Source organism: Kogia breviceps, chromosome 6, assembly GCF_026419965.1.
Source record: "Kogia breviceps isolate mKogBre1 chromosome 6, mKogBre1 haplotype 1, whole genome shotgun sequence".
Lineage (NCBI taxonomy): Eukaryota > Metazoa > Chordata > Mammalia > Artiodactyla > Physeteridae > Kogia > Kogia breviceps.
In genome coordinates this window covers 104,305,505-104,882,220 of record NC_081315.1, presented here as the reverse complement: position 1 = coordinate 104,882,220, position 576,716 = coordinate 104,305,505, and the positions used below count along the sequence as shown (strand labels likewise).

At 40.8% G+C, this 576,716-nt stretch overlaps 1 protein-coding gene across 12 annotated transcripts; it reads right to left on the bottom strand.

The window, feature by feature from the left end:
• Window positions 1-147,334: 147,334 nt before the first annotated feature.
• LDB2 (LIM domain binding 2) lies at window positions 147,335-541,107 on the bottom strand. 12 transcript variants are annotated; one of them, XM_059066469.2, is made up of 9 exons: window positions 540,537-541,060; window positions 398,479-398,581; window positions 227,939-228,111; window positions 220,795-220,917; window positions 217,803-217,886; window positions 157,527-157,650; window positions 154,312-154,463; window positions 151,588-151,730; window positions 147,335-148,664 (listed from the first exon to the last, which is right to left on the bottom strand). In XM_059066469.2, the coding sequence occupies exons 1-8, from the start codon at window positions 540,666-540,668 to the stop codon at window positions 151,626-151,628; spliced, it is 996 nt and encodes a 331-aa protein (XP_058922452.1). In that variant the 5' UTR covers window positions 540,669-541,060; the 3' UTR covers window positions 147,335-148,664; window positions 151,588-151,625. The 12 variants fall into 12 exon arrangements, with proteins under 12 accessions (XP_058922452.1, XP_058922454.1, XP_058922453.1 ...); XM_059066471.2 differs by having other exon boundaries at window positions 154,318-154,463; XM_059066470.2 differs by having other exon boundaries at window positions 154,312-154,460.
• Between the last annotated feature and the right edge of the window lie 35,609 nt (window positions 541,108-576,716).

Here is a 576,716-nt window from a genome sequence, read left to right as displayed (position 1 = left end):
CCTCCCACTTTAGATGCCAATCACTAATTCAGGGTGTCCACTGTGCTTCTGACTATAAATTGGAGGTTCCCATGACCTCCTCCTTGGCTTAGGTTAATTTGCTTGAATGGCTCATAGGACTCAGGAAAACAGTTTACCTACTATTCACCAGTTTATTATAAAAGGATATGATAAAGAATATAAATGAGCACCCAGATAGAAGAGATGTGTAGGGCAAGGTACATGGGAAGAAGCATGAAAATTCCAAGTTCCCTCAGGCACGCCATTCTCCCAGCACCTCCATGTGTTCAACAGCACAAAAGCTCTCTGAACCCCAAACTATGGGGATTTTTACGGAAGCTTCATCATGTAACTGCATGATCAGTTATTAACTCCATTTCCAGCCCCTCTCCCTCTCTGGAGAATGGTGAGGGGGGGCTGAAAATGCCAAGCTTCTAATCATGGTTTGGTGTTTCTGGTGATCAGCCCTCATCCAGGAGCCCACCCAGAGTTGCCTCATTAGAACAAAAGACATTCCAGTCACTCAGGAAGTTCCAAGGGATTTAGGAGCTCAGTGTCAGGAAGCAGAATTAAAAACCAACTATTAAAACAAATGATGTTTCTAGTGGCCTTATCTCTTAGGAAATTATAAGAATTTTAGGACCTCTGTGCCAGGAACTGGGGGCAGAGACCAATGTATATATATTTGATTCTTTCACACTCACAGTCAAAAGACAAGAGGGCAAAGGATGTGATCAGATAGAAAATATATATATATAAATGGGAATATAAAACATATGAAAAAGTGTTCCACTTACTCATAAAAAGAGAAATGCAACTTAAAACTACCCAGAAATGTCACTGTTTATCTGCTAGATTAGCAAAAATCTAAAAATTGGATATTGTTGGAGTCACAGGAAAGCAGGATTTTTTTAGCTTTTTAAATTGGTTTTTAAAAATTGAAGTGTAGTTGATTTACAATGTTGTGTTGGTTTCTGGTGTACAGCAAAGTGATTCAGTAATACATATAAATACATATACAGTAAGTCCTCTACATACGAATGAGTTCTGTTCTGAGAGCACATTCGTAAGTCCAATTTGTTTGTGAGTCCAACAAAGTTAGCCTAGGTACCCAACTAACACAATTGGCTATATAGTACTGTACTGTAATAGGTTTATAATACTTTTCACACAAACAATACACAAACACACAAAATAAAGAAAACGTTTTAAATCTTATAGTTCAGTAGCTTGAAAAGTACAGTAGTACAGCACAACAGCTGACATACAGGGGCTGGCATCGAGTGAACAGGCAAGAAGAGTTACTGACTGCAGGAGGGAGAGGAGGTGGGAGATGGTAGAGCTGAAGGATCGTCAGCCATAGGAGATGGAGGGCAAGCTACAATGTCACTCAGGCCTGACGTTGATGGCACAGGTTCTGGTTCCTTGCTGGAATAAGATGCACGTTCACATCTTTGAAAGTTTGCAACCTGAAGGTTCATATGTAGAGAACTTACTGTATATTCTTTCCCATTATGGTTTATTACAGGGTATTGAATATAATTCCCTGTGCTGTACAGTAGGATCTTGTTTATTTTATATATAATAGTATCTGCTAATCCCAGACTCCTAATTTATCCCTCCCCCACCCCCTTCCGCTTCCCCTTTGGTAGCCATAAGTTTTTTTCAATGTCTGTGAGTCTGAATCTGTTTCATAAATAAGTTCATTTGTGTCATATTTTAGATTCCATGTATAAGGGATATCGTATGGCATTTGTCCTTCTCTTTCTGACTTACTTCACTGAGTATGATAATCTCTAGGTCCATTCATGTTGCTGCAAATGGCATTATTTCATCATTTTTATGGCTTAGTAATATTCCATGGTATATATATATACCACATCTTCTTTACCCGTTCATCTGTTGATGGACATTTAGGTTGCTTCCATGTCTTGGTTATTGTAAATAGTGCTGCTATGAACACTGGGGTGCATGTACCTCATAGAATTCTAGTTTTCTCTTGTTATATGTCTAGGGGTGGTGTTGCTGGATCATATGGCAACTCTATTTTTAGTTTTTTAAGGAAATTCTATACAGTTTTCCACAGTGGCTGCACAAATTTACGTTTCCACCAACAGTGTAGGAGGGTGCCTTTTTCTCCACACCCTCTCCAGCACTTGTTATTTGTTAACTTTCTAATGATGCCATTCCCACTGGAGCGAGGTGGTACCTCGTAGTTTTGATTTGTATTTTCTCTTATAATTAGCCACGTTGAGCATATTTTCATGTGCTTATTGGCCATTTGTATGTCTTCTTTGGAGAAATGTCTATTTAGGTCTTCTGCCCATTTTTTGATAGGGTTTTTTGTTGTTGTTGTTGTTATTGAGTTGTATGAGCTAAAAGAAGGTATTTTTTTTCTTTGCGGTACAAGGGCCTCTCACTGCTGTGGCCTCTCCCGTCGCGGAGCACAGGCTCCGGACACGCAGGCTCAGAGGCCATGGCCCACGGGCTCAGCCGCTCCGCGGCACGCAGGATACCCCCGGACCAGGGCACGAACCCGCGTCCCCCGCATCGGCAGGCGGACTCCCAACCACTGCGCCAACAGGGAAGCCCAGAAGGTATTTTTATATGTACCTGACAGCAGTGCAAATTTGCACAACTCCACAGAGGACAATTTGGAAGCATCTGTGAAGCTTACAAATGCAAGCATTCTTTGACCTGGCACTTTTACTTCTAAGAATTTATCCAACATTTACACTCCCTTGCATGAGAAATAACGTATATACATGGTTATTCTTTGCATCATTGTTTGTAATTATAGAAGACCAGACATCCTGAATGTTCATCAGGAGGGGGCTGTTAAATTTTTATTCATCTACACAATGAAGAACTTCATCATGAGTATATGTAGGAAGATTGCTAGGATGTATTAATTGAAAAAACAGAAAGTATATAGTATGCTACCTTTTGTGTAAAAAAGAGGATAAAATATATATGTTTGTATTGTATGTAGGTAGATAGTCATTTGCTTGCATATGAATGAAGTATCTATGGGATGAAGAACTCACTCCATAAGTAATGATGGAGAAAGAGGAGAAATTATTCTATTACCATGAACAATGTGATATCATAGAGGAAAGCACAAAAGGCCCAAAAGAAGAAATGTCTCTTTCTAGAAGATGGTAAAAGGAGAAGGTAAATTTTGATCCATGGATGGTGGTTCTCCAAGTTGTGATGCAAGAAAGGGACAATCCAGGAAGGGAAAAATATGCAAAGGCTTGAAAGAGGCTGATGTGACATTTGGGGCTGCGTAAGAAGTTCAATGTGGCCAGAGTTTCAGGTGTGCTGGAAGGAAATGGCAAGAGGTGAGTCAGGTAAGACTGTTTCTAAGTCAAGGGAGCAAGATGGGTGAAGATGCCGGGGTGGGGAGGAGATTGTGTGAATGACACCAGCTTTACCACGGTGGAACTTTTGCTTTGAACCATCAGAAATATAACTGAAGCAGCAAGAAAGATCTTTGCACAAACTGAGTTAATCTCATGACCCTAATCCTTTCTCAGAAGCCAGTGCACTCTCCACTGTGCTGACAGTGTGATTACTTAAGCTTAGGTCAAACTGTGTCCACCACTGGCTTGAAACCTCTCGAGACTGCTCTCAGGCTCTTGTAATCAGGTCCTGATTCCTCAGTGTGGCATGTAAGGCCTTCTAGTCCTGGCCTCATCTCTCCCCAGCCTTATCTCTGACCCTGATCCTCTAGCTATCCTGTACCACTTGAGTCTAGCCCACCAGCCTATGCCATTCCATACTTCTCTGCTTTTCTCTACTAAGGATGTCGCATCTCCCCTTCCTTCTTGCCTGCCCAACATTTAATACATAGCCCAGATGTCATATCTTTGGGGCAGCCTTTCTCAAAGACCCAGTCTTCCCTCCCCCACCCCAGCATGACTTTGTCACCCTCCTCTATCCTCCTAAACTACGCCATATACATCTCTGGGAGGACTGGAAATAGAATTCAATTTTGGTGCCAGAGAGAGCTTTCCCTCATTCTATCTGCTACTCCATATCTTGGTGACTTTCAGCCAATTACTTAATTGTGCTATACCTGTTTTTCTCTTCTACACAATGCGGGTCATAATTTTATTTTGTATGATTGCCATGTAGATCAAATGGGATTATGCGTGTAAAGTGTGATTCACAGTGTCTGATTCCAAGTAGGCACTCGATAAGAGTACCTCCTGCTGCACGTATTATTGTAGGCATTCTCTCTGCTGTTGCCACCACTATAACATTTCTGTTTCCTCCATCAAAGGTATCTGTTCATGTGCTTTGTTCCTTTGCCTTTGCCCTTTGCCATAGAGGGACCATCTTGCGTCATCTCTGCATCTCCTATGCTTAGAACAGTGTGTACCTCTGTTTGGCACCTGGAGATATTTATTGAAATCAACTAATTAACTATAAAACATATAAACGATTTTATACAATATATAATACCTAAACCTAGTCACAATATTGGCAGTGATAGCAACAGACATTTGCAAGCTTTTCAGTTTAACAGGGAACTTTGGCATATTTTTAAGCTCTATTCCTTACTTCATTCTTCATTATCAAAGAGCATCATTATTTACCAATGCTCCCACTTAAACAAAGAATGTATTACTTACTGGATTAGTTGAAATGTTCATAAGAAATGTACCTGTGCACCATCCCTTTGATGAATTTGACCTATAATTTGATCATATAAGAAAACATCTCAGCAGGGGCTCCCTGAAGAAACAGGAAAGAGCACTGGAGATGAGGAAGAGAAACAACTGATGGTAAGGAACTCAGCAGGGTGCAGGGAGGAGGTGGTGTTGTTAATTAAAAAAAAAGGAGAAAGAAGATTTTTCATCTAAAATGAGAAAAGAGAGAAAAACAGCTGCATTTATACAAGATACTATGATTTGTTTCCATCTATGAGCATAATGGGAAAAAAAATAACTTGAACATTGGTGTTAAAACTGGGTTGAATTGAAAAGAAACCCAGCTGGAGAAAATGGTGGACCCAAACTGAAATGTAAGGTACCCTTGAAATGGCATTAGAAATGTGAGGAAAATGGCCATACTTTAGGATGGGTTGATAGCTCTGTGACCCAGAGGAGCCTGGGGTATATATTTATTTAAACTTCACTGCTTTCCAGACTATTCGAGTTCACAGAGATCTTGGAAGTAAGTGGAAGGCTGAACTGGCATTCTGTGCAACCTGTGGGAGAGGATGACGGCACTTCTGTGCTAGCATTTCTCAATCCCAGTTATGCAGTTGGACCAGTATAAACTGAAGTCCCAATCTACCTTCACCACCACGCTGTCACTCAACCTATCTTTACTGGCTCAGCACGTGGTATCACAATTCCTCATCTATCCAATACGGACACCTACGCATCACCTCTCACTCCTTTTCTCTCAACTTCCTTATCCAGTCCCTCAGCAAGTGCTGTCAATTTTACCTCCTAAATATGTTCCTAATCTGGCTGCTTCTCTCCTCCACTCCTGTAAGCATTGCCTTGGCCTTAGAACTTAGTTATACCTTCCACTCGAAGCCTTTACACAAAACAAAATATAACAACCAAGATGATGCTGATCAGACCACCACATTACTGGTTTCAAGCTGACTGTCAGAGCTGACTAAGCTGTTCTCTCTCCTTTTGCCACCACAACCCTGATCTTCCCGGACCGGGGCACGAACCCGTGTCCCCTGCATCGGCAGGCGGACTCTCAACCACTGCGCCACCAGGGAAGCCCGAGTATTGGCTTTCGAGTGGCTAGCAGCCAGACCTGGGTTCGGTAACACTCCCAGACCACTAGTCCAAGCCCCCAACATATTTTTACAAGCTAATTAGTCTCTCTGCTTCCCTTCATGCCCTTTTCACACCAAGTCTCTTAACAGCAGCCAGAAGGAGCTCTTAAAATGGAAGTCGGATCTTCAGTGGGTTGAAAACCAAGCCTCATTCCTCAGCCTGACTAGCCCTACATCATATGGCTCATGCCTTCCACGCCATACCCTTCTCCTCTACTCTCCCACTCATCCAGCACACTCTGGCCACTGACCTTTGTTCAGGGTTTTCTATCCATCAGTGACCATCAGGGTCCCCAACTTCCTCACCCGACCTCACTTGGGTCCCCCAAACCTTGAGGTCCATGTGCATACAATGCCAAGATATCCAACATTGACCTCCTGAACCCCCTGGTCCCCCCATAGATGTGGTTACCTTTGCCTGAAACACGGGTCTCTCCATCTCCATCCTCTCTTTGCTGGATTGGTAAAAAGAGACAAATCTAGAGGTCCCATTTCCTCCCTACTTTTAGAGGCTTAGCAAGCAACCGGCACAGTAGGTGTGACTTCCTTTCTCCTGGAACACCTGCTGCTGCAGATCCAGCGCAGCTTTATCCATGGGATAATGATGCTGGGAGATTGTGTGCCCTGGGTTACTTCTCCCCATTTAAGTACCACACCCCTGCCCCAAGAAGCCCATGTCATATACTGATAAGGCATAGCATTAGTGTGTGCTCAGTAACTGACTTCACCTCATTCTTGTCACTAGAACATAAGCTCCACAAGGGCAGGGATCCCATCTGGTTCATTTTTCTCCACCTCTTCCCCACTTCCTTTCATGTATAGTGTTCAAGAGGGTTGGCTCTGCCACCAAACAGCCTGCGCAGAATCTTAGCGCTAAAACTTAACAGATGTGTCAATTAGAAAAAATTATTCAAATCTCTGTGCCTCTTTTTATCCTCTGTAAAATGGGAAAAATGACAGGTTTGTGAGGATTGAACAGGGAAATATACATCAAGCACTTAGGACAGTGCCAGGCACTTAGAAGTTTCCACTCAAGTTTGGATTGTCTTTTTTATGATAGATGCTCAATAAATGTAGGTTGAAAGAGTGAATGAGTGAACTGTGTAGGTGTCAGCTCAAACATTGCCTCTTCATTAAGGCCTTCACTGAAATCCCAGCTACAGCAGGTTCTTTTCTATAAGGTCACATTATCACAATTTGTTCTTTTCTCTTTGTGTCTCACCCTCAGGGGGTCTCTCTCCCCAACTAGATATGAACACTTCAAAATGTTTTTTGCTTCATCGGAGCACATCTCACCAGTGCTCAGCACATGGTGTTGCCCAAGGTTAAGTACTTAATGAAAGAAATGCAGTGCAAAGATGGAAAGGCCTTTGCAGTGTGTCCAATTGGTTGTGTGTTCCAGTAATTCTTCCAGTAATGCAGGGCATTGGAGGCCAAGGTTGGATACCCTGGGATTGTATGCACATGGACCACAAGGTTTTGGGAATCCAAGAAAGGTTGGGTAAGTGAGTTCTGGGTACTCAGATGCCAATGATTAATAGAACGGATAAATTTGAATGTCCATGCATCCACCCTTCAACTCAGAACAGTATCATATGTGATAAATTCATGGTTTTTGGAGTCAGAACTGGTTACAAATCTTGGCTCTGCCACCTACTGGCCATGTCACCTAAGCAAATGCCTTAGTATTTTTGAGCCTCGGTCTCTCTATATAACGGGAATAATTACTATTCATCTCACAGGATTATTGCAAGAATTAAACAAGAAAATGCATGTAATTTGTTTGGGATATATAGTATTGAATTCTTACATCTACCTCAGCTCCCCGTGGGATCTCCACTAAACTGAAGAGAAAGGAATAAAAGAGAAAAAGGAAGAATGGGGAAGGGAGAAAAGAGCAAATGAGAACTTAGCAACATCCTGTCAGAGCGTGTGGAGGAGGGGTAAATGACACGATGGGGTAAACGAAGCAGTGCCTGAGAGCCTACAGAGAGGGCTGATGATGCAAAGCAAGCCTGTGTTTACCGTACAGAATGCAGGAAAATTTGGGAACTTGGAAACAGCATGAACTGCTAAAGGTCAGAGGAGAACATCAAGACTAAATACACAAGAATTGATTGAAAGTCTGATACAGAACATAAGACCTGACCTCAGACCCCCGCGACCCATACCTCTTGCTGCCAGGAAACAGCCCCTCTTCCCTTCTCCATGGGACTGGAGGTTCAGTTTCAGGCTTTGAGGATGCCAGTTGGAGCGGAGCGGAGTGGAGGAGTGAGTCATCAGGTTGAAATAAAAGGCATTTAGTAAAAGTCTACAGACTGAACAGTGAGACACTGCAAGCTGCCCCAAGTCCCTGCTCCCTGACTTGCTTCCAGACCTTCACCAGTCAGGAGTATTCCATCCTCTTCTCACTGCCACCAACACACATACAGATCACAAGATTCTTCTTTGGACAAATGGAATTGCTTAAGGGAAAATGGCTACAGATATTGACACCCTGAACATGTAGTGTCTCCGCAATGGAAAACCCAGTTTGCCTCTAATCCACCTGGGTAAGGCTCACCAGCACAGAACTTCCACTCATGTCCTAGCGCCTCATTCTCAAATATCAAGTATCACTCGATACTTGAAAAATCTGCTAAAGATGCTAACATGAAAGGCAGAGATAAAAATAGAGAAAAATGATCCCCAGAAGAAAGAAAGGCAATAGCGACAACAAAAGAACATTTAGAAATTTCATTATTGGTATCTTTAGGAATATAAAGCAAGATTTTGAATCCATGAAGAAGAACAGAATGACATAAAGGAGCAATATGAAAAATAACTCTTTGATTTTAAAAAATATAATAATTGAAATAAAAAATTTAATAGGAAGATTGGTAGAAATGTCAAGAAAATCTTTCAAAAACTGGAGCTAAAATCAAGAAGTAAACATTAGGATAGAGAGATAAGAAAAATCAGAGACCTAATCTAAGGGAACTAATATCCAGCTAATGGGAATTCCAGAAAGAATAAAGAGAAGAAAAATTGGGAGGAAATTGTCAAAGAAATAGTACAGAGAAATTTCTCGAATAGAAAGACATTGCTCTTTAGATTGAAGATGCCCCCACGTCCCTATCGCAATGAATGAAAAGAGACCCACAGGAGGCACATCATCAAGGAATTTCAGTCAGCTAGTGAGAATGAGAAGAATCAAAGTTTTTAGATGAAAAACAAGTCAATACAAATAAATTAAATTCAGAATAGGATGAGAAGATACAATAGTGACACAAGATGCGAGAAGACAGAGGAATGTCCTCAAAATTCAGAAAGGAAATTATTTCCAACAAATAATTCTCTACTGAGGTATCTCTCAGTCAAGCCTAAGTGTAAACGAAAGCCATTCTTGGATCGGAAAAGCTTAAGAATTTGTATTTCATTCTTTTGAAGCTATTGGAAGATATATTTTAGCAAGAAGAGGGGTAGACCAAGAAATAGGAAAACAGGGGGTCCAGGGAACAGACAACCCAACAGAGAGGCAGAGACAGGAAGCTCCAGGTCACAGCTGTAGCACAGTCCTAGAGAGTCATCCAGGCTGTGCCCAAGTTTCCAGCCACAGCTGAGGGAATGGGAAGCCAGGTAGACCCCAGGAGACTTTAGGAGTTGAAGAAACAGAACTGGAAGTCCCAGGTAGCGCACACATTTAAGGTTCTCAGGGTAGAGTACCAAAGAGGAAAACGCTGTTCACAGAGAACTCTGGGGAGTTACAGAGGGTCTCCCTTGAGTACACAGTTGTGTAATGACCAATGCATGCCTGCGAGGAAACTCTTCAAGACCAAGGAAAGAACCACCCAAAAGGATTAGAGGGAAGTGTCCAGAACTTACACAGAGATGGGAGTGGCTCCTGTTCCCATAAGACAACTCGGAAACCCTCATAATTCACAAGGCATTTGTGAATAACAGTTTTGCCTCAATGGTGGGGAAAAACTAATCCTATTTGTCACCCAATCAAAAACTATCAGGTATGCAAAGAAGTAAGAAAACTTGACCCATAATTAGGAGAGACAGCAATCAATGGAAACTCATCCAGAAATAGTAACACAGATGTTGGGATTAATATACAAAACATTAAAAGTTATTACATTTGTAGAACGTTTATTTAAGAAGCCAGAGAAAAGACTGAACATGGTAAGTAGAGCCATAGAAGAGATTTTTTAAAGACCCAAATCAAAATTCTAGAGATGGAAATTATAATGTCTGAGATGAAAAACACACTGGGTAGGAATAACAGCAGATTAGATATTGGACCAAACATACTCAAGATTACCTTGATTATGTAATAGCTACAAGATAATTTTAAAATCCTGGAGGAAGCAGTTCTCCTATCTTCATTCTCATTTATAATCAACACTGGACTTTCCTATTGACAGTGCCTGTGAGTTAATTAAAAAATAATTTGGCATTGATGTTAAAAAGTCTGGCACGTCCTTCATCAAAATAGACTCTTTTCAGGCCATAGGGATAAATGCTTCCTGTTTAATGATACTAAGTGGTTGGCTCATTAGCTTGTCATGAATAAATCCCCTTTTCCAAATATATGCATGCCATGTTTTTAACCTTTTGTGTTACAGACAAAAGAGTCCTAGTGGGAAGGGTTCAGGATTTGGAAGCCTGATTTTCAATAATATTCACCAAATATTTGTTGAATGTGTCCTGTGTTCCAGGCATGGTGTGAGGTGCTGGGAACCCATTGGTGAATAAAACCTGGCACCCATCTCATGATATGCAAAATCTAATGGCAGGAGACAGACCAAAAACCTTCCTATTCTGACTCAGTGTGCTAATGCTATGATGGGAAAGTAGAGGTGATGATGGGAGCATATATGAAGGAATCTAGTCAGATTGGGAAGCCAGAGAAGACATGCTGGAGGAAATGAAGTCTCCTCTGCGATATGAAAGATGAACAAGGGTTTATCCAGTGAAGATCTGGAAGAAGATGATTCTTGGGAAAGGGACTGGCATAGGCTCAGAGTCAAGAAAAGACAGGCATCTCTGGGAAACTACAAGAAACTCAGTGTGGTTAGAAAGTTTAAGGACTGGATTTGGTGAGAGATAAGCCTGGGGAGGTTTAGTGTAGATATTGTCCTGAGGGAAAGGGAAGGATGGAAGGAATTTAGCATGGGGTCACATTTACTTTTTAAAATGTTGACTCAGGATATAGTGCCATACTTGAAAAAAGGGCAAGGAGAAGCCCTCTGCCTGTCTGTAAATCACCTCCCGTCTCACCTCCTCAGGCACCTTGCTCTATGCCTCTTTTCATTATCTCTTCCCTCTGCAGCCAGCCTCCCTTCTCCTCTATCTCCCTCTCATCAGCACCTAAGTATCCCCCAACTTCCGCCATCTTGGAAAACACCCCTCTGATACTTTCTGGTTGCCCTCACTCTCTCTCTCCATTATATTCAATAGTTTGCCTAATGACCTAGCCACCTTCTCCCCCACCACTTCTGACTTCCCCATTGACCCCTCAGCCTCTGAGGTCACCAGTGTCTTTTGTGGGCTAAACCCAACGGATTTTTTTTTAAGCCTTTATATTACTTTTCATACTTCAGCAGCACTTAACATGGTTGAAACTTCTGGACACTTTCTTGAAATACTTTTCTCCCTTTGCTGTTCCTTCTAGTCCCTTTGGCTCACTCCTTTTCCTTTGCTAAAACATAAAAAAAAAAAAAAAAAATTACCCAGCGATTTGTGTTCAGGCCATATTCTTCACTATTTAAAGGATTTTAAAAAATATTTGACTTTCTACTATTTACACGATGACTACATAAATATATCTGTTTAAAACCATTTGTCATACACAGATGAAGCCAAAGCTCCCCTTAGATACTATCCTTGGTCCCTCTCTATACTGCAGAGGTGACTGGGGTTATCCTTTGGTGAGATTCATTTGTGATTATATTTTCTCAACCTTTACATACCCACCTATGTACCCAAAGAAAATTTCTACTTTGATATGTTTGGAGTATGCTAGTAAATATGGATTTATTTCATTATTTTATTTATGCTTTTTAAGACTACAGCTTAAACCAGAATTTTCCTTGATATTTATCTGTAATCTTGAGGCCCTTCCCTCACCCCAGAGGTCACCACTGCTTTGGCTTTGTAGGAATGATTCCAGACTTTTACTTATAAATCCACAAGCATACAGTTTGGTTTTATGGAGTTCTAAAAAATCTTAAGTAAACATACTTTTGCAGCTTGTTTTTATAAATTAACAATATGTCTAGAAAATCTTTCTTTGTTAGTACTAATGGGTCAACCACATTCTCTTAACATAAAAATTGCCACAAACATAATGGTTTAACACAACACATGTTTATTATCTTACAGTTCTACATGTCAGAAGTCCAGAATGGGTTTTACTGGGCTAAAATCAAGGTATTAGCAGGGCTGCATTCCTTCTGGAGACTACAGGTGAGAATCTGTTTCCTTACCTTTTCGAGCTCCTAAAGTCTGCCTGAACTCCTTGGCCTGTGGCCCCTTCCTCCATCTTCAAAGCCATCCGTGTGGAATCTTCAAATCTCTCACTGACTCTAATGATTCTGCTTCTCTCTTTCACTTATAAGGACCCTTGTGATTACACTGGGTGCACCTACACAATCCAGGATAATCTCCCATTTTAAGATCCATCATTCCATCATCTGCAAAGTCCTTTTCCATGTGAGGTAATACATTCACAGGTTCCACGGACTAGGATGTCGACATCTCTGGGGGTCATCCTGCTGCCTAACACAAACCTCATGTAGTTTGCAGCTGTTTGCTTCTTCTATCTTTATACACTTTCCCTGGTGATCTTCCTCATTCTTGTGGATGATGGCACATTTCCATCTCCAACACCAGCTGCAGCTTTTGGATAACTAGACATCTCCCATTTGACATTTCACAGGCCCTGGAACCCAAGTTGTTTCTCACCTTTAGGTTTGTGCACCCTTTGCTATCTTGGTTTGAACACCGTTGTCCCTTGTTTCTTCAAGTAACACTATCTTCTTTGTCCATCAAGACTCAGGCATATGTACCCTTCTCCAGGAAGCTTTTTTAGGATTAGTGTTCATATATTTTAGAACTACGACTCTTGCAATATTCCTTCTGTATTGTAAATGCCTGTGTTGATGTGTCAACTTTCTGGGCTTAATTACTTTTTGTAACCCCAGTGTTCAGACCGAGTCTGGTCAATAAATGCTTATTGAATTTATTAAGTCAATAAATGTTTGTTGAATATATAAGGTCAGAAAGAGCAGTCTTGACGGCCAGCGTTTATTTTGAATCTGCCCTCAAAGATGCATCTGCCTGTAAGTTTCCAACCCCGGAATGTCTGACATTTCCCCACTGAAATGGTTTAGGAAGAGGGGTTGCACGTGCGACCCCTCTTCCCTCATCCCTGCATTTTCTGGGATGCGGGCTTGATTCTGCAGTCCCCCCTTTCTAAAGTTAAGGAGAGGATAATAAAGGGACTTGCAGCACCTGGGCCTAGGGTTAGCGAGGAACAGCTCAACTCTCATTCTGCAAGGGAAAAGAGAAGAGGAGGATACCAGGACCTTAGCGAGCATAGCTACAAGGAGACAGGCATTGGACAGGAGATGAGTGTCTGCACTATTCCTTGTTGGCTTGCCTATCCCTGCTCATCTCTTTGCAAATATCCCTTTTATTATCCTCTCCATAACTTACCCAGCTTGAATATGCTCTCTGCTTCCTGTTAATATGGACAGTGGTCACATCTAATCTGCAATCAGGTCCTCAATATTTAGAATCAAACCTGCACCCCAGAACTCCATTTATGTTTATGGGATTAGTATTAAATATCCTATGATAAAATATTACAAAAGTTGTTCACTTTTGTAATGTCATGGGGTAATCATGGCATGTTATATCTGGACCTGATCATAGATATTTTCCAGCCCCGACCCATCATTTTATTTAAGATGAAATTTCATGTGGGTTGTGTCAACGCTGAGAGTGTGAGATAGTGAGTTGAAGACTTTGGAGTCACACAGGCTTAGGTTTGGATCCTAGAGCCACAATTAGTGGCTTGGTGACTTGGGCATACTCAGTTTTGTCAACTGCAAAAAGAAGACAATATTAATCACTGAGTTGTTGAGAAGATTAGACGAATTAATGTATCTGAATTCCCTGGCATTGAATGTGTCACTTGGCACTTGCTGACAGCCATTATTACAGACTCAGATGTCCTGATTTCTGGTCCAGGATGTGTGTTTTACTCCACCATTTGGCTAGACAAACTGAGGTGAACAGGAGACAGTTCAGTAGATAGAAAGGACTTGATGTGGCCTGGCTTCTGCTGTGTACTTCCTCACTGTTAGACTCTGTTAAGAGGTGAAGGAGCTTTTGCAGTTGGTTCTCAGCCTTGTTCTTTGCCAGACTCCGGTTTGACATTTGTGGCTTTTCCACTTTCATCCTTGTCTTTTCGTTTGTTTTGGTAATGCTGAAATTCTTTAGTCAAACCCATCTCATAGAGGACAGAAAAAGAGGGGAAAGAATGTAGTTCAAAGGAGCTTGATATTTTTTCCCTGAACCTTCTTTCCTAATCCCAGGTCTCTTGGGAAGGTCCTTACCAGGGTGGGCTCTCCATGATTCAAACATCCTATTTAGCAAGGCCTCTAGCAAGCTCTTACTTTGAAGGATAGAATTTGTGGGTCTGCAGACCGAATGTAGCAAAGCTCTTGATATAGCAAACATTTCTTGAAGTCCTATTTCCTTCCCAAGTATTTCGGAGCTTGCAAACTCAGATGTAATGAATGGAGCCATTAGAGGGAACAATCACTCAACACCATAAGTTACTTTAATGGGCCCATCACTTAAAACTAAACTTTCACCATCTGTTCTACCCTTTAACTGCAAATGCAAAAAGAACACCATTCCCAATGGCATCATAAAAAGTTAGATATAAGTGATTTAAATGCATGTTTTGGTTCTGTATTCGGGTGCAATATAGATCTGAAGGAAGGCTCATATTGGATGTATTTTTTTATGGTAAAATCAAAATTCAGAGTAGGAGAGTTTGTTCACAAAGCTTTTTAGTTAACATGGAATATGTTCTACCATGTTATTCCTTCCTTCCTTCCTTCCTTCCTTCACTTATTTGTACTTTTTTTCCACAAGTATTTATGGAATGCCAACTTGTGCCTGGCAATGTACTAGACGATGGGGTATAGAAGTTAACAGTGATAATTAGAAAGATCACTGGCACTTCCAAAGAAAATAAAACAGAACATTTCATACAAATAAACATAAAAGTCATGTAAAAACTCAAACATAAATTTTGTGTTCTGCTTCAGAATGGAGATGTGATGGGGTGGGAAGAAGTTTGCAATGAGCCAGATCTTGATTTTAAATTCCCAACTCCTCCATAATGTGACTCTCTGAGTCTGTTTCCCTATCTGACATTTATTTCATATCTGACTCTATTTCCTCATCTGGAAAATGGGAACAATATCTTCCTCATGGGTCTGCTGTGACTGAACGAGTTATGTACACAAAGCTGCTCCCCTCACCTGGGTGTGGCTCATAATGGGCGCTCTGTGTTAATTCTCCTTTTAATTTCCAACTTATTTTTTTTATAGATTTTGGAAAATTACTTTTTGGGCATAAAATGATAGACTCATGGAACACTAGAATAGGAAATGGTCTAAGATGTATTCACCTTCTTTACATTCAATGTTCCTTATTTTACAGACAATCTAATTTCATCCCAGAGAGCATTAGTAACTAGCTCAGCGTCTTGCAGTTTGCAGTGGTCTCTAGAACATTCTGACTGTGATTCTGATTTTATTATTCCATCAATAAAAAAATGAGCATGTACTCCCCATGTATACATATATTTAATTTTGTATATTCAACATGTATATTTGATATACATGAACTACTATATTGACATATTGTACACATTATGAAAAATATATACATAATAGAAATAAAGAATGAGGTAATGATGAAGTAAATAATATTTGTTGTTGCATTAGTTGTGAGGACTTTATACTATGTTGATGGCATGCATATTAGTCTCTTGGGGCATGTTATGTACTTAGGTGAAGTTCATTATTAATATGAATTTTTAATTCCACAGTTCAACATCTTTTTTAAAAAATTTTGAGGGTTTTTGACTGACTTCATTATTTCTATCTTGTGATGGGATTGAGTATCAGGAGGAAAAGCAACAAACTCTGCTGTTTTTCTCTTGTACTCATATTGTGCTCAATCTGCAGTGTCTTTGCAGGAATATTTTTAACCATTTCTCCATTTTGTGTTGATTACTTTGGTTAAAACTGGACCATAAAGTGCCCAAATCCACTTATCCAGGTACAGGGTAATATGTTGACAGTGAATGGATGTGCAAGGAAGCTGCTGCTGTCTCTCACCCATCATGGAACTTGTCTATGAGGGTCCTCTGTGTACATTATGTGGCATGTGACCCTATGACATAAGAGCCAAAGGAGGGTAAGAGTGTCAATCTGTGTATCAAATACCAGCAACGCTTTTCTTATTTTTTCAAAAGACAAACAATTAAATAATTGCCCCAAAATTTTCTTCCTTTACCCCAAATGATGATCTTGCTCATTTCACTTTGGAGGCAATTGAATTCATGGAAGAGGAAGGACTAGAGGCTGAGTCTACTGATGTCCCAATGATTTTTTTTTTTTTTGCAAATAGAAGTAAATCACAAAATTTTTATTTTATTGTAGTATAACATAAGTTCATAAAATTGTACATGCCACAAGAGTGCACTTTCCTGAATTTTCCCACAATGAACCCACATGACCACTACGAAGATCAAGAACTAGAAAAGTCCTAGCACCTCAGTGTGCTCTTGGCCTTCCTCCTGCCCCCAAATAATGCCTATTTTGACTTCTAACTCCACAAATTAATTTTGTTTTAAATTTTGTGTAAAGAGAATAATACAATATGAATTACTTTAGGCCTGAATTTCTTTTGTTTAACATTATCTATGTGAGATTTGTCTGTGTTGGTTGGTGTACGAATAGTTCATTCATCTTCTTTACTATGCAGTCTTCACTGCATACGTATACAACCATTTGCTTATCATTCTGCATTGATGCATAGTTGAGTTGTTTCCAGTGTTTGTCTATTGTGAATGATGCTCCCATGAGCACTCTTTTTTTTAATGTATAGTTTTTTAAAAAAATTATTTGTTTGTTTGTTTGTTTGTTTTTGTCTGTGTTGGGTCTTTGCTGCTGCACGCGGACTTTCTCTAGTTGCAGCGAGCGGGGGCTACGCTTTGCTGTGGTGCACGGGCTTCTCATTGCAGTGGCTTTTCTTGTTACAGAGCACTGGCTCTAGGCGTGCGGGCTTCAGTAATGGTGGTGCATGGGCTCAGTAGTTGTGCCTTGCGGGCTCTAGAGGGCAGGCTCAGTAGTTGTGGTGCACGGGCTTAGTTGCTCTGCTGCATGTGGGATCTTCCTGGACAAGGGCTCAAGCCCATGTCCCCTGCATTGGCAGGCAGATTCCCAACCTCTGCGCCCCCAGGGAAGTCCCCATGTGAGCACTCATACATTTGGTGTGTTTATGCTTGTATTTCTGTTGGATATAAATTTAGGAGATACATACAGCAGTAGGATTGCTGAGTCATAGAGTAGACATATATTGAGCTTTAGTAGGTAGAGCATATATATATTAATTAACTATTATTTCAGTAATGCTCTGTAATTAACCACATCAAAATTAACAACATACAACAATAAGAAGTTATCACTCACACATCTGTGTGTTGGCTGGGGTACTGCTGTTCTAAGCTGGACTCAGCTGGACTTGGCTTCAAGCCAGACACTGGGTTCAGATCTATTCCACGTGTTTCCAATCCTTCTTGGATCAGAGGCTCCTCAAGGCACATTCTTCTTAAGGCTCAACCAAGCTTCTTCTCAAGGCTGGAACCAAGATGGTATGCCTAACTGCAAAAGCACATTTCAAGTCTCTGCTCACATAATGTCCATCGGCAACCCAATGGTTAATACAAGTCACATGGTCAAACCCAAGGGATGGGGGAAATTCACTCCACCCGTAATGAGGTCTTTGTTAGTGTGTGGATATATAATTCTATTATTCAGAAATGAAGAATTCGAACCCATAATTCAATTGACCATATAATCTTCCAAAGAGTACCAATCCAATGTACACTGCAAGCAATGTTTTCTTAAAGTTCCTATTACTCCACATCCTCAACATTTGCTACATTTTCAGTCTTTTTAATGATAGTCATTTAATGTCATGGTTTTACTTTATATCTCTCTAGTGATTAGTGAGGTTGAGTACCTTTTCAAGTGCCTTTTCTAAAGTGCTTGCTCAAGTTATTTACCCATTAAAAAGATTAGGCAGCCAGTATTTTTCTTATTGATTCATAAGATATGTTCTGAAATTAGTCTTTTCTTGCTGCATGTCTTGTCTTTTCACTCTTTTAATTGTGTCTTTGGATGAACAAACATTTTTAATTTGAATACAGTCCAAATTATTAATCTTTCCCTTTATTATTAATGCCTTGTATGTCCCACTTAAGAAATCTTTGCTGACCCTTGGTTCATGAAGATATTATCCTGTGTTTTCTTTTAAAAGCTTTATTGTTCTCCCTTTCATATTTAGACCTACCATCTATCTGGAATTGATTTTTAGGTATTTTGTGATGTAATGGTACAGATTCATATGGATATCTAATTGAACCATACTGTTTATTGAAAGACCATTTTTCCTTTTGCTTTGTCCTTCTCATATTAAGTGCCCATTATATGTTGTGCATCCCTGGACTCTATTCCATTCCACTGGCCTATTTGTCTGTCTAATGTCAATACTATGCTCTCTTAATTACTATAGCTTCATAATATATCTTCATATCTGACACCATAAATCTTCTAGCTTTGTTCTTCTTCAAGATTGTCTTGACTTTTCTTGACCTTATGTTTCTATTAAAAATGTTTAAAACAGCTTGTCAATTTTTATAGCAATCCTCCTGGGATATTGATTAAAATTATGATTAACTTGTGGAGAATCAATCATTACATTTTTCAATCTATGAACATGATATATTCCTCCATTTTTTTTAGGTCTTTAGAGTGCTTTACCCAATAGATCTTTTGCAAGATGGATTAGCTGGAAATTTCCCAAATTATCAAGTTCTGGTTCCTTTTTGCTTAACAGTTCCTCAAATTATCCATGTCCTCTACTATTCCTTGTAGTACAGAAGCAAGAAGAAACTAGATGTTACCACTTTGGTTGAAATCTCCTCAGCTAAATATCCAAGTCCTTTGTTTGCAAGTTTTTCTTTATACATAATTACAAGACACAATTCAGCCACCCTTTCTGCCACTATATAAAATGGATTCCCTTTCTTCTGGTTTCCAATCACTGATTCCTCATTTCCATCTGTCCCTCAGTGACACTGTCTTTGACATCATTTTTCTACCAACAGTCTGTTCATGACGATTTAGGTATTCTCTGATGTAATATACATTTTCTCTGTCATGAGCCTTACTTCCTTCTAAGTCCTCAGTAGCAGAGTCATCAACATCAATATTTCTACTAACTATTTTCAAGGGAGTTTAGACTTTCTCTATTACACTCATCAAAATTTTCCAGCCTCTGCCTTCCTTATTGTAAAGCCACTCTCACATTTAAAAATTTTTGCTTCAAGAGCACCCCACTTCCAGGTACCAAAATTTCTTTTTTACAACTTTATTGGAGTATAATTGCTTTACAATGGTGTGTTAGTTTCTGCTGTATAACAAAGTGAATCATCTATACATATACATATATCCCCATATCCCCTCCCTCTTGCGTCTCCCTTCCACCTTCCCTATCCCACCCCTCTAGGTGGTCACAAAGCACCGAGCTGATCTCCCTGTGCTATGCAGCCGCTTCCCACTAGCTATCTATTTTACATTTTGTAGTGTATATATGTCAATGCCACCTCTCACTTCATTCCAGCTTAACCTTCCCCCTCCCTGTGTCCTCAACTCCACTCTCTACATCTGCATCTTTATTCCTGTCCTGCCCCTAGGTTCTTCAGAACCATTTTTTTTTTAGATTCAATATATATGTGTTAGAATACAGAATTTGTTTTTCTCTTTCTGACTTACTTCACTCTGCATGACAGACTGTAGGTCCATCCACATCTCTACAAATGCCCCAATTTCATTCCTTTTTATGGTTGAGTAATATTCCAGTGTATATATGTACCACATCTTCTTTATCCATTCATCTGTTGATGGACACTTAGCTTGCTTCCATGTACTGGCTATTGTAAATAGAGCTGAAATGAACATTGTGGCACATGACTCTTTTTGAATTATGGTTTTCTCAGAGTATATTACCAGTAGTGGTATTGCTGGGTAGTATGGTAGTTCTATTTTTAGTTTTTTAAGGAACCTCCATTGTGTTCTCTATAGTGGTTGTATCAATGTACATTCTCACCAATAGTGCAAGAGGGTTCGCTTTTCTCCACACCCTCTCCAGCATTTACTGTTTGTGGATTTTTTGATGATGGCTATTCTGACTGGTGTAAGGTGATATCTCATTGTAGTTTTGATTTGCATTTCTCTAATGATTAGTGATATTGATCATTCTTTCATATGTTTGTTGGCAATCTGTATATCTTCTTTGGAGAAATGTCTATTTAAGTCTTCTGCTCATTTCTGGATTGGGTTGTTTGTTTTTTTTTATATTGAGCTGCATGAGCTGCTTGTGAATTTTGAAGATTAATCTTTGTCACTTGCTTCATTTGCAAATACTTTCTCCCATTCTGAGGGTTGTCTTTTTGTCTTGTTTATGGTTTCCTTTGCTGTGAAAAAGCTTTTAAGTTTCATTAGGTCCCACTTGTTGATTTTTGTTTTTATTTCCATTTCTCTAGGAGGTGGGTCAAAAAGCATCTTGCTGTGATTGATGTCATAGAGTGTTCTCTCTATGTTTTCCTCTAATAATTTTACAGTGTCTGGCTTTGCAATTAGGTCTTTAACCCATTTTGAGTTTATTTTTGTGTATGGTGTTAGGGAGTGTTCTAATTTCATTCTTTTACATGTAGCTGTTCAGTTTTCCCAGCACCACTTACAGAAGAGGCTATCTTTTCTCCATTATATATTCTTGCCTCCTTTATCAAAAAAAAAAAGGTGAGCATATATGTGTGGGTTTATTGCTGGGCTTTCTATCCTGTTCCATTGATCTAAATTTCTGTTTTTGTGCCAGTACCATACTGTCTTGATTACTGTACCTTTGTAGTGTAGTGTGAAGGCCAGGAGCCTGATTCGTCCAGCTCTGTTTTTCTTTCTCAAGATTGCTTTGGCTATTCAGGGTCTTTTGTGTTTCCATACAAATTGTGAAATTTTTTGTTCTAGTTCTGTGAAAAATGCCATTCATAGTTTGATAAGCATTGCATTAAATCTGTAGATTGCTTTGGATAGTGTAGTCATTTTCACAATGTTGATTCTTCCAATCCAAGAACATGGTATATCTCTCCATCTGTTTGTATCATCTTTAATTTCTTTCATCAGTGTCTTATAGTTTTCTGCATACAAGTCTTTTGTATCCTTAGGTAGGTTTTGTTTTGTTTTTGTTTTTGTTTTTTTGCCGTACGCGGGCCCCTCACTGCTGTGGCCTCTCCCGTTGCGGAGCACAGGCTCCGGACGTGCAGGCTCAGCGTCCATGGCTCACGGGCCCAGCCGCTCCGCGGCATGTGGGATCTTCCTGGACCGGGGCATGAACCCATGTCCCTGGCATCGGCAGGCAGACTCTCAACCTCTGCGCCACCAGGGAAGCCCCTTAGGTAGGTTTATCCCTAGGTATTTTATTCTTTTTGTTGCAGTGGTAAATGGGAGTGTTACCTTAACTTCTCTTTCAGATTTTTCAGCATTAGTGCATAGGAATGCAAGACATTTCTGTGCATTAATTTTGTATCCTGCTACTTTACCAAATTCATTGATTAGCTCTAGAAGTTTTCTGGTAGCTTCTTTAGGATTCTCTATGTATAGTATCATGTCATCTGCCCACAGGCACAGCTTTACTTCTTCTTTTCTGATTTGGATTCTTTTCATTTCTTTTTCGTATCTGATTGTTGTGGCTAAAACTTCCAAAAATATGTTGAATAATACTGGTGAGAGTGGACAACCTTGCCTTGTTCCTATCTTAGAGGAAATGGTTTCAGTTTTTCACCATTGCAAACGATGTTGGCTGTGGGTTTGTTATATATGGCCTTTATTATGTTGAGGTAGGTTCCCTCTCTGCCTACTTTCTGGAGAGTTTTTATCATAAATGGGTGACGAGTTTTGTTGAAAGCTTTTTCTACATCTATTGAGATGATCATATGGTTTTTCTCCTTCAATTTGTTAATATGGTTTATCACATTGATTGATTTGCATATATTGAAGAATTCTTGTATTCCAAGGATAAACCCCATTTGATCATGGTGTATGATCCTTTTAATGTGCTGTTGCATTCTGTTTGCTAGTATTTTGTTGAGGAATTTTGCATCTGTGTTCATCAGTGATATTGGCCTGTAGTTTTCTTTCTTTGGGACATCTTTGTCTGGTTTTGGTACCAGCGTGATAGTGACCTTGTAGAATGAGTTTGGGAGTATTCCTCCTTCTGCTATATTTTGGAAGAGTTTGAGAAGGATAGGTGCTAGCTCTTCTCTAAATGTTTGATAGAATTCACCTGGGAAGCCATCTGGTCCTGGGCTTTTGTTTGTTGGAAGATTGTTAGTCACAGTCTCAATTTCAGGGCTTGAGATTGGTCTGTTTATACTTTCTGTTTCTTCCTGGTTCAGTCTCCGAAGGTTGTGTTTTTCTAAGAATTTGTCCATTTCTTCCAGGTGGTTCACTTTATTGGCATATATTTGCTTGTAGTAATCTCTCATGATCCTTTGTATTTCTTCAGTGCCAGTTGTTACTTCTCCTCTTTCATTTCTAATTCTATTGATTTAAGTCTTCCCCCTTTTTTTCTTGATGACCCTGGCTAATAGTTTATCAATTTTGTTTATCATCTCAAAGAACCAGCTTTTAGTTTTATTGATCTTTGCTATTGTTTCCTTCATTTCTTTTTCACTTATCTCTTATCTGATCTTTATGATTTATTTCCTTCTGCTAACTTTGGGGTTTTTTTTGTTCTCCTTTCTCTCATTGCTTTAGGTATAAGGTTAGTTTGTTTATTTGAGATGTTTTCTGTTTCTTGAGGTAGGATTGTGTTGCTATTAACTTCCATCTTAGAACTGCTTTTGCTGCATCTCATAGGTTTTGGGTCATTGTGTTTTCATTGTCATTTGTTTCTAGGTAGTTTTTGATTTCCTCTTCAATTTCTTCAGTGATCCCTTGGTTATTTAGTAGTGTATGGTTTAGCCTCCATGTGTTTGTATTTTTCCAGACTTTTTCCTGTAATTGTTTTCTAGTCTCATAACGTTTTATTCAGAAAAGATACATGATACTATTTCAATTTTCTTAAATTTACCAAGGCTTGATTTGTGACCCAAGATATGATCTCTCCTGGAGAATGTTCCATGAACACTTGAGAAGAAAGTGTATTCTGTTGTTTTTGGATGTAATGTCCTATAAATATCAATTAAGTCCATCTTGTTTAATGTATCATTTAAAGCTTGTGTTTTCTTATTTATTTTTATTTTGGATGATCTGTCCATTGGTGAAAGTGGAGAGTTAAAGTCCTCTACTATGATTGTGCTACTGTCAGTTTCCCATTTTATGGCTGTTAGCATTTGCCTTATGTATTGAGGTGTTCCTATGTTGGATGCATAAATATTTACAATTATTATATCTTCTTCTTGGATTGATCCCTTGAGCATTATGTAGTATCCTTCTTTGTCTCTTGTAATAGCCCTTATTTTAAAGTCTATTTTATCTGATAGGGGAATTGCTACTCCAGCTTTCCTTTGATTTCCATTTGCATGGAATTTCTTTATCCATCCCCTCCCTTTCAGTCTATATGTGTCCCTAGGTCTGAAGTGGGTCTCTTGAGACAACATATATATGGGTCTTGTTTTTGTATCCATTCAGCCAGTCTATATCTTTTGGTTGGAACATTTAATCCATTTACATTTAAGGTAGTTATCCATATGTTTGTTCTTACTATCATTTTCTTAATTGTTCTGCATTTGTTATTGTAGGTCTTTTCCTTCTCTTGTGCTTCTTGTAGAAAAGATCCTTTAGCATTTGTTGTAAAGCTGGTTTGGTGGTACTGAATTGTCTTAGCTTTTGCTTGTCTTTAAAGGTTTTAATTTCTTTGTCAAATCTGAATGAGATCCTTGCTGGGTAGAATCTTGGTTGTAAGTTTTTCCCTTTCATCACTTTAAATATGTCCTGCCAGTCCTTTCTGGCTTGCAGAGTTTCTGCTGAAAGGTCAGCTGTTATCCTTATGGGGATTCCCTTGTATGTTATTTGTTGTTTTTCCCTTGCTTCTTTTAATATTTTTCTTTGTATTTAATGTTTGGTAGTTTGATTAATATGTGTCTTGGCTTGTTGCTCCTTGGATTTATCCTGTATGGGACTGTTTGTGCTTCCTGGACTTGATTAACTATTTCCTCTCCCATATTAGGGAAGTTTTCAACTGTAATCTCTTCAAATAATTTCTCAGTCCCTTTCTTTTTCTCTTCTTCTTCTGGGACCCCTATAAATCGAATGTTGGTGCATTTAATGTTGTCCCGCAGGTCTCTGAAACTGTCCTCAATTCTTTTCATTCTTTTTTCTTTATTCTGCTCTGTAGTTATTTCCACTATTTTATCTTCCAGGTCATTTATCCATTCTTCTGCCTCAGTTATTCTTCTATTGATTCCTTCCAGAGAATTTTCAATTTCATTTATTGTGTTGTTCATCAGTGTTTGTTTGCTCTTTAGTTCTTCTAGTCCTTGTTAAACATTTCTTGTATTTTCTCCATTCTATTTCCAAGATTTGGGATCATCTTTACTATCATGACTCTGAATTCTTTTTCAGGTAGATTGCCTATTTCCTCTTCGTTTGTTTGGTCTGGTGGGTTTTTACCTTGCTCCTTCATCTGCTCTGTATTTCTCTGTCTTCTCATAATGATTAACTTACTGTGTTTGGGGGTCTCCTTTTCACAGGCTGCAGGTTCATAGTTCCTGTTGTTTTCGGTATCTGCCCCCAGTGACTACAGTTGGTTCAAGGGCTTGTGTAGGCTTCCTGGTTGAGAGGGACTCTTGTCTGTGTTCTGGTGGATGAGGCTGGATCTTGTCTTTTTGATGGGCAGGACCGTGTCTGCTGGTGTGCTTTGGGGTGTCTGTGACCTTATTATGGTTTAGACAACCTCTCTGCTAATGGGTGGGGTTGTGTTCCTGTCTGCTAGTTGTTTGGCATGGGGTTTCCAGCACTGGAGCTTGCTGGTCATTGAGTGGAGGTGGGTCTTTGTGTTGAGATGGAGATCTCTGGGAGACCTCTCACTGACTGATATTACATGAGGCCGAGAGTTCTCTGGCAGACCAATGTCCTGAACTTGGCTCTCCCACGTCAGAGCCTCAAGCCTGACACCTGTTTAGAGCACCAAGACGCTGTCAGTCACATGACTCAGAAGAAAAGGGAGAAAAAAAAAGAAAGAAGGAAAGAAAAAAAAATAAATTTATTAAAATACAAAGTTATTAAAATTTTTAAAAAAGTAATAAAAAGAAAGAGATCAACCAAAGCAATAAACAAATCCACCAGTGATAACAAGCACTAAAAACTTTACTAAAGGGCTCCCCTGGTGGCACAGTGGTTGAGAGTCTGCCTGCCAATGCAGGGAACACGGGTTTGAGCCCTGGACCAGGAAGATCCCACATGCCACAGAGCAACTAGGCCCGCGAGCCACAACTACTGAGCCTGTGCACCTGGAGCCTATGCTCCGCAACAGGAGAGGCCACCATAGTGAGAGGCCCATGCACCGTGATGAAGAATGGCCCCTGCTTGCCGCAACTGGAGAAAGCCATCGCACAGAAACAAAGACCCAACACAGCCAAAATTTTAAAAAATAAAATAAATAAATAATTAAAAAAAAACTTTACTAAAAAAAGTGGAAAAAACAATACAAAATGGACAGACAGAACCTTAGGAAAAATGGTAAAAGCAGCCTATACAAACAAAATCACACAAAGAAGCATACACATACACACTCACAAAAAGAGAAAAAGGAAAAAAAAAATATATATATATATAAAGGAAGAGAGCAACCAAATCAATAAACAAATCTACCAATGATAATCAGCTCTAAATACTAAACTAAGATAAACATAAAATCATAAACCAATCAGTCTCAGAAAGCAAACCTCAAGTCTATAGTTGCTCCCAAAATCCACTGCCTCAATTTTGGGATGATTCATTGTCTCTTCAGGTATTCCACAGATGCAGGCTACATCAAGTTGATTGTGGAGATTTAATCCGCTGCTTCTGAGGCTGATGGGAGAAATTTCCCTTTCTCTTCTTTGTTCTCACAGCTCTTGGGGTTCAGCTTTGGATTTGGCCCCGCCTCTGCATGTAGGTTACCCTCTGGCATCTGTTTTTCGCCCAGACAGGAGGCGGTTAAAGGAGTGGCTGATTAGAGGGCTCTGGATCACTCAGGCCGTGGGGAGGGAGGAGTATGGAATGCAGGGTGATCCTGAAGCGGTAGAGGCAGGAGTGATGTTGCACCAGCCTGAGGCATGCCGTGCGTTCTCCAGGGGAAATTGTCCCTGGATCACAGGACCCTGGCAGTGGCGGGCTGCACAGGCTCCAGGGAGGGGAGGTGTGGATAGTGACCTGTGCTTGCACACAGGCTTCTTGGTGGCGGCAGCAGCAGCCTTAGCGTCCCATGCCTGTCTCTGGGGTCTGCGCTGATAGCTGCGGCTCGCGCCCGTCTCTGGAGTTCGTTTAGGCGGTGCTCTGAATCCCCTCTCCTTGTACACCCCAAAACAATGGTCTCTTGCCTCTTAGGCAGTTCCAGACTTTTTCCCGGACTCCCTCCCAGCTAGCTGTGGTGCACTAGCTCCCTCGGGCTGTGTTCACGCAGCCAACCCGAGTCCTCTCCCTGGGATCTGACCTCCGAAGCCAGAGCCTCAGATCCCAGCCCCCGCCTGCCCCGGCGGGTGAGCGGAGAAGTGTCTCAGGCTGGTGAGTGCTGATCAGCACCGATCCTCTGTGCAGGAATCTCTCTGCTTTGCCCTCTGCACCCCTGTTGCTGCGCTCTCCTCCGTGGCTCTGAAGCTTCCACTCTGCCCACCCCCATCTCCGCCAGTGAAGGGGCTTCCTAGTGTGTGGAAACTTTTCCTCCTTCACAGCTCCCTCCCACTGGTGCAGGTCCTGTCCGTATTCTTCTGTCTCTGTTTTTTCTTTTGTCCTACCCAGGTATGTGGGAGAGTTTCTGGACTTTTGGGAAGTCTGAAGTCTTCTGCCAGCGTTCAGTAGGTGTTCTGTAGGAGTTGTTCCACATGTAGATGTATTTCTGATGTATTTGTGGGGAGGAAGGTGATCTCCACGTCTTACTCCTCTGCCATCTTGAAGGTTCCCCCCAATTCTTTTAAAATATAATTATTATTGTACTTCTGGGCAAGACCCCCAACCTGGAAGGTAAATGACCCAATAATTGTGATTTTTACATGCCTATAGAGAGATAAAATGATATAATATGATAATAACTAAAGACCTATTATGTTGGTTAATTGCAATTTTAAAACAATATATTGTTGGGGGAAATAATTGATAAATAGATGGGAATACAGAGAAATTACTGCACCCTACAAAAATAAATACATCTCTTTGATGACACTCATGTTTAGCATGTTTAGTTTTTTAAAAATATGGTTCTAATTTTAAATGCACTTGGAATTTCATGCCTGGTCCCAGATTAATAATGATGTAGGAAATTTCCTTTGTATTTACCATATCACTGTGACACAAAGCTTTCTTAATGTGGGAAAGTTTAGGACCAAACTGGAATAGTGAAAGCATTAACCCAATTCTTTGAAAAAAAAAAAAAGCTGGAATAAAATAATTAAGTACCCTTTGCCTTCTAATGAACCAACATGCAACTGTATCCAATTTCACCTCTGCTTTCCCTTTGATCTCTTTAAGCTTTCCCTTGGTCAAACCTCTTCTGTTTGAATTACACTAATTTGTAACTTGGTGTCTTGCAGATGCAAGATACAGATTTGTGCAGGCCCCGTTCCATGTTGGGCTAAATTTGCCCAGCACCTGGCTGAACATATTGGTTTCGGCATATTTACCCAAATTGTTAGTAAAATATCAGAAACAGTTGGCTCCTGAGAATCAAATCACAAACAACGTCTCTGTCACTTACGCTAATACAATTTAGACTTGAAATTCACAAGCAGAAACACCCCACTTCCATTCACATCAATGGCAATTCCGGGAACCCCAGATCTGGGACTTAAAGCATCTGTGGAGCTGGGAGAAATTAGGGAGGCTGTTCAGCTGGTTTCAGCTTCATGTTTCGTATATATTTTGTGGATAATTTTTCAACCCTTCCTTTTCATCTCGTTTTAACTTCTCCAAGTCCTTTGACTAGCTCTGTGTAGAGAGCTATTGTCAATCTCATTTCCTGTGGTCTTTTCAAATTCAATCTTTTTAGCTCCCTCTGTTTGGTTGAGGGATTAGAGCTTCTTAGCCTTAAAGTTAGTTTTGGAATGCAGGTTGAGGGTCAATGGTAAAGACTGCTTCCCCCTTCCATTTTTGTCTTGAAGTAGCCTTTTTGATTTACATGTCTGGAAACCGACAAAAGCCTTCCTAGTGTTATTGTAGCTGGAAAATGGCCCAGTTCCAGCCCAATCTTTTGCAAAAAATTCCTTCTTTCTGTTCCTGCCTTTTGCCGTCGAATTCATTATTGTAATGACTTGTTTACTTACATTTCTATCTGGTGATAATGAGCTTTTCAGCCTTTAGGTTTTAAGGTCCCTGGCTACAGGGAGAAGGCCAAGAAAAAGAGAGAAAAAGATGGGAGGGTTGGGAGATCTTGCCCTGGGACTAGCTTCTCCGCACAGATTCTGAACACTTATTAACCTTTTGTGTTTTCACATCTTAAAAAAAAAATCAGGATTCAAAAATGAACTAGCCTGTTCTCCTAGCTCAGGGTCCGCTGGTGCTTTAGAACTATGGGTGAAGTTAGTCACTTGTTATTCCTTCTAAGCTAGGGGGTGGTCACAGGAAGGAGAGAAGTTAGTGCTGCTGTAAGAGGGAGATCTTCAGGTGGTCCTGCCATCTATGATGGCAGAGGTCCCACTCTCCCAGGGACCCAGCAGCCTTAAGAAATCAAACCTCATGTTTAAATACAGACACCATTTTCCGAGAAATGGATTGAAATTCTGTCAATGTCAGAATCTGTGTGTTTGGTATATTATTGTTAGCCAGAGGGGTAATTGTTCATAGTATCCATCAGTTGATTCATGCACTTGCTCCTTATCTTTCTTCATGCATTTATTTACCAATCCTTGTGCCTAAGCACTTACTGTTTTCCAGGCTCTGTGCTGGGTCCTGACAATAAAGTGTCACAAAGTGGTGATTGAGATCCATAAGAAAGCTGGAAAGAGCCTGGAGACAGTCCCGCTACAATTCACGATTAAGAGATGTTAGTCACAATCCTGACTGGGGGGGGGAGGTGAAAGGGAAATGGGTAGGGAGGGTCACAGAATTCAATAAAGTAATTAGGCACTGAAATGTTTAGTTGAAAGAGGTAGGGATGAGGGGGGCAGACTTCTGTCCACTCGAATCAGCGATAAGAGTTGAAAGCGGTTGCCTTAAGAAAGGCGTGAATTCAGACTGGGGTTGCAAAGGTAGAGCCCAGCCGAAAGTCTTGGCCTTGGGGGCCCTTGATAGAGCAGGCAGAGCTTAAGAGGAGTGCACTGGGTGTCATGGACATGGATCCTTTTCCTTTTCTCTTCCCATCGGATGGACTCACTTCCTGTGATTGGGAAAGCCCGTCACTAGGACCCTCGATGACAGCGGCAGAGCCTGCCTACAGTGGCAGGGGCTGGAGGTCAGATCCTGACTTTTCCTAGCTTCTCTCCCAGCTAGTGTTTTGGTTTGTGCCTTAGACTCAGGTAATCAAAAGCAAATGCCTTAGACTTTGAATGGTGAGCAGTTCATGCAAAGAACAGAGATGTGGAGAATCCATCCTGGTGGCCAGAAGAACAGCTATGATAGGAGGTTTGAGCCTCGGGGGGCCAGGAGCCACTGAGCCCACCACATAGTCAGGGTCCAGCGACTGCAGCACCGTGGCACAATGATGGCAATATTGTTTTCCTCAGGAGGAAATCTGATTTTAGGCATTCTTCTAGAAGAACAGCCTCAGAAACTCATTTCCCAAACTTCCTTCAGCTCCAAAGAATCCAGTATCATTTCAGTAGGTCAGTTTTCTGTTTAAATGTGCCAGTGGTTTTCTGTTGCTTTGACTGTCTATTGCTCAAGTTTAATTCTCTTCGAAGACACATCCAAGTTCACATGAGCTCATCCCAAATCTTACTTTTGATTTTTTAGTTTTTAATTTTCAATGAAATCTTTTTGTTTTGTAAAAACAACTACAGAAAAGTTGCAAGAACTTTGCTCTCAATATCCTCTTCACCTTAGCTGCGTCCATTGTTGACATTTTTGCCATGGTTTTGCTTTCTCTTTCTCTCTCTCTGCACACACATAAAGATACACAGGTTCTTATTCTTCTTTGCATTATTCTTACTATTATTATTATTGTTTAGCTGAATCAGTTGTGGAGATCTGACACCTCACCTCCAAATACTTCACCAGGACTCTCCTAAAAAGGATGAAATTCTCTTATATACTCACAATGCAATGATGAAACTCAGGAAACTTAAATTTAATACAAACTATTATCCAATATATAGTCAATATTCAAATTTTGTTAATTGTCCCAATGCTGCCTGAAAGTACTATTTTCCTCTCTCATCCAGGGTTCAATCCAGGATCATGCATTACATTTAGTTATCATGTCTATTTAGTCTTCTTTCTTGTCTTTCTATTTTGTTTTGAACAACACTGAAATTTTTGAAGAGTACAATCTGTTGTTTTGCAGAATGTTTCCTAGTTTGTCTAATTGTTTCCTCATGATTTGATTCAGGTTATGCATTCCCAAATCTTTGACTAAACCTTTGCATTTGTAACTATGGTCTCAAATCTCTGACAACCTTGCATCTGTAGGCCTGTCTTAGCTTGGATAAGTGACTTTATAACCCTGGGGAGATATAATATATAAATATAAGTATATAGATGATAAATAAATAAATTTGGTATTTAAACATTTATGTAAATTGTGATTATACAAGTGTAGTAGAAAGTTTTGTATTCATTGTGCTGTTGGGATATACTTTGTAGGATGTTTGAGACAGTTAAGAGAATATAACATCCTAGAGAATTTAGACTTGAGATTTCAATTTAAAATGTTAGGAAGTTTTATCTAATTACATTTGCTTGAAAGCTTAAGAGAATCTAAGTTATCACATTTATTCATTATTGTCAGAGACATTGAAATGCTTAACTGTATCTGACCTACTCATTGTGTAACTTCATATGTATTAAAGTTAGGAGAGTTGTGGAGAGTTAGAAAGATTTTTATTGGTAGCTTTATAAGCCTGTCTTGTTGGCTGTTTGAAGTGTTTAAGAAAATAAAATATACTCAATATATGATCATAGTTTGACATGTTTAAGGGAATATAATTAATGAAGTCTTAGATAGTATGGGAGATTTTAACTTGTTAAGTTTTTGTGACTTTGATATATTTGAAAAAATTTGACGAACTTTAAAAATAATGTTCACGTGCTTAGGGAAAATTAATCTGTGAAATTTATGAGTTAAATTAGTAAAAATCAAAGAATAGAACAAATGAGAGTGTTTTCAATTTTCACATCTAAATACTAAATTTACAAACAAATACGCTGGACTTGAAAGTTGAATTTAAAGGCTGAAGAAAAGATAGATTTGAAATAAAAAATGAAAAGAAATGACTATTGGTGAAAACACAAGCTATACCAAATATCTTTTTTCACACACTGATTCTCCCTTGGACATTAAAAAACAGTTACATAATTAAACAAAAACCAATTAAAACAATGGAAAAAACCTATCAGTTGATAGGCCAGAAAATCATGGCACACAATGCTAAGCACGACGGAAAAGACAGGTACAGAGGGTTAGAAAAGGCACCTCCTCTGATCTCAAGGTGCAGTAGGGTCAAGGGATACTCCAGGGAAGGTGATGCCAGAACTGAGTCTTCCATGGTGAACAGGAGATAGCCAGGAAAAGAGAAATGGGGTGGCCTTTCCCCCATGAGCAGAGCAAGGAGGATTGGTCCCTCTGAGCTGCTGGCGTGCAACTGAGGCTGTGCCAGATCTAACCAGGTCTCACATCGCCTGAGACTCTATGAAACTGCTTCAAATTATTCATTTAATATTCCCTTATTTATTGAGTGCCTACTGTGAACCTGTGTCTCGGTTTCTCTTGAGGTTAAAAAATGGAAGATCCAGGCCCTCTCTGTATCATGGCACTTGTTACCTTGCACCCAAATAAACTGGTTTATTGATACATCTTCTTGATAAGGCTGAAGGTGGCTTCAGGAAAGGGATATCAACTTTTGCTTTTCTGTATCTACACCACATGGTATAGAGTGTAGAACATGGGAGACACTGGCTAAAGGCCTGTCAGATGAATAAAATAAATCACAAAGTAAATAAATAATAACAAGTAAACCAAGCATGATGATTCAGTGTGAAAAGGATTAAACTCTTATTCAACATATATTATCTAAGTGCTTTTTGTGTACCATGCATCTTTTTTCTAGAGATGTTGATATATTCATGAACAAAACTGTCAAAAAATCTCTGTGTCTTAGTCAAGATTCCCTAGAAGCAGAACCTGAAACAGTTCTTCTTGCTCAAGAGATTTATCCTGGTAGTGCTCATGGGAGAAAGGGAGTGAGGAAAGTAGGACAGGGAGGGGAAAGAAGCCAAGCAAGAATGTGGTCTCAACTGAGACAAGCCTTAGTTTGATCCTATGAGGAAACTCTGTAGCACAAATAATGTAACAGAGTTAGTCCCATCTTGAGACAAAGGGGGCTAGCCTTTTGTACACCCATGTCAACCCATCACTGACTGAGGTGTGTCCCGAAGAGGATTTTAGGATAGAGTCCCAAAGGACTAAGTTTATTGCACTTGCCCATTTATAGGACATGGAACTACCAAGGGCCACTCTGGAGGATCACTTCCCTGCCAAACTTATTTTTTCCTAGTCTTATTATGCTGCAGAAGTTTTATATCCCATCGAGGATTAGGATCTACTGCCCCTGCTGGTATAGTAGACCAGTGACTGCTGGTCTACTTCCATGAGGATCCTCAAATGACCAAGTGACACTCCTCTGGGTCCCTTGGTAAAAGCATCCCCTTCTCTGGAAACCAGGACCTTTATACCTGCGGAGTCTGAAGTTACAGGCAAAGGAAACACCTATTTCCTAAGTGGCTTACCCTACTTCCACCCCTAGTTCTCTCACGTATCTGTTTCACCTATTGGACACACAATATAATGGCCATTGGTTTAAAATATCCACCACATTACAAAGACTTTCACCCCATATTCAAAGGTATCATCTTCAATCTGGCCCCTCAGCTGTCCTCAAAATGTTGTTCCATCCCTCTATCAAGCCAATAGCCTCTGGATAGTTTGCAATATAGTAGGACCAAAAGATTCCACGGATATATTCTCATTATCATCTTCAAGATGTTCAGATAGTCAAGCTGCTTTTGGACTATATTTGGGAAAATTAACAGCCCTGTAGCAACACTATGAGTGTGTACTATTATCCCATAAGCATACAACCTATTTCTCATCTTCCTCTATTATGAGAATGGAAAAGAACACACTCACTAGATCAATAGCACACACAATACATCTTAGACTGTATTAATCTCCTCAAGTAAAGACACCACATCGGGCACAGCAGCTACACATAAGATCATACTTGGCTAAGTTTGTGATGGTCCATGAATATCTATCATAATCCATCTGGTTTTTGCCCTAGTGAAGTAAATGGGATATGACAGTCTATTAAGGATTTGAGGGTGACACTAATATCTGTCATATATATTCTGGGATGAGATATTGTTTTTGATTTACTATCTTGGAGGGAGTAGCAACTTCACAAGCTTTCACTTGGTCTTTCTTACTATCATAGCTCTTACTCTGCAGGTTAATTTGAGAGTTCTGCCAAATTGCTAAGTATGGTAATTTTGATTATACATTTAGAAATCAGGGAAATAGCAATGGATGAATCTGTGGAGCCAATGGATCCACTTTGAGATGGACCTGGGCCAGGAATTCATTTATTTATTTTATTTTATTATTATTTTATTTCATTTATTTTTGGCTGCATTGGGTCTTCGTAGCTGCACGCAGGCTTTCTCTAGTCGTGGCGAGTGGGGGCCACTCTGCAATGTGGTGCGTGGGCCTCTCATTGCAGTGGCTTCTCTTGTTGTGGAGCACAGGCTCTAGGCACACGGGCCTCAGCAGTTGTGGCACGTGGGCTCAGTAGCTGTGGCTCACGGGTTCTAGGGCGCAGGCTCAGTAGTTGTGACACACGGGCTTAGTTGCTCCGTGGCCTGTGGGATCTTCCCAGACCGGTGCTTGAACCCATGTCCCCTACATTGGCAGGCAGATTCTTAACCACTGCGCTAACAGGAAAGTCCCAGGAATTCAGTTATTAATGAGCCCCATAGGCCCCACTATAACAGGGGTAACAATGGCACTTTGGCTTTGGGTTCCTGGGTATTAGTGTCTAGTCACATCCTGTATTCTAAGCCCTTAAAAGATCTGCTTATTTGCCTGTCCTGAATACACAATTATCTGAGTAAATGGCCATAATTTTTTTGTTGTTATTGTTTGCTTGTTGGGCAAAAGGACTGTGAAAGCACTGCTGTGTACACTTGCTGTGTTGTTGCTGTTTTTGTTTGTTTGTTTGTTTGTTTTTCCCACGGAGATCTGGTCTTTCCTGCAGGCAATGAGCTCTGGATCTGAGAACTCTGGTCTGCAAACAGGACAATCATGACTTTCCACTGGAGCAGCTGACCTTATCTTTCTGATCATCCATTCTCAGAACTTTTTTTTTGTTTATGTATTTTAATCAGTAGACTTGCTGGTTGTCCATATATTATATTGTCCCTAAGAACGCCATGTGTTAAGAGCTATTTCCAAGATTCTTATTGGTCGGCCATACCTTGGCTGCTATTCCAGTGTTGGTGTCCATGATGGCAAGTAGGTTCAGTTTGTTTCTGATTGTTAGGTGCTGCCACCTGACCTCTTCTATTTCATGCTCCTGTCATTCTCATTGCTATTAGGGAGCCCAATTCTGTAGCAGTATCTGCTATCATCCGTCCTGACCTACAGAGGAAAACTGCTTCTCAGTTTTTCACTGCGTGTGACTCTTACCCCAGCACTTTCTTTATTACCTTTATTGTCCTCTGAGCCATCCCAAGGAAGATGTTTAGTTGGTATTTTTTCTGGTCTTGTCTAATAGACGTATTCTAGTATCCTCACTTCTCTGAGCTTCAGGTTTCCTTCCTCCATGGTTTTCATGCTTTATCTGGCATCCCTCCTTTGTAGAAGGTGGACCATTACTTTTCTCAAGCTACTAAGAGTTACTCCAGCAGTGTGTTGGAACCAACACTTGGGGACCTATTCAGGATGGTTGGTGTTGTATTACAGAGTATCCCATACTGACAAGCCCTCCATTATCCAGCTTTGTATCCCTCTACCTTGGTCAGATAATCAGGCTCCACCCCCTGTCACATTCTCTGGTCCTGGAAGTACATGTTAGTTTGGTTCTACAGCCCTTTTGGAATATAACCTCTTTCTTCACTTAGCAGTACTGGCATTTCTCTATTCAGGTCCAGCTGAGATTTAACTTTAATTATGAATCTGGTAGCCAGCAGGAAAGGTAGAAAGAGACTCTGATGAGGGCAAGTATAATATCATAAGTCACTTGCTTCATTTTAGATCTCTGCATAGTTTTCAAGCGAGGGAGAACCTCTATCTTCCAAAAAGAAAGAGGGGTTACTTCTGCAGGCCCAGAAGGCTCAGGGGAATCTGGGGGTCAATATTCTCATGGTCATCTGTCTGGATAGCCCCATCTCAAGCCTCAGGGGGCTACTATTTTTGTACCCAGTGACTTTTTCTTTGGATATTTGCTTAGGCTGAACATTCAGACTTTTTTGAAGCTCTGTCGTTCTTAAAATTAACTCTGGTGCATGATCTTAAGCAATGTCTGCCTTTTAGCTCTTCGATAAAGGTCTTTAAATACTGTCAACAATACCCTAGGGCCCTCACACTGTGCTTTGAATTGTTGATTAATAGATCTGACCATCTGACCCTGTTGTTTTCCCTTTTCAATAAGTCAATGTTGCTTAGGAACAACCACCAGACTCCACAGTTCTTATAATTATCCTATCTTCTACATCTCTTGAGTGCCAAAGACATTGTGGCAGTTAGCATACTTCTTTCCAACTGTTCATCAACAGTAAGACCCTCAGCCATCCCAACACTTGAATATGTCAGGAAAGATCTGTACTCCACCTAACACCAGTGATGGGGTCCTCATTGCCATTCAGCCAACAAGTGATCCAACTTGAGAATCCCATCTTCTGAGCTTCCTAGGACCACTCACTTCTGGTACCAACTGTCTTGGGCTTGGTTCCCTAGAAACAGAGTGTTCTTTAGAAACAGAATACCCATCCAAAGATGAGTATTCTTATTCAAGTGGTTTATTGGGAAAGTACTTTTCAGAGAAAGTAAAGTAAGGGAAGCAGAATAGAGCAGGGAAAAAGCTAAGCAGGAATAGAGGTCGTCTCAGCTACAACTACCTGCAGTCTGCACCGATAATGATGCTTAGGAAAACAGTTTGCACCACAAAGTTATCCTTACCCCAAGGCAGTGGGCCAGCTTTTTGGTACCTCATGGGAGTCAGTCACTGGCTATGATCTTCCTCTTGGGGGAAAGTGCTAGTTTTTGTTGGCTGAGGAAAATTCTATGAAGGCCACGGCACAGATGTGACAGATAAGTGGGGAGTAGATGGAGGGGGGCATGGTTAACAGAGGGTTTTTGAAAGTTAGATGAAGTACCAGTGTGTTTACTGTTGGGAAAGACCAAGTCGAAAGAGAAAATGTAAAGATGAGTGAGAGAGGAAAATTGCTGTAGCTGAGTGGTTACGTGGGAATAGGGTCCAGTTTAAAAATATATGGATTCATCTAAGCTAGAAGCATGGCGTTTCATCCACAGTAACAACAGAGGAGTGTCTGCAGAGGCTACAGTGAGGGGTGTTCAGCTCCCCAGCTATGTGGCCTAGGAGGTTGCAAAGCAGATGCATGGACCCTGATAGGGGCTTGTCAGAATGGGAAGAAGTCTCCCTGACAGAAGCCGCATTTGATCTGTATCTTAGAGTGGAGTAAGAGGCATTGTTTAAAGAGAAAGGGTCTGAGGAGAGTTTCTATTTTTGTGGTTCTCTGAGAAATATAAATTCTGAGGAATTTATATTACTTCCCAAATTAAAGCAGCTCCTCTGAAAAACATTCTACACATATCCTTCTGAATCAAGGGAAAGAAAAAATATCAACATTTATTCAAGACCTATTATGCACCAGTGCAGCAAGTCAAATCTGCACCATTGGGTGCTGAATGCTGAATTTCCTGCTGGAATTTTCTCCTGGAAATCACAAGAACCAAAAGACACAGTCCTGCTTTATTATCAGAAGTGCTTTCATCAATCTGCGTACTCAGGAACAAAAGTTCTTTACAATTCTATTAATTCAGATATCATGACTACTTCTTCCCAATACATACCCACAAATTGCATTTGTTTCTGTGTACGTATTGCATGTATTTATTGTACCTATCTTCATGATATCCAGCTGATAGTGTCTCCTTTACTCTGTCTTCCAATGTCTGCTTTGGTAAGTGTGTGTGTCAAAGTCATGACCAACACAATATTGGCATCATATTCTGTAATCTCAGACTTCAGGACATTCTACCTAGTCACCTATGACATGCACATAATCAAAGTGAATTGGGATGAAAATGTTGTTGATGATGATGATGATGGTGAGGCTGAGGTTATCACGTGTGATCTCAGTGCCTATAATGGCGCTTAGCACATAGTAGACCTTTAAATTGTTGATTGGATGGATGGATGGTGATGGAATGCATGAATTAATGAGTAACATGAAACTAGATTCCTTAGATACTGTTACCCTCACTTGGATACGTTCTTCTAAATGTAGAAGAACCAAAAATCTGTCATTAAACTATTAGCAAAGCTTACTTGTCTTTCTTTACAGGCTATTATGGTGCCAAGGGCTGAGTTCACTGTTCCCTCTCAAGAGAGGGATTGTGATGCAGTGAAAAGAATACGGATTTAGAATTTGAAGCCTAGCATTAAAATATAATTCAGTTACTTCTTAGCAGTGTTATCTTGGGCCAGTCATTTAACCTCTCTCAGGCTTTCTCTACATCTACAAAAAGCAGAATAATAACAGCCTCTGTTGTACAGGATTTTGGTAAGGATTACATGAGATAATGCATGAGAAAATGGCTTGTGCGCCAAAAGCAACACAGAAATTTGCACTGCTATTCTTCTCTTTGATGCAGGCAATGCCAGCTAGTCTCTCTTTATGAATTCATAGGGGCTTAGCTTTTCAGATATGTTATCTTTTCATTTCGGCCTGGAAAACATAAAGATAATGTGAATGCTGATAATCCCCAGGAAAAAAAAAGCAGAATAATGACAGCCCTTCAGCTCTGCAGAACTGAACAGCTTACATAGTATGTTCCCACACACAATCTCATCCAGTCCTCACAACAGGCCCAGGCAGTGGCTGTTGAGGTCCCCTCATCATTGTTGGGAACTGTGATGAGGACAGCATTCCCCTCCGGAGGGAAGGAGCTGAGTAGACCCTGCAGCTGAATTCCCTGTACAGAAAGTGGCACAGAGGCTGGGATCTCATCTGCCAGGGCTGGAGGTCTGCTACCTGGCTCATTGTTGACTCCAGCTGTGACGGTTCATTTGATGTGTCAGCTTGACTGGGTCATGGGGTCCCCAGACATTTGGTCAAACATTATCGCATTATCCTGGTCTGTGAGGGTGTTTCTGAATGAGATTAACATTTGAATTGGTAGACTGAGTACAGGAGATTGCCCTCTCTAATGTGGGTGGGTATTAGCCAATCAATTGAAGACCTGACTGCTATGAACTGCGACTTTGGCTCTTCTTGGGTCTGGAGATGGCCGGCTTTGGATTGGAACCTAGGTCATCATTCAGAACGATCATTCTGGTTCTCAGACCTTCAGACTCAGACGGGAACTATCCCATCATTTTCTGGGGTTGTCTTGGCTCTAAGTTTCTCAGACTTCCCTTGTTTTTGATGATTGTGATGCTTGAGAGGATTACTGGCATATTTTGGAGAATGCCTCTCGATTGGTATTTGTCTGTTGCTTTTCTCATAATTAGCCTGGGGTCAGGGGTTTTGGAAGAAAGATGATAAAGGTAAAATGCCATTTTTATCACATCACATCAAGGGTACCTACCAACAACATGACTTAGCACAGTTGATTTTGACCTTGATTACCTAGAAGAGGTAGTATTTGTGAGATTTTTCCACGTAAAGTTACTTCCTTCACTCTACTCCCACCACTGTACTATTTGGAAGGAAGTCAATATACACAGTGCACATTTAAGGAGTGGGGAACTGTGCTCCCTGTCCTTGAGGGCAGAGTATCTACATATACTACTTGAGACTTTCCTGCATGAAAGGCTTGTCTCTTCTCTCACCCTTATTTATTCAGTTATTTATTTATATCCGTGTGGCTCATGACATTTATTTTATACCTTGCTTACAATCCAATACTACTCTATTTTATTGCTCATTTTTTTTTCCAGCTTTGGCCATCTGGAACTTTTTCATTTAGCTCCTATTTCCCTCTGACATATCCCCATGACTTGTGTGTGTGTTTGTGTGTGTGTGTGTGTGTGTGTGTGTGTGTGTGTATGTTAGTACTTTCTTACTTTCTAGCACTGTGAGATGCTCCAGGCTCATCTCAGCCCCTGCCCCAGTGCTAGAGTCAGCTATTTCTCCAAGGAACTCTGGTTCCTTTTATTGAAGAATGGTATTAGAAACAAATATAAGGGTACTAGGTGTGCTCATTGTTATTGGAGTGTTGTAACTTTTAGGCCTTCCCAGCTGACAAAACAAGGGAATATATGTGTGTATATTAATTCAAGTACATATACAGATATCTATAAATATTTCTATGTTACCACCTGTATCGATATTAAGCCAAACATGAGTTCATGCTGATGACTCCAATTCTATTCATTATCATAAGAATCACTCTAGCCCTTCCCTTGGATTGTCTGTAACCTTCCATTCCAACAGTGACGAAAACAACCATTTACTCAATTGTTCAATTTCAATATACATGCAGAACAGTATCAGAATTGTTAATCCATGCACTTGGGGGAAACAACTTCATCAACTAGAGTATAGACCTGGTTGTATATGTATAATTTATTTTGCCTTTAGTTTTACAGACTCCACTCATTTTCGAATTTGCTTAGGCAAGCACCTTTACCCCCAACCCCTTCAGTAAGGTTGTTTCACATATTTATAATACAGTTAGATTGTTCTGTCACATTCTGCATTCCATTTTGGGATTCCACTGGAAATGCAAATAGCTTTTTATTTGCATACATTAAGAAGCATTCTTTGTTCAGTAAAGTTCAGTGGGTTTTGACAGGTGCACAGTGTGATATATCCACAGTATCATCCTATATTGTACATAATGGTTTTACCTCCCTGAAAAAATGTCCTGTGCTTCACCTGTTCAAATCTCCCTTCTCTCCTCTGAAACCCTTGAAAATCACTGATCTTTTCACAGTTTCTATAGTTTTGCCTTTTCTAGAGTGTCGTATAATTAGACTCATACAGTATATAGCATTTGTACATTAGTTTCATTTAAGATTTACTCATGTCATTTAAGATTAACCCATGTCTTTCCATAGCATTATTGCTCATTTTTAAATTGATGAATAATATTCCATTGTATAGATGTACCAGAGTATCCTTATCCATTTACCTATTGAAAAGTATCTTGATTGCTTCGAGTTTTTGGCAATTATGAATAAAGCTGCTGTAAATATTCACATGCAGGTTTTGTGTGGACATAACATTTTTTTTCTTTTTTTTTAGAATTTTATTTATTTTTTATATAGCAGTTTCTTATTAGTTATCCATTTTATACATATTAGTGTATATATGTCAAGCCCAATCTCCCAATTCATCCCACCACCACCCCCTGCCACTTTCCCCCTTTGGTGCCATATGTTTGTTCTCTACATCTGTGTCTCTATTTCTGCCCTGTAAACCGGTACATCTGTACCATTTTTCTAGGTTCCACATATATACGTTAATATATGATACTGTTTTTCTCTTTCTGACTTACTTCACTCTGTATGACAGACTCTAAGTCCATCCACATCTCTACAAATGCCCCAGTTTCATTCCTTTGTATGGCAGAGTAATATTCCATTGTATATATGTACCACATCTTCTTTATCCATTCATCTGTTAATGGACACTTAGGTTGCTTCCATGTCCTGGCTATTGTAAACAGAGCTGCAATAAACATTTTGGTACATGCCTCTTTTTGAATAATGTTTTTCTCAGGGTATATGCCCAGTAGTGGGATTACTGGGTTGTATGGTAGTTCTATTTTTAGTTTTTTAAGGAACTTCCATACTGTTCTCCATAGTGGCTGTATCAGTTTATGTTCTCACCAACAGTGCAAGAGGGTTCCCTTTTCTCCACACCCTCTCCAGCATTTATTGTTTGTAGATTTTTTTGATGATGGCCATTCTGACTGGTGGGAGGTGATATTTCATTGTAGTCTAGATTTGTATTTCTCTAATGATTAATGATGTTGAGCATTCTTTCATGTGTTTGTTGGCAATCTGTATATGTTCTTTGGAGAAATGTCTATTTAGACCTTCTGCTCATTTTTGGATTGGGTTGTTTGTTTTTTGATATTGAGCTGCATGAGCTGCTTGTATATATTGGAGACTAATCCTTTGTCAGTTGCTTCATTTGCAAATATTTTCTCCCATTCTGAGTGTTGTCTTTTCATCTTGTTTATGGTTTCCTTTGCTGTGCAAAAGCTTTTGAGTTTCATTAGGTCCCATTTGTTTATTTTTGTTTTTATTTCCATTTCTCCAGGAGGTGTGTCAAAAAGGATCTTGCTGTGATTTATGTCATAAAGTGTTCTGCGTATGTTTACCTCTAAGAGGTTTATAGCTACTGACCTTACATTTAGGTCTTTAACCCATTTGGAGTTTGTTTTTGTGTATGGTGTTAGGGAGTGTTCTAATTTCATTCTTTTACATGTAGCTGTCCTGTTTTCCAAGCACCACTTATTGAGGAAGCTGTCTTTTCCCCATTGTATATTCTGGCCTCCTTTATCAAAAATAAGGTGACCATATGTGCATGGGTTTATCTCTGGGCTTTCTATCCTGTTCCATTAATCTATATTTCTGTTTTTGTGCCAATACCAGATTGTCTTGATTACTGTAGCTTTGTAGTATAGTCTGAAGTCAGGGAGCCTGATTCTTCCAGCTCCGTTTTTTTCCCTCAAGACTGCTTTGGCTATTCAGGGTCTTTTGTGTCTCCATACAAATGTTAAACGTTTTTGTTCTAGTTCTGTAAAAAATGCCATTAGTAATTTGATAGGGATTGCATTGAATCTGTAGATTTCTTTGGGTAGTATAGTCATTTTCATAATATTGATTCTTCCAATCCAAGAACATGGTATATCTCTCCATTTGTTATCATCTTTACTTTCTTTCATCAGTGACTTATAGTTTTCTGCATACAGGTCTTTTGGCTCCCTAGGTAGGTTTATTCCTAGTTATTTTATTCTTTTTGTTGCCATGGTAAATGGGAGTGTTTCCTTAATTTCTCTTTCAGATTTTTCATCATTAGTGTATAAGAATGCAAGAGATTTCTGTGCATTAATTTTGTATCTTGAAACTTTACCAAATTCATTGATTAGCTCTAAAAGTTTTCTGGTGGCATCTTTAGAATTCTCTATGTATAGTATCATGTCATCTGCAAACAGTGACAGTTTTACTTCTTCTTTTCCAATTTATATTCCTTTTATTTCTTTTTCTTCTCTGATTGCCATGGCTAGGAGTTCCAAAACTATGTTGAATAACACTGGAGAGAGTGGACATCCTTGTCTTATTCCTGATTTTAGAGAAATGCTCACAATTTTTCACCATTGAGAATGATGTTTGCTACAGGTTTGTCATATATGGCCTTTATTATGTTGAGGTAGGTTCCCTCTATGCCCACTTTCTGGAGAGTTATTATCATAAATGAGTGTTGAATTTAGTCAAAATCTTTTTCTGCATCTATTGAGATGATCACATGGTTTTTATCCTTCAATTTGTTAATATGGTTTATCTTTTTTTTTTTTTTTTTTTTTTTTTTTTTTTTTTTTGCGGTGCGTGGGCCTCTCACTGTTGTGGCCTCTCGCGTTGCAGAGTGCAGGCTCTGGATGCACAGACTCAGCGGCCATGGCTCACGGGCCTAGCCACTCTGCGGCATGTGGGATCCTCCCAGACCGGGGCACGAACCCGTGTCCCCTGCATCAGCAGGCGGACTCTCAACCACTGCGCCACCAGGGAAGCCCTGCACAAAGCCTTTTATTGCAACAATATCTATAGTAAAATATGACTGAGTAATATGGGGCAGGGTCCAATGGGGTCTAATATATTGTTCATATTTTTTTAAAAAAAACGTCTTAGGAAATTAGCAATAGAAGGAAACTTTCCTAAAGTTAATGAATTAATTGGCAGAAAACCTACAGCCAACATCATATTCAAAGGTAGAAAATTAAAAAAATTCTCTTTAAGTTCAAGGAAAAGACCAGGATGGTCCTTTAACTTCTTCTATTCAACCTTTTTCTAGAAACCATAGCTCATGTAATCAGACAAGAATTATAAACGAGTTTCACAAATGTGAATGAATATACAAAGAAATTAAAAGAATTAGTGTTTATCAATGTTTATGGATCTAAGATACAAAAGTTAGGGCATTTCTTTAGATCAGAAAAAGAAAGTTCACAATGTCAGAAAATAAAAGTTTAAGTGTCCAGATAGCATCCCAGCTGAAAATGCAAAGTACAAAGGAATACATTTTTGACAATGACATACAAATTATTTTTTTGTAACAAGTTAAAAACTTTATTGAAAGACATTAAGAAGACCCAAATAAACAGACATAACATGTTTATGTATAGAAAGCATTCAGTTTGTAAAGATGTTAATTCCCCCAAAACTGATTAATAGATTCAATTCAATTCCAGTTTATATCTTATCAAGTTTTCTTGTGGAATGAATAAAATATTCTAAAATTTTCATGAGAGTACTGGAAAGCAGCTACCAAAATGGGGTTAGAGGTTTCTTGGGTGTAATGCCCATGAAAGATAAAGGGAAGAGGGTGCAGGAGTGGGCGGATAAAACCTTCACATCGGGCTTTCCTGGTGGCGCAGTGGTTGAGAGTCCTCCTGCCGATGCAGGGGACACGGGTTCGTGCCCCAGTCTGGGAAGATCCCACATGCTGTGGAGTGGCTGGGCCCGTGTGCCATGGCCGCTGAGCCTGCACGTCCGGAGCCTGTGCCCCACAACGGGAGAGGCCACAACAGTGAGAGGCCCACGTACTGGAAAACAAACAAACAAACAAAAAACCTTCACATCGCTATGTTGATCTGACCTCTGTGAAAAAAATAGGAGGAAGAAGAAAGAATTCAGTGAGGAGAGCCTCGGTCTATGGCACAACTGTGAGAGGTCTCCACTAATCCATGGGGAGCCTGGGTGAATGTTTGCCCATAGAGGAGTCCCACTCTGGCCAGTTATGGTGAGCCCTTCCTCAACCACCACTGTATTGTCATTGGCTGGGCCTGTTTGTGGAGTACGTGGCCTCAGGTTTAAAGCTGAAGCAGATGCTGAGGGCACCTCCAGCTTGAAACTGTAGGCTGACTGCACTCTCTACGGCAGATTCTCTCTTTGGAGGGAGATCTAAGTAGTGTGTGTGCTTTCGTGGCTGCCACAAAAGGGCAAAGTGACAAAATCAGTGAAGACTCTGGGTGGGGACTTGCCCCTCTGGATATGGAGACATTATAATAAAGTTGTAGAAATTAAGGTATTGTGACATTGACACGGGGATAGTTAGGCCAATGGAAAAAACAGGGAGCTTAGCATCAGATCCACATGTATATGGAAACCTGTTGGATAACCGAATTGGCCCTGCAGATCAGTGGGGAAAGGATGGGAAACTCTGTAAATGGTGCAAAGATGATTCTATATCTAGATGGTAAGAAATGAAAATGGATCCTTACTGTGTCTCAGACACAAAAACAATTCCAGATGGATTGAGTACTTAATGTCAATGGCAAAATTTAAAAACGTTTAGAAGGAAATATAGGAGAATGTCTTTATGATTTTGAGATAGGAAGAATTTCTTATGACACAAAAAAGCACAAATCATAAAGGGAAATATCAATAAATTCAATACATTAAAATTGACTTTTGTTCATCAAAATACATTATAAACAGAGTAAAACAGTAATCCATAAACCAAGAGAACATATTCTTAATATGTATAATTGACAGAGTACTATTATGTACAGTATGTTTAAAGAAAACCCCTTGAGAATCAGCAAGAAAAAAGCCCAGTGATTCCAATGGATAAATGGACTAAACACATGAACAGGAATTTCACAAAAGAGGAAACGTAAATGGTCTCTAAACACGAGAAAAGATAACTAATCTCCTTAATAATGGAAGAAATGCTAATTAAAATAGGATATAAAATTTTACAGCTATTAGATTGGCAAGCAAAAACCTTGAATATACCAATTGTTGGCAAGAATGTGGAGTAATGGGAACGCTTGTACATTGCAGGTGGGAGTGTGCATTGGCATAATCACTTTGGAAAACAGTTTGCGATTATCGTGTGAAGTTGAAGATACACATATCCCATGAGCCTCAGTTCTACTCCTGAGTGTTTATTCTTTGGCAGTGGTCTTCACACTGTAGTGCAAATGTTTCCTGGGGCTTCATGAAGACTTTTCAGGGGGTCTGCAAGCATAGATGGTTTTAAGTGACTATTTAGACCTTCAATATCTATCTGTACTCTTCTCTAAAATTGTTCTGTCTGATGACACATCTTGGATAAAAACGTCTTTGTAGGTTCTCTCTTTTCTAACTCCCTTTTCACAACCATCCTTATTCTGTCGTTACAAAAGAAAACCTTTCACTGACCTTATACTCGGGTGCATCATTCTGGGATGTAAAAATCCTTGGGGAGCACCGAAAAGTCAATGCAAGATATTGTTGTCCTGAGGCTTCCTTCAATCAAGATGCTATTAACCTATGGTAAGGCTTTGTGATTTTTGTGGTCTTGTAAATTTTTCTGTTAAGAGGAGAGTATTGTGTTAGCAACGGAATATTTTGGTTCACATCAGGATATTCTGAATCCAGCAGAAGTGATGACAATTTTCCTTACCTCCTGAAATCTCTGACTGCTATCCAAAATGCATCACTCTGGAGACTTCCCTCGTGTCCAGTGGTTAAGACTCCACGCTCCCAATGCAGGGTGCCAGGGTTCGATCCCTGGTCGGGGAACTAGATGCTGCATGCTGCAATGAAGATCCTGCACGCAGCAGCAAAGATCCTGCATGCTGCAACTAAGATCTAGAGCATCCAAATAAATAAATAAATAAATAAATGTTTTTAAAAATGCATCACTCTGGTGAGTATCAAAGGTGGCAGTGCCTTATTTCATCCAGGTCACAAATTTAGAGCAAGACTATATCTTTATCACCTATCCATCCATCCATCCACTCATCTACCAATGAATTATCTATGTTAGAGTCATAATGCAAAATGAAATGTTTGTCAGGGCTTCACATCAACACTTCAATTTGAGATATGAAGTCAGATCTTTTTTCTGACACAAAGTCTGATCTGAGCAATTGGTTAAAACTAAAGATTAGTTTGCCGATTCAGTTATATATTGGATATTAGCCATAAATTGAATGGGTTCCATCCTCATTTCTGAAGTTTAGATGAAAATGTTTTAAAAGCACATTTTAGGATAAAAAGAATTTTATTGAAAATATTATATCAGCAAAATTTGATGCGAATCAGCAGTATTTCCTTTTCCTAACACTTTCTTGGTTATATGACCTAAAAGCAAGGGGACTCTGAAAAAATTACAGGGATGATGAATAGTTATTTGATAAATCTTTCTGGAATAAACATATGATAAACAATTTTGTTCTATTTCCCAGAAACTGAATACCTCAAATGACTGAAAAATTGTTTTACAAGTCAAATCGTTTACAATGCTTTACTTTCAACCAAATCGAAAAAGGATCTAATCAAGTCGTCAGATGAGGGATCATTAAAAATAATTTTTAAAGATGCTAGATTACTAAGTGACTTCTTGCATAAGGCTTCGAAAGAATTAAAAGAATTGAATGATTTTTCTATAATATCTCTTCCATTTCCAGCTTTTTTTTTTTTTTTTTTTTTTTTGCGGTACACGGGCCTCTCACTGTTGTGGCCTCTCCCGTTGCAGAGCACAGGCTCCGGACGCGCAGGCTCAGCGGCCATGGCTCAAGGGCCCAGCCGCTCCGCGGGATGTGGGATCTTCCCGGACCGGGGCACGAACCCGTGTCCCCTGCATCGGCAGGCGGACTCTCAACCACTGCACCACCAGGGAAGCCCCCTTTCCAGCTTTAATATCAATGGCGATATTCCCGTGTCTTGAATATTTCTATAATGTTCAGAAAAGTGGCAATTTCGGGAATCTCTGTGAGTTGAAGACCATTGTGTCAGCCTGAATTAGGGAGCCTGGGCTAGGAGATACCTTGAGACACGGTCACCCACCTTCCATCTTATGTGTCCGGAAGCAGGGTTGCCTGCTGTTTCCTCCCCGGACTCATTCTCTCCTTGAAGTCCTCTATCTGCCCCACTCCTACAGAAGATAAAATCTCATTTGAGAATAGGAAATGGTGGATAAAAGTGCCAACCACTCATGGCTTTATATTTAAATTTGCATTATCCAAGGTTTTACCATATTTACACCATGACAAATATTACAGTTTTTTGCAACTAATTAAGTCTCTATTGAAAAGTTTTAGATGTTTACTTAAAAATATTTAAGGGAATATTTAGCTTCTCAAAAGTTTTTAGCAGGTACTCAGGCAAAATAAAATTTTTTTGAGGAGCTTGGCCTTAGGAAATCCTTGCACATATGCAGTAGGGCTCAAATATAAGGACATTTTAAAATTCATATCAGCAAAATGCTAGAATAATCAAATGCCCATTTACAAGAGTTAATTAATAATGCATGATGCATTCAAACAATAGATTACCATATAGCAATGAAATTTAAGAAAAGAGAGTTATATTTATCATTATTGTTCTTGAAGTTGAGCGAAAAGAGCTACTTACAAAATAATATATACAGTATGATTTATTTTATCCAAAGTTCAAAGATAGGCAAAACTGAACATTATATTGTTTAGGGTTTCCCATGGCAAAATCATAAAGAAAAGCAAGAGAATGATTAACATAAAATTTAGGATAGAATTTCTTTTGGTTGGAAGGGTGAAGTAATGCATTACTTCACAGGATCTGGAAACATTCTATTTGTTAAACTGTAAGGTGAATACTGAGTGTTCATCTTCTTATTAAAATTATAAATATGTATTATATCTTTATATAAAAACTATTCTCCAGCATGTCAATTATTAAATTATGAATTAAAATATTATAAATTATAGTTTTGGTAATTATAAAATTAATGTTAAAACATTACATTAATATTACTATAATATTATAGTATTTTTAGAAGAAATTGAAGGGAAACACAGGAGTATCTGAGGCTCACATACTACTGTTAAGTGATAGAGGTGGAAGTTAAGAGGAGCAAGAAGCAGACGAAACCTCTTGCAGATTGAGACCTCATTTTCCTGTTGGGATCGTCTCTTGCTCACCCCCCCACCCCACCCTGCCCTGTCAGGAACCTCCAGGCAGCTGGGATGTTGGCATCCTCAGGAGGGTAGCAGTATTCTTGTTCTGCATGCTCTTTCTGTTTTGACACAAGACCCCTCTGACAGCTGGGGCACAGAAGCAAAGTCATGGTTAGGGAGAGGGTCTGGCAGGAAGCAGGCAGCTCAACATCCTCCAGTATCTTTAAGTGCTTTATCAGGAGTCCAGTTGGAAGTTAAGGCAGACATAGTTGTGATTAGGTGTCTGTGGGCTTCCAGGGGTAAAAGGCTCACTTCAGACTTGTTGATTCCAGGACTATGACAGCAAGAGCTATTCCAGATGCCACTAGCCTGTGAGCCCGGGCTCCCCGACACACAGCCTGCCTCGTTTAGAGTCTGTTCAGGACCTTGGCTTTCAAAACATGCTGACTCCTTCACTCACACTATGTCCCCAGGTACATTCTCAGCAATGCCTTGGACCCATTTCTTTGGCTTCCACCATGTTTTTTGTTCTTGTCCCTTGCTCATCCTTTGCGGGTATACGGGCTTGGAGCCATTGGCTTTGTCTACTGCTAATGCTCCTTGAACTTGGTAAGTGATGTCTGAGCAAGACACCCGAGCTTAACCTTGGCTCTGCCTAAAGATGGGACTCAAACAGTCTCCCTCAGGTCTTCCTCCACTTGGGAACTCTACCTGGGAACCGAGGGCTGGTGCCAGCTCACTGCAGTGTCCTGAAGGGACCTGCCAATGGTGGTTTGAAGGACTCCGAGGAAGCTAGGATGGGCAGTAAAGTCACTTTGTGCAGCATTCTAATCGTGATGCCTAAAGTATTTACTGCGAGGACAGCTGAAGGATTGGATGGAACCCAAGCAAAGAACATTGACATGAGTCATACTCAGTGAAAAGGGAGCAGGGCTGGAGTATTTTATCTGGTGTTCTCCTGAGTGATCTTCATGAACATCATTCTTTCCAATATGTCATGCAAACGGATAGTAAACACTGACTATCCAATCTTCCACTTGGAAAGTCATAATGCAGAGTTATAATGTAAAGGCTCTGAGAAGTTTTGCAATAAAGATTTCATTCTGTCTGCCAAACATAAAGGATCATGAGAATTCATTCTTCCTTCCTTCCCTCCTTCCCCTCCTTTCCCCCTTCCTTACTTTATTTCTCCTAACATCCCGAAGGACTAGACTAGTTTAGCAAACACTTGGGGTGATGCAGCTCTAGCAACAGGGCTCAATCCACAATAGCAAGTGAGAAGTGGGTCTCACAGTAATTGTGCACTGACCAGTCGGCTGACCTTGACCCCCTGGTGTACTTGGGAAGCACAAATCAACAAGTTCTATGACGTCACTGAAAAGAGCATGTTGGAAGGTCACCTTGACAGATGTTGCATATTATTAGTTGAGTTGGATGAACTCATTACGCCTAATGAGAATGAATTTATGTCATTTTACTGACATAAATTTCCCAGTAAAAATGTAGATTTGAATAACAGAATGGTCCCTCTGCACATAGTTCTAGAATCTTTCAATATGTTTCCTGATAAATTACTTTACTTAATTGGCACCTTCTGTCATTCTGGTGACATTTTGCCGACGGATCACATAACAGTTCTTGATTATCGATGCTCTACAACCGAATAATAAGGTAGACATTCCAAAACATCGTATGGTGTTTAAATCACTTACATGTAATCTTTGAGCATATTCATTCCTTCTATAAACATTAGGTGCATACTGAGATCATAGTTCCCTGATAAGTGTGAGAAGTAGAGGATGGAACAAAACCAATTTCACTTTCTTAACAGAAATTTTAAAAAGTGGGAGCCTCCTGCATGTAAAATGGTACCAAGAGGGCTTTCCCATCCCTGGGGCATTTATTCAGTTATTATTGTCTCTTTTCTGCAAATGTGGAATCTGAGACTTAGTAAACTTTAAACTTTTCCAGGGTCATTTATGCTGTGAGATTCAATCTGAGAGAAAAAAAACCAAGATCTTGATATAGGCTGCACATTTAAGTAAGGAGGCTTTATAGTTGAATCAGCAAATTTTAGAAATACTAGTGAAGCCCAAAAGGTGACTTGAATTAAACAAGGGTTACCCAAACTTCCCTTCCAGCCAATTTCTGAATCCTTGACAATTTTTCTCCCTCTCAACAGGGCTGCGATTTAAGAACTTCATCATTTCTGCCAAATAAGCTATGTAGCCAAATTTGGTCTTCTTTTGACAGTCAAGAGCAGTGGTTTTCCATCTTTTTTCTAAGAAGGCAGTACTTAAACCCTGTCTTCAGATGAAGTAGCACACAGATCTCTAATACATAAACAGCTCTGGGAGAGGGGGGTCTCCTGAGTCCCTTTTCCTCAGCCTCTCCTTGCCCTGAATGTAGTGGCTTCAGCATGGCAATATAAAAGGAGATTAGGACCATTAATCTGATTGTAAAGGGGGGCCAGAGACCTGGTCTTAAACTACAACTAAATAGCAAAGTTTTATTAGATATAGGTTACTTAGACTTTTTATTAGATGTAGCTTATTATTCTTATGGGCTATTATAGGTTATATTATGTGACATATAACATAATTATATGTAATGCATATTGTATTACAGGTTATAGATTTTTATTATAGGTTTTTATTAGACATATGTTATACAGGTTTTTTTCGGTATAGGTTAGGTGTGGAATTTTATTAGACTTTAGGTTATTTGGGAATGGCCATGTTTGGGATAGCTGGTTAGAACATAGGTGATTAAGGCTCCTTCCACCAAGAACCCACTGGGTGCCACCTTTGTCCCCAAGCCCCTCTCCGAACCCTCCATGGCCTGCCTGGCTGTTTGGACAGCGCTGGTTTAGGGTTAGAGCCCTGCTCTTGGCATTAGAAGCAGAGCACCCCTTGACCTTGGCAAGCCTCTCCCTCCCTCAGACACAATCTCCCCAGGCACAAGAGGATTCAGCATCTTGTCCTCAGTCTGTCCCCCAGGATTTTCTGAAGACTCATGAAATCAAGTCCACAAAGCCTTCTTTATTCCTTGGGGAACAGGGAGATGAAGGGAAGAGAAGAGAAAAGATACTGGTAAATTAAATTGTCAGGCCTGGCCACACGAGGACAACATTCTTGGATCCAGCCTGTTGCATTGGACCTATTGATTCACTTACTTACAAAAGGGCTCAGAGCCTCTCCTCGCTCCCCTTACATCAGGAAAGAATTGGAAAGTGATTGACAGTTTCGTCTTCCTTCTGGCAGTCCTTCTACTCTCCTCCTACACTGTGAACTTGGTGGAAGTCTGCAGGACTGGAAACAGGGGGGCAGAGGACGTGCGATTGCGTGACCAGCAGCTAAGCTCCCATTCTTGACACAGGCTTAGGCTGCGATTCGGCCTGAGACAAGGATTGCTGAGTTACTGTAAAGAGAAAACCTCTTCTAAATGCTCAGACTCCCTGGCCATCGCCGCAGGCTTGAGGGATTTGACTGTGAATACTTTTGGAATCCTCTCCTCCTTGCTCTTGATTAACCACTGAGATGACAATGTACATTTCAGCAAGAAGTGGCCCTCATTCAGCTCCAACCAGAGAAAACTGAAAGAGATATTAGGTATTGTCCTAAAAAACTGATGAATTGATTGATTGATTCATTTTTGTATCAGTTATTATGCAGAGCAATGGAGAAGCAGAGATTAAAAAGCAAAATCAGTACAATGGTCCCTTACCTGGATTTTAGAGGTCTATGAACCCTCTGATATTGTAAACAAAATGCAAGCTTAAGCTTATGTGCATCTATCTAGAGACAGGCTGAATAGCTTTGAGCAGATTCCCAAAAGTTTAAGAGCTCCTCATTGGTGAGAAAGGTCCCTTGTTAAAGGCTTTTGTGATAAAGTGAGTTGGATGGAGTCGTAGAGGGATGTGCAGGTGAAAATATGAATCCCTGAAGGTGGCCACAGATGGCCCATGTGACAGCAGCTGGACAAGAGAAGTAGCAAGGATTTCTCCTGGGGTGTGTTTATCTGATGCCTGATAATAGGAAGGTAAATGCAAACCTTTTGGGAGAAGAGAAGAAGACGAATCTATGGAGAGAGAAGTCTGAATGGAGAATATATGTCTTAAAGGTTCCATGGAGTCAGCTACTATTTGGGGAAGACAAAGCAAGTATGTTTTCCACCCCCGCATGGCATCACCCCTTCATTAGCAGGGAGAATTGATTTTTTTTTTTTTTCCGCAAACGTTGTGCTGTATAAATAAGGGTGAAAAGGTGCCCAACCTGCAGATGCGTGTGACACCTAATCTGGCATTTACTAATCATCTACAATCCATGTATTACCTCTCCCACTCTGAGGACAGGAACTGTGTCTTATTCACCAATGCATTCCCAGCACCGACCACTGCCTGGGTGTCCTAGGTCTTTATATAATGGCCCTAATGAATCATGCTTTCCCTCATCCCACCCCTTTCTACCTCCCATCAAGAGGTGGTGTCTGTTTCTTCACTCCTTGAATACTGCCTAACATGTGACTTGTTTTGACCAACGGAATGCAGTGTAAGTGACATGGTGCAAGTTTTAGAGCTTAGGGCTTAAGAGGCCTTGTGGCTTCTGCCTTCCCCCTCTTGGAACCCTGAGAGACCATGTCTAGGCCATCCTGCTAGAGGTACCATGTGCAGAGACAGACTCTGGAGGCTGAGACAGCATGAGGCAAGAGAGAGACCCAGCCAGACCACAGCCTTTCTGGTCATCTAAGCAGAGATAGCGGATGTAGATGTGAAATGATCTTGCATCCTCCAGCCAGCACTGCATGGAACAGACACAAACTGTTGAACCCAGACCTTCCCAAATTGCAGAATGCTGATCAAATGAATGTGGAAGTTTGAAACCTCTAAGTTTTAAATTTCAGTCCACTAAGTTTTGAAGTGATTTGTCGTAATAGAAGCAGATAATTGATACGATGGCAGATAGATGATACTCAACAAACATGTATTGATGAATGAATAAATGAATGAATGTACCTAGTCTCCCCTCTAAAGAGATGCAGATTATCTGTGGGGATGCCAGGTCAATTGGTGTATACTTGTTAATCGCTCACTTGAGTATGTGGGACTAACATAAATACTTCTATCAATTTCATACTGTGTTGATTATCTTTGTATCAGCGCTCCCTGGTGGATACCTGGAAAGTGTCCTGCTTTACCGGTCAAGGAAGCGAGTGTTATGGACAGGGCACAGATCTCCGAGAAGGTGGGGAGAAGGGACACATGACTGCCTAGGGTGGTTAAGCAAGGCTTCTGAGGAGATGGCTTCTGAGATAAGTCGATTTCCTTCACCATCTGGAGCAGCAGAGAGAGCCTTGCAAGCAGTGGAAACAAAATGTGCAAAGACACAGAAACTGGAGAGGTTTTGTAGCATGCAGAGACCCACGGGTAGTTTCTGGGACTGTTTTGAGTCACTAGACCTTACTGATGGTTTTAAGATTCCACATGAATGTAAGGGGGCAGTTAGAGGATGGCTAGATGGAGGCGATGCTAGGGAGGGGAGTCGGGACCTGAGTTTGGGCAGCCTTTTTGGTCTGCAGAAGCAGAATCTTTCTCTAAGAACACAGGCAACCATTGGAGAATTTTAAGCAGAGGTGTGACATGATCTGACTTGTAAGGACAGCCCCCAGGTTGTGAGACTTAAGGACGAATCCAGCTTTCTGACTCTGACCCCATGTAACAACAGGCTCTGCTTTCTGTTTGATACTGGCTGCCATGCTAAAAAGGCATTCCTCTGAGGCCACACCATATCTTTGGTCCATCTCTTTCCCATTCATAGAGATCATCAAGGAGTTAGTGCTACGATGAGGATGACTGCTAATTTGTGAACTTGTTCTTCAGACATGGATATGACCAACAGACTCCTGGAATTTCATTTTCCTCATGTGATTAGAAAACAATTGTGTATTACTTGAGTCTCTATAAACACCTGCTTAAAGACAACGAAGACATAGAAAACAGAGTCTCACAATAAGGATGTGTTTTCAGAAATAATTTGGACATATTCTTGAGTTATCAAGTTGTGATTTTCTGCAAATATTTTGAGGTCTTGGAACCAAATATTAGGGGACTTTTAAGAGTGGGGTGGATGCGTTCTGGAATGCATTAGACTTTAGAGGCTAGAGAGAGTTTGCTTATCCCTCCAATCCCTGGGATTTATGACATTCTTAATCAGGAAGAAGGATCTGCAAGATTTCTTCCAATTTCAAATGAAGGCAAAATTTATGTGCAGTTGTGTGAATTGGCTGTCTCTTTCTAAAAAAGGCCGTTTCATTTCCAGCCTTCATTTAGAGTTGGGATTGATTTATTCCCTTGGTTAAGTTCCATCTAGTTGGACTTGAACCAAGGTGTTTGTGAGATGTTTATTAGGGTGTAGCATGAGGCTGATGGTGGGCCTGCTCCCAGGGAACCCCACTGTCCTGTTCTCCCACCAAGCCACTGCCAGGCTGCACAGAATTACACTCAAAGCATTCCGAAGCAATGCCAGAATAAGTGCAAGGCAATTCAACCTCTACCAAAGTCTCTCTAAGAATTCCAAAGAGGACCTCAGTCTCATTCTCAGAAAAACATTTTGAAACCTAGAGTTTCCATCTTTGCCTTATAGATTTAGCTGGCTGAAAATGCTCCCAATTTCTGCTTCTCTCTAAATCCCCCATAAAACTCTCTAAATGGGAGTACTGCAGATTCTCACTCTTTTGTCTCTTCCCCTTCCTTCTTTTAGCCCAAGTCTATCACGTCGATCAAAATCATCCTTTATCCATTATCTGGATCGAGCCAGACAAAGAAGAGCCAGGAACGCACTTCACCAGAATCTTCTTCCTTCAACAACAGGGTGTCGGAGTTCGGGGTAGTCAGGAGAAGCTCTGAGTTCTGAGCCCAGGCCTTAGGAGACCTCGGTGCTTCTGTCCCAGTCACAAGAACAAGTCGAGAAACCCATGGAAGGACGAGACTGTGTGAAGGACACAGGAGCCGTGGTCGCTGAGGCCATCCTTGACCACCCAGGCCCCCGTATACACACTAGCTGACCACAGCCCGTGAGCAAGCCCGGGAAAGACCAGCTGAGCCTGGTCCAGGTCAACAGCACCGCCCAGTGGTCCCACAGAATTGTGAGCACTAATACATGGCTATTGTTTTAAGCCACTGAGGTTTTTTTGTTTGCTTGTTTGTTTGTTTTATCATAACCAGGTGAGATTTATTCTAGAAATGTAAAGATATTTCAGTTCTTTTCAATGTACTATGCTTTATCATATTCATTTCTGATTTTTCTCATTTGCGTTATTAATATGATAAAGCCATTGAGTTTTGCGGTAGATTTTTGTTACGAAGCAGTACTGTGATAATAGGTAGCCGATGATGGCTGTCCACTGTCTTAAGTGTATTGTGATTCAGGTTAAAGTCTAACTTCAATCTCACTTCATCCTAGGGAGATATCTTTGCCCACGTCAGCCTACCATGGTTTTCCTCTCAGTTGAATTTTTTTTTACCATAGAATTAGGCATCAGTCTTAGCTTGGTCTTGTGACTTTTCCTATTTTTCTCTTGTACATAAAAGGCTCACTGTTGTAGAGGCAGAAAAATTTTCCCTTCTTCTCTTCTAGGTTCTTTGGCTGGCCTAATAATTAAATTGAAGTAGGAGGGATTAACAGGAGAAAAGCAAATTTAACTTCATTCATACAGGAGCCCCATAAAAATATGAGACTCAAAAGAAGTGACCAGAGCAGGAAGCTTTTATACCTTTTAGACAAAGAAACAGTAAATTTGTGAAGAATTGACAAGACAGAAGGGTTTGGGCTTGGGGTAGTAAATTAGTGAAGAAATAACAAGCTTTGTTTGTTCAGCCTTCTTGGACCTAAATTCCCTATTTCTGGTGATAATTCCCTGGTAGAGGGAGGGTACTTTTCACATGGGAGATTTATTTCCTGCTTTCAGAGCGACAAAGAAGGGTCAGAATGTCCTTCTTGTACTGGCTGTTTCTCAAATAACTTTAATTCAAAATAATCAATATGCCAAAGTGACATATTTGAGGGTGGCATATTCTGCTCCCTTCATTATGCTACCTTGCCACCCTGCCCCACCAAAATAATGTCCCACTGCAACATCTCATGATGGAACGTCATCATAACCCACGGGAAAAAAAGAACTTTTAACTGTTTGCATGAAATCAATAATATCAAATGTAAAACCTACTTGGTGCATTTTGTTTGGTGACAGTGTAAAGCTGTCAAAATGTTTTGTCAAGAGAGAAACAGAAAGCGAAGAAAACACTTGATTGTTATCCAAGTGGGGGAGAAGTCCCCCAGGTTAGATGGTACTAGTCCCTCTCCCTTCCCCCTGCTTCCTTGTGTCTGGGAACTCTGCTTTCACTATAAGAGATGGCGAGCTTCCTGAGGTCAGCATCCCCCCTGTCTTTCTTTTACATCTCTCCTGAGACCTTATGGGGCACCAAGAAATAGGTCATCATAAATGACTGCTTATTGACTACTTGATGGATACCTTTAAAGGTGTAGAAACACCCCCTCCTGCTCCCACTGGATGGATATTTTGCGATTCTTGCCTGTTTTATCCTCTTCCCCTCATTTCTCCCTGATTACTGCCAGGGAAGATTCCTCCATCCCAACCCCAAGGACCCTATGTGATTTCCTATTTACTTTCCCTGCTGAGAACATTCTTGTCTTGCTGTATCTAACTCAAATTTCCCCTTCTGTAACTTCAGGCCATTGCTCCTTAGTTTAAATCTTCTGAAAGGAAGAAATTCCCTTGATTAATTTATATTGTAATCTTGAAGCTGTTTATACATCACAATTTCTGTTTCCCCTGGAGTCTCTTTTTGCTAGATTAGAGGAATAAGATTTCTCTCTCTCCGTTTCTTCTCTATACCTAAATTTTTGGTTTACAAACCTCTAAGGTCTTTCTAGGCATTGTATTGAGATATTTTTCCCTCCAGGCTGATGTATAATAATTGCTCTCATTTGTTGAATATTTACTCTGTGCGCTAGACATCAGGCTAAGCATTTCTACACACATTATTTTGTTTGACTCTCAGAATAAGGCGAGTGCTATTATTAACCTTATTTAATCCACGAAGAACCTAAGCCCAGAGAGGTTAAGTAAAGTCTGAAAGTTCACACAGCTGGTTAGTGGCAGAGCTGGGGCTTGAACTCTGGTCTTTTGACTCTAAGTGTGTGCTATTTTGTTTTGTTTTGATTATTTTTAATTGAAGTATAGTTGATTTACAATGTTGTGTCAATTTCTGCCGTATCGCTGCTCTGTGCTCTCTTCAATATGGCCACTGCTTGTGGTCTAGCTGACGATTCTCTTCAGGCTGTCTACAGGGCACCATGGTCTCCTTTTCAGTTACTTTGCTTTCACAAGCTTTTAAAGAGTCCACTGATGTGGGTTTGAGTATCAGTTGGAGCACATATTGACTCTGTGAGCTTGGACAGGTTATTTTCTCATCTGTGAAACGGAAGAGTCATCATACTTCTGTGATGTTCAGAGGAGATAATGCATGTGAAGGTTCCATGTAAACTCTAAATCACCATACCCATTGGAATAACTTGTTTCAGTATTCTGAATGGTTTACTTTTGTTACTATTAAATGACTTATTTTTATTAGTATTGTCATTAACTTTGAAAGTGAGAAATTGGAGCATTGGGAACTGGATAAATCCAGAAGAATAACAATCACCCAAGGTTATAGGGTATAGCAGACTAATCTGGACTTGGAATTTGAAATTCCATCCTTGGCTTTTATCTCCGCCACTCACATGAGCTTGAGTCAATCACTGATTGTTCTGTGTCCACCAATTCACTCAGTGTCACACCCTAATCCTCCCTTTTGGGGTGAACTCCATTTGCTGAGGAGGTTTCTCTGTCCTAAGATGTCCCTTACCTTGAGGACAGGTAAGTGGTCCTGAGTGAATCTCCAGGTAAGGATTAGCCCTTGCTTGGAGGTACAGGGCACAGGGCTACCTCTAGCTGCCCTCCTCCTTCAGGAGACTCCCTCTCTCCTGCCAGCCTTGGAGAATCAGTATATTTTTATTCCTTTGTTTATTTTACGAGAGCCAATGAGTTTCTTTAACGTCCTTCAGTTCTCTCATCTTTCAGGTAACAATAAAGTTACCTATTTCTCAGGCAGATAATATAAAGTGAAAGAGCATCATTCTGGCTGTGAATCTTTTGCCTAGATGCTTAACCCTTCTGAGACTGTTTTCCTTCTCTGTAAAAGGAGATCTTTGGACTTGATGAGAGGTTGGAAACAGAAATATCCGTGGCGTCCAGACAAGTATCATTGATGATTGCAGCAGTCTGGATGTGAACTGTAGGGCTTCGTAAGCTGGAGCTTACCTGCCCCAGGTAACAGGGAAGCTCTGCTCGCCCCTCCCCAGTTGGTGCCATGAGGAATGCACACACCAGGGCTGCCAGATTTTGGAGTTTTCAAATATAGTTAGGGATCTGATTTCTTTCTGAAATTCCTTGGTTTTTTTTAATGTGGGAAAAAAATGACTTTTATAATAATTCTGAGCAAGGTGAAGCTTGGTAGACAAAAGACCTCAGAAGTTGAGCTGCCAGGTGAATGGGCTGAAGTGACACTTTGGGATGTGCACGTGAGTCACCTGGGGATTTGCTGACAAGCAGAGTCAGATCCAGGAGGTCTGGAGTCTGAGACCAGAGACTGTGGGTTGCTAACAATCTCCCGGGTGATGTGATGCTGCTGGTTCAGGGACCATTGCTAAAGAAGCAAGAAGGCTAGATGATCTCGGGAGCAGTTTCCCCTCATCATGAATGGTCAGTGATGTTGTTGGGATTCTTAAACCTCATTAGGCCAACCTCTCACTGGACTCTTTCCCTCCTTGACCTGCATCCTTCTTGCCTCTGTCCCTCGGCTTCACGCCTCTATCACACTAATAAGTTGATTTCCCTTTGACTTCAGGTTAATTATAGGCTTGTTTGGAGATTTTGGATACTTGACTTTGCTGGATATTGCAAATGATACATCCTGGTATAAAAGCATCCCAGATTTTCCCAAATTGAGCATATGGGAGGTATCATAGGATGCTAAGAGCCCATGAGAAGAGCTGAACTCCCTAAACGGGAAGCATGGAGATCTCTGTATAGGAAATGAGGGTCACAATTTCAAACTTAGGCTTTTGGTCTCTCCTGATAAAAAGTCCCTGTAATATGGGTTGTTCTGGGATATAAGGCAGAAATTTATTCATTCAGCCTTTTGATACATACTCTTTGTCTATGCCATGCCAGGCATTATCCTAGGTGCTGGGGATGTAGCAGTGAACACGACAAAATGACTTGCTCTAGTGGAGCTACATTCCAGTCAGAGAAACAGATAAGAACTCGGTAAACAAGCAAATTCATAATATAATGTCAGGTGGTAATAAGTGCTGTGAAGAAAAGAATTTATCAGTATTAAGGGATAGAACTTGGAGGAGGAGTGGGAACAATTTTAGACAGAGTGGTTGGGAAAGAGGTCTCTGGGGAGTGACGTTTGAGCTGAGACATGGGCCATATAAAGGAATGAGCTGTGCAAAGTTCTGGGGGAAGGACATTCCATGAAGGGGGAACAGCTAGTGCTGGGATTCTCATATGGGAATAACCTAGGAGTATCCAAAAGGCAGCAGAAGGCCAGTGTGGCCGGAGAGAAGTTAGCAAGTGCAGAAGTGGCGGGAGGCAAAGTCAGTAAGGAAGACAGGGGCTGCTCAGAGCCTGGGAGGCTTTGGGAAGTTTGAGTTCTATTCCAAGTGTGATGAGAGATCACAGGAAGGTTATGAGCAGGGGATTGATCCTCTTTGATTTGTGCGTTTTATGAGATTACGAGGTGCTGAGAATCTGCAAGTCAGGTCATTGACTATTTGTATAAATAAAGTTTTATTGGAACACAGCCACACCCATTAATTTACCTATAATCTCTAGCAGCTTTTGTACTGCCAAGATAGAGTTGAGAAGTTGGGACAGACTTGCCAGTCCATCCTCTACATGGGCACCAGAGGGACTTACCTACAATGAGAATCTGATGATGCCAGGCCTGTCTCCTTTGCATCAATGGTTCTCTATCATCTACAGGCTAAGTCCAAGCTCCTTTTCATGGCATCCAAATCTTTTACCATCTGGCTCCAACCTCACCTTCTACCTTCCACATTATAATCTATGACTTGGGAGTATTGAACTTCACGCTGTTTTCCTTCTGTGTTTCTGTCTGACTCTTCCCTCTATCTGAAATGCTTTCCTTCCTTATCCGCTACCCTCATTAGTTTGTCTCCTACTTATCCTTTAAGGCTCCACTTGGGTGTCTCTTCCCCTGACCTGTCCATGCAACCCCCGTCCCTGCTAGGATATGTGGGTACCCTGCCTGAGATTTCCTTTAGCACTCTCTGCATGTATTTACATTGCCTTCCGAGTTTCTGTTCATCTGTCTCCATCCATTAGAATGAAACCAACTCAAACTTCCTTGAGTAATGAGGAAATAGCGCGTACACTCTTGCTGCTGGAAACACAGAGACTGGTTGGGTTTCAGGGTTGGCCTGATCTGGAGGCTTTGGCTCTGTTACTCTGTGATTCTTTTAGCCCTGTTGTCCTCTAGGCGCTGGCTTCATCTTCAAGTTGGATGCCTGATGGCTGTAATGGTTTCAGTACATTCAATGGCGGGAAAGAAACCACAAACTTTCCTTCGTTATCTCACTGACCTCTTGGAGCTCAGGTGTCTACTGCTGAGTCAGTCTTGCTAATTGGGAAGGCCGCGTGCTGACTGGCTCAGGCCTGGGTTCCTGCACTAACCACTCACTGGCAAGGCTAAAGGGGGTTCCTTAGAAACCTCTTGCCAAGTCCTCAAGCCTGGTATAGGGTCAGTTATTCTGGGATCTTTGGGCAGCTCAAGGCAGGTAACTGAACAATAGCAGGTGTCGGTTAAGAAGGAGGAAGGGCTAGATGCTGAGTAAGCCATCAATGATGTCTTGTGCTGTGCTTGAATCCATCATTAGATGAACCTCCTTGAAGACAGTGATGCTGCCTCTTTCATCTTTACAACCCAACCCTAGGCCCAGTGCCTAACATATGGTAGACATTCAGGAAAAGTGTGATGAATGACTGAATTATAATAACATCAAATATAATTTAGTTAGAAGGAAGACAACCTTCAGAGAAAAGCCACACTCGGGCCAAATGCAGAAAATCAATGTATACTTCACACTACTTCATTCCTATCTATATAACCAATCTTGCCCTTTGTTATTCCAGATGATTTGTGTCCTCTTAATTACAGAAATGTCATTATCAATGATTAAAATTAATTAGGTGCCTAGTGGACAAAGGTTCAAAGGACAATGAGTGCCACTGAGAATGCAGACTGATGAGCAGCCAAGGAAAAGCAAATGGGGCTGTGGTCCCCACCTCCTGCCCGGTGCTGCTGGTGGCAGTGGCTCAAAGTAAATGCTGAAGGCAGAAATTCACTGAGTTCAGATAATATCTAAATGTTCTAACGCTGTTGAGTGACTGATTTCTAGGAACTTTAATCACTATTCAGAGTCTCCAAGGGGACAAAAACATTTAGACGTAACTAATGTTACTTTCGGCACTCAGCATCATGCCCTGGGCCTGTAGGATGGTGGTGGAAATCTGTGCTGGTCTCTGCTAGTCAGTCACCTTCCTGTATGAGCAACCTTTGGTTACAAGGGAAGTGAACTCAACTGGAACAAGCCTGAGATTCCCAAGTTGCTCTCAGAATCAAAGGAAGAGTTAAAATCCAGGCCTTGGGAAAGAAGGACGGATATGGGCACCTGAGGAACTAGACAGAGGGATCTGAACTCCACCATGACTCACTCATTCTCCCTCTCCCTCTTCCCACTCTCTGATTTTGGGCATTACTCTTGCCATTGTTTTCTATAGAAGACTGGCATCATTGTATCTATGGCTCCTTGCTTGGCTTCTTCTCAGGATGGCCTCCAGAGAGACAAAAACTCTCAGGAAGTATTCTGATTGGACCAAACTTGGGTGATATCCACATAGTCTGGACCCATTAGTAGCCACGGGCCACGGTCCAACTATTAGGCCAGCTTGGGTTAGAGATCAACCCTCAGACCAAATACTGTGTCCAGTGAGCTGAGTTCATGTACCCTTTTGCATCTGTTGTGGAAGCCGTGTGAGGAGGTGAGCACAGACCGTGGAACAACTTTTTAGCTGCACGATCTTAGACAATTTATTTAACCCCTTGTGACCAATCTGAAAATAGAGATGCTAAAAATAATATGGACATTGTGCTATCTATATCTATTTACCTATATATATCTAATATACATGTAAGGACTAAACACTGTGTGTATGTATAATGTTTATTTATTTTCTCAATGTCCATATTATTATTATTGGGGATAATGGAGATAACAGGAGATAAAAATGGGGATAATAGTAATATGTGTCTCATGAGAACTAAATATAAATGTATATAGAATAAATGAAGTGAAAATGCATATGTAAGCATAAAACACACTCTCTACATATATGTATTCCTGTATATATCTGTATGTATGTGTGTATAATATTCATTTGTTCTCTCATTGTCATGGTGTCCATACAATTATCATTGCCATTGCTTGGAATGGTGTCTGACCCATAAGGAATGTTATATAAGTGTGATAGCCTATTAGCTATGAACTGGGGTAGGGCTGGGAGGAGTAGTTCTCCAAAAGAAGTAGGGGCTTTGGATTAAGCTTGCCTGTTTCTCCTAATGGCAGTGCTGAAATTGTGGCCCAGGTGGGTAGCCCTGTCTCTTGGGCTCAGTTGCCTGTTACTTGGATCCCACTGACACTGGCTGGATTTATATCCAGGAGGACTCAATTCTGGGTCATCTGAACCACTCTCCTAGGGCATTCTCAATCTTTCTAACCAAGGTCAAGCTTGGCTGTGGGCTGCATCTGCAGGCAAAGTCAAATATCTCCTCTCGGGCTTCCCTGGTGGCGCAGTGGTTGAGAATCCGCCTGCCGATGCAGGAGACACGGGTTCGTGCCCTGGTCCGGGAAGATCCCACATGCCGCGGAGCAACTAAGCCCGTGAGCCATGGCCGCTGAGCCTGTGCGTTCGGAGCCTGTGCTCCGCAACGGGAGAGGCCACAACAGTGAGAGGCCCGCATACCGCAAAAAAAAAAAAAAAAAAAAAAAAAAAAAAAAAAAAAAAAAAAAAAAAAAAAAAAAAAAAAAAAAAAAAATATCTCCTCTCTGCTTCACAGGCCACTGCCACTGTCAGCTCAGGAATACAACTCTAGGTCAAGGTTAAGGACACCATAAAATATCTTGTTTTGTGTAGTTTGTTAGACTTGGGAATCACTATACTTTGTATCACTATAGTTAGCATTAAGCCATATTCACTCCTTACTCCAAACAGATTTGAAAGAACAGGTTGAATCAATAAGCACACAATGTAACATGCTACCCTTGGTTGACAGAGGTATCTGACAAATCCCATTCCTATTATCCCAGGGTGAGTGGTCTTGTAAATGAGTTTCCTGGCTCCAAGGACTGAGTAGCTGTCAAAAACATATGGAACTGTGGCCCTCCTGAGCTTACAAAGTCTTCAGTGGTTCCCACAGCTCTTTGAATAAAATGTGCGGCTCTTATCAAAGTCTGTAAGGCTCCTGATCTTTTCAATATGGTGGCCTCTAGCCACAAGTCCCTATTTAATTTAATTAAAATTATAAGTTGAGTTTCTCAGTGGCACTGGCTTCATTTTAGGTGCTGAATAGCCACATCTGTACTGGACAGTATAGATATAAATGTTGCCATCATCCCAGAAAATTCTATTGGATGGCCCTGCTCTGTATAGTCTAGCCCGGACTACGTCACATCACCATGATGAAACACCGTCTTTTACTTCAGACCATCTTCTGTTTTCTCCAATGCACCCAACTCTTTTCCATGATCATTCATACTTCTCCCCTATTCACCTCTCTAACTCATCACTCAGGTGTCAGGATAAATGCCACTTCCTTCAATATTTCTTCCATGATCCCCACCTCCAATCTAAACTAGGGCCCACTCTCAGTCCCTCTCATAGCATGCTGTGCTTTTCTTTCATAATACTTAGATTTATGTAGGTATTTAGATGTTTTTATGGGTAATGCCAAACTTTCCCTTTAAGCTGTAGGCTCTTGAGAGCAGTCAAGTGTTGGTAGTTTAACCCCAGCGTCCAACACACAGCAGATGCTCAATAAATGTTTGTTGAATGAATGCATGACTGTATGAGTTCTCCTATGCCATCTCCATGCACATTCTTTTGTTTCCAGATGAGACAGAGACCTTCCTTTTCTCTTTCCATGTCCATCTTCTTCCTCCTCTTACTCTGCAGAGGGTCACCTTCAGATTCCCTTGGGGTTCGCTCTTCCAAGCCAGTCTCTTAGGGCCTCTGTCTGTGGTATGTCTGTGCCATAACCTCATTAGTGGATGTAGTCTCCCTGGGACAAAAGGGGAGGTAAGTTGGCAGCATGAACTAAACTTTCTTGTCCATGGTCTACGGTTTGTTTATTTTTCATAATAATAATTGGCAGGGTAAAATATTTTAATTTTCCTATAGCTATGTAATTAATATGTCCACATTATAAATCAGTTATCATTGATAAGTATCACTGGTGCTATGGCTTGTAAGCTAAGCGCTAGTCTTGCTAATGAACTGAATGAGACATAATTTCTTGTTGTTCAAAGAGACGATCAACTCTAATCAGCAGCAAATTCAATCAAAACTCACTGACACTGATTGAGATCATACTAGAGTTTGTAAAAATAGGATAATTATGTTCATCTTGTAAGTTGCAGGTATTGTAACAACTCTAAAATGTGGGTGCATTTGAATAACCGCTTACGTCTGCTGGCTCTGTGCTGGCAGATGCAGAAACATATAATCTGCATAAATAAATTAGAAGTCTTTTTTTCCCTTCAGAGCTCTTTAGTTTTGTGTGATTTGATTAATTCATTTTTTTTTTTTAAATTAATGAGCTCAGAATAACAGGACAAGCATGTGGGGCATTGAGGCAGGACAGCCCATGGTACGAAGTTGTTGGTGTTACTTCTTTTTGGTCCCCCTTTATTCTTTTCTTTAAAAATTTATTTTATTGAAGTACAGTTGATTTACAATGTTGTGTTAATTTCTGCTGTACTGCCAAGTGACTCATTTATACATATATATTTTTTTCTTCATATTCTTTTCCATTATGGTTTATTATAGGATATTGAATATAGTTCCCTGTGCTATACAGTAGGACCTTGTTGTTTACCCATCCTATTGCTATCTCCCTTTATTCCTTTTATTTTCACATCTTTATTGGAGTATAATTGCTTTACAATGTTGTGTTAGTTTCTGCTGTATAACAAAGTGAATTAGCTATACGTATACATATATCCCCATATCCCCTCCCTCTTGTGTCTCCCTCCCACCCTCCCTATCCCACTCCTCTAGGCAGTCACAAAGCACCGAGCTGATCTCCCTTTGTGATGCAGCTGCTTCCCACTAGCTATCTGTTTTACATTTGGTAGTGTATATATGTCCATGCCACCCCTCCCTTTGTCCCAGCTTACCCTTCCCCCTCCCTGTGTCCTCAAGTCCATTCTCTTCAGCTTTGTCTTTATTCCTGTCTTGCCCCTAGGTTCTTCAGAGCCATTTTATTTTTTATTTTTTGGATTCCATATATATGTGTTAGCATATGGTATTTGTTTTTCTCTTTCTGACTTACTTCACTCTGCATGACAGACTCTAGGTCCATCCACCTCACTACAAATAACTCAATTTCGTTTCTTTTTATGGCTGAGTAATATTCCATTGTATATATGTGCCACATCTTCTTTATCCATTCATCTGTCCATGGACACTTAGGTTGCTTCCATGTCCTGGCTATTGTAAATAGAGCTGCAATGAACATTGTGATACATGACTCTTTCTAAATTATGGTTTTCTCAAGGGTATATGACTAGTAATGGGATTGCTGGGTCGTATGGTAGTTCTATTTTTAGTTTTTTAAGGAACCTCCATACTGTTCTCCATAGTGGCTGTATCAATTTACATTCCCACCAACAGTGCAAGAGGGTCCCCTTTTCTCCACACCCTCTCTAGCATTTATTGTTTGTAGATTTTTTGATTATGGCCATTCTGACTGGTGTGAGGTGATACCTCATTGCAGTTTTGATTTGCATTTCTCTAATGATTAGTGATGTTGAGCATCCTTTCATGTGTTTGTTGGCAATCTGTATATCTTCTTTGTAGAAATGTCTATTTAGGTCTTCTGCCCATTTTTGGACTGGGTTTTTTGTATTTTTTATATTGAACTGCATGAGCTGCTTGTAAATTTTAGAAATTGATCCTTTGCCAGTTGCTTTGTTTGCAAATATTTTCTCCCATTCTGAGGGTTGTCTTTTCGTCTTATTTATGGTTTCCTTTGCTGCGCAAAAGCTTTTAACTTTCATTACATCCCATTTTTTAATTTTTGTTTTTATTTCCATTTCTCTAGGAGGTGAGTCAAAAAGGATCTTGCTGTGATTTATGTCCTAGAGTGTTCTGCCTATGTTTTCCTCTAAGAGTTTTTCTCCCTTTATTCCTTAAAAGGAAGTTTAATAGTGGTTAAGGTAATATATGCTGGAGCTAGGCTGGCTGGGTTCAAATCCCAGCTCCATGCTCAGAGCTGTGTCTCTGACAAGTGACGGGGCAATGTCGGTGCTCTGTCCTAATCCCCTTGAATCCCTTCACTGTAGACCCCATAGAATGACCCCTAGCCAATGACAAAGGAGTATGAAGGCCTGGCTCTCTTGTCTTGGGTTGGCACATCTCTGAGTTCACTTGCAACCCAGAGTGTAAGTGCAAGATCAGGCAGATGCTGTTCCCTCCAGACTTTGCCTGATTTCTTACATTTTGCTTATCTTCCACTCCTGCCCTGCCCTACTTTCCCCACCCTCTTCTGGCTCTCTGAAAAGCAGTCCGTCGTAAATCACTTGCACTTGAATCATCCCTTGCAGTGTCTCTTGTTGGGGAGCCTGACTTAAGACAGTGAGTTTCTTCCATATCTGTGTTTCACTTTCCTTTGGGCACGATAACAGGACTTTGCTCCTGGGCTGGTGTGAGTTCATTTCATGGAAAGCACACAGGGCTGTGTCTTGCAGGCCCTACGTGGAAGTTAGATATTCAATTTATGAAATAAAAATACTGTCCTAACACAGTGTGGGGTTTAGTGAAGAGATCTGAGGGCACAGCCTTGCGTTTAAATTTTGGCCCTGGTGTTGACTGTGTGTCTTCGAATAAGCTTTCCTTAACCTCTAGGGACTTTCATTTCTTAACCTGTGATGCCAGGGGGATAAATGTGATGTATACACCTGATTGGGCAGTTGTGAAGATTAAAGAGAGAATGTTGGTCATATGAGCAGTGTTACGTGTGGCTCAGAGTAGGTGCTGGATCAACGGCAGTTTTCACTAGTACACTTACTGTTATTAGTATGTCTTGCAAATCACCTAGCATGACATTCAATTCAACTAACATTTATTAACAGTGATAATGGCTAGGAATATTTGCCAACATTCCATATCCACTATGATCTGTGCCATGACCCTGTAAGTATTATTACTATGGCAGGCATCACTGTGCCAATTTGGTAGATAGAACAACCAAGACTCTTTGGGAGTTAGTGATTCAGGAAAATTAAAACAGCTGATTTGGGGCAAAAATAGAACAAAACCCCAAATTTGGTCCATATTTCTGTTCTGTGTCCACGACGCTATGCAGTCCTGTGTTTGAGAGAATTGGGAGAGTTTATTGGATAAAAGGGCATGAGGACACAAGAGCTGTTCTGAAACATTTGAAGGAGAGAGGTGGTGTGCACAGTGGTTATGACTAGGGCACTAGGCCAGGTGGTCTTGGTTTGAATCCAGCTCCATCACTTACTGTGTGACAGGTCAGGTAACAGTCTCTCTCTGCTCTCCTTCCTCACCTGTAAAATGGGTTGTTAAGAGTATTAAATATATGTATATGTCTGAAGCAGGGCCAACTTTACCATTTGATATTGTAGGCACCTGCCCAGGGGACACAGTCTTAAATATTAGGGGTCCAACATAATGTTTTAATTTCTTGTAAAACCAGAAGGAAAAAAAAAATGAACTTTTAGGGGGAAGTAAGTATTTAATACATGATATTAACATATTCATGTTTATACCAATGCAGTCATAAAATATAATTTTATATTATTATTACTATTATTACTTTTTATGAAGGAAGGGGAACATGAAGGTAAAGTATTTAGAATTCATGGAAGTTATAATGCAGCCCAGGTAGGGAGTATTTAGACCAGAGGCTGGCACCATCCGAGGTAGGTATTAAGCATTCTCCACCTCTAGGGGGCTCTGCAGAGTCAACTCAGAGCCACTGGTGTTACAGGAGGCTCAGCACATCCACACATTTCCCCCTCTTTTTCTCTTTCCATAAGAACACCTCTGCTTTACATACAAGATAGAGAATATCATTGACCAGACCTTCTCTTAGGAAGGACTTCAGGAAAGTTCATGGGTTAGAAAGGCAGACCTCAAAGTGAGTCTGAACGTGGGTGGAGTTGTTTTGCATAAAACCAGAGAAGACCTCAGCTGTGACCCAGGAGTCTGTGGGGTGGTAGGGCAAAATGATGATAGAAAAGTCAGTGGGTGGAGCCAGTGGGATGGCAAGTGTCCTATGGATGTGACCTCCAGCTGTGACCCACTGAGGTCTACAGTAAAGCTACTAAATTTACCAACCTTCTCCAACCCTGTCCCTGGGCAGAATCACTCTGACACATTCAAGGTCAAAGGCACAACTGGGTCCTGATGTGAAGTAGTGGAGCTTGGACTATAAAGAGAGATGAGGTGACAAATTCTTTATTCCATGGGATGCACTTGACTTCCTTGCTACTCAAAGAGTGGCATCAGAATTGCTAAGACACTGTCACAGGTGCAGAATCTTGCATCCACCCTGGGCCTGCTGCATGTTCATGGGACAGGAGATCTTCACGGACAGTCCAGTTTGTGCAGCCCTGCTCTCATGTTCGGGCATCTTGGGCCCTGATGTACAATGATCTGGGGCTCCAGGTCTGAAAACCACTATTCTAAGCCCTAAGCTAAAGGGGTCAATATCAAGGAATTTCAGCATTCCCTGGGGGTTCCCAGGAGAGAATTCCCCAGTGGAGAGAATTCCCTACAGGGTTTTAGGACCAGTTCTCTGGCTACAATGGAGGAATGATTTTGCCTGAACTGTTCCCTCTACACAGATGGCAGCCACCGCAGTAGGTGGCTGGTGGAGGGGAGGGAATTCGGGATCATGGCCGTTTCTCTGTGAGTCTTTGAGGACCCCTTGCTCTGTGTGTGGCTCCACTCTCTTCATCTTGTATGAGATAAAAGCAGCAGGAAGAAGATGGAGCCATTGGAAGGCAGACTTCTGAGTGAGAATTGCCCGTAAAGCTTTTGGTGTCTGGACAAATCCTAGGTGATTTCCTGAGGGGAGGCAGGGCAGGACTTGATGTCCACATCAGATGAGAATGAACCCTGTGAATATGATTCCTAGATCTGTGTCAACATCCAGCTTTCTGTTTTGTGGATGAAAAGAAAAAAAAATGTGGGACAGGACTTTAAGACCTATACAACATATGTAAATTACCCTATAACTTTGAGGTGGACAAAATGTCACATTTCTAAATTTGTCTAAATCGAATCAACTCTGGCTCAGTCCCTGTACACCAAGGTCCACGAGAAGCCCAATAATAGCCATTGGATGGGCCTTGCTCTGGGCCTTCTGCACACTGTAATACTGTGTGTGTGCATGTTGGTGATTTAAGGCATCAGCCCGTGCTGGTCATGCTCCTTTGCTACATAAAGCAGGGGTCAGAAGCTGCTCCTTCAATATCCTTTCAGGTACCTCCATTCCCAGTGGACCTCAGAGACATGCCTCAACTGGATTGATTTCGTACTTCAGGGACTCTCAGTCCCCTGGAATCACCTCCATCTCCCTGTCTCTGGAGTCATATCTCAGAGTGGACCCCAGCTTCCACCCCTGGTACGTCCTCAAAGCTTGTGTCCTCCCCTTGTCCTGGGGGCCCCAGATCCCCGGTAACAAGACACTGTTCCTCCTTTGTCCCTTAGAGCACAGAAGCCTTCACTCAGTATGGTGGCCACCAGCCCCAGGTGGCTACTCTATTGATCCCCTGAAATACGGCCAGTCTCAATTGCCATGTGCTCTAAGTGTAAAATACACACCATATTTTGAAGACTTGGTACCAGAGAAATGTAAAATATATCAGTAATAATTTTTATATTGATCCCATGGTGAAATAATATTTTAGATATATTAGGTTAAGTAAATGTTATTAAAATTAATTTCACTGGTTTCTTCTTACTCTTTTAAGTGTTTGTTTACTAGAAAAATTAAAATTCCTACGTGACTCTCATAATTTCTATTGGGCAGCGCTGCTCCCCGCCATCCTTCTTAGAATAAAAAGGCAGGGCCTGAAGCACAAGTGGGCTGTTAGCTCGGCCAGCCCACCCTTGTTCTTGCCCCTCCTTTAGCGGGAAGCCCGGAACTCCACACCTGCTGCCCCGGCCTCCTGTGAGGGGTGGAGAAGGAAGGCGGAGGCCCTTTCATTCTTCCTCTCCTGTGTCTGTTGGGAGGGGAAAAGGGTTAGGACATTTTCCCCTCTTTTATTCAAAAAAATTTATTTATTTATTTTTTTGTTGCACTGGGTCTTCGTTGCTGTGCGCGGGCTTTCTCTAGTTGCAGTGAGCAGGGGCTTCTCTTGTTGTGGAGTGCGGGCTCTAGGTGCCCGGGTTTCAGTAGTTGCAGCATGCTGGCTAAGTAGTTGCATTGCACGGGCTCTAGAGCGCAGGTTCAGCAGTTGTGGCACACAAGCTTAGTTGCTCCGTGGCATGTGGGATCTTCCCGGACCAGGGCTTGAACCCGCGTCCCCTGCATTGGCCGGTGGATTCTTAACCACTGTGCCACCAGGGAAGTCTCTCCCCTCTTTTAATCTTTTCTCTCGATTCACAGATGAGGAGGCTGAAGCCCAGAGAGGGCAAGCAACTTACCTCAAGCCACACACTGAGTCACAAGAGGGCGGAGCATCCACGGCCCCTGTCCACACTTCAGTGTCTGCTGCCAGCTACCAAAGGCAAGAGAAAGCAGCAGGCAGAGTCAGAGAGGAAAAAGGGTGCCCACTGGAAGGGGTGACCACACACCCTGACTTTTGCAGTTGCTTCTGGGATGACTGTGGTGGTGTCTATGGCCTATGATGATCCCTTCCCTCCCCCATCTTGAATTCTTCTATTTACATTTTTGCTGGTCTCAATGTTCAATTCTTATTTCTATAGAAACTATTTTGGCCATGGTAGTGTGTTCTTTTGTTTGTTTACTTATTATTATTATTGCTGAAACCTGCTTTAAATCCCTTATGAAACAAGACAGTGTGCAAATGACCAAATAAAACACACATCACAGTGATTTCTGTGCTGCCCTCTTGGTATTGCCTCATGAAGAGTCTCCCTGGGAAGAAGGCTCAGGAAGGGCCTCAGTCTCACGCAGCATGCCGCTGGGTACAGCCCGGGGGGTGATGGAGAGATGGATACATTTCATTTAATAAAATACAGCCCAGCCTGGGGTTGAAAGGTTGTGAGAGCCTTTGGTAGACCTGGAGAGATGTTGAAAGACACAGGATCAGGTTCAATTCCCTGCAAGATCCCGTTACTACATCAGTTTCTTTCCCCCTTCCTCACTCCTTGAGGGCTCACAGGGCTTTTCTACATGAGAAACTCTAGGAGGTGAGGATTGTATTTCTCGGTGGAGTTTCATGAAGACTTGGGTCTAACTTTACCCTGTTCTTATCTGCAAGCAACAATAGAGATTTTGCAGGCAGACCACTGTGTCTTTTTAGATTGCAATAAAAATCCTTGAAAGTTCCAGCTTGCTTCGTGATTTCCTCAATACCGCCACAGTTCCAGAGTTGGAGGAAGAGTCCTGGGCCCCAAGACCTCATTGCTTCTGCTTGTGGAGTAGAGAACCACATCGTGGAAGAGACTGATTACAGAGAACTGACTTCCACTGTATCAGCCCTTCCTTTAGAGAACACATCTTTAAAATTTTTTTTTAGGAAGAATGGATTAAATGGGTATTCATTGGAAAGCAGATGAATTATCTCATGGGCACTCAGTTATCTCACATTTTAAAAGGCCGTAGCATCATGATCATGTGCTCCATTTTTTGTGAGTGTCTATTTTTGTGCCGGGCACTGTGCTAGGCCATTGACATCCATTAGCCTATTGAATCTTCACGGTACACTGTTTTTTTTTTTTTTTTTTTTTTTTTTTTTTTTTGCGGTATGCGGGCCTCTCACTGTTGTGGCCTCTCCCGTTGCGGAGCACAGGCTCCGGACGCGCAGGCCCAGCGGCCATGGCTCACGGGCTTAGTTGCTCCGCGGCATGTGGGATCTTCCCGGACCGGGGCACGAACCCGTGTCTCCTGCATCGGCAGGCGGACTCTCAACCACTGCGCCACCAGGGAAGCCCCTTCACGGTACACTGTGAATTGCATGTTATTGTTCTCATTGCACAGGTAATGAAACTGAGGCTCAGGGAGATGATGACTTAACTTGGGTCTCATGGCTGGAGGTGAGAGTGTAGAGTCTCCAACAAGGTCTGCCCATCTTCAAAGCCAGATGAAGGCAGAGTAGGACCAGATGCATGCTGAATCCCCTTCCATTTCTAAAATCAACACTACTGATTCTAATAAGATTTACAAAAGCAAACTTGATGGACCACATTCGGTTGACACACTCGCCTATCAAAGTTCTCCATATTTTCATCACATGGGCACATTTTTGCTAAAAATAGGCAGGGAGAACCATGAGGGACCAGATAAGGGTGACTCCTGAGCTGCCTTCCCCAAGGGCTTTATTGACAGGAGCAGACAAATGTCCAGGGACGTACGAAGCCCACGAAAATCCACATAGTACATGTGGGACCTGTGAGCCATCCTGTGGGATCTGTTTTCCCCATATACCCCTCTCCCCCCAAATTACCTTTCTAAGCAGTAACCTGGTCCCAAGTTTTATTACCTGGTAATCTCATCCTTCAAGAACCAGCTCAACTGTGCCTTCTTCTAGGATGTCCTTTTGTCTCTCTTTCATCCCTTTACCACCCTAGGAAGACTTTATCTTTCCATTGCTAAGCTTCTATAGCATGCTCTTATGTTCTGGGCCTGCCCATGTAGCCAGGACACACCCTGAAGAGCAATTTGTAGTTGTTAGGAAGCCCTTGCCCAAGGATTCAGAGCGCCTATGAATGGTCCTAATCTTCTGCCAAATGTGAGGATTCTTACCAGTGGAAAATCATATAAACAAGAGATTTGCCTTCTCCCTCAATCCCTCACCACATTTCTTCTGCATGACAAGATAGGACATTGTATTTCAAAATGACCCATCTTCTCTAAATTCAGAAAATGAAAGGGAAATGTTCTTTTGCTAATGATTTGAACCTTAGTTTAATGGATTTTGTGAAGGGCATAGAGCCTTGATGTTGGGCTAAGAGAAGAGGTCAAGCCTCTGAGACTAAGAGATAAAAGAGGCTGAAGACAAAAACGCAATGGGCAATGGGTAAGCATCCCATTTCTCCCCCCTCCACCTTTTTGGAAGAGTTCTTGCTGCCTGCTGAGTTGCTGGGATTTGGGGTGGTAGAGGTGGAAAAATGCTTAGAAACAAAGAAATCTGAGTCACAGGAGGGAAACAAGGTGAAGAAAAGGGCTGCGGAGCTTTGGACTTTGAATGTACTTGAACAGAGAGCTAACCTGAGGGTTGTAGATACAGATACAGGTAAAGTGGGGTGGGAGAGTCCTGGAGAGGTAAAAAAAGAAGGAAAAATCATTTTAAGAAGCATGGGAAGCGCTTCCCTGGTGGTGCAGTGGTTAAGAATCCGCTTGCCAATGCAGGGGACATGGGTTTGAGCCCTGGTCCAGGAAGATCCCACATGCTGCAGAGCAACTAAGCCCAGGTGCCACAACTACTGAGCTTGCGCTCTGGAGCCCACGAGCCACAAGTACTGAGCCCGGGTGCCACAGCTACTGAAGCCCGTGTGCCTAGAGCCCATGCTCTGCAACAAGAGAACCCACTGCAATGAGAAGCCTGTGCACAGCAACGAAGAGTAGCCCCCAGTCGCCACAACTTGAGAAAGCCCATGTGCAGCAACAAAGACCCAATACAGACAAAAAAAAAAAAAAAAAAAAAGCATGGGAATAGACTGTGAATCTGATCATCCTTAAAGTTCTTTAAGAGCTGCACATTTAGAATTAAGCCTAGTTGATTTTCGCAGCTGGAATGTGTTTACAAGGGACACCGAGACTGGACTGGATGGCCTGAGGTCATGGGGTTTATGTTCATAGGAGAAAGATGGTCCATGAGTGTGAAGGAGGAGACTGGTGCCCTGGGGCTGAGGGGCAAGACAGGGTGAGAAAGCATGGGTAACAGAGAAGCCAGGGAATGGAGCCAGCAGCTACCCGTCAGTGTTTTGGGTGGAGTGGGGCTGTTATGTGTGGCTTGTTGGCTTTGCTGAGACTGGATATCAGCCAGCCAGGCCGGCTATCTCACTGGGCTGGGAAGAGCATAATATTTTGTGGGGCATCTGCCTCCAGGGAAGCAAGGACTTTGTCTGATATGACGGGTTTGGATGTGTAAGCCGGGCCTCAGGCCACTTTTGCAAGTCAGGGATGGAGAGGACAGGGTAGTCATATGCAGCAGTGAAATATCTAAGCATGGGCCGAAGGATTGTGAGAAGGGAGAAAAACAAAACAGAAGCCAGTGAGTGCCTTGGCAGGCAGTGGGGTGAACAGGGACAATTCTGTGGCGCTGAAACGGCCAAAGGAGATTTAAAAAAGAAAATTGTTCTAATGTTCAATTTTAAATTGTTTGTTTTTCCATGATGCAAACCCATTCTCCTTCTTCCCCGGCTCCCTTCCAAATACTCAATAATGTGTACGATCCACATGCACTCACACTCTGTGTGAGTTTTTGTTGTGGTCAGCACTGCTGCAGTGGAGCAAGAATTCACATTTCACCTCTGGATGAAGATGCAGAGGCTAGATGTTAAAGGCAGAGAAAGCCACAGGAAGGAAATTGGTCCCTCAAAGTCTTGAAATATTATCAGAAAGCTTTGCAATTTTTATAGATTACAAAAGAAATGTTCCACCCTTATTAAGATTTCAAGGGTCTGGGAGATAGCAGCAGACATTTCTGGCTATATGTTAGTGGATAAGTCTTTCTTTTTTTCTTTCTTTCCCCTTTCCCTCCCTCCATACCTCCCATCATCACTCTCTCCCTCCTTCCCTCTCTCACATCCTTTCTCCTCCCACCCTCTTGCCATGGCCATCTTACTCATTTTATGCCCATATATAGGAACCTACACGTAAAGCTGTGTAGAAAGATTTTACAAAACCCCTTCCCCTGAAGGACAAAGAAAACAAACTTAAGGTTATCAAACAGGAGAAGTGAGGAAGGAGGGATAAACTAGTAGTTTGGGATTGACATATATACACTACTATGTATAAAATAGATAAACAAAAAGGACCTACTGTATAGCACAGGGAACTCTATTTTGTAATATTTTGTAATAACCTATATGGGATAAGAATTTGAAAAAGAATATATATACACACACATATATATGTATATATATAACTGAATCACTTTGCTGTACACCTGAAACTAACACAACATTGTAAGTCAACTATACTTCAATAAAAAATAAATTAATTCAATAAAAAACAAACCCTTTCCTGGGAGTTTTGCCCACTAAGAGGATGCAGGGGTATGGGAAAGCAGTAGATGAGGAGTACTTACTCTATTTATTGCTTTAATGAGACAAATCCTCCTGAATTTTCTGTTAATTTTCGCTAAGAGGCCACTATACAAGATACACTACCATAGAAATTAGCATAAATGTGAAATGTACATATAAATTTTATCTTGATTTTGCAAAAAGTTTACTGTTGAGTAGACCATAGCTGGCAAAGCAGTTGAATATTATACCTCAGTTCAGGATTAGTCATATAAATCTTCCAACAAGCCCATCTATCATACCACATGCCAGGAGTTAGTGTCTTTTACTGCTCATATAAATTGTCTTTCTTAATAGCTTCCTTCACATCCAGCTCTGTTAACCCCTGGGTGTCCATGGAGTATGGCTAGTCTTGGAAATGCACCATTATCTTTATGGCTGTGATAGTATCTAATCTGGCCATATATATTTCAAGTTTCCTCACTGTGCTTGAGTGATCTGGGTGTCTACCAGAAGCTTCCTGATAAAATACTGCCTTCTCTGCTATAGTAGACTTACAGTTTACTTTTAAAATAACTCACTTGAAATTTAATAGGAGGTTTTTAAGGCCACATCTGATTTAAGCCATATATGTTCTAGCTTTTACCAACACCCTTGGCTCACCAACCTTGGGGTTTTCTGAATGATTGAGAGGAAACACCAGCTTGCCATCGTGTTTTGCCTTGTTGCTTCATTCATTGTATATATCAAAATGATACAAAACAGAAAACAAATAGGGGTAGCCAACTAACAAACTCAGCAACACATGATAACCTGAGAGCATCTAAACCTGAGGGCAAATCTTGAGTTTATAGGTAAAATCTTTTCCCTCTTAGCAGGAGAGGGGAAAGAAAACACAAACCCTTTAATATATTAGCTTATTATAGTTTGGAGTTTTTTAAAATTGAAAAAAATCACTGGATCAATGATATTTATATTCTAAGCTCTGATGTAAAAGAAGAACAAGTGGGGTTTCTGGCTTTTTTTTTTTTTTTTTTTTTTTTGCAAATCTAAGCATCCTTTTGGAGGGAGAGGAAAGGCGCTAAAGACATCATTCAGCTTCACAAGTGAAATCCGAGCAAGAAGCCTTCACCTACATTCTCTCTCTTACGTCTTATAACAATCCTGCACAGAGAATGTCAGTATTCCCATTGCACAGATGAGGAAACTGAGTCCCAGGAGGCAGAGGTGGAACATATTGTCACTCACGTCTCTCTGGCTCCCAAATCCATCGTCTTGCTGCTCTGCCCACCTCACCCTGTGCTTTCCTGGTACTTAGGCTTCTGTCTTTTTAGGCTCCTCTAGACATCACTTCAAAATTCAGGAAACCCTGTAATAACTCTCCAAACAGTGCATCTGCTTTCCTAAACAGCATGTCACCTTGATTAGGAAGTAAAGAAGTGAAGAAAAACTAACTCCTTCTTCTTTCCAGAACAGTATTTTTTTTCTGTACATTGTTGATTTCAGGATGCCTGTCCCTTAAGGCAGCTTGGATGCCGCTCAGGTAATTCTTCCTGCTGTTCCCTTCAAGATTCCACTTTGATTCCTTCCATGGAGGGAAGTCTTGCTTTTAAAGATACAAAGAAAAACCCTCTTTTCTAATATGACCTTGATTTAAAATAAGAGGAACAATTTGCAAGGGTCATGCTAGTGAGACAGACACTCTCCTGCTCCACCGGTGGGTATGTTCCCTGATGAAACTATTTTGTAAGAAATCATAGAAACCTTTGAATTTGATCATTAATTATTTTTTCCAGAAATCTATCTTAAAAATAATAATTTCAAAGGTAGAACGAACTTTATGCATAGAGATTCACTGTTGTGCTCTTTTTAGTGGTGGTGAAAAATTGGGCACCAACTTAACTGTCCAACAACTGGATATGGTTATGGAAACATAAGGCATCTATTCATGAACATTATGGAACCATTAAAAATGATATTTCTGCAAGTTTCAACTTGAATGGGACAAATCAAATACATGTATTTATATCATTTCTTTTCCAAGTCTAACTAAAGTAACAGTAAAGGGATAAAAAAGCATAAAACCATGGAGTCCAAGAGGATGAGAGAGGTGACTAAAGCAAATGGGAGATATCAATGCATCTTTAAAAGCTGAAAAGCAGACTTACTGTTGGTAACTGGGTTGTGTGACTGAGAAAGCTGAACCTTAAGTGCCTGCTGGGGTAAAGATAAGGAGAAAACAGATGCATGTTATAGAATCCTGGAAAGGAATTCAGGGCATCAGGTAGCACTGAAGGCAGGGAATGCGAGGAGCTGAGAGCAGGATGTGTAGTTGAAAGTCTTCATGGAAGCAGGAAGAGCCCAGATCTTTTCTCTAAGTAGGAACTGTCCTGCTCCACTGGTAGAAAACTGGAGGTTTACTCTAAGCAGAGGTTAAACCAGATGGACTGTAGACTCTGGGATCTGATACATAAGATATGGAAAGATAGGGGCACTATAAAAATAGAAAAATGTAGATTGAGTGGGAATCTACATTATTCAACTATGAAATTCTCAGCCTCCAGCTGTGCTAAGAATGCTCGCAGGCAAGTTTATAGCTCCTGATGGGACATTGGAGTATTCTCTGGGTAGAAACTAGGTAGCCCAAGAAAATAAAATCTGCAGATACAAATAGTTGGGGCGAGAGGTCCCTGATAATGGCCAGGTCCAAGTCCTGTCATTCTATAGTGAAATCCCTTATTTGGTAAACTTGCCCATACACACAGATCCCAGGCAGCTTTTTAATGCCTCACTTCCAAATATGAACAGACAACTGAGGATCATCTGACATCTAATAAGAAAAATAGGCACTTAAATAAACAATTAAAAAGAATCCCGGAGGAAAAGGAAACAAGGCAGTAAATAGAAGAAAATTTACAACAACACAGCAATTAATATTAAGTCCTTAGAAAGGTAGGGCAAGATATTATACCCATGAAAGGATTTTAAAGGAATATTCAGAATTGAAAGAACCCCTGAAAATAAAAAAAAATGATACTAGACAGATTAAAAAGTCAATAAAACAGTTGGAAGGTAAAGTTGAAGCTATCCCACAGAAAGTAGAACAAAGAGACAAAGAAAGTGTAAAAAGCAGAGGCAAGTTCCAGAGAGAGAATCGAGGAGAATGAGGGGAGGAAACCATGAAAATAACATAAGAAAATTTCCCAGATTTTAAAGACAATACTAAGAATTTAAAAAAAGAGACCTGGATCAAAGCATATTAGAATGAAATTTCAGAATACTGGAGATAAAAAGAGGATCCAAAAATCTTCCAAAGAGAGAAACCAATGCACTTACAGAACGTTAGGAATCAGAATGACATCACACTTCTCAACAGCAGTACTGGAAGCCAGGTGACGAAAGAGCAACTTTAAATTCAGAGGGAAAATTACCTCCATCCCAGGGTTCTATATCCAACACAAGATTATTCAAATGTGGTGCAAGAATAAAGACATTCTCAGCCATTTACTATCTCTCAAAAATCCCCCTTATCATAGCTCCTTTCTCAGAAGGATGTGATTCTCAACAAAAATGGAGTATGATTAGAAGCTGGGAGACATGAGATTCTGCAGAGAGTGAATTTAGCACAGCAGAGTAGGGAAGGGATTCCCAGGATCATGGGAAGAGACATGGGGGGGCGGGGGGGATGGTTTTGCAGCAGGCTCAGAAAACACCACGTCAAGAGAAAGCTGAAACTCAGAGCTGTGGAAGAGGGTTTCCAACAGAGAAACAACTGATGGATGTGTTGAGATTCCCATGGGGTTCGGAAAGGAATTTTTGATGAGTGCATAGAAAATTAAGCAGATTCATTGTAAGGCCATTATTAACTTGAGAGAAAACAAAAAATTTCAGAAGGGAAAACTAATAAGCTATGAATAACATTTACACAAATCAGTCTGATAAATACTAAATACATAGTAGATCAATTATTGCTGTATAACTACATTGGAGAGATAAAGAGAGGGAAAGGTTAGTCTGTGTGTATGTGTGTGTGTGTGTGTGTGTGTGTGTTTACACATGCATATAGGGAAAATGAGAGCTAAATTCCTAGAATGAAGGAAATGTCTAAAACTGGAAAATTAAGAAATAGCTGATCAGCATTATGGGAGATCACTCTTTGTCCTTTTCCTCTGCAAAGTTATTAAATTTGCACCTGTAAAGACCTAGAGCTCAAGACTGGAGCAGACACTGCAGAGTCCTGCCTAAAGGAATATTGTGGCCTGTGGACAAAAGATCAGAAGGGCCTCCTTTGGGACCTCCCTGGTGGTCCAGTGGTTAAGATTTTGCCTTCCAATGCAGGGGGTGCAGGTTCGATTCATGGTCAGAGAGCTAAGATCCCACATGCCTTGAGCCCAAAAAACGAAAACACAAAACAAGCAATATTGTAACAAATTCAATAAAGACTTTAAAAAAATCTAAAAAAAAAAAAAAAAAAGGAAGAAGAAGGGCCTCCTTTAATGTTCTTGACAGTTTACCATCTCCTGGGAATTACAGAAGACATCCAAATGATGGTTGCAATTGACCTTCTCAACACTCTGTGTACAGAAAGCCCTGAGTTATATTTTTATTTGATATACAAAAACAAAGCAATAAGATATTTCAGGAACCTCAGTATTATGATGAAAATCAAACCTACTAAAAAAAGTAATTGCAATGCCCAGTAGTGAGGGCTGTGATAGAATGAAGCAGGAAGCACGGTGGGGCAGGGAGGTAGAGCCCAACAAGCCTTCAGAGTCAAATGCTGTCTACACAACACTGCAAGCCCCAGCCTGGAAAGGAACACTCTTCAAAGACCCGAGAATATTGTTACCCCACGAAGTATTATGGGATGAAAATAGAAAGAGCATCAAGAAGAGTTCAATTAAATAAATGAGTAGGTAGTTCTATAGATGAGTATTTTGAAAAGAAATTTAAGATGCTTAGAACACCCTTTCTTAGGATAGATTCTCAAAACTGAACTTCCTTTGTGTGCTCCTCTCTTTTGAATTAGACAGCCAAGATGAAACCAGGAATTCCAACATATTAGCCCTTGTTGTCAATGTCAGAGTTGGAAATACAGTGTTACCCACTGTGGGCTCTAGAATCACAGACTTAGTCAGAAGAGACCTTAGAGTCTACTTCCCAGCCTGACAAGGCTCAAATGGGTTAGTAGCTCCATTTAGCACAAATCTTATTATTTTATATGTATATATTATGTATGTATGTGTAAAACACTATTATACCATAAGTTTCTCCCACTGGAACTCTTTGGGACAAGAATTACCCTACCATCTGGAGAGTTAGCTCTAGTTTTTGAACAGTCTGTGGGTTGTTGGCTTCACTCTGATATCCTCTTCTCTTTCCTCTTGTAGTCCAGCCGTGAGGAATCTAGGTGTTTAAAAAGGCACTTCTGGAGAATGGATGTAATGAAGGGAAGGGCTTCTGTAATGTAAAGAAGGCTGAAAATGAGGAAATTATATCCTGTAAAACAGATGATCTCAATCCATATTATTCTTTAAGTAGATTTCCCTTTGTCATGTCCTGACCTGTCTTCTTTTTTTTGGCGGTATGTGGGCCTCTCACTGCTGTGGCCTCTCCCGTTGCGAAGCACAGGCTCCGGATGCACAGGCTCAGTGGCCATGGCTCACGGGCCCAGCCGCTCTGCAGCATGTGGGATCTTCCCAGACCGGGGCACAAACCCATGTCCCCTGCATCAGCAAGCGGGCTCTCAACCACTGCACCACCAGGGAAGCCCTGACCTGTCTTCTTAAACCTTCCTGTTTAGCATCAGCTGCATGAGGGTCAGCAAGAATAAGGATTGAGTGAGTCTAATCAAATGCCTCATTTTACCAATGAGAAAGGTAAGGCGTAAGGTGGAGAAGGATTAAGTGTTTGTTCCCAGTCATCCAGAGCTTACAAGAGCAAAGTCTATTTTCTCTCTGTTCAGTCTTCCAAATTGTGAAGATTCTTCTAGTTGTTACCAAACTCAGGTTCAGCTGCTCACCACTCAAAAGCCAACACTTGAGAGGCAAGTGTTGGTAGAAAGGAAAGTTGCTTTAGTCAGAAGACCAGCAATTTGGGGAGAAGGCTGACTCATGTCCCCAAAACCAACTCCAAAGATTCTGCTCAGCCTGTCAGTTTTTAAAGGGAAAAAGGGGAAAGAGTCTCAGTGAATCATCAAGTCAGGAGATCAAGCTCTGTGTCATTTCCCATTGCGTACAGGCTGGCTGACTCCTCATGATCTTTCTTCAGATTTTATCTCGTCCTTTTGTGGTTTGCCTGCAGGATTGCTAAGGGGGCTGCTAGAGGTAGAGAGCTAGTAATTTTAACTACTTAATTCTTGTTTCCTACGTTTTTAATCTAGGGAAAGAATCAACAGTTTAGGCAAGATATTGTGTGCATCCAGTAGAGCATAGGTCAGGAGTTAGGTTAAAGGTTAAATGTTGCCTAGTGATCTCATTCCTATAATTAGGTTCTTTTAAATTTAGAGGGAAAAAGAAATGGGCAAACAGGAAAGGGGCAAAAGAGCTGCTTTCATGGTTTGAAATAAGTAGGTCTTTGCCAAGAAGCCCCGGTGCTTCTGAAACTAGAATCTAAGAACGTTCTTTAATTCTAATTAATTCAATCATAGCCAATTTATTCAATCAAATCTTGCCATGGTTGTTACTATGGCCTATTTGATTGTACATGATTCACATCAAATATTAAGTCAGCCAACAAAACCAGAGTATCTATATAGTGGTCTATTCTTTTTATGTGCATGAATATAAACTTAATCTTGTGGACATGAACGTAAACAAATAAAATTTGTGGTACTCTATCATCAGAAGATATCCGATTGCCTAAGACACTTCCAAGAAGCATCTGCCATTAGAGCAGGGACAGCACATTATGACCCATGAGCCAAATTCAGCCCATAGCCTATTTTTATAAATAAAGTTTTATTGGACCCCAGGCCCTCTCACTTTTACATATTGTCTATGAGTGCTTTCACAAATGCAGAGTGGAGTAGTTGTGACAGGGACTAAAATATTTATCATCTGGCCCTTTACACAAGATGCTTGCCATTTCTTGTATCAGAGCATACTTTTTTGCTCTGATGTTAACTGATTTTAAATCAGTTCTTTCTACAGTCTTTTTTTTTTTTTTTTTTTTTTTTTTTTTTCAATTTCACCTCTCTGATTACAGAAACATCCAAGGGGAAAAAAAAGTATCATGAACAGATATTTTGAAATGTGACTGATTAGAATTACCTGGGGAAATTTACAACAGACATTTTCTAGGCCTGGTCTCAGAGACTGATTCAATAAGCTTGGGAAACTTACTTTAATATAAATAATTCTGGTACACAGGCAGGAGTAAGAAAACCCAGGAAAGCACATGCAAGTTGGAGATAGAATGGGCAGGATGTGAATGCTGACTTTTCTTACTATGTGATCTTGGGCAGATCACTTCATTAAGCCATGGTTATCTCATCAGTGATGTGGAAACAGCAGTTCTTCCTGCAAAGGGCTCTTTGAGGACCTAATGAGATAATGGTTGTAAAATATTTAACACGGTGCCTGCACATAGTAGACACTGTCCTTTCCTCTGCCAGAGAATCCAGTGTCTTGGAAAGCACACCAGGCATATTTTCTTCATTTTGCCTCAACTGTTACATTTTCATGTCTGTTTATGTTAATTTTGCTCTTGTCAAACTATTTCCCAATCCACAAGTCCTTCTCCATATGTATTAAAGCTAAAGGTGTTTTTTGAAAACTTGTTTCAGGAAGTACCCAGGGAGCCTGAATGGCCCTAAATGGCTTGTTAGCAACATGGCTGCCAATGGTCTTGATTAATTCTGCTAAAACATAATTAAGCAGAAGTTTTTCTATGACCTTTCTGATTTTCATAAGAAACCTTGATATAAGATGACGGATCTTATGAATCCAGAAGACAAACCACTGGACAAACTGCGATGGTGTCTAATTAGTCTGTTTCCTTAGAAATAGAAAGACTAGCTTTGTCTCTTTGCCTTGGCAACCTAAACAACATCCAGCAAGAAGTCTCTGAGTAGCAGACACTGTTGATATTTTGCCCACATATCCTCTGACCCACCTGAGTAAACTGGCGGTCCCAGAAGACTTACCAGAGCACTGACATTGTCCCATCTCAAGTAGCTGCATCTCTCATCTGCTGTACCCGATGACTTTTTCTGAACCTCAGGAGCCTGCTCCCAGATGTCAGACACAACCTGGAAGAAGGGAACCAGTGAAGGATGAAGAGAATGGATAATTACCTCAGATCCCCTGCTCCCAGTGGGGCAATACTAAGGCATATTCTATATTGTTCTTTAGAGCATGCCCAGTAGGGTTGAGTCAGCTTCCCGAAGTGGTTATTCACACTCTAATGAACCCCTATTGGATTTTCTCCCTTCCTTGCCTCTGTTTCCCCTCTTCCTCACTTGGGCTTCATGGGATCATCTCCCAGATAAACTGCCTGTTCCTAAATCCTTGTCTCAGGTTCTATTTTTGTTGAATGTAGATAGGAAAGTTTATAAAAGAGGCCTTTCTATCCTCTCTAAATTACAGTGTATGAGAAATAATTGGTGGGCAATATTTGTTGACTGGTTACTACCTGTGCCATGAATTGTTGTAAGTGCTTCATATATACTAACTTATTTAGTCCACACAAAAAAATCCTGAAATAGGTACAATTATAATCCCCATTTTATAACAACAGAACTGAAGCATAAAAAGATCAAGTAATTTGCCTAAAGTCACACAGCTTTGAATAGAAGGCAGAAATTTGAACTTGGCCAACTCAATGCCAAAGCCTATGTCTTCACACTACTCCACACTGCTGCTCTGCCCTCTCCAAAACCATATGGGGTTCATATTTCATATGGGGCTCCTGATTTGCAAATGTGCCAATGCGCTCACGGATACCTCCCAACATCCTCGTGAAAGCAGAGTTGATCAGTGGGAGATCAGGGATCGTGCCTGGGTTTCCAATTTGCACCTCCCAGTCCTGTGACTTGGAAGGACTGGGAGGTTAGAGAGAATCCGAGGAGGTAAAAATGCTCTAAGGGAAATCGGGGGAGATGGATGTGGGGAACAAGATGCAGATATGGGAGGGCAGGGAGACTGCAGTGCAGAACCCCACTTACACCAGATGGGGCTTTCAAAGGCAGTTTTACTTCGATCTGTTTGGGAGTCTCAGATATGTTGTCTTGTTCCCACAAAAAGGTGGGCCGTCTTATCCTCTTTTTTACTTGTTGAACCCTAGGAATTGAGGTGTATATTAGCTTCCTAGGGCTAGTGTAACAAATCACCAAACTTGGTGACTTAACATAAATTTGTTCACTCCTAGAGGGCAGGAGTCTGAAATCAAGGTGTCAGCAGGGTCGTGCTCCCTCTGAAGGCTCTAGGGAAGAATCCTTCCTTGCCTCTTCTACTTCTTGTGGTTGCCAGCAATCCTTGGCTTGTGGCGGCATAACTCTGCTCCAGCCTCTGTCTTCACATGGCCTTCATCCTTGTGTTTCTGGTCTCCTTGTCTCTGTCTCTCTACATGGCCAGTCATTAGATTATGACTCACCATCACCCAGTAGGATCTCATCTTAACTGGATTACATCTACGAAGACCAGACTTCCAATAAGGTCATATTCACAGATGTCAGGGGTTAGGACTCAAACATATCTTTGTTGGGGATGCAATTCAACACACAACATGGTCTAAACAATAGTGTTAATGGATGAAAGCTAAACCACACTTTCTTAAAATAAATGGAAACGCTTTATAACCCAAAGGCAAATTTGGATGTGCAAGAGACCTCAAAGTACCCTTCCAGTATCCTGACAATGCTGGGCCCTTCTCAAGAGAGGAGACCTCCACCACCCCACCTCACCCCACCAAACCTCCTTCTTAATACCTTCAATGTTTCAATACAGGTCAAATCTGTAAAAACTCGCTTTAGAGTTTGAAAAGAATATTTAAGGAGAGAAAATACAAACAGATTATTTATTTAGCCTCTATTTAGGCTTTATCTTGAAAAATACAGATTGGGGTGAGAGCTCTTTAATTTTTGGAGGTGATTTGAAAGGATAAGTCCTATCTAGCTTTCTAGTCCTGATATGGTGTATTTGAACAGAAAGTCTTCATTACCCCCAATCAAGGCAACATCCTTTTGCAATGAACTCAGCATCATGTTTTCCCTTCAAGACAAAGAAGAACATTTATGCAGTTAAAATAGGCTGATTGAAAAAATGCCATTTATGGCATAATCTTGGATTTAAACTTTCCAGCTCAAATGACTGGGGGACATTAGAAAACTGCAAAACTGAGCAAAAATGGTCTCCCCCCCCCCACCCCCAGCACATATTTTGAAGAGGAAAGAGAAGGTGGCTTTCCCAGCCTTCAGCAGCCTGGCCTGCTCCTCGCTACGGCAAAGCCCAGCTGCTCCCTCAGGCCTTAATCAACTTGCTCAAACAGGCTGCAGAATCGATCTGACAGCCCATGAAAGGGAGTTTGGAGGCAGGAAGGGAAGCACCAGGCAGGAGTAAGACTGGGTATCATGGAAGTCTGTATTTTCAAGACTATCACCATGTTTGTCTAATGTTAAGAAGTGCAACATAAGCAGGGCCCTCTGATATTTTGGCTGCAAAGTAGTTGTGACAATAACCCTACAACATGTGTGTTTGATATATGGGAGTGTCTTTTGAGTCCTGGGCTTGGAAACACTTATTCAGATTGGTGGGGAAGAAAGGTCTCTCAGATTTAAGCCTAAATCCCTTTGACGTGAAGAGTAAAAGCAGTTAGCATTTGTTGATTGTTTACTAAATGTTTACTAAATATTGGGCATGCTCAGTTTTTTTCTTTCACCATAATAGCCCCATTATACAGATTAGGACACAGAGGCTTGAGAACAAGAAGGATATTCAAAATATTTAACCCCCAGAAAAGCACAGGCATTGACCATTTAGAAGAGCTGGTCCCAGAAAGGGTTAAGAAGGCTGCGACACAAACCCCCTTCTGGGATTAAGAAGGTGCCCCAGAAAGCTTCAGGCAGCTACTATTTATAATGAATGCAAAGTATTTCAATGGCTAGTATTTCAATACCAGGCAAGTTGCTCTGTTGGGAAGGAATGTTGGCTTCCCCCGAGATAGACAACTCACTTAGGATTCGAACCCAACTCTCTTCACTCCAAAGACAACAGTCTTTCCAACGTGCTGCTCACTTCATCCTTTCTGTGAGAGCATAGCCTGCAAACGTGAGGAGGGAGGAGGAACTCTGGCGCACTAACTTCTAAGGGATAAGAGATGTCAAAGCCTTTCCCGTGAATATCTTTGTCAAGATGATGAACTTTTCCAACAAGCTTGAGAAGTGGGATATGAATCATGAGGGTTGGAGACAGTATTTCAAAAGCAGAATTAGGTCACCGAAAACAACTATTGCCAGTCTATCATTTTCCCCAGAGCTAATGCACCCTTTATGGTGTGGAAAACATTAAGACTTATGACCGAGATGCTCTTCTGGGGAAAGGTAAGTGTTCTGATGCAATACTTTGAGAAAAGACCATTTAGGACTTAAAGCATATTTTGAAAACTTTAGTTAAAATGTTGGTTCCCCAAGACAGAAAAGGCTGAGTTTGGAACTTCACAAATTAGTAGTATTCCATGTTTTTTTTCTTTATGGGTTGATTCAGGTGGCATTAAACTTGTGGCATTAAACTTATGCCATTTGGATACATTCTGATATGTACAACAAAACACCATCAATTCTTTCAACTGACAACCCAAAAACTATGAACAAAAGAAAACAAGTTGATGGAAATTCAAGGAGAATGCGCTCTCCATCTAGGTGAAACAGGAGACTCATGTAGAATCCTTTTCATCTTCCTTTTTCAAGTGAGAGAAACCAATACTCCTCTTCAAATACAAACAACAATTTACTCATTGGCTCAGAGAAAACAAGCCCAGAATGGACACACTTGCCCCTCCAGGGATCAGCTTAGCTCTTTTATCTCTACATAAAAACCTTTGAATGTGTGCTTCCTGCTGTTCTCTGGCATGTTTTAATTGCATGTATCTTGCTACATTGTGTTTTCCTCATTGAGCCTGAACCACATCTCCCTTCCTTCTTGCAGATTCAAACCTCTCCTGTGATAATCAGAACTGAAGCATCGGAAGGCAATTCCCAAAGCAGGTCTGGACATCCCCCATGGTAAACCAGATGACCATAGGTGATAGAGGAGCAATTACCTTTTCTTATTTTAACAGTCATGTGTTTATTTTAATGAGTATGAAAACACAGAATTGGAACATCAAGCTGTGATTACAAAGATATGATTGCTTAGGACTATGCATCTATTTATGGTCAATTAAAATACGTTAAGAAAATAATGGTAAAGGTAGTATATGAATATAGCCAAGAGCATAAAGTATTTGGGTGAAATAGCATTCCCTAGTATCTACTATGTTCTCAGCAGATGGATAGCCAGCTTCTGCTCTTGAGGAAATGAGGCAACTTCAGGAGTGCAATGTGAGTCAGTGGAGAGGTTGGGTCTTAGAAGAGCAAACATCTCCTTTTCTTAAGTTTGATCAGCCTGATAGGCTGTTCTCAGGAACCTGTTTCCTCTACTTGCCCACTTAAAGCACAAATTTGAGATTCAGATCTTACCACTCTAATTTGAGGGTGAGCTACTTCTACCTTGGAGAAACAGAAGAGCATGCAAGCCTCGCGGGGGCCTCGGGCCAGGCTCTTCTGCTCTGGGTGTGTCCAGGTTTGGGTAGGAGGCTGTGGGGACTGACCTCAGGTGGGCCAGTGCTTCTTGCAAGTGGAAGAAGAGGTAACAGGAAGTCAAGGAAAAAGAGAAATGTTGAGCTAGCCATAAATCAGCTGCCAGTTGCCATACTCAGTGTTCTGTTTATGCATGTAGGTTGGTATATCCTTATCTTGACTGCCTTTGAAGAAAAGGAGACGTATATTTTTGTTAAGGAGTGAATATGCACTGAATATTTGGTATCCTCCCCGTGGTGGAGATTTACAGTGGACTGTTGTGCTTGTCTTGACTTGACCGTAAAATGTGTCCCTTAGTGCTGGATAAATAACAGAGAGGAATATGGAGTGGATTTGTTCAAGTGGACAGAATTGGGGCCCAATATAGCTGATGCTTAGAACCTCTCCTCTGCCAAGGTTATGCCTTCAGGGAAAAGGAGTTGGATCAATGAACTCTTAAGCCCATCTCAGGAAGTCTTTCCTATCGTATTTTACCCTTTTCTTTGTTCTTTAATCTCCTGTATCTTATCCACTTCAGGCTCCTCTCTGCACTCTGCAAAGTCCAGGTCACTGCCTGTGTAGGATAGCAAACCAGAAAAATGGAAATGGGACTAAAGAAAAGGGAAGATGTGCAGAGATGGTGCCCAACTCAGAAGGGCAGGGCCATGTGATCACAGAAACTGCTCTGGATATGAATGTGCCCAGCTACCTCTGAGATGACATTTACAGAACACTTCGTAGCCGAGTGCTGGGTGAGTGTGGAGGGAAATCCCAAAGCCAAGTGTGGTTGTTTTAGATGTAAGGTTTGCCTGACTGCTGCAGATTACAATTGAATGTGCTGATTATTCTAGGGCATGTTAAATGGGATCCAAATATACATTAAACTACCCTATGTTCATATGTTGACATGTCCTTAACCCTTTGAATTAGGATCATGGGTGATAACAGTTTTCACATCTCTGTGGCTTTTGTAAAATCTAGAGTGTTTGCTTGTAAGATAGTAAATGTTTAAAGGAACCAGATGGAAGAGTAGGTGCTTAGTTATATGTTGCTTGGACACTGAGAAAAGAAGCAGATGACCAGTTCTTTATATGTTATGGCCTGGGACATGGGACAGGGGGGCAATGACTGGTGCCATGTTAAGCACCATAGCAAAATGGGAAAGCATGGTCCTTGCTGTCAACAGATGAGGTTTGAATCCTGCCTTTGTCACATAATGCTTCTGTTACCTTGGGCAAGTTATTTAACCTTTCTAAGGGTCAGTGTTTTTCCACTGGAAGGGGTTTTATTATTCTGTTGTTTTAAATTTTTTTTAATTTTTAAATGTTTATATAGTCACAGAAATTGCAAAGGCAGTACAGCGGTCTTGAGTATTCTTACCTGTTTCCCCCAATGGTTATATCTTACATAACTATAATATGTTATCAAACAAGGAAACTGACATTGGTACAATGTGTATAACTCTGTGCCATTTTATCACATGTGTAGATCCATCTAATCCCCCGCCACAACCAAGATACAGAATTATTCCATCACAAAAGTCTCTCTCGTGCTACCCCTGTATAGTCACAACTGCCACTCCCACCCCCATCATTCCTAACCTCTGGCTACTACTAATCCCTTGAAGCAAGGATTTTAAAACACTTGGCCCAGTGCTCAATTAATAGTACACTTTTAATTATTATTTTACTTCTGGATTTCATTTAGTTTTATGACAATTTTATGAGTGCTGTATCCACATCCCCATTTTATAGATGAGGAAACCAAGGCAACAGAGGCTTGGCAGGCATAAGTGAATTGCCCACGGCCACAGAGAGGCTGAGGTGGATTTTGAATGCATGTCCCCAGCCAGTGACTGATTCCACTAACTCATATGGGTAACTATGACTATTGGTAAATGATATTGGACCACCCGCACAAACATGTTGGATGTGTTCATTTGAAAAGTTGTCAACTATTTTCTTCCAAGATGGTGTAGAGACTCGTAAATTGAAATTAAGGGGTATCCCTGCCCTCATTAGGAGTGTGCCATACTGGGACAAAATCCAATAACTACTTGGACAGTTGTCTGGGGGCAGACACATCACTTTGTCTCTCCAGGCTTTCAATATCTTGCCCAGAAAAGAAGAGAGATGAACTCTGAAGGGTAACCTCTTGGCTCTAGTGTTGAGTGGAACATAAAAGGCAGAGATGTTCCATTGGAAAAAAAATCTTTATGGATCAATGAAGATAAAGACAGGAGCAGGAAAACAATTAGAACTTGATAGATGAGGAACCCTAAGTCATAATGTGAGTGGGGAGGAAGAGGAAGGCCAGCATGAGTGGGGAAAATGAGAGAGATTTGTGGTTGTTGGGGACTTTACCTAGAAGATTCTCCACAATTCTCAGAAAGCTTAAATGGTTTTTGAACAAAGAAGAGTGAAATTATTTGACTTAGAAATGTGGACAGGATACCTTTGTGTGTGTGTGTGTGTGTGTGTGTGTGCGTGTGTGTATTTGTGAGAGTAGATAGGCAAAATCTATAAGCAGGAATGAGTCAGAAAGTGAGCCTCTGGTCTCCTTACTACAACTGCTAGGAAACACACAAGAAGACCATTTTAGTTTGGAAATTCTAGAATATAAATGGAATTTGGATTGAGATCCGAGGGTGGGTGTGAGCACGGGTGAGAATATAATAGATAACTTGTGTTTGTGGGATCTGATATGAGTAGTTTAAGCTGTAAAAGCTAGCTATGAGTCAGTTTCATTTTCTGCGATTCTTCCAGCTGCCCCCAGAGGGAAGAAGCAATGGCTGAGTACAGCCATTCCAATAAATAAATAAATACACATTTTGCAATGATTGCTTTCTGCCAATATTTAATACACCTCTCAAGTTGGGAAAATGGCTTAGAGTCTCTCACCATCTTGCCTGCTCCCACTATCTCCCCAGCTCCTCTCCTCTTTCAAGGCTGAAGGCTTTGTGAGTCTGTGCAGACACTGCTTCTCACGTTATCGAAGTGTGGACTTGCTCTCTGAATAAACCCCTTTCCTGATTGTGCTAAGTACAACCTCTGAAGCTTCAGACAGGGACAATATTTTTTGTTAACATGTTCATGGCCTCACAGATATTGTAGAATCCATGGGGGTGCTGAGAAGTGAGGAAGAGGAAACTTCTTTGCTAGTCTGCAAAGAGTTGGGGTGCGAAACAGTGACGAGAACCCCCAGAATTGCTAAAATCATTCCATTGGAGTGGAAGAGGGGGGTTAGCCTTTGTAAACCACCCAAACATGTTTCCATAAATGTTGAGCATTTGGACTAAAACAGGATCTTGGCTTCACTTTCCCTCCAAATGGCCAGGGAGAAGGGAACACTGGCTCATTGGGTACAGAGGAGAGAAACCTGGCACCCTGCCTAGAATGATGATTTTACATTTTAGAGAAACGAGTTAGGGAGGACCTCCCTCAAGAAGCTGTTGATCAGTGAAATGTGCATTTGCTCCAAAGGCACATTCCCAGCTGAGGCCCACCCCTCCATCCCAGATCTTCCCAGCTGCATCCTGCTCCTTTTGCTGCCCTGTAGCTTTGTTTAGGACCGTTTCTAGAGGATTTTACTTTGAAGAGTTTCAAAGTAATTCTGCTAATGCAGGAACTGCTCCTATTTTATGGATAAGAAAGCATTTGAAATCTGTCCTTTAGCCCAGTTAAGAGCGTAAGAAAAAGAAAACAACAACAACAACAGGCTTTTATAATAGCTAACTTACTCTTTGCCAGACCCATTCTGAGTACTTTAAAAATATTAACTCATTTAATCCTCACAACAAACAGCCCTTTGAGGTATGTGCATTTATTTCCCCCATTTTTACAGATGAGACAAATGATAAGAAATTTGTCCGAGGTCACATAACTAATAAGTGATGGAGCCAGTATTTCCTTCCAAGCTGTCTGACTCCAGAGCCCACACTTTTAAGCACACTAGTGTATGGACAATGATACCGACTTCCAAGGGTTGCTCTTAAGATCGAATGAAATAATCAGTAAGGGTAAGCCACAATAATTAATTATAGGAGAACTTCAAATATTTGAGTGGTGCTTCTGTTAATGTTTCTGATTAAAAAATCACAGTGCCAAGAACTTGTCACCCTCCCCTCCCCTCCCCTCTCCCCCTCTCTCCCTTCCTTCTTTCTTCCCCCTTTCCTTCCTTTTATATTTTAAAAGTCTTCTCAGTGGGATCAAGTATCCAGTCACCTATGGCAGCCAATGGAAAATGGAAGGCAGGCAGGCAGGCAGGAAGGAAAGAAGATGGCTCTCTTTCCTTTTCTATTTCACTTCCTCTTCCTTCAATTCTTCCTCCTGAGCTCATACTTTCAAATAAACTTCTCACACATAAACCATTGTCTCATTCTCTCTTTCCCTCCCATCCTTCCTTTCTTACTTCCTTCCTATTTTTGTAAGAGTGATATTGATTTGTTTTCTTGGGTAAAGGAATGTTTTGATCTTATTGGAGTCATCTGGTTGGAAGCCCAAGTTCAAATGCAGCAGATTTGGAGTGGGTACCCTGTTGATATTGCTCAGCTCTGTACCCCAGAGGCCAACAGCCTGTTAGTGTTTAATAAATGCTTATTTAAATTTTTACAGGGCTTCCCTGGTGGCTTAGTGGTTGAGAGTCCGCCTGCCGATGCGGGGGACATGGGTTCGTGCCCTGGTCCGGGAGGATCCCACATGCCGCAGAGCGGCTGGGCGTCCGGAGCCTGTGCTCTGCAACGGGAGAAGCCACAACAGTGAGAGGCCCGCGTACCAAAACAACAACAAAAAATTTTTTTTACGGAAGTTTGGGTTAACCCACTTTGCCCAATCCTCCAAAAACCTAAAGTGTAAAGTATATTTTTACAAGAACAAAGTTAGAAAGTTATGTTTCATTTTTTCTTTATTAATTTACATTTACTGATCTCCAGGTCTTACTTCTCATGTGGAATTTCGGTAGTTCAAGAAGACAGGAAAGGGAGGGGAAACACTTTATTATACATCAATTTTGGCATGCTAGAAAGTGTTTTTCCCCCTTTCCACTCAAACTACAATTTTGAGGATCACTGGTCCACAGATGTTTCTATCTCTTCAAATTCTTGATCCAGACCAACAACTTAGAATGAACGTTTTCAGGGAGGGACTGTCAGCCAGTGACTAGGAGATGGTAAGATATTAAGTAGGTCCAGCCAGCAAGGCTCTGACAAGGGTGTACTGTGAAATGAAATCTTCCCACCAGAAGATAAGAGGTCATAAATAGAAAGTAAAAGATGGAGATTTGAACAGGAAAAAAGAGGTGACACTGGAATTAAAGACAAGACTAAATCAAGGTATTTGTGCTTCATATTACAGAAGTAGTTTGTAGTTTTATTTATAGAGTGACTGATTTATCATTTGTTGAGTGCCTGCTACATGACAGGGACTCCACCAGGGGTGTCCATAAATATTATATCAATTAATTGTAATTGAGAATTGTAGTCTGTGATCTTCTTAAGTGTACAAACTTGTTTTATTTCTTTTATTTTCACCTCTAACATAACCAAGCAGTGAGTGTAAGGCATGCTTGTCAACTTTCCTATCTACCTTTGTATGCTTGAGGACTTTCCTGCATTATGGGTTCACTTTTCCCCCTAGATGAAGCCAGAAATTCACCTTCCCAGCTTTCCTTGCTGGAATGTGACTTAGGCTTGGATCAGATACAACTGTGTGAGATTTCAGTTCAGAAGCTAGCAAAGTGAAGATGCAGCTACAGGGTAGGATCCATCCTAGTGAGGCCCGTGTCAGGAATGTCCAGTGTGCAGAGGTGTCAGAGGCAGAGGTTCTAGTGGTGCCATCCAGCACCAGATATGTCATCATGGTAGCTGAGCCCAGAAGTGGAAGCACTGGTGTCACCAGGAGAGCAGCCCTTTGCTTTAATGTGGAAGTTATTACTGGATGAGTAGTAGCCTCCAAGTGCTCTTCTCTAGACCTCCCCAAAGTTCCTAGAGCTTTTCTGATTAAACCACTTAGCATAATCCTATAATGGATTCAATCTCACACTCAGGTTTCTCATTTCAAGATGGTGGCCTGAGAATTCTTTGAAATATTCCTCTCCACATCGAAGACTACAAATGATAAAAAATTAAAATTGTAAATAAATATCAGTGAACATACAATAATAAGTAAATAAATAAATAGATAGATAAATAAGTAAATAATACTAGCACTTGAAAACAAGAGAAAATTCTTCATGGACAGAAGCTGTGAGAAATTCTTAGTAGAAGAGATATGTTAGTCATCTATTGCTGTGTAACAAACCACCACAAAAATATCAATAAAATATAGTAATAAACACATATTCTTCACTCATGAGCCTGAGGGGAGTCAGCTGGGTGGTATTTTTTTCAAGTGAGGGGATGGGAGTTGGCTGGCATATAGCTGATCTAAACTGGGCTTAATTTTTCTTGGCTCTTGGACACAGGTTTAGTTTAGATCTTTCTTCCCATTTTGTCTTTCTTCTAGGACTAGCAACTGTTCAGGGCATGTGCTTCTCATGGGGATGACAAAAGTTTAAGAAAGCAAGATTAACCATGAAAACAGGTTACTAATCTTATTAGTCTTGGTAACAACATTTCATTGGCCGGTGAAAGTCACATGGCCAAGTCTAACATCAAATGATCAAGGATGTATATTCATTCCATGGAGGATGGACATGGGGGGAGTGAATATTTGCTGAAAAGTGTAATACCACAAGACATTGTAGCTGTTAATGAAGGTTATCACCCAGCCCAATTCACATAAGGGACAGCCTAAAACTCACTAAATATTTGAGCAAGGCCCAGATTACAAAATAGACCAAAACCTAAAAAGTGTAAGAGTGATTATATGAGGAAATAGAATAATTCAGAATAGGCTAAATAAAACTTTTAAAAGTGTACTCAATATTATTTGAAAGATAATGAAGAGGAATTAAATCTAAAGTGACATATGTGGAAAGACTAAGAAGGTAATAAACATCTTCAGAGATTTAAAAAATTAAAAAAATATAACTGTTAGAATAGAAAACTCAATAGATGCACTCAACTGACAGATGGATACAGCTGAATAATGAATTTGTAAGTTTGAATATAGTATTTGTACATAGCAAATGAATATTGAATGAATTCTTGAATGAGGAGATCAAGGAGAACCTCATTGGATCATGTAGTCCAATGTTTCCTAGTGTTCAACAAGTGACAGTATTCCATTGTGGCCAAATTTACTCAATTATACATAAATATCCCAAATCTGTTCTACAGCCTCACATCCTAGTGCAAGCCACCATTACCTTTGACCAGAACTCGTGATATCACTTGCTTCCTGGTCTCCCCTCATCTACTCCTGCCCTGTCCTGATCTATATAAAGCATATGTCACTATCTTTTCTTTTTAGAGTTCTTTAGTGGTTTCCCATTACACTCAGGATCAAGTCCCATATCTCCAGCACTGTCTACAGGACTCTGTATGCACTCCCAGGCTCATGTCTCACCACTTTCCACATTGCTTATTGCATGTCAGTTGTACTAGCCTCCTTTTAGTTCCTCAAAGCAATCAGAATAGTTCTAGACTATTGCCCAAGTCGCTCCCTCTGTTCAGGATATTCAAATCACTTCATTCTCCAATTTGTTTGGCAAATTCCTCCTTTCTCTTGAATCAGTTTAACCTCATCTTAAATAGTTCAGCTTAAATAATCACTTCCCAGCCTCCCCAGGCTAGACTAGTTTTCCTCATTATATACTCTCATGGCACATGTTGCCTCTCCTTTGTGCCACTAATCACAATCATAATTATATTATGTGCTATGCTGTTTAACATCTGTTTCTCCAATGTGACTACAGGATATTTAAAGGTGGGAATTGTGACATTTTTGTTCAGTGCTGTAACTTGAACTCCCAACCCAGTATTGAGCAAGAAATATGAATGAATGTGTGTTTAAATAACAGATATATCAGGGTTTACCCAACTGAATTGTGAATATATACCACTGGACTTTGTGAACTTTTGTGATTGATCAACTAAATCCTATGTAGCCATAAAAGGAAGAGGTGTGGGAAATTTTCTAGTATTTGGCTTACCAAGAATAGGAAAATTGGTTTGTCTGTTATCCTAAGATTGGCTCTCAGGTAATCAACTTGTATCACAGTAATGTTGAGCTTTATCAGTGAATTAAATGGTCATTTCAGTGGTATTACCTAGTCTTCAGGAAATATACTCTTCCTTCTCCACATTAATTATAGTAACTTTACCATCCCCCTCTTCGCAGCATCTATTAAGCTTGAAGCACCACCAGGGATACCGTAGCAGACATTTTTAGTTGCCTACCTAACATCCTACCCACTCTGTAAATAGAAACCCAATTTTGTTCAGGTCTTCAACTGCAGCTCAAGCCCCAGTCCAAGGGTGTCTCTACTAGTCTCAACCAACTATGGTAATTAATTATGGATACATTTTCACTAAAGAAAACTGAAAACTCTAGAAAAGTAGAAAACATACTGCTGTTTCACTGTGCAAAAGCAACCACTTTGAATATTTTGTTGAAATTTCTTTCAGTCTTTTTTTTATGCATCAGTGAATTGTTTCAGCTAATAGCATTCATAATTTTATATACTTTATATCTTGCTTGTTTACTTATATTGCAACCTTTTTTTCTAAATAATTACATAGTTTTAATTTATTTTCAGTGGCTGAATATTCCATTGAGAAATTCTTTCTTAACTAACACAGACATGTTATTTGTATCAGTTTCCTAGGGCTACAGTAACAAGTTACCACAAACCAGGTGGATTTAAACAATAGAAATGTATGCTGTAACAGTTCTGGAGGCTGAAAGTCCAAGATCAAGGTGTCAACAGGGCCACGCTCCCTCTGAAGGCTTTAGGGGAGAATCTATTCCATGCCTCTCTCCTAGCTTCTGGTATTGTCAGCAATCCTTGGCATGCCTTGGTTTGTAGATGCATTACTCCAATCTCTGTCTCTACCTTCACAGGACCTTCCAGTGTGGTTCTGTATCTCCTCTTCTCATAGGGACACCAGTCGTATTGGATTAGGGCCCTCTCTAACTCAGTCTGACCTAATCTTAACTTGAGTACATCAGTGAAGACCTTGTAAAATCAGGTAAAAATAAGGTACCATTTACAGGTGGTGGAGGTTAGGGCTTGACTATACCTTTTGGGGAGATAGAATTCAACCCATTACATCATTCTTCTGAAGTTGAAGAGCTGTTATTGTTTTTCACTATTATATGTACCACAGCATTTAACATCTTCATTCATCGTGTTTTCTACATCTAAAATTATTTAATTAAGACAGATTCCCAGAAGTGGACTTTCTGGGTCAAAGTATGCAAATGAGCATTTAAAAGTTTTTCTACAAATTGCTATGTTCCTTTCCAAACCTATTGATTTAAGTTGCCATTAGTAATATACAGGGTGTTTGTTTTACTTCACTCTTGCCATTATATGGATTTTTAAGGTTTTTTTCTCTTTTAAGGTCATACATACATAAAATAGCTAATCAGCAAAAAATAGTAACTTATAATGTGCATTGAGATTGAACATTTTTTTATACTTTATTTGCTAATTACATTTCCCTTTCTGGTGAATTTTTCTTTCCTTCACTAACTTATCTATGGGAGTCTTCATGCTTTTCTTATTTGTTTCTCACATTGGTTGAATTATTTTTCTTAGTCTTCTGGTTATCATTATATATTTCTTTTTACTCTGCAAAGATTTTAATTGATACACAGTTGTCTACAAGAGTGATTTTCAAAATGTAAACTTTAGGTGTAATGCAAGTATGAACCCATAAGGTTGGGTGTTTCCTGTGTACTGTACCAGGCAGGATCTGTCTATCTTTCCCTCTATGAATTATTTTGTCATTCCTGAGAATAGAAAACTTTCTCCCTCCAAAACAAGGAAATTAAATGGAATCCTCTTTTAACTTTTATTTATATATGTTATACTCTCTAATTAATCAGAAATGGCTTTTGGTATGTGGAATGATGTAATTATCTAAATATATTGTGTTCCAAACTGTTAGCTGATTGTCCTAGCCCTGTTCATTGAAAAATCCTAGCTTTTCTGGGAATTGACTTATGATGAATTATTTATCATATAGTAGGATATGATACATAATAGGATAATTTTTCTGGGTTAATGTCCTTAATGCTACTTTTACACCAGTGTCACATTATTTCAATTTTTATAGCTTTATAAAATGTGGTATACTTCCCCTTTAAAAATTTCTTGAATATCCTGTTTATTTTTATAGATTAACCTTAGAATTATTTTGTCAAAGTTGGAGTGGGATTTTTATTAACATGGTAGCAAGCCACACATTCATTTAAGAATGTAAAGCTTTGCAACACTCAGCACCACCACGTGGTCTGCCTCATTTTATGTAAGGTTTCTTTTATAGAGCCCCTCAAAGTCTCACAGCTTTCTTTATATAGGTCATACAGTTTCCATCAGAATTATTTATGATGTATTATTTTTGTTGCTACTGGAGATAGGATTTTTAAAATTATTTTTTACATTATTTTTGGTAATCTTTATTTGTTTATTTTGGATTCAAACTCCTAAATTTTATTAAATTTTGATACTTTCTACCACATTCCTTTGGATTTTCTATGTATATAAGTACATGATCTATAAAGAAAAATATTTTTCTCTTTTCAATATTTATCTTTGTTTTTTATTTTTTTCCTTTGGTCAGAATTTTTCAAACGATGTAAAATATAATGATAAAAAGCTTGTTTTTCTGGTTCTGGTTCTTGATTTTGCTATTTTACCTTTAAGTGACTGTTCACTATTACTGTGAAATATATTGTCTTTTTCATGGTAAGCAGCTTTTCTTATATTCCTACTTGAAGTTTTAAAATAGAAATTGGTCACAAATTTTATAAAGTGCCTTTGTACCATTTATTCAAATGATATATTTTTTGTTGCCTTTGACCTACTGCTATAACATATATTAATAATAGCTTATTATCTGCAAATCTTTGCTGAAGTTCTACATTATGTCATGTATATCTCTGGTCCTGGTGGACTTAAAAAAATACAGTTGAATTGTGCTTCATATTTCATTAGATTAATTCTTAACAATGAGCTTGTTTATCATTAATTACTAATAGAACAGCAGCAACTGTTTGTTTTTTGTCACATAGACCTTACCTCATATAAAAGAAAGAATCTTACGACCCAGAGAGTTGGTCTGGTAAAAGAAACTGGAGGCTTCTCCAAAGTGAAGATGTTACTCATTTATTTATTCATCAATTTGGGCACTTATTTGTCCATTTGAGGTAAATTCACAAGTATCCTCTGAGCAGTTCCTACGCTGGACAGGAGAAGAAGTTCTAAGCTTAGTCTCTGCTGCCAGGAAGACTTGAGTTCACATCCTGGCTCTGTTATTTACTGGTATGTGAACTTGGGCAAGTTTCTAACCTCGAAAAGCCTCAAGTTTCCTAACCTTGAAAAGCCTCAAGTTTCTTCATCTGCAAAACAGGCATAATAAATAGCACCTACTTGAGGGTACATAGGAAAATAGTGGTTGTAAAGCTTTTAACAGTGTCTTTACATGCAATCCTCAATCCGTGTTATTGGGATGCTCTTACTACATCCTGGAGACAAAGATGAAGGGGTCTGGGCTTTATGCTGGGTGGCAGAGGTTATGTGCTAACTGCTGACCATCTAGTGCTTCTCAGGCCTCCACTTTCCCAACTTGCATAATTAGAATCCATTTCCCTTCCTATTCCTCCAGCCTGCACTTATACTCCCCATCTCCCCCGCATCTTATTCCTCACGTGAAGTCTGCTGGATAAGAACTAGACCAGCTTGAAGATTATCGATAGCCAGGTCACCTGTGCCATGACACCTGACGATTTCTTGGTTGAGGAAGTTGTGGTGAATATATTTCATTAAATGTAATAACGGGGCAGTACCCTGAATACTCACTTCCAAGGAAAAGCTCTCACCTGACGTTTTCAAGCATGCATCGGTAGCCTGAGCTGCCGAAAAGACTCAGAACATTCAGATGGCTGCACTTTCTCCAAAGCCAACCCGATGTCCCTTTGCACAAGCTAAGTTTCAGAGGTCTTGGCCTTGATGGCCTTTAAACAAGTGCCCTCTGCATGGAAAATGCTCCACGGATATCACCAAGGATGGCCGGCTATTGTTTTCCTGGTTATTGAGATGATTTATTGTGTTTTACAAAAATGACTTAGTGTTCTGACCTCCCCACATTTGGAGAAGATTAGCTAAGTTGTCTTGTGTCCTTGCCCTCTGCTCCAACCCTTTATAATAAGTCACATTCAGAAGGCCCGCCGTCCCCACTCTCCTCCCCATGGGTAACCTAGATCTCTCCAACGCTGAATGGTATCAGCCGGGAAACATGAGGTTTGCTTTGCATATTGTGTCAGCTGCAGACGTAATTCAGTAAACTACCCCAGACACAGGATGTCACCAAGTGATGCTTCTATTTACCACCTCTCAGCTCCCCTGTTGGCAAATAGTGCTGAGGAGAAGCTGGGGAGATTTCAAAGGCTTGGGGCAAGTTTCTCAGCCCCTTGGTCCCCCTGCATCTTGCCTCGTCCTTCCCCATTCTCTCTGGGTTGTGCTGGGTGCCCCCAAGATTTCTAAGACCAATTAGCAGGTCAGGAACTGTCAAGGCATATTGACCCGCACAATCACAGTATTTACTGTCACCATAATTTCTCGTAATATTGAGGCTTATACTGGCCCTCTCCGTGGCTTTGTTCAAAGCCTGCTGGCGACAAGGTCATTTATATATTGTAATCAGAATTCTTGAGCTGAATCATTTAAAAATTATAGCTTAGGTACTGGGAGTCGTGCAAGTTGGGAAAGGAGGTGAGCTGGGAGTTAGCATCTCTTTGATCACAAGGCTGAATGATTTGCTTTGATCATAGAGACAGCAGTTCATAAAAGAGTCTGGTCTCTTCCTGAAATTTGTAGGTAAACAGAGGGATCATTTGAAATGCTTCAGATCCCAGACAAAGGTCTTCTTTGAAATGGATTTAGGGGCTATTGATTAACATAGCACAGGGGACTGGATGGATGAAAAAAGGTGACTTTAGTCCCCAGGGAAGGTGCATTAAGAGGTCACCGTCTTGGTCCTCTGGGATTAGACTTCCAAGTCTAACCTGGTGCCTACAGGATGTTCAGGTGAATCAGTAAAAAATGAACAACACAGGTAACCTTGAAGGGAAGAAGAACTCCTTAAAAAGAAAATGCTAACAGTAGAAAGCTTGCAGTCTTTGGAGTCACAGGAACCTGAGATAAACTTCTTGCCTCTCCATTCACTTATTATGTGTAGTTCCAGGGGCTAGTTGCTTAAGCATTTCTGTACTAAGTATCTTTATCTGTACAAATTGGATATAAATACTTCACTGGTTCTTTTTAGGGTTTAATGATGCACCTTTTGAGAAAGGAGCCCTCCTAGGTGCCAGGCATTTGGGAGAAAAAGAAAATACCAACGTGTCCTAAGTAGGACTGGAGAATCCTCCGATTATATCCCTATAATACCTAGAGGAAGCTCTGTAATGTTTTCTCAGCGTGCAACCATCGCCTTCATAGAATACTTGATTTTCCCAAGTAAATTGTTTTAAAGTGATATTTTAAATTGTTTTCTGATGGGACTTGTTTGAAAATTTATATGCAAGAGTTGCATTTGTTTAAAGTGTTTGAGCTTTGGGGGGTTCTAAGGGGTACTGTCACATGGCGGGACCATTTAACCACTGGTGGTCAGTTTTAGAAATATTGGCTGAGCAGGGTTTAGAGTATTGAAATACTGCTGGGTGTGAATCTGGGGTGTGTGATTTGGTTAGTTTCCCGGCATGACCTCCTGATACTAGTCAATTGCCATCTGACTGCAACATACAAATAAGTCACTGGGATCTGATGGTCGTTGCAAAAAAGACATTGGTTCTGAAAAAGTAAGCCAGTCACCTTGGGCAATAAGGCAAAGGCCCAGAGTCTCTTCTGCCTGAGACTTCTCAAACACTTGGTTCCTAGGGAGGAATCTCCATCTGAAGAGTGGTCCCATCAGACCGCTTTCCCCATTCCTCTCACAGCCTCCTGCAGCTCTGCTTCTGGCTACTTGCACTTCTGTGCCAATGGCCAAGGCTCTTTCATGGTGGGGGGTCACGGAAGCCTGGGACCGGTGGTCATGTAGAGGAGATATCTAAAAATTCCTGCTATACCAGAACCAGAAGAGGTCAGTGGAGTGAGGTGTGGGACCTCCAAGACTTTAAGGACACTGAGACACTATTTCATGCTATTTCAATGAGTCATCATTGAACACTGGGCTGCCATAACAAAGTACCACAGATGGGGGGCTTAAACAATAGAAATGTATTTGTTCACATTTTTGGAAGCTAGAAGTCTGAGATCAAGGTGTTTGTGGGGTTGGTTTCTTCTGAGACCTCTTTCCTCGGCTTGCAGATGGCCGCCTTCTCACTCTGTCCTCATAGAGTCCTTCCTCTGTGTGTCCACATACCTGTGTTCAAATTTCCTCTTCTTATAAAGACTCCAGTCATAGAGGATGAAACCCACCTTAATGACTCCATTTTATCTTGATGACTTCTTTAAGGGATCTGTCTCCAAATATAGTCACATTCTGGGGTACTGAAGGTTACGACTTCAACCTATGAATTTTGCAGGGCACAATCCAGCCTATTATGCCTGTTATGTATCATGTGCTGTGTTAGCACTTGGGGTATAATGTAGACCAGACCCAGTTACTGCCCTTGGGGCCTCAGTCTCAACCAGTTGATGAGACCAGCTGCTGAAAGTTGAACGTAGTCTCTGTGCTGCGTCAACCACTAAATACTAGAGGCTGACTTCTCCCTTTGGCTTCTTTTGGTGATGCAGGACATAGCTTTTGTCAAAACCCTGTATGTCCTTGACGTTTGAGACAAAGAACACCTTTACATATTGATGTTCCTACAGGTATATATTGTCAACCCACCGCTTTTTTTTTTTCTCTGAATATTCTTCCTTGGGGCCTGGAACATTCTAGGATCTTGCTACTTAAAATGTGGTCTGCAGAGCAGCACCTGGGCACTTGTTAGAAATGCTGAATCTCAGGTCCCACCCTGGAGCCACTGAATTGTCTAGATTTCTAGCAAGATTCCCCAGGTGCTTTGCCTGCCCATGAAATATGGGAAGTGTGTTCTATGGATGTCAGCTCCCGCCTCCTACTGGCCAACTGTCGACTTATCTCCAGAGTCCAACCTTCTACCAACTTCCCACTCACATGGGTAGCTGCCTGCTGAACATCTCCAAGATGTCCCACGGGCGTGGCCGCTCCGTGTGCCCCAACTAACCCCTCATCCTGTCTCCCACGGCTGCCCTCTTCCTGCATTTCTCCTGTCATGGAGTGAAACTGCAGTCCATCCAAGCCCCTGCAGGCATTTGAACTTCTCTTTGTTTTATCCTTCTGTATCTAATCAGTCTGATTTTTTTTTAAGGACACTGAGACACTATTTCATGCCATTTTAATGAGTCATCATTGAACACTGGGCTGCCATAACAAAATACCACAGATGGGGGGTTTAAACAATAGAAAAAATATTCCTTATCTCTGTTTATCCTCTCTTTTTTCACTGCACTTGCCCAGTCTGGGCTTTCATCCTTTACTCTCTGGATTAGTAAAAGGAACTTCAGACAGATTTATTGGCATGCAGCTTTTTCTCCTTATACTTCCTTTGCTTCTGCCTGTAACCCCTTCCTCCCCCCAGTTGCCTGGCAACACTCACTTGTTCCTTAGGACTCAGCTCAGGAATCCTCTCCAGAACACTTTCCTGACCTGGATACCCACCCCAGGAATCCTTTTTTCTATTTTGTTAGTAACTCTGTGCCTCAGTGTCCTCATCTGTGAAATGGGTTGAATAGAAGTATTGTAAAGAAAAAATGAGTTGAGTTTATGGAGCAGTAGCTGACACAGAATGTTTAATAAGTGTTAACTGTTATTTTTGCAAACATTTCAACTTCCTAACAGGTGGTCTTGAAATTCCCTTTCCCTATGTCTAGATCAGGGTTTCTGAAAGCCTAGCCAGGAGGCTACCGGAGTCACAACCATCCACGGTTGGCTCTGTGTACAGTATTAAAAAACAGTAGAAACTACAATGAGTTTTTGGATATTACCTAAATGAGGAAGCAGAGGAGGAGCGTGCTGTTAGCTTGGCTGATTTATGGTTTTGAATTTGTGCCCAGAAGCTGTTTGCAGAGAGAGTATTTTTAGAAATGTGAAAATAAATACAATTAAATTAAAGAGACGTGTCAAGAATTTTTTTTCCATGTATTTAGACTATTCTCTGACTGATACAGCTTAGGTAATGACAACTGTTTGAATAATGGTGCAATATTTCTAATTAAACAATCAAGGCTCACCAATCATTACTTTATTTATTACTTTATTTATTTCTTTATTTATTGACATCTTTAGTGGAGTATAATTGCTTTACAATGGTGTGTTAGTTTCTGCTTTACAACAAAGTGAATCAGTTATACATATACATATGTTCCCATATCTTTTCCCTCTGGTGTCTCCCTCCCTCCCACCCCTCTAGGTGGTCACAAACCACCTAGCTGATCCTCCTGTGCCATGCGGCTGCTTCCCACTAGCTATCCACCCTACGTTTGGTAGTGTATATATGTCCATGCCACTCTCTCACTTCATGACAGCTTACACTTCCCCCTCCCCATATCCTCAAGGCCATGCTCTAGTAGGTCTGTGTTTTATTCCCGTCCTACCCCTAGGCTCTTCATGACATTTTTTTTTCTTAGATTCCATATATATGTGTTAGCATACGGTATTTGCTTTTCTCCTCTGACTTATTTCATTCTGTATGACAGACTCCAGGTCCATCCACCTCACTACAAATAACTCAATTTTGTTTCTTTTTATGGCTGAGTAATATTCCATTGTATATATGTGCCACATCTTTTTTATCCATTCATCTGTCCATGGACACTTAGGTTGCTTCCATGTCCTGGCTATGGTAAATAGAGCTGCAATGAACATTGTGGTACATGACTGTTTTTGAATTATGGTTTTCTCAGGGTATATGCCCAGTAGTGGGATTGCTGGGTTGTACGGTAGTTCTATTTTTAGTTTTTTAAGGAACCTCCATACTGTTCTCCATAGTGGCTGTATCAATTTACATTCCCACCAACAGTGCAAGAGGGTTCCCTTTTCTCCACACCCTCTCCAGCATTTACTGTTTCTAGATTTTTTGATCATAGCCATTCTGACCAGTGTGAGATGATATCTCACTGTAGTTCTGATTTGCATTTCTCTAATGATTAATGATGTTGAGCATTCTTTCATGTATTTGTTGTCAATCTGTATATCTTCTTTGGAGAAATGTCTATTTAGTTCTTCTGCCCATTTTTGGATTGGGTTGTTTGGTTTTTTTGTTATTGAGCTGCATGAGTTGCTTGTAAATTTTGGAAATTAATCCTTTGTCAGTTGCTTCATTTGCAACTATTTTCTCGCATTCTGAGGGCTGTCTTTTGGTCTTGTTTATGGTATCCTTTTCTGTGCAAAAGCTTTTAAGTTTCATTAGGTCCCATTTGTTTATTTTTGTTTTTATTCCATTTCTCTAGGAGGTGGGTCAAAAAGGATCTTGCTGTGATTTATGTCATAGAGTGTTTTGCCTATGTTTTCCTCTAAGAGTTTGATAGTGTCTGGCCTTAGATTTAAGTCTTTAACCCATTTTGAGTTTACTTTTGTGTATGGTGTTAGGGAGTGTTCTAATTTCATACTATTACATGTACCTGTCCAGTTTTCCCAGCACTGATTATTGAAGAGGTCTTTTCTCCACTGTATCAATCATTACTTTAGAAAAGCTAGGGGTCAAAAGCCTAGAACATAAAAGAGAATTTAAATGGACAAAAATGGCAATAAAATGGAAATATGTTCCCTTGACTCTTTTCTGTATCTTATTAACTCTTCACGGCCTGAGTATATATCTATCCTCACATTTAAACAGCTTTTTGCCACTTGATATAAAGTTCAGCCTGGGGAGTAGAGAAAACACACCCGCATTAGAGTCAGGCAGAGCTGAATCCTGGGTTATCAGCTGTGTGGCCTTAAGCAGATCTCTGAACCACTCAGAATCTCAGTTTTCTCTTCTTCAGAATGGGAAGACTTAATCCCAAGCCCATAGTTTGGCTTTGAGAGTTAAATTAGATAATGGATGTGTCATGAATACGCTTGTGCTCCATCGTAATCACGGTGTCAGGAATGTCCCTTTACGTTTTTGTTTCTAAACCAAATCAAATCTGGCTCAACCAACACACACCAGAGTTGGAGGAAAAAATATCCAACTTTTTAGTGACTCCTTCCTAAGGTTGTCGCAAGAGTTGGAGGAGGGGTCACAGGAAGGAGTTTCTCAGGCTGAGGACACCATTCTGAGGTTTCGTCTTGCCCAGGACCATGTGGTGCAGAGCTCTGCTGAGTGGCCACTTCCTTCTCATGGGCACACTTAGCTACAGAGCTATTTGCCTCAGCTTCCAAAGATCCAGAAATGAGGGCAAGATCTCAGGCAATCAGGCAGTCAAGCCAACCTGAGGTTTCGCTACTGCTAGTTATGACGTCTGGAATGTACTTGAACATACTTCAGTATACAAAGTGTGATTTTGTTTGTGCATGTGTGTGTGCGTGTGTGTGTGTGTGTGTGTGTGGTATTAATCTATCACCTACACATTGCTCACTTCCTTATGAGAAGGGCACACTCTGATGGAGACATGCAAATGTCTGCTACCCATATTGGATCAATAACTTAGGCTTTACTGAGTAACTCAGTGAATGTCTGAAGTGGTTTTTTTTACTGGTGAAATTGATCTGTTAACCCGAATGATGCATATTAGAAATGGACTCTCAGTGGTGACATTCAAAATATGTGATCCACTAGATCCATTAAAAATCAGTTTGCCCTAAGTTAGTTCAAAAGCGCCCAGTGAATACACTTGAAATAGATTTCAATTTATAAACATTTAACTCAGGAGCAACTCCTTATCCCATTCATTCTTCCCACAAACATTTTGGAGATACTCCCCACCACCACTGCATGAATCCTGCAAGGCACCCAGCCTGCACCCTTGGGCATGATGCCCTAGGCTATCGCTGGCTCACCTCCTGTCTGCATCATCTTCTTTGCACCTCTCTTCTTTAAGAGCTAGCCCAAAGCTTCCTCCTCAGGGAAGAATCATGCTTCTACATCGTTTTTCTGCCTGTGCTTGCACAACTCCCAACTAAGGAATTGTTAGGACGTGTCCCACGTCAAGCAGGCAGCTCCTCATCTCACCCCCTATTGCTGGGCCAACAGATGCAGTGACCTGAGAGTGTCCTACCTTGAAAACTATGACTGGATTCCCATGTGCTCTTCATGGGTCCCCCTTAGCCGCTAATTAGTTTGGGGATCCTTTGGTGCTAATTCTGAGTCATGGAAGGACTGCCTTCTGTGTTGGTCCGGACCACAGGGCTGAGCTCTGTTTGGCCTTTGACCTCTGTCTGTGACTCCAGGACCCCTTGCTGAATCAGCCCCTACCTGGTCCCTGACTGTCCCTCCTTCCTCTGGGCCCGTCTTTCCTCTCCTGGTCCTACTCACTTTCTCACTTACTAACACAGCCTGAAGGAACTGCACTAAAAATCAATTTGCCCTAAGTTAGTTCAAAAGCACCCAGCGAATACACTTGAAATAGATTTCCATTTATAAACATTTAACTCAGGAGCAACTCCTTATCCCATTCATTCTTCTCACAAACATTTTTCTGCGAAGGCTTATTAGGTAATAAATGCTGGGAATACAGTGGTTCCAGCCCTCAAAAAGTGGAGAGTGTTGCTGGGTATACAGGTGAGTAAACCAGCAGCACCAAAACAATGTGCTAAGTGCCCCAAAGGGAAGTGGAAGATCTTGTGGGGAAGAGAAGGGGCACCAGAGCCAGATGGGGCATCTATGAATGGTACCACTAGCAAGCTGCTTTGCAGGGATTCACTCAGCTAGGTTGATTCCCCCATCGGTTCTATAAGCCGAAGTTGGGTCCAGAAGTTCTATTGCTTTATCTTCAGGACAAGGCATAGTACTGTGTGACGTACTTAGTCAGTGTACAGTGACATTTATTGTTCTGGAAATGCAACCATTTAAGTTACATTCCATGGATAAGTATAACACAGTGTTATTTTTAACTCTAAACTTGAAATGAGCAGGGAGCTCTATGAAAGGATACCACCTGGAAAGAATGGAAAACCATTACTAAGACCTCCTGACAACTGAAAGTGAAAAATTGAGGAAGCATGTGGAAGCAGGTTTAAGGGGTCTGCAGAAACTGCTCAGAGATTCAGAGAGGGAATGACTCAGAGGAACAAGTGCCCGTGGGCATATGCCTGCAGCCTCGGAGCAGAATGGGGACATGCAGGGACTCTTGCCATACCTCATGCCTTTCTGCCATGTTGGTGGTGGGCCCTGGATGTGCCGGCAGACATCCAGACATCTCAGGAGAGTGTTTTCTCTGAAGATAGAGTAGTCCCCTGCTTTCCCGAGGAAGGCTGTTCGCACTCCAAAGTAACTTTCCCTGGGTTGGGTGATTCACAACTGCCAGGGATTTACACTGATCTTTCTCCACATGCAAGAGTTTGATTTCCACAAGTGCCTATGGGATATTTCATGTTTCAATTTGGAGAACATAATGTGCAGAGCTTCAGAGGGGGATGTCTGCTCTTTGTGAAGTTATCTCTTGTTCACTTGGCTGGGGCGCTTCAGGGAGGGGTGCATAGTCACAGACAAACCATTTGTGGCTAGGAATCCCCATCTTTCTAATTATTGGGTCCCCCCAACTTCACCCCATAATCAGAGATGTGTCTGCAAGTAACAGACACTGGGCTAGAGGGAGGCATGTGAACTTCAGAGACCTGAGTACAATGCTGCTCTATCTCTGTGTGGTTCTGGTCAAGTTCCTTAACCTCTCTTCTGTTTCTTTACCTATTACATACAGATAATCATAACTTTCTGTGTTTCACAGTCAGGATTAAACAATAAGAAATGGAAGGCAATGGTGCATAACAAGTACTAGATAAATACTAGTTTCCTTCCCTTCCTTCCCCCCCAACCCCTACAAGAGTCCTCTGAAAGCACCAATGCAGGAAATACAAGAGCTACACTTGCACGTGTATCAGGAATTTCTCTGAATTGGAGAAAATATATAGATCGAAATTAGTAAAATGATTGAGATATTTTTGTGAATTAACATGATACCAAAACAGGAACTGGATAGAATTTTTACTTTCCAGAGGGTGGTTAGCATATTGAGTGAACATAGATCTTAAAGGAAGGATGGGATCAATGAGCTTCCAGCAGGGAGACAACACTACCCCCAGCTTTGCCTCTCACCCTACAGACCGAGATAACAGTATCTGATCTTCATCATACTTTTACACCTTTCTATATATTATTTATATTATATATTATTTCTATAAAACCTCAAAGAGGCTTTCAGGATTAGATTGGAAAGAATTATTATCTTCCTTTTGCAGATGATGAAGCTGAGATGCAGACATTTGGGTACCAGGAGAGTCACAACAGAAAGTAGAATTCAGGTCCCAGTTTGCTGTTTTTGACTCTGCCCGGCACTGTTGTGTGGCTATTCATTCTCCACACTCTCTCTTTGTCCTGCCCAGCAGTATGCAAATGTTGTTTACATATCCATCTTCCTGTACTTGGCTGTGAGTTTAACACGCCTAGTCCCACATCCCCACATCCAAAGTCAGCATTGGGAAATTTGGGAGGAAAAGAGATGCTAAGCAAAGCTGTGCAAGTCGAGGCTCTTAGGAGCACACAGGTGTAGTGCTTGGGACTTCCTGTGGCTAAAAGCAGCCTGACCAAGAGCCAAGGGGCTGGCAGAAAACTGGTGTCCTCATTTAGGGCAATGGTTCCCAACTTTGAATATGCCTCAGAATCACCTGGAAGGCTTATTAAAACACAGATTTCTGGGCCTCACATCCAGAATTTCTGCTTCAGTAAGCCTGGGGTGGGACCTGAGAGTCTGCATTTCTAACAAGTTCCTGGGTCAGGGTGATGTTGCTGGTCGGGGAACCCCAGTTTGAGAACCACTGGCCTTTGGGAGTGGTTCTTAACTTTGGCTGAACACTAGGCTCATCTGGGTAGCTTAAACAATTCCAAATCCCACACTTCACCCCAGACAAATGTAATCTGTATCTCTGGGCATGGGACCCAGGCTCAGTAGTTTTTAAAGCTCCTTAGGTGATTACAGCTTGCAGTTAAGTTTGAGAAGGAACTCTAGGGAGATAAGAAGGCATGGATTCAAGGTCCACGTGTGACTGAAGGAGGATGCTCAGTGGATTCAATGAGTGATTCTCCAACATGGAAGAGGAAAGTGTTGTAACGTTGTATAAACTCTTCATGAGCAGTCATCAAACTTGCTGTCAACCTAGTCCTGATATTTAACCCATTGTGAAATTTCAAAAATTAAATAAGCATGAGGGCTTTTCGTGTCTGTCCCAAAGAGGCATGAATGAGTTGCAGGAAAGAGTTCACATAACAAACTTGATGTTGCTCATTAGATGGGCCTGTGTTTGAGGTGACCATTGCCTGGCATCTGGGAACTTGGCTTTGGCATCTTCCCTCTGTTATTAACTGATAAGCCTGTTTTGTATGCTTAGGGCTCTGAAACCCGCTGTACCAATTTGCCTAGACTGTGCAAACAATGTGGATGGTGAACACCTGCCTTCTTTCTTGGAGTGACCATGTGAACAGCCCACAATAATGACTCTGAGTCTTACCTGTGCTTCCTCAGCAGAAACGCCGTACACGTGGGGCTGCATTTCACTGCAGGAAGGAGTACTTTCTACAGGACAATTCCCCTGGGAGGGAGAACATTGGAAGCCTGTGTTTGGACTCCTCCAGACTCCCCCTGTTAAGTGTTCTCCCCACACGGATCCTGCTGCATTTCCTTTCACTGTAATAAAGCATAGAAGCAACTACAATTGCCTCTGAGGCCTGGAAGTCCTTTTGGCCAAGTTACCAAACATGTGGGTGTTTGTGGAACTTCCAGAAAAGATGGGTAAAAATTTTACCTTAAATTAGAGATAAATTTTCATATGCAACATATACCAAGTAGGGAGTTTTAGATGTAGCCCTGTATGTCTAGAGAGATTCTGCAGGTGAAACAGAATGTAGACAATTAACAGAATCAGACAAAAGAGATTATGCAATTTGCTATTCCTAAAACCAGGGCAATGGATGGAATCTGGAAGTACTTTGTGCTAATGACAGAAACTAACCTCATCCATAGGAAGACTCGGTGATGGATAAATGGTTTTACTGAGTCCGTGAACTTGTACCTCCCACTGGGTTGACCAGGACTAGGGTGAATAAACCAAGGCCTTCTGAATCCTTACCACTGTTCTGTCCTGTTTCTCACCAGATCTTCATCCCTGTGTGATGACAGGTCCATCTTCCGCAGCACCCTCCCCCGTGACATCTGGCTACGGGCTTTCTCTGTCGGACTCTCAATGTCACCAAAGAGGAACAATGCTCCCAGTCCCCTCCCTGTCAAGAGGGAGAAGGACTGAAAAAGGGGTGATAAATAAGGGGATTTAGGAGGTCAAGGATCGCTGGACAAGACACTCTCTAAGGATCCTTTTGACCTTGAAAGTCTGTGATTCTGAGTCCCTGGCATCCTGAGTCTTGGCCTCCTCATTTGTAAGATGGGTGCAATGCCTGTTGACTATTTCACAGCATCACTGGAAGGAGTGACAGATGTTCCAAGAAATAACACATCACTGGAGCTGGGAGGACATCATGGATCCCAAACCAGCCATTATACAGAGAAGGAAAAAGGGACAGAGAAGAGTCGTAATTTTGCTCTTTTTTCAAATACGGAGGCAGGTCTTTGTAGCCCTCCTCCTTTGCTCTTTGCACAAATGTTAAAGCCCTTCATTAACTTTTTGCTGCTAGGCAAATACAGAATCAAGTTCGCTCTCTTATATTCATGTCTACCGTGTGCTAGATGCTTTACATATATTATCTCATTTACTCCTTGCAGCAGTTAAAGAGGAGAATATTCAGAGATGTAAAGGACTTGCTAAGGTCACTGAGTAAGTGTCAGTTCTGAGTTTTAAATCCAGATCTGCTTCTCAGTCTTCTCTCATGTACTTTTTTCCTGCGGTAATAATAAAATCAATAGAACTTCCTGAGTGCCATGTGCCAGATATCATGCTAACCTCTTTGCATGAGTTATCTCATTGAATCCTTGCAATGATGCTAGAGATGAATCATGGTCTCAGCATCTAATTTTATCCACTCTTAAAGCAGCAGTGCTCCTGTTAAATCAGCACTGAATATGTGGTAAAGTATTAAATCTAATTGACAGCACTAGGATCCTGAGCCCAAGCCAAATGCTGGTGATTGAGATTGTACCTCTGATTTAGGGCAGCGTTGAGGGCAAAGCTTTCTAATTGGACAGTTAAGCCTTCACTGAGTGAAAGCAGCCTCTCCCCCAAGTAGTCTTGGAAATGAAGATTTCCATCTCCTTTCAAAATTACCATGCCAACTGCAAAGGTTAAGAGTTTGGTAGTCACAAATGAACTTATCTACGAAACAGAAACAGACTCACAGACATAGAGAACAGACTTGTGGTTGCCAAGGGGGAGGGGATTTGGGAAGGAATGGAGTGGGAGGTTGGTGTTAGCAGATGCAAAATAGTATGTGTAGAATGGATAAACAACAAGGTCCTACTGTATAGCACAGGGAACTATATTTAGTATCCTGTGATAAACCATAATAAAAAAGAATGTATATATATGTATAACTGAATCACTTTGCTGTACAGAAAAAAATAACACAACATTGTAAATCAACTATACTTCAATTAAAAAATGAGTAAAACAAAATAAAATAATTATTTATAAGTTAAAAAAAAGAGTTTGGTAGTCACATTGGCTTGGGCTTGACTCTTAGAATTGATTTCCCTGGGATTCAGGCAAATAATTTAATCTTTTTGAGCCAGTTTCCCCATTTAAACAATGAGAGCATACAATGGAAACTTCTTGTTAAATATTCAAACTATTGACAACTAGTCCAACAAAGATACCAGTCTATCAGTACGGACACACTGCTATGCTGGGTAACTGGAGGGGGCAGTTCAGAGGGTCTTCGAACTAGGTAGAGGTCAGGGCAGTGATGCCAGCTAAGCCTTTCCTGTCCATTTTTCAGTTTCCCCAAAGATAGACTGTGGCCATGAATTTGGAGTGGGTAGGGAGTGATTTGGAGGATGGAACAAGGAAAGGAAGATGAATAGTTGGTGAGAGAAGCTCAGGAGCTCCACACATTGAGAAGAACTTTCCTTGAATAACTAAGAGGAAGTTGCACCTGAAACCAAAGAATTAGAGGGAGGTGAGGTAACTAACTCCGCTAAGTGACCCCTCTGTGCCAGGCGCTTGCTGGAGGGTAGTGGTTAAACTGAGGGCAGTCTCTGGAGGTAGACGGCTTGAGTGTAATCCTGGCTCCATCACTTACTAGCTATATTAGTGTGAGAAAATTTCCTAGCCTCTGTGTGACTCACTTTCTCCATCTGTAAAATGATGATAATAATAGTATACATCACATTTTGATGTTGTGAATAGTATACACCATAGGTTTGATGAAGTGAATTAATCTAGGTTAAGTACTAAAGACAGTGCCTGGAAAAAAATTGAATGCTCAATAAGAGCTGGCTATTAAAATTATCATTAATATTATATTCGACCATTTTATTTCAATTTATTAAACCATAAACTTTTGTTATGGGTCCCATTTCATAAATTAGGAAATTGAGGTTCAGAGAGGTAAGGAAGCCAGCCAAAGATCACACATATTAAAGGTCTCATTTAGGGTCAGAACCCAAATCTTTTTGACTCCAAATTTAAACTCTCCCATATGTCCATACTTAGGGAAAAAGTGGAAGGTCATGTTACATGAAATGAAATAGGCAAGGAAGAGGTTCTAATGACTTATATGACAACCACTTCATGGCATCTAACCAAATGTTATTAAGTAGGGGAAAAACAAAACAAAACAGAAAAACAAAATCAAGGCTCAGAGCAGCTTACTACCTCTTGTACAAGCAGGAGGTGGAGGAGACAGGTAAAGGTGTGCTCGAGGCAGCTTGTACCAGATCTGAGTCTGATTGTTAAATTTTCAGGAGTTTTGCCAGCCAGTGGGCATCCATGTGGGAGCTTGAAATTGGCCATGTTAAGAATATTTACACTGTGGAAACAGGATAGAAATAAATCCATGCACCTATGGTCCCCTAATCTATGACAAAGGAGGCAAGAATTTACAATGAAGAAAAGACAGACTCTTCAATAAGTGGTGCTGAGAAAACTGGACAGCTACATGTAAAGGAATGAAATTAGAACACTCTCTAACACAATACACAAAAATAAACTCAAAATAGGTTTAAGACCTAAATGTAAGACCAGACACTATAAAACTCTTAGAGGAAAGCATAGGCAGAACATTCTTTGACATAAATAGCAACAAGATCTTTTTTGATCCACTTCCTAGAATAATGAAAATAAAAACAAAAATAAACAAATGGGATCTAATTAAACTTAAAAGCTTTTGCACAGCAAAGGAAACCATAAACAAAACAAAAAGATAACCCTCAGAATGGGAGAAAATATTTGCAAATGAAGCAACTGACAGGGGATTAATCTCCAACATATACAAATAGCTCATGCACCTCAATATCAAAAAAACAAATAACCCAATCAAAAAATGGGTGGAAGATCTAAATAGACATTTCACCACAGAAGACACACAGATGGCCAGGAAGCACATGAAAAGTTGCTCAACATCACTAGTTATTAGAGAAATGCAAATCAAAACTACAATGAGTTTTCACCTCACACCAGTTACAATGGCCATCATCAAAAAAGCTGCAAACAATAAATGCTGGAGAGGGTGTGGAGAAAAGGGAACCCTCTTGCACTGTTGGTGGGAATGTAAATTGGTACAGCCACTATGGAGAACAGTATGGAGGTTCCTTAAAAAACTAAAAATAGAACTACCATATGACCCAGCAATCCCACTACTGGGCATACACCTGGAGAAAACCATAATTCAAAAAGATATATGCACCTCAAATGTTCATTGCAGCTCTATTTACAATAGCCAGGACAAGGAAGCACCCTAAATGTCCATCAGCAGAAGAATGGATAAAGAAGATGTGGTACATGTATATACAATGGAATATTATTCAGCCATAAAAAAGAACAAAATAATGCCATCTGCAGCAACATAGATAGACCTAGAGATTGTCATACTGAGTGAAGTAAGTCAGACACAGAAAGACAAGTATCATATGATATTACTTACATATGGAATCTAAGAAAAAGGGGGGTACAAATGAACTTATCTACAAAACAGAAGTAGAGTCACAGATGTAGAAAACAAACTTACGATTACCAGTGGATAAGGGCGGGAAGGATAAATTGGGTGATTGGGATTGACATAAACACATCACTATATATAAAAATAGGTAACTAATAATAACCTGCAGTATGGCACAGAGAACTCTACTCAATACTCTGTAATGGTCTACATACATGGGATAAGAATCTTAAAAAAAAAAAGAAAAAGAGTGGAGATATATATATGTATAACTAATTCACTTTGTTGTACACAACACTGTAAATCAACTATACTCCAATAAAAATTAAAAAAAATTTTATACCATGGAAACTGACAAACACACTGAAAAGGTAAAAACTAAAACAAAAAGATCAGCTATGATAGAGGGGAAAGGATGGAGGGATAAGGGGTAGAAACATGATTTTTCTAGATAGAACTTTCTATATAGTTTTGGCCTTTAAATCATGCAAATACACTGCCATAAAAAGAAAACCTCTTAAATGGAAAGTAATAAGAGAAAGAATCTAACCATATGTCCAGTTGGCATCACAGGCACAGGGAGAACAAATTTATTTCATGGGCTTTAGAACACTGTAATCCTCGATGGGAAATATGCTAAGGATGAAAAGAGGTATAAGGAAATTTTAAACTTCCAGAAGTATTTTTATTGTTTATAGTAACTTCAGCATTGATACTCTGAAAGTAATTTTTTGTAATGTTGGTTAGAGCAAATGAATAATCTTGTTAATGCTCTCAGAAGTCATCATTTTCAGTTTAAGACACAATTATAAAGTTAAAGAAAATGTTATTGAATTGAAATATTAGTAAGAACAAAAGATTATATACATATGTATATATGTGTGTGTGTGTATACACACACACACACACACACACACATACACATTCATTCACACACACACTGTTTTCCCTAGCTCTATCCATAGACATGGTAACAAAGAGTACCCTTGGCATCCAGATTATGACCTCTGATTCAATTATCCACTAAAAGGAACTGGAGATTCTCAGAAAAATGGGAAATCCTGGGTCTGGGGCCAAGATGAATTAGAAACATCTTGTGCCAAAAAGCCAAGAAACTTTCAAAGTTTAACAGTATAATGTAAAAGAGACCTAAGAGTCAGCTTAAAAACTGTTATAAAATGTTATGAGAATTTGAACATAAAGGCTGTAACTATTATAATAGGTTAAAATATTTAATCAATAAAAATCTGTGATTCTGTAATAATAGTTGAGAAAAGATAAAGAAAAAAATCTCATTTGTTATCATTTGAGGCAGTTTAAAAAAAACTGATTACTCTGAAAATTGGTAATTATATGAACAGTGTTAAACACTTACCCTACCTTTCCAGTAGAACTTATGTTTTGGTGTTACCAAACAGCCCTAGTTGATGACAGAAATCTCTATTTTATAAGAGAACATTAGCTAATAAATAGGAAAGAAATGATAGAATTCAATGTCTCATTTTACAAACCCTCTCTGTAAAACATTGATTGAAGGAAAGATTTTCTATTGGTAGTAAAATCACTAGATGAATGTCTGATGGAGAACTGGGCATTTGATAGTGCCAAAGAAATATCTAATATGTTGCTTTCTGGATGCAAGTGAGAAATAACAACTGTACAATGAAGTGAGTAGGATTCAATCTTAACCTCCCTAATGATGACCATATTTGTTTGCCAGTGCTGCCATAACAAGGCACCATAGACTAGATGGTTTACACATCACAAATTTACTTTCTGGCAGTTCTGGAGGCTAGAAGTACAGGATCAAGATATCAGTAAGATTAGTGTCTCCTGAGATCTCTCTCCCTATCTTCTTCCTGTGTCTTCACATGGTCTTCCCTCTGTGTCTGTCTGTGTCCTAATCTCCTCTTCTTTTAAGGACTCTGGTCATATTGGATTAGGGCCCACCCTAATGACCTCATTTTAACTCAGTCACCTCTTTAAAGACCCTATCACCAAATACAGTCACATTGTGAGGAACAGGAGGTTAGAATTTCAACATATGGATTGGGAGTAGGAGGAGGAAAGGATACAATTCAGTCTGTAGCACATCTTGCAGATGGGTGTCTTCTAGCTGTGTCCTCACATGACAGAGGGAGCAATAGAGATAGAGATAGTGATACAGAGAGAGAGAGAGAGAGAGAGAGAGAGGGCACTCTCTGGTGTGTCTTCTTAGAAGGGCACTAAACCCATCAAAGACCCCTGTTTCCAAATACCATCACATTGGGATTAGGGCTCTAGCATATGAAATTGTGGGGGACACAATTCAGTCCACAGCAAATCTCTTTAAAAGATAATCGATTATGGTGGGAGATAAATGAACTTACAGAACTGAATACACATACACATATCAGTACAAAGAAAACTGGGTAAATGTGAATAAGATTGGTTGTGTGTATAAATGTCTATATCCTGACTGTGACATTGTACTGCAGTATTGCAGGATATCACCATTGAAGCAAACTAGGTAAAGAGTGCATGGAATTTCTGTATCATTTCTTACAATCTACAGTTATCTCAAAGAAAAAATTTAACTAATAAAAGAAAATTTATTGTTTAAAAAAAGTGGTAATAAAGTAAGGTGTGATTTGTAACATTATGTAGAAGTAAGATGTTTAAAAACATGGCACCAAGGTGAAAAAGGAAACATAGAAGTGTATTATTGAAAGTTTCTTATACTATACATAAAATTGTAAAGTATCACTTGAAAGTAGACTGTGATAAGTTAAAGCTATATGCTTTAAACTCTAAAGCAACCACTATACTAACACAACAAAAAGCAATAGTTTATAAGCCAAAGAGGAGATACAATGGACTAGTGAAAATACTCTTAAAATGGGCAAAAACAAAGAGGAAAAATAGAGCAAATAGAAAGAGGGGCAAATAGAAAACAAATAGAAAGGTGATAGACTTAAACCTATTAAGTCATATTAAGAATCATTTTAGCTGAGATTGTCAAATTTGATAAAAAAGTAAGATCCATCAATATTCTTAGTACAGTAAGTAAGCACATTTGAATATAAAAGCACAAATAGGTTTAAAGAAAAAGAATGGAAAAGATATAGAAAGCTGACATTAATCAGGAGAAAGCTGCAAGGTCTGTAGCAGCATTAGACAAAGTAGATTTCAGAGCAAAGAATCTTCTTAGGGTTAAGGAAGGTCATTTTATAATGGTTAAGGGGTAAATTCATCAGGAGAATATGACAATTTGAAACTGTTATGTCACTGATAATGGAGCATTAAAATAAATGGGGCAACAAGTGATAGGACGGCCAAAGATGAAGAAAATCCACAGTTACAGGTGAGATTTCAATACCTCTCTTTCAATGATTGATAGAAGAAGCAGACAGAAAATCAGTAAGGATGTTGAAGATCTGAAGAACACACAGAGATGACAGAGGCAGGATCCAGCTCCAGAGCCTTTACTCTTAATCTACACCACGTTGGCCCATAAGTGGTTGCCATCAGGATATTTCACCATGTCACTGGGTGGACTGGCTCTGTGGACCCATTCAGAATAGATACATGGATTCACTGAGCATTGAGTATCAGTCTTTCCTGATTTTCGATGATCCTTCTTTCTTTCTTAGGAAGAAGGTGTGAGGGACATGCCATTTATGTAGGAGCTTGAAGAGCAGGTAACATTTCCAATCTTATTCCACCCAGCACAGGAAAGAACTCCTGCAACAGGCACTCAAGTTGGTGTTCCCCTAGGCTTGGTCAGTCTCTGGATGAATTATTTTCTTAGATGAAACATTCTGACATCTAAAGACTACCTGAAAGCAATTCACAAAGCAGGTAGAGCTGGTTTTATACGTGGCTTAATTGGCAGGCTTCCTACAACTTGTCTGCAGGTCAGCGTGCTTGGAAGAAGCCTCTCTGTTTCTGCTCCAGCCTTTTGCTTCCCTTCTTTGTGCTTTCAAGAATTTTCATCCTTGAATTTTAAAATGCAAATGTCTCTCAAGTCGATATGATTGGGCTTTTGGCCAAGTGATCTAATACAATTAACACTGCACTAGAAGTTCAAGTCTGCTGCTCATTAGCTGATCCTTTTACTATTCCAGACCTCAGCTTCATCCCTTTCCACTTTGGGGGTCCATAATGGTGGTTGTGAAAATTGAATGAGATTATGTGTTTTCTACTCAATACCTATGCATCTGGCCCTTACCACTGTTAGCTTCCTTCTTTCCTAATGAACAAAAAATAGGAGGACACCCAAGACCAGGACAGACAGGAGAGAGAAGGGGCTGGCAGTTGATGTGAAAGAGCCAATTTCCTTCATCTGGATGATTTTTGGGAGGAAGAGCCCTGCACAGAGACCTATCAATACAATTCATGCAGATTGTAAACTGCTTTGTCTCTCATTTTCTTTTTTCCAGACAAAAGCTACGCACATCAACAGAAGCAGCTGAAATAAATTTTTTAGGATTCTGCAACAAAGGCTGCCTTAAGTGATAATCTTCCAGAATACTGCAGAATTCAGTCTAACTTTACTCTGGGTATTTGATCTTGGAGCAGAAAATTAGCAAAACAGAACTGATAATGCTTCTCATCTCTGAAAGCAGCTGAAGGGTTAATTCACTAAGTAAAGATTTAAAAATAACACCTGAGTTATTTCAGAGTCACTTTCCGAAAGAGGCTAGTGGAGCTACTGAAACAATCGTTCTTAAAAGCTTTTTCAGTCCTTTAACCCCCCAGAGATCATTTAAGGAAGAGAATAAAACTTTATGTGAGGAAATAAGCAATGGAGGAGAATATGGTAAGAAGAGTTAAACGACTGCTCCAAATCGAGTGTTTGCTAAATGTCTTCTAAATGCACTGACAAAAGAGACGCCAAGAAACTATATGGCCATTCAAGAGAGGTGCTCCTGACTGAATCAGGTACATGCAAAGTTTTGGAGACCACGTTTTTTAATTAAAGCAGTGCAAGAGAAATAATGCCTCCAGAGGAGCTCTTGCTAGTTATTTGATGATGTGATAGTTATTCATTCTTAACCTCAGTGTCTTGATCTCTACAATGGGTTCACCTCAAAGGGTAATTATAACAGTTAAACAGGAAAATTGATTAAAATATCTTAGAAGGGTGCCTGGTACACAGTAACTGCTCAATAAACTAGCTATTCTTAATTTTATAAATTACTTTTTTCCATCAAACCTGCAGCATCCACCATGTGCTGGGCACAGTGGTAAGACATAATGTATTAGTTAGACTCAGAGCTGCAAAACTACAGAATCTATTCTAGCTAATTTAGGCAGAAAAGAAATTTATCAAAGGATATTTGGTAGCTCATAGAATCTCTGGGATAGCCAGCTACTAGCCAACATTGGCAGCCGCAATACCAATTTTTTCCACAGGACTACTCTAGCATAGCCTCTGCTCCTGTCACTGGGGAAAAGCTTCTCAGACTGAAGCCAGTGCTGAAAGGCAAATGTCCATATTGCTGGAAAGGCTTCCACATGGTCCTGCCTTCTTCATGATACTATGTCTGAACTTAAGTCTCCAGTGAGTTCTTCTGATTGGAGGATCCTTGGTTACATGCTTAGCTGCCATAGCTGCAAGAGAATCTGGTAATGTGAGTTTCTGTATTTTAACTTGGAGTAAGATTCTCCAAAAGCAATGACAAACATCCCTTTTATCTAGTCTCTACCTTCCAAGAGCTCAGTCTAGTGCCAATGTCAGAGATATAAACACATTATTACAACATCAGGAGCATGGAAGTTTGTATTACTATCAGCAAATCTTCACTCTCACTTCTTCAGGGGGGCAGCCTGCTTGATGTTAGACTTGGCCATGTGGGCTTGCTTTTGTCTGTGGAATCGTGGGTGGGAGTGATGGTTTGCCATAGCCCAATAAATGTTTTAGAGGTATTGCAAATTTTCTCTAAATTTCTTTTGTGTTCCCACACTCTACCATGAGAACTTAATGGTCCTGACTGGGGGATTGCTCCTCAGCCTGGGTACTTAAATGAGAAAACATGAGGATCAGACCCAGACCTGGTCACAACCTGGCAGAGGCACAGCATTTGACCCACTGCTGCTAAAATGCAACATGAGCAAGAAATAAGTATTTGTGCTTATAAGCCTTGGAGTTTTGGAGTTTGTTTTTTATGCAGCATTATTGCAGATAAAGCTGACTGATACAAGGAGATAAGGAAGATATAGGTATATACCAAGTGCTGAAGGAAACCCACAGTAGGGAATAAGGAACTGGAGACCCCAGAGAAGGCATAACAAAGGAGATGAAATTTGTGGAGGCATTTTGGATTTCTCCAGGAAGAAAAGCTTAGGGAAGTTTATTTTAGGATGAAATAGGGTGAAATATCCATTTGCAAAGGCACAGAGAAGTGAAGTGATCAAGAATATTCAGGGAGGAGCTTCCCTGGTGGCGCAGTGGTTGAGAGTCTGCCTACTGATGCAGGGATGCAGGGGACGCGGGTTCGTGCCCTGGTCCGGGAAGATCTCACATGCCGCGGAGCAGCTGGGCCTGTGGGCCATGGCCACTAAGCTTGCACGTCTGGAGCCTGTGCTCCTCAACAGGAGAGGCCACAACAGTGAGAGGCCCGTGTACCAAAAAAAAAAGAATATTCAGGGAAATTGAATGGGTTTGTACCAACATTTCCCAAATTGTAGTAATTTAAGTATCTCATACTATATCTGAAAATTGCTAGCACAATTTTACTTAATATTTTTGTTTAGAGCAATTTACTTTCTTGCTTTTCTACCTCCCTTAGTATCATTAAAAACAAAAATATTCATAAAATCTCAAGTTTACTATACTAGTCATTTTTTCTGATACATAGTAAAATAAATGCTTAACTATTAAAAGTTAAAAATATAATTTTCCATGTACCACCATTGTTGTGTGCTCTGTTGTGTCTGACAGTGCTAAGAGCCTGTGAAATATCCCTTCTCCCCTGCTTTATTACTAACAGAACCCAAATTAGTTTGAGGCAGCACTGGGCCATGAGTCAAGACGTTGTCACTCACTATCCTGTGTCTGGACAAGCCACTTCCTTGCTTTCAGCTCAGTTTCCATGACCGTATAATAAAATAAACAGTCTCAACTTGTCCCTCTCTGCTTAGCTTTTTGATGTTGTTGGATGTTCTGGGTCCACTCTTTGAACTTTCACTGAAACTTTTCCTCCCCCAGAGCTTTCTGACATTTAAGCCATGACCTTAGACTGGTGGGCTCTGAGTATCAGGTCAGTATTAAAAAGTCCAATGTTGGTAATGAAAGTAACAAGGTTATAACAATAATAAAGTCAATTGGACCACTCTTAGAAAGGTCTACGATATTATTTATCTAGTTGATGAGAGGATTAGCTTGAGCTGAGCTGGTTTCTGTGAAGCACAGTAGCTGATTAACTTGGATGCTGGGGAATTCTGTGCAGTGTGAACTCTGTTTGTAGTGGAAAAAATTTTGAGTAAACAAGTGATGAAAATGCAGGACAAGCAATTCTATCCTTTATTCCTAGAAAAGGTGTCCTATTTCTTGTTCAGCTTCTTTAATTGTTTATGAGAAAGATTTTTTTCCCCCAGAGTAAAATGTTTTAAATATTGCCTAGATTTAAAATTGGTTAAGGAGGTCAGCACAGACTGACCCAGCTTAAATTTCCAAAGAGCCGGTTGCAAAGTATATTAAACATAGATTCAGCTGGCTGCACAGAGCAGATTTTATTTCCAAGATGAGAGTTTCACTTTAGTCCATTTCACCTACACTTGGGAAAGGGTTTCCTATGAAATTAACCAAGCACCATTTCTTATTCTGCCTTTGCTTTTCTAATTAAGAATTCAGGTTTGTGGCTGCTCTTCAGTCAGGTTCACTCTGAAGTGGCAGACTCAACTCTTTGGAAATAGAACTTGGGTTTTGGAGTTCAATAGTCCTTGGTTGAAGTCCAGGTTCTACCACTTATAAGTGCTGTAACTTTTAGGACTTCCTCTTTGGGATTCAACTATAAGATGTGGACAATAAAATAAAGTAGCAAGTTCAAGTTGACCTGGGGAGTAGGTGTCCAATAAATTTTTGGTCCACCTTCCTTTCCATTTACTGAATCTACTCTCCCAGGATTCTATTACACCAGATACTTTGAACCTGCTGCATTTAGTCATCTGTTTGATAATCTATGTATGTATGTATATATTTACGTGTGTATGTAGGTATGTATCTATCTCCATCCATCCATCCACCCTTCCAAGCATCAATCCATATTTTAATAATTTCTTCTTTCCTTTTTATACCTTCCCAAAATTACTCTTTCTGTATTCTGTCCCAGAGGCTCCCTGGACATTTGATATTTATCAAAAAAACCTATTCATGGAAATGTTTATAGACTTGACAATAAAACATTTTAAACCTGGAGAGATCTTGAGAATTTTAGTTCATATCTCTTAATTTACTTATGAAGAGAGGTTGAGTAAAGTGGGTGATGCTGCTTCATGGTTAGTGGGAACACATCACTAATTTGTGTAGGTTCCCTTGTCCTTGAATACAGTAAATCTAAATAGATAAAGTATTTTTCCATGCTTGTATTTTACCAGGAGGAAAGATAATGATGATAATGATAATGGTAGTACAGATGATGATGATAACATGCATTTTTTTAACATCTTTATTAGAGTGTAATTACTTTACAATGGTGTGTTAGTTTCTGCTTTATAACAAAGTGAATCAGTTATATATATATACATATGTCCCCATATCTCTTCCCTCTTGTGTCTCCCTCCCTCCCACCCTCCCTATCCCACCCCTCTAGGTGGTCACAAAGCACAGAGGTGATCTCCCTGTGCTATGCGGCTGCTTCCCACTAGCTATCTATTTTACATTTGGTAGTGTATATATGTCCATGCCACTCTGTCACTTTGTCCCAGCTTACTCTTCCCCCTCCCCGTGTCATCAGGTCCATTCTTTAGTAGGTCTGCATCTTTATTCCCACCTTGCCCCTAGGTTCTTCATGACCATTTTTTTTTTTTTAGATTCCATATATATGTGTTAGCAAATGGTATTTGTTTTTCTCTTTCTGACTTACTTCACTCTGTATGACAGATTCTATGTCCATCCACCTCACTACAAATAACTCAATTTCGTTTATTTTTATAGCTGAGTAATATTCCATCCATCCACCGACATATACATGTGGTATATATGTACCACATCTTTATCCATTCATCTGTTGACGGACACTTCGGTTGCTTCCGTGTCCTGGCTATTGTAAATAGAACTGCAATGAACATTGTGGTACATGCCTCTTTTTGAATTATGGTTTTCTCAGGGTATATGCCCAGTAGTGGGATTGCTGGTAGTATGGTAGTTCTTCTTTTAGTTTTTTCAGGAACCTCCATACTGTTCTCCATAGTGGCTGTATCAATTTACATTCCCACCAACAGTGCAAGAGGGTTCCCTTTTCTCCACACCCTCTCTAGCATTTATTGTTTGTAGATTTTTTGATGATGGCCATTCTGACTGGTGTGAGATGATATCTCATTGTAGTCTTGATTTGCATTTCTCTAATGATTAATGTTGTTGAACATCCTTTCATGTATTTGTTGGCAATCTGTATATCTTCTTTGTAGAAATGTCTATTTAGGTCTTCTGCCCATTTTTGGACTGGGTTGTTTGTATTTTTGGTATTGAACTGCATGAGCTGCTTGTAAATTTTGGAGATTAATCCTTTGTTAGTTGCTTCGTTTGCAACTATTTTCTCCCATTCTGAAGGTTGTCTATTCGTCTTGTTTAGATAACATGCATTCTTTTTAGCCCTTATACCCAATAGTATGCATCATGTATTACTTCATTTTATTCTCCACAAAACCCTTGAAGGCATACATTACGATTTTATAGGTGAGAAAACTGAGACTTAGAGAGATTAAGCAGTTTGCTGAAGGCAACGCCGCTGGTAAGTGGAGGAGCGAAGATTTGCACACTGCTTTATCTGAATTCAAATTCATATTCTTAATCTCTACCTACTGGTCTAATAGGCCAGAAAGTGGTGCTGTTGTGGCTGCTACCGCCAAATATTTATTGAACATTTACTATATGCCAAGCACAGTGGTACTGTTGTGAGCATGCTTTAACACACTGAATTCTCACACCAACACAATGAGGTCAACACAGTTATGATCCCCGATTTTTAGATGTGGCTGTCAAGGCACAAAGATGAAGTTAAGGAACTTGTCCCTAGAAAGTTAGACCAGAATTCCAACCCAGGTTTTCTGGTTTCAGAGTCCTCACTCCTAACTACTGCACTGGGGCAGCCTATGTTGCAAAGGCCAGGAGTCTTGTAGGCTGGGCTGTGGAGTGAGAAGCAAGGCTGTAGGAAAGCAATGGGCACATATCTGGCAAATGAGATAATTAATGCAAAGGCACTTTGTAAATTCTAAACCATCATCACAGTTACCATTCCTCAGCCTCAGCTTCACCTGTGGCATGATGAACGGCCAGGTTCATCAGTCAGGAAGTCCCTGGCTGTCTCCGGGAGGTATAATCCATCCTCTGAGAGCTCATAACCAGAATAGTGTGGAACTGGGACTGCAGGCCCAAATGCCCAGAGGGCCCAGGAGAACAGTGTGTTTGAGTGAAGGTACTGGGAAAGGAACATTGCTATCGTTTACAGATTAAACCTATAGGCAGAATCTTTACTTCCTGGGGGAAAAAAGACCACTCACATTTTACTTGACACATAAAGTTAGTTCCTTCATTTATTTTCCAAATTTTGGAAGCGAGACTATTTGTTGGAAACATCATTTTCTTCATAATTCTACCAACAGAAGAATGATAAATAACAACCCATTTGCTATGCAACCTCACAGTTGGGGAGAGGGGGCTCTGGGATAAAAGGGTGAGTCCTGGACTCACCAGAGGGCAGCTGCTACTCAGCAGTTGTTAGTTCAAGTACTTCATTGGTCACGATCTATCAGGAATCCTGAAATACATCATTCATTTTAATGTGGAGAATTATAAGGAATGGTTAAACAGAGACTAGGGGGTTGAAAAGGCCTAAGGAGCACATTGAGACAATGCTGAGCTAATAATTGCAGGAAGCTGCTGTACTGCAGCACTGGGAAGAGAGAACAGGGTTCTTAGAGCCTAGGGTGGTGATGTCCAATATGACAGCCACCAGCTCCATTTGGCTTTTGAGGGCTTGAAATGTAGCCAGTCTGATTTGTGAAATGCTCTAAGTGTAAAATATCAATACATCCTGGATTCAGAGTCACCGTATGTAAAAAAAGGATGCAAATTATCTTCTTAATGATGCTTTTAATATTGATTATATATTGAGATAGCATTTTGGATAAATTTAGATGAGTCATACTAATTACTAAAATTAATTGCTCCTGTTTCTTTCTATCATTTTTTAAGTAGTGACTAGAAAATGTAAAATTACATGTGTGACTCACGTTTATGGCTCTTGTTATCCTTCTCTTGGACAGCACTAATCTAGAAGCTAGGAGCAGGGGTTCCATGGCGTTGGGACCCAGACCTCCAAGGAGGGGATGTGGGCTTGGCTGGAGCTTGAATCTCAGTGAGGGGTACAACTACCCTGGTTTGGAGGGTGTGGAAAAACCATGGACTGGAAAATCCTGCCCTGCCAGGGTAAGAAACTGTTGCTGGGGTGACAATGACAGGAAGAGGAAGGGCCGGCGATGTATGTGTCCAGCCTTCCAGACTCTCTCTCTTTCTCTAATGCCTATTATTGGCAGAGCCTAACAGGGAACCAGCTGGCAAAAGAGAAATGTTTGCAGAGCCCCAGTGCCAGTGTCATAAACCAGATGATGACAGGATGAGCTTGGAGCAGAGAGCCTGTAGTTTAATAACCAAAATGCCTGGCGTTGTAAGAGCTTCTTATTTTTCAAGACAATCAAGAAGTCCATTTTTTTTAATGAAAATTTTTTCTAGTTCTAAGTGCTGCTGACTGATTAAATATTTTCCAAAGCATTATGCATCCAGACAAAGGACATCTGCAGGTCACTTTGCCTGTGGGCAGTGATACGGGGACCATGGTCTAGATAGGTGTCCTGAGATCCTCTCCAGCTCTGACTGTCTGTGGTTCAGTGAGCATTTAACCGTGTATAATAAAGATCGTCAAAGTTCCCTGGAGAGAGACCACTGTGGATTTTGGCCCAGCAAGTCTTCCTGGAGGAGCAAAGTCCTGGACAGAGGCCTTGGCTATTCTTTCTTGTAAAAGACCCTCATACAATGTCCCAGGCCAATTATTTGCAGCTTTTTCATCTGCTAGTCCTTGTGGGACTGCAAATACTGGTCCCAGCGTTGTTTATACCTGAGGGTGAGATTTACCTGGGCCACGAGCTGAGTTCCTGATCAGGGCTCAAACAAGGGGGCCCATTGTCAAATTCTCCCAGAATGCCTCAGAGCCAGGTAATAACTTTCAGACAGGGAAGCGGGGGCATCTTGAAACTGCTTAGAAATGGTGGCTCTTCTCTACTGAGGTTTTCTGTTGTTCACATCAAACGTGGTGAATCTCAAATATGAGTGTTTCCATTTCTAACTGTTTGTGTTTGTTTACTGATAAGGGAGGCATAATATCATGTAATAAATCTTTTAGAAATTAAAATGCTAATGCTAATCTTAAAAGTTTAATAAGGAAGACTCTTTAAGTGTGCTTACACAAATCTAATACAGAATGATTATTAGCATTTTAAAATTCTGAAAATTACAGCCTAGACGGCAATGTTGTCCAGACCACGCTTTTCTCTAAGGGAAAACAATGTGCATTCCATTGTTTACAGGAAAAAAATGTTTCAGAGATACACTTTCTCAGTGAGTCACTCTGATTTTGGTTCTCCAGTCTTGCAGGAGCCCTACCGTCCTGGATGCTCACTCCAGCCATCTCCATTGGAGCCCATTGAAGGCTCCAGCTTAAGGAATCCCTGCAGCCCCTAAAGGCTTGAAACTTGTCAAGCTTCTGTGTGTGTGTTTCAGTTTGTGTCCTGTGTCCATGCAGCGGGTTGGAAGCTACTTTTGAGTCTAGTTGGGATAAACTGACGGTAGAGTTGTTAAACTTTCTGCATTCACTGGACCTTGCTCAGGAAAGTGCTTCTAAACATTTGTCTTTCGAATAAACTGCTAAGACTTGTGATCTGTTGCCCAAACTCTAGCTGTGGACAATGCATTAACACCTAAGTGAAAAGTGACTGACCTAAAGATTGGCTGTGGGTTGGCCAGCCACCTCCAGGGTGACATGGGGTGAACTCTAGCTAGCAGGGATGCTCCATGCTGAGAGGTGGCAACATCAACTGACCTAACTTTGAAGAAATATAAATTTGAGATGAATAAGAGAAGGTACTTCATTCAAGTTTTCTTTCTGAAGCAGTGATAAATTTCTTCCTGGGTTTTCTGTTGACTCTACTGCAGACTCCGTGTCAAAGTTGCTAGAACTGTATTGTATGGTTGACTCATTCTTTCACTCATGTGTTCATTAAAATGTCTAATATGGACAATTGCTTTGCTAGACGCTAGGCATATGACCAACCATGAAATAGTCTTTACCACCACAGAGCATGCTCCCTACCAGACAGGGAGGAAGAGTGTAGAAAGACAACTGCAAAGCAGAATGTACATACTGGGATGGAAGTAAGCTCTGAGTGATATGAAAGCATAGGGAAGGGGAACAAAATTGGTCTGGGGGTGATAGGGAAGCTTCTGGACAAAGTGTGGTATGAACCAAGAAATGAGCTATGCATATGAGTTAACCGTGTGAAGGTGGGGCTTTCTGTGCCATACCCAGTTTCTTGCAATAAACCTCCATTTCCAAAGGTCACCTGTGCATGACCTTGGGTTTCAAAGGAATTTCATCCTTATTGACTAGTTCAGAGTTTGGAGCTTAGTGACCTTAGGAGATAAATCCTTGACCTAGAGAAATTCTGATCCAGGCTTCTCGCCTTGCCTCTAGCACATGTGTTGGATGTGACTGGAAAATGTGATGTAGTATCTCTGAGTAATCACCGTAGAGAAGTCAGAAAAAGACAGTGGATAGTTTAGGCTCCTTACTGACCCTTGTGCTTAGAAGTTCCAGGCAGGATTAGATCATAGAGTATAGAAAAGAAAGTGGCACGCCCCCAGAAGTTTAATGCTCTCTTTATAAATTAACCCTGTCTTCACCAGCCATGCACTTAGGTACAAGATGAACCACAACCTCAATTCTATTCAATTCCTGACCTTACATCAAGGCATCATTCAAAATTCATCTCTTCTCCAGGTAGGATAAATACTTCTTTCCCCTTGTGTTTCTATAGCACACTTACTCTCTTCTCTAATATCATAGTCTTCAGCCTGCCTTCTGTTGAAAGGTAGCTGAGGGTGGTTTAAGGATGTCTCTGAAATCCCGAGAAGATTGAGCATTCCTAGAAGGCAAGACCCACTTTTTTCAAGGCCCTGCACATTACAGCAATTTCAAAAACGATTTTAAAAATGAATTGTTGAGTTGAATTTGACTTAAAACACAGTCACCATCTTCTTGACAGATAATTTGGTCTAGGAGCAATTTTTATGGTTACCAGTATTTGGTTAGCAAGGTATCCACAGATGAAGAAAATGTTGGAGAGAATTTGAAACTTTAAGCATTCAACACACATTGCTCCTCAAACCTTTCTGGAGATCTACATGTCACCTATTACAAAGAACCTGGACTTTGGAGAATTAAAGTCTGTCCCATGACCTATATCTCCTGCTGTGATGCTGATACAAGGACTATTTTCCTGGGTCAATGTCTTAGGTGACTTTTATAAGAAGAGGGTGAGGACTATTATAATGGAGCCTGGAGAAGAGCATGCACTCAATAAATGGAAGTTAAGTTCTTATTCTTAGCTCACAAATTTGAAGAATTGGAATCTCATAGCTGAACTCAAAGGGCAGAATACAACATGGGTTTTGAGGTTTTCTCCTTCTTCTCTATCCCTCCCCAATACCATGACCTTCCAAACTTCACTGTTAGTAGTTCATTCCTTTGTAACCAACACAGTCCTGTATTAAAAGACATATTCCCTCTTCTGTGGGGAGTAACCATTCAAATTCTCTGAATGAATCTCAGGGATCATTCTGGTTGTTGTTATCAGCATGAGGGTACTGGTCTTGAAGGACATAAAAGGTATACAGTGCTTTGAAAAGGAGGTTCAGATCATGGTATTGGAAATGCAAGTCTTAGTGAAAAGAAAATTGGCTTTCCTAAGAAACTTTTTAAAAAATATTTGGACCCTAATGTTGGAGTGGGGGATAGTAGATTTGTCTGTCCCACTCCTTGTAGAAGGAAATCCACTAGGTTAATGCTCTTGACTTCTCTCAACCCTCCTGTCTGAGCAGTGGAGTGTCTTACTGGATGGATGGTTTTGAGAAGATAAACTAGATGCAGACTTCTCCCCTGTCCTTGCTCTTGTGAAGGAAGCACACATTCTGCTAGCTTGGTGTGCTATCGTGTGGTAAAGCAGGTTTTTCCAGGAAGACTTCTGGGCTGCAGGGCCACCTCTGACTGGCTGGCTATATCTCCCTAATTTAGTTTATGAAGGCTGCATGCCTGCAGATGTAAGCCATATTCTCTACATCAGCATTGTCCATAATGAGGTAATCGGCTGATATCCATATAATGTAAGCCATATCCAACTCTAAATTGATTCCAAACTAGGTCAGAAACGTGGTTCCTTTTATGGATTGGGACCCCTCCCACTCCAACATATAAGAATCATCATTCATAATTCTCTCTTTGCCTTAACCATCAGGATATTCAGAATACACAGCAAAATGCAAAGGGATTTTGATATGACTTTTCTACTTTTTTAATATAAGGAACTGGGCCAATTGTGAATAAAAGAACTGTCTGCATTTGTTCTGGTCCCAGTTCCTCTTTACTCAGGTTCTCCTGGTTCTCACCAGTTTGTCCTCTGATCTTCTGCCTGAGGTCAGTTGCCAGGGTGTGTGCTTTACCTTGATTACTGATGTAATATGGGATTGCAGAGCAAAATCTTGTTTTCTGCATACTATTGTTCAAAAATAAGACTTTCAATACAGGAACTTAGTGGAAAATATTTCTGAAAAGGCATTGTCCCAGGAAGGGGTGCCCTGTGCTTTCACATGGACCTGCCCATCTCCTAGAGTGTCTACAGCTGCCTTTTTTCCTTTGGAGTCTGATTGGCAGTGGGTTTATATTTCACTCCTCTCAGCAATGAGAGCACCCCTTTGATTGGGGTGTGCTCTGAAAATGGATTCTTCCTTTGATCAGAAATGCAGATGTTATTATGTCAGCTGTAAAAATGATTAAACATGTTTCCCTCTTCCCCAAACACAGGAACTGGAGTTTTATTGTTTAACCAATTCATGCCCACTGAAATGGGGTTTACAACTTCCCCTCCCTGAGCCTCAGATTTTCCATCCATCAAGAACCAAATATAGGTTCTCTGGCTTCTGAGTCCCTTATTTCCCCCTGCTTCATTTCTAAGTGAATCAGGTATCCACGGAAACAACAGAAGATTAATACTCAAAAGAGACAATCATTCCTCTCTGAACGATACAACAAAAATAAAGATTGTGTTAGGTACAATCTGAATTCTTACAACAAATTATGAGGGCCAGTTTCAGAATAGAGTTGGAAGGGAAGAGGCTACCCTTGTAACCTTGTATAGGTATATATATACCTATAAACTATAATTATATAATAATAATAATTATATATTATATTATTATATAATATATTATATATACAATTATAATATTATATTATAATTAATATATTATATTATAATATTATTATAATAATATTATGGGATAGTCCCATAATAGTTTATGGGACTCATTTGACAAATAAACCCTAGAGAAATTAGATGTCTTTCCTAAAATCACATAGCTGATTAGAAGCAGAGTCAGGACTTAAACCCAGGTATGTTTCTAGTCTTTGTGTATAAGAGATTCCTCCATTGCTCTGTGTTCTTTTTCTATACCTTAGGAGAGTTTTATTATTTTCTCATATAGATTTTGTACTAAAATTAAGATTACTCCTAGGTATTTTATATGTATTTTTACTTTTGTTCATTCTATTTATTTTTTTGACATATATGAAAGGTATTAATTTTTATATTTATAGTGTACCTGGCCAACTTAGTGATCTGTTGAAGATGCTCTCAGTTTATTGCTCTGAATTTCCACCAGCAAAAAAAGTGATAATATTGTTAATATGGCAATTCTCTCCAAGTTGATCTACAGACTCAACACGATCCCCATCAAAATTCCAGCTGCTTTCTTTGCACAAACTGACATGTGAAAATGCAAAGGACCTAGAATAGTCAAAACAGTTGTATAGGGCTTCCCTGGTGGCGCAGTGGTTAAGAATCTGCCTGCCAATGCAGGGGACACGGGTTCGAGCCCTGGCCTGGGAAGATCACACATGTCGCGGAGCAAGTAAGCCCGTGAGCCACAACTAGGAGCCTGCGCGTCTGGAGCCTGTGCTCTGCAACGGGAGAGGCCGTGACAGTGAGAAGCCCGCGCACCGCGATGAAGAGTGGCCCCCGCTCTCCGCAACTGGAGAAAGCCCTCGCACAGAAACGAAGACCCAACATAGCCAACAATAAATAATAAATAAATTTAAAACAGTTGTATAAAAGAGCAACAAAGTTGGAGGGTTCACATTTCCTGATTTCAAAACTTACTACAAAACTACAAAATAGTGTGAAGGGTGCTGGCAGAAAGATAAATATACAGATCAGTGGAATAGAATTGGGTTCAGAAAACAAAACAAAACAAATACCTCTCACATTTATGGCCGATTGATTTTAAACAAAGATGCCAAGATAATTTAATGAGGAAAAGAACAGTATCTTTAACAAATGGTTCTGGGACAACTGGATATCCACATGTAAAAGAATGATGTTGGACCCCTACCTCATGCCATATACAGAAGTTAACTCAAAATGGATCAAAGACTTAAATGTAAGTGCTAGAACTACAAACCTCTTAGGAAAAAACATAGGAATAAATCTTTGTGACCTTGGACTAGATAATAATTTCTACATATGATCATAAGCACAAGAATAGCTCAATATCATTAGCCATCAGAGAAATCCAAATTGAAACCACAATGAGATAACACTTTATACTGGCGAGGATGACTATAATCAAAAAGATAGATAATAACAAGTGTTGGTGAGGATGTGGAGAAGTTGGAACTGTCATACACTGCTAGTGGGAATGTAAAATTGTGTGATCACTTTGGAAAACAGTTTGGAAGTTCCTTAAAGATTAAACAGAGTTACCATATGACCCATTAATTCCATTCATAAGTATATACCCAAGAGAAATTAAAATGTGTATCCACACAAAAAACCTTGCAAATATATGGTTAAAGCAGCATTATTTACAATAGCCAAGCATGGAAACAACCCAAATGTTCTTTAATTAATGCATGATTTAGTAACATGTATATCCACCAAATGGAATATTAGTTGATTACAAAAAGGAATGAAATACTGATACAATGCTATGATGTGAATGAACCTTGAAAGCACACTATGTGAAAGAAGCCAGTCACAAAAGACCACATATTATACATGACTCCATTTATATGAAATGTCCACAATAGGCAAATTTATAGAGACAGAAAGTGGATTAATGATGACCTACAGCTGGTAGTGGGGTGGTTGGGAGCAATGGGGAGTGATTGCTAATGGATATGGGGATTTTGGAGATTGTGATGAAAATGTTCTAAAATTGATTATGATTGCACAGTTCTGTGAATGTACTAAAAACCTGAATTGTATGCTATGTGAATTATATCTCAGCAAACCTGTTGTTAAAGAAAATGGTAATTCTGTATTTTTCCTAATAGGTACACCTATTAGTTTCTATTTCATTATGAATGGGTATATACATAGCATGTATCACCCATGGAAACATATGCTTTCATGAATACTGGATCTGGTCACTTAATAAATAGCTCCTGGGCTGGGAGTTTCCTGGTGGCCTAGTGTTTAGGATTCCAGCCTTTCACTGCCATGGCCTGGGTTCAGTCCCTGGTCAGGGAAGTGAGATCCCACAAGCAGTGGCCCAAAAAATAATATAAAGAAAGAAAGAAACAAATAAATAAATAAATAGCTTCTGGGTTTGGATCCTGTTGAATTTAAATGGAACTGAGGTGTCATATTGTTTGATTAGCTAAAACTTTAAGAATGGCTAAATTTATTGTATTCTTATTATGTGACTGATACCTTTCAAGTATTTTGTTTCACTTGTATTGATTCATTTAATTTCCAATTATCTTCATTTTAACATAGATGCAAATTTTAAAATGCTGAATGAAAATGATAGGAAGGGGCTTCCCTGGTGGCGCAGTGGTTGACAGTCTGCCTGCCGATGCAGGGGACACGGGTTCGTGCCCCTGTCCGGGAAGATCCCACATGCCGCAGAGCGTCTGGGCCCGTGAGCCATGGCCGCTGAGCCTGAGCGTCCGGAGCCTGTGCTCCGCAATGGGAGAGGCCACAACAGCGAGAGGCCCGCGTACCGCAAAAAAAAAAAAAAAAAAAAAAAAAAAAGAAAATGATAGGAAGAATAATGGTGAGAGTGTAAATCCTTATAAAAATTTTGGGGACCCTCAAACACTGTAAATAGAGAGACATTCTTAGTTTAGAATTGTATCATTATTAAGCAACAAAGAATGAAAATTAAAAAGTCAAGCTTCAACTCAATGAATCCCCAAAGCACAGTTAAATAAAGATAAGAAAAACAAAATAGAGAATACTTCAAATAACAACAGAAATTAAGTAATTTTTATATCAATTTGAAATGGACTCACATCTCTGAAGAAAAATCATAATAGCGCCTTCAAGAGCACTATGGGGTCATATGGTTATACTGAAACTATATAAACTATTACAGAACCTGGAAAGGACAGGACACTTTCAAGTTCATTCTACACAGATAGTATAATTCTGATAGCATAATAGCCCAGAATAGAACAAAGGAGGAAAGCAATAGCCCAGTTCCACTCAGAAAACAGATGTATTCAGCATAAATGAAATGATAACAAATATAATGTAACAGCATATTAAGAGAATAACTTACCATGACCAAGTAGAGTTTAACCTAGCAAAGTTAGGAAATAAATCAATAAAATATATCTCGTTAATAGCACAAAAAGAAAAGTACACTTGATGATATACTGAGTGGATGAAATGGCATTTGCTAAAATTTAACTTCCATCAGTGATTAAATAAAAAATATTAGAAAATCTTAAAAGCTTGTTTTCTTTACATATTATAGAATTGATAGCATCATACTGAATGAAGAAACACAGTAGAATCAATTTCACTGAAACCATGAGTAATACAAAAATGTCTGTTACCACCATCACTATTTAACATAGTTTAAATTTTATCTAGTGCATTAAGCAAAGAAATGAAAACAAAGATATCTATTGGAAAGGAGGAGTAACATTATTAATATTTACAGACAAATTGATTATATCTTTTAAAAAGCACAAGAGAATGGAATGAGAAACTATTAGAATTAATGAGAAAATTCAGTAAATTTGTCAAATTAAGACATCAGTGTACAGAAATCACAGCAATAACCAGAGAACGGAAAGGAAAAAAAAATCCATTTGTTTTATGAGGAATAGTTTTAATATCCTTATTTCAAAATAGCACGTACATATTATCTGTATTTTTCTTTGACCCAAGACTTATTTAGGAGAACTTTAAAAAATTTTAATTTTGAGCATGCAACCTGTACAAATTACTACACTAGTGAATGGGTTTTCTTTTGACCTATTATTCAGAATGTTTTTGTATATATTACATTGAAATGTGGCATACTCATTAATTAATCTGTCTAAAGATAAATATATACCTATAATTTCAATCTAATTACATTAATTCTCTGTGTTCCCATTCCCATTTTTTTCTCATTTAATCTGTGAAAAGCTAATGTAATATGTTGCTATTGTGCTTTAGTCAAATTCTTGAGTTCTAGAAGTCTTTTGCTTTATATTTTGATCTTTGTTGCTTGGAACATGGTCAATATAAAATTTAATATTTTTTACCACAAATTTTAACTTGTCTAAAATTAACATCTATCTTGATTTCTTTTTGTATATGAATAACTGATAATTTCCCATCCTTTTAATTGTAATCATTCTGAGTCATTTTTATCTTATATATGTTTTCTTACTTACTGAATATTGATTCTGTTTGTGTCTGTCTCTCTTTTGTGTTTTGCCTTTTAACAGAGGAATTTAAATCAGTTAAGCTTATTATCATAGCTCTTACTCTGACCTTACTTCCACAGTCCTGTATTTTCTAATTTTTATATGTTATTGAGTCTTATTTTATGTTTTTACCATAAAAATATTAGCACAAATAATTTATAATGTCAACTGATTTCTTACTATGTGCCAGGTATTTTACATATAATATTTCATTTAATTTGCAACACAAACTTTTGAGTAGGAACTATTAACATGTTTGTTTTACAGATGAAGACAACAGGAAATCAGAGGAGTTAAGTCACTTGCCAAGGTCACCTAACCAGTATATGTCAAAGTCAGGGTGTGTACCTAGGTCTGACTCTCCAGAGTTCAGGTGCTTCACCACAACTGCATATTCCCTTCCAAATATGTCTATTAAAAAAACAATGGTTTCTAGTCTTGGTGCTTAGAGAAGAGAGGTTGTTTTTTAGCTCCCAATCCTAACAATGTTTTCTTCTAGCGCTTTTGTTTTTTAGTTTAAGTCTCTAATTCATCTGAAAATTTCATATGCAGGTTAAGATAAGCATGTAAGATAATGATTTCGAAATGCATAGCCAATTTTTTTTTAAAGATTTTTTGATGTGGACTATTTTTAAAGGCTTTATTGAATTTGCCACACACTGCTTCTGTTTTAGGTTTTGGTGCCTTGGCTGCGAGGCACGTGGCATCCCAGCTCCCCTAACCAGGGATCGAACCCACACCCCCCACCCTGCACTGGAAGGTGGAGTCCCAACAACTGGACTGCCAGGGAAGTCCCCTCATAGCCAATTGTTTACATATTATTTAATCTCATCCTTTCCTCATAGATGTAAAATAACATAAATGGAGATATTGACGTTGGTATGTTTCTGAACCCTTCCCCCCGTTTGTCTGCTTCTGCACCAATGCCACACCATTTTACACTCTGCTTTGATGTCTCTGGGGGTCAAGTTCCCCTCATTATTCTTCATTTTCAAAAATGTTCTGGGCTGTGCCTTCCAGTTTTTATTTTTGATGGCAGTAACATCAGTTGTCCTCTGTTTTAGGGCAACAGCTAAAAGCTATTTTAAACTGGGCATCATTTTAAAATCCGAAGTTATCCATGAACCTCTTTCCTAGGAATATAAAACAGTAATTAGTCTGGATCTTTAAAAGTGGAGTCAACTTTGTGCACACATTTGAAAGAAAGGAGGGAATAAATGATGTTTGGTCTGAGCGACTATTGAGATTAAATTTGCTAATGGAGACAATTTGGTCTCTTTTAAAAAATACTTTCCATTCAAAAATACAGCCTGGGGATTCTGTAACCTCATTATCTGAGTTCTGCAGTGAGAGGTAAGCAACACTGACCTTCTTGGGTGTGGGCAGAAAGGTAGACCCAGTGGTTGAGTTATACAAGTGCCCACCCTGGAGGTTTTTCCCCTCACTCCAGACCACTACTTTCATTTTTACATATTTGTAAGAATCTCACAAGGTGCACTTGGCAAATGCAAACTCCCCAAACCCAGCTGCAGAGGTAACGGAACTGAAGTGCAAATTAGCCACAGATGTTTCTAACTGCTCTCTTCAGCAAAACCACGGTTGAGTCTTTAAGACAGGCTGGATTAACCTCCCTTACACGGGGAGGGAGGTTTTTATTCGGCCAAATGGAATAATCCTTGGCCTGCCTGCTGTATGTTCCTGATGTCATTTGTCTGAATACTTTCTAACTGGCCAACTTCAATAGTGCGTGGTAGCTTTTTCAAGTGAGCCGGTGGAATTCTCCTGTAACTGAAGGAGGGATGGTGTGAGAGGCAGGTGTGTCCCTGGCTTGCAAAGCTAGGACTCTGGTTCCTGGGGAATTTGTTTTGCATCTCACAGTCTCTGATGCTTGATTGTTCCTCTTAGTCAACATATATTGCACTTATCTTGGTCTTCATTAGAATAAAATTTCAGGGAGTTCCCTCGTGGACTGGTGGCTGGGATTCAGGGCTTTCACTGCCATGGCCCGAGTTCAGTCGGGGAACTGAGATCCTGCAAGCCACGCAGCACAGCCAAAAACTGGGACAGGTTCAGGAAAATGGAGTTTCTCACCCTATCGTGGAGTAACAATTTTGGTGAATTCCATAGGCTTCTGCCTTTGAAATGCTTGTGATTTACAGCGGAGATGGCAAATGAGAGGAATCTGAGCCTCCAGCTCCGCTCTTTTACAATGGTAGGCATTGCTAATGGTGGTTCACATCTTTGAGTGAGCTGCTCCTCAGAAGCTTTCCCAACGCAAGGTCCCAAGTTGCCGCAATTAACAAATCGTGTTTGATCCCTCAGATAGGGCCCAGGTTTTACAAAATTCCCTCTTTCTACAAAATGTAAGTTTCCAATTTTAAATTTTCATTTTTGTGACAATCGACTTCAGTTAGGCCTCAGGAGTTAAATCAATTTTACACTCATTCTTGAATTTTTGCAGATTTCACTTCAAGCATTAACACTTTCATTAGAACATGACAGAAGAATCTGCAAACCCCAAAGGAGTGAACTTAACACTTTTAACAAATTAAGAATGAAAAGAGAGAGTATGATTTAGCTCAAGATACAGCATGTCAGCTCTGAAAGAGATACAAACAAGAACTTCCTCCCAAACAGGTTTGCCTAACTCAGGAATAAACACAGTCAGCTCTCCGTAGCTGCGGTTTTCCCATCTGCAAATTCAACTAACTGCAGATCAAAAATATTTGAAAAAAAATTCTAGAAAATTCCAAAAAGCAAAATTGGAATTTGCCCACTGGCAACAACTTAACATAGCATTTACATTGTATTAGGTATTATGAGTAATCTAGAAATGATTTAAAGTATACAGGAAGATGTGCGAAGGTTATATGCAATGTCACCTATAAATTGGCAGTTGCCATCTACCACTACAAGGGTCAAATTATGAGCCGCTGCAGCTGCTGACCTTCAACACCCCTTGAAAGGAGTTCAGGGTGGAGATCAGGAATGAGGCCCTCTGTGCTCTGGGAAAAACTGGCAGAACAGGTCTTCAGATAGTTAGATATTTTCGGGAGATGATTTGATGAGCCCAATTCTTGCATCTCCTCATATCTAGAAAAGCACTAAAATCCTTCATGGTGACGTCTGCTCCCCATGACTAGCAGTAATCTTCGTGAGACCAGCAGAAACCTTCTACAAAAAATATGTGCTTGATTGCATGTACTCCCCCTTCACCAAAATCACATATATACTGACCTTCCCCACTACCTCTTTGGAGCAGTTTCTCAGAGCTATCTGAAGTGCTGTCTCCCAGACTACAGTCCTCATTTTACTCCCAATAAAACTTAACTCACAACTGTCACGTTGTGCATTCTTTTTTCAGTCCACAGCAAATACTATGTTATTTAATGTAAGGGATTTGAGCACCCTGGATTTTGGTATGGGAGGGTTGTGGGGTGGGAGGGTAAAGGTTGGGAGTGGCAGTTCTAGAGCCAATCATCTGCAGATAATGAAAGATGACGGTATTTTCTGGAGATTCGTTGAAGGCCATTGGAAAACAAGAAAACTTTTCTTTGTCCAGGATGGTATAAAATTCTGCAATGAATAGGAACCGAAAGTAAAACAGGAATGAGCAAGGCCATAGCAATTGCTTCACCAGTTTCCTTAATTTATTGTTTTAATAACCTTTCAGTGTCTTTTCTAGCTCAATAGCTTTAAGTGCAAAAAGACACCTTTATATAAACACCAACAGTGCTGTTGCATTAGGTTTTGTTCAAAACACAAACTCCTCAGTATTCCCAATGATCAGAGACACTATCTTGACAGTAGTGATGGATCAAAGGAGGTGAAGCCAGAGAGCAAATTCAGAGAAGCAACCAGACACTCAGATGTGCGTACACGTATCAAAGCATCATCCCCTCTGCCGTGAAGTCATTCCCACAAACACGCAATCACAGCATTTGTGTCTCCCCAGGGATTTCCTATGGCTCACCTCAGAAAGAACAGACCTTGGAGTCATGTGCTAATTCAGACTTGACCTTGTTGTTTTTGGTTTATGAGGTTCATACACAAAATGCTTGCATCCCTGGTTGTGGTGAAGATTAAATGAGGTGCAGCACATGACATAATAGGGCTCAATGAATGTGAGTTCCCTACATATAAACTCCTGGAGCTTTTATTCCTGGTGTTTGCGGACACTTTGCATACACTCAGCCTCATATGCTTGGGTAGCATTTTATGCACTTGTCTTCTATCCCAACTGTAAGCACCTTGAGGGTAGGACCAGGTACAGGTATCCCTTATAACAGCCAGCATGGTGTTGAGCACAGGGCAAATAGCCAATAACTGAATTTCAATTTAATGCACGCTTATCAACCTCTGACCAGCTTATTATGAATGATTTTGAAATTCTAATGGATGTAAAAAGGGAGTTGACCAGCTATAAATATATGGTTTAATATATTATGGTATATTCAATTAGTGGATCATTATATCGAAATTAAAATCATGTTTTTAAAGAATAGTTAACGAAGTGGCTCGTTACAATATTATACAAAAAGGGTGGGATATGTAATTATCTAGTCTGTATATTACCAACATTGTAATGTATATGAGCCAAGAAGAAAAAACCAGAAGGATTTGTATCAGAATATCAGCAATGGTTATATCAGTGTAGGGGGATTACTCTTGTCCCCATTTGTTCAAATGATCTAGAATGAACATATATTGCTTAACAATCAGGAAAGAAAAGCCTAGCAATTTTTTTAATGGAAGATGGAGGGGGTATCCCATTATAAAATGAATTTCCCAAGGATGCTGCCAAACCTGCTTTAGGGAAATAATTGATCTTGTTGGCCTTGTTCTCACTGTGCCCCACCCCATGTAGCACAATTGTGGGTTGTGTTATTCTATTGCATTAAATGCTCACCTCAAGGTTAAAGAGAAATGGAGAGAGAAAGAATTTCCCAAAGGGATTGGGCCACTTATTTATAAATCCCTTGTCAGATGTCCTCGAGATTTCAAGGCCCTAAAAGGGGGCCTCCCTGTTTTGTTCCATTACCACGTAAGTGGCAAGTCTTGATCTCTGGCAAACTCTTTGTCACCTCCTGAAATACATAGTGAATGGCAGAAAGGTGGTTGCCAGGACCCCTCTCCCAGGCCAGAGAACACCTCCAAACACCCCACCGACGGACTGTGCACCTGACAGTAAGTCTAATAAAGTGGGTCAGAGTCGAGGTGACATGATGCTGGCATTTGTGAGCTCTGTGACCTTGGGCAAACTTTTTAACTGCTCTACGTTTCATCTGCAAAATGGGGGGAAATAACCTTACCTCACCCACAGAGATATTGCAAAGATTCAATGAGATCATGCTTGTCCCATTCCTAACCTAACCGACGAAGGTAACCACTACTGTGGCTCCTACAAACCAGTGTGTTTTGGAGAAAGGAGTATAGGCTTTGACCCTGACACCCAAGTTCAAAGCCCACCTCACCACTTATGAGCTGTGTGATAAACAAGGTCAATTAACCTATCTGAGCATCAGTCATCGTATCTGTAAAATGGGTCCCTAATGCCAACTTCCAAATGCGGCTTTAAGGAGTAGAGGGTATGGTGTAACTGATAGAGCAGCCGCCAACAGAAGCCAGGCAGGTAGAGTGAGTGAGTAAAATGGTGTGCAGATGACGAGCTGGAGTGTCTAAGCAGGGTAGCCATGACCTGGTGCCAGCCAACTGTTACCATCCAGGGATTCAGAAGTCTGAGTCTATGGTTGTTAGATCCGATTTGTTGAGAGAAGCAAGAAATTTTAACTTTTATAGAAAATTCATCAGTTTTTAAATGTTGGCAAATGATTAGAAGTTTTTCAGGCACCTTTGTGTAGGCTGCCAGTGGTAGATTGGATTTTCAGTTGTTTACTCATACCCGTTGCCATTGCAGTCTACAAGTGGAAAAGTATATTTCCCCACCCCACTTATGTTGGATTGTCCTTGAGACTTGCTTTGGCCAATGGATGCAGCGTGAGCAGAATCTGCCAAGAGAAGAGCATGCCCTGGGGATCCACTGTCCTAGAAAGGACCTGGGGGGCAGACCTGAAGTAGAGTTGCCCCAGGTGACCCACAGTACCATGAGTAAGAAAAATAAAAGGTTTGCGGTCAAAGCCTGCTGAGCTTTGGAGATTATTACAAAGCAAAACCCAACTTACATACCCTCGGATTCTCAGTTTGAGACCACCCAGGCAAAGCACCTAGCAAGTGCCTGGCACACAGTGTGTACTTAATAGATGGTTGCCCTTAGGATTATTCTGGGCTGGACAAATCTCATGGAGTTTCTTAATAGAAGTTAGGCTTAAGATAATGTTGTGTAAAATGTTTGTTTTGTGCTGACTTGACCTCTGAAAAACTTGAACAAGCCCATCTCTGCTACCTCTTACCTTCTTATGTACCTACAGGGATAAATGTCACTTTACGTTGTGGCATAGAATTACAGACCGTTTGAAATGTAATGGAAAAATGCATGGTAAGCAGTGGTTCCATGATTTCTAGCTTGGGAGTTTTTAACTCTATCTATTCCACCAACATGTATGATAGAGTTTAAAGATTCAGATGGAAATGATTAAACTACTCAGACCTAGAAATGTCTAGTGGGACAGTGAAGGGTGTTTAACAACAAAAACAAAAACTTGTAAGGAAAGAACCAAGGTGGAAGCAAGCACCAGGCACTCTTGGACCTCATAGGGGACAAAAGACCCTGACCAGAGTTGGGGAGACATTCTGGGGACCTGAGAATCAAACTGGGCCCATAAGAATGAATAGCTTTGGTTATGTAAGAAGGTGGGGGATGGCATTCTAAGCGAGAAAAACATATACAAAGACACGTGTGACCTGAGCACTTAGTGTATTCAGGAAAATGAGAGGAGTCTAGGTAGATGGTGAATCAGGTTCAAGTGAGAAGTGGCTAAAGATACAAAGTAAAGTAAGCAAGGACCAGGCTGTGAACTGTGTTGGATGCTGTAGATGTGTTCAAACATGGCCATAATCAGTTTCTCCCCTCCTTGGAGGCACCTGCTACTTACCCATCAAGGAGTGGAGTCTGTGCCTCCAGCCCTTGAATCTGGGCCGCCCTGATGGATAGCACAGAGAAGTGATGGTATTTCAGTTCTAGGCACTGGCAATTTATGTTTCTCCTCTCCCGGGATGCTGGCTCTTGGAACCCAACCATCATTCTATGAAAGCCTTATGGAGAGGCTGCACGGGAAGGCACGCCAGTCAACAGCCCTGCCTAAGCTCCTACCTAATAGCCAGCAATGTGACTGCATCATCTTGAGAGTGTCCAGAAGGGCCTAGGCTCTGATGACTCCAGCCCCATCCAGCATCTGTGTCTCTAAGTGCAGACCACCTGGTACAGACCAGTGAGCTCTCAGAAGGGTAACTGATAATAATAAATTGTCTCTTGGGCTTCCCTGGTGGCGCAGTGGTTGAGAATCCGCCTGCCGATGCAGGGGACACGGGTTCGTGCCCTGGTCCGGGAAGATCCCACATGCCGCGGAGCGGCTGGGCCCGTGAGCCATGGCCACTGAGCCTGCGCGTCCGGAGCTTGTGCTCCGCAACGGGAGAGGCCACAACAGTGAGAGGCCCACATATCAAAAAAAAAAAAAAAAAAAAAAAAAAAAAAAATTGTCTCTTTAGTCTCTGAGTTTGCGGTTGATTGGCTATGGAGTAATAGATAACGGGAACAGATGTCAAACAAATTGTCCTAGGCATCATCTGTAATGATTGCATACTCCTGACTTTAAAGAATTGATAAAAGAAAACCTAAAACGGTCAGGTGGGGTGGGGGACAAACTGGCAGTTCTCTTAAGCAGTACACTAGTGGGGAAGCAATAAAGTAGCCATTTTCCTCTATTTCCTTTGGCTCTGTTGCTATTGTACTGCATATTTTCCTCCAAATGCTAATGTTCTAGGGAAGCAATGTGATGTTCTAGAAAGAACCCAGGCTTTGTAGTCAAGGGAGATGCAGAATCAAATTCTAACTGTGTCACCCATGAGCTCTGAGATGGGACAAGTCACTTAATGAAGCTGACTGTTGCTGCCCTGCCCAGAAGCCCTTTCTGAGACAAGTCCACCCATGAGAAGATTTTAGGACTGTTGCATTCTTGTTGGTCTCTTTTCTGCAGAACAGCCCTTGGTTGATGGGTGCCGTATTTCTGTAAAGGTTACCACGTCCTACACACCCTGGGGATGGCCCCAGCTGATGATTGACCAGTATAGGTGCACAGAAGTCTGGCAGCTCAGCCCAGGAGGGTATAACTGTGCTCAAAGCCTTCCCCTGCAGCAGGGACCAGGCTCAGGGAGTAGGCTACCTGAGTCTGCAGCTTTCCTAGGCTCTTTCCCCTTCCTTATCCTACTCCCTCCACTCCCTTAAAGTTTTCTTTACTGAAGAACTCTCCCTCAATAAATCCGTGCCCGGGATCCTGGTCTCAGGCTCTTCTTCTGGAAATCTCAACCTAAGACACACACTCTCCCTTAGCTTCTCTTTTTCAAGCCCCCCTTTTCCAGAACTGGCTGAGATGATATATTACTATGGCCTGGCACTTCGTACACACTCAGTTAATACTAACAGATTTCCTCTCTCATCTTCCTCATGGATACAAAGCAGAAAAATATGATGAAAATTCTTTAAACAAAAAGTCCTCACGTGAATTTTCCATATCTCTGTATTGCAAATCTTTTAGAAAAACCGGCAAACCGAGGAACTGATTTTTAAAAATGGGGAGATTAAGGCTTACTTGGTGGAGTTGTGAGGATTAGCCGAAATAATGTCTGTGGACCTTAAATAGAGACGTTTGGTACAGAATAAGCACTCAGTGAGTAGAAGCCGCTGCCCTTGCATTTGGCCAGCCCCAGGAACAAAGATCAATCCTTCCTTTCCCATCCTTGTGTCCTCAGCCAGCAGAGTGCCTGGTACATGGAAGGCACCCCTGTGTCTGCCCAAGTAAACTGCAGTGAGCAGGGAAAGAAATCATACCTTATAAAGATGGTGCAGTTTTCACAATTCCATTCCATCTGGAGTTTGGGCCATAAATCCAAGCTCAATACTCCTCATCATTGTGGGCAGATTTCTCTGCCGGGCTCACAAACACCCAGACTCACTTGCTTTGGTCGTTAACAGTTTATTATTGGCACACTTATCAGTAAAGCATACATAAAATACAGCTGTTTTATAACACACGGAGCCACTGTGTCTTTACATGTATAGAGGAACATATTAATATGCAAATGGAAAAATTAGTTCTTTTATAAAGTTTCACATAAATACACTGGAATTGCTCCCAAAGAAAAGTCCCCATAAAAGAACTAGGTTAGGGCTTTACAAAATATTATACAGGAAATATACTATGAAAAGAAACAACAGTCAACTCAGATACAACAAAAAAACAAAAGAGTTTCAGATTTATTAAACTGCCCACATAATTAATGGATTACATGGCTTGAAAATATTTGGATCAACAGAAATTTTACAAACGCATACATTCTCAGGGGGCCAAGTGCCTTTCTTTACATAAAAATCTGCCTTGGTGTCGTTGATGACAAAAAGACGTTTCTTGTTTCAGCACTTGGGCTCTATTGAACCAACTCAGGCTCGAGGACCAATTGACATTAGCTCGGCCATAATTTGCCCTGCTGGGCCCTCTTAGCTGTTACCCAATGAAAGAAAAGGTGAAGGGGGAAAAAAATAAAGGTACATTTAAATTACTTTCCAAAAGTGGATTTTTTTTCTTTTCTTTTTTTACTGAAACAAGAAACTCTCAGATGCAAGTCAAAAAGCAGAAAATATTTTACAATATTAAAAAGTCTATCTGTAGTTGGGTTCGGCATAGAATGAGATCCTGAGCACTGAGGGTTTATTGACAATATGGCCTTCGTTGTATGGTTGGGGTTGGTGGTGAAATTAACAAACGTGGTTAAAACCGATCCAGGAGAAGCGCTAGCGTTTGCTCTTACTTTAATTACGATCAGTGCCAGTATCTGTGTTACCTGTGAAGGCCTCCAGGGAGGGGTCATGGAAGTTTACTGGGAATCATCCTCTCAATTAAAAAAAAGAAAGAGAGAAACTCAGATCACTGTGGTTTAGAAATCGGTATTTGCTTGGAAAAGTTTTAATGTCTCCTCCTTCCTCTCCTGTGAGTAAGGATCTGAAATAGTGAGTGTAACCCACGGTGGCTATTGACAGTGGATTCTGGAGCTGGTCAATCTTACTGGGAAGCTTGGGGTGGGGGGTTTTCTGATTTGGTCTCTTGAGTGGCGGGAGGTTTACTGTTCCATGGGCTGCTGTTCCCCAGGGCGGGTGAACTGGTGAAGTCTTCCTCGTCGTCCATGCCGTTGGCCGCATCATACTGCGTGTTTTCTAATCTAGTGATTAGCCTTTCGTCCTCGTCCCCAAACTCACCTCCCATCAGAGTTGGCTCTCCTACCACCATCACATCCTGTGAACAGCAGCTGACATTATTACAGGGAAACCTTGGGAGAGAGAAGCTCAGCTTAAAACACTAGTGGGAGGCGCTGGGGGATCTAGGACAGACACACTCGTGTCCTGTACACCGGGGTCAAGTCTCAATGTCGGGGGGCCAAGACGCATATTGGATTTTTCTACAGGAAATAAACATCGCCTCCTGATGTGTAACAACCACGCGAGTTTATGTCCTTAGTGCGCAGCCTGACACCGGAGAACGAGCAATGCTAGCAATCTGCAGAAATAAAAAAATGGATTTTTCAAAATTAAAAAAATCCACGCTTTTCAACTTGCCGACACTGGGGACTCTTGAGAGGGCTGTGGAACCTTCTGCTGGGTGCTTTGCAAGACCTCCAGAAATCCACCACTTTTATTTAGGGCCTCTGGATGGCTTTGGAAACTAGCAGCCAACACGGGGAGGATGCAGTTCTGCAATAGTCATGCAACTCATTCCAAACGGCATTTTCTCTGTCCCAAGGACGGTATACATTTTAATTGAAGACAGATCTCTCTTTTCTCTACTCAGCCAGGCCCTTTTATGCAGCCGATATCCTTGACATTCTGCTACTTAATTATAGTAATTAATTTAGGTAAAGTTTTCGATAAAAACAATGTTCACACTGATTTGACAATTTGCATAGCTAATTAAGTCATTAGCAAAAACCTGCTGATTGCCAACAAGCCCTGAATTTACCATCTGTTATTCCATGGTGCCTGTCACCTATCCCCACACAGGCAACCCCACCACCAATCTGGGCAGTAAAGAGAGCCAGTCTGTCCAGCTGGTGCCATAAAAGGAAGATGAAGAGCACTAATTGTAATTACAATGATGAAGCCAGTAGTCATCAGAAATGGAAGCATGCAAGAAGAATCCATCTAATCACTCCTTTAAGTACAAATTGTCCTTCCATGCAAACAAGGAAGCCACCTACTGTAGCTGGGAGCTCTGTGGAGGCCACCGCTGCAGAAGCACGGGGACAGGGGAGAAGGACGCATACACAGGGCACAGCTCTGGCCTCTCTGTCCCAAGGGGACCCTATGGGGTTGATGGCTGACATGGGCATGGGACAGGACACCTGTCAGGTGGATCCTGCTGGGCGGGCTCTGAGCAATAGTCTACTTAAGAGTGCCCGACTGCCATCAGCCTCCACTGAGGCTGGAAAATCAGGGCTGGCCATATGCTTTTGGAGACGTAAGTATGCATTTTCTGATAGGGAGGCTAATTTGCCTTGACAGCTGGGTAGACATTCTTTTCACTGGAGTGAGAGAGGCTTTCCTGGAGCAGTATATTAGTGGAATACTGCTTGTGGTCAGGAGAGGGTCCAGCGGCCCCGCCAGGGTCCTTCTAGAACTTTGAAGGTGCCAGTTGAACAAATCCCTTAGTGACCACCTGATTTGTTTTGGAATGGAAAACCTTGTTTGTTTGATTGATCGATTCTCCTCGAATTAGAGGGGAGATAATCAATAGGTTTCACACTGTGTTTTCAGACTAATCACTCTTGTGAATCGATAACAGTGATGTTAAAGGGAAATGCCCCAGATGAAGCAAATGCCTAAAATATGACCTGGGAAGACTCAGCAATCGAGGTACTGGCAGGCTATTCAGTTGTGTGTTCCCAAGAATGTACTTATGATGTCACAAAGAGCCAGACATGACACTGACATGTAAGAGACTCGTGAGGACTCTTAAAGTGAGATGCAAAATAGACACAGACTCCGGGTGGCAAGAATGCTGACAGGATTTTAAATGGAATGTGGCCTCCACCTGACCCATTGGGATGTTGGGGATAAAAAAGTGTCACTTCGTTATAGGCAATTAGGAGACCGCGCTTACGATCAGGAACAAAGGCAGGCCGAAAGACCAGGTTAAGATGGGGTGGAGGACGACATGAGGGTTAATTCCACCAAATGACCTGTGTGTAGCACACTTTGAAGGGCTGGGGCAACACATGCATGAGGTGTCACGGGGCAGGAGAAGAATGTTAGAAGCAACACGTGGGTCTGCATTAGTACTGCGAGTCCAAGGTCATCGAGAGAGGCTGGGAGAATGGGAGGAGGTTAAGCATAATTTGGAAACGGAAGAAGCCAATTTAAGCGTGATATTAGCATAGACGTTCTCAACACGTCAGATGCCTTCATTGTATCAGAAAATAACAATCATTCCAGAAAAGTACTATGAAAATAGTGATTTATATCACTTCAAATGAGGCTTATATGGGCTCGTAATATGTTTGGTATATCTTTGTTCCAGGAACGGCTGGAAAAGGTGCCCAGGCATGGATATTTTGCAGCATCCTAAATTTCAGAGAGATGCCACATTTGCCTTACTGATTATAAAACGTATCCTTAGCCAGATGCATAATCATGCGTGTGCGTGTGCGTGTGTATACACGCATGTGTGCATGCGTGAGTGATTAATAGATGGCAAGTTACAAAAGAGACATGTGCTAAGGACTTCATAGCACATAGATAACCTGAGGCCACTTACACAGTTACGAACACGGCTCCACCTGGCTCTTCTAAATCTCTGGGCTAGGATAGGGGTTCTCGGCTCAGGAGGGCTTGGTTTGTTACCCTCACACAAAATGAGTGGAGACATAACGTACATTCTGGGCTCCCTCTAACTAGGAGATGTTGGCACCGTTTTCCCCACACGCCCCACATCTTTAAAAGTCCCCCCCTCCACATTCAACATTGGTAGTGAGAGATGCATTTCCTTCCCGTCCCTGCTGTCTTGTGTGTCCCACAGGAGGCGATATCGGTCCATCTGAGAGTAACCCATATGGTCTCGACTCCCCAGGAAGCAGACCTCTGCTCCTTGCCAGAGGCCTGGCGGTGCCACCAGCTCTTGCCCGTGTCACATCTTCTCACTAATCCCCCGTGCAAGGACCACCAACCTCTGAGGAGGACTGGAAGTGACTCCTTTCAGGGCCCCTCAATGCTTCTCCTTAAATTGGCCAGAAGGGGTCACTGCTGTTGAATGACACAGGTCTCCATCCCTCCCAGGGTTGAGGCTGCAGTTCGGGATCGCTCCTAGCCCCTGCTCATGGAGTGAGAAGCAGAATCCAAGGATTAAACCCTAGCCCTCGCCAGGCACACATGTTGCTGCCGCGGCAGCTGTGCGGACCACAGCCGTGGTCGTGGTAGTGCACCTGATCTGTACATGCCTTCGGACAAGGCAGCTCAGGCCTGCGGGTTGCATTTCTATTTAAACAGGAAAGGGGTGCTGGTCATTCAGGAGACAGGGTTAAATAATGTGGTCCCTACAAGCCAGCCAGTGCTTATCGTTCAACGTCCATTCAGCTGGAGGACATACAGAAATGTACACATCTTCTTAACCCGGATGACTTCCCCGTTTCTCTCAGCCATCTCTAAGTTTGCCTTAATGAAAACATCCTTGTTTGCATGGCGGGGATAGTGCTGAAATTCTACTCGCACTTTCTAACGGCACCTTGTTCTTGTCCAAAGGGTCTCAACTGATTAAAAACCCTCTTGACACAGGTATCTTCCACCGAAATGCAATTGCAGGTTGGGAGGACAAGAGCATAATGGAGTAGAAAAAGTTAGGTGCTCTTTAAAAACAACTGAAATGATTCCGACTAGGCCAGGTATGTCAAAATACATGGATGTGTATGCTGCTATTCTATACCCATGGCAGACATCACTAATGGATGGCCCACCAGACCCGGTCCAGGCCTCAGAATCTTTCTCAATACTGTACCCTGTGAGCTGAAACCAGGAGTCTGAGCTGGCAGGAGAGAGGAAACCTCTTTATCACTTGATTAGACAGTGAGCTCTTCAATGACAGAGCTTGGGTGGGTCTTTTTTTGTTTTTTGCTTTTTAAAATCTTGCTATTACCAACACCTGGTACAGTGTGGGGGCACATAGTAGGAGCTCAGAAAACACTTGTTGAACCCATCTGAATTCTTGCAGCCTTTAAGTAGCTATGTCAAAGTTCCAGAAATCTCTGGAATGTACTTTCATTTGTTCGTGGAAACTAACAAACATTAGTTTCTAAAACTCCAGAATTAGATGAATAAATGGGCTGCTTGTGTGCACTTTTGGGGTTGATTTATTTACTCCTGGCCATTTTTTTCTATGCATTTTCCCATTTAACCAGGAGTGGGTATACCTTACTGGCACCTTAATAAAAAGCCTCTGTTTTTCTCCTTTGATTTTTTTTTTTTTTTTCCTGACTCTTCTGGGGTGAAAACTCAGTTCAAAAAACAGAGGTAACTCTGGTATTTTTTAAGAACTACAATCCTTAGCAGTCTTAAAATGAAAATGGCACCTATCCCACAGGCTGGCCACTTTCTCATGACCTTTTCTTTCTAATGCAACAGGAATGAGAACCATGTCCTCTGTGGAGGACAAGAGGAGAGGCCAGGTAATTCTCAGGTACTGATGGGGTTGGTTTTAGCCAGAGAACTGACCCATGGAAAATGGGAGAGAGTGGGTGGGGGACAGATTTGAAAGACACAATTAGAAGTTAAGTGGAGAATCCCCTGGAAATGAAGGTCCGCTCTCACATGGAGAGAGATGCAGCACAATCAGAAGCGGAGGGTGAGGCCCACAGACCAAGGGAGGGAAAAGAGTGAGAAAGAGGGAAAAGGTAAAATTGCATTGGCTGAGAGAAGTTACAAGAAAGGGCACCTTTTTGAAGACATAGTATCTAGAGGGTACCTATGAAGCACCACGAAAATCCCAGGATTTGAAGGATAGTCAAAAGCCTGATGAGGGTGATGTGACAAAGGCAGCAGAGAAGGAAAACCCACAAGTCATCGTGGGGGGGAGAAGGGGCAAGAAATGCTTAAGGACACATGAGAATTTAAAAGTGGTAAGTGGTCTAGTACTGAGATGAGGAAGTCAGAGTCAGGAAGGAATCAGGCAGAAGAGAGCCAATCGAGGAAGAAAACATAGGAGGTGAAGAAAGTTCCCGCCCAGTTTACCCTCTGTGGGGACGCCCTCAGCTGTCAGCTTTGGAGTTCAAAGAAGCCCCCTTCTGAGTGGCCCATTTCCTTTGTCAAGACCCAGAAATGAAAGAAAGGGGTCAAGAGGTCCAGACAGTTGAGACCAAACCAGGGGCTGAGCCTCCCCCTAAGCTAATGAAACGGGAAAGCAAAATCCACTGAGCTGCATTTGTAGTGGCCTTGAGTTAATTACCTGAGTCTTAAAATAAGAGGGGATTGCCCATGCCTGGGGGGTGGGGGGCGAAGGACAGTCTGGAGCCTTAGTGCCAGGAGCTAGTTTCCAGGGGAGCACAGGGTCCTGGTGATGGTGCTGAGCGTCCCTTATATGCCACCAGCACCCTGCTAAGTGATATTTTAATTAAACCTTAAGTGACATATCTCCTGTCTACGACTCTGAAGGCTTTTTCATTCCGGTCCCACTGCAGCACAGACTCTTCATATTCCTTTCTAAGTCCCAGTTTGTAGGGGAAGGTTTCCAGGACAGAGCTCCTCCCCCTCCTCCCACCCCGTGTCCCTGCCTTCCCCTCCCCCGCCCCCCACCCTGCCCAGAAGGTCATTGAAGCTAAAAGAGACTTTGCCGTAGGGCCCCTGGACTCGGGGAGACGACAGGCAAAGGCAGGATTTCAGCCTAAAAGGAAAGCGAGACTTACAGGTACCTGACTGGACAGACTCAGGTTGGCGGCTGGCGCCTTCTTCTTGCTGCCCGTGCTGTTGGCGGTGTTCGCAGCGCTGCTGTTGGAGGTGCTGCTGGTGGAATTTTTTCTTTTTCTCCGTTTCGTTGTCGGTTGCCTTGTGGGCTCTGCTGCAACATGAAACATGGAAGGAGGGTCAGTGCCAGGGTGACCACCAGAATACGGGCCCTCCAGGGAAGCCGTTTTTTGTAAGTTCAAAAGAGTAGGACTGTTGATATTTTTTCCACTTCTTTTAACTTGACGAAACCTAAAAGAAGAAAGCTGCTGATTTATTTGTAGCACACAATGACTGAAACTCTTTTCTTTCGTATCTTGATAAAGTGATTTGTATTTAATTGTTCTTCCTGATGTCATCTACTGTGTATGTGTGTCTGGAAGCTCTTAATATGTCTTAGGGTGAGTTACACCACTACTATAGTTTGAACTTGAAATATTATTACCATTATGAATTTGGGGCAAAAATTTTTTTGCGGTCTACCCTCTTTTTAAAACAAAAGGAGGGCTCTGGGACTCCTAGAGAACCTCCAGGGGTTGAGAGAAGTATGAGCGGAGCTCAATTAAATGAACCAGTGAGTTCCAGCAGCACCTACTGGCTAAGTGCCACATTGCAGCCCAGCTCTACCGCATGCTGAAATGTTGAAAAATTGGCCAAAAAATTTGTGTGGGTTTTTCCCGTAACATCTTACAGAAAAACCCGAATGAACTTTTGGGCCAACCCAATAAAAAGAAGAGGAAGTGTCCATCCCATCAGCCATTGATGTGGAATTTAGGGATTCCCAAGCTCAGTAGAAATACCCATGCTTTGGATCCCGGTGTCTAAAAGATGCAACTAATTTCGAAATTCCTGGGGGAAAAAAATGTCTTAGTATGCTACAGCCAACATATTAATGAAGAGAAGCTAGACCTTTTCTGGAAAGGTCTGTTTAGAAATAGAAAAAACATATTTTGGACCTGAAGGATGAGGCACCATCTTAATGGAAGTATAGGGACTCATGGAAATGTGTAGTAAAAAGAATATTATTTATTTATTATGTATTATGAGCATGATTCAATATTTTCTTATTTTTAATGTTTTCTATGTCATTATTTTATATTCACAGCAACTCTATTAACTAGGTACTATTATAATCTTTGCTTTGAGAATGAAATATCTTCAGAAGCCTGTTCCAGGCAGTTACTAAATGAATTGGAAATGGCATGTAAGAGCATCCTTTTTGCTAACCCTATTCTAGATCCAACTCTGATGGAGAGAAGGTAAGCCAGGACCATACTGGAACTAAGTGACGTAACCTTGTAGCATTTTCTTGAGGCATCTATACTGCTTCTGATGAACAATGGGGAAGATGTCCTTGAAGGTCATTTCAAGGACCACTTAGTCCATCATATTATCTCTGACTTTTGATGAAGTAGGAGAGTATGTTTCTATTTATATAACATATTTTCTTTCATAAATATTTTATCTCTAATGTTTAAAGATTTTCATCAAAGGGCCCAACATCCTTATCCATAGAGAGTTATGGGTGCTTATTCTGAAGGTTATGGAAACAGGAAACAGAATTGTTCCAGCTCATGGGGCTGGAGGAGAGTTGAGAGGTACATTCTAAAGTAAAGCAAACACCCAGTGTTCCCTGACAGGCATCTCCTTCCTTTGACTTGAACTAAAATCGGCTGCTTTTAAAAAAAAAATTGTACTTTTTCATGGAATTTGGGGGAAATACACCTCAATGGTATGCTCTGGATCACTCCCACTGGCAGTAGGTAGCTGTGGTAATAGAGTCACGAATTGAAGACATAAAATCTTATTGTGACATAGGGGCCTCCACTGACTAGCTTCAGCTAACTTTGGTAAGTTACTACTTTAAATCTCAGGCCTATTATATCGAATGGTAATAGCAAGAAATACCTCATAAGGTTGTTGTGAGGATTCAGTAAGAGAATGGAAGGTCTGAGAGGGCTGCGATTTGTGACTATTTTCACGTAGTGTTATACCCACAGTGGCTATAGAGCAGTGCCTGGCACCTAGTAGGGGCTCAATAAATAATTGTTGAGTTAATGACTGAATTAATGAATAATATATGAATTATATGTGCACGTGTTACGAAATAGGTGTTCAAAGCATTTAGTGAGCAAAATTGTTTCCTATGAAGCCTTATTGGTACTGAAAGAAAATAAGGCCAATTTACACACATTTAATACATTTGAAAAATAATGTTCTAAATGTCTATAATTCCTGTAAGATGGGGATGCAACTATTCTATGTAAAATAATGCTCATTTTTCTCAGCTTTCTAAGTATGTACTTGGTTACATCTGCTATATTCACTTTATATAAACCCCCTGGCCAATTACCAGCAGAAGGTGACCATTATATTTTGTGATTCAGAAGGCTATGTGCCTCGTGTTAATAGTTACTCTTTATAAAAATAACTTTTAGAGAATGGATACGTTTTGCTTTTATGATCAATGAGGCTCGACACATGCCTGGGAGTGAAAATGTATTAGATAGAAGGACAATTAATGATGACTGGAAGCAGTAATTTCAGAACCCCAGCAGGAGACTATAGTATCTAAACTACATTCTAGGGAAGTGAGAGAAATGGAGTCTTCTATATATTCTTTTCATGATCAGAGAACCCTTTGATATTATATACCTTAAAAAATAGAGCAAAAATATTTAATTTCCTTCCTCCCTTCCTCCTTTCCTTCTTTCCTTCTCTCTTCTATTCCCTCCTAGTCTTCCTTTCTTCCTCCTACCTCCCTCCATTTCTTTTCATAATTTCTACCATTCTTCAAAGAACAAACAAAATCACAGTAAGCCATGAGCAGCCACCAGTCTTGTCCAGTGGAACAACCACTGGACTGGAAGACAGAAACCTGGGTTCCAATTTCAGCTTTGTCAATATTTTCTTGGTAACGTTAAATAAATCAATTTCCTTCTGTGGGTTTCAGGTCCTAATCTAGCAAGTGAGGAGACTGTAGAGGATGGTCACTAAATCTAAGAAGGATGTTTGCCCTTCACAAAGTCAGTGTCTTTGGGTCCAATATCACGGTCAGAATATCCCTTAGAAACTACTTTGCTGATACGTTTATGATCACTTCCTTTTCACACGCCTTCATCCCCAGAGGAAGCCTCAGAAAAAGCATGTAGACGGAGAGTGAAGAACGAAGTCGTACCTGGCGGCGCCACCATCCGCTGCCACTTCTGAAACAAGCAGGTCTTCAGGCAGTCTCGTGGACTGAGGTTGTAAGTTTTATGTCTGGACATCAGTTCCTGCATTGGCTCCAGTATTACACACAACTGCAAGGAGTTCAAAGACATCGGTGTTTTACTACTTGATAACATTATTTGCAATAAATAATGTTAACAGCTGGAATCCAAAAGAAAGCTTAAAGGTACTTCACCCCCAACCCCGGGTTTTGATTTTCTCCGTATAAGTTTGGAGGAAAAGAAATATTACCAACACTTGATAATGCCCACTTAATTTACTATCATTTATAATATCATATTATAGCTGAGTGTGGTTTATCCACACAAACATACACACACACACACACACAAACACACACATATTCTGTACTGACTGTTGGGTGGGTGTATGTGGTTCTATTCTGAATTGAAATGATTCTCTCTGGTTAAAGAAAAAAGCTCTCTTCCTTGGAGCGCAGCATGCTCTGATTTCTACTTTGGTCTCTGCTGTAGTTCCTGTTTGTATAACCACACACTGTGAGTTACGATGCTAGTTTATGTAGATTATGTGGCAGTGAAAGCCATCCTTTAAACTTTGGAGAACAAAGTGGCAACTACAGGTATGTTTTTGATCCTAATTCTTATAAAGGGCTATGATGAACACTATTTTATTTTTATTCATACACTCATTTGTATTTTACACAAGATGAGAATGTCAGTAACATATGCTGACTTTCATTCAGTGTGGGAGCTTTTTCTGTTGTTCTGCACACGGTCGCCCTTCTTCTCTCCCTTAGTTAGATCTTTCAGCTTTACTTTGGTCCAAGACCTCTGATGACAAAGATTAATGAATGAAATAAGAAGGTAAACTCAGTTAGGATTGCCTTGGACTTTTCTGAATTCCTTCTCATTTGGAAACTTTTCAGAATGCTGCTGCATTGAAAGGACTCTTGCTAAGAGGGCAAAGACCAAGACTAGGAACAATGCGTCCATTGCTGTTTCAGTTACAGCTATACTAACATTGGCAATGCACCTTCCCATGTGGAAAAACGTCATTTTGTTATGAAAGGCAGATGTGCAGTCCCCATGTTCGTGGGGCCATCGTTTTTTACTTCTCCTTTCCCTTGTGCCATTTCTCATCTGAGTATTTCCCTAGAGTCCACACTCCTCATTGTCCACTGGTTCCCCTCTACCTGGAATTCTTTGCTCTCCCTCTTCCTGGCTAATGCCCACTCATCCTTGAAGGCAAAGTTCCTTTCTCTGTTAGGCCTTTCCCCCCTGGCTCTGCACCTCTCCCTGTGCGGGCTGAGTTGGATGACTCTACAGCTCTCCCATAGCACCCAGCCCTTTCTGCTCTACAAACTTACTCATTTACGTTTTGTAACCATAGGCTTCCAAGTCTCTTTTCCACTCAACTTTGAACTCTTTGAATGCTGAGACTATGCCTTTTATCTCTGTGTTCCTAGATTTGGCTCAAATGAATGGATGCACTTGAGGAGTGATTCTTAGAAAGACTGGAGGACCTTTCTATGCCAATGTTCCTCGAAGTCTAAGGAACACTTCCATCAGAATCAGAAGAGTTGATTATTAAAAATGCAGACTTCCAGACTCTGCCCTTTCTGTTTCACTGAGTCTGGAGGTGGGGTCCTGAATCTGTATTTTTAAAAAGCATTCTCCCATCTAATTCTGATAAATATTACCCAAAATTGAGATCCACTGCCCTGCATATGCTGGGCTTTAGAAGAAACAAATATAGAAGCAAGACATGCACAAATCTCCAGCGGTTTCCAGCTCAAATTCCCCTCTCTTCTTACCCCCCTGCCTAACTTTTCCATGCCCTTCCTCTCTTCTCAAGTCGAGGCATGATAATCAAAATTGCCTTCATCTAGAAAAATTTCTCAGCCCTTTTTACCTATTGATGATCTAAACTTTGCCAGAACCACAAACCCCATTTAAGGGCCAACTGTAATCTCCTTCCATCTGCAGTTTCTTTGGAAGAAGAGACTAAGATTTCAAAGCCTGAACAACACTGGACCCTAGTGTATCAGGCTGTAAAGTAATGAGATCTGGGTTAGTTATGATGCATCTTCAATCTTGTCTATCTTCTTGTTTGCTTTGGAATCCTTTTTGAAACCTAAAATGTTAATAAGGAAAACCTCTTTGTGTAAGAGGGAGGGTTACTATGCAATGAAGTCCATATTCCAAGACTGCAAGTGTGTATTCCTCTACTAACAAACTCCACACTGGAAATCAAAGTATGTGCAAATTACAGACAACCTCAAGTCTTCCCCTGTCACTCACACCAAATGGAGTGAAGGATTCCACAATCATCTGTACACATGGAGATAAGAATGGATTATCCACCAAAGAAGAACCACTGCTAGCTTCAGACAGGGTCAGAAGATGTTTGCATCTATTATAAAGCTAGGGCAGTAAGAAAAGCTTTCAGAGAAATTCTAAAGACCGGGAAAACTTTCTTTTAACTAAAAAATGTTATAAAGGTTTTACAACCATTTCCTTTTTGTCCATTCCCATTCTTGAGCAATTGACTTGCAGTGGCTATAAAATACATGGAGGGAGTGGAACAAACATGGACTTAGAAATCAAGAGATCTGGGTCTAGATTTTTGAGTCTGTCACCAGATGCATACCCTTGGATGAGCCACTTAATAATGCTCGGTCTCAGTTTCACCTGTAAAACCATACCCATCTTGTATATTGTTTGGGCAATTTGAGATAATACTTCTTGACACATCAGTTCAACAAACAGATATTATGATTACATATTAGCAAGCACAGCACAGATTGCAAAACAAACCACATTTTTATTACTTTAAATCAACAAGCATTTATTGAGTTTTCTCCCAAGTGTCAGGCCTATCTGGACCTAGAAAGGATTATCAGCATTGCACATGCTAGGAAGTAGGAGAGTTGCGTTTATTGTGAGAACTCACGAGCTCATTTTCTCTTTCTTTTTTCCCCAGGTACCTTTCCTCTCGGGGTTTTGGGCAACACTTTTTACAGGTGCTAATCCTCAGGATTTATCCCTTCCCCTTTCATGTAAAAATATCTTCCCCTTGCTGTAACCCACCCCCAAGGAATTTGCATCTCTGAATGCTAATCAGGAATCCCCAAAGTCATTTTTCTTCCAGTGGAGGGGTACTGGGCTGGAGAGACAGCCCGCCCCTTATTCATGTATGCAGATGAGCCTCCAGCTCTGGTGCAGAGACGGTGGCTTTGCCAGGATGCGTGCTGTAGGTGGCAGAACTAACTCAGACAAGAGCCTGCCTTCTCCTGTAGCAAGCCAGTGCATCTTGGCAACGGCAAAGGCCTGGGGCCTTATGAAAGGAGACCAGGAAAGTTCGGGGAGTAGGTTCCCTCAGTCACTAGCCAAATCCTTCTGGAGCCAGGAATCCTGCTCTCCCTGAGGTCTCAGACCCCCTTGAGAATCTGGTGAAGGCTATGCAGCCTGTCTTCCAAATTTTATACAAAATATCTGGAGGTTTATGAACCCTCTTACACTCCCATCCATTGATTCCAGGTAAAGATTCCCCTGTTTGTAATATATATGATCCAGGCTACAATATAGATGCCTTTGCCCCCGCCCTACACACACACACACACACACACACACACACACCCCTCACTCCAACCTCAAAGGCATATTAATGGAACTGAGCATAATAACACAGCATCCTTTGATTTGTAAAGAACGATTTTATCTGTAAAGTTGTGTCTGCTACGAAGTTCCCAGTGGACCAGTCCCTTTGCCTGAAAAGAAAGGCCTCAGACAGTGACATCTGCAACACTGCAGCATCATGAGTGAGTTTGGTCTACACCTGCAGGGGGTGTTGGAGGTGTGAAAAGATGTCCATCTAAAATAGAACCGGAGGATAGGAAACAGAGACTCCCAACCTGCCCTCAGAAGAAGGGAACTTAAGAAGTGAGAGACTGATTTCCCATAAGTATTTGATTTAGAGATGATGGAAACTTACTTCCGGACCAATGAACAGCTGCCAAGAATCTGTCCCCGTCCTCAAGCCAATGAACTTACTGCTGGGACTCTGGCTGGACCTTCCCTGTCTTTGCACTCCTTGTCCGTAAATACAGCCCATCCCTAATCCTCAAGGGACTCACTGGGGCTGGCTCACAGCATGTGTTTCCTTAATTGCAGTTCCTCTGCTATTCCTGAATAAACTCAATTTCTGGTCATTTGAGCTTGCCTCAGTTTACCTCTTTATTTAGGTTGCCTGAAGACACCAGGAAGAATCCCAGGGCACTGTGCAAGGTGGCAGGAGCCAGCAAGGCCTGAGACCTCTCTTTGAATAGAAAGCCCCTGCCAGGTCCACTTAGAATCGCAAAGAAAACCACTGCCCATTGCCCATCCTGGCAAAGCTCTGAGGATGCCTTTGGGCAGATTTAGTGAGAGTTTTAGGCTGGGCTTGCTCTCCTTATGCTTCCGACTTCATTTTCTGGGATTCTGGCCCAGTACTGACCCTTTGGTATGAAACCAAAACCTATAACCACAATGGTGACTTGCTGAGTGAGTGAATGAATGGGTGGATGGATGGATGAATGACTTAACAGATATCTTGGCCAGATTTATAGCAAGGAGTCATTTGCCAGTAGCAGACAAATTGGGCATTGTCCTCTGGGTTTAGAGGTGATGAATTTCTCCATTTGATAAATAACTGATTGCCTCTCTGTGGAGAATGCTTTGTACATGTGCACATGTATATACCCAATTACTACATGTCCTGGCTGGCGGGGACATCTTAACTCAGTCCCAGGACTTCTGTCTTTGTTCATAGTAACAAAGAACCTGGTAGATCTAGACAGTATGCTACTTTGTTTTGTTTTCATCTGACAATTCTCCTGGAGAAATTTGACTCTCCTTAGCTACACATGCACACTTTTTCTTTTTGCTCATCTTCTGGCCTGAAACCAGGAATGGGTGGTGCCTATCAGAGTTGGCTCTGGCCTAAAAAGCTGATGCCTTGGGGTTGGCATTTGGCTAACTTCTAAAGCTGGGTCCTGACCTCCAACATTGAATTCAGTCTTTTCCAGGTCATGGATGACATGCTCTGAGCTTGAACCACTGACCTACTCTTTGCATATAGGTTTGTCCAGGGTTACTGTGTCCATAGCAGCTCAGGCCTTTGCTCATGTTCTTGCCTTGAAGATCTTCTTCCCTTCTTCTCAGTCATCTTAGCCGGATATTGGCAAGCTACAGCCAGTGGACTAAATATGGCCATGCTTATGTATTGTCCAGAGCTGCTATTGTGTTACAATGCCACAGTTGAGTAAGTACGACAGAGTCTGTATGACCCACAAACTCCCCAAATATTACTATCTGGCCATCCACAGAAAGGTTGCTGACCTCTGTCCTAAACCAATGCTACTCAAAAGAGGCCGTCTGCAAACTATTTGTTATGTGTCCTTGACTGGATAAGAGCTTAAGTTAGAGTATAATTCAGTTCATTGCTTCTTTCATTAAGAAAGTCTTATGTCAAAAAATAACTCAGATGAAATAAACAATGTGTTCAACAAGGTAGCTGCTTTACATTCCAAAGCAAGCTTCTTATTTTGGTGTGGACCACTAAGTGATCCACAGTCTGGCACTGGTCTGCAAACCATATTGGAGTCATAATAGTATGACCATTAAGGTCCTCCATGGTCCAGCTCAGATCTCACATCTGTCTCTGACCATCCCCACGCACAAAGGACTCTTACTTCTGTAGCACTTATTACTAACCTACGTACATCCCGGAGTTTATATTTGCATTGGGAATTTTTCTTTCTTGTGGACTTGTTTCATCTCCTTATCTATAGCAAGCCCTATTTTATTTTTCTCTCCCTCTTATTTAACATGGTATTAGGCATACTCAAATATTTGTTGAGCCATAACTTAATAATCGCTGTGAGTATCTAAACTATGTTTGTCCCTGGAGTATGCAACTGACATATATCATTAACCCTCAGCACCTCCTGGTTCACTTTTAACAGGGGAGAAAACTCAGACTCAAAGCCAGTAAGTCACACAGAGCTGATATTAAAGAGTGTGATTCTTATAATGTAAAGGTTATACAACCATCTGAAGGGCAGAAAAGAGGTTCACAGTCAAGTTTGCCTGACTTCAACCCTGTGCTCCTAACTCCTACTGCTCTGTTGTCTAACTCTCTGAATATGAATGGCCTAAATCTCTGCTAAGATACCAAGTTCCAAGGCTCTCCCTGTCTTTTATATTGTTCCTTGCACATGGTATTGTGCAAGGAACAATATACACAGAGAGGTGTATCTATACACAGAGAGGTGGGTGATACAGAGGGGTGCAGCCTTTGGAGCCAGATTCATCTGGATCCAAACCCAAAGGCTAGTCTGCCATTTACTAGCTGTGTGTTCTTGGCCAAGAATTTTAGCCTTGGGACTTCCCTAGTGGCACAGTGGTTAAGAATCCGCCTGCCAATGCAGGGGACACAGGTCTGAGCCCTGGTCCAGGAAGATCCCACATGCGGCGGAGCAACTAAGCCTGTGCGCCACAACTACTGAGCCTGTGCTCTGGAGCCTGCGAGCCACAACTACTGAGCCCGTGTGCCTAGAGCCCGCGCTCTGCAACAAGCGAAGCCACCACAGTGAGAAGCCTGTGCACCTCAATAAAGAGTAGCCTCCGCTCGTCGCACCTAGAGAAAGCCCGTGCGCAGCACCAAGACCCAGTGCAGCCAAAAATAAAAATAAATAAATTTATTTTTAAAAAAGAGAATTTCAGCATCTCTGAATCTCAGTTTCCTCATCTGTAAAATGGAGATACTGATATTTATCTCTGAAGGTTTGAAAAAATATCTGTAAATCCTTAATGCAATGCCTGGACCAAGGTCAGTGCTCAAAAGATGGAAGTTGGTATTATGATAAACACTGGTTGCACCAGTGGTGCACTTTCACTGGGCCAACACAGCAATGTGTGATGTGATTGGTTAGCTACTCCGGGAAGTAAATCACTTGGTCTCCTTGAGACTTAGGGGGTCTAAATGCTCTAAGGGATGGTCATCAGGCCAATGGTCCATGGCATTTTAGTAGCTAATGTCTCTGATAATAATCCATTTTTAGAATTCAGTGATAAATACAAAATGTTCAAATCCATAAACCAGAGTCCTTTTCCTTTTCGTTTTCCCTCAGTAACCTACCCTTCTGTCTAACTCTGAATTAGAAAGATATCAGAGGATAGGGATGATTATGAACAAGCTCTTATCTAAGGGTGAAGGAATCTCTCCTAATTAAGAAACACATCACAAAAAGAGATCTTATATTAAAACAATAGGAAAATATAACGCACGGACGGAATCTAAAAGGAAAACAAAACAAAACAAGCAGGTAATTCCCCTAGAAACAGATAAGAATGAATAACAGGCACCCACATGAGTAAAACTCACTCTGCCTCTGAGGATGAAAAACAGGAGAGAGAAGGAACTGCTTTCCCTGAGAAGCTGTGCAATTCCAAAACATCAGATTATGATTTGGGTTTATTTCCTGATAGGATTAAAGGTAGATTGATTGTCAAATTCAAAACATCCTCTTTTTTATCTGAAGATTCAACCAGGGGAGTCTTTGCCTTTTCTCAATTGTTTTGCAAATTGATTACTCAGGGAAGTTATCACAGCCAACCCTGGAGATTGGCAGCTCTCTCCAAGCTCCAGGAGAGGAGGGGGTATAGTGACAGCCACTCAGGACTTGGAGGGACCATCATCTTCCAGAGCAGGGAGTCATGCATGCATGTTTCAATATCTATGCCTTGATCTCAATTTTGAGGCTGCAAGGAAGGACGCCTATGCATGGTCACTGAGGCCATTGGCTGCTTTTCTGACCCACTCTCAGGAGAGAAGCGTTGGGCGATTTTCCTGAGCTACAGAGCCAAGCTCACGGTTGTTTTTGGCAGCACCAGTCAGGCCCATGAAGAGATGGTTCAAGGCCTCCAATGCTCATTCTCTTTCCTTCGGACCCATGGACTTAATCTCTCTGCCATGTCATTTAGTACGGGCACCCCTTCCACAGTGCTCTGGTCATTTGCCTTCCTACCCTTATACCCACCCCCTCCTCCCAGCTCTGTACTGCAGGGGAGAGACCCCTGCACACTATTTCCCAACTTTTTTTGCCAACTGGACTTGGGTGAGCTTTGGCCAGTTGGAGGCACCAGGAAAGATTGGAGGAAAGTGGGTTGAGTTATTTGGCTAGGGTTGCCGTAACAAAGTATCACAACCTGGGTGGCTTAAAACAACAGAAACTTATTTCTTCTCAGTTCTGGAGGTTAGAGGTCTGAAATAGAGGCGATGGCAGGGCTGTGCTCCCTCTGAAGGCTCTAGGGAAGAAGTTTTCCTTGCCTCTTCCAAGCTCTGTTGGCCCTGGCGGTCTTGGTGTTCCTTGGCTTGTGGCTGCATTGCTCCAACCTCTGCTTCTGTCTTCGCATGGTCTTTTCCCCCATGTCTCTGCGTCCTCTCCTCTTCTTACAAGGACATTAGTCATCGGATTTCCAAATAGATTCACATCCTCAGGTTGCAGATAAACATGGATTTTTGAGGGACACCACTCATGGTACCACATGGGTAAAGAAATAAGTAAGGGTATTTCTTGTTCTTTCTGTGGTTCAGTTGGCCTCTCCAACAGCTGTCACCAAGGCCCACCATGGTGCCAGCTTCTATCAGGCAGCCTGACAGTAACACCTCATATGTAGGGGACTTACTGTATCTAAAAGGTGTGTGGAGGCATCTTGTGTAGGGGTTAAGCATGTAAACTGGTCTCTGATTTGAACAGCAGCTACTTAGTAGCTGAGTGACCTTGGGTGAGTCACTTAAGCTCTTGGTGTTTGAGTTTCTCCAACTGCAAAGTCAGGATACCAATGCTACCTAACTAGTTACACTGTTAGGAGAAACAAGAATATCCACTTAAAGTATGTACCTAGGTTCTAACATATGGAAATTGCTCTATACATGTTTATTATGATGGGGGGATAATCAGTCCGTGGAGGGGGCAGGTGTTTCATGGAAGACATTTGGTAATTTTTCAGAACATACCTCTTAAAATTTCATGGATGTTCCCTGCCCAATGCACATATACACATATACGCACAGCTTAATTATTAGATTTTGGTGATACAATGGATGTTTAAAATGTTTGGTCATTTTTTTGTTCTACTCAAAATTTTTTTTAACATCTTTATTGGAGTATAATTGCTTTACATTGTTGTGTTAGTTGCTGCTGTGTAACAAAGCGAATCAGCTATACGTATCCATATATCCCCATATCTCCTCCCTCTTGCATCTCCCTCCCACCCTCCCTATCCCACCCCTCTAGGTGGTCACAAAACACTGAGCTGATCTCCCTGTGCTATGTGGCTGCTCCCCACTACCTATCGATTTTACATTTGGTAGTGTATATATGTCCATGCCATTCTCTCACTTCGTCTCAGCTTACCCTTCCCCCTCCCCGTGTCCTCAATCCACTCTCTACGTCTGCGTCTTTATTCCTGTCCCGCCCCTAGTTTCTTCAGAAGCAGTTTTTTTAGATTCCATAGATATGTGTTAGCGTATGGTATTTGTTTTTCTCTTAGATGCTGGAAAAAGGAAATCAAAGTGTAGAAAAGTATAGCATAAAAAATTAAAATTATGCATTTGTCATATAAAATTAAGCCAAGCATAATAAAAATGGTAAATAAAGAAAAAAATGTTCAGTCAACTTGCCTTTCCTATAAATAACTTGATTTTTATCACTGAGCCATTGCCACAAGTATCCTATTCATGTGTTCTACCAGCATCTCTAAATTCTAGGGCATAGTAGCTGGAATGTTTCCAAAGGAAAAAGGAAACATCTGCCTGGAAATATCCCACAATCATTAACAAATATCTAAGGAGTGCTGTCTGTTCCTAGAGGGCTATGAGCAAATTTCAGGTAATTTTAAAAATTCTTGTTGAGCAGTTGTTGTGCCCTCAGATGAGTCCGACACTGAAAATGAAGGTCAGTGGCTCAGAATTACTCTAAGTGCCTCTTTATTGTCTGCCAATGTATTAGATAGGGTTCTCCACAGAAACAGAACCAATAGGATGTATGTATGTATTTTAAGGAACTGGCTCATGTGATTGCAGTGGTTATCGAGTCTGAAATCCATAATTTCCATAGCTGGAATCTCAGGCAGGAGTTAATGCATCAGTTTTGAGACAAGAATTTCCTCTTCTCCAGGAAACCTCAGTTTTGTTATTAAGACCTTCAACTGGTTGGATGAAGCTCACCCCAACAGTACTCTCTTTTATTTAAAGTCAGCTGAGGGCTAGACAATAACCAAAGAAAAACCAAATGCAAAATATCTTTACAGCAAAGCCTTTGATTAGCCTTTGACTAAATAACTGGTACTATAGATGCTACGAACTGAAAAGTGACAACCTCACCACCAAATTCCTACATTGAAGCCCTAGCCCCCAATGTGACTATACTTGGATATAGAGCTTTAGGAGGTCATTAAGGTTAAATGAGGTCATAAGGGTGGGGTCCTAATCTGATAGATTGGTGGCCTTGTAAGAAGAAGAAGAGACCTCAGAGATCCCTCTCCCTCTCTCCACATGCACACACTGAGGAAAGGCCATGTGAGAATATAGCAAGAGGGCAGTCATCTGCAAGCCAGGAAAAGCACTCTTGCCAGAAAGTGAACCCTGCCAGACCTTGATCTTGGACTTTCCAGCTTCTAGGACTGTAAGAAAATAGATTTCTGTTGTTTAAACCACATAGTCTACAGTATTTTGTTAAAGCAGCCTGACTGCTTTAGGTCTGCCTTAAGCCACAGAGAACTATCATAGTTCACGACACTGTAAAGAACTGGAGACCTAGGCTGTGTCCTATTATTTTATTTTAAAAAATATTGCCAAGCACCAACCAATGAGTCTAATGTTTGTGGATTGAATGACCCCTTGAACCCATGAATATGATCGAATGGAAAATGAAAACAAATAGGCGATCAGACATCAGAAAATGGGTCAGATCTTGCTTCATCCACTTTGTAATTATAGTAACTTGGGTAGCAGGGATGCAATGGTGAAATGGCAGACACAACCTCCCTCCCTTGAAGCTTACTGTCCAGATGGGAGACAGATGATAAACAAGAATTCCAAATGGGCTGGATATTGTAAAGGAGAGGGTCAAGCGATGTCAGGAAACATTGCCAGGAGGAGCTGATATTTAAGTTGAGAGCTAAAGAGATGACTTAGAAATCAGCCAAGTGAAAGAGAAGACAGCCAGGACAAAGGTTAGGGTGGACATCTCAGGTAGAGGGAATACATGTGCGAATGCAAGAGAGAACACAGAATTAGAAACCACAAAATGATGGGATTAGCGCTGACTTGTGTGAGCTACAGCAGAGAGGCAGGCAATGGCCAGACTCGTCAAGGCCTCAGGTTCTGCCCCACAGGAGCCGAGAGGTGCAACTGATGTGGCCAAAAGCATGCTGTGCAGGACGAGCCCTCCACAAATGCCACTAAGCTGAACGCCAAACGGCAATATGGTAAATAGCATGCTGTTCTTTCACCCACGTTTCCCAAGCATGAGGAAAGCCTCATCGACATTTTGACATGGTTGGTAAAACAAAAGCACCAAATATCCCCAAAGGCAAACACTGGCTGCTCCGTCTCCAAGCAGTGGCGACTGTCCCCCAAGCCGACCGGTGCTGATCGTACCGCTGGGGGCATTTACACTGGTCCACGCTGTTCCTTGTTGGAAATAGGTAGTTTTTGTAACATGTTGGTTATTTTTCCCGGGGAACTGAGAAACTGTGTAGTTGCAAGGAGGTAATGTTTAAGTACTAGTGTTTATGAACGGGGCCTTACAATCCCAATATTGTGAGTATGGGAATTTGGATTTGGTCCTTGGGAGCTGTCAGTGACAGTTTCCAAGGAACATGGCTATCTTGTTCATGCAGTTATAATCCCTCCCGAACATTAACTGCATGCTTATATTTTTCTCCTGCTCTGGTGTAAATACCCACAAGGTTATTAAAGACAGCATTGTGTTCTGGAGTTTGGAGAAGCATCCCCGTGGCCGCTGTCTGGGAGGATTTCTGGGCTCTGGTCAGTGTCGGGTATGGACTTCTCTCTCTCTTGGTCCTGGACACACAGAGCCCAGCTGCCTTTGGAGTGCCTGCCTGCCTTCCTGGGAGCTTCTGCCAGGCAACAGCCCTCCCTGCCACTCCACTCTGACACAAAGGGAAGTAGTGATTTCTCGATAATGGAGCACTCAGCTGCCTGACTGCTCCCTGGCCACCTCCATCATTATGCCTGCGGAGCCTTGAATCAGCAGCCATTTCCCTTCCCAGGGATAAAGCGAGATGGGTGGAAAGACGGATTCATGATGACAATGGCAATGCTTTATGAAAATGGAGTTGGAAGAGGCTGGGGTTCCCTCACTCACTCACTCACTCACTCACTCACTCACTCAACACACATTTATTGAATATATACTATGTGCCCTGTGTTTGCTCTAGATGCTGGGGATGCTGCAAACAGAAATAAAGAAAAGAAATAAAGTCCTCTTATAGAACTACATTTTCGTGAAGGAGACAGATACACTTAAAAAGCAAAAGATGTATGGTAGTGATGAGTACCAAAGAGAAAAAAGGAAGCAGGGAAAGGAGACATGAAATGTTGGAGTTGGGAGGGTGGAAAATTTGGACACTTTGGCTAAAGTCACTGTGCTAGGAAGAATCACGGCTCAGCAGAGATGCCCATGGCCTAATCCCTTCAATGTGTGAATATGTCAGGTTACATGGCAAAGGGAATTAAAGTTGCTCATCAGCTGACCTTGAGATGGAGAGAGTAGTCTGGGTTATCCAGACGCGTCCAATTTAATTATAAGGGTATTGACAGATGGATGAAGGAATCAGAGAGGAGAATCAGAAAGATGGTAGCATGAGAGGAAGTTGGCCTGACATTGAGGGCTTTGAAGATGGGAGGGGGCCTTGAGCCAAGGAATGTGGGTGGCCTCTAAGAAGGTGGAAAAGGCAAGGAAACTGATTTTCCCCTAGAGCCTCTAGAAAGGCACACAGCTGGGCCAACACCTTGATTTGAGCACAGTGATATCCATGTTAGGCTTCTGATCTACTGCAAGGCAATGAATTTGTGGTGTTTTAAGCCACTAAATACATGGTAATTGTTTTAACATCAATAGAAAACTAATACAATCACCCAAAGTTGATATCTAAGTAAAGATCTCTAATAAGGTTACGTAGTTAGCAAATAAAAATAGAAGATGCCCAGTTGCATTTGAATTTCAGATAATAAATTATAACCTGTTGAAGTAATAAATATAATAACTTATTCATTATTTATTTGATATTTAATTTTTTTTTTAAAGATGTTGGGGGTGGGAGTTTATTAATTAATTTATTTATTTTTGCTGTGTTGGGTCTTCGTTTCTGTGCGAGGGCTTTCTCTAAGTTGTGGCAAGCGGGGGCCACTCTTCATCGCGGTGCGCGGGCCTCTCACTATCGTGCCCTCTCTTGCTGCGGAGCACAGGCTCCAGATGTGCAGGCTCAGTAGTTGTGGGTCATGGGCCTAATTGCTCCGTGGCATGTGGGATCCTCCCAGGCCTGGGCTCGAACCCGTGTCCCCCGCATTAGCAGGCAGATTCTCAACCACTGCGCCACCAGGGAAGCCCTTGATATTTAAATTTAACTGGGCATTTTGTATTTTATCTGGCAATCCTCAACTCAGAGGAAGTTAGGAAGTGGGCTCTTTGGGGGAAAAACATTCTGGGCAGAAGAAATAGCATTCTGAGTAAAGGGAATAACAATGGCAAAGGCCTGGGGGCTTTGAGGAAAATCTAGGAAAGAAGTACGGTTGGAGGGGAAAGGATGAGTAGACCAGTAGGAGAAGATGAATTCAGAGAGGCTGTGAGGAACTGGTGTTGGTTTGATTTTGAGTGGAGTGGGAAGACATTGGGGGCTTTGGGTACAGGAGTACCAATGTTTGGGGTCTCCTGAGAAGGAGGAGATGCTGATTATAAGCAATGTGACGACAGGGTCTGATCTACTTTTGCACTGCCTGGACCTAGATAGTTAAGCACACAAGTGCTGGGAGGCCAGCAGGACTTCTAATTGGTAGAACTCAATGATGTGCTATCTGCCATCAGAACCTGAAAGGTATAGGGAGACGAGAGGATTTCAGAAGAACAAAGTGGTTCATGATGAGAAATCCGAAGGCTGTAAGGCCATCTGTAAATGATGGGGGAAAGGACAGATGCCTGGGCACCTCGTGAAGGCAAAGACGTTATGTACAAAGCCAATTTCACTCTGGAACTCAAGTGTCTGGGAACTCGGGAAAGAGCGTGTCCTGTCTACTGTCTACTCCAGTTAATTCAGAGCAGCAGAGTCTAAACCAAGATCTGAGGAGCCATATTTCAACTCTTCAAACACCTCAAAATTCCCTTGAAAAATTTTCAGGAGGGAAGAAAACCATGATTATAAAACTTTTCGTAGCTTGTTAATGAATCACTCATTACCTCTAATCATGCCTAGCACTCAGTGTTGACTGGGCACTTGGGAGTGGGCTCAGTGGCTTCCATGGATTTTCTCATCCTCCCAGCACCATTAACCATACAGATACACAGAAGAGGAAAGGGAGACCAGATAGGTTGAGTAACTGGTCCAAGGTCACACAGCTTTCAGTGACTTATTAGCTTCAATCACCTTGAATTTAGCCCCCACACTGGGTCTGTTACTCCCTCTTAATTTTTATACTCATGCGTGTGATCACATCTCTGTCACCCTGCATTATAATGAACGAATATATATTTGCTTCCCTAAAGAAACTGGGGTCCTGAGGCTGGAAGAGTTGTTTATCTATGTCATCAGAAATTGGCATGTCGTAGGCAGGCAGAAAAACAAATTAGTGTCGAATGAATGAATGAATGGAATATCCTCTATGAGTCTCAGCTGCAGAAATTTCACTGTCAAAAAACGGACGAGGCTAGGTTGCAGGAAGGCAGGGCCCTTGTTCCTTCATCCTCAGCAGAATCAAGTTAGGCACTGAGGATCCTGCTCCTTTGTTGCTTTTTCTCTGGAGTCACATGAAAACTTAAATATACATCACTTCTAATTTTACTCTGCTTATTTCCCCCCACGAATATTAAGAGTCTCAAGAGAGATCACAGATGGTAGTTCTTTTTATTTTTTCTTCATCTGTCTACAGTTACTCACATTGGAAGTTTCCCTTCCTCATCTTCCTCCATGTGTTTATTTCATTGTTTTCTTTTCATCTTGTGTTCTTTGAGAGCATCCCTGGTTCCTGAGCCCTCCACGAAGCTCTGTATACAATGATTGAGAACCTATTCCTGTTCTAGCCATGAAATTGACCCAATATGCTGAGGCTTCAGCTTCTGTCCTTTTTTGGTGAGTCTGTGTGTGTGTGTGTGTGTGTGTGTGTGTGTGTGTGTGTGTGTGTGTGTGTGTGCATGTTTAAGAGAGTTTTATGGTTGACATTTGCCTGACTTTGCCTCTTCTGGCACTGAATCCCTAGATGTGAGGAACAATGTGTTCCCTGGGCCCTTTGAGAGCAGCAGGGAACCTGGGTGGGCATCTTCATTGGAGATGGCAATGAAAATGGCAGAACTAACCTGGGGCCCTTCCAGCAAGACAGGCATGAAAACACAACCATAAATTCATTCTAGGCTACTAAATTCAAGTGAAGTCTGAGCCTCTCAAGTTATTTATAAATCAGCAAGCAGCTACCACAAGACTCCTAAGATTATAGACTTTTGAAATCTGGACTCCTTTTGGACATTTTTACAGCAATGGAGACTGAAGCTCACGGGGTTTGAGAGACTGCCTGACCCCTCACTGCTGAGCTGGGGTCAGCCGGGAACTGGGGTCCTCCCTCTCCTGGCTCAGGGGCTGTCTTTTCTACCACATTGTGACACTTGATAAGGTGTTCCCCTTTCCAAATGGCATCCCCCAGAAGCTGGGAAGGGCAAGGAAACCGATGTTCCCCTAGAACCTCCAGAAGGAATGAGCCCTGCCCACCTTAGCCCGGTCAGACTGGTGTGGACTTTTGACCCCCAGAATGACACAAACAGAGGGAAGAGCATGTGAGGACACAGGGAGAAGACAGACATCTCCATGTCAAGGAGAGAGGCCTCTGAAGGAACCAACTTGGCTGACGCCTTGATCTCCAACTTTTAGCCTCCAGAACTGAGAGAAAGTAAATTTCTGTTGTGTGAGATTTCCCCCTCCCCTGCAACATTGCGATGCTCTTACGTATGGACGAATCCCCGTGTGGCCGCTAGTGGAAGTTAAGTTCCCCAAGAGCACACAGCAAGTTGGCGGCCAGCTCTCTGTCCCTCTGATCTCAGGAAGAACCGAGCCTCCCAAGTCCCAAAGAGGAGCCAGCTCATTTCTGGTTTAAAACACACATTCCTTCGATGTAAACATGGATGAAACAAGGGTCATCACACACCTCCACTTTTCTGGGATTTTATGCATGATAAAGCTTGCTGGGAAGGTCTAGACAACCTTCCCCAAATCACAAGTTCCCATTTATCCTCACAGAGACTCTTCTGAAATTTGTCCTTGAATTTTATTCACAAAGAATCCTAAAAATGCCATCTACTATTTTGGGGAGTTGCTCTGTTACGCCTTTTAAACTTCACAACAGCCCTAGGAACTAGGTATTTTTATCTTCATTTTATAGATGAACTTAGAGAGATTTAAGTGACTCACTATCCATAAACTAACTCATCTTCACAACAATGTTACGGATTAGGACCAGTTATCCCCATTTTCAGAGGCTTTCACCAGATTTTTAGAGAACTTCAGTGCTTTTTCCCTATTCTATAGCTAGAAAGTACCAGAGCCAGATCTGAGCATAACTCCTCTTAATCCTATACCCAGACAGGATCTCAGCCAATAACAGGTGCTCAGTAAACATCTATTGAAGAAATGGATTATTCTAAAGCCCACATTCTTTCCACGACCCTCTGCTATTGCGAAGTTATCTCTTCCTTTGGCACGCGAGGTTGATTAAAAAAGCATCCTGCCAAGGGTGCTTTTCTCGGGCCAGCTGTGGGCGTCTCAGTCCCTTGGTGACCTCCCTGTAACCCTTGGCTCCCAACAGTATCTTTCGGAAGCAGCCTAGGAAATGACAATTTCCTAGTCTCCCATCTCTCTTCACTATCTGGTGTGAAGTTGCAGAATGACATTTCCTTCCTCTTAATTCCTCCAAAAGGCAAACAACACATTATTCAGGAGTTCTGCGTCAAATCCTAACACCTGATGCATCTGATATGCAAACTGTTCACTTTTCCTATTTGTGCAGCAAAGAAACCTTATCACTCCTTCTGTGCTTCGTGTTTCCATTATGAAATGCATCCCCTATGACTCTTCACCTGTGTCCTTGGCAGCTCCATCAGGTTCACCTGGTTTCTCAAACACTATTTGTCTTGTTCAAGTTCTTTGGGGTCCAAAATAAATCATCACTGTGTCATCCAGACTTGCGCATGCCACACTGGCCCGGCTTAGTAGACAGATGGACATTTTCAAACCAGGCATGTGGTTTAGGAAAACCTTACTATCGGAAAAATTTTTATCTGGGAATCTCCTACCCAAAAGTACCCAAAAGGGAGGCAGTTCTATAGCACATAAGGAAATATGCCAACAGATCATCTTTCTATGGACACTTGACAGTTCAAACTGACGAGAGAAAGCAGAATAGCAGCTAAGGTGAGCACGGCACAATTTTCATTTAGGAATAAAAGGCTCTTATAAAAGACTGTTTCTAAGGTTTCATTCTAGTATAGCATGATCCTCTTGGGCACTAAAAATAAACATAGCTAGGGTTCTGAGGGAAAAATCAGCTTCCTTTTTTATTCTCCTTTTTAACCTCCCCACTTTCCCTTTTAATTTTCAGTATGCCCAAAATAAGGTTTTCAGGAGCATAACATATTATGGATTTCAGGCATCACAATATTTTCTCCAGGTACACAAGCACACGCACACACACACACACATTCTTTCATGTTTCTATACCACGGCTAAAGCACAAATGCAGTGTTTTTCACAGAACTGATGCTATTTTTAGACTAAACGGTAGGAAGTCTGCAGCGTTAATAAATGGACAAGAAGCACAGAACCCCAGCACATGGTAATATGCCAGTGAGAAAGCTAGCCTGGCCTTTGGCCAATGAACTGTGGTTAGATGCTGCAGCAATGGAAGCAAGAGCACCACTTACAAAGGAATGATTAATAAGCTGACAAACTTCCAGGCATTTATTTCCTATTCTTTAGTGCCAGCTATATTTATACTAGCATATTTTCAACTTTATTAGTAAAGTCTCAAAGCGTGGCACTCCTTAGTGTGTTCATGGAGGGCTTCTTAAATCTGCTGCAAATTATTTGGAGAGGTGAACATTTGATAAACATTGCTTTTTCTCTGTCACCCTAACAGACCATGTCTGTTTATTTGTCTCCATGACAGCTGGCATTGAACAATACTGTTATGCTTTTCCAAACCCAACACAAGAAGAAATTTTTCCGATGGAGGGACTAGTATCTGGTGGTAACTGACCCAGGGCCTTTTAGCGTGACTTCCTGGGTCGGGTTTGTTTCAGGGAAGTTCTGTCCCTCACTGTGGCATCTGTTCCCTCTGTGAGTCACTTGGACGTTTCTTGGAGGTCAACCACTTTTGGCGGGAGGGAGCTGGTCAGTAGTCTTCAATCCCCTCTCTGGGATAACCTGATGATATTAGTTATCTGGGAAGATGGTGTAAAATGAGGAATTATGGGTTGGAATGAGGGTGATCAACTTCACCTGGGACAGCCCCAGATTTTAAATCCAGAAGTCCCACATCCCAGGAAACTGCTTGGTCCCATTCAAAATGGGATGGTTGAGTAACTAACCATGATGGAAGAGTAACCAACTTGAGTGAAGGAAGCCAGGAAGGGGCTTGGGCTTTGGAGTCAGACCCAAGGTTCAAATCCCAGTTGGGCCCTACCAGCTATGTGACCCTTTAACCTCCTCAAGACTCAGTGTTCTCAAAATGGGGTGAAATGCCCAGTCTTAGGTTGTTATGAGGTTTAAATAAGATATTTAAGTTGTAGAATACAGTGCTCTCCCCCATCCCCATTGCCACATTCATTTCTGAAGTTATAAAACCATCACGTTGGCAAAAATAAAAATAATAACAGCTACCTCACAAATCACCTGAGACAAGGCAAAATCTTGCAGGTGAAAATATCTGCACATGTAAGAAAATAATGAACTTTAGAGCCTGGGTCAGCTGGCTCCGAAGTGGTTTGTGATGGGCTCTCAGAAGTAGGTTCTAAAAAAGTGACAGCAAATGACACAGTCAAATTATACCCTCCATGGTGGTCCCTTCATTCTAACTCCACACATGGTTTTTCCAGGAAAGCAAGACTTCAACAGAAAAGTTCTCCTCCTTCACCATCTCCTAGCTGGACAGATGGTGCTTATATAAAAGACCTTTCCCTCCACTAAAATTCCATTTGGGGGCTACATAAAAATTACAATTACTGGAAAGTCAAAATTTTAATTAAATGTATTCAAAGAGAGTACAGATTAATTCCTCTAAGCAAGAGAGTATTTAATGCTTACAGGCCAGCTCATGTCTACTGAAGCAAAAATCTCCCTGCCAGAGAAGCTTTTAAGAATTGATATTTCCTGCATTAATAATACTCTAAACCACATTCATAACAATATAATTAGCAACACAATTCCTATCATACAGCACGCGCGGACTCTGCATTATTCATTACACCAACAGAGCCTTCGTGCCGGAGCCATGCTCTAATTTTAGCTTTCAAGGTAAATGATCCTAAACCTGGGGGTTGGGGAGCCTCGCAGAGCAGGATGGCCTGTGCACAGCTCACCTCTCTCTGGTGATCACTAAATAACCGTGAATGCTCTGTCCACGGTGCCCTGGGGGATGACATAGGTTTTACAGTCCAAGCTTGAGTGAATTTGGCTGCACTCCCAAATTTTGTATGTGGCAAAATATGATGAATATCCTAGCGGTGCTTATTCTACCTCAGACTCCATCTTTAAACCCGCAGGACATCATGATACTTGTATATGGATGAGCTGAATGGGAGTGCCTTCCTTAGGGTCTTGGAAACCGAGTCTCACCCCAATGGTCTTGCCCCACAATTTCAAGCCCCGTCCTTCAGAAGTCCAGGCTGGCTTTGCGGGATTCTTGCCTCTGGTACCAGAAGCACTCGGGTGCAGGAGATGCATGTTTTATCATCACTGGTTTTGCTAAAGGTCTGTGCTCGTCATGAGAAAGGAAACAAACTATTGAACATAGAGTCGTGCTAATTTATATTCCTCGTGCAGCTTAAAAGAGCACCCGTTTCTGTGTATCTTCACAAACGCTATGCCTTACCCTTGAAAAAATAAGTTTGCCAATTTGGTAGATGCAAAATGATACGAAATTGTTATTTTCATTTTCCAACGTAAATTCTGAAGAGCACAGCTTGGCTGAGATGCCCACAGGAGGAGGATGTTAGACCCAGAATGGATTAGGACGGGTTCGGATAATGCTTCCAGGGGGTCCCCTGGCTCTCCACCTGTCCCTATGCTACCCTGCTTCCCTCATCAAGACCTTCCTGACACTGGTCTTTACACCATGAGATAGCTCTGCTCAGAATGCCTGGAACAGGTGTTCCTTCACCAGAATCTAGCCCTTTATTGTTGTCTTATTCTTTATGTGGAATTCAAAAAACAATAATAACTTTAAAAGACTGTTTTCTAAGGATCTACTAGATATTAGATGGGCATTAGGGTAGCTTCTGGAGATGCTGAAATAAATAAGTCCTGTTCCCTAACTCAGAGGAGCTCAAAACCCAGTGAGGAAGATGGACAAGTGAAAACGAAGTTATAATTCAGTGTGAAAAACAAAAACACAAATAAGATCTCTGTATAAGTCATAAAGGGCTTATTCTATCCCACCCACCCCGCCTGACAATGCACGAGCATGTTAAGAAAACGGCAGCGCCTCCCACTGTAACTTTACGATCCGACACAGTATAAGGAGGAGCGTCTCCTCTGGGTTCTTACTAACTGGGTGAAACCACAGTGAGGCCTGACTTCCAGTGCTCTGGCCTCTCTTAACACTCAGGACCAGTGTGCCAGGGATGCTTTGGCTCAGAGAAGGGAGTTGCTCTCTTTTCTGGTTGAGGGTCAGAAAGCAGTGAAGTAGATTTTGAATGTGAAAAGGAGTTTGCCAGGCAGAAAAGAGGGAAAAATCATGTGCAGATGTATAGAAGCATCAGGCAGTAATAGTATATTTGGGGAGTGTCTGGTATTACTGGGGGGGAGGATTGGCAGGAAATAAAAGCCCAAGGCCTGTAAAATGTATATTATCAATATTTCCTACTATGTACTTTGCACATATTAATAAGCGTTTGGCAAAAGAAAAAATATCCCAGGTTGAAGCAGTTTGGAATACTATATTGAATGAATTAAAATGAAGTAAATTTTCTGCAGGAATTCTCAGAGCCATCAGCTGAATTCCCACGAGGAGGATGCCAGATTTCCCAAGTTTACTACTAAGTTGAACTCTTTTTTGGTAAATCAAAATTGCCATTTTCGTAGATAAATAATTGTCAAATAGTGGCGATTTTATATGATTCAACCCAGCACTTTACCACCAAGCTCTTTGATTGGGGACTTCTGTTTGGGAGAACAGTTTGCAAAATGTGAATATAAGTATTTTTCCAGTCCAGAACATAATCCCTGTGAAGTGGAAAGGTGCCATGTTTTCCTTATATACCACTCCCAGACTAACTGCTGTTTAATAAAAGTTTTTAAAATCAGGCAAAATTTGATGGACTTTTCTACAGGACAAGAAGACCTACTTATGAATAGCAGAAATGTTTCCTGAGGGTATAGTATGAAAAAAAGAGAGCAGAGGACCCTAGGTCAACAGACTGGACTCAGTGTTTGCTGTATCAGCAGGTGTCACCCCATCCTGGAGTCCAGAGCCAAATCACAGACTAAGAAAATACACGTGGTCCACTGGGCCACGTTGCCTTCCTGGGCCGCATGGGGTGGGCACTCAGGCGAGCTGGGCTGCTGGTCAGATGCCCTGGTGGCCTCTGTCACTTCCCAGAGAGGATGGTGCCTCTTTAAGATGCTTTTGCCTCAAGTGACAGCAAAAACCCTGCCACCTGGGCAAGAAGGGGGAGCCCACGGCGTGAGGCACAGGCATCTGTGTTAACTCAAATTGGCCTGTGTAACGAGGAGATGTGTTCTCACCTAAAAGGAGGTGGAGGGAATCCTGGTTATGTCATCCTTGGGAATCATGTAACGCGGATGGCTCAGGTGATGGAGAACAGCTAGAGAAGGAGGTGGCAAGGCAGCTGAAAAGCCTCCTGAGGCGTTGAGGGGATGGGGAGGAAGGCCTAGAGGGCAAGCACAGGTCAGAACTCAAACATGCCTGGTTGTTAATCCTACTCCATTTATGACTGCGTGGCCTTAGGCCAGGTACTCAGTCTCTCTGTGCTCAAAATAAAACATGCTTCTCAGTGCTGTTCTGAAATTTAAATGAAATAATGTATATAAAGCACCAGGCCCAGTACTGAGATGGCACTTTGTCACCAATCATATTAGTCATTTCAGGTTTTTTTTTCTTCTGAAGTCATATTTCTATATTGCCGTTTTAGAGGTTTTCAAAAAGTTGATTTTTTTAAATTGTTGTATGACATCAAAAATCATGTTTGTGTGACTGTGTGTCTATGTTTTTTTAGGAAAGAGGGACTTTCTTCCTCTTGATTCTTAGAAATATCAGCTTTTTGCCCGCCCTGAGTGATAATGGAAGAAAACTCTGGGAGAATTTAACCGGCAAAATACAGTTTACTTTTCACTAAGTAACAACTAGTTTCTCTTGATCTCCCTTCTTTTAGAAGGAAATGTGTAGATTTCCTTAGTTTCTTCCTACGGCATGGATCTAGGTATAGAAATATTGCTTCCTGGGAAGGGATAATTCAGGGGGAGAAATTGTATATGTGAAATGTATTCCAAGCAAAAACTCTTTTATCAATAAATCCATAACAGCCTGGGCTGTTTTCCCTTCTTCGTTTCTTTACTGAGAAAACTTAGTCTGTGACTGACAGCATGGAGGGTGTCGGGAATTCAGCATAACAGAGTCTGAGATCAACATTAGCCTCTCTTACAGTTTTATGTGGTTACAGATCATAGCAGTTTGCAAAGAACTCTCATGGAGGATGGATTATTGTTCCTAATGTCCCCCTAACAATCAGGAGGGGAGGGTCAACGAGGGCCCCCCTCCTCCTTTTGTAGGCACTCAAAGCAAGATGCTGATGTTATGTGCCCCCAGCTAGTCAGGGTTGGAGTGGGATTAGAATCTCGGTCCTGTGCTGTCTGTCCCTGGCTGCTCCTGATTTCTGAAGTTACCTAAAGTACAGGGCAAGGCGGTCACTTACTTATTACAGGGGTCACCTCTGAGGGTAAGTAAGTGAGCCAAACTGTGGAGGGTTGAAGTTCCCTTTAGTTTACATCATGTTACTTGGTCCCTTTAAACATCAGGGCATGGGACAAGGGACTTGGGCACGGGTGATCTGGCATTTTGGTGACTGAGGAGGTGGGTTGTGAACATGGCTCAGAGAGTGCCTCCCCACGGGGGCGATGCTCAGGGTCTCTCCATCCCCGTGAGTCAGCCCCAGACCTCGCACTTGCTGGGCTCGGGTCCTGAGACTCCTCATCTGCGTTCTTAACGCAGCAAAAGAGGAAAGTGTGACCACTCCCTGATGGGTCTGGACTGCATTTCTAAGCAACAAACCCTGTTCTGCTTTCTCTCAGCATCAAGGAGGCATTAAGAATAAAGAATATGAAAAAGAATATATATATATATATATATCTGTATGTAACTGAATCCTTTGCTGTATACCAGAAACTAACACGACATTGTAAATCAAATATATTTCAATAAAAAAGGAATAAAGACTGACTTTATGAGGGGGATGCTGAGCATTACGTGTGACCTGGGAAATGAAAAATCCCTGCTCTGTGCCCAGAGCCTTCCAATCCTGCTGCATGGGCTGTTTTCCTTTTCTATCCACTGGAAGGAAACCAGAAAAGACCAACAAGCAAAAACTATCACAATAGCAAAGATTCAGTGGGAGACAAGGAGAGCTATCCTGAAGCTTCATTCAACGGGCCCTTTCCCTACCCACGGTTCTCATCTGGTTTCATCGATTCAGATGTTTACTCCACCCATTTGTGGAACACCTGCTTTATGCCACATACAGCATCAAAAGAGGAGTTTCCAGAGTCAGCCAGCTCAAACCAGCTGTGTGACCTTGAGCACAAAACCTCCCAAAGCCTCAGTTTCCTTATCTGAGAAATACCAGCTCATGAGATTGAGTCAATTAATCACTCATTCATTTATTCCTTCACTCATTAAACATTTACTGGGCACCTACTACGTGCCAGACATTATTATTAAGCACTCCACCTGCATTTTTTATTTGACCATCAAGACAACCCTGAGGTAGTCCCTTTTGTTATCTTCGTGTTACAGATGAGGAAACGGCGGCAAAGACAGCTGAAATAACTCATTCAGGATCATACAACTAGTACAAGGTTGAGTCGGGGTTGGAATTCATGCTGCCGCTGTCCTGAGCCTGTCCTGGTGAATAATGCAAAGCACTCAGTCCCTGATCTGTAGATGCTCATAGCTCAGTAGGGGAGACAGGCATGAAAATGGTTGTGATATGTAGGCACAGGTTCACAACAGAGCTATGACACAGGGAGGGACCCCAAGCTGTCTTAGAGTTGGGGGTCAAGGACACCTTTACAGATTGGGGGATTTCAAGTGAAACCTTGAAGGACACATGTATTTTCTAGAGGAAGGAAAGGAGGGAAGGAGAGGGAAGGCATTTCAAGCAGAGGGAGAAAGGAGTACGAAGACATAGAGAAGATCAGGCATGTCTGGGGAATTGTCAGGAGTTCAGCAAGGTTGGAATGCAGAATATTTACAAAAAAGAGGAGGGAAACGAAGCTAGAAGGATAAGCAGGGGCTTTGATTTTCTCTGGTCACATACAAAGACCAGGGCAGTCTCTGCCCTCCTCCATGCTGGTAACCATGGTGATGATGATAATAGATTAGATTTGCACAACACCTAACAGTTTATGAAACACAATCACATACATTACAGTACATCATTTAAACATGTGAGGAAGGCAACGCAGGGAGTATTTTCATCCCCGTTACACAAAAATAATTTAACTTCCAGCTGCTTACATGAATTTGTGCCAAATTTACTCACTACCTCAAAAGGTAGTAGTCAAACAATGTTTGTTTTTTTCTTTTCTTTTTTTTTTTTGCATTTGGAGTCCAGAAGTCTTCTGCTATTTCTCTAATCCAGTAAGAAAAAAAAAAAATCAATCAGATCTACTAAAAGCTCACCATTCCTCTGGCAGAGTTAGCATTCACCAAATATCCATGTGTTCCCCTGAGTCTCCCAGACCCCTTGCAGCTGAGCCAAAGTCACATAACTGGGTCTGGCCAGTGAGCTGGGACTAGAAGTGAGGTGTCATTTCAAGTTAAAGTAGTTACTTCCTTTATCTTAATTGCTTTTTCCCCAAAACAGCAACCTTGGACATCGTGTCTTCTAGACGGGATAGTTTCAAGATGGTGGAGGGTGGCCAACTCAAGCTGGACTTTCAGAGAAAGAAACAAGTCTTTATTGGGTTAAGCCAACTGCAATTTTGGGTCTTATCTTTACTCTGGCATAGCCTAGCCTGTCCTACCTATAATAGTTTTCAAAACATTGGCATTTATTCCTTACCTTCTCTTAGTCTTTATCTCAGGTTGACATATGCCTTCTGGAGAATAGAGACAAATAGAAATATTCCAGAAAACACTGCAGAAAACATGTTATTGCTAATCTCACATTAGGACTGGCTGAAGTCATTTCTCTTTCTTGCTCAAAAGTCTTCAAAGATTTTCCACTGCTCCAGCAGATGTCTGGATCCCTGAGCCTGGCAGGTAAGATATTTTGTGATCTACTCATCTTTGTATTTTATTTCCTACCAGCATTTCTCCCCCCAATTTACTTTCCTGCCTCAGTGGACCATTTAGAGTCTCTGAGTATGTCCTTCAAGGATTATTTATAGTCCCCTCCTCTCCTACTAGACTGTAAGTAAGTTCCTTGAAAGCAGAGCTGTGGCGATCATTTAGAAAAAGAAATTCTTTCCAGGAAGAGCCTGGCACAAAAGAAATATGCATGGGATTGAATGTCATCGAAAAATGGATCTGTGAGAAGGGACCACTTTGCTTGGGATACTTTTAGACTCCCAAGGCAGTTTAGCTGATTTTAGAAATGATGTCATTTAATGTGAGATGATTCTCTGACTAGGTTTTTCAGTCTTGGACAACTTTTATATCTGCACTCAAGTTAAGAAAATACAAAAGTTTATAGAGAAGTACTTTATCTTTGTTCATCAAGATTTCTATGCTTTACCTGAGAGGCTGAGTGAGCTATAGAACAAAAAATAGTGATGTCCATCAAACCGGCAGCATGAGGATTGATTAAAATGATGATGAGCTGTTAAACACTGAAATTGTACCTACTCCATAGTAGAACCTGAGTATTTGCATAGTTATATGTGGGGCAGGGAGCTGGTGAAATCCAGGTGATCACCATGATTGGGGTTCCTGAATCTTTTATTCCTTGTCTGAGACAGACATGATAGATGAGAGTCAAGTATGTGTCACCCTGCCTAGGGCATCCCAGGTAAGGGCTGGGGGACAGGCAAGAAAGGCTGTGCCCTATTTACAACTGCTAGTACGTCAGTTATCACTTCACTCCCAGCCCCATAAGAAAGCAAATTAGAATCCAATGCAACTTGGATGCTACAAGGATGACTTTAAATCTCACCTGGTGGATAACATAACAGGTAAATAACACCCAAATTTGGGAATTTGGCTGCCATACACGGTACCACTCACAACTGATGAGTTGAGAATTGCTGCTTCAGGAATTGTGTGGGGATACTATTTGAAAGGTTTGGTCCAAAGGAATGAGGATTCACCTCATCAGGTTTGCTGTGGGCTTTTCCTTTCCAAACTATGTTATGCTTCAGTCTTTTCCACTCCCTGGAACACTTTCTTGTAAGGACTCTGCAGTCTTCTCTGTTTGCCAGGTGCCCAGGTCACTGCCATGCACATAGCAGCAAATCTGTAAATATTCGTCATCTGTGCTGACATCAGGGGAGGGCAGGAGAACACAAGGAAGGTCAACATCTTAGTAGGCAGCTATTTACTCATTCATTAAGCTTACCCTGATAGAACACCTACTATGTGCCCAGTGGAGATGTAGGCACTTGGCACACAGCAGTAAGAAAGGTAGAGAAAGTCTCTACCCAAATAAGGCTCAGAATCTAAAGGGGGAAGATGGAAAAGTAAAGAAATGAACAAGACATTTTGGATACGGATAAATGCCATGAAGATAATAAACCAGAGTTATGTGATAGAAAAGGACTAGAGAAGGGAATATCAGAGTTGGTGAAGGTCTTTCAGAGATGACATTTGAGGACTCAACCAGATCATGATTTGGGACAAGATTCTTCCAAGTAGGCTAGAGGGAGGAAAGGGTTTGGTTTATTTGTCGAAGCCTGGAGTGACTGCAGTAGAATGAGAAAGGGGGAGAGAAGCAGGGGCCAGGTGATGGTAAACCTCAAAATCCAAACAAAGATGGTTGGATCTTACTGTAAATGCAAAGGGAAGCCATTGGAGGGTTCCTTTTGAACATTACAATCAAGAGTTGAAGTCTAAGAAGAGCAACTTTCCCTTGGTCTTACCCTTGTTACTGAAGTTTAGGCAATTTTCAAGAATATTTTCCCCTTTTCTTTCTCTCTTTCTCTCCTAATAATGACTGAGCAGCCAGCCTAGACCAGATATAGACTTTGAAGACATAGCGGTGTACAAAAATTAAATTCCTGCTCTCACGGGTCTTATAATCTAGTGGAGAGAGATAAATAATAAACAAACTCATATTTAATGGGTTAGGAAATGTTAAGCTTTACGATGGAAAAATAGATGATCATTAGGAGAGAGTTCCATGCATGTGTGTAGGTGTGTACTGGCTGCTTTTTTTTTTTTTTTTTTTTTTCAGTAAGTGGGCCTCTAACTGTTGTGGCCTCTACCGTTGAGGAGCACAGGCTCCAGACGCACAGGCCCAGCGGCCATGGCTCACGGGCCCAGCCGCTCCGCGGCATGTGGGATCCTCCCGGACAGGGGCACGAACCCGCCTCCCCTGCATCGGCAGGCGGACTCTCAACCACTGCGCCACCAGGGAAGCCCAACTGGCTGCTTTTGATAGGGGTCAGGAAGGACTTCTTTAATGGGGTTTGGAGAGAAGATGGGAAAGAAGAGAACCCTAAGAACACCCAGGGGAAAAGCAGTCAAGGAACTGGGGACTGTAAGTTCAAAGGGCCGTGGCAGGGAGCATGCTTGGTGCTCAAGGCTGGTGGCTGGAGCAATGGAGGAGGAGATGGATGAGAAAGGATGGTGGGGGTGGATGGAGTCCAGACCATATATGTCCTCATGGGCCAAGTTAAGGACTTTGGATTTCATTCTGAGATGGGGAAACATTGGAGAGTTTTGAGCAGAGGTGCTGCAACATTATTCAGTTTAAGCTTAAAATGATAAATCTGGCTGCTGGGGAGAGAATAGACTGAGTAGAAACAGGGAAAGCAACTGGATTGGCTGCAGGGAAGGTGAAGAGTCATCAGATTCAAGAAATAGTTCGAAGATGAACCAGCAGGATTCCCCTATAGAATGGATGGCAGCTGTGAGGTAAAGAAGAGAGTTGGAGAAAAAGTCAACGACACTGGTCTGAGAGTGTATGGAAAGACAAGTGTGGGTACGAGTGGGGGAATCAGTTCAATTATGAAGAAGAGGACTTGGACTTGTCTGATAGACCTCCAAATGGATGTGTTGAGTAGGCAGCTGGATAGACAGGGCTGGAATTAAAAGGAGGGCAGGAAATAGAGATTAAGAAGTTGTCAGCTTAGAGGTTGCATTGAAAGGCATAGGACTAGAGGAGATCTCCTGGGAAAAAGGTATAAAAAGAGCCAAGAAGAAAACTATGCCCTGAGTCCTGGGGCAAGAGATTGAGAAAGGGCAGCCAGTGTGGCGGGAAGAAAACCAAGAGAGCATGAATCAAGAGAAAAAAAGGTTTCAAGAAGCAATATGACCTATATCAAAAGAAGGGATAACAGGATTGTACCCCTTCCTCCCTCCCTCCCTCCCTCCCTCCCTCCCTCCCTCCCTCCTTCCTTTCTTCCCCAGTTAGTCTGACATCCTTCAGGCTGGATATTCTCTGGTCCTGTTCACAGAACTGAGGACTCTAGGTTTTCTCCTGATACCTCCCAATGCATGCAAAGACCTAGAGGATAAAGATATCTAAGTACAAAATAGATAAAATCATATCTAAGTACAAAATGCATTCCTTGCACTCTGTTATTATAATAATAGCACTGCTGGTACTTTCTTTCCAACTTTTACCCATGGAGAATTGAAAGGCACTCCAAGTGAAGGTTCAGAATCATCAAAATGTATACATGATCAGCATAAATGTCTCATTCTAGGTGAATCCACTTCAATTATATACTTAATTCAGCTGAGCACTCCCCAAAGAAGGGTTATTCTGCATTCACTCGCAAAAGTATTTCCGATACTCTCATAGGGACACTGATTTGGCAAAATTCATGCAACCTGTTTTATATTAATGCAGAAAAACTTGAAGGTTATTAAGTCCACACTTCTGACAGCCCCTGCAGTTACAAATAAAGCAGCTAATGAGAAGAAAAACTGCCCCTACCGCCTTATTCCCCAATCCCCAGCCATCTTTACGCAATAATGCTGTGACAAATGATACTTTTCACCATTCTAACATGCCCCTTCTCCGATTATAGATTTAGACGGATAACATGACCACAAGAGTTAGGCCCCAAAGCAGATGATTGCCTCTGGCACCCACTGTATGCAATTCGGGTAAAATTTCCAAGAGCCAAATGAAATAATTGCAACAGGGAAGTCTGACTCTGCAAGTGAATTTATAAAAATTAAAAGGTCTGAGAGGTAATGCTCATGGACCCATTTGTCACATTTTTCCTCATTAAGATTTAATTGAAATGAACTCTGGTAACTGTAAGAAAAGTTACATTCTTATTTCAGACTAACAGATAAAAGAAGGTAACTTTTTTAAGCATCCAAAATCTACTTGGAGTCAGCTCCATGCTCTGCTGTTTCACAACAGATACTAGTGTAATCACACTAGTGAAATCAATGTATAAGAAATGTCATTTATTGCTATCAAAAATGCAGCCCAGTTTTGACATTTCAGGAGCCTGGGTATCTATGTTTGCAGGCACAATTAAAACAGCTTCTGAACAAACTCTAATTCACTCAAAATGTGAATTGGCCCCCTACCATGTAAAACTAATTTAAAGGAAATGGAGAGTCAAAATATTGTCAGCTAAAATAATTACCTTATTTGGACAAAGTCATTCATTTATCTGCACTTCAATATAATCATATAAGAGAATATTAATGTGAAACACACTCTTATAAGGGATGGGGGAGGGTTAGAATATGAGAGTGTTGTCCTCATTTGGGTTTTTTCTAGGCTGCTGTTGTGTAGAATGACATTGAACAGCTTCTAAATGGTGTGACAGTGCTGGCTACCAGAAATCTCAGCTCCACACTGCCCCTTTTGCCATCAGCACTGCCAACTGAAAAAAAAAAAAAAAAATCACCAAATGGTTCATGTCACCAAAAACCCCTCTGCTAACCCACTGTATATGCTCCACACTTCTCAGGGGTATTTGACACTGTTGCCCACGCCATCTTTTCTATATATAATACACTCTCCTTGGTTTTCTAGGTTTTTCTCCCGATTGCCTCCTTCTATCTCTGATGGCTTCTCTTGGGTCTCCTCTCAGGGTTCTTTCCCCCTAATGTTGGTCCTCCCCCCCTCTTCTGCTCCAGGTCTACTTGCATGTTTGCTCAACCTTCCCAGAACAAGCTCATCCACTAGAGTGGGTTAAATAGTGTCCACCAAGGGAATGTAAATTGGTGCAGCCACGATGGAAAACAGTATGGAGGGACCTCAAAAAAATAAAAATAGATCCAGCCGTATGATCCAGCATTCCCACTCCTGGGCATATACCCAGACAAAACTAGAATTCGAAAAGATACGTGCACTCCTGTGTTCATAGCAGCACTATTCGCAATAGCCAAGACATGGAAACAACCTAAATGTCCATTGAAGGATGGATGGATAAAGAAGATGTGGTATATATACAATGGAATATTACTCACCATCAAAAAGAATGCAATAATGCTATTTGCAGCAACATAGATGGACCTAGAGATTATCATACTAAGTGAAGTAAGTCAGAAAGAGAAAGGCAAATACCATATGATATCACTTATATATAGAATCTAAAATACAATACAAATCAACATATGTACAAAACAAAAACAGACTCAGATATAGAGAACAGACTTGTAGTTGCCAAGGCAGGGGGGTAGGAGAGGGAAGGATTGGGAGTTTGGGATTAGCAGAGGCAAACTATTATATACAGGATGGATTAACAACAAGGTCCTACTGTATAGCACAAGGAACTATATTCAATATCCTGCGACAAACCAAAATGGAAAAGAATATGAAAAAGAATATATATGTATATATAACTGAGTCACTTTGCTGTGACTCAGAAATTAACACAACATTGTAAATCAACTAAGCTTCAATAAAATTAAAAAAAAATTATGTCCATCAAAGATATCTTAGTCCTGGGCCCCAGAACTTGTGCATGCAAACTATTTGAAAAAGGAGTCTTTGCAGATGGACTTAAGGATCTTGAGATGATATCACACTGGATTGAGGGTGGATTTTAAATCCAATGACAACCATTCTTAGGAGTAAATGAGAGGACACAGAGAAACACAAGGGGAGGATGGCCATATAAAAAGATGGAGGCAGAGGCTGGAGTGATGCTGCCACAAGCCAAGGAATACCCGGGGCCACCAAAAGCTGGAAGAGACAAGGGAGGATTATTTACTAGAAATTTCACAGGTCCTGACAACTCTTTGATTACATACTTTTGGCTTCTAGAACTTTGAGGGAATAAATTTCTGTTGTTTTAAGCCTTTAAGTTTGTGGTAAATTGTTACAGTAGCCTTAGGAAACTAATATATTCACCTCAATGAGGCCTTAAAGGCCACTTTAACCTAATGACTCAATTCCACAGCTGCACCCCGGACCCTCTGAACCTTGGTACCTGTTTGGGTACCAAGGTGTGTCTTACACACCTCCCTCTTAAGAAGCATACCCAGCCTTGGGGTCCTGCTGGCTTCTAGTTGATTCTGCTGCTGAAACTAGAGGCTTGCAACTCACATTCTTATTCAAGAATTGTCTATACCACCAAACGGCACCTTAACTATAGAGGCAGCAGCAAAATGCAGGAGCTAAGAACATGGACTCTGGAGCCTGAATGCTTGGGCTTGAAGCCTTGTTCAGGCTCTCTGTTCTGATTGTTTCAACTTGGGTAAGTTTTCTACCTTGTTACTTCAGTTTTCTCATCTGTAACTCATAATAATACACCAATGGGCATTATGAGGATTAAATTAATTGCTCTTTGTGAAGTGCTTAGAAGACTGCTCAGCCCTTAGAAAGCTTATTTTCTTTGAAAACGAAATTTTAAATTTTTAAATAAATACAATTTTTAAAAATTTTTAAATAAATACAAATTTTACAAATCTAACTTTCCTAGTTCTTGACCCAAACTCAAGGTCAGCAAGATCTCATCCTTTTCTTCCCACCCAGGGAAGAAAAGACAGGTATGGATGGCTCTGAAGAGTATTTCTGAGACCATGTGTTCAGGGTACCAGAAGCCCACATTCCATAGTTTACTGTTTGATTTAGCCCACCTTCCTCCGAGTTGTACCTAGCCTTCTTCCCTCACCTGAAATGCTCTTCTTTTCCCCTTCTGTTCTTTCCCATCCTCCCACCTTTCTCTCAGACTCAGCTTAGGTACAGCCTTCTAGACACTCACCACTGATCCGGTGGGCTGAGGTGTAATGATCTGTTTATTAATCTGTCTCTTCTGTTCGACTGTCAGCGCTTCGAAAGCAGGAATTGTTTTAATCCTATCTGCACCTAGGACACTTGGAACACAGCTTGCATATATTTGAGATGCAGGGAATCTCTGTGAAATGATCACCCATTTGTTTAGCAGCTTCTGAGAGTAAAGGTCAGGGTAGGCCTGTAAAAGGTCCTTGGCTCCAAATTATAGCCTGAAAATCCTCTGTTTCAACAATTAGCTGAAAGTCTTTTGGGAAATGTAGGAGTTGCTCACCATTTAGATTCCTACAAAGCCCAACAACCTATTCTTCAAAAAGAGCACAGCAAATTGTGCCAGTGGCAGAGATGTGATGCCATAGAGATTAAGAGCAAGGAGTAGGATTTCTAGAAGATTAAGGGTGGAGTAAGATCCCAAAACTTGTGCCTGGAAGCAAATGAAGAAAATAGAAGTGTGGCATCCTATGTGATTAAGCGGTATTAGAGTATCAAGGCCTTTATGGGTCTTGGAATCAATTTTATTCAGTTATCATGTAGAACTGAGGCAGGAAGTAGTGTTGATGTTGCCCTTCAGATAAATCCAGAGATCATCTCCACTGTTACCCCTCTGGTCCAATCCCCATCATCTTTTGTCTGGATTTTTGTAACAGCCTCCTGACTGGTCTCCTGTTCCTACCCTTGTCCACCTTCCATCTGATCTCAACACAGCAGCCAGTCTTCCTGCTCAGACAAACTCAGACCATGGTACTCCCTTCTTGAAGTCCTGCAGTATCACCCAGAGTAAAAACTTATGTTCTCTCAGGGATCTACAAGGCCCTGGAAGCCCTTGGAAAGGGTTAGAAAAATTACCTTCTCATGGCTTCAGTGCCATTAAGGTCATATCTGAAGTAGGAAGATGGCAGACTCTTGTTGATATAGTACTTCCTTTCTGTAACAATCACAATTGTTTTTGCAGATAGGCAGCAAAAAATGAATGGCAGAAGGGCTGAAACTAATAGGAAATTCAAATAATGTATGAGTCAAACCAAATATCTGGGTCTGTCATCTTGTGTGATGCATGCTCTCTTTGCTCTTTTCGGAGTTTACCCAATCTGTATCCATAGGACTTTGGTACCCATCGAGATGTCAGGATTTCTTAAACAATATGGTATCCTTTGGTGTGTTTGAGCTTTAAAGTGAAAGATCTAGGTTCAATTCCTTCCTTTACTATTTACTTACCCAAGTAAGTTATGATAAATTCCCTAGACCTCACTCTCCCCACATGTGAGATGGGATGATAATATTTACTTCAGAGGATCATATTCATTCAGTCATATTTATCTTGAGTTCTTCTGGGATATCATTTTCTACAGGAAGCCTGATTAAGCTTTTAACAGAATCAATCTCCCCCTCCTCTGCAATTTCCTTCTCTATTCATAATAAATTATCAATGTGTTTACCATCCCTTCCTATTTGTTTTGCATGTCTACCTTCTCCTCAAGACCATGAGTTCCTGGGTAGCAAGGAACATGTCGTATGTATCTCTGTATTCTCAGTAAAGCTGGTAACATTTGTTGAATAAATGAGTGAATGAGCTCTCAGGCATAATGGAGGGTATATCTCCAGTGTGAAAACTAGTTATGATTTTGTATTTCCAAGAGATTTTCCTTTATTACTTTGGTAAATGGTATCAGTGAACTAGAAGAAAAAGGAAGCACTGTAGTTTCATGAGATAAGGAAAATAATGAGAAACTATTTCCTATTAATAAGATTGGTGAAAATCCCAGTATCGACTGTTGATAAGGATGGGAGTGATGGGGACTGTCACACACTCTTGGTGGGAGAGTGAACTGGTACAACCCTTTTGGAAAATAAAGCTTGAGATGCACACGGCATCTTACCAACCATTCTACTCCTGGGTACATGACCTTGAGAAATTGTGCACATAGATATTCATAGTAGCACAGTTTGTAATAGCAATAAAGTTGGAAACTACCTAAATGTTCATCAATAACAAAACAGATATATAAATTGGGGCTTGTTCCTGCAATGCAACTCTTTACAGCAGTTAAAATAAATAAATGAGAATTACATACATTCACATAAATAAATTTTGAAATCATATTTCTGAGAAAAAAGTTATAAAAGGATGTATACTGTGCAGAACACCACTTTTATTATTAATAAGTTTAAAAACAAAAAATAAAGCTATATATTTTTTTCTGCACACAAATATACAGAATAAAGTATCAAAGCATGCAAGTAATGGTAACCATCAAATTTCGGATGGTGAGGGACGGGAAGAGTATACTGGAGTTGAGGAGGGATCTTCTAATGCAACTGTAATGTGGTTATTTCACAAGTAAAAAGACTAAAGAAAATATGCCAGAATGCTAAAATTTTCAAAAAGCTGTATGGTAGATATGTGATTGTTCATTACATTCATCTTAAAACATTTCATAACATTTTTAAAGAGTTAAGGAAAACTTTAATCGTAACTATGTAAATTGCACATCAGCTAATGATATTCAAGGCACCTGGGTGAGACAGCCTTCATAGTTTATTTAGTATATAAACTCCATTGGACAAGTTCCAAACTGAAATGCATTAAAAAGTCCTTGTATATATATATTTGTTCTTTAATTTCCACTATTTTCCCTTATATTTCTGTAATGGGAATATTTTGGAGGGCATAACACACATGAGCCAAATATTACAAAATATATGGTTTACAAATACCCACTTCCTTCTTTACAGAATCATTTTCTTTTTCTTCTCACTTTATAAATCTTATGTGTAGTGTTCGTTTGTTCATTCATTCATCCTTCCATCCAACAACTATTTGCTGAGGCTTAACTATTTATAACCCTCTTCTAGGTCCTGGGGTAGATTGTTGAAAAAGAGATCTTCCATTTGCTTTGGCTTTGTCCTTACCAGCTTGTATTATAGTTTTGGTACTTATTTCAGTTCCGTGAAGGCAGCGATGGAGAATTTTACACTGGTGGGCCTGATGCATAAACGATGCTCAGTAAACAGAAATATTACTTGACTATATCAATGAACTAATCAATGTATTTCTGATGGCTCTGACTTAAGAGTGTGTGCAAAGCATTAAAAAATATCCCAATCTTTATTATCCCAATGCTTTTGAATTTTATCTTACTGAGAATTTTCCCAACTCTTAGCCAATGCACTCAATTATAGCTTCATTAATAAAAGTTTGGTTTTTTTTTTCTTAAAGTAAAACCCCTAACAACCTAAAAATATCCAAACATTTTCTCTTCCCTAGAATCCAACAGCTCTAACTACTTAGGATTTTTTCCTCTTTCTTATTTGCTGCTTGGCACATCTGTGAAACAAAGGATAACCATTAGACTGCAAATAGTCTGCATCAGAGATGCTTCTAAAACCAGGCTTTTTGCTCTTCATCTTTGTGTCACCGCCACTCACCCAAATACCACAATTTCTCCTATTTCAGAGGTGACACTTTCTGAAACACAAAATTCTCATCTTCTGACTGTTTTAAGACCCAATCAAAGCAAAGTCACAGACCACTCTCAACGATCTCTGTACCACAAATGACAAACATTTCTTCCAAAGTCTTTTGTTGATACTCTCTGGACTTAGATGACTGAGAACAAGCAAACCGGAAATACAAAATATGTACAGTTACAAGGACAGGATCTCTACAGGCAGGTGATGTTCACCTGGCTGAGAAGGGTCCTGTCCAACTTAACAGCCTGAGACACAAGACAGGCTCGGCCAAGGAGGGTGCAGGAGGTGGAAGGCACCGACCCCGCATCAGGACAGGCTCCTTCATTGGCCGGAAGTGTGGTCAGCCCCCAGCATATCAATCACTCACACATTCATATAGACAAACATCACTCCAAATCTCCATGCATTCTGGAGAACCACGTCAAAGCAAGAAATAGCCCTTCTCAGGCACTAGGTAGGCATAGAGGAATTTTCCTTTGGCTGGTTATTCCCAGTAACCTGAGAACAAAATATTTTTATGATCTCCATTTTATAGGTGAGGAAACAGGCACAGAGAGGTATTTCTAGTTTTGAGCCTTGACCAAGATTGTGCAGCCAGTAGAGTACAGGTGAAGCTGTACTTTGGAACCTGAGAGTGGAAGAAACCTCCTTTTCCTAACGTTGGCCTTGTATTTAAGTTTTTTCTTGAAAAATGCCCTGCCTTTGCCTCAGCTGCTCTTAGCAGAAAAGAACTGGCATTTGTAAATGGCACCTGATGCATCAGCTTGAATTCTAAGCCCTTCGTGTTGAATTAGCTCATTCAGGTACTGCTATTATCCCCATTTTATACCCGAGCAAACTGAGGCCTGAGAGTGTAAGTGATTTGCCTAAGGTACTGCCCCTTCACCCCCTCCAGCTAGTAAATGGCTGAGCAGGGATTTCTAACCATATCCTCAAGCTCTTAGCCACCACTCTTTCTGAATTATGACACCACCATTAGAAACTGGGAGTTTCTCTCACCCTTCCAGTCACATCCAATCTGATGTCTGTTATTATTAGTGTCATTCAATGGCCTGAATGTCTTTGAAACCCATCCCCTCTTTTCAGTTCCCATTGGGTGCCACCTTATTCAAGACCTCACCCTTCTCTGCTATGGAAGCCTCCTGATCTCCTTCCTGGACTCTAACCACTGCCAAGCAGCCAGGGCATCTCTCTTAACCACTAGCTCTCAAGTCTGGCTACACATTGGAATTGCCTGGGAAGATTTAAAATGTACCAATGCCTGGATGTGCCTACAAAGGTTCTGATTCAATTGGTCTGGGATGGTTTAAGGATCTGTAGCTTTAGCAGGCCCCTCCCCAAATGATTACTATAATAGTCAGTGGAGTTAAGAGAAATATCATTCTAAACTCACAAATGTGAGTTTATAAGAGGTCCCTCACCTATTAAAAGACCTCAGTGACTATGGGATAGTCCAGATTCCTTAGTATGGCAGATGGTGCTACTTTGCTAATGCCCCAACCTGAATTTCTAAATGTATCTTTTAAGACTTTCCATCCTGGTCCCCCTGCAGGTGGACATGTGTGCATACATGTGTACATAAATACACTCACATATACACACTACATACACACTCTAACCACACATAAGTATTTCATGCCTTCTGAATACACCATATTCTTTTATGTTTCCAGGTATCTTTTCCATTCGGGCTGCTGTAACAAAATACCGCAGACTGGGTGGCTTGTAAACAACAGACATTTATTTCTCACAGTCTGGAGGTTGGAAGTACAAGATCAGGGCACCGGCATGGTCTGGTGAGGGCTCTTTTCTGGACTGCAGACTGCTGACACTTCCTGTAGGGTCCTCACATGGTAGAAGGAACTAGGGGCCTCTCTGAAGCCTCTTTTATAAGGACACTAATCCCATTCACGAGGGTTCCACCCTCATGACTTAAACACCTCCCAAAGCCCCCATCTCCTAATACCATGACCTTTGGGGGATTCAACATACAAATTTGCTGGGGCAGGGGGGACACATACATTCAGACCACAGCACCAGGCCTTAGCACATTCCCTCTGCTTGGAATGGCCATACTCTCCTTCCTTGACTGCCAAACTTTTATTCATTTTCAAACATCTGTTTCAATGCCCTCTACCAGGAAGCTTTCTCTGATCCTCCAACAGCATGGTTCCTCCCTCTGAGCCCACAGAACAATTGGTATATAGTTTTACTATAACACGCCTGATGTATAAGCAGTTGCTTAGATTATGGTCTCCTCCTTTAGCATCAAGCCTTTTGAAACATGGCCTACAGGCTCTCTGTCACTGGTCACCAACCACTTCTTGCCTCCTGTTCCTTACCACCCCAATGTAAGCTCACATCATCCTCCATCTAATTTCTCTCTCCAGCCATGGGCCTCCTTCCTCTTCCTGCCACAGAGTCTTAGTCAAGATTGATCCCTGAGTCTATAAATCTCTTCCTCTGCTCTCCACTAGTTAAAACCAACTCATCATTAAAACTTGGTCCAAGCATCACATTCTCAGGGAAGGCTTCTGAGATCTCTCAGACAGGGGAGTTTATTATATTCACTCACAAAAAGAACTATATGTTCTCTTCCAAGGTGGAAGAGAACTTAATTAGAAATACACACCCATTTGACATCCATTGACACATGAATGGATAAAGAAGATGTGGTACATATATACAATGGAATACTACTCAGCCATAAAAAAGAATGAAATAATGCCATTTGCAGAAACATGGATGCAACTAGAGATTATCATAGTAAGTGAAGTAAGTCAGAAAGAGAAAGACAAATACCATAGATATCACTTATATGTGGAATCTAAAACATGACACAAATGAACTTATCTACGAAACAGAAACAGACTCACAGACATAGGGAAAAGACTTGTGGTTGCCAAGGGGGAGAGGCATTGGCGAAGGGATGGACTGGGAGTTTGGGACTAGCAGATGCAAACTACTATACATAAAATAAATAACAAGGTCCTATGGGGATATATGTATATGTATAGCTGATTCACTTTGTTATAAAGCAGAAACTAACACACCATTGTAAAGCAATTATACTCCAATAAAGATGTTAAAAAAAAGTCCTACTGTATAGCACAGGGAACTATATTCAATACCCTGTGATACACCATAATAGAAAAGAACATAAAAAAGAATAAATATATATGTATAACTGAATTACTTTGCTGTACAGCAGAAATTAACACAACATAATAAATCAACTATACTTCAATAAAAAAAGGAATACACACACATTTGTGTGAGATTATTTAGTAAATGTCTCTCCACTCCACCATAAGCATATGAGAGTATGAATGCAACTGTTCCTGCTCATCCTTGGAATTCTAGCATGCAGCACCATGCCTGGCACCTAGCAGGCATCCTAAAACATTTGCTACAAGAGTCAGTGAATGCCCAGAATATAGTAAGTGCTCAGGATATTTTGGTCATTACTGCTAAGCTTGGTGAGAGCAGCAACACATCTTCATTTTTATAAACCCCAGGCTTTGGAATATAGTGGGAATAAGAGGTTGTTTTGTGTATTATCAAAGTTAACGACTATTCCTTTAACTTCATCTAATAATCAGCATTTTAACTATATCAAGGTATTTTTCTCTATCATAAAACCATAGACAATAAAGACTGTTTATTCACAAAGTCATTGCTAGAAATTGCCTAAAGCCACTGGGAAATTAATAAGGAAATAAAGTTTTCAGAGGGATGAAAGACCTCTAATAAGAAAAACCTTAGTGAACATATGTAGTTAAAAGTTGAGTCAACTACATGTAAATATAGTTATAGAAAACATTGTTATAACTACTTTTATTTAAATGAAGCAATCTCCTTACCAATTTACAGTTATGCTTAATGAATTAAGTGTACCAAATATTTTTAAGAAAGAAGAAATAACATAAGAACATTCCTTAGACTCAGATTTGGGAAAGGCAGATTCTAGAGTTTTCTAGAAAACTCTATGCCAAGAAAACCAAAGTTAACCTTTATTAAATAGATTTTTTAAAAGTAACTCTATGTACTAATATTATCATATCCAGAGATTATTCCAGAGAGTCATATTAAAACTGTGGAAACACTTCCTTTCCATAAAGAATTTACAGAATTTTAATAAGCAGACAAATCTCCCTCAGGATTCCGGGCACTGGCTTCTACGTGTGCCTCTGAACATTAGAACATTTTTGTATTAAAAACTTATTTGTTAGGTTTCAAGAGGATCTTTGGGTGCATGTACCGAATTACAAAGCACAGTGTTATTAAAAACATTTAAAAACATTCTTTCAGAGATTCTAAAACAGCACAACAGAAAAACTAGAAGGCAGTCACATTACTTTAGACCTGACACTGGACACCAAATATCTCCTTAAGGAGAGACATCTACGGATTCCCTGAAGACCCCAAGTCAGGGATGTTCTTTTGGAAGCTCTCCACATTCTTCCTTTTAGAATTCACAGAATCCCTGACAAGGAATCTCAATAGGTAGCAAAATAGATCAAATGCTCAAGTGATGGAATTGTCCAAGAATTAACATCTTGTCTTCCCTTTCTTCTTTTTTCCTGGGTTTCATCTTTCACAATGATCTTCAAGGTTTTAATTACCAGGTAGTCAGATATTCAGAAGACTCACAGCTTATATCCATTCACCTTGTGACAATCTACATGTCTCAAATGCCTTCCAACCCAACATATCAAATAACAAACATACAAAAACCAACCAACTCAGTATCTTTCTACATCCAAACTCTCCTCACCCACCCTACACAAAATCTTCTTCCAATCCCTACTCAGTGAAGGGAACCAGCATCCAGCCTGTTCTGAAAACTAGACAGATAGTTGATACCTCCTTCTTCCTCACACTTCTTATCCTACCTAATCACAAAAATGTACTAACTTTTCTATCCTCAAATCTTTCAGAAACACCCACTTCTCTATGTTCTTCACCTTCAACAGCTTTGCAATGATTTAGTGTAAAATTTTTAACAATCTAGGAGTCCAGCTCGTGTCTCCAGCCTCAGTTTGAACCATGCTCCCCCTCTTGCTGTTTGGGTTCCAGCTACATTAAACTTCTTTTAGTCCCTTGAATAAAAGCTCCCTGCCCACACATGGTCTTTATTCATTTTGGGAGAGTTTCCCCTCTACCCACCTTCCATCTCCATCCTTTATGACTTTTACTTTCTCTCTTGAGACATGTACTCCTCTTTTCTTTTCTAGACCTTACTGTGATTGTAATTTTACATTCATAAGTTTTATTCATTCATTGTATATTATTCCCATATGTTAAACTGTATTGAAGTCAGGACCAACTAAATAGACCAATTACCTAGAACAAATTTAAAACGTATCAGAAAGCCCTGCTCCAAAAAAAAAAAAATAACCCCAAGCCCAGATGGTTTCATAGGGGAATTAGGCCAAGGTAGTTTCATAGGGGACTTCTGCAATACCTTTAAAAAGCAAGTAACTTCAATGCCATTTAAATTATCCTGGAAGAAGAAAAAAAAGAGAAATATTTGCAGAACATTCATGAGGCCAGGATACCCATAAGACTCAGCACAGCCAAAAACATCATATAAAAGAGAATTTTAACTGAATTTTTTAAGACTGATGCAGAAATTGTAAATAAATATTAGCAAATGGAATCTGTGACCCAATAAAAGGAGGATACATATTGAACAAGTGGGATTTGTCCCAAGAATGAAATGATGATTTACTAAGAAACCTATCAAAATAAAACTTTGCATAGTGTTTACACACAAGGAATTGACATGAGTCCACTCTCAGCTCTGCCACTTACTGGTTGTCTGATCTCGTTCAAGTTACTTAACCTCTGTGAATGTGAGTTGTTTTAACTTTAGAGTGAAAATACTAATAATACTGAGTTCTAGATTGGGTAAGGGTGAAATGAGTTGATACATGTAAAGAACTTAGAATACTGCTTTGGATAGTAATTGCACCACATAAGCACCAATTATTTTTATTAATATACCTAATCATAATAATAAAAAGAGAAAAATAATACCAACTGCTTGGACCCTATAAATACATTGGATAAAATTCAATATCCATTTTTTTCTTTAAATAGCTCTTAATAAAATAAGAATAGAGAAATTACCTTAATATGAGAAATATATCTATCTCAAATCATAAGCCATCATCCTGCTTAATGAAAATATCTAGACACATTCCCATTAAAGTCAGACACAAGATAAGGATGTTAATTATCCTCGCTATTATTTAACACTTTTCTGATGGTACTAGCCAATATAATTAGAGAAAAGAAAGAAAGAAAACATAAAAATTGGAAAAGACTTTGTAAAATAGTCATCATTTACAAATGATGTAACTTAGCTGGAACACCCAAGAGGATACATTAAAAAATTTAAAAAGCTGTTATAAATATTAAGAAGATTATATATGATGCCTGGGAATAAAAGTAATATATAGACTTCAATAACTTTTATAAATACAAGTAAACCAATTAAACTATAAAATGGAATAAAAGATCATATTTGTGATAATGAACAAAAAACAGATGATGTAGGTGCAAAGTTATCAAGAAATGGGAAATAGATACATATCTGTATCTGTATACAAAATGCACATACATATGGACATACAATATATACATACAAAGAAGAACCTCAAAACATTACCAAGGGGCACAAAAAGCACCTTAATATTGAAAAGGCTGTCCAAAATTATGGATAGAAAGACCAAAGATCATAATGATAGCAATTCCCCTATTGTTAATTAGTAAATTTAATAGGATTCCAATAGAATACCAGTAAATTTATTTTTAAATTAGATAATCTAATTCTAAAGTTTATATGAATAAAGATTTAAGAATTCTATAAAGAATGATGATACTATCTTAATTCTACTAGGTGCTAAAGTATACTGTAAAGCAAAAGTAATTTTTAAAGTGTGGTGTTGGATAAAGAATATAAAGACAAGTTAACAGTCCAGAAATTGACTCAAGTAGGTACAGCAAAGCAGAATATGCTAAACTGGTGCTTCAAACTGGTGGGGACAATATGCATTAATCAACAAAGTGTGTTTGGACAACTGAGTAATTAAATAGGGGCTTCACATTTTTACCCCCCAAACTGCATGTGGATCAATTATTTAAACACAAAAAGTCCCCCAACTTTTAAAAGTGGCATTAGAGAGCATAGAGAAATATATTTTATTATTATTAGCTCAAAGAGGGCTAATACTAAATACAAAACACAAAACTGGAGACATAGGGGAAATACTGCTCGACCTAACACACACACACACAACCCACACACACAACCCCAAAAAACAAAAACAAAAACCATAAAATATACAACCAAATCAAGGATAAACCAACGTATAGAAAGTTGAAAACCCCCCACAAACTATATATTACAACAAAGTGTGTGCTTCTTTCAAATACAAGAAAAGAACAAGCCAAAAGAAAAATGGGTAAATTATATGAACAAATAATTCACAAGAAAGGAAATACAAATGACTCTTAAGTATATGAGAAGATAATAAATCTCTTTTGTAATAAGAGAAAGACATATTACAATGAAAATGAGATGCCATTTTTCACCTATAAAATTGGAAAACAGAAAAACTTGATAATCTTCAGTTGTTGAAAAGTGTGGAAAATATTCATTTTATGTGCTGCTGGGGAAACGGAAACTTGGTACAACCTCTATGTTGAACAGCTTGACAATAGCTACCAAAATTACAATGTATGTATCTTTGGACCTGGCAATTTTACTTCCAGGAATTTCTCCTACGAATTTAGTCTTTTAGTTGCTGCTGTATAAAATCAAATATGAGAAGATATTTGCACATCATTGTTAATGATAGAAAAAGATTAGAAACAACCTAAATGTCCATCAATAAAGCACTTATAAAATAAATTATGATATATCTCTAAAGAGTGATATACCTCTTTAGCATATATCTCTGCTGTTTTTCTAAAGAGTGTCACTGCTCAACACTTTGAACCGTATGAATAGTATATTAGCATTTGCACACACGTGTATGTGTGTGTGTCTGTGTGTTTAAAGCAGTATATGCTTATAGTATATGCATAGAATATCACAGGAAGAAAATGCAAGAAACTGGCAATGCTGGCTGCCTCTACAAAGGAGAACTAAGAGGTTGAAACTAGGTGTAAAAGGTATATATTTTAAAGATGTTTACAGTTTTTGAATTTTGCAATATATTAATAAGTTACCTATTCAAAATATAATTGTTTTTAATGAGGTAATGAGGGTTAATTAAATGACTTGCAGTGCCTGGCACAACGTCACCAGGCAATAAATGGCACTTATGTTTGCTATTATGATGTTAAATAGGAATTGGATGATGATGGTGGAAAATGGAAAAATCATGGAGTCAAGTGATTGTCTATCTTGGATATGGGGGTCCCTGTCCCTAAATATTAGAATGAACCATACGAAATAGCCAATATTTAACAGGGTTTGACCTGCAAAAAGAGCAATTTCATACAATTCAATCCCAATTACTTTCTTCTGTGTAAATTAAGACTGTATTTGATAGTGAAAATAATGGTGGCCATTTGTTTAATTATTCCTTGCCATCCAAACCTACCTGGTTTCCAAATTTGGAGAGTGAGAATTCAGAGAATGAGTTGGAATAATGGGGATACTGAACTACATGAATCAATTTGGTGCCTGAGTTTTGGATAGCGAGTAGCTTGAACTGGTTAAGGAAAAATTTATTTAACCTTCTTTTTCAAAACTCATTTAATACTGAATTAGGAATACAAGACTTTAGACATTGAAGGTTTGAATAGTGAGTGAGGGATACCTGTTTTGCAAAAGAAGCTTACAGCTTACAAAGCATTTTAGTATAAGTGGCCTAACACATTCTTTAAACTTTGAAGGTGTTATCACAACACCCACCCCATTTTACAAAAGGGGAACTGTTGCTGCTTTGCAAGCCAGTGCTAACCAATGCAACACAACTGGTGTTGAGGGAATTGACAAAGGTCAAGACCCACTGCCAGGACATGGCCCCTGTTCAATGGTAAGACTATACGGTTCACGGTTCACATCTCTCCAAAGCAAGCACTTGTCCTTCCCACCTCCTATCTGTGAGTGAGATACCAAGAGTCCCAAAGCTCAGAAGTTATGCGTAAATTGTAGGCTTGCTACCATTTTGCATGTTTGTAAATCCTGTTAATTAACATCAAAAAAACTTTGATTTTTTTCCACTTAAGTTTCCCCCTCATGGTAAAACGTTTCAAGAATATGAATAGATGACCACAAATGCCTTCTGTAGGTAAAGCGTAGGCAGAACCCAAGAGGGACATTGACAAAGGAAGGAAGGAAAACAACTTCTTTGATCAATTCCTAAGACTACAGATACTTTTTCTATAAAAGCCACATTGTGAAGTTTCTGGAGTTCAGTTCTGCTCTTGTGTCAAAAGTTTCAAAGATGATCTATGGCAGTATTGAACTGAAAAGGCATCACTTCATCTCTACCTTGTTTCACAAAGCTTGGGAAATAAGCAAGAAAGGAGGGAAAAATTAGCTGCTTTCTCAGGTAGACCTCCAGTCTTATGTTATGATTGGCCTAGGAAAAGTTTTAAAGAAATCAGGAGAAACATATATGAGATTCTCATGCACAGAAAAATTTAATGTCAAATAGGGAATCTGCTGGCTAGAGACCAGAGTAGACCCAGGCATACAATAGGTGCTCAGTAAACATTTGTAGACTGAATGGGATCAGAATAGACCCAAGCATACAGTAAGCGCTCAGTAAAGGTTTATAGATTGAATGGGACCAGATTAGACCCAGGTATAGAGTAGGTGCTCAGTAAACATTTGTGAATTGAATGGATGTGAACGAGTCCTGCAAATGGAGACAAAAAGAAAGCCAGAAACTATCCTATATTAATAGGCAGGTAGCCTTGAATTTGGGTCAGCCTTGAACCTCTTGGGTTTAGTTTCCTCATTTCTAGCATGGGATTTATTAATACTTTATTTGTGGTATTTGTTAATATTTCTATTTTGTAGTCCTTCTTTTTAGAATGCTTGACTAGAAGTCCTTGGAAGTCATGCTTATCTCCCTTGTTTTATAGATGAGGTCCTTTTAGCAAATAAAGTTAATGACATCCCTCCCCTACCCTCACCGACAGGGTTGTTTATAATTGCAAATAAGAACATCAAATCCTTAGAGGAAAGTGCTACAGGAGCTCAGTCTATGGTGTCAAGGATGGTTAACAGCCTTCACACAAGTGTCCTCCATATTCCAAGGCAACACTTGGAATTGGGATTTTATAAATGGTTTGCTCTTTAAAATTTCCAGCTTATCAAGGAGCACATCTCAAGTTGAGTAGGCTTAAAATGATTGGTTCTCTATTCAGGGAAGAAGAAACAAGATTCCCGCTTTCAAAACACCTGCATTCCAGTGAGAGGCGTAAGACACAGGGACACAACCAAAAGATAAAACTGATGATTAGGTAGCACGATTCAACTGATGAAAAATGTTACAAGGAAAATAAGCCAGGTAAGGAGGCAACAGAAAATAACTGAGGTGGGGAGCCCACTTTAAACTGGCGGATCAGGTAAGACCTTTTGGAGGAGGTGACGTGTCCTGAGAGCTGACTAATAGGGAGACAGCCTTGTAGCAGAGTATCCCAGGCAGGGGGGATGATGACGACAATGACGATGATGGTGTTATTTACTGAGGACTGACTACATTTCAGGCTTTATTCTAACCATTTCATTTAACCCTCTCAATGACCCACTGAGGTAAGGGACTATTATTATCACCATTTTGTTGATGAGGAAATTGAGGCACAGAAAGGATAGAAAATTGCCCAAGGTTCCGTAGCTAGATAAATGATATGATAGAGCAAGTAGAGAGGCCCTGGAGAGGAACTTAATAGGTTGGAAAGCAAAACTCAGGCCAGGGCACTGGAGCTTGCGATGAGATGAAGCTGGGGAGGTCAGATCCCATAAGGCCTTGCAGGCCAATGGCCTCCCTGTGCTTAAGTGTTCTGTGCTCTCCATCCATGGCCATCTGTTGACAATTGTCTGTTGATAATTTTCTGTTGACAATTTGGCAGAACAGCCTGGTCATCTCAGTGGAAATGACTGACCTAATCTTCAACCCAGCTCTTGTTAGGAGGTGACATTTCTTCAGCATGACTGGGGAGACAGGGCACCAGGTCAACATGGGATCCCATCCAGCCTGGCGATTTACCCACTGAATGACCTTAGATGAGCCCCGGAACCGCAATGAATCTGTTTCTTCTGTAAAATGACGCCATGAATACCTACCTCCCAAACCAGTTGTGAGGATTAACTAAAACCAAGTTTGTGTCTTGCCCATAGTAGGTACTCAACAATCTCAGTTCACTGCCCTCTCTTCTTTGGGAGGGGCATGGTGGACACTTTAAAATTTACTTGTTTTCTCTTAATTATGATTCACATTTCCAGCCACTCCCAAGCGCATTTATGAAGATCAGGACTGGAGAGCTTAACCTCATCTGTCTTCCCCCGTTTCACAAGTTTGTTTCTTTCCTACCTACTCTGCTCCTTGAACTCTGCTGGGGACAAATGATGAGGTCATGCCATCTAATAACAGTTGCTATCTCTAAGGAATGTGAGTTCTCTGTGGGCACTGAGGTGGTGCCCAGGCAAAGCTAGAGAACAACAGAGACCGGGCACAGAGAAAGGTCTCGAGCCCTATCGCTACACAGTGAAACCTACTAGCCCCTTTCCACTTTTCAGGCTACTTCCCTGCCTGTGCTCTTAAATTAAAATAAATTCGAACAGCTCTCCCCTTGCCCCCTGCCCCGAATTTTCCTGACATACATTTTTTACCCATTCCAGACAATTAGGAAGGCTGTTTCTCAGGACCATTAATTCTGGGCTCCATCCTGCACTTCACTTTGCAATCTCTCAGCCATGTCCCCCCAGACTGCCATTTCCCACCTTCCCATCTCCCCTGATTTTCAGTGTCTTGTTAAACAACAATTTCTTTCTCTTTCTCTAGTGCTGAGACTGGGAAATTACTTTCTTTAATCTTAGCCCTATTTGTACCTTTAAGGCCAAGAATTTTAGAAGCATGGGTGGCTCTGAAATTGTTTTCAGTTAGGACTGCTCTGTAAAAATACTGTGTGTGTGTGTGTGTGTGTGTGTGTATAGTTTTTTTCTTTTAATGTTCTGATAGTCATTTCTTTTGGCTTGACTTTAGAAATCACTGTTTTCTGGACACTGGGCTATCTCTATGTTATGGTTATTTTACTTCTTTAAGAGTTAACTGCTTTAATTCCCTTATCATGTGGTCACGTGTACTACTTTTCCATCTCCAAATGCAATTAAAAGTTCCCTTTGGGTGTTCCAGGTTTTACTCAATCTATGTGTGCATTATTCTCATGGCTCAGAAGGCCTTTCTTTACCTTCACTCAGATGGAGCCTTTCTCCAAGGAGGAGGAGGAGGAGGAGGAGGAGTGGAAAAGTCAGAATGAGGTGGGACAGCTTTGTTTCAGAGGCCAAATCCCTCACTCTTAAAGCACCATCTCTCCTGCAGGCCCAGGTCAGGGAGCCTGTCCTTACTAAGATTGGGTGTGCAGGGGGCTTGGGGAACAGGCAGGCCTAAGCCCTGGGAAGCACTGCTGCCAGGACCAGCTTTGCAACCTTAGGCACTGACTGATTTTTATCTGTAAAATGTGGATAATAATTCCTGTCTCTTCCTTTTATTGAGAAACAGAGAAGTTCCTGGCTAACTAATGGTGTTAGGATGGTCATGGTGGTTCTGAATGGTCTCTGAATACGATTCATGACCAGTGCTCTAAGCCAGCGCTTGTCCAACGGCGGGTCACGTGTGCTCCCAACACTTGTCTAGTGGCCACTCAGCACAGGGGTTGAATCACACCTAAACTGCTCTATAGCCCTGTCAGTGGGTTGAGTCCACTACATGAACTTGGATGTCCTGGCAATGTTCAACTGTTATAGTAGTTTTAAAGTTTTAAATTCTCGTTTTCTGCATTTATCACAAACTGGTAACAAACAGTTTGCAAATCTGCAGTGATCCAAGGACCACAGAGTGAATAGCACGTTTTAGGCTGTGGGCCTTTTGAGGGTTCATACCATGAAGGCCCTGCAGGAAGCCCCGGAGGTTTACTGGGATGGTTCTTTCCCCGCCACCAACTTCAGTGTTTAGTAAGAGTGTGCTGCTGGTCCGCCTGCGTGAACGGTCAGCGGTCTGCCCAGGTGCCAGCCCATAATTATGGTGACTGCCAGTAACGCTGGTTCATCTCAATCTCTGAGCAAGGATCCTGTTCCATCCTCAGGCTTGGCTTGGCATTTAGATGGGAAAGGGGGTTGGACTGTAATTCTTTCTCATGTCATAAAACCAAGGAAAATATCCTGGCTGGCAGTCAAGCCTCAGAAAAATAAAAAACAAACAAAAGAAACCTTGGCAGGATTCCAAACGCTCACTCCAGCCACGGCCACTCCAAGAGGTCACGTCATGTCATTCTGTTGAGGGTCGTTTTCCAAAGCTAATTGCTTAGTTCTTCCAGGCATGGGACAATACTCTTTTGCTATCTGTAGAAGCTACATGCAGGGACCAATGTTCTTTAGAATGTAATAATCACAACAACAAAAATTTTCATTCGTTTGGGAAATTAAAGGTAGAGGATCAAAAAACATTCCCGTGAAAACTCAGTGCTTTCACTCCCAGTTGAGGACACTACTTTTTTGAAGGGGTAGATTTATTTAACAATCACAACAACAAAAGGTTAGAAATCGTATTGAAAACACCCAGTGACCATGATTATACTTTGTATTGGAAAGCAGGTTCCAAATATATGGCACATGCCTCAGACTGCCTCCTGCCACCCTCCTCGGCAGATGTCATTCATTTATCACTTCTCTTTTTTCTGATCTATCATCTGGCTTCAGAATCTCAGCGTAGAATTCAAGGCCATGACCAATGTATAGGAGTTGATAAATGGAATGAGACTTACTTGGCTTCCTGGTGTAGTCATTTCAAGTTACATGTGCTCTTCACATGCATGATTGTTTTAACCCTCGACTGCGACTCAGTTCTTGTGATTCACAGTGTACGTAATCACTCATGCGTGAGAAAACTGGGGCTCCAAGAAATTAAGGCAGTTAATCAATATCATAGAAGGAGAAAGTGGCAAAAGTGAAATTGGAGCCCTGATCCACTGCTCTAGACAGCACAGGAGGGGACTAGTGTTTATTATGTTCCTCCTGTGTGGCAGGCTCTTTTACTTTGTAACTCATCTAATCTTATAAAATGTAATTTGTGCCAACCTGTGAGACATTATTCTTCCTGATATTCAGATGAAGAAAGTGGGATTCAGAGAATTTAAACGACTAGTTCAAGGCTGTTTTGGGTCGTAGGGGGGTTAGCATTTGAACCCACATTTCTCTGAACCTGAAGCACATTTGCTTTTCTTACCCACATGGCCTCCACAGCTCCACCTCCGCCTCAGAGAACACCACAGAGAGCAGGACACGGCAAGGGCACTTAGAGGAATGGTATTAATGACAGCAACGACTTGAATATGACTTCAGCACTCGCCATTTAGAGAAACGGTTTGGTTAGCCCCACCCTGGAAGATTTGCAGGGTGATAAATGCCTAATATGATAACTATGTAGAAACATGCAAAAGTGTTTAGCAAATAACATTAAGAAATTGTATGTACACTGATTACATTTATGCAGAAATTATGCATATTAGATGGATAAAGAGTAAGAGGAAACACAAAGAAAATATCTTTTAGTGGGGATACAGGATAATAAGATGTTTTAAAGCTGCGCTAAACATAATGCTTAAGAAAAGTTTGTGTATCCAAGCATCAGGAAAAGCTGGCCAAAGGAAAAAGGCAAAAATAATCTCCCATTAAGAAATGTGTCCTCGAGATCTGAAGGAACACATTTCCAAAATAATGAGAAGGGCATAATGGCCCTTAGAGTAAAAATTAAATGCTGATTCAGAGCAAGTAGAAGTAGTGGTATTAGAATAAAAATTTGACATTGGGAAGTCTGAGTATTTAAGTGGGAATTTTGCACACTAGAGCGATCTGGAGGCCCCATGCCATGTTTCTTTCATTTCCTTGATGCATTCAACTCTACTTCTCTTTAGATTTCATGGTGAAGTTCTAGATAGTGACTTTGAAAATGAATCATACATTTTAAAAAAAAATACTGTAGGGCAGGTGAACTCATCCGAGTTCTATTACTTTTTGTGTGTGTATGTCATTCAAAATCTAGTCTTCCATTGACCAAGCTCCCATCCACCAACCATCCATTCAAGAGGCATTTATTGGGTGCTTATCGTGATCTAGACCTTGTGAGGCCCTAGAAATACAAGATAACCCGACCTTATGTTGCTCTGGGTCTAGCACAGGAGACAGATGTGTGGAGTGACAATTCTTATGCAGGACCTACCAAGAGGTATTCAGGAGATCGTGTGTGCAAAGCGCCAGGGGCACAGGGGAGGGTCAGCTGCTGCCACGGAGAGTCAAAGAGAGATTCTCAGAGAAGGTGATGGACGATGAGTGCTGAAGGATGAGGAGAAGCTAGCCTGGGAAAACTGGATGGAAGGGAAGGGTAGGAACAGTGTTTCAGGCAGTGAGCCATACTGTGCCAAGGCATGGAAGCAACAGGGCATGACGAGTTCGGGGAAGTGCAGGCGGTTTGTGTGGCTACAGGATGATATGTGAGATGGGGAAGGGATGTGGAACGAGGCTGGGAAGCAGCAGAGGCCCCATCACGGAGGGCCTAGAGTGCCAGAGTCAGAAGCAGAGCACTTGACGAGGGCACTAGAAACTGTAAACAAGTCCAAGTTAAGTTATCTTCTGAGACCAACAAGGATGGGTATCCTCGGGCTATTAGGAGAAGAGGAACACTCTGGGATGACCTGAGGTCCCCAGCTGAGGCTGGACAATGTGAACTGGAAGCAGACCTACTTATAACAGTGTCTTCAACTCCCCACAAAAGGCAATGTGCCTTATCCATTCTCTCTCTTTTTTTTTTTTGCAGTACGTGGGCCTCTCACTGTTGCGGCCTCTCCCGCTGCGGAGCACAGGCTCCGGATGCGCAGGCTCAGCGGCCATGGCTCACGGGCCCAGCCGCTCCGCGGCATGTGGGATCTTCCCGGACTGGGGCACGAACCCGTGTCCCCTGCATCGGGCAGGCGGACTCTCAACCACTGCGCCACCAGGGAAGCCCCTCCATTCTTATAAACACCCTGGCCCTGTCCCTTTTGAGCATGGAACATAGTAGATGCCACCCCAAAAGTCTTTTGGTTAGATGATTGACTTAAAATTTAAAAACAAAGCCAAACTACCCCAAACCTTCAAGGTATAAGGAAGTGTTGTCCCTACAGTATCCAGTGGGCAAGGATTGTCCACTCTACCGTTGATGGGAGATGAATGAAAATGGCACATTCCATTCATGGCCAAGCCAGAGGTTTGTGGCGGTTTCCTTTAAATGCTTACCGACAGGGTGTCTGCATTACCAACCCTCATTCTTTCTATGGGATAGGAAATGGAACAGACGTCAATTACTTCATGTTCAATTTTAAACTCTTATTCTTTAAACCTATTTAGAGAAAACAGTTTCTGCATACAGTAAACATTCACATATAAGAACTGCATGTGAGAGATTTGACATGATGGCAACTTCAAACCCTGAGTTAGAAAGGGCTTTCACTTTGATGAAATGAAAGTCGAGAATTAAAGAAGGATGGGACTCCTGGGTGTGCTGACCCATGAGAGCTCTTCTCATAACTCTGAATACAGGGGAATCTAGTGAATGACTTGATTCCACCCAAGAGATAGGACCAGAGACCTGAAAGACTCGACTCTACCCAGGAGAAAGGACCAGAGACCTTTACGGGAGTGCACTTGGCAAAGAGAAGGGAGCTCCACATGAATTTATCTCACTGGAATCCAGCGAGGGTGGTGTTACATCCCATTTCCCAGATAAGGAAACAGCCTCAGAAAGGTCAAGTAACTTTCCCAGGGTCACAAAGCTAGCAAGTGGCTGTCCTCTGACACATCCTCTTGTTTGTCTGACCCCTTAGCCCAGGACTCAGCATGAGATGCTTCCCTGAACCATGCCATGCTCTTTCCAGGACAAAACTTTCTCTAGAACTATACCACTCAGCTAAGCTGTACATTTTGGACCCAAACTCCTTAAACAAACTTAAAAGTTACATTCCAGCCATGTGGAACTTTCTAGTGTTCCCCCAGCCCCCCAGCTTTCTACATCCTTCTCTGACACTGCTCATGGCTGATCCTCTGTCTTGTCTGCCTGGGACCATCGACTCATCTTTCAGAATCAGTTTGAGGGCCAGTTCCTCCTCGCAGACTTATACCTTCCACACCCGCCATCCAACAACTTCTCCATCCTTTGTACCTGGAGTCAGACTGTGGGTTTAAATCCCTTCTCCGCCACTCACCGGCTCTGTGACTTTGGGAAGTTACCTTCCTGTGCCTCAGTTTCCTCATCTGCAAAATAGGACTAACAGGAGTCCCGTAAGGTTGTTGTATTAAAAAAAGACTCCCTGCACAGAGCACAGCTGCATGCCTGGCACACAGGAAGTGCTCAGTGATGTTAGCTAGCATTATGTGCATAGCTGTACCCGTACAGATTTCTCTCCCAGCACATTTTTTTTTCTTTCTCCCCTACCAGGCAGTGATCTCCTTAAGGGTGTTGGAGACCTGGCAACACGAGTGGTGTCTTATAGATGCCTGTGGAATGAACAGTGAATAATGGGCGAAGGGGATCTGGGGGGAGCTGATGAGGCACCACGGGCAGGTCTCATGGACTTGGACTTGCCCCGATGCCTCTTCAAGGGCACCCGGCCTTCCTGTGCCCTCTTCAAGGAATACCAGGGACAGCAGGGCTCACTGCTGTGTCCAGCAAACATGGTAAAGGACATGTTCCTGAAATCGCACCTCCTTCTCCCCTCTCTCGTTCCCTCACCAGAACGCACTGATTGAGGGGCACCATCACACCCACGTTAGGAACTGACACTCCCTCCAGGAGACGGTGGGCACATTTTGTGAAACACACTATCCGGTTTCCGGGATGCCTAACAGCCATTCCCTCTGCAGGTCCGTTCCCAGCCCCAGCCCAGATAACTACCACAGGGGCACTGGGTCCGTAAGCTCTGGCCTCCCAGAGGTCACCGAGGCGGCCTCCAGAGGAAGTGAGGCCACACCTGGTCAGGGCATCATCTCTGCTCTGCCCCCTCCAGCCTCTGCTCCTCGGGGACCAGCGAACCAGCCATTGGCCTCCAAGCACCGTGCACCTCCAACCTTGATGTGCTGGGATGTGCCCGAGGGAATGCAGGCAGTTTGACAACTCAAATCAAATGACAACGGCTGTTCTGTGCTCACTTCAAAAGCATCAGGTCAGGCTTCCCTGGTGGTGCAGTGGTTGAGAGTCCCGCCTGCCGAGGCAGGGGACACGGGTTCGTGCCCCGGTCCGGGAAGATCCCACGTGCCGCCGGGCGTCTGGGCCCGTGAGCCATGGCCGCTGAGCCTGCGCGTCCGGAGCCTGTGCTCCGCAACGGGAGAGGCCACAACAGTGAGAGGCCCGCGTACCGCAAAAAAAAAAAAAAAAAAAAAGTATCAGGTCACCAGAGTCCCCAGCAGAGTGCTGCCCGGCGCACCAGCATCATCATCTGTGTTCACAAACTCTGGAGCTGGGCTGCTGTGCTTCGCAGGCTCCTTCCTCCAAAGAGGGGAGCCGCCCTGGTGGGCTTAGCACATTCCCTGAAGGCAGGTTGCCCTGAGAGCGATTCGGAATTTCTTGGGAATAAATGAACTTGTTCTGGCGAAGCTAGGTGATTATAATTGCTTACCTTCTGTATTGCTTAATTTCGTTTCATGAAAGACAAAGCTTATTGAAATTTCAGATGTCTGGAGTATTTAAAATCCCCATTCCTCCTTTCCAAAGCAGGACGCATTGATTCTTAAAATTCTTCTACTGACTTAGAAGGCCTTGCATTAATATTTGTCAACATAAAACGTCTGACCTCTTCTTCAGATACTGGGCATAGTTATTGAAGTTCCTCATTAACTCTATTTCAATGACACTTCACTTGACTTTCTGAGGCTGGAGACAAAGGCTGAGTTCCTCAGAAGGATGGGGGAGCTCCAGGTTTTAAAGCAGTTTTATAAATAAATGGTTTTTCTGACTGCTCAACTGTCTTACGAAAGTAGGTGATAAGAGTACCAGAGAAATCTTAGACTCTGGTTCTAAAATGAAGAAATAACTTTTGTTTCTCTTTCTTAGCGACCACTGACCAGGCCAGGTCTCATCATGGAAGCCCGTGTGTCCTGGATTTGGATTCTGAGTTTGAAAATCTGCTCAGCCATGATTTGCCAAGTGGCTCACAGCTGCCCAGAGGGGTTGCTGATGGGAGGTTGGCTTCTATCCTGACTGTCTTCCCGAGACCCACGGGTCCTTCCCTGGGCTCTCACGGGCCTTGCACATCTCTCCATGTCAGCACGCCTCACTGAAGCTGTAGCCTACCTTACCCCGCCGGCCTTGCCCATCAGCCTGTGGGCACCACACTAGGAAGGAGGCCACGTCTCCACGATGAAGGCCCAGCATCTGGCACACCGCCAGGAAGACAGAACAGGCCCAGTAGGTGTCCTGAAGCAATCAATAGATGAGAAAGTGATGGAGTGAGTGGAGGCAAGAAAGGCAAATGGCCACTGAACCAGGATGCACGAGCCGGGGAAATCAAGTAGTGCTGGGCGGACCAGGGTGATAGAAGAGAGCCAGATGCCATGTTGCTCTAAGTGGTTCCAGTATGAAGAACAATGATGGACACCCAGCAGGTGCTCAATAAATATGAGAGTGAACACTAACTGGGTACTTTCTGCCCCAGGCTCTGGGCTAAGCCCTTTACGTGGACTGTCTTACTTAATCCTCCCATTAAACCATACCAGCAGCTGATATTACTTTTGGCAAAGTAGGTTAAGGACCTAGTGAGAGACGCTGACTCCCCCGGCAAGGCAGGAAAGATACGACCCAATTCCTATCAATATCATCATTCTATGAAATAATGCCATTTGCAGCACCAGGGATGGACCTAGAGATTATCATAGTAAGTGAAGTAAGTCAGACCGAAAGACAAATATCACGGGATGTCACTTATTTGGGGAATCTAAAAAAATGGTACAAATGAACTTATTTACAAAACAGAAACAGATTCCCAGACATATTAAACAAACTTATGGTTACCAAAGGGGAAGGGGGGGAGGGATAAATTAGAAGTGTGGGATTAACAGATCCACACTATTGTATATAAGATAGATAAACAACAAGGACCTACTGTATATCACAGGGAACTATATTCAATATCTTGTAATAATCTATAAACAAGAATCTGAAAAAGAATATATATGTGTGCATATACATATATATGAATCACTTTGTTGTACACCTGAAACTAACACAACACTGTAAATAAACTATACTTCATTACAAAAATTAAAAAAAAAAACCTATATTATACTTTCGTATTAGAAAGGCAGCAGTTTTGCCATGAAACACATAGATTCTAGAGTTCAAGTCCTGGTTCTGCCATTTGGGGGCTTAAAGCTGGGTGACTTACACCATCTGTGCCAGCTCTCTTGTGGGGAAGGTACTGGTGCACATGGTCCATTGTGAAGTCCAACTACATCAGGACGTGTACATACAGCAGAGCCTGTAGCTAGCGCTACTTCAGATGGTAGCCTGGGAAACGCTACTCTCTATTGCCCCAAACCATACATGGTTCCCTGTGTCATTCCCCCTCTGCAGGTGTGATGTCCTCACCCTTCGTGGGCTGGAAGCAGAGAACTGCAGATGTGGGGACCAGTGAGCCTTACTGACCCCAGGGTGAAGGCCACAGTTTTACTGACCACAATAAGAGCAACTGGGACAGGGTGCAGGTAGGGAGGAGGGAAATTCAGCCTTTATTTCTCTGTGTTAAATGCAGCTAAAAGATGTAATAAAGGATCTGTCCAGGAACTCAGCAGAGAGTTAGCGACCAAGTCTAGGATAGACTCCAAAGTCCCAGATTCCTATGTGAGGTCAGCTGAGGGTACGTAGTGTGGAAATTCTTGATCCGCCTAAGGAGAGGCATGTTCAGATGGTTTAAACTAAATCTCTCCTGGTTCCTGACAAGAAGAAATGCCCAGCAGTGTAGGGCAGCCTTTTGAATTCCTGCGGCTGGAATGGCACTGCAGACCCTCACTTGCCCAGACCTTGCTACCCACTCCCACTGTGCCAGGAGCCCCACGGGGGAGCAGTTCTTGATGCAGAGCCTGGAGGTTTAGGAGAACCTAGCCTCAGCTACCTTGGCTGGGAGCACTCCCCTCTGGATCCACCCTCCTGGGCAGACTCTAGTTTTCCTCGGAGCGGGAACCAGGCGGCTGTTGAGTGGAGAACGCCCTGGCTCAGGGCTGCCAAAGTGGCGGGCACGCTGGGGGTGAGGTGGTGCGAAGTGAAGCTGACTCTGGCTTTTGCCACGTCTGGATTTGGCTCTGGGGCATCTAAACTGAATAGAAAGAGACTCTTCTCGCTCACCGAAGAAGGGGACACTGCCATCCTCATGTTTAATCTTTTCAGAGGCTCCTTGCCCAGTAGCCCAGGCAGCCAGTTGCTCCAAGACCTGGCTCCCAACTAACTCTCTCTCCCATTTCTCCTGGCTACTCCCTTCATGTCCCAACATCAACAGACTGCTTGGAATTCTATCCCGTAACTTCTGCCCTCTCTGATGGAAATGTCCTTCCTCCTCCTTTCTCTAGTTTAATTTATTCATTCTTTCACACACTACACAGGCATTATCTCTTCCATGAAGCCTTCTCTGACTGATTCTTCTGAGATGTCTCTCTTGTACTCCCACAATTCCATCTGGAAACTTCTATCATGGTATTCACCATTTTGCATATAATGTTCTGTCTTTATGGGTCTGACTGTCATAGGAGGACGTTTCTTGATAACTGGTGCAACGACTTTTGTCTTTGTCAGTGTCTTGCCCAGTGCCTGGCACATTGCAGTGAGGGCATGACTTGGAAACATTTGTCCAAATTATTCTTCACTTACAGAGGAGGAAGTCCAGCCAGGACATTTCAGCATTTCAATGTATGTAAACATGATTGTACTTAGAGGATTGTGAATACAAAACAAAGTTCACAAACCTGCACTTAAGGATAAAGAAACAATAGCATAAACATTACGATGGGGTCGGGCCCTGGAGAAGTGGTCTGCTACATCACGGTGGTGAAGGAAGCCAGCAACTCAGAGGCAAAGGAATGTGGACTGTGGCCACTGCCTTCGTGTTGACTCTGGAAAACAATGCTTGCTTTATGAAGGAAACCATATCCTCTACTTGCAATGTGATGACTGCCATTCCACACTAAAAACCAGTGTGATATATGTTACCCTGTTAGACCAAATACGGAGGCTGTAAGCGTTATGTGGGCAGAGAGTTTTGCCTAACATTTAATTTTTTAAAAATAAAAATTCACTTTATATCCAAACCAGAAAACCTGTTACATGTTACACAGAGAGTCCCTAAGAAGCCTTAGAAATAAATGTCTGTGTTATAGCACCAAGGTGAATTTCTTCAAGGGACTCTCTCTGGAGGGTACACCGAGCCTCCTCATAGGTGACTGGTCCCTGGGTACAGACGCAGAGGCTGTGAACTCAACAAAAGCACATTGGAAACTTGAGACAATCAGAAGGGACATAGTGTCAAAGCATTTTATGAATGAGACGTTGCTAGCCTTTGAATAATTTATTCCAGGAGTCATACAAACATAGAGAAGAAGCTCAACACTGCCAAAGTCTAGGTTTGATGCTTTTTGTTAATTAAACCCAATCATCTGTTGATTACACACACACACACACACACACACACACACACACACTGTGGTATAAGACATACATATTGTGCTACTATTCACATTTGTCAAGACAAGGAAACAACCTAAATGTCCATCAGCATTTGCAAATGTTGATGTGGTACATACATGCATTGGAATATTACTCAGCCATAAGAAAGAATGAAATAATGTCATTTGCAGCAACATGGATGGAACTAGAGGTTATCATACTAAGTGAAGTAAGTCAGAAAAAGACAAATACCTTACAATATCACTTAAATGTGAAATCTAAACTATGACATGAATGAATTTCCTGTTTCTACGAAACAGAAACAGACTCACAGACATAGAGAACAGACTTGTGGTTACCAAGGGTGGGGGAGGGGTGGAGTGGGAGTTTGGGATTAGCAGATGCAAACTATTATATACAGGATGGATAAACAACAAGGTCCTACTGTATAACACAGGGAACTATATTCAATATCCTGTGATAAACCATAATGGCAAAGAATATGTAAAAGAATGTCTATATATGTATAACTGAATCACTTTTCTGTATAGTAGAAATTAACACAACATTGTAAATCAACTATACTTGAATAAAATAAATTTAAAAAGGTATACATATTGTGCTATATTACCTCATTTTAATTCCTTGGCTCAAGATATATATAAACCTTTAAATTCAAACTCAACAGGAAATATAATCAACCCATTGGTCTTACCCTGAGGTAGTTGAGGGTGAAATTTGTTAGCCCCATCCTGGTGATGTTTTTGGACAGCTGATCCAGGACCTGAGGATCTTGTGCCTAAAAAGGAAAAAAATCATATATTTTATCCCTGTAAGATGGTACCAACAAAGTCCTCGACTGTGCTACAGCTGCTAAGAAATACAATCTGCACCTTGTCAATTTTTCTCAGAGGGGCAGGCTGCTGGAGATAATTTAATTTACATTTTGAAGACACTTGCATATAACACTTAAGGACACTTTTGGATCAGTGGTGCAAGACCCATTGCCGGTGAGAATCAAACTGAGTCAGATGGGAGAAATGACTTTACTTCCTCTGTGAGAGTCCCTGTGTCTTTAGGAAGAGGGTCATTAAGTCCAGCCAGGACACCTCCAAGGTCCCTGACTCTGCTCCCTGACACTGCCGCCCCTCTGCCCCGAGGGAAGGTGTGGTCTGGATTTGGCAGAGCCATGCTTTAGGACTGGCCTTTGCTGCGTGTTGTGACAGGGTTGTTTTTAACAGCTTGGAGCCAGGACTAAATGTGAAAACTTTGCAACTGCCATGAAATATACACATATATTAAAAAATTCTAACTCTCCTCCCCATTAAGCAGGAGGCTAGAAATGATGTCCTCAACAATTTTCATCCTGCAGGACTGCAAGGGTATGCATAATATTTTCCAAAGTATCAGCCACAGAAAAAAAAGATGTAATGTTTTGTGGGCCACCCCCAATGTTCAGTTTGACCAGAAAAAATAAAAATTCTTTCTGAATTCCATTGTGAAGTGTCTCTTAGTTGATGCTCTTTCTTTCTGTTTGTCTTTCCTTCTTTTTTAATTGATATAAACTGTTGCTAAACACAGGAAGTCTTAAGTAAACATCCCTTTGTCTCCACATCTGCATTCATGAGACTAGGTTATACCAACACCTTAATTTATTCTTTTTTTTTTTTTACTTTAATTTTCCTCAGTGATACAACCAACTGGCTTTGTGTATATAAATAAAATGTAGGAGAAACAGTCAGAGCTTATCACTTTTCATGTCAATTTCTGGAAAGGGGATCATTCGTGGACATGGAGCTGGTATTTATTGAAGCCTTTCCAGGTTCCAGGAAGAGCTGGTTCTGTAGAGACATATCAAATAGTTGTGGTCGACCTCAAGGAGCTCACACTGCAGTTGGAAGACAGGATGATAATAAATCCACGGAAGGATATTTTTGCTTTCGTCATGGCCATTTTTTGTTGCTGATAGCTAATCACCAATACTTGCAGAGGTCCTACTATGTGCCAGGCACTGGCCTAAGTGCTTATGTGCATTAATTCTTAATTTTCAAACCAGTCCTCTGAGGCAGGCTCTATTACTATAGCCATTTTATAGATGAGGGACTAGAAGAACAGAGATGTCATGTCACTTGCCCAAGGTCACACAGGAACAGGGATTCAAACCCGTGTTTGAATCTCAGGCCCAGGCTCCTGACCACTACTCTATGCTGCTGCTTCTCTGTCTATTTTGAGACTAATAAGAATGGCTATTCCAGACTGCTTCAAGGAGAGTGGAGGATGTGAACTGGGCTTTGAAACTCAAGGAGGACTCGGGCATGGCTGGGCAAAAAGAATGTAGCAGGAGAGTGTACAGCACTCAAGTGTACAGCAGAAAGCACAGGGTCGATGGAAAGGGTAGAGATTCGACAAACCAGATGGGAGGAGGGTATTGAGAACAAAAGCCTGGGGAGACAGCCTGGGTATGAACAGTGGGGAGACAGACAGCTTCTCAGCCTGGGTGTTAGAGTCAGAACCTGCTGAATCGAAATCTTGATTTGTCCCTTTTGGTCTGAAAAGTATTGGACAATTTATTAAACCTATCTGAGCCTCCAATTCCTTACTTTGAAAATAGGAGTAATAACAATTCACCTCTTCGAGTTACTGTAGGGACTAAATATAAGGTGTACAAAATGCTTAGCACAGGCCCTGCGTATCAAACACCCAGTAAACACTCACTACTGTGACTGTATTCTCTTTTCATTGTACAGGGTCTTAAAAATCAGGCTCATTCAGTCTGATTTTGCTCCAAAGCATTTTCGCAGAAACTGCTGCATCGCGCACTCTGGAAGAGGGATTTATTTAATTTGGTGCTATGTGACTCCTTCTTAAGGGACTGACCTGATGAGCTCTTACCAAGTCTTACCTTTAAAAATCTCTCTAGATTGCCATCAAATCCACCCTTGCACCTCATTTGTGCTCAATAAATTTGATGTGATTTATGGCCAAATGCAACCAAGTGGACCCCAGGGGCTCTGATCCCTCCCAGCGCTGTGGTTAGGAAGGGCGTGGACGCGGATCTGAGGTATGTGAGCCCCAAGTCTTGTCGGATGGTTCTAATCAAAAGTGGAAACTGGGAGCTTCCCTGGTGGCGCAGAGGTTGAGAGTCCGCCTGCTGATGCAGGGGATGCGGGTTCGTGCCCCGGTCCGGGAGGATCACACATGCTGCGGAGCGGCTGGGCCGGTGAGCCATGGCCGCTGAGCCTGCGTGTCTGGAGCCTGTGCTCTGCAATGGGAGAGGCCACGACAGTGACAGACCCGTGTACCGCAAAAAAAACACAAAAAACCCTGGAAACTGTTTTTCTTACTCTTTGTTCTATTTCTTTGCCCATTTATACATAACAGGTTTATTAGCCCAGGCAGAGCAGTACTTGATAATGACGGCATGGAATTTAAGAGTACAAACTGTTTATTGAGGTAACCTCAATTTGGAGTTTAAAATAATAAATTATTTTTTAAAAAGGCTCACAATGCACCAAACTCAGAAACAAAGGAGGGGGAAAGGGGCCTGTGGATTAAAATCGTTGGGGGAAAAACTCATAATTTAGAGTTAATTACCTAAAGTGTGAAGACTCTGGGAGTTCTTTCACGGTGAGAAAGAGGGGCTTCTCCTTTCTGAGTAAAATGAGAGGATGAAAGGAAGGTAGTAAAATAGAAATTAAGTTACTTACATGCATGGCAAGAATGCTTCTTGGGACTAACTCTCTGTATTGTCTAATGGTAAAGTGCCATGTTTTTATTCTCATGAGATCATCAAAGGTGAACTCCAAGATCAGTCTGCCTTCTGTACACACCTGGAAGCAACAAACAATGGACTCAGTGATTAGGTACTTTGTGATCACCACATTTTTGTAACTCACAGGTCGGCCACACAGGGTGACCTCCCTGACTCCCCTTGGGCGGTGCTGGATCTTGACAAAAATGTGACACAGGTGATGTATCCAAGGAGAACCAAGACAGGTGTAAGATCTGGAATCAGTGGGGTCAAAAGACAGCACAGCTGCTCACTAGCCATAAGCTAATGGTAACTCGACGAGTTACTACTGAAACTCCAGGACCCCCCATTTCTTCATTTGTAAATATACAGACAAAACCCATCTTATAGCAATGATATGTCAAAAACTCCTTGCACACAGTGTGTCCCCCACAAAATTGGTACTCTTTCACCTCCTTTTTTCTCCACTTTCATTATGCTTCTACCATAGGAGTCTGAACTCTGTTCTAATCTTGGTTATGCTACTCTGGGAGAAAGTATCTAATAAAAATATTCCTGCTTACGTATGAGTTACTACAAGGTTGCCCAACCAGAGAAAGTTTTTATTTCCAAAGAGAAATGCCAGACGGCAACGCTTAACCGAAGGCTGTGGGTATTAGTTAGTGACACGTGGAAAATAGAGGCACATTTAGAATATATTCCTTGAATCACATCCTATCAGCCATGACAAATTCTGCTTGCGTAAAGGGCCAGGCTTTGGGGGAGCCAAATTAATTTAAGAAAAAAATATATTATTAATGAGACAGAGTTTCTGAGACTCAGAAACTCCTTGATAGAGTGATCAGTGACAGGGTAGCATTTTTTTCTTCTTTTGAAAGTCAGATGATTTTTGGCATGTAGTTCTTATTTTATTTACCATTCTTTTCACTGTTGATGACTTTGAAATGAAAGAAAATGCTGGGTCTCATGGTACTCATTCTATCTCAACTATATAAGATAGGAAGTGGAGGCATAAAATTGGTTCAGTTGTAATTAAACAATTACAGCTCATTATTCAGCCCATGTTTACCTTAGAGAAGCAGTAGAAAATAATGGATGGAGGCTTTGGCATCAGAAAGTCCTAAATCCAAATCCTGACTCTATTTTCCACTTATTTTGCAACTTTGAGAAAAACAAATTCCTTAAGTTTCAGTTTCCTCATCTGTAAAATGAGGATAATAATATCCTTAGGTAGGACTGTTGGGAAAGTATATTAAATGAAATTGTGTATATAGATTGCCTAGTATCGTACCTGACAGTAAATGATAGTTTAAAGATGAAACACATGTAACCAAAGAACACAGAACCCCAGACCAGGGGTTGTTGTAATGTCTTATCTGAGACCTGGGGGGATGTTGAGCAGTGTCTCAGGGGCTTTGCTGGGAAAAGCTTAGCCTCCACCTGGATGCTGAGATTCCCACTCACTTTCTAGACTCAACCAGAACAGCTTCAGTTTTACCTGTTTTAAATATTGGACTTCTGATCAAGCCTTTTCGAAGAAAGATTTCTTAGACTGAGAAAAGAACAAAACTTTGGAAATCACTGCACTACACATTAAAAAAAAAAAGCAATCAACTGAGTAGGGAAAATGATCATTTCTAAAACTATAGTCCATGAAGATAATTAGCAATTTATACCAACCTTTTATGAAATATTAATAATCACTTCTTTCTTTGGGAATTTAATACAAAAAGCCACCATATATTGAGTTCCAACTATGTCCTAGGCACTGGGTTAGGTGATTTCTATTCTCTCTAATTTAAGGTAATATTTTCTTTAAAAAAGTGAAATACCAGTGCAGGAGAATTAGTAACGTGTTGATAGGGCACCACTTAAGAAAGATGCTAATAATGTCTGCCATTTTCATTTTATCAAAGGTCTCAGAAGCACTGTCAGATAATTATTGATAATCTGGGTGAAGACCTCTAACTCAGAGCCAATTAGCAGAATCTGTGGGTAATTTCAGGCATTGGGCTCTTTGCCCCAGAACTCCTTGGCTGAGTGGTCTTCAGAGCCTCATTTTTGGCAACTTTGCCATGGGAGTCAAGCACAGTGAAATTGGAGAAGACTTCAGCGTCCCCACCTCACTCCTCTAGAGCCTCATCAGCATTGGAATTAATTTAACAAGGTTTTCAAAAGAGTTGCATGGAGATTAAGACACGCAATTCCCCCTGGAGTGTTAACATGACAGAAGCCACATGCAGTGGAGGCTTTCACAAAGGGGAGGTAACTGCAGCCAGACATTGACAGAGAAATGTATTGACAATACAGGACAGGGAAGGGATATTTGGATGCTACAATCCTTTTCTTTTAAAGAGGGGGGATTATTGGCTGTTTAAACAAATATTAGCCCAGTTAAATGTCATCCTTTTTTTATTATCTAATCTGTTTGTTTTGTGTTTATGAACCATAAACCCAAGGCAGAGAGTGGTTTCGGTTTACTTCTACTGGAATAGAATTTCATAAAGGGAAGGCCTGGATGGAGTTCGTCTGATGAATTACTCAATTGGAGCAGCTCTAAGGTCAAGTTAAACTGTGCTTTTTGTTTACTGTGACATAGCAAACCAGCTGAGGACTCTTCATGCAGCCAAAATGCTATGGGCCTACAAAAGGGAACATCTCAACAGCCTTGGACTCCTCCTTTCTCAGCCAAAACCAAGCAATCATCTTTATCCAAGGCATAGCATGTGCAAAAGAGGAATCCTGAGAATTGAATCTAAGTTGATTGTGTTGGGTGTTTTCTTTAAGGGAAATTAAATGACTGACTTCCTTGAATGAAAAGATGGAAGAGAATTTGGTCACTGCTAATCTTCCCCAAATAATTCTACCCACAGCCTCCACCCAAGCCCTATGCAGTCTCTCCAACCCCTGCCCCCATCATGGAGGTTAAAGGAAACTGAAGGCTTTGTGATTTATTTTATATGCAACAACCAGCAAATGGAATAGAGGCACTTAAGTAAAAAAAAAAAACACATATGTATATATTCCTTGTTTGGAAATTGTAAAAAAAAAAGGGCATAACTTATGAAGGCGAATTAATGTTTTCTCTTTTCAGAAAAATTCTGTGCATTCCTTGTAATCAATACAATTAATGTAGCTTTTATCTAAAGTTGGCCTTTTTTAAAAAAAGCTGCCTTTCACTTGGAATCCAAAATCAAAAGGGTCCCCAATTAAGAAAACATTTTCTGTTGTGCTGAATTCATGTTACCGTACTGTGAGCTCTGACATTTTGTTTCTGTGGTAACCAAAATCAGCTGATTAGTTGGCATGGCAACAGAAAAGATGTAATCCCAGCAGACACACTCTAATCAATGCCCCCAGCACAGATGGTCTCCGGAGGATCAACAAGAAAGAGGCTGGCAGGCGTTCAGTGGATCACGTGCTAGCTTGAGACTAGGCCAGGAACAAGAGAACTAAAAAAGAACATTTCTCAAACTAACCGGTAGCTTTTTAACCCTTTTCTTTCTTTGACTAATTGTAAAGCAATACTGACCATGTAGTTGTATAATAAAATGATTCTCATGTAGCTTTTATGAAATACAATGTACTTTTTAGGTGGGGATGTTCACTTAATTTTCTTGGCCTTTATGCTTTGAACAGCATGCATGGACTAGTGCTTTTAGATTAACCGTTGCAAAAAGCTCATGTGTTTTACTTCGAGATGCTGCATATGTAAATGCATATGTCAATAAATATATATATATATACATTTATTAGAGCAATACAATCATTGATATAATAGTAATTTGGTTAGAGTCAGGATAAGAGCGTAAATGTATAAATCCTGAGTATAACATGGTAACATGGTGTATAGGCTAAGGTAAGAATGATGAACTAACTGTCAAAGACATGAATGAGGATTCATATTGGAAAACTGGTTGGTATTTCCATGGTACTTTTCTGCAGTAGTAAATAATTTCACGATAAATAATTGACATCAGAAAAAAAATCATAAACCTATGTTTACAGAAGTGATAAGGTGTCCGGTAAAGGCTGTAATTATGGTTCCAGTTTGTGAGCTCCCGAAATAATCCAACATGTACTCCAGAGAGGAGTTCTTTCACTATCTGCCAGAATTCACACCCTCAAATACAATTCAAGGGGTCTTTGACTCTGAAAACCTTTGTGACTGCTCTTCTGATTATTAAGCCTTGTTTCCAGTTTGATTCAAAATTGAATACAGAAAAGAAAGGCTTCAAAATGTGTATTTAAAAACTCTAATTACATATTTATCCATAATCTATAATGTTCCTAGGATCAGGAAATTGCAAAACATGCACTATGGTCCTGAGGAATATTAAATATTACTGTTGATTAGGACTGCGGCTGATTTTTGATTCACCAGTTGACCACATTTTCATAAAAGCAACTAAGAAATGCTGGGTCAAATGCTATTTGGAGAATTAGAGTTTATTGATATTCTAAATTAGAACAATGTGATAGTGCCTCACATAATGTGCTAAGTGATGCCATGTACTAATAGCAGGCTCCCCTTCAAAAAATTCCAAATTATTTTACTTTGTGATACTGAAATGTCATTAGCCCCTTGTTTTCTACTAAATAGTCATATTATTTTATTACATAAAGATGACTTATTTTTAATTAATAAAAGAACAAAAGAAAAATTGGAAAGATTCTTTGGGTAGTATAATAATCACCAAGGAGCAAAAAAAAGAGAAAAAAAATGAATGCTTTGGAATTTTCTAAAAATAAATGTGCATAATTAGCATCTGGACGAAGTCCACACAGCTAAGCTACATTTCCCAGAAAGGGATATCTTTCACCACAGTATAGAAATATTCATTACAAGAGTTGGCAAATGTATTGCTGTGGAGTAGAGTCAGATGGGTGATCTAAATAATTAAAGCTTGAGACCAAGAGAGCTGAGTTCAGGAGATTGTCCCATCTGGGAGGTGAGTACCATCTGAGAGGGGAGTGTTCCAGGATAGGGGAGAATGCAACAGAGGAAAACCTTAGCTTCTTAATTTGAATGAAAAAAGCACTTTATCAAGTCATCGAAAGAACTGGATTCTTTTTGATTTAAAACCAGTCCAGAATGTACAGCACTATATCTTCGGAACAACTGACGGTGCTCATTTCGGAAAAAGTTTTGGTCTGAGAAAGAAAGAAATTGAGGAAATAGATGAAAGCGCTATTTCAACATGCATTTTTATTTTCAGCGGCTACAGGCTTTGGAAGTAGCTCCTTCATTATGGGAAAGTTTTATTTACATATCACGGATTTCTTTTTTCCCTGAAAGCATAAGGAATTGGTGTGTTTTTCTTGAATGACCTAAAAGTAACAATAAGCCTACACAAACGATAATGAAGCAACAGAAAAAAGGCTTTCTCTGCAGTGCTCAGGCTTTGTAATGCTAGAAATGGCTCAGGTATCCGCAAGGTGATGTAAATGTTTTGTATCTCCGAAAATAGGTGAGCCACAGACACAGTAAACCATCATCTAGGTGATCATTCCTTTCCACACAGCAAAACGCTCTTTCCAGCATGGAGTTTCACATGCAGTGGGAACTCTCCTCTCTGCTCAACTGTTAAAAAGGAAGAAAGGGAAAAACCCACCTCCTCTTCCACATTTAAAATGTCTATTGACAAAAATCAAGATACCATAAAATCAATGGCATTTAATGATTTGCTTTTGCATTTTATAAGCGTTTCCTTTGCTTATAAGCATTTTATAAGCATTCCCTTTGGTTTTTTACTCCCTCGTGGGCACCGGAAAGGTTAAATCACACCAAGATCAAAGAATACTTTAAATAATAAACATTTTATAGCTACTCTTTCCGCAAAATGGTGCATAAGTAACAAACACATCTTCAGTTTTATAATCGGGCTTCTGCAATTAACCCTGATAATTCAATTTCTCTTAACTATAAAGAGAGGGTTGTCATTTGTGTTTCAACTAAAAGAGATAGCTGCTATCATTGATATTACAAATTAGTTTCACATTGAATCTTAGTCAAAATGCAATGAACTAGTGTTCATTAAAGTAAACTTCCGTTTGCCAGATTCTTTGACTAAATATTTATTCTTACTAATTTTTCTCCTTGGGAGAAGATATAAAGGGATTGTCTATAGTGTTCCATTTACATTTTTATGTTTTTGTGTTCCTTAAAGGTTATGGCTAGTTGAGTTGTGGTTTGTTGATTTTTTCCCCCCTGCTTGTTAATATTTGAATTTAGCTTTAAAAATTGTTAATTTTAGTAACAAAACACAAATACCGACCGCACAGTAATAGGAGAGTGTTCTTTTAGTTGTAGAAGACCCTTTGTATAAAAACCAAAATTCTGGGCTTCCCTGGTGGCGCAGTGGTTGGGGGTCCGCCTGCCAATGCAGGAGACATGGGTTCGTGCCTTGGTCCGGGAAGATCCCGCATGCCGCGGAGCGGCTGGGCCCATGAGCCATGGCCGCTAAGCCTGCGCGTCCGGAGCTTGTGCTCCGCAGCGGGAGAGGCCACAACAGTGAGAGGCCCGCATACCGCAACAAAACAAAACCAAAATTCAATGTAATATACAACATCATGGACTATAGTGAACAATACCTAGTCTAGTATCTTTCAAGTATTATATATTTGAAAGATACTAAGAGAGTGGGTCTTAGTTTTCATCACAAGAATTGTAACTATGCGTAGTGATGGATGTTAACTAAACTTATTGTAGTAATCATCTCACAATATATATACATATATCGAATCATTATTTCATATATTTAAAACTAATACACTGTTAAATGTCAATTATATCTCAATTTTTAAAAAACACCAAAATTCTAATTTAGCAGCCTAAGTTTGATAGGCAGCCAAAACTCTTCTCTTAGTCTTGAGGGTCTATCATGTTCGACTTCCCTGGGATCTGTATCACATGCACACACCTTAGAACAGGGTTCACCACAGGGTCTTGCCATGTTACAAACAAAAAAGATGACCTCACAGTGCTGAAAGCGTCTGAGATGTGAGAAGTCAAGTTAAAGTTCCAGAAGACAACCATAATTACTATGCTTCAATGCACCCAAAGAAGAACAAGGCTTGTTGCTGAGCCCGCCCTGTACCTTGGTAAACATGGGCTTCCCATGCTGGGTGACCATCGCACACTGGTCGCAGTCCACCGTGATGGATGAGTTGTGGTAGGATTCTTTTGAGTGTTTGAGAATGTAATACAGGTCAGTCACTCCTCCTTCAAACACAGTGCTAAAGTAACGGGGGATGAGGGTCCTGCCGATAGCTGGGAGAGAAACAACAGAGAAATAAACCATAAACAAAAATATCCAGATGGTCTCATATGCCCCACACCATTGCCAGACTTCCAACTGGATACAAATCATACCAGGAGGCAAATTTCTCTTTATTACTCACCATGTTCCTTCTGGGTTACAGTTAATAAAATAAAATCCCTAATATTCAGGAAAAATTTATATAGTCATCTTTCCAGATCTGGTGTCCATCAACAATCAGTAATGTAAGAGTCAATACTTGAAACATAAGGGGGGCAAAGGTACTGACTACTTTGAACCTCATGTGTAGTCTCTAAGTTAAAATATTTTCAAAAAATAAAACATATCCAATTCACCTGGATTTTTCAATGGATTGTTTGCAGACCAGTTACCCAATCATGTTTTAGTAGTAGTCATAATGATATAAATTTTGATAACGTAATGCTTTGTGGTATGTGAAGGATTTTGGCTTTCACTCATTGGATCTTTAGCACAGCCCCAAGAGAATTGGGGACTGAGACCCAAAAAGGTTAATACAAGAGAAAAAGTTTTTAGGAATGTTTCAAAGTCACATGATTTATAAGTAGATAACTTGGGGTCTCTAACCTCAAATCTGCAAACACCCAACCAGTAAAACACTTTCCAACACTATGTCTCAAATTGCTTTAATGAAGGGAAATCTTTTAAAAAGTGATCCGTAACTGTATATACAAAGAGATCCATACCTATGTAAGTGCTGATTACTCTCTCTGCTTCTGGAGTTGAATAAAATATCTTTCCAGAATAAAAGGGCCATTTTCAGAGAACTTGATACCTTCTACTTGGTCTAAATTGGTCTCTTTCATTCCACGTGTCCTGTCCTGCCCCATTTTAGTTTGAGAGATTGGTAAGTAGCTGGGTCCCTCTGATATATGACGCTTAGAAACCAGCTAACAAGCCCTTGCTTTAGCAGAGATTTTAAATCCTCTTACATTGAAAATCCCAACTCATAATATCAGGAATTTTGCCTATGTGCAGATTGTGAGGCAAAGTACTAAAGCGCTCTCAAGCGATTGAAGGTTTTTAATAAATCTCTTACGTTCACTATATAAGGCTTCCTGAAAGACAAAAATAATACTTAAGATAAATAAATTACCAAAGAGAGCTTTAGTAGGAAAAACCATGCAATTTTCACTTGAATGTTTAAAAATGTTTAATTTCATTTTAAAAGCATCAGTATTTATCCATTTTGGATGGATCTATACCTCTTTTGTACATGGATTTTCAGAAAAAAAAAAAAAAAACTATAAAAATACCCTGCCAAACTGTTTTCTGAAGTGATCTCTAAAGAACCCCGATGTGGATGACTAGTCTGAATAATTTATATAGTTGTTATTGCTTCATATTTACTGCAGTGAAATCAATCAACAAGTGTGTGCTAAATATTCCAGGATCTTTGGCAATTTCATCCTAAATAATCCTTATACATACATTTTCTAAACACTGCCTAATCCCCAACAGTGCATGTTTATTTGCTAAATATAAAATTCAAATAAGAGTAATCTGAGTCCATCATATCCTTAAATATATGCATAGCTGATATATTATAAAGAAAACTTTGTTAATACGAAAAACCTTATTATACTTTGCTAAACAGCTAAAATTAATTAAATGCATTTCAAATATTCTAACTTAAAACTAATTACCATAAATCAGCTCTAGTAATTTGACATTTGGGGATCTATACTGTGGAAAATAAACACAAACCATAAAAATATAGATACACGGGCTTCCCTGGTGGCTCAGTGGTTGAGAATCCGCCTGCCAATGCAGGGGACACGGGTTCGAGCCCTGGTCTGGGAAGATCCCACATGCCGCGAAGCAACTAGGCCCGTGAGCCCCAGCTACTGAGCCTGCGCGTCTGGAGCTTGTGCTCCACAAGAGAGGCCACGACAGTGAGAGGCCCGCGCACTGCGATGAAGAGTGGCCCCCACTCACCGCAACTAGAGAAAGCCCTAGCATAGAAACTAAGACCCAACACAGACAAAAATAAATAAATAAATAAAATACAATTTGCTAAAAAAAAAAAAAGGGTAGAGGAATTAAAAAAAAATATATATATATATATAGATAGATATAGGGTGAAAATATTTTACTACAATATCCAAGGAATTGTCACATTAAAAAGGTTATTGCAAATAAACATCATTGGATTAACCTACATTATAGTTTATTCATGAAGCCTGCACAATTTAATTTCGTTTTAGTAGTGTTTGCTCTATGATATCATTATTTCCATTCATAGTTTAAGAAAAGTCAAATGGGAAAAAAGTTTGTAATTCCTTAACTTTAAATTTTTAATCATGTCTCCAACTCCAGGAAATGTACAAGCTGTATAGTCAATAGACGTAGAGGGAAATTCAGCTTTGCTTCATGGAATACTTTCTAGCACTGAGGGAAATGATTGTTATGGATACCTGAGGTTTGTTTTCAGTCCTGTTTCCTTTGTGGGGCTGCCTGTACCATTTTTTTGGAAACGTATGGTCTTACTTGGACCATCACTCACAAAGCTCTGTTATCCACTGTGCTAGACTGCTACTCTGATGGCCCCAACCAACCACAACAATGGAATTCATGTTCTTGTGTATGTAGTCTCCTCTTTTCAAATCTGGACTGGGCCCTGTGATCTGCTTTAATTAACAGAATGTAGTGCAAGTGACCTTGTGTCTATTGGGGCCAAAACTTAAGAAGGCCTGGAAGCTTCCACTTTGTGCTTGGGGGAAAAACCCGTTGCTATGTACAAAGTCCAACTACTCTAAAACTGCCATCCTGTGAGACGCCCAACCTAGCCATGTGAGCAGCCACATGAAGGGGAACTGTGTTTTCCAGACAATAACCCCAGCTGAGCATCCGGCCAACAGCCAGCACCAGCTTGCATGAGTGAAGCCATTTCGGAAGTAGATCCTTGAGCCCCAAGTGAGCTGCCTCAAGCTGGTTTCACACAGATCAGAAATGAGTTGCCTTCCAGAGACTTTGCCCAAGTTGCAGGATCATGAGTAAATAAAAGAAAATTTTTTTTTTTTTTGCGCGGTAGGCGGGCCTCTCACTTTTGTGGCCTCTCCCGTTGGGGAGCACAGGCTCCGCGGCCATGGCTCACGGGCCCAGCCGCTTCGCGGCATGTGGGATCTTCTCGGACCGGGGCACGAACCCGTGTCCCCTACATCGGCAAGCGAACCCTCAGCCACTGCGCCACCAGGGAAGCCCAAGAAATGTTTGTATTTTAAGCCAATAAGTCTTTTAGAATCCTTTTCTGAAAGAAAGAGGGCAGTTTTGCCACTAAAAGCATGTGAATTGTGGAAATGCGGAAGCTTGCATATAGAGGAAAGCAGATCAGAGAGACCAAGAGTCTTTGTGGACTGATTTGGGCCTTGTCTTAGCTGGGAGTGAAGCCAACTCAATCCCTTGGAGGTCCCACTTATGGGAGATATACCACCCCCCCTCCTTTTCTTGCTTGAGTGTGTGTTAGCTTTCTGTGATTTGCAAACAGAAGAATCCTGATTAATGTTGTCCTGTTCCAGAATGGAATGGAGGCGTGAACACACATAAAATAAGGAGGAAGTGATGAGAAAAAGGTGTTGTCAGAGACTATTAGTTTTTTATTGTTGCTGTAACAAATTACTACAAACTTAGTGGCTTAAAATCTACCTATCGGGCTTCCCTGGTGGCGCAGTGGTTGAGAATCCGCCTGCCGATGCAGGGGATACGGGTTCGTGCCCCGGTCCGGGAAGATCCCACATGCCGCGGAGCGGCTGGGCCCGTGAGCCATGGCCGCTGAGCCTGCGCGTCCGGAGCCTGTGCTCCGCAACGGGAGAGGCCACAGCAGTGAGAGGCCCGCGAACCACAAAAAAAAAAAAAAAAAAAAAAAAAAAATCTATCTATCTATCATCATCTATCTGCCTTATAGTTCTGACAATCTGACATGGGTCTTGCTGGGCCAAAATCAAGGTGTCAGCAGGGTTGCATTTCTCTCTACAGGCTCAATTTTCTTGCTTTTCTAGCACCAACAGGCTGTCTCTACTCCTTTGCTGTGGCCCCCTCCCCCATCTTCAAAGTCAGCAATGGTGGATGGAATCCTCATGGCCTCATTTTCACTTCCTCTTCTGCCTCCCTTTTCAGCTTTTAAGGACCCTTGTGATTGTACCGGACCCACCCAAATAATCCAAGATAATCTCCCATCTCAAGGTCCTTCATTTAATTGGATCTGCAAAGTTCCTTTTGCCACGTAAGGTAAGGTAACATATTCATAGGTACCAGGGATTCGGTCTGGACATCTCTGGGAGGCTACTATTCTGTCTACCATAAAGATTATCTTTAAAGAGCTTCTGTTCTGCAAGGGAGTATAGTCAAAAATACAACACACACGCACACACACACACACATGGTGCAACATATAGATAATGTACAGTGAATGGGACAAACAACTAGAAAAAAAAAAATTGCATGTGCTTGAGGAAATCCCTCTAGCTCATTCACTGATCTCTTCTATAAACATTCACTGAACCCACAGTAGGTGTAAAGCTCTTTGGCAAGTGCTGGAAACACAAAGATAGATTTTTGTCCTTGTCTTTATACCTCATTTCTAATAACAAATATCTAAGTATCTGTAACACAATGTGAAAACAGTTAAAGTTAAAAAATAGGTTTATGATTTTAAACTCTTTGCCATTTTCTTCTGAATCCTGAATTAGATATAAAATTTTATTATTTTTGAAGCACCAAGAAGATTAAAATGTCCTTTTAATAAATTGTGCAACCACACTGCACAGCCTAATATAAATGACTTTAAATCAGTGAACATCTCAGATTTAGACCCCGTGGTACCCTGACTCATCAGCCACACCAATTCTAGATCTATTTAAGTTTTATACTGTCACACTCATAAGCTGCACCTTAAGCTTTACATTTATACTTTAGTCCTTGGAATTAAAAATAATTTAAATATTGATATGTATAAATCTACATTGTGCCTCCACAAAAGGGATCGTATCTTTCAAATATACTTGAAAAGAGATTAAGATTCTAATCGATTATTAAATTGATTCTATTTTTCTAACACATTTAGGTCAATGCTCCAAAAATTGGAAAGGGAAAGTATGGCGACTAAGAGAGCATGGGAAGATTTTCTGTGATATTAGGTGAGTGGAATACGATAATGTTATTTATCCATGTGTTTATGAAACAGAAAAGAAAATCACAGATTAAATTATTCAGGAGCCTGAAATGTGTATAAAGGATGTTTAAATAATGCTCTACTGTGTAGGTAAACATTATTAGTCCAGAAGAGCTAGCACTTTATCCTTAGCTAATTTGGATGTTGAGCTCTGAATTCCAGTTCCTTGGGAAGTTTTTCACTGTTGTTCTGTCTTGTCCCCAAGCACCGGCACTGCTCCCCAGAAGTTCTTGCACAGGGCTGATGGCGCTATGGAGGCAGGATCTAGCTTCTATCTTTTCTTGTAGGTGTTACTTGTAGACGTTAAGATATCTACAGGATACTTGTGGATATTAGCTGATTTTTTTCCCCCATTTAGAAACCAAATGGATTCCTTGGGAACACTTAATCACTGAGATGATATAGACTACTGTGCATCTGCCTTTTGGAGCATTTTGTCTCTAATAATAATTATGAAACTTTTTCTAAAACTCTTAAGGGTGTTTATAAGGAATTCACATGAAAGAAATTGCAAAAAGAAAATGATCATATGGGAAAATGTTCAAACTAGTAATCAAAGTACTATACATATTAAAATAATAATAAAAAGACTAAAACATAAATCTGATGAGGTTGTGGTGAAACAAGCATACTCACATACTTCTAGGGAAATCAATGTAACAATTGCTCCTTGTCTGGAGAATCTCTGACTCTGTGGTAGTTTATTAGGTGTGACTCTAAGCTCTTGGTAAATACCCTTGCCAAACTGCAGTTCTAATGTTTGGATCTTAAGCGCTCTGAAGTTCTCCAAGTCCTTTGAGAAACCACTGTCTAATGTTAAGACCTTTGATTTGGGGCCATCACTTATATTCTAAATGCCTGTAATTTCATCTTTCAAAGAAAATTCACTTCAAAAAAATGTAAGAGGTTGAGGACCCCAATTAAAATGGGGAATAAGAAGAATGCTTATAACTAACAATATATTAGTACCACTTAACTCTTGACAATTATTTAACTAAAGATTTTCTACCTCATTGGAAAGAGAAAACCATATAACCACACAACGCATTTGTGCTTTTAATTAGGCAAAGTCAATTATAATAAAACAAGTGGTAACTCTGATTTTTAAAGAATTTTTCATAAACAAGATAGTGGATAAACTGGTTGCCTAAGTCTAAGTAGTTTTAGTTTTATACAGTTGTTCTAAACCTGCAGTACCTCAGAAATCCAAAAGGAAATTCTACTACTGAAATACCACTGCATAATAAATAAAAAATTCTACTACATAATAAACACAGATTCATTCAACTTTAGACTTACCTGTATTCAGAAATTAGTAAACGCATTATGCTAGCATGTAAATGGAAATGCGCCTAGTAGTGAAATAAACAATATTGATGTTTTTATTTATTATAAATAACCATTATAAATAGTCAAAACAATGGAAATAAGACATGCTTGAAGTTTGATAGGGGTGATACAGGTTCAAGGCAGATTCCTTTGTCTCAATGAAGGGAAAACAAGCCAAATTCATTTTACTTCAATATATTAACATTATTTTCATTCTAACATATCTTTTACTTCTTTTCTCAAGCAAAGAAGTCTGATTTAAGTATCTTCTTTCTTGCTATTTCAAAGATTCTTTCATTCAGTATATGTTTATTAAGTACCTGCTACGGGCCTGGCTTTGTTCTAGGTGATGGAGATAAATAGCAGACAAGTGGGAAGACAGAGAATAAAGCGGGTAGTGAAGGAAGGTAGTCTAGTTTAGACTGGCTGCTCTGCAAGGCTGCCATGGGGAGGTGTTGATGGAGCTGAGTCTGGACTGAACGGGCCATGTGAGCATCCCAGGGACCAGCAAGGACAAAGGCCTTAAGAGAGGAATAAGCTAGAATTGAAGGTGCTTGGCGTGTCCTAGTATCAGAAAGCAGGCAGTGTGGAAGGACCATAGGCAAGGAGAGTGAGGTGACAGTTGAGCTCAGAGAAGGAGATGGGGTCAGATTATCTGGAGCCTTCTTGCCACGGCAAAGGGCTGACATGTCAATCTTAGTGCAATGAGATAGCACTGGAAGGCTTCAGCCAGGGATGTCATCAGATGGACCTACTATGTTTTAAAATGTATCATGATCTGATGAAGGTACTGTTTTTAAATGTGTCATCCATCTGTCAACGTGGTTCCAAAACACCACAAAATTTTTTGATCCTCCCAGAAATCTAATAGGCATTTTTCTTCCATTTTCTACCAAAAGACTTCTGCCACACCACCTCACACATGTGCTGGAGAAACAACGATGACTGTGATAAACCCCAGCCCGCTCTTAGGGAGCTTCTGATCAAGCAATTGTTAGAGCTATTAATTCATTAATTAAGGACAAATGAGATGTGTGTCATGGTTTGCTCTTGTTTTCCACTGTTTATCCATCGCCTGACACACATTTAGGACCCGTACATATTTGCTGAATGAATGGGTGCAGTCCATGAATGGATTTACATGTTCCAAGTTCCAAGAACTTAACTTGTAACCCTTACTTCATTTCCTTTCATTTAATTCAACCAGTGCCTTGGCATAATCAGATAATTTTGGATCCCGATTTTTTCAGCTCTACCACAGGGTGTTTCTCTCACTCATGTGCCTCTCATCATGGGCAAAGTTTCTGTATCCCTTTATCCAAAGCACTGATAATAACATTCTGCAGATGAGGTCCACAGCCATGGCTGGACCTCTTACCATGAATCAGTACCCTCTAAGTATGAAATTGAAATCCTTTACTGACTTTCAGAATAAGTCCATGCTCTAGTTACTGATGCCTCATGGACATGGTGCAGGGTTGATGGGGAGAGAGTGAGGTGTCAGAGAAAGACCTAAGCTAAAGGATGAAAAGACATCAGTCAGACACAGGGGACCAGGGGGAAGAGAGTAGTCCTGGTTCAGAGGACAGATAGCATGTGTCAAGGAGCACATGTGCGTTTCCCATGATTTGGGCTGCTGCTTTCGTCAGATCTTATATATTTATACCTTAGAAGAGCTTGTCTGGATGAACTACTCCATTACATAACGTTCTCTCATTCCTTCCTTATGACAGTACAATATTCTTTTAGTTATCCAAACTTTATAATATAGTTTACATCCGGTAGATTTATTTCTGCCCTCGCTATTATTTTTATTTCAACATTTTCATAATTATACTGTTTATTCTTCAAGATGAACCTTAAGATAATTTTGTCAAGTCCACCCGTCCCTCCCCACTGAGAAAAATTGGAAGGAGGTTGGTTTAAATTAAATTGAATTTGCTAAACAAGGGTTGACATCTTTAAAATACCCAATCCTCCCGTACAGGAACATGAAATATTTGTCCATTTGTTTAAATCTTTATTTCTACCTCAACATCATTCTGTAGCTTTCCATAGGTAAATAGCTAACAATGCTTGAATATTTTAGTTATGCTGAATGGTTAATATAATTTTTTTCATTATATTTCTATTTGGAACACTTACTTGAATGCTCCTACTATTTTAATTGTTCTTTGGAAGATTTTTTTTGAGTTTTCTAGGTGAAGAAATCTATGTATTTCCTTCTTTCAAATATATTTATACCATTAATTTCTCATCTTATTACACTAGTTAGAACAGCTCTTTGAGAAAAAAAAGTATTAAATAATGAGGAAAGCAGTAGGCTTTCTTTTATTTTTTCCCTAATTTTTTTGAGAATTTCTTCTAGGATTAAGGGAAGTACTATATGTTGATTTGAGATCTGATCATATTACTTATTATGGAAAGAAAAACAAATTCTTTTTCTACATCTTGTTTTTATGATTTTGTCCTTTTTAATCCTGATGGATGTTTAATTTGATCAAATGCCTTCTCACTTACTATTGAGTTGATTATCTAAGTTCCTTTAGAAAGCTATCTATTAACATATTTTTAATTATTGAATAATTTTTGTACTCGGTATAAACCTTTCTCTTGTGCACACATGCACACATATATTTTTAAATAAATTTTTGCATAAATTCAACTTATGATTTCACTAATTTCTTTGACAAATATCCATGAAAGCAGTGCTTTATATGAGGCACTAGCCTAGCTACTAAATTAGAATGATAGAGCCAGAGAAGACCTCAGGTTTAGTCCAGTGACTCCCATAGCATTTTCTAATCCCAATGGGTCTCTGACAATCTCAAAATGCAACCTTAGCTAGTTCCATATTTCAAAAATACTATTAAAAAAGGAATATGTTTAGCATGTTTCTCTGATTTGAGTAGGAATGAACTCAACTCATGGTGATACTGATTAGCTCCTGAGTAGTGATTATGAACAACACTTAACATATGTGGGAAAAATATAATACAAAACACTAACAATTATTTAATAAATGTAATAAGGTTATTCATGAGTATATTCCACATCCTCATTTTACAGCAGAAAAATCTAATGACTAGAGAAGAAAGCTGCATAGCTACTTGGGGCCAGGATGAGGTAAAGTAGAATGTTGTTTTTAATCAACCAATCTTTATTTCTATGCCTGAATTTAATTTTTATTAATTTTTAAAATTACGTAAGTAATACACATGCAAAAAATTAATACAGTACTGTTGCAGAGACTCACTAACTGTTCACTAGATCTGATTTCTTTTTCTAGGCATAGAATAGACCTCATTTTTTTTTTAAATTTTTTTTTTTTTTTTTGCGGTATGCGGGCCTCTCACTGTTGTGGCCTCTCCCGTTGCGGAGCACAGGCTCCGGACGCGCGGGCTCAGCGGCCATGGCTCACGGGCCCAGCCGCTCTGCGGCATGTGGGATCTTCCCGGACCGGGGCACGAACCCGCGTCCGCTGCATCGGCAGGCGGACTCTCAACCACTGCGCCGCCAGGGAAGCCCTGACCTCATTTCTTAAACTGCCTTTCAGTTGCGTGCTTGTGATGGAGTTGTAACCAATGCCCAATGGACGTTCTCATTGTTTTCATTTTTTTTCCACCAAGTAGACATCAAGACATATTCAACTTTCAGAAATGACGAGTAAAATCATTCTACATGTAATTGGCAAGCTCTTTCCCACCTCTAACAGCCAGATATTGAAGACGCAGCAGAGGATTCTGTGGACGCTCACCCGCCATGGATGGAGTAGCCAGGAGATGGGAGGAGCCTGGATTACCACCAGGAGGAAAGCTGCCACATACTGGGAAAACCCATTTGGACTTTGAGATACCAAGTTTTATTTGTTGAAGAAGCTAGGGTTAACTAATACAATTATTAGGAGTCTAAAGTTTCCCTGACAACCAATGTCAGTGCCTTCACTCCTCCCCAGGTCACCTCTGTTATCAGTATGTTATTATGTAGTCTTGTAAATATTTAAATTATACATTTATCTCCATTTATATGTCCACATAGATAACACATTATCATTTTATGTGCATGCTTTTTGTTTTGTTCTATTTGTTTTACATAAAAGTTATATAATAAATCTATCTATATGGAACTTGTCTTTTTTCACTCAATAATACATCTTTGAGTTCTAAGACTAAGACAGCTAATTGATTAGGCATTGCTTGATTTTAATCACTAGATTGTATTCCAGAATACAGCTGTTTCACTCATTATTTAAACATTCCCTTGTTGAGGGACATAGACAGTGTTTTTCAACTTTTTCCAAAAGGACAGACACTGAAAAGGGAAAAAAAGTATATTTTATTTAACTAAGTACCAGTAATCACCCTTCACATGCTGTGATCAATTTACTCCCCCACCTGCCCTGATAGTACATGTTTTACCCACAACTTCACCAGCAATGAACAGTGTTAACTTCTGCATTTTTTGCCATTTAGATCCCAAAGTGTGTCCCTTACAAAGTGGCAGCCCTAAAGTACGCAAAGCTTTCTCTACATGTAGATGATGAAATTAAGTAATTAATTACAGACTTCTAGCTCATGGGGTTACTGCTCCAAGTGAACCATCCACATCTGACATTTTCAGATGGTTTGCCGTTTTCTGGATCTTTCTACCCAAAACCCCTTCACTTGACTAAAGGAAAAAAAACATAAACAAAACCAAACTACTCCAGACTAGAGAAGCAAAAAAATTCCATTCCTTGATTTTTCAAAGGTGCCAAACATCAAGAATTCTTATGAAATTATTTCAATATGATTTATTGGGCCTTCTCAAACTCAAACCCATGGAGACACCACAAGTCATTCAATTTTGTGTTTTAATATCAGCACAATTCAACTGGGTTAAAGAAATGTTGCCTGAGAAACAGACATATGTGTGTGATTTCAAACTTAATCGAAACCAGGACTCAGCTACCTTTAGCAATGCCAAGAGATGCAAAAGAGATGATTTCCTCTCTGCAGAGACAGAGGCAAACGTGGATAAAACTGGGCCCTCTCCCAGGGCTGGATATTATACAAGACGTTCCCTGTAAGGTGTCAAGTGGTCACTAAAATAGAAGCTAATAAAACATGACCCTTTAAAGTGGATTTTGAAGTCGTCGGAAAGGTTTGTAGAATTAAAATAATAAACTGGCTGTACCCACCATTTCAACCTCACCCGCTCCCTTCCTGCTTCCGTGCTCAGCACACCTTGAAACCTTTGCTCACGCAGCATCCTTTGCCTGGCATATCCGAGTCCTCCCTCTTCTGTTTCATCCCAAGTCTTAGGCATCCTCAAATTTTAGCTAAAGCACCATATCCTGTGGTGGAGAATCCCTTTTTCCCTCTGAGTTTTCCACTTCTTTCCTTGGTATTCTTTTTTTTTTTTTAAACTTTATTAGAGTATAATTCTTTTACAATGGTGTGTTAGTTTCTGCTCTATAACAAAGTGAATCAGCTATACATATACATATACCCCCATATCTCTTCCCTCTTGCATCTCCCTCCCTCCCGACCTCCCCATTCCACCCCTCTAGGTGGTCACAAAGCACCGAGCTTATTATCTCCCTGTGCTATGCGGCTGCTTCCCACTAGCTATCTATTTCACATTTGGTAGTATATGTTAGTCCATGCCACTCTCTCACTTTATCCCAGCTTACCCTTCCCCCTCCCTGTGTCTTCAAGTCCATTCTTTCTTTTTTAGATTCCATATATATGTGTTAGCATACAGTATTTGTTTTGTCTTTCTGACTTACTTCACTCTGTATGACAGACTCTAGGTCCATCCACCTCACTACAAATAACTCAGTTTTGTTTCTTTTTATAGCTGAGTAATATTCCTTTGTATGTATGTGCCACATCTTCTTTATCCATTCATCTGTCGATGGACACTTAGGTTGCTTCAATGTCCTGGCTATTGTAAAGAGAGTTGCAGTGAACATTGTGGTACATGACTCTTTTTGAATTATGGTTTTCTCATCTCCTTGGTATTCTTAAAGTGATTTTAAAATTGGATGTTGCAGTGAAAGTTCATTTATTCACTTTGTGACCTTGAACAAACGATTTATGCTCTTTACACCTCACTGTCTTCATCTGTCAAATGGGAATAGAATAGTCACGAATTCAGTGAACAGGTATTAATAACATCATGCATGCAAAGTGCTTAGCACTGACTCTGCTAAGCATTTAATGCATGTCATTGCTCCCATAACACTGTGTGTGCACAGACTGTATGGCTTACACTGCAGTACTGGAACCCTTCATTTTATTGTCTTTCCATCAGTGACTGTGATTCCCTGAAGGCAGGGAACATTTCTCAATCATCTCAGTATCACAGCGCATTCATGACATAAATAGCTACTTAAGAGACATTTGGCAAATGGATGGAGGTGGACTTAGCATGTCTGTTTAGACAGGCTGTCAACCCCAAACTGGTTATGTATACACGTGGGTTTCTAATACAGAGGTAAATCCACTTTCAAAACTCAGGGCTGGAGAACCAAAACCACAAGAAGAAGAAAAAAAGGTTTTAGGGTCCCATATAGGGAATTTTCATATCTGAATATTCTAGTCCAGATAATTAAGGATCAGAGACTAGTCATTTTGACAGATTTGTTTTTGGGATTAAAGTTAATTTTGAATTTTACAAGTAAAAAAGCATCTCATCTGAGACTTAGTTGGAGGGGGCTGGAAGGGAAGGGAAGGGAAGGGAAGGAAAGGGAGAAAGAAAGAAAAAGAAAGGAAGGAAGGAAGACAGGAAGACAGGAAGAAAAGACACCATCAGCAAGTCAAGTCAGCATTCCAGGGGCATTTTACAGGGAAGTAAAAATCCTTGGAAATGAGAAGCAGTAAAAGGGTCAGCTTCACATTCCACCGAAGTCCACTGGGGGCTGTGCTTCTGACCCTTAGGTTGTGTCTACAAGGAAAGGAACAGCGATTCTGACAGTGAATTCAATGTTGCATAGGCTTTCTGGCAGCAGGACTTAACAGCCCAACTGCAGCTACCCAGGTCTGGTAAAACCACGTGGGTGCCAGCTGTTGGAATCTGACATGCTGCGTGCAGATTTTCAGAAAAATCAGAGGATTTAGGCAAGATAAGGCAGCTTCTGGGCATTCTGTGGGTTCTGGGATGGGTCTGAGTCTTGGTACCCAGTTACCAGCATGGGGCTAATGTCCCTCGTGGGTTAAACAGCTAAAAACCCTCACTTTCTACCATTATCCAATAGCTCTTTCCCTGAAGCTGCCCATCCTCTTTCAGTGAGGGGACTGTGGCTTCACCTCCCAGGATGAAACGACACTTCTGGCCTCTGTCTGCACTCCATCACCTCCAAGAGGAGAGGTGCCATCTTACTGGGAGATGGGGGTTCCAGGTGTCTCCTGGACCACGGGAGCTGGAGCAGGTCCACTGCATCTTGATGCACACAGCTCTGGCTTCTCTCTCACTCCCCTCTTTCTCCTCTGTCACTATTAAGAACTGACAAAAAGGCTCAGGGACCCTCCTGGCCTTGTTGCTCCCAGGCCTTACTAGCCCTGATCTCTTCCCTGGAGTGGGCCATGGGGTCAAGAGCGTGGACCTGGAGCCACTCGGCCTGAACTTGAATCCCAGCTCTGCCACTGTGTGACCTTGGACAAGTTACTTCATCACCCTGACCTTGGGTTTCTCATCTGCCAGGTGAGGATGAGAACAGGGCCAGCCTCACAGGCATTCTGTAGAGAGCACATAAAATCAACCACAGAATGCTCTCACCTCTGGCTATTAATTAGGCGATGAATTATTAATCATACCCCAGTTAATTTTTCTTCATAGCATTGACCACATATTATATTTGTATATTATCTGCTCCTTCACTAGAATACAAGCTCCAAGAAGGAAGGAACTGTATCTGTTTGCTCCTGGCTATATTCTCAGAACTGAGAGCAATATGGAACATAGAGTAGGCACTTAAATATTTATTGAATGGCTGAACTTTGCACATAAAGACCTTGATAATAGTTATTTTATTATTTTATCATTGTTATTAGTGGTAGCTTTCTATATGGATTAAATAACATGGAACATACCCGAGTATTGACTTTGTGTTCAATACACAGTGAATAAACGCTAGAAAGAGAAAAAAGGAAGGGAGATGGAGGATGAATGGAAGGAAGGAGAGAAGGGCAGCCACATTCCCAAATAACTTCTGTGTGGGAGGCAGCGAGGGGAAAGTGTGGTGAGCATGTGGTGAATGGGAAGGTGGGACAGAGACACCGAAACCCTTGGCCAGGCACTCACGCGAGTGAGGCTTGTGGGTCTGGGAGACAAGGCCACCAGGAGAACTTGTGTTGGGTGGGAGTTACTCCGGGCTGCACAGGAGCTGCGGGATGGCTGCAGTTGGCATCTAGAGGCATCTCCCGAGCTATTTCCCAGGCTGGGGAATCAGGGACATAACTCTCCACTGCCTGCTCAATAAAAGGTCCCCAGAGCTTCCTGTAAAGTGAGCTGGTGCTGTGTTTCATCCTCTTTCTTCCTCACGAGATGGCTAGAGAAGAATCAGCCTGGGGTAGCATGAGAGACACAGGCTGTGAAATCAGACAGAACAGGGCCAAACCCACTTCTGTTGCTACAGGGAGCCGCCGTTTAAGATAGTTAATGAGAATGGATCCACCTGTCCTTTTTCTCTGCAGACCTCACCCCTCCATGTCAATACACGTGTGTTACGTACCTAAGTGGCTGATCATAAACTAGTTACATGGGGATAATTTTACTTCCTTTCCATATGACCTTGGGGATTAACTGAAATAGAAAAAAATGACATTGAGTGTCTAGCTGAGCTCCCAGGGCACAACAGTGCTCAGTAACTCCACCAGCTAGGGATGCAGCGTTAGGGCCTTGAATATAGCAAGTCCTCATTACTTGCTTACTGAAGGCAAGAACAAAGGCTGACATCCAGACACCCCCTCACTGTATAAATCTTCCACCACTGACACAAAAAACAAGATGATTCTAAGCATTTTCACAAAGGAACTTGCAAGATGGCTGATTTTGAGGACAGAGGGCTCAGGGGCTGTCCCTGCCCTGCTCTCTCCCTTTCCAGCAAACTCGGGGGCTAACTTCATTCACTGGTCTGCACTGCCCAACTTGTCCAAGATCCCAGAGATAAAAAACAGCACAGCACGGTAATCTAGTTGCATTTCTCTTGCCTTTGTGTCATTATTTTCTCAAATCTTTGACAACTCTACGTATTCTTTTTGTAGTTTACATTTGAATAACGCTGGTAGGTACCTGGCTACTTTAATAGCACCTCTACAAAATTCTCCCTCCCTCTGTCTCTCCTTCCCTCCCTCCCCTCCTCCCCCTCTCTCTTTTTTCTTTTCTCCCAAGTCTTTTGTTACCAGAATTTCACCCCCTCCCTCAGAGGGAACATTTTAACAGCATGGGTTTATGACTACCGTAAAGAAGAAAGTTTGAAAGGCAAAGCCAGAGCTGTGATTCCCCAGCTTTATAACAAACTCCTGTCAAAACATAAACCACAGCCAGACATGAGCCATGGCGACAGAATGCAAGACCGTAAAGATGATGGAGATCAGACAGGACAGGCACTTTATAGAAACAAACACCTTCCTTGCAAACAGATAGAGCGAGTGTAACACTGAAAAACACTTCCCAGAAAAAAAATGGTCTGAAGAAATAAGGACAAAAACATAAAATTCAAATGACAGCCCAGCCCAAGGAGATAAACCCAAGGGAGACAAAGAATCCAATTTTACTAAATCAAACCGACATCTTTTCCTGACTTTAATTGACCTCAGTAAGCTGGATCCTGAACAAACATAAAATTAAGAAGTGGGTAGCATCCAGTGGAGAAATAGACCATCAGTTTATAGATGTTTGAAGTTCCACTTTCTCAGGACTTTCTTGGTTCTGTGTAGAAACGTGAAATCATCCATTCCACTGGTGGCAACCCTAATACCCGGCATGAGGTCAGGGATTCAGTGTTCCTGAGAGTACCACATGGAAGTTTCCAGATCTGAGGTCTGGCTCCTGCAATATGTCCAAACATCAATTCAGGTTTCTATGGTGTTGTCATCATTGGAAAGAAATAAGCACAGGAAGAGGGAAGTGAAGCTAATGGATGCAGCTTATCAGGATACCAAGGAAAGCCTTGTCTTCTGTTAAATTGGAAGCATTACAAATGGAGAAAATACCACACTGATCTCTATTCACAGGAGTCTCTTAGTTCCCGAGGGTGGTATGTTTTGAAAAATCTCCCCATAGCCTCTCTGGCTTCCCTTTGCTGGCCATTCTTGCGGACACTTCTTCCTTCCTTTATTTTTTTCTGGGTAACTCTTTCTCTTCTTTAGCTCCCAACCTGAGAACTACTTCTTCTGGGGCGTCTTCTCTAATTTCCATAGGCTAAGCTGGTTTGGTGTATCTCCTGTAAATTCTCTTGACAACCTACCCTTCTCTGTCATAGGATTTATCACATTCTAGTTGTTCTCAAACAGACTACAACTTGAGGAGCATGTTGAGATAAAGATTCCCAAGCCTCACCTCCAAAAGCATCTGTTTCAGCAGGACTGGGATGAGGCCAGGGTCTGACATTTTTAACAAGTATCCCAGGCGCTTTGGTTGCAGATAATCCCTAGATCCTATTCCAAGACTACTTGATTTGAATTGTCTCTGTGTCCTTTTAGAATGTAGGTTCCATGAGAACAGAAACTATATCTGCCTAGTTTCACAGTAGGACTGACCCCAGCACTCAGCACCCAATAACAGCCACCCCCTACTCTCTCTCTCTCTCTCTCTCTCTCTCTCTATGTGTATATGTGTATGTGTGTGTGTGTGTGTGTGTGTGTGTGTATGTAGGCATGTAGATGGCTGTGTATCTATGTATGTATATGTATACCTGTATATGTACCTATGTACACACACATATAGTCATTGAGTGAATGTGACATGGAGTTCTGCTTGGTAGATTAGAGTCTGCTCCTCTTGACAGACATGAGAATGATCATGGCATTGAGTACTGGGATGTGGCATCTCATAGCTGCCGGTTGTTATCACCAATTTCCTCCATGAGGCGTTGCCAAGAGAATGGATAGGATTCTCAGAAAGTAAAAACAAAAGCAAAAACTTCCACTTACTGGCAACTAGGTAACAGCTGACCACCTCTATCCTGCCGGAAACTCCACTAGACTTACCCTGCTGATTAGTCCTGGGTTCAGACACTGATCAAGGGAAGTTCATACCACCAGGCGGGAGCCTCCCCTGGAGGCACTTCTGCTGAGAGGACAAACACTTCAATTTCAAACAACCGAGACTGCCGTGGGGCCGTGTGTCGAAATAACTCTGGGAAACAGATTAGAAAGGTGGCGTCTCTTTTCTAACATTCCCCAACTGTTATAATTCTAAGACTACCCACACTCCACTTAACATGTTAAAATACAGTTGCGTGCTGAGCTTTACCCAAGGTTCATTATAGTGGGGACTTTGCATGATGAATTTGTTGGAGATGAGGGATTTGCAGTAATCCAAGAAAGTAATTCCCAGAGCCAACAGGCCGTTGTAAGCATGTGTGAATTGATAACCTGAATGATCATTCGTGCAATTTCAGGCTGTGGTGATACGAACAATATCTCGCTAGTGGATAATACCAGTTGTCAAGCATATGTTTTATAAACCCCAAACTCCCTCTTGTTTTTGCAAGATGCTGGTGGATATCTTTGATTTTTTTTTTCCTGGCTGCATAAGACTTTGGAAAGGTTTGATTCTTTTTTTTCCTTCTTTGACCAGAGAAGTTAATAGAGAAAATTTAAAAAGAAAAAAAAGTGAAGACAGCAAATAAAAATTATGAATAACCATTTTATTTATTTATTTACTTTTTTGCGGTACGTGGGCCCCTCACTGTTGTGGCGCACAGGCTACGGACGCGCAGGCTCAGTGGCCATGGCTCACGGGCCCAGCCACTCCGCGGCATGTGGAATCTTCCCGGACCGGGGCACGAACCCGTGTGCCCTGCATCAGCAGGAGGACTCCCAACCATTGCGCCACCAGGGAAGCCCATGAATAACCATTAAATCAGCCCTTTAAACACCACTGAAAACAGTTTAAATTCATATTTTAATATCTGTAGCCAATGCGAGGAGAATCTTGCATACGTCAGAGGCATGCTTTCTCTGCCTGAAGGATTATGAGGGTTGGGATATAATTGTCTGCTACATCTCTTAGCCTCTGGGTGTCTCAAAGTTCTGTTAGGAAACAGACCACATCTATTCACCGCTACATCGTGAATGTCCAAAATAGCACTTGGCACAGTTGCTAAATAATTGATGTATTCGTTCATCACATTGGGTCTTTCACAGTTGGAAGACAGGAGCTGATCAGGTAGACTGGGATTAGGAAGCCAAACCAGGAAGATATGATCCAGGAAAAGGGATGAGCCTGTGTGGAAGGTGCAGGTGAGAGAAATCAGGCAAGAAGGAAGGAAGTTCTGAGTTGGAATTAAAAGAAGGTGAATTGGAAGGAGAAACCAATAGCAGCCTAAGACAGATACAAAAAACACAGACAGGGAATAAATAGGTAAGGAGCGCGTTCTGGAAAGAAACAGAGAACTGATATTGCCAGGCAGTGTTATAGACTCTTGAGAGTTCTTCCTTGTGGAGGAATCCCCGTTAAGGTGATAGCCCTCACCTCTCTTTGCCTTTTTGTTCAATCCACCTGGTGGAATCAGGGACTTGCGAAATCTTATCGGAGAGTTTAAAGTTTAGAAGGAGTAATTGGGCATCCCTAGCCCCACCCCTTCCTCTTCCTTTTCTTGGCTACAAGCTCTACAGGAATTGTGTGTTTTGCTCAGTTTCTCCAGTGAGACATGACAAGCAATGCTGGTGACCGGGTGGGTAAGTCTACTTGTTCTTGGATTTAATATTAGGAAAGCCATTTGCCTCTAGATAGAAGGCATGTTCTCCAAAGAGTATTTGTACCAGAATTACAGAGTCTTCTACATCTGACATCTCCTTTGTCTTACTGCTCAATTGGTTTAGAACTGTAAGTGTTAAAAAATGTGTCATTCATTGGAATCTCAATTCACTGGACAAATAGTTGGCAGGTAGCAAACAAATTTCAACACAATTCAATTTTACAAATGCTTTTCATGCACCTACTATGTGTACAGTCCCATGTTACCTTTCAGAGTAATTACAGCAGTAACCAAGACAAGATTTCAGTCCAGGGTACTATACAACATTCTAGTCTCAAGACAGAGGAGTCAGGTACCAGTTGGAACCAACAGTGAATGCTTATTGAAATTCGGAGAAACCACAGACTGGATTATATACTTCAAGGGGAACAAATAGAGAGAAAAACAAAAACTATAAACGTCTGGCACACAGGAGGCCTTCGATACCTCTTGGTTGAATGACATAAATGAAGTAGACACATGCTTAAAAAAAGAAAGCCCAGACAGGTACAAACAACAAATCACTGAGATGAGGCAGTGGTTCAAGTCACAGGCAATAGCTTTGGTATAATTTCCTCTCCACACCCAAAGTCCCTTGAGTCTTCAGGAGGCCTTGGGGATTAAAGACAAGGTATCAAGAACAACAGCTGTTGGCTAACTTCATATGGCAGTTTTAAATGAAAACTTTAGAGTTCAGCAGACAAGTTATTAAGGGTTTTGAGCCTTGGGACAGATCTGGATTTAAATATTTCCCAGTTTTCAATTTCTATGACTGTTTTTGGTAACAGCCCAGTAGTGCTTAATTTTCTCTGTTAATATTCGTATCACATCACTGAGGAACTAAGAAGGAATTTTATGGATCTGGTGTGGGGTGAAAGCATGTGTTCGTTAATGGGGAAAACATTCAAATCTCTATGTGCAAAAAGAGTCATTCGTATAATTTTTGAGACTCAATCAAAACCTCTACAAAAACAATGTCATAAAAAAGCTGTTGTCTCAGGTCTGTGATCTTGTGTAATGGTCTAAATTCTGTTGTAATGGTCTAAATTCTGAAGTCCATCAGATTTAACACAATCTACCAATGTCCCATTTCTCCATGTTTATTTTTCTGTACCTATCTCTGGACACTTTTAATCAAAGATTATCTCAAAGATTATCACTGTTGCATATGCCAAAGCCAAACCTATGACTAGGATGTAAGTTCCAAGAGGGAGGACCTTTGTCTTTTTGTTCATTTCTGTATCTCCAGCACCCAGCCTACTTCCTGGCGCAGAGCAGGGACTCAATAAATATTTGTTGAATAAATAAATAAATGATGACTGCTATGAATTTAGCAAAAATAACACTCGTGGAGAGTAACTGGAGGAAAGCAAGGGGGAAAAAGACATGCCAAATAATAAAAAGGACAAAATGTTCTGCAAAGAAATGCCATTTTATTGTTTTAAACATGCTCTTTTCTCAATGGCTATCAAGTGCTACCAATTTAAGTGATACTTGGATATACTTGAATAGATCAGTATGGCTACATTTATAATTATCATGTGGCATATATGCCTAGAAGTGGCTTAAAGTACTTGAGATATATATATATATATATATTTTTTTTTTTTTTTAATGAGCATTTAACACCCCCATCCCCTCTACCATCACCAGACTTTCCTTTGTTCACTTGTGAAGCAAACTGTTTTTGGTCCCATGGAGAAGAGAATTTCATACTAAATCAAATTACCATGATCCCGAATTTGAGGTGTTCTAATATAAGAGATTATATTGCAGCTGGTAATGTAACAGTAGTGAAAACCTTCCACTGTTGTTATCCACACCTTTTCTGCCAGTTTTAGCTTCACAAAGGTACCAGTACTACTGCTACCAAGAATGATGTTAATAGCTAACTAAATTTAAGTTCTTATCACGTGCCAGTCATTGGATTAGGTTTTTTTTTTAACTGTACCATCTCCTCTAATACTCTCAATGACTTTACACAGTAGACACTGCTATTATCCCAATGTTATAGATAAAGGGACCAAGGCTCAGACAGATAGAGTTCATGTATCTAGAATGTCTGACTCCAAAATCAATCAATCAATAATACATCTTGTGCCATTTCTTTTATTGTGTAGGGCAGTTATGTGTCCCTCACATTTTTATTTAACTTTATGCACAAATGAATCCCGCAACACACCCAGCACGGGGTCAGCCACATAATAGATGAACAATGAAGATTTTGCTAGATTGATGCCATCGTGTGAATAAAGGCTACAAAAGTGCAACTGGCTATTTTTAAAATATTAAATCACTTATTTCTTTGGAGAGCATCTCAAAGAGAATACAATAGTATCTGCTGGGGATGGTTTAAATCTACAGGGACCTTAAAGATCATCTAGTTTAACCATCTGCCAAAAGTATCTGCCAAGTTCAACAGTCTTTGAAATCTTTCAATGGTTCCCCCGAGTTGCCTTCAAGGTGAAGTCCAGACTCTTTAATATGACTTTCAAGGATCTTTCATGACCTGGTCCCTGCTTATCTCTTTGATCTCATTTCTTACTACTTCCCTGCATCTCTGTTTCTCCTCATCCTGTCCCGCCTCTCTCCTGTCCCTACCATCCAGCCCACGTCACAAAAAGACACACAGTCTTGGCTCTGACAGAACTTTTTACTGCTCCTCTAAATCTGACAACTCTCCCTTGCTTCTGCAATTTAGTTCACGAGATTCCATCTGTCTGGAATACCATTACCTTCCTCTGGTTAATTACTTCTTTAAAAACCACCTCCAGGACATTTGGAGAACGTGTCTTTTAGCAATGCTTCTGCCATTTCTTCTCCTCTCCAGTAATAGAGCACATCTCACATTGCACTGAACAGTTTTCTTGGTCCCCACCTGATCATAAGCTCTTTGAAGGCAGGGACTACAACTGTTTCATTGCTGTATCCCCACAGCACCAGGGACAGGGCAGACTGGATATGCACTTGGTGAATGAATGAGTTAGACCCAGCAGCCAGGATTTCCGACGCTCACTGAGTTCTCATCCATGAATACGTCAGCTTATCAACTGGGGAAAACACAAAAGCAATAAAGTCGTTGTGTGGTAGTCTTCTGAATCCTGGGCACGGTTTCACACTGGAAACAGTCTGAGCTGCCCTGAAAACTCACAGAAGCTTAACCACAGTCCCGAAGCCTACCCATTTCTGTGGCTTCTTTTAGCCACAGGAAGCCCTTCTTGATCTGCCTATGCAGTTTCACCTGGGATAGCATCCTCTATTGTAAAGAATGTCAAAAGCTTCTTAGGAAGGCACATTCCTCCCGCTCCTGACAACATCTACATGGAACTCTTGCTCCCTTCTGCTCTGTCCTGGGATCACAAAATGGCCCAGTTGGAAGGGGCTGTGGAGACCATCTTGCGCAACACCCCCATTCTGATATAGGTTGATGTAGGACAGGGAACTGAAATCCTGAGAGGCTACAAGGTAGTGGTCAGAACGCTGCATATTTGAACCAAGATTTTGTGCAGTATCTTAAATTATTGATAGCACAACCATATGAGGTGGCAACTCTTATTAACCCACGTGTACAAATGAGGGAGGTAAGGCTTAAAGATGCTAAATGGCTTGTCCAAAGTCCCACACTGGCTAGAACATCTAATGCTCTCTCCCCATCCACAACTCCAAACTTCTGCATTCCAATCAGAATGCACATCAGTTATTGGACCACCCAGGGAATGTGAGATTTAACCTTCACTACCAATCTAAGCCCCTGGGTTTCATTTGCCCGCATCTCATTCTTTCTCTCACTGTTTTGCAGTAGCACAATGTCAGATGTCACTGAACTCACTCTCAGTGTGCTGCCTTGGGAGACATATTATAAAGCCTAAAGTATGAAATTGGTCAGGAGTGAGTAGCATATGTTGACAACTTTGAAAAGACCTGATTCTGAAATCCTACTAGCTCTGTGCTCCAATCCAGTGCTTGGAACCTAGCCAGATTCTCTGGGAAAAATCAAGCAAGTACAATTTATACCCTTTTCCAGTGGCCAACTCTGGGCAAAATTTCATTTTATTGCAAATCATCATAAACATCTTTCCATTTACTAGCTGTGTGACCTTGGACAATCTGTTTTTCCTCACTGTGCCTCGGTTTCCTCGTCTGTAAAATGGGAATGATAATAGTCATTTATCTTGAGTGTAGTGAGTTTTAGATGAGGTCCTCAGAAGAGAGACTCTCAGTGAAGGTCAGCTGACTGTGTGTTTAACACACATGAGCCTCAGTAGAATACCTTTCTTGTCCTCTACTCTGAAGGGATGCCAACAGCCAGATGAAAATGCTGCAGAAAACAGATCTGTGTGGATGGCCATAAAGGGAGAGCTGGATTTACAGACAAGATTCCCCAAGAACTGCGAGGAGGCTGAGCACAGAGGGCTGCCTCTTAGCTGTATTAAAGGCTGCTGCCACTATTTAAAGAAACCTGGGGAGACTCTGTGAAAAAATACCCACTCTTCTCAATGTCTCCTTCCCCGATGGCTGCATGTTCATAGTCAGGGCTTCCTGGCAGTGAGACGAACTCCATAAGTCAGGTTGGGAGGCCAGTGACTAAAGGCTTATTCCCTTCAGTGTCATGCCCACCCCACCATAATTCCACGTTCCATTTGCTACTTTTTTATTTTTTTATTTTTTTGCGGTACGCGGGCCTCTCACTGCTGTGGCCTCTCCCGTTACGGAGCACAGGCTCCAGACGTGCAGGCTCAGCGGCCATGGCTCACGGGCCCAGCCACTCCGCGGCATGTGGGATCTTCCCGGACCAGGGCACGAACCCGTGTCCCCTGTACTGGCAGGCGGACTCTCAACCGCTGTGCCACCAGGGAAGCCCCTACTTTATGTTTTGAAAGCTCCTGGAAAGTAAATAATCATTGAGAGGCCCAGAAGTGAATGTGGAAGTTATTGGTGTGGTTCATATTACTGGGACAGTGTGCCTCTGTTCTCCTCCAGAGAGGAGAAAATGGGTGATGAATGTTAAAAACATTAGACTCATCCATCCAGTACATCCTTCTACACAAATGACTCCTCCACTAGGTGCTCACTGGGACCTTCCTTTACCTTCTGAAAAGAAGAAAAGAAAAACTAACATTCATCATTATCATCATCGCCATTGCTTTCATCATCACGATTATTTTTAGCTGCTATGTGTTATATATCAAGTCCTTTACATTAATCGTCTCCATTTTATTGATGGAGAAATCAAGGCTCAGAAAGATTAGATGACTGGCTCAAGTTCACACAGATACTAAGTGACAAAGAGTTAGGATTCCTAGTGTGGTAGGCAGACTCCAGATGGCCCCCAACTATCCTCGCTCACCTTCTGGTTTTCATACCTGTGTGTAATCCTATGCCCTTGAGTGTGGGCTGGATTTAGTGACTTTCTTCTGGCAGTACAACAGAATGTGGCAGAGGTGATGGGATACCACTTCTGAGACTGGGTTACAGAAGGACTGTGGCTTTCATCATGGCTGCCCTGTATCGTTTGCTCACCCGGAGGCAAGCCAATTGCCATGTGCGAACTGCACTATGGGAGGATGTTTATGGTTTGCAGACACGAAGGACCTATATCTGCTAACAGTCATGGGAGTGAGCTTGGAAGCAGATTCCCCAGTTGAGTGTTGAGATAAATGCAGCCCCAGCTGACATCATGACTAAAGCTTTGTGAGAAAGACAGATCCAGAGGCATCCAGCAAGACACACTCAGATTCCTGAACTACAGAGATGGTGGGATGATAAATGTTTGCTCTTTAAACTGCTATGTTTTGGGCCAATGTGTTACATAGCAATATTTAACTGATATACCATCTTAGTTTGGTTGACCTCATAGCTTAAGCGCTGAACTCTTTCTCTGTGTCACAGTGGCCTTCGGACACCTGTATTAACTTTGTAATATTGCAAGGCCGTGTTCTGGGACCTCATCCCAATACTGACCCACAATGGAGCATAATGCAACAAGTCTGGGAGCTGAGGAAAGAAGAAAGAGCAGAAAGAAGCTGGTTAAGAAATTACAAAGGTTTACCTTTTCACTCTCCACCATTTCTGGGCTCTACAAAGGAGCCCAGGTGTGCACTGGTCAAGAACTGAGACGTGATGAGTCTAGTAAGTATCGCAGCAGCCCTCTGGGGCTAGACTGTAGCCAGGGCACCAAATACAATTGTATAGTTTGGGCACTGCACAGAGGTACCAGGCTGCAATGGGCAGGAGTAAACTGAAATTGGCTATATCCACCCAAAGGGGGCGTCTTCTAACTCATGCACGGGCTTCCAGTCTCTGTGGTCATTGTTCTGTCTTATTAATAACAGGTGGACTAGGATGAGCCTTGTGAAGCCTAGGAGGAGCCCCAATTATAATAGCACCAGGAAGCTACACTGTGTCACTCAACTGAGTTTCTCTTTATTTTGAATGTGTACTTCCTTGCTGATTGGTAAAGTTTTGGAGAAAATCGCAAAGATGCTAATGATCTAACCAGAACCGAGACAGAAGTGACTTTTGTAGTTGGTGGTGGTGTTTGAGAATCTTTAATTGGTGCAGAGTGTTGAAGGGTAAACTGGGTGGTATTCCCTTGGAGAGCCTGATAATAGCCATGGGTGGAAAGCAATAGGAGAGACCCATTGAGAGAACATGAGTCAGAAACGGGGATGCTGGCTTTCAGAGCCACTTACACAATTTCTTTTCACCACCTGAAGGCTTCCCCTCCAGTGCCAGAGCCCTGACAACTCTGCGTTCTACGAAAAAGAGGGTTGTGACTTGTTTCTTTCAGAGGCAGAGAGGATCCTGGGTGCAGGGAAGTGTGTGAAGCTCTTTCTGTGGTACACTGGCTTGGGGTGAGGGGCAAGTTGTGTTGTATGTTTGGGCAGTGTAAGGGGAAGTAGGCAGGCCAATTACAGGGCCTGAGGAATACACAGGGGCAGTGGCTAGACACAGGTGGATTGAAAAGTGTTGGATATCTGAGCACCCCTACATACTCCACCCAAGTTCTACACTCTACATCCTGAATCTATGTTCAAGTCCCATCTCAGATCTGAGCCTTTGAGGGTCCTTCACATAACGGGCCCCACCAGCCACTTGGAACGCAAGGGGTTTCCATTTCATTGCCCAGGGTGGCAAATGAAAGGTGCCTCATGATCTGGCGAATATTACCTGCCTAGCAATGCCTCCAAGCATCCCATGCTTTCTTAGTCCTCAGTGTTTCACCTATGCTGCACCTCCCACCAAGACTGCTATCTCTCCGATCTCCCTTTTATCCTTCCCACAATTATTTATCTTTCTGGTGAACTCCTACACATACTTCAAAACCCAGTTCACAGATCATTTCTTGCAGGAAATCTTTACTGGCATCTGGTGACCTGCCCCCATCCCAGTATCCCAGACTATGTCAGAGAAGCCACCTGTGTCCTCCCATAACAACAGGTATTTCCCCTGATACAACATGCATCACACTGTATTATAATGATCTGTATCTATGTCTCTCTTTCCTATTAACTGAGAGTTATAGCCTATAGCATTCATTTCTGTATCCCAAATACACACTGTAGGGGGTCAAATACATTCTTGAAATGAATATACAAATGTGAGGGGAAAGCATGGGAGGCAGAGTAACCCCATGTAAAAAGACCAAATGCTTTGCCCCTGAAATGTGCCTGCACACACAAAGACATGATGCTCTGGCCCTTTTAGTGAATTGCTACACATTCCATTAAGGAGTGGGAGAACTGACTTCTGAGGACTGGCCTGATCACCAGCCCCTGCAGACAGAGGGCCAAGTAACTGACGTGAAATGAACACACACCAGCAACTTACAATTTGAAATCTGCCCCTTTCACTGTGCTCACACCACTAGAGAAACACATCCTTATCCCCTTGTGGGTCATAAAATCCCAGGGAAGATTAGAAATATTCCTGAATGGGCCAAAAAGTCTATGAGCTTTGGGTTAAACACAAGGAAAGGAAAAGTAGGCTCTGTTTCAGATGTTTGGGGTTTAGTGAAATTGGAGGATACATCTTGCCTAGCACCTCTTCCTTTAACTTGTAAACTCTCATAAACTCGACATGAATCAGAAACATACGGGTTGCATTCCTCTGACTCCATTCATCAAAATATTGTTTTGTAAGGATTATGTGAATTCCAGGGAACCTTAAAAAATGGCATTCCTTTATCTCATGCCCCCAAACCTCCAAAGAGGATCCTAGCAACATGGGAGGGTGTCATCTGACTTAGAATGTCTCTGGGGTGGTTCACCATGCCTTTAGCTACAATGGAAACCCTGGCCCAAAGTAATTGATTTTAACCCAAATTAACAGCCAGTGAGTTTGCCTCAGATTGATTTGCCATGCTCCATCTTCCTAATAATTGTAGGAAGAGAAAAATAACTTCAGGGAAGGCCTTTCTCAACTTTAATGCTTAACAAAATCCTATGCATCATTCAATGAGTTAAATCTTTTTTACCATCTCCCCCAACATCAGAAAAAACCTCTCTCAAACGTGGCTACTCATGTTCCTATCCTTTTAAATAGTCATTACATGGAGAGTGTAAATGATGTCAGCTCATGGATTTAGTTCAAAGTCTTGGTAGGTCATGCCTGAGTAAGACTGAGAAAAGATTCAGGAGCCAATACGAGGATGTCTTGTACTAACATCAATTAAGAGTATCAGGATTGACTTGTGATGTCTGCTTTAGACACAGGTGAAGGGTGTGATGGAAAGTGTATCATGTATGTGCTGTTCTTGGTTAGTGTTGGAATGCAGTCATGCCCTGAAGTGCTATTGAAGGTGTGTGGGGATGTTTACATCTATATCAACCATGCTTTCCAATTCTTATGTTGGGGGAGAAGGAAGGAAAAAAAAAGAGATTCTGTCTCCTCTTTGTTGTATCATCACCTGACTCTTCTCTGTTGGTTCACCTTGGCACAAACCCCACTCTCTTTTATTTGTTGTTTCTAATCTCCCATCATTTAGAAAACCAGGTAACCAAGCCTTTTGTAAATGTGTAAAAAGAGTAAATATGATTCCAAATCAGGGTCCACAGGCTCTGGTAGAAGTGAAATACAAGAGCTCTGCTGCATGCGGTTTATCATTCCTATCTGGGGGGCTGTGATCATCATCTGTCATGTCCTAGTTTCTCAGATATGTTCCAGATAAAGAGGCGCTCTCACTAAGAAGTTGCCCCCAAAGACTGGAAGAAGCATGATTCTCCTTAGCGCTTAACTGTCCAGAATTTTTGCAGGTTTTAGGATTGTTTTATATGGGGGCATATGTGGCATAAAAAGCCACTGCAAATTACTAAAGCCCCAACTGAGTTACACTGAGGGTCAAATCTTGAAAGTCATGATTATGTTATTCCCATTTCACAGATGAGAACACTGACTTTCAGGGAGCTGAAGTGTTTAGGACCACACCACTCTAACAGAAACAGAGCTGAGATTCTATCTAGTCTGCCTGGGTCCATGGGGAGTGCCACAGCAATGTGGAAGATCCTGTATTGTTCCCTACTGCCCCAGCTGGCCTGCGCTTGCCCCTCTTCTCCCAAAATTATCACACCAACGAAACTGGAAGTGGAGAGACGCAGAGATCACACTTAGCAGCCAGGAGGCCCAGGGTAGCCACCCCTCGGGGGAGCAGATTGTGGCAGCCCACGGGAGTGTTATGTTTCTGGCGGGGCTCTGATTATTTAGGAGATAAGGTGATCCCTAGACAATAAGATTCTGTAATTTACCTGAAGATCTTTCCAGCTATATGACAACTTCTATTTACGTATTTTGTTTTCAACTCTGCATTTTCATTCTTTGAGATTAATAATAGGAATCATTTTATTACAGTACAACTCTGCATTTTCATTCTTTGAGATTAATAATAGGAATCATTTTATTACAGTAGATCTTCTTACATTTCGACAAGGGGAGTGCAGTGGGGAGGGTGGACAAGAAGGGCAGTTTGAATTGGGGAGAAGCCTAGACCATATAATGATTTCAGAAAGATGACATGTTTTTTAAATTTATAAATTATCTGCTAGCTAAAACAAGAAGAACAAAAGGTTCCAAAGCATCTTGGAATATTACAGCTCATATATGTCAAAGCAGTGCAAATAGGATTTGCACAAAGGAGAGCCGAGAAGCCATTTAGAAGAAAAAGCAATATAATTGCCCTAAGACTTTAAGAAGCACTATCTGTATTGCATTAAAGTTTACTCTGCAATTTGCACTCCCTGATAACAAAGAATTTCCAGATAGGAGTCCGGTTGGGTCTGCTTTAATTGAAATTGGAAACCCCCAACTGATCACAGCAATTTAGGTGCTGAGATTCCTCAAAACCATTTTGCTCCAGGATAAACAGAAGCGCCTTCTGTCTTGTTGCTGTAAATCATTGGCTTTGGAAACATTTTCACAGCCTAGCCTAGTCCAGGTAAAATATTCACAGCCTCTACATTTGTAGCATTTAAATTTCAGGTGTACAGCAAACTGATTCAGTTATATATATATATATATATATATATATATACACACACACACATATATATACGCACACACATATGTATTATACATATATACATATATATATATACATATATATATATACACATATACTCTTTTAGGTTATTTTTCCATTATAGGTTTTTACAAGATATTGAGTAGTTCCCTGTGCTATACAGTAGGTCTTTGTTGGTTATCTATTTTATATATAGTAGTGTGTATATTTTAATCCCAAACTCCTAATTTGTTCCCCTTTTTCCCCCTGTGGTAACCATAAGTTTTTCTGTCTGTGAGTCTATTTCTGTTTTGTAAATAAATTCATTTGTATCTTTTTTTTTAAGATTTCACATATATGTGATATCATATGATATTTGTCTTTCCTTGATTTTCATATTAACTTTCATTGCTTTTGTGTTTTGCCAACCCTGTCCACACTGCACTTTGAAAGTCTGTAGCTTCCTTCCTTCATTCATTCATTTGGCAAACATTTATCCAGTGAATTCCTTCTACTTGCCAAGCACTGGTGCTGGCTATCAGAGCATAAAAGTAGGCACCTTATATTTCCTGTACATAAGTTTGTCATCTGGCCCTCAACATAAACAAGGGAAGATTGTTACAAGAAGACAAGAACATGTGCTCCTGATAGAAGCCAGCACAAGATCTTATGGGAGCAAAGAGACAATATCCAATTTGGAATTTGTAAGATACTGTTTAAATGCCTTATTCCCTCGTGATGCAAAAGAAAACGGTAAACGGCAGGCTTGGATTCTTCAGTGTTGGAATGTTTCAGAGAAGAGTTTGAGAGCTTTGGAAAATAAATGGATACAGTTTGCAGAAGGAGGAAAAGAAACGAAATAAGAATTATAATTCTTATTTAGTTTCACATTTCTCACCCTGAATAATTCTGCATAGAATTAGTTCTAGGCAAAATGTTTCTAACATTGTCTGGCAAAACCAACCAAACAACAACAACAATTAAAAACACCTCCCAAATTTCTGTGAAGTAATTTAAAGGTTAGATAGCTAACTGTGCCAAACTGGGTCTGTAGGAATTGGGCATAGGCATCATTTGTCTTCAGAGAGACCTATAAACAAACTCAAGGGTAGCTGTAGCATTCTAAACACAACCCTGGCATAAACAAATCTTTTAATGAGAAAAAGATAGCCATTATGATGAAAGGAAATAAATATAGAGGAAGTTGGAACCAAATAAGAATTACTTTTTTCAAATATTGAATGTAGCTCACATTTTACATTAAATTCATTCCTTCAGTGGATATGTAACCAGAGACCCAGAGGAGGTGGAACAGATATGCTTTCAAGGCACTCACAGTCGTATAAAATATCATTAGAAGATAAAGATGACTAAAAGCATCCATTATCCATCTGTCTCCAAAGGACATTACAGTAGTCTCACTTTGTTGGAGTTAGTTAATCCCCAAATTCCTATCTGTCTATCTATCTATCTATCTATCTATCTATCTATCTATCTATCTATCTGTTCATTAATTATTTGTTAAACATCTACTACGTGCCACCCTATTTTAAATAGTTGTGTAGCACCCTAAACTTCTTTTACAATACTTATCTCAATTAGAATTTACTACTTACTAGTATAATCACCTGTTTAGTGTCTTATTAGCCTTTTATTCTGTAAGGAATATGAGGATAAGTATTCCACCTTGTGGATCTGCAAAAAAAAATTGCAGAATGAACAAATAGATGAACTAACAGACTAGTGAAGAAAGAGACAGAAAAGTAGAGAATGGTAAAATACCAAGTAAGTGCAATAATGGAAACTCTTTAGATGGTTAATGGATTATAAACAGTTAAATGAAATAATAAAAATCTCCTAGGTGTGCTGGGCTGTTATGAAGGCTTCAGAGATGGTCCTGACTCTTTAAGGAGAAGGAATAACCCACGAGGACAATGTCAGGGATGTATACTCATCCCTTCTCTTCCTTCTGTTTCCCAGATCCATAGGATAAAGGAAGATAACAGTAGCAGCTAATACTTATGGATCATTTACTATCAGCCAGGTACTATTAAAACCACTTGTTATTTGTTAATTAATTTAATTCTCACAATAGAGTCTATGAAGTGTATATTACTATTAACCTCAATCTACATATAGAGAAACTGACCAATAAAGGGGTGAAGTAACTTGGCTCAGATCTTACAGCTTGTAATTGACACCTGCAGGATTCAAACCCAAATAGTCTTGCTTCAAATGCTTCTCTGGAAAGGGCAGATTCTACTCTAAAGGGCTCCTAATGAACTGTTTATCTAATATTTTGAATTTAATGTAAGATTCATATTTGGAACTACTTATCAGGAAACACTGTCATTTTAGTTAAAATTCAACCATGATTTCTAGATGACAATGTTGTTTTCATTTTAGTTGAGTCAATTTCCACTTGAGGCTCAGATTTCTCAATGCAATGAAGCAAATTAACACCTTACCACCTTTCTCCTACCTGGTAGAGCCCAGCTATAGTTCTCAATACTAGGCAGCTAACACAGAGCACAGCCTACGCCATTGCCTTAAAATGTGTGTGTGTGTGTGTGTGTGTGTGTGTGTGTACATGCACACATGGCTGTGTTTAGTTTACTTCCTATGCCAGGACTGCACATTTAGGATAGACAGAATACCAGTTCCAAAAGACAGTGGGGGGTTGAAAGTTATAAGGAAAAGAAGAATAAAGCTGAGGAGATGGGAAGATTTTTAATTTAGGTTTGATTCAAGGGATTGGAGGTAGAGAAGAGGGAAATGGTATTTCTCTGATGAGTAGACAGCATAATGAGAGAACAAAACCAGAAGGGCATTGTAAGAGAAGAGGACTTCATTTCAGGAAATGGCAGGTGGGAAACAGGAAGCTGGTATCTGAGGAGTATCTAAAACAGCCAATAGCTTTTGAATTAAGAGGCATAGGTTTGTTTTAGTATCACTGAAAGGAGCAGGAAATGAGCCTAGCCCAAGAAAACATGTTCCGTGAGAAAAGAAGAAAAAGTGAAGTTTATAGTGTAAGAGCCCAGGGTCACAGGTAACTGTGTTGGGAAAGCAGGTCATTTAGGAACAAAAAAGATACACACAGTCTCATAGAAAAATAGGTGGAGCCTGGGAGGGGTGGAGTTGCCCAAATATGAAATTACTTTAACAAAGAAAAGTAAATAGCAGCAGAAAACAATGACTAAGAGTAACCAAAGAGTGAAGGGATGTGACCTAGTGTAATGAAATTTAAGAACTGGTGGTCAAAGAAAGAAACAAGCTATTCTAAAGTGGAATGAAGAGTTGCAACACAGCAGGACTACCAAAGCTGGTCTCAGCCCCAGAAATCAAATTGCCTCAGAAAAGAGAGTCGCTTAGAGGGACAATCATAGAAACCTCAGTAGAGGAGAGAGCAAAGAGGTCACCCCTACTGTATCAGAACAACTGGAAAGTCTGTACCTCCTAGCATGATTAATACGACCATGAGCTACATAGAATGAGAATATACTACAGGAAAAGAATATTTTTAAAAAGAAGAGGAAAAAAAGAGAACATAGAAGATAAAAGAGGGCACAGAAACCCACTTCTAAGAAAAAAATAAATAAAAAAGAAAATGTCCCATAAAAGCTTCATGATACAGAACAACTTGATAAGAACATGAATTCATTAAACTAAAAACTCAAAAATAAGATGAAAAAATGCCAGATGGAGATAAATTAAAAATTAAAAAGAAAATCTAACAAAACGCATTAAGGAATAAAATAACATAATTGCCATAGTAATAATAATCCAGTGAGACTTCTTCTCCGTGAACCCAGATTCAGGATCCGTTTCCTTCTTTTTTTTTCTTTTTGTTTCCTTCTTGATGCCAGTGACTCTCCCCCATGTGGCCATGACCAAGCACTTGGAGACAGTTCTTGCAAGAAAACCCAGGGACCTTTATTCCACAGTGTAATGATGGGTTTAATCATTGCCCCACCTAGACTGTGAGCTCTTAGATAGCAGACATTCTCTCTTACTCCTCTTCACATCCCCTTGGAGGAGTACAAACCCTTAGTAGGTGGTCAAGGAATAAATGTTGGATGGATAGATAATTGATATCAAGATCAATGCAATGTTTCATTAAGGCTTAAGTTTGAATAAAAAGGAAAACTTGAAGCAGGGTAGGCAGGAGAACTTTCTCTTCTTTAGTTTTCCTAGAAAATAAGAATGTTCTCCTATTTGAATTGGAGAATCAGTAAAGAGTGAGGCAGAGCCACCTTCAAGGGAATACCTTTCACATCATGAATATCATAGATTTGTATATTTATTACAGCAATTTTCTGGTAGGTGGCGGTAAGCCGTCTTGGTCTACACAATCAGTTTATTACAACAATTTTCTAACAGAGATAAAAGTATCTTGAGGGAGAGGCACCGTTTCCTAATTCCCATGGAGACTCCCTATGTGCTATCTGCAGTGCCCTGGGCATGGATTCAGACACACCTATCTTCAAACCCTGATTCCACTGATTACTTGCTGTATGATCTTGGAAAAATAATATAACTGATTTGAGGTGCAGACTTCTTATCTATAAAAAGCTTAATAAAAGGTCCTTTCTTATAGAGAGGTATCAAGGAGTCATTAAACAAATAAAACATTTAGCATGGCTAATGGGCACAAAATAGGAGCTAAATGTTATTTTATATCATCATCATCATCATATTTTTATTGTTGTTGTTGTTGTTAAGTGGTGCTAAAACCCTGATTCCTTTGCATTTTCCAACCCAAGAAAGCAAATCATTCTCAAAATAAGTAGACTATGCAGACCATACCTAAAAATATAGTAATTATTTCAAACTGATAAAATATGTTTTATATTTTAAGCACTTCAAAGTATTTTGTCTGTTTCAAGTACTTGCATATAGACATCTTAAAATAACGTCTGTATTTTGGTCTTGGGTGGAGAGTGATTAGTGATTTTTTTTTTTTAAAGGCTGCCCAGTAATTAAGTGCATCTTACAAATAAAATGTAAGGAATTCATTTAGTGTATTATAGTATATTATTTCATCTACTGACTTTTTCCTTACACATAGAGTCTTGAGATGCAGTCTGATAAATAATGTTTTAGTTCATTTGCAAAAATAGCACCTTCTCTTGTTATTCCTCTGTTTCTTTGGTATCTCCTCAACAGCAAACAACCTTTCCAAGTGCTGCTTCTTGAGTAATTGTTTTTTGTCAATGTTTTGTCAACTTGTCAATTGCTCACACACAGCTTATGAACATTCTCATAGCACAGCTGTCTACGGTCTGACGGAGAAACTCATCCCTTTGCGGTGCCACTGAATATGGCAGCCCTGTTTGAGTGAGTTCCATTCATGCCCAAGACGATAGAGAGAGAGTTCATGGGATATTTATTACCACCATTTTGGCAGACTCTGATTCTGACAGCATTTCTCTGAATATGAAATGTCGACCAATACAGAGACAAAAATGAATGGGGCCTGTGCTTCAATATTTCATTCTAAGCTCCAGGTGTTTCACTAAGGAAGGGTTGGTTTAATGTCATTAGCTCCTCCCTCCAGCAAGGTACCCATTTTCACCACCAACCTCATCATTAGCTGTTTCCCAGGAACCGGTTTTTGTCTTATACTTTCTGATAAGGCTTCTCTCTTTCATAATTCCACCTTTCAGAACCCCATAATCCTCTCTTGATAAACTATATCTTTTCCATTCACCTTCCATATCAGATATTCAGACCAATTAACCTTCCGTACACCTTTGTTTTTTCCTTCTTCTTTTCTCATGTTTTTTCCTTCTTCTTTTCTCACCATCACTCTCTTACCATTCCAAGTACCTTCCAATCATCTTATTTGCTTCCAGTGGCCCACCTGTTATGAAGGCATAAGTACAAACACCACCTAATTTGAGAAAAAAAAGTTCTTACTACTGTTGAAATAAAACAAAACAACTTTCTGTTCCATGTATCAGCTGTCTTCCATTTAAGCTGTGACCAAAGGGAGAAGCATGGCCAATTGAAGCCCATACATAAAGTAGAGCATCTTTTAGGCAACAGATTGAACCCCAATGACTCAGACTCCATCAGTTCAGAACCTAAGCTAATTCACATGGTAGTCAAGGTTTCTTTTTATAATAGCTGTGATTTAAAAAAAAGAGAGAGAGAGAGGATCAGTTGGGTAGATCCAAAGTATAAGCAACGCTGCAAAGAGGAGTGTTTTACCTACTTCAAAAAGATAAACTAGGATGAATGACTAAAAGGAGGTGGATTCTGGCTAAGATTCACAATCAATGGAAGCAGGGATTTTCTATCCAGAAACATTCAGGATTTTGGCTGATCATGTGGGCTTTGGAGTCAGACAGCTCCAAGCTGAACTCTCAAATCTGTCCCTTGGTAGCTGTGACTTTGGCCTGGATCTTCCTGAGTCCCGGGTACCTTGTCTGTGCAATGGGATGATGATAGCATCTCCTTTAAGGGCTGTCTTGAAATAAGTAGAATGTATTAGTAAGTAATTATTATGAGAACCACCCAGGATGGCTGTCAGAGAACCAAGCTACCTTAAGAAGAGGGCACCATTCAGTCTGGAGCCCAGGCTTACATCTTTCAACACTTTTTAGTGATTCTACAGATAGAATGAGATGTCTGTGAAGGGTCTTTCCATCCTTGAATTTTATTATTTGTGAAGTACCAAGGATTTGAGGACTCCATGAGCATCGAAATGGAATATGTAAAATCAATAGGTTAATTAAAAATACCTCCACCTTTTTATTAAAGTGCATCTCCAAAGAATGGCTTCTAAATTACTATGACTTTCTCACATCTTAATTTTTTAAAAATATGCTATAATTTGGAAATCTCTCTACCCTTTCTCTTTTCTTATCTATTTCCCTGCTTACCATCTTGATTTAGAGTACTGTAAATTCTATATTGACTGTGGAATACGAGCTTATTCTTCTCAGCCCTTTACTCCATTTTTATAATAGGATTATAGAAGCACACACTTTGCCATGTGACACTGCAGAACCTTCCAGAAAAGTAGGTAGAGCAAACTTCCCCACACCACTAACTTTTCGGCTTAGCCATGTGACTTGCTTTGGCCAAAGGAGTGTTAGTGGTCTGATACGGCCTCGTGCATATCTGTCATCTGCCATAGGAAGAATATGGGCTTGGTAGCCACTGGCCCCTGAATGCACTTGACCTACAGACTACAATCAAACCCCACCTCTCCTAGCAGAGCCGGCAGAATTACAGCCAACGTGTAGACCTAAGAGCAGGAAATAAATATTTGTTATTGTAAGCCACTAAGATCTGGGCTTTGTTTGCAGTATTATCACAATAATAGCTAACCCTTCCCTGGACTGACAGGCGAAAACAGACTAAATTGAGTTGTATCTCCTTGTTCTGGTTCTCTTCCCCAGTTCACACACAGACAATATATCAGGCATTAAGTAAAAAGGGGAAAATGGGGCAACCACTTTGGAAACGAGTCTGACAGTTCCTCAAAAGGTTAAATATAGAGTTAACATATGATTCAGCAATACCACTATTAGGTACCTACACAAGAGACATAAGAACATCTGTCCACACCTGAGCCTGAACATGGGTATTCAGAGCAGCATTATTCACAACAGCCCCAAAGTGAAAATGACCCAAATATCCATCAAATAAAATGTGGATAAATAAAATGTGGCCTATCCCTCCAGAGGAATAATATTTGGTGATAAAAAGGAATGAATTACTGATACCTAACATGGGTGAACCTTGAAGACATGGGGAAGAAGTCAGTCCCCAAAGACCGCATGTTTTATGCTTCCATGTATAAAGTGTCCAGAATCTACAGGGACAGAAAGGAGGTTAGTAGTTGCCAGGGCCTGGGGGAAGGAAGGAAGGAATGTGACTGCTAATGGGTATGGGCTTTTTGTGGGGGGGTGTGTGTGAAGAAAATGTTCTAAAATTGATTGTGCTGATGGCTGCACAGCTCAATGAATATAGTAATGACCATTGAATTGTGTACTTTAAATAGATGGTTTGTGTTATATTTGTGAAAATTGCATCTCAATACAGCTGGTATACAAGAAAAACTGAAAGAAAAGGGAAAAAATCACTCCTGAATAGTGTGCTGAGTAAGAGGTGAACAGCTTCCTGGGAAATGATCACCTTTGTGAAGCAGTGGGTCCCAGGCTCCATGCTGGGCTGGCCCCTGTGCCTGCATCAAATCTGACCGTACTCCTCTCCCGCTCAGGGTCCTTGGGATGGAGCTCAAGCTCCAGGAAAGGCAATCAAGTTTCCCTTGATCAGACTCTGTGCTTTAGCCCTGCAACCCCAGTCATCTCATTCTGACGGCCTCCACGTCTTTGCTCGTGCCACGCCCTCTCTCTGACACCCATCTGAGGCACTGCTATTCAAATACCAATACTGTGCTCAGGTCCTCTCTGTGTGTCCTTCCCTGAGAGAGGGGGAATGCATCCAACGTTTAGCTTATTTTCAGCCACAGAGAGTACACCTTACAGGCTGACTCAGCTTTCTCCTATGCTAACCCTATAATGTAATCCTATTTCTACTGTTTTATTTCTCACAATGTACTCTCATTATTGTTCACTAATCTGTCTTCCTGAGAGATAAATTCCTTGAGAGAAGTAACTGTTTCCTGTATCCTTAGCCCTTTACACAGCATCACAGCACACAACAGACATTCAATGTAGCTCCGTAATTAAAGCAGCTGATCTCAACTGTGGAGGCACAGAAATCTTAAAAGGCAGATGCTCTTGTTTTATACCTGACAAAGTTAAGTCTCCGAGAGGGTTAGGTAATTGGCTGGAGCCCCATGGCTAATAAGTGTGACAACTGGGACTGAAACTCAGAGCCCCAACCTCAAATTCCAGCTCCTTTCCCTCCCTCATCAGCAGTGAAGACATTTCAAATAGATCTGATGAGAAACTCCAGAGTAAATGAAAGTGCTTTCCAGCTATTTATACCCCAGACTTTTCTGGGAGGAAAATGGCATCTCAGGTGTGTACCCTTAGGCCAGCAGGCACTGTTCATTCATCTTTGTCGCTCTGTCTCATCTGTCTCAGTTGCCCAGCTTGGCAAACCTTCTTGCCAACTGGTACCTGAGAAAAACTATATAACCCCTCATGTGGTCACATTTCATGGTGATTAATGTCCACAGCTTCTTTTCACGTGTCTGCAGGTCAAGTGAGAAAGATACTCCAGAGTCTGGTAAACACTATTCAATCCCTTTCACCTTGACAGTAGAGCTTATAAACTGATTTGCAGAATCTTAGGAATAAAGTCCAGAAACCACACAAGCCCAATATTTTAATGCAAAAAGACTATATCATATTTAATCACCCTACTCAACTTAACTCTTTTTTTCCTTTCTTAAAATTTCTCTATTTTTTTTAACTGAAAAATCTGAATCACTTTAGTTTTTGTGAACCCAGCCATGGCTGGAGCCATTTCATGTATATTTATAGCTAAATTCCAACTGCATATACTCCACACATGATTAATTCACAGATGAAGGGCTCTGAAGTTTGAATGTTCTCAGTAAGTACAAAGCAGGACAGAGTTTAAAAATGGGAGCTGAAGCCAATAATTTGAATTTATAAAAAACAATCAGAAATCAGTCTCTGCTTTATAAATTTATGATCTCTTAGAAAACTACTTTTTTATGTAGAAAAGGAAAATATTAATCTTATAGTAACTAGGCAGTGGCAAGAAGTAAAATCCAGCTTCATACTTTATTTCTTTACATCTTCCCTTGGCATCACACTAATGGGAATGCTACTCAGAAACCTCTGCTGTCAGGAGTTGACTATAATATTTGGCCTCCACGGTGAGCTGAGGTAAGAACTACAGTTCTAGCTAGGTTTATACTGGGAATCAAATGCTTCCATTCCTCATGATGAAGTATACATTTGCCCAAAATGTTCCCTGTAAAATATACAACCAAAGACTAATTGCTCTAACATGCTATAAACCTTTCACTTTCCTTAGTTTTCTGAAGACATGGACAGGTTGGAATAGAAGAATTCACTGCAATCCTGCTCAAACTACCAATGGCATTTTTCACAGAACTAGAACAAAATGTTTCACAATTGGTATGGAAACACAAAAGACCCCGGATAGCCAAACCAATCTTGAGGAAGAAAAACAGAGCTGGAGGAATCAGGCTCCCTGACTTCAGACTATACTACAAAGCTACAGTAACCAAGACAGTATTGTACTGGCACAAAAAAAGAAATATAGATCAATAGAACAGGATAGAAAGCCCAGAGATAAACCCATGCACATACGGTCCCCTTATCTTTGACAAAGGAGGCAAGAATGTACAACGGAGAAAAGACAGCCTCTTCAATAACTGGTGCTGGGAAAACTGGACAGCTACATGTAAAAAAAAAAAAATTAGAACAATACCATACACAAAAATAAACTCAAAATGGGTTAAAGACCTAAATGTAAGGCCAGACACTATCAAACTCTTAGAGGAAAACAGGCAGAACACTCTAAGACATAAATCACAGCAAGATCCTTTATGACCCACCTCCTAGAGAAATGGAAGTAAAACCAAAAATAAACAAATGGGACCTAATGAAACTTAAAAGCTTTTGCACAGCAAAGGAAACCATAAACAAGATGAAAAGACCCCCAGAATGGGAGAAAATATTTGTAAATGAAGCAACTGGCAAAGGATTAATCTTCAATATATACAAGCAGCTCATGCAGGTCAATATCCAAAAAACAAACAATCCAGTCCAAAAATGGGCAGAAGATCTAAATAGACATTTCTACAAAGAAGATATACAGATTGCCAACAAACACATGAAAGGATGCTCAGCATCACTAATCATTAGAGAAATGCAAATCAAAACTACAATGAGGTATCACCTCACACCTGTCAGAATGGCCATCAACAAAAAGTCTACAAACAATAAATGCTGGAGAGGGTATGCAGAAAAGGGAAACCTTTTGCACTGTTGGTGGGAATGTAAATTGATACAGCCACTATGGAGAACAGTATGGAGGTTCCTTAAAAAATAAAAATAGAACTATCATATGACCCAGAAATCCCACTACTGGGCATATACCCTGAGAAAACCATAATTCAAAAAGAGTCATGTACCACAATATTCATTGCAGCTCTATTTACAATAGTCAGGACATGGAAGCAGCCTAAGTGTCCATCAACAGATGAATGGATAAAGAAGATGTGGCACATATATACAGTGGAATATCTCAGCCATAAAAAACGAAATTGAGTTAGTTGTAGTGAGGTGGATGGTCATAGAGTCTGTCATACAGAGTAAAGTAAGTCAGAAAGAGAAAAACAAGCACCGTATGCTAACACATATATATGGAATGTAAAAAAAAAATGGTTATGAAGAACCTAGGGGCAGGGCAGAAATAAAGACGCAGATGTAGAGAATAGACTTGAGGACACGGGGAGGGGGAAGAGTAAGCTGGGACGAAGTGAGAGAGTGGCATGGACATATATACACTACCAAATGTAAAATAGATAGCTAGTGGGAAGCAGTCACATAGCACAGCACAGCTCCGTGCTTTGTGACCACCTAGAGGGGTAGGATAGGAAGGGTGGGAGGGAGAGAGATGTAAGGGAGTGGGGATATGTGGATATATGTATATGTATAGCTGATTCACTTTGTGATACAGCAGAAACTAACAGACCACTATAAAGCAATTATACTCCAATAAAGATGTTAAATAAAATAAATTAAATAATGGGTTAAGTTAAATTCATTTAATATCTAGATAATTTGCAAATAAAATAAAATACAGAAACCTAAAAAAATAAATAAATAAATAAATAAAAAAGAAGAAGAAGAAAAAAAGTGTTTAACAGATCTCTTTTATACAAAGAGTAGGCAAGCCATAACACACCTTCTACATTTGGTAGAGTAAATCAGTATAAAGGGTGCCTCCTTCACTCTGCTTTAAAATGTGTGTGTTAAAAACCTACCCAGGAATCATGGGAGCAGCTGCAGACCCAGACTGCCTGGATACCAGCTCTACCACTCACTAACTCTTTTAAATTTTATTGATTTTTAAAATTGAAACAGTTGATTTACAATGTTGTGTTAATCTCTGCTGTACAGCAAAGTAACTCAGTTATACACATATAGACCTTCTCTTTTAATATTCTTTTCCAGTATGGTTTATCACAGGATATTGAATATAGTTCCCTGTGTTATACAGTAGGACCTTGTTGTTTATCCATCCTATATATAATAGATTGCATCTGCTAATCCTGACATCCCAGTCCTTCCCTCCTCTACCTGTCTCCCCCTTGGCAGCCACAAGTCTGTTCTCTATGTTGTGAGTTTGTTTTGCTTTTGTAGATAGGTTCATTTGTGCCATATTTTAGATTCCATATTTTAGATATAAGTGATATCATATGGTATTTGTCTTTCTCTGTCTTACTTCACTTAGTATGAAAATCTCTAGTTGCATCCATGTTGCTGCAAATGGCATTATTTCATTCTTTTTTATGGCTGAGTAGTATTCCATTGTATATATGTACCACATCTTCTTAACCATTCCTCTGTTGATGGACATTTAGGTAGCTTCCATGTTTTGGCTATTATGAATAGTGCTGTTATGAACATCGGGGTGCATGTATCTTTTTGAATTATAGTTTTGTCCAGGTATATGCCCAGATATGGTAATTCTATTTTTAGTTTTCTGAGGAACCTTCACACTGTTTTCCATAGTGGCTGCACCAACTTACATTCCCACCAACAGTACCACTCACTAACTCTTAACCTCTGTGCCTGGGCGGGGTTGTTCCTCATCGGTAAATTGTGGATGACAATAATTGTGCCTATTGCACAAGTCCACGTAAGGGCTTAGAACACTGCTTCACATATAGAAAACACTGAATCAGTATTAACCTCTTCTTTTGCTCATTATTGTTATCAGAACTTAGAGACTAGCATAAAATGCTTAAAATTAAACTAATGATGAATGCCATGCTGTCGAAATGCCTCAGAGGTGAGGACTATTTGGAACAGTATTTTAAGGAGTTTATAAAGCTGGTGGCTGTAACAGAAAAAATATCTGTTTTAAAGAATATTTATCTTTTTTTTTAAAGAATATTTATCTGTTTTACAGAATATTTTACCTTTAACCTGTAGATGCCTGGTTGCGGGGAGTGTCTTACTGTGCCCCCAGTTCTGCTCCAAAGGGGGGCCCATGTCATGGTTCTTTCTGAGATTGCTTGTTAACAGAGGAGGTAGCATGCTTTCCTTGAGAGAAAGCTTTTCTTCTGTTTAATCAAGGGAAGGAATTGTTAGAAGCACAATCTCTGAAACCAACATGCCTAACTTCCAATCCTGGTACCACCACTTGTAAGTTGTGTGACCCTAAACAAGTTTGTTGACCTCTCTGTGCAAGGTTTCCCCATCTGTAACATGGAGCTGATGGTAGAGCACCCTGATGGAGCTATGTGAAGGCTCAGAGAGTTAATACATGCCAAGCATTTGGAACTGGGCCTGCATACAGTAGATTCTCAGCAGTACAGTTGCTATTATTGTTATATACCTTCTCCACGTCTTGTCAGTTTGCTTAGAGGAATTCTTTCATTCATCCAGTAAACATTCATTGAGGGCTAACTATACGTTGGGGTTCATGCTGTGTGTTGAGGTTACAAAGAATCTAAATTCAGGACAATTTCTCTAAGATTATGTTTAGAAGGTCAAAAAACTTTCCAACTCTTTTCTATAGTCATTTATACAATTTAAAAACAATTATGTTCCAGAACTCTACTTATACCACTTAGTTACTATAAACAAATTTATGTTTATGTTTTAAAATACCAAACCTGCAACGTATAGCAAGAGTTGCTATCTTCCTTATAGCATCGGGTTGTGCCATCTCTATGTCAGTGGACACATTGAAAGACCCCAAGTTTTCAGAGCCATCTCAAACGTGGCTCCTCCTGCTATTTGAATTCATGTGTTCCTACATTATTGTCATGTAAATGTTCACTCTCCTTTCTCTTAGAAAACACAGTACTCCCCTCTCAATTCAAAGTTCTGCAAATCGATATGTGAAAGCCTTTCTGGAAATCCTCATTCCTTCATTCCTAGTATTTATGGGTTATCACATTCATGGGCAATTCAGTTTTTGCCAGCTTTCCTTCCACTTGTTTCCAATGTCTTTATATCTTCCAAGTGTCATAAATTCATTTCGTCAACTCAGTTGAAATCAACTCACATTTTCTCTGGAGACTTGGGAAGGATTTTGCTATCTGTGCTGTTACAGAGTTTTGAGAATGACTATGTTATCTAGGTCTGAAAAAGGATGCATACTTTCTTTTTAATTCCCCACCAATCCTCAGCCATTCATTCACTTCCATGACTTTAGTGTCTACTCCATGCCGGGCACTTGCCTTATGGTGGCCGCGATGGGAAAGGTAAGATTGGCATTAGATGTGACAGCTCCTAAGACACGTGCCATCTTCATTAGGACTTTGTCTCAACTCCAATGTGGGAACTAATAAGGTGTGTATTTTAAACACAATTCTTTGCTTTTACTTAAGTCATTAGCTCCCATGTATAAGTTAAAATGCTTTAGACTTTCCATAACTCTCTTCACAAGCCCCTGCAGAAAACAAAGTCCATCCATATTCTCCCTTTGAACAATAGTCCGGAGAAGAGTTGCATCTGTCTCCAGACTTAACACAGGGAAGGACCCCCAGACGGAGCTGCCTCACCCACTCAGGGGATCTTTTTGGAGCCTGGGTTGTTTTTACCCCATCTTTTTTTTTTTTTTTTTTTTAATGTCCAGGCCTATAATAAAATATGAAAGCTGGAGATATTTCCTCCCAATAATGGGATTTATGCAGTCTTCCCTTGGCTTTGCCATGACTGAATCTAACCATGGCCTTATTTTCTTTCTCTTGGCAGCAGAATCCACATTAGTTCCCCCAATGGACTTGGTCATTAAGTCCTGACCAAACAATTTTAGCAAAACACATGGCTGTACTATTTGCTAGGAGATGGCATGCCATAGTCAAAAAGGTGTTACTCGAATACCTTCCCCCCTAGAAACCTCATTAGCCAGTGTATCCAAAGAATGCTATGAAGCTGTACTTTCTTTTTTCAGGTAAAAAGAGTAACTTATTTTACATGTTAGCAATACACACCCAAAGCATCTTAAACTAACAAACCGTGAAGAAACAAAATACCCTCTTCAGAACTTAAAAGCCACTTAAACAGACTGGTTTATTCCAGGACCAGGAATAAAAACATCAAGCTTGAACCCAAAGATAATGCTTTGTTGCTGAGTAAGAAGCTGTGAACAACTCTGAATGTTTGAAGGCCAGGCTGGTAGATTTTTAACCCCTGCACCACCCTAATCCTGTCCCAGGGGGGCATGGTGCTGAGGTTGAGGCTGACCTGACACACATAGATCTGGAGAGAGATGCTGAGATGCTGAAGTCACCCCCACCAGATATGGGTACCAATTTAGGAGCATGCCCAAAGCTCTGCTGTCAATGGGCTTTGGGAAAGAAGAAACAGCTCTAATGAGGCCAAACCCCAAATATACCAGGTATGGAGCGGGAGCCTCAGGAAGTCCCACTTTCCAAGGGAACAGGCTACTTCAGTGGCACTTGATGATATTCAGGCGTTCACACAGCTCCCCCGAGGACACGGTTTTTATTTTTAGAGGAGCCTCCATTTGCCGACTGTCGTGCAGCGAACACTCAGGAGGCGCTATTAGCAGTCACTTGTTTCAGTAAACACTGAATGTAACATATGCCTCTCAAGTAATGTGTATCCAAACATACAATTTACAAATAATTAACATCATGTTAATTAGTCACATTAATTTATGCCACTTTGTGGAATTATTTCCTCAGAGTGTTTAGGAACGCTGCCAGGAGCTTGAGCCAAACAGTGTGAAAATGTGCTTGAAGTTAACGGTTGTGAGACACAGCTTGAGCGGCTGGTGCCCGGGCCCTGCAGTGGATCAGAAACCACCTGTCTTGCGGTCACCCTGCCTCGTGAAAACTCAGACTGGCAGGTGCCTTATCATCTTTCCTGACTCACACCTTCTTTTTCATTCTTAGGTTTCTGCTGATCTTTGTGAGTGTCCTCTCTCCCCACCATCAAACATACACCACCGGGTACGCACAGGTGGGACACAGTAAGCCCACCTGATGAGTCTTACATGAGGTGATGTTCTGCCCACCACTGGTGTTTGGTGATGAAAACATCAAACCAAACCAAACCTGGGAATTATGTCCTGCAAACAGCAGTTCTGAGGATGTGAAATGGCAAAAGGCAAGTGTTAAAGTTGCAAATAAAGGGGGATCCACGTACAGTCTTCATCTGTCTTTGAAACACTGCTACCCTCCCAAAGACCAAACTCCACTCTTCTCAAGCACTTCCAATCCGGAGAACAGGATGGCTACATCAGCTGAAAAGCTGAGGAATGAAAAAGGAAGACATTTAGAGAAAACAGACTTTGTCGATTTTGCAGACAGAGTGCAAGTTAGGCTGGAAACACAAACATACCAAACAATAAATTTAAGTCAAGGCAATAGTGCCTGGGCCCCTTTCGGGGGCTGAGTCATTGTGGGAGTAATACAGCTTCGTAGAGTAGCTGGGCCGCCACGATGCAGGGGCCTGTGAAATAGGCTGCGACTGCTGCTTCTCAGATCTGGTCACTCTTATCAGTGAGCCCAGAGATGACTGTATCCAAACCCAGAGGTTTATTTTATTGGGCTAACTAAGTTGATGAAATAAGAAATTCAGAGCTCTTCCATGAACTTCACAATATAAAATCTGGAAAGCCCCAGACAAGCCTTGCAACCCCATTCACTCCTCTGTTTGGGGTGATTCCAAACGTGTTGACGATTCTAAATGAATGATAGACAGCAAGACTAAAAGGCTATGATCAAGTTATGCTCCCAAGGTCTAAATATCAGCACAAAGAACTTGCATGAAAATTTAACGCAGACAAGCATCTGAGCGTAGGAACACTGACCAACATATGCACATTATGGACAAGAGAAAGAACAGGAACCCAGGAGTCTCTCTTGAGACTCTGTACATGAGTGAAAACAAGAAAATTTAGAGTTAATAGCAACATGATTCCTTCCCTCTAAATCCCTGCTTTATACACTTAGTTGCAGGATAGGTCATTGTAAGCTGCCCTACGCCGTCCAAATTACAAGAAATTGATGGTAAGTCAAGGGATAAAATGGTGAAGAGTCTAGAGGGGCAATACAGAGACACTGTGAGATATTAACACCTAACATTGTGCTGGTTCTCATGGAGTTTAAGAAGCGGAGTGCGAGAAGCAGGAGTGTTCATTAAAAAATATATCAGGGCTTCCCTGGTGGCGCAGTGGTTGAGAGTCCGCCTGCCGATGCAGGGGACACGGGTTCGTGACCCAGTCTGGGAAGATCCCACATGCTGTGGAGCGGCTGGGCCTGTGAGCCGTGGCCGCTGAGCCTGCACGTCTGGAGCCTGTGCTCCGCAACGGGAGAGGCCACAGCAGTGAGAGGCCCACATACTGAAAAAAAAAATGTATATATATATCAAATATATGGGACTTCCCTGGTGGCGCAGTGGTTAAGAATCCACCTGCCAATGCAGGGGACACGGATTTGAGCCCTGGTTTGGGAAGATCCCATATGCCACGGAGCAATTAAGCCCGTGCACCACAACTACTGAGCCTGCACTCTAGAGCCCACGTGCCACAACTACTGAGCCCACGTGTCACAACTACTGAAGCCTGTGTGCCTAGAGCCCATGCTCCGCAACAAGAGAAGCCACGGCAAATGAGAAGCCCGTGCACCACAATGAAGTGTAGCCCCTGCTCGCCTCAACTAGAGAAAGCCCACGCACAGCAATGAAGACCCAACGCAGCCAAAAAAAATTTTTAAAAAGAAAATGGTAAAAAAACAAAAAAACCCCAAAAAAATCAAATATAATATTAATGCCAATAAGGTATAATATAAATGCCAAAAATGAGGCCCCAAAATGTATTGTGGGACCAAAGGAAGCCATGATCCACTCAGAGAGTCAGAGAAATTTAGCCCAGAGAAAGTTCCTTTCCTGATACATCTTCTTTGCTACCTAAAGAGGTAAATTCTGAGCTTTATTTCCATGTGGACACATTGATATGTAAAAGTAGAGGGTATTTTTCCCCATAAGAAACCCTTGATTCATTGGTATGAGAATCACATTTAGTCTATAACTTCCCCCAAAGTCTTGGTTAATAACAATATATTTTAAGTGTTGCTTTTTAAATTTTATTTAGGGCCTATTTGATTCACTTTAACTTTGATTCAATTTGGTTCTCTTTAATATTTATCCAATAATGTTTCAGAATCCCAAAGAAGTGAATACATGAAAGCTGTTCCCTAATGTCCAGGAAACCATTGAGAATATAAAAGCAGCAAAAAATCATCCTAGGGTTTAAGGACGTTCAGAAACTTCAAAGAGATTCGAACGAAATCTACACCGATTTTGCCCAATCTGAAATTGCACTCGGCGGGAGAAGCACTTCTCCCCATGCAGAAATTGGAAAATGCATTTGAAAAAATAGATTCATATTTTAATTAAAAGGGGCCATTCTGAGCCCAGCATGTGGAAGCGTGGCATTAATATTTGTGACACTAGCCATAGGGGACAGGTGGGCAAAGAGGGTCTTGCATCAGCAGCAGGAAGTCAAAGTTGATCCTTCTTGAAAACCAGAGTCTCACAGACATTAAGGTGTTTGTTCTTGCTTCAAAGCACTCCCCAAAGACAAGGCACAGTGTTGGCAGGTCTAGAGAGCCATTAGGAGGGCTACGGTGGGATCAAAGTTTAAGCAGGATAGTGCTTCTAGAGAACAAAAATGCTCATGGATGTACACGAGTGCAAGTCTGTGTGTGTGTGTGTGTGTGTGTGTGTGTGTGTGTGTGTGTGACAGCCAGCAGTGACTCCGCCTATCACGCAAACACATGAATAAGTGTCAATCCCCAGTTACACAAATTTTAAAATGAGTATAATTTACTCAACAGACTTCAGAAATGTGACGGTCTACTGAATACCAATGGCATTTGTTGGCATTATTTGTTTGACAGAGCATGACAGCCTCCGAACAGCCCCCTATTTGGTATTTAACAAAAATGCACATATTCAGCCAACTTGTGGCAGCAACTCCTCAAAGCTGTAATGTGGACATCAGCCATCATGGCTGGTAGCCAGTCCTGGCCTGCTCAAGGCTGCTGGGTTTATGGACATGTATACTTAAAATGTAACAAGTAAAAAAAAAAAATCACGTTTGTGTGCATGAATCAATTTTTCTATGTCAAACGGATAATTTCCTTCTCTGAAAGCAAATGTTCATTGGTTTGTGAGTAAAACATCTTCAAAAAATGTAATCTGGTTCTTAAGGGCTTGGCGTCATATGGCCTTCACTCGTTTGTTAACTGAATGCCCTAAGCAAACCCTAATATTTAGTTTTGAGCACCACAGGATGGAAAACCAGGGAGTGCAGCATTTAGAGCTCCTGTCACCCAACCCCTTCTCTGGTCAGAGAGGAACAGGACAGGAGAGGTAAGGGCAGAGCCTCTCAGCTTAAAATTTCACTGGAGCTGCACCTCCAATATGGCAGCCACCAGTTACAGGCTGCTGTTGAGGACTTGAAATGTGGCTGGTGAGACCAGGGAACTGAAATTTTTATTTAAATTTAATTGATGTACAGTTAAATGGAAAAACTTAAGCAGTGCAAGCTACTTTTCCATCAAACATGGTTATGATGTTGGTAGGATCCCATTTCCATGTAACTGTTGCATCACATAGATAATATTGTCATTTTGTAGTGAGAGTGTCAGGTACACGTGTCATTTCTACCATTACACATAAACACATCAGGCCTTGTGTGTGCATTCCTGTCAACAGACTTATTCAGCATGAATGATTTTGCTTTGCACCAGACAGCATTGTAATATGTTTATTTAAATATTTAATGCAGACAGCACAAGTAACAGGGATAACTACGTAAGTCACAATTGGGAATTAAATGAAAATAACGGTGCTGCTTGTAAATTATTAGATTAGTTTATAGTTAAAACAAGTAAGTATAGAAAGATTTTAAAGTGTAAACTGATAATATTGATGCAAAATCTAGGGGCAAATCACAAGCTAGTTCTACAACCAGAAAAGTTAAGAAAAAAGAGATTAGAAGAAGGGATATCACAACTTTCAGGAGCAAAGTCAACTGCAGTTTACTGCAGCAGAACAGAACAAAGCTGTTTGTTGTATAAAAGAAAAGTTAAAGGTAATAAAGTGGACAGTATAAAGAGACATTTTCAGCAAATCCCAGTAGATTTGAAAAGAGTTATCCCCCCACACTCAAACCAAAAATGTTGGTACTAGAAAAGGTGGTTTGTAGAAAATTTTAAATTACACATATAGTTGGCATGATGCCAGTACATGCTCGATCTTCATAATCTGTTTTGAATCTGCTCCCATGGCCATTGTCACCTCGTAGATGTCACCCATCCCCTCTCACTTGCTCTAAGTGGGTCACCACCCAGCTCGTCTTGGGGCTTCACTCTTGCCTCCTTGTAACCCATTGTCAACATAGTGACCAATGAAATCTTTTAAAAATGGAAATCAGATTTCTCATTCCCACGACACTTAGAAAACAAACAAGACCTACAAGAGGGCCTACAGGTCCTGCATAAATGGCCAATGTCATTTCTAACTGCTTTTCTCCCCACCTCCTCCAACCACCCCGGCCTTCCTTCTGCTTCTTGGAAGGTATCCAGCTTGTTCCCATCTCAAGGCCTTTGGACTCACTGTCCCCTTTGTCTGAAGCTCTCTTTCCCCAGATCTGTATATATCGCTGATTAAATAAACAAATGGATGTGGGGGAGGAGTGAATTGGGTTAGACAATGGGATTTCCTCCATCCATTCAATGTTGTATGCATTCATCCATTTATTTCAATGAACAAACATTCCTTAGTTCCCACAGTTTGCCAGGCACTAGTTAGGAGATGAGAAGCCAGATTTTTTTTTTTTTAACTTCTCTCTATAGGATATAAAAGGGAAAATGGCTTCTGTTTGTGTTTTCTGTTTACCCAGATTTTAGGAAGACTAAATTTATCTACAGTGAAGTCACTGCAATGATTTTATGTTATCAGTATATTGAAAAAACAACAACAGAAAAAAACAAAACAAAACAAAAACCAGGGCTCGTAAACAGAATATAAAAAGTTGATGATGTTATGAGACTCAACCCAGGTTGGTAACAGAAAACAGAAACTCCAATCCAATCAATGGGATGGAAGAGGTCAGCAGAGCAGGTTCCTCTTGGGCAGAGGCTGTATCTTATTAAGTTTTGTATCCTCAGTGCCAGATCTGTGGTAGGAATTCAATAAATTCCTGCTAAATTGAAATCATCACTTACAGTAAGCCCTTATTAAGATTGTGAATTCCTTGAAGGCAGGATCTATAGAGGTAAGTCTCTGTACCCTTGAGGCCTCCTATGTACCCAGAGTCTCCGTAATTGTTTATGTGTACGGTGGCTAAAAAGTCAAGTCTTAAACATATCAGGCATGTGACATAATGCGTAAAGCAGTCCAGGTGTGAGACATCAGAGAGTGATAGAGATTGGGAGACTGGGGGCAATGTGTCCCATCTAAAGGGGTCCAGAGTTGTCAGATCTTCTGCTTTTTTTTGTTTCTTTCAAAAGCCTGCAATTTAGATTTTTACTTGAAATCTCCAATTTTTAAATATTGGCAATTATTTCAGAAGGTTTAGAAGTATTTTGCAAACAGACACGTAAGCAGACCACTTTTGGCTCTCTGATGGTCAGATTGTGACCTTGGTGTTAAGAAAAGGGGACAGGAGTAAACACTCAGTAAGCAATCCATGTAGCAAACACCACACTAGAACCTTTTTATTCAACATCTCCTTATGCCTCCCTGACAAGTGCATCTCATTAGCTCCATTTACAACAGAGAAGAGTAGGGCACAGAAGGGTTAAGTAATTCGCCCAAGGTCACACAACCAGTAAGTTGGTGTGGCAGGGCCTGAAAATCAAAGCCATTGATCTTTCCAATACATTGAGTTGCCTTCTAATTACAGATACCAGACTAATTCTTAAACAGAAACAGAGAAAAAATAATAATTCTCTTTCTAAAAGGCCCACCAAATGGCCTGAATTTTAGGATGGGGTCATATTTTAAACACGACCAGGAGCACCACTCAGGCAATGCCCTCCAAAGAAAGATACGTGATTAAGTATGTTAAGGTTCTGCCGTAGTTTCTTCAAGCACATAAAGACCAAAACTGCCTTCAAATATGAAAGTTGTATGTATGGAAAAGGTCTGAGATACACTTGGCAGTTTGATCTTTCTCTCTTTGGTTTGCAAAGTTCATTTGCCGACATATGTTTTTGCTTAGAAATGCGCTTAGGTGGATAAATCACTGGATTGGTGTCTCCAGAGCCAGCTCCATTAACTTTCTTGGCATGATCTCACCACTTAAGTCAACATGACTTAAGAGTTTATATAACACTTTATTAGGCTTTAATTCCATATTTTTCCTGAATTTCATTGTTCATGTGATGGGTAGAAAATAAATGTTACTCGTGACTCAAAGACCAAAGTTTTCTAACTTTAATTTGTTATTAATTAATTAATTGGGTTAATTTTAATTTTACATAGGCAGGAGGGAGAGAACACTTCTGAAGGAAAAAAATCATATATATATTACATTTAATATATACATACATGCATGTAGCAAACCACAGTGTTATCAGCCTTCTGAGAAAAGTAAGTGGATGGAAGTTTTAGGTTCAATATAAGAAAGAAAACAGAATCGTTTTACTGTGATTCTGAGTCCTGTGACTCTGGTGATTATATTCGACTAACTTTGTCTCTGACTCCTAAGCTCTTCTTTTGCAACCCTTACCACACTTTTAGTAACTATGTAGCTCAGAGTTCTCATTTAAGGGGAAAAAAAAGAAAGGAAATAATATGACCAGAGCTTAACTAATTTGAAATTTACTGTTTGGACAAAATTGTTAGACCAGTGGATCTCAACAAGCAAGGATTTTGCTCCCCAGATGACTATTAGTGATGTCTGAGGACATTTTTGGTTGTCATGATTTGGGGGAGTTGCTACTGGCATCTAGTGGGTAGATGCAAACTACAAAACAGAGTAAGTGTGATATGAGAGTTTGCCCTGAAGATAAAGAGATTATGGAGGCATCTTTCATCTCACAGGGAAAAGAAGATACATATTTCTCCAGTTTCTCTGGCGCAGAAATCGTATTTTGCAGTTGATATTGGCAATGCCTCCCACAGTTGTAGAGAAGGCACAGAATTTGGGAAGGCTGAGTATAAGACCTACATTTTGCCCAGGCCACCGAGTGGTCTTAGGCAAGGCCTTTAAGCTCATTGCAACTCAATTTCTTTACTTATCACTGGGTCTGAGGATGATAATGATACCTGCCCATCTGATCTCACAAGATATTGAGAAAATTAAATGAGATGATGCTTATCAGGCATTATCAGATGTCACCACCACTGCCATCACCCTTATCATCATCCCGGGGTGGGGGTCACACATGTCCATATTAAAGTAACATAGTTTCCTTTTTCATTCATTCTTTTTTTTTCATTCATTTATTCAGCAAACATTTACCATGTACCTGCGACATGCCAGGTGTCCTGCTAAGTTCAGGGGTTATAAATACAAGCAAGACATGAACGCCTTATTCCCTTGCTGCATCAATTCCTACTCTCCAGGATCTTCTTATAATTGCTGGACAGAACAAGAGAAATAAATATGGGGACAGATGATGTAGATGAGTCCTGGATTCCTTATCCCATAGTTCCTTTCATAACCAGTGACCCTCAGAGAAGGACACAAGTGAGATCAGGAATGGCCAGAGACACGAAATGGGCTGGGTTAGGAAACAGACTGCATAAATTATTTGGAGTTTGGCCCAGTCAGATCCAAGCACAGGCTCACTTTTTTTCCAGAAGCACCAGGAAGACAGCCATTGTCCTACACAGGATTATGGAGAATGCATCCACATGAGAGCAGGGCTCCCAGGGATGCAAATTTAATTTCCTTGAGCACCTGTGAATAGACTTCTGAATTTAAAGCGAAATTACAAGATTTTTCCTATCCCTTCCAACATTCCCTCTAACACCGGGAGGAATTACTCTGCTCTACCTCCCGGCACTCACCGTCCCCGTTGCAGTACTTTGAACATGACCCGTCACTTTGTACATGGTGCATACGTGTGCATGTGCATTTGCATACTTAATGTATCCGTCCCCACTGCTAGACAGTGAACCAAGGAACAAAAGAAAAGGGGTAAACAGTTCTGGACAAACAGCCTACTTGTGCCAAGTAGGCTACTATCACCATGGCAATGCTTTTCAACTTCAGAAACATATCAGAACCTTTGGGGAAGCTTTATGGAAATATGGAGGCTGCAAAGCACAGGGCTTAGGAAACGGACTGAATGGGGTCAAACGCCAGCTTCCACTTACCAGGTATGGACTTTGGACAAGTTATTTAATTTCTCCATGCTGCAGTTTCCTCATCTTTGATGGGGATAATATTACCTATCCATAGGGTTGTCGTAAGGATTAAATGAGGTAATTTATGCAAAGCAGAACAGTGCCTGGCACCCAATAAGTGTTTGCTGTAGCTGCTATTACAAGCGCTGTTACCATTTTTATTGTCACCATCATCATCATCATTATAAGAGGCCCTGGGCCCCAGCCCAAAAGCATTCCATCACTTTCAAGGAATGAGGGTCCAGGCATCAGTATTTTTTTCATAAGCTCCATAACTTTGAAAACCACTGACTTCACATGCAGTTGGCTCTCCATAGCGACTGAAGAATAAATGAATGATTGGATAAAATATGGACTACAGGGCTTCCCTGGTGGCGCAGTGGTTGAGAGTCCACCTGCCGATGCCGGGGACACGAGTTCGTGCCCCGGTCCGGGAAGATCCCACATGCCGCGGAGCGGTTAGGCCCGTGAGCCATGGCCACTGAGCCTGCGCGTCCGAAGCCTGTGCTCCGCAACGGGAGAGGCCACAACAGTGAGAGGCCCGCGTACCGCAAAAAAAACCCCCAAAAAAACAGACTACACACCACAGAAGAGAAACAGAGTAGAAACTGAGTCAAGAAAGAATGAGAGCCAGAGAGATCCCTTGCCAGTGGAAAGCCTGACTCTGCAGGACATTGGCAGAAGGGCTCATGGAAATTTCTTCTCTGGGAACTTTAATTAATGGGGCAGGTAACATCCATTCTTGGAAGCTTTCCACACAGATACTAGCCTTGAGCCGAAGGAAACCCTTGATGAAACTCTTGGTCCCCTTCCATCCTTTCAATTATTCATTTCTCCTTTCTATAAGACAGAGGTAGAAGGGGAGTAGGTCACTGACTGCTAGAAAACTCGGGATTCATTCTGTGCAAATTATCTTTGTAAATATCTTTCTGTTTCCATTTCACTCTGCAAGAGTTTGGTTGCAACCCCACTCAGGCCTTTCCTCACCACTGTGCCCACCCATTCTGTAAACACACATTGACTCTGGACCTTCAGCACATCCCACCTGGGGATTAGATTCTTATTGATCTTTGCCCCAAACCCAGCACAGAAGATGCTCAACAATTATCTGTTGAAAGATGAAAATAATCCAAGCAAACCTAAGTATGGATGGCAGCTCAATAATAAGTATTGGCCATAAACTTCTAAACTCCCTATCCTCCCATTCCTGATTTTTATAAGCCCACCATCTTCTACACAGTGCCTTGCATCAATTAATATATGGTGAAAATATATCATCAAATCATAACAAACAGTGAGGAATGTTTTAAAAGTATACTTTCTATCACAGAGTTTTATTTTCCTTGAATAAGAGAATGATTTGGAACATTATGATAACAGACAGAAAAGAGGGCCCCTACCCCAAAGATCTGCTACTGACTTGCTGGACCCGGGAAGAGAAATTGAACTATCCCGAGCATTCATTTCCTGGAGTCAAAGAATAAAGAATGGAAAGCTTTTCTTCTAGGGAGCCCAAAGTACTTCGTTCTGTTTGCTTTCCTTGGTTCTCACAGTTTCCCTTAAAAGAGAGAAAGACACATCTCATATGATATCGCTTATATGTGGAATCTAAAAAAAGGGTACAGATGAACTTATCTACAAAACAGAAATAGAGTCCCAGACGTAGAAAACAAACTTATCACTACCAGGGGATAAGGGGGGGGGGGATAAATTGGGAGGTTGGGATTGACATACACACACTACTATATATAAAATAGATTACTAATAAGGACCTACTGCATAGCACAGGGAACTCTATTCAATACTCTGTAATGGCCTATATGGGAAAAGAATCTAAAAAAGAGTGAATATATGTATATGTATAACTGATTCACTTTGCTGTACAACAGAAACTAACACAATATTGTAAATCAACTATACGCCAATAAAAATTAAAAGAAAAAGCATGAGTGATTCTTTTCACTGAGATACAGGCATGCTAAATGGTTTGCTGTAAAGTGAATTCAAGTCACATTGAAAGTCAGGGGAAGAAGCACCCTCCTGACATTGGTGATAGGCTGGTAAACGTTGAACTGGCTCTCTTGAAACAAGAAAGCCTTGATTTGTAGTGCTTACCAACTTCTGTGGTGTAAACACTCCCACTGTGGCAGATTTCCAGCTATGAACTGGACATAACTGAGAACAGACTTAGGAAGAGAGGCTTACAAATGGCTGTGGTGAACCGCTAACAGCTGGCCCCAGCACCTCATCACCCTCACAGATGTCAGGGTGGGGGCGGGGATCCCACCTCCTCCACCACCTTCAGGATTTGTACAAATACAGTTTTTGAAGCTGTTACATTTCAAAGCACAGGCCCTCTTTCCATGAAGCTCCTTGAAGGCAAGATGGCAGCCTTCTGTGTCCCTGGTTTGCACAGGGTAGCTGGTCAATAAACAGCTGCTTCCAAGGAATATACAAATATATTTGTAACTTAAGATCATTTAGAATGATACTTGTCATGCCTGAAATATGTTCTCACTATCATGCCATGATGTTCTCACTATCATGGAGTTACCCGATTTTGTCTTGATATACGATCTAAACCTCCCAGACTGTCAGGTGGGCAAGAGTCAATTCTCAGGTAATTCTAAGGCATAAAATCTTTCCTTAAGGTCTACACAGTTTCCTTGAGTGACAGTTAGAGTGACAGCACCCTGGGAAAGACAGTCCAAGCAATGGACACCATATTAACACAGATCAATATGAGTTATTAACAATTTCCTCCCAGCCTTCTTGGCAGACATGTAGGGATTAGAGGGACGAAGTGGTGTTAAGTTTAGATAAAAGTGGGAGAAAAAAATGAGAACTGGAAAAGAACATAAAATTGGGGCAGGGGTAGCATGGCAGGGAAGGTGGGACATTTGAGGGAGCCAGGAACGTAGAAATGAAGGGCTGGGTGGGATCAAAGACTCCCATTGTCGATCTGAACTAGGAAAGAGCTCTCGAGTTCCCATTTCATCTGTTACCAATGCGGTTTTTTTTTTAATCAAGAAAGACCACCCAATACCTCATCACTTTCATACAAGAGATTTTAAAAAATCCCTGCTATTCAAATTTGCATTCCTCTGGTGAAACTCCTTTCTGTGAGGCAAAAAACAATGGCCCATGTTTAATTCTCTTCTACCTTTTCCCCACCCTTCAAGAGCCTGCATGATAATAGACGCAGAGTAGATGCACACTCTACTCTCTGCATGATTCCAGAAACTTCAGACTGGCTTCTTCGCAGAGACTCCCAATCTACTGGGCTGTACTTCCCTTGTTTTCAGTAGTGAAAGTTAAAATAGTGAGAATGCCTTCATCCAAAGAGTGACCTGGGCTTCCCTGGTGGCGCAGTGGTTGAGAGTCCGCCTGCCCGATGCAGGGGACACGGGTTCGTGCCCCGGTCCGGGAAGATCCCACATGCCGCGGAGCTGCTGGACCCCGTGAGCCATGGCCGCTGAGCCTGCGCATCCGGAGCCTGTGCCCCGCAACGGGAGGGGCCACAACACTGAGTGGCCCGCGTACCGAAAAAAAAAAAAAGAGTGACCTAAGATAATCCACATAACTTCCACAGAGGAAAAACGCTCTTCCTTTTTCTATCGCAACTAAGGAGCTAAATGCGATAATCACATAGCGATGTGAGTGGGACATGGCAGGGGGCTGCTGTGTGCGGACTAACAGAGAAAGCAGCACAGTGAGATAAAAAAGGGACCCTGAATGTGGGCACAGAACACCGGGGAAAGGATTTCTTTGGAGAGGGCTGTTGTTTTCATACGAGTCCCACCCTTTCTCGCAGGGCATGGGGCATTTGCCACCTGTGACCCTAAGCCTCCAGAGGGAAGCTTCAGGGATGCGGAGATTGTTGAAGTCTATTTCTATTTCTGGCAGTTGGAAGATGCAGAAGTCTGGAGACTGACCCACACCCCAGCAAGTTAGAGAGGATCAGGTATCAGAGTTCGAGCCCTGAGAAGGGGCAGGGGAGGCTGGGCTCCTGCCTGCTGGGTGGCCAGCCAGGAGAGGACCGCTGAGGGGGACCGAGCCTCTATCCTGGAGGCCACAGGGACAAGTGCATGTCCTGTGAGCCAGATAAGCAAAGGGAGAGTGAGGGGAGGTCCAATAAAGCTGGTCTACAGGCGCTGGCTGAATGCCAGGGCTTAGGACCAGGTGCCTCAGCCTGGGTGAGGGGACTGCACGAGGGAGGCGACCATGAGAGAACCAATCTGCTTTCACATTGGCCAGGCCTAGCCAGGGTCTCCCCTTGGAACATTTGCCAGGCCTGGAACATGAATCCACCCGGCACCTCCATCTTACCCACCTTAGACCCTGAAAGAGAGCAAAAGAGCAGCTGCATGTTGGGGGAAGGATAGATGTGAGCAGAAGAGAGTCGAAAGAATAACTGCTTTCCTGACCCACTGCATCTTTCAGTTTGAATCAGGTCTAAGCTGCACAGGAGAGAAGATCTAACTGGAGCTCAAGCTTTGGCTGTTACTCGGAGTTAGATATTCCAGTGGCTAAACTGAAACTCAAAGTAGCTGAATCATATCTGAGAAGGAGCAGAGCCTAGCGTTCTCCAGGGACAGAAGGAGAAAATCCCCTGAAGTGGGTTGAATAGCAGCCCACCCCTCCCCAAAGATATGTCCACTTGGAACCTAGAAATGTGAACTTTTATGGAGAAAAGGGGTGTTGGCAAAGGTAGTCTTTTAAGGACATGAGATCCTCTTGGATTAGGGTGGGCCCTAAATCCAATGACAAGTCCTTATGAGAGGTAAGAAGGGAAAATAGACACAGAGACACAGGGAAGGGGTCCATGGAAGGACAGAAATAGGAGTGATGCGTCTACAAGCCAAGGATTGCTGGGAGCTACCAGAAGCGAGGAGAGAGGCCTGGAGCAATCTTTCAGAGCCTTAACCCTACTGACACCTTGATTTTGACTTCTGGCCTCCAGAACTGTGAGAGAATAAAGTTCTGCTCCTTTAAAGCTACCAGGTTTGGGGTACTTTGGTATGGCAGCCGCAGGAAACAAAGACAACCCAAAGTAAATTTGAAGAGATGATGGGAAGACAAAATAAGGGCGTGTTTTATCATCATCCGCATGACAAGCCTGAGCCATACACGAGTTACGGGTGTTTTTAATTGCCTTGCTCTGGCTCACACAGGGCAGTAATGAAGAGTTAAAGCTTCACCAAGTCCAGCTGTGACCCCAGAATGCTGTGCAAGGTGGAATCACTAGGCCAAGGAGCAGCGCTGAGAAGGAGCTGTCCCCGAGCTTGCAACCCCACAGGAGGGTCTTGATGCCTCCCTGACACTCTTTTTCTACCTCTGGAAGAAGCCTGCTGCTGCCGTGGGTAGAATAAATCCAAACGAAGGCAGCTTCCTGTCATCAGAGCGAGTTACTTCTCTGCTGGTTCTCTGGGTGGGTCTTGTTTCCTTTCCACTGCAGAGATATCTGCTGAAGCTTGGGTTTTGTGCTCTCTGTGGCTTTACCCCAGTCCCCTACTGGTAGGTGACAGTTTTATGGAGACGTGTTCTTGGAGAGAAAATCCATGATATTTTACAAAATTGAAGAAATGGAAAGACCTGGGAGTTTTCAAACAGCAGCAAGTTGGACATGTGCCAGTCCAAAAGCAGTGCTGCAATTTCTCCCCCTAGACTCAATTTCCACAGAACAGGCAGTAGTTGTTTTCTCACAGAGCTTCATTGTGTTTTTTTAAATGGGGGGGAAAGGCAAAGAAAAGGATCTTATTCCATCCACATGGGTTGGCTCACGGATTTTCCCTTTGAGTGGCGGTGGGGGGATGGAGGGGTGGGCATGTCGCAAGCTGGTTAGTTAGACCCCTGAACACCGTGTCTGTCTGTTAGACTAAGATCATCACTCCAGGGTATCTGGGAATATCGGAGATCACTGAATCCCATTTCAATTTTGTTCGTAGAGGAGTAAAGTGAAGCACAGAGAGGGTGAGTGATTTGCCAAACGACACACAGAGGCAGGGAGTGATAGCACTTATGTCACAGCCCAGAACTCTTCCATCTCTAGGCCTGGTCCTAATATTCTCAGGGTGACCTTTGACTAGTATCTGACAGAGCTAAGAAGGCATTTCCACTACACCATGGGGGCTGCCAACTGTTGCCGAGCAGCGGTGGTAGGGGAGCTTTTCTTGAGCTCCTGCCGTGCATGAGGCCTGGGCTCCATGCTTAACCTGGGTCATTCCGTGCTCTGCTCCTGAGAAGCCCACAGGTTTCAGCCCCGTTTTAGGGCTGAAGGTGCTGAGTTTGAGAGAGGAGGAATGATTTGGCTAGTTTCCAGCAGACCTGGGCTCTCCCGATTCTCCATTTGGTGTTTTTTCTGCTACACCTGCCACTTCGGCCCCCGCAGAGCAGGAAGTAGGCAGAGAATAAACGAGGGCTTGGTAATCAGACAGAACTGGGTTTCAGGCCAGACTCTGAGCTCAGGCAACTCAGAGCCTCCATCATCTGTAAAGCTGACTCATGGATGGCAAATAGGTTTCTCCTTGGGGAGCAGATGTCTAGAGAGAGGGGTTAAGAAGGATTCAGAGGCTGAGCTCAGGCCTGGAGGAAAAAAGTGCTGGGATCAATTAGCAATGTCTGCCTGGATACGGTTGAGGGTAAGAAGGTGACTGTCCCTCACCCAGCTGTCCCTGGACTGGCCTCAGGCTCTCCATCCTGTGTGTGCTTTTATGTTACGGAAGCATCTTGCAGGTCATGGCGTGACCGTTGAGGCCAGGCACCCTTCCTTCTCACTGTGGGCCTCCGCTGGCCTTTTGTACCATCTGGCCTCAAGCAGGACGATGGCCCACAAAACTGGCAGAGGAAGAGAGTGATTCACTCCATCACCGAGGCTCATCCACTCAGACATTCAGGAAGGTAGAGGTAGTGGCAGCCACAGTGCCCATGAGGAGACCTCTTTTCTCCCTTTGCTCTTCTAAAAGTGCCTGAGATTCGAGAACATTGGAATCTTATCATTCCCTGACTTCTTGCCTTCCTTTACCTCTCTATTTCTCTCCTATTTACCCATCCTTAAAGGTTTTTTGTGCTTTGTGAAACCTTTCAAGGCCATCATAATAGCTCTCTCCTCTGAAAAGTTCTGCCCTATTCCCTGCATCTGACAATCCGTCATACGCTACCATATGATATGTCTTGTGTTTGTGGTTATTTCAGGCTCCCTCCATATGGGTTTATGTAAATGATGTAGCAGAAGGAACTTTGTACTCGGAAAGATTTGGGTATGAATCTTGTCCTTTTTAATTTATGAGCTCTGCAACCAGGGGGCATGTTTCGTAGCCTCTGGGAGCTTGCTTTCCTCATCTATAAATGGGACGGTGATGTATACCATACTAGGTTCCGTAGATGACTGGGCAAAATTCCAGATGCAAAGAACCTTGCATATTGCCCAGCACAGATTAGGTGCTCAGAAATGTTCTTCAGTAACGACGTATCTGCGTGACGCATCTGGGTGATCCCACTACACTTTGAAAATTGCAAAAACAACAACAAAATCGTGGCAATTAAACTCATGAAAGGGCCAGATTCACATTGGATATCAGCAAAAGAGTAAACTGTTCAGGGCAAAGAAGATTTGACTCATTTAAAGTACCAAGAACATGAAACCCATGAGGATTCATCTCATGCTGGAATGGAAAGGGCACAGAAAACCCAGATTCTGGTTCTGAGACTTGGGGATCAGACCAGCAAGATGTTATCTTATTTAACCTTGATTTCAGTACCTGGAAAATGAGGATAACAGCACCCACCTTACCCAGGTTTGAACTAATAACATGGGATAAATCATATTTAGTGTCTGGAACACAGTAAACATTGGTAAATTAAAGCTACAAATGTTGATGATTTTTCAGGCTCTCTCCTGGATGGTTCACTTTGCTGAGGAAGATTCAGTTTTCTCATCTCTAAAGTGACAATCACAATATTTGTCCTATCTAATTCGAATGAGATATTTTGTCATGTAAGGCTTGGGTGGAAAGCAAATTCTGGACAAATTTGAGTTAGAGCTTTGAAATGTCTTCTTATCCATCTGATTTCATGTAAATGTCTCTTCTCATAGTAGGACTATGATTGGAATATAGTGAGAGATTGACCAATGTGTTTCTGTTGAATGAACACTAATATATTTATTTACAAAAAATATATTTACAAAATACATACATACATATATATATATATATATATATATATATATATATGAACACTAATATAAAGATATTAATAGCCCCCATCTATCAAGTCTCTACTAGGGGCCTAGCATTGTCTTAAAAACAGGACCCACTTTCTTGAGTCTCTGTGCTTTTTCCATGACCATTTCACAGATGAATAAACTGAGATGCCAAAGTGTGGGAGCTCACCCGAGCTCACCTGCCTGGCCTGAGGTACTTCCTAAGAGCTGGAAATAGAAGGGACCTCAAGCAGCATCTGTCTGGCCCTAAAGCCAATGCCCTAAAACAACTGGGTCATGGTTTCTTACACTGGGATTTGTGGACGTGTTCTCAGATTTTCGGAGTTATCTTCAAGAACACTTTACATGCTGTGTAGTTGTGTTTAGGGTAATCTAAAGTCACAACATAAGCCTTTTCTGGGTCATTGGGATGACCTGGGAATAACAGGGGGCTGAGCTGTGGCTTCAGCATCCGGGTGGGTTGAGGGTTTATGGCACATGCTTTAAGGGAGGGTCTAATTGAACTTAACTTTTAAGGCAAAATCTCTCACAGTGGATCCAGAGAGTTCACAAACTTATTATGTGAGGTCTATGGTCCTCAAATTAGAGAAATATTGCATGAGTCAATACTGTTCTCCCAAGTCACAGGGGAACTTAAAATGGCAATTCAAGTCCTGGGGATTCCATCGGGGCAGCTGGCCTGGACCTCTGTGCTCTGTCCGGGGTTGGTTCTGGGCCCCAGCTCTGGCCACAACCTGCCTCAAACCATGCATGCTCCCTCACTGGGCCTGGAGAAATTCTTTCCTTTTTCTCAACACTTGGTCTTGAATCCTTTCTGCGCTTGGTTATGATTCCAGGGCAATGGCATTATCTGCAATCAACGTTCTTGGAGTGGTTTCTGTGAACCGGATAAAGGTTTTGATAAATGTTGTCTGGTAGAGAAAAATCAGTGGATGAGAGATCAGTGGGTAGTATGGGGAAATACAGGCTTAGACCTGGATTTGGGTCTTTCATCAGCTACATTCTAGCTGTGTGACTTTTGGCAAGTTGCTTCACCTTTCTGAGTTTCAGTTTCCTCAAATGAAACATATGGATAGGGATGGAGACAGGATTAGATACCGTACGTAGAATAGAGTAGTGGCTGAGCACATGGCATTATCGTATTATTCTTTCGAACAGTAAGAATTAGAACTCTAATCTCTCTAAGCTCACGGTCTCCAAGCTATGCCTCACTTATATGGAACTGACCTTCTTGAGGGCCTTTGGGGGGTGACTGGATGATGAGAATGGCACCCTCATGAATGGGTGCCTTGTAAGGGATGAAGAGACTGAAGCTTTCCCTCTGCCACGTAAGGACACAGGGAGAAGGTGGCCGTCTGCAATTTGGAGTCAGGTCCTACCAGATACCAAATCTGCTGACTCCCTGATCTCAGACTTCCAGCCTCCAGAACTGTGAGACATCCATTTCTGTTGTTGATAAGCCACCCAGCCTGTGGTACTTTGTCACAGCAGCCTAAACCGACTAAGACAAAAGGACATAGGGGTGTAGTTAAGGTAATACTCAGTTAAGACAAAAGGACACAGGGGTGTAGTTAAGGTAATACTCAGTTGTGGTTACAAATGCTAAAGTATTGTGAGATTGCACAAAGAAAGAAAGGACAGATCACACAGGATCAGAGAAGTTTAAAAGTACTTTTTATGTGTAAAGAGCTTAGAACAGACCCTGGCACATAAGTTACCAATCATCATAATAATATTAATAATAAAAGCCATCAACTTCATAATCACAGTCCCCCATCTTAGATGAGAACATTCTATATAATAGTATTTTTCAAACACAGGTTGGAATCCATTATGGTTCATGAAATCAAATTACTGGGTCAATTGTGCTCTCTGCTGGGCACTCTGCAGGGTGGCTCTCAAGGTGAAGTCACGGCACAGAGGCCTCACCGGGATCTGTGAAGCAGCCACAATAACTTGCTAATAACAATAGTTCAAATTCTGAAGCTTAGGACTCGCTGACTTTTAAATTAAAGAAACAAGCCAGTTCAAGTTCACAGTAGAACATGGCCTAGTGCATAGAAACAGTACTGCAGACCCTGATCAAATCAAGCCTGCTTCAGTTTAAATCCCGGGTCCACTGCTTTCTACTGGCAGAGCCTTGGGCAAATTACTTTACTCTATGCCTCACTATCCACATCTGTAAAATGGGGGTACTAACAGTACTCATCTGAAAAAGATTTTTGTGGAGATTAAATTCGTTAAAAGACGTCCCACCCAGTAAGAGAATGCCTGCCGTGTAGTAAGGGCTATGTGTAGATTAGCTATTGTTATTTATTAAGTGTGTTATTTATTAAGTGTGTTTATTATTGTTATTTATTAAGTGTGTTGAATACACAATTGTAGTCTAAGAGCTGTGCACAGATTATCTTTAACCTGCAACCCTGAAACTATTTCCTGATTTGTGGTATGCTCTCTCCCTCACGAGAAGGAAGGAGGTAGTTACAGCTGGTGTGGAGGGATGGTGTAGAACCCACAGCCTGGGTCATCTTTGTGATATTCAGAAATAGACCTTTAACTGAATGATATCATTACTCAAATGCTCAGAAAAACATATTTTTAAAGTAGCCCACACACAGAAACAAAAGCTTACAGTTTAAACCCAATTTTCTTAATTTCCTCTGAAAAATTTGGAGATGGGATTATTAAAATCATAGATTTACCCCTGAGAGTGCGTCGCCCATGAGAACATCAACTGTCAAGTGCATCTCGGAAGAAACATTCTGGCAAATCTCTATTCCGGGGTACTTAGGCTCACATTCCCTTTCAGTCTATCAGGAGTTTCTTCATTTATACAGAGCCAGGCTCCCAGGTTTGTTGTGAGAGACAAAGGAGATACTTCACATAAAACCTGCTGCATTCAGCAGCAGCTACTGTCACCAACAGAATCCTCGGCTCCCCTGCCATTGTCCCATTGGGTCTGGGCTCCCTCAGCAACCAGAACCCAGGCATATTCTAGTATAGAGCTCAGTCTAGCCCCCAGAGAAGGAAACCAACCTACAATTAGAACTTTGGGTTGAATGTGTGCAAATGTATGGGCATCCCATGTGGACACTGTCTGGGAGCTCAAACGGCCAGAATCCCAAACCGAAGGTGCCTGGTGGGTGAATCAGGGAACCTGGCCCCTCCCCCATGGCAGGCAGTGTCCACACCACCAAGGACCATGCAAGAGCTCCAGGGACATGGCAAAGCACAAAGATGCTACCGTGTCCCAGACGCCATATGCACAGAGCTCCTCCACAAGCAGTTGGGTGATTGGGACTATAATTAGATTATACAAACCAGGTTCAAGAAATAAGTTGCTTTCTGCACAGGACAAAAGTGGGCTGCAGCTGGCATGTGGTTGTTCTAATGATTCACCATTTTCTTAGTTTCAGCAGGAAAAATAAGATCTGGCATCCACCGGGATGCAATTTCTAGAGCTGCCTCCTGGCTCCCTGGCCAAGTGCATAGAGAAGACCAAGACTCAAGTGACGGTGACAACAACAGCAGCCGTGACCTTTTGCCAAGCACTTATCAGGTGCCTTAAAGATGTTTCCTCACTCATAACCCCCTATGAGGAAGGTACCATTATCATCTCAGTTTTACAGCTGAGAAAACCAAGGCTCAGAGAGGTTAACCAACTGGCCTGCGATCACACAGCCTGTGAGTGACAGAACCCAATTAGAAATCAATTCAGTTTGAGTTCAGAACCTGCAGTCCTAGCCCCTAACTCTAGTAACTCCCAGGATAAAGGTGTCCCAGATACCAACATTCTCTTGTGGCCAAGTCAGAGCAGGAGAAGAAGAGAAGGGAAGGAAGCCTGGGGGGCGCTGCTGAAAGTTGAGTAATGTTGTCTGAGCTGATGCTGAGGCCGGCAGACTGCACCCCAGGCTCACTACCAGCGAAGCAAGAGTTAACAGAATGGCAACTGAGCCCTTGTTTACTTGTGTTCTTGTTTCTTTTTTCAACTATACTACTGGGAAGGACTACAAGACTTTCCCCGCTCCTTATTAAAAACAGAATATCTGTTTAGGCAGCAGCTACAGCACAAAGACAGAGATACATTATGGGCAAAAAGGAGCCAAAGTACAGGCGGCCAACATCAATGGAGGCGGGGCATGGCGTCAGCCTGTCAACAGGCCTGAGGATCTCTAATTAAACACCCTGCCTCTGACAGGGTCAGGAAAATACGAAACAGTAGTGATTCTTATTCCCTACAGTAACAGGGAGAGAATGTTTCCTTCAAGGGGAAAAAAAGAACTGCTGCCTTCTTTATTTCTTTTCCCTTCCTTCCTTTCTTCCTTTCTTCCTCCCTCCCTCCCTCCCTCCCTTCCTTCTTTTCCTAACTCACCATTGAAAATCCTGGTTTGTGACCAAGTGGGTTGTGATTCTGAAGGAGGGTGGTAATTACTACGATTTTCCTTTTTACGGAAAAGGGCACGAATCTGTTTCACAATGGATACCTTTGCTTAAAATCTATAAATACAAAGTCTTTATTTGATGTGCTCTGCCTCTAACACCAGTCCAGCTTCTTCCCTTGGGAGTTTCTAGGGCCCCTGGGCATCAGCATGTGTATATTCCACTAAGAGACTGTATTGAAAACACTTGTGGATACTTAATAAATAATCATTGAGTGAATAAATGAATATCAGAAGTAGGAGAGCGCTAAAGTCAAGGTTATTCCTGTAGCCCCCGTGTTGGATTTTTGGAGCTGGGGTTTGTGCGTCACTTTTAAAATAGGTAGCAATAAGAAAAACTTGGGTCTTCTCAAAACTCACCCTCTTGTCATACAGGCCCTCAGTTAAAGAATTAATTTTAGCCAGCTCTGAAATTTGTTCCAATAGCGTTTTTGGAGCAATATAAAATTATCCTCCCCAAAATGCCCATAGTGCTGAGATTGAAAAACTGGGTTACCCTGACAAGGGGTTCTTGTTGAAAAAGAGGGGAACCATTAATATCAAAACGAGAACATTTCTTCCTCTTTTGCACACCTTCCCTCCTTTGACAAGGCTCATTAAATTCCGGGGGATCTCTGAGCCCAGAGCGCAGAGAGAGTGCGTAGGAAGGTTAGAGCCAAGATCAATAATAGTAATAACAGTAATGACTCACATTTGTATATCGCTTTACTGTTTACCAAGTGCGCTCCCATACATTAACTCAACTGCAGCTGCACTGGGGAGAAAGTTGGAAAGATTTCCCTAAGAATATTTCCCATTTTATGAGTTTCCAGAATTAACGGTTTAAAACAAATTAGAAATAGATTAGACGAAGTACCTTTGGTCAAACAGAAAAGCAATTACATGATAGGAAATTGTAATAATCCATCACAGGCATGTGCTTTCGAACCCCAATGCTGGCTGTAGTGTTTGCTGGCATCTGCTGCTGACACATGACTACAGAGATTGCCCTTCATCTTTGAAATGCCAAAGATAAGAGCAGTTGCCATGGGGAGGTGATAGGAGACGGGACCCGCGTGTTCCTAGCGATAATTTAGAAAGAAGCACCTATCTTTTGTTGAGTTCCCATGTATTGGGCTGGACCGGGACTTGGTTTATATTATATTCTTACAGAATATAATTTCACCTCTGGGCCATATTTTTGCAAGCTAGGGATTGTCACTTACTAATATTTGATGGATAAGGAAACCGAGAAGTTATACAATTGTCTCACAAAGTAAACAATAGAGGCACATAAGTAAGAACAACTTGTGAGCCAGGATTTGAACCCTGCTCTGTCTGCCCCACCTTCCCAAGACTTCATTGTCTGTAATAAACGATTACATCAGTTGAGATCTGCAGACGCGTGGTATCTGGTGTACAGTAGGTGTTGAATCAGCATTTGTTGTTACTGTCATTTTCCTGGAAAAAACTGAAGAAGAAATAAAGATCTCATATTGATAGCACACACACACACACACACACACACACACATATCTTGTTCCTTGTCAACAGTAAAGGAATAGCATGTGGCTTTTGTTCTGATTCAGCACTAGAATAGCAAAATATCTGATTTATTAACTAGGAACCTGAAAATGAAGTCCTCGTTGGCTTTCATGTTTACATGTAGGGAAGCTCCATGAACAATGGGATGGTCAAGTTACTAACTTCTATCTACAATTCTAAATAGTGTCACTGAAATTCCTCTGTACCTTGGATGTACTCATTTTTTTTTTTTTTTTTTTTTTTTTTTGCGGTATGCGGGCCTCTCACTGTTGTGGCCTCTCCCGTTGTGGAGCACAGGCTCCGGACGCACAGGCTCAGCGGCCATGGCTCACGGGCTTAGTTGCTCCGCGGCATGTGGGATCTTCCCGGACCAGGGCACGAACCCGTGTCTCCTGCATCGGCAGGCGGATTCTCAACCACTGCGCCACCAGGGAAGCCCGGATGTACTCATTTTTAAAAACTTTTTATTTTGAAATAATTGTAGGTTCCTATGCCGTTGTAAGAAATAGTACAGAGAGATCTTGAGTATTCTTCTCTCCGTTTTCCCCTGTGGTCTCATCTGGCATAGCCCGAGTATAGTAACGACCACAGCCAGTGAACTGGCATTGGCGTTGATACTGTAGCCCCACCTTAGTCAGAGCTCACCGTGTGTGTATTTAGTTTTATGCAATTTTATCACATGTGCACTTTTAAAATTTTGTGGTATGATAAGTACTCTGTGTAACTTCAATAAAAGTCAAATAATATGAAACAATGATGAGGCACATTTCTAATGCAGTAGTTCAAGTGATTCACTGAAGATATTCTCTGTGCCAGGTACTTTCATAAAATAAAAAATATTAGACAGGAAGAGAAAAAACATAGCTCCTGCTGTCCTGGCACTTGTGGTCTCGTGGGAAAGGCAGGAATGTAGATAATTATAGAACCCAGCGAGTGCAAAATGAAAGAAGCCTTTCAATTACAGTTGACCCTTGAACAACAGGGGCTTAGGGCACTGACTCCCAGTGCTGTCAAAAATTCATGTATAACTTTACAGTCGGCCCTCTGTATATGCAGTTCTGCATTGGTAGATTCAACCAACTGTGGATCGTGTAGTACTGCAGTGCATATTTATTGAAAAAAATCCACGTATAAGTGGCCCCATGCAGTCCAGTCCTGTGTTGTTCAAGGGTCAACTGTAGTTGCAAAAATAATCAAGATGAATAAAATTATGTATTTTGATGGCTATTATATTGGCTCTGATCCCAAAGTCACTTAAACCCTTAACACTATATACATCTTAATATATTAATAGTGCTTATGCAACATACGTTGAACATTTAAGCACATGAGCTCTAATGATTTATCAAGATGGTGTCTGTTTATCTTTTCCCATTGCAACAAGTTAATTCAATATGTTAAAAAATAAAAATAAATCAATGCCATACTTGACTCATTTATACGTAGATTTCCTCATTTCTTTATTATAAGATTATTTAGAATTACATAAAATACATGTATCTGTCTGTGCTTGATTAAACAAAGATGTTTGTCAGATGAGGAGGGACAGGTGCTTGTTAAGCTTTTATAAATAATAGGAAGGAGAACAGTATATGTCATACCCATATGAAAGCCCCTATCAGGAGAAACCAGAGGGACAGCATTTATAACTGGGTAGCATCATGTCCGCAAACCTGACACACTCAATCTCCCATTGCGGGAGAGGGTTGTGCTTAACTGGCTGTGCGTTTGTGTGTTAAACAAATGAATCTAAGTGCATTTTCTTTCTTTGCTGCTAAATCTAGCCCACTCTCTCCTGCAGTGTGTCCCCAACTCTGTGTCCAAGAGCCATGTGAAAATCCTGGCAGATGTCAAGATAGGAGACTAGGACAGGACTGCAGAGTATTTTGTCTCTTTCTCTATGCTTTCCCCAGATCCCTAGAGAGTGGAGAGCGAATCCAAGTGTGTTTTACCTGAGAAGGACCCAAAGTACAGGAAAGCAAAGCCCCCAGGCCAGGATCACAGTGCCCACTGGTGACTGGATCAGAGCGGGCACCCTTGAGTGCCTGCTTTGTAAAAGGTGCCATGGCAGGTGCTGTGGGAACTTCACAGGAAAGGGAACTCTACCTACCAGTGAGCATTATTCACCATCTACGATATATACAGCACACTGCGAAGATCCAGAGGTACAAACAGCTCTGAGAAATCATCTCTACCTTTGAGAAGTACACACTCTAAATAAGAAGCCAGAAATTAGAAGTATTTCAACAGCGATACAAGAATGACATAATGCCTGATTTTATAAAAAGCATATGGCCTAAGCCATAAACACTGTAAGGAAACCACAAAGAGAGGAGGAGCATGAGATCCGAGTCAGGAAAGGATTCTTGGATGCAGTGGGGTATGCATTTAGCATTGAGGGTGAAGGAAGCCTGGTGCCAGATGGAAAGGCCAGAACAGAGACCTGCCTTTGGTGTTTGAATCAGATAAGCTGAACTTTTGTTTCTTGGCTCCTAGATTATTAGCAGTGAGTGAGAAAGTTCCTTAACCTCTTAGAGACTCAGTTTCACCTGTGAGTGGGGACAGACTATTACGCATGTGATAGGGTCCTGGTGAGGTTTGCATGTGTTAACACCTGTGAAGTGCTTAGCACATTTAATAAGCTCTGGAGGAAGACAGCCACTGGGGTGTGGCGGTGGGGGAAGAGGAGAGGAAGAGAATGCATAAGTAACAGAGGATGGACAGAGTTCAGGGCTGACTGACGTGGGGCAGTGGAATTGAACTTCTTTCCATGCTGTGAAGGGGCTTCTGAGCTCACCCAACTAAATCGAAACAAATAAGCGTAAGTGCATAAAATATGTTAACAAATTAAACATTATTCACAACTAATCAAACAGAATGGAGAAAAGCACTGACGTGTGTACATAAGAATTGCAGAGAATAGATGGCAGGAGGGATGCCTGGATTGGGCAGGAAAAGTGAACAAAGCTGAGTGACACTCGCTGGGGAGAGAACAGGATTGCTATCCACATGCCCCAAACTCAGAGCTTCAATTTCGCAGCACGGTGATGCTGGTCCCTATTAGACAAGACCCCTCCTTGGGAAAGAATCTAAGAATTGATAATCTGAGGTTCTAGCTGATTCCATATAGCTCCACAACATTTTCGTTTTTAGATCAAATATCTTGTTCCATATAATCAGGGTGCTCATATAGTTTATTATCCAAACTGAAAGGCTTTTGTTCTGACAAATGCAAAACCAGATGGGATGCCAGGAAAATGGAGAGAAACTGGAAATGTCCAGCCAAACCAGAACATGTGCACGAATTTCATACGACCCACGTAAATAATTTAATAAATAATATTACATTTCTATTTTGTATTCTATTATAGAAACTGGGAAATGGCTGGACATATTTTTACAATGCTTGGTGGGTATATTTGAGACTGTGTGAATTAGAATGTGGATCTCTGTAAAATTTGCAGTGAGGGGTCTGGGAAATGCCTCAAAGGTATAGACAGTTGTTCCCTCACAGCATCTGAAACAATTATGAGAGGCCCTGGGAACTTCCATGCAGGAGAGATGGAACATTGTATCTGGACCAGCAGTGGATAGAGAAAGCAAACAGCGATTTCAGAGCTCAGCCCCAAATCAGAAGTCCCCAGGCAGGATGGCCAAGCCTGCCAAACAATGACACAAGGAGTCCAGGGAGTGCATCGATTCTGTAGATTCTATAGTTCTACAGGGTGTAGTTAAGGATGAATCTTTGTGGCATTTATCTTCTCCACAGGAATATAGTAAAGGTCAACTCAAGAGTTAACATTTGTTGAGCAATTATTTTGCACTAGGCCTGCTGGTAAATTCTTTCCTTTTTTAACAGCTGTACTGAAGTGTAATTGACATACAACAAACTGAACATGTTATTGACTTGGAGGTATTCTTACTCCCGTTTGGTCATCAAGTGTCCAATTGATGTGTCCCAAATATATGGTGTATGACGTGTAATACTGGGTAGTGGTGGGTTTTCAGGGGTGCAGGGGGGCACCTCATCCTGGGCTTCAGGTTTCCAAGTGGAATGAGCCTCACTGGAGTAATGCCCTGAGTCTCTCTTGGGCCCCTTCCCACTTTATCTCAGGAAATGTGGAATAAGCTATTTGGTAAATTCTGCAGGAGTTATTGAGAAAATCCAGCTTGGCCTCAACCTCTCTTCTGTGGAAGAGACCTGCAGAAAGGACACATTCCCTGCTCCTCTGCACTGTAGGGCTTTCAGGGCAGTGCCTGGAAGGGAGATGGATGCAAGGATTAGGGAACATTAGCACTGCCCACATGGGACAGGTAAATATGTCTTCTAGAAGAGGAAAGCTCACTTGATTCAAGCACCTAAAGTCCCATTTTCTAATCTAGCCTTTATCTTTGTAAAGATGATTTTTGATTTCTATCTGCTTGAGTTCTCTTTTATTGTTAAACAAGTGTAAGGATGAAGCATGCTGTTTATTAGACTTTACCAAATCTCAGCGGCAGGAAACCTAAGAAATATAAAATATAGTCTCTGAGCTTATCACCAGGTTGTGGAGGTAAAACACACTCACACACACACACACACACACACAAATTAAGGAAATTGAAAAGATATGAAATAAAAAATTGCATCTTTTCCATGTCTTACAATAATATAAATGGTACTAAGGTGATTTCTTTTTAAACTTTCCTTTTTCATCCTTTCACTCATATGGCCAAGAACTGAAAAACAATGCAAAAAATAAAACGATTTTAGTGGAGTGTCTGTGGATGAATGATCCTTTTAATTGTGGATGTTATGACGTTGTATAGTAAAGAAAGGGAATAACAAGGAGTGAGGGAAGGAAGGAGGGAAGGAGGAAGGAAAGGAAAGAGGAGGAAGGGAGGGGAACTTTTCTATGTTGAACAATGATAATGATGACAATTAATAATGGTGAGCACTAATGCTTCTCAGGCATTTGCTATGGCCAGGCGCTAATCTTTTACCTTTATTAACTCATTTAATCCTCACAACAACGCTGTAAGGTCGATACTATTGTTTTTCATGTCAATTTCCAAGATGTGGAAAATGAGGCAAACAGAAGTTAAGTGACCCGTTTGCAGTCACTTGACTTGCAAGGGGCTTGATGTGAATGTCCCTGGGCTGCCTTCAGCCGTGTTCTTCAAACCTTTATACTCTGCAGCCACTGAGAGTGGGTGGTCAGGGAAGGAAGTTCAAGAGGGAAGAGGGGCATGAGAATGTTCCAGAAGGAGGAGCTGATGTGAATAAAGGGCCCGAGGTGGGGCAGCCAGAGGACCTTCCCCAGGATGCCTGCCAACCAGCCTGACCAGAGTGGAAGGTCCGTGCAGGGAGGGAGGACACAGACTATCCCTTTTCTACTTGATCATCTCTTTCTTGTCCCTTTCCCTCAATCAAAGCTAATTTTAACTTTTATCTTCCTCTAGACTCAGTGAAATGGAGGCAGGGAAACATGATCTGCTCCTCGCTTTTCTTCTAGCAACTTAATTTAAAAATCACCTCTGGGAATGAGGACCAATATTTATTTGTCTTCTTAAAACTTTACTGTGTAAGCAATTAAAATAGTCACCATTTATAGGATCCAAACAACATGCAGGGAGGCGGCACTGAGGACTTATTTGCTGCTAGCAAAGAGCACCTGGGAAGGTATTGTCTCCAGTTTAGAGGTAGGAGGTGCGGCTCAGAATGGCTAAGTAGCATTCCCAGTGCTGCACAGCAAGTAAGTAGAGAAGCATGGATTGGAATCCTGGTCCTTCCCTTCTCCAAAGCCATGCTCTTGTCCATTGTTGAATACTTAGCCTCTCTCCACTTTTTCAACAAGCGGCAGAGGATATAGAATTAAGGGAAGGACAAATGCAGTGAAAACAAAAACAAAGATCCTCTTGCAATCCAATATATCTGCATTCTCCTGTCTTACTCCTTAGAATCAACAGTCCCTGACTATTAAATAACTAAAAAAGGGTAGGAACAGCCTTGAAGAATTCAATTAAGTAGTAAACTTGAGAACTTACCATTAAGATGAAAAGTCACAAGAAAATAGAATAGAATTTTCTCTGGTTGGTCATAGAAGAGGAGGAAGCTGAGAGCTATCCTTGGTCAACAGCAAGCCAGAAAATGGAGACCTTAGTCCCCAAACCACAAGGAACTGAATTCTTCTAACAACGTGAACGAGCTAGGAGACTAAGCCAGCTGATAACCTTGACTTGGGCTTTGTGAGACCCTAAGTTGAACCCATCTGGATGTCTGACTTACAAAACCAAGGCATAATACATGAGTATTATATTAAACCCTTTTTTGTTGTAATTTGTTACAAAGCAAAAAAAAAAAAAAAAAAGTGAATATAAGAATCTTGCTGTGATAACGTGAATTTTTGAAATGTACTCTATTTCTCATTTTAATAAAATGTTTGCATTCCAGTTCTGCAAACTTAGGAACTAGAGAAATCTTTTCTACTTTTAGTGGCATTAAGTTTAACCATCCAGAGACATAGGAGATAGCTGCCTATTTATAAATGAAGATTTATAGTAATATGCAGGCTGACTGATTTTCCAGACGAGTACATATCTTTTAAAAAAAGTTTTAATGTCACTTTGAACATTGTTCTTCAACATGTTTATTTTGCATAGATGGAGAGAAGACACTTGTGTATGATTGTTGATGGGATTTGAGTCTTAAGTAAGTAAAAAGAGTTTGTTCCCACACTGTAATTTTTTAATCTGTCAGGAAAAAAGAAAAGCCTTAGAAATAAGTCAAAAAGTAAGTAGGAAAAAAAAGAAACGATCCTAGTTTAGGTTCTGCCAGCCCTGAAAAGCAGGCTATTTCACCTCTTTGAGGATGAAAGGAAGAGATGAGGAAATGAGTACAATAATGCCTATAGAAAGAAGGGAAGGACCAGGCTCTGCCAGCTGGCTTCTCCCTCATTGACCAACTGAAGCTCTGTCTCCTCACTGACCATTGAGCCTCAACACAAGATGGCTATGAGGACAACCAATGTCATTTTGTTAAGCACTTAGAATAATGACAACTATTGCTAGATACTCAATAAATGTTCATTCTTGCCCCTCCGACCACCCACCAGTTAGTTGGCAATGCTGCTTCCCTGCTCCTGATGTTTCTTTCCTGTGACAGCAGGTCAGTTAGTTTAAGACCCTGGGCATGCTCAGTTTACCTCCACCCTTCCTCCTTCAAGAAGTCAGCTGTTCTTCCAGGGGCCAACTCAGCTTCTGTAGGAGGAAGCTTGCCGAAGTCTGGCTTTGCTGCACCCAGTTCTGGGGCTCAGAATGAGGAGCCCACTTGGACAACATATCTCGTGTCAAGTTCTCCAATCTGGTCTTTTAATCAGAAAGGTGATATTTCGGCCTAATGCTCTATTTTATTCTTCTACTTTTCAGAACTAAGATGGGAAATGGGATGCTTGTTACTGGGATTTCTATTCTGAACTCCCAGTAACATCCCTGCAACACTATAACTCATCTTTGTTTTATTTTGAGGTACACGATTGAGCTACTAAATGCAGACCCTGTGATTCTAGGCCATGTCCCTTAGTGGATGTCCCTTCTTATTTACAAATCTCTCTAATAAATTACATTCAGCAGGTTTTTTTCTTCTTAACAAACTCACCCAGTCTCGGAGCTCTATATTCCAGAGATAAATGAGAAGTAAACTTAAGTAAATTCTTACAGGGTCCAGAAGATAATAATGTGTCACTTTAAATAATCCATTACAAAACCAGCCATGTATTTATCTCCAAATATATTTCTGTTTTGGAAAATTCCACTTGGAGATAATTGTACAGCTGGAAGAAGTCACATAGGCCAACTTCCTGCCTTAATACTAATATTATGTTTTCCCCATACCCAAGAGCTAACATAATTTCAAGTAGAAACTAACACAGATTAAAAAGGTACACGATGGTGATATTTTAAAAAACCTGAATCTGGGGGGCATTAGGACACCTGAACACTAGAGTTAGCTCTGTCACTGATGAGCAATGGGGCCTTGATGTCATTTATAAACGTCAGTTAATTAACCTGTAAAAAGAACTGGTTGGACTGCAATCTCCAAAGTTCCTCCCTGCTCTAAAAGTGTGCCGTTCTAAGGGCCAATGAACAAAGAACACAGGAATAGAATTAATCAGAAAGGTGGGGAAGTGTCCCCTCAGAAGAGGGTGAGTACCACTGCCATCAGAAATTGTTCACATTAGGGAGGTGCCATGATAGAAAAAAGCAGAATTACGGATGAGTGCATTAATTAATGTTAGCTGCTATGACCGATAAAACCCCCAATCTCAGTGGTTTAGCACAACAGAAATGTGTTTCTTGCTCATTGAGGACCCCAACTCCTGTTTTGTGGCCCCATCACCCTCAGGGCCTCTAGTCCATCAATTCCATCCAGGGTCAAAATACAGTGAAGAAGGCACACCACTTCTTAACCATTCAACTCAAAAACAACACGCATCTCTTCTCTCACATTCTATTGGCAACAACGGCTCATAAGACCTTGCCTAGATATAAAAGAGCAAGAAATGGGGTAAGGAATTCTAGTTCCTGGTGGGGTATCCACTTAGCAGCAGTAACTTTCTTCTATGGAAAATAAGAGTCAACCTTTGGAGAACAATAGCTCCATCTTTCACAGTTAATGTGATGTGCTCCTCACAGACATAAACTTTCTATTTTTTACGGCAACTTCCCCATTAGCAACTAATTTCTGCTTTATCTGGTTTTAATTATGTGACACAGTGTGCCAAATAAAACAGCACCATTCATGACTAAAGGCAAGCTGAACTCAGCTGAAATGTAGTGTGTATTTTGCTCTGTGTACCTTTTTGTTTTCAGTGCATGCAAGCAGAAATACAAGCCAGATGACTGTGAGAAGAGAAAATGTGATCGCAGTTATTTCTGTCCAACTGTAATAAGAATGAACACATGAAGAATGGCTGGATTCAGGTAAAATTCAACTCATCAAGGGTATTCTACAAAATATGTATATATTCCTTGATTGCCCATTCATCATATTTTGGCTTATTGAGCTGCTGACAGAGTTATATTTCTTTTTTTTTTCTTTGCAGTACGCGGGTCTCTCACTGTTGTGGCCTCTCTCGTTGCAGAGCACGGGCTCCAGACGCTCAGGCTCAGCGGCCATGGTTCACAGGCCCAGCCGCTCCGCGGCATGTGGGATCTTCCAGGACCAGGGCACGAAGCCGTGTCCCCCGCATCAGCAGGTGGACTCTCAACCACTGCGCCACCAGGGAAGCCCATATTTCTTGTTTTGTGGGGGAAAAAAAAAACCCACTTTGAAAAAGTGTCATGTTATTATCTAAGGTAGCTGAACCTTGTTTAAAACTTGCTCTCTAAGGCAAAGAAAAGTGTAAGTTGAGTAAATGCAAGTGTGTGCCCAGTAAAGACATTTGGACCTTTGGCTTTTGGATTTGATAACATCTCCACCATACATTATCATCTATAATTGAGAAAAACTTATTAAAAATATAATTTCAGACCTCTAGGCCAACAACAAGTATTAACTAAGCAAAGGTTGGAAAACTTTTTCCATAAAGGGCTAAACAGTAAATATTGTAGGTTTTATGGGCCATATAGTTTCTATTCCAACTCCTAAACTTTGCCTTGGTAGCAGGAAAGCAGAAAGCAGCCATAGATGAGATGCAAATAGACATGGCTGTGTTCCAATAAAACTTTATTTACAAAAAAAGATGACAAACTGGATCTGATCCCTAGGCTGTAGTTTACTGATCCCTAAAATAGAGCCAAGATAGCAGAAAACCCAAAATGGAAAACTTCCTCACTCATGGCTGGGAGGGGGCCTGTTTTCCTCTTTCACTTTGGACCTAGATTTTTCTGCTTTGTTTGGAAGTTCCTATATAAAATAGATAATGTTTGTCCATGAAAAGATAAATGGATAAAAAAGATGTAGTGTGTGTGTGTATATATATATATATATATATATATATATACACACACACACACACACACACACACACACACAATGGAGTATTACTCAGCTATTAAAAAAGAATGAAATTTTTCCATTTGCAGTAACATGGATGGACTTGGAGGGCATTATGCTAAATGAAATAAGTCAGAGAGAAAAAGACAAAGAGTGTACGATATCACTTATACATGGTATCTAAAAAATACAACAAACCAGTAAATATAACAAAAAAGCAGCATACTCAGACATAGAGAACAAACTAGTGGTTACAAGTGGGGGAAGGGTAGGGGAGAGGAGTAATACAGGGGTACGGGATTTAGAGGTACAAACTATTAGGTATAAAATAAGCTGCAAGGATATATTGTACAACACAGGGGACACAGCCAATACTTGATAATAACTATAAATGGAGTATAACCTATAAACACTGTGAATCACTATCGTACACCTGTAACTTATATAATATTGTACAGCAACTATACTTCGATAAAAAAGATAAAATTTAAAAATAGATAATGTTTCTATTGTAAACAGGTGATGAAGGGGTAGGAATATTTACCAGCTTCCAGTGAGCAAAGTTTGAGACCCGGGAGACCAGGTTCTAATTTTGGTTGTGTCAGTATGCAGGATGTGATCCTGCTTGTCTCATTTAACTTCAGGAGGCCTTTGCTTCTGCTTCCCTAAAATAAGGGGGTCAGGCGAGATTACCTCAAATATCCTTGAGATCGCCTCAAATATCCTTTACATCTCTCAGGTTCTTTTTAGACTGGAAAGCTAACTGTGTTGGAAAAAATTTAGACTTGGACGCAGAGGGCACAGACCTAAGGCTTGCTAAGTAGGCCATCTTGGATGAATTACTTAAACTCTCTAAGTCTCAATTTCCTCAACTGTTCAATGAACCTAACACATCTTATCTGACAGGATGAAGTGAAATAAAGTATATGAAGCTCAGTGGCAGGGGCCACAAGCAGATCTTGATGTTCCAATGTGAGTTGAATCCAAATGTGGATTCCACGACTAATTTAAGGAAACATTCTTCACCTAATATCACCATCAAGGCTGCCCCTATCCCCTTAGAATTTAGAAGCAGGCTTCAGCAAGTAATCATCAAAAACAAGTAAAAGTAAGTAAAAAAGATGTAAATGTGGCAGATCAAGGCTAATCACAAGATCTCAAGGATATAGTTCTCACGGGGCAGAAAGTTCTAACCAAGGAGTAGCCATGAATGGCGATTCTCCCAACCCCTTTACTAGACGCTCAGAGAACCACAGTCCAACTTTTCCCTTTCTTGTGGCTGTTCCTTTATCACGGTCTAAGCCAATAACCCACATCCTAAGAGAGGGCTTCAGAATGAAGAATTAGGATGAAAGTTGATTACCTCCATCGTGCCCGTCACTGTGCTGGCATCTGAGGGCCTTTCTTCTTACTGTACCTTTACAGCCTTGCTCTGCAGTGGCATTACAATTCTCATCTCACTGATGCGGGGGCAGAGGCTCCACAGGCTTAAACCATTTACCAAAAACAAAGCATGTGGGGAGTATTGTTTGATTCCACAGATTGTGCTTTTGCACTTAGGCATGAATCTCAAGAGAAATTAAGAATCTTTAGGCAGCTGTGACTGAAACCAAACTTTCTGGTGAACCTGAAAATCAGAGTCTGCTCCCCCAAACCACGGGGCTCTCAGAAAATGGATAAGGCAGGGAGACAATCAGAATCTAAGTCAGGAGTACCAGATTGTTCTTGACATTGGAACAGAGTCTTGCACGCTGCAGGTGAACTCTACATGTTTTTGAATGAATGAATGAATCAGTGAAGGATGGGTTCATATTTAGGTTGCCAGTATCATACTGGTCCATGGATAAAATAACTATTGCTCTGACTTTTGTGTTTTTGTTTTTAGTGCATGTCCTAGATCTTGCTACAAATCACATTTTTTGGTCCTTATTCATCCACCTTTCACCCTTTGGAAGCCTGACCTTCTATTTATTTGGCCTCCTATTTTGCTTCCCTGCTCTCCTTCACCTTCATCCCAAATGCTTTCAGAAAGAAAGCCTCAGAATAAATTACTTTCTTCCTTTTTTTCACCAGTAGAATATGGGGTGAGAGGATTTTTAATTTTTATATACATCTAGATCCTATGACTTTATAAACTTAAGAAAAGCACCCACTTGAGTTCATTAATGTAACACCATGTGCTTCTTGTTAAGAGTCCTATTTTCAATCATGAGAATAATTATAATAAGGAAGACAGTGATTTAAGAAATACATAAACTAAGTCTGGATTTCTTTAGAAAACAAACAATAGCAGACTCTATTGGAAAATATATCCACCCATACCAACTAATAATGTTCACTCATTTATTCAAGGAATTTCTCTTCTCCCCCGTTATTTCCTTTCTGCAGGGCACTGTACTAGGCCTGGATCAAAAAGGAGACCAGGGAAAAAAGTTAAAATGTGAGAATATGTGTTTCTAAGCACTGTCTCATGAGTTTTCAGGATAAGGAAGTTAAGCATGGAATTAACCTTGCTCAGCGTACACAAAAATGGGCAGAGTAACTGCTTGAGTGGGACCCCTTCTCCAATTCAATTCACGTTGCAGGTATAAATTCTGGGAAATAGTATCATGCTTGTTCAGCATCCTATAAGTGTCAGGCACTGGGCTAGGTTTTTCTTTTAATAATTTTAGTTTCAGACTCAGACTTTATGGGCAGATTTAAAAAATGAGTCATAAAGACTTAAGCGAATTACTCCAAGTTACAAGGTATGGAAGTGCAAGAACAGGGATTTGAACTCCCCTGTCTGTTGGGCCCTGAAGTCCTAATTGCTTCTGCGACTGGACCACTCTGCATACAGGAGTGGCCTCACCCAGCCGGAAAAGAGCAGTTCCCCAGGAGACGGATGTGGGAACTCGGTAAGAGGATAAAGGAAATACCCATCAAACAAAAGTCTTTTGAATACAGTGGGTATTGATTCAGAGATTCCTATCCCACCAAATTCAGGCAGGTGCTTATGCAGCCCCCACTTCTGCAGGGCAGCAGCCTGAGTCGTCCTGCAGCACTGAGAAGTCCTGCATCACTGCAGCACTCCTGGGATGGTGGCGCTGCAGGAATCACCCAGCTGGCTGAAGTGTAGCACACCCCTTGCTGTCACTGAGTTTTAGTAGCAGTAGTTGACATTTAGTAAGCGTTTACCATGGGAACTTTGCTAAGCACTCTGCATACCTGATTTAATTTCACCCATATTACCCTTGGAGGAGGTATTATTATTCTCATTTAAAATTTATTGTTAATAAATGAGGAAATGATTGCTTAAGAGTTTTCTTTGCAAGGCCCACAATTTGCTTGGTAGCAGAGCTAGGATTCAAGCCTGGCTTTGCCTTCTACCAAAATCTGCATCTTACTACTATAAGCAACTATGTATATGCCAATAAAATGGACAACCTGGAAGAAGTGGACAAATTCTTAGAAAAGTACAAACTTTCAAGACTGAACCAGGAAGAAATAGAAAATATGAACAGACCAATCACAAGCACAAAAATTGAAACTGTGATTAAAAATCTTCCAACAAACAAAAGCCCAGGGCCAGATGGCTTCACAGGCGAATTCTATCAGACATTTAGAGAAGAGCTAACACCCATCCTCCTCAAACTCTTCCAAAATATAACAGAGGGAGGAACACTCCCAAACTCATTCTATGAGGCCACCATCACCCTGATACCAAAACCAGACAAAGATGTCAAAAAAAAGAAAATTACAGGCCAATATCACTGATGAACATAGATGTAAAAATCCTCAACAAAGTACTAGCAAACAGAATCCAAAAGCACATTAAAAGGATCATACACCATGATCAAGTGGGGTTTAACCCAAGAATGCAAGGATTCTTCAATATACGCAAATCCATCAATGTGATACACCATATTAACAAATTGAAGGATAAACACCATACGATAATCTCAATAGATGCAGAAAAAGTTTTCAACACATTTCAACACCCACTTATGATAAAAAAAATCTCCAGAAACTAGGCATAGAGGGAATCTACCTCAACATAATAAAGGCCATATATGATAAACCCACAGCCAACATTGTTCACAATGGTGAAAAACTGAAACCATTTCCTCTAAGATCAGGAACAAGACAAGGTTGCCCACTCTCACCACAATTATTCAACATAGTTTTTGAAATTTTAGCTATGGCAATCAGAGAAGAGAAAGAAATAAAAGGAATCCAAATTGGAAAAGAAGAAGTAAAACTGTCACTGATTGCAGATGACATGATACTGTACATAGAAAATCCTTAAGATGCCACCAGAAAACTAATTGAGCTAATTAATGAATCTGGTAAAATAGCAGGATATAAAATTAATGCACAGAACTCTCTTGCATTTCTATACACTAACGAAAAATCTGAAAGAGAAATTAAGGAAACACTCCCATTTTCCACTGCAACAAAAAGAATAAAATGCCCAGGAATAAACCTACCTAAGGACACAAAAAGCTGTATGCAGAGAACTATAAGACACTGATGAAAGAAATTAAAGATGATACAAACAGATGGAGAGATATACTGTTCTTTGATTGGAAGAATCAACATTGTGAAAATAACTATACTACCCAAAGCAATCTACAGAATCAGTGCAATCACTATCAAGCTACCAATGGCACTTTTCACAGAACTAGAACAAAAAATTTTAAAATTTGTGTGGAAACACAAAAGACCCCAAACAGTCAAAGCAAACCTGAGAAAGAAAAACAGAGCTGGAGGAATCAGGCTCCCTGACTTCAGACTATACTACAAAGCTACAGTAGTCAAGACAGTATAGAACTGGCACAAAAACAGAAATATAGATCAATGCAACAAGATAGAAAGCCCAGAAATAAACTCATGCACATATGGTCACCTTATCTGTGACAAAGGAGGCAAGAATATACAGTGCAGAAAAGACAGCCTCTTCAATAAATGGAGCTGGGAAAATTGGACAGCCACATGTAAAAGAATGAAATTAGAACACTTCCTAGCACCATACACAAAAATAAACTAAAAATGAATTAAAGACCTAAATGTAAGATCAGATACTATAAAACTCTCAGAGGCAAACATAGGCAGAACACTCTATGACATAAATCACAGCAAGAACCTCTTTGACTCACCTTCTAGAGAAATGGAAATAAAAATAAAAATAAACAAATGAGACCTAATGAAAGTTAAAAGCTTTTGCACAGCAAAAGAAACCATAAACAAGATGAAAAGACAGCCCTCAGAATGGGAGAAAATGTTTGAAAATGAAGCAACTGACAAAGGATTGATCTCCAAAATTTACAAGCAGCTCATGTAGCTCAATATCAAAAAAACAAACAACCCAATCCAAAAATGGGTGGAAGACCTAAATAGGCATTTCTCCAAAGAAGACATACGGATGGCCAGCAAACACATGAAAAGATGCTCAACGTCACTAATCATTAGAGAAATGCAAATCAGAACTATAATGAGGTATCACCTCACACCGGTCAGAATGGCCATCATCAAAATATCTACAAACAATAAATGCTGGAGAGGGTGTGGAGAAAAGGGAACCCTCTTGCGCTGTCGGTGGAAATATAAATTGGTACAGCCACTATGGAGAACAGTATGGAGATTCCTTAAAAAACTAAAAATAGAACTACCATATGACCTAGCAATCCCACTACTGGGCATATACCCTAAGAAAACCACAATTCAAAAATATAAATGTACCACAATATTCATTGCAGCACTATTTACAATAGCCAGGAGGACATGGAAACAACCTAAATGTCCATTGACAGATGAATGGATAAAGAAGATGTGGCACATATATACAATGGAATATTACTCGGCCATAAAAAGGAATGAAGCTGAGTCATTTTTAGTGAGATGGATGGACCTAGAGTCTGTCAAACAGAGTAAAGTAAGTCAGAAAGAGAAAAACAAATACTGTATGCTAACACATATATATGGAATCTAAAAAAAAAAAAGGTTCTGATGAACCAAGGGGGCAGGGCAGGAATAAAGACACAGACGTAGAGAATGGACTTGAGGACATGGGGAGGGGGAAGGGTAAGCTGGGACGAAGTGAGAGAGTGGCATGGATATATATACACTACCAATTGTAAGATAGATAGCCAGTGGGAAGCAGCTGCATAGCACAGGGAGACCAGCTCAGTGCTTTGTGATCCCCTAGAGGAGTGGGATAGGGAGGGTGGGAGGGAGCTCAAGAGGGAGAGGATATGGGTATATACGTATGCATATGGCTGATTCACTTTGTTGTACAGCAGAAAGTAACACAACACTGTAAAGCAATTATGCTCCAATGAGGATATATTAAAAAAAACCCCAAAATCTGTGCTCTTAATCTATAATCTCTAAACTGATAACCATATGCAATTCACACATCAGCCCAGATGCTCACAAATGATCTGTGTGACTTTAGCGAGTAGGATTCAAGGTGGGACATGAGCTGAGACAGGGTGCAGAATGGAAACAGCAGAACAGAAGAAGCTGGTGCCAAAGAGGGTCCAGATGGGACCAGAAGGAGTTTGTAAGAATTCATAAGAAAAGATTGGAGTTAATGCACATGCTACTTTTGTGGAATATTATTGTGGCTTTCTCTATGTACTGAACACACACACAAATCACACACACAGACACACTGCACTGAGATGTAGATACAGTCCCTCTTTACCAATCTTTTTGTGTCTGTAAAGTTCTATGTTAGAAGAACCATTCAGACATTGATACAGAGATATGCGTGGGCTGGGACAGACCAGCCGGCAAGTACAGGCACGTTACCACAGCCATGAAAAGCAAGCGTGAGCAGCCCACGTGCTTGTTTGATGGGGATACAATTGAGCGTCTATGTGGGACCGTTTCCAAATTGCAGTCTGCTCACTATGGACCCCATGGAAGAGGGGCTGGATTAACCTGGCTTATGGATGTTTCTTTTGGGGAGGGGAGGAGAGGCAGACAAAGGAGGGAGACAATGAAAGGATGACATGTTAGTGGCTCCTGAGGAAGTTACAGAGAAAGAAGGAAACCCTCTCTCTAGGTCCAAAAAGAAGACATCAAAGAAATTCTCGTTCCTCTGAGCAGAGGTGGAGAGATGCTTTCCCATCACTTGCAGGGAGGGTGGGAAGGCACCATCATACTGGTGCCATTGAAGAAACCCCATCGGACTTCAAGGGCCATGTGAGAGTTAAGGCCGCTTAAATGCAGAGAGTGACAGAGGTCACGGGAGCTGCCGCCACTGCCCACACACTGGACGCATACAAAATTATAGGTTCTCACTTTTCCTTTTATTCCATTTTCTTAAAAAAGCACAGAATGGAATTTTGCTCTGTAGCTATAATTACTGTTACAGCATTTGGTTATAATATGGGATCTGATAATAATTTTAAAAATTATAACAGAGCTTTGCTTCTGTCAGCATCTGGAATGATTTGCCCAGGAGACATAGTTTGGGGCTTTTTCAATTCAGTTGTGTTCAAAACAGAGAATGGGCTGCATTTCAATGAGGTATTCACACTATGCAAAGTTCTCCATTCCATGTCTGTAGTCTCAGTGTTAGGACAGGATCTTGGAGCCTAAATTCAGTCTCTGCCTTCTCTTCTTGTCCCTAGCAATCTTTCTTTTCTCCTAATATATACCTTCAAGTCTTGATATGTTATTTTCAATACGGTTTTTAAAAATATAAAACAATAAATCAGATTTCTAGCTTTGGATTCTGTATTAGGCAAGGTCAAGTCACAGAAACAAAGCCTACTTTAGGTATTTCAAGCAGAGGGGATATAACACAGGCATTGTCTTCACACATGGTGGAGGAGCTGAGACCACAAATAGGGGGCAGAAGTGATCTAGAAATTACCCACTGCAGGACCGTCACCTCTCTGCTTCCCATAAGAATATGGGAGTAAAATCTCTGAGGGGGGAATGAAACAGGAGGGGAGGGGGCAAGGCACAACCTTTAAAGAATGACATAGTCATAGGACATGACAAAAACTGGTTAGAACCAACTAGGTCCAAGATGGTAAAAGATTCAACTTCCAGTGGACCTTGAGCCTCAGTATATGCTCAGTGTAATACATTATTATCTAAATGACACATCCACAGGCACCATGACAGTTCAGAGACTAACCATAAAAGGTCAAAAAGTGGGCGGTGGGCTTCCCTGGTGGCGCAGTGGTTGAGAATCCCCCTGCCGATGCAGGGGACACGGGTTCGTGCCCCGGTCTGGGAAGATCCCACATGCCGCGGAGCGGCTGGGCCCGTGAGCCATGGCCGCTGAGCCTGAGCGTCCGGAGCCTGTGCTCCGCAATGGGAGAGGCCACAACAGTGAGGCCCGCATACCACAAAAAAAAAAAAAAAAAAAAAAAAAAAAAAAAAGTGGGCGGTGATAAGGGGCCACACTTTCTCATTAGCTGGTTTGCCTGTGATGGACCTGGCATGTGCATTTCTTTAGGCATATTAGTTAATACCATAGCCCTTTACTCTAAAAAATATCCTGGTTTGTACTATAAGCTATGTGATCATCCCGTCAAAAACTCTTATGAGCCACTCTTGTAAATATGTTACAGTTGTCTGTTCAGTTACTGGATTTCCTTGCTAAAGAGTGAACTCTTTGAGGGTAGGAACTTTATCTTATTCATCTTTGTGTACCCAGTTTTTATCACTGTGCCTGTCACTTAATATTCAGGAATGAATGGATACAGTGGTTAAAAAAAAAAAAAAAAAAAGTGGGTGGTGCCCCAATTCCTGGAAATCCCCACCCCTTCCCTGAAATAGTTGGAATAATCCTCCCACCCATTAGCTTATGAAATTACCCAGCCCATAAAAACTAACCAGGCCATATTTCAGGGCCTCTCACCTTCTGAGATAGCCCACACTCTGTCTGTGGAGTGTGTTTCTCTCTAAATAAATTCATGTCTTACCTATTGCTTTGTCTCGCGCTGAATTCTTTCTACCATGAGACATAACGAACCTGTGCGTCATTAAGTCCTGAGACCAGGTGTGTGATCTCAAGTAAAAGACATGGGTTCAAGTCCCATCTGAGGTACTCGGTATCAGCTGCACTGAGCCCTGAAGCCAGAGGGGGAGACAGGAGTTCAGGATCCAAGGCCCCCTGGTAGAGCTGGAACCACTCAGGAACTGTGAAATGGAGGGAAGGGCAGTCCCAGAAGAACCAGATCATAAGGCCAGACACTATAAAACTCTTAGAGGAAAACATCGGCAGAACACTCTAGGACATAAATCACAGCAAGATCCTTTTTGACCCACCTCCTAGGGAAATGGAAATAAAAACAAAAATAAACAAATGGGACCTAATGAAGCTTAAAAGCTTTTGCACAGCAAAGGAAACCATAAACAAGACGAAAAGACAACCCTCAGAATGGGGAAAATATTTGCAAATGAAGCAAATGACAAAGGATTAATATCCAAAATATACAGGCAGCTCATGCAGCTCAGTACCAAAAAAACAACCAACCCAATCCAAAAATGGGCAGAAGACCTAAATAGACATTTCTACAAAGAAGATATACAGATTGCCAACAAACATATGAAAAGATGCTCAACATCACTAATCATTAGAGAAATGCAAATCAGAACTATAATGAGGTATCACCTCACACCGGTCAGAATGGCAATCATCAAAAAATCTACAAACAATAAATGCTGGAGAGGGTGTGGAGAAAAGGGAACCCTCTTGCACTGTTGGTGGGAATACAAATTGGTACAGCCACTATGGAGAACAGTATGGAGATTCCTTAAAAAACTAAAAATAGAACTACCATATGGCCTAGCAATCGCACTACTGGGCATATACCTGAGAAAACCATAATTCAAAAGGAGTTATGTACCACAATGTTCATTTGCAGCACTATTTACAATAGCCAGCACATGGAAGCAACCTAAGTGTCCATCAACAGATGAATGGATAAAGAAGATGTGGCACATATATACAATGGAATATTACTCAGCCATAAAAAGAAATGAAATTGAGTTATTTGTAGTGAGGTGGATGGACCTAAGAGTCTGTCAGTGAAGTAAGTTAGAAAGAGAAAAACAAATACCGTATGCTAACACATATGGAATAAACACGCAGACATAGAGAATGGACTTGAAGACATGGGGAGGGGGAAGGGTAAGCTAGGACGAAGTGCGAGAGTGGGATTGACATATATACACTACCAAACGTAAAATAGATAGCTAGTGGGAAGCAGCTGCATAGCACAGGGAGATCAGCTTGGTGCTCTGTGACCACGTAGAGGGGTGGGATAGGGAGGGTGGGAGGGAGAATCAAGAGGGAGAGGATATGGAGATATATGTGTATGTATAGCTGATTCACTTTGTTGTACAACAGAGACTAACACAGCATTGTAAAGCAATTATACTCCAATAAAGATGTTAAAGAAAATAAATAAAATATAAATAAATAAATAAAGGAGATTCAGCCTCTGCTGAAGACAACATCTGCTTTGGCCAGACACTACAGTTACATACGCAAAACAGCCTGTGAGCCCCAAAGGTAAGCGCCAGGCAGGAGTCTGGGTGGTTGCCCCAGGCTTTAGACGTAATAGATACAAGTCTGATTGACCTGGGTTCAGATCCTGACTCTCCCACTTACAAGATTTCTGATTCTTGTTAAATTAGTAAATCTGTCTCAATTTCCTCATCTATTTTATGGGAGAAATAAACTCATCCACTTAGGGCCAGGGTGAAGATGAAATGAAACACTGAAACATGACCTAAGCCCCCCTGAGCTCAGGAAGTGAGTAGCTTCTTATTGTACTGCAGTCTTGCCTGGGTTGCAAATGAATTATGATGCGTTTGGAGAGCTAATGGCTTCTATTTGTTCATCTCCCTAAATCACTCGCTGTATACTGTACAACCGAATGGAATTGACTGTGTCTGGTTGCAAAGTTCTAAGAACAACTGGGCCTTGAAGTTGTAAATATGAAAGTCTATTTGCAGAGCTCACCTTCCTTAAAGCCATCTCTACTGAGAAAATCACAGTAGAAAGCAGCTTCGGAAGGAGGCTACAGAAAGAACTGCCCCAAACTGGGTGAAACCCATCTGTGCACTTAATCAACTTCAGTTATCCAACCAAATAAACAAAGATGGTTGGGTTAATCTCCATTGGCCAAGTGCTCTTAAAAAGAGAACACGCTGTCTTCACTCTTTAACTCATGGGGAAACTCATCACAAGAATGTGTGCTATAAACAATGCCACATCGGCTACTGCTAAGATTTCCCAATCAAATACCAACATAAACTTGGAAGATCCATGGTTTTTTACACCTGCTATGATCATCTTGGGAGCTGGGAGAGGTCGTCCTAAGTGAGCGACAGCCTTCAGGCTCACGGGAAAGAGGCCAAACAAATGTAAATGTTATCAACTAAGTCTGATTAGAAACTGCAACTTGAGGGTTGAAACAGGAGAAACTTATGGAGGAGAGAGACAAAGTTATGCTTCAGCAACTGAGGTCATATTGGGGTAAACTTCCTAGAGTTTTAAATAATGGATTCTAGAGATGTTTTACATCTCAAGATGTTTTACTTGTCACCTGCCATATCAGTAAACCAAGGATGTTGCAGCCATCAGGCCAGCAGCCACTGCAGCCATCCCCAACTGTGTACACTGAGGAGATTCAGGATGGAGAAAAGCAGGATACTGGCTCTAGATGGTTCAGGTACATATCAAAGCAATGATTTCAATGAGCCCAGACTCTTGCATCTTCCCATACATAGAAAAGGGCTAAATTAATTAACTTGAGATACCTGGTTTTCTTTAATTAACAGTCATCTTTAGGTGTTCCAGCTACCTGGTTTTTGTTGAAAACACTATATATTCTGGCTCCTCCCTTACTTCTTCGGAGCAGTCCCTCAGAGTTATCTGAGTCGCTGTCTTCTGGGCTTAAGCCTTCAGAAAATCCAGCCAATAAGACATAATTCTCACCTTTTAGGCTGTGCATTATTTTTAGTCAACAATGCTATGTCTCTTCTGTGAGAAAATATTACTCATTCTTTCATTCATTCATTTAACAAATAGTTAATGAAGGCTAACCATGTATATGGAACTGTACTGGGCTTTGAAACTACAAGAATAAACATCCAGCATTGCAAATGCAAATTATCCACAGTAACTATTGGGCTGGCCAAAAAGTTCGTTCGGCTCTCCTATCAGCTGTTCGCGGTGAGGGAAAAACCCGAACGAAGCTTTTTTTTTTTTTTGTGGTACGCGGACCTCTCACTGTCGTGGCCTCTCGCGCTGCGGAGCACAGGCTCCGGACGCGCAGGCTCAGCGGCCATGGCTCACGGGCCCAGCCGCTCCGCGGCACGTGGGATCCTCCCGGACCGGGGCAGGAACCCGTGTCCCCTGCATCGGCAGGCGGACCCTCAACCACTGCGCCACCAGGGAAGCCCCCGAACGAACTTTTTGGCCAGCCCAATATAACGTTCTGTCCCGAGGGAAGCAGGCTATTCTGTAAGTAAGGGTTGTGTGTGTGATTACAGGCATTTATTTACGTGATGCGACCCATTAGGTTGTGGAGGAGACTTAGCAACCACAAGATAGAAAGGAGATGGGATCAGGGATGTAAGAATGAACACCGTGGTTTCTTGCATGTAGGAACCACGCAATATCTAATTTCAAGAATGAGAACTCTGGCTGGCATGTCTGAGCTCAGTCTCAACTTGGCCAGTTGGCTTTGGCAGCTTTTATTTCAGGCCCTTTTTGGGGAATAGAGGCAGTTCACCATCTTCTATACTCTGATTCTCCCATTTTCTCACTGTAAAATGAAAGGGAGATGTTAAGCCATTTTCTTCTCATGATGACACTCCTCAAAAGGAGTTTAGGAGTCTGACAAATTCAGGTTTCCATTCCTTCTGTTAGGGACCCCCTTCTCTGCTTAACTTTATGATCCTTTGAGAAGCTGCTTCCTGTCCTGAACATTATTTACATCCTTTCCCTTCCTGCTAATTATCAACACTGTTTGTGGTTACATAGAGTTGAGTTCCAGACCTTTTATCTTTGATAATCCAGTGACCTTATTGTGGCCTTGGTGACATCCTGAGAATCACAGGATTGAAGTATCATAAATATTACTGTGTGAAAGTAGCACCCTTTACTTCATCACGAGAACCAAAAGTATTTATTTGGAGGGAGAAATCTTATAGGAAAAGAAACAGCATATGAGTGTCAAAACAACAAAATATATAGATATATATAAACTTATACAGTTACACATCCTAATTTGATAAAGTAGAAGTTAAATGTAAATACATTGACTCATGCCTGGAGAATAGAAAGGAGAAAACAATCCTCCATTAATTGCTGAGACCTTCAAAATAAGCATGGCTGATGTCTTCTTATCAAGTCTCTTGCTAATACACAAACAAATAAAAAGTTAGGTTCAATCTTGTCCTTAGGGATCTATCAAGTCTAAAATCCAACAGCAGCAGGAAAGGGGTTACTTCTAACCTAGCCTCGGAACGTGGAGATATGCATGTACTAGGGCCCTGAGCATGTAATATTTATAACAGTCATACAACTTTAATCTTTTCTTCTTTGCTGTGGAAAGAAAGAATTTTTCTCTTTTTTCTTTTTTGGTAAAGCTCAGTACTGCAGGGGGAAGATAAAAAAAGAACCTCTTCCATTTGGAATTTTCCACTGCCCCTATCAGTCTAGCTGGGTAAGAGTACCAGGGGACACAGAGCCAGAAAGAAGCACAGAGATGAAAATTTGTCTTGGTGAATTTCAGAAATGTTTCAGGGTCCTCAAGGCTGATGCTGAACTTCTGCTAAGATGGTGATTATGCCTGATTCACTTTTGCAGTCTTTATGGATACATATAGTGGTCCCTACATAGACACAGAAAGTGTGAGACTGGTGTCTACTCTAGAAACCCAAAGCAATTGGTTCCTTGATGTGAGCATTTGCATTAATTCCTGTCTTCCTTGCTCCCCAAATTTCCTCTCCCCACTTATTTTTAGACTGAGAATGAGGTATTTTTCTGGACTAGGCCCCGTGTAATTCTCAAAGAAAGTGAGAAAGTAAAACAAGTATTGGGGGCCTTGGCTTGGCTTAGTGTAGGACATTGGCAGCGAGGATACCGTATCATGAGACATACCGGGAATGAGTCCCAGAGAAAGAGAATCAAAGACCTGTCTATTTATGAATCATGATTTTATTTGGGTCTCATCAATTTGGGGACCTAAGAATCTTTAGAGAGAAGAACCAGGCAACTCTTGTAGCTCTAGAATCTTCTAGCATTGCTGTGCCCTTGCACTATGGGAATGATTCCTCCCTAGAGGAATGATTCTACACTTTTTTTGGCCTGCATCCCTTTGACACTGACAAAAATCTATACTCACTGGCCCTAGAAAAATTCACAGACATATAAATATTCAAACATTTGTACTGTGTTTTCAAGCCACTGACAGATCCCTGAAGCCCCCTCTTGGGGTTCCTTAGACCTTAAGTTATAAATCCATGCTAAAGGAATCTACGAAATAATCAAAGCTTACTACTAACCACAACTTGCAAAATAATAATAATAATAATAATAATAATAATGAGTTGGGAAGGACAAGATGGATAAAAAGAAAAGGTAAGTATAGAGATTCCTAAACAAGGAGCTTTTGTTCCCCCATCCAAACTGGTACCAAAAAGCCACAAACTTCCTACATTGATAAAAAAAATAAGAGTTATAATCATAACTCACTAGTGTTTGTTAAATAATGATCATATGCCTAGCATTGTCCTGAGTGTTAGCTATATCAGTAATTTAAATCTGCACAGCTCTGGATGGTAGCTACTCCGTACATCTGAGCAGGTGAGTAAACTGTAGAATAGAGAGAAGAAAGCTATGAGTCTAGACCATATGATGTTAGACATTCTAGGATAAATAAGATGCTGGGTTTTGTCTTCATGCCAGAGCTTACAACACACATCCCATGGGAAGTTTCAGTACAGGTGTGTCCTGCTAAGATGTGGGAAACTAAGAAGGGAAAATGTCTTGTTGGAGGTGGTACGTAAGCCAACGTGGCAGATCACCCCCAGATGTGAATAGCTCAAATGCCTAATTTAGTGTTTTGCTTGTTTTTACAAGAAGTACCCTTCATTGAAATAAATATGAGCTACGATGATACTTCTCCTTTATGCAGTGAGTAGTCTCTCAGTCACATGTTCTACCACTGGCTGTTATGAGCCCATGTTCTTGAAACAGAGAGGAAAAAGTCTGGAGAGAAGGGGGCAGAGGATATAGAGAACGACTCTTCTGAGTTTCTTCTCAAAATCAGAGGAAGGTGTGAACGTGAGAGGAAATATGGCAACGTGTTTGTAAAATGCTGTTTTCACAAGTGATTATCGGGGTCAGAAATCTATTAAAATCCTTCCAGTAAGTTATCCCAAATGTGCAGACCAAACCCTGACTAAAGAAGCTTCCTTACAGAGGGGGCGTTCAACTAAGCTCTGCAGCTTTGGGGCAGAATAAAAGAAAATCCATCACAGATTGGACTGACAGCCTCAGAAGTGGTCCATGGAGCTGTGGTTTTCAGCTTTTGCTGACTCAGTGGTGTGACGTGAGCAGCCAAGAGGTAATTTACACGATTCAAAGTTTGAATGATTCATTTCGTGGAGATACTGAAGGGGGCTCAAGGTTATCCCTATAAATTTGCATCCCAGGCTGCTTCCTTGGGAGGGAGCAAAAAGTCTGGTGTGTCAGGTCACCTCCTATAACTGTACCTTACCTTGGTTAGTGTCAGCATGGGGACATGCACCTCAGGAGAAAAACAGAAAATATGTATGTATGAGAACTGTTGCAGTCACATTCCAGGGGGACATGCGCTGGGCACAGTGGTCCTTGGCCTCAGCATCGCCAGCATCAATCCCCCACCTCTTTACGGTGATCAGGGACCATCATAGAACTAGAGACACCTCACAAAAGGTGACAGACTTAGCAAGAAAAAAGTAAGCAAAGCCTTTAAAAGAATGAAAAGCCTTATAAAACTTGCAAAAAGAAATTATACAAAAAATCACAATGCTTTAAAATATATCTAGAGAGTTTTTAGCACGAGCACCATCTTATCAGAAACAATTAAACCAGAGATCGACAAATGTTTTCTATAAAGGGCCAAACGGAAAATATTTCAGGCGTGGCGGGCCATAAAGCCTCTGTGAAACCTGCTCCAATCTGCCCTTGCAGGGGGAGAACAGCTGTAGACAAAACGTAAACGACTGGGCATGGCTGTATGCCAACAAGTCTTCATCCATGGACACTGAAGTTCAAGTTTCATATAACTTTCACATGTCATGAAATACTATTCTTTTTTCGATTTTTTTTTTCTTAGCATCTAAAATGTAAAAATTATTCTTAGCTTGCAAGCCATTCACAAAGAGAGGGTGGGTCTGATTGGCCCTGGGCTGTACTTTGCCACTCCCTGGATTGGAAAACTAACATGGTGGCATCAGAGCAATGCGATCCCTGATATGACTCACAGGCAGTTATAGGGTAAGTGTGGGCAGCAAAGACCTGGGGAGAAAGGGGATGGAAGGGAAAGCAGGACTAGCCTTAGGGCAGATGGACTTCTCAGCCCTTCTGCATGACTGAGGGGCACTCAGTGGCCTGCTTCTTAGAATAGTAGCTCTGAACATTTTCAGGCCCTGAGGCGAAAAGCAAGCTTTTTTTTTTTGCCATACATGGTGGGATGCTGCAGAGCCTAGAGGCCGGTTTATCCATTGCCCTCTTAGCCAGGGCAGCTCAAACTCTGAAAGTGGCTGACATTTCAGTAATGATAACTCTGTTTGACAAAATTAAACAAAAATAATCAAAGTTGCCACTTACATTAAGAAACTTTTTTTTGGAAGGAGTTAATATAGATTAAAAAATAAAAAGTCATCTCCAAGAATCAGAATGGGTTGTCTCTCCATGGCCTGTGTTTGGCCCTTTAGGAGTCAGGGCTATGATTCCAGGGTGGGGCAGAGCTGACAATGTAGGAGGGGCTGAAGGCACTTGAACCTACCAGAATGATGATAGACCCTATTTGTCTATTGCAATTTGGTCATGGGAGAGATGCATTACCTGTTTCTGCACCTCAGGCTGTCATTTTGTGCCATCAGTGGTTGTGACAAAGTCCTTTTAAGAGAAGCTGTCAGGCCCATTCCTGGAAGGGTCTATATGACCATGGCCACCATGCTGCCATTGGATGGTCCCCCAGACCCAGGTATCTGTATTAGACTCACTTGCAGAGCTTTAAAAAAATACAGATTTCCAGGGTCCACCCAGACTGCTCCTGATTCAGTAGGTCTGGGGTGGTGTCAGGGCATATGTATTTGAAAAAAAAAAAAAAAAAAAAGTCACCCCCGTCATTCTAACGTCAGTCAGGTTTGGGCTCACTTCTTTAGTGAGCCGAACAGGAAAGCTTCTTGGGAGGGAGGAGGCAGGTAGAAATGGCTTACAATCTCCACAGACATCACGGTGGCCAAGCACAGAATGAGCTTCAAGGACCGCCAAGTGTTATATTTCCGTCTTTAGCAATACTGAATTACAAGTTTTCAAAAAATCATTGCACCACGCCATGTGTCTGCCCCAGTAGAACTATACCCTCCCCAAATATATTCATGTATTCACACTTTTTTCCCTCAGATATATCACTTTCATTTCAACCATCAGAAAGCATTTGTCGAGCACAAACTATATGCACGACGGATAGCTACATGTGGCCTCCACCTGTGACCACAGGTGCTTTTTTCCACATCTATAAGCTCGCGTTGCCAAGCAGAAGTTCTAATTACATTGCCGGGATGCTTTGCACCTCAAGGGTAGAGACATGCAGCTCCCTGTGCCTGGATTGATTACCTCCTCCTCCACCTACAAATAACTAACCACTATCTATCTTTCCAAATCAGCTCAACTATTGGAGGTTCTGGGGGGGCTCTCCCTGGCCCGCCAGCATCTCTCCCCTGGACCACAGCAGGAGCCTCTGACGGCTCTCTCTGCTGTTCCTCCTGCTTCCCCCTGTGTATTCCTCACACAGCAGCTGGAAGGACTTTGGAAAAACAGAAATCAAATCAAGTCACTTTTCCACTTAAAACCTTCCCATGACTCCCTATGAAACCTGAAGGATGACACCAACTCCCCACTATGGCCTCTGAGGCCCCATGAGATCTGGTCTCTGCCCACCTGTCTGATGCTACCTGTCTCTCCTTTGCTTCCCTTCTGCCACCTCACTGGCCTCCCTGCTCTTCTCAAATCCACCACCTGTGCTCCTGCCTCCCTCTGCATGAACCCTCCACTCCCTGATCTTGACAGGGTTGGCACTGTTTTTATTCCCATCCCTGACCCTAGTACCTCCACAGGGAAGCTTCCATGAGCCCAGTGCTGGGGATAGACTGGTGGGAGAGATAGACAAAGTTCCTGCTCTCATCACTCTGAACTTCTAGTAGGAACAGACAGACAGGAAACAAAAAATACATAAATAAGATTGACATAAGCAGTGGTAAGTAATGTAAAGAAAAACAAAATGATGTGGTAGAAATTTGCTCACCATTGCAGTGCCAGCACTTATAAAAGTCCTTGGAACACTGCAGGCGTTGAGTGAATATTAGTTAAAAATGAATTCCCCTTTGTGTATGCACATTCTTTTCTTCATACTAAAACAAAATGGATTATAATTTATGTACTGCCCTATGTTCTACTTTTTTCTGTGACTCATATACCTTGGACAGTTTTTCTCAAAAGCACATGCAGACTTACCCCGTTATTTATTGTTTTTATCTAATTGAAATCCTGCTGACAGATCATTTGGTTTTCTTTATTCATTCGAAACATCACTGAACATTATATATATATCTTGATATACTGGGCATCACATTAGTGAAGAACATTCCTGGAGGCAAAATTATTGGGTCAAAAGAAAAAAAGCATATAATTTTGATAGATACTGCCAAATTACCCTCCAAACGATATTGCCATTTGAACTCCCATACATTCCCAGTGTAAAATATTGGGTTCCAAAAAGTTTGTTCGGTTTTGAGTAAAAATAAAAGACACATTTTTCATGTTCACCAAGAACCTCATTAACCAAAAGAACATTTTGGCCTACCCAATAATAATGCTGTTTCCATATACCTTACAGGTCCCCTCTATTATCAAACTTTTAGTTTGTCAATCTGATAGATTTCTGCTTGTTTTATTTGATTTGCATGTCTTTAATTATGAGTGAGCTTGAACATCTTTTCATATGTTTATTGGATATTTGCATTCCTTTCCAAACTGTCTTTTCATACCCTTTGCCCTTTCTTCTCTTGGGTTGTTCATCTTTTTTCTTATTCCTTTCTGTGGGTTCTTTGTAAACAAAGACAATTTGCTTTATGATTCATATTGCAAATATTTCTTCCTGGTTTGTCATTTTTCTTTTCACTTATTTATTTTATATTTATTTTTATTTGCCATATGGAGAAGTTTTTAATTTATCTAAATGCAAACATTTTATTTTCTTTCATGGTTCCTAGGCAATGATTTATTTTTCATGTAATAAGAATCTTAGTGTTCTCATCATGAACAAAGTTATTGTCTTAGTCCATTCAGACTGTTATAACAAAATGCCTGTGTGGCATTAAGCAACAAATTTATTTCTCCCAGTTCTGGAGGCTAGGAAGTCCAAGATCAAGACACAAGGAGATTCAATGTCTGGTTCAGGCCCCCTTTCTACTTCATAGACAAAAGTCTTCTCTCTGTGTCCTCACTCAGTGGGAGGGGCAAGGGAACTCTCTTTTATCCATCTTATAAGGGCACTAATCCAATTCATGAGGGATCCACCCTCGTGACCTAACCAACTCCCATAACTCCCACCTCCTAATACCATCACACTGGGGGTTAGCTTTTAACACATGAATCTGGAGGGACACAAACATTCCGTCTTTAGTAGTTATATGAAAGACAGAATTCCTAGAATCTTGGCAATAAAAGGCTCTTAAAGAAAACCAAGGAAAAGTTTCCAATCAATGACAGAATCTCCTTCTTGATATCTCTGATGGAAGATCAGCCAGCTTCTCCTTCAGCTTCCATAAGAATTAAATTTCCTATTTTACCAGACAGCCCTTTATATTGTTAAACAACTTTTTATTCATTTTTTTCAAATAAGAGGTAGAGGAACTGTGGTTCAATCAGGGGAACAGCATGAACAGAAGTCGAGGGCAGGAGATGATGGCATCTTCGGGGGCTGCACATTCTTCATCTTCAATGTGAGCTAGTTCCTCCTAATACAGAGCCAAACACTGTCTCCTGGTGTTTGCTCATGATTTTGTAATAAAGTGAACACAACTGAAATAACAGATTCTGCCAATCTTTGTGATCCACGCTGCAAAAGTCAAACTAACACTCCATGATAAGAATCATCACTAACTAATTGTGCAGTAAATCTTGGTACAGATTTCACTCTCTGGTGATATTATCAAGTAATATGTGTTTCTTTGCAGTTCATGGGAATTGGATGTATTTCTGTGACTTTGCCTGTTAGATAAGTTCTGTATATCAATACCATTTTCCACTGACTTTTATTATGTAATTAGATATATGACAACCTTGTATCAATATCCATTATGCAAATAGAGCCAGGTTCCCATGGAGAATGTTTGAGATGGAGAGGCTATAGAACATCTAGAAATAGAAAGATACTGCTGTAAGAACTGTGAGAGAAATAAGGCAATAACTCCAACCTTCAGAAATAAAAGCTATAGAGAAGAGGAACAAGGAAGAAGAGACCAAAGACAGATTCACAGCTTAAAATGAACATTACTCCAAAGAAAAACTTCAACCTTTCATTGCTCACTTCTCCCTTCTCTGGGAAGAAAACCAAGAGAAATCCCTGAGAGGCTGGAATTCTCATGATGTACTCTGTTCCCAAGATGGCTGATGCTCCATCCACTAGAACGCATGGAAGGTAGGGTTGCCAGATTTAGCCAATAAAAATGCAGAACACCAGTTAAACTAGAATTTCAGATAAATAATGACTAATTCTTAGGGTAAATATGTCTCAAATATTGCATAGGTGCCTTATACTCTATCTGGCAACCCTAATGAATGGTCAACTTCTTATTTTTCCTTTGGAAATTCCAGATTCCATAAGGTGGCTCTTGAGGTAACCCCAAACTTACAAGCTCTTTATATTATGTGTTAAAAACACTTGGTTGCCAATGTAAGAAGACATCCTTGTCCTGAGAAGTCCCAAACATCTTAGAAAAAACCTAACCACATATTTCATTTATACATAAACATACTCTGATCTGAGGAACAATTACCACACGCTTTCGCACTGGAAACCTCCAGTGGGTTAAAAAAGATCACTGTATTTGTTCTGTTTCAAGTGGCATTTTGTATTCAATCATGCCATACCTGCAAAGATCGTCTTGAATTGGAGTGAGACAGACTACATTGGCCAGAAGCCAGACTATGTACTGAGAAGCCCATGGAACCCTCTCACCAGTGTCTTGTACATATACAAAGTGAGAGGACTTGAAGTGAAAACAAAATCTCATTGGATTGTAAGTAAAAGCAATCACTTCTGACATCTCCTGGACCAGTTTGAATACAAAAACAGTCTAGGTAATGACTTCATAAAAAAAGTTAAAGTCCCCTACTGAATAGATAAGAATAAATGTCTTCATCATCTCCCACAAGTAAAGGGACAAATGAGTGAGCAAATCACAGCCAATATCAAATGATACTAATATAAATAGCCTCATTTTGCACTGTGTTTTATATATATTAACTCATTTGTTACTCAGAACAGTCCTGTAAGGTAGGAACTCTTATTAGTTCCATTTTACTGCAGAGAAGCCTAACTCACAGAAGAGTTAAATAACGACCCCAGGTTACACTGCTAGGAAGTGGCCAAGATGGAAATCAAACCAAGGCAGAGAATATGTCCTTTCCTCATAGAAAGTGTCCTTTCTATGAGGCTACTTGTTTCTCAGATTATCTGATAAGGGAAAGGCAAAATAGAATGTTCTCAATGGTCATGTGGAGCAAATCTAATTGCCTCTCTAGAGGGCTTATTCTGATTATACCAGAAGCCACACTGGGCAGCCTCAGACTCCAAAACAAAGACCTAATGGCTCAGTAGATACCCTGTCAGCTGACAAGCATCATGTTTGTCTGTGGACCAGCCTCACCACCCATTATGCTCCCAAGAGTGAAGTAAAGTGGATGACAAAAGAGTAGAGTGGATTGATGTCTGAGACCTTCCTGGTAGCCATGTGACTTTGGACAGGTCATAGGTCTCACCATTGTAGTGGTTTCCTCATCAGAACAGAAAGTGATCAAATGGTCATGGCAGCCAGACTAGAGTGAGTTCCTACTATGTGTCAGGCACAAGACCAGGCACTTAGCATGTATGGTGCCAAAAACACTGTGATCTTAACTCCTATTGCTGCCCCCACTTTGTAGATGAGGAGATTGAGTCACAGAGGAATAAAGTATCTTCCAGAAGTCACATATCCAATAAAAAGCAAGGCCAAGAGTTGCATCATGCCTGTCTCACTTCCTGGATGCTGTTACCTGTGGGCTACATGGTTGTGGTGTTCACGCTGCCTGGGAGCTAGTCCTGGTCTAACACCCATTTTTTTCTGTGTGATACTATGCACATTATTTAAGCTTTCTCTGCCTTGTTTACTTCATCTGTAAGTTGGGGAAAATAGTAGAGTTTGTTACAATTAAAGAAGACAATACCATATGTCAATTGCCTAGAATATATGTACTAATACAAGCTGGCTACTACTATTACTATTGCTATTACTATTACTATTATTATTGCTATTACTATCACTATTCTATTACTATTGCCATTGCTATTATTATTACTATTTCTTTTGTCATTACTATTACTATTGCTATTATTATTTATGTTCTTTCTATTTCAGCTCACTGTCTTATAAAATGAAGACTTTACAGTTCACAAAGACCAAAATTTCTTCAAGAGAAAGAAGTTCTTATGAAGGACTGCTGGGAGAAAATCAAAAGGCAATAAGATCTAAAATATCCAATCCTTTGAGTTTCAAATATTTTATTCCCATTTGGTTTGCAATATTCAGGTGCCAACACTTAGTATGAACTTGGAAAGTTCTCTCCTTGGTTATCAATGTATCTTAACAAGGATCCACAAAACAAAAAATCCAAACTGAAAATGCCCCAAACGCTCCCATCCCCACCCCCACAGGCACATTGCCCTGAATCACTGGAACAAGCCTACATGCATTGTTTTAAAAGTCAGCACTTTCTCAAGATTGCTTTGGCTATTCAGGGTCTTTTGTGTTTCCATACAAATTGTAAAATTTTTTGTTCTAGTTCTGTGAAAAATGCCATTGGCAGCTTGAAAGGGATGCACTGAATCTGTCGATTGCTTTGGGTAGTATAGCTATTTTCACAATGTTGATTCTTCTAATCCAAGAACATGGTATATCTCTCCATCTGTTTGTATCGTCCTTAATTTCTTTCAACAGTGTCTTATAGTTTTTTGCATACAGGTCTTTTGTCTTCTTAGGAAGGTTTATTCCTAAGTATTTTATTCTTTTTGTTGCAATGGTTAATGGGATTGTTTCCTTAATTTCTCTTTCAGATTTTTTGATGTTAGTGTATAGGAATGCAAGAGAGTTCTGTGCATTAATTTTGTATCCTGCAACTTTACTAAATTCATTGATTAGCTCTAGTAGTTTTCTGGTAGAACCTTTAGCATTCTCTATGTATAGTATCATGTCATCTGCAAACAGTGACCGTTTTACTTCTTCTTTTCTGATTTGGATTCCTTTTATTTCTTTTTCTTCTCTGATTGCTGTGGCTAAAACTCTGCACGGTTTACAATAGCCAGGACATGGAAGCAACTTAAGTGTCCACTGACTGATGAATGGATAAAGAAGATGTGGCACATATATACAATGGAATATTACCGAGTCATAAAGAGAAATGAAATTGAGTTATTTGTACTGGGGTGGATGGACCTAGAGTCTGTCATACAGAGTGAAGTAAGTCAGAAAGAGAAAAACAAATACCATATGCTAGCACATATATATGGAATCTAAAAAAAAAAAAAAATGGCTCTAATGAACCTAGGGCCAGGACACGAATAAAGACACAGACATAGAGAATGGACTTGAGGACACGGGGAGGGGGAAGGGTAAGCTAGGACGAAGTGAGAGAGTGGCATGGACATATCTACACTACCAAATGAAAAACAGCCAGTGGGAAGCAGCTGCATAGCACAGGGAGATCAGCTCGGTGCCTTGTGACCACCTAGAGGGATGGGATAGGGAGGGTGGGAGGGAGGCACAAGAAGGAAGGGATATAGGGATATATATATACATATAACTGATTCACTTTGTTATACAGCAGAAACTAACACAACATTGTAAGCAATGATACTCCAATAAAGTTGCTAAAAAAAAAAAGTCAGCACTGAAGTCTCCACCTGTCCCCCTTACTCAATGTCTTTTCTCTTCCAGTGTAGTTTCCAGAGGTAAGTAAGGACAAAATGAAGGTGAGAGAAGCTTCTTTTGTGTTTTAGGCTTTGTTGGATTTTATTTTCCTCGCCAAGTGCCTCTCGCCCACATACCCTGTGATGTGGGTTAGCGTCATCCTCCTCTTATCTACTTCACTCAGGAGATGAAGAGGATGTCTACTGAGGTCCGGGGGCCTTCTTGGTCTGCACAGGGATTGATGTGTGAGACCAGTCCCAGCGGTGTTTGCATAGACACACGCCCATGTGGGAACACTGGCAATATGGTAAGAGCTTCACCCCTTTTGGTGACTTAAGAGTCTCCTCATGACTGCTCTTGAGGACCTTTCATGCCCTGTCCCTCCCAGTCTCCTGTATTGAACTGCTCCCAGCCCTTGGATGCCCAATGTGCTCTCTCTCTCTTCATTCATGGTCTGATGCAGAAAATTCTTCTGTATGAAAAACTCCCTTCCCTCCTCTCCTTCTCTCTACTCACCCTGAATGGTCAAGTTTAAACATGACGTCTATTAGGAAGGCATTCCTGATCACCAAGTCTAGATTACTTGTCCTTCTTGAGTATTTCTATATCCCAAGTACCAGTTAACCCCAATTCATTCAGCACCTTCTGTGTGCTAAGCCCTGCTCTAAGCAACGGAGAAAGGATAATTTCAGTTAGGAACCAAGGGCTATATAAGCTACAGTAGGACAATGTGGTAAAGAGTAAATGCCGGAAGTGACGTGAAATTTGGAAACCAGATATGAACCTTCTAAAGGAGGAACTAATATTTAAGGAGAGTCTTGAAGGCTGAGAAAGAGCCAGCAGTAAAAGGATCTGGGGCAAAATGTGCCAGGTGGAAGGTGCTATGTAAATATGCTGGGACAGGAATGGGTGTGGTGTGTGGGAGAGACAGAGAGCTTTCTGGGGGAGAATAATAGTGGTCTGTTGGTGTGTCAGTAAAATCATTGTCACGGCCAGTTTACATTCACTGGTCATTTGATGGGAAGAGAGCAGTTGTACATATGGGAAGAGCTTTAGATAAGATAGTCATTCCTATCACTCATTGGCTGTGTGGCCTTGGGCAAGTTATTTAACTCCTCTGATCATCAGCTTCCTCAGCACATGATTGTGTTTAAAAGCAGACCACAGAGCTTGTCAGACTACTGCTATTTTGATAATTGGGTAGCAAAATGTTTAACTTTACTGAAGCTCACTTTTCTTATATGTGAGATTTGTCACACACATAAGCCTGACATTTAGGATATGGGCAAGGCATTGTGCACATTATCGTTGTTGTTACTCATTTGTGTGGAAGGAGTAATACCACTAGCTCACAGATATTTTGAAAATGAAATATAACGTATGTACAGTGCCCAAAATTTAGTAAGGATTTGTCATATAGTATAGTGGACAGTTCTTGTTTTGTGTTTGCCCAGCAACCATTTCTCCCATCTACTAGAATCATCATTTTCTTTAGGGAAGGACTTCTTCCAATTGGATATATTTGGTGGGAGTGTTAATTGGTTGCCCTTCCTTTCCCCAGCCAGGTGCCCCATGCTAAGCCAAGCAGGTACTTCTTCCCTGGAATCTGAATCGTAAGCAAAGTTAACAAGACTGAAAAAAGATGGCATTCATTCATTCTAACAATGGCACCTAAGCAAGTCTCTTCCTGTGTAAGATTGCTATTCTGATTTCTGTTTCCTCCAGTCTCTTCTAAGCTTTGTTCTCCTTTTCCTATCAATTCCAGTAGTTCCTGATAGCCTTCTGATATCGTCCCTTTCGCTTAAATGACCATGGTTATTTTCTTGTGTTTGCAACCCCAAACTATAATCTCTATATATAGCTATATTATTGTCATTATGATCATGACTATTATTGTTATTATGATTATTAGAAAAGAGGGTTTAATTAACATTATTATTGTTTATGATTATTTTTGATGATATAACCAGCCCACAAATGTCCTGCCTAAATTGGAAGTAGATATTAAATCAAAAGCAAGCCGCATACATCTCTACTCACTTTCACATTTATTCCCACACCTGCTCTTTGTATGTATCTAGTCACATAGCTTGTATGATTTGTAGTTAAAGACTAAAACCTGGCTACTGGCTAAATTTCAAAGCAAGGAAAAATTTACAAACAATAAATGGGCTTCTGTAATGTCTATCTTCAAGGTCAATGATGAAGTCACATAAAGAAAATATTACTGGGGGGGGAGAGAGATAAATTAGGAGCTTGGAATTAACATATACACACAACTATATATAAAATAGATAAACAACAGGGATTTACTGTATAGCACAGGGAACTATATTCAATATCTTGTAATAACCTATAATGGAAAAGAACCTGAAAATAAAATATGTATATGTATAACTGAATCACTTTGCTATACACCTGAAACTAACACAACATTGTAAATTAACTATACTTCAATTTTTAAAAATGGTTAAAAAAATTAGTAGAAAATGATGCTTGCTAGGCCAGGCACTTTGTGGGGAGGACAAGTGTGTAGATTCAAACCTCTCCTGCATATTGAAGCCACAGAAAGTGTGCTCACAAATGACCCTAATAAAACACTAACAGAGGCAGATGGAAAATAAAGATGAACAGGATATGTTCCAGGGGACCTAGAGGTGTCTTGTGTGTTCCTCTAGGTCTGTGACTCTGTGATTCTACCTAAGATTTTACTGATTTTTTTTAGTGCATAAATATCATTGGTTTAAGAAGAAATTTTACCTACCTACACTATATTCTTTAACATACTCAAGTTCCCCACCTCTAAAATAGGAACAAAATGACTTCTGTTGTTAGTTGTGAAATGATTCTATAAGGTCCTTTCACAGTTTATATAAATGCCATCAGGTATAATGGACAAAGTAGTTGTAAAGACTAGAACCAGTCCTGTGCCTTTCCTGACTCCCCACAGTAGATTGAATCAGTGTCCATACTCTTCATGCTCTCCCTGTGTTAGAATCACACATCTGTGCCCTGTGGCATCTAACTTTGCCATATCTCCTGTTGGAGTTGGGTGGGGTATATTTTTCCCACCCTTTGAGGTTGGGCATGACCATGTGACATCCTTGGCCAATAAAAAGTGGGTGGAAGTGACTGGGCTGAAGTCTCAGGGGGTGGAGTGTGTTTCCCTCTCTCCTTCCCTTCTGGCAATTTGCTATGAGAACAACGTGACACATAGCTGCTGTTCCAAGGAGAATGAGGCACATTAAACCCAACCCAAGGCCTGGAGCCAAGCCTGGCCAACCTAAGCCTGACACAGAGCTGCCCCAGACTGCCACAGACCCATGAAACAAAAGATAAATTTTTGCTGCTTTAAGACACGCGGTTTTGGTGTTACACAACAATATTGCATTAATAGCTGAGCAATACATTAGCCCTTAGCACACATTATATGGTTCCTCGAATGATTGTAAACTCTGTAAAGTCAGTGTCATTATCTGTCTGGTCCACTGCGTTTCCCCCACTCTTTAGGACAGTTTATAACACAAAATATTTAATGGTCTGTGAGTCCATTGCAGGAGCTTATTGCATTAGTCTGGATCTCTCTCACCAATCAGATGTGAGCTGAAAAGAAATAAGCAATCTTACTTTAAAAATTATAGCCACAAAATACATATGGAATTTTCTTTCACTTTTCCCAGTAACTGTATAATCGATTTTTTTAAGTGAACCAAATAAACAACAAATCTTGTGGGCTCAGATGCGACTTTAAAAACTGTTGAAGAAAATACTGCTTTTTGAATGGTGAAGGGTCCAATCATGCCAGTAAAAATAATTCTGAATTTGTATATTCTTTTACTCATGCAATAAGCCTTTTGATAGAGAACTTACTCTGTGCTAAGCCCCATATTAGTTCCTTGAGATAGGAAGAGCAAGCTGGTGGTTCTTGGGCTTAAGTCATTTATGCTATAGCGGGAGACACAATTCCCTGGACATCTGAAGCTTAGTACATTAAGTATTTGGATAGATAAAAAGAGTTTTCTCCCTGTGAGGGCATAAAAGAAGAAGTACCTAACTCAGACCCAGGAGAAATCAGAGGAGACTTCCTTAAGCAGGTTGAGCTGGCTGTATTTTAAATGATGAGAATGGGATAGTTAAGTGAATAATAAAATAGAAAAAGATAAAATAACATCTACAGCAACTCTTCTCAGAGACATCATGGCTGGCAGGGTGACAAGGATGGCTTGAATAGGAAGCAGCTTATTCCTGCAAAGTTCACTATTTGAACACAATGTTTGCTCTATCTGCCTTTACTGACCATGAGTCTGTCGTTTCCATATCTCCCAATCCTCTGGGAAAATGATTACTTTCTACTTTGGCAAGTAAACCAGGATAAGGCAAAGTCTGCAATACTTTTAAACAAAGTATTAACAATTTCAATTTATTTGACCTCCATAATAAAATTAATTATAATCTTATTGTACTTAATATAGGGGACAGAAGATGCATATGGAAGTCTAGGAACTAATCTGATGAGATAAAATCTGATAATTCGTGAATTATTTCACAACTCAAAAGACAATGTTTTGGGTCATTTAATGTCACTAAGAATTTCACCTTAACACTTGTGACATATAACACAACTGCTATCTTTCTATTATATACATTTTACCAAGTAACTGAGCATAATAATAACATAAAATTCTAATTTTCGTCTCTAACCATTAAGAGGAAGGAAAATCCCTAAAATTAAAATATTATACAAAATGACCAATGGATGCAGGGGTAATGTAAAATAAATCCCAGAATTTAATGAGGTTTTTAATCATCACTAGTTAAGACAATTGGTTGGGCCTGTTATTTTCAGTAGCAAGCTCAAATCATTTCACGTGATAATTTCTAGGGTTAATTGTCTCAGTTTATTCAATGCAATCTTCTCCACCGGCTTTATTTTTATCTGCCTGTACACAAATATGCCGCAATTAGCATAAATTAAACTAAATGAATTCTGTGGATTACTAAATTATTTTACACAGGTCTTTTTTTATTTTCCTCTCCAAACATTTAAAGACTGGGGATGAGTGAATAGTTTGATGGCACATTCCAACATCCAGCTGCTCAGCCCCAGTTCAAAAAAAAAAAGTGCTTAAAAACTGAGTGATTGATTTTCAGAAATCTTGGGTAGAAAAATACACCGTGAAAAAAGTCATCAGGCAAGATGTTGTATCATTATACACTGACCTTCACAGAGGCCCACATGACTCATGGCTGGAATACAAGGAACTCAACATGAAAACTTAGATAATGCTGAGTGAGAAGGATTCAAACGTGTGCCTCAAATGAATGATTTCCAGTGTTGAAACCAATACATGGTGACCTTGGATGGCTCTGGGAACATTTGTGCTTAACAAAGTGATTTCTGTCTAAATTAGAAACTCAGTTCCTTTAGCAGATTGGTTCAAGAAGAGGAATTAGAAGGACATGTGCTCACTCCCTCTTGTGAGAACCAGAACACAACTAACTGCTGAACAATCATCAACAGGAAGACACTGGAACTCACCAAAAAAAGATACCCCACATCCAAAGAAAAGGGAGAAGCTGCAGTAAGACGGTAGGTAGGGTGCAATCACAATAAAATAAAATCCCATAACTGCTGGTTGGGTGACTCACAAACTGGAGAAGACTTATACCACAGAAGTCCACCCACTGGAGTGAAGGGTCTGACCTCTACGTCAGGCTTCTCAACCAGGGGATCCAGCAATGGGAGGAGGAATTCCTAGAGAAACAGACCTTGAAGGCTAGTGGGATTTGACTGCAGGACTTCGAAAGGACTGGGGGAAACAGAGACTCCACTCTTGGAGGGCACACACAAAGTACTGTGTGCATTGGGACCCAGGGGAAGGAGCAGTGACCCCATAGGAGACTGAACCAGACCAACCTGCTAGTACTGGAGGGTCTCCTGCAGAGGCAGGAGGTGGCTGTGGCTCACTGTGGGGACAAGGACACTGGGAGCAGAAGTTCTGGGAAGTACTCCTTGGTGTGAGCCTTCCCAGAGTCCACCATTAGCCCCACCAAAGAGCTGGGTAGGCTCCAGTGCTGGGTCACCTCAGGCCAGACAACCAACAGGAGGGAACCCAGCCCCACCCATCAGCAGACAAGCAGATTAAAGTTTTAATGAGCTCTGCCCACCAGAGCAACACCCAGCTCTACCCACCACCAGTCCCTCACATCAGGAATCTGGCACAAACCTCTTAGATAGCCTCATCCACCAGAGGGCAGACAGCAGAAGCAAGATCTACAGTTCTGCATCCTGTGGAAGGAAAACCACATTCACAGAAAGACAGACAAGATGAAAAGGCAGAGGACTTTCTACCAGATGAAGGAACAAGATAAAACCCCAGAAAAACAACTAAATGAAGTGGAGATAGGCAACCTTCCAGAAAAAGAATTCAGAATACTGATAGTGAAGATGATCCAGGACCTCAGAAAAAGTATGGAGGCAAAGATTGAGAAGATGCAAGAAATATTTAACAAAGACTAGAAGAATTCAAGAACAAACACCTAGAAGAATTAAAGAAGAACAAACAAAGATGAACAATACAATAACTGAAATGAAAAATGCACTAGAAGGAATCAATAGCAGAATAAATCAGGCAGAAGAACAGATAAGTGACCTGGAAGGCAGAATGGTGTAATTCACTGCCATGGAACAGAATAAAGAAAAAAGAATGAAAAGAAATGAAGACAGCCTAAGAGAACTCTGGAACAACATTAAACACAACCACATTCGCATTACAGGGGTCCCAGAAGGAGAGGAGAGAGAGAAAGGACCAGAGAAAATATTTGAAGAGATTATAGTCGAACGCTTCCCTAACATAGGAAAGGAATTAGCCAACCAAGTCCAAGAAGCACAGAGAGTCCCAGGCAGGATAAATCCAGGGAGAAACACGCCGAGACACATGGTAATCAAACTGACAAAAGTTAAAGACAAAGAAAAATTATTGAAAGCAACAAGGGAAAAATGACAACATACAAGGGAACTCCCAAAAGGTTAACAGCTGATCTCTCAGCAGAAACTCTACAAGCCAGAAGGAAGTGGCAAAATATATTTAAAGTGATGAAAGGGAAGAAGCTACAACCAAGATTACTCAAGCCCACAAGGATCTCATTCAGATTCGACAGAGAAATGAAAAGCTTTACAGAAAAGCAAAAGTTAAGAGAATTCAGCACCACCAAACCAGTTCTACAACATGCTAAAGGAAATTCTTTAAGTGGGAAACACAAGAGAAGAAAACGACCTAAAAGAACAAACCCATAACAATTAAGAAAATGGTAATAGGAATATACATAATGATAATTACAATAAATGTGAATGGATTAAATGCTCCAAACAAAAGACATAGGCTTGCTGAATGGATACAAAAACAAGACCCATACATATGTTGTCCACAAGAGACCCACCTCAGACCTAGGGACACATACAGATTGAAAGTGAGGAGATGGAAAAAGATATTCCATGCAAATGGAAATCAAAAGAAAGCTGGAGTACCAATACTCATATCAGATAAAATAGACTTTAAAATAAAGAATGTTAACAAGATACAAGGAAGGACACTACATAATGATCAAGGGATCAAATGAAGAAGAAGATACAACAATTGTAAATATTTATGCACCCAACATAGGAGCACCTCAATACACAAGGCAACTGCTAACAGCTATAAAAGAGGAAATCGACAGTAACACAATAATAGTGGGGGACTTTAACACCTCACTTACACCAATGGACAGATCATCCAGAAAGAAAATTAATAAGGAAACACAAACTTTAAATGACACAATAGACCAGATACATTTAATTGATATTTATAGGACATTCTATCCAAAAACAGCAGATTACACTTTCTTCTCAAGTGCACATGGAACATTCTGCAGGATAGATCACATCTTGGGTTACAAGTCAAGCCTCGGTAAATTTAAGAAAATTGAAAACATATCAAGCATCTTTTCCGACCACAACAGTATGAGATTAGAAATCGATTACAGGAAAAAAAGTAAAAAACACAAACACATGGAGGCTAAACAGTACGCTACTAAATAACCAAGAGATCACTGAAGAAACCAAAGAGGAAATCAAAGATTACCTAGAGACAAACGAAAACACAATGATCCAAAACTTATGGGATGCAGCAAAAGCAGTTCTAAGAGGGAAGTTTATAGCAATACAAGCCTACCTCAAGAAACAAGAAAAATCTCAAATAAACAATCTAACCTTACACCTAAAGGAACTAGAGAAAGAAGAACAAACAAAACCCAAAGTTAGCAGAAGGAAAGAAATCATAAAGATCAGAGTAGAAATAAATGAAATAGAAACAAAGAAAACAATAGCAAAGATCAATAAAACTAAAAGCTGGTTCTTTGAGAAGATAAACAAAATTGATAAAACTTTAGCTAGACTCATCAAGAAAAAGAATGAGAGGACTCAAATCAATAAAATTGAAAATAAAAAAGGAGAAGTTCCAACAGACACTGCAGAAACACAAAGCATCATAAGAGACTACTACAAGCAACTCTATGACAATAAAATGGACAACTTGGAAGAAATGGACAAATTCTTAGAAAGGTATAACCTTCCAAGACAGAACCAGAAAGAAATAGAAAATATGAACAGATCAATCACAAGTAATGAAATCGAAACTGTGATTAAAAATCTTCCAACAAACAAAAGTCCAGGACCAGATAGCTTCACAGGTGAATTCTATCAAACGTTTAGAGAATAGCTAACACCCATCTTCCTCAAACTCTTCCAAAGAATTACACAGAAAGGAACACTCCCAAACTCATTCTACAAGGCCATCATCACACTGATACCAGAACCAGACAAAGATACTACAAAAAAAGAAAATTACAGACCAACATCACTGATGAATATAGATGCAAAAATCCTCAACAAAATACTAGCAAACAGAATCCAACAAAGCATTAAAAGGATCATACACCATGATCAAGTGGGATTTATCCCAAGGATGCAAGGGTTCTTCAATATATGCAAATCAATCAATGTGATACACCATATTAACAAACTGAAGAATAAAAACCATATGATCATCTCAATAGATGCAGGAAAAGCTTTTGACAAAATTCAACACTCATTTATGATAAAAGCTCTCCAGAAACTGGGCATAGAGGGAACCTACCTCAACATAATAAAGGCCATATATGACAAACCCACAGCAAACATCATTCTCAATGGTGAAAAACTGAAACCATTTCCTCTAAGATCAGGCACAAGACAAGGATGTCTACTCTCACCATTATTATTAAACATAGTTTTGGAAGTCCTAGCCATGGAAATCAGAGAAAAAAAAAAAGAATACAAACTGGAAAAGAAGAAGTAAAACTGTCACAGTTTGTGGATGATATGATACTATACATAGAGAATCCTAAATATGCCACCAGAAAACTACTAGAACTGATCAATGAATTTGATAAAGTTGCAGGATACAAAATTAACGCACAGAAATCTCTGGCATTCCTATACACTGACAACAAAAGATCAGAAATAGAAATTAAGGAAACAATCCCCTTCATCACTGCAGCAAAAAGAATAAAATACCTAGGAATAAACCTACCTAAGGAGGTAAAAGACCTGTACTCAGAAAACTATAAGACACTGATGAAAGAAATCAAAGATAACATGAACAGATGGAGAGATACACCATGCCCTTGGATTGGAAGAATCAACATTGTGAAAATGACTATACTACCCAAAGCAATCTACAGATCCAATGCAATCACTATCAAAGTACCAATGGCATTTTTTACAGAACTAGAACAAAAAAATCTTAAAATTTGTATGGAAACACAAAAGACCCTGGATGGCCAAAGTAGTCTTGAGGGAAAAAAACGGAGCTGGAGGAATCAGATTCCCTGACTTCAGACTATACTACAAAGCTACAGTAATCAAGACAATATGGTACTGGCACAAAAACAGAAATACAGATCAATGGAACAGGATAGAAAGCCCAGAGATAAATGCATGCACCTATGGAAAACTAATCTATGAGAAAGGAGGCAAGGATATACATGGAGAAAAGACAGTCTCTTCAATAAGTAGTGCTGGGAAAACTGGACAGCTACATGTAAAAGAATGAAATTAGAACACTCCCTAACACTATACACAAAAATAAACTCAAAATGGATTAGAGACCTATGTGTAAGTCCGGACACTATAAAACTCTTAGAGGAAAACATAGGAAGAATACTATGACATAAATCACAGCAAGATCTTTTTTGATCCACCTCCTAGAGTAATGGAAATAAAAACAAAAGTAAGCAAATGGGACCTAATGAAATTTTAAAAGCTTTTCCAAAGCAAAGGAAACTACAAACAAGATGAAAAGACAACCCTCAGTTGGGAGAAAATATTTGCAAACAAATCAACAGACAAAGGATTAATTTCCAAAATATATAAACAACTCATGCAGCTCAATATTAAAAAAACAAACAATCCAATCAAAAAATGGGCATAAGACCTAAATAGATATTTCTCCAAAGAAGATGTACAGATGGCCAAGAAGCACATGAAAAGCTGCTCAACATCACTAGTTATTAGAGAAATGCAAATCAAAATGCAATGAGGTATCACCTCACACCAGTTAGAATGGGCATCATCAGAAAATTTACAAAGAACAAATGCTGGAGAGGGTGTGGAGAAAAGAGAACCCTCTTGCACTGTTGGTGGGAATGTAAACTGATACAGCCACTATGGAGAACATTATGGAGGTTCCTTAAAAAACTAAAAATAGAATTACCATATGACCCGCAATCCCACTACTGGGCATATACCCAGAGAAAACAATAATTCAAAGAGACACATGCACCCAATGTTCACTGCAGCACTATTTACAATAGCCAGGTCATGGAAGCAACCTAAATGCCCATCGACAGACGAATGGATAAAGAAGATGTGGTACATATATACATATATATGATGTGGAATATTACTCAGCCATAAAAAGGAATGAAATTGGGTCATTTGTAGAGACATGGAAGGATCTAGAGACTGTCATGAAGAGTGAAGTAAGTCAGAAAGAGAAAAATAAGCATCCTATATTAATGCATATATATGGAACCTAGAAAAATGGTACAGATGAACTAGTTTGCAGGGCAGAAATAGAGACACATATGTAGAGAACAAACGTATGGACACCAAGGGGGGAAAGTGACAGGGGCGTGGTGGTGGTGGGATGAATTATGAAATTGGGATTGACACACATACACCAATATTTATAAAATAGATAACTAATAAGAACCTGCTGTATTGGTGCTTCCCTGGTGGCACAGTGTCTGAGAGTCCGCCTGTCGATGCAGGGGACACGGGTTCGTGCCTCAGGCCGGGAGGATCCCACATGCCGCAGAGCGGCCAGGCCCGTGAGCCATGACTGCTGGGCCTGCGCGTCCGGAGCCTGTGCTCCACAACGGGAGAGGCCACAACAGTGAGAGGTCCGCGCACCACAAAAAAAAAAAAAAAAGAAGCTGCTGTATTAAAAAATAAATAAAATTCAAAAATTCAAAAAAAAAAAGAAAGAAAAAGAAACTCAGTTCCTTTAACTTTGCATTATTGGTGGTAACATCTTTCACTAAGAAACTCAACACAGGACCCTTGACTTCCACTCAACTTTAGAAAGTCTTACAGAATGTTCAGCCACTGCTGGACCTGCTTCCCCTCTACCTGATCACCTTCCAGGAGTACACTCCTCAGGACACCTCGGCCACTGCCCCTCTGACATTGCCCTGGCTCCACACTTCTGCTTCCTGCCATTGACCCTCCCAGATCCTCTTCCTCTCTACCTCTGTCTTGCGGGAATTCACCTACCATTTACTACCTACCATTTTTCCCCTCTTCAAATGTGGCCCTAGAGAAACTCTCTCTTTCCTCAGTCAACAGGTGTACACATTTATTTATTGTGCAACAGGTTCACATATTTATTGTGCACTTATTATGTGGCAGACTCTGGGCCTGGTGCTGGAGATCCATCCTTAGACAAGGTAGAAATGGTCTCTACTTCATGAGAATTAGAGTCAACAGGAAAGACAGTAATTACAATAAAGCCATAGACATCCTCCATTTGGGATAGTACAGAGACTTGTAAGAACGGGGAAGAGCCTCTCCTCCCTCCTCAAGTTTCGTGTGTTCTCTCTGGAAGCTGCCTCTCTCCATCACACCTGCTTTTCTCCTGAAAGGGAGGGCGAGAAGGGCAGGACCTTGGTTTCCACTGGAAGGGAAAAAAGTGACAACAATGATATGCTCCTCACTCTACAGATCCTCACTCTGCAAGCCACCTCCTTCTGCCCTGGTGCCTTGAACACCTTGGAGGTGAGAGCTGACCAATTCCTTCTTTGCTCCTAAGCTATGGGTGTGGATTCAACGGCAGCTCTTCCTTGTACCATATGCTCAGGGGCCAGGCCCTTATATGGAAGGCTTTCAATGATATATAAGCTGCCTATTCTATCCATCACCAAATTCTCATTTATTTGCCCAGAGCCTCATTCATATTGGATGCCCAGTAAATATTTTGTGAATAAGTTAAATGAATAAGTATGTGTTAAATTAATAATGAAGTGTTTTTAGAATATGGTATATTACAATATGATGGATGATGTTTAACTATAAAGTTGTGACCACACAAAACTATTCTGCAGTGTATAAGAACATAAAAAAGTTCAAGACTATCACGAGTCTGTTTCAAGGCCCAAGGGGAACTCACTATCAGTTGTAAGCCAACTGACCATCACAAAGGGGCTTCAGGTCTCAAACACCTGACTAAAAACACCAGTTCCATGGGCCCATTGGGGTCTGTCTTATCCAACGCTGAGTCCCTATTACTTAGCACACAGCTTAGCACAAAAAGGTGCTCATAATATTTGTTGAATATATTAAACGAATGAGCTAAAACAAACTTTGGGTTCACGGGACATTTTTGTATGTTAAGGGTTTCTGTACAAGAATTCATCAGCTAGTGCCCTGTAGAAGTGTTTTGTTGTATCTGCACATTGTTTTTCTAAATTTTGAATTGTTTACCAACATAAAGAATGTTAATATGAGAACATCTGAGTTTAAAAAATTTGACCTTCATATTTTTTAGAAATAGTAGTGGATTTAGAAATAGTGTAAGTGGGAATAATGCCAGGAGGAATTTGTTTAGAGCTCTGTGGGGCTCTCTTGTTTGTATGGAGCATGAACTCTCCACCTCACCACAATCCCCACCTGGCTAGTTTCATGTGTCCATACACCCCTGGAGATATTTGGCTTTGGGACCTTGATCTAAAGAAGCATATTAAAGAGAGATCATTTGAGATTAGGAGCTCTAAGGCACTCTTAGATTCTTAATAATTTATAGTTTAAATCCTTTGCCTATTTTTATTAGAACAGAGAATTTAAAATGGAGAGTGAAGGGATGGGAAGAAAAAACACTTTAAAAAATATTTCTGCCTTTTAAAATAAAACTCATAATACTCCCACACTAGCCAAGTGAGCTGAAAACAACAGGGTGGGGTTAGTTAATTTGTTCTGCACATGTTCTCTGCTGGCCTTTGAGGAAGAGAAGGGATGATCATGACTACATACAGTCTAGAAAATGCTAGAAGGATGCCTTGTTTGACAGGAAGATCAACTGACACCTCTAAAAAGTGGAGTGGTTTCATTCAGAGTCTGGCGTCCGACAGTCAAATCATTTTCCCCTGGGATAGCCTCATCAGTAACATAATGAAGTGAAAATTACTGAGAGTTTGTGGAGAATCCAGGCTTCCTGAGAAATCTGGAGTCATTTATGTGTAGATAGAACCCTAGAAGGTGACATGAAAGAAAGATAATAGCTATCCAGATGGAAAAAAATAGACACCAAAAGTAGAAAACAAACTTAGAAAGCTATTCCCTAATAGTTGACAGGAAGGTTTTTCTAAGGGCGTTTTTAAGAAAATAAGAAAAAGAAATGTGTCTCCAAGGATATATATTGGATTTGTATTAGGACAAAAGGCTCAGCAACTTATCCTTAAGCATCATTCAAACTGAGTTTTATCATTATGCCAAGAGTTGTTCCTGTTTAATTTTTTCCCTCTTCTTGTTTCTAATCTACTGTTTATTGGCCCAGAACCATCTCACAATAGTATGTGAGGGAAAGATGCAACAGGGAAAGATGCAAAGCTGAGGGTAGGGAGTGATGGGCTCAAGAATAGGCCAAAGGCAACTGACTCTGCCCTTATTGCCTAAGGCTGGGGAACAATTTCACTGAAAACAGCCATGGATCCAGATTCCAGGAATCTTATGACATATCCTTGGCTAAGTAGGCTCTTCCTGAAAAACTCTAAAAAATAAATTTCAAAATATACATTTACCTATCCATCCATTCGACAATGTTATTGGGTATCAGGCACCATGAAGACCTGTACTGAAGGTCTTACAATCTAGGAGGAGGTATATACATGTAAACCAATAATTATAATGTAATATGGTAAAGGGTATGGTAAAAGTATTTCTAGGGTACCAAAAGTACATGGCAAAAGAGGAGGATTTGGTCAGGGAAAATCTTCTGGGAACCGTTAACCAGTTAAAAAAGAAAGATAAAATGGTGGCCAGGCAATGACCAGCTGTATTCCTGGTTAGTTCATCTTATATAATGGATATCTACTTTTGCCAGGCACTGTGCTTGCCAGTGTGCTAGGCTCTGGTGCTTGAAGGTGTAAAAAGCATATGGCTTTGAATAGCCCAGTCAGGCTGGAATGAATAAGCTTGAGTGAGGGTGTAGAGAGACAAAGATGAATGGATAGGCAGGGGCCACATTGCCTTAATAAATAACTTTTTATTAAGTCTGGGGCAAATGAAACCAGATCTGGATTTTAGAAAGATCTCTCTGAATGTTGTATAGAGAATGGACTGTAAAAGGCAGAGTCCGAGCAGGTGACCAATTAGGAGAATGGTCTAGTCATTCAGGTAAGAACAGAAAATGACCTGATTTCAAAATGTACCTCAAAGCTACAGTAATAAAGACAGTATGGTCCTGATAGACATATAGATCAATGGACTAGAATTGAAAGTACAGAAATAAATCTTTACATTCACTGTCAATAGATTTTAAATGAAGATGTCAAGACAATTCAATACGAGAAGAAAGTCTTCAACAAATGGTGCTGGGGTAACTGGGTATTCTCACACAAAAGAATGAATATGAACCCTTATATCATACCAAACATATTAATGAACTCAAAATGAATCATAGGCCTAAATGTAAAAGCTAAAACAAGAAAACTTTTAGAAGATGACATAGACTTTCGGTTAAGCAAAGATTTCTTATGTATGACACCAAAAGTACATCCCATAAAAATAAAGTCAATAATTTGCACCTCATCAGATTACAAATTTTTGTGCTTCAAAAGACATCATTTAAAAAGTGAAAAGACAACCCATAAACCTGGAGAAAATATTTTTAAATCATATGTCCAATAAAAGACTTGTATCCCAAATATGTAAATAACTCTTACAACTCAACAATAAAAAGACTAATAACACATTTGAAAATGGGCAAAATACTGAGTACACACTTCTCCAAAGAAGATATGTGAACAGCCAAAAAGCACATGAAAACAATGTTCAACATCATTAGTCACTAGGGAATTACAAATCATACCCACTAGGATGAGTATAGTCAAAAAGAAAATCACAAATGTTGTAGAGATATCAGAACCCTCATACTTTGCTAATGGAAATATAAAATGGTGCAGCCATTGTGGAAAACAGTGTGGCAGTTTCTCAAAATGTTAAACATAAAATTACCATATGACCCAGTAATTCTTCTTATATGCATCTATTTGAAAATATATACATTTCTACACAAAGATTTATACACAAATGTTCAGAGCAGCATTGTTTATAATAGCCAAAAAGTAGAAATGATCCAAATGTCTATAACTGGTGAATGAATCAACAAATCGTGGTATAGCCATAAAATGGATTCATACAATGGAATGCTATTTGGCAACAGAAAGGAATGAAGTACTGACACATACTACAACATGAGTGAACTTCAAAAATACTCTGTTAGGTGAAAGAAGTCAGATACAAAAGACCACATATTATATAACTTCATTTATAGAAAATGTCCAGAAAAAAGTAAATTTCTAGAGACAGAAAGTAGATTAGTGGTTGCCTGGGGCTAGAAGCAGCAATTGCGAGTGTACACATGGGTCTTATTTGGGGTGATGGAAATGTTCTAAAACTGGATTGTGGTGCTGGTTATACAACTCTGTAAGTATAATTTTAAAAATTTGGGGTTGTATACTTAAGATGGGTGAATTTTATGGTATGCATAAAATAGACAGTAAAGCTATTTTTTTAAAAAACAGCTTAAGAATGGAGGGATGTGGACTTCCCTTGTGGCACAGTGGTTAAGAATCCGCCTGCCAATGCAGGGGACATGGGTTGGATCCCTGGTCTGGAAAGATCCCACAAGCCACGGAGCAACTAAGCCCGTGTGTCACAACTACTGAGCCTGCAGGCCTAGAGCCTATGCTCCTCAACAAGAGAAGCCACTGCAATGAGAAGCCTATGCACCCGCACCGTAACTAAGAGTAGTCCCTACTCACCCCAACTAGAGAAAACCTGCGCACAGCAATGAACACCCAACGCAGCTAAAAATAAATAAAAAAGAAAGAAAGAAGGAAGGAAGGAAGGAAGGGAGGAAGAAAGAAAGAAAGGAGGGATGTGATGTGAACCAACAATAAAAAAAAATAGCATCAGCAGAACTTGAACTTGGGAACCAAAGGGATATGAGAGTGGGTAACAAAAAAAAATTCTAGGATTAAAAGCAAGGATGATATTGATGGATAATCTTAATTGAGCAACTGTTATGTGCCAGACACTGTTATGTTTCTAATATGAATCATTGTAAGGTTTTCATCGAAACCTTATTAGGTTGGGACTATTATTATCCATGTTTTATATATGAGAAAACCCTGCCGAAGCACAGAGAGGTTAAGAAATTTTCTGAAGGTCACGCAGTAAGTGGTGATCCGGTGCAGCTATTTTTGAAGCTTATAGGACAAGAGAAGGGATCAATTTCACAGACTGCCCTGGGAATTCATTATAATGCTTGTGATCCTCTGCTTCCAGACATCCACACAGCGATCTTGACCCACGTGGCAGAGAACATCTCTTCTTTTCCGTCTGTAGATTCCGGCCAGAGCAATTCTATCCCAGCTTTGCAATTGCCTTCTGTAGGGATGTCCATTTATAGACTGATGATTTCTGCCTGAGATCATCAGAAATGCCAAATGGTAGGTCAAGGACAACAGCCAGAGAGAAATTAAGAGCAGTTACGACTCACTCACTAGTGAGAAGATATTTAAAAGGCAATTAACAGCTTCTTTCTGACAAGCAGCCAGAAATAGCCATGGAAAAGTCACAGGGTGGAAAACTGCTTCCTCTGGGCAGGAATCAGAAAGCCATCTAATATCCATTTCATGCTAAGAATTTTTGTCTGGAGAAACTGGTTTTTCTTTTATCACGATTCCAACCTGGGTACTATGTTGTTGGAAGATGACATTGGAAAGGGATAAATACATGCTTGCCGTGTTTCTTTAGGGGGAATTTTACCTGTGCGTGGAATGAACAAGTGATGTATCCCTGCTCACCTCAGGCAGTTGTGAGACAGCCGTGTAGCTGGGCTCCACCACGCAGACCAGGCACATCTCTCCTAGGGAGAGCAGCACGGTGTGGGCAGTGCCCAGGAGGGACCAGCTGACTCCTCAGAGGCCTTGTATCCACTTTGGGCCCTTCAACTACTGGGCCACCACTCTGTGCGTCCCCGGGGGAACCCCTTTACCTTCCTGGACAGAAAATGAGAAGACTGGAGTGGAGGGATACCAAGATCTCTTCTACCTTGAAAGTTCTTTTCTTTAGACTGCGAAACAGCCCAGCCTATTAACTGGGGCGTCTACTAGGTGCTGTAGTGAAGGCAAAAAAATAACAATGAAAGTATGATTCTTCCTCTTATGGTTAGAATAGTGTATGGCTTCCTGTGGCTGCTGTAATATATGACCACAAACAGGGTAAACGAATTTATTCACTCGCAGTTGGAGAGGCCAGAAGTCCAAAATCACAGTTTCGTCAGGGTTGGTTCCTTCTGGAGACTTTGGTGGAGAATCCGTTCCATGCCTTTCTCCAGCTTCTAGAGGCTGCTGGCAATCCTTGGCGCTCCTTGGTCTATAGACACACCCCTGAAACCTCTGCCTCTGTCTTCACATGGTTTTCCCGTGGTCTTCCCCTCTGTGTCTCAAACTCCCTGCTCCTTTCTCTCACGGGAACACCAGTCATTGGATTTAAGACCTACCCTAAATCCAGGAGTCCATCTTGAGATCTTTAACTACATCTGCAAAGATCTTATTTCCAAATAAGGTCACTTGCACAGGTGTTAAGGGTTAGGCCTTGGGCATATCTTTTTTGGGGACAGAATCAGCCTGTTAACAAATAGCTAACACTTAATGAGATTTAATATGTATCCCATGTATTTCTAAGTGATTCAGGTGTATTATCATGTTTAATCCGTACAAAACTATATGGTAAACAAAACTATATGGTAAAAACTTATACATGTCTTATAAATGAGGAAACCAAGAGATTGACTAACTGGCCTATGTCACTCAGTGAGGGGAAGCAGAGTAGCCACCCCAAAATGTGCCACATTTGCATGTGGATTGTTTTGACCTGGAGGCATTCAAGGCTTAGCAGACTCCAGAATGGTTTTCGTTTGTTTGTTTTAATTTTTTTTTTTTAATTTAGTTTATTTTTGGCTGTGTTGGGTCTTCATCGCTGTGTGCGGGCTTTTCTCTGGTTGCAGCGAGCAGGGGCTGCTCTTCATTGCGGTGTGCGGGCTTCTCATTGTGGTGGCTTCTCTTGTTGTGGATCACAGGCTCTAGGCACGCGGGCTTCAGTAGTTGTGGCACACGGGCTCAATAGTTGTGGCTCGCAGGCTCTAGAGCACAGGCTCTGTAGTTGTGGCACACAGGCTTAGTTGCTCCGCAGCATGTGGGATCTTCCCGGACCGGGGCATGAACCTGTGTCCCCTGCATTGGCAGGCGGATTCTTAACCACTGCGCCACCAGCGAAGCCCTGTTTGTTTGTTTTTTAACCTCTTTCTTAACCAACTAAAAGAATTTAGATTGGGGGCCTATACCAGGAAGAGAGCTAATACCAAAGATAATTTTTTATATCAGAAAAGACTCATCTTCATGGCATGGAAAACATTGGTTCACCAAACATCGCATCTTCCTGTGATTTGTCTTCCTCCTCTTTGAGACCCCAGACCCCTGTCCTCCTCTCCTTAGCTCCAGATGGTATACAAGCCTCAATTACCTGACTGCTGGAAGCCTCTCAAGTCTTTGTGGGGCTCCTGTAGGTGGCAAATTAAATTTGTTCGAGTTATTAGACCAACCAGAGAAACTAGGATAGAGGGAAAAGGTTTTCTTCTCCTATATCAGCAATTAAGCCAGGCATATAGAATGCTTCTGGAGACACATTCAAACAAGGCCTCTATGCTGCCTCCCATATAGGCTTAACCAGACAAGGTGCCAACTTCAAGCAGATTATAGGTGACAACAGATTTCATTCATTCATTCATTAACAAACAACACAGTAGGTGCTCAATACATGTTTGTTGATTAAATAAATGCCCACAATGCCACAGGCTTTGTACTGGACACTGGGGTACAGATGTCAACAAGATTGTAATAGGACCTGGCCAAAATCAGAAATGACTCTCCAGCCATAAAAAAGAATGAAATTTTTGCCATTTGCAGCAACATGGATGGACTTGGAGGGCATTATGACAAGTGAAATAAGTCAGATGGAGAAAGACAAACACTGCATGATATCACTTATATGTGGGATCTAAAAAAATACAATGAATCAGTAAACACAACAAAAAAGAAGCAGTGGAGAGAGGGAAGGGGGGAGGAGAAATATAGGGGTAGGGGAGTAAGAGGTACAAACTATTAGGTGTAAAATAAGCTACAAGGATATATTGTACAACATGGGGAATATAGCCAATATTTTACAATAACTATAAAAAGTATATCCTTTAAACATTGTGAATCACACTATATTGTACACCTGTAATTTATATAATATTGTACAGCAGCTATACTTCAATAAAAATGTAAATAAAAAAATAAAGAAGTGGCTCTCCTCTAGCTAGGCTTAATTCAGGGTTGGGTTAAAACTAGCAATAAGATAAAAATTTAAGACTCCAAGAGTCAGAGATGTGTGACCAGACAGAGGGTTATTCTCCTACCCATTATTTCCTTTATTAATAAAATGATATCAAAAACAAAAACATCATCTGACTTTCACATACTACCACGTGTGTGTGAAGTTTCTCTCTTTGATTCACACTCTCTCTCTCTCATATTAGGAGGACTTCCTCAACTTTATTTTCTTTGTGGGATGGGTGCAATGACTAAGTTTCTTCTACCCACTAACAGGAATCTGCCACAAAGAACATCGGTGCGTGGCAATGTGGTAGGGGTTGTTTGACACCTTTTTATAACCTCTTCTGGGAAGATATCGGCAGGTATGGCATCCAATCACGACCCCCTTAGTTCATGGAAGACAGAGTTAATGGCTGGGTCCCTTTAGTTTTTTGGGAGTTACATTTGAAGGGTAACAATCTGCCACCCCCAAATATGACCTTTACACATAAGGATTATTTTGAGCTAAAGGCAAGGGAGAAGAAGCAGATCCAGGAAAAGTTCTCTGCCCTCCCCCTATTTGCCTACAAGTACATACTAGGTGTTTCTTAATTATTCAAATTATTCAAAGTTATGGATGGTTACATTAGTGTGGAGAAAAGAAAGGCTAATGATAAGACCAAACCGTAGTTAATAACTTGAGTTGTTTCATTTTTTGCCAAAGATGGTGGTAAATAATAATGATAACAATAGTTATAATGATGACCAGATTCACTTCTCTCTCTTTCTTAGTTTCCTTTCTACTGGGACTAGAAATAGGTGATCAGGAGATGAATCAGCACAAGAAACAATAGCTTCGGTTATTCTACAAGCCAGAAAATGCAGGCCTGGTTAACTGGATGTTGATGGAGAAAACTGGATTGTTAACTTGAATACAAAGCATACCCAGACCCCCCACCTCCTCCCCCATGCACGTGAGAAGCATTCTGGAGAAGTCATGGGTGATGCAAATAGCTGCATATTGAGTCATTATTCATTGAATTGCTTACACTGGCAGAGAAGTTTTCCCAGAGGAAGAGAAATGATGCCAAACTATGATTAATACTCAGACTTTAAGAATCTTAATAATCATATCAAAAAGCCTTCTGTATTTCTCAATGCCTGGGCATTTAGCTACCCCACAGCTCTGCAAGTGAACAATGAATCCATATGATCATCTTGCATTCATTTCCTACTATGTTTCTATTATATCCAAATGTCTTATTTGATAAACACTTCCCTCCTTGGTGAACCGATTGTGTTTCTTGGTATTTTGCGCAAATTATCATGTCAGTGACACCTGTTGTACTTTTGTTCCCTTTGAATATTCCTAAAAGTGGTAATGGGGGCCTCCAAGGCTCAAAGTTCCTAAAACATCATGTTTCCCCAAAAATACAGCTGCCAAGATTAACTAAAATATCAAGTTTCTTTGCTTTAAGCAGGAATTTACAGTGTGATAGCAGTGCTTATCTCCTACAATCAGAAGCTCTATCTTTCAACAGCAAACAATGGGAAAACAAGTTCATTGCTATGTAATAAATGCAGTTGGGTAGACAAAAATCTTGTGAAATGTAGAACCCAGCGGGGGAGTAATAAAGATATCCAGGTAAGTTTTAAAATGTAAGTAAGAAGCATTGTTCCCTCTGGAAAAACCCCAAAAAACTGATAAAGGTATTATGGGGGGGGCGGTGTGTTGGTACTGGTGCAATTCATCTTCCTACTGGAGAATTATTTATTCAGCTTCTTCTGGGTGCTTAGTGTTGTACCAGCTACCAGGGAAATAGAAGAAATGGAGGAAAATAGTACATGAATTCTGTCCTCAAGGAATCGCCAATCTAGAAGGGAAATTCTTTAATATGTAACTATGTATACGTAACAAATATGATTTAACATACATGTTTGTATGTGTGTATATTCTTCAATCCACTTAATAAGTTGTCTAATTCAATGAAAGGGAAAAATGAAAAGAGTTTAAAAGAATTTTCAAAATAAGATTGAGTCTAAGAGTTTTAAATGGCTTTAAACCAAATGTTATTCTGACAACTTTCACTCTTGCTGTTATCTTTAGACATAAGACACATGGGCAAAAATTGAGATCTGCATATTTGAGGCAGCCAGTCTGGATATGTACAGTCATTGACCTAATGGCTGTACTATTATTTCTGCAAGTATATCCTGCAGATCATCATCCCTTGAGGGAAGAAAACAAACAAACAAACAGAGGATGGGCATGATCAACTTAATTGGGGAATCACTGAATACTTTCTCTCCATCTTAGAGATTCATGACAAATCCACATATGAAAAGCTAGATGAGGTATTGCATAATTTATGAAAATCAGCCTTTCCCAAACTTACCTTATCATGGATAGAATTTTTTGTGTAGCACCTATTTATTGGCACCCCATGGAACTTGTGCTCCCCAGAACATTCTCTCGGAAATACATGGATAACAAACATGTATCTACTGCTCTTAAAAGAATATCCGTATATTGAAGAAAACTGTGCAAATTGAAACTGAAAATAAGTAGGTATGTAAGAGGAAATACCTGTAATAAGAAAGGTTATGAGTAAATGCAAAAGAAAAAAAGAGATTTTATACAGAGTAGCCAATCTGTTGTTAAACAGCCTTTATGAATTGTTTGGTTTTCCCCAATTTCTTTTTTCTTGACATAAACATGATTTAACTGTTTTAGTCAATTCTTACATAATGTCTTTGTTACTTTCAAGTTTGTGGATTACTCCTTTAGAGAAGGCAGAAAACAAGGTCTTCAGCAGAAGATGTGGTCAGCTAAGGGAGCGATGCTTTTAAATTACAAAGAAAATGCCTAAAGAGAACCATGGGGAGTTTCTTAGCTTGAAAAAATATATTCATAACGTCAATAAAGTAAGTCAAAATAATTTTATTTCCATTATGTTAGTTCCAGAGAGAATGAGTATCCCTTTAGCCCTTTGTTCTTTGATAAGGCCTTCTGTAGCATAAAAAATAACCTAAAAATAAATCTCATTCTCAAGGGGTCCTAGGTTTCAGCTATGCAACATGAATAAGCCCTAGAGATCAGCACAGTGCCAGTAATTAACAATACTGAATTGTATACTTAAAAGTTTGCTAAGAAGGTAGATCTTATGTTAAGTGTTCTTATCTCCCCAAACAGATAATAATAACAAAAAATAGAGAGGGCAGGATTAAACTTTTGGAAGTGACAGACATGTTTATGGCATAGATCATGGTGATGGTTTCATGGGTGTATCCTTTCCTCCAAACTCATCAAATCATATAAATTAATTATGTACAGCTTTTTATATATCAATTAACCTCAATAAAGTGGCTTAAAAAAGGGAATAGATTGATGTAAAAAATAAAGTATACACTAAATATAGATAGATAAAGAGATAATAAATAAATTATAATTTATTATAAATTTATAATTATATATATAAATATATGTTCTCCATCATCCATCCCATTCAGCCCTTTGAAAATGCCAAAGTGTCTCAGAATCCCACCCTTCTTGCTCCTGGCCCATTGAGGTTTTAGTAAATTTTCTCCACTAAAATGATTATATTTATAGTTATGAATGTTACTATGAGTAATAGTTACTGTAGCTCTTAATGAGGTAATGTATTTAACAACATCTGCCCAGAGTAAAGGTTCCCTAAGTGTTGACTGTAATTATAATTTGCCAGTAATTTGAAATTCAATCTCCCTTTCACTCTTTACAACAACACTAGTGGGTAGATAGTATTGTTCTCCCCATTTTATGGATGAGGAAACTGAAGTTCAGTGATATAAAACATCCTGAAGCAAGAAACCAATCAGATCCTAGGGACTATTTTAAGCATAAGCAAAGGTCAATTTAAATACCTACCTTCTTATAATTCATTAAACTCCAACTGTGATGATGAGAAAAATTAAGCACAGAGGAGTTCAACAGCTCCCTCAAGGTCGTATGGAGTCAAACGTGGAGCCTGGTGTGATGGTCAGTTTTCTGTATTCATTTGGTTAGACTCTAACCCCCAGTAATCCAATCAAACACTAATTTATTTGGCCCTGGGAAGGTATTCTGCAGATGGGAATAAAGGCCATAATCAGTTGACTTTAAAGCCCTTATAGGCTTGGTAGGCCTGATTCTATCAGTTGAAAGGTCTGAAGAACAGAGCTCATACCCCCCCCCACTCCAGGAAGAAGTTCCACGTGTGACTGCGGCTCAGCTCACGCCTGAGAGTGCCAGCCTGCCCTTCCCGGTGGGCCCACCCTGAAATTTTTGGATTTGCCTAGCCAGCCCCCAACAATCACGTGAGACAATTCCTTGCAATGAATTGCCTAATGTATATCTCCTCCTGGTTCTGTTTCTCTAGCTGAAACATCTGGATTAAAACTCACATCTCTGTGTCCAGAGACAGAGTTCAGCTCTGAACTATTAGCATCATGGTAACCACCAAAACTCAGCTCATCTAGGTCAAATAGCTCTCGGCCCTATCAGATACACACTGACTTAATTAGGCAGCTTTAACCATACCTTTCAGGAATAAACAATACAAATTTTTTTAAATTTACATAACACTACCTTTCTTGTACTAGTTGCAAGACAAAAATAGTAATGCTAATAATAATTAAGATTTACTAAGGAATTACCACTTTCCAACAAAGGACCAAGATCTTCAAATTCATAATCTTATTTAATGGGTATAAATTAGAAAGAGGTAAGATTCTTCTCAATACAAGGAAGAACTTCTTAAGCATAAAACCAACCCAAAGATCACCTGGGCTGATCCAAGAGATGGGAAGCTCTCCATCTGGCAAGGTCTGGAAGCCCAAATTCAAGGCACTTTTCAGGCAAGTTAGGGAGGGAATTTGGCACTGAATGATAGCTAAAAATGACAAACCGTAAGTTCCCTTATTTCAAAACTCTGTCTTCTGGCCATTTACATACTTAATCTGTATTATATCATTTTTAAACTGCTGATAAAACTGTCCTCAAATGACTAAGTACATGCAGGCTTGGACTTTTTGCAAAATTAGAAGTAAATCAATGGACCTTATCTCTTGATTTGTGCCTCCCTCCCACAAGGGTGACTACAAAAATCCATAAACAGGAACTAAAAAAAATGCAAGTTAATCAGAGTCAATTCTCAATTATCCACATTGATATCTGAAGCAAATGGACAAATAATCCAAAACAGCAGATAAGAGCCCCAAAATTTTACATTTGGCTTTTAAATCCTGTACTCTACTTGCTCCATGATTAAGAGACGACTTTTGCTGAAAAAATATCCACTTCCTTGATAGAATTCTGGTTCCCTTATTTTTTTAAATCTCTAGATTAACTCGATTAGAATTCTTGATTAAGCTGTTGATAAGAATTAGCATCAATATATATTTTTAATTTTCCCCTGGACTCTCTAAAGTTCAGCCCACCCACATGAAAATCTGAGGCTGAAAAGGGCAAAATTATTGCACACAAAAGTTTCCGTAATATATGAATTAGCAAACCTAAATTGTGAAGCTCACTACTCTGTCATAGATAAAAGTACCTTACATCATAAAGACAGCTCACACCAAACCCACCCACAGTGGAAGGCTTCTCGTCTTATTTTGTCCCTGAAACTCTGCATTTTCTCGCTTGATAGGGCTGGGCTGCAGTAGAGTCAGCTTCTAGATGGTCTAAGCCAAAAAGCTAGAGAGTGAAGGCACAGTGACCTTTGGAGGTAGCTTCAAAGAATTTTAGGGAACTGGAGATAAAGTAGGAATTAATCTCATTCATTTCCTATGTTGTGAACCATGGCTCTGCGAAGTGAGAAAAAAGCTTACCTTCATTTCTGTTTTGTTTTGATAAAAAATTAAAACAACATAAACTAGTTCAAGATAAAATGAAATGTCATGTCCAGGAGAGACTCCTGGACTAGAAAGTGAAAGATTGGGGCTCTAATCCAAGTCTGTCAGTAATTACCCGTGAGATGGTAGGCAAATTAATTAACTTCTCTGTTTCTCAGTTTCTGTATCATAGCAATAGCTACTACTTGTTGAAAGATTTCTTATTATGTCTCGGTTACTTTTCTAAAAGCACTTTTGCAATTTATCTCATAGAATCTTCTCAACAACCTTATAAACTAGGTATGATTAGCAACCCCATTTTACAGATGACAAAAGTAAGGTATAGAAAGTAATGTGCCCAAGGCAGGGTCCTATAGTGAGGTCAACTAATATTCCAACCCACACCCTTAAGCATCATGCTATACTGCCTCTCGGCTAGAATATGTGAGAGTTGAATTAGATGTTCTCTCAGATCCTTTAGTTCTTTATTCTGTGATTCTACAATATAGCAGAATGTCTACTAAATAAACATTTTTAAAGGGCTAGCCTCAGAAGGGATGTCCATTTCAAGAAATATTTATCCTTCAAGACCCAGATGGATACCATATGACCCAGCAATCCCACTACTGGGCATATGCCCTGAGAAAACCATAATTCAAAAAGAGTCATGTACCAAAATGTTCATTGCAGTTCTATTTACAATAGCCAGGACATGGAAGCAACCTAAGTGTCCATCGACAGATGAATGGATAAAGAAGATGTGGCACATATATCCAATGGAATATTACTCAACCATAAAAAGAAAAGAAATTGAGTTATTTGTAGCGAGGTGGATGGACCTAGAGTCTGTCATACAGAGTGAAGTAAGTCAGAAAGAGAAAAACAAATTAACAAATACCATATGCTAACACACATATATGGAATCTAAAAAAAAAAAAATGGTCATGAAGAACTTAGGGGAAAGATTGGAATCAAGATGCAGACCTACCAGAGAATGGACTTGAGGACATGGGGTTGGGGAAGGGTGAGCTGGGATGAAGTGAGAGAGAGTCATGGACATATATATATACACTACCAAATGTAAAATACATCGCTAGTGGGAAGCAGCCGCATAGCACAGGGAGAGCAGCTTGGTGCTTTGTGACCACCTAGAGGGGTGGGATGGGGAAGGTAGGAGGGAGGGAGATGCAAGAGGGAAGAGATATGGGGACATATGTATATGTATAACTGATTCACTTTGTTATAAAGCAGAAACTAACACACCATTGTAAAGCAATTATACTCTAATAAAGATGTTAAAAAAAAAAAAGACCCAGATGGAATGTTATCTCTTCTACACCCTAAGCACATGGCCCAGTATATCCTCTGTGAGATGAACAGTGTTTTCAATCTCAGTTTTGGCCCTCATCATACCATATGGTACTGACAAAATTCGGGGGAAAAGGATATCTGAGAATAAAGTATTATAACAACCTGGCCTTCTTTCCCTGCACCCCATGAAGCTGCCGCATCCTACACCTTCAAACGGTCTTCTTTTGGCCTTATCCTCAGGACCTTGAATTTCCTGTTGTCTTGCCTGAAAGGCTCTTTACTCAGGTCCCCATGACTCATTTTCTTTCTCTGCCAAAATGCCAATGAGTCCAGGAGTCCTTCTCTGACCACCCGTAATAAGGAGCAACACCATCGACACACAGCTCCCTCCCGACTGGCTACCTCTTTTGTCCTTGGCATTTTCTAACTCGAAACAGGACTAAGATATTTTGAGATTAGGCTGTTTTTCCCCCACTCAAATGAAAGTGCCATAAAGTTAGAATCTTTCATGTATTCATCTACTGCTATATCCTCAATGCCTAGAATGGTGCCTAGCACAGTGTAGTCAAAGACTGCAGGTAAATAAATGAATGGATAAAATAATTCTCATCATGCAAATATTGAAGATGTTCTTTAAGGGGCTTGTTCTGATAGCAATAAATTTAAATGTGAAACATTAGGTTAATAACCCCAAGTCCATCTCTGGTCAGTTTTCTGGCCTATAGCTTGTTATAAAAGTTCTTAACAAATGTGAAGAAAATGACCAGTACGATGTGAAGCGCCTTGTTTGCTGTGACATTTGGATATCTATGCTCCAACACTAAGAAGTCGTATGAGTCATAGAGCTGCATTGGAAGCAGGGGGACTTGTGGGCACAGGAGTGCAGGGGAAATGAACTTAGTGCTGGCAACTAGGTAGTTAGTGAAGATTTGCCTCTGTGTACCCCTCAAGGTTGTGAATCCTATCTCATTTACCTCAGCCATCAATGATGGGGTCTGGCACGTAGAAGGAGCACTTTACATGCTTGTTGAGTAAATAAAGCCAGCACTAAATTCAGAGGCTTCTCTCTAGTCCTGTTGCAAGTTTCCCCTGCCTGGGGTGCACCCTCAGCTGGGCCACGGCAAAGTAATCAAGCTGAGTCAGCTCTCTTCGGACACTTCTCTCCCAGAAGTACATTTACAATTTATACCTTCTAGGTCATGTCAAGACTTTTTAACAAAGACCTACTGTATAGCACAGGGAACTATACTCAATGTCTTGTAATAACCTATAAGGGAAAAGAACCTGAAAAAGAATAGATATATATGTATGTATAGTTGAATCACTTCGCTGTACACTTGAAACTAACACATTTTAGATTCTCCCATTCCCATATTTAGAAAACCCAAATTATGATAAGAAGAGACTGAATACAAATCTGAGTCTACTCCCTCCCTCTGCAAATTTGGCACTTGAGACTCAAAAATGTTGCATAATGAATAATTAAAGAAATCATAGAGAATTTTTCCCAAGAGATGGGTGAGCACTGAGAAGGTAGTGCCCAATGCATGTACATGTTGCCCTCATCACTTAGTGAACTGACAGGTATTAAGACTTTTATCGGGCTCCCCTGGTGGCGCAGTGGTTGAGAGTCCGCCTGCCGATGCAGGGGACACGGGTTCGTGCCCCGGTCCGGGAAGATCCCACATGCCGCGGACCGGCTGGGCCCGTGAGCCATGGCTGCTGAGCCTGCGTGTCCGGAGCCTGTGCTCCACAACGGGAGAGGCCACAACAGTGAGAGGCCCGCGAACCGCAAAAAAAAAAAGACTTTTTTCTTAGAGACACAGGAAGGGAAACCCAGAGATATAAAGTGATTTGCAGATGGTGACACCACATGTCATGGGTAGAATCAGAAGAAGCCTGAGGTTTGTTTACTCTGCCTGAGAAATCAAAAACTCCGATTTCAATAAGGACTTGTCCTGTTCTGTCTTTTGCTACTGCCCGTCCACATGTGGAAGCAGAACAGCTTCTTGGAGAATTCAAGGTTACTGCTACCTATTCACAGGCATGCACTTGAGTTATTAGTAATGGGGAGCAATTACTACATAAAATATCTAAATCTATCTACCTGGATGGAAGATAGAGAAGCGGGGGAGGGAGGGGAGAGAGAGAAAAATAATACATGAATAGACAATAGCCAGACTATTTATAAAAATAGAACTGTGACCCACAAACTGCAGCAACCTGCCTGGGAACCCAACTCTTATCTACAATGAACAACCCAGGAAGCTAGCCTGCTGTAAGCCAGACTTGCAGGAAGCCTGACTGCTGTCTCTAGTGACAATCCAGAAAGCTAAACAATAACTTCTGTGATAATTGGTTTAAATTGGCCAGGACTTAATTAATAACTAATTACTTGATTGCTGATTAGGTTTTGTCCCCACTTGCAACTTAGGAGCAACCAGAGAAAGCCACATATGCACCCCTAACTAATTACATGGGATGCCCCAATTCTAGTTAGCCTTCCTCCAGCTTCCCCAGGACAAGAGCCTCTAATCAGGGCAGACATGAAACTTTCTTGTTTTCCATTATAAAGCTTTCCCACTCCTCTGCCTGCCTGAGTCTCTGCCAAAACGCAGGTGATGGTGACTGCCTTACTGGAGCAGTCTGAATAAACAAACTTTGCTTTTCTCATTTGGCTGGTGTTTTTATATATATATATATATAAAACACACCAATATATACAGAGATATATACCTGTATATACATATATACACACATATATAATTTATATATATGGATATATATCCCAATAGCCAATGAATTTTTGTTTAATATTTTTCTTTAAATATATTCTCTGGAAAATTTTTAAAATTTCATTTAAAAATGAATTTTCAAACTTCTATCTTAAAGAGTGATAAACTAGTAATTTTCCAATCTAAACTAAAATAAATGCCTGTTAAATTAAATCTATTCATTCAATTACCATCTGAAAACATGTCACATACTATTATTTAGTGTATACAGCTTAGTTAAGCAAACACTGAGCTTAGGAGTAAAAAACCTTGAGTTTGAACTCAGTCCTACCACTCACCTGCTGTGTGGCCTAGGACAAGTGATCTAACGTCTCTGAGTTTTGGGTCTTCACCTGATGAATACCTACAATTCCAAACTAGTAGTGTGATGGTGAAGATGACATCCCATGGTACCTATGAAAGCACCAAGTACAGGCAGGTGCTCAATGATACGTTTATATTTTAACAAATGCAAAATAACTGGAGGCAAGAAGGATGAGAAAAAACTGCAGCACCAGAATGAAGTTCCTTGAGTTTGTTCAAATCCAAATTAGTATCTGGAGTCCACCATTGGTCAACTACACAGCAGCCAGGAAATGTTAGTTTGAATTAAGTAAAGTGCTAACAGTGAAAAGCTATTTAAAGCACCTTAGAGGAATCACATGATACTATCTTCAAGGAAGGCTTTAAAGGGAAGGAAGACCAGCCTGTGGGTCATTTGCAACCAAACAATCATTACTGATAACGTGTGTGTTCGATGGCTGTTTGGGGTGTCTTTGAATGTCGGTCAGGATTAAAGCAAAGAAAGAGAAAACTATTCAGCAGATGAAAAAACAGTGCCAAATCCATCTTTGCACATTTTCCAGAAAAGACTGGATCTCTTTCAAAAGCTTTAAATAGCTCCTAACTGTAAGAAATCTGGAACACACAAATTGCATACGTACATTACAGGTGTATGTGTATACTTATTTTTTAACAATGCTCATAATAATGTGGTCATGCTGCTTTAGAAAAATGGCCTAATTATGCTCGTTTGATGGCAAGTTATTTCACAGGTAATGGCACAGATTGATAAATCAACCGAAACACACTTAAATGATGGGCGAGGGTGCTCAGTTTCCTCTTGGGCTAACTTAGAAGCAGAGCCAGTAAGATAGATGCTCCCAGGGGCACAGATTCCTAATTCATTGACTCAGAGAGGATGCAGAACACCAGGCCACCAGAATTTGGAACAAAAAGGGCAGTGTTACAGACGGTGTCCCCAGAGGAATCAGCAGAGGCTCTATTCTGCAGAGAAATCACCTTAGCAATTTCCAAACCAAAAAGCTGGTGTACTGGGGTGATAGAGATAGAAAGCCAGGCCAGAGGTTGTCTCTGTCCATGGAGCCCGCGTGCAGGTCAGGGCAGAGTCCACATCACTCTCCGTAAACTCAGATGACCAGGGCGTGGGAAAAGCAGTCAAAATGTGGCTCAGAACCCCTTTGTCCAAGGCACTCCTCACCGAACTTTTCCCCTCCTGTATTCTGAATTATTCTTCAAACACAAGAGATACCATTTTGCTTTTAAAGAGGGATAGCTTACAGCATCTTATGAAATATTTGTTTTGCCCTACTAATGCCCAGGGTCTCTTTTCTTATATCTCCTACAAGCTAATGTTTATCTAGCAGCCCACTCTTCCTGTCCTAACATTAAACACCCTAATTTCCCAAGTTTGGGTAAGTTTTCATTTTTTATGTCTTTGTTTTGCTTTTCAAAGTGGAGGCAGATCCTATTTAGTAAAACGGATGAACCTATAATGATAGAATGTTATCGTGAGAAGGAGCCCTGATTATTACCTAGCCCAAGTTTTACAGAGAAGTAAATGGGAGCCCAGGAAGGTTTATTTCTTTTTTTAAAATCTTATTCAGGTGTAGTTGATTTACAATGTTGTGTTCAATTTCTGCTGTGCAGCAAAGTGACTCAGTTATACATATATGTATATTCTTTTTCATATTCTTTGCCATTATGGTTTATCACAGGATATTGAATATAGTTTCCTGTGCTATACAGTAGGACCTTCTTGTTTATCCATCCTATATATAATAGTTTGCCTCTGCTAATCCCAAGCTCCCAGTCCAGGAAGACTTTTTTCTAAATAGTCCCAAAGCTATAGGATGGGCCACCGACAGATGATACCCATCTTACGACATCCTGCTGGAGAATGAGCAAAGATTTCCCCTGCGGGGAATCGACTGCTCTATGGATTTCAGAATGTTGTGTTTGTTGCTTAATTTTGCACGTGAGGATGAGGGAGTTTAATTAAAGGAAAGACGAGACGGGATAAAGGTAGGAGAGGAGGAAAGGAAGCATGGCAAAATATGGGGAAAAAAGGAATAAACAATTAAATTTGTTTGAATAGAGGAGCAAGGGAAAACTTGGCAGCTGAGACAGGGCAAATCGTTATGCAGGAAGGCATGTGAGAAGTGACACCTTCCATCAAGAGGCTTAAAGAAATCAGTTTACCCAAAATCTTTGCATTTTAGTACACTAAAGGAGAGGGAGAGGAAGAGAAAGAATTAAACAATTCAGTACAGTATCAGGCAAAGCATGAATATCCGCACTAAATATGTACTCAAAAACCAGCAAGGTAAGAAGGGAAAAAACATAATGTTGTTTTGCTTACATGGACATTTTCATGACAGTCAATTATATATATATATATATATATATATATATATATATATATATAAAGTCTGCATAAACTATATGTACATTGACTGCATAATTAACAGTTAAAGATGTATTTACAATGTAAGCATCATTGTCACATAGTACTGTAACCAATATAATGTGTCTATCCTTCATATTTCATACTGATGTCATTTCTAGCTGATGCAACATGAAAATATCCTGGTACCTCAATCTCCAAGGGGTACCACTAGAATGGCCTCCTTTGGAGGGCAGAGATCATATCACATGATCACATACCTATCACATGATCACATGCATCCCTGTATCCCTCAATGGGTACAGCCAAGGCTTCGCACAAGATGAGAGCACAATAAATATTTGTTAAATGACTAAATGAGAGAAAGTGATGATCTCACTGACAAGTCAAGGAAAGGAATAAGACTTCTCAAATGAGGCTCTGCAGGACTTTTTACCCCAGCAGCTTGCAAGCAAATAAAGTGCTAAACGCCATCAAGAAATTAAAGCCACATTTAAAAATCAAATGAGATCCTTTTTTTATTGGAAGGACTCGGATTTGGACCTATGGTCTGCTAATGCGTGAGAGCTGGTCCATGTCATCATCAGCCAGATCCTAAAAATACAGAAAAGCTCCTGAATTACACAGAAAAGGAGAAAGTCATCGCCTCACTGAAAATTCAAGTGCTTCCCCTTTTCTTACTGTATTTCAGATTATTTCAGATTTCAAAGCAAACTTCATCTTTCACATTAAAAACATAAACACAAACCCTCTAGCCCTCTCTGCTTATGCTACGAGTTCTGTTTCTCATATTAAAAGAGGCTTTATAAGTTCAGCCTTTATTTATCTTATTATTTATTATAAGGCTACATTGTTTAAAGGTAACATGTATTTGTTTACAGAGGATGGGCAAAGGTAACAGAGCTGGGTTACAGGAATTCAGTCTGAAATTCAAGTTGAAAACTTATCATTTTCTCTTTGAATGGCAACTGAAAGAAAAAATACAAAGCCACCAGCTCAGTCAGAGAGCAGGAGGGGGAGGAGGGGAATTAGCAAATCTCTGAAAAATAAAGCTGCATAATCTGCTATATTTCAGGCCGCCTTTATCCTCCAAATCCCCCATCTTTGTTTAAGCTACAAACGGACTCTATAAAAATCAGCTCACTGGCCTCCCCTATTATACACCTCCCTGCACAAATCAAATGAAGCTTTGGCTGAAAAGCTGATAAAAAAAAAAAATACACTACCACTGACACATGAGCAAGCTGATGTATTTTAAAAGTGGTTATCATTTGTAATTCTTTCCTTTCTCTGCAGGGAATAGATCGTCTTTCTAAGGAGCACACACATCTCTGGCACAGAGAACTCTTTGCCCCTGCATTTGTTTTCAATAGGGATTTTCTAAAATCATCACCTCACAAAGTGTTTCATCATTAGCATCGATTTTTAACACCTTGGGAGGAAAGTGAACAGTGGTAGCCTAACTGTTTAATACCAGGGCATGACCAAGACCACCTCCTAATATTTGCTCTCATGATCAAGTTTTTTCTGGAGAAACACATTCTTCTTGGGTTGAAAACAACACCGGCACAGTGTCATCCAGGTACTTGAGGTCTATGCTGTTTCATTTTGTTTTCGTTTTTGTTGTTTATAATGAAGCCTAGATTCTGTCCAGCAACATTGGAAAGAAACAGATCCTTCCTGGCTTTTTTTGTCCTGGCTTTTCCCTGATTGCTGGCAAATTGAGGGGATCCTAAGATACCCAGAGTCCATCTCTTTCATAGCTCCACCTTATGTCCAGGACCCCCCACCCAAATCTCAGTGCCCCCTTTACATAGCCCCCATAGCACCAGAGATCTTGGCTTCATGGTCATTACCACAGTTACAAGTGTATAGTGCCTGCCTCGTCTGTGACACTGAATTCCATGAGAGCAGAGACTGGTATTCATCTTTGAATACTTTGAGAAAGACTCAATAACTGCATCACTTACCACATTATGGATTTTTTCATAATAATAATATTAGGTAATATTTAGAGTATGTACTCCAAACCAAACACTCATTTACTCCTCTCTCAAACTCTATAAAGTGGCTACTAATATCATCTTATGTTTTAGATGAGAAGTGGAGGCTTAGAGGGGCTACGTCATTTGCCCATGAAAGCCTGGGATAGAGTCAGCATTTAAATTCACACAGGCTGACTTCAGAGCACCAGGGCTGACCCAATAGATTCATCTTGTCACATAGCTGCTTTCCACACTGGGCCGAGAAATCCTCAGGATAAGACGGTCCTTTCTCGTTTATCATGGTAATGCCTGATACCAGGTACTAAGCTCCTTGTTCTGAGACATGCCTAATGCACACAGCAGCCCTGTTTCACGAAGTATGATCACTGTTAGCATGCTCGCTAACCCAGCAAGTTGGAGTTCAGGTGACTTCTCTGAGGCCGTATGAAATGGCAGAAGCAGAGTTTAATTTGTTGGACAAAGCTTTCCCAGGGCTTCCCCAAGGGAGCTGGAATTGGAGAGAGGGAGGAAAATTAGGGAGAAAACAAAGGAATTGCTCTTGGTTGTCAAAAGGAATCAGATAGGAAGGGAGAGGAGAGGAGGAAAAAAGAGGGAGTCAAATAAAACAGTTTGCTGGGTTCATAGGTGGGTCTCAAGGAGGCATTTGTTGCAATAGAGTGGAATGGAATGGAACGGGGTGGACTGAAGTACAACAGAATGGGTTGAAATAGAATGAAAGGGAACAGACTGGACTGAAATGAAAACCCAGGACCAACTTGGCACTTGGCACATAGGCTCACTCATGGCTGTGAACTGAATTGTGTCCCCACAAATTCATATGTGGAAGTACTACCAGGGCTTCATCATCATTGATGCGATGATATTTGAAGGCCTTTGGGAGATTATTAAGATCAGAAGAGGTCATGAGGATGGAGTCCTCCTAACAGGATTAGTGTCCTTATAAGAAGAGGCACTGGAAAGCTTGCTTGCCCCTCCCCTCCTACGCTGTCTGCACCAAGAAGAGGTCATGTGAGCACACAGCAAAATAGTAGTCAGGAAGAGAGCCCTCACCAGGAATCATATCTGCCAGAACCTCAATCCTGAACTTTCCAGCCTCTAGAACTGTGAGAAAATTCATTTCTGTTGTTCAAGGCACCCAGTCCACAGTGTTTTGTTATGGCAGCCCAGGTTGACTAACACGCTCATACTTTCCTAAAGTCTTTGGGGGCCTCCTCAGCCTGTTTCAATTTCCAAATCCCCTGCTCTGGCCTAGGCTGTCTTCAGCTTATAACATTCTTTGAGAATTTTTCTTTTACCCATCCGGGTCTGCCTGCTTCCATTCTAAAGCAGTCACTTCAGGAAAGCAAACCAATGCAAATCCAAAGCTATCTGAGGCAAAACCAAACTCCTTCTGCAAAACTCACCCAGGTGGCCTTTCAAGCTGTGGCTGAGATTTTGAGAATGTCCCAACAGGAATCCAGAGGTCTTGTCTTGAAAAGTAGATCCGTATCTTCAAAGCTATTTAGTATGAACTATTTACCCTATCAATCTTGAGTTGCTCAGATTCTAATCTGTCTTATTATGGATTTGAACCTGCTGCACAGAGGAAAAAAAGAGTCTCCTTCCCTAAAGAATGCTGTTTCAGGACACCCGGATTTATGATTTTCACCTCCCAGCCTTGCCTTTTCAAACGAGCTGGGACTTGGTTGGAGCTTTTTTATATAAATGCAAATACGGTTATTACTTATGCATTTCAATACATCCTAAAATGGTAAAGAACAATACTATGGCACTCACAATAACAACACCTTCCTTTTTATCCCCTGCCAAGCTCCAGATGTTACTTCATTACTTTGGATTTGACCACAATGCTCTTTGCCACCATGGCTTCTATTCCAGAACCCAAGGAGGCTGCAAATGTTATATAATGTATGATTATTAACCTATGTCAAGCAAATCACAGTGGCTCAGTATACTGTTTTTCTACTAATTCAGTCCCTCATTAATAACCTTAATTATTGTGCATGGATAGAATAGGATTTATAGACTACAGAAGTCTGAAACTGCTATGGCAAACTCATTACCGTCTCCAGCTACAGTTCTATACAGAAGTCAAATTGGAAAATGTGAGAAACTGCCTAATACAGAAAGTTGTATTTTGATAGAAGAAGGCTGGGATGGTTTCTCATCTGTTTGGATAAAGAAATACACACATCTGAAGTATCAGCTGTTAGGGACCAGGATGGAGGGGAAAAACATGGGATGCATTTTTCTCTGAAAAGGGGTTTGTCAACAAAGCAAAACCAATGTAAGTTAAAAATGAACACTCTGCACATAGAAAACCAAATTATGCAAATCCATCCACTTTTACCTAGCTACTGTTTCTCTGAATTGGCGGACATTTTCAGGTTGGGGCACAAGGCATAGGAGGTGTTCGTAATCTTCTGGGTTAACTGCTGAGGTTACACAAATCATAGTCAGGGAAACTAGCCTTGACTGGAACTGAACACACATTTTTAAAAGCCACCAGAACAAGAAGAATGAAACTGTGAACTAGGACAAGCATCAAACTCAGGCCCCTTCTTAAATGAAGCATTCAGATGAAATGTAACAGCACAACAAAAGAGACGGTGCAAAAGCAAATGAGGCCGATTGTTACTGGAGGTACATATTTCCCTACATTTAATAATAATGCAAGGTAGGAATAAAAAAGGGTCTAATCTAGTCCCTCATGATTACAGGGTGCACTGGAGTGGCATAAAATTTAAACCTGGGGAAGATGCCATGAGCAACATAATTCAGATGAACTTTAACAAAAATACAATTATTGTACAGGAATATTTGGCATCTGATTCTTGAGCAGTTCTGGAACTTCTTGACAAATACAGGATGCATAAATGCCGTCTAGGAATTGGTCTTGGAATCAGGAATCTGGCGACAGATCAGGCAATGACACTGAGTTATAAAACCAAACACTGACAACTTGGGGGTTTATTACATCTGCCTCAAAGGGAAGTTTGGAGATATAATGAAGTAATAGAAGAGAAAGCCCTGTGAAAATAGCAGCACTGGGTAAAAATTCTTTGTGTGGCACCAGTGAATCCAGAGCTTGCTGGTTTTCCAGTGATACACTCATAGGATGAACGTTGACTTGTGGCATGGCAGGCGTGCAGAACTACTGCTTCCTGATATGACGCTTATGCTGTCTTAACTATTGTACACAAGCCACCCTAGTCATCAAGGCAATAATTAACTTCATTATGATGTTGCCTAATTACCATGTTTACTTTTCACACTCTCATCACATATTGGCTTATTTTTTTAAAATATTGTTATTAGTGGTAACAGATAAAATAAATAAAAGCTCAACGCTTGGGAAACCTGAAGCTGCAAAAGACAATTTATTATGTTAGGGAGGCAGCCTGGCACAGGGAAAGGAGAACAAAATTGGATTCAGGAGAAACAAACAAACAAACAAGCAATCTGAACTGAAATGTTGACTTGGCCTTTGTTTTCTCATCTGATAAGTGAGACTAATAATACTGACTTTTTAGAGTTGTTGCATGGATTAGAGAGATGAGATGCTTTATGTGATACTTCTAACCTAGTCTCTGGCACAGAAGTTCTCCTTAAATGGCTGTAATGAATGATAAAGATGGTGACTAATAAAAACAACTAGAGAGACCTTCAAGATGGCAGAGGAGTAAGACGTGGAGATCACCTTTCTCCCCACAATACATCAGAAATACATCTACATGTGGAACAGCTCCTACAGAACACCTACAGAAAGCTGGCAGAAGACCTCAGACTTCCCAAAAGGCAATCAACTCTCCTACTCCCTATCTGGGTAGGGCAAAAGAAAAAAGAAAAAACAGAGACAAAAGAATAGGGACGGGACCAGCACCTCGTGGAGGGAACTGTGAAGGAGGAAAAGTTTCCACACACTAGGAAGCCCCTTCACTGGTAGAGATGGTGGGGTGGCGGGGGATGGGGGCGGAGGGTGGGCAGGGGGTGGAAGCTTCGGAGCCACGGAGGAAAGTGAAGCAACAGGGTTGCAGAGGGCAAAGCAGAGAGACTCCCACACAGAGGATCGGTGCCAACCAGCACTCACTAGGCCAAGAGGCTCCTCTGCTCACCCACCGGGGCGGGCAGGGTCTGGATGCTGAGGCTCGGGCTTCAGAGGTCAGATCCCAGGGAGAGGACTGGGGTTGGCTGCCTGAACACAGCCTGAGGGGGCTAGTGTGCCACAGCTAGCCGGGAGGGAGTCCAGGAAAAAGTCTGGAGCTGCTGAAGAGGCAAGAGACCATTGTTTCAGGGTGCACGAGGAAAGGGGATTCAGAGCACCACCTAAACGAGCTCCAGACACAGGCGTGAGCTGCGGCTATCAGCACAGACACCAGAGACGGGCATGAGAGGCTAAGGCTGCTGCCGCCGCCACCAAGAAGCCTGTGTGCGAACACAGATCACTATCCACACCTCGCCTCCCGGGAGTCTGTGCAGCCCGCCACTGCCAGGGTCCCGTGATCCAGGGACAACTTCCCCGGGAGAACGCACGGGGCACCACAGGCTGGTGCAATGTCATGGTGGCCTCTACCGCCTCAGGCTTGCCCCGCATCTGCACCCCTCCCTCCCCCCGGCCTGAGTGAGCCCGAGGCCCCGAATCAGCTGCTCCTTTAACCCCATCCTGTCTGGCGGGAACAGACGCCCTCAGGCGACCTACACGCAGAGGGGGGGCCAAATCCAAAGCTGAACCCTGGGAGCTATGCGAACAAAGAAGAGAAAGGGAAATCTCTCCCTGCAGCCTCAGAAGCAGTGGATTAAATCTCCACAATCAACTTGATGTACCCTGCATCTGTGGAATACCTGAATAGACAACGAATCATCCAAAAATTGGGGCAGTGGATTTTGGGAGCAACTGTAGACTTGGGGGTTGCTTTCTGCATCTATGTTGTTTCTGGCTTTATGTTTATCTTAGTTTAGTATTTAGGGTTTATTATCATTCGTAGATTTATTTATTGATTTGGTTGGTCTCTTCCTTTTTTTTAATATAGTTTTTAATGCTTGTTATCATTGGTGGATTTGTTTTTTGGTTTGGTTGCTCTCTTCTTTCTTTTTTTATTACTTTCAAACATTTTTACTTTTAATATTTTTTTATTTTAATAACTATTTTATTTTATTTGTTTCTTTTTTTCTTTCTTTCTTTTTTTCTCCATTTTCATCTGAGCCATGTAGCTGACAGGGTCTTGTTGCTCTGGCCGGGTGTCAGGCCTGTGCCTCTGAGGTGGAAGAGCTTAGTTCAGGACATTTGTCCATCAGAGACATCCTGTCTCCACATAACATCAAACAGCGAAAGCTTGCCCACAGATCTCCATATCAATGCTAAGACCCAGCTCCACTCAACGACCAGCAAGTTACAGTGCTGGACAACCTATGGAAAACAACTAGCAAGACAGGAACACAACCCCACTCATTAGCAGAGAGGCTCCCTAAAATCATAATAAGGTCACAGACACCCCAAAACACACCACTGGACGCGGTCCTGCCCACCAGAAAGACAAGATCCAGCCTCATCCACCAGAATACAGGCACCAGTCCCCTCCACCAGGAACCCTACACAACCCACTGAACCAAGCTTAGCCATTGGGGACAGACACAAAAACAGCAGAAACTACGAACCTGCAGCCTGTGAAAAGGAGACCACAAACACATTAAGTTACGCAAAATAAGAAGATAGAGAAAAACATGGCAGATGAAGGAGCAAGGTAAAAACCCACCAGATCAAACAAATGAAGAGGAAATAGGTAGTCCATCTGAAAAAGAATTCAGAGTAATGATAGTAAAGATGATAAAAAATCTTGAAAATAGAATGGAGAAAATACAAGAACGTTTAACAAGGACCTAGAAAAACTAAAGAGCAAACAAACAATGATGAACAATACAATAATGAAATTAAAAATTCTCTAGAAGGAATCAGTAGCAGAATAACTGAGGCAGAAGAATGGATAAGTGACCTGGAAGATAAAATAGTGGAAATAACTACCACAGAGCAGAATAAAGAAAAAAGAATGAAAAGAATTGAGGACAGTCTCAGAGACCTCTGGGACAACTTTAAATGCACTAACATTCGAATTATAGGGGTCCAAAATGAAGAAGAGAAAGAGAAAGGGACTGAGAAAATATTTGAAGAGATTATAGTTGAAAACTTGCCTAATATGGGAAATGAAATAGTCAAGTCCAGGAAGTGCAGAGAGTTGCATACAGGATAAATCCAAGGAGAAACACACCAAGACACATATTAATCAAACTACCAAAAATTAAATCCAAAGAAAAAATATTAAAAGCAGCAAGGGAAAAACAACAAATAATACACAAGGGAATCCCCATAATGTTAACAGCTGATCTTTCAGCAGAAACTCTGCAAGCCAGAAAGGAGTGGCAGAACATATTTAAAGTGATGAAAGGGAAAAACCTACAACCAAGATTACTCTACCCAGCAAGGATATCATTCAGACTCAATGGACAAATTAAAAGCTTTACAGACAAGCAAAAGCTAAGAGAATTCAGCACCACCAAACCAGCTTTACAACAAATGCTAAAAGAACTTCTCTATGCAGGAAACACAAGAGAAAGAAAAGACCTACAATAACAAACCCAAAACAACTAAGAAAATGGTAATAGAAACATACATATCAATAACTACCTTAAATGTAAATGGATTAAATGCTCCAACCAAAAGATGTAGACTGGCTGAATAGATACAAAAATAAGACCCATATATTTGCCGTCTACAAGAGACCCACTTCAGACCTAGGGACACATACAGACTAAAACTGAGGGGGTGGAAAAAGATATTCCATGCAAATGGAAATCAAAAGAATGCTGGAGTAGCAATTCTCATATTAAACAAAATAGACTTTAAAATAAAGACTATTACAAGAGACAAAGAAGGACACTACATAATGATCAAGGGGTCAATCCAAGAAGAAGATATAACAATTGTAAATATGTATGCAGCTAACAGAGGAGCCCCTCAATCAATTAGGCAAATGCTAACAGCCATAAAAGGGGAAATCAACAGTAACACAATCATAGTAGGGGACTTTATTTATTTATTTTAGGCTGTGTTGGGTCATTGTTTCTGTGCAAGGGCTTTCTCTAGTTGCAGCAAGCGGGGGCCACTCTTCATTGCAGTGCACAGGCCTCTCACTATCGTGGCCTCTCTTGTTGCGGAGCACAGGCTCCAGATGCACAGGCTCAGTAGTTGTGGCTCACGGGCCTAGTTGCTCCGTGGCACGTGGGATCATCCCAGACTAGGGCTTGAACCCATGTCCCCAGCATTGGCAGGCAGACTCTCAACCACTGTGCCACCAGGGAAGCCCCGATACTAGGGGACTTTAACACCCCACTTTCACCAAAGGACAGATCATCCAAAATTAAAATAAATAAGGGAACACAAGCTTTACATGATACATTAAACAAGATGCACTTAATTGATATTTATAGGACATTCTATCCAAAAACAACAGAATACACTTTCTTCTCAAGTGCTCATGGAACATCCTCCAGCATAGACCATATCTTGGGTCACAAATGAAGCCTTGGTAAATTTAAGAAAATTGAAATCTTATCAAGTATCTTTTCAGACCACAGTGCTATGGTACTAGATATCAATTACAGGAAAAAAATCTGAAAAAATACGAACACATGGAGGCTAAACAATACACAGCTAAATAACTAAGAGATTACTGAAGAAATCCAAGAGGAAATCATAAAATACCTAGAAACAAATGACAATGAAAACAGGATGACCCAAAACCTACGGGATGCAGCAAAAGCAGTTCTAAGAAGGAAGTTTATAGCAATACAATCCTACCTCAAGGAACAAGAAACATCTCAAATAAACAATCTAACCTTATACCTAAATCGATCAGAGAAAGAAGAACAAAAAAACCCCACAAAGTCAGGAGAAGGAAAAAAATCATAAAGATCAGGTCAGAAACAAATGAAAAAGAAATGAAGGCAACGATAGCAAAGATCAATAAAACTAAAAGCAGTTTCTTTGAGAAGATAAACAAAATTGATAAACCATTAGCCAGACTCATCAAGAAAAAAAGGGAGAAGACTTAAATCAATAGAATTAGAAATGAAACAGGAGAAGTAACAACTGACACTGCAGAAATACAAAGGATCATGTGAGATTACTACAAGCAACTATATACCAATAAAATGGACAACCTGGAAGAAATGGACAAATTCTTAAAAAAGCACAACCTTCTGAGACTGAAACAGGAAGAAATAGAAAACATAAACAGACCAATCACAAGCACTGAAATTGAGACTGTGATTAAAAATCTTCCAACAAAAAAAAGCCCATGACCAGATGGCTTCACAGATGAATTCTATCAAACATTTAGAGAAGAGCTAAAACCTATCCTTCTCAAAATCTTCCAAAAAATAGCAGAGGGAGGAACACTCCCAAACTCATTCTACGATGCCACCATCACCCTGATACCAAAACCAGACAAAGATGTCACAAAGAATGAAAATTACAGGCCAATATCACTGATGAACATAGACGCAAATATCCTCAACAAAATACTAGCAAACACAATCCAACAGCACATAAAAGGGATCACACACCATGATCAAGTGGGGTTTATCCCAGGAATGCAAGGAGTCTTCAATATATGCAAATCAATTAATGTTATACAACATATTAACAAACTGAATAATAAAAACCATATGAACATATCAATAGATGCAGAAAAAGCTTTTGAACAAAATTCAACACACATTTATGATAAAAACCCTCCAGAGAGTAGGCATAGAGGGAACTTACCTCAACATAGTAAAGGCCATATATGACAAATCCACAGTCAACATCATTCTCAATGGTGAAAAACTGAAACGACTTCCTCTATGATCACGAATGAGACAAAGTTCCTGTCCACTCTCACTACTATTATTCAACATAGATTTTGAAGTTTTAGCCACAGCAATCAGAGAAGAAGAAATAAAAGGAATCCAAATCGGAAAAGAAGAAGTAAAGCTGTCACTGCTGGCAGATGACATGATACTATACATAGAGAATCCTAAAGATTCTACCAGAAAACTACCCAAGCTAATCAGTGAATTTGGTAAAGTATCAGAATACATAAGTTAACACACAGAAATCTCTTGCATTCCTCTACATTAATGATGAAAAATCTGAAAGAGAAATTAAGGAAACACTCCCATTTACCACTGCAACAAAAAGAATAAAATATCTAGGAATAAACCTACCTAAGGAGACAAAAGACTTGTATGCAGAAAACTATAAGACACTGATGAAAGAAATTAAAGATGATACAAATAGGTGGAGAAATATACCATGTTCTTGGAATGGAAGAATCAACACTCTGAAAATGACTCTACTACCCAAAGCAATCTACAGATTCAATGCAATCCCTATCAAATTACCACTGGCATTTTTTACAGAACTAGAACAAAAACTTTCACAATTTGTATGGAAACACAAAAGTCCCTGAATAGCCAAAGCAATCTTGAGAACGAAAAATGGAGCTGGAGGAATCAGGCTCCCTGACTTCAGACTATACTACAAGGCTACAGTAATCAAGACAGCATGGTACTGGCACAAAAACAGAAATATATATCAATGGAACAGGATAGAAAGCCCAGAGATAAACCCACACACATATGGTCACCTTATCTTTGATAAAGGAGGGAAGGATATACAATGGAGAAAAGACAGCCTCTTCAATAAGTGGTGCTGGGAAAACTGGACAGCTACATGTAAAAGTGTGAAATTAGAACACTCCCTAACACCACACACAAAAATAAACTCAAAATGGGTTAAAGACCTAAATGTAAGGCCAGACACTATCAAACTCTTAGAGGAAAACATAGGCAGAAAACTCTATGATATAAATCACAGCAAGATACTTTTTGACCCATCTCCTAGAGAAATGGAAATTAAAACAAAAATAAAGAAATGGGACCTAATGAAATTTAAAAGCTTTTGCACAGCAAAGGATACCATAAACAAGATCAAAAGACAACCCTCAGAATGGGAGAAAATATTTGCAAATGAAGCAAATGACAAAGGATTAATATCCAAAATTTATAAGTAACTCATGCAGCTCAATAACAAAAAAACAAACAACCCAATCCAAAAATGGGCAGAAGAACTAAATAGACATTTCTCCAAAGAAGATATACAGATTGCCAACAAACACATGAAAGAATGCTCAACATCATTAATCATTAGAGAAATGCAAATCAAAACTATAATGAGATATCATCTCACACCGGTCAGATTGGCCATCATCAAAAAGTCTAGAAACAATAAATGCTGGAGAGGGTGTGGAGAAAAGGGAACCCTCTTGCACTGCTGGTGGGAATGTAAATTGATACAGCCACTATGGAGAACAGTATGGAGATTCCTTAAAAAACTACAAATAGAACTACCATATGACACTGCAATCTCACTACTGGGCATATACCCTGAGAAAACCATAATTCAAAAAGAGTCATGTACCACAATATTCACTGCAGCTCCATTTACAATAGCCAGAACATGGAAGCAACCTAAGTGTCCATCAACAGATAAATGGATAAAGAAGATGTGGCACATATATACAATGGAATATTACTCAGCCATAAAAAGAGATGAAATTGAGTTATTTGTAGTGAGGTGGATGGACCTAAGGTCTGTCATACAGAGTGAGCTAAGTCAGAAAGAAAAAAACAAATACTGTATGCTAACACACATATATAGAATCTAAAAAAAAAGGAAAGGAGTAAAGATGAAGACGTAGAGAATGGATTTAAGGACACGGGGAAGAAGGGTAAGCAGGGATGAAGTGAGAGACTGGCATGTACATATATACACCACCAAATGTAAATAGATAGCTAGTGGGATGCGGCCACATAGCACAGAGAGATCAGCTCGGTGTTTTGTGATCACCTAGAGGGGTGGGATAGGGAGGAGGGTAGGGAGACACAAGAGGGAGGAGATATGGGGTTATATGTATATGTATAGCTGATTCACTTTGTTATACAGCAGAAACTAACACACCATTGTAAAGCAATTATACTCCAATAATGATGTTAGGAGAAAAAAAAAGGCTAGTTAGGTTAGATCTTTGGAGCAAGATGTATGAAAACTCATGCACTGAGGTAATTCATCCAACAACAGTATATTTAATCAGGTTGATTAATTAAGTCAATGAGTGAATGGATGAATGAATGCAAGAAGGAAGATGATTTAAGGAACATACCAACATTACTAATCACTAAAAATTTCAGAAGTTGAACCTCTAGTCCTTAGGACAGTGCCTGGTGCTAAGAATTTGTTGTAGGGAATGCAATAAACCTTATTTTAAAATATTCCCCAATGAACATTGTTGCACAGATGGGTACCATTTCCTGGCCTTTCGTCCTCACCTCATCCTACGTGGAAATGTTCTTCTGCACACAGCCCTCTCTTGACCACCCACCTTCCCTCTGTTGCCATCAGGGGTCTTCCCTTTGCTCCATGTCCTCCCTCTGGCTGTTGCCCACATTTAGATGCTCCATCTTCTCATTCTGCACCAAAGCTGAGGAAGAATTGGTCCCCATCTTCTAAGGACTCAGCTGTGAAGTGAATTGCTGTAACTTGTATATAAAAGAATGAGAAGAGTCATCATCTTCAAATTTAGGGGCTGGTCACGTACCTTGGGGGAAAGAAAACTATGATGCTGCTTCACATCTAGGCCTCCTGTATTTTGTGCTCCAAGTCACCCTTCTGTCCTGTGATGTGGTGCAAGACAGAGACGGGGAGAGCTAAAGGGTCCTGGAGGAGCTGTGAGAATTCAATCTCAAACTGAGTCCCCAGGTGAAGTGGTTGTTCTTGCTTCTGGGAGTCAGATGAGTTCCCCTCCCCTCCCCTGTATGCCTTCACTCCTTTTAAGAGACAGTCTGGTGTCCATGGAGCTGGACCTAAGCAGGTGCAGGCAAGGTACCAGAGGTTCTGGGCAACAACCTGTATGTGTGCAGCAACACCAGCCTCAGCAGTGGAAGGCCAGCCCCAGCCTTCTGCTTCCCTCTCCCACTCTGTGCCCTGAACTTCGGTTCTGGGCAAGAAGGGTCCCCACTACCCACCTGCCCCCTTTGGCTCTCAGGCACACATCTCTCACAGACTCCAACTTATCGGCCTCCTTCACCTGCATGCATTGTTCTCCAGCCTTCCATTCCTCTCAGAGGACTACCAAAAACAAAGGCAATCAAATAAAATCTTTCCAAATAGAAAAATTAATAGTCCCCATACAATATCCTGAGTTTGTCCCCTTGAAAAGCAAAAGTCCAATATTTACGTTGCTATTTGCCTACATTTTGTAAAGGCTCTCTCCAACCTCAGCTTTGATTTGACTCTTTTATCTACATTTGATCTGATGTAATATTTCTGTAGTGCTTTGAATCGAATAAATAAGGCACTGAACAGAAAGGGATGTTAAATACCTTTAGTAGAAAATAAAAAAGGTAACATATTGAACTAAGTATAGGGGACCCTGGACAAGACACAGAATCTTCTTGAAGGCAAGATGTCAAATTGTACAGATTTGGGAATTTAATCTATACTTTACCTCCAAATTCTGAAGTGTTGGCAGTCTGTTCTTGTTTATTAAAAAAAAAAAAAAAAAAAAAAACAAGCAAAGCCAACCAACGAACAAACAAACAAAAAAAACCCAAAATTTCTAGAATGTGTCTCCTTTTGTCTTAAGGAAGTAACATAAAATGGGGCAGAAACTCACATCAACAGAGACCTCTACACAAAAAGATTTGCTATCAAATATTTAAATTAAAAAAAACCCAAACCAAGAACACAAAAATTGCTGAGTGTTTCTATGAGGTCTTAATTTTGATTTAATCCCCTAAAACCAGAATAACAAAATATTTATGTTAACCAATTATGTTTACAGTTAATTTTAAATATAAATATTGACAATATGGATATTTTATATATGTAAATAAAGTGAGTGAAAATAAAAATTTAAAACTGTATTTTTTGTAATAATAACTAGTGCTGCTAAGGGTACAGAAAAATGGACTTCCTTATCTATTGCTGGTAGGAGTTTAAATTGATACAAATTTTAAGGATCAAAATTTGGCCATATATATTAAAAGTCTTTAAATATAAGAATATTTTTAAAGTCTACATTACTTTTATCCAGCAATTTTTCTTTTGTGAATTTATTCTAAGGAAAAAACTAGGTTTATTCACAAAGATTTAATGATGAGTTATTCATTAAGACACAATGAACAAAAGTACAAAAAATTAAAGCATGCTAAATATTTGATGATGGGAGATCAGTTAATTATATGAAGCTCATTTATAAAATAGAATATTACACAGGCATTAAAAGGGATATCATAAAAGAAAATTTTATGTTTAAAAGATGCTGATTATATATTGAGCAAGGTAAAGACAACTTACAAAAAGTCCATATCATATGGTTCCAATTTTGTAAAGAAAAAACATTTGAACATAGAAAACAAAGATTGGAAATATATAAACCAAATATTAAGTGATTTGTCTCTGAGCTATAGATGATTTCTGTTTTTCTTTCTTCTTCTTTTTTCTATATTTTAAAAGTCTTCAATGAGCATATATTGCTTGTGGTTATTTTTTGAACAATTTATACTACTCAAGGAAGGGATTTTAGAACAAGGATTTACTTCTTATGGTGATTCAATAACACTTATAGACAGCTAGTCCCTATAGTTATTTAAATGAATTTGTTTTCATCCCAGATCACATTCAATTCAGTTTAATAGTTAAGATTAGTTGTTAAGGTGAGAGGTATAAAGTAAAAAGCAGAGGATTTAGGGGCTCCCTTTAGAATATCCAACCCATGGTATCAATATCTGATGTGGTAAATTGTTTGGGAGGAACCTATAAATGGGACCTGTCACTCAGATAGAATATCGGGAAAACAAAGATTAGGGATTTCACAAGCTCTGTCATTGGATACACCACTGCCTCTCACCTATCTGCCTACCACCAAAAGGGATGGTACAACTTTCATCATCCTGAGACCAAACTAATGACAATGCAGTTATATTTTTAAAAATGAAGAAGAGGAGGAAAGAAGAAGTAGAAGAGAAGGAGGTGGAGGGGGAAGGGGAGGTGAGGGGGTGGCATTTGATGAAACATACAATGAACGTTGAACACTGGAAATGATTTTTCTTCAGCTTCATAAGACACATTGCCCAAGACTAGAAGCTCTCACCTAGTCTTTATGACTTTTGATGTTTATTCCTACAGGACATAAAATTAATTTGTATCTTGCTGTACAAAATCCACACTTACTCATGCCAAATAGAAAGGCACACTTTCATTTTCACATTATCAATGAAAACATTTAAGGCTACTGGAGGTATCCTCAGAGGAAAGTGAAAATCTGGTTTGTATGTATTAAGTACAAGGAGACATAGAACATTTGGCAAATTAATGAGTGAAAGTTAGGAGTGTTAAGTGTAGAATGAATGAATATGTGAAGAGATGAAATAACATTTGTTGTCCCATATTGAATAAATTTTTATCATGGACTGTTTACCCACAGAATATGCAAATCTTCTCAGTGCAGGCTGGGATAGTTCTAGTAATTTGGGGTTTTTGATGGAGGGGGGCAGTTAAATATTCTGGATCCAATTCTTCTAAATTGGAAAATCCCTATCATTTTGTAATATCTATCCCAAAATTTTGTGATAGAAGAAATTAAAAGTTAATTTTTAAAAAGAGAGAGAGAAAGAGAAAGAGATAGAAATGGAGAAAGAGACATTGAAAGAGACAGACTGTCTTCCAGTTTTTCCAGATGAAACTTCTACATGGGGTCTCTTTAATTAAACCAGTCTAAGGGACAGCCAAAATAATCTTCCTCCAGGATATTGAATCTTGACCGCTCTGTCAGTTTCTGAAACTCCTTTGATGAAGCACAGCAGTATTCACAACAGCCAAGATATTGAAGCTGGCGAAGTGCCCATCAGTGGATGAATGGGTGAAGAAAACGTTTTATATATATATATATATATATATATATATATATATATGCACTGGAATATTATTCAGCCACAGAAAAGGAAATCTTACCATTTGCTACACCATGGCTGAACATAGAGGGCATTATGCTAAGTAAAGTAAGCCAGATAGAGAAAGACAAATACTGTATGACTTCACTTATATGGAGAATCTAAAAGACAAAACAAATGAACAAATGAAACAAAAAGAAACAGACACATAGTTACAGAGAACAAACAGGTGGCGGCCAGAGGAGGGGGAATGGGTGGTTGGGTGAAATAGGTGAAGGGGATTAAAAGGTACAAACCTCCAGTTACAAAATACATAAAGAATATGGCTAATAATATTGCTGTAACTTTGTATGGTGACAGATGGTTACTATACTTAGTGTGGTGATCAATTTGTAACACATATAAATGTCAAATCACTATGTTGTACACCTGAAACTAATATAACATTGTATGCCAACTATTCTTCAACAAAAATAAGTAAATAAATAAATATATAAACAAACTATTTTTCAATGAAGTAGATTGCATTTTATATCCGAGTTCAAATGTTCCTACTTTTAATCATTTAAAATGCACTGGAAAAGGATGTGTTCATTACTTGGATTAAATGAGGGAGGCTCCTTGAACATGAAATAAAGGAGTCATGCGATATGTATGATCAGTGGAAATAAAAAATTTTAAATGTTAAAGTTGGAGTGGGAAACAGGAAAGGGCTATACCATAGATTTCATGGTGCGGTCTCAATAAATATTTCTTGGTTTTGTTTTATGAGCACTAAACCAGGACATCTCCCATTTGAAATAAATCAGCTTTGTTTTTGAGCCTCTAAAAGGCAGTTTTCCTCATTTCTTCTCCTGGCAGACTCCCAGCTATTTAAATTTTTCTTTTGTCTTGTTGCTTTTGGTTATATTCCTGCTTACACTGCCCTAAACAGGTCACTAGTGAGCCCTGGAGGCTTGGAGGTGTCTCAAACGATGCGTACTCTGCTATTAGTCACTTAGTTACATCGCACATCTTTTGTTCTTTGCCCATGGATCAAACCCACCAGGCCTCCAATAGTGTGAGCTGCTCTTTTTTTTTTTTTCGTAGTACGCGGGCCTCTCACTGTCGTGGCCTCTCCCGTTGCGGAGCACAGGCTCCGGACTCACAGGCTCAGCGGCCATGGCTCACGGGCCCAGCCGCAGATGTGGGACCTTCCCAGACCAGGGCACGAACCTGCGTCCCCTGCATCGGCAGGCGGACTCTTCAACCACTGTGCCAGCAGGGAAGCCCGAGCTGCTCTTTTGATTGTCCTTCCATGTCCTTTGGCCTTCCAGCTGCTAAAATCAGCATGCCAGGGACTAACTCCTGAACTTTCTGCATCAGTTTGATTTTTGCTTCATGCTAATGTGGTACTTGCCTAATATACCTCAGGGACTTCTAGGGCATGCCCCCTCCTTAGGCTTGTCTCTACCACTGGAGAATTATGTTGTGGAGGACTTTTACTGATGTATACGAATAGGCATTTTTCTTCTATACAAAGTGATACGATTACTCTGTCCGTTTGTCCTATAGACATATTTTCATTCATAATTCAACAGGATTTTCTGTCCTAATGACAAACTGGAATATCTCCTTAATGTAATCTATGTATCATATTTATACTTAAAAAAATCTTACCCTCCCTATCCTAAATGTAACATTCTGTAATGAGTCAAAAATGCATAGCACATCTCAGAAATACACGGCCAGGAAAGACCCTCCCAATCAGAAATGCTACCTGTGGACCTAAATTCAGCCCTTTTAAAAATGTATCAACTTTCTCAGGTAATCAGGATCAAAAACATAATTTGACAATTGATAGTAGTTATAATCAAGTTTTTCAAATTCCATTTTAGTTCTGATTCATATACCCAGAGCTACGGGACTTTCGTCACCTCCCAGGATGGTGAGTTCTGCCTCTCATTCTGAGGAAAACTGATGTTTTTGGAAAGATATTGCTTTTAAAGCATGGTGGTCTATCAACGTGTTACGTTCATCACTTCCAACTAGTTCTGGTTTATTCATTCAACAAATACTATTCTGTACCAACTGTGGTGTCAGGTGAAGTATTAGGTATAAGTGATGAAAAGATGAAGAGGCTGTAGTCACTGTATGAGGACATCGGCAGTGAGGGTCCAGCCAAGCATTGTGTAAGCAGACAGCCGTGAGCTATGAGAGCCACGGCACGATGGATGCGTCTGCCACGTGTCACAGGCACAGAGAGAAGCGAGCAATCGATCCTCTGGAGGGAACTAGGGAGAGAGGTGGGCTCTGAAGAATGAGCACTGGTATCCCAGGTAGAAAAAGACAAGAAAAGCATCCAAGCTGATTCATTCTATCTCAAATCTAAAAACCTCTTTACCATGTTTGCCTAAGAGATACGTGAGAACTCTGTGTTCACTTTAATTTGTCTCTTCTCCAAGGTACATTTATTTCTGAGATTTTTTTTCACCCTTTATAACTTCCTCAGAGAGGTTTATCTTGACAACCCCTTGCTACCTCCACTGCCACCTCCGCAGAGATTGGTTTAAGCCCCTGATTCGCTCTCATGGCATCCCATATATTTTGCTCATAGCACTTATCACAACTGAAATTAATTCATAATGAGTGTGTCTTTATTAGCTCTCTATCCCTTGACAATCTAAAGCCTAAATTATCTAAGAATTGTCTGGAGTCTCGATTCTAAACCTCGTGAGGGCAGGAGCCAAGGCTGTCTTATTTACTGCATCTCCTAAGCAAAAGCAGAGTGAAGGGCACAGAGGAACATGGTACATATTTGATCAACAAACACATGAATTAGTAAGAGCACTGTTTCTTACATGACATGGTCTTGGGTTCTTTAAGCTCCAGCCAGCTCCAGCTAGTTTCACATATAGCTTACAGCACTGAACCCATAGAAACAACATTTCTAAGGTCCTGAAGGGTCACCAGAGGGAGGATTCAGAGCCCTACAAACAAAGGACACATGGCCAGGCCAGAATCTTCCCTTCTTGATGAGTCAGTACATTAAGAAGCAAAGGACACTCATGGAATCAGACAGTACTCATCACATCCCCTATAAGTTCCATGTCTGTTAAAAACCACAGAGCAGTTCCTCAGAACCAAGTTCCAGCCAAACCAAACAATGAACCTGTTTCCCCAAACACCTTCTTTGCCTCCCTTAGGATGTGTTTCTTCTACCCTCTTCCTTCCTCACTGTCCCTGCTCACCTCAACCTCCTCCTACCCAAACCCTACCCACTGACCCTGACATGCCTCTCAAGCCCCCTAGCAGTAAATCACCTGTCTTCTTGGGCTTCACAGGGCACTTTACTTTGATGACATTTGCCAGGAAGTCTTGTATCATAACTATGTACTTGTCTCATTTCTCTGGTAGGCAGAATTCTAGGATGACCCCCTCCAAGATTCTTACCCCGTGGTATACACACTCTGCCTTATTATCTCCTTCCCTTGTGTGTGAGTAGGACTTGTGACACTGATGGTATATAACTCCATGATTATGTTACATGAGCTGGCAGAGGGATTGTGCAGATGTAAATAAAGTCCTTAAACAGATTAAGTTCATTGAGAGACATGATCCTGGGTGGGCCTGACCTAATCAGGTGAGTCCTTAATGTCAGAGATTTGAAAGGAGAGATTCTCCCATTGGCCTTGAAAGACCAAGCTTCCATGTGTGCAGGGGACCATGTGCCAGGCAACAGTGGGAGGCCTCTAGGACCTGTAAACACTCTCTAGATAACAGCAAGCAAGAAAGCAGGAACTTCAGTCCTACAACTGCAAGGAACTGAATTCTGCCAACAGCCCTAGGACTTAGAAGGGGTCACAGTCCCAACTGACACAGTGATTTCAGTCCTGTGAGACCCTGGGCAGAGGATCCAGTTAGCTAGTGCCTGGACTCCTGACCCACAGAAAATGTGAACTAGCAAATATGTGCTTTTTTAAGCTGCTAAGTTTGTGGTTATTTGTATGCTGCAACAGAAAACTAAAACACCTAGTCAACAGATGATCTCCAATTTCTTGCACAGCACTGAATTCAAAGAATTTAGTGACATTTCCTATTGCACTTGACTCTGATTTTGAAGATGATTCAAAGAACAAAATTAAATCATATATGGTCCCTATAAACCATGTTACTTCTAGACCTGTTCAATAAAAAAAGGAGTATAGAACTGTTAGCTAGTCACTAAGTGGAGTCTAATGTTTTATAAAGAACCAAGAGACATGAATTCAATCCTGGCTCTATCACAATCTAGCCAATTGCCTTGAACAAGTCAAAGCCAACTCAACTACTACTTGTTGATAAACTCTCATGTATCACGGACTGTGTATTATTTATAAATACCATCCTACCGTGGCCAGATAGACATTATACTCATTTTATAGATGAAAACGGTGAGGCTCAGAGAGATTGGGTATAACAACCAAGGTCATGCGGTTACCACATGACAAGGTCATAATTTGAAGGTTGTCTGTCTCACAGGCCCGGCCTATTAAAGTGAGGGGTTACTGAAAGGTCCTCTCTGATTGGATCATCCTAGAGATATAGATGGAGTGTGATTTCCACAGCACGAGCCCAGGAGAAGACTCCTTCCCCACACCTAGAAGTGATTCACATCTGAGTTCCTGGCAGTACAAACGTGTCCAGGTTTAGACAGTGACAGAGACCCAGAGCCCAGGCAGGGAGACTGCACAGATTTAAGGACTTGTTTACTTAGAACAGCAGAAAGGAAGTCAAGCATGAACTTTCTGAGCTTCAAAGATAGTCTCAGAGCCCCCTTGGGAATAAGCATAAATCTTCAAATTTATCCAAAGTTTAGCAAATTCACAATGACAAATGTAACAGTTCCTCTAAATTGAAGTTCATCTCTTGGCAGTTTTGGAGGCTTGGAGAAAATGCCAGCAACAAGGACTTGGAAGGAAATAAATCTTTAGATTCCCTGAAAACATAGATAATTATTGCGGAAGACATATGGAGGATCCCATACTGCGTTGAAAAAGAAAATTTATAAATGTCAGCTTTGAGGCAGCAATGTTGGAAGGATTGAAGTGATCTGCACTTAACTTGAAGAGAAAAATATGCTGGGGATACATATTCGCCATTAAGAACTAATTCTCCTTAACTTGTGCTATTTCAGGGAGGAGTGGATGAGGAGAGAAGGGAGAAAGGCTCCAGAATTTACAGCAAGAGGTTAGATTAGTTTTCGTATCCAAACAGGTAAAATTTTAAGATTCTCTACTTTTTGAAAAAGATGCTGGTAAATGGGATGATAAAGGGGCCACAGTATGGGTATTGAAGGCAGAAGGGTTGAGTCCTGAGTCTCTGAGTTCTGAGCCTCACTTTCTTCATCTCTACAGTACAAATGGTCAACATAATACCTGCTCTGGGCTCATAGCAAGGACGGAATGAGATAACTGCCACCCAATCCTGCTCAGCAAATATTAACCATGGGCCCCTTCTTCGTCCCTTACAGTGGCAAGCACTGAGGCTCCAGAGAAAAATAGGGCCCAGTCCTCTCCCTCCACGAGGTTACAGATGGTCCTGATTTGTGACGGGATTTTTTATAAACTGCAAAGCATTATCAGAATGTTTGTCATTTAAACTCATTAACCAATCCAGGAGGTTACTGTTGGACACATTTGAAAAACACAAAGACAAGAATCCACTAAGAATCTGACTCTTTTTTTTTTTTTTGCAAATTAGAAGATCATAGAAAGAATTATTTATTTTGGCCTAAAAATTGGAATCTGTAACTGTGTCTTTTTTTAGACAAAACCACAGCTAATAATGGAGGAGCTTGATTTTTTTTTTTTCCTTTCCAAAGGGAAAGAAGTAATAAATAAAACTGGAATTCAAAACCAGCGAAAGTAGGAAGAGAAACAGTCTCATAGGCCTTCCTCGTTTCCCTAGGGATGAGTCTTCTTCCCTGTGCTTCCTGGAGGCTCTGAGTGGAGATCATGCCAAATAAACAGTGCCCAGTTGGCAACAAAGCCCAGAGCTGAGAACAGGGAGAATACAATGGAAGCACCAACTGTCAAGAGATGCATGGCACCTCAGGAAAGATATTACGAACATCTAATGAGAAATATGCAACTTCTTAGAACTTCTGTAACTAATGTCAGTGAGGCAATGCTGCAGAGGTGTCTGGATTTAATAAACCTTTTAATATTTTCACAGCTGGGCCTGCTTGCATGGGGCTCGTAGACCATTTTCTTAACTAAGGCATGGTGCTGATCTGACATTAGTTTAACAAGGTAATTATCAAGTGAAGAATAGCAGCCGCACTGCTGTGAACCTGAATAATAATGCTCATAATTACTGATTTTGGGCCCATCTTTAAAAAAAAAATAATAGAGGAATAAGTACTAAAGCATTTTATAGGAAATACATTCAGGTACAGTGTCTAGAAGTGTGGAGAACTATAAAGGATATAATTAGCAGTTTATTTACATAATCAGTCAAACACCATTTATCATTTCTCTTATGGTCCTATTGAAGAGAAGCAAATAAGCATGGGAACATTATTTTATGCAGGCAACCTTTAAAAAGTTGATTATTATTAACTTTTTTTTTAAGCTTGAAAGTTGCACTGTCCTAAATGCCTCAGTTGAAAACTGAATAGTGTCGTTGACTTTATCAAATGCTAGCACTCCTTCACATATATGACACGACAAACATTTTCAGGGGAAATTTTACCTGGACAAATACACCTCTCAGGTAACTAACTTCAGTTTTTGGAATATATTCAAAGCTTGCATTAATTCTGAAACAACACACAAATTGTCTTTCACTGAGAACATCTTAAGTGGTTGCTTTTTACCTGGAATATGAGAGTAACATGGAGATACCATGTATGCCTGTGAGGAAATACCTTCCCAAGCATTACTGACTAGTACCTCATAATTAGATTCTGGAAGAACTCTTGCCTCGTCATTGTTCTCAGTGTAACTAACCCATTCTGGCAGAGCAAATGATGTATTTTTTAAAGTAAAAAAAGACAAACAAATTGCAAATCATATAATTCAAAGGCAGGACTAAGTAAGACACATGTATTTTTAGAAAAGTCTGTAACAATAATGTCGTGCTCTGTTTGCTCTAGATAATATGGAGAAATTGTCTCATAAAAACGGAATGGCTTTATTACCATGCTCCTAGGTGACCTTACTTCTTCTTTCAACAGATCTTCAGAGTGATTAGTGTCAATTGTTGTCAATTTCAAGTCCTCCTGACTTATTGAAAAGCCAAAGATAATGTTGCATCAGGGAAGTTCTCATCAAAAAATGTATTAAAGGTAGCATTAATTGGGATAGGACCAGCCTCATAAAAGTAAATAAGCACATTATAATGGTTGGGTGAAGCTGATTCTCTTGGAATGAATAATAAAAGCAAAGTATATGAAGGTACCAAGTTCTGCAAGCTCCTGAGTTCAAATACTCCAATACAACCACCTTGATTAAACAGTAAATAATGAAACACACCCTAACGGGTGATTTTGTCACTGAGCCTCTATATTCTTAATGAAATCCACATGAACATTGATTAATATAGTTGTAGAAGAAGGCTAATTTAACTTGACTTCAACAAAATGCTTTATTTTACCCCATATGCATAAATAAGGTGCATTCACAACCTGAAAACATAAAGCAAAAGTGAAGATTAAACTACACACAGGCGTGTGGGGAGGATGCTTCAACCAGCTCATGCCACAAAACAAGAATTTCACAAGCTAGTATTGTACAAAGGAAATACTGCATACGTCTCAACTTAACCCTGATTTTTCAAAATGTTTTGCGTTAAAAATGATATCAATCTTACATTTGGATATAGAATCTAAAAATGTGGTGGGGAGCATTATTAAGAACAGGTTTATAAACACAGGCAGAGAGCATCAATGAGAAAAAATCTGGCTAAGATCTGCTACTAGTCAAGTCCTAGGAACAATAGCTCACTAGACCTTTAGCTCCTCCAAGGCAAGAGATTTTGCTCATTCATCTTATCACCAGGGCACAGAAAGATGACACATGGAAAATCCTTGAGAAAGGTTAAATAAATACATAGATGTTTCAACTGAAATTATGTCCAATAAGATCCATACAATAAGAAGATTTATGTATGGTTGCTGAAGACTGCTTATTCTATGAAATTTAATGACACAATTGTACTTACCAGGAAAATTGGCAGACTATGTAGTGAAATACTCTACTAACCCATGGCCCAAAGCATTAAAGAAAAACAAAACAAAACAAAACCATCAGTCCTAGTATTGTAGGTTGGGTAGATATGATTTTGATTTGGTATTTAAATGTAAGTCTCAGTCTTGGTCTGTTTGTGGACAAATTTCCAAATTGCTCTGTGACATTTCTGTTACCCTATAACACAAAATGAGTTGCTACAACTGGAGATTGTGATGGTGGAAAATTACTAAAACATGGGGAAAACCGTATGTTCAGTAATGTGCCTGTGGGCTAAATAATCAGTTCCTTTGGGTCATATTTATACTATTTACCAGTGCTGAATCATTTATTCAGTCCACAGATATTTACTGAAAACCTTATATCTGCAAGGTACTGTGGTAGGGTGTTTTCTGTCATGGCTTTAAGGAACAAAAGGGTTTTAGGTTAGAAAGAAGTCTTCACTAGTCTAGCCTTTTTCTCCTGGAAGCAGATTTGATCACCTTCTTTATATCCCACAGTACTTTGCTTGCCCTACTTTTTCATTGTGGATGCTGTTGCATTACAGTTAATTGTTTATGTCTATCTCCCTTGTTAAACTGTAAGCTCCTTTAAGGGAGATGATATTACACACTCATATGTGCTCAGCACCTGCCCAAGTATGGCATAGTCAACTGTGGAGGGCCTGCAATATGAACTTTGGATTTAAATTCAGGCAGGCTTTAGCCTACACCTCCCCCCACCCCAATGAGGTATTTTATACTTTAGGTGGGACCCATGAGTCCAGTTGCTGGATGTAAGCAGAGGAAAGACTCATGTGCAGAACAGGACCAGGTAAATCTCTTAGAGTTTTTTCCATATAATGTATCATGTTCACACTCCATTGTAGCTGCTCTGGAGTTATCAAGATTTCATATTTGAGTGTGAACTGGGGTCCTTCAAGTAGGGCTGCCAGCTTTAAGAAAGAAAGACCCAAGATGTCCAGTTAACTTAGAATTTTAGATAAACAAATAATTTTGTAGTATATGTCCCAAGTATTGCATTTGTATACTTACATTTTATCTAGCAACCCTACCTTCAAGATGATGAGTAAATTGGATGTAAAGAGGGTCGGGTGAGATGTTTCTCAATAATTTTTTGTTGAGCAGAACATTTATCTTCTCCCGCCCCCAGACAATAAATGCCAGTAGCATTACCTATCATTGTGATAATGAAAAGTTGGCCACATTTATCCTGCTACCCACTATGAGGTAGTGCCTTCTTGGTTTGAGAACCATAGGGAAGCTAATGAGAGTAGGAATATACCCCATGGAGCCAAGAGTCAGGAAATGTACATGCCAGGACCCCACAGACATCATAGTCACACAGAGCCTCAAAAATGGACATGATGTCCATTTCCTGGCTAGTACCTCATTCAGACCTCCCAACCAAGCTCTTGAGAATAGGTCTGACTTGCTCAAGCCTGCATATTTGACAATGAATTTTATCCGCATGAGAAAAGATCCAACAATCCTCCCAGATTTCTTAACAGCTTGACATATAAAGGGAAAATAAAGTCACCAAATCCTAAAGATCAATTATAAATATGATGAAAATTATACCTTCAACTTGTATAGCACTTTACATTTATTCAAAGCACTTTTCTGTCCATTATCTCATGTGATTATTCATGTGGTATTTATTGGCAGATGAGTGAATGGGATGTCTGCTCAATCTATTGTTATGGCCAATTTGCAACACTTGATATCATCAATTTGAAACCACAAATGGGAAGAGATTCAGGCTCCTTTTTCCCTTCAGAAGTCTGTTAGTTCATCCATCAGCTGTAGGCTTTCTCTTAAGTTTTTTTATAACTAATCCCAGATTCTGCATTAATATTACAAGAATATTTTCTTTTTGAGTTACTTAGTTGATTATGTTAATTTAAGGTAAGAGTTTGTATTAAAATGAAATTTAAAATAAATGAAAAAATTGGTGATGAACTTCCTTCCTCTCAAGACTATCTATCCCTCTCAATGTCTGGCAAAAAACAAGAATTCAGTGCATTCTGAATGCGTGAATCAATGAATGACTGAAGGAAAAACTGAACTTCAAATGAATGTCTGCTTTAGTCCTAACTTAATTTACTCCAGATCTTGCCAGCCTAATGAAGAATTCTGTTGAGAAGGGTCACTCACTAAAATCACAATTTCAAAGACTAGAGCTTTCTAGAAATCATTTAGTGCAGCTCATGCAAAGGAAAGCATTTTCCAGAGTCATCTGAGACAAAGACATCTATGTCATTATGTAACAAAAATGCCACAATCATCCAGTAACTAACCATCAAGGACTACCCTGAAGAGGTGCATGCTTTTCTCTGGGATTAATTTTGAATGCAACCACAGTTCATTTCCTTTCATCTGGTCCTCAGTATACAAGACATGGAGCCCAAAAGTGCCTACAGCACAGTGCCTGGCACTTGAGAAGTAGTCAGTAGCTCTTAGCTCTCTGAGCAAAATAGGGGATGGAAACGTCACCTTTTGTTAGACAGGTGTCGCAACTGTAATAGTTTGGGACTTGTTTAAGTCATCATCTTCCATAATATCAGGTTTTCTTCCAGTTGGTCATTAAATTCTTAAGGTTTCCCTATAGACGGAAGACAAGTCTGATCTGGCTTTGCCCAAAGCCAGAGATTTTCCTTCTATGCGCTAAATGATGGAACAAGTAATGGAAACTATCCTCTATTTTAATTCCAAGTGACTGGCATATCATAGGTTTAACTCATTCTCTTACTCATTCATTCATCCATTCATTTATTCAAGCAATAAATATTTATTGTGTGTTTTTCCCAGATAGGACTAAGCTAAGGTACATGTTACTTAATCTTATTTAATCTTCACAAGTATCTTATGATGTTGGCATTATTATCACCTAGACATTATGTATAAAGAAACTGAGGTTAAGAAAATCTAGGCAGGATGCCCAGCATCAAGTCATAGGCCTAACTTCACACAACTCTGGTGAAGCAGAGGCTCAAAGGGATCCAGAGTCTGTGATTTTGATCTCTACCTCCATGAATGAATAAAAGAAAAGGAATGAAAACTTTTCAGAGGAACCAAGTTACTTTATAGAGGAAGAGCCCCTGGACTAATTGGCACATGTCTCTTGAGGAAGCTAAGGGTTTTTAAACACTGGCCACACAAACCCGTACATTTCCAGATCTCAGGTGGACTCTTTAGAGGTGTTATCCATAGAAAAGACATAGGCACAGATTCTGGCCTTGTAAGTCCTTCTCCCCATGTGCTGTAGTGCACGCTCTTCACATGTAGCTTTTAAAAATACCCACGTTCATGCCATAATAGTTATTAAGCGTGGTGTCAAAATGCTGATTCAAAGAATGATTTTCCCAGAAATATATTTCTAATCATGTCATATGATATTAGACAGAAAGAGAAAGTGGGGAGAAAATGCTTTCAGAATTCCTATATAGCAAACACAATAAAAACACAGCTGGACAAGGTGAACCAAGAAAAAAACAGGAAAAAAAAAATAGTAACCAGAGCTAGTCAAGTTACTTGGGCCTTGTAGAATTTCTCTTCCTTAGGGGGACACATCCAAATACACCACACGTATTACAAGACAAAATTGAAGAACTTTGTCAATATTGCAGTGCTATCACAGCTTTCAGAAAAAAAGGGAAATAGGAAAGAAAATGTAAAAGAGAAGCATCTTGTAAAGAAACAGCTCCACAGGGGGGCCGATGTGCAGTCCTTCAAATATCTAATGGGACTTGATGACTAAGGAAAACAGAAGAAAACAGCTTGGATAGCAATGACATATCCCAAAACAACTTTCTGCTTTTGGACAGTGAAATGAACCCCCAGCAGTCACAGAGGAAACAAGAATAGTCTTTGGCTCATGTGACTATAAAGGTGTGTAGTTCTGCCAGAAATCCTTACTCCAGAAAGAATGTGAAACTCAAGATGAAATAACAGTTGTCAGACGGAAAATTACTGGGACCCGTCACCCTCAAATTACAAACAATATTTAAAGGATTAGCGATGATTGTATCTGAGTTGTCCTGGATCTCAATCTAGAGGCTGAGGTATGCTCATTGGAATTCAATTGAATAACAACAGCTATTTATGGAGCATTTTCCAGGCACTGGAAACTCTGCTAAGAAATTTACGTGTCATCTCATCAAACCCTCACTTTGCAGATGAGACCACTGATGCTTAGAATGCGACTTAGGCCAAATCACTCAGGCAGTAAAAGACAAAGCTGGGTTTGAACCCAGGTTTCAGACCAGGAATCCCTGCCTGAACCACACACCTTTCCCTTAAAAAAAGCCAATAGGCAGTGCCCCCAAATAAGATGGCATTTTTGTATTTATATCAACTCCCCCCCACCCCAATTTCCAAAGCAAGACCAACCTGGACATAGTTTAGTGTTTGGAGGCTTTAACCCCAAAGCACAGAGCCCACACATTCTCAACTGCCCTTCCCTTCCTTTCGCACATCACTTACCAGTGATGACAGTGGGTTTCTGCAGTTGAAAGCCTGGGAGACGGTGATTTCTTCAATGTTGCAGTTCAGCAGGAATTGCCCATCAGAAGGGTCTGTATGCTCTCCACTGCCCAGCAAGCTCTACATACTTGATAAGCACTTGCCAATGGCAAGCTTCTCCAATGCACAGAAGCTGTAGTGATGCCAAGGTCGTGCATTGTTATCAATAATAATAGTCAACGCTGACTACCACATTCTTCAAATGCTCTGTGGTTCTTTGATTATATTATCTCATTTAATTTTCACTGCAAGCCAGTGATGGTAGTCTTATGGCCATTTTACAGATAAGGAAATAGAGGCTCTGTTTACCAATACAAGCACAGGTTAAGACCCAAGAATGTTCACATTGAACTCGTGTGAGCTTTCTATTATATTGATTAGCCTCCCAGCCTCTCCAGCGCCATGGGACACAGGAGAACTTTCTCTTTTTCTCTTGGCTGCTTTGGGTTTCCATTGCTGCACAAGGCCTTTCCCTAGTGGAGGAGAGCGGGGGCTACTCTTCATTGTGGTGCGCGGGCTTCTCATTGTGGTGGCTTCTCTTGTTGAGGAGCACGGGCTCTAGGTGTGTGGCTTTAGTAGTTGCAGCATGTGGGCTCAGTAGTTGCGGCACGTGGACCCTAGAGTGCGTGGGCTTCAGTACTTGTGGCACATGGGCTCAGTAGTTGTGGCTCACGGGCTCTAGAGCGCAGTCTCAGTAGTTGTGGCGCACAGGCTTAGTTGCTCCACAGCATGTGGGAATCTTCCCCGACCAGGGGATCGAACCCGTGTTCCCTGCATTGGCAGGCAGATTCTTAATCACTGTGCCACCAGGGAAGTCCCAGAAGGACTCTCTCCATGTATCTTTCCCAGCAAAGAAATATTTCCTGAATGAATTGGGAACCATGTATTTCCGATAGATGAAGAACATGGCCAGTGTGGCCCTGGACATTGCCTAGGTTTCCTGAGGCAGTTACCAGTACCTTTACCCAAAAGGTTCTGTGCTGGAGAGGAGAGACTGTGGGGTACAATTCCACTACACGCCCAGAAAAGGAGCAGAGGAAAATCAGTCCTCACTTGAAGCTAATGGTGAGCAAGCAACCTAAGAACGGTTGCTTCTGTATAAGATGCGGAAGGAAAATCATACACCACGCTGGACTCAGAATTGCAAAATAAGTGTGCAGAGGGCTGAGACCTGATTCCTCTGCTTGCCTTGCCCTCTCTGTCAAATAAGACACGGTAATTATTTGTGACTTATGTTCCTCGGAATGTGTGAATTGACAAATCCATTTCTTTCCTCTTAGCCGTGGGAGGTGTAGGGGATAGGATGGCGGGGGCGGTTGTGTGTGTGTGCCCCATCTCTGACTCTGGAATCGGTCAACCTGAGGCCTAATAACTCACCAGCTGGGGCTCTGCGGACCAAGGAAGGGTCCATTTCCAGAAAGACACTTTTCAGCTCTACTGGTCTTTAACCACAGACCAGCTGATCAAGAGGGAATCTCTTACCCCTGGCCCTCTTCCCCACTTGAGGTTCCACCTAACCCAAGCAGAAACCACTTCCCTGGACTGTTGGCTTCTCCAGCTGCTGGGGGAACACTTCATGAAGCCCCACAAGGCAGGGGCAGGCACATGGCCTTAGGGACACACATCCCAATTACTACATGGTCCAGTAACCTTGTCTGTCTGGGCCCTCTCCACATAAACCTCACCCCGGTCTTCTAGGAAGACATCAGTGGTCTCCATCGGCAATCCCAATCATATCCCACCTGGGGAGGGAGCTCACTCCCATCAGGAGAGTAGGGACTGGGGTGGGTGGAGCAATAAGATTGATACAGAAGAGCTTTCTGAAAGGAAGAGCAATATATCTCCCCAACGTAATTATTTCCTGAATTATTATACTGTTGAGTCCCCCCTACCCCTGCAACTTAAAATAGATCCAACCATATCCTAGAGCTTATTTGAAAACACCAGCAGAGCACCTTGGACCGAGTTCTTCCCATTTAAGTCAGTCCAAGGATGTCAGTATGGGGATTGTTTTGCCAACATTCTGTTTGGGACATGAACTTTTCCCCAAATGTCCATTCATTCTTTCAATCATTCATTCAATGAATATTTATTGGGTACCTATGTTGTGCAAGTGCAAGTTTCTGTAGTAATCTGAGAATTCAGCAATAAATAAAACAAAGCCCCTGTGCACAGGGAGATAACACTCTAATAGGGGGTGACAGACAACAAATAAACAAGTAAACACATATTACATGACTTACAGTAGCTTAGAGATAAGATCTCTTAGAGCCAGAGGAACCCTCTGAAAAAGTAGACACGGAGAGGGAGAAGGAAAAGTTTTTTTCTAGTAAGGGTTAAGTAAACCTCATCTAGAATATCTCTTGGTACCTAGAATAAAAGCAATATGGGGAAATGTTTTACATACACAAATGTAATAGCCAAGTCCTATTTTCTTCCTCAGAAATGCAAAGCTCTCAGCTCCCTGCAAGGTCTCTAGGAAGTGCTGCAGCCCCAGCCTAGGGCCAGCATGTGTTTTCCCTGTCCACCCGGCACAGTGTGCCTGGACCGTGAATGGGTTAAGGTGGCCACGAGATGCTTGGAGCGCCGCTGCATAAACAGCACGTGCGTCAGGCGTTCTAAGCATCCTTCATCTTCCCTATCTCCCGGTCCTAGGCTGTCAATCAGCTGTCACTTGCCCGCACATCAGCAGCGTGTGCACATCACCAGGCTGTCAGCAAAGCAGCTGATGAGACTGGGCTCCAGACTGTCGATCATCTTTGTTTCTCTTCGCCGCTCGGGAAATATTTTGGTTCAGAGAAACAAAGAAACCTGGGCAACGATGGCTCGTAGTCAGGCATTTACTCCTGTACATGAATATAAGATCTTAACAAGCACTGAGCGTGCCTCACCCCCAAATGATGTTGGGGTCGGGGTGGACAGATGGAAGATTGAGAATCTGTTTTATGAGTAATTCTAGTACCCTGAGCAGACCCTGACGGAGTCACACACACGCACACACAAAGCACAGGAACATAAAACAATGATAACTTGAAGTTATCTGAGCTTATGCCTCAGAAAAAAAGAAGAAGCCTCAGAGGATGGATGACTGCTTGGTTCGAAATTATTCACCATTGATCGGGCAGGCTTTTGGGGAGAGAGTAATTGTTGGATTGCCAAGTTCATTTATCTCCCAGGGAATTCTGAAACGGCAGCTTCTGTACCCGACTCTCCCACTCTGTAGGGTGTGAGGCTGCTCGGAAGCACCCCCACACAGAAAGCGAGTGAACTCATCAAGACCCCCGATGAAGTGGGCTTGCCAGCGCTTGCAACAGGTGTCATTATGTTGAATGTAAAGACATTCTGGAAGAGCCCCTCGGCTGGCACACTAGCTGCCCCTCTCACCCAAAATATTTATTAAAAAATGTCCCAGCCTCTGAAAGCCCACAATATACAAATCTAAAGAGATGCTTCCGGCGGCAGTGAGTTTCAATTGAGCAAGTTGTCCTGCTTTCCACTGTTTGCCACTTTTGCAAAATCACCAGCTATTTATTAGCATAATTAATCAACTCATCATACAATAGATCCAAATACTAAGTTATCTAAAGTCCTGTAAAATTAAGGAAAAAAAAAAAAAGCACTGGTTGTACTCTAGTGGCTTTGAAATACATTTAGCAACAATCAGGTCTTTTCATTGTGTATATCAAGAGTGCTATTACCTATCATTTACTCAATGCTCTGGACCGACTCATTTGTACATACTGTGGTTGGTCCCATTATCAGCTCCGTGTTTGAGACACTTGGGATGTTTTACCCTCTGACAGATCCCTTCACATGTGCAACGCTGATCTCTGAAATCGCATCTCTCTCTGATCTAACTGGACATTAATTGTCTTTGTGCTGACGTATTTATGCCTCTCGGTCTTACAGCACAACTAGCAAATCTGATCTCTGACAAGTTGGCTGAACCTAATCAGGACAGATCAGCTGTTACCCAAGGTGCCACAGGCTGTAATTTGAGGATCTTTACAGAGTTCTCACTCGCCGGAAAGACAAGGAACTATATATAAATTCTGTCAACACGAATCCCAAAGTGTGTTCAAAGCAGCTGTGGGCTCCCCCGCCCCCGAGAAAACATAGCACTTGTCAAATAAATACCTGAGATAACTGATAAGAGGGAATTAGAAGGATATAGCTGATACAGTGATTGTGAGGATATTTTTTTAAAGGGAACTTCCGAAGCAGAAGGTTGGGGGCGAAGTGTTGTCAAGCAGAAAGAAGGGTCGCAGGGAAGAGATGGATGGCAAGTCTCCACAATTCAGCTACCACTTATCATTGGGGGGCTTGGTTCACATTTGCCTCGCTCTCTAAACTGGCAAATGCCCAAACATCCTAAGCCTCGAAGGAAATCTCTTGCTGCCGAGTCGGGCTGCCACCCAGTGACAGTGCATTGATCAGAGGCAGGAGGCCGGGATTATTGTCAGCCTGTCAGCACTGTATTATTCTCTGAAGACCCCTGTGGTTTTCTTACAGGCGCAAGAAGAGGGAATATTAGAGAAAATAAACTTCTTTCTTACTGTATCGCTTTGGTCCATCTTCCAAACAAAAGGAAAGGGTTAATGTGGCGTCATCTTCAAAAAACTCGGTGGCAAACGCATCCCACCAGAGGTTGTCGCTGTCCTGCAAAAAGACAGATCGTTTATTTAACAGGCAAGAGTGGAAAAATATCTCAAAGGGGAAAAGAAAAGGGAAAAAGGCAGAAAAATCCAGTCATCGGTGGCTCGGGACTTAGCATACGTGTGTGGGTGTTCTGGAAGGGGTGTGGGCAGGCGTGTGGTCACTCTTCAAATTAATTGCCTCAAATGGGGACTGAATTCCAATTCAATAAACGAGTTAATGCAGAGCAAATGAAAATTAATTCTCGAGGACATATTTGGGGAGATTTAATCAATGTATTCTGGAGCACAATGTGACATTTTTTAAGAAAAAAAGGTTTGCTTTGGATGTAAAATGCATTCAGCTTTTTCTCTCTCTCTTTCTCTTTGCTCATTTAGGAGTCTGATTTTACAAACAGAAAGCACAAGATCACAACCAGGTTAAGGAGAGTACATTTTTTAACAGTAATTTATTCAAAAAACAAGTTGTGTGTGGCTTGTAGCCTTCCTCTATGCAAATATCCCTATAAAAGATACAGGTATTGCTACATGGATTTATGTAGAAAGATGAGTTTGTGCATAAGCAACCATCACATGCATATGGATTGTTCTTGAGGATTGGTTTAAGATTATAGGCAATCACTTGCTCGTTATTAAATCAGTTATTAAAAACAGAATAGTTCAGCAGAATGCAAACCATCCACATGAACTCTGTTTGTTTGTCTTGGGTTGAATGTTTCCCTTGCTCATCCAGAAAATAATTTGAAATTGGCCCAGTTGAAGGCCATTAAAAACATTGCTAAGCTTCAAGGGCAGAGGAAGGGCCTCATCTAACAGGGAATTAGGATGGTTATGCAAAGTGTTACATTTAAAAGGGGGAATCATACCTGGGCCTCATTCTCTGTATAGTGCTCGAATTACCCTCAAATTCTTAAACGCAATCTCTTTCCAGAGAATTGTTGGTTAGTGCCAGATTTCAGGGCAAGATGTTTCCCAGCTGCCTGTCAGATGGGGGAGGGACACAGAGGGGCCTGCTTCTCCTCTCTTAAAGGCCCCCACCCTGGGGAACTGGCCAAGGTCTCACCAGCCTCTCTTCCTCCCATTAAGTTGTTCTGCTTATGACAACATTAAGTTGTTGTCACTGGCAGGCCTTGGGAACAAGCCTTCAGTCCCAATGGGAATAATTAAGGGGCCACTGAAGATTGATGCTGTTCCTCTTTCCAGAAAAGAAGAAGCTTAGACAGATGAATGTCCTTGTCTCTTTTTCTCTGGCCTCCTCCCAATCGCCACACCAAAAGCCAACACTTTTCTTAGTAGAATACAGTAAGTATAAAACCATCCAGGAGTATATCATGACTCCACATACAAACGACCCCCCTCCCATCTCCCTTCAGAAACAAATGTTTATTGAGCACTTATTACGTGCAGGCCCTCAGAATACACAGCAGGAAAAGAGATTGGTCTCTACCCTCAAAGGGCTCAAACCCACTGGCGGGACACAGACGACTGAGCATCAAACAGACAGCCTCGCTCCACACCTGAGGCCACGGCACAGGGCCTGAATGCTGTGGAAACTGTCAGAGCTTCTAGAAAAATCAGTGGGCTTGGACGTGAAGAAGCAGATGGGGCAAGAAACCCTATTTGGGAGCCTGGATACACAGGGTTTTTTCCATTTCAAATTGCTTTACGGATGGAAAAAGAATAATGGTTAACATTTATTGAGCGCTTATCACATGCCAAACACTGTTCTAAATACTTTAAATACGTTTTCTCACTTGCTCCTCATTACCACACTGATTCTTGGTTTTGTTTTGTTTTTTTCCCTTGTCAGTACAATATCAGGTTCTTGTGAGTGGGGGCTGCGTTTTGCCTGCTTCTCCATCTCCCGGGCCCCGGACGGTGACGAGGCCACGGTATTACTCAATGAAAGCTGTTCAGTGACTGGCTGGAACTGCTCACATTATCATACCAGTTTTACAACCGCAGAAACGGATTAGGTGGTGAAGGTAACTTGCCCAAGTCCACCCGGCCAATAAACAGCAGAGCTGGTGTTCACATGTAGCTTTTTAAAATACTCACGTTCATGCCATAATAGTTATTAAGTGTGGTGGCAAAATGCTGGTTCAAGGAATAATTGTCCCGGAACTATATTTTAATCATGTCATACGACATTAGAGAGCAAGTGAAAGTGGGGAGAACGCTTTCAGAATTCCTATGTAGGGACTGTGGGACTGTCGGACATGTGAGATCGGCCCCGGTCTCTGCCGACTCAGTTCTCTGGCATCTTTGGGAAGGCAAGGGCTAGGGTTCAGAAAGAAGGAAGGGAGATGGAAAAGGGCATATTTTGTCTCAGGCTGGTTTCTCTTCCAGCTCCTCTCTGTACTTACTGTCCCACTGCCAGGACTCACGCCCAGAAAGAGGCCGGCACCATGCTGTAGGGCAGGTGGTATTACAGCACTGGTGGAATTCGTCCTGTGGGCAATCCTCAGAGGAGGCTCATCCTGACACTACCTCTTCCCAGATATGTGAACTCGGACAGCTTATTTTACCTCCCTGACCCTGTTTCCTTACTTGGAAATTAAGGATAACAATAATGATAATAATAACAGCAACAGTAATAACTATCTTGCAGAGTAGATGCAACAACAGTTACATTAATAAGTATCTTGCAAGGTAGATGTGAAAATTCAATAAGTTAATTAATGGCTGTCACGTGCCCAGCAGAGTGCCTGGAACACGGTAAAGATCAATACAATGCCCCTTTCCTACCTTTATCTACCATCTTTAACACCATTCCTAAGGGATGAAGCATTCCATGCTCTAAAGAACTCTACATCAAAAATGTTTATATATCAAGCATGTCTCCAAATCACTTCAACTGTTTGTAACCCATTGACTAGGCAACAATACCTGTCTACAACGCAGTGAAAACTCTGAATGGAAACTGATCAACTCCTTTTGGCCTGCTAATTGTTTAAAGGCCCAGAGACTAGATCAGTTCCTCTACCTCCATTTTCCGGTCATCTAATTCCTGGTTTTTTAGCGCGTCTGCTAGAAAATGGACTAGTGGAAGGTAAAAGCCCAGGGAGAACCCAGGCTGATCTGAAGTCACTAGGAGAAAAGAAAGGATTCAGGCTGTAAGGAGGTGGGAGAATTGTCTATGACCAGCCATACAGGTTCCACGGGGACCAGACAAGTAAAAGTGTTGGCCGAAATCAAGGGGGGAGGAGGACTAATGACCCAAGAAGGGGGGATGACATTTGATTCAAACTAACTATAATGGAACATGAGATGAGTCAATGTCTCAGGAAATGTCAGGACAGTTTTGGTAGGAGAAGGTCATATTGGTAGGAGAAGGTCATATCAGGTGGCTATGCACACACACAAAATCAACTGGCTTTGGTCACAAATCTTGGAAGAACATTCCAAAACTAAAAATGTGATATGTGCTTTCACAGGGCCAGACACATAACAGGTACATAATAGAATATATACACATTTTGGCTGATAGAATGAATGAGTGGATGAAAGACTGGAATTCCTTTTTGTTCCATCAAAAACCCAACTCAAGAAAATCACTTACACAGTTTTTGTGAGCTCTAGATGGTTGACGCTACTTTGTCTATTGGCCAATATTTTTAAACTGGCACACAAAAAAATTTGGATATTATTTTTAAGCTATAGTTGTCAACTGCCCCCCAATACACATATATAAGGCTTTTGAATCAGTTCTTAGTTGTGAGAAGAAAAATGCTGATGGAGAAAGGGAATTAAAAAGTAGTATTTTTAAGAAAATATTACTAAATGTCAAGTACAGGCCAGTTTTGACTTGGCTTTTTTCTGAAGGAAGGAGATCGTGGAAAGAATACATGTTTGGAGGGCCCTGGGTTAACAGTAGTACCCATAACTCAATATTTTCTAAGTTTTTTCCAGGAATTGAACCATCTTATATTCACAACTGTCCTAATTGCCCCCAGGGGCAGAGCAGGCATCCTTAGAAGAATTTATACTCTAACCTCTATGTTACATTGACTTCAACATATGAATTCTGCCTCTTATTCATTGATGACCTAAGTCAAGCCTCCTAACTTGTTTGCATCTATTTGCTCATTTGCAAAGTGGGAACAATCAGTTCAGTGGACTGTGAGGGCTAAGGAGAAACTGCCTGGCACATAATAGTTGCTCAATAAATGGCAGCTATTATTATTTTTTCTTATGGTCTCCTTTGACCTTCAGATATTTATAAACAGAGAATCTGAATTTCAAAAAAGTTAAACTCCTTAGTAAAGATCAGACAGCTAGAAAGTGGCAAAGCTAAAGTTCACATCCAAGTCTGCCTAATTCCAGTCTATTTTTTTAAATAGCAAAATTGAGAGGAAGGTACAGAGAATTCCCACACCCTCCCTGCCCGCACACATACATAGCCTCCCACGTTACCAACAGCCCTCACCACAGTAGCAGATTTGTTACAATTGATGAACTGACCAGGCCAGGGTTTTTCCAAATAATTCTGCTTAAAAAGTGATTTTCCACCTTAGGTTGAAGACAAAAAGATTCACGAGAGTAGAAGAAGAGGCCAGCATTAATTAGCAAGAGGAAATTTTGCTTGAACAGATCTCCTCCTCCAGTTCTTTCAGATTTTGCCCACCTTCATGTTGTTTTTCTGAAAATAAACCTCCTCTTTGAACATCCCTTCCTTCCATTTTGCTGGCTGGTATGGTTCCTGGGATCAGTGAGGTAATTTTATGGAAGACATTTGTCTAATGACTAGGCCAAGAGTCCAGGCAGCCGCTGCAATGCAGCTACAAAGACCTGTGCTGAACCAAATATGAAATCTCTGGCAGAAGATCTTACAGTGTGACTGGTGGAATCTCAGTTCTCAGCCACAGAGCTGAGCTAACAACCTCATGAATTGTGGACAATGATGAAAAATCAGTGCCACCATTATTCAACTTCTAGATGTTGGTCATCTAGATGGTCTGAGCCTTGCAGACAAAGGCAACAATGTGCAAGCGACCAAGGAAATATAACAGAAAATGGTCATGATTCTGCAGTCCTATCTATCCACAGGCTAACACTTCTGTCTCCTGCTTGCATACTTGGTGCCTCCATCATTGGAGAAATGGAAGAACCAAGGAGTTCCCTTGGGAGCAGGTCACATGGCCAAGTCCAATAAGCTGACCAGTTGGAGGCTGTGTGAGGAAAGTTTCCAAGGCTGTTTCGCAGCAAGGATTCCAAAGAGGAGCTCACTAAGTCTGGTTTCCCCTAAGGTGTGAAGGGAAGGTAGGATGTTGCTGCCCACTCTTCATGCAGGCAATCCCCTCAAGTCAAACCAATGTGGAGAATAACTAGGAAGGGCCTTGAGACTGACCAGCAGGTCAAGATCAACCTCTCAAGACTTGGAGGTAAAGGTTATGACAAATGCCTTTAAAAACAAACCAGTAGCCTGAGGTTTTTGGTAGGTGGGGTGGCCGGGCACACCAGTTACTGCCACATAGCATAGATACAACATTTGGTGGATATATCGGAAAAGACGTTCTATCCAGGGAAAAGCCACTCTTACCGCTCTGGGGACCAGCATGGTCAGGAGTTGGCCTGGGTGGAGACAAAGGACCCAGCAACTTACCCTGTCAAACCAAGGGTCCCTTTTTAACCATTTCCTGCCTCCTTGTCTTTGCATATGTTGTTCTTTTGGCCTGGCATGTCCAGCAAATACCAAGTCCCAGTCCTCTGATTCCTTTTTCCCCTGTCTCCTGTGCCAAGAAAGCTTGATACCTCTACCCCTGTTAGAGTGTGGATCATATTATAATTGAATCACTGCCTTGTAATATAAATTTATCTAAACTAGTGGCTGCTGTAGAGGACCATGAGATGCTTAAGGATAAGGACCGGGCATTAGGCATCTCTCCATCCTCAACAGATCTCCCACCTATAAATTACCCAGTAGGGAGTAGAACAGATGGTGAGGCCATAACCACACAGTGAGTGAGATTCTTCCTCGAAGATTGCAGGAATCTTAAGTCTAAACTCAGTGGCTAGGGGACCAGGACAGTGTACAAGCAGAGGCTTCTCTCTGTCATATCACTGTTGCCTCACTTTTCGTCAGTGGATGTACCAACCATGGATGTGACAAGTCCGTATTCATGCAGAAATTACTTCCCACCTACACTGCCGTTCCACTGAACCACCTTTGGGCATTTTTCTTGTTCTTTTCCGTGAAACATTGGTTAAGTGAATACACTTCATTGATTGTAATTAAATAAGTGATGTTTAAAAATAAATAAATAAATAAATGATGTTTTACTTTATTAATTTTCAAAAATAGAGAATAGAGGATAATATGGTGAAGGCCTATGGCCCCTTATCCAGAATTAACAATTATTAAAATCATATCTTTCTTTCCTTTTTAAAAGGAATTAAATATTATAAATAAAGATAAACGTCCTGGGTCTCCATAGCTTGCTGTATTTTTCTCTCCCTTCCCCCAGGCTCCCATAAACAACCATTTCGTGAAAATTATATGGTCCTTCTAGCCCATCTTTTTATTTATATACATACATGACTCCTTTCATATATAGCCCTGTTTTATGTTTTTAATATTTTATTTAAATGATATCATACATTATGTTTCCTTCTTTAAACTTTTATTTTTTTTCATTCAACATTGTGTTTTGGAGACATCTCCATTTTATATATTAGGGCCTCTTCTTCCCTTATATAAGCTACATGGTAGTACACTAGATGAAAAGAATATATTTTATTTAAGCATTTTGCTACTAATGATCTCTAGACAGTTTCTAATTTTTTGCCATTACAACAATGCTGCGATAAGTATCTTTGCAGTGTCCCTTTGTGTTAATGTGTAAGAATTTCTCTGGGGCGTATATCTAAAGCGGCCATGCCTAGGCATAGGGTGTGCACGTGTGTATATTTTGGCTCTTCCATTAGGAGGTCCCTATGCTTCCAGATTGAAGACTTCTGGTCTGAAGATGCACAGGTAGAGATGAAACTAGGAGCATTTCCAAGCGATATTATTTCCAAGTGAGACCTAATAACGAGATCCACAGAATTACAAAACAGAGTCCAGCTCTGCCAGGAGAAGGATGAGCATCTGAAAGTCCAAAGAATATGCGATGATGAAAATACCACTACTAATAAAAGTTTTCCTATCATTCTTTTAAAGGTAGAGTGTATCCCAGGGACTTCATTAACCAAAAGGAGGGTGAGTTCTTGACACAACACAAGAAAGGAAGCATAGTTGCTTCATGGTCCTCCGAAATGGCTCATGAGACAGAATGACTGAGTACCCAATGTGCGGGCCCAGAGGTAGGGAGCAAGGGGCATCTAACTCCGTACACCCTGCCACGAGGCTTCTCGTGGAGGTCATGCCTGCCTTTTCCTTTCAATCCTGGCTGTTGTTTAGTACCTGAACAGTGCATATTTAGTGCTTAGTGAATATTAATAAGTAAAAAGTAGATTCTTTTCCCAGCTTGTATATTTTAATTAGGTAAAAACACCATTAAAGCTTCTCCACTCTAAGTAATCCCCTCTATACATTCCTGTGATGAAAATCCTTGGTCCCCTTTGTCCCATCTCACGGGTGAGCCCAAGTAGCCCCGGCAGCCAAATCATGTATCAGGATGAGAGATGCACTCAGGTCAAATAGCAGAAGAGAGTCTTAATTATATTTAAAAATCCACAAAAGCATTTTGCTTCCAACCCGGATTCTCTTCCATTCCTATCTCTGTCCCTCTCCACCAAAAACAGGATCCTGGTGCCAGGGTTGGCCCCCAGCATCTTTAACTTAAGCACTGACAGGTTATGTGGGATTTTTGCCAGAGTAATTATTTTTCAATTCAACAATAATGAGAAATTACCATGGCAACCACTTGTCACGTGGCACACATACACCCCCTCCAAAGAATGAACCATATATAAAGCATCTAATTCTTGAAAAGTGTGTTTTTTCAATGAAAATAAACTTAAACAGGTCAAAGTAGAGAGAATGTATGAAGGGGTCTGGAAACGGGAAGATGAGGAGGGCATTGACTTCCTTCAGTATCTTCCGGTTCTAGAAAATAATGATATCTCATCTCCCTACTGTCTTATACTCACGCACACATAGCTAGCACACTATTCATTTGTATCTTACCATTGTGGTCACTCCCATCTTACACACGTCAGTTGACCTCTCTTAGAAAACACTGCAGAAGAAACATGTGTCTCCAGGACCACTGATGTACACTTGGCCAGACTTGCTTTCCCTAAATTTCTTTGCCTGTCACTTGCATATGTTGAGACAGAAGACAATAATCTCCTGCCAAATCTCCTGGCTTTCCCTTTCTAGAGACTCTCACACACTGAAGGGGGTGCAGGTTTTTATTTTCTCTAACTACAAAGGTCTTTTTGCTTCCTTCATTTCTCCAAACCTAGGAGTCTTGTATCAAACCATGTTTATTCCAAATTAGCCACATTTAATAACAGTAGTCAACAGTTACATAGCATTTCTGTGTGCCGGCCACCATTCTGAATCCATGACTAATATAAATTCCTTGAAACCTCACAATGACCCTAGGGGCTAAGTCCTATTATTCATGCCATTTTATAGATGAGAAAACTGAGGCACAAAGAAGTTAAATATCTGCTTAAGACTATGAAGCTAACAAGTAGCAGAGATATTTCAAATACAGGGACTCTGGCTCTTGAGTTTGGGCTCATATAAGCACTCATATAAGCTCTACGATGTTCTTACTCTAGAGCAATGTTCTTCAAAATTTCTACTGTCTTCTTAGTTGTTTCAATCTCCAATTAATGCACTGAATGTTTGGGGCTCTGTTTCCTAAACAGACAGCTCAAAGCAAGGCTTTCCATCACATCAATGGAATTCTACATCGAGACACAGAAATAAAAGTAATAGGGTAAGATCATTTGCTCTCACTAGCTGGTAATTTTGCACTAGCATGTCATGAACACAGGGAGAGAATTTTAAATCCCCCCTTTTTATTTAACGTTATGGAATTTTTTTAAATCTCATGTCCCAGAGGTTGTAGTTTTTTTTAATATAAATTTATTTATTTATTCATTTATTCTTTGGCTGCGTTGGGTCTTTGTTACTTTGCACAGGCTTGCTCTAGTTGCGGTGAACAGGAGCTACTCTTGACTTATCGTGGTGGCTTCTCTTTGTTGCGGAGCACGGGCTCTAGGCACACAGGCTGCAGTAGTTGCAGCATGCGGGCTTCAGTAGCTGTGGCACACGGGCTCAGTAGTTGTGGCTCGCGGGCTCTAAGAGTGTAGGCTCAGTAGTTGTGGAATGTGGGCTTAGTTGCTCTGTGTCACGTGGGATCTTCCCAGACCAGGGCTTGAACCTGTGTCCCCTGCACTGGCAGGTGGATTCTTAACCACTACACCACCAAGGAAGTCCCCCAGAGGTTGTAGTTTTATTTTGTTTTTTTTTCCTCTCTCATTCTCAACTATGACTTTGTTTATTCTTAACTAAATTGCATTTGATTTAACAGTAAACATTAGTTATCATTTTAACAAAGAAATTCTAAAACGGCATGTTACTAAGAGAGTAAATTATGTGTCTTGATAGAACATCTCAGGGTTTCACTCACAATTCGAGGCTTCCCTTTTAGAAAGTGTCTACTACATTTCACTCCCTTGTGCTGCTGCCTTGGGAGAGACATTTAGGCAGAGAGACAGGAATTGGCATCCAGCAGATATGCCTCTGTAGTTAAATCTACATCAAACACCTGGAAAAATCATGTCTTTCAATCTCTGCCCTTGACCTACTAAAGTATTAATTAATTGTGAGGATTCCAAAGAGAAATGCTATTCACAATAATCTAAAAATAATGACTAAAATGTATACAAGTTGAGGTGCCAAAAATAAGCTTTGGACTTATTGCAACTATTATGAAATAATCACTTTTTTTTTAAAGTTTGGATTGCTATCAGCTTTATGAGGGCAGGATCTCTACCAGTGCCTGTGTATTTGCTAACACCTGGCAGGCATGCAACAAATAAGTACTCAATTACTTGATTATTTAAATTATTTCATTTAGCAAATAAATATTTGTTTAATTAAAACCAGCATATTCTCAAAACCCTGCAGAAACAAACACAATCGTGTTTTCATGATGGTTGGACACTTCTATTCTCTTTTTTGTTCACGTGTCTGTTAAGCAGGGGTGTTAAATATTTAATGAGTGACTCAACGAAAGTGCTTAGGAGTTTCACAATGAATTACTTTCTAGTCATCACAGAATCTCTATCAAGTTGGTACTTTTATTAACCCAATTTAAATGGGGAAACTGAGGCCCCAGGACGTCAAGATATATACCCAAGGTCACAGACCAAGTAAGGGGCAACATTGGGATCTGGCTCCTGAATATTGTGATTCCTGAATGTTTGTTTCTAGCTGCAAAGTTTCACTGCCTGTTCTCATCTATACTATTCTGGTGTGAAGGAGGAGGAGTATTTTCTTCATAATTAAATTTCCTCTGTCAGACTCCAACCTGGAAACACGCATTCTGACATATCAAAAAATAATATACTAAGGACCCTGCGCAAACCCACTTTGAAAATGACCTAGCGAAGCATTACTCTAGAAGCATGGGTCTCGCTGGTGACAGTTCTGGGCGGCGAGCACCATACCTCATATTACATCATACCCTCTAGGTGTGAGAGGTCCTGAGAGGCAGGATAATGTGATGAGGCAGCAAGTCGTATATCTTGGAAAAAGTGCACCATAAAATCAGGCACAAATTTTCTGTTCCAACATATACACAGAAGACAATGAGAGAACACTTCTGGAAAAGCTTGCAAGATGCAAAAGCTTAATTTTGTGACCTGCCCAATTGCATCGGAATCAAATGACAGAAATATAATTCTTAGAGTTACCACTCAAAATTGGAAGGCCATGCCAGGACTGAAGCAAGAAAAGAAAACTCGTGTTTTTCCCTCTTCTTCCTTGGGAAAAGGGAAAAGGTTTTCGTTCACAAAGATAAATAGAAGAAATCCAGCATAATCTCAACATTCAGAAGGAAAATAATAGATTTCTCTTGATGATGGCCGAAAGCCTCCATGCTCTTTTCAGTTTACACATCTGTTTATTGGGGTCTTAGATTCCCTCTAACTCTGTATCACAGCTCCCAGCTTCTCCCTGGGCTCCAGATCCCTGGCTCCAGTTGCATCACCAACTTCCCCCCTTGTTAACCAAAGAGGCATCTCAGACTGAACATGGCCAAAGCCAGACCCACCCCTATTTTTACCACACCTCAAACCTATTCTCCCCACTCTTTTCTATGTCAAAAATTTAATTCCAAGTTGTCATTATTCTCTTAGCCTAAACTTTTAGGACATATTCTTTTTTTTCTTTTTCCGCGGTACGCGGGCCTCTCCCGTTGCAGAGCACAGGCTCCGGACCTGCAGGCTCAGCCGCCATGGCTCACAGGCCCAGCCACTCGGCTGCATGTGGGATCTTCCCGGACCGGGGCACGAACCCACGTCCCCTGCATTGGCAGGCGGACTCCCAACCACTGCGCCACCAGGGAAGCCCTAGGACACAGCCTTGACTTTGCTCTTTTCCTAAGTCCACACGCCCAATCCAACAGTAATCTATTTCCAACCTAGAATGGAGCCCACCCACATTTCTCTCCCTCTACCTGCACTCCTTGTCTGGGCCTCCAGTACCTCCAGCCTGGACAGCAGTGATTGCTTCCTAATCTTTCTCTCTGCCATCACTCTGTTTCCCTGTACCTGTGCTCTGCTGAGAAGCCTGCATGATCTTTGAACAACGCCCACTAGATTGCATCACTCCCTGTAGAAACCATCCGGTGGATTCCCATTGCTGCTTTTAGCCATGGAGCAAACTGCCCTGCGTGGTTGGGACTTGGTATTGTTCCTTGGCCTCAGTTCCCTTCATTGAACACAGCTCAGGAGCCTGGGCTCTGGCAACACAGACTGTCCTTCTAACCCAGGGCCACACTCTGGTCCACCACATACATTTGCACTCGCTAGTCCATCGGTGAGTGGATGCCTTTCCTCTACTTGGCGTAGCTTTCTCTTCCTTGTCATTCAAATCTCAAGTTCTGTGTCACTTGTCACTAGTCTATAGGAGTCAACTTTTTTACCTAATCAGTCAATGTTTTTTCTCCAGGAGGAACTTATCACTTGATTTGGTCTATTTGCTGTCTTTCTACCTACTAAAAAACATAAGCTCATTGGGACCCTGCTGCCTACTATGCTGTAGATCCTGGTACACAGTAGGAGCTTAATAAATGATGGCTTGAATAAATGAAAATACCAAAAAATGTGTTAAGAAAAAGGAAAAAAGGGCTTCCCTGGTGGCGCAGTGGTTGAGAGTCCGCCTGCCGATGCAGGAGACGCGGGTTCGTGCCCCGGTCCGGGAGGATCCCGCGTGCCGCGGAGCGGCTAGGCCCGTGAGCCATGGCCGCTGAGCCTGCGCGTCCGCAGCCTGTGCTCCGCAACGGGAGAGGCCGCAGCAGTGAGAGGCCCGCATACCGGAAAAAAAAAAAAAAAAGGAAAAGAGAAATCTTATCAAAGATTCCACATTCATCTCTCTTTTGGACATCTACAGGGCAATTCCCAGATCCAGACTTGTCACAGCGCATTTGGCTACAACTACATAATAGAGTACTAGGAATCTACCAGAATCTTTATTCCCTTTAACTTTTAAAATAAATATATATCATGAATTAAAAACATTAAAAATATTCATGCCCTTTGACTTAGTAATTCTATTTCTGGGAATCCATCCAAAGAACATAATCCAAAACTATGTAAATGTTTTATATGCAAAAATATTCACCACAGGAGCCTTCATAATAGCAAAAAAAAAAAAAAAAAACTAGAAACAATGTGCTGCCCTACAAGGGAGAAATGATTCCAGAAACCATGATATGTCCACTAGAAAGAAAATAGGAATCTTTAAACATAATGTTTACCCATGGTTTATAATAACACAAAGGCATGCTTAGATTCTAATGTAAAATTAAGAAAGCAAGATGGATAAACAGAACAGTAGGGCAGAATGGAGGGCTGAGAGGCAGAAGCATGCATGAGACCTGGGTCTATGAAAGAGGTGGCCTTATGCGGGAGTGGGAAAGGATAGACAAATGGGTAAGTAGTGTTGGCTTTTCACATGGAAAAAACAAATTCGATTCCACTTCACATAACCAAATATAACTTCCAGATGGATGAAACATAAAAATGAAGAAAAACAAAGTTTTCAAACTATTTGAAGAAAAGAGAGCATATTTTGTGTGACCTCAGAATAGGGGGAAAATTTGTAAACAAACGCAAGACAAATCATATGAGAAACAAGCGATCCATTTGAATCCATCAAAATATAAACATTTCATACGACAAAAGACATTGTAAACATGCTACAATATAAACGACGAGCTGGAAGAGGATTAGTAACTAGGATATATAACGAACTGTTCCAGATTTAAAATCAATAATATATAAAAGAGCAAAAAATGTGAAAGTACCATTCCCAGAAAGCGGTCAATAAAGCAATGAAGAGACGTTCTATTTCACTTGTAGTCAAGAAAAGGTAAATTAAATCCAAGCCCTTGAACATCCATGTGATTGTCAAAAAAAACCCAAAAACAAAACAAAACTGAACTATGCCACACGTTGCTGGAGAGCTGAGGAAACAGGAACTCTCATACACTGTGGTCACTTCTCATTGTAGTCTGAAAGCCCCGATGCACAAAGTAGGCAGATGCCAGCATTACCCACCCACTCAGCACCTACATCTCTCCTGGACATCGTTGCAGCCTGATAAACTTTCCCTTTACCCCTTCCGCCTCTTCACCTGCAATACTCCTCTCACCACACATTCTTCCACTATTTCCCAACCATCCTTTGCTCATTCAAGACATCCATCCAAGTCTTGCCTCCATCCTGAAGCCTCCCAGGATTTCCAAACGACAGAAAAGTCTCCATTTTCTAGACTGAGAAACATTTTTAAAAAAATTTTCAATTACTATGAGCCTCATGCTGACTACTCCTCTAGTACTATATTTTAATTTTATTTTATTTCACATTACATCTAGTTATTACAGTTTCATGTCTCAATGACTCTAAACTCCATGGGTAGAGACATCATATACTTTGGGTTGGTTTTTGCTTCTCACTGCTTATCTGGCACACATTTATTGTGTGTTTAATTATGCACCAAACACTGTACATTATATAGTTCAGGCTTTTGAGCATGATCAGGTAGCTACTATTATTACCCTCCTTTAACAAGTGATAAAAAAACACCCCAAAGCTCAGACAGGTTACTTAATTTTCCCATTCACACAGCTGGTACCTGTTGGAATCAGTGTTCATAGCCACGTCCTGGCTTCAGAACTCATCTCTTTTGACTGACATGAGACAGAAAATATTACTAATAAGAGGTCACATATAACAAGACTTGTGCATTGCTTCATCATTCACAATAGCCCAGAAATGGAAACCATCCAAATGCCCATCAACTGATGAACAGATAAACAAAGTGGTATCTCTGTATAATGGAATACTATTAGCAATGAAAGGAGTAAAATATTGATAAATGCTTTAACATGTACGGCAAAAACATTATGCAAAGAGAAAGAAGCCAGACACAAAATGCCACATATTGAATGATTCCACTTGCATGAAATATCCTGAATCCTGGCTCTACCACTTACTAGCTGTGTGATCTCAGGCAAATCACGTAAGCTCTCTCTGCCTCCACTTCATTGGGTATAAAATGGATATAATAATTCCTCACCTTTCGTGGTGAGGATTATACTAGATAGTACATGGACCAGTGACTGGAAGAGAGTAAACACCCAATAAAGGGCATTTACTACTAAATGGTGGAGAAAGTCTCAAGGCCAGGGTTGGGTGGATATTAAATAATATATATCTGTGATACATCTTATAGAACAGCCCACACACTTGACAACCTGACAGCCTGGGGCTAGATGTCAATAGCCAGCACGTCTTTGCTCTGTAACTCTGGGAGATGTCAATAGCCAGCACGTCTTTGCTCTGTAACTCTGGGCCAGATATTCAATCTCAGTTGCCTTTGCTGTGAAAATGGGAACCAAAATGGTCCCTGCACCTCGTAGTGCTGTTGTGAAGATTAAATGAACTGATACACTGAAGTGCTTAGTACAGTGTCTGGTACACAGGAGTGCTTATTAATTTTTACCCATCATCCTTGTTCTGGCCACCAGTGTTAGGTGGCATTAAGGGCACCCAAGACAGAGATCTCTATCCTCAGAAAATGTATAATCCAATTATCCAGTTGTCCCACAATTGCCACTGACAGCAGATGCAAACAAGGACACCCTCCTCTGTCTGTCTCCCTCTCCAGGCTGCAAACTCCTCAAAGGCAGGATCAATGTTTTGTTTTTCACCATCTCCCTATCGCCTTGCACAGTGCCTGTCTGGGAAAAAGCAAGGGTACGCTATCCACCAAAGTGAGTTTACAATGCAGACCTAAGGAAGAGAAGCCTCTGTTTTGCACGCCAGCCTCAAATCCACAGTTGCCTGTGGTTTGGGCTAATTTGCATCTCAGCAACTCTGAAAGCTTCTGCATTTAGCTATTCAATTTGCTTCCTTGTCAGCTAGATATCACAACTCGCAAGGCAAAAGAGAGCTTTAGAGAATTGTGGCTTGCCTGCCAGCAGCGTATTTGTTGATGCGAGATTTTTCACTTTCCCCCTTCCATCTCCACTGAAGGCAGAAAACTGAGTTCTAATTCTGATCCTGGTAATTCTTTGCTGGGTGACTTCACACAAGTACAAATCAAAGACCTCTTAAGTGTTTTAAATGTCCTTAGAGGATGTGCTCAGGCCTTGATTTCTCCATCTGTCAAGTATAAGGATGATTCTAAGGGTCCTTCCAAAGGCATCCTGATAGAACACTCACTTCTTCAAGGATTACTGTTCAACAAAAGAACCTGTCCACCTTCCCTACTCTTGCTTTCAGGGAAAACATTTTTGGGGGATCTTGGTCAGGGCTAAAGTAAAGGCAACATCATCACCAAAGGATGTAAAAAGGAAGATTTCCATCATTTTCCAGGGTGCAAGAAGAGTCTCCATAGGGATGGCAAATGGATTTTAATCCAAGCGGCCTCCATGATGAACTGGTGATTGTTACTTACCTGGACTCTGAATCCATTCTTACATGCAACTGATATTTATTGAGCACTTACTATGGGCTAGACAATATCCTAGGCATTAACGATAAAGCAGTGAACAAAAAGGATATAAATCTCTGTGCTTGTAGAGCACATACAGTAGTGGATGACAAACAATAAACAAGATAAATAAGTGAAATATATCATTTATCAGAGAGTGACAGGTGCACAGAAGAAAAATAATAAAGCAGGAAAGGGGAACACAAAGAATGGAGGGTAAGAAAGGAGAGGTGAGATTTTAGATGGGGCAACCATGGGTGGCCTTGCTGGAATGTCTCTTTAGATCAGGGTTTCTCAACCTCAGCACTACTGACATTGGGCTGGATAGTTCTTTGTTGGGGGAGGGGGCAGCTATCCTGTGCATTGTAGGATGTTTGACAGCATCCCTCGTCTCTACCCAAGAGATACCAGTAGCATCTCCCTCGGTTGTGACAACCAAAAAATGTCTCCAGACATTTCCAGATGTCCTTCAGGTTGACCACCACTGATTTAGAGTAAAAACCTGAAGAAAGAGAGAGAAGGAGCCACACAGAGATCTAGAAGGATCCTGGGCAGGCACCAGAGGCAGAGGGTTGAACAAGCCTGGGGTTACCCCCCTTCCCCTACTCACAGCCAACTTACATCAAACAAATATCTTCTTAAGTGTATTTGTTCTCAAGAGAGGGTTTGGTCAGTAGAGGTGAGGATCCAGAAGTGCCCCAGCCTGGAGGTCAAAAGATCTTGATGCATTTAAGGAATGAAAAGGAGGGCATCTAAGCCAAGTATTGGGAGCCAGGAGTGAAGCCAAAGATGAGCCTGGTGAGGGCCCGGGATCTCTTCCTACCAGCGAGACCTCCTAGCAAGGTTTTAAGCAGGGAAGTGTCGTGATCATTTTAGGTTCCAAGGACCTTCTATGACAAGACGAAGTGACCACCACCCCTGAAGAGCTGTGTGGCCCTGGGTGAATTACTTCACTACACTGGCCCTTAGTTTTCTCATCTGTAAAATGGGGGATAGGGACAACATTAGTACCTGCATCACGGGTTTGTTGTGAGATATTATCAAAGGAGACAATCTATGCAAAGCATTTAGAACTGTGCCTGGAACACAGAGCACACCTGGTCATAAACTTAGCCTAGATGAAGAGCACTCTCCTTGAACAAATGTTAGCTCTTCTCTGCTTCCCTTTCTCTTGGAAGCTTACCAAGGCCAAGCTTACCAAGTGAAACTGACTGCAGGTGTAGCTTTCATATCCACCCTCCCCCATCCCTGCCCTGCCCTGCCCCCACCCACACCCCCAGGCCAGCTCTGGCCTCTGCACCCAGAGCCCTGCATTTCTACTACTAGGGCACCACCTGCTTGCCAGCTTCTCTGCACACCTGGACTGTATATTCTCTATCAGTAGTCCTTATTGGGGACAAATACTTCCACTTGAAAACCAATGTCAAAGAGGCCTTCTTTTCACAGAAGGTCACATATTATATAATTCCATTTATATGAAATGTCCAAAATAGGCAAATCTATAGATACAGAAAGTAGATTGTTGGTTGCCTAGGGCTGGGATGTTGCAGGGGTGGAAGGAGGAATGATGGCTATGAGTGTAGTGTTTCTGTTTTGGGGGACGAAAATGTTTAAAATTGATTGTGGTTATGGTTGCACAACTCTATATAGTAAAAATCATTGAATTGTACAATTTAAACTGGTGAATTGTATAATGTGTGATTATATCTCAATAAAGCTGATATCATATCTACAGTAAAAAACAATAAAATAAAATAAAATAAGCAGGTGTGCCAGAAGCTGGCATTCTCAACTCAAAAAAAGAGGCCTTCTTCTTCCTTAAAGACTTTAAGGCCCCATATATGTATAACATGTATAACTCTCAGTCCTGACTTAAGAATGGGTTCCAAAGCAATCAACTGTCACCTCTGAGGGTCATCAAACCACCCACCCATCTAATGACAATGTACTACTTTCTTACAAGACATATAATGCTTACACAATGCTTCTACCTGTAAAGCCTTTCTCCTCAATTCACGTTCCAGAGAATTTGTGCCAGCTGACCCTTGCACAAGTTTCCCTTCCCAGCACCCCCTGCCCTCATCCCCATCCCCTCCCCCACTACCTTTAGAAGCAGTAATTCCATCCCACTTAACCTGGATACGAGCACCTGCACAGGGCCTGATACCAAGCAGCACCCCTTCTCCACCCCAGTCAGCATCCTCTGGAGGGGCTGATGCAAGCTCAGCGATGTCACATACTGAATCTTATGTGCTTCCCATACCAAGAAAGTAAGATTAACAACACAGGTGTTTTGTAAACGAGCAAGCAAACAATGTGCTCAAAGTTTACCAGGAAGCAAATATCAAAGTCATAAGCTACATGTGAATCTTCTAACTTCCAGTGGCTAGACTTCTATTTTGAATAAAATTGCCATTTGCCAAAACTTAAAAAAAAAATGTTTAGACTCAAACTATGTAACATAAATATATGCACAAAAACATTGCTTGTGTGTTCCTGGACTTGTTATCATCAACAATAACATGGTAATAGTAACAAAATAAATTACTAGCAATCATTGAACATTTTCTCTGGGCCAGGCAGTGTGCTGAGCACTTCAGAAAACTATCTCATTGAATTCTTCCAACATTCCTATGAGACAGATATTATTGCTTCCAATTGACAGATGAAGAAAATAAGATTTTGACCAAGACCACTTCATTAGTAAATGATAAAGGCAAAATTAAATCAAGGGAGTTGTGATGGTTAATTTTCTGTGTCAGTTTGGCTGGGCCATCAGGTGTCCAGATATTTGGGTAAACTGTATTCTGGGTGTTTCTATAAAGGTGTTTCTGGATGAGACTGAGTAAAGCAGATTGCCCTCCTGATGGTGAGCCCCATCCAATCAGTTGAAGACCTAAATAGAACAGAAAGACTAAGAGGAAACTCTACTGGCCTGAGCTGGGCCATCAGTCTTTTCCCGCCCTTGGACTGGCACTTAAATTGTCGGCTCTCCTGATCCTCGGGCTATTGGACTCAGTCACTGTCTTCGGTCTCCAGCTTGCCTATTCACCATGCAGATCTTGGGGTTTGTCAGCCTCCATAACCGCATGAGCCAATTCCTTGTAATAAATCTCCTTCTATGTATATGTATATCCCATTGGTTCTGTTTCCCTGGAGACCCCTGACTAATACAGTGGTATACACCTAAGCCCTAGTATGTTTCCATTCTCTGTATTAAGTAGAAATAGAATTCCTTTTATTCCAGTGGAGAAGAAACATTAATTATCAATAGTTTGCAGCAAAGGACTCACTAACACATTGCACTCGATGTAATTTGTTTTGTTCCAACATCTCAGAAGCAGCTTTTTTCCCCCTGCTCGCTTATGTTTTAGAAAATCACAGTGTAGAAGGGATCTGAGAGATGGCTTTGGATTTCCAGGAGCTTGGTTGGCATTGGAGCTCTGACACCCTCTGCATGGATGACCTTGGACAAGTCATATTACTTCTCTAAGGAGGTAAAAAAACCACAAGAAAAATGAGCAAGCAAGGGGGGCTGCTGGCCTCAGGAGCAATGCACCATGAAAAACAGATACTAATCCCATTTAATCTGATTCTTGTCCCATCATCTTAACTGAAGGCTAAAAATGATTCTGCAGTAATAAAGGGAATTATAATATACGATCGCAGAAGCTTGGAGAGCAATTCCAGCACAGAAGCAAGCGATTATACATTGCAACAAATTAAAAACTCAGAGAAAAAGAGGGGAGGGAGAGGAAGGAAACCAAAGTGCACTCAAATCCCTCAAGAAATGCTACTTAATAAAGCAAACTCTATTTTCCATAGAATTCCAATCAAGGAGCATTTCGGCCACATGGAAGCAATTAAAGACTTCTTTGATTTAATGAAAATGCAGAAACCAAGGACAAACAAAACAACTTCTTAACATGAAGCCACTTCTCAAATCCCTTCCACCCAACGGCAGGACACAGAATGGCTGAAAAGCTGGAACCAGTGACACAGGGCTCAAATCAGCCAGAGGCATGATCTCCAAAAGTCCAGTCTTCCTTGCCTTTTGCTAGAGCACAAAGAACACAGCGCTGTAAACAAAACAGACAAGCATAACCAAGCCTCCATGGGTGGCCATTCAGACCAATGATCTCAGGAGGAGAAAATTCGAGGTCTGGCTTCTCCTCCCTTTGGCTTTGATAAAAACCTAGCCCCATTCCTTAGCAGGATTTGATCATCCTTGGGGCTCCTCTTTGCCAGCCATAAACATCCAACGTAATTTTGATTTTCACTTCCCTCACCGCAGAAACGTACATAAGTCACTCTCCTGTGAACTGGAACTCTGCCGGCTTCAGGAGATGAAAAAGGAGACAAGTTTATCTCACTGACATCATTCCTTACCCTGGGGCCTCTGGACCTTGCTCAGCAGTTTTTTTCTCTGTGCTCCCAACACCACATGCTAATTTCTGCTTCCGGGTCTTGGCACTTGCTGTTTCCTCTGCCTGTAGGGCTTGTCCTCCAGAGCGTCAGACTTGAATCCCCCTTATTATTTAGGTCTCAGCTCAAATGCCAGAGAGAGACCTTTCGTAGCACCGTCGAACTGAGGAAACTCCAGTTACTCTACCCATTATCATGTTTGGTGTTTTTTTTGAGCACTTATCGCCATCCAAAACTACCTATTAATACATCAGTGTATCTGCTGGTTTAACCTATGACCTTGCCCAATCGCTTCTCTAGATAATAAGCCATGAGAAAGCAGAAATGTTGACCTTTTATTTGTTTACCGCCATGTTCCCTGCTCCAAGCACAGTTCCTGGCACACAGTAGGCACTTAATAACATCTGTACAATGAATGCATAAAATGGTAGGCTGCTTGGAGTTTCTGAAGTTTTGGAAAGACTGCTGTAGCCAAGAAGTGTCTATTTTATTCATTCATCCTTTCAATATTTGTTGAGTACCAAGTATATTCCAGGAGCGGGGAAACAGCTAAGAATTGAATCTGGGTCTTTGCCCATAAGGAGTTCAGAATGGAGATGGAGGAAAAGAGAAAGCAGCCGCCTGCAGTAAGATGTGAGGTGAAGAACATGTCAGGGTATCAAGGAGTGGCTGGCACTTGACAGCTGGTAATGCTACCTGGCCAGAGGAATGGAATTTCAGAGGTCCTCACTGTTAAGTTGGTGGCTATATTAATTTCTTGTGACTGCTGTAACAAATGGCCACACATTGGTGGCTTAAAACCACAAAAACTTATGCTTCCACAGTTCTGGAGTCTAGAAGTCTTAAATCAAGGTGTCAGCAGACTTGGTTCCTTCTGAGGGCTATCAAGAAGAATCTGCTGCATGCTTCTTTCCTAGATTCTGGTGGTTGCAGGCAATCCCTGGTATCCCTTGGCTTGTAGCTGCATCACTCCAATCTCTGCCTCCGCTTTCATATGGCCTTCTCCCTGTGTGTGTCTGTCTCTGTGTCTCTATTTTCTCATAAAGACACCCAACATTGGATTTGAACCCACCCGAACCCAGTGTGACCTTATCTTAACTAGGTACATCTTCAGAGACCTTATTTCCAAATAAGGTCACATTCTGAGAGTCTAGGATTTGGGAGAGAGGGATACGAGGAGAATGTACCATTCAACCCAGGACAGTTGGCTACACCTTAGTCTTTGATTCTGGAAAACAGACTTACTTTCACGAGCACTGGTTGTCTGATGGATTCAGTATGACAGAATTTTACTCTCCACTGAACACATGGGTATGCCAAAGTGCGAGGGGTGACCCACATTCTTCTTCTCCCCCTGATGTATTCAATCTACCAGAGGGGAAGAGGAGCGAAGTAGGTCAGGGGCTGGCTGCCGACTCTTCACTGCCCTGCCTTCTCCCTTTCAGCCTGCCTCAGCTCAGGGCTCTATCTCCTCTGCTTCTACTTTATCTCTTGGTCTGTGTTCAGCCAAGGGGGAGGCACAAGCCCAGTGCAGGGCTCCCTCTTGGAGATACCTTGTAGGAAGACTCATTCTGAAGCACTCAGTGAAGCTAAAGAAACTGCCACAAATTACAGCTCCTTCTGCATGGCCCTTGAGATCTCAGCCTTGTGTCCCTGCTGTCCATTCTGGTTCTAAATTTAGCCTGGATCCTGAGCCGCTGCTCCCGTATTCCTAGTCCATTCTCCTTACAAGTTATAGTCTGAGCTCCTCTCAGTGATGAAAACAGAAGCCTCTAAAACCTAAACAGAAGGCCAGAGTATGGAGACAGCTAAGTGGTTCCCTCAATGGAGAGGATCTCAGCCACCTCCGTGCACCCCAGAGCCCAGATATGCCCAGGACATACCCAAAGATGTCCTGGGACTCAGTGGAGAGACGACAGACACAGGAATCAACCAGCCCAGAGTCCAAATCTGAGCTCTAATGTTTATTAGGCATCTCACTATAGACCAAGAGCTTACCCTTCTTAGTGACCATTGCCTCATTGATGTCAATTCCTACTGCACAGGGTTAAAATATGCATTACATTTAAAAATAATAATGCATATAGCACAGTTCAAGACACATAGAATGTGCTCAATAAATGTTTTTTTAATTGTACGAAGAAAACTGAAAGACCCTAGGGCTTCCCTGGTAGCACAGTGGTTAAGAGTCTGCCTGCCAATGCAGGGGACACGGGTTCGAGCCCTGGTCTGGGAAGATCCCACATGCCGCGGAGCACCTAAGCCCGTGTGCCACGACTACTGAGCCTGCGCTCTAGAGCCCACGAGCCACAACTTCTGAAGCCCGCGCGCCTAAAGCCCGTGCTCCGCAACAAGAGGAGCCGCCGCAGTGAGAAGCCCACACACCGCAACGAAGAGTAGCCCCCGCTCGCCACAACTAGAGAAAGCCCGTGGGCAGCAACAAAGACCCAACAGCCAAAAATAAATAAATAAAATAAATTTTTAAAAAAGAAAACTGAAAGACCCGATATAGAGACAATAAGGTTATGAGAAAGAAAACATACTGGATTGAGGTCTGGAAAGAAAGACCTATATTTTCATTGATATAGAGATACAGTTTTTCCTCCATGGTTTCCTACCTCCTCGTTCTTTAGGTACTTAAGGTAACTTAAATGGCACCTCCTCAGGGAGACCCTGTCAAACAAGCTTTATCTAAAAGAGGACATCTCTCCTCAATTTAGACTCAGTCCATTTTCCTCATACCACTTATACAAATAATGATATTTTTGTGTGTTTTATTTACTCCTGTGTTTATTGTCTGCCTCCTGTTCTAGACTGTTTGCTGCATGAGGGTACAGATTAAGTCCATCTTTCTCTAATCCCAGTACCTGGCACAGGGCAATACACTCAATAACATTTGTCAAAAAAATGAACGAGGAAAAAAATAAATCCTATGACAGCAAATGGAGATGGTGCCTTATTTTCATCATTTTAACAGTTTAAAAAAAATGGAAGAGGATTGTGCAATTTGGAGAAGAAAATGAAAGAAGTCAAAAGAATTTCACGTGTAATTTCTACTAGTGGGATTCCCATAGCAAGTTAAGAATGGCAGGAACCTTCTACATAATCTAGAATAAGCATTCTTGGACATATCTGGCTATAATTGTGTTCAGTCAACTGCACTGAAGAGGCTGAGATAAGGGGGTGAGGGGGAAATTCGTTTGCCCAGTCACACATTTTCCTTGGCTTCTCAGCATCAGTGCTGGTTTACTACCTGAGGGTCCTAAATATTGGTCTCCTTCTTTTAAAAATGGCCTTCAAGCATTCGAGGACACAACCAGGGCCCCCAGGGCCCTTCCTCTTCCCCAGGCTAATCATCCCTGAGTCTTTCCTCTCTTTCTCGAAAGACAATTTCATTTCCTCTCATCATCCAAGATGATGGGGCCAAAGTCAAAGAGATATCTAACTTGCCCTCCAGTCGCCTTCCTATGTGGGTAACAGTGGGAGTGAAAAAGACAGGCAGGTAAACCCGGGGCCATCTGTGCTTCGAAAGTGCAGTTAGATTTCCATAAAGTCATAAAAGGTTTCAGATGACGCATTTGCTTCAAAAAAGACAGATTCTTAAATGAGAGCAATTTCAAGAAGACCAGGCATCCTGTGGCGCACTTGGGCAGGGAAAGCAAATTGCATAACCATCCCTCGGCTGAGCAGCGCTGAGGAGTCCTGCCAGCAGCAGCCCAAGTTCAAATCCCTGAGCCACCTAAGCCAAGTTCTGCAAAGAGACTACTCTCCAGCTCACTACCCCCGCCAGCTAGATGGCCAGGCTAACTCATTCGTCCCACTGCGTTCCCCTGAAAAAGCAAACACAAAGAAAGATATAAAATGAGCTTTGTGAAAACCACGCATTTGTCCTAAAAGTTCCCTCCTCTGAGTTACAGGGAGACAATGAGATAGGGATGAAAAAGCTTTAGGCTGGGAGTCAGGTTCTTCAGGTCTAATTTTAGAACTGGAAAGACCCTCAGACATAAGCTAATTAGTCTTTTTTTTTTTTTTTTCGGTTCGCGGGCCTCTCACTGTTGTGGCCTCTCCCGTTGCGGAGCACAGGCTCCGGACGCGCAGGCTCAGTGGCCATGGCTCACGGGCCCAGCCACTCCAGGGCACATGGGATCCTCCCAGACTGCGGCACGAACCCGCGTCCCCTGCATCGGCAGGCGGACTCCCAACCACCGCGCCACCAGAGAAGCCCAGCTAATTAGTCTTTAATTTTCTATCCAAGGTCATTGACACTGAGTCCACCTTCATTATTTATTTGTGTGATCTTGAATGAGTTGCTAAGACTTGCTGGCCTCAATTTCTCTCATCTGTAAAATGGAGATGATGATAATATTATCCACCCTTAAATAGTTGTCATTGTTCAATGACATGGAAAAATGTACATACTGTGCCTGGTAGGGAGAAAGCACTCCATAATAGCCAACTATTATTAGTTTTCACTCAAATAGTAACTGGCCTTCTGCTGTGTGTCAAACACTGCTCCAAGAAATGAGGATGCGGCAAGAAGTGAGATAAACACTGACCTCATCCTCCTGAAGGCTTCTGGGAAGACAGACATTGAAACACAAATTCACAGGCACTCTTGATTACAGTTGGATAAGCACTGTGCTTAAGATCACACAACTAGTTGCCGGTACACCTGAAACTAGAATTCATGTCAAGCAGCTCAGAGATTTCTGATTTTCATGAGTGTCACTGTCACCATCCCACCTTCCCCATCTGTACCATGAGGGGGCTTGGTGAGATATAATGGCAGGTGACATTAAGAGAAATCCCCTCTCCTTGGTGTTGATGAGTCGGCAATGGACCACTAACTCAGTTGCAGGGCTCTCCCTTGGGGGGGACCATTTGGGACTAAGTCTGTGGACCACAACAGAATAGCAGATAAGAAACTCTTTGGAGATAGGAGAGAAAAAGAATACTGGTTTCAGAACCAAGCAGACTTTGTTTTAACCCAAACTGGATTACACTGTTTACAAGCTATGGGATCTTTGACCAAGTCCTGAGACTCTCTAAGCCTCAGTTTCCTCATCTGTAGATTGGGGCTGGAAATTCCCACCTCACAAATTTGGCTTGAGAATTAAATAAGAAAGGGCACATAAAGCACTTAGCATAATAATGCATGCAGTCAGCACCCAATAAATGCCAGCAATTATTAAGAAGAAGAGAGGGAATTAAAATACAGGGGTTCGACCATTGTAAAACAGTTATACTCCAATAAAGATGTTAAAAAAAAATACAGGGGTTCAAAACACAAATCATGTCTCATCTCTGCTCAAATGCCCTCAGTAGTTCCCAATCAATGCAGAGGAAAAGGCAGTCTTTAGAATAGCCCATGAGACCCACAGCTATCAGCTGGCTGCCTTCACCTCTCTGTCCTCACCTCCTTATATTCCCTCCTGCATTCACTCAACTCCAGCCAGACCTCATGACTTGAACACAGTAATTACAGGACACCTCAGCACATTTGAACCAGCAGCCTTCCTGTAAAAGGCAGAATAGCGTAATGATTAAGAACATGGGGTTTAAGATCAGACGCCTGGATTTGAATCCCAGCTGGGCCACTTACTTACTGTATGATGTTGGCTAGTTACTTAACATCTGTGTTTTAACTTCCTCATCTGTAAAATGGAGATAATAACACTACCTATCTAGTAGAACTTAAGTTCTCTATGTAGACAAGAAATAAGAACCAATGCAACTTATTGAATAATTACTAGCTGCTAGTCTGCCTAGCTGATATATGGTACGAGCACTCTGCATACTTCATATCTAATCCCCCAAAATTTCAAGATAAAGGATCACTTGTCCCATTTTACAGATAAGGAAACTGAGGCCGAGAACATTAAAGCACATCCAGGACTCAGATCCAAGCCTGGGTATCTCCAGAGGTCTTTCTACTCACCATGTACCCCCAAATCTGTTCATGCTTTTTCAGTATGGGTTCAGATCCCAAAATCACTAAAATATGCGGTCTCCAGGGACACATGTTTGTCTAGTGTCTCTCTGGGCCTGAGTTTCATAAAGGGGCCCTACATCTTTTACTTGTCCAGCAGGTCCGTGTAAGCTAGACACGCTCTCTTCTCCTCTCCTGCACAACACAGGCCAGGCAGGCAGGCCCCACCCAGAGAGGAAGGAGCTCAGCTCCTGTGGAACCTGCATCACCTGGCAGCTGTCTCATAAACACATGGGGGTAGAGACCCAAAAACACTTCTTACGTGACTTGAACCCCGCAACTTTTATCAAGCACCAAACCTCACAATAAATGAGTGAATATCTGTAATGAGCATAGCATGTCTCTGACAGTGTTAAATCTTCTTATTTTTCCTTCTTCTCCTGACCCAGTGTCTGTCACCTCCTAGCCCTGTGATCCAGGCAGGACATGAGGAAGAGCCTTATATCTGTGCATGTGTGGGAAAGTCACAGACCCAGAAAGTGCTCCTCTGGGAGGGCCAAGTTGCTGGCACAGGGGCCTAGCATCTGGGTAAGCTCTGTGTGGGAAGTGTTTTATCACCCACACTGGGACCAGCTGGAAGAACAAGAGAAGGTACAGATCTGCTCAGAGGCAGAGCTGAACAGGAAGCCTCTAAACAAACCCATGTCCTAATTCTGCTGAAACAGACACAGGTAAAGAGAGTCCTATGTGTCTCTACCTGGGGCTGAAAGAAATCAATAGGTTAAATCCACTACAATACCAAAGAGGCCAGGATGGGAACGAATGCATCTTCATTGGAACCCAATTACAGGATGTCCAATGGCCCTCACTATCATGGATATGAAACTGAATTACTTTTTTTAAATGTATCTTCAAGAGCCTTGTGATTAAAAATGTTATATTAAGCAGATCATCAGCAGGCAGGGAGGTATTCTTAAGGCCTTGTTCCTGGGCCAGTGCTCATGGCAAAGATGCCTGAAGATATGCCTTTTACTAGTCATTTGACATTAGGGGTTTTTTTGGTTTTTTTTTCCGGGGTTGACATTAGGTTTTATCAACCACTAATGCTAGACTACCTGCACTACACAAATAATGAGGATGGTGATGGCAATGACTGCTGACAGTGAAAATAGTTACTGCTACCTAAATAGTTACTGTTACTGTTACAGATGCCAAACATCAATGCTAAATACTTTACATGCTTTGTGTCTTTTAATCCCTTTAACAACATTGTGAGGCTCGTACTCTCTCACCCCATTTTATAGGTGAAGACACTGAGGCTTGGAGAGACAGGCAACTCACTCACAAAGACATGCTCTGATAACCATTGCCATGTGTCTCTAATTTGCTCCACTCCCTGGATCTCAGTTTTTGGACCTGCAAAATTATGGGGTTATGCAACAACGGAAGTGATTTCCAAAGGAACACATAATGCCAGCTCTCCAGACTTCCAGACCATGACCCAATCTTAGAGGCAGATAAGATACATATCTCTTTCTAGGGTCTCAGAGGCTGGTCCCAAGCCTTCAGGTCTCCAACAACAACCTCAGAACATTTCCTTCTTCCTGATCCTTCTCTCCACTTGTCAAAGTATTGAGCAAAATCCCCTACTCGGAAAATAAAGTTCAAATTCCTCAGTACACTATTCAAGGCTCTCTGGTGTCTCATCCCAACCTGCCACAGTAACCCGTCAATCTCTTTCCTTCTGATTTCTCCCAGCAACTCTCTCCCTAGCCTGTTATATGCCTCATGCATTTCTGTACCTGTTTTTATTCGCCCGAAAGTAATGACAGAAACATCCATTTTTTTCTTCACTACCATACTTTCTTTACTTCAGCAATAAAGTAGTGTTGAAGATCTGGCTCCTTGGGCATAGACTACCACATCCCTTTTCTCTCCCACACTTAGATACCTTCCAATTCTCCACAGTGTCTAATTTTCTGCAGTAAGTGGGTGCTATGATCTGAATGTCCTCTCCAAATTCATGTTAAAACCTAATGCCCAATGTGATGGAATTAGGAGGTGGGGGCTTTGGGAGGTGCTTAGGTCATGAGGGTGGAGCCTTCGTGAATGGGATTAGTGCACTTACACAAGAGACTCTAGAGAGAGCTAGCTAGCCCCTTCCTCCCTTATGCCATGTGGAGTTAAAATGAAAAGACAGTACTTTGCAACTGGGAGAAAGCCCTCACCTGGACCTGACCATGCCAGAACCTTGATTCTGAACATCTAGCCTCCGGAATTGTGAAAAGTAAACTTCTATTGTTCTCAAGCCACTCCGTTTACAGTATTTTGTTATAGCCGCCCGAATGGATGAAGGCAATGGGTGTTGCTTTATAATTAAGGAAAAGAGTTATTTTCTCAATTATTAATATCATAGAAAGAACATATGATCCAATAGTGAATAAAATAAACACTATATAAAGTTATACATGTATATAAATATATATATATATATAATTAATGACCTCAATTTTGCACAAATATGTTTATTTTTTTAAAGCCTGGAAGGAATTCTCTGGGTGGTTAAATTAAAGGTGACACAAAGAAAATGTCTGTTGTCACGAAAAACATGGCTCCATCCAAGAGTCCCGAGGACCCCAGGCCAGTTACCCCAGTGCTCAGAAAGAGCCCAGACCAAAGTGCAAACCAATTCCAACTTTTTCCCAGTCACTTCCTGGGTCTTAGTTCCACAACAGGCCAGGCCAGAACGGAAGAGGGCAGGGGCAGCTCGCGGGAGAATCCCTCGTGCTCTGCTGAGACACAGAAGCGCTGTGTGCTGAGGAAGGACACATCACCATAACACACAGTAGCAGGTGCCCATTCCGGCTCCAAAAACAGGCCAAAATGCAGTGTGCGAGCATTGCCTATTGTGGTTTCAATGGCAGGGCAGCCACTGGACCAGGCAAAAGAAAACAATGTTCTATAATGTTCCTGTGATGATAATAAGCTCTAGCCAAGCACGCAAAGTAGTTCCCAAGACATGCATGACGGATAAACAAGGCAGCGTGGAAAACACACTTGCTGGCTGGCTTTTTGCAGGCTCACACTTGCTCCCCCTCGCCTATGCCCTAGCTCCTTTGTCGTTTCTCAAGGAATCCACATTTCAGGGTCTGTTCCTGGAAGGACATGAGGTATTTTTGCTTATCCTGAAAGGTTTAAAAACTCCTATGACCCCCCCCCCGCAAACCAGCTTCATTTGCCTCCTCAAGTTTTAAAAACAAAACTCAGGAGATTTCCCCCAAAATGAATTATGCAGAAGCTATGATAAGATGAGATTCCACCTGCTGCTAAGGGACTCGCCTTTGAAAAATGTAATCAGATATTCATTTCCTGATATTAACAACCACTAAAAGGGAGCTCTGATTTCTGGAACAAATACTTTAAGAAGAAAGTTTCAACATATACATTTTAATTGAATTTCTTCCCAGCCAGAATGTAATTGACAGAATCCTGCATCTATCATGATCCACAGGCTTCTGTAACTCATAAGTCAGCCAATCTACTAGTATGACTTTTCTAGGTTCTTAATACGCTTATCAACCACTCAAGTTTCCAGGGAGACTCATTAGTGGAGCTGGTGAATGCTGTAGTCGGCATCATTATCCAACACAAAAGTTTGGAGCATCTGCTCTCCTACATGTTTATTTGTTTATTGTCTGTCTTACCCCAACTAGAATGCGAGCTCAACAAAGCAGACATTTTTATCTGCCGTGCTCACTGCTGTAGACCTGAGCTGCCTGGCACTTGTGGGCTCCCAATATGGATACATATTTGTTGACTGGTGAAGGGGATCAGAATATGTCACCCCCAAATATGCCACTTTGGCATAAGCATTATTTAGAACTGAAGGTAACTGAGAAGAAGCAGATACAAGTTAACCCTCTGCCTTCCCCCTATTTGCTTAAAAGCAGGACCTAAATTTGTAAAGATTCCCGCCCCCCCCCCACTAGGAAGGATAGAAATTACCACCAGAGACAACTTTCGACCCTTATTAGCACTAGAGGAATCTACATAACAAACTTTGCTAACTAGCCCTTATCTTCCATGAGTTTCCCATATATTTATTTACCTTCCCACAATTTGCTGCTCCTAGAAATTCAAAGTCCTTTTCCTTTGTCTTGTCAATTCTCTACAAATGTTTTGTTCTTACATTAAAATGCTATGTAAGTCCAAGTTCTAACCACCTCTTTGAGTTAGTCATCACTGAATGGTCCCATTTGTATGTGTGATGCACATGTGAATAAACTCCTGTTTGTTTTTCTCTTGTAAATCAGTCTAATTTGCAGGATCCTAGCTGGACAACCTAAGATGGGTAGAGGAAAAAGATGTTTTTCCTCCCCTACACGATGACCCTGCAAGTATGAGAAACTGGAGCCTGGGGATGCAAACAGGTCCCACCAGGAATGAATTTTTAGTCTCCCTGGCTGGGTGGCAAGCCACACACACATGAACACACACGCAGACACAGAAATCATGGTAGCATATTCTAAGGGCCAAATGGTTGGCACAGACATTAAGGGCTAAGAAAGGGGAAGAGCCATGCTATCAGGACATAAGTTCTCCTCTTGCACTCTCTCCTCCCTCTCAGTGTTGATGTAAGACTTAGAACAACTGCAACTGCAACTCCTCAAATGGCCGAGCCTTCCTGTCCCTGGGAAATACTCGTGCCTCACCAGAAACCACAGGCACCTGCCTCTCCTCCCCACACCAAACTGGAGCCCAAGTTCTGCAGGCTCCAGATCCCTCATGAATGCATCCCTGGCGCTGGCCAAGTGATGACCCAACACACCCTCCCAGCTGTCTTGCCTCAGAAGAGGAGCTGTCTTACAGGCCCTGAAAGGGAGGGGACTCACTGCTGATATTTAAATAAAGTAAGTCACAAAACAGAAATGAAAATCTTCTCTGTGAGAAAGCTTGATTTTTTTCAAGGCTGCTGTAGAGGACGGAAGAAGTACCAGGTACTGAAGTGGCATTGATTCATTTGTTCCCTCCTTTATTCCATAAATGTGTATGGAACGGTCATGCTAAGTCAGGGATTGTGCTAAGGGCTGGGGGCAGAGAGGGAACCTAAAGATACAGCCCTGCCTCAAAAAGCATATGGCCAACAGAGTACACACAAGAGTAAATAGGTAATAAACCTAGGGTGCAACAGGATTTATTATAAGCAAACAAGATGATGCCCCCGTAGCAAAATAAGGGCTAACCTTCATTCAAACCGTAGTTCTGCCACTTAGAAGGCATATAGCCCTGGCAAGTCACCGCCTATTGTCGAGCCTTGATTTTGTTACTCAAAAGCGGGAATCCTTTCACAGCCTTGCAGGACAGTTGTAAGGGTTCAGCACACTTCCATGTATAAAGAGCTTAACAAAGTTCAAGACCTACTGCAAGCACTCACTACATTGTAAAAATTATTATCAGAAACGCGGAGCGGGGGGTATGTCAGGACCTGGATTCAGATTTGCTTCCCACCACTTAGGTTTGAATGTAACTAAGCTCAGATACGGATGTTTCATCATCTTTCCTTCCGGCTGCTAGGATGCTTCCCTCCTCTGCTTCGGCTTGGTGTTCCCTGTACAGCAGTGAAGTTTGGGCATGGGAGTTAGGCAAGGAGACGCAGACAGATGTGTGATATCGGGCTTCAAGAAAGTCCCAAGAGCTTCTTCTATAGCCTTTCACCTACGGCAAGAGTGCCCAAGGAGCCCGAGACTGTACTGTCCATGGGGGCACGATCCAAGGAATGGCTGAAGCGGGACTTCAGAGGTGGTAATAGAAAGGGGGTGCTCTGTGGAGTCAGGTTCCCCCACCTCAAGCAACCCAAATAGATGTAAAACCAAAGTCAGAGGAAAGCGCTTGCTATGCTAGTTCTTCAAATGCTGAGCCTTCCTGTCCCTGTGAGATCTATGGCATGAGCTCTATTCAGGGGTCTAAGCAGAAACCAAGAGAAACCAAAAGGCACCTCCTGGACTAGTCTTCCCCAAATTGCCAGCCCCCAAGACATCCCACACCCACGCTCTGCACCAGCTTCTCCTGTCTGCTGTAATTCAAACACTCGGCACAGTGCCTGGCACAATCGCAGAACCTGGTTGAGCACTGGTAAGTGGATGAATAAGTAAACACATGAATGAATGCGTGAACCGAGGAACTAAAGGAACACATGAACGAAGGAAAGAAGCAGCTGGGATTTGGCATGGTCTTGTGTCGAATATCAACGGTGAATCCTTAAGAACTAGCACATGCTTAGGGTGGACATTATCGTGACACTACTGGCAGCCAAGGGGTGCCACTGTGCAATTAACTCTTCCCCTCCCAGCCTAGTGGGGTAGGGGACACCTAGGCACAGCCATTACACTAACAGTAGGGGGTCCAAAGAGGCCGCCAGACTGGATTTCATTTTGGAATGCACTGTAAGACTTTTTTTTTTTTCCTGCTGCTCCAGCAACAGCAGCAGCAGTAGCTGCAGATTTACTCTCCTAATTATGTTTGGCTTTGGTTAAATTAGTTTGCATTCCCTGAGCACATGCCGGTTGGGGGAGGGGCAGCGGGCAGGGGAAGGAGGTGGCCTGAGAAGATGCCAAGAGGTGGAGAGAATCTTCTCAGAGGACGAGGCACACAGCGGAACAATCAACCAGGCATCAGGCAGACAGCGCTACTGCACAGTGGCCCAGGGACCCCAAAGGGAGGGAGGAAGTGGTGTTCCACCTAAAGCCTCTTCATTCATTCATTCATTCATTTACCCTACAAATATTTATGAGTGCCCATGATGAGTCAGACATTGAAGTAGGAGCTGGAGGAAACTGCAGTGAAACAGAAAAATAAAGGCTCCCTGACCTCATAAACTTATATTCTATAGAAGGGGAGACAAGAAAGAAGCAAAGAGTTATGCACAACTTTCTGACGCTAGGAAGTCAATGTAACAGAGTACAGTGATAGAGAAGTTGATTATTTCCTTATTTATAGCCGTGGCCTCAACTAGCAATAACAAAAATAACACAACTACCATTAATCCACTTATTCAATGCTTACTACATTCTAGACACTCACCAAACCTTTCACTAATCTTCACAAAAACCCAACGAGATGGGTATAGTTATTCCTGTTTTACAGATGAGGAAACTGAAGCTCAGAGAGTTCTGAAACGTATCTGCTCGAAGACACACAGCAGGTGACCTCAAATGCAACGTTGCCCCTTTATGCCATTTTCAAAGGTCTACGATCAATAACAGCAAGCAGTGATGAATGCACCCGCTAAATAGCAGACACAGAATCCTTGCCACATGCCTTCCATGTCAGCACTTCCTGGCCACATTCTACAAACTGAGATTCAGAGAGCCTGATTAGCGTGACCTACCTGCTACGTGATAAAACTAGTATGGGGTGAAGGCAGGATTCAGACTTAGGTCTGTGTGACCCTGCACATAATACAAAGCAGTCTAATGGAACGACTAAGTATTTTCCTTGACAACCAGGAGGAAAGTTTCAAGTGTTAGAACATCCTAGAGTCACCGTCCACAGACTCACTGGAGAAGAACGCAGATGTGGGGCCTCTGAGCTGTCTAGTTGTCCCAGTTAAGCCGGAGCTAAACTCAACACTCTTACAAAGTAACTTTTGGGAATGAACCAGAAACGGAAAGATGCTTAGGACCCAAAGCAATGTGGTAACTATGAAAGGGCCTCTTGTTAAATTGCACCGTCCTCAGCAGAGACATAAACAGGCAACCCAGGACTTAGTACAGTGTGTAAATGAGAACTGTGTGTACCTTCACACCAGCCTTTTCTTAGCATACTTTCTTCTCAGTGTACTTCTATTCTCTACGGAAACCCAACTGCCTGGCTCCCGAAATCTATAAAACTACCTGTCTTTATCAGCTCCTGGGTTAGCTTTCTCTGATGGATGGCCAAGCTGACACATCACACCACCACCACAGTTAAGGGCATTTTAGAATTTCCGTGATAAAACCTGTCCTTTGTGCTTTAATACCTTGCCTATTTTTCACATTTGTAGTGAACTCAAACCTGAAAGGGGGATTGTCGAATCAAGATTTTTTTTTTTTAAACAAAATGCCATGACAAATAGAAGCAGCTGCTTTTGATTTATAAACACTGTAATCTTCCCCAGGCCTTAGATTTTTTTTTTTTTTTTTTTTACAACATCCAGATCAGAACCAATTTAATTTTGAAAGATAGCTAATCAAGTAATTTGTTGTAGCACCTTCCTCACTCTCGCTGTTGCAAAGGGGGTTGGGAGCTGCATACGGATAAGCCGACACTTTATTGAAGATTACGAATGGACCCTTTAGGTATCATGAAGTGCTTACCTGTAATAACTTCTATGCATCCATTTCACCAACCAACTTGAGCATTTCAGAGAGCCACATGGAATGGTACCCACTTGCATGGTTAAAACTTGAAGCTCCAAACATTTTTATATGTAATAATTCTCTCTGAAACTTATTAATTTTTTACTGCAAAAGGCATTTTTTTATTAATATTTATTATTTTAAAAAAAATTTTTTTTTTTTTTGCTGCATTGGGTCTTTTCCCTAGTTTTGGCAAGGGGGGCTACTCTTCGTTGCAGTGTGTGGGCTTCTCACTGTGGTGGCTTCTCTTGCTGCAGAGCATGGGCTCTAGGCGTGTGGGCTTCAGTAGTTGCGGCTCATGGGCTCAGCAGTTGTGGCTCACGGGCTCTAGAGCGCAGGCTCAGTAGTGTGTCCCCTGCATTGGCAGGTGGATTCTTAACCACTGTGCCACCAGGGAAGTCCCATTATTTTTATTTTTTAATTTATTTTTTATTGAAGTATAGATGATTGACAATGTTGTGTTAGTTTTAGGTGTATAGCACAGAGATTTAGTTCTATTTTATATATATATATATATATATATATATATATATGTATGTATGTATTCTTTTCCCTTATAGGTTATTAAAAAATACTGAGTATAGCTCCCTGTGCTATACAGTAGGTCCTTGTTGTTTATCTATTTTACATATAGTAGTGTGTATATGTTAATCCCAAACTCCTAATTTATCCCTCCCCTTCTCTTCCCCCTTTGGTAACCATTAGTTTCTTTTGTATATCTGTGGGTCTATTTCTGTTTTGTGTATAAGTTCACCTGTATCTTTTTTTTTTTTTTAGATTCCACATATGAGCAATATCATATGATATTTATCTTTCTCTGTCTGATTTACTTCACTTAGTATGACAATCTCTAGGTCCATCCATGTTACTACGAATGGTATTTTCATTCTTCATTATGGTTGAGTAATATTCCATTGTGTATCTATTTAGCTATATATCTATATCTATATATCTATGTATCTATATATCTATATGTATCTATATATCGATCAATAGATACATAGATATATATCTATCGATCGATATATAGATAGATATCTATAGATAGATATATAGATATCGCATTTTCATTATCCATTCATCTGCCAATAGACATTTAGTTTGTCTCCATGTCTTGGCTATTATAAATAGTGCTGTGATGAACATTGGGGTGCACATATCTTAAGAGACTTACATAGATGAATTCCCAGTTTTGGAGAAGAGAAGTTTGAACAGGCTCAATATTGATTTTGTAATTTCTTACACTCCTATATACACTTAATGAGAAACATATACACACTCAGTGAGAAACAAAATAGGTGTGGATTTGAGAATTTCACATATTTTTGAGACCATTATGGTCACCCTGGGTTTATCATCCATTAAACTTTAATGAGCCTTTATTGCCTGACAAGAATATACACTACCCTTGGAACGCATGTCTTAGTAAGGATAACAGGGCAACCCACTGACTTTAAATACCTACATTGCTACTATGTGCCAGGGTCTGTTTTAAGTGCGTTATCAACATTGAATCCTCATAACAGCCCTATGAGATAGGTACTGATTTGCCCCTTTTTTTTTTCTTAAACTCTGATCTGAGTCCCAGCCATGATATTCTGTTTCTATCATGTAGGAAAGAAATATTCATTGTATCACATAGGATGAATTTTTCAGAACTATTGCACATTCTAAAGCAGATGAAAAGTGTCATGGAGTTGAAAACTACTCCTGGTCTAGCAAGTCCCCTTCCCCCGAACCAATTATCTAATTACTCTTTCTGAGCAACTTCTCATTTCCTTTCAAAAGATGCATCCTGATTATGGGGAAAGTGCCAAGCCCCTAGACAATGCCCTGCCAATCTGGGCAGACAAATGTGGAAACGTGGTATTCCTCCCAGTTATCACGTCCCTGTTCCCTTCCCTTTACTCCGGCCATCTCTGCAATTAAAAGCTCTCTTCTCGGTGACCTGCAGGCAGGATTTACGAAAACTCTTGCAAGAAGCTTTACTAGGAGGAAAGAAAGAATGTTATGATACACTCTATGACTGCACTTGAAAAGTATTTTCCACATCCTGTGGTAGAAATAAACATGGTTTGGGGAGTTTACATCTCAGCTCTGCCCCATAATTGCTGTGTGACTTTGAGTAAGTTACTTAACTTCTCTGAGCTGTCACCTCATCTCTGGAAAACCTACTTCATAGATTTTTACAAAAATGAAGTAAAATTAAATTATGTGATTATAATATAAGTATAATGGTCCTTCACGGTCACTTTATAAATGTTGGGTGTCTCCTCACTGCCTCCTCCTTCTATGTGTATTAACCGATTTTGTCTTTCCAGGACAACTTGCTACTATAAGGGCCACATGATAAATAACGGGCAAATGTTAAAAAAAATTTTAAAGGCCCTCACCACCCTGAAGTCCTAAGTCCTAGGAGGGATGTTTTGTTCCTATTTTATGGATTTGCCGGGCTGGGCTGATTCCTACCCAGGACACCCATTCTGTCCCATTGTGCTGCCTCTGAGGGAAGCTAACGTTTATTTTCTCATATATTTGCGAGGGAGTAAAATAGTTTCCACAAGTGCAGGACGAAAGCATCAGTCTGAGGGGTCTTGATGGCAAGCCTTCCTCACCTCAAAGGGAAGGAGTTGGGTCCTGAAGGAACAGCGCCCCCGTGGCTGAGGTATGTTGTAACAGGATTTCGGGTTATGTTAAGTGGAGGGTTGAGGGGTCTATTTTCTTTGTACAGTTCAAGCATTTGATTGTCCAGATCAGGAAACTTCATTTCTAAATGTGCTCAATAGAATCTCTAGGTTTCCTTCAGCTGACGAAAGGAAAGCGGTGAAAACTGGCATGCACTTTGCCTTTAATTCGAGCTTTTGTTCCCCTTTTCCCGGTCCTTTCGGTCTAGGCAATTACACAAGCTGCTCCCCGCTCCGCCTCCCCGGAGCGAAAACAGTATCAAAGCGCCCTCTAACCCGGGCAGGATGAGCCTGGTGACTTCAGAGCCGCAGCTGAATCTTCTGGCTTCTGCAGGTTTACATCAAATCCTCAGTGTTCCTTCAGGTGGTGTTTTGCGCTTAATTATACTTAAAGGTTCAGTCAGTGGAATTCCATTTGAAGCCCAAGCCATCAAGCCATCAGCTTGTCATTTCAAGCTTCTTACTTCTAATCACTGGGGTCTTTACCCAAGATCTGTTTTTACTCAAGTTCAAGGGATTTTTGTCTTGGAAGCAGTCATTCGTTCATACAAACAGCAGAGTGTCTGTTCATGCAAATAAAGACATCCTAATACATCTCAATCCTTTTTGTAAATAATTCACAAGTGATTCTGAAGGATTTTTAATGGTTCCTCTTTGTGACCTCTCTTTGCATTCTATATCGCTCTGCTGGGGCAGACAGGACACAGAACATGTTTTTGGAGCAAAGCTGTGCGGGAGCATCAGTCTGAACCATTGTGTGTTGAGAACCACCATGTAGATTGGGGATTCAGAGGGGCTGGAACTCAACGGAGCAGGCAGATCACGCTTCCATTTTACAGACGTGAAAGCTCACTGAGCCCTTTGAGAGCTCCATAGGATCATTAGAGCAATTAAAGCACTTGTCTGGGACCTGAGGCTCCTTTCCTCACTCTCTCAATAAAATCTTAGATGGCAAGAGCCAAACACCGTAGCTGCCTCTTTCAGTAAATATGACCATATCCAAAATCCACCGGCAAACTTCCAGGAAAAGAGCCTTAGCAAAAGGGAGAAGCAGTCTTCTTTCTTGCCAGAAAAGGGCTCTTATAGAACTACCCACTAAAAACCATGAAGCCCACAGCAAGCAGCACAAATATGTGGCCTCCAGTGGGTTCGGCGGGGCAGAGCTGATGCCTTGGGCAGAGCTGGCATGGTTTGGCTTTAAACCCCTTGAAATGCCAGGCTGGAGTCTGTACATGCTGAAGGTACCTTGGTTGGCAGAAAGAGGGGGTCAGGAAGTGCCCTGGTTAAAGGAAAAGGTGAAAAGAAACTGCTAATTTCAGGATGACCATCTCAAGATGGCTGCCACTCTTCCTAATCTTCAGTCTGCCCAACGGACTTTCTATTTTATGGAAAATGCACACGTCTCATCTTCTCATACCCTCTTTAATGTCCTTCCATGTGCCTCACCCTCCTTGCTTTCAAGATATTGGCTAAGGGCTCAGGGTTCTGAAGCAGGCATTCTGGGCTGGAGCCCTACATTTCCTACTGGGCTGTGTGACCCTGGGTCTGTTACTCACCTTCTCTGTGCCTCAGTTGCTTCATTGGTCAAATGTAAATAATAGAAGTATTTACCTAATTGGATTGACCACATCAATAATGAGTCAATACATGCAAAGACCTTAAAGCACATACTGAATGTTCAATCGTGTTAGCTATTATTAGGTTGACCCTTATGAATATTCAACCATTTTTGACTGAGAGAAACTACAATTTCATATGGTTCAACCTATTATCAACCATTTAACTTAACTATTAAGGTTCGTAGCCTTACTGAAACCTCATCTTTTCTTCTCTTGGTTTAACTCAAACATCACCAGCTCCTAGAAGCCTTCCATGATGCCTCATACGTTCATCTGTTCACTCACTTATCTGCAGAATATTGAACACCCTGGACTAGGGCCAGGCACTGAGAATAAACAGTGAGCAAGGCTGATATGGTCCTTCCCTCAAAGAGCTTAATCCAAACAGAAGGCAGCCAACCAAGTACAATCAGTGGAGTAAGTGCCTCTTTAGGTAAGTAAAGGGCGCTATGGAAAGACATGCTTGAAAACAGGATCTTGATGCGGAGCACAGGTTGAGGGCAGAGAAATCTTGAACAAGTAATCTTTTACTCAAGACCTGCAAAATGAGTTGGGATTGGATGGATGAAAAGAAAGATTTTTCCAGAAACATCTAGACCTTTCTGTGAAGGTCTACAAGTAAGAGAGAGCCTGGAGAAGAGGGATGTTGGGTGTGGTTACAGAGAGAAAGACAACCTGTGGTGAGAGAGTAGAGACCACAATTAGCGGAGACCCAGTCATCAAAGGCCTTGTAAGTCACCTACAGAGTCCCTAAGAATAAGGACCTAGGAGTCTATCCCACTATCCTAGTTCCAAGGCCAGCACCATGCCTAGTACAGAATAGATAATCAATAATCACTAACTATTACTATCATCATGACTATGGTTATTAATACTTGTTGAAACCCAGATACACAAATGCCATTGCTATAGTACCATGTAGTAAGTCACTTCTATGGAATACAAACATTCTGAGAAATATTAAGCAATGTTTTGAGCATTTGCGGGAAGGCCTGTATTCAAAGAAGCTTGGGAAATATTTGCTTGGAGACAGTAAATGGGTCAGTATACATACATATAGTTTCAAACTCTGTCCACTGAGAGGGCCCAGAGCAATAACACCTCAGTAGCAATGAGCCCACCCAGCACCCAATTCTCCAATAAAAGGAAGAAAGGCTTCTTGAAAAAATGGTGAATTCTAGAGCTGGGGCAGTGAATGTATAAGATGAGCCTGGAGTACCTAGTAGTGTCAGAAAGTAAGGAAGTGCTCAAACACACACACACACACACACACACACACACACACACACACACACACTGCTGATCGGGATATGGGACACAGGAGCCAACTGAAAGAGCTTCCAATGGCTAACAGTGGAACCATTTGAATAAAGAGATACATAATATAGTATTGGATTATAACCCAAAGTATAAAACCAATATCCATGAATCCATACTGATATAAGTAAATGGCTGAATAAATAAATAGGGGGAAAGAGATGAATTTCATATGCAGAAGAATTACAAATAATTTCTGTAGACACTCCCCTTGCAAAGAGGTAGAGTATAACTTCCCACCCCTTAAGCATGGGCTGTGACTAGTGACTTCTTTCCAAAGAGTTTGGTATAGAAAGAAGGGAAAACAATAATAATTTAACAGTGGAGAAACATGACAAACACTTTCGCCAGAGGATCAAGCTTAACATTTTCACTAATAAGGCAAATTGATGATATGTACCTTTGACATGAAGTGATGAGAATGGTACTATACATCATGGTATTTGTCCTCAAAACCAATAGCCCCTGTCTAACCATGAGAAAACCAACAGACATAGCCAAGTTGAGGGGTATTCTGCCAAATTCCCGACCAGTACTCTTTGAAACGATCAAGATCCTTAAAAAACAAGAGAAGTCTGAGAAACTGTCCAAGCCAAGAGGAAACAAGGAGACATGATGACTCAATGGCATGTGGTATCTTGGGTGGAAGCCTGGGAACATTGCATAAAAGCTGAAGAAATCTGAACAAAGTATGGATTTTTTTGCTCATAATGATGCGTTAACATTGGTTCATTAGTTGTGACAAATGTATCACACTAACATCAGATCTTAACAACTGGGGAAATGGGTACAGGACACGTGGGAATTTTCGGGACTATCTGTGCAACTTTTATGTGTATCCAAAAGAATTCCAAGATTTTTAAAGTCTATTTTAAAAAACTAAATGGGGGCTTCCCTGGTGGCGCAGTGGTTGAGAATCCGCCTGCCGATGCAGGAGACACGGGTTCGTGCCCTGGTCCGGGAGGATCCCACATGCCGCGGAGCGACTGAGCCCGTGAGCCATGGCCGCTGAGCCTGTGCGTCCGGAGCCTGTGCTCCGCAACGGGAGAGGCCACAACAGTGAGAGGCCCGCATACCGCAAAAAAAAAAAAAAAAAAAAAAAACTAAATGGTGTTTTTACTATCTGACTTTTCAGATACTTTAATATATTGAGATGCATTATGAATCTTCCCAAATGAGTATGACTAGGGAAATGAAGAGCTGTTACACTCTCTTGGGTCCTAGTGTTCTCTAGAATCGTTAGGAATAATAACAACAACTGTAATGATAATAATAACTAACATTTTTAGAGAGGCTCTGAGCATCACAGCTAATACTATAGTCCCATGTGCTAGGCTCCCTGTTCACATATTAGCATCAGCACTTAAAACTGTCCAGTCTTAAGCGAATTGATTTAATTGTGCCTCACTTTCCCTTGTTGCAAAAGAGGATTAATTATACTACCCCTCTCACAGGATTATTATGAGAATTCAATGTGTGTATATAGATGACTCCATGGTCATCAGTGTATAGTAGACTGCTCAATGTAATACCCTCCCTCATTGTGACTTCTTGAGGGCTTTCCATCTGTCATTTCTCTACATAGCAAATATTATCACATGCAGTAGTAACCAGCTACCTTTTTATAGAGAGTAACTTGCCCTAGATCTCACAGTTAGAGAACTAGAGTCAGGCCCATCTGGCAGGAAGCCCAAGCCTGAAAGACAAGACTTAGGATCTTGGAAAGAAGCAATTCCTAGGACGCTGAGTAATGAGATTCCAGGAGCAGGAGGAAGTTCCAAGGGAAAAGAAAGAGAATCTAAAAACATGAGGACACAGCATCAAAGCTAACCTTGGTCTACTCTGCAATTTTACAGACACCTTCCTGGTTACTAATTGCCAGAGAATCTTGGTAGACAGACCGCTTCTGATAAAGCCATAAATACCCCAATCTCTCTCTCCCCACCATCTCCTAAGGACCAGTGGCCAGTGGACCTTTCTCTGTCTAGCATTCTCCGTAAGGACAGAATTTGCTCTTGACTGTCCAGTTTCCCCCTAAAACATATAAGAATTCCTGCATAAGAATTTTCTTCCTCTGCATCTGCCCTGGGAAGCTGGACTCTGTAATCTTCAGTTATTTCAAATCCAGGGACAGAGATTCTGCCACTTACTCGTGCTAAGATTAGAGTTTTCATCTGTCGGACAACTGTACAATTAGGAAAAAAAAGAAAGAAAATGAATAGTTATCCAATGTGAATGATTAAATCCTATAAAAGTCTGTAAGAACCAGAAATGGGTCCCTCCCAACGCACAGTGTTCTGTGAACCCCAAAAAACTCGACACAGCACCTGAAGCACCTGCTGGCCTCAAGCAGACGCACAGTAACCTAAGGCCCTAGGCTGAGCTAATTAGGGACGGAGATCTTCTCTAAGGCCAGCAGAGAACCACCCCTGAGGGATGGAACTTGCATAGCCAGTGTCCTCTCCTATGACAAGCAAATACCTGTCTGACCCCAATGAATGGGAGGAAGATAATAGAAGGAAAACAATCTCTCCACTGGCTGCTTCCCCTCTCTGTCCTTCTGGAACATAGGTTTCTGCCAATCTGTAGCCTATACCCCAGTTTTGTATTGAATGAGATCTCTCTCCTTAGGATTCATAACTAAACAAAACAAAATTTAAAACTTCAGATATGGAGTCTCGAGCTTTCCAAGTCTTTTTTTTAAAATTTATTTAGGGGCTTCCCTGGTGGCACAGTGGTTGAGAATCCGCCTGTTGATGCAGGGGACACGGGTTCGTGCCCCGGTCCGGGAAGATCCCACATGCCATGGAGCGGCTGGGCCCGTGAGCCATGGCTGCTGACCCTGCGCGTCCGGAGCCTGTGCTCCGCAATGGGAGAAGCCACAACAGTGAGAGGCCCGCGTACCACACACACACACACACACAAAAAAAAAAAAAAAAAAAAAAAAATTTATTGGAGTATAGTTGACTTACAATGTTGTGTTAGTTTCAGGTGTACAGCAAAGTGAATCATTTATACATGTACATATATCCACTCTTTTTTAGATTCTATTCCTATACAGGGCATTACAGAGTATTGAGTAGAGTTCCCTGTGCTATACAGTAGGTCCTTACTAGTTATCTATTTTATGTAGTAGTGTGTATAAGGCAATCTCCATCTCCCAATTTATCCCTCCCCTCACTTTTCCCCACTGGTAACCATAAGATTGTTTTCTACATCTGTAACTCTATTCCTGTTTTGTAAATAATTTCACTTGTACCATTTTTTAAGATTCCACATATAAGCGAAATCATACGATATTTGAATTGACCTCCTTCTCTCGTGGACTCTGAACACTGCAGTCTACATCCCTTGCTTCACCCTTTGCATATTGGTAGGGTTGTCAGATAAAACATGGAGCACTTAAACTGGAATTTCAGACAAATTAAGAATATTTTTTTAGTCCAAGTATGTCCCATGCAACATTTGAGATATGCATACACTAAAAAAGTATTTGATGTTTATCTGATATTCAATTTTAACTGGCATCCTGTGTTTTTATTTGTGAATCTGGCAACCCTACATAGAGTATAAATTATTGTTTCAGTGGCTTGCTTTGTTTAAATAGTATCACACACAGAGGCTCAGTATATGAATAAATTAAAATGGAAAGACTGAGGTCCAGAAGGGGAAGTGGCTGGACTTTCAGGGTCCAGATTAGAATGGCAAAGCTCAGAAATGAATGCAGGCTTCTAGAACCTGTCAGGAAAAATTATGAAAAACTTTGAAATGGACCAAAAAGATGCAGAAGTTTCCATCTGGGTTATCTCCACTTTTGAGTTATTCTCCAGCTCTGTAAATAACGGAAAACGTATAACAATGTAAATTATTTTATCCATAGATGTGTGTTAGTTGCATGAGGTTGATTATTGCACTATGGACAGACCCATTTCTGCATCCATTTATAAACTTATTTTAGCTTTCCTTTAGGGCACATAAATATGTGGTTCTTTGAATTCTCCTTTGAACTGGTTGTAACGTCTTACCAGTTCCCTCATTAACTAATGAGTTAAGTTAATTTTTGACATTAATATTTGACATACAAGTTTCATATTTATAAGATTCATTATTTTACCTTTCATACAAAATTACTCTTTGGCAGTTTGTCATTCTTCTCTGGACCATGAGTCTGGAAGGAAGTCTAAATAGAGGCTGGGCCTAAGTAATTATAGGACTGCTAGAGAGTCGTGAAATGAAATGGACTGGCTGGAGAGGCACAGAGGAGGATGCATTTCTAAACGTAAATCTGAGGGTGTCATTCCCCATGGAAAACCTTCTTCTGACTTCCAAGACGTGGCCCTGAGGGTGAAGTCAAAATTCCCTGGGGGCAGTGCTCCTTGTCACCCTTACCACCCTGCCTTTGTGAGTTGAAGGACTCTCCCTGCTCCTGCCCCACCCCCATTATGGGGTTCCCTCCAGCTTCCCCGACCTCTCTCTCAGTCTGGTTTAGATGGATGCCCATCCTGTGGGCTCCCATGAGCCCCTTGGGCTTCACAACCATTGCACTTTTCTCATTGCATTGCAATTACTGCTTAATTGTCTATAGCCTGCATTCCACTGCACTTTGTGAGGGCAGGGACCCAAACCTGCTTTGCTTTGTTTACATGTACATTCCCAACTCCAAGCAGAGGGGCTTGGCTCACAGAAAGACTCAAAAACATGTTGAATGAATAATGGCACTAGAAGAATAATAGGATCACCTACACACATAGTAGAGGGAAGCTAAGGGAATGAGAAATACAGGATGAAGGCAAGCAGACTCATCCTAGCTATATTTTCCTAGAAAAACACTTTAGGGGACAAGTCACTAAGCCACCTTCCTCCCCCAGGGATTGCTTCACTCTTACCCGGTCTAACTGCACAGCACTAATTATTATATTATTCAACATCACAGAAAAATAATTTTTATTACTCTTCCTATGAAATTGAATTATAATATTGGACACCTAAAATCTCAGAGTTTTATATTCTTTCTCAAAAAAAAAAGTTCCCTATTTGAAAGAAAGAAAGAAAAAATATATTTTTGAACCTCAACTGTCTACAATCTGGAAAAAAGCCAACCCATTTAGACAAGGTGCTTCCAGGAAAAGTGCAAACTCCCAAATCCTTTCAAATGTGTTGTCCCATCTCTGCCTTCAATTACCAATTAAAAGCTCCCATAGAATTTCAGGATCCTGTAACTTCTCATAATTCCCCAGGACAACCTGAGTTCTAGTCCTCAAGCATGCCCACTCTGGTGGCTATGGCTTCCGTTTGTAAAAATCCTTCCCTTGATGGCCTTGCACGGGTGAATTAGCTAAATGGTGTTTACTGCAGAGATCTGAGTCTCTGAGCATTAAGGGTAAGGGTAATGCTTCCCTACCGCCTGCCAGCTCCGCTGCAAACCATACTGTTTCCACTGCGGGTACAAGCTGATTCCTTATTGTGGAGAAAGTGAGCTGAGACCAGGTGTTACAGGCTCCATCACACCTATATTTCTCTTCTGACAAGTCCTAGCTGGCCTCAGGGGACAGCAGCCACTACTGAATGCCTAGTGGTCAGTGGTCATTCAACAGCTACTGTTTCCTGTCCCTCACATCAATGAACAAAACCTGCTGGCAAAAGAAATCCGCCCCTCCCACCACAAATAGGCAAAGGCCAGGCTGGAGTCAGGATGTGGGTTTGACCCTTCTGGAGGGAGAACTCGTGGTGGTGCCCCGCTGTGGGTAGCTCTAGGCTGGAGGCAGGGTGCTGAGGACAGAGCTGGGTGTGCACCCCGTGGACTCATCTTGCTGGAGAGCTGCATCCCCCTGTGACTCTAATGTCCACCTCTCAGAACACAAGTTAGCTCTGTTTGAAGAGACACAGTCAAGTATAAAAAACATTCTAGAAAAGAACAAGAACTAAAAGATACTGAACAAGAACTAAAAGATACTGAGTGTTTGCCATGTGCCAAGCACTGCGCTAAGTGCTTTCTATGCATTCTCTTAACCTGCTCCTCACCAGGCTTATGTGACAGTAACCATTTCCATCCTCATTTGAGACGTGAAGAAAATGACGCAAAGATGTTTTGAAACCTCGCCAAGGTTTTATAACAAGATGGTGGCAGCAATACTATCAAATCAAGCCAAATGTCTGGACCCAAACTCGTAACAATTAGGATGTAGTATTTGTTTGGAAATTTGGTGCTAGGGTTTTTATTTCTGCCATCTCATTTATGTCCCAGTGATACTCTGAAGTATTTGATTCCCTCACAAAGCATAAAGAATGCAATGTGTCCCAGGCCACATGGCTAGAAAATGATGGGGCAGCTGTGAAGAGAGATTTGCGCTTGGCCAGCTGCCAATGGAACTGCAGTGGGCATGGTTGGGGAGCGTGGGATGGGGAACTCTGGAATTCATGCAAGAGGCTCTAAGTGTTGCTGTGAGCTCCTGACCACCAGGAGCATTCATCTCAGGCCCAGCTTTTAAGGGAAAAATCCTTTGAACTGAAGGAATCTGAAATAGGACCGATCATTGTATGCTTTCCTGAGCTTGGAGCTGACTCATAGGACATTCGGCGGCAGTCTTTGGGCCCAGAGGTCCTTCTGCCACTGGCCTTGAAAAAAATACATTTTGCATCTCACTGCTTAAAGGAAAGACTGTATAAGGCTGGCATCCTAGAGAGATGATTTGAAGCAGTTACATCTCAGGGAATTCTCAGGCAGTCCAGTGGTTAGGACTCCGCACTTCCACTGCCAGGGGCCCAGGTTCCATCCCTGTCTGGAGAACTAAGATCCTGCAAGCCGTGCAAGAGTGCAGCCAAAAAAAAAAAAAAATCAGCTTTGAAGCAGTTATATCTCACTCTAAGGACCGTCCCTGTTGGACTACACCAGGAATAACAGGAGTTACTGTGCCCTGAGGAATATCACTTAGTTTTCATTCAAAAATCACTGACCCCAGTTTGTTAGTCGCTGTTACTCATAGCTCATCTCCAATCCCCTTTTCAAAGTCCCCAAGCCTATATCAACTCATTGACTCAAATGACTGAATTCATCAATTTCTTGGGAATCAGAAAAATATCACTGTTCTTGAAAACTCAGAAGAATGCTGACTTCCCAAGAAACAATTTTTGGGGGAGTCAGAGCATGTGTAAATTTATACCATTTAAGAAAAGTGGTTCAGAGTTCAAATTACAAAGGAGGGCTTGACCTCAGGGCAAAGTTCCTTTTTATTTTAAACTTAAAGCAGCACACACTTCATTAGGCATGTAAACTTATTAAATTGCTATGGGCTGTGAAGCTCTCACATATAACCAATAATTTTTCAACCACAGAATCATGAAAAATAGGGCAAAAATGGAAGAAGAATTGGACTGCAGTAAGAAAATCTGGGTTACGACGCTATGCTTATGTCTTATTGTTGCTTAACTTAGCTGTGTCGTGAGTTCCTCATCTGTAAGACAGAAATAATCCTGCTTATTTTAGGTTTGTTCATGTCCTAAATGAGATGAAGAGAGCAGTTAATTTAGCGCAGTGCTGGGCACAGGGCAGTTGCTTAAGTAACACTTAGCTGTTAAGTAACAACGCTTGTTATTATTTTAATTTTTCTTATTAAGTATTACGGGTCTGAAATAGTTTCCATATCAGTCAGGTGTTGGGAATAAAGAATTGACAATCTTCTACCTTTAAGAACTGTTGAGGTTACTGCAGGATGCAAACAGATTCCTGAAGACTGAACTGATTTCATCACTTGATTGAGTACACTTAGAATATAATTATAAATTGCCTTTTGGAGAAAGTTAACAATATTTTTATCGATCTATGTAAATGTATAAATTGAGAGAGAAGATACATATTTTTACACAATCAGATTTGACGTGTTTTATCTAATGCATACCAAACCTACATAAATACATACACGTAGATATGTATATGTATGTGTATACGTATACACACACACACACACACACACACACACAGACACAGACACACACACACACACACACACACACACACACAGAACGAGAGGGGGAAACAAAGGAAAAGAGACAGAGGTAAACAGACATTTGGAAAGGCCCTGCCCAGAGGTGAACAGGATGAAAAATAACAAGTACAAAAGAATGAAGTCCCCTGAATTGCCCTCTGCACTTCACTGTTGACACAGATTTATTGAGGTTGCTTATGAATACACATATGCTACTTTACTGTTTCATTTATGCAATAAAAGCAGTGATTGGTCTTCAAAGAAGTGTGTTCCTAACAAGAAAGGATGATTCTAAAGCAGGAAGAAAAAGCTCAAGTGACTACACTTGTCTTGCAGGTAATGTACAGGCACAAGGCAAGGACAGCAGAGGGGAGCAATAGGAATCACTGAGGACTGTGGCAAACTGGAGGTTCCCGTGGAAGGAGGGCGGCCTCTATCAGCTCCAGGCAACTGTTGCCATGTGGGAGGAGAGCCAGGTCTTTGCGGAGTCTTTTTGTTTGTTTTATTTTGTCTGGTTTGTTTGTTTACTTTTTTTTTTATTCTTTTTACTCTTTGTTTAGAAGCTATCAAACTAGATGTATTAGTCAGTTTGGGCTACCATAACAAAATACCGTAGGTGAGAAGGCTTAACAGAAATTTATTTTCTCATAGTTCTGGAGGCTGGAAGTCCAAGATCAGGGTATGAGCTTGGTCCAGTTCTGGCAAGGGCTCTTTTCCTGGCTTGTAGATGGCCGCCTGCTCACTGCATCCTCACATGGTGGAGAGAGAGGAGGGAAGATACCTGGTGACCCTTCTAGAAGAACACTAATCCCATCATGAGCACCCCACCTTCTTGACCTCATCTAAATCTAATTACCACCCCAAGGCCCCATCTCTGAATACCATCACATTGGGGTTAAGACTTCAACACATCAAATGTAGGGGGAAAATACAAACATTTAGCTCATAACACTGTACTTGAATATTTTTAAACACTGCGTAGGCCAACAAAGTTCACCCTACATCAGCGAATGCTTATCTGGATCAAAGCCATTGGTTTGTGACCAGATAAATTCTACCCACCATGCTTCTCCATGTTTTATCACTTTAAAATCACAACACACACACAAACACACTCTCACACATTCATACATACACTTTAGAAATTCTGTCTAATGCATATGAAGGGGGTCACCTTCTCCTGGAGAGGGAAGGATGGAAAATAATGTAGAGACTCAGGAAAAGCTAGCTTCCTTGACTGGAGTGGAGAGAATATCCAGGGTACGGCAAGAGATGAGATGAGGGATGGGTATGAGGGCTGGGAGTCCATGATCACTTTGATTCAAGCTGATTCAAGAGGCAATTGGGAACCACTGCCTAGTTCTCAGGAGGGAAAATGCTATGATAGCAATTATGGCAATGGACAATGATTCTTCCGACTATAAGTAGAATCAACTAGAATAGGCAAAGTCTGTGAAGAGAAAAGGCAGGAGGAGCCTTATGCCAGACAGCATTCTTAGGACTGTACTATGGGGAGAAATTATTCTGTGGCTTCGTTCGCATGTGCCGATTTCTGGTGCAGGAACTGTCCTCCCTCAGCTCAGATTCCCTCCCTTCTCTGCCTGACAACCTCCTTCACATCAACCACAATGCCATCACTAAGTGTCACAGCGTCCGTGAAGCTTTCAAGATGATCATTATTGTTATCATCACCTCTCCCAAACACTATGGGACCAGTTTTCTATTGCTCTCTCCATAATCCTCATGTAACCCCCCAAGGGAGATGGCATTATCATCTTGATATGACAGGATAAGAAACTGAGTCATAGTGAAGAAAAAGAACTTTCCTAATATTTTCCAAGTACAAATCGACCCAGCCATGACTTGAACACAGAGTGGTCTGATTTTAGTCCCTGAGCAGCAAGTTAATCCCTACTGCCTTGACCCCCTATTTCTTTAGCCCAAATTAGTCCCTCCCATCTCTGGTTCAAGGAGAACATTGCCCCTACTTCCATGGTAGCATTTACTGCATGTAATAACCATCTGATTCCACATCTCTGTCTCCCCTTGAGACTGTGATCTCCTTAACAACAAAGACCAGAGCTTCTCCATCTTTATGTCTTCCATAGCTCACAGCAGGCGCTAGTACATGGCAGATGAAGGTATAAATAAATGGCCATCAGGCTGCTCTAGTTCTGTACAGCAAGAGGGACCACAGGATGCAGGTCATCTGTGAAGCTCCTCCTGCCTTTAAGGGAGGGGACTGTGGCAAAGGAACTACTTTATGGGTGACTTTGCTTCCAATAATACAAAAACTCTTTCTGCAGGAGTTCATCGGGACTCAGGAGAGAAGACTGATAAGTCTTGAATCTGAACTCTGGATGCTCAAGGACATGGGACACCTTCAAGAATCTTGCACAGGGCTTCCCTGGTGGCGCAGCGGTTGGGAGTCCGCCTGCCGATCCAGGGGACACGGGCTCGTGCCCCGGTCCGGGAAGATCCCACATGCCGCGGAGCGACTGGGCCCGTGAGCCATGGCCGCTGAGCCTGCGCGTCTGGAGCCGGTGCTCCGCAATGGGAGAGGCCACAACAGTGAGAGGCCCACGTATCGAAAACAAAACAAAACAAAAAAAAGAATCTTGCACAGATTCTGAAACTCCTCGAGAGGAGGCGTTACATGGAGGTTCGGCATTACATGGAGGTTCTGAACATGGGGTTGGCAGACAAACTGCCTGGATTGTACTCCCAGCCCTTTCCCCTACCAGCTGAGTCACTAAGGATAAGCTACTTCACCTCTCCTGGTTCCTCAGTTTCTTATCTATAAAAGAGTGCTAATAACAGAACTTATACAATAGCATTGCTCTGAAGAGTAAATGAGTTGATTTATGAAAAGCACTTAACAAAATGCTCCATACATGTTAGCTATCATTAGTATATTTCTATTTCAAATCTCCTTGGTAGAAAGAGACACAGACTGGGAGTTAAGAAAACTGTTTTTTGGCCTGAATCTGTCCCATCCTGGGACTACATTGACAAGTCCCTCTCTCATGTGGGTGTGGCCGTTTTAAGTTTTCACCCCTGAAATATGAGCCTAAGATATGTGTGTCATTTCATCATCCCCTCTGTAGAACAGGAGTAAATTCCTGCCTGTGTACTTCATAGGGTTAAAAATGTATTGTGACCATACCTTGAAAAAATGTAAACAGTTATGGTCTTATTATTACATTCACAAGTAAAATATTTCAAGAGCCATATGGCCTTAATTAATCATGGATGATACCCAAAGTCATCCTTCTAACCAGGAATAATGCTGGATGCTAAAAATAGTCTACATACAAAGATGAAGTACAGCAAAAAATCTCTCAGTATGTCAGAAACAGAACATCCTTCTGAAAGAATGGGAAGCATGCTTTCACTCCTTCTTTCCTTGCTTTACCTGTGCCCTTTCTTCTTGCTTTCTTACTATTCCTGCCTTGCCTAGCATAAATTTCCCTGAGGAATAGTAGCTATTGGTGAATGATGTAAGGGTATTGGCTGCTTACAGCTAAAGAGCTGTTTCATTTGCCACACTGTAGAAAACCCACCAGATCTTTCATTCTGATTCTCATGGCCACCTGAGCTATAGGGAAACAGAACATCTCCACCTCACCCACTGCTGTACTCTTTAAATATTGTATTTAGAGAAACTAAGTTGGCTAAAAAAAACAAGACACAAAGATCAGCTTTCTCTTCCCCCACACCCAGTCTTGTTTTACCCGTGTCTTACCAAATCTTCACTTATCTGTCAGCCCAGCACACAAGAAATTGCCAAAGACTTCAATACACGGCAAAAAACTTAAGACTACTTAGAAAGTGTATGCCTTACCTATGGGGAAATTTCCTCCAGAATTTAAATTATTAAGTTAACCTACATAAAGGGAAGGTAGGCTTTCTCCCAAGCATTTTTTCTTCTCCCAATTCCATATGTCAAAGTTTTATGCTTAAAAAAAGTATGAGAGAACAGATAACTTTAAACACTGAATGAGGTTGGTATTATCATTTAAGAAGAAAAATGAAGAGGAAGAAAGAGGAGGAGGTCGAGGAGGAGGAGGAGGAAGAAGAGATATAAAAGGAAGGAAGGGATAAAAGAAAAGAAAAAACCCTCAAAATCCTCAAGTTAGTGGACATCTCTTGCTTTTGATACGCCCCTCTGGAAAACTGCTGGGTTTTTCATTACAGCAAAATGGCAGCAGAAACTTCTCTTTGTCTTTGGATCTCAAACATGAATCTGGATAGAGCTTCCCAAGAGAGTGATAGATATCATTTTATTAGTTTCAGCAAGACACAGACATGGATCTTCAGCAAAGACTTTTATAAGAGGCAGAGAGAAGGCAGATAGCAAGAGAAAGCCCTGAGACAAATAGAGCTGGGGGCAGATTTTATGAATGACCAGGGTACCTGGGAGCCTGAAAGTTTAGTGCAGTTGCCTCTTTTGAGATTATATTCCAGAGACAGAGAGAGAGCGAGAGAAGAGAGAGAACATGAGATGATTATGAACACTTTAGCTTTCAGTGTCTTTTAACTGCTGCTTACAGAACTTTCAAAGAAGAGACTTAAGATTCCGTTTTGATGTAGCAGGTTTTATGCCAAGAGCAGAGGTCCATGGAAACCCAGAGAAATAAAGTTTATCAGCATTTAGGGGCTTTGACCATGGAGATTAGTAAGGAGGAAAAGAACATTTGCATAAATTCTGCTAGTTTAGGGCAGACAGACTGTCTCCCCCAATTGCTAGCAAACTTTGTGAAGTATCTGAACGGTGTACTTCCATGTCTGTAGCCCAGGTACTTTATGCCACAGATGTAGCCAGTCCTAGTCTACATTTCTGGCCAGCTCTCCCCAGAAAATCTGTGCTCTTTTTGCAGAATGGGATTATCCCTGGGAGGCGACTTTCCATCTAGGGCTAAACAGACAAATCCCTTTTTGCATCGTGTGGCCCCCTTTTTAAGTTCCTACCTATGGAACATAAGCCCACGAAATGTGTCATTTCCAGGTCAGGATTTTTTTTTAAGTGGGTGGGTTTCTCTTTCTCTCTTCTGTTGCCACTTCTTCAGGCTGAAATCACTCAGATACTAGAGGATAACAGAGCCACATATGGAAGGAGCTAGGGTCCCTGAATCATGATGTGGAGGAAAATCATTCCCTGTCCAGAAACAGCTACAAGAACCGCATGTAATATAGATATTGACATTTTGAGGTAGGTTTGTTACAGCAGCTATTCTTATCCTAACTAACACACTGTTTATGTACATGAACTTGAACTGTATTTTTGTTTATCGTGAAGGTTTAATTCAGCTCATATAATAAAAAATGAAAAGCAAATCTATTCAACAAGCGGATATTATTGAGCACCAGTGCTAAAGGCTGTCAAAGAATAAGGGTGAGTAACTGCTGGGAAGCTTTTTTTTGAGACAGAGAGGAACTGAAGATTGTCGGGCACAGCTGCAGATTACTATGCACTGAGACCTTTAACTCCCCACTTCTGAAAGAGGCTGAAGTCATCACCACTGTTAGTGAGCAGGTCTCTCTCTCTCCAATGGGATTTACAAAGATTCTTTGAGCAAAGAATAGTAATCAGGGCTTCCCTGGTGGCGCAAGTGGTTGACAGTCCGCCTGCCGATGCAGGAGACACGGGTTCGTACCCCCGTCCGGGAGGATCCCACATGCCGCGGAGCGGCTGGGCCCGTGACCCATGGCCGCTGAGCCTGCGCGTCCGGAGCCTGTGCTCCGCAACGGGAGAGGCCACAACAGTGAGAGGCCCGCGTACCAGAAAAAAAAAAAAAAAAAAAAGGTCAGTGCCTGCAAGCACAGTGACAACAAGCCTTGTACCTCAACCATGTAAGTTCTCCAGCTTTGGGAAATGATCTTAAACCTCTACTGGCCTATCAAAAAAACAAAAAACAAAAACTACATGGGAATCGTAGATAAACTGGTATTGATTTTCACAGATCACCCTTGTCAAAAGGATTTATTGATGTGTCAGTGCATGTTGTCCACAGGATCATAGCAGGATGGCTTTGAAGGATTTATAAGAAATCTACAGCCTTTAATACACTTGGCGGTAAATAACTAACAAGTATTGTTCATATTGATTCTTGTCATGTGGTCAATGCAATCTTTAGCCCACTAATTGTCAGTATTGACAAACAGTTCATGATCTAAATGAGCAGCTGGGCGTCTGCTCTGAGCGGAACATTTCCAAATGGCATTTTCCTTGCTATTCTCAGCCTAATGTTCATGGAGCAGCCTGCAGGTAATAGGCTCTAGGCAGAGGGAAATGTGTGGTAATTAATTCTTCCTTGCTGACAAATGTCCCTATAATGGGAGAGGGGAGGGAGGGAGAGTCCACTGACAGCGCACAAAGCTGGAATCCAGTTCCATGAGGCATGCACAGCAATATTCTTCAAGGCCCACCTCAAATGTCTCCCTAGGAGAAACTTTCCCAAATCACACCACCCACGGGGGTTTTTACCACTTCAACCCTACAACATTCCCAGGCAATTAATCACACATTATTTATGTTGAACCATATCTATTTATCTATGTGTGTTGAATCTTTCTATTATGTTATGACTAAATCTTAGTTTTTCAATTATTGTACAAGCATTTTAAATTCGGGAGGAAGATATGGGCTCTCATTATAGATCTCATTGAGGTGATGAAAGCTATTAACTGTCTCTCTGGAAAAATTTACAGTCAAATTTGAAAAACATTTTCAGGGAATTCACAGAAGGTCATGGGAATCCATGAACCCCCAAAACAGATGCAATCAAACCCAGGTTCAAATCCCAGCTTTACTACCTGCCCCCAGAAGTCTGGCCTCAAATAAGTTTCTCAATCTGTCATTGTTTCCATCCTTAATACAAGAATAATCCATTACAGCACAGGTTTGTTGTAAGGATTAAGTGGACTGATTCATGGGATACGCTTTGCACGTGGTATCTACTCCAAAAAATCCTCAGGGTTATTCAAGGTTTCTGAGTTCATTTCTTCCTTGCAAACATTTATCGAGAACTTATCAGGAGTCAGGTATGGACCCTTTACTACATCCCGAGGTTGATCCATCCAAACCAAGCAGAGCGCCTTGCTTACAACAGTTGCTCAGTTAATGTTTTTAAAAGATTGATGAGGATTCTTACCACTCGATAAAACCTTTAAATCATTCTACCATATTTTTAATCAAGCATTCAAATACTGCTATTGACTGCACTTTTTCATACTATTAGACTCTATTATACACTCATCAAACTTAAAAAAAAAACAATAAATGCTGGAGAGGGTGTGGAGAAAAGGGAACCCTCCTACACTGTTGGTGGGAATGTAAATTGGTACAGCCACTATGGAGAACAGTGTGGAGGTTCCTTAAAAAACTAAAAATAGAACTACCATACAACCCAGCAATCCCACTACTGGGCACATACCCGGAGAAAACCATAATTCGAAAAGATACATTCACCCCAATGTTCACTGCAGCACTATGTACAACAGCCAGAACAAGGAAGCAACCTAAATGTCCATCAACAGAGGAATGGATAAAGATGTGGTACATATATACAATGGAATATTACTCAGCCATAAAAAAGAAAAAATTCCATTTGCAGCAACATTGTTAGACCTAGAGATTGTCATACTGAGTGAAGTAAGTCAGACACAGAAAGACTAAGATATGATATTGCTTATATGTGGAATCTGAAAAAAAAATGGTACAAACAAACTTATTTACAAAACAGAAGTAGAGTCACTGATGTAGAAAATAAACTTATGGTAACCAGGGGATAATGGGGGAGGTGATAAATTGGGAGATTGAAATTGATATATACACACTACTATATATAAAATGGATAACTAATAAGAACCTGCTGTATAGCACAAGGAACTCTATTCAATACTCTGTAATGGCCTATATGGGAAAAGAATCTAAAAAGAGTGAATATATGTATATATATATATATATATATATATGTGTATGTGTATATATATATATATATATGTATAACTGATTCACTTTCCTGTACACCTGAAACTAACACAACATTGTAAATCAACTATATTCCAATAAAAATTTTTTAAAAAAACTTTGAAAAAATATTTTAGAGAAAGGGCATTTATCAGACCAAATTTTCTACAATGATCATCCAATCTGTTATTTTTGTAAAATTATATCATGTTTTAAATAGAGTTAATCGATCCCTAAATGTACACTTGCTTTCCCTTAGACATATAAGTTAAATTTAACAGAGCAGCCATTTCATTTATATTACAATACAGACACATGTATCAACTTATATCTAGGTCTGCTGTAAAACATTTTGTTTTCCATTGAGGAAGAGTACTATAAAAATGCAGTTAGGAAGAGCAGATAAAAAGAGTGAAGCTATAGGGTGGGAGGGAGATCCAAGAGGGTGGGGATATAAGTATACATATAGCTGATTCACTTCATTGTACAGCAGAAACTAACACAACATTGTAAAGCAATTGTACTCCAAATAAATAAATAAAGAGTGAAGCTATATATGCACATGTATATTTGCTCTGAAAAGGTGCTTTTTTAAACTTGGAAGATTGACTAATGAACACAAAAAAGTATATTTTTCTAGTTAACAAAATTATCAGAACTCATTCTTAGGCTTATAGAAATCTTTCCAATTATTTTTATCAACTATTTTTCTTCTAGGCACCCAATCCTGCCACAATATGTCTGTATCTTTATTTTCCTCATGGGGAAATTTGGGATTATCCCAGATAGTCTTAAACTCTATCACCTGGATGAAGTTTTCTGTTCCATCTTTTATAATTTCTCATCATATTTTCTGATAATTGAGGTTTAGCACATTGACATTAGCAAGGCATAGAGCCCCTGTGACTGACACTCCACTGTCAAGAGATGTAGCTTCTTAAGGACGTGGTACCCTATTTGATCTTACAAATGTCTCCATTGTCCAATTATCACCAGTCATTTGGGTGAGTGACAAGATATCAGGCGAAATTTTTTCCAGACCATATTCTCTCCCTCTCTTCTTTCCCTTTTCTCTTAACACAGGAAGGGGTCCTTATTATGATCTAAGAAGCATGAGCATTAACTCTGCAGTTGCAGTTAAAGTTTTAACATAGGGTTGCTTTTTTCATTCCCCCAAATCTAAATTTGATCATCTCCTCACCAGAGGAGCTACAACACTTTTTGGACCCAGAGTTTAAACTCTTGCAGCCCTGCAGCTCTGTCCCTCAAGGGAAAAACAATAAATATGTGAGACTAGAACCAATGAATTTTATATATATATATATATATATATATATATATATATATATATATTCAGGGGGAAAAAATTTAAGAAAAAGTAACTATTCTGAAGTCTTTGGCTTTGGAAATTTAGTTGATGGTGAGCTAGGATTGGAAGATTAATTAAAGAGAAGAAGAGCATAAAATACTACAATATTTCACATTTAATTATTATGAAAATGCACCACAATAATTGCATTCACCAGAAGCTTTCTTCCAAGGTACACTAAATGTTATGCCAACATTTCCTCATTAATCTTCTTTATAACCTTGCAAGATAGTTAAGAAGCAAAAAATTAATATTCAAACTTTATCAGTGGGATATAGAGTGTAGAGGGGGATGTTGATGAGATACTTCTGATGTTTCAATGTGCCTCAGTTTACTCATTTGTAAAATAATAATATTTATAGTATTTAACACATAGGGTAATTGTAAGGATTAAAGGAGTTAGGACACAGAAAGAGTCTTAGATGAGATCCCATCACATAGTGAACATTCAGTAAATATGAGTGATATTTTTATTGCTATTAGAATGCATAATGTAGGTAAGAGAAAGCCACCTTCACATTTCCTCTGGAGCCCCCACATTCAAGAGAGGAAAAAGCCTCTCAATTCTGCTCAACCAGCACCTACTGAATAATGGTGCTGCAGAATACACCAAAAAACTATAAAAAGAGTATTCTGCATTTATATAACACTTTTCATTTACATAACATTTTAGATATGTTATTGTCTATAATCCTTACAACCATCCAGGGAGGGAGAGAAGCCAACGTTATTATATATAATAAGTAAGAAAAAAAAAATAAGTAAGAAAGCAAAGGACCAGAGAGGACAAATGACACACCCAAGGTCACCAGCCAGTGAGAAGTCAAGACAAATTCAAAACCAATTTCATTACTGTGGAGTTCTTTCCACTTTCAATGGATATCTCTGTGGCCTTTTTAATTTTTATCTTACCCATACTAATCTTCCTAACAGCACTTTGATTTTCTTGTGGAAAATTAGCTTTTGCAGTGTGCGTAGAGCTGGTTGGATAGTAAACATACCATCTATGGAAGGTGAGTGAGTCCTACAGGCTGTTCTTCCAGGTCTTTCTCTGCCTGACCCAATGCAGCCACGTGTCCACAGGGAAATCTAGATTCAGACAGTTGGATTCTCTCTTCTATGACTTAGGATTTTGAAAAGCAGAACACACGGTTGGAAGAAAGGATGGTTTCAGTCCAGTGATTATAACTGGTTCCCAACTCTCCCAAGCCTGGTTCCTCAGCCTTCCTGCCCATCCTCTGAGAAACCCCTGTAATACTCCAATACATTGTCTTATTGCTTAAGTTAATAAAAATCGCTTTCTGTTTTTTGCAACTTAAGGGCCTGAGCTAATGCAACACTATCGCCCCTTTCTTTCTCTCATCCATTCCATCAACAGACACACACATTGAGAATTTATCAATTGCTAGCTGCCATGTTATGAATTATGGTTTGGAAGATAATCAGGATGAGAAAAAAATACAAGCACCTAAGAGAGTTAAATTTAAAAAAATAAGATATAATGAAGTGCCACAATCAGGGGTACAAAGTGATGGGCATCAGAAAATACGCAGATCAGGCTAAGCAGAGAGATAACAAAGCCTTTCTGTAGAAGCAGGAGCTTCCACTGGGTCCTGAAAAATGAACAGGATTTGCAACCCATTCAAATATGTAGAGTCTAATACTAGGAAGAAAAAAACATTTGTGCTCCATTCAAAAGCAAATTTATTTTCCTTCTAAGAAGCAGTGACTGATTTATGGAAAAGTAGAATGTTTGTGGAAATATGATTTTATATATTCAGATGATTCAAATGTGTTATTTAGCATTTGTTCACATCAAGCCTAAAAATTATCACAGAGCAGGAGAACATGAACTTTAATAAACATTTTTAATTGTAAGTCAAAAGAAAAGTATTGTGTTTCTCCTTGCATTCATCATATTTACCGCTTGATGACAGTGTAAAATCCTGCTGGGTTTAGAAGTGGGTTTCCAACTGAAAGCTATAGTGATACTATAATTGGTCAGTATCCTAAGTAGAGCAAATACTTCAGATTAAAAAAATCATGACTAGATTCCATATATATGTGTTAGCATACGGTATTTGTTTTTCTCTTTCTGACTTACTTCACTCTGTAGGACAGACTCTAGGTCGATCCACCTCACTACAAGTAACTCAATTTCATTTCTTTTTATGGCTGAGTAATATTCCATTGTATGTATGTGCCACATCTTCTTTATCCATTCACCTGTCAATGGACACTTAGGTTGCTAGGGGCAGGACGGGAATAAAGACACAGACATACTAGAGAATGGACTTGAGGACACGGGGAGGGGGAAGAGGGTAAGCTGGGACAAAGTGAGAGAGTGGCATGGACATATATACACTACCAAATGTAAAACAGATAGCTAGTGGGAAGCAGCCGCATAGCACAGGGAGAGCAGCTCAGTGCTTTGTGACCACCTAGAGGGGTGGGATAGGGAGGGTGGGAGGGAGGGAGACACAAGACGAAAGAGATATGGGGATATATGTATATGTTTGGCTGATTCACTTTGTTATCAAGCAGAAACTAACACACCATTGTAAAGCAATTATACTCCAATAAAGATATTAGGGCTTCCCTGGTGGCGCAGTGGTTGAGAATCCGCCTGCCAATGCAGGGCACACGGGTTCGTGCCCTGGTCCAGGAAGATCCCACATGCCGCGGAGTGGCTGGGCCCGTGAGCCATGGCCACTGAGCCTGTGAGTCCGGACCCTGTGCTCCGCAACAGGAGAGGCCACAACAGTGAGAGAGGCCCGCGTACCAAAAAAATAAAAAAAAGATGTTTAAAAAAAAATGTCTAAACTATCCCTGACACTAGTGACATTATTGAGAGTGAAAAAGCATATAATAGCCTCCTTTAGATGTTTCTCCCAGTTTAAAAGGGTTTATACTGTCCAAAATATTTCACTGCGGTCTTAAGTAACCCTGAATTTTTATTGAGGTTAAATAAAATCCAAAACTTTTCTATTGAAGGTCATATGGTACTTATTGAAATCTAGTACCTTCCAGCAAATCCTGTTTCCTCCAAAGCCTATTTTGTAAGATCCTCCTACCACAGGGCCTTTGTAAAGTCTGTAGTTTCTCTCTAAACTGCCCTGACCCTCCCCTTCTCTTCCTACCTATGTAACCCATTCTTCAAGTTTCAAGTCAAGCATCATCCTTTAAAGAAGAACCCCTTTAAGCAGTCACTTAATATTAGATCTTAGTTGCCCCTCTCATAGCTCACTCTGCTTTTCCCTTATAAGGTGAAAAAGTTATGATTATGTACTGCCATAATTATTTGATTAATGATTCTCTCCAGATGGACTGTGACTATGTGTTATTTCCATTGTGTCAACTTTGATGAATGAATGGATAAATGAACATAGAGCTCTAATATACTTGTCTTAAAATCTTATTACTTCCAAAGACAAGGCAAATGTCTTATGTGTGGATATCAGTGAAGTCTATTTTCCCTTACTCAGTGATTTTTTCCAAGTTCAGTAATTTTTTTTTCGTGGATCACTTTTCTTCAATTATATCTTGATTTTAACTCTCATTCTCTCTGATGACAGCTTGTAACTCATCCTGTTTTCTTTTTATGTCATTCACAGAAAAGACACAGACAAATCTGATTCTCAAACACAGAAGGTCTTGTGACCTTCTATTTTCTTTCTCTCTATATATACAGTCTCAATTTCCTATTTCTATCTCTAGTTTTTAAATCTCTTGTTTACATGTCAATTGTTGTATACATCATCCCAAGTAGAAACATTCACTCCCTCATCTGTATGATATCTGCACCCGGTACATACATTTTTTTATTGATGTATAGTTGATTTACAATGTTGTGATAGTTTCAGCAAAGTGATTCAGTTTTATATATATATATAATACACACATATATATATTCTTTTCAGATTCTTTTCCACTATAAGTTATTACAAGATATTGAATATAGTTCCCTGTGCTATACTGTAGGTCCTTGTTGTTTATCTATTTTACATATAGTAGTGTATACCTGTTAATCCCAAACTCCTAATTTATCGTCCCCCCTTTCCCCTTTGGTAACCGTAAATTTGTTTTCAAAGTCTGTGAGTCTATTTCTGTTTGTTAAAAAAGTTCATTTGTGGGCTTCCCTGGTGGCGCAGTGGTTGAGAGTCTGCCTGCTGATGCGGGGGACATGGGTTCATGCGGCGGTCTGGGAGGATCCCACATGCCGCAGAGTGGCTGGGCCCATGACCCATGGCCGCTGAGCCTGCGCATCCGGAGCCTGTGCTCCGCAACGGGAGAGGCCACAACACTGAAAGGCCCGCATACCAAAAAAAAAAAAAAAAAAAAAAAGTTCATTTGTATCATTTTTTTAGATTCCACATATAAATGATATCATATAGCATTTGTCTTTCTCTTTCTGACTTACTTCACTTAGTATGATAATCTCTAGGTCCATCTATGTTGCTACAAAAGGCATTATTTAATTCTTTTTATGGCTGAGTAGTATTCCATTGTATAAATGTACCACATCTTCTTTATCCATTTGTCTATTGATGGACATTTAGGTTGCTTCCATGTCTAAGCTATTTGTGAATAATGCTGCTATGAACATTGGGGGGGTGTGTGTCTTTTCAAATTAGAGTCCTTTCTGTATATATGCCCAGGATTGGGATTGCTAAATCATATGGTAACTCTATTTTTAATTTTTTAGGAGCCTCCTATATGTACACTTTTTTTCTGGCACCTATCGCCCTGTATAATTTTTATTTGTTTCTATCTACATTGTCTACAAGACTGCTTCTTCAGGAAGGGACAGGCTTTATCTACCTAGGAGCTTCCATTTTTGAGAACAGTGCCTGGCACACCATCTGTAAATACTTGTTCAACTGAAATGCTTCAAATAATCCTTTGGGGAAAGGATTGGCATATCGACAGATTCAATTCAAAATCTTGAACTTGACTGCATTTCATCTTACTGTTTCATTTTCTCCCCAGTACACCTTCCTACTCTCTCCTGCTACAGAGATGTAATCCCTGTTTTCTCATGTCTTCTACATGATTTGATGTCACAGATGTGATTAATGTGCTATTCAACCTCTTCTTCACATTGCTAACAACAACATTTAAGAACAGTGGACCTGTCACTAAATGCCGCTCCAGCAAATATTATGTCTCTCTTCCCCTTGTTTACAATTCTTTATGTCTTTTAGGTGCCATGGTGATATTCATTCCTAAGCTCAATCTGAACTGTTTATGCAAGTCAGATTTCAAGAGACCTGAAGACACAGAACCAAGACCTGCTCATAATCTAAAAGCAGTAACGGCTGATCCTCTGAATTGTAATCTAAATCAGCGTTCAAAAGTGTAATTTCTTGCTCTAGAGTAGTAACGCATATTTACAAAGCACACTCTGTGTGCAAGACCCTGTTCTAAGAACTTTATATATATTAACTATTTTTAATCCTCAAAGTAATTCTCATATGAGGTGGTAGTATTATTATTCCCATTTTACAGATGAGGAAACTGAGGTACACAGAAATTCAGTGGAAATATTCTTGTTCCAGAATTTGTACCATGCTATGTTGCCTCTAGGAAACTGTTTACTTAAACTATCTGCAGCAACTCAAGAGTTCTGGTTATTCATTGTTGTATTCAAAAGTTACCCCAAAATTTGGTGGCTTAAAACAAAAACCATTTTATGAAATTTCATGATTTTATAGGTCAGTGGCTTAGCTGGGTGATTCTCTACTCCACGTAGGATCAAACAGGTTCAAACAGGGTGGTATTCAGCTGGTGTCAGGCTGTTCTGGAGCGTCTTTTGAAACTTTGCCACCTGCCTGGCCCCTGGATGGGAACAGCTGGAAGGCTGGTCTCTGCTGAGCCCAGCTCCTTCTCCATGTAGTGTCAGGGCCTCTCCCCATGGTCCCTTAGCTGTGTAGTCACATGTCCACAGGGTGGCTCATTGCTCGAGGGACCAAGGTGAAAACTATCAGTCACTTAAAGACTAGCTCTAGAACTGGCACCACTTCTGCAGTGGCCTGGTCAAGGCAGGCACAGGCCAGCTGGATACAAGAAGAGGGGGAATGGACCCTGCCTCTTGATAGGAGAACCATCAGCAAAACCGTGGCCATCTTAGTCTACAGAGCAAGTATCATAGAGAGGGTTGACTTCTGGGTAGTTAAACCAAAATCTAATATTGTGTATTTTGTTCTTTACTTTTTGTTCTTTTTTAAAAAGTTATTATTATTTGGTGGGGAGAGGGGGAGTAAGGCAGAAGAACAGGAGCCAGGAGTTTTATCAGGCATTTCCATCCACATTGTCTCAATACTCATCACTCCGACAGAGTGACGTTGGCTTGTTATGGTGAGGGTTTATGTTCTTGTAGAAAGAACAAGTACACCATGGCTCAGAGAGGTTAGGAAACTTGCCACTGAGGACTTGGGCTTAAATCCAAGTGTGTTGTTTGTTTTCTTTCTTTTTAACTAAACTGTAGCTGCTTCTTATGATTTTATAGGGTCACTGATTAGAATGAAAGAGAAGACACAGTATGTTGACTAATACACAATTTAGCGACAGGGTTGCTTGAATTTGGTATGAACATGAGGATGTAGCTTCCCCGCTCTGCGCCTTTGTCTTCCCATTTATAAAGTGAAGGGTTTGGGCCAGATTAGTGTTCTCCAAACTAATGTGCTCTTGAACTCAGTTTATAAAAGCACAACCAACATTTTTTTAAATGACAGAGTATAAAAATAGAAAACAGGGGAGGGGGAGCACTGTTTGTAAATCTCTTGTTTCAGTTGTGGTTGCCTATTTGCGTGTGTGTGTGTGTGTGTGTGTGTGTCTGTGTGTGTGTCTGTGTGTGTGTCTGTGTGTGTACCGGATCATGCCCCCCAAATGTACTGTTTCCTGTAGATGATAGAGAAAAATTTGAAAGCCACTGGGCTAGGTGACCTTTTTTGATTCCTTCCAGATCAAAAAGGATTCGGGGAATGATCATTTCAACCATAACCTTGTATAGAGTCTGTATCTAACTTGCTTAGAACAAGACCCTGAAAAAAATGACTATTTGTTCTAATACACTTGCCATATTTATCAGCTCATATATTATTATTTGAACCCCAAAAACATTCTCTACCTTAGGTCAAATTGTGGTTAAAAAAAACCCTTCCCTTCCTGCCCTTAGGACAAAACTATGCACAGCAAATATTCCCAAGCCCCAGCTCCTACGTCCTGTATTCATTTCAAGCAGTATTTTTTAAATGAAATTTTACTACCTCAAAAGCATCAGGACCATCCTTCCAATTGGGGATGCAGCATGAACAATTCAATTTTTATTCAATGTAATGATGTCTAGAAATTAAACCGCAAGAGAATATTTTAAAATACAAGTGTGAGCAATATTGTATTGATGCTAAATTAATTCAGAAGATACAACCTGCAAAATTCAAGAAGTGATTTAGGGATACAAATGTCAGGTTTGGGGACTGGACGAAGTGAATGAACCATAAACTTCCTTTTATGCTGAAATTCCATGACTCAACAGTTCTGCAAATGTTGACAGGAACATACTCTGAAGTATTAAGAGTTGATAATGAATTGTGGATGACCTTGTTTCTCTGATCTGTTGGCCGGGATGTAGTACCTAGTAATTTTTTTTCTCACAAATATAAAACAATGCAGACTCTTCCCTGTATATTCAGCCAACAAGCAAGATATATTTTTACTCTGAATGCAAAGCCACTTTATTTTAGAAAATATTGATTTCCTAAACTTCTAGAAATTGGCACTCAGGTAAATAGTCCATGAGGAATAAAGTTAAAATGGGCTTTAAGGGAAAATATATGACACCGTTGTCTCAGAAACATCTAGAAGTGATGTAACAAATATTTAAAATTTTTTTAAACTTTCTAATTTCAATGTTCACATAATAATATATTTATGGGGCACTTTACTTTTTAAAAGGCACTTACTTTCATTCACTTACTCAAACATATTTGGGTGCCTGCTTTGTGCCAGGCATTGCTCTGGGCAGTGGAGAACCAGACAAGGTCCCCTGAAGTTTACAGCTTAACTGAGGTAGGTGACAAGAAGACAAATAAAGGAATCAGATCATTGCAGATTGTGATGTGTTATGAAGGGGGAAAAAAAAGCAGCTTGTGAAGATCAGTGATGACTTCAGATGTACAGGTCAAGGGAACCTCTCAGGAAGTGACATTTGATCTGAGACTTGAATGGCAGGAAGGAGTCAGGCCCCTGCAAACCCAAAGGCAGAGTTTTCCTGGCTGTGAACTTGCCGGGACAAAGATCCCCAAGAGGAAATAGGCCTAGAGCGTTATCCAGGAGAAATGGGAAGGCGCAGAATAGAGAATGTCCCATACCCAGCACTTTCTTTCCATGTGAATATACTGCATTTAAAGGCCTCATTCTTTTTTTGTTGTTGTTTGTTTGTTTTTTGTGGTAGGCGGGCCTCTCACTGTTGTGGCCTCTCCCGTTGCAGAGCACAGGCTCCGGACGCACAGGCTCAGCGGCCATGGCTCACGGGCCCAGCCGCTCCGCGGCACGTGGGATCTTCCCAGACCGGGGCACGAACCCGTGTCCCCTGCATCGGCAGGCGGATTCTCAACCACTGCGCCACCAGGGAAGCCCAAAGGCCTCATTCTTAATGCTTCTAACTCCAACCCCTATTGGTTCCATATTTTGAGGAGGGGGGCGGAGAGAGAAAAACTCAGTAAAATTTTTCTGCACGGTACATACTCAAAATAGCCTGATAGGTTTGAAATCTGATTGTTAAAGTCCCTTTAGGACAAAGATCAGACTGATAATGTTTGATCGTATAAAGGATTTTTTTCTTTCTCTTGAGCCTGATTTCTCCAGAGTTTCCATTAGCAATGGTCTTGTCATATTCTAAATATTTACAGGTTTTTTTTTAACTTCTTAATCATTATTTGATAATTTAATAATGGGTTGACTAATTACAAAATGCTTTACAGCTGCAAAAGAAAAAAATACTATTTTTGTCAACAGAGGATGTGTGAGGCTGGAGTTGATTTTCTCCAAAATATTTTACCATTTGGCACCTTTGCCCCTTCTCCTTCATCACCCCTCCCACTCACTGGGGGGACAGCAAGGGGTTGGAAGCAGGTAAAGAGGTATTCACAGTGTTGTCCCTCAAGAAGGCATTGATTTAGCTATCCTGACAGTTTTAGTGCAGTGTTTAAATACCAGGAGTGCTGTTTCGGTTTTGGATTCTCAGAAAGTCTGAAAACAGACCACAGCCTTTGAAACCACTGCCCTTTTACATGGTATATTTGAAATAATTGTATCTTTGGTACCTGAGAATGGAAACCATTCCAATGTAAAAAACAAACAAAAAATCATGATAAGGAAATTATATGTAAAAATCACAGGGCAAGTCTCCTGAGTTCTCTGAGACTCATTTTCTACAGTGAAACTCATGGCCAGTTATTAAATAATGAAATGTTAGTGCTGGAAGGAAAGCATCCTAGAACTTGTCTCTGTTCTGAGGCTTTGGACATGTTGTTCTCTCTCCCTGGAATGTTCTGGATCACTTTTTCCACCTGACAAACCTCTAAAGAGCTTTTAGATGAGGTAGCTTTGGCCCAAAAACAGACCTAGATTCAAATCTCAGCTCCCTTATCACTTTATGGGTTCATTTGTCAAATGGACATATAAAGAAGCCTTATTAGGATTGTAAAAAAAAAAAGGTTAAATGAGACCATCTGGGCATACCTGTCCATGTACACCTGAATTGCTATCTGTGCCTAGGATCTGTCCCATGAATATTAACAATAATTTTTACAGTAGGTGCTCTTTAAAAAAAAACCTTTTTATCGAGGTATAGTTGATGTACAATATTATATAATTTTCAGGTGTACAACATACTGATTCACAATTTTTAAAGGTTATACTCCATTTAAAGTTACTATAAAATACTGGCTGTAATCCCTGGCCGTAGATGCTTTTATCTGGCATAAGAGGACCTAGTAGTTGGTAGATTAATGGAACATTGGTTAAAGCCGAGGTAGCATAACCTACTGACCATGAGCTTGGGCATCAACCATACGTTTTACAGAGGGAAGGAAGTTGTCAGCCAACCTTGTTAAGTGGGAGATGCCTTAAAATCGCCCACTGGATTTTTTTTCAGGTCCCAGTTTAATATTTCCTCTCAGAGGTCTGGTCTCCCCATACCCTCTACATAATCGTGGCTGTCTGTTCTGCGCTCCCATACTAACAGCTAGATTTATTGGGCACGTACTATGTGTCAGGCAATATTCTCCATGTTTCACAACAGCTCGATGCAGTAGGTTTTGGTGTTTTCATCAGGATCACACAGTTAGTAACCTCAGAGATGGCTGTGACACTGGCCAGTCTAGCTCCAGACAACACGTGGTCCTGCTAACGCATGGACCCTGCACTCTCTCCATCAGGTTCCTTTGCCCAGCTGGTCTGTCTTCCCAGGCAGTGAAGCCCCACGGGGTGAGAATCACCTCAGAGTCTGATACATAACAGGCACTCAATCCATTTGGGGACTGTTTCCAAACCCTCATTTTTACAGATCAGAGAATGAGATCAAGAGAGGGTTAATCAGCTGCCCAGTGGGCACACGTGACATTAGAATGTGGGTCTCCCTATTCTGCAACCACTTGCCATCCATTTTATCAAAGCTACAATGGTTTCCCTGCTTAACATCTTCCTACTTCTTTAACAACATCTTGTCTCTGAGGTCACAGCCCCCAGTCCCATCCCCAGCCCGGTCTTCAATTCAGTTTCCCTAAATCTGATTTAAATCTATGATGCAATGAGAATTTTAAGAAAATTTTTAAAAAATTAAATACTAAAAAATCCTAACAGAAGATAAAACACCGAATCCTAGACCCAGCTGAGCTGCTATCCACACTCCACGAGTACCAGGCTTCCTAATTACCTCTCTGGCTGAGGTTCTGTAAAGCTGCACCTTTGAACTCAGAAAGAAAAACAAATAAATAAATAACTAGCTCTGCTGATTAGCAAGGTATTGCAGCTGCTGCGAAAATCTCCCACATCTAACTTACCGTCATATCATCATCCCTGATGTTTGTTTCTTCTTCTAGCCGAGATGAAAACAGTTGTGCTTCTCATGTACAATCTTACCTAATTATGCCAGCTGATCACTTAAAAGTAATGTTTGCACACAGATCGGGAAGAAGCTTATAAGAACCAGCTGGTTGATAAAGGCTATAAGTGTGGATTTGATTCCTTTTCAAAGAAGTGTTAACTATTTACATCTATTTTTAAACACCGCATCACAACACCAGTTACTGGGTGGCACCGTGAAGGGATGCTACACTCAAGTTCCACAGGGGCGGGCAAACGTAGGGATGAAAGTACTGCTCACCATGTAGAAAGTATGATGCTATCATTCGCTGCTTTACAACATCCATTTGAAGGAGGACTGACCATTGTCTTTTGGTTTTTAGACACAAATGAAAGATTAATGAGAATTAACCTCATCTCGCGAGCACATGTACTTGTTTACAAAGCAGAATGATACAAGTTAATCACCACTAGCTTTTGGACACAGAAGACTAGAGTTAGAATACTGACTATGCCACAAGCTACTCACATGTCATGACCAAGTTACTTATGGGAAGTTGGAATGAGTTCATGTCCTAGAAACTGTCTTAATTAATCCACATAATATTGTTTTCTTTCATCTACATAACAACCACATGTGGTAAGTATTGTCATCATCATTTTTTTTAACTTGAAGTATATTTAGTACCTCTGTGTTCAAGAGGCAATATAGAATGTGAACTTAAACCTGTGTGATCTCTGCCTGAACCCCAAAGTCTGTTAAGTCCCTCCTTTGACTCTGCCCATAACCTCACAACCCAAAGTTTTGGCATCTTTAATCCATCCAATTTCTGATGCATTCCAGAGCATGCTTTTAAGACTGAAGGTGGATTTCTTTAACTCAGCACATGGTTGAGTGCCAACCATGTCCCAGTATGAGTCTGGGTGCTAGGGATATGAGAGTGAATAAGGTAGTGGACATCTCAGTCTTAAAGTCATGTGAGGGAGACAGAAAAGAAAGCATTACACTACAGAGTAACTCATGCTAATGAAACCTTCATGGTACCTAACATACTAGGTGCTGAGTAAATATATGTGGGATACCAGAGAAGTATTTGCCATGCAATAGGAGCTGAGATACTGACTATGTCTGGGAATTTCAGAGAAGGCAGGCTTCCTGGAGGAGGTGGCTGTAGAGAGAGTCCTTGAAGGATGATTAGTTCACCAGGTAGATAATGTGGGAAGGACACGCCAGGCAGAAAGAAAAGACTTGCTTTGTGGCATAATAAGAAGTAAGGACTTGGAGTACGGAGCTCAGTTATTTTTCTAAAATAAGAATCCTAGATGTGGTCATTCATTGAGTGAAGAGATAAACCAGAAAAAAAGTAGTGAAAATGATAACTCTGAGACAGGAGCTAGGGTTCTCCAGATTAGAGATCCAAAGTGTTAGAACACTCCAAGACCCTGATCTTTCCTGATACTTTAAATCCCCAAAGCAAGTGTGGTATCTTGAACATCTACTGGATGCATCCAGTCTGTGATCCATGTAGGTCTTTGGGTGACCACATGATATCCAAAATAAGACCAATGTAAGACCTTGAGGGTGATGCAGTGTTCTCCAATGCAAGACCTTGAGATAAAAAAGAGAAGTGTTCCTTTCTAAAGGAGATGAGGATGGCACACAATTTAGTTCTAATTCTGTTCTTAGAGTGAGATGGAGGGACCACATTTCTCTAGTAAAACAGAAAAACACCCTGAGCCCAGCTCAGCAATTTGGGGCAATGACCTTCACCCTCTGTGATTTGGTTTTCTCATATCTGCATCACAGAGTTTTTATAAGAATTACATGATATATGAGATGTGTTATATAGTCAAATTCTTTCCCACAGAGATTAATAAATAGCAATTTTCTTTTCATTTTCTCTAGAAAGCCTTGATATAATTAAAGCACTCCAAATTTAGTTTATTTATTAATCACCCATAAAACTGATTTTAGACATGTGTATGTATGAAACACACACATATATTCATTATATATTATAATAATTAGGTATATATAAATCATTAGCATCAGTAATATTGGTTTAGCTCTAATGTTCTATCTAATCTATTTATGGATTACTGATTAATAGAGAAATATGCAGACAGAACATAGATAGAGCTAGCTGTAACATTAAGACAAAAACAATACTTAGATCATAATTGAGCAAACTGACTTTAAATCATATTTATCACAAAATGAAAGTCATCAGAGCATATCTGTTACCAATAGTTCAGTATCTATAACCTTCCAGCCTTAATTTCAGTGTAAACAAAAGCAAAAGGAGAAAAATGAAACTCAGTTTCGGTGATACTGGCCGTTTAAAACAGAGAAGTAACTATTACATTTACCTGATGATGATCTACATTTCCTACTTCCACAAATTTGTAAATTCTGAAACTTCTACCCCTAGAATATGAATATTCACCAGCAAGTGGATGGATTAAATTGCTATGCAAAAGACATCTCCTCTCTGGTGCACAGCAATTCGCTTTGCCTCCCTCTGGTGAGCAGGGCTCCTCCCACAGACGGTTCCAGAGACAGAGTTCCTCACCAAGCATTTCCAGCAACAGACAAACCTGAGCTCTAATGCCTGCAGTGAAAGGGGGAAATGCAAGCCCATTTCTAATTCATTAGCTTATTTATATGACTGCAAATGCTTGACAAAATATGCTTTTTTTCAACAAGCTTAAACATTTTGGGAAGAGTCTGGACAATAAGAAAAAAAGAGGAAAAGAAAAAAAAAAACAGAAAAGGTATGTTAAATGCCAATGGAAAGAGTTAGGGAGGCTTCAAGACTGACATTTGAACTGCAACGACTTGCCAGGTAATTTAAGATTGATTAAATACTGAACGAGGCTTGATTGGTGGAGTGGTTCAATCATAATCACGACTCAGAGACGGGACCTACAGGAAGATTCCCCGTGAGGACCCAAGAAAGCACAAACCCATCCACAGAAAAGGCATTTAAGAATCTCCACCGAGGCACTGCCCATCCCCCTGGTGGGCAGAGAGCAGCTCCACTCCAGGCAGCATGACCCAGACAGCTGGAGGGCAGCTTCGGAATGGCCAGTGTGGAGAGGCTGGGTGCAGGCTGACATTTTCAAAGGGAATTTGGAGTTATGAAAAGTGAAAAAAATAAGTACTAAGATGCATCTAAAAAATGCCATTCATTCCTTGCTCTTCAACATATTCAGAAGTTTCCTACCTACGTAGAAAAAAAAAAAAAAAAACAGGAGAAACACTAGGATAACAGGTTAAAAGTCTACAGTTTTCACATGCTTGGCAATAAGTTTGCAAGGCTTTCAATTTAGTTAATAGGATTTGCTAAGCAGATTAATGTTGAAGAGTCTTCATTTTTGAAAACAGCAAAAAAAAAAAAAAAGTAATATGGAATGTGAATAGATCATGAAAATTCTCTTGTCTGCATACAGTTCAATGTTCACATTTTGCCTCAACTGCAAAATCAACAACATTATCTTGTTCTTATTCTAAAATTTTGCACATATGTTTGCACTTTGATAACTGGAGGGGCAGGGGACAAAAATCGGAGCAGAAATCACAAAGATTCATGGAAAAGCCCAGATTTACCGGCATCTGGGATATAACCCTGCTCATGTGACATGCCCTGGTTGGTCCAGACCTCAAGACCCTTAAGTGATTTTTCCAGCCTATTATGTCCTAAGTGGCACACACTCCTCCCATCAGGCAGTCAGGCACACCTGGTTTTCTCCTCTTTGACTCTGATTTCCAGTCTTTTCCTGGAGTCTTTCCTTTGCCTCACACCCCCACTTCTGCCAAACCATTTCCTTTCCTTCCCATCTCAAAGTTTTATTTTCTCCTCTTTCCCAGAATGTTTCCATCTCTCTCTCTGGTCTCCAATCCTTCCCTTCTAGGAATCCCCCATACCCCTCATAAGAGTTCTTACAGACACTCTTTATACCATCTGCTTGGAGGATGCCAATGATGAGTCATCATCTTAGGGCAAACTCATACCCAAACTTCTAATCAAACATTCAGGACCTGACTCCACCTGGCGCCTAGCGGGATTGGGATCTGCACATTAACACTTCCTTTCATACATTCCTTTCCTCAAGCCAGCTGATAGACACACTGCTTTTTTCTCCCTGAACTTGTCTGCCTTTAGGATTTTGCTCATATTTTTCCCCTAGTCTTAGATACACCACCCTCCACCTTGCTAAGTGTACCTTTCTGTATCCCTCTGCATAGGAAAAGTCTAAACTTCCATCCCTCACTCTGTAATCTCCCTCTTGGATGTGTAATCGCGTGGTCGTATCCAAGGTGCATAGTTTATGGCATGATTTCATCAGGGGATAGATTATAAGACACTTAACGGCAGAATCGCCTTAAGGTTTTTCTTGTGTCCCTCTCAGAGTCTGGATGGAATGTGATAGATATCAAGAGGTAGTATAATGACAGTGGGAAGAACAAACCTAGAAACTTCCATTTTAGAATTGTGGCAGGACCACATACATTCTTTAAAAAGTCCATCTGAAGAGACAAAGAAGGAATAGAAAAGGTGCAACTCCAGGGGTTAAAGGAAATGGAAGAGGTGAAATGGATGAGATAGTTTAATCGATTTTGGAAGATGGAAATTGAATGGAGAAGTAGTAATATCGTCACTAAAAGTGGAGACACCTAGGATATGGCAGCCTGCAGAGAGGAATATCAAAGAAAGGTGAGCTAGTTTATCCCACAGATCCCCAGAAAGGCTCAGAAGTTGGATGTGTACCTGAAGAAGGTAAGGTATGTGAAGCATAGAATTGGAAACAAGGGCTCTGTTTATAATAGAGTACTTAGAGAATCAGGTCCCCTGCTCCCACCTACCTAGAACTGCTACCCACCTCCTACAAACAACAGGTCTCATACACCCTAAGCAGGGAGTTGGAAAGTTCTTGCCTGGAGAAATTTAAAGGATCTGGGAAACAAACTCTAGAAACTCATGTGGGTCATTCCAGTGAAAATGCCAGCTGGCTACCCAATCTCCCAGTGGTGAGACCCATGAGGCAAAAAGCTTTACCTGCCCTCAGAGCTTGTAATGAGCTTTTTGGGCAGCACATCTTTAATATCAAAGGGTAACCAAGGATTCACAGATTTAAGCAAAGTTCCCAACATAAAACAGAGACATGAACACAAAGAATGAGGGGAAAATTCAAAAGAAAGAGACAATGCAGGAAGCAGAAGAAAACGTTTTTACAAAGTACTATTTAATTTTTAAAACCATGTGCCTATAGGCTGCTTTAGTAAAATATATGTCAAGATGAAAACAGTATATTTGTGGCAGTATAACAGATTTGGGTTTGAAATGTGATTCCCAGGCTTAAAATCTATGTGTGATATTAAAAAATAATTGATTCTCTCTGACCTCGGTTTTTGCACCTATGAAATTACTATGGTAATATACTAACTCATGGGGTTGTTTCAAGGATTAAAAGGAGTGATATAACATAGAGTGTATACTCTGTGCTAAATAAATAATAAGCATCTAGGGAAGTGTTTATTTCCAGGAGTTCTCACTGTTTTCGGAGTGCTAAACCCCTCGGAGAACTTGATAAAAGCTCTGTTTCCTCTCACTAGGAAAACAAATACATGTATCTATACAGACAAGAGTTTACACATAATTTCAAAGGTATCTCAGATTCTCTGAAGCTCAAAAAAACCAACTTCTCCCCAGGTTAAGTGACTGATCTAAATGAAGTCCTTAAGGGCAAGCATGTTCCTTTTCATTTCTTTTAAATCAATTTCAATGCTCAGCAAAAGAGGCAACTCAGTGAATGGGATAAGAACTGTATCTAATTTTGCTTGCCCCAAATGGAAATGATTCAGCACAAAGGACAGCAGAAGAGTCCACTGACCTGAGGAGGTCCAACCTTAACTCGCAGAGAGCATCTTTCCATTTGGTCCATGAAAGGAAGATGGCTGATCCAATTTGCTTCTGCTGACCTCACACCTGATGATGCTTATTATTTTCTACGGCTACAGGGCCTAGAGTAAGGGCTCCTAATGATTCTGGCAGAGAGAGCTCCTAGAAGACCTTGTTTTCTCCCACAGAGGGACCTGTGGCTCTCATAGAAATGCTGAGCAGTCTTTCCTCAGAACCGATTGATGGCCTCCAGAGAATCTATTACTGAGCAATGAGGCAGTCATTAAGCATTTAAGCAATGGGGTTGAATAAAAAGATACAGAACATGTAGGCAGACTGACCTGGTTTTGGATCCTGGCTCCATTACTTCTAAGCAGCATGGCCTTGGGCAACTTAGCCTCACTGAGCTTGTCTTTCTGTTTTGAGTGCAAAGACCTTAAGGAAAGATTGTACCTTCCTTTGGAGTAGAAAGAGCAGCCAGGAGGCTGGTGTGGCTGGAGTATATATAGTGAGGGGGAGGGCAACAATGTCACAGTAAGAGAGGAGCTGGGTCCTATAGATCTCAGACGGCAGGGCAAAGATTTGAGATTTTCTTTGCAGTAATATGAGAAGCCATTGGAAGATCTTGAAGAGAAAAGAGACATGATCTGACCTACATTTTCAAAAGCTTACTCTGCCTATTGTGTGGAAAAAATGGTGGCAGCAGAAGTCCCATTGGTGGCTGCTACAATAATCCTGGGCCAGAGGATGGTGGCTTGGACAAAGGCAGTGATAGTAGTGGTGTTGGTGATAAGAAAAGGCAGACTCAGAATAGTGTATTCCTGAGTGTTCTAAGAGGAAAGAAACAACTAAGGAATCCAAGTAGCTGAGGACAACTTCATACAAGAACATGGTTTATGCTATAAAGAATGTGACAAGGGTTTCCTTGGTGGCACAGTGGTTGAGAGTCCTCCTGCCCATGCAGGGGACACGGGTTCATGCCCTGGTCCAGGAGGATCCCACATGGCGCAGAGCGGCTGGGCCTGTGAGCCATGGCCGCTGAGCCTGCGCGTCCGGAACTTGTGTTCCGCAACGGGAGAGGCCACAACAGTGAGAGGCCCGTGTACCACAAAAAAAAAAAAAAAAAAAAAAAAAAAAAAAAAAAAAAAAAGAATGTGACAGAGCAAAGGCGCTAGTTGTCCCCTTCTTTCTCAGTAATTGGACCCCTGATATTAGCTAAGCGCTTGACTGCCCAGAAAAAAACAATAGTCTATATATTCTGGTCTCAACAAGCAACAAGTGTGACCATGTGGCCAATGGGGTGTCGGTTAAAGTACTGTGTGCATTTACTGGGAGACGTCCTTAAAGGAAGGGGGCATACCCTTCCCTTTTCCCTTCCTTTCTGTGCACTGATACAGGATGGCCAGACCTGGAACAGCCATCTTGGATGGAGTAGGACCTGCGTGTTGAAGTTGGCAGTACTCAAGAAAGAAGTCTTGGTCCTCGCTGATCCTGGTGCATCTATACCAGCCCTGGATTGCCTACATTCATGTGAACAATAACTAAACTTCCAACTTGTTTAAAACACTAATGATCTGGGATATTATTCGTCACTCACAGTTGCCCTAATCCTGACTGAATCAAAAGATAATAAAAATAATAACAACTATTAATATATTTATTAAATGCTTGCTGTGTTCCAGGTAATGTGGAAAGTATCAATACTTTACACCACATATTATGTTCTTTCATCTTCACAATCCCAAGACAGAAGTACTATTATTGTCACCATTTTGTGGAAAGAAAGCTAGTACATTGAGAAGTTAAATAACCTCTGATCCCTGCCCAGCTTATAATTAGGAGAGCCAGGCTAGCTAGAATTTCACTAATAGGGGAAAAGGGGGAAGATAATACTGATGAAATTACAGGGAAAGGAGAATATCTTAGTTATTCTTATCTAACAACATTTCATTTCGACATCTTATATGACACTGAAATGTAAAGGAATTCAGGTTATATTCCTTAAACTGGATCAAAAGCTAGTTTTTAAGCTATAACATTCTTTAAAGAAAATGATTATGATTTTGGTTTTTGCTAAGCATATTGCACTAACTCTACTTTTACAGTGTAACGTCAAAATTCATAGTGAAACAAAATACCCTAAGTCTTGAAATTGATTAAAATAGAAACAAGTAGGTGGTTTTGAATTTTGAGCAGCATTTTAACAATCTACCCACAATGCTTTGAGAAAGGCTGTTGCTCAGATTAGGACAATCAGAATTGAGGGACCTCTGTAAGTGCCACGAACACTGCTGACAAATGGGGACATAAATGACACAGGATTTGGGGTGGGGTCAAGTTGAGAACCTCTCACCTTTCTATAAAGCAAAATTGCAAGATCATGGGAAAAATTTAGAAAAATCCTTTAAGTTGAGGGTCTCAGGAAAACTTACCTAACTGAGCACCTACTGTATGATTCCACAACTTGAATATTTCTGTTTTACTGATACAAAAATTGAAATAGTGATGAAAGATCAGATAGGATAAACCTTATATTGGGGTTTATAAATAAATGTTGCAAGAATAAGTAAACTTTGCAAAAGTTCACAAACCTAAGTGTTTAGTCTGTAATGTGTTTTGGAAAAAAAGTGAACGAAATGTCAAACTTTCACCACCAGGATTTCCAGATGTTGTCTTAACCCCTATAGGCACCAGCTTTAGAAGGTAGGATCCATGAGGGAAGGGAAAGGTCTCTTGTCCACTACCCTATTCTCAGCGTCTACACAGTAAGTGGCACATGGGATTATTGATTGAAAGAATAAATGAATATATTCTCCCTATATTTCAGAAGGGGAAGCTGAAATTTAGAGAGGCTAAGTAACTCGTCCCAAAGCATGGAGACAGTACAGATGGAATTTAAATCTTGAGCCCAATGGGTTAGTTTCTATACCACAAAGACAACGAAGGAAGATCTCCTTTCAAGTATCTCCTACATTTAAGAATATGGGCTTTGATTTTAAAAATCATGGTCATATTTATGTAACCATGAAATATCAATACATCAATCTCAAGTTTACAGTTTGAGATTTGAAAAATATATGTACTTATGTAGCCACCATCCTTATCAAAATGTGAATCTTTATATCACCCTAGAAAATTCTCCTAGACTCCTTATCAGTCAATTCTATCCCCACCCCAAAGGTAGTCAATGTTCTTGTCAATTGTCATAGACATACTCCCCTGTTCTTGAAGTTCATATAAATGGAATTATCACTTCATACTCTTTTGTTCTGGTTTCTTTCATGTAACATAACTTTTTAAGATTCTTCAATGCCATTATATGTATCGTGGTTCATTCCTTTTTATTGTTGAGTACTGTTCCATTATAAGGACAAACCCAAATTATTCAACCCTTTTTCTGCCATGATTTCTGGCCATTATTTATTTTAAGCTGCTATAAATATTCCTGTACAAGTCTTTCTGTGGATATAAGTTTTTATTTCTCTTGGGTAAATACCTAAGAGTGAAATTGTTGGGTCATAGGGGTAGGTGTAAGTTTCATTTCATGAAGAACTGCCAAAGAGTTTTCCAAAGTGGTTGTACCATTTTATACTTCCATCACCAATATATAATAGTTCTAATTACTCTACATTCTCATCAAATTGGATGTTAGCAGTCTCTATCATTTCAGCCATCTGTAGGTGTGGTATTTTGTTTTCAAGGTGACTCAAAGATATACCCATTTTTTCAGAGGTAGGATTCTCCTCTGAGCTACACCAGATATCTGTCCTTAGAATGGGAAGAAATGAGCACACTGGGCTCTTCTGTTCTGCTCCAAGGCATTGCTGTCTGGTACTTCACAGCGAGATTCAATCAACAAAAGAAACCTGAATTTTGTAATGACAATGACCATATGAATCGTCGTGCCCATGGTGTGAGCCAAAGTCATTAACAAAGAAAGATGCGGATTGCCATTCTGCTATTAGCCTCACTCCCAATGTTTGAAGAAACTCAGATTATTGTGTTTATGGGACTCAAATCAAAAACTCATTCGAACTGATTAAAAAGCTTGGCTGGGGGATGAACTTGTAGAGTGGGAAAGCCACTGGGCTCTGAGGATGCCTGAGTTTGCAATCACACGCACATCGTAGTTACTCGCAGGTGCGAAGGCTGTCCATAGGATCCCTGTTTTCCAACTTGGCAAATTTACCTCCTCTGCCTGGACATCAAGGCCCTCCAAACTTGAGCTTTATCTTTTGTAACCTTTGCTACTTTCTACTGATCACTGCCGTAAACCGGCAGTTCTCACCACTCAGACAGAGCCCAAGGTCATCCCTGCTAACAGATCTCCTCCTGCTTCCCAGCATGGCTCTCCTTGCCTACAATACCCTCTCCTTTCTCCTCTGCCATTTTCCCACTCAAATCATTCATGCCTGCCACTTACTGAGTTCCATCGAGGTACGAATGCTGTGGTCAGAATTTTACAGACATGCAATCACTAAATCCTTAGAACAAAATTTTAAAAAGAAAATGACTGAGGCTCATAAAATTTAAATAATCACATACTAGAAGTAGCATTACCAGATTTTGAACTTAGCTCTTTTCATAACCAAAGCCTGATGCTTCCCATTTGTTGGAGGATCTAATTAAAATCTCTAGAACTCACTGAAGACATTCCTGAATTATTAGCCCTTATGGTTGATCAACCTTTAACACATACTAAGCTGCTACACAACCATCACCTGCCTGATACAAATTCCTTACCTCACCTTTTGTTCCTGAAATCGTTGCTGGTCCAGGCCTGTGTCCATCATAGTTCCATGGAATTATACAGTTCAGTGTTAAAATCCTGGCCGTTTACATTCTGTATGAACTTAGGTAACTCAACTAACCTCAGAAAACTTGGAATAATAATATCTACCTCGAAGAACTATCATATAAATTTAATAAAATAGCATATGTGAAGCATAAAGCCCCACACTGGCATGGGCAAACAGGGGGTCAGAGCCTGTGGTTGATTGTTACAGTGGTGGCCCCAGTGAGTGATGCCTCCTGGATCCATGTCTTGGCATAGTCTCTTCCCCTGTTGACTCTGGGCTTGACTGCATGACTTGCTTTGGTCCACAGAACATTAGTAAACAGGATGAAAGCACAGTTTTAACAGTCACTTGTACACTGGGATTGCTTTCTTGAAATGCTGTCTCCCCATGAAAAAGCATGAGCTAGCCTACTGGAGACACATGGCCCCATTGACACCCAATACCAACTGCCAGACATGTACATGAGGCCACCTGTGACCAACAGCCCCAAAGGAGCTGCCAGAAGACTACAGTCACATCAGTGGTCCCAGGAGAGAACAGCAGAAGGGCAACCAAACTCAGTGCAGCCAAAGTTGTCAAGGCACAGGATTCAGAGCAAGTAAAACAGTGGTTGTTTCAAGCCACTAAACTTTGGAGTGGTGTGTTAAGCAGGAATGAGTCCTTCATATTCAAGCTTCCCAGCACTCAGCACTCTAGCTCACGTGTGGAAGGTATGTGATGTACATTCAGTGAGTTCTATAAAGCAGAAAGCTTTTGTCTGAGACTGAGCAATCTCTGAAGGCAGAGACAAGGCTCTGTACTTCAATGGCATCTCACAGAACTGGGACACAGAGAAGGTGCAAAATAAGGCTTTTTGCAGTAAAGGAAACTTGACTCCATTTGAACTTAAAGAAAATCAAAGTCTTGTTAATAGAAACAATCCAGATTTGTAGGCATCTTCTTGAGCAATGTGAGCTCTCTCACTACATGGACTTTTTCTGACATAGAATCCAGGACTTCACTTTCATCAAAAGGCTCATCCCAGGACTAAAATCTCTTCAAATATTTTCTCGGGTCCTTTCCCTCTCTCCTCTCCTTCTGAGACCCCTATAATGCGAATGTTGGTGCGTTTAATGTTGCCCCAGAGGTCGCTTAGGCTGTCTTCATTTCTTTTCATTCTTTTTTCTTTATTCTGTTCCGCAGCAGTGAATTCCACCATTCTGTCTTCCAGGTCACTTATCCATTCTTCTGCCTCAGTCATTCTGCTGTGGATGCATTCTAGTGTATTTTTCATTTCAGTTATTGTATGGTTCATCTCTGTTTGTTTGTTCTTTAATTCTTCTAGGTGTTTGTTATTTAATTCTTCCAGGTCTTTGTTAAACATTTCTTGCATCTTCTCGATCTTTGCCTCCATTCTTTTTCTGAGGTCCTGGATCATCTTCACTATCATTATTCTGAATTCTTTTTCTAGAAGGTTTCCTACCTCCACTTCATTTAGTTGTTTTTCTGGGGTTTTATCTTGTTCCTTCATCTGGTACATAGCCCTCTGCCTTTTCATCTTGTCTATCTTTCTGTGAATGTGGTTTTTGTTCCACAAGATGCAGGATTGTAGTTCTTCTTGCTTCTGCTGTCTGCCCTCTGGTGGATGAGGCTATCTAAGAGACTTGTGCAAGCTTCCTGATGTGAGGGACTGGTGGTGGGTAGAGGTGGGTGTTGCTCTTGTGGGCAGAGCTCAGTAAAACTTTATATGCTTGTCTGCTGATGGGTGGGGCTGGGTTCCCTCCCTGTTGGTTGTTTGGCCTGAGGCGACCCAACACTGGAGCCTACCCGGCTCTTTGGTGGGGCTAATGGCGGACTCTGGGAGGGCTCATGCCAAGGAGTAGTTCCCAGAACTTCTGCTGCCAACGTCCTCTTCCCCATGGTGAGCCACAGCAGCCCCCTGCCTCCACAGGAGACCCTCCAACACTAGCAGTACCCATCCTATTGGGTGTGAAGTGGTATCTCATACTCTCTCCATGCCTCAACCAGCAGCTTGCCTTATAGCACAGCAGAGTGGCCTATTGAGGATCCAGGTGAACCTCCAACTGAGACAATACCTATGTGGTGCTGGATGCTGGCCTACAGGATGTACTATATGTTTGAAATCATGAACCAATGTATCTGCACACACTGCTTCTCCTAATTGCAGATTGGTAGTTTATTAAAAACACTGAAGGGACTTCCCTGCTGGGGCAGTGGTTAAGAATCTGCCTGCTAATGCAGGGGACACGAGTTCAAGCCCTGGTCTGGGAAGATCACACATGCCGTGAAGCAAGTAAGCCCATACACCACAACTAATGAGCCTGCACTCTACAGCCCGGGAGCCACAACTACTGAGCCTGTGTGCCACAACTACTGAAGCCCACGCACCTAGAGCCCGTGCTCCACAACAAGAGAAGCCACGGCAATGAGAAGCCCACACACCACAATGAAGAGTAGCCCCCGCTCACTGCAAGTAGAGAAAGCCCATGCACAGAAACAAAGACCCAACACAGCCAAAAATAAATAAATAAATTTTAAAAAATAAAATAAAAACACTGAATATGCAAAAAAAGGAAAGGCTCATCCCAGCTCCTATGCTGAAAGAGGCTGCCCTGCTTCAATGAGGGGGAATAAGGAGTGGAGATCAGCTAGCAACAGAAACAGAGAATCAAACTCAGCGGCCTTTCCTTTACCCAGGCCCCAACCTCAAATCCCTCGCTGTGTGACCCTAAGGGCATTTTCCCCACCTGTATTGACATTTCTGTGGCTTCGCATCTGGAAAAGCAGCTCCTAAACTTGACTTCATGAGCACACTGGTGGCTCCCTTTTGGCCTTTAAAGACACAAGATCCACGTCTGTGAAGCCTGCAGCTCGAGCTGTGAGCCATGATTTAGGAGGCACCCTTGGGATGTGAGCGCACTTCTTGGCGAGTATTTACAGAAGGACACCCAGAGTGGTCTGTCACCCTTCAGGGGACACACTGGGGGCACATCTCACTGCAAAACCCACGACACACTGAAGTCACACACTCACCTCAACCATTTCCCTGCCTGCAAAGCAGGTGACTTCCAGTGGGAGGACCGTAATCTGTTCTTCATTTATGCTAATAAAGGATTCAGCCATCCGAGCACTGAGTGAAGAATAAAAAGCAAAAACATAGTTCAAGCATTTTGGAAGAACATAGTCTAAAGGTCTGACAGGAATAGCCATACCGGTGACTTGGCCCCAGAAGGCTCCATTTGCCTTTGTGGGTTGTTTTTGTTTTGTTTTTAATTTTTACTGAAATATAGTTGATTTACAATGTTGTGTTAGTTTCAGAGGTACCGCAAAGTGATTCAGATATATATATATATACATATATATATTCTTTTTTTTACATTCTCTTCCATTATAGGTTACTTCAAGATATTGAGTATAGTTGGAATTGTGCTGTGAGTGAGAAAGTCCCACAAGAGAGTCAAGTAACTTTCCCAAGTGTGTCCTGCAGGCAAGTCTCAAAAACTCCATACCCGACAATGGGAGTGGAAGGAAGGCAAAGAGAACTACAAGCTTTTTGAGCTTCTTATGTCCTGGATGCTTACTACACATGCTTATATGGAAGCGTGGCTACGCCTCCGCGTGCTGGGAATGACCTTCATGACATAAGGGGAAACTGAGGCTGAGAAGATTAAGTCATTTTCCCCAGTTAAGGAATGTGTCACAACTTATTTGTCCAAGTTAAGGAATTTGTCATGATTAGCTGGGGGTGGGCAGCTAATTAATGGTAAAACAGATACTCAAAACGAAATTTTCAACTGAAAGATACTGTTTTTGAGAGTTACTCATGTGCCAGGCCTTGTGCTATGAGCCTCATGTCCATTTTCTAATTTAAATGTGAAGAAATTATTAGCCTTGATTTGTAGATGAGGAAACCCCTCTGTCTGAATCTAACTCCTTATGAACAGGTCCACTAATAGTTGACAAATACACATACACATGCACACACACACTATTTTGAAAGTGGTCAACATTTTCATGAAGCTCACTAATTCTTTGGACTGAATGGGACTTCAAAGGTCTTCCAAATCCTTGTGTATTTAATACCTTCTGCGTCTATAACCTCTTCCGCTTACAAAGCACTTGCAGAATCATCCGTCTCCTTTGCCCTTGCAACAATCCTATCAGAAAGGAAATATTATAGATCCAGCAATCCCACTCCTGGGCATATATCAAGTCAAAACTATAATTCAGATATGCACCCCTATGTTCATAGCAGCAGTATTTACAATAGTCAAGACATGGAAACAACCTAAAAGTCCATCGACAGATGAAAAATGATGTGGTACATGTATACAATGGAATATTACTCAGCCACAACAATTAATGAAATAATGCCATTTGCAGCAACATAGATGGGCCTAGAGATTATCATACTAAATGAAGTAAGTCAGAAAGACTCATGCCATATGATATCACTTATCTGTGGAATCTAAAATGGGACACAAATGAACTTATCTACAAAACAGAAACAGACTCACAGCCATAGGGGGACAGACTTGTGGTTGCCAAGTTGGGGGCATGGAGGAGGGAAGGATTGGGAGTGTGGGATTAGCAGATGCAAACTATTGTATATAGGATGGACAAACAACAAGGTCCTACCGTGTAGCACAGGGAACTATATTCAATGTCCTGTGACAAATCACAGTGGAAAGGAATATGAGAAAGAATATATAGATGTATAACTGAGTCACTTTGCTTTAAAGCAAAAATTCACATAACATTATAAATCAACTATACTTCAATAAAATTTTTTAAAAGAAAGGAAATATTATACACACTTCAAGGTTGAGGAGTTAAAGATTTAAGAAGTTGAGTAACTTGCTCCAAACTCATCAGCCAATAATGGTGAGGTCAGGTAGTGGACCCAATGGCTCCTCAGCACCAGTGGTAAACTTCACAGGGACATGACTTTAAGTGACAAAGTGTAACCTAAGTTTATGTATGTACTATAATCACAGTGATGTAAACAGATACACACCACACATTCTTTTATGAATGAGCCTGATAAAAATTGATGCAAAAATGCATACTGATGTTTTCTATCTCATCTTTTCCAGTTATGTATCTGGGAAGTTATAAGAGAGGAAAATTCACAGAAGGTCAACACTGGGGAGAGGAAAGTGTCAAAGAGGGAAGGCCCTGTTGACTTTGTGGCTTGAGTAGCACATCTACTAATCCTGCATGGAGGTTTTGGATTATGTGAGGGATAGGACAGAACAGAGGTTAGACCATGAACTCTGACCTCAGTCTCAGACGAAGATACCCAACTCACAAAGACTATCAAATGGATTATAGTGCTTGGTGCAGTATACATAATACACACAAAAGAAAACAAGAGCTCTTAATATGTCCATTATTCTCATTTAAGAATGGACAGGGCTTCCCTGGTGGCGCAGTGGTTGAGAATCCGCCTGCCGATGCAGGAGACACGGGTTCGTGCCCCGGTCCGGGAAGATCCCACATGCCGCGGAGCAGCTGGGCCCATGAGCCATGGCCTCTGAGCCTGTGCGTCGGGAGCCTGTGCTCCGCAACGGGAGAGGCCACAACAGTGAGAGGCCCGTGTACCACAAAAAAAAAAAAAAAAAAAAAAAAAAAAAAAAAAAAAAAGAATGGACAAAGAGATCGCCTTCTCTTCTTCCTGAAGCAAGTGGGGTGATGCCCCATTTTCAGCTCACAGCTCCCTGATCAGCCCCTAGAAGACCCTACCAGGAAGGAACTGGTGCCAGTAATACAGCCTCAATGAACAGGATCCAAGGGTATTTGTTTGGTTGCATCAGTGTCCCCCATTTCTGCATGCACACTCAAACCCAGATGAGATAGACTGCATCTCATGCAAACTCACAACCTGTGAAATTGTGTTTTGATTGGGTACATCACATATGCCTGGTCTTATCTACCCAAGTCCCTAAGGAAAATTATAGAATACCATTTTTTTCTTAGTCTCCATAGAAAAAGATTCCATTATTACATTTTTTAAAATTCAGGGCAGGCATAACCATAGCTAGCCTTGACATTTCTGAACAGCCCTGAATTTCCAGGGAAAGCATAGCTAACACACCCAGTATACTAAAGTCCATTTTAGAACATAGAAAATGTGAGTGGAGTCCCAGAAAAAAAACAATATTTTCCATTCAATAGCTGAAGCAGACGAACCAAATATTTAAATTAGATGATGACATGATTTATGCAGATTCTCCCACCTGCTGAAATTCCTTTTTCGATGGCATTATCCATCATGTGTGCCCCTACTTCACAGGTTTTGATAATCCTTTAGAACACGTTGCTTGTGAGTAAGATTCTAATCCACACGTACTTACCTTTGAACGAGAGGTATTATTTTCCATTCTGACTGCAAACAACACCCAGAAATATACCGTGTTGTATACTATGTGTTCTAACCTAGACTGAACAAGGGCTTTGTTTCTCCCTTTACCCTCCTTGAAGACAGCATGATGGAGTGTGTGAAAAATGTTTTGTCAATTGTGAAGCCCTACACAAATATTGGTTGTTGGGCTGGAAAATCAACTTTACATTTATCTTAGAATCAAACAACCTCAAAAACTTCAGAGTTGGGAGGAAACCAGGAGGTTACAGAGTCCAACTTCCCGTTTTCAAGTGGGCCCCTACAAATAAATGAAAACCAGATGACATTTTCAACAGACCACTTGCAAATTAAATAGCTGCATACAGTGCAACCCAAAACATCCTAAACTCTTAGAACACAAAACTCTTCCCCATTTTCTCCAAGAGTCCATCAAGGCCCACGCGGAATTCATATATGCATTCTAGAAGTCTATAAAGGGGTATTACTGGGTACCTCTTGGGAACTCATCTATTTTCATGGCTTTGGTGAGCATGTTTTAAGGTTATAAACCTTCTACATGTTTTTTAAGAGTCACCTTTGTAATTCTACTCCACATATTATTTTTTACTTATAGTCAACAGGTATAAAGCATAATAAAGCAATCTAAGCCCAGCATCCCAATTGCTGGTTGAGAATTTAAAACTTTGGCTGCCAAATACCTCCAAAATGCAAATTGGAGCAGTTTCTTGACCTTGAAGGGGCTTGTTCAATGAAAGGAAAAAGTCAAGAAAATCACACAATGGGTGGGACTGAGAAGGTCAGAGAGATAAAGGGAGAAAGAGCCAAGAGGAGCTGACCCAACAGGAAAAAACGAACTTCCAAAATAGACCTTATCCAGTACAGTTTCTCATCAATTAAAAAAATTATGTTCTTAACAGTTATTTAAAATATATAAACTAGCTGACTTACATTTGTACACTCAACAGAAACATGTTTAAAATTATTTAATATACACATTGACTAAGGCACTCAAAATGTTTTGAATATGCACTATCACTGACTTTTGAGTGGAAATTTAAAATTTACAAAAAACGTTCACAAACATCATCGTGTTTGATACTTTCCGCAGCAACCTTTGGGCAGTGGATATTATTAAGATCTCCATCTTACCAACAAGACACGGAGCTTGAATTCTGGAGACCATTGCTTGGATTTTTTTTGTGTGTGTGTGTGTGTGTGTGTGTGTGTGTGTGTGTGTGTGTGTGTGTGTGTGTGTGTGTGGTACACGGGCCTCTCACTGTTGTGGCCTCTCCCGTTGCAGAGCACAGGCTCCGGACGCGCAGGCTCAGCGGCCATGGCTCACGGGCGCAGCCGCTCCGCGGCATGTGGGATCTTCCAGGACCCAGGCACAAACCCGTGTCCCCTGCATCGGCAGGCAGATTCTCAACCACTGCACCACCAGGGAAGCCCTGGATTTGTATTTTTAAAACCAGACCAATTTCTCTCTCTGAAGGAACAACTGGGCACAGAGTTAGATTCCCAGGTTGGAATCTAAGCTCTCAACTCTCAGTGCCTCAGTTTCCTTACGTGTAATATAGCTATTGTGAGGATTAAGTGAACAAATGTGTATCAAACTCATGAAGCCTAGCAGAGTATGTTTACTATAAAGGGAAACTGTTATCATTACACTTCAACAAAAAGGACATATTGCAAAGAGAAGAAGAAAGTCCACCATAATTTCATCCCACAATCGTTATTATTTTTTTCCTTGTTGTACTTTTTCCCTTTCCTCATTGTTAGCATATTTGCAGCCATTCAGTATATACAAATCTGTACACTGCAGTATTTACTTAATATAGCATAAACACTTTTCTCACAAACACCATATTCAATATATACACTCAGTAAATTTATTGTAAGTAATCATTCCCTTTCCTTAGTTTTTAAACAGTGAGGTTGTTTCCAATTTTAGCATTAAAAATAATGTTGTAATAAGTGTCTTCCTGAATTTAGCATTTTCCACACACTAGACTATTTCCCAAGAATGAATGTTTTATATGTATGTTCTTTCAGGACAGGAACCATGTCTTTCTTCTTTATTGTTAAGTCCCCAGAGACTAGCAGAGAGCCTCGTTCAAGAAATAGTTGACAAATGAATGAATGAATGAATGACTTCAACATGTCATATGTTAAACATTGGGTGTAAGTGTATATATCATTCATTAAAATGTAAATGCCGAGTACTAAAAACTATAGAATACTCTCATTGCATACATTACTGAAGGGATTATCAAATGGCGTAAACTTTTTGTCAAAAACTTAAAATTTTCTTTCTTTTTTTTTTTGTTTTTTGGACATGCTGCAAGGCCTGTGGGATCTTACCGAGACCCAGAAGTGAAAGCACCAAGTCCTAACCACTGGACCTCCAGGAAATTCCCCCCAAATTTTTTATTTCTTCAAAAACCAAGGTGTTTTCCTCCCCTGTTAGGAGCAATTAATAGTGGATCAACTAGAAACAGGTATAGAGGTTAAAACTAAATCCCTCCCTCCTCTACGTTTCAAATTCCTTGGCCAATGATCTTTTCACTAAAAGGACATCCTTTCACTCAAGCTCTATTTACATTTCTGCAGTTCCACATCTGGAAAAGGAACTTTAAAATTTGACTTCACAAGCACTTGTGTGGCTCCCTCATGGCTCTTTATACAGTAAAGATATTAAGAATTTGTCTTTTACTTTTCTCATAAGGATTTTTTTTTCTAATTCTGCTTTTTTTTATGGTGTAATTGGGATATATCTTTGAGGCACAGACGTTCTTAACTTTTAAGTAATCAAACTGATTGACTCTTTGCACTCAAGAAAATATTCCTCCTGCCTTTCCTCACCTTGAATCGTGTTGGCAACGACTTCTTAAGACAGTGGTTCAAAGGGCTCCTTCCCCGATCTTATTGCCAAGAGTTTCTTCACATCCTTCAGAACCCCTGGAAACATCGTTTTTCCATGACCTCTACAGCCTAGTGTTTTCTCCACCTTCATTCCTTTAATTTCAGACTTGATAATGTATTAAACATTCAAAGCAAATGGAATGTGGCCTGTTGTTAACAGGTACAAGGGGGAAAACTACATCATGTCATGTTTCTGCTAATGGTGGGTCGAGAGTAAACATCTATAAGCAGATGCAGTGGAATCCACTGGCCACTGGGGGTCAGTTCACTCTGGCTCTTTAAGAGTGCGTAGAGTAGACACATTGAATGAATGTTTCAGTCCAACCCCAGCTTAGAGGGGTCTTCCTCAGACTTGGGGCCTCAACTGCACCATGCTAAAACTGGGGTGTGGGGTTGTACCAGGTCAGTGGTCTTTGTTCTGTGGTTTCTGAAGATCTAGAGAGTCTCATGGGAGGGAAGTGGGGTGCATGGGTGTGAGCAGATCCCCTACTCCCAAGTTCACACATTGAGCCTCCATATGAAAGAGCAGCTTTGGTAACCACAGTCGCAACTGTACTGGGGGCCTCTGAGGTCCCTTCTAACTCTGCATGTGAAGATTTTATGGCCATGCCTGTTTCTTTTGAGCATCAGTGGGTGTGTAAGCCCTGTCAGTAACAGCTCTCCCTATTAAAGGAACCCAGACAAAAGTCAGTAGGGGTCACTTTGCTCTCTTGCCTTCCTTTAGCACAAGGCACAAGGACATGGCACATGTCAGGTGCTCAATAAATATTTGTTATGGTTGCTAATATTCAATATCATACAGGCTATTTACAAAATACAATGTTACCTATTATTCCACACTCACTGTTTCTTCTTCCAGCAACATTCTATGATAGCAACAGTTATAGGTAATAATAAGCCCACCAATAATAACAGCATAAGGACTTACGGAAACCTACCATGGCCAAGTGCTCTCCTAGGTGGTTTATATATACTATCTCTTTCAGTCCTCAACTTTCAGGCCAGGTATGTATTATTAATTCTAGTTTAGGAGGTCACTTATGAGGCAACTGAGTGCCAGAGAAGTCAAACAGTTTGCCCCAGAAGAGATGGGCTAGTAATAAGCAGCAAGGCTGGCCATGTTTTTCTGATCTCAACTCTCATACTTTTTCTACACATCACACTGTCTGTAAGACTTTGGCCCATTCCTGACATTCTGCCTATTGCCTAATACACACAATTTGCCAAGCAGTTGGTAGTTAGAAGAGACACTTCCCCTGTAATAGGTAAGCCCATCAGGGTGACTAATGGGTTTTAATAATTTCAAACAACTAATAACCCAGTGGTTGCAAGTTTTGAAAACAGAAGGCAAAGTATGTTCTTCCTTGCACTGTTAAGAAACAAAAGATCAAATTCTAATGGAACTGGTTGCATTTTAACTTATTGGAAGTAGGGCTAAAGATTCTATCTATGTATTTTTATGGCCTACATGCATAGAAATCAGACTTGAAGGATGCTTTGTTATCTTCTGCGGTAGTTTGAGAAAGTCTTTCTAGAACTATAAAAGCACTGAATGTATAAATTTTGGAAACACTTATATGTTAAAAATACTGAAGAGCAACCATGTGTAAGCATTGCTCAAAGCAGGTAGAAGGAGATCCTACTCTTGCAGTTGGTAGACTCCCCAGAGCTCTTTATTAATTCCATCATGTCATTTACATGAAAATGGAGCCCTCCTTTGTATTAAGATGCTAAAGCCACATCACATGGACAATGCAAATGAGTCAGCAAAGAGCGCTTTGTCATAAAAATATATAATTTATTTCAGTAGTTTCTGTGGATTTTTTATATCAAAGTCTCTTTATGACACTGGCAGTCATCAAGCGGCTGTTTGTCAGAGTACATTCCCCAGATGTCTAAATAAAACAGTTTTTGCTTTAATGAGTTTTACACTGAGAGCTGGAGAAAGATTGTGCTCTATTTGAATTTTTCTACTTGTGGAGAATGTGTCATATCTTTCTTTTCTCAATTCGCCTCTCACACAAAATTTGAATAGTTAACATTCTAGTTAGTTGGACTCCAGTTCACAAAAAAATCTCTTATGAATGTTTTTATAACAAGATAAGGGAGGGAATAATGATATGGTGGTCAGGGAAGTGTCTTTAAAATAACAGAGATTCAACTGATAAATGGGCAAAAGCAAAATCAGAAAATTCAGAAGCAAGAAAATGTAATGACTAACAAATATATAGAAAAAAATTCATCCTCACTAGTCACAGAATGCAAATGAGACTATTAACGCCAAATAGGTTTTGTCTATTAAATCAGCAAATGTTTCTTTTAATGATATTTAACACAGGCCCGAGTGTGGTCAAATCACCAAGCGCATCCATGATAGGAGAGTTAATGGCATCACCTTACTGGAAACTCAGTGTCGTCGCACTGTATGAAGAGTTTCAGGAAAGTCCACTCTCTCTGACTTTGTAACCCCCTTGAGGATGTGATCCAAATTATGGAAAAATCCTTTTAACCAAAGCTGTTCACTACAGTGGCATTACACTAATAACAATTATTAAAACTCTAGAAATAAATTAAATCATCTTACTGACTGAAAAAATATACAGCAAGTGTGAGAAATATTCCCTGAGAAATCCTTTAAAAGTAATATTTCTAAACATTTGTTATAATGCAAGTGAAAAAAGCAAAATATAAACGTATAGTACAAATATCATCCCCTTGTGAAAAAGTAAAATACTTAAGATACTACATTAAAACTAAGTACAAAGTAAATTATAGAAAGCAAAAAAGATGAAAAAGAATTATGTAAAGGGTCTTAGTGACAAGTCACCACTAAAAGATTAGTATTTCATTCAAAACTAAGGCTGCATAACATGGTTCCACAGAGAGATTATACAGTCAGTTTGGAGAAGCCCAAGTATACACACTAAAATCAAATTAATGGCTTTTTTACCCAAACTAATTTGAAATTTTAATATGTTAAAACAATGTCAAGAATCTTGGTATTCAAATATCTGGCAAAACTTTCTGAGAAGACAGCAGATGTATTCCATGTGTTTCCAGAGAAACAAAAATATACACGTGGATGAAAGTTTCAAGAAGGCAGAGTCTAGATTAGCATGTGAAAGTATTTTTCACCTTTAGAGACATCCCACAAAGGAGTGGGCAGCCTAACCCTCCTCAACTTGGACAGAATTTTAGCAGAGACTGCAGGGCCATGTGCTAGAAAGTAGGAGAAATCATTTCCTTCCTAAACCTTCTCCCACCACCGTCTGTGTAATCCCCATCTCAGCAAATGGCACCAATTCCCACATAGCTGCTGAAGACAAATACTGTAATCTTCTCTTTCCTTTACCAACCACATCCAGTCCATCAGCAAATACATCTCAAATCCATCCACTTCTCCCCAACCCCAATGCCGCCATTGTGGTCCAAACTGTTTCCAGTGGAGCACTGGAGGGGTCCCCTAATTGTTCGCACTCTTTCCCCATTCCTTGAAATTCACTCCCTGTACAGTTGCCAGAATGATATATCTATAGCATAAATCAGATACCACTCCCCTACCTGTAGCTTTCCAAAGGCTTCCCAAAGCACCACAATTAAACCACAAGGTTCTTGTAGATCCTTTCCCTGATCTACAAGAACCAGTAAAATCTGGCCCCCAGCTATCTCTTCAATACAACCTCAGGTCATTTGCTTCAGCTGTATTGTCTGGCTCACTGTCTCTCGCTCTCTCTTTCTCTTTCCTTCTGTATTTGCCATTGGCTCCCACCTAGAATGTTCCCTCCCAGATGTTGATAGGGCTGGCTTACTCTTGCATACACATCTTTGTTTAAATATCGGTATCAGCTCCTCAGCAAGGACTTCCCTGACCACCCTATCTAAAGTTGCACCCAATATATTCTCTTCCATCACCCTCTTTTCTTTCTTCTTATTACTTAGATCACTACTTGATATGTTCTTATTTTTCTTTAATAGATTTCACCTAATGCAAGCTACTTGAGAGAGAGAGACCTTGTCAATCTTGTTCATTGCTTCAGTCAAAATGCTTGGTATAAAGCAGTTGTTTAACTAACACAGATGGAATGAGTGTTAGATACACTTGACCAGGACCGAATTCCACACAGGAAGAACACAAAGACACTATCTAAGGAGCCTAGTGACTCATTGAGAAGCTTTTTCAGAGAGTTGTGTGACTTCCTTCAAACCCTCTGGCCCAACTGATGTATTAACTCCTTAACTCCATTAAATGGAGCCATTTAACAATATAGTGATTAATGGAGTCTTTAGTGACATTTGATGACACGACTCTTTCCTGGTTATCAAAACATATTCTTTGAAGTGTAGCTATTAAAACATAGCCATCAAGAACACAAGGACACTTGCCCCTACTTTCCTTCCTATCATTCTTTGACTATTTCATGGGTGGAGGTCCTGTCTCCTACTGGAAAGTCAGCACCCTGAAGGCAGGCACCAGCTCTAAGCCTTACATCTGGTCCCTGTTACCTTTGCTCCTGCCTAATGCACAAGCTAGTAGGCATGTGCATACTGCTGAGTGACCTTAAAAAAGTTGTGAAAACCATGCTTCTAACAATGTTCTCCAAGAAAGTGGGGCCCTTTTAGCCTAAAAACTCCAACAAATGTTAATGAACTTTGACTCCATCCATCCGGGTGTCTCAATAGACACAAAACTACATAGGTCCTTGGAGGGCAGGCAAGGTTTTGGATGTGGAGGAACATGGAGGGGGCACTACAAAGAATGAGGGCCTTTGGAGCTCTGCATGGGGTGAGGGCAAAAGGTCCTTTCAGTTGCCAGTGACCAGTTTCATGCACACAAAAACACCTGGCCAGAGGCACCGGGAAGGGTAATGAAAAGATCACAAGCTCTGAAGTCCCATTGGCCTGTCCAAATCTTGGCTCTGCCACCTACTAGCTGTGGTCCATGGACAAGCTATTTATTTAAGCTGAGGCTCAATTTCTCTTACGTGCAAAAATATTATGGTAATATCTATGTCATAGAAATATCCAGAAGACTAAGTCAACTTATGTAAGGAAAAGCTTCTAAAAGTCTTGGCATCTAGCACATGCTTAATTTACATGAGCTTACTTCCTCACTTGCCTGAGCACAGAGGAGGATGCTGTTTTCACTGCAGAAATTTCAGATGTCAAATTTCCCACACTGCAGAAACTTGAACAGTCTGAGAATCAAAACGAAAACCACAGTGTCACCCAAAATCACCATTTCCCTCATGTTATCACCCCAAAAACTAGCTCCTAGAATGAGAATCCCTTTTGACAATGTCATCTTGGGCTCAGCATGACTGAAAAGAGGAGAGAGAGATCACAGCAAATTTTTGGAACAGATGGAAGCAGGATGGTGGAGCCATTCACTGAAGTAAGGGACATAGCAAAAGAGCCAGATGGTGGTAAGTTCAGACTGGGATGTGGTGAACTTAGGATGTCTGTTAAACCAAATAGACATTTTCAGGAAGTGGTTGGATATACAGCTCTCTAACTCTGGAGTGACTTCAGGTCTGCCGATAGTTGCTTAGGTGTAATAGTACAGATGACAGTTAAAAATCTGTTGTGTGTGTGTGTGTGTGTGTGTGTGTGTGTGTTGGAAAGACATAAATCAAGTGAGGGGAAAAGTTCAGAGTGGCTACCCTAAGAAATACCCACATTATGTGGGAGTAGAAGCAGTGCAGGGGCTGGTGAATGTTTAATGCTCTGAGGGTTAGAGGGGGGATGATTTTTAACAGTTGCCAATCTCCATGGTGTAAATACTCTAGTATAACCAATTTCAAGCTACCAACATGACATCAACAGCTCACAAGTTCCTGAAAAATTAACAATTGGGTTTCACAAGCAAGTGTGAGCCACACATGGCAGGAGAGGGAGGATAAAAAGGACTGAACACTAAAATGGTCAAGGAAGCAGAAAAAAAACAGCACTGTGATAGTCAAGGGTTTTGAGCTTCTCAGTAGGGGTGTGGCAATCATAAAAGAAAGATCCAGTAAATAAACACAAAACATACCATTCAGTTTGCCAATATGTAGGTGAGAGGCAGATTCAGCAAAGGGAGGGAAGGGGAAGTCAACCTTCAGTGCCTTGACAGGGAACAAATGGAAAAGAACTGGAGACAAATCTAGGAAAGCCTTTCAAAACCCTGGCTTACAAAGGGCAGGGCAGAAATAAAGCAATGCCTACAGCAGGATGAAGAGTCAAGGTGGGGTCTGAGCGTAAGCTGAGAGGCATGAGCCACTAGATAGAAAGCGAGTAGCAGCCAAAAAATGGTTGAGGACAACAGCTACTCAACAGGACGAGGAGCAGTTCAGGTGGTAAAGAGCACCACCATATGCTAGAGAAAGAAACTTCTGGGGAATGTTCTGTCTGCTCCGTTGTTACCATCTCAAGCAGGAAAGAAATTGTGATGCCCAGGCCTGATTTCTGAAATCAAAGACAGTTGGGAGCAATCCTGACCCTATCACATTCTAGCTTTGTGATCTCAGGCAAGACTCATTTCCACAGCTGTAAAATGCAGATGATAATAACCTCACTTCACTTTTATGAAGACACAATTATCTAAAATGTGTAAAGGACCTATCAAAGTACCTGGAACAGGGTAGATCCCAGGTACTTTTTAGTTTCTTTACTTCATCCCTTATCAAGGGCATTAAGGCATTTAAACTAATATTACAAAGTATCCTGTGCTCCATCCATGATCTGGGAGGAAGGAAATGTTCCTTCTGCTGGGTAAATATGCAGCTCCCAGGACATGAGGGATAAACAGGATGGACCTTTCCTCCCCCTCACATACAACTACAGCACAGTGCAGTGAGGAACTTTCATACGCGTGGGCTGAGCTAGGTACGGTCACGCAGAGGGAAATCCATTCATAAAGCACTTGGAGGATCATCTGGATAAAAGATGTTACATGAATATCTGTGGTCATTACCAATTACATGTTCTTTTTCTTTTAATTAATTATTTATTTTTGGCTGCATTGGGTCTTCATTGCTGCTTGTGGGCTTTCTCCAGTTGCAGCGAGCGGGGGCTACTCTTGGTTGGGGTGTGTGGGTCACTCATTGCGGTGGCTTCTCTTGTTGTGGAGCATGGGCTTCAGTAGTTGTGGCACACGGGCTTCGTTGCTCTATGGCATGTGGGATCTTCCCGGACCAGGACTCGAACCTGTGTCCCCTGCATTGGCAGGAGGATTCTTAACCACTGCACCACCAGGGAAGCCCCTACATGTTCTATTGGTATGAATCATGGGAAGCTATGAAGTCTGTATAACTTCAGAAGATCATACCTAGGAAATTAACTTGCTCCAGCTTTTCCTACATTGACATTAGCTATTTTGGGGTTTTTATGATCTCATTTCTTATATGAACTCAATACAAGAGTAATATTTGTTTTAAATCCCTTAAATGGTTGCTTGGGGGCTGAAAACTTAACTTTATTTATTTTCCTATGGTAAATATAAGAAAGTTAGGCAGTTACAAAAGTGTAAAAGTCAGTCACTAATATTTAAATCAAACAAACTGATCCAAATATTTTAAGTAACAGTGGTTACTGTACCCTGGATTTCATATAAATATTGAATTAGGCTTATTTATATTAGTTAGTCAGAATTTGGAAAATGGAAAAAAGTAAAGGTCACTTTAAGTTTAATGAAAACTTTGGCCCACAATTCCATAACAGAATAGGTAGGCATCACTTCTCAGTAGGGAGCAACCAAAAGAAAGCACTGGAGCTTCCAGAAAACATTATTATTTTTTCAAGTATGCATGCACTGTTATTCGTCCTGTTGCATATGGAATAGGAATATTTCCTCGTGTAAATTATGCTACAAGTTTTAAGAAGCCATGTTTCTATAATTTTAAAAGTTATCAATGCTGTTAATAAATTCTTAAATATATCCTCCTTGTAAAAAAAATTAAAATACCAAATAAATCAAAAGTCACAAAATTGATATAACTTCCTGTTGTGGGTCCTCTCCGTCCATCTAAAATAATGGTTATTATCATTTTGTGATACAATTTGGCTGTTTATCCTTCGAGATAAACACTCAAATTATTTGTTTATTTTCCTGCACATTTAAATATATTTTACACCTACATATATGTTTTATATCCATAAGTTATGTATATATAAGTATATGCACACATATACAATATAACTGTCATACAATTATATATATGTTTATATAAAAACTGTTTGGGGTAGGAGAGAGTAATTTATAAGTAATATACTCTAGATTTTCTGAAACTTGCCATTTTTTACAATAAACTATATCTTTTAGGATTTTCTGTCAGTACATTCTATAACATGCCATGCAATGCTGTGTTTTACTATGTACAGAGGCACATAATTATTTAGGCTTTGCCCTATTGCTGAAGAAATATTTGCAATATATATATATAAAAGATCACGATTCCATATATATGTATATATCACTTCTAAAAATCAATAAGAAAAAGGCAAAGCACTAGACAAATTGGCAAAGGAAATAGTCAGTTAGAAGAAGAAAATACAGATAAAAATATGCTCAATCTCAGTATTATCTAGGGTAGCAGTCCTAAAAGGGTCCCCAAGATCATTTCAGGGGATACACAAGATCAGAACTGTTTCATCATACTTTACCTATTTGCGTTTTTCTTTGTGTTGACATTTGCACTGACAGTACACAGCAGTGGTGGAAAAAACTGGGAGCCTTCACACAAAATCAAGGCAGTGGTACCAAACTATATAGGAGTAATTGTATTCTTCACCACCATGCCCTTGGAGTTAAAAAAATATTTCTTGATGAAGGAATAAAAATTATAAATTGTATTATATTTGTACCATTGAGTACTAGCCATTTTATTTTTCTGTGTGACAAAATGAGATGTATGAATGCTATTTCTAGGAAAATCACTTGTGTAATTGTTGTAAGCTCAGCTAGTGGCTTATTTCATTCAATAATATTTTAGGTGAAAGAACAACTGAAAGCTATAGTTATTCAGAATTCCATTTGGCAGACATTTTTTCAAAAATCAGCAAAGTGAGCCAATCACTTTAAAGAAAACAACTGATGGTATTTGTTGCCCATGACAAATTTTGAACTTTCGAGCAAAAATTAAATTATGGTAAACTTATATCTACCACTGTGAGCTTGACAGCTCCCCAATAGTTAAAGGCTTTTGTGATGAGATTGATAGTGATATTAACAAATGTGATTTTTTTGCTCTTGCATAACGAAAGGTGTCAAATTTGGAAGATTTGCAAAATTCAGTGAACCAATATTTTCCAAATAACCAATGTATGACATTACAAACTCATGAGCACGTACACCACTCATACTGCAAGTTAGAATAATGAATTTTTAATATTACAAAGCATGAAAAGTTCAATAATATGGTTTCAGATTCTACATTGAAACCTATCTTTAAGAAACTACCACTTGTAGAGTTTTGGTATAGGAACAAAGAATTATTTCAAAAGGCTATTAGAATATTCTTCCCTTTCCAACCACATATCTATGTGACGCTGATTTTCTCCATATTTTCTTCAACTAAAACAACCTATCAGCAGATAGAATGCAGAAGCTAATGTGAGAATCCATCTCTCTTCTATTAGGCAAACATTAAAGGGATTTGCAAACATGCAAAACAATACCAGTCTTCTCACTTCTAATTTGTTTGAGAAAATGTAATTTTTCTAATTAAAAAAATGTCATCCATGTTAACATGGGGTTTACTATTGCCATTTTTAAATGACTAATTATTTTTAAAATTTCTCAGCTTTAATTTTTCACATGGTAAATCTTGATAGCTATCACTCACAGAAACAAAAGCTCCTAGGGGCCCTCAAAATTTTTTAAGAGTGCCAGGAGGTCCTAAGAACAAAAACTTTGAGAACCTCTGGTCAAGGAAATGAAGGTTAAATTCTGATACCATTTTGGGGTCCATCAGCTTACCTAAAATTGTCAAAATTAATAGTATTAAGCATCAGTAAGAGTACAGGAAGTGAATATTCTCATATTCTGATTCCTTAAGGGATTATAAATTGGTACAGTTACTTTGACGGTCACTTAGGCCATGTCTATTATAGGGGTTGGCATACTTTTTCAATGAAGACCAAAGAAAGGGGAAAAGAAGCCTTATTTATATTTTTTTAATTTATTTTATTGAAGTGTAGTTGATTTACAATGTTGTATTAATTTCTACTGTACAGCAACATGAATCAGTTATACATGTATACATTCTTTTTTCATATTCTTTTCCATTATGGTTTATCATAGGATATTGAATAGAGTTCACTGTGCTACACAGTAGGACCTTGTTGCTTATCCACTCTATATATAATAGTTTGCATCTGCTAAGTCCAACCTCCAACTCCATCCCTCCCCCAACCCCTTTCCCCCTTGGCAACCACTGGTCTGTTCTCTGTGGCTGTGAGTCTATTTTGTAGACATGTTCATTTGTGTCATATTTTAGATTCCACATAAGTGATGTCATACCTTATCTGTCTTTCTCCTTCTGACTTACTTCACTTAGTAATGATAATCTCTAGGTCCATCCACGTAGCTGCAAAATGGCATTATTTTGTTCCTTTTTGTGGCTGAGTAATATTCCATTGTGAGTAATATTCCAATGGATATCTTCTTTATCCGTTCATCTGTCGATGGACATTTAGGTTGTTTCCATGTCTTGGTTATTGTGAATAGTGCTGCTATGAACATAGGGGTGCATGTATCTTTTTGAATTATAGTTTTCTCCAGATACATGCCCAGGAGTGGGATTGCAGGACCACATAGCAACTCTCTTTTTAGTTTTGTAAGGAACCTCTATACGGTTTTTCATAGTGGCGGCACCAATTTACATTTCCACCAAGAGTATATGAAGGTTCCTTTTCCTCCACAGCCTCTCCAGCATTTGCTATTTGTAGACTCATTTAAAATGTATATACTCATGCTTCAGTTACTCTGCTCTTCAGTACCTATAAAGAAGAGCTCACACCTATATACTGGTTAATATGCTCTGGGCATGGGCCTAATCACTTTACATATATTAACCCATTTAACTCTCACAACACTTCTATGAAGTAAATACTTTTAGTTTCTCCATTTTCTAGATGAGGAAATTGAGGCACATCATGGTTTAGTGACACCTAAGGCCACACAGCTAATAATGGATGTTGGCTGCAACATTATTTTGCATAGCAAAAAATCTAGAAATGACCTAAATATTTACAGACTTAAAAGATTATATTGTTCTGGTTGGTGTCTTCCCTTAATAGATCTTCCAAAATTAAGCGGTTTTCTGACTTCATTTCTTGATTTATTCAAATTTTCTGAGGGACATCTGAAGTCCCACATCCTCCTTAAAACTACTGTTAACCGTGCAGGCCCATGATAATCCCTGTTCTTCTTAATCTGCAGGAAATAGTATCTCTGGAGTTTATGGAGTTTAATATTCCCTTGGTCTATCTTCTACATCCTGGTCGACCAACAGTTCTTTAAGGATTAAGAATGCATGACTCTTGAGGGGTACCTTCAAGATGGCAGAGGAGTAAGATGTGGATATCACCTTCCTCCCACAAATACATCAAAACTACACCTACATGTGGAATAACTCCTACAGAAAACCGACTGAATGCTGACAGAAGACCTCAGACTTTCCAAAAGATGCCCACAAGTGACCTACACACAGAGGCAGGTCCATATCCAAAGCTGAACCCTAGGAGCTGTGTGAACAAAGAAGAGAAAGGGAAATCTCTCCCAGCAGCCTCAGGAGCAGTGGATTAAATCTCCACAAACAGCTTGATGTACCCTGCATCTGTGAAATACCGGAATAGACAAGGAATTATCACAAAATTGAGGCAGTGGAATTTGGGAGCAACCATAGACTTGGGGTTTGCTTTCTGCATCTAATTTGTTTCTGGTCTTATGTTTATCTTAGTTTAGTATTTAGAGCTTGTTATCATTGGTAGGTTTGCTTATTGATTTGGTTGCTCTCTTCCTTTTTCTTTTTTAATATATACATATTTGGGGGCTTCCCTGGTGGCGCAGTGGTTGAGAGTCTGCCTGCTGATGCAGGGGATACGGTTTCATACCCTGGTTTTGGAAGATCCCACATGCCGCGGAGCAGCTAGGCCCGTGAGCCATGGCCTCTGAGCCTGCGCGTCTGGGGCCTGTGCTCCACAATGGGAGAGGCCATAATAGTGAGAGGCCCACATACCACAAAAAAAAAAAAAAAAAAAAAAGTTTATTTATATATATATATATATATATATATATATATATATATATACACACATATATATATATACATTTTTTTTCCTTTTTCTCCTGTGAGTGTGTATGTATATGCTTCTTTGTGTGATTTTGTCTGTATAGCTTTGTTTTGAGATCTGTCCTAGGGTTCTGACTGTCTGTTTTTTGTTTTTGTTTTTTTTAGTATAGTTTTTAGCACTTGTTATCATTGCTGGATTTGTTTCTTGGTTTGGTTGCTCTCTTCTTTCTTTCTCTTTTTCTTTTTTTTACTTACATTTTTATTTTTTTTATTTTAATATTTTAAAAATTGTCTCAGACAATTGATGCATTTAATGTTGTATCAGAGACTTCATTAAACACATCAACAAATGAATTATAGGGGTTCCAGAAGAAGAGAAAAAAAAAAGGGACTGAGAAACTATTTGAAGAGATTATAGTGAACACTTTCCTAATATGGGGAAAGAAATAGTCAATAAAGTCCAAGAAGCACAGAGAGCCCATGGAGAAACATGAAAAGACACATATTAAGCAAACCATCAAAAATTAAATACACAGAAAAAATATTAAGAGCAGCAAGGGAAAAACAACAAATAACATACAAGGGAATCCCCATCAGATTAACATCTGACCTTTCAACAGAAACTCTGCAAGCCAGAAGGGAATAGCAGGACATATTTAAAGCGATGAAAGGGAAAAACCTACAACCAAGATTACTATACCCAGCAAGGATCTCATTCATATTCAACAGAGAAATTAAAACCCTTACAGAGGACTTCTCTGGTGGCGCAGTGGTTGAAGAGTATGCCTGCTGATGCAGGGGACACGGGTTCATGCCACAGTCCGGGAGGATCCCACATGCCGTAAAGCGGCTAGGCTTGTGAGCCATGGCTGCTGAGCCTGCGCGTCTGGGGCCTGTGCTCCGCAACGGGAGAGGCCACAATAGTGAGAGGCCCGCGTACCACACACACACAAAAAAAAAAACCCTTACAGACAAGCAAAAGATAAGACAATTCAGCACCACCAAACCAGCTTGACAACAAATGCTAAAGGAACTTCTCTAGGCAGGAAACACAAGAGAAGGAGAAGACCTACAATAACAAACATAAAACAATTAAGAAAATGGTAATAGGAACATACATATCAATAATTACGTCAAACGTAAATGGATTAAATGCTCCAACAAAAACACATAGACTGGCTGAATGGATACAAGAACAAGACACATATATATGCTGTTTACAAGAGACCAACTTCAGACCTAGGGACACATACAGACTGAAAGTGAGGGAATGGAAAAAGATATTCCATGCAAATGGAAATCAAAGGAAAGCTGGAGTAGCAGTTTTCATATCAGACAAAATAAACTTTAAAATAAAGACTATTACAAGAGACAAAAAAGGACACTACATAATGATCAAGTGATCAATCCAAGAAGAAGACATAACAATTGTAAATATTTATGCAGCCAACATAGGAGCACCTCAATACATAAGGCAAATGTTAACAGCCATGAAAGGGGAAATCGACAGGAACAAAATAATAATAGGGTACTTTAACACCCCACTTTCACCAATGGACAGATCATCCAAAGAGAATATAAATAAGGAAACACAAGCTTTAAATGATACATTAAACAAGACGGACTTAATCGATATTAATAAGACATTCCATGCAAAAAAAGCAGATTACACTTTCTTCTCAAGTGCTCATGGAACATTCTCTAGGATAGATCATATCTTGGGTCACAAATCAAGCCTTGGTAAATTTAAGAAAATTGAAACTGTATCAAGTATCTTTTCCAACCACAACACTATGAGACTAGCTATCAATTACAGGAAAAAAAATCTGTAAAAACTACAAACACATGGAGGCTACACAATACACTAATAAATAACTGAGAGATTACTGAAGAAATCAAAGAGAAAATCAAAAGTACCTCGAAATAAATGACAATGAAAACATGACAATCCAAAACCTATGATATGCAGCAAAACCAATTCTAAGAGGGAAGTTTATACAGTCTTACGTCAAGAAACAAGAAAAATCTCAAATAAATAATGTAACCTTATACAAAAAGCAATTAGAGAAAGAAGAACAAAATAACCCCAAAGTTAGCAGAAGGAAAGAAATCATAAATATCAGATCAGAAATAAATGAAAAAGATGCAGAAAACAATAGCAAAGATCAATAAAACTAAAAGCTGGTTCTTTGAGAAGATAAACAAAATTCATAAACCATTAGCCAGACTCATCAAGAAAAAAAAGGAAGACTCAAATAAATAGAATTAGAAATAAGAAGAAGTGACAACTGACACTGCAGAAATAGAAAGGATCATGCGAGATTACTACAAGCAATTATATGCCAATAAAATGGACAACCTGGAAGAAATGGACAAATTCTAGAAAAAGCACAGCCTTCTGAGACGGAATCAGGAAGAAATAGAAAATATAAACAGACCTATCACAAGCACTGAAATTGAAACTGTCATTAAAAGTCTTCCAACAGGGCTCCCCTGGTGGCGCAGTGGTTGAGAATCTGCCTGCCAATGCAGGGAATGAGGGTTCGGGCCCCAGTCCAGGAAGATCCCACATGCTGCTGAGCAACCAAGCCCGTGAGCCACAATTACTGAGCCTGCGCGTCTGGAGCCTGTGCTCCGCGACAAGAGAGGCCGTGATAGTGAGAGGCCTGCGCACTGCGATGAAGAGTGGCCCCCGCTTGCCACAACTGGAGAAAGCCCTCGCACAGAAACGAAGACCCAACACAGCCAAAAATTAATTAATTAATTAATTAATTAATTAATTAAAATTTTTTTTTAAAAGTCTTCCAACAAACAAAAACCCAGGACCAGATAGCTTCATAGGTGAATTCTATCAAACATTTAGAGAAGAGTTAACACCTGTCCTTCTCAAACTCTTCCAAAATATAGCAGAGGGAGGAACACTCCCAAACTCATTCGATGAGGCCACCACCACCCTGATAACAAAACCAGACAAAGACGTCACAAAAAATGAAAACTACAGGCCAATATTACTGATGAACATAGATGCAAAAATCCTCAACAGAATACTAGCAAACAGAATCCAACAGCACATTAAAAGGATCATACACAATGATCAAGTGGGGTTTATTCCAGGAATGCAAGGATTCTTCAATATATGCAAATCAATCAATGTGATAAGGCATATTAACAAATTGAAGGAGAAAAACCATATGATCATCTCAACAGATGCAGAAAAAGCTTTCAACAAAATTCAGCACCCATTCATGATAAAAACCCTCCGGAAAGTAGGCACAGAGGGAACTTACCTCAACATAATAAAGTCCATATATGACAAACCCACAGCCAACATCGTTCTCAATGATGAAAAACTGAAAGCATTTCCACTAAGATCAGGAAGAAGACAAGGTTGCACACTCTCTCCACTATTATTCAACATAGTTTGGAAGTTTTAGCCACAGCAATCAGAGAAGAAAAAGAAATAAAAGGACTCCAAATTGGAAAAGAAGTAAAACTTTCACTGTTTACAGATAACATGATACCATACATAAAGAATCGTAAAGATGCTACCAGAAAACTACTAGAGCTAACCAATGAATTTGGTAAAGTATCAGGATACAAAATTAATGCACAGAAATCTCTTGCATTCCTATACACTAATGATGAAAAATCTTAAAGAGAAATTAAGGAAACACTCCCATTTACCACTGCAACAAAAAGAAAAAAATACCTAGTAATAAACCTACCTAAGGAGACAAAAGACCTGTATGCAGAAAACTATAAGACACTGATGAAAGAAATTAAAGATGACACAAACAGATGAAGAGATATACCATGTTCTTGGACTGGGAGAATCAACATTGTGAAAATGACTATACTACCCAAAGCAATCGACAGATTCAGTGCAATCTCTGTCAGATTACCAATGGCATTTTTCACAGAACTAGAACAAAAACTTTCACAATTTGTATGGAAACACAAAAGATGGCCAATAGCCATAGAAATATTGAGAAAGAAAAACGGAGCTGGAGGAATCAGGCTCCTGGACATCAGACTAAACTACAAAGCTACACTAATCAAGACTGTATGGTACTGGCACAAAAACAAAAATATGGATCAATGGAACAGGTTAGAAAGCCCAGAGATAAACCCACACACATATGGTCCCCTTATCTTTGACAACGAAGGCAAGAATATACAATGGAGAAAAGACAGCCTCTTCAGTAAGTGGTGCTGGGAAAACTGGACAGCTACATGTAAAAGAATGAAATTAGAACACTCCCTAACACCATTCACAAAAATAAACTCAAAATGGATTAAAGACCTAAATGTAAGGCCACACACTATAAAACTCTTAGAGGAAAACATAGGCAGAACACTCCATGACATAAATCACAGCAAGATCCCTTTTGACCCACCTCCTAGAGAAATGGAAATAAAAACAAAAATAAACAAATGAAACCTAAAAGCTTTTGCACAGCAGAGGAAACCATACACAAGACCAAAAGACAACCCTTAGAATGGGAGAAAATATTTGCAAATGAAGCAACTGACAAAGGTTTAATTTCCAAAATATACAAGCAGCTCATGCAGCTCAATATCAAAAAAACAAACAACCCAATCAAAAAATGGGCAGAAGACCTAAATATGCATTTCTCCAAAGATGATATACAGAATGCCTACAAACACATAAAGGGATGCTCAACATCACTAATCATTAGAGAAATGCAAATCAAAACTACAATGAGGTATCACCTCAAACTTGTCAGAAAGGCCATCATCAAAAAATCTACAAACAATAAATGCTGGAGAGGGTGTGAAGAAAAGGGAACCCTCTTGTACTGTTGGTGGGAATGTAAATTGATACAGCCACTATGGAGAACATTATGGAGGTTCCTCAGAAAAGTAAAAATAGAACTACCATATAACCCAGCAATCCTACTACTGGGCATATACCCTGAGAAAACCATAATTCAAAAAGAGTCTTGTACCACAATATTCACTGCAGCTCCATTTACAATAGCCAGAACATGGAAGCAACCTAAGTGTCCATTGACAGATGAATGGATAAAGGAGATATGGCACATATATACAATGGAATATTACTCAGCCATAAAAAGAAACGAAATTGAGTTATTTGTAATGAGGTGGATGGGTCTAGAGACTGTCATACAGAGTAAAGTAAGTCAGAAAGAGAAAAACAAATACTGTATGCTAAGACATACATATGGAATCTAAAAAAAAAAATTTTTTTTCTGAAGAATCTAGGGGCAGGACAAGAATAAAGAATAAAGATGCAGACATAGAGAATGGACTTGAGGACACGGGGAGGGGGAATGGTAAGCTGGGCCAAACTGAGAGAGTGGCATGGATATATATACACTACCAAATGTAAAATAAATAGCTAGTGGGAAGCAGCCACATAGCACAGGGAGATCAGCTCGGTGTTTTGTGACCACCTGGAGGGGTGGGATAGGGACAGTGGGAGGGAGACGCAAGAGGGAGGAGATATGGTGATGTATGTATATGTATAGCTGATTCACTTTGTTATACAGCAGAAACTAACACACTATTGTAAAGCAATTATACTCCAATAAAGATGTTAAAAAAATAATAAAATAAATTTTTTTAAATAGGAAAAAAAAAAGAATGAATGGCTCTCATGCTCCCTTTTTATTCCTTACCATCTATCACCGACTCAACCGACTCCACTGCTACTATTTTAACTTTATTGAAGTATAGTTGATTTACAGTGTTGTAACTGCTACCGTTCTTGTCCAAGAAGCCATCATTGCTTGTCTGAACTGAAAAAGTTTTCAGATTGATGTACCTGCTCCCATCTTATCCACCTGCAACCCGTTCCCTCCATGGGATCCAGGGTGAGCTTTATACAAAGTTTAATTCAGATCAAAACTTCTGCTCAGAAGCCTCCAGTGGCTTGCCACTGGACAGAACTGCAAATGTTCACCAGGGCCTTCAAAGCCTGATTTCATTTGACCTGACCTTGTCTCCTAGTGAGGTCCTGGCTTGCTCTGCACCCAGGGGTCCTTGCCACTCCCCTGACAGATGAAGACACTCCTGCTGCAGAGCCTTTGCACAGGCTGTTCCCCCTGCCTGGATACTCTCCCCTGAGATGTTGGCAAGGCCCATTCTTCCGTTTCATGGAGGTCTCTGCTAAAATGTCCCCTCCTCAGAGAGACTATCCCTGATCATCCTATCTAATCAAGAAGACCACCATCACCATCTCCCTCATCCTCTCTTCCCATTCCCATATTTACCTTCTTCGTATCACTTATCAGATCCCAGTATGTCTTGTTTTTATATGTTTATTTGTTTATACCCTCTCTCACCTCAGCCCACTCTAAAATAGTGCATGGAACATGGCTACTCAAAAAATATATTAATGGAAGGAGCCTCATTTTTCTCACTTCTAAAATGGAGAAAACACTGCCCCTTACAGGATTGTTATTAATAATAATTACTGTTTATTTCATTATTAGACTATAGCAAGAAATGCCAGGCATGCTGCTAAACACTCTGCCTGCATTATCTCAGAATCTCAACAACAACCCAATGAGATTGATACGATCATTATCTCCCACTTTGCAGATGAGGAAACTAAGCCTCAGAGGGCGTGAGTCATTTGCCCAGGTTCCCAGCTCTACATAAATCATGGTGGTAATAGTCAAAGCCAGGAATTGCCTCCAGAGCTAAAAGGAATAAGGGATGGACAAGCACGCTGAAAGCTCGGTGCTCTCTATAAATACGATAAATTACTATTGACATCATCGCGGACAACAAAGGCTCTGTGTAGGATGCAGTAAAGGGCCGCGGAGACGGAGGTGCTCCTCTTCCTGGTGAGCTGAGTCTCAGTGCGTCACCATGACTCAGAGGGACCTCTCAGGTGAAAAAAAGGACTTTTCCCCCCCACGAGGGACTTTCTTAAACACAGCTTGGGAAGGGTCTTTGCTAAGTCCATTTTCTGATCAGATAACAATTTGACACTCATTCTTCCATTCTCCTCTGGCACCAAACCCAGTCCACAACTTTATCACCCATCGGTTATCTGTGTCGCCTGGAAGGAACTCCGGGTAAGGTACAGGAAAAAGGTGGGGTATTGTTGGGGCTTCCTGCTGGCCAGCACACTGGCCTATTGTTGGGTTTATTTTTTTAGACTATCACATCACAATGATTTCGGCAACATCCTTTTTCCATCCTGGACCTGATACAATATTTACTGAATTCTACAAACTGCGTCAATAGACAATTCTTTCTGTATCGTTGCCCATGTTTTTGAAGGGTGTCTTTTTTTTTTAATCCATTAAAAGATTTTGCTAATTGCCCTGTGATCAACCAACCCTCCAAACTTGAAATCATAATTTTTTAAAACAAAAAGAGGCCTCAGATAGAACCCTGCTAAATCACTACATTTAAAAAAAAAAACAAATAACAAGAAAATAGCATTTCTGGCGATTCCTGTGTGTCAGGCACTATGCTATATATCAGTAGAGCATAGACAGTACTGTCAACACCCCAAGACTGTGAATATTTCCCATTTTACAGATGAGGAAACTGAGCTAAGAAAAGTGGTGTGATGACACTCTCAGTAAGTCACAGGTGTGTCCTCTGATGCCTGGAAGTCTGACTACTGATCTCTATGCTGCAAATAAGAGAAATGACTTGTCCTTGAAACATTTTGCTACTTTAACTTGAGATCAACAGACTTCCCTGAGCAAGGGCTACACAGAGCAAGGATCCCATTCTTGTTGCCCAGACTGGCTGTGTGTGTGGGTGATTCACCCTGGTACCAGAGCCAGTTAACCACATATTAAACTGCATTATGAAAGTCATAGGCAGTACGGCAATGCTGAAGCTGCCACAATGCCTCATTTCTTTTTTCCCCTCCTGATTATTCCTATTTTGATTATGGGGTGAGCCTTCACAGCCAAATCAACATCATGAGAAATGTTCTTTGCATCCTCAATACTTTCACATCCATTTTCCCTGCTGCTGTCACTTTGGATTCTTGAACTGTGGTGTGACCAGAATCACAGACTCAGAGACTCATTACAGAGAATGTGCGGAGTTGGGAGAGGCTGTCTTCATTTCATTCAAAATAGGTAGTTGAGGTCTAGAGCAGAGGGTGCCTTTTTCTGGGCCACAGGTCACTTAGTAGCAGAGGAGTTATTTGAAAAGAAAAAGAGAAGTAACCTTTGTTGAAAACCTGCTTTGTGTCAGACAGGTTTCATAATGAAATAACAATAATAATAGCAATATTAAAATTCATAATAATAGCTAATATATATCGAGCTCTTAAAATTTTGCAGGCACTGTGCAAAATGCTTAATGCAAATTTTAAAAAATTTAATCATCTCCAACTTGGAGACAGGTACTATAATTATCCCCATTTGACAGATGAGAAAACCTCTCCGAGAAGCCACTCAGTCATAGAGACAGGATTCAAAGACCCAGGCCTGTCTGGCAGCATGGCCCTTGCTGTACTGTAAACATGGGGAAAATGCACACAGAGTGAAATTCTCCAAAGCCCTAACTTAGCCACAAAGGATCTCCCTAACTACGGATTTCTGCTGAGACAAACACTGAGAAAGACAGATGGGATTTGGTAGCCTGGAAAGTAAAATTATCTGCCAGCCCCATAGGGGCTGCGGATCCTTTACCTGTTCTTTCCTATACCATTGAAATACGGATGCGACTTATTTAAAAAGGGCCATGAAAGCCTTTCCAGACCAATTTGGAGCCTTGATCCTTTAGGCACAAGGAGACCCACTGTCACAAAGAAAACAAAGTATTCCTCTCATATGAGCAGATATGCAATTCTTCCAGTTCCATGAGTATCTCTATGTTAGACAGAGACCCCAAATCTCAATCAAAGTGATCCACCTCTGCTCAACCTAGAAGGAAATGACACCTGCTCATCTCTGAATACAGAGAATGCCGGCATGGTGCAAGTGGTTTTTAAATGCCTACACCCTCAGAAACAGGACGTAAAGCCTGCTGCCCATCAGGTGGGTGACCTCAGGCAAATCATTCAATGTCTCTGGTCCCCGGTTTGTTCATCTGTAAAAGTACAGGTAGACTGAACAAAATCAGTGGTCCCGTCCATCCAAATGCTCTATGGTTCCTTGACAGAGTGTTCTAAAATGATCTCATTCAAAGAGCACTAGTTTCATGACCAGCCTATCCAATGAGAGACTCTATAATGCTGAAGCAATGTTGGCAGTGATCCCACATTTGTGGACTAGGTCACGCTTGGTGAATTTATTTCATATCCAGCAATATATTGACCTTGGCAACACAGTTGTTCTTTACCACATGGATCCATATCTTCCCAGTGGAAAATACTAGATACCCCAGGGGTATAACTACAGCTACAAAAAAAATCAATCTAAAGTAATTTGCCAAAAAAGCTGACATTCGTCCTGAAACAAGGATTTTTAACTTGTTTAAATGTAATAGGCATGTTAACTTAGAAGAACCACCTTTCTCCCCCGCCCCATGCAATTACCTTCATTAGGGTAAGGAGGGTTTCTCCCTTGCTTGACTATGAGTCTATAAAGAACATATATAATAAAAAATAATCACTGGACAGTTGATCAAGTTGTCGTACAACTGGATTCTTTCTGTTATCTTGTATCTACTTTACAGATAAGAAAACTCAAGCACAGACTCACTAAGTTGATCAAAAGAGATGAGAATAAATGTGGGGATTGTGAATTTCAGTCAACACTCAGCCAGTTTTACCCTGAATCACTGTCACTCAGAGTTTCTCAGCTTTGGCACCACTGATATTTGCGGCTGGTTAATTCTCTGCTGTGGGCAACTGTCCTGTACATTGTCTGATGTTTAGCAGCATCCCTGGTCTATACCTGTTAGATGTCAGTAGCTCTCCCCTCTAGTTGTGACAACTGAAATGTCTCCAGACATTGACAAGTGTTCTTGGTGAGGCAAACTCACCCCCGAGTGAAAGCCGGAGCTACAGATGTTCAAAGAATACAGGGTGGGTGATAACTCTTCTGTTCCCCTGGCCCAGATGATTCCATTCACTTCTAACTTTCTCGGTAATACCAGCCCTCCTACTAATCACAGGTATTATTATGCTGAACCCCAGCTTTTTTTTTTTAATATTCTTTTATTACCTTTTTAATAACTTTACTTTTAGAAATTTATTTTTTTTTGTCTGCGTCGGTTCTTCGTTGCTGCGCACAGGCTTTCTCTAGTTGCGGCAAGCGGGGGCTACTGCTTGTTGTGGTGCGCAGGCTTCTCACTGCGGTGGTTTCTCTTGTTGTGGAGCACAGGCTCAGTAGTTGTGGTGCACGGGCTTAGTTGCTCCACGGCATGTGGGATGTTCCCAGACCACGGCTCGAACCCACGTCCCCTGTGCCACCAGGATGATTCTTAACCACTGCGCCACCAGGGAAGCCTCTGAACCCCAGCTTTAAAGCTCTCATGTCTTTTTCTCGTTGGCTATAAAATCACAGACAGCTTTGTGTGGCCTCCAGACATGGTATCAGTCCCAACCCTGATACTCCTGCCACATGGCAGCAGTGGACACTTCCCAGACACACTATGCATCACTACTTCTCCTTTGCACATACTGTTCCTTCTGCCTGCAATGCTGTTCCTGTCTTCACAGACAAAGACTACATGAATTCACCTTCCTAAACCCATATATCGGCTGTGAACACTCCACAGGTGCTCAGTAACTATTAGAATTGAACTGAATTGAATTGAATTGATTCCTTGCTCAATTGCCCCAGAATCAGACTCCATCAAGCTACCTAACTACCTGAGACCTCAGTTTCCTCCTCTGTAGGATGGGCGCATTGAAGCCTTCCTCACATGGGTGTTATGTGAAGTAAAGGACTTCAGGCGGCTGCTACCTAACAAGTTCTTAATGAAAAGTTCCTCTATCTTGCTGTTCTTACCAAACTATGAAAATTATTTGACAAGAATGGGCTCACTCTCTGGGCTATATGATCTTCACACATTTAACATACAGAATTAGACCTAAAAATCTTAAAATCTCTTTGTTTTGAGGGACTTTCCATTTTTCCCATTTGGGGTTATTATCGATTCTTCCCTTAAGTGTTTGGATGGAGTTGGGAATACAAGTTTGATACCAGGGTAACTATAGAAACAGCCCTATCTTGTGTGAATCAAAGAGCCTCCAGCTCTGGCCATGGGGGATTTCTCTCCAAACAGTGCTATCTGCAACCCACACTGTTTGCCACCGACAGTAGTTTTTTAAAAGGCTTCCCGTTTCCCACGGGAATATAAGGAAATTGGAATTATTAAAGCAAACGATAACAGGAGAAATAGGAACAATGCCACAGTTCTCCACCCCCGAAGTCCAGCAAATTTGAAGTTCTTTGTGTAACGCTTATAAGGATGCCAAGCCCTGCAGAGATTGGTCACCAGGAAAAGGAAGAGGATGAGGAAAGGGAAGAGGATACCGAGGGTCACAGGCAGCTAAGCAGAGAGGCCATCCATCACCAGCCCTTCCTGGGCAGCCTGCATGCTTCCAGTCACAGAGGGCACCAGCCCCAGCCAGCCAAGGACAGACGCTTCCAGGCACAGAGGGCACCAGGCCTGGCCAGCCAAGGACAGCAAAAAAACAACCTTGGCATTGCTTCATTCGTTAATTGAGTAGACTCCTTAAGAGTATTGATGTACTGACTAATGATTCTGACATCCAGCGTGCTGAGAGCTTACATGCTTAAAAGGCAAGAGTTACAAATCAACAAGTTATTAATTTAATTCCTCTTTGAAAAGGTGCCAGAGGTAGAGAAGGCGCGACGAAGGGAGCATTTGTTGTCAGGTTTACTTCTATATAACTTCAGCCCCTGCTTTCTCAGCTAGTGAATCTGAAACATCAGGGTGTTGAAAGCACAGGCTGGGTGGCCTATTACAATGCAGATCTCTTGGCCTCATATTCAGCTATTCTGCCTCATGAGGTCTTGGTTTGGGCCAGAGAAATTTTATTCCTACTTATCACCTGCCACATCCAGCCATGTGACCGTGTTCTGTCCAATGAGGGGAGAGAAGTGACGTGCACCACTTCTAGGCCTGGCTCTCAGACCCCCTGCACCATCCACTCTCTTTGGTTGTTGGCTGGTTGGATGCAGAGGACCCAAGGGAAACCCTGGGCAAGAGAGGCAGCAGAGCTGCTCAATGAAGAGGTCCCAGAACCATCAAGTGTATCAGAGCCCCAACCCTCCTCCCACGAACCCGCGGGGATTGTCACGGGAGTGAGGGGTTAAAAAAAGCGCAAATTACTTTATGAAAGCACTGAAATTCTGAAGTTTTTCTTACAGTAGTTAGTCTAACCTGATGAATCTACACTACTTTTTTCTATTCTACAGTTTTATTAGATCTTCATGCTAAAGATCCAATGCACATGTTTTAAGGGCAAAACTGGTAAACAAACCCAGAAGAGAGTCAAAGAGTGATTCATCACATCAAAATTGAATCTGACTTTCAGATATAAGAATGGAAACTCCTTCAAATATAATATGTCTCTTGGACTTTGCACATCCAAGATTCTGCCTTAAACCTCTACTCACTTTGGCGCCAAATTAATACAGCAAATGTTAGACTCAAGTAAAATGTAAAGACTAAATATTAGGGTAGGTAATTATCCACAGAGTATGAAAGCCCCCTCTCAGACAATACAAAGATTACAAAGAAAACAGAAATATAAAGAAAACCGCCACAAAGACAGAAACTGAGGAACCATAACCATCTCTTTAAAAATGGTCCAAGCCTAGAGTTCCCTTGGCCATCTTGAGATCCCCTTGGGCCCCACCGAGCAGTATTCAGCCCTGTTGCAGGAAGCCTCTGTATTCTGCACAGGTAGGAACTCTCTGTGACTCGGCTAATGTTTCTGATATTTAGGGACTCGGGACTGGCTCGGCAGCAAGCTCAGCTCCACATGCCCTGCTGGACATGCATCCAGGGAGTCTCCACAGCCAGCCCCAGGGATGGTGGGAAGACTGCAGCCTCCAAAAATGTGTCCTCGTCTGTGAAGCCAACCCTTCAGATGGAGGGGAAGCATCTCCAACTCCTCTCTCTCTCTTTCAGCCACATCAGCCCTCACACCAAAAGAGCAGTTGACTAAGAATATATGAGTCAGCATTCCACCACGTGGCTATCGCCAGTCACTCTGGGAACGATCCAATTTGACTTTGGAAAAAGGAAGGGTAGGGGCATGTGTCCCAGAGAGCTCAAGGATGGAATCTTCCACTGATGCTTCCAGCCATGCTGACTTTCTCACTGCCCCATGAACACTCCAAACTCATTCTCACCTTTGTGCTTGCTGCTGTCTCTTCCTAGAATATTCTTGCGCCAGACCTTTACATGATCCATGCCTCCACTTCCTGCAGGTGGCCTCTGCTCAGAGATTTCCCCTCATCACCCTTCCTAAATCAGCTACCCCCATCCCAGTCACTCCCCAACCCCTTATCACATTTTATTTTCCTTCAAAGGCCTTATCGTCACATGGAAGTATAATAACTGTTGTTCTAGCCAAACAGGATATCTACAGAGGACTGGGTGATAAGAGCTGGAGAAAAAGGAAGGTGATTGTGCAGAATTTTTTCCCTAACTGCCATTTAAAAACAATCAATACACAAAAAGGCATCAATATGGAAAATACACTTGATGCAAGGTTAATGAAAATCAGTAGGTTACAAAGTAACACACTTTATGATGACACCAGAAAGGACTGGGGTAAAATAGACAAACACAAAACTTAGGTGATGCAATAATAAGTGATAGTTCTCCTTTACTTTTCAAAAATCTGTACACTACTTTATATTACTTTATTAACCTTAAGAGTACATTTAATAAATAAAATAAATACATAAGTATATAAATCAACTAAATCTAATAAATAAAAGACCATTGTAACATTTGGAGAGGCTACAGAGGCTGTCTAGACTAACACCCTCATTTGCCAGATGAAGAAACTGAGCCTCAAAGGGAAGTGAATTGCCCAAGGTCATTCTCAAGGTTAATCAATGAAGAGACAGAATTAAAAGCAGAACTTGGACTCTAGGCTCAATGCCTTCTTCACTGCATTGTTTCATAGTCAGTCAAACAAAGGAGTCTTTTGAGAAGGGCCAAATCCTCTCAAAGGATGGAGAGCAACGTGGTCCTAATCATGGAGAGTGTAACACAGAAGCATTTCTTGGTCACATGGGGCACTGCCTGCCCAGGACCTTCACCGTGATGCTTTTCTTTAGTCCAGTCCCTTCACCTCCTTGAAATCCTGTTTCCTCTCATGGGATGATAATGGTCATGATGGTGACAAGGATGATATTGATGAAGAGGAGGAGGAGGATGCTGATGATGTTATTGGTGATGATAATGTTGGTGATGATGACTGGTACTACCCATTGGTCAGGCATCATGCTAACTGCCTCACTGCTTCATTTAATTCTCAATCACACTACGAGGTGGGCATGGTTATCACTGTTATATCATTGTTGTTGTTGTTGTAATGATCCCCTTTCATCAGGTGAGGAAGCCGAAACCTGGAGAGGTGAATTGACTTCCCCAAAGACACTCATAAGTAGTAAAATGATTTAAATTGGAAATTAAGCTCAGGCAGGTCAGCTCCAGAGGTAGAATTCTAGTACACAAATGGCAAAAATCCTAAAAAATAGTTCACAAATTACTGAAGTTTGGGGAAAAGTAGATCATGCTATGCTGACCCCTTTGAAACGGAGGTGGTGATATTAACCAACCGTCTTTCAGGAGGGGGACTGTTGTGGACTTCATGCTGTATCCCCTCAAAACTCAGACGTTGAAATCTTAATCTCACAATGTGATGGTATTTGGAGATGAAGCCGTTGGGAAGGTGGTAAGAGGGTGGAGCCTTCTTGATAGGATTAGTGTCCTCACCAGAAGAAAGAGACTAAACTAGAGCCTGCTCTCTCAGCCATGTGAAGGAACAACAAGAAGGCAGCTATCCACAAGCCAGGAGGTGCATCTCCTCAGACACCAGATCAGCCAGTGTCTTGATCCTGGACTTCCCAGCCTCCAGATCTGTGAGAAATAAATGCTTGTTGTTTAGGCCACACACTCTTGTTTAGCAGCCCAAACTGACTAAGACAGGGGTTGTTCTAAAGAGAAAGTGAAATCATAGGTGATGAGGCTTCTAAAACTATCATGTTATATGACCACTATGTAACAGTATTAGTTCACCTAGTTCTAATAACAGCCTGGTAAGGGGTTATTGTCACTGTCACCTGGCATTTCAAAATGATGAAATGGACTCAGACAGTTGGGTAACTTGTCCAAGGAATGATTGGCCTGGAATCCAAATGCAGACAGTCTGGTCCTATGGCCTGAAATCTTAACCACTACATTATGGGTGTTTCTAAAAATGATAATTCTTATTGAGGCCAGACATTCCTAAGTCACAAGGGTACAGTTCACGTGCTTCCTCCCTTGAGTTTGGAGCTGGTCATAACTGATACACAGATGTTCACTTTCCCCAGCGATACCTTCAATCATCCTACATCTTAACAATCTGAAGAATACCCAGCTTTTTGGTTCCAAATTTGGAAGTGGTCTAGAAGATGAATGTGGAGATTCAAGAACGGCGCTCAGCAAGTTCTTTGAGTCTGTTTCCCTACCTGCAACCTTTTCTGAACTAGGCATCTCAGTCTTTGGGAACTTGTTCATTCAGAGTGACAGTGACATGAGCTGATGTGAGCTGGTGCCCAAGCTGGAATGCCAGCCAACAACAACACCGGGAACGAATAGGGCTGCTCCCCACCGTCCCCAGATGCTTAACTGGGAAAAACAAGTCACTAGGTATTTTACAAGATAGCTACTGGGGCAGGCCTCCCAGGTCAGAGGCAAGCAGGAGATGCAGAACATGCAGTGGGTTCATGGTGTTTGGAAAACGAAACATACCCATATCAATATGGCAGACATGTTGAGAAAGCCCAGGGATCTCCACACAGACAGTCAAGATGCAGCAGGACCCGCTGCATTCAACGTAAGAAAAGGATTGTAAGTCTTATCCAGATTCAGAGATCGTTAGAATTGGAAGGAAGCCTGAATGTCACATTAGTCCAACTTTCTAACCTTGGATAAGAAAAGTGACAGCCAGGAGATAAGTGGCTCCTCCAAAGTCACGTAGGGACTTGTCATCTCTGCTAAGGATGGTGTGTGCCAATGGAGGGCAGTCTCACCTGGAGAGCACGGTTCTCAGTGGTCAGTCCCACTCCCCTTAAAATGACCCATGCACCAGGCTCAAAGACCCCTTCTGATCAGGCCCCACGATCTCTGCTGCCCACCTCCCTCCTCATGTCTACTCTGTATCCACAACACTGACCCCCCGGCTTTCCCACCTGAGGGCCTTCCCACACCCCACTTCCCTGCCTGCCCTCAAATGTCCACATACCTCTCTCTGCAGTATGCTACAGCCAGCTCAGATCAGCTCTCCTAGTGCTACATCTTCAGGAATTTTGTGAGACAGTTGTTAATTTCCAGTTCAGTAAGTTATATTAAAAACAACTGTGATAAATGCTCAAAACTTCCAAATTATTTTGCTCCATCTTGCTCTTACTGAGCTCTTGAGGTTATTCCTACCCATTGCACCTACAATGATGGATCCTTCCCCTGTCATGTGGGCAGCTCTTCCCAATGCCATGTTTCGTAACTTCACGTTGGTAGCTTGAAATTAGCCATAGAGGGAGTATTTACACCACAGAAACTGGCCAGTGCTACACATCAGGGCTTGATATTTTTGTTTTGCCGACTGTCTAGACTTACAAAAGTGATGGACAAAATCACTGATAATACAGACTAAGCATAAAAGTATGCCTTGTCAGTAGCCATTACACTGTGAATAGCACACTTGAGGAAATATTCTTCCAGTATTTAAAAACCACTATCTTATTCAAAAGAGAAGTAACTCATGCCATTGATGAAGGAGAGAAACTTAGATATTCATCTCTGTTGTTTCACTTCCTTTCTATTCATTAATGTGAAAGAAAGTATCAGCCAACTTTCATATGAGAACTACTTCTTGTCAATTAAAATTATAGTTTGCCTACGAATACAAGAGTTCAGCACAAATCAATGAAAGCATTTGGGGAGAATTAATTGGCTCTATGGAATTTATAATAAAGAGCATTGTATATTTTATTATTATTCATAAACTGTAAACTATAAATATTTCTATCAGTTAAAATCATAATAAATATATATGTATACGCATGCTTCCTTATTTTTTTAATTTTTTTTTTTTTTTTAGAAAACCAGTCATTAAACAGTTACCCACACAACAGCGGTGTCACTCCTACACTTAATCTGGGTCTCTCCTCAAACGCTATCTTCTCACAGAAGTCTTCAGTGATCACATTAGTGGTGCCTATCATAGCTCTCTATCCCTAATTCCACTTTATTTGTCTTCATAGTATTTTATCACTACTTATTACTATATCATACATGTATCTGTTTACTTGCTTGCCATCTGGTTCCTCCACTGAACTGTGAGTTCTAAATTGGCAAACAAAGCAAAACAAAACATACTTTGTTCTGGGGGCATTGCTTCTTTTTCCCCTGCACTGAGAATAGATGCCTGGTATATAGCAGGTAGTTAACAAATATTTTTTGAAAAAATGAGTACAAAAAGTCTTCTCAAATTAATGGCATCTTTTTGTGTGTGTGTGTGTGTGGTATGCGGGCCTCTCACTGCTGTGGCCTCTCCCGTCGCAGAGCACAGGCTCCGGACGTGCAGGCTCAGTGGCCAAGGCTCACGGGCCCAGCCGCTCCGCGGCATGCGGGATCCTCCTGGACTGGGGCACGAACCCACGTCCCCTGCATCGGCAGGTGGACTCCCAACCACTGCGTCACCAGGGAAGCCCTAATGGCATCTTTTGTTACAAGTAAATGCAGGCAGCACTCCAGACCCCTCTCATAGTGTTACAATCAAGAGGAACATTTGCCAGTAGTCTAGAAATCGGTGCAAGGAAAGAAAAAAAAAAGATTTTACAGCTTCTGATCAGTGTTGTGTAACTAGTCTCTGACTATTACTTTACTTTCAATATTGTTCAGCAAAAGATGACAAGATCTACAATTATGTTTCTTATGACTTTTATAAATGAAGCAGGGAAAGCAGAAGACCCATTGTCTTCAAACCAAGACTGCCCAGATCACCTGTGGGGTAATTTTCCTGCTTCTAAGGCCACAGAGTCCCTTTAACAACCCAATGGCCAGGGAAAGCAATCAGGCCAGGGAGATGCTCGCTGTCCGATGGGGAGCCAGATGAGTCAAGAGATAGGTTGGTAAAAATGCTGTGATGGAGATTGGCACATATGCCTATGGGGCACTTGAAGAACAGCTGAATCCCCTAGGAATATTTAGTCCAACAATGAGAAGACCTAGAGGTGTGGTCTAATTAACTCCCAATATTTGGAGAGTGGAGGATTGTCTTATAAAAGACTGAACTTGGTCTGTACAAGCTTAGAAAATGACTGGTGACTGAAAGTGCCTAAAAAACTTCAGTTTAATCTTTTCTATTCCTTTTAACAATTGGAACCTCAGACAATAGGATGAATTGCCTCAGAAGGAGGTGGGCTGCAGAGGACGGGGATGGGTGAGGGATGACTGAAAAAAGAATCTGACATCCAGCCTGTGGTTAACCTTGGTGATGTCAATAGTCTCTATTCACCTGCAGATTTTGTCACTAAACCCAGTCTTTGTCCTTTTGCTTTCAGCAATCTACCTCATGCCTTAAAAAAAAAAAAAAAATTCTTTTGTTCTAAAAAAGTTTTCTAAAAAAAATTGTTTAATTTTATTTTATATCATATTATTTAGCCTATGTTTAGTCTTAAAACTTAATATTCTGGGAAATCAGCAGCAGTGGCAGAATAGGCTGTTTAAATGATTTTATTGAGGTATAATCTACAAGCCAGAAAATGCACATGTTTTCACAATCATCACCACAACCATTTTCAGCTTATTTCCCTCCTGCCCATTGCAGGGACTCCTGTTGCCACCCCATCCCACCCACATAATCATATAATACATGGTCTTTGGTGACAGACTTCTTTTATTTAGCATAATATTTTTGAGGTTCATCGTTGCTGTAGCAGGTATTAGATTTCATTCCTTTTTATGGCTTCAAACTATCCCATTGTATGGATATACCACATTTTGTTTATCCATTCACCAGTTAACAGACATTTGGGTTATTTCTATTTTCTGACTATTATAAACAATGATAGCATCACTGTAAAATATCTCCAACTCCCCACGTAAACCAGACAGAGTTGTGCAATACCAAAAACCCATGGGAAACACAACAAAATTAGATGACAAGACCAAAAGCACTTTGATTATATATAACATGGTAATGCACAGGTTGGAAAATATGCAAATCTCAAAGTCCAGTTTTATATCCTATTTAATGGAAAAAATGTTTAGAATATATATTTTAAGGTGAAAAATCAGGTTACAAAGTAATACATGCAGTAAGATCCCAAATATTTATATCTCTGTGTATAACTATATTAATTCTAAGGTGCACATTTTTTTCCAATATCAATCAATGGCTCTGGGCTCTGAAGTCTCAATGTGTGTTTTACAATGTTTTTAATTCACCCTCTCTGTCAAGCAGTCACTGTCATTACATGTGTCCAAATATCAAAAACAGAAGCATTGTAATTTGCAGATTAGGTGTGAATGATTTGGGGGAAAATGAAAGACAAAATGGATCACTCTTGAACCTCGCAGAATCAAATGGTTCAACGTCAGAGTCAGAGAGATTGTGCATCCAATAAGATAAGCTACATTCCTGAGCACGGAATTCAAAATTAGTCAAGGTCTATATCATGAAAGTCTAGCCAGAGCCTAGCACCAATGGCTTTTTTTTTTTTTTTTTAAATGGGTGATTTTGCAGTGTGCTGTCTCACCAATGTTCTTGGACTGCTATGAGTCAAAAGAACAAAAAGTCAGACTCTGAATATGAACAGTCTTAGGATACCTAACCAACGTACTTCTTTTATATTCCTGTTTATATATGCACAAGAGTGAGATTGGATTAAACAAGGCAAAGTCTGAAAGAACTTTTTAAGTACGTATGTAATAAAAATTCTATGTGATAAGCAAAAGTGACATGAACTCTAAGACACAGGCAGGTGGAAGAGACCACTGACAGCCACAGGACATGCATGCTCTCAGAGTATGGGTAGCGAGAAGCAGAAAGAAGCCATGGCTCATCTGATGACCCAGAAAATAAGTGAACCAAAAATAGCCAACAGGTATTCACTGGAAAATGAGGCAGACCAGTTTGAAAATAGCTGCTGAAACTGATAGGGAAAACAGAACGTTAAAAGCAAAAATGTCCCTTAATACTATACAAGGAAAAATGTCTCTTAATACTCCACAAGGAAGAGGGTTGTGACTAGCACAGAGCTTCTGGGCTTGTGGCAAAATTCTGATCTTGTAGCCAGATAACCGCATTATAACATCTTATACTATACGAAATTAACGGATTGATTTTAAAAGAAATTTTTAGAAGTTACCATGGTTACTTCATAAAAAGCAGATTCTGTGCCCTACTCAGGATCTACCGTATCAAAGAGGTGGAGATCAAAGCCAAGAAATACTAAAGACCGTCAAAGTTTATGGGGAAAAAATCTTATGATTAATTTTACTTAAAGTTATTTTTGAAAATCAACTGCATTTTAGAGTGAATCATACATTTAGTCAGTACCAACATCTCTTCTAATTTTATGAAAGAAAATTTTGTTCAGTAAAAGAGTTAGAGCCATCTCCTGATCTAGACTGGGATGGAGGAGGCTTGTTTCTCAGCAGTGACACAGAGCTATCTACCAGAAGGGCTGGGAAGGCCTCAGAACAAGAAGATATCCTGTTATGCAAGCCACAGCCAAGGACAGGCCATCTCCAGGGAAGAAAGTGAAAGGCAGAGCCTAATTTTTAGACTGCTGATTCCTTATGAAAGCAACTCACACTGTAGCCAAACCATCATCCATACAAAGAGATCTAGAGTCTATGAAGTACCCCCCATTCTCTTCCTCCCATTCCAACTTGAGACACTGAGAACACTTAGTAGTAGATAAAGGACGCACAGTAGGAGGACAATGAAGTTGAGGGAGGCCAGATGCACAGAGTAGTGGGATGGAGCTGTGACCCGTGTTTTTGCCACCAGTCCTGCCACCCGCCTATGGGCCTTTCCACAACCAATTAAAAGCCACAAAATCACCTTGCATTACCGTGTTTTAGAGGCAGTGAACATTTGGATAAACTAACTACGGAGACAGAAATTCTTAAGCATGCTTCGTTCAACAATTTCTTAAACATTTAGTATTCTGAATCTATTTCTTTCTCTGAAACACCTACTGAGTTGATTGATAATTTATGCAAGGATGATGTTCTGCTACATTTAAATCTAGGGATGCAGACTTCTGCCCTAACATCGCCTCTAATTTTCCGTACCTCATTTTCCTTAAAGGAGTCAAAATTTGGTAGATACAAAAGAGTTACAGTAGCTAAAGCCTGAAGTTTAAAAGATAAAGAGCTGCTAGGGTCACCCGAACGTAACCATATTGCACCTGCTCTGTATAGTATTTTTATCTACTAATAGACGATTAAATGTAAATCCTAATGTACATTCCATTTTACATGCAATATGGGTTAGTTACTGTTGCTATGGAAACCTTCACTTTTGCATTTACTGATTTTAATTCTGTGACATTTGCTGACTTTAGTACAATGTAAAGTTTATAAATATAGCATACAGGTTTGCAGAGGGTTTTTTTAAGTATTCAATTTGCATAGATAATCCCATCACAAATCTCTAAACACTTTAAGGGAAAAAGCATTAAACTGAGGCTAATTAGCAGTAATCAGCAAACAACAAGCTATTTCCAGAAATAACTATTTTCATCGGTCCTCAAAAATCTCCTTTCACTCACCAAATGCCCCATACATTGTATAAATCTTCTAACCTCTGATTTAATGATAATTTCCCAGCGTGGAATTTATAAAGTAATTATATTTATTGAAAACACTTTCAAATGTTACCTCATCTTACCTTTAACATTAACCTGGAGAGAGACAGGCCAGATGTGGTTTAAAGAAAGAAATGACCTCACTTCAGGGTCCACTCCCGATCCAGGGCAAACAATTCTTCAAATTTCAACTAGATCTTCAAAGGGTCATTACAACAAACCATCCTATTTTCCTTCTTATTCCTAGTCTTAGCCATCTTTGCTTCTTTGGAATCTAGCACAGTTTCCATATGTGGAATATATGCATACTCTGCAAATGTCCCTAAATTTTTTTGGTTCCCTGATTACCGCCACTTAACAGATATAGAAACTGAGACCCATAATCATTATGCAAAAACATCAAAAGTCACCTAGCAACTAATTTGAAAAGTAAATTCACTCATAAGAATTGATTGAACATTTATGATGAGCACCCAATACTTTTGAGGTATTCCCACAGACATGGGTGAAAATCTACCTCACTGTTACAGAGTCACAGAGAATTAAATTATTTTGTGAGTCTCCCCAGGGAAAGCCTGGATTCAGGTAGCCATACACATATGTATATAAATATAAAAGACAGTGTGTACCAGAGCATTTTAAGTGGTTCCATCCAAGTCTGCACATTCAAGAAAAGGAACAAACTTAACCAATATTTATTGAGCTTCTGTGTTGAGTCAGACACTGCTTAGCAAACTTAGAGCAGTCAAGTGTCTATAGTTGTACCTGGAGAAGGGAAGAAGGGATGAAAGAAAACTCTAATGCCGTACTTAAGGTTGATAGGGAAAAGGATGACAGGCCAGGAAAATGGCAAATGGGCTTAAGAGAATCACAAGAGCTTTTAAAAAACAAAAGGCACTTTAGAGAAAACAGGACCACTAATAACCAAGAACAGGGAAATAATGAGACTCAGAAATGGGGAAGGGAATAAACTCTTAATCAATCTTTGCTTTAAAAAAAAAAAAAGAATGTTGAACAAACTGGTAAGTGATGAAGATGCTGTGAAAGTAGAAGCTAATCAAAAGTAGGTAAAGGGAAGGGGCTTGGGAAATGCAGAGCTCAAGGGAGGCAGAGAAGGCTACGGAGGAATTTAACAGAACAGATGGACAAGGAGGATGCTGTTACTGTTATTTCAAGTGGATTCTGGGAAGCAGGTAGAGTGAACATCATTGAACTGCACACTGATTTGGGGCTTGAGGACACAGATACATGCTGTTGGCCAGAATGGGTAGAGATCAAGTCTGGAAAGAGTCCCTACACTTATTCCAGTAACCTTAGAGTTAGGCTGGAGACCTCTCCTACCCAATGCCCTCCGTTGCCAATCCATCACCAAGCACTGCCCCATCCGTACTCATCTGCCACCCTGATGGGCTTCAAGTTGATCCAATTCATTATTATCTTTTACCTGGAAAACTGTAATATCCTTCTCTAATGTGTCTTCTTGCATCTGCTATTAAATCCTCCCAAATCATTCTCCTTTCAGCAACCTGAGTGATGTTTTCAAAATACCATTAAAATGACTGTATTCTGTGGATTGTGGACCCCAAGCATGGAACACAGTGAGAATAGAATGGTGCCTACTCCAATTATGCAACTCTCTTCCCACCGCAGAGACTTCCCTGAGCACAGCGTAGCCAGCCACATCCTATTCCCGCCCCAGACCAGCATCTCAGGCCTTTGTTCCCTCCAGCTGGGTTACCCTTTTTCTTCCTCAACAAATCCAAAGCCTATAATCCCTTATAAGACCAATTCAAATCCAACCTCTTCCATGACACATGGCCTAAACATTCTACGGTATTCACTGTATTCTAATGACAGTAGACCATTTAGCACTGCCTTTAAAATTCTTCGTGTGTTCAATTGATATGTAGTGAGCATCCATCAGGTTCCAGGTCCTGGGTTAGACACTGGGTGACTGAATTAAACAAAAATAGTCCTATTTGTACATTTGGGCAGTTTCCGCACTGCAAAAAAGGCAGTTGGCCAAGGAAATAGGAAGAGGGGACTGAAATCCCAAGCACTTTGCCAAGCCCTTTGGGGCTAGTGCCTGCCAGGAAGACCAGAAAGCTTTCCCTTTGCACAAAAAAGCTCACCCAGAGGGAAGACCTTTTACTAATTCACATAAACATGACCTACAGGCCGCTGTTCCTGGAAAGACAGACCCCGTGATTGTCTGTGTGGAGCTTAGTTAGTTGTGTTTAAACTTCTGGGCCTGCTTCTTTTCTCATAGTCTTTATTGAGTCAAGAAAGGTCTAGAGCATCTCTTCTGCACCTGTGTTCTGTGTTGTTGATACAAAGATGAGCCAAATGTGGTCCCACACCTCAAGAAGGCCAGGGTGATGTGAACTCATGGTGGATTCTCTTTGTGCACATGCTGGCTCCCACTAAGGAACCAAAGTCATCACCAATGATAAGGCTTCAGTTGTGCCTCATGTTATGACCCAAGGCCTGCTTGGACTTCCCTGGGCCTCAGTTTCTTCACCTGTAAAGTGAGGCACCATCTGGAGAGTTAGTGGAATTGCGGGGTGAAGATCAGATCTTGCCTTGGGTGCACCTAGGATCAAGCCATAGTGTGACTCTTGCCTGCTGTGAAACTCTGGGCTAATTACTAAGCCTCTCTCAGCCTCAGTTCCCTCATCTGTAAAATAGAGGTAATAAGCCTACTTATTGCACTGCTGTGCAACTTAACTGAGACAATAAGGTTAAAGTACTCAGCTGGGAGATTGACATGCAGCAGACACTTAATAAGTACACAGTATGATTACATTGTTCCTCATCTTGAATTTTTGAGATACTGCTTTTTTTCTCATCCAGTCCCCTGCCTTCAGTTTTATGGATTCCTAACCACTCAAGGCTTGGCATGATCTGTTTCCTTCCCTAAACTACTCTCAATATTGTCTAGCCATATACCATAGTTGGAGGAGGGGGATATTTTTTCAATTAAGATTCATTAAATGAGAACCTGGAAGTTTCACAAAAATTACTATGATTAACTCTTTGGTAAGGATGACATTTTCTACCCTACACAAAGACAATTTCTCATGGCCTAAGGCAAAAAAAAAAAAAAAGATTATTTTTGCCATATATTGGCTTTTAAGTAGGCTTAGACGAGTCCCCTTTTCTTCTTATTCACCCACAGTTTCGGTTATAGTAGTTTAAGGGACCTGGCTGCAGCCATCATGGGGGCATGAATGCTGCATGACTTTATCTCCCTGTTTTGGGATATCTAAGCAGCTTAATTTCTCTAAAGATCATCGGGTACACAGTGTTGTCAAAAAGTTAGCAGTGCTCTAGATTAAAAATATGAATATTTAGATCACAATTTACTCCATAATGTAAGCAACTTAGAGCGTAAGCGGGCGCGGGAGTGTGTGTGTCCTGATACCACAGTCCCTGCTGGGATACCTTCCATCCTCCCTGCTCTCAACAGCCCAGTCTTGCCCATCATAAGCAGACGTTCAGTTGGCTGTCTTCCCCACTAGGCTTTGAGCATGAGGGCAGGGCTTCCTGGTAGACCTCCATCACTGACCACATAATAAGAAAACTCAGTAGGTGATTGAGGGATGAAGAAGCCAAGGCATGCCATCCTAGACACCCCAGGGTGCCACCATGAATGTTCCTTTTTAAATGGTTTTAAAGGCAAAGCCATACTAAAAGTAACAGCAGATTTCATTCTTCGTTCCTTTTCCCCTGCCTCCATTTAAAAAAAAAAAAAAATCACAGGAAATATAGAATTAGGACTGGAAGCCATTCCCTGGCCATTCTCTCCCCACCTCCCCCAATCTCCTGTTATAACCAAGAGTATCTAGTATCCCTTCAAGGAGGCCTCAGGAGACCTGGTAATATTATATATGGCTGGGCTCCTTGGAAATACAATGGAGTGAATTAGGGCGGAGTTTTCAGTTTCTAACTATAAATGTCTTGACATATTTCCCTTTCAGACGAATGGCTGGAAATATAATAAACTATATTTTAATGTTTATTTGTTTCAAATATAGTGTTTTTTTCAACGGACAAATGTGACGTTTTGAGTCCGGAAAAAAAACAGGTTTAAATAACCCTCCTAGCAAGCAGCTTTTAAAATAGTACACACAAGTGATCATTTCAAAGCAGTTTAATGCACTCAGCCAACAGGCATTAACAGTCTTTTCGGAATAACCTAACACCTTAAGCTTATTTTCTAGTCTTGGTTCCGATGAATTTTAACCTTTCTTTAAAAAAAAGAGAAAAACTAACTGTCCCGGGACCCCTCTGAACTCTGTGATTTTAGGACATCCTGCATTTGCATTTTGAGGTTTTTTTTATAAAGACGGGGGAAAAAACAATCCCCGGACGGACCTTCTTTCATGTGCAGGTTTTAAGACAATGGTGCCCGGAGGGTGAGAAGGCCAGAGTGGTGCTCCAGCTCCAGCCAGTGTGTGAGGAAAAGCAAGAAAAATCTTTCTGTGACTCAGCAAGATCCCCTCAGCAAGCAAGGTGGGAGAAAAGGGGCAGGAGTCGCAATGTCACGAGCACGTTATTTACCTTGATTGTATGTTTCATGGGGGAGATTAAAAACAGAAGCAGACAGTCCACCTAATGGGAATCAGAATAAAAATAGTGATAGAAAGAATACCTTGCAGTTCATATCTCTTCGAATCCAGAGCTGTCAGAAGAGGAAATAGGCTCAGGAAAGGGAAAGATTTATCTAAGGTCACAGGCTCAAGTTTAGGGAGGAAAGAAAATGTGAGAAGAGTCTAAGAAACACCCTTGAACAAAATTCTTTGGCCCCCAATATGACATGAAATTCCAGGTAGGGAAGGGCAGAGCCACCCTCCAATACCTCCCAGTATTGGCAGCGTCCCTCCACCGTCTCACTGAGTGTCCAAGATTTTCCTCGGAAGCTGACCTATTGTTCTGTCCATTCTACACCAAGGAAACTGAGGCTCAGAGACTCATGTTACACGGCCTGGGTGGGAGAGGATTTCAACCCATCTTCTCGCTCCCCGCTCAGCCTCTTCACTTGACTCACTGCCATCTCCATCTGGGGTCCTGGTTCCAGGCTGGCTGCCAGGTAACGGCGGGGGTGGGGGGTGGGGGGTGGGGCGGGATCTTCCCAGAAGCCCCAGCTCATCAATTTGAGTTTCCCAATTCTGTCAAGGCAGGAGGAAAAGTCAGGGTTGGCGACCCTGGGGACCCACCCTCTAAAACGGCTGCTAAAAGTTTTGTGGACCCCACAGTGGCCTCATCGGTGGACAAATAAAGTGTCCCTAGGCAAGTTACATAACTTTGGCTTACAGTAATTTTGCATCATAAAAAAAATGCCATGAAAATCCATCCTTTGCTTCAGACACGCTAGGCTAAAAATAGCTCAGCCAGCCAGTAAATGTGTGTCATTTTTCCTTTGTGCATCTCCCCATCCACTGAGCCCCTCCTCTCAGCAGACAAATATGTTCCTAGACAGACTGCCAATCTGCCCTCCACAAAGTGACCAGAGTGACCTTGCTCGAAGGTACATCATTGGTTTCACTGCCCGAGCCAAAAAGTACCTTTATCAGTTCTCTTTGCCTGAGAGTAGAAACCAATGTTGATGGAATACTTACTACACAGTAGTGAGGTGGTAGACCAGCAGGTCTAAAAGCTTAAAGGCCTCATCCCATTAAATTCCCTAAAACAAAACCTACGAGGTGAGGACTACTCTTGTGTCATTTTCCAGATGAGGAAACCAAAGCACTAAGAAATTAAAAAATCATGCCAGGGCCCTGTTCATACTCACTGTACTGAAGTCCAACAGATAGTCTCTAACGGATAGAGACCAACGGCCTCACTGGACATAACGAAGCCTTCACAACCAGCCCTCACTTCCTCTCCAGGTTTATTTCCTACCACATTTCAACCCCACCCTACACACATATATACACACTCATACAACCACCCTAGACCTTAGACCCCAGCTATGCCAAAAGCCTCACCCTTCCTCAAACAGAGCATCACCTTTTGAGACTCAACTTTCTTTGCCTGTGCCTTTCCTTCAGCCAAAAGCATCCTTTCCACCACTATTCTTAAATTGGCAAATTCCCATTCATCCCTCCTTCTCTGCAAATCCTTACTGTGGTCTCACTAAGCCCTTTCAAGTCAGGCATGCTGCCCTCTTCACCTCCAGACCAGTAATATCACATATGGTAGACTTCAACATCCGCCAAACAAATCAGCAGCATCATCATCGTAGTAATGAACACTCAGAGGGCTCAGGCTCATCACTTTATAATTATCTCACCTGATCCTCATAAAACTCCAAGGACGTAGATTCTATTATCATCCCCACATTATCCAGAGCACAGAAGGGTGAGTTAACTCACTCAAGGTCACACAAATAGTAAGGAGAGAAACAAGTCTGCTGGACTCCAGAAGTTAGTCATTCAATGCTCACGCTATGTAGGGGACACAGTCTGATTGCATGCTATGACTGCTCTTTCCTAGAACATGTGTGTGAGGCTTATCTATAAAATGCATATCACCCATATAAAAACAGTGATAACTCAGAATCTAGTTACAAAATGGTGGCCTCTGTGAAATGTACCTTTAAAAAAAAGACTGCAACTGGCCACCAAGACTGTCAATTGTCATGACGGATAAAACATGAATAAGGTAGTACCCCAAGGAGCTCTTCGATCCAGTGAGGAAAATAAGATAATACTGCATACAACTCATGACATAGCCCACTTTATGAGATATCACTTTCCTCCTTGAATTGAAGACATGTCCTTCAAACGGTATCATAATTTAACTGGCTGTATCCCAACTACTGGTTCTAGATCAACGCAAACTCTTTACATGAATTCAACCTCCCTTTTTGCAGTAGGAACTGTGCAAAAATCTTTTGATTTACAGACATTGCACAAGGTTGTGTGCTGGTTGCCTCCTGACTCAGAAATCATACAAAGGAAAGATAAACGGGGGGAAAATGATCTGCCCTCAAATGGGAGGGAAAAGCTTTCTCAAAAGGAGACAGAGCCCTGGGTGCAAGATTTCTGACTAGTATTAAATGTTAATGGTAATCACAATAGGCACCAAAGCTAACTCCTTATATCAGCAGCCCTCCAACTTACTTGGGACAAGATTGATTACTAAGAATGCTATTTCCTTGAGATCAAATCATGGTGCAAAGAAGCTGGATAATTTTTAAAATATATATATCATGTTAAAATATATATATATATCATGTTAAAAACATAAACATTTGTGTAAATAATTCAGGCAACTCAAAATTTTAAGAAGATTTAAGAACATGGTGAAATACTCATAATTTTAGTTAAAAGAGCTGGATTCAAACGGGTGTTCGGTATGTCCCTAAGCATGTAAAGGCTGATGCATATGTTTGTCTGTCTTAGATTGATATGCTAAAATGTTAACAGCAATTTTTTGCATAATAGAACTAAAGAAAATTTGTATTTACCTATTTGTGCATTGTTGTCCTTTAGAAATATTCTATTACTGATAATGAACCAAGTTCTTAAAATCAGAAGAAGTAGACCTATATCTTAAAACATATGCAACTTTATTTTAAATAAATTGTCAAGGAAAAGAGTCATAAATTCTAAAGCAATAAAGCTTAGTGATGTGCTTTTCAACATCAATAGCATGATGCTAAAGATAGATACCATTTTAGGGCGAATTGGAAAACTGGAAAGAAGAAAGGGGTTTGAAAAGGAAAAGTGTTTGTAGGGTTGAAGTACAAATTAGTGATAGGTAAGAGTGTTTGATCTGGCCACTTCCTGGGTATTACCTGGGCAGCTAGTGTTATGATTTAGAAAACCTGAGACCACTTCTGAATCCACAACAGGTTGTAGTCCAGGTAAGCGCCACCTGTGTCTGGTTTGGGCACTTCCACAATCTCCACAATCAGAAGTTTGGACTAGGGGATCACTCACATCTATTCCAGCCCTGAAATTCTAGGATTCAACCAACTGGGGAGCCATAGGCTCCATCAAAATTTCTGTACCAGAACCTTTCAAAGGCACGTGATATGCACCAACCGCTTAATTTCAATTTCAAGGAAGAAATTTCAGCCAACTGCAGAGTAATCATAGCTAACATTATAAGGCATAAGAAGGGTTTTGTGTGTGTGTGTGTACTGCCAAATGGTTAGCCTTGTATAAATCATTAGTGTAACTTTTGATTGTCTACACAGATTTTCAGTCTCAAGATCAAATTTTCATAAATACTAAGAAATGACCCATAATGGGAGGCAAAATTTAAAGCACTACCCTCTCAAAATAAAATAACATATATTAAAACAAATGTAAATTTAAATTATATTTCATTTAATATGTATTAAATTAAAATTTAAAACAATGTAATGTTTCAGTTATATAAGCTATTTCTCTAGAAAGGTTGATTAAAAATTATTATTAATGTGGAATTCTACATAAAAATCACAGGTGACCTAGTCAATGAAATGAAGTGTAGGATGGTATGTGTAATTTAAGGAATTCAATATGAAAAATCAGGGAGGCTGTACACTGAAGTCAGTGGGACAACACAGCCCATCGTAACACTTGGTTGCATCCATAAAGAAAGTAGAGGCGGGTAGCTTTACTACCTGTCAACCTGATCCCCCTGGCCAGATAGATACCACATGGTGCTGTTCAAAGCATCACCAGTTCCACTCATGTACACTGCAATCACTGTTTTAAGGAGTAAGCCACAAAGTGTCACAGTGGATCAGTCTGGCAGGGCTGTTATCTGTCCAGACATGCAGGTGGGGCTCTGGGCTTCACCCAGTACTGACACAGCTCCCTTGGAGGAGTCTGTGTCAGGCAGCATTTTGAGAAGTACACCTCTTTAGACAAAATGGCCAGTCAAGGCCAGTGGATGTGTGCTCTCCAGCCCTCCCCAGGGTCCCTGTTTAGATGGCCCTGCAAAGGCACTGGTGAAGGGGAACATTTCAATATTCTGTTATCTCCACTGAGTTCTTAGCTAGAGCAAACCCTGAACACAGATTTTCCCCAAGAGAATGGTGTCCGTGTGTCCCATACATTGATCAGTTCTTAGTCTTTAATCTTAGTATGTCTAAGAGTTAATTATAACCTGGACTTTGGGGGAGATCACAGCCACAAGAAGGTGTATGATTATTGTGTCATCACTATTATATGATGGTGGAATGCCCTGATGGTTCTGTCACGTATTAAAGAACCCCAAACCCACAAATCCTACATGTCACTGCAAGTTTCATTCACTAAATTGAAATATGCTTGTGAAAGCCTTGTAAGATATATTTTTAAAGATACTTTTATGGTTATTAAAGGGGAAGGGGGGAGGGGTAAGGACTATAGGATTAGCAGATACACAACACTATATATAAGATAAACAACAAGGATTTACCATATAGCACAGGGAACTATATTCAATATCCTGCAGTAACCTGTAATGGAATAGAATCTGAAAAAAGAACATATAAATATATATACACACACACGTATATTACTTTACTGTACACCTTAAACTAACACAATATTGTAAATCAACTATACTTCAATAAAAAATAAGTAAATAAAGATACTTTTAGGAAATCAAGCAATGTTTTGCATGACTTACACTATTTAATTTTCTGATGGGGCAGAGAAAAGGGCATCATCATCATCATCATAGTTCCCATTTATTGAGCACCTACTATATACCAGGAATTTTTACATGCATTAGCCATTCACCTCCCAACATAAAATTCAGGCTAAGAAAATGAAGGTTCAGAAAAGTTAAATGACTCCCCTAAGATCACACAGCAAGCAAGAGGTAGAGCCAGGGTTTGGATCCAAATCTGATTTGTTATAAGTCATACTTCAGTTCAGATCTTTACATTCCAGGCATGCTACTCTTTTCATTCCAAAGAAAAAAAAACACTAGTGGAAAAAAAGTTGTGCATGTTTCCTAACCAGAAGGTTCACACATACACAAACAAAACCTGATTGGGGCGAGCAAATATCTCTCTTGTCTGTCTTTGTCTCTCTCATACATATGCACACACATTCACACACACACACAACACAAACACGCCACACAATTCGTAAACACAAAGACATTATAAACCACATCATATACTAATATAACTTCCCATATCTTCTGTTGTATAAATCACTTCAAATAAGCTAATTAATGGCCCTGAAAGCACTTTCCCAAAATGCAAAGTGCTCCAGGAAACGTAAGGTATTATCGTGATTCATATCATAATTCATGGCTGTGGGCCCTCAGGGAGAGGCCCAAAGAGAGAAGTAGTAGAAATAGCAAATGAGAAGGTGTAAATATTTTTCATCAGAAATCAGGAGATTCCCAACAGATTCATACTACCCAGAGGGCAAAGTTCTCAGCTCAACACTTCTTTCACAGAAGAAATTCCTCTCTTCAGGCTTCTTTTTTCTGCAGGTCTGGCTGAACATTCTATCTGTAAATGCTCACCTGACTATTAGGCTTACAGATTCTTTTCCAACTGTAGTTGTCGGTGATTGTTGGGAGGATTCAAGGTAAATTCCAGTGTTAGTCTGGATAGTGCTGGTACAACGTAATTTCCTTTATTCAACAGATATATTTTGCATATCAACTATGTACTATGGGGCACTGGGCAGACAACTGTAAAGGAGACAGATGAGGCCCTTGTTCTCACGTGGCTTATATTCTATTGACACTTGAGAAATAAACTAGAAGCAAAAAAATACCAGCTTGCTATAATTCCTACAAAGAAAATTATCAGCATGTGATAGAAAGTGAGTGAGACTGTGTGTGCGAGGGGTAATGAGCTGATCAAGGAAGGCCTCTCTGTGAAGAGAGCATCTAAGTTGATCAGTAGAGGCCCTACTAAGTACTAGGACTCATCCTTCATGGTCATTATTTTCTTTGAGACATTGAATCAATTACCTGCAAATCAAGCCAACACCAAGCCAAATTCTAATTCAAATTAGATTTCCTAACACTTATCAGTGTTATTATGGAGGAATCCATAAATGCATTCTACCACTGAGGGCAAGGGTGTTGAGGTACGCACAAGCTTGGCAAGTTAATGGATCCAAAGAAGTCCCTTGTGGCCGGTGTTTGCTGAACACGTGGTAAGACTGGGCCATCAGGAAACAACAGATCAATAGAGCCTTAAAAGCCAGAGCAAGGAGTTTGGAGCTTATTCTAGGTGTGAGGGGGAGCTGGAGAGTGACGTGCTCTGACTTCTGTTTCAAAAATATCACCTTGGCTGCTTGTGGGAAAATAGATTATATAGTGGAAAGAGGGAGCACAGAGTAGAGTTAGGAGACCATCCAAATCTTGAAAAGAGAGGATGGGGGCTTGTGAGGTCCCCAGAATAGGGGTGGTTCCTCTTCTTCAGAGGGATCTACCACATCTTTAACACACAGCACTCTGTTTTTAATTGGAAGACTATAACTTCAAACTAGGCTGGTCAAAAGTGGTAGTAAATTGAGGGCAAGGGGTGGCTGTCAGGGCTTCCAACAGGGAGCGGGTAGCCTTTACCAGCAAGCTTCTGGGCAGAGGACTGAACGGAGAAGTCAAAAGATCCAGCCCCCGGGGATGCCCATGTATGGACTTGGTCTTCACCTCTCTGAGCCTCAGTTTCCTTATCTGTTAAAGGAGAACCAGAACACATGCATCTTGGGCTTGGGAGTGGATCACACGAAGAGATCCATCTTATCTCTAATAATTGGCAGGCATTTACTACAAACACAGTGGCCTCACAGTTAGCTAAAGTAGGCTACAGGATTAGGAAGGAAACCTCATTTCCCACGAGGAAATCCAAAGACACACGATGTGGACAGACTGCCTCTTAGGGTCAAACTAGGATAGTGAGAAACCAACACATGTTAGGAGCTCTCTTCCCTCTATGCCTTTATTTTTTCTACGGTTCCTAATTGATTACCTGCAAAGAAAGCCAACGTCATGCCAAATTCTAATTTACTCTCCTAATCTTATATGTGGAGGGGGGTGGCGCTACCAAAAATGGGATAGCTTTTCTACTCATCCCATTGATGTTTAAAATAATTAAACCACCATCTTCCACAGAACACACCTGAGAAGAGTTAAGCACTGAATGGAAATTTAAATATTTTTAAGTTTAAAAAATTAAACTCTTAGATAACTATGCACAGTGTTCCACAACAAGTCCAGTGACTCTTCAGATAAGGCCACTTCAATGAATACTGAAAATATTCATTCTTTAATAGGGAGTGTGAATCTGGTTCTTTTTTTTCAATAACCAGGGTATATTTTCCACCTCTGATTCCATCCTTTGGAATTTCACATGGTCCCTTTTCAAATGAGTCAGACACTTGAGAGGCAAATAGTCCAACCAGGTTAGGTGGATGGGGTCATCTTTCCAGCCACTGCCAAAGTCAACCTATCCAAGGAAAAAATGAATGCGTTCACCTAATAAATTTCCACAGGTGAAACTAAAATCCTTGCTAGTATTTCTTATCTCAGAGAAGTGCTATATAGCAAAGCAGTTAACAGCTTAACTTCTAAAATTAAACTACCATCTGTGTGACCTTAGACAATTTACTTAACCCTTTGTTTCCTCATCAGTAGCTGCAGATGTTAGGAGTACCAATCTCAGGAGGTGATTATGAGGGTTACATGAGCTGATGTGCGGAAAGCACTTAGCACCTTGGCCCTACAGATAGTGACCCTTCCACAGATGCTAGTTACTATCATCACGACTACTTTTCAGAAAGGTGCATATCTTTCAATATACAAAGGCACAGTGTATTAACCTAACAGGGCACTACATCGTAAGAACTGGTTTGTACGTCGCCCTTTGTTACCAAATGGTCTCAATCGTCTCTGTATTTCCAGACACAGATATTGTCATTGCCTGAAGTATAGAAATTCTTGAAGGAAGGGCTGAAGTTTGTCTCAAGTATTAATAGTTGCCTATGTTCAGATGCATGCTGCCAGAATTTAAATGTAAAAAAAAAGTCTAAGCTCAGTTTGATAAGAAAGATGGAAAGAAAGAAAAAGAAAGAAAGGAAGGAAAGGAGGAAGGGAGGAAGGGAAAGGAAGGGGGAAGGAAAGAAAGAAAGGAGGAAAATATTTTGGTCAGAAAATGACAAAGCTATATGTCATATCTACATCAGCTGAACACATTTTTAAAGCTCCGTTTTCTGCTACTTTCAAAAAGAGATTTGTTTTTCCAGATCAATTATATTCCGAGACCCACCAACCAAATCCAAATAAGTAAGTTTATGAATCTTGTTCCTGACAATATTTGGAGTTGTTTGTTTTCTGTTTCGTTTGCTTGTTCAGAAAGGGGGTTTTCTGTGTTCCTCATGAAAATGGGTTAATGTGGACAAATGTAATAAAAGGAGATTTATAGCCCTGTCTCCATATATTTTAAATTAATTTCTTTCTGAAACGCAAACAAAAAGCTAAATGCTTAAAAAATGAATACTGTTTAAATCCTATATCATAATTTACATACCAAAAGGGGAGAGATTTAAGTGTGCATTGATTTTAGGCTGATAAGAATCTGTGTTGAATGTGAGCTGAGAGATTTTTTTTTCTTCTTGGCCTCCTACGAATAGTTAGTTTGCAGCAATTTTTAATTAAAAACAGTTCCCATAGTAGGAAAATGGGGGAAAAAAAGACCTCAGGAAAATAAAATCCGTACAAGAGTCCAGCAATTTGTTTTCTGAGGCCATGTAGAGATCTTGAAAAATAATAGAGGTTGGAAGTTCTTATTTTTTAAAACTTCACTTTTGGTTTCATTTAACATTTTCAAAATAGCTTTCCTTACCACTACTAATCCCCCCTCCCCCTACTCCTCACCAACCCCCTTCGAAAAACTTGGAAAGTTCTGTGTTTAACACTGAAAATCATTCATATGCCTCCGAGTAACAGCACCATTTTTCTTTCTAAATTTCTAGGAAAAAAAAAAAAATCCAAGTTTATCACAAAGCAGTTTTCATTTTTTTTCCACCTATCCAAAATACCTAATCTCATTTTAACTAGGCTCCATCTGAACATCAATGATACTAAGCTACCCCATGAATAAACATGATGCTACAACGGGAAACCCTGTGACTAAAGTATATAAAAATGTAGCTGAAAGAAAAGACTGAGAGCCCTCCACCCCCTCCCACCCCCTCCCCGGGGAGTTGGAGAGTTGAGCTGAAGCGGGGTGAAAGCAGCAGATTTAAATTTCAAGGTCTTCAAATATTTTCAACATTCATATTAAATCCTGTAAAACTAAAAACCGTAATTCTAATAAAATCTGTGTGTACATGGCAGCTTCCCATTGTAATCACAGTTTTCTCTTTGGGAGTGGGATGTGTAATATTGATAAAAGAATTTAAAACCTCAAAACAGAAGAAATACATCATAGTATCCACACTTTCCTGGTGTTTGTGGTATTTTATTAAAATTAGCATACTGCCAACCTGAAAAAAATCTATGTACTTAAAAACATCTTCATTGGAATGGAGACATTTTTGGTCATTTGAATGAGGAAATAAGGTAAAAAGAGTTGTCTACAATATCCAAAATTTTTATAACTTGATAAACTTTCTTAAATTCTATAAAAATGCAACATTATTAAAATCCTTTCACTAAAAATGAAGGTCACTATGATGATCTCATATTTTACCTATACTTATTTCTAATCTTATAGCACAGACTTCAGGAAATTAAAAAAATACTGTTATTTTTGTTATTAATGAAGCTTGTTACAGAACAAATCCTGAAATCTTTAGGACACATTTTAAAGTCCTATCTGACGGTACTCTGTGTGCAGTGTTAAACTAAAAATTGTGCAGTTCCGTTCTTTCAAAATACATTTGAGACAGCAAGACCATTCAAACAGTAAATGAATTTTGGAAGATCTCAGGTAAATTCATGGTAACATACACAATGGAAAACATATCCCTCTTCCTACTGCCTGGGAATTACAGTGACCAAAACTGACACAAAGCTCCAAGAGTTTCTCTTAATTTCAATTAAAAAGAGGGGGAAACATCTACGTACTTCTTTATGAAATTCCACTGAGATTCTGGTGTTGCAAAGAAATTTTATTTCCCACAATAGCCAACAGCATGTAAAACATATTTGTGTTGTTTTTGTTTGCTTCGTAATGCATTCATATTCCTTTAAAAAGAAATGAGGTCCCATAATTTCCTAGACACTCACTTTCCTTTGCCACAAAGATTAGGGATCTAAATTGGCTCATGATGCAATAAGTGTGGAGAATGTGGAGATGAGCACTTTTAGGAGAATTGGAAGCAGGTCCCTAAAGCAGCTTCAGGAGGTACCAGGACCCCCAAAGGCATCAGAATTGTGCTTCTCAGGAAAGGTGCCAATTTCAGTGATATAGTTAAATTCTCTCTCCTCTGGCATCTACTGATTCATGATCGGCTTGTTCACAAATGTTTATTGAGCACCTACTTTGTCCCAGGAACTGCTTGCTCCCAGCACTGGCCTTAAACAAGACTGTCAGGGTTTCTCCCTGCAATATTTTCTCCATATGACCCTATTTTTTCAGTACCATTTGTGATTTTGAACTAAATACCGTGAGCCAAGAAGTAATGTCTGTGCTCATTACTCAAGTTCACAACACTTTCTCATACTAAAGAAAATCAAACCCTGGACTTCGGTAAAATCTGAATTTTTAAATTAAAGAGGCCTTGCAGATAATTTGCTTATGAGGAACCAAGATCCCTGTAAGTGAAAGAAACAAGTTCGAAAAAGGATTAACTCCCAATCCAGTGTTTTTTTAAACTACCCAGCTTCTGAAGGGCTTTGATTTTATTTAATTGGAAGAAATGCATCAATCCCCAGGAGAGAATGTTCTGGAGGAGTCATCTATGGAAGGAGAGTAGGTGAGCACCATGCTTCTTTACTATTTTTTTTCCTTTCCATAAAGAAGGAGGTTTCTAGGAAATTTCTGCAAACTTGATTATAATTTTTTCATTGAAACTGATTTGCTGCAATTTCTTTCTAGGCAAGTCTACGTTCGAAAAAGAATGGAGAATCGAGAGTATTACATAGGTGTGTATGGGTGTGTGAGAGTACGATATTAGGAGTCAATGAAATAATACCATGTAATATAGAAGCAGGAACCAGAAGAGAGAGAGAAGAAAGAGAGTGAGTCTCTCTTGTCCAAAATGGTTGGATGCACCAGTTAAATTCTAAAAGTAATCACTCAACAATCTATTTGATTTTGTGTGTGAATAAACTGATAACTCTTGCTGGGTATCACTGCACTTTAATCCAACCAATCCCTCTCTAGGGCTCAGAACAACTTTACCATAAATAGTCACCATTAATACTGATAAATGCTCAATGTAACTTTTTCAAGAAGTTATTTTTTTCTAAATATTTTTTCCATTACTAACTCTGATCAAAATCTAATATCAAATGTTAATATTTATATATCTTAGGAGCAATTATTTGATTCTCTCCTTTTTTTTCATATGAAATGAAAACAAACTTATGGCCTTGGGTTCGTGACATCCTTTACTGCTTGGCAAAGAAAAAAGGAAGTGTTAGAGCAATTATTTGGATAATTATAAAAAAGATCTAATTAAGGGAAGAAATGTTCAGGGTTGGCTCTAGAAAATACTAGAAAACAGTTCTCAGTGCTTTTCTGTCAGTCAGCGAGCTTTAAAAAAATCTTTAAGATTTGTCATAGCAAGCTTTCCTCTCCAGTTTCTTGAGCTGTGAAGCAGGTTTTCTACTTAAAAGTAATACCCCAGAATCCAAAAGTAAGGAATTCCCTGAGTTTAGCTCTCACAAAAGATAACGTGCCAGTTTTAAGAAACAATACTATGAATGGGGGACTTTCAAAGGTTTTCTCTCAAATGTGAAACAAACGTGGGGACCTTATTGCATCCTGCAGATTTTTATGAGGACCAGGATAGAGAAGTCTTCCAGAGAAGTATTCTAGCTCAGAACTGGCCAGGTGATAATTAAGGGGCACAGGAGAACACAGATATCGGAGAAATCTGCCTGCTCTCTTAACCGAGAAGGATGGAGAAAAACCTCCTTCTACAACTCCTCAAAAACTTTCTAAAATGTAAGATGGACACGAGTTCTTTTTAAATCCTGCCGCTGTTCAAGAATTTATCCATAAAGGCCCCTGGTCTCTTTTTTAAAACTAATCATATTTTTAAGACATTTTTTTACTCCAAATATGTGTTACAATTATGTGTGTCTGAACTGTATGACATTTTCTGTCCTCCTAATTCTGAAAGCAGGCTGTGACAATCAATAGTTTGTGCAAGAGTTTAAGATTCCAATACACAGTTGCAAAGATCTGAATGCAATATACAAATTGTAACATACATACACACACACAACAACACACAAATATCATTTTCTGCCAACAGCTCACGACGGAGTTTACACTGGTATAAAAGCTACTGGCTTCTGGGGAGAGCAAGGGTATCATCAAGTACACTTAATATCTATGATGTATTAACAACATATAAAGAAAACAGCAGTGATAAAGACAGCCCAGCTTTTTTAAAAAAAAATCAGTCCTTGTCCAGCAGTTAGCCAATCAGAAAGCAGGTCACATCTTGTTAGCTATATTAAATACATTAAACATCATGAATTCTCCATGGCTCTGTTAACAATTCAAGCAAGTGTGTTTTATTTTATCGTACAACCTTGAGTCCCTTTCCAGAATTGAGAGTCAAGCTTCTACCTAAAATTCTACCAAAGCTATTCCCTGAAAGCTCTTTGCCATCAACCCTCCGGGTATCTGTACTCGGCAGAGAAGACAGAATTCCCAGCGATTTCTACTTTTTAAAGTGACTTTGGTGCCCCTATCACAAACTCCTCAGAACACTTCAACACAAAGCCCCAACTTAAAGGCAAATGGACAGCCCAGCAGTAGGACCTACCAGCCCAGCCAGCACAGAGGAAAACTCAACTGGCATTAAATATTTAAATTGCAGGAGGCGGTCTGGAGTTTTGCATTTACAAAGTTCTGAAAGTCCTGTCTCCTCTCTGCTCCCAGAGTTGCTTGCGAGTAGGTGAGGCTTCTCTCTGGGGCACAAGATCACAATATGCAAAAACTCAAGCTGACTTGAATTCTGAACCAGCTCCCGTGGAAGTGAGAGCTCCTGGGAGACACTCCCACCGCCGAGGGAAGAAAGTCAAGAACCCCTTGCCCCAAGCAACTGGTTTCTGAATTTAACACGGAAATAGACAAACTTGTCCCTCCTGGGCTAGTTCTGAAAAGTACGAAGGGTGGCTCTTCTGCCCTTTTCACCTCGATTTTGATGATTTTGAAAAGCAAATGCCGGTCAAGCAGACTTCCTCTGGGATTTGTTTTAAAAAAAAAATTATTTTGCTGGACGCAAATGATCACCAAATCCCTCGGAATCCTATCTCAAGAAACACTAAGGGGACCGACTGAGAGCCTGAAAATGCCAGAGTTCTGGTAGAGCAGCATTTCTGGACACCCGGCAGGCGAATCAAGTGCTGGGTTGTCTATTTCAAGATTCCGGCAGAAACTGTCCCCAGCTCCAAGAGTTGCTGTGCCTGGAAACCCAGCGTTCAAACTAGTGGATCCATGCTGGCGCTCATTTCCACGTACGTGGTAGTATCTAGTGGGACACTTCCCGCAGAATGCAGCCAGCCACCCAGGAAAAGCTCAGGCACAGTTTGGAGGAAAAAAAAAAAAAACCACACACACACAAACACACACCCAAGGTTGAAGTACTTACCTCTGTGCGCGACTGCAGTCTCTTGTTCATCTCATAGATTCGGTACTCTGGTTGTACCATGTAGGGTGTATGTCTCCTATAAAATGGGCCAAAAGGAGAAGAATAGAAGGGGTCATGTGGTGTGCTGGACATCTTGCCTGCTTGTCGAAAATCAAGCTAAACAGAGTAGCAGTAACGTCCATGCAGAGCACATGGGCTGTGTTCTTCACAGTACAAAGTAGCCGCACGCACACGCTCGCACACGCGCGCGCACACACACACAGAGGCAGGCAGGCAGGCAGGCTGAACACACTGGCTGGGAACTGCTGTGGGAGCCCTCGGTAGCTGGAGAGAGACGGAGAGCAAGCGGGAGGGAGGGAGGACGGAGGGAGAGCTCTCGGGAGGGGAGGGAGAGAGCAGGAGCTTCAGAGAGGGAGGGAGGCTGGGAGGGTGGAAGGGAGGGAAGGAGGGAGGGAGAGAGGGGGAGAGAGAGAGGGGAGCTGGATAGCTTTAGGCACCACTGCTTGTTTTTAAAGAAGCAGTTTGTGGAGAGGTCATTTCCTGTCCACACTGTAGACTAGTTCAAAAATATAATTCTCCTCACAGCCTGACAGAGGTCTAAGGTTTGGTTGGATTATTTTCCTCTAGCCAGGACCCTTCACAACCTGATTGCTGAGCTTGTTAGCATATAGGTGGTTTAACCGCTGCCAGAGCCACTCACCCCTGACAGCCACACCGTTGTAATGGTTCAGAAATGTGATGACTACAAAATACAGAAACGGGCGCATCGTGGTCCCCGGTAACTGAGCTGGTGATTCACTCCCATGCAGATTTCCCTCTGCACTAATCTTCCTCTATAGTTTTGATTTTGCTTGCTGTTGTTCCAAGCAAGAGCTTGTTAGAGTCTTTGCATTTCAACCCCTCCTTACCCCTTGCCCTCTCCAATCACCCCTCTTCCCAGCCCCCTCCCTCTCCTTCTCCCTAAGCTTCATTCAAGCTGGTTTAAGGGGGCCAGGATTCAGGTCACTGACGCATTTTCAGGTAAAAAACGATTATTTGGAATGTGGAATGCCTAAGATACACCCATGGTGCAATGGTCTTCTTTCCCTAGGAGAGAGAAAAAAGAAAAAGAAAAAGAAAAAAAAAAAAAAAAAAAAACCTGCCAAAGCAGACCTCCAAGTAAGAGAGGAAAAGCAAGAAAGAGAAAACTCCCACAAAAATGACCATGGAAAATTCAGTTGAGTAGGAAATTACAAATAATTGAATGGCTCATCCCCAAATAACATGTCCAACTCTAATGGAGACAAGGTCTTTATTTTCTAAGACTGGTCAAGTACATGAATCTTTTCTCAATTGCGGTATGTGATAACTGGGAGAAAATTCGCACAAGACCATAGGAGGGGAAAGGATGTCTATAGAGATTAAATGATCTGTATGACAATCAAGTTCTGCTGGAACCAATGATAACCAGACATCTACCCCTTAAACAAAGCCCAGATGCAGAAAATGTAAATGTTTTGAGCTAATATCTAGCTAGGTCAGTGGTATTGAGGAAAGAAAGCAAAGACCACCAAAAAGCTTGATGCATGCAAGACTTAAATGCAAATGCATGCAAATGAGACATTTCTTCTTTTTAATAAGCAGATTAATTAACTTTCTGCCCCAGTCATGGCTTGGGGTATCTCTAAGTCACTAGCCAACAGGGGATAAGGTATTGCTAATTCTGCAATTTACACTCTTAAGAATACTCAGGCATAGAAATGTCCCCAAATTGCAGTCTTCATTAGTCCTTTTCTATAAGTGCATGAAATGTTTGCAGAGTCCACCCTAAACTTCCAGTGCAGCCCAGTACAGTAACGTCTCTTGCCAGGATGAGATTAGGGAAGGCATTACAGTAAGGCTGCTTGGAACTCTTTCCTTCAAGAGGACCCCAAGGCAGGCCAGCACGTTTGGTTTCAGGTTTCATTACAAATCCAAAAGCTGGACCAAATTTGCTGCGAGGTTTGTCAAAACACACAACCTTCTAAAGACAGGAATTCAAACAAATTTGGCATGATTTATGTTTTGGAATGATGGCCACTGCAAAACCTAACCATTCCTTGTGTTTAAATTCCCAAACTAAAGACCGTCCAAGAGTTTAGTGCCTGTCCACGTTTGTGTTTACGTGGCTGTTTCAGCCCAAGAATTAAAGTAACACCTAGCAGGACTGTGCAGTCCAATATTGGATCAAAAACGGGAAAAGCTCAAAACTCCATTTAGGGAACCCCTTTCTGAATAAGGTTGAGTCTTGCTCTCATTAATTCTTGTGGACTGTTCCAAACTATAATTGGAAATATGTCTTCCTGTTAATACCTAAACATTCCAAATTCAGAAATATCTGAAACTGCTCACAGAGCCACAATTCTCTTCTAACTTGTGATTCATCCTTATTACAACCAGAAGGTTGATTATAGAAAGGGAAGTAACTGTGCCCCATGTTTTCCCCGCGGCTGGTAGGAAAATGCCCAAATTCATTAAGACCTGTTCTCTGTCTCTCTGTCTCTTTCTGTCTATCTCTGTCTATATCAAACACACACACACACAATTTGTTTGTTTGCTATACTCTATCTTCCTGTAGTTACTATCTCATTTCATGGATGCACACATTTGTACCCTTTGTCCCTTGTTTACCTGCAGACTCCTACTCATCCCCCTATCCAATTAAATTGTCCCCTCCCCTGTGAGCCTTTTTTCCATTGCCCATTCATTAATGCATTTATTCTACAGATACTACATTGGCATTGGATGGGGGCACGGGCTATAGCACCGGCCAGAACACATTTCAACCCTGGTTCCACTTACCTGCCTTGTGAACCTGAGCAAGTGACTCAATCTCTGTATGTCTCAGTCACCTCATTTCTAATTTGGAGAGAATAATAGCAACAATCCTTTAGATTGCTGCAATGGATTAGATGAGATAATGCACTAGAATGGATTAGAATCCACACATATGAGTGTTCAAAAATGGTATTATTAGTAGGTACCTAACATATGCTTAGGTGCTAGGAAACATTGGGAGGCCAAGGTGGATATAGCAGATGCTTTCCTGCCCCTTGCAATGGTGGGTTGGTGGTACAGGTAGCATAGAAGAACTAATAAGCCTTTGGGAACATAATTTCAAATTGTAGTGCATGCTATGAACAAAACAAATAAAAGGAAGAGATAGAAAATAATTTCCCCCTTTGGGTCAATACTATATCTTTTATATTCTTCTATTGGAGAATTTACATGTAAATATAGTGATTGCTATTGTTTATTAAGTCCTTACTATGTGGCAGGCACTGTGCTGACTGGTTTACACAAATATTCTTTGTTAATCTCACAATAAACCTATGTGATTGATGGAACTACTCTCCCCATTTTACAGATACGGAGACTAGGACTTGGAGTTGCTAAGAAATTCCTTTAAGATCAAACCATTAATTAGTGACAGGGACAAGATTCATACCAGTCTGCCTAGGTCTTAAGCATTTTACTGCTTTGAACCCAGGTCCATCCTCCTCATCTTTAGGGCATCTCTGTTCTTTGTCCCCAGTGGCCAGCATAGTGCTAAGCCCACGGTAGGTACTCAAGCCATACGCACGGAATTCATTGGAAGAAAGGGCAAGAGGATGAAGTGGCTCTTATCACCTTGATTTTATTATTTGTTCTGCTCAATTTCAGACATCCTTTGTCCCCACAGCCCCACTTCTACCCATTCTCCCTGAAGCCTCGCCAAACTATTCCCACTTTTCTCATTGTCCAAATCTTCCAGCACATACTCCTAAAGTTGCACTGTTAGATGTTTAATCCTTTGCATTATCAGGTTACCTGGTTGGTTTTGTCACTTCCCTGCTTCTTTTTTTTTTTTCTGGATTTTCTTTTTCTTTTTTTAAAATTTTTATTTTATATTGGAGTATATTTGATTTACAATGTTGTGTTAGTTTCAGGTGTACAACAAAGTGATTTAGTTATACATATACATGTATCTCTTCTTTTTCAGATTCTTTTCCCATATAGGTTATTACAGAGTACTGAGTAGAGTTCCCTGTGCTATACAGTAGGTATATATGTATATGTGTATACATATACATGTGTATATGTTAATCCCAACCTCCTTATTTATCCCTCCCCCCAACTGAGGGACCAGCTATTACTCATCTTATTCTGGCCCAGGGCTGAGCCTGAGAAGTGAAAGAAATGTCCTCATTTGAAGCCTGCAAATCAACTCCTTTAGGAAACCATAAAGAAATTCAAGAAGTAATGTTTGTATACTGTAAAAGAATGAACAAGTCTAACCCCAATGCAACAGTTCTATTACCCCCCAAATTGAACCATGCTAGTTTAACTATAATTTTGCATGTTGAGTATTGAATAAGCCCCAAAAGTCCTCTCACAGATATTCAGGATGCTCTAAAATCTGGCCCGATCTTTGAGCTTGGGGCTTCATCTTGATATATTCACCCTAGGTTTAATCCACAGAGTGCTTACTTTCCTTTAATTTGAACTACTTGACAACAGTTTACAAAAATAAAGAATTTCACATAAAATCCAGATTTTCATCTTCTCTTGAAAAATCCTAAGCTCTGGCAACCCTTGGCCCCATCCTTGCCTGTGTGGCAATGTGCAGTGGGACCTATTAGTGCTTGTCCATCCACCATGGGTTTCTATCACTCCATGGCCTTCACCAGCCAAGGTCCCTAATTTCCATTTACCTGCCTCATCCACCTAGGTATTGAAGTCATTGTCCCTTTCCTTAATCTATCTGATTGCACCGTCTCCAGTTCCTTCTACGAAACTGCATTTGCTTTAGAAAGCTAGTTTTCTTACCACTCTTTGGTTGTCCCTCTCTGCCTTTTCTTACCTATTTATGTGTCTTTGATTTTTCTTTCTGCCTCTTCATCCCATAAGCATTTAGCTAACATATGCGTGCAAGATACGGATGAGATATGATAGGAGCATAAAGATTAAAAAAGACATGACTATTATTTTAGAGGATGGGCTTTGGAACTTCACTGACTTGTCTTGAATCTTGAATCCTGCATTAAGCTGTATGATCCTGGACACTTAATTCCTCTGTGCCTCAGTTTTCTAACCCGTAAAATGGGCAACAATCTTATGGCCTTTATGAAAATTAAGTAAGTTAATACATGTAAATCGACTAGAACAGTACTTGGCATTTAGTAAATGTTTATAGTTGTTACTGTTATTATTAGAAAAAGTAAGATTGGGATTACCCAATCTCAAAAATAAACAAAAAATGACACTGTGAAGTGTGGAGGACAGGCTCAGATAGGGAGTAGGCATTAACAGTAGAGATAAGGCAGAAAAAATCTAAGGCATGCTATGGTAGGCACCTTCAAACTTTATAAATTAAATGTTAATTTACAAAGAGCCTTCAAGAAAGGAGGGATCTGTTCAAACTAGTTAAGTCAAAGAAAGCCTCACAGAGGAGTTGGCATCTGTGTTTATCCTCAAAGGGTCTGTCAGAGAGATAAAGATGAGAGTCTGTGGAAGGTCATGCCAAGCAGCAGGGACACTACAGAAATGAACATGTTTGACATGAAGCAAAATCAAGAAACTTTAAGAAAGTAGAGACAGTAAAAAGATGTTGAAGCCCAATTTTAGAAGGTCTTAAGTACCATTTTAAGGAATCTGCAGTTTATTGCATGGGCCCTGAGGAGCCAGTAAATGACAAGATAAGTGCTTGGTTTGAGCAAGAGGACCTGCGGATACGAGGTGGGTGGATTTGACTCAGACAGACCCAAGAACTGAAGGATGCTCTGGGAGGCTGATTTCAGCCCAAGGAATCCCTAACACACGGTTACTCAGTAACTTCTCTCTGGAAGAGATACAAGGCCCAGAACAGAGGCGGAAAGACTTCTTTCATTGCTCTTGGCTATTACCTGGAATTAACATGACTGATGACTTTGTGGAATTCCCAAAGGCCATCTTCTCATCAGTACTACTTGTTGTGGTTCAGGCATTTCGGATTTACAAATGGAGTTAGTCCGAGGCTGAAGAGAACATTGCTGATTATCCTGAAGAGCTTGGAAATCTGTCTCAACCCTGCAATTTTGGAGACGTCTTGGATTTACTTTTTTTGTGGTGTTTCGTGTCATTCTCTACTGTCCTCTTGACTAAACCAAATCTAATAAGTAATTGTAATGAGTAAGAAGGCCATAGCCACCGAGAACAGCTCATTTCTTAAGGAGCAACAGTAAAATCCAACCCCACAGCATGGAGCATCCAACATTCATTTCATCATTCCACAGGTGTCCACCGAGTGCCCACCATGTGTGGGACCCTCGTCCCTCAGACTCTGTGTGATCTGGCCCCCTTCTAGCCATTCCAATCACATCTGTGCCTCTCTTTCCTCCCAGGACACTCCACCCCCTTCATTCTCAGGACACACTAAATGCTTTCCTCTAGATTCTAGAACCCTCCTCTCTTTGCCCCTGGCATGGCTACTCCTTAGCCTTCAGTCTCAATTCAAGATGTCACCTCTTCAGAGAGAGCCATTCATGACCAAATATCTAAATTCCCTATGCATGCGCCATCACTTTCTATCATATCATTGAATTCCTTTTGGTAGGTCTCTGGTCATTATTTGGAATCATGTCTGTATTTGCTATTTACTTTTCTATTGCTTGTGTCCACCATGAGATTGTAAATTCCACGAGTGCTGATGATGTGTTGGTTTTATCCACCCATATACACTCAGAACTTAACATGCAGCCTGGTACGTGCGGGTGCTCAGTATATTTCTGTAAAATAAATGGATAAAAACTTATCAGAATGAATTCCAAGAGTTGTCCTAGCAATTTACATCCTCTAATTCTAGGCCAGTCTATCCATAATATATAGATAAAAAGCTAATGCATAGGGATGGATAAAAGCTATTATTCATTCATTCATTTACTCACTCAGAAAGCATCTATTGGTTGTTTAGTACAAGTCAGGTACTATGCTAGATCCTGGCCCAACAAAAATGGGCAAATGTGATAACTTAAGAAACTCCATTTTCAGAAGTCATTACCCTATAAAGCCCTTTGTCATCATGAATTGTTCAATATCCAAAAGATCTCAGAGCTGCTGTTTAGAGTTTTGTAATCTACTTCTGACCCATGCCTGGCCATGTGGCCAAATGTCAAAGACATTGCACTCTGGATTCAGTTTTGTCACTTCCTCATTGTGTGAACTAGATTTCACATAATTATTGAATCACCGAAGTTAGCTTTAGTTTCTTTATTTCTAAAGTAGAAATAATAGTACTAATTTCATGGGGCCACTATGGGAATTTAGGAAGAATACTTTCTACTCAATAACAATAACTAACCCTTACATATCTGTTAAAAAGCATCACGCATTGTTCCATGCACTTTTTATATATTAATTCACTTAATCCTTGCAACAATCTCATAATATAAGGACTATTATTATACTTATTTTATAGATGAGGAAGCATAGACACAGAGAGGCTGAGTAACTTGTCCAAGGTAACCCAGGTGGTGATGGGTGATGGGTGAGATGGGAATTGAACCCAGGCATTTGGGTCCTCTCTGTTGAGGCTCTCAACCAATATCGTCCACAGCCCCTTGTCCATCTGCACACTAGGTTGTGAGCTGTTTGAAAGCAGAGGACAAGCCTTTTCTAGTATATGGTGGCACAGACATGCAACAAACTTTGCCACGGAAACAGAAAAACAAAAATGTGAAGATGAACACAATGTATCATTTGGGACTTTTAATTTCAAGTACAAGAAAAACTTACTATTACAAATGTCATAATCAAAAAAGAAAAGAAGTAAATTTACTGGCTTATGTCATTGGAAAAATCAGAAGTATCTGAATTCAGGTACAGTAGGATCCAGGGGCCCAAATGACATCATCAGGACTTGGACCCTGTTGCTGCCCCTATAGGCTTTCCTTATTCCCAGGCAGGCTTGTCCGTGTGGTGACCACAGGCAGAGCTGGGTTTATATCTGCCCAACTTAGTCCAGCAGAAAGAGAGGTTTCCTCTGCAGGAGTTTCTAAAAAATGCTGGCATTGAATCTCATTGCCTGGTTTGGATATAAATGCACACAGCTACACTAATCAATATGGCCAAGAGGGTGGCCAGTCTTGGGTCACATGTCCACATTTCTAGCCTGGGTCAGAGTTGGCCCTGCTAAATCCAGAGACCAGATGAAACCACAGTGTCCCATTACCAGAAGGTGGGTGTGGTGGGTTGAACTGTGTCCCTGCAAAATATATGTTCAGGTCCTAACTCTCAGTACCTGTGACTACAATGTTATTGTAAACAGATGGATGCAGTCAAGTTAAAATGAGGTCTTATTGGATTAGGGTGGGCCTAAATCCAATGACGGGTATCCTTATCAGGACAGACACAGAGACACAAACACAGAGAGAGAAACTGAAGTAATGCTGCTACAAGACGAGGAACACCAAGGACAGCCAGAAACCACCAGAAGCTGGAAAGAGGCAAGGAAGGATTCTTGGCTAGAGCCTTCAGAGGGAGCATGGCCCTGACTGTACCTTGATCTCAGACTTAGAGCCCCTAGAACCTTGAGAGAATACATTTCTGTGGTTAAGCCACTCAGTTTGTGGTGCTTTGTTACAGCAGCCCTCGCACTCTAAGAGAGAAGGGAAATGGACCTGGTGTGCCCAGCCTCCCAGATCCAACCACGAAGAGGCCAGCTTAGCTCAACACAATGGGTTAGAAGTAGAGGCCAAACTATGGAGGATAGTATGGAGGTTCCTTAAAAAATTACCAATAGAACTACCATATGACCCAGAAATCCCACTACTGGGCATATACCCTGAGAAAACCATGATTCAAAAAGAGTCATGTACCAAAATGTTCATTGCAGCTGTATTTACAATAGCCAAGACATGGAAGCAACCTAAGTGTCCATCAACAGATGAATGGATAAAGAAGATGTGGCACATATATACAGTGGAATATTACTCAGCCATAAAAAGAAATGAAACTGAGTTATTTGTAGTGAGGTGGATGGACCTGGAGTCTGTCATACAGAGTGAAGTAAGTCAGAAAGAGAAAAACAAATACCGTATGCTAACACATATATATGGAATCTAAGAAAAAAACAAATGTCATGAAGAGTCTAGGGATAGGATGGGAATAAAACACAGACCTACTAGAGCATGGCCTTGAGGATATGGGGAGGGGGAAGGGTAAGCTGTGACAAAGTGAAAGAGTGGCATGGACATATATACACTACCAAACATAGGGTGGATAGCTAGTGGGAAGCAGCCTCATAGCACAGGGAGATCAGCTCGGTGCTTTGTGACCACCTACAGGGGTGGGATAGGGAGGGTGGGAAGGAGGGAGACACAAGAGGGAAGAGATATGGGAACATATGTATATGTATAACTGATTCACTTTGTTATAAAGCAGAAACTAACACACGATTGTAAAGCAATTAAACTCCAATAAAGATGTTAAAAAAAAAAAAGAAGTAGAGGCCAGGAGACCTTGCGTGTGTCTCTTCCTGTACTAATAAGTGTTATTATAATAACAACAATAGCATCATTTACCAATTGCCTACTAACTGCCATGCAATGTAGAGTCTGGTGCTTTATATGAAATTATATTTTTCACAATGTCCCTGATGAGTTGGACACCTTTCCCTCTAGGCGTGATGGAGGTGCCATACACAGAATGTGGTCCTCTTTTTTAAATGATGGATAAGATCCCTGAAGGCAGGTTTTGTATTTTACATGATATCCTCCCAAATCTCTCTCTCTCTCTCTCTCTCACACACACACACACTGTGCCACACCTCTAAACTGTGCTTGCATCAAATAAAGTGGGTGACAAGTATTTCACAAGTTCATGAATGACAGTCTGTGCTAGTGAAATCTGTTACACAGACTCTTTCCTAACATATTAGGAATTATTATCCATTATATCAGGTTTGTCCTCTGTTTTCCCAGACTTTGCTTTTAGTGCTGCCTCCCTAGCTCCCTGACCATATCCCTCCCTCCCTCCACCCCCCAATCTGCCAGAACTCCCTTTGCTCCTCCAGATCTCAGCTACAGACCTCCTGCCTCCTTCTCTCTCCCTTGGGCTTCACAGAGAGACTTGCAGGTTGGCTGCCAACACCCAGAAGACAGCCTGGCTGCCCAGTGCCCCAAAGCCTGCCAAGGACAAACTTCTACCTGCAACTTGGACTCAGAGAATCATTCTCAAACAAAAGAACCCCCTGATGCCCGAACTTGCTTGGAATTGACTTCTGAGTCCCTCTATTATTAGGACTGACATCTGAAGTGTGACTGTGTTTTTCTTTCATAAAAGCCCTACCCTAATCCAAGATCAAACAATTTATTTTGGAAAGTAACAGTACATAATGGTACATTTTCCAGCACCGGCCAGGTCTCCCCCTGTCATTTGCCATAGGCTTTGAAGTATTTAATAGCCGAGGTAACTTGGGGAAGCAACTGGGCTCCTGAAAGCGGCACTTAGTATCTCTGCAGTGTGCTAGGGACTTATCATTTACCACTGCTTTTATCAGCCCAGTTTTTGCTCTTATCTGCTTTGTTTCCCAAGTGAATTGTTGTTATCTAGTTTTCTACACATCTTTTCTGAGGCCTGGGGAGGATTTCCTTAAGTGACTGGTCTTTAACTGATCGCACTGTCTCCCTAGAGTTGATATTTGCATTATTCCTCATTTTTCTCTAATATAACAATCCTTGCACAAATAATCTCATCTTTTCCCCCCAGCTTTATTGAGATATAATTGACAAATAATAAGGGGTAAAATGTGATGATTTGACGTGTGTATACATTGTGAAATGATTCCCACAGTCAAGTTAAATAACACGTTTATCACTTCGCACCTTTTTGTGGGTGTGGTGATGGCAGATGTTTTTGTACACCCACATTTATCCACAACAAAATGCTAAAAGTAAAATCATCTTAAGGCAAAGGGTATGTACTTTATAAATCTTTAATTACATGTTACCAAATTGCCCTATAAATGAATTAGATGGATATAGTCCCACCAGCAGTTTCTAATTTTGACTTAGTTGTTATGTAGGTAAGCATGATACATACTTGTGAAGGAAATTCACACAATACTTCAAAGTATGAAGGAAAATGTGAAATGCACCTGATTTTCTCCATTGCATACACTCTGCAGAAGGACCCAGCAGGTGACCTCTGTGCCAGCCCTGCATCTGCCACCCCCACTGGATGCTGGTAACAGAGCATCCACTGTACAGGACTGTGGCTGACAAATCCCTGATTCTTTTCTCATGTCCCACAATCATAAGAAAACAGAACAATGACTATCTGGCATTCATCCTTCAGGTCTGGATGTAAATGTCACTTCCTTAGAGGGCCTTCCTCAACTCCCCAATCTATATTTCAACTTTTTCTTTGACTCATTAACAAGACTAAGAGGCCCTGAGCCTTCTGCATAGAAACTAGCACCCACACAGTATCTTGTACTTAACACATCATGACAAACTAGGTCTGGATGCAATGACTGTTAATTGGTATGTAGTGAACATTTCAAAACATATATTGTGAGATGCATTATCAGTTACAACCTAATTTCAAAATGAATCAATCTTTCATATACACAATGACGTGTATGCTAAGGTCAATCAAACAAACATTTGTTGGCACCACAATGAATAAGGTATTAGTTAAGCATTGGAGAGGGGATGGTTAATTTTATGTATCAACTTAACTGGACCAGGAGGTGCCCAAATAGTTGGTCAAATATTATTTTGGGTGTGTAGGTAAAGGTATATCTGGATGAGATTAACATTTGAACTGGTAGATTGAGTGAAGCAGATTGCCCTCTCTAATGTGGGTGGGCCTCATCCAATCAGTTGAAGGCCTGGGGGGCGGGAAATGCTGATCTTCCCACAGTAAGGGAGAATTTTTCCTACCTTCACTTTGGAACTGAATTGGCTCTTCCTAGGTCTCAAGCCTGTCAGTCTTCAGACTGGAACTGAAACATTGACTCTCCTGAGTCTCCAGCTTGCCAACTCACCCTGAAGACCTTGGGACTTGTCAGCCTCATAATCATGTGAGCCAATTTCTTATAATAATCTCTTTAGATAGAGATAGAGAGAGAGGTATACCTTCCATTAGTTCTGTTTCTCTGAAGAACACTGACTAATACATGTTTTTGTATTGAGAGGTTCTAGAGAAATGGAAGTGTAAGGATGTTTTCTGAATTGGTTCTGTAGTTTCTGGAATTCGCTCTCTGATTAGATTTAAATATATATATTTTTTGATTTCTGTTTTTTATTGAAGTATAGTTGATTTATAATGTTTCAGGGGTACAATAAAGTGGTTTAGTTATACATATATATATCTATCCTTTTTCAGATTCTTTTCTATTATAGGTTATTATAAGATACTGTAGTATATTATAGTATAGTTCCTGTGCTATACAGTAGTTCCCTGTTTGTTATATATTTTATATATAGTAATATTTTATATATTGTGTATATTTTAATTCCAAACTCTTAACTTATCCCTCTATTCTCTCCCCCTTTGGTAACTATAAGTTTGCTTTCTATGTCTGTGAGTCTATTTCTATTTTGTAAATAAGTTCATTTGTATCAGTTTTTTAGATTTCACATATAAGTGATATCATATGGTATTTGTCTTTGTCTGACTTACTTTGCTTGGTATGATAATCTCTGGGTCCATCCATGTTGCTGCAAATGGCATTATTTCATTCTTTTTTATGGCTGAGTAATATTCCATCATATATATACCATATATATTATACGATTATATATATATATATATCACATCCTCTTTATCTATTCATATGTTGATGGACATTTAGGTTGCTTCATGTCTTGACTATCGTAAATAGTGTGGCAAAGAACATTGGGGGTGTATGTATCTTTACGAGTTAGAGTTTTCTCTGGATGTATGCCCAGCAGTGGGATTGCTGGATCATATGGTAACTCTATTTTTAGTTTTTTAAAGAACCTCCATACTGTTCTCCACAATGGCTGCATCAATTAACATTCCCACCAACAGTGCAGGAGGGTTCCCTTTCCTCAACACCCTCTCCAGCATTTATTATTTGTAGACTTTTTGATGATGGCCATTCTGACCAGTGTGAGGTGATAACTTATTGTACTTTTGATTTGCATTTCTCTAATATTAGTGATGCTGAGCATTTTTTCACGTGCCTGTTGATCATCTGTATGTTTTCTTTGGAGAAATGTCTATTTAGGTCTTCTGCCCATTTTTTGATTGGGTTGTGTTTTTTGTTTTGTTTTGTTTGCTATTGAGCTGTATGAGCTGTTTGTATATTTTGGAAATTAATCCCTTGTAGGTCACATTACTTGCAAACATTTTCTCCCATTCTGTAGGTTGTGTTTTTGTTTTGTTTATGTTTTCCTTGGCTGTGCAAAAGCTTTTAAGTTTAATTACATCCCATTTGTTTATTTTTGTTTTTGAATCCATTACTCTAGAAGGATCAAAAAAAATATTGCTGCAATTTATGTCAAAGGGTGTTCTATGTTTTCCTCTATGAGTTTTATAGTATCCGGTCTTACATTTAGGTCTTCAATCCACTTTGAGTTTATTTTTGTATATGGTGTTAGAGAATGTTCTAATTTCATTCTTTTACATGTAGCTGTGCAGTTTTCCCAGCACCACTTATTGAAAAGACTGCCTTTTCTACATTGTATATTCTTGCCTCCTTTGTCATAGATTGATTGACCATATGTGCATAGGTTTATTTCTGGGCTTTCTATCCTGTTCCATTGATCTATGTGTCTGTTTTTGTACCAGTACCATACTGTTTTGTTTACTGTAACTTTGTAGTATAGTCTTAAGTTAGGGAGTGTGATTCCTCCAGCTATCTTAACTACTGGCAATAGAGTTGTTATACTTAAATATATTAATGACTCGATTTCCAGTAGTTAAGAGAACAATGATGGTCCATGGCATGATCTGGCAATAGGGATCTGGCAACATCACTTTGGATGCTCCTAATTACCCACTTATAAGAAGTAAGGATCTGGGCGATTACTTACATTATACTTTAAAAATTTTTTTTCAAACTAACAAATAGAATGAGATTGGCTGGTTGCTCCCAATGTTACTGGACAAAGTGAAGAAAGAAAAGGATGAGCTCAGGGCTTCAGATTCTCAGCTCGGCTCAAGTGCCATGTAAATGACCTGAAATCTTTGCATGTCATGAACGAGAGGTTTATCTCCTGTAGTCGCAGAGCTGAGATTGTTGAAAACCAAACCCAGAATCTCATCCTGTGACCAGAGAATTACAACCTGAGGTGAGGTTCAATCTTGTAGACTGTTTCCTGCTAAAGTGATTAAAGGACACTGATTGGGAAGGAATGGAATCCTGAATGTTGGAATGGGAATGTGTGGGAAGACCCTGATGAAAGTGGGAACATTGAGCCCCTAAATTCGAATGAGTCTTCTTCACCAGTGAAAGAGGTTTATTCACCCCCAGTGGGGGCTGCTTCTCCATCTCTGGCTGAGGGGGTTAACCCTACCTTGTCTGGGGAAACAGTAGTGAACAGCCCTGAGGCAGCTGTTTTTCAAGACAATGCTGATTCTCCTCAGGATCCACCCCCACCACTCTATGTGTCTAGACCCCTAACTGGACTCAAGTGCCAGCAGGCCTCTCAAGGTGAGGCCCAAAGCATGACCCATGAGGAGGTGCACTAAACTGCGAAAGAACTACTTGGGTTTTCTAACTTACACAGACACAAATCTGAGGGATAAGGGTGGGGATGAACGTTAAAGGTGTGGGGTAATGGTGGAAAGATGATAAAGTTAGATCAGGCCAAACTTATTGATATGGGCTCACTAAGCCGAGATTCTGCACTTAATGTTGTGGCTCATTAACTCTAGGGAGTTAGAAAGGGCTCTAAGAGCTTGGCTGGTTGGTTGACTGAAACATGGACATGGAAAATGTGGCCTATGGTGGGCAAATTAGAAATGCTGGACCTTCCTTGGTTTAATGTAGATGAAGAGATACAAAGGCTTAGGGAGATTGGCATGTTAGAATGGATTTGTCACTTAAGACCTACCCACTCACCCTGGGAGTATCCAGAAGAGACACAGTTCACAATTACTGTGAGAAATAAATTTTTGAGGAGGGCCCTAGCATCCCTGAATAGCTCTGTGATTGCTCTTCTATGTAGACCAGACCTCACAGTGGGAATCACAGTCACTGAATTGGGAAATCTAAATTCATTGGAAGTAACTAGACCCCAGGATGTTAGGGGCCAAATGGAAACACTCAAATGCCAAAGATGAGGTGGATCTGGTTATCCTAATGGGCAGAGGAGTCAAAGCAGCAATCAAAAGAGTTTAACTCACCTAGACCTGTGGCATTGGCTAGTTGATCAGGGCATTCCTAGAAGTGAAACAGATAGGAAACCTACTAAATTCTTACTTCACCTGAATAAACAGAAAAGTTCAAGGTTAAGTGAACAAAAGTATCACTTGAATCTTAAAAACAAAGTCATGGCCCATTTATCAATTCCCAGACTTGAGCCAGTTTATAGACCCAGAACCCTATGAATGAAGGGGAGGCGGGGTCCCTTTGAGGAAGGATCCCAGTACACTGTCAAAATTTATACTGTTAATCTTTCCCCCAGCCTTCCCCAAAGGGATCTATGACTTTTTATCATGGTGACTGTGCAATGGGGAAAAGGAAATAATACAAACCTTTCAGGGACTACTGAACTGACACTGATTTCAAGGAACCCAAAACATCACTGGGGTCTACCAGTCAGAGTAGGGGCTTATGGAGGTCACGTGATCAATGAAATTTTAACTCAGGTCCAGCTCACGGTGGAGCCAGTGGGTCCTTGGACCCATATTGTGGTTATTTCCTCAGTTTTGGAATGCATAATTGGAATAGACTTAGCTACCTACAAAATTCCCACATTGTTTCCCTGTCCTATGGATAGAGGGCTTTTATGATGGAAAAGACCAAGTGGAAATCACTAGAACAGCCTTCACCTAGGAAAATAGTAAAAACAAAAGAAATACCACAGTCTCGGAGGGATTGCAGACATTAGTGCCACCATCAAGGACCTGAAAGATGCAGGAGCTGTGGTTCCCACCACTTCCCCATTTAACTTGCTTATATGGCCTGTGCAGAAGACAGATGCATCTTGGAGAATAACAGTGGATTATTGTAAGATTAATCGAGTGGTGACGCCAATTGCAGCTGTTGTACCAGATGTAGTTTCATTGCTTGGGCAAATTAACACATCCCCCGGTGTCTGGTTTGCACTATTGATCTGGCAAATGTTTTTTTCTGTATACCTGTCAATAAAGGCCACCAGAACCAGTTTACTTTCAGTTGGGAAGGCCAGCAATGCACCTTCACTGTCCTACCATAGGAGTATATAAACTCTCCAGCCCTATGCCATAATTCAGTTCACAGGGATTTTCATCATCTTCCCCTACAAGATATTACCCATGTCCATTACATTGGTGACATTATCATGATTGATTCCAGTGAACAAGGTGTAGCAACTCCTCTAAACTTATTGTTAATATATTCGCATGTGAGATGGTAGGATATAAATGCAATGCAAATTCAGGGGTCTTCTATCTCAGTGAGATTTCTAGGGTCCCAGTGAGATGGGGCATGTGGAGGTATCCCTCCCAATGTGAAGACTGAGTTGTTGCATCTGCTACAACCAAAAAGAGACAGTGCCTAGTGGGGTCTTTGGATTTTGGAGACAACATATTCCTCATTTGAATGTGTTATTCTGGTCCATGTACCAAGTGACTCAAAAAGCTGCTAGTTCTGAGTGAGACCCGGAACCAAAGAAGGCTCTGCAACAGGTCCAGGCTACCATTCAATCTGCTCTGCCACTTGGACCATATGATCCAGCAGAGCTAATGGTGCTTGAAGGGTCAGCTGCAGATAGGGATGTAGTTTGGAGCACTTGGCAGGCCTCAGTGGGTGAACTGGAGCACAAGCCCTTAGGATTTGGGAGCAAAGCCCTGCCATCCTTTGTGAATAATTCTTTTGCTTTTGAGGAACAGCTCTTGGCCTGTAACTGGGCCTTAGTAGAAACTGAATGCTTAGCCACGGCCACCAAGTTAACATGTGATCAAGGCCGCCAGTCATCAACTGGGTGCCATTTAACTCACCATGCCATGAAGTTGGGCGTGCATAGCAGCGCTCCATCATCCAATGGAAGCTGAAAGTTGTATAACACTCAAGCCTGAGAGGAGGGCATGTGTAAAGGCAGAGAAGAGAAAAATCAGCATTGTGCAATTAGAAACTCCAAATGCCTGAAGAATGATGAAAGCAAAGCAAAACAAAACAAAACAAACAACAAACGAAAAATAAGGGAGTCAGAGGAGTCAAGATTATTCACATACAGTTTCTGGCATGAAATAACAGAAATGGTATGAAAATAATATTATTTTAAATTCTATACTATTTTTTGGTTCCATTGATTAAAAAAAATTTGGATGCCTTTTTAGTGATAGATGATTCAATTCAATGATCCAAGCTATAGTCAGATCCCTGCTATGGTTAGAGTTGAGGGACACAAAATGAATGCCCTCAGGAACTTTCAAGACAATCTGTGTGATTCACAATGAGAATTGCTACATGGTCAGGATAACAGCTGAGAGAACTGGGAGTAGAGTAATTCATTCCAATCCCTGGGAACTAGAAAGTTTTCCCATAACAGTGAGTGCAACTCTGTGGGTCATTTCATTTTGGGACCATCATACCACTCTCCTACTGATTAGTTTCTTCTAGTGAACTGCCAGCTCCCTTTCCCTGAAAGAGTTGGAAATGGATCAAGAGTTGCAAAAAGGAATCAAGTGAGACATCACCTGAAAATGTAGGCAAAAATCTCATAGATAATATCTTATATTATATGTAATATATTTAAATAAGACTGAAGGATCAATCTTTTTTTTAAGTTGTTTAGTAGTTTTCCAATTATATTTCTAGTCATGATCATCATAGAACTTTTTTTGTTTTTACTTAAAAGGCTGTATATTCTTCTCTGTATTATACTCTTTGTTTTTGTTTTGAAGTATAGTTGATTTACTATATTGTGTTAGTTTCAGGTGTACAGCAAAGTGATTCCGTTATACGTACATACAGAATACATATATTCTTTTCCAGATTTTTTTCCTTTACAGATTATTACAAGGTATTGAATATAGCTCCCTGTTCTATATAGTAGGTCCTTGTTGCTTACCTATTTTATATAGAACATTTTAAATATTAAGAAAATTAAAAGACAATAAAGAGGAAATTGAAAACCAGTAATTCTACTACCCAGAGAAATAATCACTAGCACTTTGACATTTTTTCCTAGGCATTGTTTATGCATACCTAGATTATTTTTATATATGATTGCTATAAGATTATATAAAAGTTTACATCTTTTTCACTTATATATGACCATTTTCTTTTATCATTAATATTAAAAACATAGTTTTAAATAACTATAATATTCTAGTTTATGGGGGTATCATGATTGAAACATTTCCATATTATTGGATTTTTACGACTTTTCTAATTTTTTGCTCTTTTTGAATAATACTGAGATGACTATTCATTGTAAATCTTTAGCCTTATTTCTTATGTTTCCTTTAGTCCAGATCCTCTGAGATGCAGACACAAGACCGGATTAGAAATGCAGGAGGTTTACTAGGGGAAAATGAGGAGAGAGCTGGGGGGAGGTGGAAAGAGCTGCGCCATCAAGATGCAAGTCTAACCCCTGAAGAGGAGAGAGGAAGGGAGGAAAGTTGAGTGGAAGAGTCTTAGTCTGAAGTGCAGTTCTAAGAAAATTCCAGAAGTTCAATGGGACTTAGTCAAGCCAAAGTTGCCCAGCAGAGAAGTCCTGCATCTCCTTGTGGGAGCATCCTGCCTAAGTATCTTTGCTGCGTTCAGCCATTGGCTGGAGCAGCTCATGGCAACTGTGGCCTCAGCTGGGCAGCAATGGTGAATTTCAGAGCACTGCAGCTGGGGCTGCCAATCAGTTCTGTTCCTGGCATTCAGAGAACAGAGAGGCCGAGAGGCACATTTCCACGACCACTGTGGGAGACAGTCCCATGAATGGGATTCTACATTCTAAAGACAGACCCAATTTTAAGCTTTTTGCATAATATGAAACATTCCTTTCCTATTTGATAAACATTCTGAAAATTATGAGCACAAAAATATTTTTAATTAAAAAAAATCTCCACAACCTCTCTAATTTTAGGACCATGTTTTCCTTCTCAGAGACCGCCTTCATGGCTGGGTTCTTGATAATCTGTTAGGAAAATCCTCGCCATCATCTTCTGGCCATTCTCTCCACTTCTAGACACTTTGTTTACGAATCTATTCTATACTCCACTGCCAGAATAATTTTACTAAAGCTCAATTCTGACTTGCTACATCTCTGCTCAGAAGTATTCCAAGGGTCAAAGAAATATAAACTCAATATGGAATTTCCACAACATAGTATTAACCCAGATTCCCCAAAACATTGCTAATTATTGAATTTGGATACACTGGTTTCCTAGGGATGTGTAGTGTGTGTGTGTGTGTGTGTGTGTGTGTGTGTGTGTGTGTGTGTGTATAGATATATAGATAGATACAGTACAGTATTATTTATGTAGATTTTTTTTCTAGTAATATTATAATTATTTATGTGTATTAATTATTTATATGTATGTATATTTTATATTATGATGTTTGACCTTAAGAAACATTTCAGGCTAGGGAGAGACTGCCTCTCCCTGGGCTAGCCAGTTTTTAGAGATAGCAAAGGACTCAGCCTGGAGCAGAGCCCTACCTCCTCTGTCTGGCCAGTACAACCCCAGGAAGCAAGATTCCTCTGCCTGGATCATCCCAGGGCCAGGTACCAGGCAACTAGGGACCACCCCTATAGCTTAGAGCCCCCCAGAACCACTCGAACCCGCCAACCCTAAACTGCTTACCCTGCCCTGCCTTGTCTTTCCCTCAGAAATCCCAAGAAAGGCCGTGACCTGAGCTCTCAGCCCCTCCTGTCGTCTGCTCCTGACCACCTTGGTGTCTTTCCACGTGCCCTGCGTGGCATGTCCTGCCCCCTGGCTCCAGAACCTGAGAGTTTATAATCAACTTTGTTCCCTGAGCCTCTCCTCTGTCTCCCCTTGTGGCCCTCATCTTGGGTGCCCACCTTAATCTAGTACAACCTCATCTTAATTTAGCTAATTACATCTATAAATCATATATTTCCAAGTTCACTTCTGAGGTACTGGGGGTCAGGACTTCAACTATCTTTTTTTTGGGGGGGGATGCAATTCAACCTATAATATTGGGATATTATAGAAAGTTCCCTAGTGAACAGTAAGATAAGACGATAATAACATAGGTTTTAAGTAAAGCTAAATGTATTCCATTTACAGTATTGTTCTTAAAGAAGGGATACATGTACATGTTTAGCTGATTCACTTTGCTGTACAGTAGAAACTAACATAACATTGTAAAGCAACTACGCTCCAATAAAAATTAATTAAAAAATATTGTTCTTTATTCTAAGATTATGTCTCCCTATCCCTTTGGTATTGAAACCTTCTTTGTTTTAGTAAATGATAGTGAGAATGAATAATATAGGTTTTGTTTTCCAAAGGAAAAAATGGCAAATTTTGGAAACATTTTTGAAATTCTACTTATTCAAAAAGAGTGAACTCCAAAATCTTTTGCTTATACGTCCTTATTAGGAAAACAAATTGCATCAGTGCCTACAAAAAAAAAGGATTTTATGTGTTTAATTTATACCTGAACAGTACCTATTCCCAAAATAGGAGTTTTAAAGGATTAAAGATAAAACAATGTTATTTTGTTAATTTCTTAATAATATAATTTTGGAGAAATTTTTCTAAAATTATTATAGATAAACATTTAGTGATAATAATGGGTTTGATCATTCTTTACTATTTTGGTGAATCATAGTTTTTTTTTAACATCTTTATTGGAGTATAATTGCTCTACAGTGGTGTGTTAGTTTCTGCTTTATAACAAAGTGAATTAGCTATACATATACATATATTCCCATATCTCCTCCCTCTTGCATCTCCCTCCTTGGTGAATCATAGTTTAACACATAGATATAGTATTTGAAAACCATGTTCTAAATTCAGTTTATTTCAAGACTTGATTATCATAGCTGTCAGGACTGAAAAATTACTTTGGAAAAGCACACATCATGCAATATGTATTTGGGAAGATATTTATAGTTATTGATAATGGATATACAAATTCATATTTTAAATAGCATTCTTGATAATGTCAAATTTGAAGTTGGGCAGATCAGCAGTTTTGTTATTTTTAAACCCTATATATCTATGTTGATTTGTAGATCCAATGAAGGCAACACTGTAAATCCAATGAAATATTACTAAAGCTAAACTTCTTTCCTATTTTTGGATAAAATTAGAAAATTACCATTAGGCAGATACCACAGCAAATATCATTGCAGGAAGGGGCCAGTGGTAGAAGATAAACTTAGTGGCAAATGTGGGATGCAAACAGGCCATATGTATAGTCTCAAAATCTCTCTCCACCATAAACTTTTTAATTGCTGAAGACAAAATAGTAACTTTACAATGGACCTAGCAAGTGCCATCTTAACCAAGGGATCAAAGTTAACATTAACAGTAATAAGACATATTGACATCATGTACCACTTGATACGATATACTGGAAAGGATACATCACTTCTGTGAAGTTCTTGCCAAAAAAAGTATGACCGCAGACAAATCATGAGAAGACATCAGACAAACTCAAACTCAGAGACATTCTACAAAATGTGACCACTAGTTTTCAAAGATGAAAAACAAAGACTGGGAACCATTACAGGTTGGAGACTAAGGAAATATAACAACTAAGTTAATGTGGGATCCTTACTTGGATCCAAGACCAGAAAAAAAAATATTAGTAGGGAAACTGGCAAAATTCAGACTAGGCCTGTAAAATAGCTGATGGTATTTTATCAGTGTAATTTTCCCGGTTTAGATCTGCAATATGATTATGTAAGATGTTAACATTAGGCGAAGCTAAGTGAAGGGTATATGAGAACTCTCTGTACTATTTTTGCAACTTCTCTGTAAGTGTAATTTTTTTCAAAATTATATATATACTAAAAATTATACACACACACACATATATATATATACACACACACACACACACACACACACACACTAATAGAATTTGAACCATTACCTTCCAGTGTCTAGTGGATTTTGCCTCATCCATGTTAGAGACCCTGCTCTGTAGAGTCCTCAAACTGTATCTTCTGCTGCAAACGGTACTTCCATGTTCCTATGCTCTCGGATAAGCTATTCTCACCATCAGAAATTCACTCCAAGTTATTTGGGGGTCTCCTATCTGTAAAGGCAACTGATGCCCACAATTGTTGAACTGAATGCGATCATTATCACCCTGCTTCTCATTAAAGGTAGTTGAATATCCTTCCAAAATGCTCTCTCAGATGTATGATGAGCCCTAATTGATCTTGCCAAAAACCCATAGATGAAGAACAGGTCCTATATTCTGACACATTTCTTTTGCAGTTGAAGAAATACATTCCCAGATGTCAAATAATTTGTACGCTTTTGAGTAAGCTGACTCAGGCACGTCTGCTACAGACTAAAGGAACATTTGCTCTGGCTCTCCTCCTTAGCCACAACCCTAAATTTAGTAGATACAAAAGCATCTTTCTTTGATGAATTCATCATGGTGCCCGAGCTGAGTTGTCTAAATTGGCATCAGTGCTGAAGTCTGTGGAGAAGATTGGGCTGCCTGTGTTCTTACTCAAGGCTGTTCTCTACAAATAGATTGTTGTGATGGTTAATTTTATGTTTCAACTTGCCTAGGCCACAGGATACCCAGATATTTGATCAAACATTATTCTCTGTTTCTTCAGGGTGTTTTTGGTTGAGATTAACATTTAAGTTGGTAGACTTCTGAGTAAGGCAGATTGCCCTCCATAATGTGGGTGGGCCCCATCCAATCAGCTGAAGGCTTCAATAGAACAAAAGATTGGCTTCCCCCAAGTAAGAGAGAATTCTCCAGCAGACTGCTGTTCTTGGACTACATCTGCAACACCATCTCTTTGTGCCTGAGAGGGATCTATAGCTCTATCTTTATCCCTATCTATAGCCACATATCTCTATCTCTATCTCTATCTCTATTTCTATCTCTCATTGGTACTCTGGAGAACCTTGACTAATAATGCTGTCCTATGTGTTCTTGATATAAGTAGATTCCCTTGTCATTTGCCTCTTGCTCACTACAGTCACTTGGTGGAGCGGCCAGAGGGCAGCATAGTGGGGGTATTTGCAAGTCTAATTATAATTACCTCACAATACTGGTACACAGTCTATTGATTAACTTTGAAGCTTCTACTTGAATATGTAAAATACATTTCAGCATGCAAGGAAATGGCTAGAATATTGACTAAAGTGCTTTAAATGCAGACTCCTCCTGGTCTACTGGTCATGTATCAGCTATACACCCACTTATTGCAAGAAATGTTTAACAAAAATGTAAAAGAAACTGTGGGCTGTCACTTAATTTTCCACTTCCGGGATGGGTATGGGTTACTTCTTCTCTCCCAGTCATTGAGTTATTTTAATTTTGCCTTTGGTGTATTTATTACAGCAGTGTATTTCCTAAGACTATTTAAAAATTTTGGCATCCCTTTTAGTCTCCCCGTAAACAGCAACAGTGCTGTCTTAGAGTTCCCCATTGTGTCAAAATTCAACAGTCAATGTGGTCAGTGACCCAGATCTTAGATCACATTCCCTTGGTAGAAATATATTTTTCTGAGCTTAAAATCTTGAAGACATTTCTCTTTTTCTTTTAAGGTCTTCATACCAGCTCCTTTGTTTCAGCTTCTGCTACGTTAAAACCTAAGAGAATCCCAATTATTTTCTTCTATGGGAATTTTGATGCATCAGTTTCAGTAGTTTTAAAAATAAGCTCCTTGTCTACTGGAACCTAATTTGATTACACATTATTCTTTCCAACATGGTTCTTATAAGGAGATTGGAGCCATAAACTTTTGCTATTTATAAGATTCTGCTTAAGGTAATGATCAAGTTGAATAATTACCCAAGATCAAAGGGCTTGCAAAGCTGGTGGTGGTAGTGGCCTGGGGGGGTCCTCCTTGGGGAGCTAAATAGCCACTCAAGGGGGGTGGGGGAGGGGATAATGGCCCTGCAGGTGGTTATGGTCAGTATGTAGTAAACAGGAAGTGACTCACCCACCCCTATATCTGGAATAAGATGGCCCATTTAGAATTAAATAATGAAAATACACAAACACAGATACACAAAAACAGATCCGTTGAATATATGTAAGGAAAGACTCTGTGGATCAAAAAGGGAAATTAACCACAGAATGCAAGGTCCCATTCAACAGTGTTTGTCATGTGCTGCTGCTGTGTCAATCACTGCATGTGTCATTTCATCCAGTCCAACAACAATCTTAGGAAGCAGGCACATTACCCCATCGTCCCCTTTTAGAGATGAGGGATGTAAGACTCAGTTAGGTTGAGTCACTTGCTCAAGATCATAGAGTGAATGGGTGGCAGAGCCACAGTTGGAATTCACTGGTGTCCTTCCAACACCTGTTCTCTTAAGCAACACAATAAGTGCCACTTGCAGTCAAGAGAGTCACTAAGGCAAACACCGGTTGCACCTTCTCAAGAACTGTCAGCAGAGAAGGCCCCCCCCCAAAGTCACATTGACCTGGCAGCGATCTCAGCTAAGAAAATCAGAGCCTGACACAGAGCCACATGAAACTTTTTCGATTTTCTTCACTCACCGCCCTTTTTGGCCAACCCAACGCTCATGCTCTGCTCACAGCATGTGGCTGGCAAAGACTTGATTTCCAGTTTTGTTTCATTAAGGGAAGGATGTGCTAAGGAAAGCCTGCCTGGCAGACGGGGTTCTGACTGTAATCTGGTATGTGGCTCCCCTTAGATGCCAGGCTCTCCTGAGGTGGCTGAAGTCGGTCAGCCTCTCTCATTCCATTGCCTTGGGAGCGCTGTAAAACACCAAAAGCCCAAACTTGCTGGGCTGTGGGCCAGACTCTTGGAGTAGTCACCAGAAGCCCCTGCACGCAGAGATCCTGCCACCTTGTGAGGGTTGCGTGGCCACCAAGTCCTGAGGAGACACCTTTTTTCAGTTGCTACTGAAAATAATCTCCAAAAGTTATCTATAAAAATCCATTTAAGACCCACCTTTTTAAAATTAGACCTTTCTGGCCTCCTTTTTTAACTGGATGCAGTCTGTTCTCCTTCTGGATATTTGCTCCTCTGTAAGCAGTTCACATTTTAATTGAAGGTGATTTTTCATGGGAAAGGATGTGAACTGGGCAGCTTGTGGTATGACTGCCCCAGCTCTGCCTACCTCCATCTACTGGCAGCTTCAGGGATGGCAGGTACACAACTGTAAATTGTAATTCATACCACATGGTGCCCTTGTTTAAAATCTTTAGGGGCTTCCCTGGTGGCGCAGTGGTTGAGAGTCCCCCTGCCAATGCAGGGCACACGGGTTCGTGCCCCGGTCCGGGAAGATCCCACATGCCGCGGAGCGCCTAGGTCCGTGAGCCCCGGCCGCTGAGCCTGCGCGTCCGGAGCCATGGCTACTGAGCCTGCGCGTCCGGAGCCATGGCTGCTGAGCCTGCGCGTCCGGAGCCATGGCTGCTGAGTCTGCGCGTCCGGAGCAATGGCCCCTGAGTCTGCGCGTCCGGAGCAATGGCCCCTGAGTCTGCGCGTCCGGAGCCTGTGCTCAGCAACGCGAGAGGCCACAACAGTGAAAGGTACGCGTACCGCAAAAAAAAAACCCACCACCACCAACAACAACAACAAAAAACACTTTAGTCTCCACATCACTTAGAATAAAACGCAGCTATTTACCAGGCTCTGCGAGGCTAAGCACTATCTGGACCTTGTTCCCCTCAATGACCACTCTTTTGTCCTCTCAGTACTTCCACCTTCATTCTGACTGCAAATATTCCAAACTAGGACCACACTTAGAATCTTTGTGCTGCTTGCTTTTTACTCTCTGGGAGTCTCTTCCTCAGATTCTTTAAGACTAGCTTCTGCTCATCCTTCAGATCTCAGCTTAGATACAACGTCTTCAGAGAAGTCTTCCCTAACCAATTAGTTACCCAGTCTACAGAAGCTTGCTTTCTTCATCACATGGCCATAGTTTCTTAAGTTCTTCATGGTACTCATCGCCACTTGATATTTTCTTGTTCATCTTTGTGTTTACTTCTTTTGCAACTTAAACAGTATTTTTACTTAAACATGTATTTATTAATGAATTGATCCACCACTCTCCCAGCCAGCATCCACACACGGCAAAGAATTAATTGTGGTGTTTTTTTCCACTGCATATTACCGCATCGAGATGACAATTTGCTAGAGATACTGAGCTCACCCCACATGCAAAGGTAAATTCCAGATAAAGAGCTGTATGTAAAGAAATATACAGATGATATTTAAAAGCAAATATTCTTATAACATTGCAATAGGAAAAAAACATCTCAATGGAAAAAGATATTCCAAAGTCAAATGTAAGACTCAGAAGCCAATACAGAAGGGATTGGCAAATCTGGCACTAAAACGTTAAAAGTTTTCATGGCACAGTAAACCAAGGTAAACAATAAGTGAAACATTTGATGAAAGTATTTTCAAAATAAATAACCAAGGATTAATAACCTTAATTTTTAAATTTTACAAATCAATAAGAAAAAGAAAACAGTATAGACGTTAGACATTCACAAACAATTCACATGGTACAGATGACCAGTAACAATGGGGAGAGGCATTTAACTTCACTTATAATCAAAAAAATGAAAATCAGCATGGAATTTTTTTTCCTATCAGATTAATGAAACAAAAAAAGGTCGAAAGCTGTTGTGGATGTGGAGAAACGGCCACTGTTATCATGGGAAAGAGTATAAGCGTGTACTGCCTTTTGAAGATCAATTTGTCAGTACCTACCAAAATTTATACAGCACATGACAATAATTTCATACTTACGTATTTATGATAATTGACATTTCTTTGAATACAACTGAGATTAAGTACTTTTTATGTTAATTGCTCATCTCTGTATTTTTCTGTTCTGAACTTGCCAGTTTATGGCTGTTGCCTGCTTTGCTACCATTAGATTTTTAGCTGAGTAGGATTAGAGATGCAGAAAAACACAAAAAGGGCATGAAAATGTATTTCTTCTCACAAGGACCATTGAACTCCTTTATCTTTTCACTTTCAATAGTGGAGCCAGTAGTATTGAAACAATAATATAAATACAATTGTTTCTCAGCAGTGGCCCCATCCCAGGAACTTGCATCCCTCATAACTTGCTAAAAAGGATGGAATGACTGCATTCACATTTTTTTTTTTTTTTTTGCGGTACGCGGGCCTCTCACTGTTGTGGCCTCTCCCATTGCGGAGCGCAGGCTCCGGACGCGCAGGCTCAGCGGCCATGGCTCACGGGCCCAGCCACTCCGCGGCATGTGGGATCTTCCCGGACCGGGGCACGAACCCGTGTCCCCTGCATCGGCAGGCGGATTCTCAACCACTGCGCCACCAGGGAAGCCCTGCATTCACATTTTTAAGAAATGAAATTCATCATGCATTTTAAAATTCAATTAGTAAACATTTGTTGACTACCTACATTTGCCAGGTACTGCTTTAGCCGTCCTTCCTCAAACTTTTTGCTCTTACTTATAAAATATGTACAAAATAAGTCCTTCAGAAGCAATAGCAGAGGAATCGAGGCCAGCCATCAGGGTCCACAATCACATCTGAGCCAGGAGAAAAATTCTGTTATTAAAATTTTAAAAACAGAATCTCAAAAACTTTAAAATTCTCCATGTATTGTTAAGTTAACAAAAAAAAGCTAAGAAGATGCTATGTGTATAATGTCCCCACTTTTGCTAAAAAGTATATATATGTATTTTATATACATATTTATATATGCATATTTATATGAATGAATTTGCACAGAAAATGTTATGGAAGAATATACCCCAAGTTTATTTTCTTAAATGGTGGCATTTCAGATTACTTTCATTTCTTTTTTTCTTATTTTTGTTTTCTAAATTTTCTGCTACTAATATAGACTATCCCAAAAATCTCAGAAATGAAAAAATCCCTTATTTAGTTAAAATTAGGCTCTATAAACAAATGTTCAGTTTTCTTTCAATTCTTTCTCTGTCACCTCCTAAAATTATAAATTATTTTTTTAAAGTTTCTTAGCTACTCTAAGTCTTAGTTTCTTCACCTGAAAATAGCTATAATAAATAATAAATACCCCCATGGGTTCTTGGTTTGAATTCAATAATATCAAGTAAGAAAAGCCCTTAGCACAGAGCTTCATGTTTAGTAAATACTCTCAGTGTTAGTCCATTTATTTTTTTTTCTTCTCTTCTTATACAGCAAATGTTAAAGTCAATTAAACATTAGAGGGTCTCTAAAAGCCATAACTATACACCCAGGAGTTTCCAAAATAGTCCCAGTTTCAAATATTTCATCCTGTTGAAAGACAATGTGTACTGATTTTGATTTCAGATTCATGATTTTCATTAGGCTCCTGTTCCTTTGGTCATCTTATCTCAATACCTAACAGTTTTGAGCACTTACTCTGTCTATCCTGAAATGAGAAAAATTAGCTCTGAGAGTGTGACATATAGCTGTCTGAAGCTTTAAGCCTCATTCACAGCCAAAGCCTCTTATACAGTTAACTGGGATGTTATCTGTCTCCCTTAATGGATAGGCAACCTTAGTTAATTGGAATGGTCAAAGTGCTTCTCAATGAAAATGTATTTTTCAATCCCAGTGACATTAGGAATTAAATATGAATAAAAAAGAAAAAGTCCTAAATACATCTTATAAAGTGAATATGACATTGATACTGAAAGTTCATAAAATTGCACCAAAAAAGAAAACTAAGAACTATTCACACTAAAAATATTCAATAAAATATTAGCAAACAGCCCACTAAAAAATATACATTAATAGCATGTGTCCATTTTTTGACAAATATAAAAGTGATTCAATATTAAGAGTTGTCTTTATATAATTCATCAAATTAATACACCTAAGAGAAAAATCGTGATTATTCCCAGAGATGCAGAAAGAATATTACCAAAATCCATTTACAGATTTTACACACTTGTGTAAAAAATATATATATACAATAAGAATTGTTGGATATTTCCTTGTCATATATAAAAATTACATATATAACCTTAATAACAAAGCCAGAGACTTTTCACAAAAATTAGTCATAGAAAGAGTGATATCCATTATCTTCATACAAAGATGTTCATGAAATTCATTGCTGTGTAACATTTGCAAATTCCAACAAAATGTTACATAGCAATGAATTTCACCCTTCTTATTCCTGACTTGAGTGGAAAAGTCTCTGACTTTGTAGCTAAGGTTGTATATGCAATTTTTACATTAATTACATAATAAAATAGAATATTAATATAAATTAACATAATATAGTTTTATACAAGTAATATTCATTAATATTTTAAATAAAACTCGTGTAAGACTCAACTTACAAAGGTAATACAATCCCAATAGAAATATCAGCTGATGTTTTTTTCTCAAGCTAGACAGGTGGATTACAAAATCCATTTGGAAGTATAAACAAGCAAGAATAGCCAGAAAAATCCTGGATTCGAGGAACTAGAGCATTGCTACCCTATTAGATATTGAAACATAATACCAAGCATTTGTATATCTAATATGATGTATTGGCATGAAATACACATACAAACCAATGAAATGAAAGAACAAACAAAGAAATAAACACAATTACAACTGCAAATTTAGTATATGATAAAGATGTCTTCTCAAATCAGTGGAGAAAAGATCGACTTTTTGGTAAGTAACATTGGGATAATTGGATAGTCACAAGAAAAAGATAAAAATGTATCTATTTCTTCCACCATACACCAGGATAGATTCCAAATGCATAAGACATTTAAGTGTGAAAAAATTAAAACACAAGTATTAGATAAAAACATGAGTGAATTCCACTATAACTTAGCATTAGAAAAAAATTTTCTTATTATCCAAAAGAACCATAAGGAAATATTAATTATGAAAAAGAAAACAAAAACATAAAACCTTTGCATGGAAAAAGAGACCAAAAGCAAAAGGAAAAAGAGTCAAATTGGGAAAAGATAAGCTCTTTATATAACAACAAATAAATATTGCTAACACATAAAGAGCTTCTAATTTTTAAAAAATACCTGTAATTTTATAGAAAACAAACTAAAGAATAAACAAATGATTCACAGAAGAATAAATTTTTTAAAAATAATGTTTAAATTAAATTTTTTTAAGTTTAAAAATTTATTTATTTATTTTTTCTGCTTACTGTAGCCTCCATCTTTATATTTTAGCCTATTTTTCAAGTTGACAAAAAGTGATGTAAGAGAGATAGGTTTTGTTTATCAGAAACCCTTCAACATCTCCAATATTTTCTTCCTTGTCTTTTCTCAAGTGTGTGTGTATGTGTATGTGTGTGTCTGTGTGTTTGTCTGTGTGTGTGTGCTTAATAGGTTCCTTACCACAAAGTTTACTGTGACTCTCTCTCTTTACTCAGACTCTGTTTCCTGCCTTCAAGAAATTATTCAAAGAGTTTTCTGAGAAGTACGTTCACAGAAAAATAAATTTAAATGACTCAATCATATGAACGTTTGCTTACTTTCACTCATAATAAAAGAAACCTGCTTCAGATTGATTGAGATGTCTTTTCTTAACTATTAGGCAGCAAATCCAAACTTTATTCTGAGTTTGGTAAAAACCCTGTAGACAAGGCTTTTTAGGTGAATAGGCAATTTCATATATTGCTTATGAAAATGCAAAATGGTAATCTTATAGAAGGGAATTTGGCAATATCTAACAAAATTATATGTGCATTTAAACTTTGACTTAACAATCCCATTTTTAGGAATGCACCCCAAAGGTACACTGGCAAAATAAAGAAAGGAAGGAAAGACAAGACCGTAATTTCAAGGTTATTTATTGCAGAATTAATTATAATAGTAAAAACAGGAAAAAAGACCCAAATGTCCATCAACAGGGAATTGGTCAAATAAATTTTGATATATTCGTACAAGGCAGTAATATGCAGCTTTATAGACTAATAAGGAATAATCTGTCTAGATACTATTACAGAGTGATTCCAAGGGTATATTATGTGATAAAAGCAAGGTAAGCAATGTGTGAATAGTGTTCTATTTCTGAGTAAAGAGAGTAAGAAGATATATATATATCTCCTTATATTAATAAAAATCAAATGATGGATGGAGAAACCATAAAATTAAAAGAAAATGGGTGGAGGCATGAAGATTTGGAGGCGCCTCCAGTGCAAGGGCTTTTAAATTACCACACCTGTCCTGCTCCCTCTGGAAGGAAAAGGTGGCCCAGTAGGGGGGGGAGTCGAGGAAAAGCCTCTGGACTTGTGTGCATTGCATCCTAGGCTTTGGATTTTAAGGACATGAGAGAGAATTAACAGTGTCTCAAGAGAATCCATTGGAGAGTGTTTCAAGATGTATATGTGAAGTATTCCAAATGAAGCTGGAGCATCCACATTGAAATTGCTTCATGTTGTGAGGGCATCCATTGAACTAGAAAATGTTTTCACTTTCTTAAAGAACTTCACTAAATCTTGCCATCTAAAATTCTGAGTGTCCTATTGCCTCATTCATAAAATAAATTCAACCCTTTGTGGAGAAGTCAGGCTTCTGAATTTATCAATGAGTGAAGAAACAGTGGTGTTTTCATCTGTTAAGATTCTTTCCCTTTTAATTTTTTTAATTTTTTTTATTTTATGGTACACGGGCCTCTCACTGTTGTGGCCTCTCCCGTTGCGGAGCACAGGCTCCGGATGCACAGACTCAGCGGCCATGGCTCACGGGCCCAGCATGGCTCACGGGCCCAGTCACTCCGCAGCATGTGGGATCTTCCCGGACCAGGGCACGAACCCATGTCCCCCTCATCGGCAGGCGGACTCTCAACCACTGCACCACCAGGGAAACCTAAGATTCTTTCTCTTCTTTCAAGTGACAGAAAACAGTTTGCACTACTTTGAACAAAACAAAATAAGGGGAGACCTACAAGATGGCAGAGGAATAAGATGTGGAGCTCACCCTCCTCCCCACAAATACATCAAAAATACATCTAGGGCATCCCTGGTGGTGCAGTGGTTAAGAATCTGCCTGCCACTTCAGGGGACCTGGATTCATGCCCTGGTCCCGGAAGACCCCACATGCCATGGAGCAACTAAGCCCATGCACCACAACTACTGAACCTGTGCTCTAGAGCTCACGAGCTGCAACTACTGAGCTCACGTGCCACAACTACCAAAGCCAATATGCCCAGAGCCCGTGCTCTGCAACAAGAGAAGCCACCACAATGAGAAGCCTGTGCACCACAACAAAGAGTAGCCCCTGCTCAATGCAGATAGAGAAAGCCCCCATGCGGCAACGAAGACCCAACACAGCCAAAAATAGTAAACAAATAAAATAAAATAAATAAATAAAAATAAAACTTAAAAAAAAATACATCTACATGTGGAACAACTCCTACAGAATACCTACTGAATGCCAGCAGAAGACCTCAGACTTCCCAAAAGGCAAGAAACTCCTCATGTACCTGGGTAGGGCAAAAGAAAAAAGAAAAAACCGAGACAAAAGAATAGGGACAGGACCTGCACCTCTGGGAGGGAGCTGTGAAGGAGGAAAAGTTTCCATGCACTAGGAAGCCCCTTCACTGGAGGGGATGGGGGGTGGGCTGGGGGAAACTTCAGAGCCACAGAGGAGAGCGCCGCAACAGGCTTTCAGAGGGCAAAGCGGAGAGATTCCCGCACAGAGGATCGGTGCCTACCAGCACTCACCAGCCTGAGACACTTGTCTGCTCACCCGCTGGGGCAGGTGGGGTCTGGGAGCTGAGGCTTGGGCTTTAGAGGTCAGACTTCAGGGAGAGGACTGGGGTTGGCTGCGTGAAGACAGCCTGAAGGGGGCTAGTGCGCCACAGCTAGCTGGCAGGGAGTCTGGAAAAATGTTTGGACCTGCCGGAGAGGCAGGAGACCATTGTTGTGGGGTGCACAAGGAGACGGGATTCCTGCTTCGTGTGCCCACAGATGACAGAGCACTGCCTACGTGAGCTCCAGAGATGGGAGCGAGCTGAGGCTATCTGCTCAGACCACAGAGATGGAAATGGACTGCTAACGCTGCTGCTGCTGCCACCAAGAATCCAGTGTGCAAGCACAGGTCACTCCCCTGGGGAGTCAGAAGAGCACGCCACTGCCTGGGTCCCATGATCCAGGAACAACTTCCCCAGGAGAACAGAGGGTGCATCTCAGGCTGTTGCAAAGTTGTGCTGGCCTCTGCTGTTGCAGGCTTGCCCTGCATTCCAATTATGACTACCATACGCCTCCCTCTCCCTGGCCTGAGTGAGCAAGGGAGCCTTAATCAGCCACTGCTTTAACCCCCCTCATGTCTGGGCAGGGAACAGGCACCTGAGGGTGGCCTACAAACAGAAGTAGGGCCAAAACCAAAGTTGAACTCCAGGAGCTCTGCAAACAAAAAAGAGAAAGGGAAATATCTTTGTGCAGTCTCAGGAGCAGCAGATTAAATCCCACAATCAACTTGATAAACCTTGCATCTGTGGAATACTGGAATAGAAAACAAATGTTCCCAAACTTGAGGTGGTGGACTTTGGGAGCAACTGTAGACTTGGGGTTTGCTTTCTGCCTCTGATTTGTTTCTGGTTTTTTGTTTCTCTTAGTTCAGCTTTTAGTGCTTGTTATCATTGGTGGATTTGTTTATTGGTTTTGTTGCTCTCTACATTTTTATTTATTTTTTTATTTAAAAATTTCTTTTCCTTTCCTCTTTTTCTGAGTGTGTGGGTGTATGTTTCTTTGTGTGATTTTGTCTGTTTAGTTTTGCTTTTACCATTTGGTTTGGGGTTCTATCTGTTCCTTTTCTTTTTTCTTCCATTTCTTCTGAGCCATGTGTCTGGCAGCGTCTTGGTGCTCTGGTCAGGTGTTGGGCCTGAGCTTCTGAAGTGGGAGAGCAGAGTCAAGGATTATGGACCACCTGAGACCACACAGACCCACATCATATCAATTGGTGAGAACTCTCTGAGAGATCTCTGTCTCAACACTATGAGGCAGCTTCACCCAATGGCCAGCAACCTCCACTGCTGGACACCCCATGCCAAACAACTAACAAGACATGAAAACAACCCCACCCATTAGCATAGAGGCTGCCTAAACTCATACTAAGTTCACAGATACCCACAAACACACCACAGGACGCGGCCCTGCGCACCAGAAAGACAAGATCGAGACTCACCAACCAGAACACAGGCACCAGTCCCCTCCACCAGGAAGCCTACACAAGCCACTGAACCAACCTCACCCACTGGGGGAAGACACCAAAAATAATGGGAACTACAAACCTACAGCCTGTGAAAAGAATAACCCCCAACACAGTAACTGAAACAAAATGAGAAGACAGAGAAATATGCAGCAGATGAAAGAACAAGGTAAAAACTCACCAGACCAAACAAATAAAGAGGAAACAGGCAGTCCACCTGAAAAAGAATTCATAGTAATGATAGAAAAGATGATCCAAAATCCTGGAAATAGAATGGAGAAAGTACAAGAAACGTTTAACAAGGACCTAGAAGAACTAAAGAGCAAACAAACAATGATGAACAACACAATAAATGAAATTTAAAATACTCTAGAAAAATCAATAGCAGAATAACTGAGGCAGAAGAACGGATAAGTGACCTGGAAGATAGAATAGTGGAAATAACTGTCACGGAGCAGAATAAAGAAAAAAGAATAGAAAGAATTGAGGAGAGTCTCAGAGACCTCTGGGACAACATTAAGCACACCAACATTCAAATTATAGGGGTCCCAGAAAAAGAAGAGAAAACGAAAGGGTCTGAAAATATATTAGAGATCAGAGTTGAAAACTTCCCTAACAAGGGAAAGAAATAGTCAATTCCAGCAAGCACAGAGAGTCCCAAACAGGATAAACCCAAGGAGAAACACGCCAAAACACATATTAATCAAACTATCAAAAATTAAATACAAAGAAAAAATATTAAAAGCAGCAAGGGAAAAACAACAAATAACATACAAGGTAATCCCCATAAGGTTAAGAGCTGATCTTTCATCAGAAACTCTGCAAGCCAGAAGGGAGTGGCAGGACATATTTAAAGTAATGAAAGGGAAAAACTTACAACCAAGATTACTCTACCCAGCAAGGATCTCATTCAGATTCAACAGAGAAATTGAAACCCTTACAGACAAGCAAAAGCTAAGAGAATTCAGCACCACCAAACCAGCTTTACAACAAATGATAAAGGAACTTCTCTAGGCAGGAAACACAAGAGAAGGAAAAGACCTACAATAACAAACCCAAAACAATTAAGAAAATGGTAATAGGAACATACATATTGATAATTACCTTAAATGTAAATGGATTAAATGCTCCAACAAAAACACACAGACTGGCTGAATGGATACAAGAACAAGACACATATATATGCTGTTTACAAGAGACCCACTTCACACCTAGGGACACATACAGACTGAAAGTGAGGGAATGGAAAAAGATATTCCATGCAAATGGAAATCAAAAGAAAGCTGGAGTAGCAATTCTCACATCAGACAAAACAAACTTTAAAATAAAGACTATTACAAGAGACAAGGACACTACATAATGATCAAGGGATCAATCCAAGAAGAAGATATAACATTTGTAAATATTTATCCACCAAACATAGGGGCACCTCAATATATAAGGCAAATACTAACAGCCATAACAGTGGAAATCGACAGTAACACAATCACAGTAGGGGACTTTAACACCCCACTTTCACCAATGGCCACATCATCCAAAAAGAAAATAAATAAGGAAACACAAGCTTTAAATGACACATTAGGCCAGATGGACTTAATTGATATTTATAGGACATTCCATCCAAAAACAGCAGAATACACTTTCTTCTCAAGTGTTCATGGAATATTCTCCAGGATAGATCATTTCTTGGGTCACAAATCAAGCCTTGGTAAATTTAAGAAAATTGAAATCGTATCAAGTATTTTATCCAA

Coding starts and splice junctions, on each gene's coding strand:
- LDB2 (XM_059066465.2), bottom strand. CDS start 540,668: ATGTCCAGCACACCACATGACCCCTTCTATTCTTCTCCTTTTGGCCCA. Junction 228,112..398,478: donor AGATGGACCAAAGCGATACA/GTAAGAAAGAAG, acceptor TTTCTCTCCCAG/CTATCGGCAGGACCCTCATC. Junction 148,665..154,311: donor GTCTGTCCAGTCAGGTACCT/GTAAGTCTCGCT, acceptor TGCTGTTCACAG/GATGTGATGGTGGTAGGAGA.